At 35.7% G+C, this 576,716-nt stretch overlaps 3 protein-coding genes, 2 long non-coding RNA genes, 2 other non-coding genes and 1 pseudogene across 9 annotated transcripts; 3 read left to right on the top strand and 5 right to left on the bottom strand.

Annotated features, from left to right (window-relative positions):
• Positions 1-2,088: 2,088 nt before the first annotated feature.
• On the bottom strand, positions 2,089-21,283 carry LOC105713820 (uncharacterized). The gene is made up of 3 exons (XR_001106646.3): positions 20,708-21,283; positions 5,889-6,118; positions 2,089-2,347 (listed from the first exon to the last, which is right to left on the bottom strand). It is a non-coding gene; the product is annotated as an uncharacterized LOC105713820 (long non-coding RNA).
• Positions 21,284-35,930: 14,647 nt separating this feature from the next.
• On the top strand, positions 35,931-105,900 carry PLCZ1 (phospholipase C zeta 1). The gene is made up of 13 exons (XM_021671975.2): positions 35,931-36,043; positions 68,753-68,984; positions 72,626-72,827; positions 78,513-78,657; positions 85,335-85,484; positions 89,177-89,261; positions 89,364-89,436; positions 91,000-91,151; positions 94,537-94,653; positions 95,717-95,886; positions 100,891-101,020; positions 104,816-104,965; positions 105,774-105,900. The coding sequence occupies exons 1-13, from the start codon at positions 35,948-35,950 to the stop codon at positions 105,857-105,859; spliced, it is 1,788 nt and encodes a 595-aa protein (XP_021527650.2). The 5' UTR covers positions 35,931-35,947; the 3' UTR covers positions 105,860-105,900.
• Positions 37,173-91,388, bottom strand: LOC135275440 (uncharacterized). Of its 2 annotated transcripts, none has more exons than XR_010343068.1 (3): positions 91,298-91,388; positions 87,681-87,799; positions 37,173-38,094 (listed from the first exon to the last, which is right to left on the bottom strand). It is a non-coding gene; the product is annotated as an uncharacterized LOC135275440 (long non-coding RNA). The 2 variants fall into 2 exon arrangements; XR_010343069.1 differs by lacking the exon at positions 37,173-38,094 and adding an exon at positions 86,808-86,888.
• On the bottom strand, positions 51,354-52,546 carry CAPZA3 (capping actin protein of muscle Z-line subunit alpha 3). Its single transcript, XM_012447713.2, has one exon. It carries the CDS (start codon positions 52,271-52,273, stop codon positions 51,374-51,376), a length of 900 nt encoding a protein of 299 aa, XP_012303136.2. The 5' UTR covers positions 52,274-52,546; the 3' UTR covers positions 51,354-51,373.
• On the top strand, positions 63,709-63,815 carry LOC135275452 (U6 spliceosomal RNA). Its single transcript, XR_010343085.1, has one exon. It is a non-coding gene; the product is annotated as a U6 spliceosomal RNA (small nuclear RNA).
• Positions 65,505-65,669, bottom strand: LOC135275562 (U1 spliceosomal RNA). The gene has a single exon (XR_010343181.1). It is a non-coding gene; the product is annotated as a U1 spliceosomal RNA (small nuclear RNA).
• A 27,575-nt stretch (positions 105,901-133,475) lies between the features above and the next one.
• On the top strand, positions 133,476-135,184 carry LOC105713812 (protein disulfide-isomerase A3-like; annotated as a pseudogene).
• A 2,594-nt stretch (positions 135,185-137,778) lies between these two features.
• PIK3C2G (phosphatidylinositol-4-phosphate 3-kinase catalytic subunit type 2 gamma) lies at positions 137,779-557,139 on the bottom strand. Of its 2 annotated transcripts, XM_064377719.1 has the most exons (33): positions 557,052-557,139; positions 513,312-514,067; positions 509,146-509,228; positions 505,600-505,757; positions 502,930-503,044; positions 481,419-481,521; positions 475,235-475,305; positions 471,883-471,946; positions 459,321-459,440; positions 454,522-454,555; positions 450,750-450,945; positions 415,404-415,526; positions 408,312-408,443; positions 399,122-399,236; positions 389,746-389,876; positions 381,554-381,742; positions 360,830-360,923; positions 357,850-357,944; positions 294,858-295,038; positions 291,921-292,028; positions 286,928-287,020; positions 285,317-285,446; positions 280,250-280,386; positions 276,919-277,088; positions 243,524-243,680; positions 235,360-235,469; positions 220,176-220,365; positions 219,579-219,700; positions 216,090-216,198; positions 195,820-195,895; positions 180,589-180,683; positions 145,548-145,673; positions 137,779-138,215 (listed from the first exon to the last, which is right to left on the bottom strand). In XM_064377719.1, exons 2-33 carry the CDS (start codon positions 513,987-513,989, stop codon positions 138,063-138,065), a joined length of 4,458 nt encoding a protein of 1,485 aa, XP_064233789.1. In that variant the 5' UTR covers positions 513,990-514,067; positions 557,052-557,139; the 3' UTR covers positions 137,779-138,062. The 2 variants fall into 2 exon arrangements, with proteins under 2 accessions (XP_064233789.1, XP_064233790.1); XM_064377720.1 differs by lacking the exon at positions 557,052-557,139 and having other exon boundaries at positions 509,146-509,221; positions 513,312-513,410.
• Positions 557,140-576,716: the final 19,577 nt, after the last annotated feature.

The following is a 576,716-nucleotide window of genomic DNA, read 5'->3' as shown; positions in this document are numbered from 1 at the left end:
GAGTTTAGAGCATCTCATATTTAAAAAGTTGATTTATTACCTTCTCTGGATTACGGTTTTATTAATTTGTGGTGTATTCCATCCAAATCTGCTACTTGCTTAAAAGTCTGAGAGTCTCAGGCCAATATTTTATGTGAGTAACAGTCAGGTTTTACATATGGCCACTCCACACCTAGTAAATCAGGAACAGTATTAGATAATTTGTGGCATATGTAGATACTCAGAATCATTATACTTCTGTGGGATGAGAGTGATTAATGAGTAATCCTAGGCCAGGGAGTTAGAAATTGCCAACACGTGGTTATGTTTTGCCTGCTCCTCATTCCTTTCCTGCCTCCTTCTTGTTTTACATTTATATTTTCATCTTCTAGTGCCACTTTCAGATGGGCTAGATGAATACACTTGCCATGAAAGACAAAAGGATATTTTTAAAACCGTGCTGACAACATGACCTTCCCAGTGAATTATTGCTAAAAAAGGACATCTGATTCCTCTTCTAAAACAGAAGGTTTTTTTTTTTTTTTTGGTACTGATTCTTTAATTTTCAACTGGGCAATGAATAACAATCCCATATAAAAATGACTAATTACTCTGTTAGATATCTGGCTAATAGTATATCCTGGAAGGAATACAGAAAAAAAAAAAAAAAAAGCAGTGTTTAAAAGCTAAGGATCTGAGGTTACTTTATTTGGAGTTTATTCTGCCAAGGCTGAATTCTGGTTTTATCCTCCTTCAAAGTTTTACAGGCTAAAACTATTTTGACCATGCTCTTTAGAAGAGAACTTTTAAACTTTGCCCATTCATTTATCTTAGTCCCGGAGGAGATTGGGAATAATTTTCTGTGAAGAATCCTGGCTCTGCCAGAGGGTGTTCCCTCTGCTGAGAGCAAAGGCAGTTTGAGTGTTTGATTCATATCATTTTTCTTTTTCAAGGAACAGACACCCACTCAAATGAGCTCATATGGAAATAGGGTTATAGGGGTCGTAGTCATTTGCCAGAGCCATAACAAAGTACCACTAACTGAATGGCTTAAAAAACAGAAATTTTTATCTCACAGTTCTGGAGGCTTCACGTCCGAGGTCCAGGTGTCAACAGGGTTGCTTTCGTCTGAAGACTGTGAAGTATCGGTTCCAGGCCTTTCCCCTTGCTTCTGATGGTTTCTGGCAAATTCTGGTTTTCCTTGGTTTGCTGATGCATCATCTTGATCTCTGCCCTCATCATCCCAGAGTGTTCTCACTGCGTGTACCTATTCCTTAATTTTTAACTGGACAATGACTAGAAATCCGGTATGAAAATGATTGGTTACTCCGTTACTATTTGGCCAATAGTTTATCCTCGCCAAACTTCCCCTGTTTATAAGGACAATATATCGGATTAGGGGCCCACCCTACTCCAGTAGGAACTCATCTTAACTAATTACACCCGCAATTACTCTAGCTCCAAGTAAGGTCCTATTCTAAGGCCCTGGAGGTTAAGACTTCAACATATGAATTTTGAGGGAATACAATTCAACTCATAGCAGGGGTTTTCCCAGAACTCTCTTATATGGTGTGCATCGGGACCTCACAGAAACTGGAAATCTGTCCGGCAGCACTGGAATGTCTGTCTCTTTGTCTCAAGGGTCACGTGGTGCCTCTCGTCTCTGCTTCTTTCTGTGTATGGGTTCTGTTTTCTTCTCTCCAAATCTGATTCTTCTGCAAGATTTTTGGTTTTTGCTCTTCTGTAACTTTGGTTTGGTGCTGACCCTGGTTTCTAGAGGCACACCTCCTAAAAACTGACTGGGGTCTCTGGCTTTTAATTAATATTCTTTAGAGAGACATCATGATTGTTTCAGCCCAGCTTGCGGATTGCCTGAATCAGGAGCACCTGCGGTTCAATCAACTAGGGCTGGAGGTGGGGGTGCAGCAGTATTGCAGGTGGAAGATTTTCAACTCCAGTTGAAGTTAAATACCTTGAGAAGTTTCCAGGGGTGGTGATTTAAAAGAGCCACAAATTATTTGACTCTCCTTCCACTGAAAGGTGAAATTTTATGTTAATATGAGTATAATATACTAATTTGAGAATTAGAGAGCAAAATAGCATTAAATAGGCAAGGATTTTATTAGAGGCCATGCCTATGTGATTGGAAACAGAAGCCAGGGAAGTCTGGGGGAGTCAGCAGACAGCAGGGTGAGTCCAACTCAGCACAGGAAAGAGGGAAGGAAGGGTGGGAGCATCACAGACCGTTGTGTATCTGAGGAAGGTTCAGCAAAGCTGGTGGGGAGTCCTTGGGCCAAAGGTGACCAGCGAAGGAGTCTTGTGTCTTCCAGGAATGGGTCTTCCTTATCATCGGCACAATTCTCAATCCCTGGTGGAGAGATGAGGACTTTGAAATTTAGTAGCTGGGCCCCTCAGCTAAATACATACCCAGCAATAGGAGGTCTGCGAGCCATTTTTCCCCCTCCATTTGAATCTGAGAGGGGTCTGTGACTGCTCTGACCAACAGAATATGGCAGAAGTAACCAGGTGACAGTTTCCTAGCCAAGGCCTTAGGAAAACGGCAGCTTCCACTTCCTGTCTCTGATATCACTCTCTGAGATCTCTGAGTCGTGGTGGAAGACTCACAATGACCCTGAGACTTCCACGCTAGAGAAGCTATGTGTAGGTGTTTTGGGTGCCAGTCCTCATTAAGAACTTGGGGGCCAGGCGCGGTGGCTCACACCTGTAATCCCAGCACTTTGGGAGGCTGAGGAGGGTGGATCACGAGGTCAAGAGATCCAGACCATCCTGGTCAACATGGTGAAACCCCGTCTCTCCTAAAAATACAAAAATTAGCTGGGCATGGTGGCGCGTGCCTGTAATCCCAGCTACTTGGGAGGCTGAGGCAGGAGAATTGCTTGAACTCGGGAGGTGGATGTTGCGGTGAGCCGAGATAACGTCATTGCACTCCAGCCTGGGTAACAAGAGCAAAACTCCGTCTCAAAAAAAAAAAAAAAAAAAAAAAAAAATCCTCATGTAGAGAATCAGGAAGTATGGTCAGTTGGTTATTTTTCTCAAGCCTCTAAGATGTGAAGATAATTTCTTACTTTGCAGTAGCTAACCAGAACAGTACGTGTCTTGCCTATGTTATATGGTATCAGATAAATTCCATCAAAGGTGAGAGCTTCCACATAGTTGGACCCTCCTGGAGGAGCAAACAGAAGGGTGAAAACTGGAAGCAGCCTGTTCAGGCGAGGAAGGAGAGGGGTAATAGGAAAAGAGCCTGTCGTTTTTCCCACTTGCAGTGGACTCTCTGTTTTTATTGTCTCAGCTATTACTTTTGTCAGCTATTATAAAAACACCTCCTGAGGGGAAAACATAATTCATGTATAAGTGGAAAAGTATATTAAAATAATAAAAAAGTCAAGCATTGTTAGAAACCCATAATATTAAAAATGGTTGTGAGTACATATTACAACCACAAGTTAAGAAAAAAGAATTCTTTGCAATAATAAAATAATTATAAATAATTAGAATTTTTAGGAAAGTTAAAAATAAAAAGCAAGCTAATATTAGAAAGTTAAAATATAAAAGCACTACAACAGAGGGATGAATAGTTGTGAAGAAAAATTTGGATAAGAAAAAAAATTAAAATATAAAAAATATTTTATTAAGAATTATAAAACAAATATAACTTTTAAAAGTTAAGAGATTTAAAGAAAGTGGAAATGAGTCCTGTAAGCATAGAAAATTTCATTATAAAATGAGGGCAAATCAGCACAAGCCAGGATAATACAGCGCCCGAGAATATGCCACTTTTTATTTATTTAATTTTATTAATTTACTTTTGTTTTTTTGAATGTCTGCAGCTTTTTAGATCCATCAAATAAAATAAAGTCTAAAAAACAGACGAAGATGAGAAATTATAATTTTCATGAAACATACTGCTTCAGGTGGGTGGTGAATATCTGGTAGAGTGCTCCAGCTTGGAAACGGATTCTTATGGCTTCCTACCAGTGCCATCCCAGCATATGATGAGATCCAGAGCCCTCATGCAGACAGTAGACAACACCCGAGAGTAGTTGTGCCCTCTCTCCCCACCTATGCCCTCCACTGTGGGCACACCTGTGAGGCCAGGGGATCTGCCAGTTACAAGACTTGGGCAGTATGAACCTGAATCGAGCTCAGTGCCCAGAATAGCTTAGATACTTGGCAGAAACCCACAGTTTGATTATATGTTAACAAATTGCCTCTATATTTTCATTTCTAATCAAACATACCATTTGTAGCCAGGCTCAAAAAATACAAATATATAATTATCACTTTGAGGCATTTATAAATCTGGTACAATGTGTTCACCATTGTTATCTTTTTAGGGAAAAAGATGTGCTACAACTTTTTGCCTATTCTTTTTATTAAGCTCCACTTACCAATTTTTCAATTTTTATTAGGCAGCCAGGGAGTAGTCATTTAGGACCAGTCTCTGTCACTTACTACTTATTGATCATACACAAACGACTTGACCTCTTTTATCCTCAATTTCCTTGTCTATAGAGTGGGAATTAGAATAGAATTTATCTCATAAGATTGGTGATTAAGCAGAAAAGGCAACTAGAGTTCTTTCCATAATAACTGCCTTATACTAAGCAATAAATGCTATCTATTTTTACAATTAATGTGCTATTTATAACAGCCATAGATATTGACACCTTCTGTTTAATATACCCAATCAGAAATACAATATATTGTTAAACTACTCATGCCTTTTCTGTTATGCTATTAAAAAATTCAAACCCTAATGACCTAACTTAAATGAGTATTCTAGCAATTAAGTATGTTGACCTATATTATCAGTGAAATTAATTCTGCTTCTCAATTATTCTAGTCAGGAATCATTTGATAAAGAGATGCAATTAAGTTTGGTGGATTCATCTTACAGTCTGGACCTCAGTGGCTTATTGTCTTTAGTAATAATTTTATTATTACTATTTTTTGCTTCTGGCTTTCCAGATACATATTCATGCCATCTGCAAATATGATTCATTTATATTTTCATTTTTATGTTTGTGTGCCTATTTCTCTTTTTGCTTGAATAATATTTCTCATTATATTAACATACAAATTGCCAGGATTATTAACATATTAAGTAGATTTATTAATTATTAACATATTAAGGATTATTAACATATTAAGTAGAAAGGGAGCATTTGTTGTCTTTTTTTTTAAGAGAATGACTTCAATGAATCTGTATTAAATATATTAACATGTGACTTGAAATAGATACACTCTTTGAGGTGAGTTAAGAAATTCTCAATTACTCTAATTTTAGACTTAAAACTTGGAACAGATATTGGATTTTTGTCAAATGCGCTCTTGAGAAGATTTTAGCATTTTCTCCCCTTGTGACTATGACGAGTCATGCTGATTGTTTTCTTTGGGCTACATCAGTTTGGAATCCCAGAGTAAATCACTGGCAGTTTTTATAATACTTGAATACTTTTTATAATAATTGAATATTCAAGTATTATAAAACATACATAATTTATAATTGAGATTGGCCTAGTAAAACTTTGTTGATATTTCTCTTTTAGATTTGGCAATCAAAACAGTTTTTGCCTCATAGAAAAATTTGGGCTACTTTTTCATTTTAAAAATTTTCGACAGTTTATATATATATATTATTTTAAAAATTTTACAAAGTTTTGCAATGCATTTATGACACTGGAATACTCACTATGTAGTAACTTTTTATATTTTTGTCTCATGCTTTTATTAATGTAGGTCTTTTTTGTTATATGTTTGAAATATATATATATGGCAACTAGTTATCAATGCTACTTGTTTCTACAGTTTAAATCAATGGTATAGTGAGAATACCAATGCACAGAATTGGATTGGAAAGTCAGCCCCACATGAATTAGAGATCTTACCTTATATTATCCAAATGAAGTCCAGGAACAGGCACTCAATAGGTTCAGAGGCAGTGAGAACCTTCCATGTTGGCTATGTCCCTCTGGCTCAGGATAGGCTGGTTTGCATGTGAGGTTATGGGAGTATCTCCTCCAGGGGAATCGAATAGCCCACGAGGCATTCTCCAAGGGGTCATGCCCCATAGATCCTGGATTCTGTTTACTATAGGTAATCTGTAGCCAGAGACTTCCTGTTAAAGGCAATTCAGAAATAAGTTCTCCTCTTCCTATTACATTTCTGTAGTATATTTACCCAGAGGTCCAGTTAATAAGGAGAAAGTCATTTGCATTTTGCCAGGGGGTGGGTTATGAGAACTTACTACTCCCACCCCATGAAGACAGTGAATTTTTATTTCCTGTTCTTTGGTTTTCCTTGGCATGGAATATTTTTTTTCATCCCTTTATTTTCAGTTTATTTATGTCTTTATAGGTAAAATGTGTTTCTTGAAGGCAATAGATCATTGGGTCTTAAAAAAAAATCCATTTGGCCACTCTGTCTTTTGATTAAAGAGTTTAGTCAATTTACATTCAAAGTTATTATTTATAGGTAAAGACTGCAAACCCAAAAATATCTGAGATAGGTCTCAATCAATTTATATAGTTTATTTTGTCTAGGTTAAAGACACGCCCATGACACAGCCTCAGGAGGCCCCGACCACATATGCCAAGGTGGTTGTGATACAGCTTGATTTTATACATTTTGGGGAGATGTAGGACATTAATTAATATGTGTAATATGTACACTGGTTCAGTCTGGTAAGGCGGGACAACTTGAAATGAAGGCTGTCAGGTCATAGGTAGCTAAAAGACAAATGGTTGCATTCTTTTGAGTCTTTGATCAGCTTTTTACTGAATATACAATTTATATGTGAGGGGTGGGGGTAGGAAATATTCACTTCCACCTTAATCTGGCTCAGAGAATTTGTATTTTTGCATAAACAACTGGACAGAGAAAGAAATCAGATATGCATTTGTCTCAGGTGAGCAGAGGGATGACTACCAGCATTGTCATTTGTCCTGAACATGCGAAGATACACTATCAATTTACATTGCCAAGATGAAATTCAACAGAACTATTTTAGGGTGAAGATCTTGAGGTCCACAAGGAATTTTCTTGTGGGCAAATTGTGAGAAAGTATGCATCATTTTTACATTTGTAGCTTTCATATTTAGGAATAAAAGGGGAGGCAGGTTTGCCTGACATAGTTCCCACCTTAAGTTTTCCCTTTGGCTTAATGATTTTGGGGTCCCAAGATTTATGATTTATTTTCCTTTTACAGGACTTACTCCTGCCATTTGTTATTTGTTTTCTGGTTGTTTTGTGGTCTTCTCTTCCTTGTTTTTTTTTCTTCCTGTCTTCCTCTTAATGAAGGTGATTTTCTCTGGTGGTATGATTCACTTTCTTGCTTTTTATTTTTCATGTATCAATGTATGTTTTTTGATTTGAGGTTACCAGGAGGCTTACAAATCCTATCTTACAACCCATTATTTTAAGCTGATAACCACTTAACATTGTTTGTTTAAATAAACAAGCAAAAAGAAAACTTATAAAAACTCTACACCTTAACTTGGTCTCCCTGCTTTTTAACTTCTTGTTGTTTCTATTTATATATTATTGTACTGTCTATATCTTGAAAAGGTTTTGTAGTTATTATTCTTGATGGGTTTATTATTTTGTGTTTCTACTTAATATAGGACTAGTTTACACACCACAGTTACAGTTTTATAATATTCTGTGCTTACATGTGTGTATACTATTTTTTTTTTTTCTGTTTTTTTTTTTTTTTTATTGCATTTTAGGTTTTGGGGTACATGTGAAAAACATGCAAAGTTGTTGCATAGGTGCATTCATGGCAGTGTGATTTGCTGCCTCCCTCCCCCTCACCCATATCTGGCATTTCTCCCCATGCTATCCCTCCCCACCTCCCCACCCCCCTGTTGTCCCCCCTCCCCCCAACAGACCCCCGTGTATAGTGCTCCCCTCCCTGTGTCCATGTGTTCTCCTTGTTCAACACCCTCCTATGAGTGAGAACATGTGGTGTTTGGTTTTGTGTTCTTGTGTCAGTTTGCTGAGAATGATGGTTTCCAGGTTCATCCATGTCCCTACAAAGGACGCGAACTCCTCGTTTTTAATGGCTGCATAATATTCCATGGTGTATATGTGCCACATTTTTCCTGTCCAGTCTATCATCGATGGGCATTTGGGTTGGTTCCAGGTCTTTGCTATTGTAAACTGTGCTGCAATGAACATTCGTGTGCATGTGTCCTTATAGTAGAACGATTTATAATCCTTTGGATATATGCCCAGTAATGGGATTGCTGGGTCAAATGGAATTTCTATTTCTAGGTCCTTGAGGAATCGCCACACTGTTTTCCACAGTGGTTGAACTAATTTACACTCCCACCAACAGTGTAAAAGTGTTCCTATTTCTCCACATCCTCTCCAGCATCTATTTTCTCCAGATTTTTTAATGATCGCCATTCTAACTGGCGTGAGATGGTATCTCAATGTAGTTTTGATTTGCATTTCTCTAATGACCAGTAATGATGAGCATTTTTTCATATGTTTGTTGGCCTCTTGTATGTCTTCTATTAACAGTGAGTTTTGTACCTTCAGATGATTTCTTAGTGCTCATTAACATCCTTTTCTTTTTGATTGAAGTACTCTCTTTAACTTTTCTTGTAGGACAGGTTTAGTGTTGATGAAATCTCTCAGCTTTTGTCTGTGAAAGTCTTTATTTTACCTTCATATATAAGAGATATTTCCACCAAATATACTACTCCAGGGCAAAAAACTTTTTCCTTCAGCACTTTAAATGCCACCGTCTCTTGGCCTGTAAGGTTTCTGCTGAAAAGTCTGCTGTCAGATGTATTGGCCTCCATGGTACGTTATTTGTTTCTTTTCTCTTGATGCCTTTCAGATTCTTTATCTTTGACTTAGGGGAGTTTGATCATTAAATGCCTTGAGATAGTTTTCTTTGCGTTAAATCCACTTAGTGTTCTATACCTTTTTTGTATTTGGATATTGATATCTTTCTCTAGGTTTGAGAAGTTCTCTGTTATCCCTTTGAATACACTTTCTAATGCTTTCTCTCTCTCTAGAAGAGTTTTTAAGGCCAATAACTCTTAGATTTGCCCTTTTGAGGCTATTTTCTAGATCCAATAGGCATGCCTCCTTGTTTTTTATCCTTTTTTTCTTTTGTCTCCTCTGACTGTGTATTTTTATTTATATATATATTTTTCTTATTTCTTCTAAAATAAAACTAGGATACATGTGCAGAACGTGTAGGTTTGTTACATAGGTATACGTGTGCCATGGTGGGTTTGCTACACCTATTGACCCGTCCTCTAAGTTCCCTCCCATCACCTCCTACACCCCAAACTGCCCCGGTGTGTGGTGTTCTCCTCTCTGTGTCCATGTGTTCTCAACGTTCAACTCCCAATGATGAGTGAGAACATGTGGTGTTTGGTTTTCTGTTCCTGTGTTAGTTTGCTGAGGTTGATGGCTTCCAGTTTCATTCATGTATGCCCATCATTAATGGGCATTTGGGTTGGTTCCATGTCTTTGCTATTGTAAACAGTGCTGTATTAAACATACATGTAGAATGATTTATATTCCTCTGGGTATATACTCAGAAATGAAATTGCTCAGTCAAATGGAATTTCTGGTTCTAGATCCTTGAGGAATCACCATATTGTCTTCCACAATGGTTGTACTAATTTACATTACCAACAACAATGTAAAAGTGTTTCTATTTCTCCACAGCCTCACCAGTATCTATTGTTTCCCAACTTTTTAACGATTGCCATTCTGACTGGCGTGAGATAGTATCTCATTGTGGTTTTGATTTGCATTTCTCTGATGATCAGTTATGTTGAGCTTTCTGTCCTATGTTTGTTGGCTGTGTAAATGTCTTCTTTTGAGAAGTGTCTGTTCATATCTTTTGCCAACTTTTTGATGGGTTGTTTGTTTTTTTTTTTTCTTGTAAATATATTTAAGTTCCTTGTAAATTCTGAACATTAGACTTTTGTCAGATGGGTAGATTTTAATTTTTTTCTCCCATTCTGTAGGTTGCCTGTTCATTCTGATGATGGTTTCTTTTGCTGTGCAGAAGCTCTTTAGTTTAATTAGATCCCATTTGTCAATTTTGGCTTTTGTTGCAATTGCTTTTGGCATTTTCCTTGTGAAGTCTTTGCCCATTCCTATGTTTTGAATTATGTTAATGCCTAGGTTTTCTTCTAGGGTTTTTATGGTTTTGGGTTTTACATTTAAGTCTTTAATCCATATTGAGTTAATTTTTGTATAAGGTATAAGGAAGGGGTCCAGTTTCAATTTTCTGCATATGGCTAGCCAGTTTTCCCTGCATTATTTGCTGAATAGGTGATCTTTTCCCCATTGCTTGTTTTTGTCAGGTTCGTTGAAGATCAGATGGTTGTAGGTGTTTGGTGTTACTTCTGAGGGCTCTGTTCTGCTCCATTGGTTTATATGTCTGTTTTGGTACTAGTACCATGCTGCTTTAGTTACTGTAGCCTTGTAATATAGTTTGAAGTCAGGTAGTGTGATGTCGCCAGCTTTGTTGTTTTGCTTAGGATTGTCTTGACTATATAGGGTGTTCTTTGATTCCATATGAAATTTAAAAGTTTTTTCTAATTCTGTGAAGAATGTCAATGGTAGTTTGATGGGAATAGCACTGAATCTATAAATTACTTTGGGAAGTATGGCTGTTTTTGTGATATTGACTCTTCCTATTCATGAGCATAGAATGTTCATTTGTTTGTGTTCTCTCTTATTTCCTTGAGCAGTGGTTTGTAGTTCTCCTTGAAGAGGTCCTTCACATCCCTTATTAGCTGTATTCCTAGGTATTTTATTATCTTTGTAGCAGTTGTGAATGGGAGTTCATTCATGATTTGGCTCTCTACTTGTCTATTGTTGGGGTAAAGGAATGCTTGTGATTTTTACATTGATTTTGTATCCTGAGACTTTGCTGAAGTTGCTTATCAGCTTAAGGAGATTTGAGGCTGAGATGATGGGGGTTTCTAAATATAAAATCATATTGTCTGCAAACAGAGACAATTTAACTTTTTCTCTTCTTATTTGAATACTGTTTATTTCTTTATTTTGCCTGATTGCTCTAGCCAGAACTTCCAGTAGTATGTTGAATAGGAGTAGTGAGAAAGGGCATCCTTGTCTTGTACTGGTTTTTAAAGGGAATGCTTCCAGCTTTTGCCCATTCAATGTGATACTGGTTGTGAGTTTGTCATAAATAGTTCTTATTATTGTGAGATATGGTCCATCAATACCTAGTTTATTGAGAGATTTTAACATGAAGGGATGTTGAATTTTATTAAAGGCCTTTTCTGTATCTATTCAGATAATCATGTAGTTTTTGTCTTTGGTTCTGTTTATGTGATAGATTGTTTATTAATTTGCATATATTGAACCAGCTTTTCATCCCAGGGATGAATCTGACTTGATCATGGTGGATAAATATTGTGATGTGCTGCTGGATTTGTTTTGCCAGTATTTTATTGAGAATTTTCGCATTGATGTTTATTAGAGATATTGGCCTGAAGTTTTTTTTTGTTTTGTTTTGTCTCTTCCCAGTTTTGGTATCAGGATGGTGCTGGTTTCATAAAATGAGTTAGGGAATAGTCCCTTCTTTTTAATTGTTTGGAATAATTTCAGAAGGAATGGCACTAGCTCCTCTTTGTATTTCGGGTAGAATTCAGCTGTGAATACTTCTGGTCCTGGACTATTTTTTGGGAAGCCATCAATTACTGCCTCAATTTAAGAGCTGGTTATTGGTCTATTCAGGGATTCAACTTGTTCCTGGTTTAGTCTTGGTAGGGTGTATGCATCCAGGAATTTATTAATTCCTGCTTTAGTTTCAGAGCTTGTCATTTGGTCTATGCAGGGATTTGACTTCTTGCTTTAGTCTTGGGAGGGTGTATGTGTCTAGGAGTTTATCCATTTCTTCTAGATTTTCTAGTTTATTTTCATAGAGATATTTATAGTATTCTCTGATGGTAGTTTGTATTTCTATGGGGTCAGTGGTGATAACTCCTTTATAACTTTTTATTGTACCTATTTGATTCTTAACTCTTCTTTATTACTTTAGCTAGTGGTCTAACTATTTTGTTAATTTTTTCAAAAAACCAGCTCCTGGATTCATTGTGTGTTTTTTTTTTTTTTTTTTTTTGAGGGTTTTTATATCTCTAGCTCCTTCAATACTGCTCTGATCTTATTTTTTGTCTTCTGCTAGATTTTGGATTAGATTGCTCTTGCTTCTATAGCTCTTTTAATTATGATATTAGGATGTTCATTTAAGATTTTTCTAGCTTTCTGACATAGGCATTTAGTGCTATAAATTTCCCTCTTAACACTGCTTTAGCTGTGTCCCAGAGATTCTGGTACATTGGCTCTTTGTTCTCATTGGTTTCAAAGAACTTTGTTATTTCTGCCTTAATTTTGTTATTTACCCAGGAGTCATTCAGGAGCAGGTTGTTCAGTTTCCATGCAGTTGTGTGGTTTTGAGTGAGTTTCTTAGTCCTGAGTTCTAATTTGATTGCACTCTGGTCTGAGAGACTGTTTGTTATTATTTCAATTCTTTTTTATTTGCTGAGGAGTGTTTTACTTCCAATTATGTGGTCAATTTTAGAATAAGTTCCAGGTGGCATTAAGAAGAATGTAAATTCTGTTGATTTGTGGTAGAGAGTTCTGTAGATGTCTACTAGGACCACTTGATCCAGAGCTGAGTTCAATTCCTGAATATCTTTGTTAAGTTTCTGTCTCATTGATCTATCTAATACTGACAGTGGGGTGTTAAAGTATCCAACTATTATTGTGTGGGAATCTGCATCTTTTCATAGATCTCTAAGAACTTGTTTTATGAATCTGGGTGCTCCTGTATTGGGTGCATGTATATTTAGAATAGTTAGCTCTTCTGGTTGAATTGTTCCCTTTACCATTATGTAATGCCCTTCTTTGTCTTTTTGATCTTTGTTGTTTTTAAAATCTGTTTTGTCAGAGACTAGGATAGCAACACCTGTTTTTTTTCTTTCCATTTGCTTGGTAAATTGTCCTCCATCCCTTTATTTTAAGTCTGTGGGTGTCATTGCATGTGAGGTGGGTCTCCTGAATACAGCACACCTATGGGTCTTGACTCCTTATCCAATTTGCTAGTCTGTGTCTTTTAATTGGGGCATTTATCCCATTTACACTTAAGGTTAGTATTGTTATGTGTGAATTTGATCCTGTTTTCATGATGCTATTTGGTTATATTGCATACTAGTTGATGTAGTTTCTTTGTAGTGTCATTGGTCTTTATATTTTTATGTGTTTTTAGTGGCTGGTACTGGTTTTTCCTTTCCATATTTAGTGCTTGTTTCAGGAGCTCTTGCAGGGCAGGCCTAGTGGTGACAAAATATCTCAGCATTTGCTTGTCTGGAAAGGATTTTATTTCTCTTTTGCTTATGAAGCTTAGTTTGGCTGGACATGAAATTCTGGATTGAAACTATTTTCTATAAAAATGTTGAATATTGGCCCCCAATCTCTTCTGGCTTGTAGAGTTTCTGTTGAGAGATCTGTTGTTAGTCTGATGGGCTTCCCTTTCTAGGTGACCTGGCCTGTCTCACTGGCTGCCCTTAACAGTTTTTCCTTCATTTCAACCTTGGAGAATCTGATGATTATGTGTCTTGGGGTTGATCTTCTTGTGGAGTATATTAATGGTGTTCTCTGTATTTCCTGAATTTGAATGTTGGCCTGTCTTGGCAGGTCGGGGAAGTTCTCCTGGATAATATTCAGAAGTGTGTTTTCCAGCTTGTTTCCATTCTTCCCATCTCCTTCTGGTACTCCAGTCAAGGTTTGATCTTTTTATGAAGTCCCATATTTCTTGGAGGCTTTGTTCATTCCTTTTCATTCTTTTTTCTCTATTCTTATCTGCATGTCTTATTTCAGTAAGGTGGTTTTCAAACTCTGATATCATTTTTTCTGCTTGGTCAATTCAGCTGTTGATGCTTGTGTATGCTTTATGAGGTTCTCATGCTATGTTTTTCAGCCCCATCAGGTCATTTGTGTCCCTCTCTAATCTGGTTATTCTAGTTAGCATTTCCTCTAACCTTTTATTAAGGTTCTAAGCTTTGCATTGGATTAGAACATGCTCTTTTATCTCATTGTAGTTTTTTATTACCCATCTTCTGAAGCCTACTTCTGTCAATTCATCCATTTGATTCTCCATCCAACTCTGCACCCGTGATGGAGAGATGTTGCAATCATTTGGAGAAGACATACTCTGGCCTTTTGGGTTTTCAGCATTTTTTCATTGTTTTTTCTCATGTTTGTGAGTTTGTCTAGTTTCGGTCTTTGAGGCTGCTGACTCTCAGAAGGGGTTTTGTGGGGGCCTTTTGTTGTTGTTGATGTTGTTGTCATTTTCTGCTTGTTTGTTCTCCTTTAAATAGGTCCCTTTTCTATAGGGCTGCTGCCATTTGCTGGGAGTTTACTTCAGGCCTTATTCATCTGATTCACTCCTGTGTCTGGACATTTCACCAAGGATGCTTGTGTACAGCAAAGATGGGTGCCTGCTCCCTCTTCTGGGACCTCTGACCTTGAGGGCCACCAACCTGATGCCGGTAGGATCCCTCCTATATAAGGAGTCTGACAATCCCTGTTTGAGGGTCTCACCCAGTTGGGAGGCACAGGGAGCAGGACCTGTTTAACAAAGAACTTTGTCTTATCTCCCCTCTTCAGTGCCTTTTTCAGTGATATGAAGTTAAAACCAGGTACTACGAGTGCTTACCTGATTTTTGGTTCTTATGAAGGTGCTTTTAAAAAAAATGTAGATAGTTGCTAAACTGGTGTCCCTTCCAGGGGGACAATTGGTGGAACCTTCTATTCAGCCATCTTATTCCACCTCTCCTATACATTGTTTTAAGCACTGAGTTGATGGCACTTTGTTATAGCAGCAATAGGAAACTAATACACTACAGAAACTGCACTCCCAACTGGGAGAGAGTGCTGCCTTATTCCTACTTTGGTAGCCTTCTCTGTGCAATCTTTCAATACAATTTGCCACCGTAGGCACTTGGTTACCTAAAATATAACAAAGATTAATTTCAAAATTTTAATAACACTTTTTCAATCATTTGTATACTTAAAACATCCCCACAGATTACTATATGATCAAAAACCAAAAAACAGTCAATAGCTTACTAAAGATTAAAAAGAAATATTTCTATCAAAACTTATATTATTTGGCCAAATATAAACTTATTCACAAGTAAATATATATTTTTAACTTTTATTTTAGATACAGGGGATACATGTGCACAAGTGTTTTACATGGAAATATTGTCTGATGAGGTTTGGGGTACAGATCCCATCACCCAGTGACGCATAGTATCTGATAGGTAGTTTTTTGATCCTCTCCCTCTTTCAATCCTCTACCCTCAAGCAGGCCCTGGTGTGTGTTGGTCTCTTCTTTGTGTCCATGTGTACTCAATGTTTAGCTCCCACTTATAAGGGCAAAAATGTAAAATTTGCTTTTCTGTTCCTGCATTAGTTTGCTTAGGATTATAGCCTCCAGCTCTATCCATGTTGCTATAAAGGACATCATTTTGCTCTTTTTTTATGGCTGAGTAGAATTCCATGTTGTATATGTACCACATTTTCTTTAGCCAATCTGCCATTGATGGGCACCTGCGTTTACTACATGACTTTGCTCCTGTGAATAGCACAGTGATGAATGTACAAGTACATGTGTCTTTTTGTAGAATGATTTAATTTTCCTTTGGGTATACACCCAGTAATGGGATTGCTGAGTTGAAAGGTAGCTCTGTTTTAAGTTCTTTGAGAAATCTCCAGATTGCTTTCCACAGTGGATGGACTAATTTACATTCCTACCAACAGTGCATTCACTTGTCTCGGCAGCTTGGCCAGCATCTGTTGTCTTTTTGACTTTTTGATATTAGCCATTTTGATTAGTGTGAAATGGTATCTCACTGTGGTTTTGATTTGCATTTCTTTGATGATTAGTGATGGTGAGCATTTTTCATGTTTGTTGGCTGCTTGTATGCTTTCTTTTGAGAAGTGTCTGTTCATGTCCTTTGCTCTTATTTTAATGGGGTTGTTTTTCACTCATTGATTTGATTTCCTTATAGATTCTGAATATTAGGCCTTTGTCTGATATGCAGCTTGTGATGTCTTTTCCCATTCTGTAGGTGGTCTGTTTAATCTGTTTATAGTTTCTTTTGCTGTGCAGAACATTTTAGTTTAATTGGGTCCTACTTGTCTATTTTTGTTTTTGTTGCAATTACTTTTGGGATTCTTTGCCAAGGTCAATGTCAAGAAGAGTATTTTCTAGGTTGTCTTCTAGGATTGTTACTATTCTTGCCAAACTACCAACGTCATTCTTCACAGAATTAGAAAAAGCTATTCTAAAATTCATATGGAATCAAAAAAGAATGCAAATAGCTAAAGCAATCTTAAGCAAACAAAACAAAACAAACAAACAAAGAAAAAACAAAACAGGAGGTATAACACTACCTCACTTCAAACTATACTATAAAGGTGCAATAACCAAAACAGCATGGTACTGGTACAAAATCAGGTACATTGACCAATGGAACATAATAGAAAATGCAGAAATATAGCCATACACATATGACCATCTGATCTTTGACAGGACCAACACAAACAAGCAATGAGGAGAAGACTTATTATCTAATAAATGGTGCTGGGATAACTGGCTAGCCATATGCAGAATATTGAAGCTGGACCCCTATGTTTCAACATATGTAAAAATTAACTTAAAATGAATCAAAGATTTAAATATAAGTAAACATTTGCATATGCTTTGTACATTAATAAAAGGAAATAAATTAAGCATTCAGTTTTAAAAGATAGAAACAAAACAAAAATGTTACATTTAAGGAATCTGAGTAAAAGGAAATAATGCATACACATAAACACATGCACACACATATATAAATTAGAATTAAAGAGATAAAATTATAAAAATCACAGATTGATATAGACAAGAATTAGATTTTTATTAAAAAGCCAAACTAATGGAAAATCTAAAAAAGGGTATATGCACTGTTTGAAATGAGAAAGAAGATTTAATATTAAATAAAGGATAAATTAAAATCATAAGAGATTTTATATACATTAAAGCCTACAACTTGAACATTTCAATGACATGAATAACTTTTCTTATGGAAAAAGTATTAAAATTGACTCAAGATGTAGAAAACCTTTCCAATGTAATCTTTAGGAAGGAACTTTAAAAACTTGCCAATTATCTAAAAATACATTCTCCAGAGTCACAAAGTGCTTCAAAATTATGCATTTAAATATTCCAGGAATAGCTCATTTCAACAGTATACACTTTGCTCAGAACATTAAAATCCTGTGTGTGCTTGTGTCAGTCATGGTTTCCTCTAGATCTACACCCTTCTCCTCACTACCTTTATACCCTGATGTACTACTTTGAAGGACTCTGCACTCTGTTTTGGACGAGTTTCAGCTGAATGGGAAACCCAGCAGGAGATTGGAGGGAGGAAGGAAAGTGAACTTGCAGTATTTATATCTTTAGCTCTTTTCTGAGGAGTTACCTTAGGCTGTTTGTGACCCCTACTAAAGATTATAGGTTTTTGCAAGTTGGCCATTTTAAGGTTATTCTCTCATTCCAAGTTTAGTAACTATTTCTCCCTTTACTCCTTCAGACCTAGGTGTGTTAGCCATCCTAAGGTACTGTAGTGTAACTGTTGGTTAATCTACACTCCCTGCACACTTCTTTGTACAGCGTAAATTTATTAATCTTTCTAGAAATTATCTTAATTTGTCTATAATATTTGTTTCTTGCTGTTACACTGATTCATACAATAAGCAAATCATTAAATGAAGTATCACATATGATAACAAAATCTGAAAAGATGGTATATAAAAGAATTACAAAGAAATGTCATCTTTCATTAAAAAAAATTCTAAATAAAATATTAACAAATAGATATACTTCACCATCATGGAAAATACTCCACCATCAATAAGTAATTTGTATTAAAATATGCAAGGATGGCTTGATACAAATGCATTTACTTTACATTAATAGACTAAGTAAGAAAAAAGTACTTTTAATAGGCACTGAAAGATATTTAATAAAATCTAATGTATTTCTGATTAAAAAATCAATTAGTTAACAACAATAAATTAAAAATTGTTTGAAACTAAGAGGTGCATTATCCTTGGTTGAATAAAAGACGTTTCATTGCCATTATTTATACTATATTATTATACTATATTATATAATGTATATATTATACTATATTATTTACTGTTATAGTATTCTAGAAGGCCAATGTAATTGAACATGGAACAATAAAAACTAGTGTTTTGAAAGGCTGAGACAATCACTATTGCAGATAATGTAATTTCCAAAATATAGATAGCCTAGAATTGAGTAACTTCATTAAAGTGGCTGGATTCAATAAAATGATACAAAATTGATAATTATTATCGGTGTAGTACCCAATTAGGTAAAACAGCAGGGGAATCTCATTCACAGTTGCAACAGAAAAAAATCATAATATATTTAGAAGTCAACTGATGAAATGTAAAGAAATGTAAGAAAACCTATAACATTTCACTTTTCTGTAGGAAGGGGTTCTTGAATGGATGGAAAGATATGTTGTAATAATTGATAAGAAGGTAGTATATGATGATAATTAAGATCATGGGTGTGGAATCAAAGTGACCCAGGCTAGGACCCTTGCTCCTCTACTTAGTAGTTGCTTTAAAGTTCCAAAGACTCAACTTTACTATCCATACAGTAGGGATGCAATGATACTTCCCATGGGTCTTGTGAATACATCGTCACACATTTTGGTAAAGTTCTTAGCACAATGTCTTGAAAATTATAAGGGTTCAAAATGTCGGAATGAACAATTTTCCTCAAATTAATTAATAGGTTAAACAGAATTCCAATCAAATTGAAAAAAATTTTTTTAGGGGAGACTTGACAGAAATTCTAAGGTAAATCCAGTGGAAAATAACCACACAGAAATGGTCAAGAACTTTTTGACAAAAAGGAGTTATGACAGTGTCCTAACAACACTTTTGAAATTATGTGATAAGGATTTAAGGAAAGAAAATTTAAAAATGGAAGAAACACAAATGTATATAATGAAGCAGACACAAGTATATGTATTATATATATATCAAAGGGAAAACCTACTCAAAAACTGCATAGGCAAGAACATTCACCCAGATGGCACTGGCATTCTTGGTGGAGGAGAAAAAATCAGTTTGATCTCAATTTTACACAAATGGGCAAAATAACATCAAAATAGTTAAAAGTTTAAGGACATATCATCACACTATCAAATTGCAGGGGAAAATGTGTGTGATTTGATTAAACTCCTTACTGAAATATATCTTGCTGTATATTAAGTGTTTTTTGATCTTATTAAAAGATTATTCAAGTTCTCTAAAAAATCTTTAAATAATCTTTTTCTATCTTTTTGAGCAAATTTTCTTGCTTGGGCCCTTCTTATTGCATCTTTTTTTTTAAAATTTATTTAAGATTTGGATACATTTATCTTCAAATTTGCTATAATAACTGCATGGTTATATGTAAAGTCATGATTATTTTATGTTTTAGAATAATTTTCTTCATTCTTCCTAGCAGTTAGTAATATCCTGGCCTTGACTTACATTAGAATATTGACATTAGTACTTACAATGTATGTTCTCACAAAGAGGTAAGTTTCTGTAGTCAGATGATTTCTCCACCACCTCCATGTCATACAAACTTTGTAATTTGACTTTACAACTGATTGTCTTCCATTCTGATAGTTAAAGATAATACTTTTTTTCTCCATGAAGAAGTTATTTCACAAGCAGTAAACAAGAAGTGTTTTCTTATTTTAAGAAAATGACCTGCTATTTCTATCTTGCAGGCTGCTTGGATCAACTGTGTTTTATAGCAGGATAACTGGGACTCCCTACAGAGCTTTGTTAGGATGATATAGTTCACTTTTCTAATCAGAATGCTCTATTTCACTGTCATTATGGTTTTATTTTACCGACTCTGAGGTGGCATTTCATAGCCTTTGTCCTTTCAATTCCTAAAGTGACAGAAGTTTGGAGACAGCCCTGAGAGTAGCATCTGACAGTTGCATTTCTACCATAAAATGACGGAAAAGATAAGTTTGTGCCTAGAACAAATGAGGCATCATCTCCCTGTACTTAGAAAGGGTCCCAATACATCAGGTTGTGTCATATAGAATCCTGGGTACTTTTTATTAGGAGGAAACTTGTAAAACTGGAATGTAAGTAGAGGAGATGAGGATGGTGAGGTGTCTAGAGAGCATAGCACTTGAGTGTACGTGAAGGAACTAGAGAAGTATAGCCTAGAAAATGGAGGGTTTGGGTCCTAGAACTATAAGGCAGTGATATTAGCAAATGGTATACTGAAGACAACACTGGATTTGAAGCGACTTGGGTTCCATAGTGGCTTTGTCAAGGAGTCACACTGTGGCCCTGGGGAAAGCATTAACCTTTCAGGGCCTCAGCATCTTCTGTAAATTACGGATATTAGATAAGATCACCTCTGCATTTTTATAATATGATTTCAATATATAGCTATGATATTTCAGCATCATTTTTAGGAATGTAATTCTCTTTCTCTTTACACAATGCTTTACTGGGAGCTCCATTGTATAACAAAGATAAAAACAGAGCTTATCTGGTTGGAACAATGACAAATAACTAGAGCCCTACTCACAGGGTTTGCCTCCCACATGGCATCAGCTCCTGTCTCTCTTCTTGAGTAGCAGTGTAGATGCTTCTGCAGAACTCTGTGGGAACATGGTCTAAAACAACTGAGAAAGTGATTAGAAATGAACATTGACTTTACAGGCTGAACTTGATGAAATTGTTGATTCTGCAGCTCAACAGTGGTTGAATATCAGCAATGTCATGCACTTCATCCTAATAATAGGCAGAGTTGGTTTGAGCCTCCTTCTTCCTGTCCTTCATGTCTTTCCCTTAAATGAATTTAGAATTTGAGACCTACACAGTGGTTTTTATGTGGAAACATAGAATTCCAGAAACTTCATACCCCTCGTCAAAATGTCTTACTCATGCTTCAAGTGGGAAAAATTCACCTTGCTATATTTGTAATTGTAAGTCTGCTATAATGTCCATAACCATAATAGTTTTCTTTAGTTGGCTTTTAATAATTAGCAGTAAAGAGTTTCCACACAAAAAGCATCTTAAACCCTTAAGGAATGTTTTTCATGGCTTCATAAATACAGAAAATGATCTTCATAAAATTTACTATTAATAAAATATCTGTTATATGCATTCTGCTTTGTACATAATGTATTTAGTTTCAAAGTAAGATATTTGCATATCTCAAGAAACTATGAAAACACTGATATTTTACATTAAATTTCACTTTAAGTTCTGGGATACATGTGCAGAACATGCAGGTTTGTTACATAGGTATACACGTGCCATGGTGGTTTGCTGCACCCCTCAACCCGTCATCTACATTAGGCATTCCTCCTAATGTTACTCCTTCCTAGAACCACCCCCCCAACAACAGGCCCCAGTGTGTGATGTTCCCTTCCCTGTGTCCATGTGTTCTCATTGTTCAACTCTCACTTATGAGTGGGGACACGTGGTGTTTGGTTTTCTGTTTCTATATTAGTTTGCTGAGAATGATGGTTTCCAGTTTCATCCATGTCCCTGAAAAGGACATGAACTCATTTTTATGGCTGCATAGTATTCTATGATGTATATGTACCACATTTTCTTTATCCAGTCTATCGTTAATGGGCATTTGGTTTGGTTCCAATCTTTGCTATTGTGAACAGTGCTGCAATAAACATACGTGTGCATGTGTCTTTATAGTAGAATGATTTATAATCCTTTGGGTATATACTCAGTAAAGGGATTGCTGGGTCAAATGGTATTTCTGGTTCTAGATCCTTGAGGAATCACTACACTGTCTTCCACAATGATTGAACTAATTTACACTCCCACCAACAGTGTAAAAGTATTCCTATTTCTCCACATCCTCTCCAGCATCTGTTATTTCCTGACTTTTTAATGATCACTATTTTAACTAGCATAAGATGGTATCTGTTGTGGTTTTGATTTGCATTTCTCTAATGACTAGTGATAATGAGCTTTTTTTTTCATATGTTTGTTGGCTGCATAAATGTATTCTTTGGAGAAGTATCATTTTACATTCTTTGCCCACTTTTTGATGGGGTTGTTTGTTTTAATTCTTGTAAATTTATTTAAGCTGTTTGTTGGTTCTGGATATTAGCCCTTTGTCAGATGGATAGATTGCAAAATTTTTCTCCCATTCTATAGGTTGCCTGTTCACTGTGATGACAGTTTCTTTTGCTGTGCAAAAGTTCTTTAGTTTAATTATATCTCATTTGTCAATTTTGCTTTTTGTTGATATTCCTTTTGGTGTTTTAGTCATGAAGTCTTTGCCCATGCCTATTTCCTGAATGGTATTGCCTATGTTTTCTTCTAGAGTTTTTATGGTTTTAGGTCTTACATTTAAGTATTTAATCCATCTTGAGTTAATTTTTGTATAAGGTGTAAGAAAGGGGTCCAATTTCCGTTTTCTGCATATGACTAGCCAGTCTTCCTAACACTGTTTATTAAATATAAAATCCTTTTCTGATTGCTTGTTTTTTTCAGGTTTGTCAAAGATCAGATGGTTGTAGATGTTTGGCGTTAATTCCAAGGCCTCTGTTCTGTTGCATTTGTCTGTATATCTGTTTTGGTACCAGTACCATGGTGTTTTGGTTACTGTAGCCTTGTAGTATAGTTTGAAGTCAGAGAGTGTGATGCCTCCAGTTTTGTCGTTTTTGCTGAGGATTTTCTTGGCTATATGGGCTCTTTAAATTTCAAGTAGTTTTTTTCTAATTCTGTAAAGAAAGACAATGATAGCTTGATGGGGATAGTACTGAATCTATAAGTTACTTTTAGTAGTATGGCCATTTTCACCATATTAATTCTTCCTATCCATGAGCATGTAATATTTTTCCATTCGTTTGTGTCCTCTCTTATTTCCTCGTGCAGTGGTTTGTAGTTCTCCTTGAAGAGGTCCTTCACATCCCTTGTAAGTTGTATTCCTAGGTATTTTATTCTCTTTGTAGCAGTTGTGAATGGGAGTTCACTCATGATTTGACTCTCTGTCTGTTATTGGTGTATAGGAATGCTTGTGATTTTTGCACATTGATTTTGTATCCTGAGACTTTGCTGAAGTTGCTTATCAGCTTAAAAAGATTTTGGGCTGCGACGATGGGGTTTTCTACACATACAATCATTTTATCTGAAATCAGAGACAGTTGACTTCCTCTCTATCTATTTAAATATGCTTTATTTCTTTCTGTTGCCTGATTGCCCTGGCCAGAACTTCCAATACCATGTTGAATAGGAGTGGTGAGAGAGGGCATCCTTGTCTTGTACCGGTTTTCAAAAGGAATGCTTCCAGCTTTTGCCTATTTAGTATGATATTGGCTGTGAGTTTATTATAAATAGCTCTTATTACATTGAGATATGTTCCCTAAACACCTTGTTTTTTGAGAGTTTTTAGCATGAATACATGTTGAATTTTATCAAAGGTCTTTTCTGCATCTATTGAGATAATCATGTGGTTTTTGTCATTGGTTCTGTTCATGTGATGGATTACATTTACTGATCTGTGTCTGTAGAAGCAGCCTTGCGTCCCAGGGATAAACCCAACTTGATCGTGGTGGGTAAGCTCTTTGATATGCTGCTAGATTTATTTTGCCAGTATTTCATTGAGGATTTTCACATTGATGTTCATGAAGGATATCGGCCTGAAATTTTTTTGTTTGTTGTCTCTGCCAGGTTTTGGTATCAAGATGATGCTGACCTCATAAAATGAGTTAGGGAGGAGTTCCACTTTCTCAATTGTTTGGAATAGTTTCAGAAGGAATAGTACCAGCTCCTCTTTGTACCTCTGGTAGAATTTGGCTATGAATCTACCTGGACCTGGGCTTTTTTTTTATTATTATTATTATTATTGGCAGGCTATTAATTACTGCCTCAATTCCAGAACTTGCTATTGGTCTATTCAGGGATTCAACTTCTTTCTGGTTCAGTCTTGGGAGAGTAGATGTGTCCAGGAATTTATACTTTTTTTTCTAGATTTTCTAGTTTATTTTCATAGAGATATTTATAGTATTCTCTGATGGTAGTTTGTATTTCTGTGGGATCAGTGGTGATATCCCTTTTATCATTTTTTAATGTGTCTATTTGATTCTTCTATCTTTTGTTCTTTGTTAATCTAAGTAGTGTCTATCTATTTTGTTAATCTTTTCAAAAAACCAGCTCCTGGGTTTATTGATTTTTGAAGAGTTTTTCGTGTCTCTGTGTTCTTTAGTTCTGCTCTGATCTTAGTTATTTCTTGTCTTCTGCTAGCTTTTGAATTTGTTTGCTCTTGCTTCTCTAGTTCTTTTAATTGTGATATTAGGGTGTTGATTTTAGATCTTTCCTGCTTTTTCCTGTGGGGATTTAGTACTATAAATTTTCCTCTAAATACTGCCTTAGCTGTGTCCCAGAGATTGTAGTATGTCGTGTCTTTGTTCTTATTGATTTCAAAGAACTTATTTACTTCTGCCTTCATTTTATTATTTACCCCAGAGTCATTCAGGAGCAGCTTGTTCAGTTTCCATGTATTTATGTGGTTTTGAGTGAGTTTCTTAATCCTAAGTTCTAATTTGATTGCACCGTGGTTTGAGAGACTGTTTGTTGTGATTTCCCTTCTTTTGCATTTGCTGAGGAGTGTTTTACTTTCAATTATGTGGTCAATTTTAGAATAAGTGCTATGTAGTGCTGAGAAGAATGTATATTCTGTTGATTTGGGGTGAAGAATTCTATACATGCCTATTAGGTCTGCTTGATCCAGAGCTGATTTATGGTTCTGAATATCCTTGTTAATTTTCTGTCTCGTTCATCTGTCTAATATGGACAGTGGGGTGTTAAAGTCTCCCACTATTATTGTCTAGGAGTCTAAGTCTCTTTGTAGGTCTCTAAGAACTTGCTTTATGAATCTGGGTGCTCCTGTATTGGGTGCATATATATTTAGGATAGTTAGCTCTTCTTGTTGCATTGATCCCTTTGCCATTATATGATGCCCTTCTTTGTCTTTTTAGATCTTGGTTGGTTTAAAGTCTGTTTTATCAGGATTGCAACCCCTGCTTTTTTTGCTTTCCATTTGCTTGGTAAATATTCCTCCATCCCTGTATTTTGAGGCTATGTGTGTCTTTGCACATGAGATGGGTCTCCTGAATACAGCACTCCAATGGACTTGACTCTTTATCCAATTTGCCAGTCTGTGTCTTCTAATTGGGGCATTTAGCCCATTTACATTTAAGGCTAATATTGTTATGTGGGAATTTGATCCAGTCATTATGATGCTAGCTGGTTATTTTGCCCATTAGTTGATGCAGTTTCTTCAAAATGTCAATGGGCTTTACATTTTGGTATGTTTTTGCAGTGGTTGGTATCAGTTTTTCCTTTTCATATTTAGTGCTTCCTTCAGGAGCTCTTATAAGGCAGGCCTGGTGGTGACAAAATTATCTCAGCATTTGCTTGTCTGTAAATGATTATATTTCTCCTTCACTTATGAAGCTTAGTTTGGCTGCATGAAATTCTGGGTAGAAATTTTTTCTTTAAGAATGTTGAATATTGGCCCCAGTCTCTTCTGGCTTGTAGGGTTTCTGCTGAGAGATCTGCTATTAGTCTGATGGGTTTCCCTTCGTGGGTTACCAGAGCTTTCTCTCTGGCTGCCTTTACCATTTTTTCCTTCATTTCAACCTTGGTGATTCTGACAATTATGTGTCTTCTGGTTGCTCTTCTCAAGGAGCATCTGTGGTGTTCTCTGTATTTCTTAAATTTAAATGTTGGTCTGTCTTGCTAGGTTGGGGAAGTTCTCCTGGATAATATCCTAAAGAGTGTTTTCCAACTTGGTTCCATTCTGTCCATCACTTTCAGGTACACCAATCAAATGTGGATTTGGTCTTTTCACATTGTCCTATATTTCTTGGAGGCTTTGTTCATTCCTTTTCATTCTTTTTTCTCTACCTGTCTTCACACCTTATTTTATTAAGTTCATCTTCAATCTCTGATATCCTTTCTTCTGCTTGATAGATTTGGCTATTAATACTTTTGTGTTTTTCAGCTCCATCAGGTCATTTATGTTCTTCTCTAAACTGGTTATTCTAGTTGGCAATTCCTCTAACCTTTTCAAGGTTTTAGCTTCCTTGCATTGGGTTAGAACATGCTCCTTTAGCTCAGAAGAGTTTGTTATTTTTCACCTTCTGAAACCTACTTGTGTCAATTTGTCAAACTCATTTTCTATCTAGTTTTGTTCCCTTGCTGGCGAGGAATTATGATTTTTTGGAGGAGAAGTGGTGTCCTCATTTTTGGAATTATCAGCCTTCTTGCGCTGGTTTTTCCTCATCTTTATGGATTTATCTACATTTGGTCTTTGATGTTGGTGACCTTCAGATGGGGTTTTGGTGTGGATGTCCTTTTTGTTGATGTTAATGTTATTCCTTTGTTTGTTAGATTTCTTTCTAACAGTCAGGCCCCTGATGGAGTTTGCTGGAGGTTCACTCCTGACCCTGTTTGCCTGGGTATCACTAGTGGAGGCTGCAGGACAGCAAAGGTTGCTGCCTCTTTCTTCCTCTGGAAGCTTCATCCCAGAGAAGCACCTGCCAGAATCCAGCTGGAGCGCTCCTGTATGAGGTGTCTGTCAACCCCTGCTGGGAGGTGTCTCTCAGTCAGGAGGCACAGGAGTCAAGGACCCACTTGAGGAGGCAGTCTGTCCCCTTAACAGAGCTCAAGCACTGTGCTGGGAGATTTACTGCTCTCTTCAGAGCCAGCAGGCAGGAATGTTTAAGTCTGCTGAAGCTGTGCCCACAGCTGCCCCTTCCTCCAGGTGCTCTGTCCCAGGGAGATGGGAGTTTAATCTATAAGCCTCTCAGTGAGTCTCTGCCTTTCTTTCAGAGAAGCCCTGCCCAGAGAGGAGGAACTTAGAGAGGAAGTCTGGCTACAGTGGCTGTGCTGAGCTGCGGTGTGCCCTGTCCAGTTTGAACTTCCCAGTGGCTTTGTTTATACTGTGAGGGGAAAACCACCTACTCATGCCTCATAATGGCAGATGCCTCTCCCCCACCAAGCTTGAGCACCCTGCTGGCAGCGAGAATTTCAAGCCAGTGGATCTTAGCTTGCTGGGCTTTGTGGGGTGGGATTTGCTATGCTAGAACACTTGGCTCCCTGGCTTCAGCCCCCTTTTCAGGGGAGTAAATGATTCTGTCTCGCTGGATTTCCAGGTGCCACTGGTGTATGAAAAGGAACTCCTGCAGTTAGCTCGGTGTCTGCCCAAATGGCTGCTTAGTTTTGTGCTTGAAACCCAGGGTCCTGGTGGTGTAGGCACCGAGGGAATCTCCTGGTCCATGGGAAAAGTATCTGAGCCAGAATGTACTGTTCCTCATGGCACAGTCCCTTATGTCTTCCCTTGGCTAGGGGAGGGAGTTCCTTGACTCTTTGTGATTCTTGGGTGAGGAGACAGCCCACTCTGCATCAACTCACCCTTTGTAGGCTGCACCCACTATCTAACTAGTCCCAGTGAAATGAGCTGGGTACCTCAGTTGGAAATGCAGAAATCATCTGCCTTCTGCATTGATCTCACTGGGAGCTACAGACCGGAGCTTTTCCTATTTGGCCATCTTGCCAGCCACCACTGATTTTTTTTTAATAAATGATTAGATTCTTTTAAATCTGTTTTAAATGGATTAAGGAATATAAACTAAAATTCAGAGGGTGAAATAACATCTTTTTCCATGAAGTCTACAGATCAGAACAGTTAATGCTATTGACATGACTTTGCATTGACCTTTTGATGATGAGAAAAATGTTGACAAAAGTTATAATATGCTTAAATGAAAATGAACTTCAAATAGAATCTTAATTACTAAAGCAACTGGACTGGAAAAGATGATATTAATGGAAACAGTAGTTAATTTTCCAGAAAGTACCACAGAATAAATTTACATTCACTAGTTAGTCAACAAAAATAATAGCAACAAATATATGAAGACTCTTGGTTTTAACATATTACTTTCTGAGCATGTAGTTAGATGAGCAGGAAGGTGACTTTAATACAGATGCACTTGAGGCTTTAATTCATTAGCAATTCAAGAAGGAATAATAAATACTTCAAATAAGCTGTGCTTTTTATATCTGCTCGGTAATGAAATTTTAATTAACTATAGAACCAATTATTAGATTTTGTATAAAATATTGCAAGATTAATTTTTTTCAATGGCAATTAAAGTACTCAAGTAGAGATTCTGCTAGGTTTTGTCTAGAAAGAATGTTTCCTCTTTTTTTCATTTTTCTATCATAATAAATGTGAAAAACATAAGAATTCCAATTTTGAAAACCAAACCCCTTTCTTTTGTTGGTTATATGTTTCATATTTGGACAGTCCCCAACTTACAATAGTTTGACTTACAATTTTTCAACTCGGCTATGGTGTGAAAGCAATGTATTCAACAGAAACTGCACTTAAGTATCCATACCAGCATTCTGCTTTTCACTTTCAGTAGAAAATTAATAAATTCCATGAGATATTCAACACCTTATTATGAAATAGGCTTTGTATTAGATAATTTGCCCAACTTTAAGCTAATATAAGCATTCTGAGCATGTTTAAGGTAGGCTAGGCTAAACTATGATGTTGAGTAGGTTAGGTGTATTAAATGCATTTTTCAACTTATGATACTTTCAACTTATGATGGGCTTATCAGGACATAACACCATCATAAGCAGAAGAGCACCTGTATATGTTTTGTGTATCACATGTAATAATTTAAAAGTATAAGATTATATATCACCTAATTTACATAAAGTGATAGCCAAAAGAGAGATTCCCTTCTACTTCATAGGCCCTAAAGGAATTATGGGTTCCTTTACATGGCAGTGAGTGAAATACTCAGAAGTCCAAGATACAGACACAAGCCTAAAGAGTTTTTCAATGAAGTCCATTTTATCTTCCTGCCAAAAATATTAAGTAATAAACAACTATTGGCCAGGCACCATGGCTCATGCCTGTAATCCCAGCACTTTGGGAGGCCAAGGTGGGCAGATTGCTTGAACCCAGGAGATTGAGACCAACCAGGGCAACATTGCAAAACCCTGTCTCTACAAAAAATACAAAAATTAGCCAGGCATGGTGTTGCATGCCTGTAGTCCCACTGACTCTGGAGGCTGTGGTAGGAGGACCACCTAAGCCCAGGGAGGTCAAGGCTGCAATGATCTGTGATCGCTCCAGATCTCACCACCTGGGCAACAGAGTGAGACCCTATCTCCAAAACAAAACAAAACAAAAACAATAAATAACTATTGCTAATCCTGTTTTTTTCAGCTCTACAATGGAAAGAGTTTCTTTTCTGGAGTTATTTCTGGTGATTGAACAGCTATGTTGCCACTGCTTATCCCCAGTAACCATCCTCATCACATTCCTTCCCATCCCTGTCTTAGGAGACTGACTCTTGGAACAGACTGGCCATGGCTTATCTGTGGTAGAAGTAACCCTCTCTTTTATACTGAGATCATTGACTGTAATGATCCCCAATTACAACTTTTCCCTTTTGTGTATGTGTCATAAAAAGGTGAAATCCTTTTATTCTTTAATGGAAATATTATAGAGGCATATAATATAAAATCTCTTGTGACATAGAGTAAGATATAACAATTTTGCCAAATACCTCATACTTTTCTTTGTTTCCTTGTTACGGGAATACCTTGGAGATACTAAGGGTTTGCTTCCAGACCACCACAATAAAGCAAATATCACAAAAAAGCAAGTCACATGAATTTTTGGTTTTCTAGTAAATATAAAAGTTATATTTACACTATACTGTAGTCTATTGTGTGCAATGGTATTATGTCTAAAAAAAATGCGCTTGACTTACTTAAAAAAAACTTTATTGCTAAAAATTCCAAGGATCAACTGAGCCTTCAGCAAGTCATAATCTTTTTGTTGAAGGAGGGTCTTGCTTCAGTATTGATGGCCATTGACTGATTGGGATGGTGGTTGCTGAAGACTGAGGTGTCTGTAGCAATTTCTTAAAATAAGACAGCAATGCAGTTTGCTACATCGATTGACTCTTCCTTTCATAAAAGATTTCTCTTTAGCATGCAATGTTGCTTGATAACATTTTACTCACAGTAGAACTTCTTTCAAAATTAGAGTCAACAATCCTGTCAGACTCTGCTACTCCTTTATCAACTGAGTTTGTGTAATATTCAGAACCTTTGTTGTAATTTTAACAACGTTCGCAGCATCTTCACCAGGTGTGGATTCCCATCTTAAGAAACTACTTTCTTTGCTTATTCATAAGAAACAACTATTCATCTGTTCAGGTTTGATTATGAGATGCAGTAATTCAATCACATCTTCAGGCTCCACTTCTAATTCTAGTTCTCTTGCTATGTCCACCACATCTGCAGTTATTTCTTCTATTGAAATCTTAAACCCCACAAAGTTTCCATGAGGGTCGGAATCAACTTCCTCCAAATTTCCGTTGATGTTGATATTTTGACCTCTTCCCATGAATCACAAATGTTCTTAATAACATTTAGAATGGTGAATTCTTTATAGAAGTTTTTCAATTTACTTTGCCCAGATCCATCAGAGAAATTACTCTCTGGCAGCTGTAGCCTTATAATATGACTTGAAAGTCAAAATTGCTCCTTGATTCATGGACTGCAGAATGGAAGCTATGTTAGCAGGCACAAAAACTCTTTGTACATCTCTCCCAGAGTGCTTGGGTGACTAGGTGCATTGTCAGTGAGCAGTAGTGCTTTGAAAGGAATCATATTTCTTAGCACTAAGTCTCAACAGTGGGCTTTAAATATTCAGTAAACTATGTTGTAAATAAATACACTGTCATCCAGGCTTTGTTGATGCACTTGTAGAGCCAGGCACAGTAAATGTAACATAATTCTTAAAGGTCCTACGATATTTGGAATGGTCAATGAGCATTCAACTTAAATTGCTTCAACTTAAAATCACTAGCTGCATTAGCTTCTAACAAAAGAATCAGCCTGTCCTTTGAAACTCTGAAGCCAGACTTTGACTTCTTTCTAGCTATGAATGTTGTAGGGGGCATCTTCTTCCAATAGAAGGCTGTTTTTTGTACGTTGAAAATATGTTGTTGCGCGTAGCTACCTGCATCAATGATCTTAGCTAGATCCTCTGGGTAACTGGCTGCAGCTTTTCCATCGGCACTTGCAGCTTCACTTTGTACTTTTATGTTATAAATATGGTTTCTTTCCTTACACCTCATGAACCAATCTCTGCTAGCTTCCAACCTTTCACCTGCAGCTTCCTAACCTCTTGGTCTTGGTAGGATTCAGGAAAGGTAGAGCCTTGCTCTGGATTAGGCTTTGACCTAAGGGAATGTTGTGGTTGGCTTGATCTTTTCTCCAGACCACAAAAACTTTTCCCATATCAGCAATAAGGATGTTTGCTTTCTCATTATTCGTGTATTGACTGGAATAGCACTTTTAATTTCCTTCAAGAACTTCTCCTTTGCATTCACAACCTGGCTAGCTGTTTGACACAGAGGCCTAACTTTCAGCTCATCTTGACTTTCAACATGACTTCCTCATAAGCTTGATTGTTTTTAACTCTTGATTTAAAGTAAGAGATATGTGATTCTTCCTTTCACTTGAACGCTTAGAGGATATTTGTAGGTTATTAATCGGCCCAATTTCAATATTTTTATGTTTCAGGGAATAGGAAAGCCCAAAAAGAGGAAGAAAGATGGGGCAATGGCTGGTCTGTGAAGCAGTCAGAACACACACAGTATTTATTGATTAAATTTGCCATCTTGATGTGCCATTACAATGACAATAATACTATCAAAAATCATAGCTGGGTGCGGTGACTCATGCCTGTAATCCCAGCACTTTGGGAGGCTAAGGTGGGTGGATCACCTGAGTCCAGGAGTTTGAGACCAGCCTGGCCAACATGGTGAAACCTTGTCTCTACTGAAAAAAAAAAAAATTAGCCATGCATGGTGGTGGGTACCTGCAATCCCAGGTACTCGGGAGACTGAGGTAGAAGAATCTCTTGAACCTGGGAGATGGAGGTTGCAGTGAGCTGTGATAGCATCACTGCATTCCAGCCTGAGCGACAGAGCAAGAGTTGGTCCCAAAAGAAAAAAAAAATCACTAACATAGATCACCATAAAAGATGTAATACTAATAATGCAAAATTTGAAATATTGCATGAATTATCAAAATGTGTCACAGAGACATGAAGTGAGCACATGCTGCTGGAAAAAAAATGGCACTGATATGCTTGCTTGACACAGTCAGCTTCAAGCTGTTGTTAGCTTGAAGTGAGGAGCCAAATGACTATAAATTAGGCTGTTGATTCCTTTATATGCAACTGAAAAGTGCTCTGGAACTGTAAAATTCCTTAAGATACTAGATAAAAACTGTTACTTTTTTTTTCAAATTGGAGTTTATCATTTGCTAAAGTAGTTAAACTTATTTTTCTCAAATCATTTCATAAAATAATTATTCTGATTTCTGTCAGCCTTATGTTTTTTCATCTCTAAAATACTTAATATTTTCTACTTCCCACTAGGAAAACATAATTGAAACTAACTGCTGGATTAAGTAACCTTTAGTAGTACATATATTTTTTAAAATAAAATACATAGGGAATTTTGATTATAGATTTGTTTACTATATTTTATACATAGCTCATATATATATAAGACTCCTCAGTTTATAAATAATTCATAATTTAGTCTTGCAAACTAAGAAAGAAAAATGCCATTTGATCACGTTGTCAATTTATTAGAAAATAAATTGCATTATGTAGATATGAAAAACTGTAGTCTTTGTTGCTTTTAGTAACTTATGTTACAAGATCTGACTTCTAATTTACTTCACAATGATTTTTATATTTCTGAAAGTATGTGTAATATCCTTTTATTGGAAGTTAAAACTTGAAGTCTGATTTTTTCTTTTTTTTAGAGTGGCTGATGGCTGACATTATTAAATGTGAGTTAGCGTGCTTAATTCGGTTATATGGTAGATATTTGCCACTAATTAAATAAGCATAACACTGCATTTTGTTCCTGGATGTTGACAGTTTTCAGAGATGCATTGAATTGAATATTTTAATTTCTCCCTCCCTGCCTGAATGTATTGAATTAAACAAAACACCTTTCACTGAAAGAGTCACTGGGGTAGGCTGGTCATTGGGTCAGTCTTGGTAAAGACTTTGTGCTCCTAGCGCTCTTCCTCTCAGAAACTTAGAGTACCAGTAGCTCTAATAATAGAATAACAAGACTATTTTCAAATGAATTCATTTCTCATTGTTTGCTTTCATTACAACAGAAGGGCTAGCTAACAAATTATCCATTAACATATTATTAAAAATAATTTTTGATGATAGACTACTGTGATTTTTTTGGTATAAAATTCAGAAGAATTTAAAGAACTGAGAGACATTGTCATAAGAAAACTCTTTCCCATTTACTTTTTTTCTGATCAAGGTTGCTCATTGCTCATCTCTATGAAGTAAAAATAAAAATAGATTGGATGTTGAAGACTCTTTCTAGTAATCACTAACATTCACTGATAGATACATAAACTAGCCCAAAATAAATCAGTTTGATCCATGTCAGTATGAGGTGTGTTTTCAATAAATTTAATTTTTTATCTTTAATAATTAAACATCAAATTTGTTAATATAATTTATGTTGTTTTAAACAGTTGTTTATAGAAGAAAAAAATCTTAAAATCTCTTAGACTCTTGTGGGCACAGGAAAAAAATATATACATGTTTTTGTAGCAAAAATGTATGATAGAATAATCAGTGAAAAACCTTTCAGCATAAAAATGTATTAAATTAGTCTAAAATTTATTGGTGAAATGGGATAGGAAAGTTCAAAAAGATAAAGAAACTATATAAAATTAGAAAAGTGTCTATTCATCTTTTTAAAAAAATGAATAAATCTAGTGTATTTAGATTCTTCTGCATACTTTAAAAAATCTGATAAAAAGATTTTATTTGAAAATGTTGATATTTACAATATGTCTGAAATCACATTACTGTTTACTTTTTTAAAGATAAATCTTAAATATCAACTTGAAAATGTACAAGTAGATGCCTATTTTTCTAAAATTCTTCTAAAGATTTTAAGGATTTGTCAGTTGAAGTCCTCTATCTTAGGGGACCATGTTTTCTTGGTGATAACTTTTAAGATCTGTCTTTTTCTTCATTGCAGGAACTATTTTTGCCTGAATGGTGGCCAAGCTACTTTATCTCCAGGAGGGGACAGCACCAAGGTCCTCAGGAACATGACCACATGAAGAGTTGAATGCTTGGTTTAATATGCAAGGCCCTTCAGTCGGTTCCAAGTTACTACTCCAGCCTTGCACTCTGGTCCCCACCAGAGCTCCACACTCTCTCCACATCAAGTCTTTCAGTCTGTGACAATATCAGATCCTTTTGTACTTTGGCGCTTTGAACCTTATGTTTCTTCTGCCTGCAGCCATCTTCTCACCGTCAAAGGCAAAGGCAAAGGCAAAGGCAAAAACAAAGACAAAAACTAAAACCCAGAACAAGTAAGGAGATTGATTTTATTTGGAATCTTGCAATAGTGAGAGCACCACAGAACTGAGGATCAGAGTATGTCAGCAGGTGCTTTTGCCTTAGATTTTATAACAAAGAGCTTGTCTAAGCTATATGTGAGATGACTTCACAGATAGGATTTTTTTTTTTGTAATCAGGGGAGACTCAGTTGGTCAGGTTGTTATGGAAAGAGGTTCCAATCCGATTCCAAGAGAGGGTTCTTGGATCCTGTGCAAGAAAGAATTCAGAGTCAGTCCATAGAATAAAGTGAAAGCAGGTTTATTAAGAAAGTATAGGAATAAAATAATGGCTATTCCAGGCTGTGTGCAGTGGCTCACACCTATAGTTCCAGCACTTTGGGAGGCTGAAGGGGGTGAACCACAAGATCAAGAGATTGAGACCATCCTGGCCAACATGGTGAAACTCCATCTCTACTAAAATACAAAAAAATTAGCTGGGCATGGTGGTGCATGCCTGTAGTTCCAGCTACTCAGGAGGCTGAGGCAGGGGAATCACTTGAACCCGGGAGGCAAAGGTTGCAGTGAGCCGAGATTGTGCCACTGCACTCCAGCCTGGTGACAGAGGGAGACTCCATCTCAAAAAAAAAAAAAAAAAAAAAAAGAATGGCTATTCCATAGACAAAGCAGCAGCATGGGCTGCTTGACTAAGGATACTAACAGTTATTTCTTGATTATATACTAAACAAGAGGTGGATTATTCATGAGTTTTCTGGGAAAGGGGTGGGCAATACCTGAAACTGAGGGTTCCTCCCTTTTTTAGACCCTACAGGGTAACTTCCTGACATTGCCATGGCATTTGTAAACTGTCATGGCACTGGTGGAAGCATCTTTTTGCATGCTAATGTCTTATAATGAGCAGTGAGGACAACCAGAGGTCACTCGTGTCACCATCTTGATTTTGGTGGATTTTGGCTGGCTTCTTTTCTGCAAGCTGTTTTATCAGCAAGGTCTTCATGACCTGTATTTTATACCAACCTCCTATCTTATTCTGTCACTTAGAATGGCTAATCTCCTGGGAATGTAGCCCAGTAGTGATAGGGACAGGAAGCAGGGAAATTCTGGGCCAAAGAGGGCGGGTCCCTGGCAAGGGCCCCATCCTCAAGCCAAAAAAGCCTGAGACTGCAGCCCAAAGTGAGAACTTACATCACTGTTTTCCTGCTTGAATGTTGCCTTTTCCAAAACCAACCATAGCCCCACCCTGCCCCATCATGTGCCTATAAAAACCCCAAACCCAGCAGGCAGAGAAGAGAAGGAGCTGGATAATGGCCACTATGGCTGAATGTTGGACAGAAGCAACTTGACTTCAGAGGGACAGATTGACAACTTCTCTGGTAACTTCAGAGAGGAGTCTGGCAGGAGATGGCTGGACTTCAGGGTAAGATTACCTTCTCACTCCATCCCCTTTACAGCTCCCCTTCCCACTGAGAGCCATTTTCATCAGCAATAATATCCCCCGCATTTGTCCCACACAGAGGGCACTCACCTGTGTGCCCTCTCCCAAGGGGGGTGGATCACAGCAGGTCTGAGTGAATGGAGTTCTTGTGGGCGATGAAGCGGCTGGCTGATTCCAGCACTCAAGTACTCCTGTTCCCGCCTTGTTGACTTGCTTACTCCCTCCTACGAGGAGTTGAGAGCTGTGGGCTGAGTAAAGGGAGCACCCCTGTCGCGAGTTCCACAACAGGGTCAGGGAAATTTCCTGCTTCAGCAGGTCTCAGCCTTACTTTACCCAGCCCTTATTCAAGTTGTCCTGGTTGGAATGCTTCTGACAAGATGAACAAGAAATGTTTATTCTGTGTCAAGCTAGTTTTCTGGGGATGAGCAAACAGTTCAGCTAATTATTTATGAAACAAAGACAGATTTTCAGGGTCTGGCCTTGTGTACAGAAACATTTGTGAGTCATATGTGAGTTAGGAAAAAGAGTGAATTTTGAGTCTCATATGTCATCTGGGAAGGAGGTTCTTTGCCGTAAACACTTTCTCAGAACACAAAAAGGGTGGGAAATTCTGGAAAGTCACTTTTCAGGACCACAGGGCATAGGTAAAGTTCAATGTCAGCATCCTGGTTAAACCTGTGGGTCCTAAGTACTTCCTTTGCCAAACTGTAATCCTCAGGCTCTCCAGGAAGTAAACTTGAGACAGAGATTAACTTGCAGGATGATTACTGGGAAGTCATTTTGAGATTAACAGCTGTGGAGGGCAGGTGAGGAAAGCTATTTAGGGTGGAACAGAAATCCACAAACCAAATCTGGTTGTATTTGGCCCTGAGCTAAGAAAGAATGGTTTTTACGTTTTCAATGGGTTGTAAAACAAATAGAATACCAGACAGAAATTGACCTATGTGGCCTGCAAAGCCTAAAACGTTTACTCTCTAGCCTTTTCAGAAAAAGTTTGCCTACTCCTGGGTTGGAGGGGGGAATGCCAACTGCTGATGTAGTCATAACAAAGGCATTAGTCAATCCTCCTGGGAGCTAGGAAGCTGGAATGATGCTGCAAAGCTGTCTTGAACTGGGGCAAAGGAATAGGATTTCCCATGTGGTCTGCTCCTGGGAAGAAGCCTTATCTTGATGAGGCAGCTGGAGGGGGAGTGCTTCAGTCCTCCTAGGGAGGGTGGTGGCAACATCCACCATAGGAGCCTTTCCTAACTTCCTGAGGGAGAGTTTGTTGCTCTTCTTTGGTTTTCCACAGTGTGAAGTGTTTGCCTAATTAGTCCTTTACATGCCAGTATCCTCCACTCAGCTGGAACCTACCAGGAACAAGAAGAGTGCCCAATTTCCTTTTGTGCTTCTAGTGCCTAATGCAGAGTCTCGCATAAGACTGGGCTCAGTAGATATTAACTGAATGAAAAAATATTCTCACTTTTCATAAGAGTGAAATATAGAAACTAATCTGTCTAGCTATTCATAGAATAAGTGGAAGGGTTTTTTAAAACAATCGGATATCTTGTAAACTAGACCTTTGTTTATTTTCATGAAATGGATATGAATGGATGTATGACACTTGAATACAAGAAAAGTAGAATGCCCAATTTCAATCACACACTTGGATTTGGGAGAAATTTTCCCCTGGCTTCATAAGCTGCCCTATCAATGATCCTGACATTTCCTGGCCTGTGGTAGAAACAGTATGGATTTCTCTGCTGACTTTCTTTAGCTTCCTTTAGCTCCAGCTTCCAAACACAAAACCCACTATCTTTTGCCACTCTTCAGATGAGCCAACTTAATTTGCTTCCCCTGGACCTGAATCAGAAAAAGCTGTTAATTCTAGGACAAGGGATTCCAGACCCTGCTTACTGTGAAGGGGAATATTACTTTTTTATTCTTTGTATTGATTGAATAAAAATTTTGTGTATTGAAGAAATACATCACCTTTTCAGTTTCTCAGTTAGAATTCCACACTGCTTACAGGTCCTGAACCCTTTTGATCTCTCCTGTAGGAACAAAAAGCAAAAGTACTGACTAATTTCTCAATAGTACTCTCTATTAAAACTATTATCTCTGAATTGCAGGAAACATAAGAATAACACCTGAAGTTTCACTAACTATCACTCTTTAAAAGGGCAATAGTTGTTTGGTATACCAGCATCCCTCTGTTGCCTTAGTATTGCACCATCAAGATCTTCAGCTTCTGGCCTGGTGCAGTGGCTCACTCCTGTAATCCCCGCACTCTGGGAGGCTGAGGTGGGTGGATCACCTGAGGTCAGGAGTTCGAGACCAACCTGGCCAACATGACAAAACCTTGTCTCTACTAAAAATACAAAAAATTATCTGGGCGTGGTGGCAATAGCCTATAATCCAAGCTACTTGGGAGACTGAGGCAGGAAAATTGTTTGAACCCAGGAGGCAGAGGTTGCAGTGAGCTGAGATCGCGCCATTGCACTCCAGCCTGGGTGACAGAGCAAGACTCTATCTCATATTAATAAAAAAAGATCTTCAGCTCCTGGAGAGCAGAGATCATCACTCATATTGTTTTTTGAAATCTGTAGTTCCTGGTACTTGGGTGTTTTCAGGACAATAACTTGTAGAATGAATTGATGGGAAGTAAATTCTTTGTCATAAGTCCAGTACTATAACATAGTATGGGTTAAAGTATATGCTTTGCTCCACCAATAGTAAATGAACTGTACTCGATTCAGATATTTCCACATTCTGCAGACTTTTGGGAAGAGTTTACTGTTGGCATCATTTGAAGTTTCTATATGGTCACTTTCCCAGGAGAAAGCTAATAGAATGGGTATGCAGAAAAAGAGAACTGTTTTATTTGATGGACAGCACACCTAGATTTCTAACTCTGGTTATAGATAAATAGCAATGACAGAGGAATCAGGAGAAACTCTGTTCTATTCTACTGACTCCATATTTTCTCCATGTAGCCATTCCAAATACCTTTTGGCTTCAGTGTATATGAGCTGTATTTTAATTATATGCTTAAAATGTAATTGTACATATTTTGAGTTTAGCTATCATGATGCCTATAGTATTTTCTACTGCCACAGTATGAACTGTAGAAATGCACTATATTTCACAGAATCATATATCTTGGGCTAGATGTAAATTGGCTGTCTAATATTAAGTCTTCCTTTGTGCTGGAAACTCCAGGGCATCCTGTGAATATATGTGATTGTGTGTGAAGGGCACCAAAGCATCTCCAGTACCTATTTGAGAAGTGTCAACTCCTTTTCTGTTATACTGTCATTTCCCAGAAAAATATCACTAATAATTTTACAGCTAAATTCCTTCTAACACTCTGTTTAAAGAGAAATGGATTTTATCTTTGTAGTTTTGCTTTTTCTGACATATTCATTGAACTATAATAAGTAAAAATTTAAAAAATGAATAGTTCAGCAACTTCTTTTTGTTAATTTTCTTCACCACCAGGAGACTAGACCAGGAAACAAGACAGACATGAACAAAGTTGAGGATTAGACAGGGCAACTGGAGAAGCAGGAAATTTCTGTACTCCTTCGTGAAGCAGTTTTATAGAAGAGAAAATTGTTACAATTTTGAGTGAATCACAGTAAAGTTATACTATATCTTTATGGTCAGGTTTTCATAATCTACCGATCTGGTAAGAAGAAATACACAACTTTTTCAATTTCCCAGTTAGAATTTGACACTGCTTGCAGGTCCTGGACTCTTTTGATCTGTCCTAAATAATGCTTTAATGCCAGTGACAGCCTATGAAGTCACTCACTTTTCCCAATCACCTCGTAGGCAAAAACAGAGATAGACTCTTTTTTCCAATCCCAGTGTGTGCTTGTCTTGAGAAACTCAACCTCAGCCAGATAAGTGGCATTTCTTACTGTGCTCAAAGCACACCCTTGCCCGGCACTCAGCCTCATCTGATTACAACAGACCACTCACAGTTACATAAGGTAGGGTTGAAGTGTGGTGCTCTCTCCCTGACAAAGCAGAGGAGAGGGATATTGTGGGGGCATATTTCAGTTTAGCTTTGGCAGCTTTAACTTCATGCTACTTCTGAATAAATAAAACAATTTTTTACTTCTATTTATTTTCCCTTTAGTTTCCTCCTTTTGTGGTTCTGGTTGTTTATTTTTGGTTTGCTTTCTTGTTTCTCTTGCTTTAGCTTTTTATTCACCTGTTTTCTTTTATTCCCCATAGCTCATTTCTTTGCTCTGCTCTGCACAGGCAAGCATTCTAATACATTTAATGTGTATTTTTTAAAAAAGAGTATGTGTTCTTGAAAAATGTATATTGTGATTTGTAAGCATCTCCTTTCAATTTTTGCATTTGTTATTGTGATATAAATCACACTGTGTTATAACTCTTTGTTACCCAGCAGTGTGCTTTTAAGATCCACCCGTGTTGCTCTGGGTACGTCTACTCCATTACTTCTGGCTGTCCATGGTACTCCTTGGTGTGTATCTGCCACCTTTACTCTTCATTTATCCAAATTGCAAGTAACTTCCTGTCACTGCAGTGAACATCCTTGTACCTGTTTCCTTCCAGAGAAGTGTGAGCATTTTGGAAAAAAATAGACCCAGGAATGGAATTGCTAAGTCATAGGGTATGCCTGTGATTAATTTGACTAAATAGTGCCACCTTGCTCACAGCAGCCCTTGTCTACCTTCCCACCAGCAATGTATGAGAGTTCATTGCATTGCCGGTGGGAAGGTAGAGAGTTCAATGTATGAGAGTTCACACACACACACACACACAGACACACACACACACACACACACACACACACCAAGAATTGACCTAAACTGGCTTCTAAGTTTTTCTTCTTTTTAGAAGTGTGATGATATAAAACTAATGGTAATTTTTGCATTTCTTTGCTGATTTCATATGCTTTTTTCTTAGTTCTTCTGGGTTTTCTGTTCTGGAAGTTGTTTTTATATACTTCACCCATTTTTCTATTAAGATTGCTATTTTCTGGATGATTTGAACAGTTTCTTGTGTCCGAGTATGTGTGTACTGCTAGGAGAAAGAAGGGTAAGATTTACTTCTCTTCTTTATAGCTTCCCACTCAAGGCCTGAGTAATTTTACCATTCATCAGCCATATGAAGATATTTTTCAAAGGTTTATTAAAACTTATGAGATTTGATTTACTAAGAAATTGTAGATTATTTTCTTTTTAAATACCACCCACTTGTCATCAACTTGGAAATAGAAATGAGAATGGAGCTGTTGAGACATTCTTTCTTAGGGTAAGTTTCTCCAATTATCAGAAGGTAAAGGACAAAAATTGATGTATAATTCTACCTCTGTCATAACGCACAGCTGGCCTGCCCATTGTAATGGAAACATGAGCAGCTTTTTCTAAGCATCCGCTCTGAAATTAGGTGTTGGCTCAACCACATCTTTTGTGTCCAACCCCTCACATGTATTTCTCCTAAGATCTGCCTGATGGGCTCAGTAATAATAGAAAAAATGGAACAAAATGTGAAAGTAATGCTGGACCAGGACTATAGTATTAATTAAAGTTGCATGATTTTTTAAAAAAGCTTTCAAATTGTCCGAGCCTTGTTTCAGTTTCCTGAACTATAAATGAAGAAACAACTGTATGGTGGCTATCATCCTTTAGTCAAAAACAAACAAACAAACACAAAAACCAAGAAAATAAAAACCAAAACTATTAAAGCCTTCAAACATTTTCCAAGCTTATATGTGGCTCATCAGCAGATGCCTTCAACATAAAGTTTTTCAAGGTAAGAATGGAATCAGTCATCAGAAAATTCTCAAAGAAAAGGAAAATTCTCTGTAGAAGGAGATTGTTTATCCAAAAATGAGGTATAAAATGAAATACTGAAGTGAATGTGTGAAATATTTATTAGGAAGCACTGAGAAATTGTTCCAGTATCCCTGCTAAAGAACATATGATGTGTATGGAATTTTCCACTTTCTTCAGTAATAAGCCTTATTGGATACTTCACTGTCACTGTGTTTGCAAATCACCGTACTGAGATCCGCCTATTGGCTGTCTAGTTGAGTGGTTTTCCCAGGTTTGATAAGAAAGCTGTCTTACATACCAATAAGTTAACTCACTCTCTCATGCCATGACTGCCTCTGAATTGAGGCTACATTTGCATGCCATTAGGGTCAGAGATCACATTTCTAGGGGATGAAAAAAATAAATCTGTCCAATTAGTAAATCCTATTCGCACCATAAATTCTTCCTTATTTGCATAAGCTTGGAGTCTGAACATGGTGTTTGCAAAGCAAGGGCACTTTACATATTCTAAAATAAGAACAAAAAGTGACTAGGGAGATAAGAACAGTATGGTAAGAATTATATTTGTGTAACAAAATTAATTCAGGAAAGCTGTTGCGTTTATACCCTAGAAGAAGTTGTCCTTTTCAGGGGAAATAAAACGGACTAAAATATACAGAAGAGTTACTTGAAAATCTTCCAAACACATCTTTTATGTAGTGCTATACAATATATTTATTTACTTAAACAAATGACATTTCTAAATGAACAAAAGGATAAAATATCGTTAGCAAATGCTACATGTTCATCTTACCAAAATAAAGCTCTGTAAGGTGTCAGAAATTGCATTCAGATGCATGGGTGTTTGATACCTCCGATTTGCTCCTCCAGACTTATTTTCTTCCCTTCACCACCATACTGTTAACCTGGGAGGCTTCTGTGTATGGACTATACTCGTGGGCTCTCTTGTCCTCTGCTTGTTGATTGGGTTAGCTGAGGAGCTCTGACAGAGACTAGAGAAAGGAGGACATTTATGCTGCTAGCTCTTTCCCTGAGCAATATCTTTCGTCTGGCAGTGTCCTTCCACAGAAGTTTACAATTCTTATGGCAACCTAATAAATAGATTCCTACTTCCAGGCTCCAGTGGCCACTCCCTAACCTGGGCCTAATGACATGAACTGCTTTCGTGTTACTTTATCATTCCATGTGTTTTCACATCTTTGTAGATAATTATTTTGTTATGCCTTCTATGAATTATTAGATTCGTATTTGTCATCTGTTTCCTGTTGTGATCCAGATTTATTGAATTTGGAAGACAAATCTTGCCCCTGGAACCTTTTTAAAGAATCTATGTCCACTTGGCGTATAATAAGACATCAAGAGGCTGGTGCAGTGGCTCACACCTGTAATCCCAGCACTTTGGGAGGCTGAGGTGGGTGGATCATGAGGTCAGGAGATTAAGATCATCCTGGCCAACATGGTGAAACCTTGTCTCTACTAAAAATACAAAAATTAGCTGGGTGTGGTAGTGCACACCTGTAGTCCCAGCTACTAGAGAGGGTGAGGCAGAATTGCTTGAACCCAGGAGGCGGAGGTCGCAGTAAATGGAGATCAGGCCACTGCACTCCAGCTGGGCGACAGAGTGAGACTCCATCTTAAATAAATAAATAGATAAATAAAATACGTGAATTGTCAGGGAAATAACATCAAGAGTGAATTGTCAGGGAAATAACAGAGTGAGAAAATCATATATTCTCATTATGTGCCAGGTACCGTGAAAAATTTTTTAATTCTAAATCTGTACATCTAACCCAGGAGTATCTATGAATTAGAATTTCTGAAAGGTAGACAGCTTGGCTGGACTGGGGAATGATGCTCTAAGAAGCTTTCTCTTATCATTGAGAAATATTGCCTGTGCAGCTCTGACCAACCTGTGAGACTGATGGAAATTCTCTTCTTTTGGACGTTTATTCATTCACCAATCATTTACTGCTTACGCAATATATGTAAACACCATACTACGTGCTACAGATTTGCAGTTGCAAAATGCTGTACAATTACTCATTGTCTCATTTTAATGTTGCAAAAATCCTCCCCATTTAACAGATGATACAACTGAATATCAAACAAACCATATGTTTTAACTATGCCTAATATTACAAAGGTAGAATTGGTAGAATAAAGCCTTGAAGTTATGTAGTCTGACTCAGTGTTTCATAGATTTCCACTATATTGCCTATGAATGAAAAAAATTCCTCCTTTATTAACAGAAACAGGATATATATAGACACATTTAATATTCAAATTAGGGTGAACAGGACCACTATGGTGGCTCACACCTGCAATCCTAGCAACTTGGGAAGCCAGAGAAAGAGGATCCCTTGAGGCCAGGAGTTCAAGACCAGCCTGGGCAACATAGCAAGTCCTCATCTCTGAAAAAGAAAATATTGTGAACAAGTACCAAGGCAGAATTAGAGATAAAATGTGTTCACCTTTAGGGAATTTAGAGCACCTCTGGTAAGGCCAGTAGAGCAGGCTTTTTAAAAAAGATGCTAGAGGCCAGGCGTGGTGGCTCATGCCTGTGATCCCAGCACTTTGGGAGGCCAAGGTGGGCGGACCACCTGAGGTCAGGAGTCCGAGACCAGCCTGGCCAACGTGGTTAAACCTCATCTCTACTAAAAATAGAAAAATTAGCCTGGCCTGGTGGCACATGCCTGTAATCCCAGTTACTTGGAAGACTGAGGCAGGAGAATCGCTTGAACCCGGGAGGCGGAGGTTTCAGTGAGCCGAGATCCCACCACAGCACTCCAGCCTGGGCGATGAAGCGAGACTCTGTATCAAAAAAAAATGATGCTGGAAAAGATAAGGACACTCAGATCATGGAGGACATTAGACTGCTAAACTAGGGAATTTGAAATGTACCCCCTACTTGGTAGATATCTGAAAAAGTGTTTGATCAGGATTGTGAGGAACATCAATTAATAAGAAGTTGAGGTTTATAAAGATTAATTTGGAAGAACTTCACAGAATAGGTTGGAGATTAACAAAAAAAGAAAAAGAAATGAAAGCAGACCAGTTAGATAACTTGATAAGTAAAAAATAACAAGGATTATTAAGGTGACTAAAGGAATACATTTTCAAAATTGCAAAATAGAATCAAAAGACTTGATGAATTTTAAGAAATGAATAATTAATAAGTGACACAGGGAATAAATATGGAAAACGCTTTCAAGGATAGGATAGAAACAAAGGAATCCAATGACTTACTGGATTTTATTTTATTTTGTGTTATTTTACTTTTTAAAAACTTTGTAGGTTCAGGGGTACACATGCAGGTTTGTTATAGAGCTACATTGTGTGTCACAGGGGTTTGATGTACAGAGTATTTTATCACGCTGATAATAAGTATACTACCTAATAGGTAATTTTTAAATCCTGTCCCTCTTCCCACCCTCCACCCTCAAGTGGACCTCACTGTCTGTTGTTCTCTTCTTCGTTTCCATGTTTAGCTCCCCCTTATATGGGAGAAAATGTAGTATTTGGTTTTCTGTTCCTGTGTTAGTGTGTTTAGGATTATGGCTTCCAGCTCCATCCATGTTGCCGCAAAATATATAATCTTGTTTTTTTTTAATGGCTATATAGTACTCCTGGTGTATATGTGGCACATTTTCTTTATCCATTCTATCCTGATGGACATTTAGGTTGATTCTATGACTTTGCTATTGTGACTGCAATGAACATATGTGTGCATGTATCTTTAAGGCAGAACAATTTATATCCATTTGAGTATATCCCCAATAATAGGATTATGGGGTTGAATAATACCTCTCTTTCAAGTTCTTTGAGAAATCACCAGACTGCTTTCCACAATGGCTGGGACTAATTTGCATTCCCTTTGTGTGTTCCCTTTGGAAAAGAAGTTAAGAATGCTTGAAGTCTTGACCTTGAGTTAATGGTAAGATAGTGCTTCCAAGAGCAAAAAATAAGAGAGAGTGATTTGTTTGAAGTGGGGTTGGGGGACAGGAAAGAAATAAGCGATTTAGATCTGGGAATGTTGGTTTTTGACATAGTATGGCTTGGACTGGTAGGCAATGTTGGAAATGTGTAGTCGTCAGGAACTAGTGATAGCAGAAATGGAAAATTGTTCTTCAATGGGTATAAAGGTTCTGTTATGCAAGATGAATAAGTTCTAGATGTCTGCTGTACAACGTAGTACACATAAATAGCAATAACTTATTGTGTGCTTTAACAATATGTTAAGAAGCTAGATCTCATGTCAAACGTTCTTACAAAAACTTCCCACAAATGAACATAAGGAAATTTTGGGGTTGGGGTTTTGGATATGCTTAGTACCTTGGTTGTGATGGTATCACAGGTGTATAAATATGTCCACATTCATCAAGATATATGCATAAATGTGTGCAATGTTTGTATATCAATTATACTTAAATAAAGCTAAAAGAAAAAAAAACAAGAGGACAAAGAACTAAAGCTGGAAGAAGCCTGTGTTTGGCTGAGGGGTGGATGAGGAGATATGAAAGAAATCAGAGAAGAGAGAAACTAAGATGCAGCCACAACTGAGGAAATAAGATTTTCAAGACAAAATCAAGTTCCTGTGATAACTGGGAAAAGGGAATTGGAATGAATAATTGATGTTGAAACTTTTGAGAATGGCTGTTAGTTATGCTGATGGACTAGAAGCCAGGGGGTAGAGTTAAGGCAGCATGACAAGGTGTAGAGGGCATGAATTTTGAAGTGTGACAGGCCTGAGTTGGAATTCCTGTTTTGCCACTTACCAGCTGTGTCAATTAGGCCATATTACCTGAGAAACGTTAAGAAGGGTATTACCACTGAGCCCACAGGAGTTTGAGACCAGCCCAGAAAACATGGTGAAACGCCATCTCTACAAAATGTTACAAAAATTAGCAAGGTGTGATGGTGCATGCCTGTAGTCCCAGATGCTTGGGAGGCTGAGGTAGGAGGATCTCTTGAGCCTGGGAGAGGGAGGTTGCAGTGAGCCTCAATTGTGCTACTGGACTCTAGCCTGGGTGACAGAGTGAGATGCTATCTCAGACAAAACAAAACAAAGTGAAACACCCTGATGGATAAAGAGCATGGACAGCAAAAGATCAAGAATTTAGGACTTGATGCACAGGAAGAACAGTTAGTCTTAGTAAGGAACATACACTTCTTTGGTGACTATTTGGAAGAAGAAGAGCCTAAACATATTTTCAAATGCAGAGAAACAAAGCAATAGCTCCTTTGAAAGGATGTATCTTGTTGGTGAAGGAACAAAGTCGTTTGCTATGTGGAGCAATGATGAAGAAGTGGAGTTCAGCAGAGAAAATTGAAAGCATATCATAAAAAAGACTATAGATGTGAGTAAAAAAGAATAAATAGATTGCTCATCAGGAGTGAAAGACAAGCGACTGCAGTAGAGTCAAGATAGATTTCATGAGAATTTAGGAAAAGGTGTACTGGTAACTCATTTTGTAAGAATAGTAGGAAACCCTAGAGAGCTGCTTCAATTATCCAAGTAGAGGGGCAAGAATCTAAGGTACATCATGATGATAAGATTGAGAAGAAGGTGAGAGAAATCGATGACATGGCCAAAAATTGGCTGAGTGGCAGTGAACTGAAATCACTTTTCATATTGACTCACTAAAATGTAATCCACTATGGAGAGGGCCTTTATAAGCTTTTGAGTATCCTAAGAGTTGAATAGGAGCTCCCTTTGATTATTCCCAGAAATGCATGATATGTAGAAGGGGGTAGTTAGGTCTTGTATAATGTGATAGAGGTGCAAACATAAAGGAAACAATGAAGCCTGCTTTAATTTCAAGGCACTCATGAAGCCAGGGCATGCTCCAGAGCAGCAGGGATGCACCCTAACATGCTGGGGTGTTGAAAGATGTAAGTCTCCTTATGGACCTGTGCTTGAGTAGAATGTGTTATGGTCATTCCTTTAGCTCTCTGAACCTCCAAGGGAAGAAAATCTTTGATGAAGAATCATGTAAAATGTAATCAATGTAAAATGAATAGAAATGTATGACTTTTGAAGAACTTGATTTTCTTAAACTTGATAGGGGAGAAACTTGATAGAGATTTTCTTAAACCTGACTCTCCTACCATTTGGAGTCAGAAGAAAGAGAAGGTTTTCATCACAGCAGAAGACCAATAGCAGTTTCTGAATGGAATGAACTGCCTTAGCGTAAAGGGTTATGACATCAGCACTGGGAATCTGTGGTGGAATGCATGCCTCCTAAGGGACAGCAGGAGTTGGTGGGTACAAAATCTTAAGGCCAGTTAAACCTACTGTGCTTCCTATCTTTGTTATCCTTATTCATTTGTTCATTCATTCATTCATTTGAGTACTTACCATATGACAGACAATAATGGACTAGGTATGTGGAATTGACAAGATCATCATTTTGATGGAGCTTATATTCCTGTTGGGAGTGGGATTTGAGGGAGAGAACACAGTGACTTCTCAATCTGAAATATTTTTTATGTGTGTATATGCCTAGACGTGTGGATGTATGTGTTTTGAGTGTAGGTCTAAGTGTGTGTGGGTGTGTGAGAGAGAGAGGAAGAGAAAGAGAGAAAAAGAGAGAGAAAGAGGACAGAGAGAGAGAGAGGACAGAGAGAGAGAGAGAGAGGTATAGGGAACAGGTAGTAACTGCATTTCCCTGGCTCTGCCAATGTCCATATAAGGAAAATAACTACCAAATTAAATATCCTTGTGGGACAGCTCTTGACATAATGAAGTATAAGTTAGTGAAATTACTTTTTTTCTGTTTTGTGTTGTCTCAAGTTTTTCTTGTTGCTTATCAAAAAAAAAAAGGGATATTATATGATCAAGATTACTGTGCTGAGCTAGATACTCTCTTAATGCTACTAATGGGATTATAAATTTGTCAAAATCTTCATGAAAAGCAATTTGGCAATATATATTAACTCTTAATATGTGCATGTCTTTTTAATATGCAGTTTTAAGAAATTTATCTCAAGGAAAATAATCTATGATGTGGACAAACAAATGTTCATCATAGCATAATTAATAATAGAGATAAAATGCTAAAAATTTAAATTATATATGAAAAGAAAAATAGTTTGTCTTGTTATGGGCATCTACAGTATGAATGTTATGTAAATAATTAAAATTATGTGCTCAAGGAGTTTTAATGACATGGGGCAATGTTTATGATATATGTGTTATAAAAAAAGAACAAGATACAAATTTTTATATTTTGTCTATTCTTACTATTTAAAGCAGTTCTATAAAATTGGACAGAAGAAAATGGGCCACAGTGCTTTGTGCTTTAAGCATTTTCCACAATTTGTACATGTGACTTTTATATTCAGAATTATCAATAAACATTATTTTTAAAAATCCCTATGTTAGAATGGGAGCTAAATGCCTCTGTAATTATCCCACAAACCATTGAGTCCTAATCTGCAATGATCTGAAAAATCAACATTTACACATATAACCATAATATCAATTCAAATTGTTGCTTAAGGATTCACCAGATGGCTGTATTTTAGTGCTATGAGAGCAATTTATTTTCTGCTTTTCTTTAGAAAGTTTGTTTTTACCTTTTTTACATGGTAAGTCCTGTCCTTGATCTGTGCATAGTAAATGCAATGAAGTAGTAGCAATGGCCTTCATTGGGCTAAGATTTTATGGGAAATTTTAATTAAGTAAATAGAAAGCACAGGACATGCTATTTTAAGATTAGGGCACATTTCTTAAAATGTGGCCCTGAAATCTTTTGCATCAGAGTAATCTCTGATACTTGATAAAAATGTAGATTTCCCAGCCTACTAAATCAGATCTTAGGATGGGCCCCAGTATTGTGTATTTTTAAAGATATACCCCAGGTAATTCTCCTGAGATTCTCTAAGAACCACCAGCTGGGGAGGTTTGAGGTTTAGAAATTCTTGCAAGGGATCTTGTCTGCTCCAATGTTAATAAGTAGAATTATAACTGATTTTCAATTGCATGAATTCAAAATACAAAATACTTTGCTTCTTAGATAAATCAGAATTGGAAGATGGGGCCTACTTACTGCTTTTCTGTAATCTTGTTAAAGTGGTTTACATTTGGAATTTACTGAAAGAGCAGATACCAGAGGTCACTAACATTGCTAGGAATAGTGGTAGGGTGAGTTTATAGGTGATATGCTCTGGCTAGAAAAACATCCTTTAAGGTGGAATGCTTGCTGAAGTCAATGTACATCAGAGTCCATAACTCATAATGAATTAGGCTTCCTTGGGCAACTGTTGTACCCTGGAGCATGAGCACTAGCCAGATACACTTGTCACTGTGTGGCATGATCTGATTGTGTCCCCCAAGGTTTATATGTTGAAACTGAGTCCCCAAGTGATGGTATTTGGAGGTGAGGACTTTTGGAGGTGATTGGTCATGAGGGTGGAGCCCTCATGAATGATATCAGTGCCCTTATAAAATAAGTTCTACAGAGCTGCTTTGCCCCTTTCACCACGAAGGTCACAGTTAGAAAGTCCTATCTATAAGGACACAGGCCTTCACTAGGCACTGAATCTGCCAGCACCTTGGTCTTTGACTTTGCAGCCCCCTTAACTGTGAGCAATACATTCCTGTTATTTATAAGTTATTCAATTTATGGTATTTTCTTATAGCAGCATAAATAAACTATGACATTATGTGTCTGGAAGATGTAAACAACTTGAGAACTTGGGTTTGTCTTATGTACAATGGAGATAATACTAGGACCAAATTAGAGATGAAAAAAATTCTTCCAAAATATTTAGCACAAGCCATGTTATCTAGTAAGCACTTCTAAGTGTTTACAGCGATGACTTCCCAAAAGCTCAGCTGCAAAAGTTTGGGAAGTCAGGCTTTTCTAGTCTTGGAAGACCATGTTAGTTATCAGACAAGCCAGAGATTTTGAGTAACACCAATTCTTGAGGGGAGGGAAGTAGAAAGGAAGAGTAGCCAAGTGTGTTAATAGTCCTTCATCTGAGCTAGATTTTTGATATCTGTTGGTTTCATGGAAAATCCAACCCTAATGTCATTTATTGAAATTCATCCTCTCGTGGATGGTCCAGGACTGAATTGAGTTATGTAAAATATCATTTGTGGAGTGCTATTCATTTGTATACCTTTTCAGTTCAAAACAAAGTCAAAAGTCTCTCTCTCTCTCTCTCTTTCATACACACACACACACACACACACACACACACACACACACAGCCTAAACCCTGGCCACCTCTATATTATTTCTGGAATCCCATATTCTGTAAAACTATTTTAGTTTCTAACAAATGTCTTGGTCTTTATGATGGTCACTACTATGAAACACATTTTACTTTACACTTTCTTGCCTTATATATAAATATTTCCCAAGTAAAATTACTTGTAACACTTTCCTTATTTAAATATGCATTGGCTAAGTGAGAAGCATCTCTACAGATTGCTTAATTTTAGGAAAATAACTATTCCCTAGAAACATAAACAAGTCAAATCAAGATAGTTACCAGGAGCAATTCTTTATATTATCCAGTTGCACAACAGACTTCTTGAATAACGGACATATCCTAATTTAGGATACATCACCAGATTCAAGTCAGAGAGTATCCTCTGCCAGTTGATAAGAGTGCGGGTCACCGGAAGATCCCTTCGTAGAATTTTTCTCAGGGCTTCATTGGATAACTCCTGTAATTCTTCTAAGACTGCAGCTTGAAATTTGTTCTCTTGCTCTTCCACAAGCCTTGCAAAACTTAGAGCCAGTTGAGCTTGGTTAACTATTTCCAAGCTTTCTTTCAGGTCCTTGGATATTTCAGTATGAAGGTTGACACACCTGAAGAAGTGAGCTTGCACATATATTCTTCCTGTTACTTGGGTTAGAAATGGGTTAACTTGGAAAATCCATTTGGATTTCCAAAGTCCATTCCAGCACTCTCCCGTTTCATAGCTGTGGTCTTCAATGCAAGCTATCAAGTACTCCTTATTTTTGACAGTTTTTCTCAACACGTTGCAATTTCCTTTTGGATAGTGGTCATTCACATACAGTTTTAAGGCACACAGAACAACTCCTCTCAGGTATTCTGTCTCATTCCGAATGATACCATGACTTTGGATGTCTTTCAGCTGATTCTGAAGCAGGTCATATTTGAAAGAAAGTTTGCTTTGATAGTCAAAAAATCGGAAGTCACCCATTACATTGTGGTGAGACAGGAGTACTGGATTTCCATCGATGCTGAGCGGTACAGAATATTTTTGGCAGTGTTGGTGGCCTGCACATTCACCTTGATGGTGCATAAGTTTTTCATCACGGATAAGCAGACAGAGATCATCAAAGGCATTTACAAATTCCCCCGGAGGTGCCTGTATTAACAGTCTGCGAATTACTCTTTCCTTGTCCTTCCTGCTCAGCACGCTAAGTGCCATGATTAGTTGCAACAGAAGCAAAGCTTCTGAAATAAAGAGTGTTCAAAGGATAAGAAAACATTCCATGAGACACTTTTCCCATCAAGGTGTTAACATTCAGGCTGAAGGTTATTATACCCACCCATGAAAGCAGGCAGTCTGGCAAGCTCTGAGCCTCCTGATGAGGTCATAAAGCAGCTTTCTCTATGCAGTGGGGAACCTCTGATGATATCACAATGGGCATTCAGACCAAAAGAAAAAAATGACAGTCACCTGATAGTGTGGTGCCCAGCTAACCAGCTGTACCTACTTTGAAGATTTTAAGAACTTAGCCTCCTGAACAGTCTTCTTCAAAAGTGGTGTGTCTCTGTGTGCATTATATGTTGTCGGGGATCTAGAGAAGCAGCCCAAAGTTTCTAGAGTGACAGCACTTTGGAACTTCAGGAATCACAATGGTGTTGATTTATACTCAGGCTCTCAGAGTAGCTGCCCAAACCCACTGGAAGCACATTATGATGAAAGGTTTGAGGGGTTAAAACAAAATAGTAAAAATTAAATGAGATACAATGGCAGTTCATGGAAAAATGCCAGACATCAGAGAAAGCTGTGTTTTCAAACAGTGGGTGTGGAGACAGAACTTAAGAAGCCGAAAAGTTTCCAGGGCAGGGTAATGCAGGTACCACATCTTGCATACTGTTTCTGTGGTTAAGTGTGAGCTAGCTTCAAAGAACAAAGGCAACAAACCACTATGTATTCTCTGCTTTCTCCCTAGAAAAGTGGTAACAGCTGATGAGTATCAAGAAATTATTTTCTGCAAAGGGGCAAAGTTAATTGTATTTGGAACTCGTGACAGCATCTATTGGGGAGAGACTTCTAAGCGAGGAGAAACGGCTCTACAGGTCATAAAACTATGGAAACGAGATATCCATTGAGAAGTTCTTTCTGCCCCTCTTCTCCTTTCTCCTAGTCATCCTCTTTACTCGATGCTGTTATTCTTTTCGAAGAGTCCTGAATTTAAGTCCTCTTCATTTAAGTTGAACTGCTCGTTCCATGTCTGCTCTGAGCTTTTCTAAGTTTCCCTACATTCTGGTATCTTTTTCATACAAGGACATGAGCTTTGCTGTATTAAGTCAAAACTATTAAGTTTAAGGACATCTCATTAATTCGCTCTAACAATCTGAAACTGAGTAGTTTTATAATTTTTACCCATACCTTTTATGATTTCAGTGATAATTGTCATTATCTCATTTCAATCTTAGTATGGAGGTGTCCTAGTTTTTGTAGCTTATCTGTCTATGATAGTAAGCTTTTTGTTTGTTTTCTCTTTCATACCTGATATACACTCAGCATGGTATTTTTGATGCTTTTTGACGGTACTTAAAATGTTACTTTCTTGAGTGTGTGTGTAGCTGGGCATATGACTAATCTATTAATAATAATTTTATCAGTCATGGTTACTATTTATTGAACACTAAGTAGCAACAACTATGTTCGGTGACATATTAGGAACTCATCTAATGCTTCTACCTTCCTTAAGATTCAGGGTAAATTTGCTCACGTTTCTGGAAGAGAGAATTAAAACAGAGAGGTCAGGTGAGAGGTGATATTGAAGTCTAGCTGCCTCTCAAGTTCATGCCCTCAGGCCATAGATTGTAATAATGTTTTAATGTATTTTCCAAGTAATGACTTTACTTCTCAAATTTTAATTTTAAATTTTTTTTTGTATTTTTACTGTGCTATGCCCTTTCATACTTTTACTATAGCATAGTAACTACTTTTTTGATTTTTTTAAATATCTGTATCATATAATTATCCTGTAATTTAAGCATATTCTTTAAAAATAAAAACAAGTACAGTAAGTCAAATGTTTCTTTAGGAATTTTAAATACTCAATGACTTTCTATGAGAATTTCCTTAACTTTTTTGTTCTTCATACGTGGTTTTTGTCGAAGATTCAGGATGACTTCAGAGGTGGAAAAATTAACCTAGAAAAAACTCACAGGTTATTTGAAAAGTTAGATATTCAGTGCAGTTATATTCATGTGAAAAATATTTTTAAGGTAAGATGATATCCACCCCCTGCCTATCCCACCCTAGGAGGAACTTAATCCAATGTGAGTAAATGTCATATAAAAATTAGTCTCTTAAGAAGAAAAGGAATTAATTATATTAAGTGTATTTACAATCAATATGGAGAACATTTCTGTAGAAGGTAAAATTAGTTATTGAGAAAATCTGAAATAATGCCAGGATATCAGTTTAGAATAATTTCCTGAGCATACAGGAATGCTCACATCAAACCTAGGACTGGATGTATAATTAGATCAAAATAATAATGGTAACTGGATTAGATGTTAGTGATTTATAGAAAGAGTGGAGAATAAGCCCAAAGTTAGCAGAAGGGAGGAAATAATACAGATTAGCACATAAATAACTAAAATAGAAAAGAAAAATTTAGAAGAAATTGAGGAAACTAAGACTTGCTTTTTGAAAAGTTAAAATTGACAGTAAGATTAAGAAAAAAGAAAGAAGACTCAAATAAATAAAATCAGAAATGAAAGTGGAGACATGACAACAGATCTCACAAAAATGAAAAACCCATAGAAACTATTATGAATAATCATACACCATAAAATTGGACAATCTAGAAAAAATAGAGAAATTTCTAGAAACATACAACCCATCAAGGCTGAACCAAGAAGAACTAGAAAGATTGAACAGACCAGTAACAAAAAGGAGACTGAGAGGCTGGGTGCAGTGATTCATGCTTGTAATCCCAATGCTTTGAGAGGACAAGGCGGGAAGATAACTTGGGGCCAGGAGTTTGAGACTAGCCTGGACAACATAGTGAGACCCTGTTTGGAGGGTCTCACTGCCTAATGAAGAAAAGCCCAGGACCAAATGACTTCATAGGTGAATTCTACCAAAGATTTAAAGAAGAATAAATACCAATCCTTCTGAAATGCTTCCAAAAATAGAAGAGGGAACACTTCCAGTTTTGTTTTATGAGGTCAACATCACCCTGATACCAAAGCTGAACAAAGATACCACAAGTAAACAAAACTTTAGGCCAATATACCTGATGAACATAGATGCAAAATTCCCCAACAAAATAATAGCAAACAAAATTTATAGCACTTTAAAAGGATCATATTCCATGATCAAATAATATGTGTTCATGGCATGCAAGGATGGCTCAACATACAGAAATCAATCAATGTGACACACCACACAAACAGAATGGAGTATAAAAATCACATGATCATCTCAAAAATATAGAGAAAGCATTTGACAAAATTTAACTCCCTTTCATGATAACTCTCAGTAAATTAAGTATAAAAGGAACTTAACACAATAAAGTCCATATATAAAAAGCCCACAGATAATATCATACACAATAAACTGAAAGTTTTTTTTCTAAGATCTGGAAAAAGGCAAGGATGCCCACTCTCACCATTTCTGTTCAAGATGGTACTGGAAGTCCCAGCCAAAGCAATTAGTTAAGAAATGAAAATAAAAGGTAATCAAATTGTAAGGGCAGAAGCAAAATTATCTCTATTCACAGATGGCATGACCTTATAAGTAGAAAGTCCTAAAGATTTTGTCGAAAAATGACTAGAAGGCTGGGTGTGGTGGCTTACACCTGTCATACCAGCACTTTGGGAGGTTGAGGCAGGTGGATCACCTGAGGTCAGGAGTTTAAGACCAGCCTGGCCAACATGGTGAAACCCTGTATCTACTAAAAATACAAAAATTAGCTAGGGGTGGTGGTACATGCCTGTAATCCCAGCTACTTGGGAGGCTGAGGCATGAGAATTGCTTTAATCTGGGAGGTGGAGATTGCAGTGAGCCGAGATCACACCACTGCACTACAGCCTGGGCAACAGAGAGAGAGTCCTCAAACAAACAAACAAAACAAAACAAAACAAAACCCAAAAAAATGCTAGAACTATTAAATTCAGTAAAGTTGCAAGATACAAAATTAGTATGCAAAAATTAGTTGCATTTCTATTATTTATGAACTATCCAAAAAGAAATCAAGAAAGCATTTTCATTTACATTAACATTGAAACGATAAAATACTTAGGAATAAATTTAACCAAGGAAGTGAAAAACTGGTACATCAAAACTGTAAACCATCAATGAAATAAACTTTAAAAGATACAAATAAACAGAAGGACATCCTATGTTAATATATCCATATTACCCAAGATGATCTAAAGATTAAATGTAATCCCTACTAAAATCCCAATGGCATTTTTGTTTTGTTTTTACAGAAATAGAAGAAACAATCCTGAAATTCATATTAGAACTGAAAAAGGTCCTGAATAACCAAAACCAATCTTAAAAAAGAAAATAAAGGTGGAGGCATCACAATTTTTGGTTTTCAAATATATTTTCAAAATTAATTGAAAATAATAATTTTCAAAATTAATTTTTGAAATTTTTGAAATTATTTCAAAATATTTTTGAAATAATTAATAATTATTTTGAAATTATTTTGAAAAAATTTTGAAATTTCAAAAATAATTTTCAAAATTAATTTTCAAATACTTTCAAAAATAATTGAGGCAGTATGGTAAGAGCATAAAAACAAATATATAGACCAATGGAACAGAATGGAGAGCCCAGAAAATAGGAAAAAAGCTTTTTGACATTGGGCTTGGCAAGAATTTCTTAGATATGATTCCAAAGGCACAGGTAACAAAAACTTGTCTAAAAATAGACAAGTGGGATTACATGAAACAAAGTGGCTCTTGCACAGCAAAGGAAATAATCAACAAAAATGTAAAGCCAATTTACAGAATAAAAGTATTTGCAAACCTCATATCTGATAAAGGGATAGTATCCAAAATTGAATCCCACAACTCAATAGAATAAAAACCCCAAGTAATCTGATTAGAAAATGGGCAAAGGGATTTGCACATTTTATAGCAATATAGACATTTCTCTAAAGAAGCTATACAAGTGGCCAACAGGTATATAAATAAGTGTTCAATATCACTAAGCATCAAGGAAATGCAAATCAAATTACACGAGATATCATCTCATACCTGTGAGAAAGATTATTATAAAAAAGTTCAACAGAAAAGTCTTGGCAGGAATGTGGATAAAGGGAACCCTTATATACTATTGGTATGAATGCAAACTGGTACAACCACTATTGAAAACAATGTGGAGGTTCCACGAAAATTAAAAATAGAATTGCCATATAATCCAGCAATTTCACTTCTGGATATATACCCAAAGGAATTGAAATCAAGAGATATCTGCACTCCCATATATATTGCAGCATTATTTTACAATAGCCAAGATATGCAAGCAATCTAAGTGTCCATCAGTGTATGAATGAATGAAGAAAATATAGTATGTACATACAATGAAATATCACTCATCCTGAAAAAATAAAGACTATCTTGTTATTTGTGACAACATGGATAAAACTAGAGGACATTATATTAAGAGAAACAAGCCAGACACAAAAAGACGAATACTGCAAGACACCACTTATGTGAGGAGTCTAAAATAGTCAAACTCGTAGAAGGAGAGAGTTGAATGATAGTTACCAGGGCCAGGGGAGAGGAAAACAAGGAAGTGTTAGTCAAAGGGTATAGTTTCTGTTATCCAACACAAATAGACCCCAGCGAGCTACTGAACAGCATAGGACCTGTGATAACACTGTGTGGCATATTTAAAAATGTAAGAGGGCAGATGTTAGATTGAGTATTCTTATCACACACAAAAGTAATAAAGAGGGTCTGGATGCAGTGGCTCATGACTGTAATTCCATCACTTTGGGAGGCTGAGGTGGGCAGATTGCTTGAGCTCAGGAGTTTGAGACCGGTCTGTACAACATGGTGAAACCTCGTCTCTACAAAAATTACAAAAATTAGCTGGGAGTGGTGGTGCGTGCCTGTGGGCCCAGCTACTTGGGAGACTGATGTGGAAAGATCCTTTGAGCTCAGGAGATAGAGGCTGCAGTGAGCCTGGCACTGCTGCACTGTAGCCTGGGTGACAAAGTGGGACCTTGTGGGGAAAATTAATAAAGAGGGCAGAAGGAAACTTTTTGAAAGAATGGATATGTTTATAGCATAGATTGTGTTGATAATTTCATGGCTGTATACTTATCAAGTTGTATACAAACTCATCACGTTGTATACAAATTAAATATATATAGTTTTTTGTATGTCAATTTTACCCCAATAAAGGGATTTTAAAAACCAAGAAGGAATATGTAATCTGAAAACATTTTATTTCACTTACTCCCTAAAAGAAAATCATCCAAAAATTATCTTTGTTTGAAGAAGAACTAGTAGGAGGGAAACCTGGCTCAATTCTGTGACTAGATGACAGAAGCATCATTAATAAAGTTAGGAAAAGCTATTTCAGCTGAGTTTTATACTAGGAAGATGACAAATCTCTTGGAGAATCAGGCAGGAAAGCTAGACTGACCGATCCAGATTGTTAGGAACATTAAAATCCGTGTATTATTTTGTTTTTTTGAAAGTGAGTACTCAGGTAGCACAATCTGTGTTGAAGTTGTTATTGGTAACACAAACTGGGAAGGGTCTGACATTGTACCCTCCTTGGAAGCTAACAAATTGGCCTGAGGTAGCTTCATGGAAGCTGGTGGAAGCAGGCTTGTGGGTCAAAGAAAAAAGACAGCTTATTACTCACAGAAATGACAGTTGTCAGAGTATTCACATTTTGATGTTATTTCCCCAAGCCCCAGCTTTTAAAGTGTGGTACGAAGAGGAACAAGTGACACACAGCGGGTTGTGTTATAGAATAGGTACCATAAACCTAAACCTGGGTCTTTTATGGTGAGCAGTAAGCCCAACTGATCTTTGCCCTGTAGGCTGTCATTATCATTATTATAGTGAGCAGTAAACCAAACTGCTTTTCTTCTCTGGAAGGAGACCCTATCTTTACCAAAGCTGTTCGCTATTCCAACATCCTTGAAAATCTAGTGTGGAAGAAAGGCAATGAATACTTCTGCTTAGAAAACACACAGAAACACAAGAGACCTATGGAGAATTGTCTTATAACCACCACTTCTCTCAGTAAGATTTAGCCCCCAAGTTTACAAACCACAAAAAGGAGGTTAAAAAAGAAAAGCTGTGCTTCTCAGGAGACTGCAGTAACAGATAAACATTTCAGAATTGTTTCTTTGAATCCAGTCAGTGTGTGCATCCATAAGCTAACAGAATTTTAATCAATTCATGGCTAATAGCACATTCGAAGAATACAAGTTTTTATAAAAATCTTTAGGTGTAGGATTTTTCCTCCGGTAGTATCTTCCAAAGGGAGAAAAGCTATTGCTTCCCGATTTAATAAAATTTACATTAAAGACAAAATAAAGATAGTAATATATCGAAATCTGTATCAAATGTGAAACATTGTAAATATTATTCAGTGATTATCAGGTTGCTTTACATTACCTTCAGGGCAGAGATATCTGAAGTGAAGTCTAGTGAAATACATGCCATATTTAAAAGCATTACGTAGAATGCTCAACCATTATAAAAGTACAGAAATGGTTCACTAATTGAAATGTATGATTAGGGACATGATCAGGCCTGAAGATCTATTGTTGAGCAAAGCCTTTTGGGAGTGGCTATGAAAATAACACTAATTATAAAAATTAGAGAGGCAGATTTTCCTAAGAATACTTCAAAAACCTCCTTAAAATAACTGTAAGTACTTTTGAAGCATAAATTACATAAAATGCATAAAACAAGGCTGATAATCATGATAAACTATTCTTATCCATTAAAATAATTCTAGAACCACTAATATAAAACTTTATCACCTTAGGCTAAATTGCCATATATGCATTAAAATGTTGATTAAGTAGAGTGCTTAGAGAAGGTGTATTGGTTAACTGTATTTTATGGATAGTTGAAAATTAAGCTTCTTAAACATGCAACTCATTTGCTTCAACGCTTGTTGCTAATTTTGTCTCACTTTATGGATGCACCTTTTGCAAGAGTAAATAAAATGAGTCCTTATAAATCTTTGGTGACCAAAATCTTCTAGTGTCTTAGACCACTAGAGATTCTTGGCTCTAATAGATCTGATCCTAGCTGTTTAGTACTTGGCAAGTTAAAAATCTCCCTGAGCAAATTTCTTAATCCATAGAATGGGGCTACTAGCATAGTTATCTCACATGATTGTTGTGGATAGTAAATAAGATATGTATATGAATGTACCTAGTAGCAGGCATGACACAAAGTAGGTACTCAATAAATGTATGTAGAAGGAAGCTGCATCAGTTACGTATACAAAATTGAATTACATTTATTCATTTTCTAAGTTGCTGACAAATTCTGACATGAATTTATTTTCTTACAAGGTGACATTTTATTATAAATTTGAGTAAAGAAAATGTAACTTTATGATCTTGGCAATATATTCTGCACTTCTATTTACAAGATTAATTATTGATTCATGGCTTGAGCAGCAATTCTCTAAGATTTTTAAAATCCCTTTACTTAAAAAATATATTGCTTTTATCATGCAATAGTCTTTATAGCATTTAAAATATTTTATAGAAAATATTGTTAGATTACACTTTTGATTGTTGGTTGAGTATGAAATAGTATCCTTTGTAATTTCAGGATTTTTTAATAGGATTTGCCCTAAGTCTTCAAATTCTCTAAGGAATTAATAACCAGTATTAAATCTATAGTATGTGCTGACACTCTGTCGGAAACTGTGAATTGTAAAAAATGAGTAAAGTGTTATCTTTCTTTTTTTAGGCAGAAAAAGGAATGCAGAAATTACTGTTTTATAAGTAGCTTATAAATCTCATGGGTAATGCTAACAGGGAATCTGAGAAGAGACTATTTAATTTGGGCTTTTATAGATGATGCCATGGTGGAAGTGGCATTCTTGCTGGACCTTAAAAAATAAGAAGCAATATATGTGGAGTATGTGGAAAGAGTGCATGGAGAATAAAAGGTAATTAAACATGACTGGAGTAGAGAATGCATGAAAAGATGTGGTAAGAAAGTGTTGCAAATGACAGTTATAGCTAGATGATGGAAACCTTGAATGGTAGACCAAGGAATTTGGATTTCCTTTTGTAGGCAAGGGGTACTCACTGAAATTTCTTGAGTAAAGAAATATTACATATTTTAGGATAAATAACCTGGCACTAGTTAGAATGGATTGGAAGCTGGTACTCAGAGAGATAGATTATTTGTCTACTGATTCTGCCCTACGAATCTGCTACCTGCAGTCAACTCAGCCACTTATATTCTGTTGGGTTCCACCTAAAGTTTATGGTTTCTTACCTTAGTTGGTCCTCCACAATGTAAACTTCAAAAAAGTCTCATCTAAAAAATGAATAGCACCATATCCTCTTCTAATGTCACATTCTCTGTTTTAACAGATAAACCTAAAGTATCATTTACATTTATTTCTCCACTTGTTCAATGATCTGTTGCAATCCATTTTGCTTTCACACCTATCTTGAAAATCTCTTTAGGTCATAAAGGCTAAATCTACTGGTTAGCCTCTCTGTGCATTTCACTTAACCCTCTTTTTAAAAAAATTTCCTTGTTCTGACTTCTATGACATCATTCTCTCCCAATTTTCTCTGAAAATCTGTGACCACTCCTTCTCCTTCTGTCCTGTGACCATTCCTTCTACTCTCCTCCTAAAGTTGAGCTCTTTATTTCCTTTATTTTTACTTTACAAACATTTCCTGAACTACCTTATTGACTCTCAATGGCTACTTCTTAAATAGGAACAAGTCCCAACTTTTCTATCCTGAACCTCAAAGACATGGAAATGGCACCATTTGTTCATCATCTGCCAGAATCTAGGCACTGATTAGGTTTTGTTCCCATTTTATTAAAAGCATGTAAGGAAATTATTATTAGCTTCTTTTTACACATAAGGATATTGAGCATAAGAATGTTGATATAATTTCTTCATATCTCACATAACAGTAGAAACTTATGTCTGGGTCTATCTGACTCCAAAGTTCTTATAGTACTTTCTTCTATAGTGTATTGTTTTCCTCTATCCCTACCCCAAAACCATTTGCCTACTGGCTGTCTCTGCTTAGATGTCTCGGATGTACTTGAAATTTAATATGTTTAAAGTGAAACTCTTCTTTCCATCCAAAATTATTTTTCCTCCTCTATTTCTTTGCTTGGTGATAGCAGCACCATTCTCTCAGTTATCCAAGCAGAAATTAAAGAGATTTTCAGACTCCTCTTCCTATGTTTTTAGGTCCACCTAGTCAATTGCTCCTGAACTACTTACTACTCATTGTGGTCCTCAGACCAGAAACGATGCTGATTGCATTTCAACAAGTCCCAGGGTGACTCATATGTACATCAAAGTTGGACAAACCCTACGGACTGTTTTTTTTTTTTTTTTAATCTCAACACCTACCTTCTATACTGCTGCCAGAGTAATCTTTCTAGAACAAAAATCTATGTGATTTCTTTCTTAAAACTCTTCAATAACTCCTTGTTCTTTCCAAATGAAGTCTAAGTTTCTCAGTGTGAATTCCGAGGACCCCTGGGATTCAGCTGTACCTCTTGCCTTATCTGTTCCCGCAGCCTCACTAACATTCTAATTACACTCTTCTGTTTTGTACTTTGTACCTTCATTTGCTCTGATCTTAACAAGCAGAATTAGCTCATTTCCTCAATTTCAGGCAAACATCTTCCTTCTCATCTCTGAAGACTCAGCTCCAGGATCACTTTTTCTATAAAGACTCTCCTTTGACCCTCCAGGAAGAATTGTCCAACTGTCCTTGTTGTGTCCATTGTCAATAAAATTTATTTTATTTTTAAAATTAAAAAAAAAATAGAGACAAGGTCTTTCTCTGTCACCCAGGCCAGAATACAGTGGTATGATTATAGCTAAAGGAGCCTTGGACTCCTGGGCTCAAGGGATCCTCCTCCCTCAGCGTCTAGAGTAGCTGGGACTATAGGCATGCACCAATGTACCTGACTAATTATTATTATTATTTTTAATTTAGAGACAGGTCTCACTATGTTGCCCAGGCTGGTATCAAACTCTTGGCCTCAAGTGATCCTCCCACCTTGACTTCCTAAAGCTTGGGGATTACAGGTGTGAGCCATTGTGCTCAGCTACAAAGTTTACATATTGGCACCTATACACTTCCATGCCTACTTTCTTTTTCTAGACTATATGCTTCAAAGAGGGCTCTGACAGTGTGTTACTTTTGCATCCTTATTACCCAGTATGGTATCTGACTCATATATTTGTTAAGGAGGAAAGGGCAGAATAAAAGGAAAAAGACAAAATTGTCAAACAATTTGGTGTCAGAGTTTGGGAAAAAAGAAAGTGGCAAGTGATATCATTTCCTATACTATAAGTTGAATTTAATTAGGCTTTATTTTTAGTGTCATTTTAGATACGACCAACTTTGAAATGCTGTATCTAACGTTAAAAGTAAATTCTGTTTTGTGCTCACCTCAGCAGCACATATACTAAAATTGGAATGATACAGAGAAGATTAGCATGGCCCCTGAAAAAGGATGGCACACAAATTCGTGAAGCATTCCATATTTTTATGGAACCAAAAAAGAGCCCACGTAGCCAAGACAATCCTAAGCAAAAAGAACCAAGCTGGAGGTGTCATGCTACCTGACTTCAAACTATACTACAAGGCTACAGTAATCAAAACAGCATGATACTGGTACCAAAACAGAGATATAGCCCAATGGAACAGAACAGAGGCCTTGGAATTAAAGTCATGCATCTATAATCATCTGATCTTTGACAAACGTAACAAAAAGAAGCAATGGGAAAGGATTCCCTCTTTAATAAAAGGTGTTGGGAAAACTGGCTAGCCATGTGCAGAAAGCTGAAACTGGACCCCTTCCTTACACCTTATACAAAAATTAACTCCAGATGGATTAAAGATTTAAACATAAGACCTAACACCATAAAAACCCTAGAAGAAAACCTAGGCAATACCATTAAGGACATAGGCATAAGCAAGGACTTCATGACCAAAACACCAAAAGCAATGGCAACAAAAGCCAAAATAGACAAATGGAATCTAATTAAACTCCAGAGCTTCTGCACAGCAAAAGAAACAATCAGTAGAGTGAACTGGCCACCAACGGAATGGGAAAAAACTTTTGAAAGCTACCTATCTGACAAAGGGCTAATATCCAGAATCTACAAAGAACAAAAACATTTATACAAGAAAAAAACAACCCCATCAAAAAGTGGGTGAAAGATATGAAGAGACACTTTTCAAAAGAAGACATTTATGCGCCCAACAAATGTATGAAAAAGGCTCATCGTCATTGGTCATTAGAGAAATGCAAATCAAAACCATATTGAGATGCCATCTCATGCCAGTTAGAATGGTGATCATTAAAAAATCTGGAGACAACAGATGCTGGAGAGGATATGGAGAAATAGGAACACTTTTACACTGTTGGTAGGAGTGTAAATTAGTTCAACCATTGTGGAAGACAGTGTGGCGATTCCTCAAGGATCTAGAAATAGAAATAACATTTGACCCAGCAATCCCATTACTGGGTATTCCCAAAGGATTATAAATCATTCTATTATAAAGACACATGCACGTGTATATTCATTGTGACACTGTTTACAATAGCAAAGACTTGGAACCAACCCAAATGCCCATCAAGAATTGACTGGATAAACAAAATGTGGCACATATACACTACAGAATACTATGCAGCCATAAAAAAAGGATGAATTCATGTCCTTTGCAGGGACATGGATGAAGCTGACACCATCATTCTCAGCAAACTGACACAAGAATAGAAAACCAAACATTGCATGTTCTCACTCATAAGTGGGTACTGAACAATGAGAACACATGGACACAAGGAAGGGTACATCACACACTGGGGTCTGTTGTGGGGTGGGGGTTAAGGGAGGGATAGCAAGAGATGGGGACACTGGGGAGGGATAACATTAGGAGAAATACCTAATGTCGGTGACGGGAGGATGGAGGCAGCAAATCACCATGGCCGGTGTATAAACAATCCTGCAAGATCTGCACATGTACATCAGAACTTAAAATATAATGAAAAAAAATAAATTCTGATTTGACAAATCAGCTTTCTCATCACATTATTTAAGTAACATTTCATATTTTTACTAGCAAACTGAGCATTGGAAATGGAAAATGGTGACAACATGGAAAGCCTTCATTGTGTTTTCTGAAAGTGTACACTTGAAATGACTATCCTTTTTTATTTAAAAAAAAATTTACCAGGGGAAAGTGTGAACGCAGTCCCCCACTATCACAAATTATGCAGTTGAGTTTCCCACATTTGGGGAAATCGCAGGGGTCAGCGCATCTGGAGTGCAATGGATAAGCCTCGCCCTGGGAAAAACCACCTTCATGATCATGGTATCTCCCCTGCCAGGTTGAAATGACTGTTAATAGAATTATTTTGTATTCCTTTTTCCTTGTTTATTCAATCATTCATTTAAAAGTATAGTAATTAAGCTCCTACTCTTGGGTAGGTCCAGTGGTAGGCATTGGGAATAAATAGAATAAAATTATCTACCTTCATGATGTTCATGGTCTTGAAGTATATGGTATATTTTTAAATATATAAAACATTGAATGAATTGTTTGGGAAAGTGCTTTTGGTAATGCTTTGCAAAGAATAACTTTTTTATTTTTCTCCTGTTTAAAAAAAATGTTATTCTTTTGCAAAGAATAACATTTTTTTTAAATAGGAGAAAAATGGTTTTATTAGTCTTATTTTATGTTATACTTTTAATGATTAATATGAAACATTTTAAAGATGGTAGTGAACCCGGAGGTGGGGACTGAGATTTTGCATATCTTCTGGAATAAGCATTTTTAAATTTCTTTTCCTATCCTCCTTAAGTCTAGGGAGACACTTAACTCCTATATCTAATTACTGTCTAAATGCACTTATTTCATCAGATTCATAACACTGTTTGGGTGGTAGGCCACATTCTGAATGTCTTCAGTCAGGCACTTTTGTAAGACCTGAGGATACAAGAAACAAATGACAAACTCACTGTCTAAGGCAATTCTAGAATGAATATAGAAAAAGACTGTCATTCCAATTTAATAAGCCCTATGAGAGAAGAAAGTGGAGTCTTTTAAGAACCCAGAGAAAGGGTATCTAATACAACCTGGGAAGGAGACACAGGACGCGACCCAGGGGAGATTTCTAGAGTGGTGACACTTTTTCAAGGATTAGTAGAAACTGGTAACTTAAAAAGAAAGAAGGATATTCCAGAAAGAAAAAAAAATCTGTACCATAGCAAGAGATGGTTTGTACCAGTGCTGCAGCTAATTCAGAGCACCTGAAGTGTGAGTTGCAAGGAGGAAAAAGATAAGAGCAGAAATCATCCGTGATATTTTAGACAGCCTTGGATGCTACACAATACAGTTGGGGTTTTGTCTTGAAGACAAAGGAGGTACATTGAGAACTTTAAGACAGAGGTGAGATGGTCAGATTCGCATTTTACAGAATTTATTTCTGCATATATACTGTTAATCTGTGTAATGATATACTGACTTTCTTTCTTCCAACTGCTCCTCTGGGTGGTCTTAGAGTTAGTTAAAAATCCTGGTTACCCGTGGGGCTGGGGACAATTTACCTAAGATTTTTGAGCTTCAGTTTTCTCTTATAGGGTAGTCTAGTACATTGGCAGTCTGAGCTTCTATCATGTGCCTCAGCACTCAAATTGCATCTTCTTTCTCATTGCTTTTCTTCTCCGTTTCCCTTGATCATGAAGCTACCATGTCCTGATTTTCTTCCCCATCGTTATTTGCTCCTTGTTGCTTTCCTTTTCCTTTTCTCTTTCTACTAAAATTAGATCTTCCCTTCTTCAGTGATACAACTCTCACTATTTTGTGTGGGTTCCATTTTTCAATAATTTGATTAATATTAGACTTTCAATTCTTCTTTGATTTTGATCAATTATAGCGATTCTTTGGATTTGTGGAATTTTGTTTGGACTTTATATCTCCAAATCGTTTTAGTATAAGACGGCAACTTTGACCTTTTAGAAGAACACGAGACAAAACAAATTATCAGGACAGTTCAGAAGACCAGGCTTATACTCTGTTTGAAAGTAATAAAACTTTCATTACTCAGGGAATAATGTATATTTTATTTTATGCTGCTATTCAGTAGGAGCATAATTTTTTATTTATATAATTTTCTATATCCAAAATTGTCAGGAATTACAGGCATATTTTAAACTTTTACTGACTTGCTTGAGATTTACGACAAATAAAGAGTGGGGCAAGGCTAAAATGAAATTAGTTCTATAACATCCACTTCCATGGACCTCCAAATCCAGAACTAAAAAACAGTAAGTTGAACCATGTTAATTAAGTAAGGTAATTAACAATATGCATAAATTACTTTAAGACTACATAATTTTAAGGCGCTATGATTGTTTAATAAGCTCTGGAGACCCAGCATCTGATTTGACAACCACAGATCCCACCATGATACAATGCCCTGTCAACACATGCTTCTGGCATTCAAGCTGTTTACAATGTAACAAGAGAGTTAAGATGTTATAAAAAACATTTTTTTTTTTTTACAAATTACATCTCCCTCTAAGCTGACCTTTCTGTTTCTCAGTTTTTTGTTAGTAATGCCATAGTTCTACTAGTGTTTCTAACGCTCCCTGACCCCAGTCATTCCTGAATTCTTTATCTCATTTGTCTAAAATTTCAATGTGTTGAATCCTCCTGAATTCCCCCTTTGTCATTTCTTGAGATCTGTTCTTTAGCATCTATTCACCACCTCCCACTTCAATTTCATCTTATCTGCTCTTTTACCTGCAGTTCTCCATCTCTTCCAACTGGAAATGGACTACTATTCAAACTAATCTTCTATTTTTGCTATTCATTTTCCTATTGAGAAATCCACGTTGTTCTGTTACTTTTAATAACTGGACCCAGCCTATTTTCTTGCCTTTTCTAATAAAGCTCAAATATGAACTTTTTAATCCACTCTTTCTTATCAGAACTCATCTTGTTTGTACCTGCCCCAAATTCTTTAATGATTACTCAGACTCCACTTCTTCAAGGTATTGGGTAACTACTACAGCTTCTGCAGTTTACAGTGATCTTGAATGGGTCTGACTCACTCTGACATATATGGTCCAGGCTACACACCAGTGGCATGAGATTACACACTTCCTGGTATGGTTTTATGAAAGAATTGAAGTAACGTAGAATACAAAAATGAAATGTGAAATTGAAAGACAACCTGGAATCCTCATTTTCTCCCACACTCCTTTCTTCATCCCTGTAACCAGTGGGTTTCAAGAGTCAACTAACTCCCAATTTTGACATCACTCCATGCAGTTTTATATATTTTATCTTCAATAAGAATCTAATGTAAGTTTCATCTTCTTTCAAGTATAATTATTATATTACATAAATACTCTTGTTCATTTATGTATTTTTTATACTCACAATGTGAGCCCACTAGTCATTTTTTTTAGTAGGACAACGACAAGCTGAAACAAGGAAGAATCACCATAGAAGAATTTAGAGCAATTTATCGAATTATCGCACACAGAGAAGAAATTATTGAGATTTTCAACGCATATTCTGAAAACCGGAAAATTCTTTCAGAACATAATCTGGTTCAATTTCTGACACAAGAACAATATATAGTTGAGATGAGTAAAACTATTGCTTTTGAGATCATTCAGAAATATGAGCCTATCGAAGAAGGTATGTTTGCATTTCAGAGTTTTATCAGAATATTTATATGTGAAGTATTTTTTAAAATATTTTAATGCAAAGTATTTTTATGAATTATGATTATCTAATTATGATTTTTGAATGGGTAAAATTTCCTTGTGAAAATATATTTTATAGAATTTCTACTACCTTTTAAAAAGTTGTACTGTGTAACCATGACATCCTTTCCTATACACTCTTCAGCTTCTTTCTTTTTAACTGCTTTCATGTATCTCTCAAGTGTTCAGAAACAAGCTTAGAGGTGAAAAAAAGACAACTATTCTATTACATGTACCCTATTAGAAGAAGAAAGTATCTTGATCTCAAGAATAAGATAAAACTTCAGTTATAGGTAGTTTTCCATTTTAATGCATTATATTGTTGAAAATATGTGTGAAAATTAAATGAGCTAAATGAAAAAACTTCTAAGAACAAAATATTACAAAATGATTAATTTTTCTTTGTTTATAAATATAATTATCTACAACATTTCATAAATATACATATTGTTTGCTTTTTCTTCATTTTTGAACACTAAGTGATTTGGTGACTATTTAGACTAATGATCTGTCATAGATTTTGTGATCTTTGTTCCATCTTACAATGGGTAAAAACACTTCACAGTTTTTCATTTATGTTCATTTTGAAATAAAATAATAAACATGTAATACAATAAATATTCATATAATTGTACCAAAACATTATTAAAGCACAATGTTTAACCTTACAGAAATCAACTGATAGAATAGCTCAAAATATTCATCTAGCAATGGGAGTATGAAAGTTCAAGTTTTGCCTCTGAAAGTTGGCTCAGGCTACCAATGTTTAACACATGATAATGTAGGTTCTAACAAAACCAAATTTATTTCTGCATTGGATCATACATTCATAATTTATTCAAATATTTATCTGTAGTAACCAAGTATGGTTTTGGGGGCTGGAGCTATAGTGAAGAACAAGGCAATTAGGTCTTGAATTCCTGATGGGCTGGAGGAAAGCTCACAGTAAATAATGAAGCATGTAAAAGGATAATTAAAAGAGAGTGCTAAGTGATATGGAAACATAGAGCAGGGAAGGTGACAGAGAATAAATGACCTGGGAAGTTTAGTTCAGGTTGGGTGTTTAGGAGAATCCTCTCTGAGAGTGTGATATTTGAGCTGAGACTTAAATGGCAAGAACAGACAAGTTATGTGACAAAATGGGAGAAGTGTCTAAGGTCCAAGAAAGGGAAGCACTCGACCTGAGTTGAAGAAGTGAAGGAACAGGAGGACAGTGAGGTTAGAGCTTTGAGAATGAGTGGGAAATGAGTTTGGAGAGACTGGCAGAGATCAAACCATAGAATTTCTTGTAGGCCATAATTAAGATTTTGGCCTCATGACTCAGTGCCATGCAAAGATTTTGGAGGGTTTTCAGCATTGTAGTGGCGTGATTGAGTGCAGTGTTAGTGACGATTTGGTCTGAGCACCGTTAAACTTTTGCAGTTTTGCAGCAAGGTAAAGAGCTTGCCCCAGAATATTAAGTGAATGTAGTACATAGTACATATTTAGTATGTACATACTATATATCACTAAGCAGACCTGATGAGTTCAGCTGACTTTATTTTTTTTCAAAAATAGCAAGACTTTCTCTAAGGAAGTAGTGCATTGATTTATGTTCTGGCTCAAGCTCTTTATGTCATTGCCAACTGGAAACAACCAGTTTACAGATGAGCACTCTCAGTAGCACTGATCTAGAGAATATTACCAAAAAAATTACTTTGGCACTGTCAACTTCAGGTGGTAAATTAAAAGATACAAATGAGATATTGGGATGGTAGCAATGACACTTTGGAATTGTGTTTGCATTTTAACTGCAATATTACACAGTTCATCCACTTCCTCTTTTGAGCCTTCACCTGCCTCAAATACTCTCAAACACAGCCAAGACCGTGCATTTCATTTACATGATTATTGATCACTTTTGTGTCTTATTAAGGCCGATTTGAATTATGATCTCATAGTTCCAAATGCTACCAAGCTCCTCAGCCTCATCCCTCATTGGTATGTGACATGTACCAAATGAAGTTTTTAAAAATCCATGTGATTAATCCTCATTTCAAACTGGTAGTTTTTAAGGGGACAAAATGAGTTTATTTTCTATTCCATTACCGAAGATATTTATTTAATTATTAAATAGTTCAAAAGAGCTAAGCCAATTACTGCTAATTAAACAGGGAAAAATAATAAATGTATGCAAGTCATTACTGTTACAATATATGATTCATTTGCTCCATACACTTCTATCTTCCTACATTTACATGGATTTGAAATAGAGGGTTTGTATGCCTATAAAAATTTTATTTATTTTCTTCTAGTTTTTATTTTTTAAAACCAAAATAGTAATAGCATTTGGAATGCTGTCTTTTTCACTTTTATGATGTCATAAACATTTACTTACGTCACTATATTTTTATGATATATTATTCTTAATGGCTGCTTAGTATTGTATCATATTTTGGGCTTTAATTTATTTATTCTCTTGCACTTATGTTGCTTTTATAAATAATGCTAACGTGAGCATTCTTGTACATCACTGTCTGAGTCTCTGCTTCTAAAAGATAAACTCCTGGAAATAAAATTCTCTGCCAAAGATCACATTCTAATTAAGTGAATGCTCATGTCACCTTTTCTTTTTGGTCAAAATGAACTATCAATAGCAATAAGAACAACTAAAAATTATAGAGTTAATATATAAGGGTAGATCCTGTTATTACCCCCATTCCAGAGACAGGGAGAGCTTAGCTAACATGATCAAGGTCATATAACAAGTTAAATTGGATATGAGTCTGGGCTGTTTCCAGAGTGAGTCTTCTGCTTAAATTAATATTTTGGTACATATCATAGTGAGTAAAAAAGTTCAGAGATTAATTACTAAAGATGATCATATGCAAATGACCCAGCGATTCCATTCCTGGACTTGCACCATATAGAAATGTGTACATATTTGCACCAAAAGACATTCACTAGTTATTTTTGGCAGTACTATCTGCAATAGCCCCAAACAGGAAGTTATCTAAATGCCTATCAGTGATAAAATGAATAAATAAATTGTGGCATTCTCATACAATGAAATACCGTAAAGTAATGGGAATGAGCAAAGTATAACTACATGCAACTACGAGAATAAATCTTTGAAACATAATGTTGAGTAAAAGAAACCACATACAAAAAATACATATTGCCTGAGTCAATTAAAGCACAACGACCCAAGAAAACTAATCTGTGCTTTTAGAAGTCAAACCAGTGGCTATACATGGGTGTGGTGACTGGAAAGTTCTTTGACCTGTGTTCCAGTTATCCAGATGTGTAGCTTGTGGAAGCTCATTGATCTATAATATATGACTTTTCTTGTGTGTATTTTCAAAACTCAAAAAAATCAGATAAAATTAAAATATTCTTTACTTGAATGTTAGTATGGAAGAACTAAAGGTTTTACTACAATTTTTTTCTCAAACAAAAATAGTATTAATATTAATTCTAAAGAACTATTTTAGAAACATGCTCTACTACTAAGTTTACAAGTGAGATGTATATTTTTTATCTTGCTAATGATATTTTTACATTCTTTTAACTTATTTTGTTTTCTCTTTTTAGTTAGGAAAGCACACCAAATGTCATTTGAAGGTTTTACAAGATACATGAATTCATCTGAATGTCTACTATTTAAAAATGAATGTAGAAAAGTTTATCAAGATATGACTCATCCATTAAATGATTATTTTATTTCATCCTCACATAACACGTATTTGGTATCTGATCAATTAGTGGGACCAAGTGACCTTTGGGGATATGTAAGGTATTTATTTTTTTTATTATACTTTAAGTTCTGGGGTACATGTGCAGAATGTGCAGGTTTGTTACATAGGTATACACATGTTACACTCATCTGTGTATAAGCAGATAGATAATGACCAGGTAAAAAATGTTTTCAAGGACGAATGAATCATAGGGAGAAGATAAACTAAGGTAATGTGATAGAAAGTGACTGTGAGGGTGTTATTTAGGATAAAGTTGTCAGAAAAGTCAAGAGGTGAAATTAAATAGTTGTGGCATGAGTGATGATAGAGGAAGCCTTGGAAAGATCTAATAGAAAGGTCATGTTAAAGTAGAATAAGTGCATGGCTTGTTTAAATGAGAGAAAAATGGCAAATATGGATGGAGACAAGTCAATGTTGAATAAAGGGAGATGAGTTTGAGGAGGCAGGTAGAGTCAGTTTATGAGGGTCTTGTAGAACATGGAGAGGAGAATAGATTTTTATTCCAGCTGCACTGAGAAGGATTTTCTTTAAGATAGTGTCATAATTTGATTTACTCAGTAATATGGAGGAATGACTGATGAGGCCAGAGTGGAGGTAGAAGATGATTTGGGAAGATGGTGTAGCAGTGCAGGTGGTATAGATGATGGCTATAGATGAGGTGGCAGCTGAGATGATAAGTGGTTGAATTTGAGATACAGATGCTTCTCAACTTACGATGTGGTTACATCCCAATACTTGAAAATATCTTAAGTTGAAAATGCATTTAGTACATCTAACCTACCAAACATTATAACTTAACCAAGCCTACTTTAAATGTGCTCAGAACACTTACACTAGCTTACAGTGAGGCTAAATCATGGCCTGGCTCCAAAAGCACCCCCAGAAACTGGCAACACAGGACACCATAGAATCTTGGTTGCTTACCCTTGTCATCATGTGGCTGAGTGGGATCTGTACTCACTGCTGCTGCCCAACATCTTGCGACAGAGTATCTCATACAGAATATTGATAGCTTGGAAAATGACCAATATTCAAAAGTTGAAGTGTGATTCCCACTGAATGCGTAGTGTCTTTGTACCATCATAATGTTGAAAAATTATAAGTCAAACCATCATATGTTGGGGACCATGTAATTTTAGGAGGCAGAGCCAACATGACTTACCAGGTGATTTGAAGAGAGAAGTAAGGGTAAGAGAGGAATCAAGATTTTTATCCCAATAACCAGTGATGCTGTTGGATGAGATGTTGAAGCCCAAAAGAGAAGCCTGTTGTAGGGTGTGAGGTAACATTCAAGAATTCTGTGGTTTCCATGTTAAGTTCGAGATACCAATCGGTTACCAAATGGCTAGATCAGATAGTCAGTTGGGTATATATGTGTGTGGAATTCAGAAGTTATCAGATTGGAAAAACAGAATTGGAAGTTATCAACATATATGGGATATTCAAAACCAAATGATTAGATGGTATTACTTAAGGTACAACCATCAATAGAAAAGATATCTTATAATTCTAAAATATTACCAAACTTACAAATAAATATTGCTGATTCTCTAATTTCAAATCTAACTAAAGACAGAAATTCATGCATTTGGAAATGTATTCATTTAGAATTCTGTAAAGATAGCCCAATTTGTAGCTATAATTTCATTATAGGAGTTTCTGTTCATTTTTTGTTATTTTAATTTTTTAAGGAGAGAAAATATAAATATTAAAGCAGTTATATTTAGAAATATATATAATTACTTTTGAATTACAAGAAAATGGTTCACCCAACTGCAAATTTACATTTAAATTTAATTGTACTTTTCTCTGTTTCTGTTTCCACCTTTCGAAGGTACATGCTTAGAATGAAAGTCTTTCAAAATATTTTTCCTCATGACTAGTGGCATAATATAGTGTTTAAACATCAGTATTTAAGTTCTAGTGCTCATATTTCTTCCCTTTTCCTCATCTGTTAATTTTGTGACAGATAAAACCATTGTGTATCTCAGTTTCCTCATATTTACAAAAGGAAAAAGAATATTACTACTGTAGCATTCAATATTTTAATCTACAAAAAAGTCCTTAAATTTATTTTTATTACCAGTTAAAATTCAACTTCAAATAGAAAATAACATTATACAATCTAAATAAATTGCAATAAAAATTATAATATTTTATACCTTGATAGTTTATAGAAAGTATTTGAAGGAAATTTAGAGATAAATAGATGAAATAAAGTTAAGAGTGGAAATTTCATACCACAAAGTTCTGTACAAATTCTAGAATGCATGGAGAATATCACCTGTAAGTTTCCTAGCAGCCAAAGTCAAGACAGAAACAGGATTAGTTATAAGGTTTACAGTGATCATAATAAACAGTAGTGAATGAGAGAGAAATTTTCTCTGTTTGTTTCCAAAAAGGAGGCTCAAAGTGAAATAATGGAGTGTCCTCAACATCACCATCAGAGAAGATAAAACTTTCTCTTATATCCCTCACACATAAGTGGTTGGTATGACATTGTGCAATCACTTAAAACATTTTTGCAGGGGACCAAGCCATGTAGCCTGAAGATGCAATTTTATAAAGATTGGCTTGATCCATGGCTAAAATTAAAAACATCTAAAAAAGTAGCAAGAATCAATATTATTTATGAAAAGTTTTGGTTCACAATATAGTTCTTGGTGGTTTGTCCTCCCACCACCCAAGTAGAAAGCTCAAGATTGTTTTCTGGCAGCACTCCAGAGAACTCATACTCTACATTGATAAAATAGGCAAGACAATTTACCGTCATAATCAACTACCAGTCAGGAAAGCAAAATTCTTCCATGGAAATTAAGAAACTTTACAAATAAACATTGCTCTTCTCCATCTTAAAATCTAAATACATAAATAAATCCATAAGCCAAGAAATATCTTCATTTGCAATTTTACAAATACAGCCAAATTTAAAACTTCTGCCAAGGATTAGGTGACTACCTTATTTGTCCAGAGAATATCCATGGGCCAGACAAGATTTCTCTATGATTATTCTAGGTCCATTTCTCCAATACAAAGTTAGTTAGCAAAACTCTGAAATTTTACATTATAGTGCATTGCCACATGCCAAAATAAAGCACTGTGCACTTAAACAACAACAACAACAACAAAAACCAAAGCAAATTACCCAAGTGTGGTAGCATGTATCTGTAGTCCCAGATACCCGGGAGGCTGATGTGGGATGATGACTTATGCCTAGGACTTTGAGACTGCACTTTAGGCTGGTAACAGAAAAAGGCCCCACCTTACACACACACACACACACACACACACAAACACACACACACAACCCAAAAAAAACAACAAAAAACAGAGCAAAATTTAAAACCCCTAAACATCCCAAAAGAATTTACTAAGAATTTAATTTTCACAATCAAGCTATTGGGGAAACTTCTAAGATAGATGTGATTCACCAATTCCCTTCTTCTCTAATGTCTTACTTGTCAGGTTTCTTCCATCTTTTATCTCTATTATTCCCAAGAGTATGCAAGGTTTTTTTTTTCTCTCTCTCTCTGCTATATTTTAGGCAGTCCTGAAAGCAGTACGTTGACTTAGTGTCATAATTGTTTTATCTGTTTTCAGCTATGCTCCTACCTAAGTACTTCTTGGGTCATCTCCCTAGAAAGGGACTAAATATGATCTCCAAAGAAGAACTAAATCTAAAAGGTTCATTTTCTCATATGACCCATTTGGTGCTCTGTGCTTCTGTTTGGAAAAACTACTGATTTTATATAAGTACTTGGTGCTGGGACTACACTTTCTTCTCCAGGTTATCATGACTTATGGCAGGGTTTCTCAAACTTTTCACTTTATGAGTCAGATAATTCTTTGTTGTCTAGGGCTGTCCGGTGCCTTGCAGAATGTTTAGCATCATTGTGACCATTACCTGCCAGATGCCAGTTACAACCCTCCCCCATCTCCAGTTGTAGCAGCTGACAATGTCTCCAGACATTGCCAAATCCCTCTAGTGAGGCAAACTCGTCCCAGTGAAAAACCAGTAGCCTGTAGACAGTAGGGTAATTTAATATACTTATTGGAAAACATGTGTCAGCTTGGTTTTCTATGGGAAAATATCTCTATGTATGGCAAGGAAGCTTTTTTAACCTCTTTCCTAATATGTGAACATTGATTCTAAGATCCTAGAGTTTCTCAGCTCTCTTTTGATTCAGTCTTGTCTCTTCCAAGATTGCATTTTAGAAGATCACATTTTTCTGCCTTCCACTTTTTTTCTTCCATCTCTGCAGTTCCCATTTTTTTCTCATATAAACACAATAAATATTTACCGACAGTCAGTTTGTCAAACATGTTTTATGAGACTGAAATTCAGTCACTGCTCTTGTAGAACCAACACTCACCATTGCCTCATGCTAGTGTTGCTGATCCTCGGTCTGTGGTTGGCACATATTAGCTCCATGTCCGGCCAGGTTCATAGATAATAGGAACAACTATACAACTATGTGTGTGTGTCTGTGAAATAATTTAAAGAATTATCTTATTGCTATATCTATGTTTGCAGGAATCAATCAATAAATCAATAAATTTGAGTGAACTCTTGGGTCTTGGTAGTTTGGGGCAAATGACCTATTTCATGATGGCATACAGTGGCCTGCTCTGGGCTGGGTATGAAGATTCTGAGACATCCCTGTTTGCTTATATTCATTATTAAAAGTCAGTGAAAAATCTGAATGCAATCAGCTTCAACTGACACAGAGTAAATAAAAGCATATGTGTTAATAAAACATCCTGTCACCGCTGTCTTGTATTATGAACACTGAGAATTAATTTTAACCCAGTGAGTACAACTGATTTAATGAACCTAAGAGAATTTATGTCTAAATCAAGAAACTGATCTTTATTTTTTAGGTAGAAAAATCAGACCCAGTTTTAGACATCAATAGAAGTAGCAATATATTTTCCTCAGTTTTGATAAAGCTGTGAACTTGTATTCTGAGGCAGTCAGTTCAAATTTTTCTCCCAGTGAAATTATGAGTCAAACAGACATAGATTAGCTGATGTCCAGGATTCCTTTGCATAAACTTTAATTTTCTCTAGTACTTACTTGTATTAAAATTAGAGATGGCCTTATGTAAAACGGTTAGAGAGATAAGGATTATTAACTGATCCATTAGGCCCTCTAGTTTCCATTCCCTCTAGCCAACATTGTTTCCAGGGGACAAGTATCGTCACGATTTATCTTTTCTTTATCCTTCCCTTCCTACCATACACTCCATTCCCCAAAGCCTGACATGAGAAAAGAATTAGATAAGATTTTATTAATATATTTTACTATACTGAGAGGACTTTGAACTTTATGGCTTTTCAATAGTATTGCCTTGAACAGTAAATGCCACTATAAGCAAAATTGTCTGGGTTGGGAGTAGAGATTATTTCAGAGCTACAGCTATGGAGCAGGTATCTTCATTGCTTACTGAAAACCAAGCCTTGGATGGAGAGCACACAAGAGTAAAACATTTCCCTAGAAAGGAAGACACAGTAATGTACTACACAGACAGCTTTTGTCTTCCTTTTTAATGCAAATTTCCAGATACTCAAAACTTGTCCTAAAGACAAGTTTTTATAGAATGTTATGGACTCATTTATGCATTTATTATAAAATCACAAACAGTCTTTGGAATATTTTAAGACTTTGGTATGTATTTTTAATGGTCCAGGAGTAACATTTTATTTTGCTTAAATTTTGCTAGTGCCCTTGTTAAAGGATGCCGTTGTTTGGAGATTGACTGCTGGGATGGAGCACAGAATGAACCTGTTGTATATCACGGCTACACCCTCACCAGCAAACTTCTGTTTAAAACTGTTATCCAAGCAATACACAAATATGCATTCATGGTACGTATACATCTTTGTTCAACTGTAGTTATTTAAACAGAAGCAATTCTAATTTATTTCTTTCAAAATCCTATAATGCGTAGCCTTACTTTAGATCAACGATTTCAAATTGTGGGTTACGATCCATTAGTAGGCAGTGAAATCCATGTTGTATATAGTTAAAGGTAGATTTATCAAAGTTAGTTTCAGCTAGTAAGGTACATAGTGTTTCATGGAAATTTTTGTTTACGTGTGTGTGTGTGTGTGTGTGTGTGTGTATTGTTTCACAATGTAAAATATATTTATTATTGTGGATGATGGCCAGGAAAGTTTGAGAAATACTGGTCTAGGTAATAGTAAATATTTTACAAATATTCAACTATCTTACTTTCAAGACAAAATAAAATGTGTCAACAATGCATCATTTCAATTGTTGACATTTTAATGACTATAATGACAGCTATATATATAGCAAGAAATGTTCAGAAGTTTACTTTTGATTAAAAAAATTTTAATTTATTACAGATTCAAAGATATAGTTATTCCCAGAATTTAAGCTCAGTATATGAATCCTACTCTATAAATTGAGCAGGTTTTTGCAATCCCTCAGTGTTAAGGAGTTCTGAACATTTGGTTTCATTTATAAATGTGACTAATTTTGTACCTTCAGACATTTTAAGTTGTTTTTGTAAACTTAACACATTTGATTTCTTAAGCCCTTCAATTACAGTACAATTTTAGTACCATCAAAATGACTAAACAAATTCTTACTACATTACTAAAACTATGTAGTGTGTACCTAATACATTAAATTTACAAATGTGATTAACTTCTCCTATGTCAATACATTACATAATCTGTCAGCATAAACTTAAAATCACAAATTTATATAAATTTACTATGTATTAAAATAGCGTGCAAAATAAATATTCCAAAGATACAAATATTATATATGAACAATTTTTATCTTAATATAAAAACATTAAGAAAATGGCACTGATTCTCCTAAACATGTAATTTCTGATGATTTCTAAATTCATATACCTCTACTCTCATCTCTTTCTTGAACTCACACCAATGTACACAACTGCCTATTTGTCATTTCCACTTGGATAATGAATAGGCATATTTAACTTAACATGTTTAAAATTGAGCTCCCTGATATCTCTCTAGTCCTGCTCTTGCCATGGTCTTCCCCATCTCATTAATGGTAACTTCCATATGCTTCAGCCAAAATCTTTTTTGCCAGCCGTAACCTTCTTCTCCTTCTCTCAAGCCCCTCATTCAATTTTTTAGCAAATCATCTTGGCTTTACTTTTAAAATGTATCCTGAATTTAACTCCCTTTTCTCATTCTTACTGTCACTTCCCAGTCAACCAACATCATCTCTCACCTAAATGATCCCAATACCCTCTTCTCTGGTATTCTTGCTTCTTTCCTTACTCCCCTGCAGTCTCATCTCAAAATATCAGCCAGAGTGACATTTTGGTAAGTCAGGATATGTTATTGCCCTTCTCAAAGCCTTCGGCCTCACTCAAAAATAAAAGCTAAAATTTGTACAATGACTCAAAAGGCCCTGAGTGGTCAGTTTTTCATTACTGGTTTGAACTCTCCTGCTACTCCGTCCCTGTTGACTTGGCCTTTCTGGCCTCCTTAGTCTTTTTCAGATACATCTCAAGGCCTTTGTACTTGCTATTTCCCCTTTATATGGAATACTCTTCCCAAATATTTGCATGGTTAACTCCCTCACCGAATTCAGAGTGGAAAAATAAGTTTTAAAAAGTGGAGACAGTCTTAAAATTCAAAGGCCTTGCAAAGATGAAAAGCCTGCAGTTTCTAAGATTCCAAAAAGCAAGAAATGGGAAACTAGTTAAGAAAAAGAGACAAAAGGGAATGCTTTCTATCCTTCCAATAGGAAGAAAAGAAAAATTATTTTTATTTGCAAATGACATAATCCTGTCTGTAGAAAAGCCCAAAGATGCCACACAAAAAACCTCGTTAGAACTAAATGAATTCAGTAAAGTTGCAGGACACAAAATCAACATATTTAAATCAGTAGTATTTTTATACACAAATAATGACCTAATTGAAAGAAATTAAGAAAATAATCTCATTTATAATAGTGTAAAAATAACATATCTAGGAATAAATTTAATGAAGAAGGTGAAAGATCTGTACACTAAAAACTATAAAACATGGATGAAAGAAATTGGAGACACAAATAAATGGAAAGATATCCTATGTTCCTAAATCAGAAGATATAAAACAATATTGTTAAAATGTTCATACTATCTAAAGCAATATACAGGGTTTTTTCCCCCCTTAGGGTGTGGCATTGCTATGTTGTCCAGGCTGGTGTCAGAGTCCCGGCCTCAGAAGATCCTCTCACCTTGGCCTTCCAAAGGGCTGGGATTACAGGTGTGAGTAACTATGCCAGGCTACAATATACAGATTTAATGCAATCCCTATCAAAATTCTGATGGCGTTATTCATAGAAATAGAAAAAAATTCCTAAAGTTTGTAAAGAACTATAAAAGACTTCAAATAGCCAAAACAATTCTGAGAAATAAAAACAAAGTTGGAGGCATCACATTTTCTGATTTAAAATTGTATTACAAAGCTATAGTAATCAATACAGCATGGTCCTGGGCAGAAAAACAGACATAAAGACCAGTGGAACAGAATAGAGAGCCTAGAGATCAACCTAAACATATATGGTCAACTAATTTTTGTCAAGGAGACCAAGAAGACATAATGAAAAAGGACAGTATCTTCAATAAATGGTACTAAGAAAACTGGATTTCAACATGCTAAAGAATGAAATTAGATCCATATCTTACACCATATACAACAAATCAAGTTAAAATGGATTTTAAAAAAAGTCTACATATGAGATTAGAAACTATGAAAATCCTAGAAGGGAGCATAGGGGAAAAGCTCCTAGACACTGATTTTGGCAATGATTTTTTTTTGACATTTCATCAAAGGCTCAGATCACAAAAGCAAAAATAAATAACTAGGACTACATCAAACTAACAAGCTTTTGCACAGCAAAGAAAACAATCAACAAAATGAAAGGGCAGCCTATGGATTAGAAAAAAATATTTGCAAACCAGGTATCTGATAAGCAATTAATATCCAAAATTTAAAGAACTCATATAACTCATTAGTGGGAAAAAAAAAACAACTCAATTAAAAAATGAACAAAAAATCTGAATAGACATTTCTCCAAAGAAGACATAAAAATGGCCAACAGGCATATGAAAAGGTTCTTGACATTATTAGTCACCAGGGAAATCCAAATCAAAATGACCATGAGATACCACCCCACAGTCTTACTATGTTAGAAGGTCTCATCAAAAAGTCAAAAGATAACAAATGTTGGCGAGGGTGTGGAGAAAAGGGAACTATGTACACTGTTGGTGGAAATGTAGATTGGCACCACCAATGGGAAAACAGCATGAAGGTTGCTAAAGAAATTTAAAAAAATAGATCTACCATATAACGCAGTAATCCCTCTTCTGGGTATATACGCAAAGGGAATTAAATCACCGTCTCATAAAGATATTTGTGCTGCATTGTTCATTGTAGAATTATTCACAATAGCCATGATATGGAAACAACCTAAGTGTTCATTGACAGACAAATGGAGAAAGAAAATGGATATATACAATGGAATATGATTCAGTCTTTAAAAAGAATGAGATCTTTCCATTTACCACAACATGGGTGAGGAGATTATGCTAAGTGAAACAAGCCAGACACAGAAATAAATAATGGCTGATCTCACTTGTATGTGGAATTAAAAAAAAATCTAAAATATACAGAGATAAAGAACAAAACAGTGGTTGACAGGAATGAGATATGGGGAGGGGGAAGAAAATGGAGACAAGTAGGTCAGAGGCTACAAAGTACCACATATGTAGGATGAAAAAGTTTAGATATCTAATGTACCAAATGAGGATTATGGGTAATAAAATTGTACTGTTTATATTATTCATGCTGAATGAGTAAATTTTAGGTGCTCTTGCCATAGAAATTTAAAAAAGGGTAACTGCGAGATGATGGATAGATGGATATGTTAATTTGATTCACTATAATAACCTTTTTAGTATCTATATGTATCCCACAACATCATGTTGTATACCTTAAGTATACACAATAAAATTTATTTAAAACACCCAAAAGAGCAAAAAGTGAGATTTTAAACAAAGTTTTGAGCAATGAAAACTCAATGAGACTTCCCAGCTGAACAAGATGACTCAGTTTTGCAGCATAGATCAGATTATAGTTTAGATTTCCTACACAAGGTAATCACTATTGATTTGGAAAAAGAGGACATGAAATTAAATACACGATAACTATGACTAGGAAAAAACCTTGAGTCTAGTTGCATGAGTTTACACACACAAATATATAAGACATCTAAGTTTTGAGGGACTTGTATTGCCAAAAAAAAAAAAAAAAAAAAACCCCACAAGTATGACCTTAGGTGAGCCTTAAAACAGCCTTTGGTAAGGAAATGGGCTGCAAACATTGCTTGGCTTTCAAGAGAGCAAACTCCTCAACATCCACTTTCAATGTGGCCAACGAAGATAAAAGAAAGAGAATCTTCCCAGAGGATGGAGCCAAGAAGATCGACAAATGACATTAGTGTTTTCAGGGCCGCATGGAAGAATTCACCTTATAGGCCATCACTTTGCCCAGTCTCAGAATTACTAACTATATTTGGATTATACTATTCTGTTGGGGTCAGAGTGAGTCAGTAGACTCACTCTAATTGAGAAGGTCATTGTGTAGGTCGAATAAGGGCTTCCAAAAATAGTAAAGTTTAATTCCTGGAGCTTGTGTTGTTTTATTTGGAAGAAGTGTCTTTGTAGATGTAATGAAGTTAAACACTTCCAGATGTGGAGATTATTCTGGATTATCTGAGTGGGCTCTACACACCATCATATGCACTTTTATAAGAAGGAAGTAGAGAGAGATTTGATACACCAAAGGAGGAGGCAATGGGAAGACAGGGACAGAGAGAGATGTGGCCACAGGTGGAGGAATGTGGGCAGCCACCCAAACCTGGAAGAGGCAAGGAGGATTCTTCCCCAGTGCCTCCCAAGGGAGTGCAGCCTTGCCAACACCTTGATTTTAGACCAATGAAACTGACTTCAAACTTCTGGTGACTAGATTGTGAGAGAATAAATGTTGTTTTGAACCACCAAGGTTTGTAGTAATTTTTATCACAGTAGTCACAAAGCAATATACTCATACATTAAAAAGACATAGTAATTATCTATTCTGTTCTGAGTGCTGTGAAATGCAGCAAGACTTGTGATTCCCTGGCTTTTTCACAAATTGGTAAATTTATGCCCTGATAAGTATATATGAAATCAAAACAAAGAAAAAATCTTAAATAAGATCCAATGATGTTTTGATTTTATGGCAAGTTTTGAAGTTATAGCAGTGAGAAAGGGCAGAAGCTTCACTTAATAAAACTCCTTTGCTATTAAAAACTGGAAATATCTTTATCTTTATCATTTGTAATTTTAAAACATTGAGTTTTGATTACAAAACTTAAAACTGAAAAAGCAGAATATTAACATTTTCCCCAACTCATGAGTGTTAATAATGTTTTTGTCTCACATTTAAAATCTCTAAATATTTGTATATTAACAAATAAAAATGTAGCATGTTACTTTTTGATAACTTGCTTTTCTTCATAAATCCATAGATAACTTTCTATAGCAGTATAGCTAGCTCTGCCTTCTTTTTTTTTGAGACAGAACCTCACTCTGTTGCCCAGGTTGGAGTGCAATGATGTTGCACTCACTGCAACTCTCAGCTCACTGCAACCTCCACCTTCTGGATTCAAACAATTCTCTTGCCTCACCCTCCCAAGTGGCTGGGATTACAGGTGCCCACCACCATGCCTAGCTAATTTTTTTTTTTTTTTTTTTTTGCATTTTTAGTAGAGATGGGGTTCTGCCATGTTGGCCAGCCTGGTCTTGAACTCCTGACCTCACGTGATCCATGTGCCTTGGCCAAAGTGCTGGATTATAGGTGTGAACCACCGCATTGGGCCACCTGTCTTCTTCTTAATTGGTCTATTATCATTCCTTTATATGAATATGGTGTAATTTATTATTATTATTATTATTTTTGAGATGGAGTGTCTCTCTGTCACCCAGGCTGGAGTGCAATGGCACGATCTCCGCTCATTGCAACCTCTGCCTCCTGGATTTAAGTGATTATCCTGCCTCAGCCTCCTTAGTAGCTGGGATTACAGGCACATGCCACCACACCTGGCTAATTTTTGTATTTTTAGTAGAGATGGGGTTTCACCATGTTGGACAGGCTGTTCTTGAATTCCTGAACCCGACTTAACCTCCCAAGTGCTGGGATTACAGGTGTAAGCCACTGAGCCTGGCCAGTATAATTTATTTAAACAAGTACTCACTGATGGGTGCTTCAGTTGTTCCTATTCTTTTGATATAAATAGTAATAAATTTTTCTTTTTATACAGATTTAATGGTCTCTGTTTTGCCAAACTCAAGAGTACTTTCAATTTAAAGAATACTTACTTATTTTGCAAAGGTACTAAACATTAGAAGTAAGTTAAAAAAAAATACAGTAAACACATATTAATTACGTTACAGTTATTTAGAAGTTTTGATGAATAACCACAGTAATGGTTACTTTTTTAGACATCTGACTACCCAGTGGTGCTCTCTTTAGAAAATCACTGCTCTCCTGCCCAACAAGAAGTAATGGCAGACAATTTGCAGACTACTTTTGGAGAGTCCTTGCTTTCTGATATGCTTGATGATTTTCCTGATACTCTACCATCACCAGAGGTAACATTTTTTTTTCTGAGAAATTCATGTTAAGAAAAAAACTCCATGAAAACATGTCACTGTTATGTTGCCCCTTGAAACTGGGCTAGAGACCAATGAAAATGCTTATTTTTGATCACTCATAGAGGTTTATCTTGGCAATGTTGCCTAGGGAATGTTCTCATGAACATTTAGGTGAATATACTTCGATAAAGAGAATGTATCTTTATGTGAAATCCACATTTTGATTGTGTCTCCTACCTCATGGGTCCCCAATTTCAAAGCAATCAGTATTAGGGACCAGAAATTTAGTGTTTTATAGGCAAAAGTCTCAGAAAGAGGCAAAAGTTCTAGACTGTAAATAGAGCCAGTACCCAATATCTCAATAGCTGGGTAGCAGGTTCCCCTTTAAAAAATGTACTGTTTTCAATTTCACTGTCTTTATGACCCCTTCCATCTTAATTTGAGCATATTGAAGTATTTGCTTTGAAAAATCACATCCATATCTACTATCAGGACTTCACTTCTCTCTCTGGCTCTCTCTTTATTACTCCCTCTCACAGCCCAAATTTCCGTTTTCTTGTCTCCTTGCAACCTATTCAATCCCTCTTCCTCTTCTAACTGCTTCACAGGAAAGTTCCCATTACATTCATCAAAGATTTTCTTAATGATAAATTCTAATGAACTTATTTTAGTCTTCATCTGGTTGTTCTCTCATTAACATTCAATACTGTGGACCTCCACTTCCTTTCCCTGAAACACTTTCTGTTGTAACATCACATTCTTTTCTTTTTGAGATGGAGTTTCACTCTTGTTGCCCAGGCTGGAGTGCAATGGCGCCATAATCGGCTCACTGAAACCTCTGTCTCCCGGGTTCAAGCAATTCTTCTGCCTCAGACTCCCGAGTAGCTGGGACTACAGGCATGCACCACCACACCCTGCTAACTTTGTATTTTTAGTAGAGACGGGGTTTCTTCATGTTGGTCAGGTTGGTCTCGAACTCTCAACCCCAGGTGATCTGCCTGCCTTGGCCTCCCAAAGTGCTGGGATTACAGGTGTGAGCCATCGCACCCAGCCTGTAACATCACATTCTTTAGCCTTCCCTCGCCCCTCTTTGACTACTCCTGTTTAGTTTTCCTTGCTGGGCCTTTCTTTTTACTTCCAATTTTATCAGATAATAAATAAATTTTTTTTGATGATAGTATTGTCTAACAACCAATAGTTTAATTTTGACATGTCTTCGTCTTTGGTAGACACAGCAATATTTTTGTAATATTTGAATATTTCCCTCTGTGTTTTTCTTATTTATTTTTCGTCAACCTAAAATAATCAAAAGGCTCAGGATTCAGTTAGAAGAATTTATTCAAGTGTAAAGTGTGAGGGTAGCTTTCTGAGACACACAGCAAAGAATGGTGGTCATTGCTCCTGGTGTGAGAAAAAGTGAAAATTGTTTTATGTAGGCAAAAACAGATGTGCTGAAGAGAATTACAATATTTTCCATACAATGGCTAACATACAGATTTAAGATTTGATTGGCTACTGTTGATTACACTCTAAGGGGTTTGCTTAACATTTTATTGTAAAGAAGTAATTACAAGGTTCTCTATCTCTAAGATAATTTTGTCTAGGTTTGAATGAAGAATAGGGAGTCTGGTCAACGTATAACATCTCAACACAAAGGTCAGGAAGCAATAGTCAGGCACCAGATAAGAAAAACAGCTGTATTACATGACTGAGTTTCCAGGGCTGAACTTTTCCCTTTGGCATAATAAATTTGGAAGATCCTCAAATTTTACGTCTTTTAACATTTTATTTAAATCAGTGAAAAATTTTAAAGTGAAAGTGTTGTGACACTAGTGACAAGAAATATAGGGCTCACGATAGAACTGAGACAGAAAAAAGTGAATTGTGTAATAATTGGAAAGACCATTGTTCTTTTGCCTCATAAAAATGCCCACATGTGTTCAATTGTGGCAGAAAAGAAATAGTAAAGACTTTTGTAAAGTGCTGGAAACATATTATCAAAGATTAAACCCGAGCCATAGTCCAGTTCTGGAAATTATAATAATTTTTAGCTTTCTTGGAAGAGAATCCTGCTTCCTATTATATGTGAATCTATTTTTCTAGCACTCCAGTACATAGCTTTCATTCAAATTTTAGCTTCCATACTAAAGCAAGGATGTGCTTTTCAATGAGTAAATGAAGAATTAAAATTACCCTGTAATCCCAGCTACTCGGGCGGCTGAGGCAGGAGAACTGCTTCAATGAGGGAGGTGGAGGTTGCAATGATCCGAGATCTTGTCACTGCACTTCATCCCGGGTGACAGAGTGAGACTCTGTTTCAAAAAAAAAAAAAAGTTACTTTATCCTACAATATTCTGTCCTGTGTGTAAAAGAATAGCCTAGAAACTTGTTAAGGAGGCCCAATTCCAGCCCCACAATTCAAGAATCTAATTCTCTAATTTTGAAATAGATCCTAGGAATTTGTCCCTTTTCCAAGGACTTCTGATAATATTCTTGATGCATAGGATTGCAGAGTGTACTTTGGTAAACTCTGCAGTACAGAGTATTCTAAGGGTCGTTTAAAAGAGAGAAGACCCAAGATGATGGAATAATTTGAATGGATACCTGAGGATGACAAAAGGGAAAGGACAATCAATGCTCTTTGGAGAAAAACACTTTATAATCCAGATTTCCGCATTGTATATAAGAGAGCTGGCGCTTAAATGTACTTGCTAAATTTAGGAAATTTTCGTAAGGGCAGGAATAACCAAGTGAAAGAATGGAACCAGAGCCTTCGAATTTAGAACAAGTGACACTGATGGTAAATTTTTCTATGCTTCAAGATTTGATGGACAGAAAATATTAAGTTAATGATGCTTATATGTAATACAGAAGAAATTTGAAGAGTCTTTATTACAAATCTTTAATTTAGTATATACTAGATGCCAGACACTTAGGATAGACATTTTAATATACCTGATTTCACTTAATACTTTTTAATGTTGGATAAGAAAATGATGAGCTGAAGTATTTACTACCAGAAGTTGTAACATTTTAATTGCAATATTATGGTATATATATATATATATATATATATACTTTTCACATATTTCAAATTTTTGGAATAGTACCAACTTGTGAACTATAAAAGAAATGGCGAGCCGGGCGCGGTGGCTCACGCCTGTAATCCCAGCACTTTGGGAAGCTGAGGCAGGTGGATCACGAGGTCAAGAGATCGAGACCATCCTGGTCAACATGGTGAAACCCCGTCTCTACTAAAGATACAAAAAATTAGCTGGGCATGGTGGTGCGTGCCTGTAATCCCAGCTACTCAGGAGGCTGAGGCAGGAGTATTGCCTGAACCCAGGAGGCGGAGGTTGCGATGAGCCGAGATCGCGCCATTGCACTCCAGCCTGGGTAACGAGCGAAACTCCGTCTCAAAAAAAAAAAAAAAAAAAAAAAAAAGGAAATGGCATATGGTAAGTCTCAATCATAACAAGCTTATTTTTTGGTGAATTATAATCAATAACATTATACCACTGTATTCATTCCTGTACTGAGGTATGAATAGGAGTAAGGGAAAAAATAGAGTTCTTACATATCTTATTACTGTAGGCTAATTGAAAATATAGTGAAACACTTTTCAATGACTGTTACAATGCAAATTTACTTGTAAATGTGTAATTGTATCTCTCAAATTGTTTCCTTAGGCACTAAAATTCAAAGTTTTAGTTAAAAATAAGAAAATAGGAACCTTGAAGGAAACCCGTGAAAGAAAAGGTTCTGATAAGCGTGGTAAGGTGGAAGAATGGGAAGAAGAAATGGCAGATCTAGAGGAGGAAGAGGAGGAGGAGGAGGATAAATTCAAAGAATCAGAAATATTCGAATCTGTTTTAGGAGACAATCAAGACAAGGAAACAGGGGTAAAAAAGTTATCTGGAGTAATGCTTTTCAAGAAAAAGAAGGTGAGGTGTGCTTTGTGAAAATCTTACAAGTGATTAAAAAGGTTTCTAATTTTATTCTTGGTGGAGAATTTTTTAAAATTCTGGAAAAAAGTCTTTTTCTTTCTTATAAAAACTCTAGTCAAACATTTACAATTTACTTTGAAAATATTGATGGTGGAAGAGAAATTTTTTAAATTGCCTCTTTTTTTTATGTTAGCTGCTTAAAATTTTTTTTTTTTTTTTCTCTAGGCTGGGCACAGTGGTTCATGCCTGTAATCCTAGCACTTTGGGAAGCTGAGGTGGGCAAATCACATGAGGTCAGGAGTTAGAGACTAGCCTGGCCAACATGGTGTGAAACCCTGTCTCTAACAAAAATACAAAAATTAGCCTGGCATGATTGTGCATGCCTGTAGTTCGAGCTACTTGGGATGCTGAAGGAGGAGAATTGCTTGAATCCAGGAGGTGGAGGTTGCAGTGAGCCAAGATCATGCCATTGCACTCCAGCCTGGGCAACAGAATGAGATCCTGTCTCAAAAATAAATAAATAAATAAATAAAAATTTAAAAATTCTCTATAGTTGATAAATATTATGCACTCTTATGAAGCACACTTTGTGCAAAGTACAAAAGATGCAGAGATACACAACATAATTCCCCTGGTATTAGTAAAGGCAGAGATAAGAATCAATGTTTATAATATGTAGTTTTTTATGTATATACATTGGCATGATGAAAGAAGGTACATTAGGTTGTGTGTGACACAAACCCAATCCAGCTGGTTTAGATAAAATTATAATTAATTGGCCTACATAGATGAAAAATTCAGTGAAAGGGATTTTAATTTCAAAAATGACTTGATATAGCGTCTCACATAAAGTTAGCAGAACTTTCTTTCTTTCTCTAGCTTTGCTCCCACTTTCTCTGTGTTGGTGCAAGACTATTGCAAAAATTCAGCTTTATATTATTTCAGCTTCAAATCCAGTGGCATGCCTATCTCTTGGCAGAGCAAGCAATTTTTTTTTTTTTTTTTTTGGTACGTTGGCTCTTATATGGTTATGCTCACATCCCTGAACCAATGACTGTTGCTAGGGAAATGCAAAGCTCTGTTTAGCCCGCCCAATCTGCATGACACATACTTGGATTGAGCATGCAAGAAATGTTTTCCCAAAACAAAACTTGGGAAATGGCTAAAAAGAAGTGTAAAAGACATAGATACTGGGTTGTGAGATGGCAAATGTTCACTATATAATAGAAGTCATTTAAAAGTAAATTTATTCATGATAAAAATTCCTAAATTTATAAAATTCACAGGAATACACTGAGATCTTTATGAAAAAAGAAATAGTAATAATTGTAATCCTCAATACTTATTACATTAATCATGATTTTAAATTTGAGCTAGTTTATATTAACATTAAATATTTTTGTTCCCAAAAATAACCACATTGAGTTAATACAAATGGTGTTTGAGGAGATAATCTAATGAAAAGATGAAAATCATTTATTTCAAAGTATGTTTTATTAGAAAAAAATTTTTTCCCAATGATTAGCATAAAAATGTGAAATTACTGCATTTTATTTTTAGATCAGGAAGCTAAAAATTTCTCTGGCCTTATCTGATCTTGTCATTTATACTAAAGCTGAGAAATTCAGAAACTTTCAACATTCAAGATTGTATCAGCAATTTAATGAAAATAATTCTATTGGGGAGACACGAGCCCGAAAACTTTCAAAACTGAGAGGTAAATTTTTATGATTCAAATAGAATAAATGTTTAAATAAGTTAGATTCACTGCTAGGGTGTTAAGATTGCTCAATGATATTTATAAAATGTATATTCTTATACAATTGCAACATATTTAGCAAAATTTAGAAAGGGGTTACATACCTCAGGTCTTGCTAAGTTTTATTTCACAGAACATAGCCATTAATTAACTTTTCTAAGTCATGACATTTAGATTGAGAATGTCCGATGTGTCCACCTTTGTTGAAGGGTGGGGGACTGTAGTGAGCAGTTTATATAGGAGAGCAGTGGCAGGGCTGCAGAGGGAGGCAGAGCCAAATTGGAAGGCTTGAACTTTGTTCTAGGAGTGAAAGTGAGCAGGAGAGATTGAAGTCTCAGGAGTGGCATGATTCACTGCATTTCTAAACAATGCCTCTGATAGCAGCTAAAGGGTGAGCTTGCAGGCAGGAAGGTGGTAATAAAGGTTTATGGCAGTGACAGCGGAGACAGGATAAACTTTGCGTATTTAATAGGCATCAAAGCGGGTAGAGTTAATCAGACTTGGAGGCTCTATGTCTATGGCAAAGGAAGGGGAAAAAATGGCGCCCAGTCTGGACTACCAGTTGGCTGTGCAGAGTGTGCATGCCACACTGCACACCTCCAGAAGTGTCGTCTGTCTCTGTATCTTCTTTTCATTGCCTCCAATTCTAAACCTGAGGTGGTTATTTTGGCAGTGCCCAAGGTAAAACAGGGCATAAGAAAGAGAATGGGAAGAAGACTCATTATGTGGGGAGTGTCCCAGAGTTAAAAGGGAGAGGGCAACTAATTTAACAGCCAGGTGACAATTTTTTTTAGTAGTGGGGGTGGAGGGGAAGTGATGACAATAATGGATACAAAACTATAGTTGGATAGATTGAATAAGACATAGTATTTGATAGCACAACAGGTGACTACAGTCAACAATAATTTATTGTACATTTAAAAATAACTAAAATAGTATAATTGGATTGTTACACAAAGCATAAATGCTTGGGGTAGTGGATACACCACTTACCCTGATGTGATTACTATATGTGGTACGTCTGTATCAAAATATCTCATGTACTTCATAAATATATATATCTATGTACCCACAAAAATTAAAAGTTAAAAAAATGCAATCTATCATCTTGTGTAGAAATACCACAGAAGGAAAATCAGTACCTACAATTGACTTGAGAAAAATTGCTGTTTGGGAATGCAGATTCTGATATATTTAATGATTAACCTTATTGGGCTGGTCACAGGTACTCAAGGATTTTGAAGAATACTTTAGTTCATATTCTCTATCTATTAGAGAGATACTGGATTTTTTAAAGGCTCTTTTCTTTTTTTTAACCGTGGGTTGTAATGAAAAATCAATTCGGTAGGTCTGGACTACAGTTAAATAATAGCATAGGATAGAGTAGTGTAGAGTAGAATGGAATGGAATAAAATAGAAGAAGACTGTATTGTAAGCACTAATAATAAGTATGGTTTTATGAAGCAATTGTGCAAGGTGCATGTGTGTTGGACTGTAAAATGTATTTCTTACTGTAAGGTATGCTTAAGAGAGTTTGAATGACATGCTTTACTTGTCTCTGTTCCTTCAAATTATTGTATTGTTTGTTGTTGTTCATGAGGACAGGACCTGTACACAGCATAGATTAATTATATTACTTTCATCATATTAAAAACTTGCAAAAAATTTGGAAAAGAATTGGATAGTTCTGAGTAGAGTCAAAGTGTAGCATTACCATCTCTTGGAAGGGGTATAGAGCATTTTTCTTGCACCAAAAGTTAATAGTAAATAATTAATGAAGTCAGCAAAGGTTTAACTTCAAGGATGCCAATTATTATAAACATAATAAAAATCATTAAAAATAATGTTGTAGATGAATATTATTGAAATGAAATGATGTTCACACTATTTTAGTAAATTAAAATAGTGTTTTATGAAAGGGGGCAACCATTATCATTCAACTAAAAATTATACACATACAAAAGAATGGAAAGGTATATATCAAGGAGTTATCAGTGGTTATCAATTGGATGATGACATATGGTTTTATTTGCTCTTTGATGTGCTCCTATTTTACAGTGAACATGAACTGCATTTGTAATAACAAAAATGTTTAATTTATAATATAAAGGTTAATCTCAGAAATAACAAAATCATATTATGTTAAGAGACCTTAGTCATCGTTCATATTTATTACTTTGTAAATGAGAAACATTAAACTTAGAAGAGTATGTGTTTTGCCTAAGGACAGACATCTGTTAGGACTAGATAAGGGAGTATGATAATTAGACACCTATGTGGCATTAATACACACATAGTTTTGAGAGAAACTTTCTCTCAAGGAATGTGTAACTTTGAAAATGCATATTGATAAAATTAACTGCAATTTTTAATTTGACAATGCTTCCTAAATAATAGTATTTAGGGTGAGGGGGAAGGTGATTCTATTCTAGTTGGATTAGTAAATCAAGTAAGCCATAAGCAATAACCATTCTCCCACGACGAGTCACTACGTCAGCAGGAATGGTTGCAGAAACAGGATCTGGTTAATGAAGAAAGAAAAACCTTGGAGAAGCATGAAATCTGTGTTCAAAAATTTGAGGAAGGTGCCAAATGATAAAGGGTATAAGTTAGTTTGAATCTCAAGTGACTTAAATATTACATAGAAAAGAAGAAACACAAATAATACATACAGAAACTGAAACAGATTGCATGTGTATGTTTGTTCCTGTACGTGTGTATACTACAAGTACGTAAAGATTATCCAAGTAAGAAAGACATTTGAAATAATTAAAAGCAATCAGAGTTTTTCAAAAGAAGGATGTAAACTCAGATTGAATAAACTTAGGGGAAAGATGCTGGAGTGAAGGGGTTGGAAGTTGAACTGGACAACTCTGAGGTACCTTTCGACCCTGAGAATCTGTGAAAGTAGGATTAATTTAGCTGGAATCATATAGCTTTGTGTGACTTCCATGTGATTCTGCCCTACTGCAAAAATCAAAATGGAAAAATAATGGGGGAAAATGCTGCTTTTGTTTTGAAAAATGCATGCATTTTATTTTGGAATTTCATGTATTATTACAACAAAGTGAAATAATTTATATGTAAAAAATATATAAATTATCTAATGAATTTTTTCCTTGAATAATCAGTGCACATAAATTTTATGATAAAATTGTCACTAACATCTAATTATACTATAAACAAAGGCATGGATTTATTCTGATTTTCATGCATTGCAAATTTTTGCCAAGATAATACATACAAAAATTTTTGAAACTATTGTAGAATTATATGGTATATATAGAAATAGTGGCTTAATTCATTTGAACTCTTTCACAATGTTTTAATCATTCTTTTTCAGTCCATGAGTTTATTTTTCACACCAGGAAGTTCATTACCAGAATATATCCCAAAGCAACAAGAGCAGACTCTTCTAATTTTAATCCCCAAGAATTCTGGAATATAGGTTGTCAAATGGGTATGTTATATAGGATATTGAGTTGTTTGCAAAAGTAACATAAAATGAATTCACTTTATGGATGTATGAAACATTCATGCAAAAGACTTTTTGTAAAGATTTTTTTGTTCCTGGGGGATTTATGTTCAGGCACTAATGGTGAATCATGGGTTTTAAGAATTGAAGACATTCCTAACTGGGTTGAAGCAGGGTGAATCTGGGTGATGGTTTAGGGAATGGTGGTTAAATTCATGAGGAGTTAATATGAGACGTATGGTGGAAGAAGGGCACAAGGAAACCCAAATGGACACTGAAGATCAAATTCCTTTGCTTGAGATATGTTCAAGGCCTCTTCAAATCAATTGACCTCTATCATTTATACTTGACATGAGCTTCTACATTCATAGCCTTGAAAAGTGAGTAAGATTGCACAACTTTGTTATTTGTCCTCACCAGACTCATTCCAAATTGCACAGCTGGTACAGCACTGCACTAACCGGTCAGAAAGTACCAGGTGTTACCCTTCTTCTACTGGATTGTGGCAAGGCCTGCAGGTGTGAGGAGGGGGAATAGTAGGGCTGGGTGGGAGTAGAGGGTGGTACTCTCTACAGTGGCTATTTACCAGCCTGTATCTAGGATACTTCCCTATTTTAACGACAATTATGGCTTTGCCTGTTTCTCACTTTCTCCTCAAGTGACAAAAGCATCACTTAGACTTGAAAATTTATGACATAGTTGATGGCTTTACTTCTTGCATTTAATGTACTGATACTCTTTATTGTCATATTTGTTAAGTGTCACCTGACATGAACATCATTATTCTATACTCTATACTGAATACCATTTTGATTTCTTTACTCAAAGCTGTGTAGTAACTTATAACAGATTAAACTTTGGAACTCATTAATATGGACATGGCAGAAGAAAAAGGTTTAAAAATCATGAATTATTAGGATAATGATGTTTGCTCATAGAACATTCGGGGATATAAAATCCATGATTAGAGTTCAGTAAATGGTTTAATTGTGTTCCTTTATTTGTATTCTCTATTTCCTGATAATGTCAAAATACTTCTTTCTTACAGTGGCTTTAAATTTCCAGACTCCTGGTCTGCCTATGGATCTGCAAAATGGGAAATTTTTGGATAATGGTGGTTCTGGATATATTTTGAAACCACATTTCTTAAGAGATAGTAAATCAGACTTTAACCCAAGTAACATAAAAGAGAGTATGCCAGTTACACTTACAATAAGGGTAAGATGAATAACTTTTCTTTTACATTTTTTGGTTATTATATAAACTATATAGTGTTCATTAGTATTTTGAGTTCCACTGATTTGCTTTAATTTCCTTTAAGTTTCTGTTAATCTTTTCAGGTACTATATGTGGGTAGTATTTCAGCATCCTTCTACATCTGAAAAATGTCTTCCTGTTGCAATTTTACATGAATGATTAGCTGCCTGTGATTAGACATATTGAGGCTAAAACCTTTCCTCTCAAAGTTCTACTTATATGATTTCATTATATTTAGGAATTTAATATTGTGAGATACAGGTCACAGGCCAGCCCACTAATTATGTTGTAAACATTGCTTTTTCTTGCCTTTGATGGATTTTACCAGGAAATTTTATGAACTGTTGTCTTTTCCTCAGTGTCCACTATTAGGCTTTTGTAGGTCAGGATTTTTTCCCCCATATGTCTGTGAATATCATTTGCTTACTTAAAAAGAAAAATTATCCATATGTCTTTCTCCAGTATCTGTCTTCTGTCTCTGTTAATTTGTGTCGACTTTAACATATTCCCTTTTCCACTGCATGTTGGGAGAGCTTTTAACATTTTTTATCCGTTATGTTGATGATTCAAAGTCTGCATTTGATTTTGTTCCTTACTGATTTAATTTTAATTTTAATGTAATGATTTTTTTCTCCTGCCTTATTAGTCCTCCTGCTCCATTGCAGTTGACTCCTATTGCTTCCTTTTTATTTCTGTCTGAATCCCACTTAGTACCCTTCCTCCAAACTCTTGTCTTACTATTTTATCTTTTTTTAAATTACATCCTGTAAAACCTTACGGAGCACAAAAGCAGTGTCTAAGATTTTTTTCCATTAGTAAAGACTTTTCAAAACATCTTTCTTGTTCCTCTATAACCTAAATGCTATGTTTATTTTCTTTTTAAAATGTCACCAAATCTTTTGAAAAACCTCTAGTTGCTTTTTCTCTCCACTTATGAGCAATTCTATTTTAGGGTGTAACTGTATCTGTTGTTTGCAAATCAATAGAGTGGGTATGGTTTCATTGGCCCTTCTTTCTATTTAATTGGTTACTCCTAGAACTGTATAAACCATCTCAGATCCTACCTGGAATTTTGTAAGTACTTATGTTTCCATCCCTGACCAGCATGTCATTACTTAGTGAAGCTCTGCTAGCTGCTGAGTGCTCCCCTGCTCCTCATTACCTGGCTGTCAGAGTGCAGGAAATGCTGGTGCTTCCAGAATGTGCTTCTCCTGCAACTCTTCCTAGCTCACCTCCTTTTTCCACCATCCTAATACCACAGGATTTGGGAAACTACATGCCACATCTACTTCAGGCCCTAGCCACTTTATCTCAGCTGAGAATGAGAGGATTGAGAGCTGTTTTCCAGAAATTAATGTGGAAAGTGTAGCAAAGATGAACAGGACTAGAAAGATCCTGACCATTGCAGGAAACAGTGCCTATGAAGTATGTAGCTGACTTTTCTATTGTCTGTTAAGGAGTTTGTAACTCAAACGTAGAAGCATTTAGTGGATAGAAAGCAATTGCCTACAACACTGGATCATTAATATTCTTTCAAGGTCTGGCAAAGTATTAACCACTGAGTTCACTTTAACCGTTATCATAATGTTGGCATCCTTTTTGTAGCTGATCTGGTTAAAAAGAAATGGCAAATCAACCAGGTTGAAGATTCCTTCCATTTCTACACACATTGCTTTTCTGTGCTCTGGGACTGGACTCTCCTTTTACCCTCTACCTTCCAAGTGATTGTCACTTTTATTTGTGGCTTCCTCTTTCTCTGCCTTCCCTTAAGATAATTATGTTAACTAAAGTCTTTCCTTAAACCTTGTCTCAAATGATTCTCCTTGGGTTCTGTTACATAAACATTCATAGTTTCACCACCAACAATGCTCAAGTTTTAATTGGACCTCATTTTGGGAATCTAAAGGCATCTTTTAGCTCACTGAGCATCCTCACCTCCGTAATCACCATTCTGTCAAAGTTAAAATATTAAAACTTGAACATCCCTTCCTAGTCAAATCTACTTCTACTCTTATTTAAATTTCCACAAATGGCTTCATTCTTCCACTCTGCTCAGACTAAAAAATTGAGAACCATTCTAATCTTCCACATAGCCTTCATTTCCCACATGCAGACCAACTTTAAATTCTATGATTCTATTCCTAAATGTTTTCCTTCTCCATTCTCTTGATCCGACCTACTTTGCTGCTGTCCTGTATCAGGAATTTACTACCTGTCAACAGGTCTATTCATTTGGCTTCCTGATGGTTTCAGGTAGTTTGTCTCAGTCCTCCATCTCTATCCTCCACAGGTTGACCAGACAGATTTTGCTACAGTGCTAATCTGATCATGCATATATAGTATTTATTTGTGTCTCTTGACTACTTTCTTAGGCCTTGGCCTACTTGTCTGGCCCTATCTCTCACCACTTCTCGTCTTTCACCCTGTTCTACAACCATATGGAACTGGGATCCTTCTCTAACCATGACTCCCCTCCATGAATTGCGTTTGTTCTTCCTGTCACAGAGTATTCTTTCAGCCTTCACCTGCCTACTCCATTTTGACTCATTTTTCAAGACTTAGGAATCACTTCTTTTTGAAAGCATTTTCCTAGGCTAGGTTAGCTGTGCTTCTTTTTGTAGCTTTGTTTTCCATAACACCCTCTGCATGCATATATTACACATTTATCACATTTATCACAAGGTTTTATAACTGTTCATTTATTTGTTACTTGTCTTCTTCATTTGTGTGAGGATTTCTTAAGGATAAGAGATGTGGGTGAGTGCGGTGGCTCACGCCTGTAATCCTAGCACTTTGGGAGGCTGAGGTGGGAGGATCACCTGAGGTCAGGAGTTTGAGACCAGCCTGGTCAACATGGTGAAATCCTGTTTCTACTAAAAATACAAAAAATAAGCTGAATGTTGTGGTACATGCCTGTAATCCCAGCTATTCAGGAGGCTGAGGCAGGAGAATTGCTTGAACCCAGGAGGTGGAGGTTGCAGTGGGACGAGATCATGCCATTGCACTCCAGCTTGGGCAATAAGAGCTAAACTTCATCTCAAAAAAAAAAAAAAGATGTGTTATGTTCCATTCTTATTTGTGCATAACACAAAGTATACAGCCAATACGTCTAGGTTCATTGAAGAAATACATTATTTTTTCTGGTACGAATAGTAAAGAGAACATATGTTCTCTTTTATTGAGAAAGTGAAGGTGGAAGGCAGCTAGTGTGCACAAATGATCACAAATGCCACCTTTGTATTCTGAGGAGTCTCTTGTTGAGATGTGTCATGGAGAGTTAATAATTCTCAGGGAAGCTGCTGCCATGGCCATGTGGGTCTTTGTCTGTTGCCTTGATCACTCTAGGGAGCTTTATGATCACTTTTTGACTTGCACAGATTGTAAAGGCATGATTTGGGAATCTGAGGGCCTAGTTTTACTGTAAGCGTTCTTAAGTTCTTGATGAAGGGATTTGACATTTCTGCTTTACTCTTGTCATCTGCAATCTGAGAGTTTTGGTCTAGGCCAGTTATTTTCAAATTTATAAAAACTACAGGACTGCTTTCTAAATCCAAAATCTTATGAGTAAGGCCATGGATAACACAGTGTTGATTATCATGGACTTTTTGTTTGACATTCATTCCTCTGCACTGGCTCCTCTACAAACATATTTGTAAATTTGTTTGCACATCAATATTCCCTGAATCAGGGGTGTCCAATCTTTTGAAAGCTGATAGCTGATGAACTTTAAAAAATGCAAAAAATATCTCATAATGTTTTAAGAAAGTTGACGAATTTGTGTTGGGCCACATTCAAAGCCACCCTGGCTGCATGTAGGCCACAGGTTGGACAAGTTTGCCCTATATTCTCACTCAGTTTTGGTATCCAATTATGTTTTTCAAAATTAGGTAATTTTTTTTTTCTGGAATGAGTTACACCAAGCTGAACCTACTCCATTTTAGTGTAAGGGTCTATTACCTGGAGAGTGATATTTAGCTAGTCTGCAGTGGCATTGGGACCAGTGTACTAAATGTTAATGGCCATTGTTCTTTCTAATTACTTTGATGTCTGTTTATGCTGATGCCCATTCCACACTGATTGCTAAATAGTTGCACAGTCACACTGGCTTCTAGCTAATGCCATAATCTGTGGAATTAGGAAAAATTACACATTAGTGGTTTTTCTTTTCCTTTCTTTTCTCTTCTCCTCCTTCTCTCCCTCCTTTCTTCCCTCTTTTCCTTCCTTTATTCCTTTATAATCAAACTTAATTATATATTTGTTTCTCCTTAGGTAATCTTCAGAAATTAGAATTATGCCTTAATTTTTGTAACTACATTTTTAGGCTTATGTCTTCTATCTCTTAGCTTAAGTTAGAACATTTCAAATATAGTTTTCTTGTGTGCTCATTTTGCTCCTTAAATTAAAACCAATCTTTGCTTCAACAGTTAGCTTAGCAAATAAAAATTTAAATGCAATTATTATTAATTACTTTGTTAAGAGTTTTTTGGATACCTGGTCCCTAATATACATATAAAATAACTGATTTTGTTAAACTATGAAAATGCTATCATGGGAAATTAAATGGTACTTTTTTAAAAGTAATATTTATATTGCTTTTAATTTTTTTGCAGCATATATATGTATATGCATTAAAAAACAGTACATGTTATCAGAGTAACTCAATCTGAATCCCATAAAATGTGATAATAACAAATGATTTTAAAACAAAAATATGTTAATGAATCAAAAATTATGGACATTGTGGATTCCACTAATATTTTGGACATATTCTTGGTGTTTGTCTACTCATAATTGAGGATAAAAGATTTAAATTTTAAAATTTGTACTATATATTATATTCCACTTTCAATTTTTGTGGGAACTTACAGTCTATCAACTTTTTGCAATACATAATTTAATTTTGAGATAAACGGTGATGTAACTTAATATCTTGCTAAATTCTTATATTCATATATATTTGTGCAGCTCATCAGTGGTATCCAGTTGCCTCTTAGTCATTCATCATCTAACAAAGGTGACACGTTAGTAATTATAGAAGTTTTTGGTGTTCCAAATGATCAAATGAAGCAACAGACTCGTGTAATTAAAAAAAATGGTGAGCTCCTAATATACCTTATTGAACTTCCATTAGACTTCTTGTTGGAAAGCTTACAAATTATATGTTGATAGAGTTTTTATACAAATTTATTATTTGTAAGGCAACAGTTTTCCATTACATCCAAAATTAGCAAAAAAAAAAAAAATTTTTACAATGATTAGGTCGTTTAGCTATATTTTTGGATTATGGATATAGAAATTTATCTGACCTGCAAAATTACTGCTTAAAAAAATTTACCTCCTATTTTATGTTTTCCCTTATACCACTGAATTAAGAAAGACATTTTGACAGCCTCAAATCTACTTACCTTCATTCTAGCCTTTGTATTTAATCAAAAATCTGTAATTTTTGAGGTAGTATATTATGTATTTTTATAATGAATTATTTGAATAATTTTAGATTAAATGTCTGTGGCTTCTGAATCAGGCTAAGGATGCCATAGAAACTTATGGATATAATATTTCAATAATTCAGTCATTTTTGCCATAAGAGAAGTGCAGAATTAGAGGAAATAACTTTGGTAAGATTTTCAGCATTCTGGCATGCCATGACATCTTATACAGTATAGTACTGGCATTGCCATTTCCTCTCTGAGGTTGAAATGACTAAGGAAATTAGAAAAGGATGGGTTCCTGGGATTGACCCCTCGTCAGGATCACCTTGAAGGAGACATTGGAACTGATTCTTGAGTCTGGAATCTTCTTCAAGGTATATTCCTAAAGCAAAAAGTGAACATCATTTCAGAATCTGGCAAAATGCTCCAGGCCAAATGGCACCAATAGAGGAGCAGGCAGAGTTTTCTTTTTCTTTATCTTCTTGGATGATAATTTCTAACAATGCCTGTAGTCTGCCTCCCTTGCACTCCCCTGTATACTTCCTATGTGGCCTCTAGAGCAAAAGTCATGGAAAAATATTTGGGAAGTATTTACTGCCTTATCCCATGTTATCAATGGGAAGGGATATTGATGAAGACTTCCTGCCTCATTTGACACCCTTTAAAGTTGAAGGCACATTGCTATGGCTGTGTCCAGAGATATTAACTGCTGATGTCACGAAGCTTATAGTAATCTATCTCTTGTTCCCTCCATCCTCTACTTGAATCCTCATCGCAAAATGCTTAGAACCTTAATTTATTCAATGCACTCCTTATAATACTATGATTCTAGAATTTTAATTACATCTATCGATTTTATGGGAATATCCTTGCAGAAAATCAGTTTGGTTTATCAAACATTACTGAGTCTCTGCTATGCTAAAAGCCTTGTGCTAAGCAGTAAAAGATGTAAAATCTGTTTATTAAATTTATTCTTATATATGGACCAAATAGCTCTGCTATAGATAGTTTATAGTTCAATGTGAAAGATGAGATATAAGTAAAACAATGATGATTTAGAGTACTTAGTACTTCAAGGAGAGTACAAAGAATTGTACTGGAAGGGGGCACTTTTGGAGATGGTTCGTGGAGAATGAGTAGAATTTTTTAGAGATTGGGGACAAGGACATTTAAGGCAGAAGACATAATATAAATCCTAAAATATGAAGAAAACACAATTTAAACATGCTAGAGAAAAGCCAAGAAACTCAAGATGGGTGGAAGATAGGGCGCTTAAGAAAGATTAGAGAGAGATAAAATGAGAAAGTTATTTAGGGAGAGTCATGGAAAATCTCGAAAGCCATGCTGAGGTGTCAGAACTTTCTCTTTTTTTCTAGAAAATGGATAAAATTCAGACTTTTAAAGAGGGCCATAACTCTAACAGAGTTGAGTGTTAGGTTGTTTCTGCAGATTTGAGATGAAGAAGTATAAGAGAGGGAAATGAGAAATACAAAGCAGAGTCAGGATAAAATTTCAGTGGTTAGAGGATATAAAAGCCATGATGTAAAGGAGGCTATGGCATTGGGAAAGGACTGGGGGATGTAAGTGAGAAACACTGTGCAGGAGTCAATGTCCAGATGGCTGCACAAGAAGGATTTTAAGATGGTTTAGCTAGACATGAGAGTCTGGGAGGAAAAGGATAACATTTGGTTAAAGTGTGGAAGTAATTCTTCAGTTTTGGTCATATCTGGGAGAACTGTTTTCATCACTATCAGACTTTGCATCTTTGTTTACCTTTTTTTATATTGACATCTAAAAGTGAGGGCTTTCTCTTATAATTAATCATAGTATTTTGTATGTATGTGTGTGTGTGTGTGAGAGAGAGAGAGAGAGAGAGACAGAGAGAGGGAGATACAAGAGGAGGATGGAAGGGAGGCAGAGGCATAAATGTAATGAAGTAGGATTGGAGGAAGAAGAAATCAGTATAAACATTTTCTGCAGGTGTTTTGCAGTGTCTATAAAGAATTGACTATAAACCTGCCTCTGTACTCCATGAAATTACTTTTCTTCTTAGGTCAAGGTAATGTGGTCATTATTCCAGCATGAGCCAATTAGTTTACTATTTCTGTGGGCATAGACCGCACCCTGGATTGCTATGTGGTAAATGTGCTCTTGTGACCACAGGTGCACCATAGAAAACATAGATGTAGTATAATTAGAAATTCATCAGTGCTTCTGGAAATGTAAGTCAAACAAAAACTATTGATGTAGAAAGTGTAACATGGCCTTTGTAAATGAAAAATAATGCATATAATTCCTCCCTAAACCTTTGAGTCTTTATTAAGTAGAGTTTATATTTAATCCGATTGTGAACTTCCCGCTTCTGTTAAATTATGCTTTACTTTTTGGATGATTTGGGTCATATTGTGACACAATTTGCATTTCTTGCCTGGCAAGAAATTAGTTGTTTGGGATGATTTATTTTCCTAGAGATTGAAATTCATCAACTTTGGACTTTGAAAGGTGCACTTAGTCTAAAGAAGGATCAAGAGCTGGCTTTAGTTTGTTATCTAGCTTTCAGTCTAACAACTATTTATGAAGTTCTTCCCATAACGAGACTGACTGTATTAGTCTGTTTTCACATTGCTCTAAAGATACTACTGGAGACTGGGTAATTCATAAAGGAAAGAGGTTTAATTGACTCACAGTTCCACATGGCTGAGGAGGCCTCAGGAAACTTACAATCATGGCAGAAGGTGAGGGGGAAACAAAGGTGGACCTTTTCATGTGGTGGCAGGAAAAAGAGTGCTAGCAAGAGTGAGGAAAACTGCCTTATAAAACCATCAGATCTCATGAGTACTCACTCACTATCATGAGAACAGCATGGGAGAAATTGTCCTTTTAATCCAATCACTTCCCACCAGGTCTTTTCCTAAACACCTGAGGATTGCAATTCAAGATGAGATTTGGGTGGGGCCACAAAGTCTAACCGTATCAAGGACTTAGTATAGAAAAATGATGTTACTTGATTTTCTTCCTGTCTCAGCTTATTTGCTAAAGAATTGCCAAACACATCAGTCATATTGCCTAATGCTTGAAAACTTCTGCTCTGAAGTCAGACTCCCCGTGTTTGAATTCCTGCTCTGCCACTTAATGACCACGTATGTGAAACCTTCAGGAAATTATATAACATATTCGTGGCTCAGTTTTCCCATCCTACCCTAATGGGGTGGTTATCAGGATGAATTGAGTTGATCCATGTAAAGTTGGCCATTGCCAACAGCAATTGTAAACACTCAATATTGTTTGATTATTATTCCTGTCACGCTGAGTATGTTAAAAACCTATGTGTTCTAAAACACAAGATATTATTATTGTTAAAGGGTTAAAAAAAGAAAAAGTTTGGAGAACAAGTGTCATCTATTTTTTTCATATATATGGTATCTACTATTCTTTGTATCTTCTTTTTTATATTTCAGCTTTTAGTCCAAGATGGAATGAAACATTCACATTTATTATTCATGTACCAGAACTGGCATTAATACGTTTTGTTGTTGAAAGTCAAGGTTTAATAGCAGGAAATGAATTTCTTGGGCAATATACTTTGCCACTTCTATGCATGAACAAAGGTAATGTTTTTAAAAGTTAGATGATTGTACAAACATTTAAATATAACTTGTCTATATCAAGACACATTTTGACATACCAAATAGCTCTATCCACAAAGTAGGATATAAAGGAAACTTTATGTATTGATACATATTTTTTTCTCTGTGGAATTATAGAAATGTGTTCTCATGTGGAAGGTGGGGTGGGGGTGTGGGACTGACAGGAAGGCTAATTAGACAAACTTGGCATGTATAAGCATTTCTTTACATGCATCAGAGTTCTTCTGCTTCAGTGAAGAGTAGTCATGACTACCATAAAGAAATGATGATGGGTGGCAACCAGAAGGGAGAAGCAGTGACTCATTCTTCCTGCCTGAGGAGAAGAGACTGGGAGCCTGAGACTATCCTTTCCTGACCCCTTTTCAGGGCTATCTTTGTGTTGCAGAGTCACCCTTCCAGGGTGATTTACACTGTGCTCCCAATTACCTCTTTTCAATATGCTTACTTTTCTAACAGCATCTGAACCTCCTCTGTGCCTAGGAAACAGGGTCTTCCTGAAGCAGAAGGATGGGGGCTAATTTTGGATCATGCTGCACTTTGCGGAAGGAGAAGTATGAGCTGTGTGCTCAGTGCTGGGCAGTAGGAAGTCAGAATAGAAAATGCACATATTTAATTTTTGTGGAAGATTAATATACCAGATGGGAATGTAACTCTATAGTCATGGTTTTTAATGTATGCTTAGTAAAGAGCTCTTCTTTCTCAGCAAGGCTACTGGGGCCACCACTGATTAATTGGTTACTGGTCTAATTAGACATAATTTCTTTTTCAGGTTACCGTCGTGTTCCTCTGCTGTCCAGAATGGGTGAGAGCCTTGAGCCTGCTTCACTGTTTGTTTATGTTTGGTACATCAGATAACAGCTAATGATATCTGACATATCGCTATCTATGCATCACAATAAAACAGCCAAAATGAATGTCTATATGTTTTCTTTTTAAACATAAAGAAAAAGGAGTACTCATAAAACTAGAAATATTGAGCTCATTCATTTAAAAATATACAAAATAAATCAGTGGAAGAAAGAAAACGGAAACTTCAGAGGGTCCTGACCCAGCATGGCACTCTTGTTAGCTGATTTCTCCTGCCATTCTGCTGTTGAGTTGCTTTCAACTGGCTTGTACCATTTTTAATTACTAGAATTTATAAGCTTTTGAAATATGTCTGATTGTAAAAGATACATTGGTAAATATTTAGCAGTATAAAATAAATGTGAAATCTAAGAGTGTTTTAACTTCTAGACATCCACTACTGCATGTTTTCATGGGAAGGAATTAGATTGCTAGGCCCTCTGAGCCTTTCATATCCTGGAGAGTAATTAGCCCCTGCATTCTTATGCTCGTTCTTAGATGGTGTGCACTGGAGTTGGTACCCTGTAATTAGACAGCCATTTTTATGAGTGTATATAAAATTGATTTGCATGCAAACTGTATTCAGGCTCCATATCTATAAAAGAGATCTGTGTGGACTTACATGCTTAGATCTTGAATTAATTTGCAGTATTTCTTAATCTGGACTAAATATACTTTCAAAATGGTCTCTTGGTCAAAGATGAGATTCCTGTGCTATCTCATCTGCTGGACTTATTATTTTATTATTATTATTATTATTGAGATGGAGTTTTGCTCTTCTTGCCCAGGCTGGAGTGCAACGGCGTGATCTCAGCTGTACTGCAACAGCCACCTCCCGGGTTCAAGCAATTCTCCTGTGTCAGCCTCCTAAGTAGCTCAGATTATAGGCATGCGCCACCATACATGGCTAATTTTGTATTTTTAGTAAAGATGAGGTTTCTCCATGTTGGTCAGGCTGGTCTTGAACTCCTGACCTCAGGTGATTCACACACCTCTGCCTACCAAAGTGCTAGGATAACAGGCATGAGCCACCGCACCTGGCCAGCTGGACTTCTTACCAACAGCAGAACTTTGCTTTATTAGATGTCATGTAGAAGAATATGGAAACCAAGGATATTAATACTAATTCTACCACATTGTTGCATGGTAGTAGTGTGAAAACACTCAGCATAATATTTGACAAAATCGGGGGGCCTTTAACAGGTACTTCTGCAATTGATTCCTAACGAATAACTAAAATAACAAAAATGACTGTTTGGGATATATACTAACACATTATATCTTTATGACCAGAAAATATAACCCATCTAGCATGTTTTACTGTATCATGGTTTACTCTCAGCACCAAATGTTTAAAATGAACGTATCACTGAGAATTCAAATTCCGAAGCCATAGGTAATAAGAAATGTACGTGGTTACTAACTGCACAATCTTCCAATTTCTACCTCAAGGGCTCTCTGGATTTAAGATCAGTGCACACCATTCCCAGTAGGGATGCATAGACAATTCTTAAAAAGATGCTTCTGTTTTGCCAGATAATGGATGGATCTTATTTAAATCATCTACTGTTCAGCATGATAGCAGGAGGGATGTTTAGCCCGTTGACCCAAGGCTTTACCCTCCCCTAATCTCCTAAGGCCTTTTGAAGATCTGGAATTCCATGAAATTTAAAGAATTTAATCAAGTAAGTTTTGCAAAAGAGTTCATTAATTCTGTAGTAGAATAAATTTCTGTTTCTCATTTACACCATCAAGCTTTGAAACAAGAGAGAAAAAGGATATATTTTATTTTCTTTCCTTTTCTTTAGGTACCAAACTTATCTCACTAATTCTGAAGACCAAATTGTTCATTTTGAAATATTCTACTCTATATTAGGAATATGGGCTTTGAGAGAAATATTAAATTATTTCTTGCTCAAGAATCCTGTGATGTCTTGAAACACTTTTGGTTCCATTTTAAAATGTGCATTATTTATCATTTAATGTCCCTTATATATTGAACTAGAATTTTGATTATAATTTTCTCACGGGAACTTTTAGCAGATTTTATTCACATAAAACTCCAGAGTCAGGGAATGTTCTCACATTTGGAGTAGGTTGGGGATGTTATAAGAAGCCGGATTTGACTCATGCTTTTTAGGTAAGAAAAAGTTGTGTTGGTAAATGGAAGGAAACATAGGAAAAGGCTAAAATAAACCCTTGAGACTGTGGCAGCCGAAGACTTTTTAAACTTTAACGTCTTAGTTTAAATGCCAGTTCCTCAGGGAAGCCATCCATGTTCTGCTAGATTAGGTTATATTCCCTGACTTACACTTCTTTACAACTGATAATGACAGCTAGGAACCAACTTTGTGCTATCAGCCAGAACTTAGTGTTGCTATGAGCTGCCATGGAGCTCACAGCTAAACTGTGGTGTTTCCTTGTTGAACATAAACAGTTTCACAGAGCATCAACCCAGACACAGCCACTCTGTACCATGATAGAACAAGACAAAGACAAGGCCCATTCTGTAATCACAACTGAACGCACAGCAAAAACATGAATATTGTCCAAACGCAACAATGCTACACCCTCCCCTATCATGGCTGACCTAAATGACTATTAATTTTTTTTTTTACCAATTATCACTTTAGCCTTGATTTATCCCTTTTCGTCTTATAGATAAGATTTACTCTAATCAGAGAATTGACCCCTGTTCTTGACAACATCCAAACGAAGGAGAACCTTTTTTTTTAAATCTCCTCCAAATCATTTACTACAAGCCCAAATCCAATAGTGAGTCCTTTCTAATACCCTTTTAGTGAGATGCCCCATGGCTTCCTATGTTGTGTCTCCTTTTATAGTGAGCAATAGATGCAACTGTGTTCCTGGTGGTCTTTGGCTGAACAAATTCTGACTTCTTTCATTACCCTTTACTGGTATGTGCTACAGAAAAGTTTAATTATGTTGCTATTTTTAAGGTTTTTTTTTTTTTTTCTGGTTATAGTTGGTTAGGGTCTCAAATAGAACATGACTTATCTGGACTTTTGTCTGGACAGTGATGGTCTCTGGAGGTAAATGATAGACTGGTTGCTAAAGAGTAAAGTTGCCTTGTCTCTGAAAGAGGTGTGAGAAAGCTTCCCTGTAGCTGTAAAAAGATCTCCATTATAAATGTTGGATATAAGAGAGGGTTTTAAGGGATGTAAAACATGTCCCTAAGAGTCTCTAGGAGTTCCAGTCAAAACCTTTGTGCAAATCTCAGGGGAAATTTGGGAGCCACACTAGAAAGAAGCTTGTGCTGTAGGTTAGTGCAGAGAGAATGGAATCCCTTTTGAGTGAAATGCTTACAGAATTGAACAATGGACATTTTATTGGGAGAATATATGGACTGGATTTCATTTTTCAAGAGTTCTTAAGATCCCTTTATTCTCCATACTGCAAAAACATCTGTTTAATTGCATTACTTTCAAAGTAATAACACACTGGAAATATGTGTACCAACAAAGGATTCTTATGGTCTAAATTATTAGACCATAAAATTTGAGCATTCTACAGGATTCATAGTTAAGCTACTTTTACCAGCCACTGAAAACTCTCATTCCAAACACTGAAGGGGTGAATTGGAGTGGATTTGAAAAGATGAAGAGATCGATTTTCTTCTGCATTGTTCTATGCTTACACAACAGCTTAGCATTCAAGGGAGTTGGTGTTAAACACCTCAATAACATACCTGTTTTCAGGGTTTAGTGGCCTCTTTCTATTTTCCATGTGTACATAATTTAACTTGCACACTTTCAGTCATCTTTTCCATTCTTCTCGCAGGGCAGTCTCTTTTCTAATGTGTTGATCACCATATCTGCAATGTTAGCCAGGGCCTAATGTGTGCCTAATATTAACAAAAATGAATCTTAATCCTTTTAACAATCTTACATCATATTGTTAAAGAAACAGGGCCAGAAACATTGGGGGAATGTTTACAGGAATTATAAACTTTGCCTATGGCTTACAGTAGATGACAGAACCAGGGTTATTAATTTTGGGCTGTCTGAAAAAAATGAGTGTTGTCACTTAATGCACAATACACAAAAATTAACTGAAATGGGTCATAAAACTAAATGAAAAAACTAAAATTATGAAACTGCTAGAATAAAGCAGATAGAATATCTTTGTAACTTTGGGATAAGCAAAGGTTTCTTATTAAAGGTTGCTTATTAAATGCATGAGGCATAAAATAAATGATAGTTTTGATTTCATTAAAAATTTTTAAAAGAGAACTTCTGCCTTTTGAAAAACACTATAATGAAAATGATAAGTTAAGCTACATATATCAAAGGACTTATGTCCAGACTATATGAAGAATACTTACAACTTAATAATGACAACTCAATAAGGAAAATGGGCAAAATATTTGAACAGGCACTTGCCAAAAGGAAATATGTGAAAGACCAATAAGCATATGAAAAGAGGCTCAATGCCATTCATCATCAGGGAAAGGCAACTTAACACTATAATAAGTTATCATTAGTATTGTTAAAATAAAATATAAATGACCATACCAAATGTTGGGGAGGATGTGGAGAACTGAACTCATACACTGCTAGTGGGAATGTAAAGTGGGATAATCAGTATGAAAACAGTTTGACAATTGCTTATTAAGTCAAATACATACCTACCGGATAACTCGGTCTTTTTGGTCCTAGATATTTACTCAAGGGAAATGAAAACACATGTTCGCATAACGGCTTTCCATGAGTGTCTTTAGCAGTTTATTTATAATAACCCCAAACTGGAAACAACCCAAATGCTCATGAACAGGTGAATAGATAACAAATGATGTTATGTCCAATTCTATTTAATGTAATAAAGGAATAGATAACAAATAATGTTATATCCAATACTATTTAATGTAATAAAGGAATAGACTATTGATACATCCATTAATATCAATGAATTGGACTCTCCAAGATGGCTGAATAGACACAACTGCAGCGCACAACACCCAGCAAGAGAGACGTAGAAATCCAGAGATCTCCTAGCTACAACCGAGATACCAGGTGCATTTCAATGGGTCTTGTCCGACAGTGAGCAAAGCCCATACAGGGCAGACTGAGGCGGCGAGGGGTGCTGCTTTACCCAGAAAGTGTATCTAACTGTGAGTCAGAGGCTCCCCCTCTGGCACTCTGGTCCAGACACAGCACTTTCTCCAAAGCCTCAGCAATACACAGAACGTGATCTTTGCTAGCCAAGCGCCGGGAATTACAAGTGCGGAGTTGAAGAATAATCCAGGATGGTGTCCCGGATTGGTGCACAGATCTAAACAGATGCATAAACCCAAAAGCTGTCTGGGAGAGCCTGTAGACCATGCTATCACCCCCTCCCCCGCTGGAGAGAGAGTAAGCTGTAAGCTGTAACCTGAATCCTGAATGATCCAGCCCAGTAGAGGAAGGGCACAACCCACCATTAGAGGGGTGGGACTGGGCTACATGTTTTAACAAAAAACACAGGAAGCCTATGTAGCAATGGGACTGCATTCTTGACCACCCAGCAGTGCCACCAGGTCAGCGGAAGAGGTGGGCCTAAACCCCCAATGTAAACAAAAAAGACACAGAAAGCTTCCCTAGTAACCTAAAGGAGTCCCTAGAAACCCACTAACGCCTCGACAGGCGGACAAGCGACCTCATCAAGCAGCTTCCTGACACCACAGCCAGGTAAATCCACAAAGATGGGAAAAAAACAGCTCAAAAAAGATGAAACCATCAAAGACCAGAACATCTCTTCTCCTGCAAGGGATCACAACTCCTCAACAACATGGGAACATAACATAACCAAGAAGGAGTGTGAAGAACTGACAGAAACAGGCTTCAGAAGGTGGATAATAACAAACTTTTCTGAGCTAAAAGAACAAGTTCTAACTCAATGTAAAGAAACCAAAAACCTTGAAAAAAGGTTAGACAAAATGCTAACTAGAATAACCAGCTTAGAGAAGGACATAAACGACTTGATGGGGTTGAAAAACAGCATGAGAACTACGTGAAGCAAACAGAAGTTTTAATAGCCGAATCAATCAAGCAGAAGAAAGGATATCAGAGATTGAAGATTAACTCAATGAAATAAAAAGAGAAGGCAAGACAAGAGAAAAAAGAGTGAAAAGAAATGAACAAAGCCTCCAAGAAATATGGGATTATGTGAAAAGTCCTAATCTACCCTTGATCGGTGTACCTGAATATGATGGGGAGAATGAATCCAAGCTGGAAAACATGCTCCAGGATACTATCCAGGAGAACTTCCCAAGCCTAGCAAGGCAGTCCAACATTCAAATTCAAGAAATACAGAGAACTCCACAAAGATATTTCCTCAAGAAGAGCAACCCGAAGGCACATAATCGTCAGATTCACCAGTGTTGAAGTGAAGGAAAAAATGCTAAGGGCAGCCAGAGAGAAAGGTCAGGTCACCCACAGAGGGAAGCCCATCAGACTTACAGTGGATCTCTTGGCAGAAACTCTACAAGCCAGAAGACAGTGCGGGCCAATATTCAACATCCTTAAAGAAAGGAACTTTCAACCCAGAATCTCATATCCAGCCAAACTAAGCTTTGTAAGTGAAGGAGAAATAAAATCCTTTATCAACAAGCAATTACTGAGCGATTCCATCACCACCAGACCTGCCTACAAGAGCTCCTGAAAGAAACACTAAGCATGGAAAGGAACAAGTACCAGTCACTGCAAAAGCAAACCAGTTGGCAAAGACCAAAAATGCAATGAAGAAAATGAGTCAACTAACGGGAAAGAAAACCAGCCAGTAACAAAATGGCAGGATCAAATTCCCACATAACAATATTAACATTGAATGTAAACAGCCTAAATGCCCCAGTCAAAACACACAGTCTGGTGAACTGGATAAAAAGTCAAGACCCATCAGTGTGCTGTATTCAGGAAATCTATCTCACATACAAAGACACACATAAACTCAAAATAAAGGGATGGAAGAAGATTTATCAAGCAAATGGAGAACAAAAAAAAGCAGGGGTTGCAATCCTAATCTCTGATAAAATGGACTTCAAACCAACAAAGATCAAAAGAGACAAAGAAGGACACTACATAATGGTGAAAGGATCAATCCAACAAGAAGAGGTAACTATCCTAAATATATATGCACCCAACACAGGAGCACCCAGATACATAAAGCAAGTTCTTAACAACCTAAAATGAGATTTAGACTCCCACAAAATAATAGTGGGAGACTTCCACACTCCACTGTCAATATTAGACAGATCAACGAGACAGAAAATTAACAAGGATATCCAGGACTTGAATGCAGAGCTGGACCAAGCAACCTAATAGACATATACAGAACGCTCCACCCCAAATCCACAGAATATACATTTTTCTCAGCACCACATTGCACTTACTCTAAAACTGACTACATCATTTAAGTCACTCCTCAGCAAATGCAAAAGAACGGAAATCATAACAGTCTATCAGACCACAGCACAATCAGATTAGAACTCAGGATTAAGAAACACACTCAAACCTGCACAACCACTTAGAAACTGAACAACTTGCTTCTGAGTGTCGACTGGATAAACAATGAAATAAAGGCAGAAATAAAGATGTTCTTCGAAACCAATCAGAATGAAGACACAACTTACCAGAATCTCTGGGACACCTTTAAAGCAGTGTCGAGAGGGAAATGTATAGCAATAAATGCCCACATGAGAAACAAGGAAAGATCTAAAATTGACACCCTATCATCAACATTGAAAGAACTAGAGGGAGAAGATCAAAAATCTCAAAAGCTGGCAGAAGACAATAACTAACTAAGATCAGAGCAGAGCTGAAGGAGATAGAGACACACACACACAAAAAAACCTTCACAAAGTCAATAAATCCAGGAGCTGTTTTTTTTTTAAGATCAACAAAATAGACCACTAGCCAGATTAATAAAAAAGAAAAGAGAATAATCAAATAGATGCAATAAAAAATGATAAAGGAGATATCATCACTGATCCCACAGAAATACAAACTACCATCAGAGATAATTCAAACAGCTCCATGCATATAAACCAGTAAACCAGGAAGAAATGGATAAATTCCTAGAAACTTGTACTCTACCAAGACTAAACCAGGAGGAAGTTGAAACACTGAATAGACCAATAACAAGGGCTGAAGTAGAGGCAGCAGTCAATAGCCTACTAACCAAAAAAAGTCCAGGTCCAGATGGGTTCACAGCCAAATTCTACCAGATATACAAAGAGGAGCTGGTTCCATTCCTTCTGAAACTGTATCAAACAATACGAAAGAAGGGAACCCTCACTAATGCATTTTATGAGACTAACATCATCCTGATACCAAAACCAGGCAGAGACTCAACAAAAAAAGAAAACTTCAGGTCAATATCCATGATGAACATCGACACAAAAATCTTCAATAAAATACTGGCAAACAAATTGCAACAGCACATCAAGAAGCTTATCCATCATGATCAAGTAGGCTTCATCCTGGGGATGCAAGACTGGTTCAACATATGCAAATCCATAAATGTAATCCATCACATAAACAGAACCAAAGACAAAAACCACATGATTATCTCAACAGATGCAGAGAAGGCCTTCGAGCAAATTCAACAGCCCTTCATGCTGAAAACTCTCAATAAACTAGGTATCGACAGAACTTATCATAAAATGATAAAAGCTATATATGATAAACCTACAGCCAATATCATACTGAACAGGCAAAAGCTGGGAGAATTCCCTTTGAAATCAGGCACTAGACAAGGATGCCCTCCCTCACCACTCCTATTCAATATAGTATTGGAAGTTCTAGCCAGAGCAATCAGGCAAGAAAAAGAAATAAAGGGTATTCAATCAGGAAAGGAGGAAGTCAAACTGTCTCTATTTGCAGATGACATAATTGTATATCTACAAGACCCCATTGTCTCAGCCCAAAATCTTCTCAAACTGATAAGCAACTTCAGCAAAGTCTCAGGATACAAAATCAATGTGCAGAAATCACAAGCATTCCTATATACCAATAATAGACCAATAGAGAGCCGAATCAGAAGCAAACTCCCATTCACAATTGCTACAAAGAGAATAAAATACCTAGGAATACAACTAACAAAGGATGTGAAGGACCTCTTCAAGGAGAACTACAAACCACTGCTCAAGGAAATAAGAGAGGACATAAACAGATGGAAAAACATTCCATACTCATGGTTAGGAAGAATTAATACCATGAAAATGGCCATAGTGCCCAAAGTAATCTATAGATTCAATGCTATCCCCATCAAGCTACCAATGACCTTCTTCACAGAACTGGAAAAAACCAGTTTAAACTTCATATGGAATCACAAGAGAGCCCATATAGACAAAACAATCCAAAGCAAAAAGAACAAAGCTGGAGGCATCATGCTACCTGACTTCAAACTATACTACAAGTCTACAGTAATCAAAACAGCATGGTACTGGTACCAAAACAGAGACATAGACCAATGGAACAAACAGAGGCCCCAGAAGCAACACCACACATCTACAACCATCTGATCTTTGACAAACCTGACAAAAACAAGCAATGGGGAAAGGACTCTATGTTTAATAAATGGTGTTGGGAAAACTGGCTAGCAATGTGAAGAAAGCAGAAACTGGACCCCTACCTGTCACCTTACACTAAAATTAACTCCAGATGGGTTAAAGATTTAAACATAAACCTAAACTTAACACCATAAAAACACTAGAAGAAAATGTAGGCAAAACCATTCAGGACATAGGCATAGGCAAGGATTTCATGACTAAAACACCAAAAGCAATGGTAATAAAAGCCAAGATAGACAAATGGGATCTAATTAAAATTCAGAGCTTCTGTACAGCAAAAGAAACCATCATTAGAGTGAATCGGCAACCAACAGAATGGGAAAAATTTTTTGCAATCTACCCATCTGACAAAGGGCTAATATCCAGAATCTACAAAAAACCAAAACAGATATACAAGAAAAAAACAAACAACCCCATTGAAAAGTGGGCAAAAGATATGAACAGACACTTTTCAAAAGAAGACATATATGAGGCCAACAAACATATGAAAAAATGCTCATCATCACTGGTCATTAGAGAAATGCAAATCAAAACCACATTGAGATACCATCTCACGCCAGTTAGCATGGCAGTCATTAAAAAATCTGGAGACAACAGGTGCTGGAGAGGATGTGGAGCAACAGGAACACTTTTACACTGTTGGTGGGAGTGTAAATTAGTTAAACCATTGTGGAAGACAGTGTGGCGATTTCTCAAGGATCTAGAAATAGAAATTCCATTTGACCCAGCAATCCCATTACTGGGTATATACCCAAAGAACTATAAATCTTTCTATTATAAAGACACATGCACACGTATATTCATTGCAGCCCTGTGTACAATAGCAAAGACCTGGAACCAACCCAAATGCCCATCAATGATAGACTGGACAAAGAAAATGTGGTACATATACACTATAGAATACTACACAGCCACAAAAAACTATGAGTTTGTGTCCTTTATAGGGACTTGGATGAATCTGGAAACCATCATTCTCAGCAAACTGACACAAGAACAGAAAGCCGAACACTGCTTGTTCTCACTCATAGGTGGCTGTTGAACAATGGGAACATGTGGACTCAGGAAGGAGCATCACACACTGTGGGTAGTTGGGGGTGGTAGGGGAGAGACAGCAGTGGAGTGGGGAGCGTGGGGATGGGGTGGGGAGGGATAACATGGGGAGAAATGCCAGATATAGTATGCACCTAAAGTAAAAAAAGAAATCAATGAATCAAAATTATTAAAATGAATGAAAGAATGTAGACAAAAAATAGCATGTATGTGTAGTTCCATTTATTTAAAGGAACAAAAAATGGAAATTAATCTGTAGTAACAGAAAAAAAAAATCAGTGAATGGGGTTGGAGATGGCAAGAGGGATGGATTAAAAGAAGCCACAAGAAATTTTTGGCACTGATAGAAATGTTTATCTCAATTTTCGTGATGACTGAATAGGGGTATGCCTATGTCAAAAAGAATCAAATTGTATACTTCAAACATGTGAAGCTTTGTGAACTACAACTATAGGTCAAAAAAGTTGAAGAAATTCAAATCCTGAAAAAATAGCCTAATTCTGGCTTTCTTTTGAGTATGCTGACAAGTTACTTGTATCAATGATGCATGAAAGGTTTATTTGGCTCAGATGTGACAATATGTGTTCTAACAGCAATATTAGCCAGACCTCTAATTGGATCAGGTGATAGAGGCCTCCCTAAGTGGAGGACACAGAATTGAATGAATGCTGGGCATACAGCACTGTTCTAGATTCTGTGGGCAGCTGGGCTTCTTAGAAACTTGTATGGAGTTGTTTGCATAATATTTATAGCAAATCCACATATCCACAATGTCATTCATTTTAACCAACGAGACTTATATTTCTCATATTTTTCACACTAATTGACATACTCTCTTGATTGAAACAAATTTGTGCACACACACAAACACACACCACATACACATACACACATGCATATGGATACGCATGCTCACATAAATATATATTTTATGATAAAATTATTAAGGTACACTTTTTAAACCAAAATGAAAGGATAGACTCATGCTTATAATTTTTAGATCTATCTACATATTTAGAAAACACAAATAATTATTTTTGTTTTAAATGTAGACCAGTTGTTCTTAATCTTATCTGAACACTGGAATCATATAGAATATTTTAAAAATACTGATCTTTGCTCCTTTTTAAGAGACTCTGATGACATTGGTGTGACATTCTGTATGAGCATCGTGATTTTTGAAAATTCTTCAGGTTATGCTAAAGGAGTGCTTTTCAAGCACTACATTAGAACCTCAAGCCAGTGACAACAGTAGCAGGGGACATTTTAAGAGATGAAAATTCACAGGCTCCACCCCAAACCTCCTGAAGTGGAAACTCAGGTGCGGCCAAGCAGTCTGCCTTCTAATCAGCCTTCAATGTGATTCAGATGTGTGCTGGAGTTTGCGAGCCACTGTTCTAATCAGTGGTCAGGATTGAAAACAACTAGCCTTGCCTCTATTCATTGCCGGTTTGATTGGACTGTGCTGATTCAGTCTGTGTTGTGTGCCTGGCTTAGCTTTCTAGACACTATCTTGCTCACCATCTTTTCTCAGTTCATAGGCTGGTTCAGATTTTTCTGTCTGGATTTAAAGTGCTCACATAAATGTGCATCATATTGTGGCAAGCAGCCTGACCAGAATCTGCTGTTGGAACATGACAGTATCTTGTGTTCAGCCAAACCCCTGTTATAGACTCCCCTTTTCTACATCATACTTACCGGAGAGACAGAGCTTTCTTTCCTGGTACCTTTTATTTTCCTTTTGGGAAAGGATCACTCTTAATCATCTTTATATTGTTCATAGTGATTTATGACAAATATCTGTTCAATAAGCAACACATCATTTTGAACCCGGATATTTTGGAGAATAAGAAAAAGACCTTTGCTTTTACAATCTTTGGGAATCTGAAGTTTTATACAAATGATGAATGTATAGATCTTCCTGTTATTATTATTTTACATGGCTGTGATTAATCTTATATGTGTGTTTCCATTTCAGACCTCTTTCCATCATAATCTTTCTCCTCTGACCTTCTAGTTTCTCTAACATCTATTACGTTTTAGGACTTTACTAAAGAGCGAAAGGTAAGACATTAAGAATAGTTAGTGGGCAGACAAGTTAGTAATAATTCATTATATTTTATACTATAGTCCTGCTTATTTTTCTACTTTAATCTTGCTAGACTTATTATTCTTTGCAGTCTACATCAGAGTCAGAGGGTAAGAAATACACTCTCTTCTTAGACACCTAACTAGAAAATGAACATAACTACCATATATATAATTGATAACAGGAAAGAACAGGATCCCCAGGTGGTTGAGAGCACTCAACAGGATACTACCAAGGCAAATGCAAAAATTTTCACTGCAGAAGCAAGGTGTTGATATACTGAGATTCATGCTCAGATTGCTAATGGGACATTTACCAAAAGCTGACTGTGGGACATGGATTTTATTGGGTTCTTTCAGTTACAAAGTACAGTGAACCTGGCTTGGTGGTTTAAGCAAATATAGACATTTATTAGCTCATATTGCTAAAGAGAACAGGTAAACCTGGTTTCAAAAGAGACTTGACCCAAAGGTCAAACAAAATGATTAGGACCTGGTTTCTTTCTCTTATTTTTTCAGTTCCATTTATTCAGTTTTGGGTCCATTTTCTAGCTGTCTCTTGCCTTGTGGTCCCAAGATAGCAGCTTCTAAGAATAACCATGCGAAGCAGGAAGAATGAGAAAGACGTAGGCCTATTGATTGGTGTTCATGGTATAATTTTTTTTTCCTTTCTTTCAAAAGTTTTTATTTTTTTTAATAGAGTCAGAAGGTATTTGTGCAGGTTTGTTATATGGATATATAATGCTGAAGTTTGGGTTTCTAGTGTGCCTGTCATTTTAATAGTTAACATTGAACCCAACAAGTAAACCTCACCCTCCTGGTACCCTTCCCTTTTTGAATCTCCCAGTGTCTATTATTTCATCATATGTTTATTTGTACTTATTGTTTAGATCCCACTTATAAGTGAGAACATGTTGTATTTGATTCTTCTGAGTTATTTCACTTATTTTAATGGCCTCCAGTTCCATATATGTTGCTGCAAAAGACAGAATTTCTTTCTTTTTCATGGCTGTGTAGTATTCCATGGTGTGTATATATCACATTTTCTTTATCCAATCAACCATTGTTGAACACTTAGCTTGGTTCCATGACTTTGCTATTGTAAACAGTGCAGTGACAAACATACAGGTGCAGGTGTGTTTTTGATATAATGATTTTCTTTCCTTTGGGTGGATATCCAGCGGTGGAATTACAGAATTGAATGGTTGTTCTGTTTTTAGTTCTGTAAGAAACCCATACTTTTTTTCATAGAGGTTGTACTAATTTACATTCCCACCAGAACTGTGTAAGTGTTCTCTTTGATCTGTATCCATGCGAAGATCTGTTGATAGAATTTTAATGTGCCTAGGTTTCTTTAATGGTCATAAAACTTTCCCTAAAACAGAGTGGCTTGAAACAGCCATCGATTTGTTAATGAGACTACAATTTGGCTAGACTAAGCTGATTTGCTGGTTTTACCAGGTGGGGGCAGAGGGAGAGTTTATTCACGTGATAGTAGCCATCTAGACCAGCTCTGTCCAATTTGACTATTTATATTTAAGTTAATTAAACTTAAATACAATTTAAAATTTCATTCTCTAGCCACACTATTAGTCACATTTCCAATGCTCAATGGCTGTCTGTGGCTAGTGGCTACCATAACAAATAGGGTATAGACCACTGGCATCATTACAGACAATTCTGTTGGAAAGTGCTCATCTAGAGAGTTGACCAGAGCTAGATATTCCAAGATGACTTCACTCACATGACTGGAGCCTCAACTGAATTGCTAACGTAGCTGGGTCAGCTAATCTTCTCTCTCTTTCTCCAGTTACCTTTCATCCCAGGTTCTTCACAGGCTGGTGGAAGCATTCTAAAAGGACAAGAGCAGAGACTACAAATGTGTGTTGAGGCCTGAGCATGGAAGTCATACAATAGCACTTTCAGCTCATTACAGCAGTCATACAACATCACTTTCACTCTATTGTGTCAGAGTGAACAAGAAACCAGCCTTGTTTCAAGCAGTAGAACACCAAGCTTTGCCTCTTGATGGGAGTAGTTGTAAAAAATTTGTGACCATGTTTCATCTACCACAGTGCCTAAGAGCAAGAAAATGTAGAAGGTTTACTCCATTAAGAATAATGGTTGGCAGACTGAACATATTAGATTAAATATTGATTGGAGGGAATTAAAATTCTGGGTTTAGGAGGAAATTCATGTATTTGCTCAATTTATTTATTTGTCCAAAAAATTCATAGAGTGAGCAAATATCACGTGCCAGGCATAGTAGCTGAGGATAAAGTGGTAAACAAAACCAACATGTTTCCTACCTTTATAAATCTCACATTCTATTGGAGAGATGTAAAACAAACACACATATAAGTAAAATAATTTTAGATAGTTACCAGAGGGTGGTATGAAGGTGTTACTTTAGAGAATACGTTCAAGAAATGAGAGAAATCCTTTAGCTTCTCTAAATGTCATTATTATATTAATCTATTGTCTAAATTTAATATATGTGGTTTATACTTAAAAAGTGGAATGGATTGAAAAGCATTTAAAATGTAGTTCCAAAAGTATTTGAATCTGTATGTTTCTATATGCTTTTCTCTATATTATATTTTGTCTTTTGATTTTATTCTTCATAGTTGTGGTAGACAGCCTCCAAGACATCCAGTGATCTTCACTTCCTGATACTCACAGCTTTGCATAATCCACTGCCTTTAAATAACTTGTTTTGATCCAATACAGCAACATTGAGGTGATGTCACTTCTGATTGTGACTTCCATCTTGCTAGCAGACTATTGTTTTCTTGGCTTGCACGCTATGATGAAGCAAGCTGCCATGTTAAAGAGGCCCACGTGGCAAAGAGCTGAGGGCAGCTTCTGTGGAACACCCAGGGAGGAACTGAGGCCCTGAGTCCAACAGTTTGTGAGGAGCTGAATGCTTCCAACAGCTACTGAAAGAGTGTGGCAGTGGATCCTTCCCTGATGAGGCCTCAGATGAGACTGCAGACCCTTTGCAGCCTGGTGAGAGACATTGAATCAGAGGGTCCAGTGCTGTGCCTGGATTTCTGATAATACAGAAACTATAAGGTCATTAATGTGTATTCTTTTAAGCTGCTAAGTTTTGGGGTAATTTGTTACATAACAATAGGTAACTAGTAGAACAGGCAGTCTTTTCTTTGAGGGGAGAGAAAGGATTGTAGATATCACAAGGCTTCTCTACCCTTGTTGTTTGTTCATTTTTGGCTTTTTCCTTGCCATCAAACCCTAACAGTTTTAGAATTCCATAATGGATGTAAAAAGTATATCTTTGTGAAATATCTGTTTATGATATTTTCATATAATACAAATTTTTCTATTGTAGAATTTTCTCAGTGGGGGCATATATATCACATTTTCATTTCAATAACGTATATACTATTTCAAATGTGAAATTTTAAATTATATTGTAGGAATTACAGTGGGCATAGCTGAAGAACAGATTTTTAAAGTTTTGTTTTTAAAAGTATCCTTTCCTGTACCCTTTATAAGGGGCAGTATATGCATCAATTTAACCATTAAAAACATGAATGAATTCTCCTCTTCTTTAAGCCTGTCTTCTTCATAACTTTTGGAACTAATTTTTAGAACTTTTCTGCTTCAGCTAAATTAGACTGCTTTTTAATTCTCTTTATGTACCACATTGGCAAACATTTCTGTATTTTAATTTATGCCATCTTTTGTGTTATGTACCAATCTGTGCACAATTTAGCCTTCACATCTCAATTCTTCCTGAAAGCTGTTCTTGATTGTCCTCACCTGAGCCAGACATTTTCTTTTAGCTCCTCCACAGACCTGCTCTCCATTCTGCTCACCTTGTCCTCTGCCTAAGTAGCAGCCCTGAATGGGCTACATGGAGGGACTCCTATGCCATCTTGCTCCTGTTAGGTTAGGCCATGGGGAGAAGCCCACCAGGAGACTGAAGGGAGGGAAGAGTTCAGAGCATCTCTTCCTCAATTTTCCTCCCAGTGAGGTCACCTTAGGGTGGTCATTTTCTTCAATGTGACTTGCTACCCTTCTGGGTTCTGGTCAATAAGAAACTCAGTGTCAGTAAAGAAAAGGTCAAAGAATGAAACTACATGTTCTGATTTTCTCATATTCATTCAAGTGTGATGAGTAGTGGGAGTAGAAATCAGCCTCCAGCATATGGAATGTTAGGAGTATATTAAATAACACAAATTTATTTTTATATAGTTGTTTCAATCTAGAGTTACACCAGTTTTTTTCAAATCATTTGACTTTAATTCCAGACTCTATCTTGAAACTTACATAATCAGAGATCACACATTAAATGAGCACACAACATAATGAGTAAAAGTAAACAATCAATTAAAAGCCTTTCCCTTTTCTTAATTCAGGAAAGATTTTTTCTAGATAAGCAATGATGACTGAGTAATAGAGGTGCTGAGAATTTAGTTAGACTAAGACGGCTGTATTTTCTCATTAAAAACAGTAACAACAGAACAGTTTTCTGAAGTAATATAAGCTAATTCTGTAAACCTGAGAAATGCCAAAAATTATAAAGCCACAAATCATGTTCCACTGCAAAATAAAATATTTAAATTCACTTGTCTTTGCTATGATCTGAATGTTTATGTCCCCACAAAATTCATATACTGAAATCTAATCCTCAAGGTAATGGTATTAGGAGGTGGGGCCTTTAGGGGGTGACTAGGTCATGAGGGTGGAGCCCTCATGTATGGGATTTGTGTCCTTTTAAAAGAGCCCTATGGCACTTATATGCCCACTCCACCAAGTCAAGATGTTGTGAAAAGGTGCTGTATATGGAAGATGAGCCTTTACCAGACACTGAATCTGAAGGTACCCTGATCTCAAGCCTCTCAGGCTCCAGAACTGTGAGAAATCAATTTCTATTGTTTGTACCCACTCCATGTATGATATTTTTGTTACAGCAGCTTGGATGGACTAAGACAGTCTTTTTGCATTTTGGAAAAAAAGTCAAATCTCCCTTTTCTTTGTCATTTTTCTGGAGCCTTTCCTTTCTATAAATTGTTTTATATCCAGTAGGGTAGCCTCTGGCCACATGTGCCTCCTCACCACTTGTGATGTGCCTATTGCACCTGGGAAATCAAATTTGTAGTTTTCTTTCATTTTCAGGTGAGTAGCCTCACATGGCTGGTGCTTCCATAGTGAATGCTATAGCTCTGGAATGCTGGTCTCATGTGTCTCTTCTTAGGTTCAGGCTTTCTGCATTATGCTGATGCAGTCACATGCAGTCCCTTATTACACAAAGGGGCCATGATCTCATGTTCTTTTTCCCACATGCATCTATTTCTTCCCACTATCCTCACTCTATTGTGGATTCAGTCCAATAAAAAAAATCCCAATATCTTCTTTGTATGGTGCATAGCACTTTATGAAATGTTTTTATACACACTATTTAGCTATTTAGTTTGATCTTCATAATAAATTGAACTAGAAACTGTGTTTTTTTTTTTTTTTTTTTTGAGACAGAGTCTCATCCTGCCACCCAGGCTGGAGTGCAATGGTGCAATCTCGGTTCACTGCAACCTCCACCTCCCAGGTTCAAGCTATACCCTGCCTCAACCTCCCAAGTAGCTGGAATAACAGGCATGTATCACCACATCCAGCTATTTTTTTGTATCTTTAGTAGAGACAGGGTTTCACCATGTTGGCCATGCTGGTCTCAAACTCCTGACCTCGTGGTCCACCTGCCTCAGCCTCCCAAAGTGCTGGGATAACAGGTGTGAGCCACTGCTCCTGAATGAAACTGCATTTTCTTAAATAATTTTCCCTGAATAAATGCTTTCTAAATGATTTGATCAAGAAAAGGAGCTCATCTGAAAGACTGTTTCATGACAATATAAACATTGGTTATTCCGGAATTGGTGAGTAAAGTGTACCTAAAATAGTTCAAGATGATAATGTGAAAAGAACACTGAGGAGCTGTGCCTGCCACTGATGATGAGATTGCGAATATCAATAATAATAATGATAATAGTAATAGAGACATGTATTACCCACTTACCATATTCCAAGCATTATCCTAAGTGCTTTATATGCAAAAACTAATTTAACCCTCATAGCAAACCCTGGAGATTTTGCAGATGAAGACAATAAAATTAAAGAGGTTAAGAACTGTGTTGAATGCTATCCCCATCAAGTTACCTATGGCCCTCTTCACAGAACTGGAAAAAACCACCTTAAACTTCATATGGAACCAAAAGAGAGCCTGCATAGCCAAGTCAATTCTAAGCAAAAAGAACAAAGCTGGAGGCCTCACGCTACCTGATTTCAAACTATACTACAAGGCTACAGTAATTAAAATAGCATGGTACTGGTAACAAAACAGAGATATAGACCAATGGAACAGAACAGAGGCCTCGGAGGCAATGTCACATATCTACAACCATCTGATGTTTGACAAACCAGACAAAAATAAGCAATGGGGAAAGAATTCCCTGTTTAATAAATGGTGTAGGGGAAACTGGCTAGCTGTGTACAGAAAGCAGAAACTGGACCACTTCCTGACACCTTACACTAAAATTAACTCCAGATGGATTAAAGACTTAAACATAAGACCTAACACCATAAAAACCCTAGAAGAAAATCTAGGCAAAACCATTCAGGGCATAGGCATAGGCAAGGACTTCATGACTAAAACACCAAAAGCATTGGCAGCAAAAGCCAAAATAGATAAATGGGATCTAATTAAACTCCAGAGTTTCTGCACAGCAAAAGAAACAATCATTAGAGTGAACTGGCAGCCAACAAAATGGGAAAAAATTTTTGCAATCTACCCATCTGCAAAGGGCTAATATCTAGAATCTACAAAGACCTCAAACAGATTTACAAGAAAAAAACCAAACAAACCCATTCAAAAGTAGGTGAAGGATATGAACAGACATTTTTCAAAAGAAGACATATATGAGGCCAACAAACATATGAAAAAATGCTCATCATCACTGGTCATTAGAGAAATGCAAATCAAAACCACATTGAGATACCATCTCATGCCAGTTAGAATGGCAGTCATTTAAAAATCTGGAGACAACAGATGCTGCAGAGGATGGGGAGAAATAGGAACACTTTTACACTGTTAGTGGGAATGTAAATTAGTTCAACCATTGTGGAAGACAGTGTGGCGATTCCTCAAGGATCTAGAAATAGAAATTCCATTTGACCCAGCAATCCCATTACTGGGTATATACCCAAAGGATTATAAATTGTTCTATTACAAAGACACATGCACACATATGTTCATTGCAGCGCTGTTTACAATAGCAAAGACCTGGAACCAACCCAAATGTCCACCGATGATAGACTGGATAAAGAAAATGTGGCACATACACACCGTGGAATACTATGCAGCCATAGTAGGTTAAATGAAATAATGTTTACTGCAGTGTCTGCTACATAGTAAGAATGCAAGTGACCACACATATAATGGAAAGAGAACATAGCAGTGATTAAGAGGATGGATTCTGACACTTGATTGTCTGACTTCATGTTCTTTGCTACCTACTAGCTGTGGAACTTTGGAAAAAAATTACTCAACTTTTTTTTTGTATGTGTGTGCTTTAGTTTCCCATCAGAGCAATCAAGACAACAATCATTGTTACAAGGATTAAATTAACTGTTGTTTATGAAGAATTTGGAACAGTACCAGGAAAATAGAGACAGAGACAAGAGTGTCACATAAGTATTAGCTATTGTTAGTTATTATTATTACTATTTCCTGCATTAGCTTTTGCTTAACAGGGGAAATTGATTACGCATCTGGAGCTTCTCTCTTAATGTCTTATTCACTACTTTTTCTTACACATCAACTAATTTATTTCATCCCTGTTGACGTTTACAATTGAAAGTCTAAAATGATCAATCAGAATTTTTGGCTGGTGTGAGCTCCTTCTACATTTCTGTATTCTGATGAATGAGCAGATATGTATCAGAGCTGGGCAGGCCTGAGGTGAGTGTCAGCAGGCAGCATTCCCCAGCAATAAATGTAAGTTTGGGGTGTGAGCACTTCTACGCAGAGTGTGATAAATGGTCCCTTCCTTTATGGGCTGGAGGTGAGTTGGCCTGAGGTGAACAGCACTTTGCTGATGGGAGATGAGTTGTGCTACGATCTGTGGGCTTCCCCAGGATGTAGGTCCTATCTTCAGTGTGCCAGAAGATGATGATTCAGCAGCCACGATCTCCCTGAAGAAGGCAAACAGCACTAGGGTTGCAGTCCTGGTGCTTCAGTTGTAGTAGACGGCAGGCAGGTTAGTGATGCTCTCCGTCCTTGTTTGCCTTGGTGCTCTGTGTGTGTAGGTTAGGTTCCATTTGGTCTTTGATGGATGAGCAAGGTTTTCCTTTTGCAAATGTTAATCACCTCAAAAGGGAATTGGTAAACTGGTAAAGTGGCAAAGATATGTTCTTAGATTCTTCAACTTTCCAAGTAATTATTATCAGTAGGGAAGTTTTATGTAAATATTTAATGAAAATTTGATGTGTGTTTCTTCTTAAATAATGGGCTTACTGTAATATTCTGTAGAGGATGTTATTGAAAGTATGACTGGACTTTTTTCCTTTTTAAACTTCACTACCTGCTAGTCCTTATGAGACAGAGAGATTAAGATAATACAAGATGGGGCTGAGAAAGAGACAAACCCTTTTAGCATAATTATACTAACTGGAGTATATCAGAAATCTGATTGTATTAGGTAGTGTCCTAAAGGTAGACCTTGGGTAAAAATCTTTTGCTGTTTTTTGGTTGTTGTTGTTCCTCTTCGGGATCCAAAGTTTTCTGCTGCTCCCCATCTCACTCTCCACCTTATTCAATTCACTGAGAAGAGAAGCTGCTGAAACCATGGGCAGAATCTCTCCTCTTAAGAAGGCAGAGCAATGTGGTGGAAATTGCATGGAGTTTGAAGTCAAGCCAGAGCTGGGTTTGACTGCTGGACTCAAGGACATTTCTTAACATTTTAGAGTTTCATTTTCTTTTAAAATAGAAATACTATTGCTTATTTCATAGACTTCTGTGATAATTAAATCAAATGCCATGGGTAAAGCACTAGTACAGTGCCTTATACATATTAGGTCTTCAATAAATGCTAATTTCTTTCCCCTTTCCTACTACAGGAATTGGTGACAAGAAGAATCACTAAGAAAGGAACTCAAGTAAAAGCAGAAGAAAAAAGTCTTAAATATGTTTTAAAAACAAGCCAAATGCTAGCTTATAGAGTTGATATTTTACTAAAATTATATTCTCAAAACATAGTACTTAGTGTTGTCAAAGACTATAATATTGACTCAGGATACTTGAGTGAGAGCAGATAGACATAGGTAATCTTGATTTTAGCCCCACCAGGTGCCCAACAGTTTAGAACAGCTAAAAGTTGATGATTGTTAACTTCTTTGTAGGAGGTTTCTCCCACCAAGGGTTTAATTAAGATATTACACATATCTCTAAGTGGTAGTCATATGCTGTCATATGTTTAAGAAGTAGTACATTCACTTATGTATTTGAACTATTTCTGCCTTCATTCAAAGCTTACAAGTTTATAATGGTGGCAACCCTCATCACGAGACCTTATTTGGGATCTTTTTAAATATACTGAAAAATGCCTTTATTTTCATTCTCTACTTGAGCTTAGTGTTTCTGGCAACTCCCTCGCACTGTGATGCACTGAGGATGCACTCTGTCTGGTGACATAACTACAACATTATTGAGAAAACATATTTTTAGTTCTAGGCCATGATTACTACTTTCTCTGCTTTTTGCTAAGGAATTGTGGTTAAGACCCTGAAACCTGCCTCCTAGAGAATTTGTTTAAATATAACCTTTTACTTAACAGTTTTAGGTTTACAGAAAAATTGCAAAAATAATAAATGGAATTTCCATATACCACATAGCCAGTTTAGACTATTATCTGTGACTGACCTAATATGTGGTCTATCCTGGAGAATGTTTCATGTCTACTTGTGAGGAATTTGTATTCTGCTATTGTTGAGTAGTGTGTTCTATATATGTCTGTAGGTCTAGCTGGTTTATAGTGTTGTTCAAGTATTCTATTACTCTGTTTGTCTTTTGTCTAGTTCTATTTGCTATTGGAAGTTGGTATTAAAATCTCCAAATGTTGAACTATCTTCAAATGTTGTTGAACTATCTATGTCTTTCCTCAATTCTGTCAGTTTTGCTTCACATATTTTGGAGTTTTCCCATTTATATATTTATAATTATTATATCTTCTTAATAGATTGATACTTTTATATTACACAATGTCCTTCTTTGTCTCTTATAACAATCACCTTAAAGTCAGTTTTAAAAATTAGTATAACCACCCCAGCTCTTTTTGAGATTGTTTGCATGAATGTATTTTTCCATTTGACATATTTGTGTTTTTAAAACTAAGGAGTGTCTTTTAGACAGTATATAATTGGATCGTGCTTTTTAATGCATTTGCCAAATATGCCCTTTAACTGACGAGTTTAATCCACTTATATTTAATGAAATTAAAGATATAAAAAGACTTACTTTTGCCAAATTTCCCTTTGTTTTCTATAGGCAATATCTTTTAATTATCAATTTATCTATAATATCGGATATCAAAATACACAGAAGTTCAAATCTCTAATATAAAATAGCATAGTATTTGCATGTAACCTATGCATATCCTCCTATGTAGTTTAAACCATCTCTACATATAACTGATGCAATGTAAATGTTATGTAAATATTTATTATGCTGTATTATTTAGGAAAAATTGCCAAATTAATTAATTCTAACAATTTTTCTGGACTCATTAAGGTTCTCTAAAAACAAGATCATATTATCTGTGAACAAAGATAATTTTGTCTCTTCTTTTCAAATTTGGATGTCTTTTATTTCCCTTTCTTGGCTAACTGCTCTGGCTAGAATATCCAGTACTATGTTGAATAGAAGTGATGAACCTGTTCACCCTTGCCTTGTTCCTGATCTTAGAAGAAAAGTTTTCAGTCTTTCCACTTTGAGTACAGTATTCAGTGTGGGTTTTTTATATATGGCTTTTATTATGCTGAGGTAATTTTCATTCTATGCCTTTTGACTGGAGAGAGTTGAATCCACTTATATTTAAAGTAATTTCTGATATGGAAACACTTCTGTCAGTTTTCTATTTGTTTTCTACATGCCTTATAGCTTTTATAGTCCTAATTGTTATTTTTGCATTACTGTCTTTTTGTGTTTAGTTGATTTTTTGTAGTTAAGTGTTTTAAGTATTTTCTCATTTCCTTTGGTTTTTATTCTGTATGCACTTTCTATTTGGTTACCATGGGGATTATGTTTAACGTGCTAAAGTTATAACTCTCTAATTTGATTTTATAACAGCTTAACTTCAATAATATACAAAATTCTGCTTCTTTACAGCCCAGACTTCATTCTTTAGTTATTGATGTTCCGAAACGATATCTTTCCACATTGTGGGTCCAAGTATATAAACTAATAATTATTTTTAATGCATCAATATCTTAAATTATGTAGAAAACAAAATGTGTAGCTACAGACCAAAGTTACAATAATACAAATTTTTATAACTGTCCATGTATTTACCTTTACTGTGGACCTTTATTTCTTCACACAGTACGGAAGCTCCTCTTGGCTGTGACAGTTTCTCAGGCATTCTTTGTTTTTGATGATGTTGACAGTTTTCAGAAGTACTACTCAAGTATTTGGTAGAATGTGGTCAGTTGGGATTTGTCAATTCTGATTTTTTTTTTCATGATAAGATTGGGGCTATGAGTTTGGGGGAGGAAAACCTCAGAGGTAAAGTGCCACTTTCATCACATCTTGTCAAGGGTATATACTGTCAAAATGACTTTCCACTGTTGATATTGACCTTCATTACCTGCCTGAGGTAGTATTTGTCAGGTTTCTCTACTATAAAGTTAGTCCCCCAATCCTCTTTTCCATACTATATTCTTCAGGATGAAGTCACTCTGCATAGCTCATATGTAAGGAATGGGTAGCTATGTTCCACCTTTTATTAGGCACAGCATTTCCATAAATAACTTGAAATTCTGCATGGATTTTGTTTCTTTCTCCCTACTTATTTATTCATTTATAGCAATATGGATTCGTGGATAACTATGTTATACTTTAGGCTATAATCTAATGTTACTTACCCAACTCGTCCCAGCTTTGGCCATTGGGAACTCTTTCAGTTGGCTCCTGTGTCTTTGGGAATATTTTTTCCTTCAGCTGGAGGACCATAAGAAGCAGATTCTTTACCTGAAGCTGCAGTTGATATTTCTGATATATAAGTCTAGTGATGATTAATATTTTTACCCTATGATCGCCAAAACACTTTCTCTTCTTAACGTTTAAATTTCACAAGTCGTTAACAGTATTTTCCTGTTACAGCCTTTTTCTCAACAAGAAATGCCAAAATCCTGTGGTATTTTTTTTTCTTTTCTTGTTTCCATATAGTTTTCAGACTGTTTTTTCTAGGTTTATAACTTTTCATTCAGCTTCTTATATGGGTCTGTTTACTTCTTTATTTCACATAGGAATAATGTTGTTTCCTGGACCTAAGTGTCTTTTTCTTTTTCCTCTCCCTTTACTCTTTGAACAAAAAATTTGTTTTTCCAGCTTTCTACTCTCAAAATTTTATCTTATGTCCCACATTAAGAGAGACAAAGTCAGTGAGTTCAATGTTTGTCACCTTGTTCAAACAAGTCTTGATTTTCTTGATCCTTATGAGTAGGAGAGTCCCATGTAAAAGATAATATTCTTATCAGACCAAGAGCTGATCCAGACCAAGTACTCACCTGTAATCATCTTGTCTGATTTCCCTTTAATAAGCCCTCCCCTTGCTTTGTTTTTACCTAGAACCAGTTCCACAACTTTTCCAAATATTTTTACTCAGGGAATCCCCGTGGCAATAATTTTGTTCCTTTGCAGTTGACATGGATGTCTTTTCATCCTTTATACTGATCTTCCTGGGATTTCGGTCTGAAATCTGACCAAATTTTCTTAACCCCTTGGAAGATCTATCCCAGTTTTGAAGAAAAGATGATTTGATTGTTCTTACATAAATGCTGATACTTTAAGAGAGATTTTAAAAAGCAAGTGTGATTCAGAGTCTTTCCAGGACATCATTACATCTGCTCTCCAAGGCTTTTCCTTTTTATATCTGATAGAATGTCTTAGGTACCAGTCTTTCTTTAGGAAATGGCAACAACTGAAATGTATTGCTCTTTTCTATTACCTTCGCCAAGAGAAGTTGGACTTGCGTGTATTGCCTTTTTAACTTTATAGTTCTCTCTCCTGGCTCTTAGCATCTCATTTCCCCTCCATATCTCCCCAGTCTGTGTTTTGAGATCCCAATATTTCTTTTGAGACAGTATCTTTCTCTTTACTACTCAGTTTGACACTTTCTATTTTCCTTCTTCCACCCCCATTGCTCTGATAGTAAGAAACTATCAGAAAATGAGGCTCTTTTTCAAGCTACTCAAGTTCTTTTTTTCCCCAAATAAGTTCACATTCTGAGGTACTGGGACTTCAACATATCAGTTTTGGGGAGTATATTATTTAAGTTCATAATACTCACAAATCATCTGCCTAAATTTAAAAGTTATACATAAAATTAACAAACTAACAAATAAAATATGTTTTATTAGCCTCCAATAATACATATACTTTTATAAATAAACACTTGGAAGGATGAGCTTTAATGTAGAATTTTTGGAATCTTTAGAGATCCCTGCTGAGTTATGATGGAATGAAAAGAGCTGGTCCTTATCCTGCAACCTCCTTCAGGTTCTGCCATTTATTCCTGACCCTGTCTCCATCCTGCCCTGTGGGTGCCTCATGCACATGTCTGTGAACAATCAAATGGCACATTCCAGCAACATCCATATACCCTGCAAGGAGCCTTCCCTTAGTCACCCTTGGAATGAGAGCCAGGCATTGCTCTCATTGATGGTGAGTCTGACTTCGAATGAATGCATCTAGAGAAAAGACCTTCAAAGGTTGTTCAGGCCAGAAGTTCTAGGGTCCTTAGGTACTTGGACTGTGGTCTAGAATGAGAGCTTTGGGTGTTGCTGAGTCACAACTAGAGCAGGCAAAATTCTCTATGGTGAGGACAGGACATCAGGGCAAGGACTTCCCTTGCCTGGATGTAAGTCTATACTGTCAGTGAACTAAACTTCTTGATAGTCTATGGCTAATTGCTTAGTGAAGGGAGACAAAGCATAAATAATAAGCAAAATAAATAAGTAAATTATATAAAATGTTCAAAGGTGATAAGTGCATAAAAGTGGTGTAGAGTAGGAAAGATCTGGTGTGTTTCCAGGGACAGGGCAGCTTGCAATATATCACACAGGGTGTCTCCAGAGATGGTGACATCTGAGCAACATTTGAGAGAGGTGAGGGAGCTAGGCAAGTGGAAATAGAGCACAAAGGCACATTTTGGGAAGAAGGAGTTGGTTAATCAAAGATTCCAGGGATGAGGCATGCCTGGAGCGCTTAGGAGACAGAAAGGAGGCTAGTGTTGATTGAATGTTATAGGCACAGGAGGATATAATGAGTTAAAATCAGAGATGAGGATGGGAGGTCAGATCACATGGGGCCTTTTAGGTTATTTTAAAGGCTTGGGCTTTTACTCAGATTAGAAGCCCCTGCAGAGTTTTGAACAGAAGAATGATATAACCATTCCCATTGCTGTATTGAGAACAGACTGCAGAGTAAGGGTAGAAAGCAGGAGACTGTTTAGAAGGCAATTATGTAATACAGGCCAAGGCTGAGAGCAGTAAGTTGGACCAGGGTATTTTCAGGTGGAGAGTGATAAGTGGTAGGTGACTGGATTTGGGAAATATTCTGAAGGTAGAGCCAACAGGCCTTCCTGATGCATTAGAATATATATATACACACACATATAAACTCAATAAATGTTTGTTAATGAGTGGACAAAAAAAAAAGAGACGCGCAAGCACTGGCTGCCGCGGTGTGGACGCGCGCCCGACCTCCACAGCCCCCGCCGAGCCCCGACCCTTCCGGCCGCCCTCACCTCACCTCGCCGCCATGGCCTCCGCCGCCCAGCGCTGTTCCCGCGCGCGGCGCTTCTTCTCGCCGCGGTCCGCCGAGCCGCTGCCTCCGACGTGCTGGAACTCACGGACGGTAACTTCGAGAGTCGCGTCTCCGACACGGGCTCTGTGGGCCTCATGCTTATCGAGTTCTTCGCCCCCTGCTGTGGACACTGCTAGAGACTTGCTCCTGAGTATGAAGCTGCAGCTACCAGATTAAAAGGAATAGTCCCATTAGCAAAGGTTGATTGCACTGCAAACACTAACACCTGTAATAAATATGGAGTCAGTGGCTATCCAACCCTGAAGACAGAGATGGTGAAGAAGCAGGTGCTTATGGTGGACCTAGGACTGCTGATGGAGTTGGCAGCCATCTGAAGAAGCAGGCAGGCCCAGCTTCAGTGCCTCTCAAGACTGAGGAAGAATTTAAGAAATTCCTCAGTGATAAAGATGCCTCCGTTGTAGGTTTTTTCAAGGTTTCCTTCAGTGGAGCTCACTCTGAGTTCCTAAAAGCAGCCAGCAACTTGAGGGATAACTATCGATTTGCACAAAGGAATATTGAGTCTCTGGTGAATGAGTATGATGATAACGGAGAGGGTATCACCTTATTGCGTCCTTCACATCTGACTAACAAGTTTGAGGACAAGACTGCGGCATATACAGAGCAGAAAATGACCAGTGGCAAAATTAAAAAGTTTATCCAGGAAAACATTTTTGGTATTTGCCCTCACATGACAGAAGACAATAAAGATTTGATTCGGGGCAAGGACTTATTGCTTACTATGATGTGGACTGTGAAAAGAATGAGAAAGGTTCCAACTGCTGGAGAAACAGGGTAATGATGGTGGCAAAGAAATTCCTGGTTGCTGGGCACAAACTCAACTTTGCTGTAGCTAGCCGCAAAACCTTTAGCCAGGAACTTTCTGATTTTGGCTTGGAAAGCACTGCTGGAGAGATTCCTGTTGTTGCCATCAGAACTGCTAAAAGAGAGAAGTTTGTCATGCAGGGAGAGTTCTCACGTGATAGCAAGGCTCTGGAGAGGTTCCTGCAGGATTACTTTGATGGCAATCTGAAGAGACACCTGAAGTCTGAAACTATCCCAGAGAGCAATGATGGTCCTGTAAAGGTAGTGGCAGCAGAGAATTTTGACAAAATAGTGAATAATGAAGATAAAGATGTGCTGATTGAATTTTATGCCCCTTGGTGTGGTCACTGTAAGAATCTGGAGCCCAAGTATAAAGAACTTGAAGAGATGCTCAGCAAAGACCCAAATATCGTCATAGCCAAGATGGATGCCACAGCCAATGACATGCCTTCTCCATATGAAGTCAGAGGTTTTCCTACCATATACTTCTCTCCAGCCAACAAGAAGCTAAATCCAAAGAAATACGAAGGTGGCCGTGAATTAAGTGATTTTATTAGCTGTCTACAACGAGACACTACAAACCCTCCTATAATTCAAGAAGAAAAGCCCAAGAAGAAGAAGAAGGCACAGGAGGATCTCTAAAGCAGTAGCCAAACACCACTTTATGAAAGGACTCTTCCACCAGAGATAGGAAAACCACTGGGGAGGACTGGGACCCATATGGGGATTATGACCTCTCAGGGCTGAGAGGACAGACTGGATATAATCTGAATCCTGTTAAATTTTCTCTAAACTATTTCTTAGCTGCACTGTTTATAGAAACACCAGGACCAGTTTATGTTTGTGGTTTTGGGAAAAATTATTTGTGTTGAGGGGAATGTTGTGGGGTGGGGGGAATTGTGTTGGGGGGTATTTTCTATTTTTTTTTTTTTGTACATTTGGAACAGTGACAATAAAATGTGTATGTATATGTACATATAAATGTATGTGTGTATATATATACTCCAGTTATGTAAATATGTATTTCATGTATTTCAAATGAACCCATATCAGCTCTTCTATCAGGCACTCAAATTTTTCAGTAAATAAATGTATAGACTTTTATGTGTTTATATGGTTATGTAAATGATCATATAAAATAGTTTATTTTTTTCATATACAGGAAAACATTTAATTCGCAAGCGTTTAAATTTTTTAAGTAATTGGAATAACAAGGATTTAAACAGATTCCTAGGTAATTCTCTTAAAAAATGTGTATTTGTATACACACACACACACACACACACACACACACACACAGGTAGAGAGAGAGAGAGAAAAACAAATTAGGATTTGCTTCAAGTTTTATTGCTCTTAATAACTGAACGATGGGTTTTACATCAACTAGGAGAGGAAAGGATGTGGGTAAAATAGGTTTTGGGGAAAAAAACCCTAATATTTTCCCTGATCTCTGTCTACTTTTGGAAACACTGAGTTTGGGATATTTACCAGCTATTGAAGGGAGATATTGATTTGGCAATTTGTTACTCATCTCTGGGATCTGGGGAGTATTCTGGGCTGGAGTTATAAAACTGAGAATCATCAGTACTCAGATGATATTTAAAACCTTGAGAGAAGATGAGATCATTAAAAAAGTTAAGCTTGATGGGAAAGGGGAGCAAGGGGTGAGCTCTGGGACACGCCAGCTCTAGAGGTGGCCAAGAGAAGCATGCTCCCTCACATAAGACAGAGAAGGAGAGATGAAAAGGAAACGAAGCTACACTAAACTAAAAGGAAGCACAAGAGGGTGTGGCATATTGGAAGCCAAATGAAGAAAATATATCCAGGAAGATAGAGTTACTCATTGTATCCAATACTGTTGACAAGTAAATCAAAATAGTTCTGAAAAATCACCTTTGCATTTAGCTAATTGGAGGTCAATAGTGATCTCAACAAAAGTAATTTCATTGAAACGGTGGAAGCAAACACCTGCTTGTAATGGTTCTAAGAGAAAATTGGAGACGAGAAATTGGAGGCACTAAAGACAACTATTTTGAAGAGTTTTGCTGCAAAGAGGAGCAGGGTAATGGGTCAGCATTTGTCAGGGACATGGGATAATGAGAAAGCTTTAATTTTATGATGGGAGACATAACATCATGATTACATGGTGTCCAGAATTATCCAGTAGAGAGTAAGGAAATGATGCTTTGAGTAGAAGAGAATTTCAGTGGCAGTATTTTGGAGTAGGTCAGAGGAGATGGAATCAAATGTACGTACAAGTTGGGGGACTGGTTTGGGATAGAAGCATGGGCAGCTCTTCTCTGATGATAAGCAGAGAAGTGGAACATGGAATTTGCTTACCTGGGTAGATGCAGTCGTGGAAGTCTGTGGCAGTTTCTTTTGACTGATTCTAGTTTTTAAGTGATGTAGGAAACAATGCCATCAGCCGAGAGTAAGGATTAGGGGAGGAGATGCTGAGGTTTCAGCAGAGAGAAGGATGTATAATTGTCCAGCAGAAAGGGAGAGTAATGGACTAAGAACATACAGAATTAAGGGCTCACTTGACTTGCATGATCATGTATTTCAATGAGACCATATCAGCTCATATCACACACTCAAATAATTTTCAATAAATACATTTACATGCTCACATGATATATAAAAGGTGATAGAAAAAGCTTAGATTTTTTTGTTCATTCATACACAACATTGAATAACCAGGAAATTAAATCTTTTCAGTAATTTGAATGGCAAGATTAAAAAAAATATTTTGATTGTCTTAAAGAACGTGGCATAGTTCTTTAAAGATTGTCTTAAAGAACATGGCATGTGGAAATTGTTTGCCCTGTTAATGGTGACTATGAAGGTAGGTTCAGAAGTAAGAAAAATAATGTGCACAGACAAGAAATTTTATCAGAAGGGAAAGTTTCAGAGTTTGAGATCTTGGAGTCCAGGCATAATAAAGTTTAAGTCATGCCTGTGGGTGGGAGAAATCCAGTGACAGTAAATTGATTGGTGGTGAATAGGGTGAAAAACTATAGAGTTTCTTCCAACAATCGAATTTAACAATTTCAGGAATTGATGTTTTGGTTTTCAGATAGAAAATAACATAGCATTCTGCTGAAATATACCAATTCCCTCAATAAGTAAGATTATGAGTAGGCATATAGCTATATATAATTTAAATTTAAAAAACCTATTACAGATATACCTAGATCTTGAATTAATTGATGAGGTTGATTTATTTGATTATCTTTCTTATAAAATACTTTAAAATATTGCTTTTAACTGTAGGCACACAATTAAAACAAATGTAAACATATGTTTAATTTTAAATATATTAAAATTATTTAATAAATGTCTTTTATTATTTTGCACATCAAATTTCATGCCATCAGCACTCCTTTGAAGGAAAAAGATTACGGAAAACAATGAAATCAGAGGTAGAAAATAAACAACATAAAAGACTAATTCTTATTTCTTTTTCTGTATCCCTAATACCCTGTGCTATTTTTGATAACAAAGATGTCTTGCTTATACAATTCAGAGGCCCAGAAGTGAAAAAAATACAAGTAGTTAATGAATAATGCATATGTTCATAGCAATGGTCAAATTATACTGTTTCCTAATGGATACCATTTTTCTTCATTGAGTGGGACACTACAGAGTTGGATGTTAATTGCTCCCACAAATACAGTTTTGCTCTTCACAATAAGCATTAAGACATGTCCTTGGAGCTCTGTGACTTCATCGTATACTACCTAAAAAGGGAGAAAATAATGAAAATATAAATCAGAAATGTTTAAATACATCTTTTGATTATTGGTTTTTTTTTTTTTTTTTTTGAGACAGAGTTTTGCTCTTGTTGCCCAGGCTGGAGTGCAATGGTACAATCTCGGCTCACCACAACCTCCACTTCCCGGGTTCAAGTGATTCTCCTGCCTCAGCCTCCCGAGCACAAAAAAATTTAGCTGCTAATACCTTGTACCCCTAGGTCAATGTCAGACTCTTTTATTGCTAACTTTTATTGTGAAAAGCTGAAGGTTCTACTAACATAATAGAGCTTAATGACAGATTATTTCTGTAAGAATCCTAGAATTTACTGATTCCACTAAGAATTGTCCACTCTATATTTAGAAAGATGGTAAATTACTCTTTAGAAAGAAATTTAACTATTTTTCACCTTTTATACTCCGTAAATATGTACAACTATTATGTATTCATAAAAATAAAATGAGAACATCATTCTTTGGTGTTGAAGGTTAATAAGGAAAAGCAGACCAATTTCTTTTTTTTCAATTTTAGATTCAGAGGAATAGATGTGAAGGTTTGTTCCATGGGCATATTGCGTGTTGTTGCAGTTCGGGCTTCTAATGATCATGTTGACCAAGTAGTGAACATAGCACCCAACAGGTAGTTTTTCCACCCTTGGTCTTCTTCTTCCCTTTTCCCTCTTTTGGAAACCCCAGTGTTTATGGTTCTCATCTTTGTGACCATGAGATAGACCAAGTTCTATGATTTCCCTGTACTACTTAAATGCAGCACAATTATATTTTCTTGTACATGTGCAGAAATAATTCTATGATTACTTTTATTTATTTAAAATTACTTATTTTTTAATTGTGAAAATACATGCTCATTTAAAAAATCTGTATGAAACTAAAAATATGCCAGAAAGGAAGAAAATAATTGGAATTTTCACCATTGGGAGATAACTTCAGTTAACATTTTGATGTTCTTTTTGTTTTCTATATATAATCACTTATTCAGAATCTGACTTGTAATTATGCTGTATATACAGTTTCATGTCTTGTTCTTTTTTTGTGAGTTTTTTTTCAAGAGGGATCTGTTCCGCTGTCCCTTTATAAAGTCCAGGAAGTAAGTTACAGGTCCATCGGCAACCTGCAGTGGTAAAGAGACATACAGGTATAGTACTGCAAAGAAATTAGTGATTTATCATGAAAGGAGGAGATTACTGAGTGGAAATCTGGCATGGTTACCAGGGAAATGTCTTAGAACACATTTAGAAAAGGAATTTCATATGCTGCTACAATCTTGCTTGCTTTTTACAGCCAAGTCACAAGATAGAAACTTTCTCAATATATGCCAAAAAGAAGCAGAGGAGACAACTTGAGAGGGCAGCCCCCTCGTGTGCATGGATGTAGTTTCCAGTGCTTTGCACAGCATAGGCCTACCTTTCATTATGTTATCAATGAGATTCAGTTCCAGATCAATCTGCTAGCTGTTCCGAACAATGATTCACTTACCAAGTAAATAATACCTCAATCAAGGGGCCTGAAATGCAATATAATATGTGAATGCAGTCTACCTGATCCATGTGAGTGCTCTTGGCTACCTCTTCTTCCAGAATTTTACTCTCATTTCATACAGGAGATTCAGTTTTAGTTTTCTAGTATTGCTCACTCACATTATTTCATTTCATCTATTGAGTTCTCCTGGGACAATAAACGATTTTAAGAGTTGCTTTAAAAATAATCTCAGAACCCTACCACTGTAATTCACGTTTTTTAACAACTGGGCACCCAATGCTGCCTGTAAATGGTTCCAGGACTTCAGAATGAACTCCTTTTCCTTTTCTCTAAGTGGCTATTTTGAACTGTCTGAACTATTCTCCATTTTTCTTCCTACATCATGTTCAGCTGATGAACTCCTCTCTCATTTTACAGATAAAACAGATAAAGGAACCCTCAAAGTGTGACTGTATATAATGTAGACAAATGGGAAGTCTGGCTAGGGACTTGGAATTGTATGAATAAGGCCTAAATTGTAAATTTTTAAAAAACATATCAATAATTTATATTGCCATTATCTGTTGTCAACTGTGTGTTTTCTCATTTGCATAATGATGATAATAATCCTTACCTTTTAGCATCGTAGGGAGGAAGAAATGAGATAATGAATATAAGCCTTACTACAAAGTGTGGAACATACTAGACACCAATAAATTATATCTGTAAAAGATCCATCAAATACACAAAAAAGAACAGTTGTTTCTTAGTATTTTGCTTCAGTTGACTGGAGAAAACCCTTCCAGACAGAATTCAGTCTCCCAGGTATTTAGCAAGCTGAAAGCGTCAAGAAATGACTTTAGGAATTAATTGCTTTCCTGGTTAAAATACAAACATTTGAACTTCCCAAGTTTTTTATTACTTAATAGATTCTTTTTCCCTCTGCTTCATTAAGAAAAGTTATTTTCTTAAAAGTGACTGAAGTTTTATAAACCTGTAATCATTGTACATTATAGATGATAAATATCTATTTTAATTGCTTTGGGGCATCCGTAATGTTGTTAAAAAGTAAGCACTCTTTTTAACTGAGCGATGAATAATTAGTGGCTAATGTTAGCAAAGTACAGAGATGATTATATTCTTTGAGACTTTTTCATCAAATGATTTAATATATACTCTGCATACTCAGAACCAAAAAAATGGTACTGGTACATACTCAGAACCAAAAATCAATAGCTCTTTTAATTTCTCTTTATAAAAACTTTTACCTATGGGCCCTAGCCAAGTCTTTACTACCCTCTGACAAATACTGAATGTGTGGTTTTGGAATTACTACGTTTAATAGAAAACACTTAAGGTAATTAATATCTATTAACATATACTGAACATTCCAAGCATTCACTGAACATTAGTTGACACAAGGGTCAACTGGATATTAAGGAGAAAGGAGGATAGGAATAACATAGTAAATAATTCTAAAGTGTATTTTCATGATTGAAATGAGAGAACAATAACAGAAACTGGTGTCTCTCGTGCTTGTGGGAAGCTGTAGAGGAGGCAGGATGATGAAAGAAATAGTTCATAAGTGAGAACAGGAATACTTTGTGGGTGGAGACAGGTAGGACTAACACAGCATAGTGTAGTGCAGTTAACATGAGCTTTGGAATCAGACAGTTCTGGGCTTGACATCTAGTTGTGTGACCTCTGGGTCTCAATGTCTTCACTTACAAATACAATTTTCATCATGTTGAAATAGCAATAGGATTATGATACAGATAACAATAACTATTGCTTACTGAGTGTGCCATATACTTGGCATTGTGCTAAGCAATCACTGTATATTCTGCAGGAGATTTTAAGGCCTGTGAAATGCATAGAATGTTCCTGTTCTGTCCTTAATATTTTCTCTTTATACCTTATGATAGAATAATATATAAGAAAAGGTTACAATATAAAAAATACATTGATTATAAGCATGTAATTCTCCCATAGCATAGAAATTCTATATTTCTAAAGAATCATGTGAAAAATGATGGTTTTTAACAAGAAGGCAACAGTAGTAGCAGGGAAAGAGGCTTTGGAGCCCGGAATCCCAGCTCTGCTTCTTCAAGCTATATAGCAGTTCCCTAAAATCACACCCCCAGCCCTAGCCCCACCTTGAACCCAGCCATGCCTATCACTGGGATTTGTACATGACAGGGGTTTTCAGGGAGACTGCTGACGAAGCCTATTGGGGCTCACTCTGCGAAGTGTCAAATAGACAAGCTTGGCCCTGCATCAAAGCCTTAGTATGTGAAGGGCGGAGACTCTGTCACTTGGCTGTGTCCCTGACCCAACCTCTCTCATCTCTGGATATTAAGAAGAAAGGAGGATAGAAATAAAAATAAAAAGAACTATTTTCACAAAAGGCTTTGTAAGTCACTGATATGCAACATAATATCTTCTTTGTACTCCTCTAAGAGATTTCTATAAAGAGGAGAGTGAGGTTATCCTCTCCCACTTCACATGCAGTAGCTTTTACAATTTGAAAAATACCAGCTGTGGTGAGTGGTTGACGCAGCAGTACTCAATGAGGTGGTGGAAGTGGAGGAGAAGTTTAAAACAAGGTAGATGCCATGTGATAACTCACTGGGCTCTCTAGTAAACACTGGGCTTACTAGTAAAGACATCTAGTAAGGTGCTCTTGAGGTTGCACGCAAGTGACTGAGGAGTTTGGCACGAAGATGGGGTCCTACATCACAACTGAGGGCAAGAGAAAGTAAAATCAGAGTTAAAATCTAGTGTGCTTCTTTGCATTTATTACAAATATTCTTGTTGTGTTGCTACAGACACAGAGTGAAAAAAAATTAAATTAACCATTGTGGCCTTTTTTTCCTTTTGACTCTCTGAATTCAACCAGCTTCTTTGCCAGAATTGTTTATATGATGTAGAAACCTCTTACTGTTCTAATGACTACTACTAGAATCATCACTTATACACACTACTTCGGATTTCTGCTTGATTGGACTACGTTCTGATTGGAATTGGCTATGCATGGACTGTAGTTTTTGAAGCAATTTAAGATGTGTCCAACGTATAAAGTGTCTATTCATGTGACAAGTATAGATCAATTGAAAAAGATTTATAGTGATTTTTAATCAGTGGGCTGTGGATGTTTGAGGACTTAGATTATTGCAAGCTGTCAGAAAAGTTATGTGCACACCAAGAATTATAAAATAATCTTCCATGAATATGTTTTTACTGCTGTTTTCTTATAATACATAAGGCTTGAAATAAATAAAACACAAGTTTATATAAATTATTCTGGATTGTTAGTGGTTTTTTGTTATTATATGTTTCCTTATATTAAAACTGCTCACGTCTAGCACAGGGTCTGAGAAGTTTCTTGATAGGGAGGTATGGAGACTTGTATTCAAAGAGTATGAAAAGAAACAGTGATATGTTTTGGGGAGGTGTACACTTCTCACTGTTGACATCATGACAAATAATAAAGTGTCAAAATATCTTTCCTTACTAATTTAGAGAATCTTTTTCTCGCTATATATGCAGTATATACATGTATTTACATTTTATAAACACACACACGTGCAAACATACAGTGTCACTTATAAAACTACTCCAAATATTTATATATTTATTACACATCTTTTTAGAGGTAACTAAGTGTTAAAAGTATTAAAAAGGATAAGACATTTATCCCAGCCTGAAGAAGTTTATGATATACTAGAAGAAAAAACGTGAGGGCTAAATAAAAGATGGTAAGTGTGGTGTGAGAGTCCAGGAGATGAGAGTGTTCACAGAGTCCATATCTGAGGTCAGTCTCAAAGCAGGCAGAGAAGAGCAGAGAGAGGTGAGTGGTGGCATGAGTGCTGTCACAAAACCCTAAAGTCCATTCAGGGAATGATAAGCTGTCTGATGCGATCTGAAAATATGGCTAAGTATGGGGCAACAGAAAGAGTATAAGCACACAAATATTCCCAAATGATTTTTGATAAAAGTGCAAAAGAAATTCAGTAGAGGAACAATTGCTTTTTCAACAAATAGTGCTGGAGTAATTGGTATCCATAGTGGGGAAATAAAGAGCCTTGACTTAAACATCACATTTTATTAAAAAATTTTACTCAAAATGAATAATGTACTTAAATGTAAAATGTAAAGCTATATAATGTTTAGAAAAAAATATAAGAGAAAATCTTTGAGACTCAGTGCTAGGTAAAGAGTTTCTGAGTATTGACACCAAAGGTACCATCTATAAAAGAAAAAATGAATAGAGGAAAGCCTGGTCTAAAAGTGCCTGTGTGACATTCAGATGGAGCTCTCCAGTAATCAGGTAGAAGTGCAGATCAAAAGCTTTAGAGAGGTCGGGTGCAGTGGCTTACACCTGTAATACCAGCATTTTGGGAGGCCGAGGTGGGCAGATCACCTGCGGTCAGGAGTTCTAGACCTGCCTGGCCAATATGGCAAAACCCCCTCTCTACTAAAAATACAAAAATTAGCCAGGTGTGGTGGTGGGTGCTTGTAATCCCAGCTACTCTGAGCAGGAGAATAGCTTGAACTCGGGATGTTGTGGTGAAGTGAGATTGTGCCACTGCACTCCAGCCTGCTGCTTGACACAGAGCGAGGGGCTCTGTCTCAAAAAAAAAAAAAAAAAAAAAAAAAAAAAGAAAAAGAAAAGCTTGAGAGAGATGTCAGGGCTTTAGGAGTAAATTCAGATGCAACCTACCTACAGGTGATAAATAAAACTTTGTGGATCCATAAGATAATTTTGAGAGCATGTATAGAAAGAGGAGATGAGGGCGGATCATGCAACTTCAGTGAACAATAATATTTTAAGAGAAAGAATAACAATGAAGGAAAATGAGTGAGTAGGTAGACAAAATGGAAGAGAAGTAAGAAAAGGTGCAACTCAAAAAGCAAAAGGGAGGTTTCAGGAAAGAGGGTGTGGTCAGTAGTGCTGCTGTATAACTGAGCCAGGCAGGAGAACCTGAGGGCTTTTTGGATTTTGCAGTTAAGAGTCTACTGATGCCCCTTGAATAAAGTACTATCAATAAAGGTCAGCATCCACATTGCAAAGCATTCAAGGGTGAAAGGGAGAGATGAAGGGAGAGCAGGCCATGTGGGTTAATTTTGTAAAAGTTTGGAGGTGACAGGGAGGGAAAGAAAATTGCTTAGTGAGGCTGGGTTGGGTAGTTGTTTGTTTCGTTTTTGAATATTTCTGAATGAAGGATCCTGTTGGATGAGACAGCCATAAGAAAAGGAACACAAATGAGCAGCTGAGCAAGGTGCAGAGGAGATGGGAAAGGACGGAATCAAGAGAATAAATGTAGGGGCATGCCTTAGAAAGAAGTTAGGGAATTGAATGTTCAAATTGCACATTACAAATAAATTAGAGAGCTATTTATAATACACATTAACTTCCATTTGTATTTTGTATTTTTTTTTTTTTTTTAGTTTTTCAAAAGGGATTTTATGAGATTTACTGTTATACCCAAGGTAGTATATGCTAAAATTATTAGGTGAGGAAAATCAGGTAAAGGAGAATAAGGTTAGAGAAAATAAGATGAAGTCAGGAATAATGTTAGTATGCAAAACAAGTCTTCGGCTTTTGCTGGAGGTTAGCCACAACTTGCAAATTGGTTTATAAGAGCTTTGAAAGCAGTATCTGTATTTTCCAGTGCCCACAGCATCTAGAACAGTGATCAGCATACTGCAACTATTTTGGAAAATATCTTTCCTTTATGAAATAATGCTGCCAATTACTGCAAATTTTCCATATTTGGTTGTTAAGCTGAAAAATGGTAAGAAAAATACAAAATGACTGGACAAAAGATGACTCATACTTACAATTTCATTGTAAGTGGGGTCTGTACATTTTGGAACAGATTTTGTTTTCCTCCTACGAACTTCACTGGGATATGGTAAAAGATAAAATTCAACATGTGCACTGGGCGCAGAGCCATCTGGGAGATGCTGCAAAGGAAAATGGTTATAAATATTAATGCATGTTGCTATCAAAGAAAACAAATACAGAGCTACTAAATATCCAGAACAAAGGCAGCATCAGGATTTATTACAGTCACTTTGTTGATCAGAAAATAAAAGAAAATCAAAAGAAATTCATCAATGCTCAAAGATAATTCCAAACTACAGTTTAAAAGAGTAAAACTGGCCATCTTAAATTAAGTGTTGTGTCAGTGAACTATATTTAAAGTCCATTACATATAATTACTTTAATTTTTTACTGTAAAACTTAAATTTGCATTTTGACAGATATAGTCAAGAGACAAATATTAGCCACAGGTAGAGACAAAAACTAAGTGCCTCAGGATGCTGTATGCCACTTTTGAAAATTACACAATTCAAGTTCAACGTATAAAATGAGATGTAGCATTTAATAATAGGTATATGTATATTATATAGTATCACATTTTAAAACAAAATATAATTAAAATATTAATTAGAGTGATTAATATACTTACAAGATTTTTAAATGATTATAATAATTTTATCATCTAAATTGTTCTAAATTATATTGGATAATCCCTTTTAAGTTGTGTTCTATGGTGCTCCAAAAGTTACCTAAGGAGTTGCCTGAATAGTAAGGGCAAATGAGTAGATCTCTGGACCTCCACTCCCCAATTCTTCCTTAACCTCTCCCCTCCTCAGCTCCCCGATCCTGGCTTCAGAACTTGTTTCCTCCTTTTCTATCTTGCCTTCAAATCTGTTATGGATATGTTATTTTCTAAATCAATCATGTGAAGAATGACTCCACTGTTTCAAAAATTTGGAAACCACCATACTTGAAAGAAATGGATTTTATCTTCATGATCTTGACCAACTGTAGAGTAAATGGTACTAAAACTCTGAGTGTCTAGTTTGATAAAATGAGAATAATTTGTATAATTTATATTTAAAGCAGATGATTTAAAAGTAAAACTTGAGGAATTAAGTGCTTGTTTACTAATTCTGTTAAATCAGTAATTTTCAGGAAATACATTTTAATGCTCTGAAACACAGTGATATTCACATGTGAAAAGGCAGTGTGCCCCCACCACCTAGCTCCATTAGCTTTAATTTTACATCTTTCTTCAGAACTCAAAAAAGCATATTTGAAAGCCAGAAAATATGATATATATTATTATAGGACTAACTTTTATTCAGTTCTAAATTACATATTAAAAATTATATCATTAGGGAGCATGGGTTTTTATTATAATTATTGACAAATAAGATAAAATATATCTGGACATACCCATTTGTCAATATGTTAAGAATGAGGACCTGTGCTTTAGTGGAGCACAAGGTATAACTCTGCAATTTGATATCCTCCCCCAGGAGGGGGAGCACTGAAATCTATCAATGGTATAATGAAATATTCGGTGACACAGAAAGAAGTTGCTATTAATATTTGGGAGCAGATTTTTCTTTTTTTGGTGAGAAGAATGAAGTGGTAAAGTGTTTCTGCTCTGTGTAACTCTCTGTCTTACCTGCCTTAGAACTTGAACTTGAGGATATCCTGCTTATAATCCCTGTATACTGCAACTTGGTAGGTAAAACATGTTTCTGGAAATGGATTTTCTGATTGCAAATATGGGCCCCAAATTTGCCAGCTATGTGGCTTTAGGCAGATATGATGGTTAGTTTTGTACGCCAATATGGTTGGGTCATGGGATACCCAGATATCTGGTTAAACATTATTCCTAGGTGTGTCTGTAAGGGTATTATGTGGCTCAAGCACTGCATGAATGACCTAAAGCTTCTATGTGTGCACTGAAGGAGACCCTTATCTCCTGTGCTGTAGGGGTGAGACGGCTTAACAACAAATGCAGAATCTCATCTTGACGCTGGTTGGATTACAATGCAAGTTGAACTCCAAGTTTCACAAAGTGTCTACTGTTAAAGTGAAGCACTGATGAGATTCTGTAAGGTGAGATGGGTTGTATAGCAAGTCCCTGATCAAGTTTGGGACCTGGAGCTCCTAAATTCTGATGATCTTCTTTTCTAGTGGAAGTGGCCTCCTTGTCCCCAGTGGTATCTGCTTCTCCATTTCACTGTCACCCTCTGAGAGAATCAGCTCTGCACTGTCTGAGCAGACAGTGATGGCCTCCTCTGAGGAAGCTGCTATGCAAGACAATTTTAATTCTCCTGAGAACTCCCTACCTCTACCCCATCTCTCATCTCTCTCTGCTTCTAGCCCTATAACCAAACTCAAGTCCCAGATGATCCCTAAAGGTGAGGTTCAAAGTGTGATCCATAAAGATGTGTGCTACACTCCAAAAGAATTACTTGAGTTTTCTAACTCGTGCAGACAGAAACTTGGGTAACAGGTGTAGGAATGGATAATAAGGGTGTGAAATTATGGTAAAAAGAACATGAAGTTGTATTAAGTTAATTTTTTTTGTTGTTCTGGGCTCACTAAGCAGAGATTCTTCATTTAATATTGAAGCTTGGGGAATCAGAAAGGGTTCTAACAGTTTGTTGGGTTGGGTGACACATGGACCAAAAGGTGGACAGGCTGGACCTGCCTTGATTTAACGTAGAGGAAGGGATTAAAAGCATAGGGAGAGTGGAATGTTAGCGTGGCTTCATCATGTAAGACCTCCTCACCCACATTGACAGTAGTCAGAAGACACAATTTTCAACACTATGAGAAGTAAATTTGTGAGGGGAAGCCCAGCATCCTTGAAGAGCTCTGTGATCACTCTTCTCTGTGGACCAAGCCTCACAGTAGGAACTGCAGTCACTGAATTGGGAAACCTAAATTCAATGGAGGTAATTAGACTCCAGTCTGGCAGAGGCCAAGTTGCCTTGCTAAACTGCCAAGGTCAGGGTGGGTGTGGTTACCATAGCAGACAGCAGGGCCGAAGCAGCTATCAGAATGGTCTGATTCCTGCAGACTCATGACATAGGCTAGCTTTTATGTGTTCCTTGAAGTCAAATCAATAGGAAGACTACTAAATTCTTATTTGAATTTTTTGTAAGCAAAAAAAAAAAAAAAAAAAAAAAAAACTAGGTCAAGTGAACAAAATCTAATCTGAATCATAAAAACAAGAGTCACAGCCTCTCAATTAATTCCTAGACTGAAGTCAGCTTACAGATCCAGAACCCCTTGAATGAAGGAAAGACTGGGTCCCCTTGAGGAAGGACTCTTAGACACTACCCAAAATTTATATTGTTAATATTTCTCCAAAGGGACCTATGGGTTTTTACCAGGGTAACTGTGTCCTGGGGGAAAGGATATAATCAGATCTTTTGGGAACTACTGAACACTGGCTCTGAGCTGACACTGAATTCAAGAGACTCAAAATGTCACTGTGGACCATCAATCAGAACAGGGGGCTTATAGAGGTCGGGTGATCAATAGAATTTTAGCTCATATCTGTCACACAGTGGGCCCAGTGGTTTCTCAAACTGAGTCTATGGTTACTTGTTCAATTCTGGAAGGCATAATTAGAATAGACTAGCAGCTAGCAGAGTCTTCACATCGGTTTTCTGACCTGTGAAATGAGGGCTATTATGGTGAAAAAGGTGAAGTGGGAGCCACTGGCATTGCCTCTATTTAGGAAAATAATAAACCAAGCCATATTACTGGGGGGATTTCAGAGATTAGTACAACTATCAAGGACTTGAAAGACACAGGGCTTGGGGGTGAATCCCACTACATCCCCACTCAATTTGCCTATTTCACCATATGGATGAATCTTGGAGAATGAGAGTGGATTATCATAAGCTTAACCAAGTGATAACTCCAATTCCAATTGCTGTACCAGTGGTCTTCACTGCTTAAGCAAATTGACATATCTCCTGATACCTGGTATGCAGCTATTGATCTGGCAAATGCTATTTTTATCAATACTTGTTAACAAAGACCACCAGAAGCAGTTTGCTTTCAGCTGACAAGACCAGCAATTCACCTTCACTGTCCTACCTCAGGGGTACATCAACTCTGCAGCTCTATGTCATAATTTAGTTCACATGATAACACACTAGTTCATTACACTGATGATATCATGCTAACTATAGACTTATTTGTGAGACTTGTGCATTTCAGAGGGTGGGAAATAAAGCTGACTAATCTTCAGAGGACTTCTGTCTCAGTGAAACTTTAAGAGGTCCAGTGGTGTGGAGCATGTTGATACATCCATTCTAAGATAAAGGATAAGTTGTTGCAGCTGGCTTCTCCTACAACCAAGAAAGAGGCACAATGCCTAGTGGGCCTATGGGATTTTGGAGGCAACATACTCCTTATTTGGGTGTGTTAGCCTGGCTCGTTTGCTGAGTGACCTGCAAAGCCGCTTGTTTTGAGTGGGTCTCAGAACGAGAGAAGGCTCTGCAACAGGTCCAAGCTGCTGTGCAAGCTGCTTTGCCACATGGGTTATATGATCCAATAGATCTAACAGTGCTTAAAGTGTCAGTGGCAGAAAAGATGATGTTTGAAGCCTTTGGCAAGTTCTTATAGTGAATTTCAGCATGGGCCCTTAGGATTTTGGAGCAGAGGGCTGCTGTCCTATGCAGATAACCAATCTCCTTTTGAGAAATAGCTCTTGACCTACTACTAGGCCTTAGTAGTGACTGAATGCTCAACTGTGGGCCACCATGTTGCCATGTGCCCTGAGCTGCCCATCACAAATTGAATGTCATCTCACTCATGAAGCAATGAAGGTGGGTGTGCATCACAATACTCCATCATCAAATGAAATTGGTATATGCATAATCAGGCCTGAACTGGCCTTGATGACATGGCACAATAAGTTACATGAAGAAGTGACCCAAGTGCCTGTGGTTTCCATTGCTGCTGCACTGACTTCTTCCTTCCAGCCTGCACCCATGGCCTCATGAAGAGTTCCCTGTGGTCAGTTGACAGAAGAAGAGAAAGAAGAATGAGGCCTGGTTTACATATAGTTCTGCAAGATATGCAAGCACCACCTGAAAGTCAACAGCTATAGAACTACAGCTTCTTTATAAGACATCCCTAAAGGACAATGGTGAAGGATAATCCTCCCAGTGGGCAGAATTTCAAGCAGTGCACCTGCTTGTTCACTTTGCTTGGAAGGAGAAATGACCAGATGTGCAATTATACACCGATCCATGGGTTGCAGCCAATGGTTTGGCTGGGTGGTCAGGGGCTTAGAAAGAATGTGATTGGAAAATTGGTGACAAGAAGATTAGGGAGAAAGCATGTGGATAGATCTCTCTAAATGAGCAAAAAAATGTGAAGATATTCATGTCCCATGTGAATGCTCATGAAGGATGACCTCATGAGAGGATTTTAATAATCAAGTGGATAAGATGAGCCATTCTGTGGATATTCATTAGCCTCTTTCCTTAGTCACCCCTGTCATTGCCCAGTGGTTTTGTGAATGAAGTGGTCATGCTGGTAGAGATGGAGATTTTGCCTGAGCTCAGCAACATGGACTTTTATTCATCAAGACTGACCTGGCTACAGCCACTGCTGAGTGCCCAAAATGTCAACAGCAGAGACTGAGATGGCATCTGTCCCCATGCCAGTAAGCTATCTGATGGCAGGTTGATTACTTTGGACTGGTTCCATCATGAAAAGGTGGTATTTTTTTCTTACTGGAATAAATACTATGAATACAGATTTGCCTTCCTTGTGCAATGCTTTTGTCAGAACTACTGTCCATGGAGTTGTAGAATGCCTTATCCATCACAGTATTCCACATGGTCATTGCTTATGATTATGGGACTCACATCACAGCACAATGGCAATGGGCCTATATTCATGGACTTCACTTGTCTTACTATGTTCCCCACCCTCCTGAAGCATCTGGCCTCTACAAAATGATGAAATGGGCTTTAAAGACTTAGTTACAGTACAGGCTAGGTGGTGATACCTGGCCAGGTTGAAGCAATATTCTCCAAAAGGCTATGTATGGTCTGAACCAGTATCCAATATATGGCACTGTTTATCTGATAGTCAAGATTCACAGGTACAGGAATAAAGGAGTAGAAATGGGAATGGCACCACACACTATTATGCCCAGTGAATCACAAGCAACTTCTTGTTTCCTGTTCCTATACCCTTATACTCTACTGGCCTAGAGCTCTTAGTTTCACTAAACCAAATTATAAAACCAGAGAGGAATGTTTCCACTGGGAGACGCGACAATGATTGCATTGAATTGGATGTTAATACTTCTACTCAGCCACACTGGGCTCCTCATGCCTCTGAATCACCAGGCAAAAAGGGAGTTACAGTTCTGGCTATGGTGATTGATCCTGACTAACAAGGGCAAATTGGACTACTACTCCACAATGGAATTAAGGAAGAGTACTTCTGGAGTACAGGCAATCACTTAGGACAACTCTTAGTATTACCATGCCCTGTAATTAAGGTCAACAGAATACTAGAACAACCTACTCCAGGCAGGATTACTAATGGCCTAGACCTATCATGAAGGTTTGGGTCACCCCATCAGGTAAAGAAACATGAACAGCAGAGGTATATGTTGAAGGCAAATAGAATAAAGGATGGAAGTAGGTAGCTATAAATACCAACTATGACAACATGACCAGTTACAGAGATGAATATTTTAAGTTTCATGAGTATTTCCTCCTTATTTTGTAATGAACATTTAGTATGAATGTATAGCAAGTATCTTTGTTTTCTTTCCTCTTTTATTCTCTCATCATATAACAGGTGTTTATGTATCTATTTGTTATGTTATTTTTATGTTATTACAACATGCTTTGTATTATCATAGTATTTCAGTATTATTAATTTTACATCACAGTATTTAAACTGTGAAATATCAAGCAGAAGAGTAAACATCACTCAAGGACTTTACCTCTCTTTTTGAGGAAGGCGTTAGTATGTTTTCGGTTGTATGCAGCAGAGTTGTATCATGTTTGGCAGAATTATGACATTATTGTCTTTATTTGGAGAGTAAGTACTATTAAAAAGATATATATGAGTGACAAGTTGACAAGGAGTGAACTTGTGATGGTTAATTTAATGCGTCAACTTGACTCATTCACAGGATGCCCAGATATCAGGTTAAATATTATTTCAAATATCAGGTTAAACACACTGTGTGTCTGTGAGGGGGTTTCCAAAAGAGATCAGCATTTGAATCCAGAGACTCAGTAAAGTAGATTGCCACTCCCAGGGTAGGTGGGCATTACCTAATGCATCAAAGCCTGAATAGAATAAAAAAGTGAGAAAAAGATAATTTGTTCTTTCTTCCTGTTTCAGCTCGGACATCAGTCTTTTCTGGTCCCTGGACTGGGACTTACACCATTTGTACTCCTGGTTTTTAGGCCTTCAGACTTTGCCTGAATCTATACCACCAATTTTTGTGGACCCTCAGTTTGTGAACCAGCTGACTGTGAGAATTCTCCATCTCCATAATCCCAAAAGGCAATTTCTCATGCTCAATCTCTTTATGTCTATATTGATGTTTATGACTATGTTCATATCTATATCTATTTTCTATATCTCTATCTGTATCTATATCTATACTTATTATTGGTTCTGTTTTTCTGGTGAACTCTAATACAGACTGTATCTTAACTTTTCAGTGGATGTTTTCTCATATGCTAAATGGAAATAAAAATAATCACATCAGTTAGAATGGCGATCATTAAAAAATCTGGAGACGACAGACGCTGGAGAGGATGTGGAGAAGTAGGAACACTTTTACGCTGTTGGTGGGAGTGTAAATTAGTTCAACAATTGTGGAAGACAGTGTGGCGATTCCTCAAGGATCTAGAAATAGAAATTCCATTTGACCCAGCAATCCCATTATACCCAAAGGATTATAAATCATTCTATTACAAAGACACATGCATACATAGTTCATTGTGGCACTGTTTACAATAGCAAAGACCTAGAAATGACCCAAATGCCCATCAATGATACACTGGACAAGGAATATGGCACATATATACCATAGAATACTACGCAGCCATAAAAAGTGAGTTCGTGTCCTTTGTAGGGACATGGATGAACCTGGAAACCATCATTCTCAGCAAACTGACACAAAAATAGAAAATCAAACACTGCATGTTCTCACTCATAGGTGGTGTTGAACAATGAGAACACATGGACACAGGGAGGGGAGCATCACACACTGGCATCTGTTGGGTGGGTCTAGGGGAGGGATGGTGGGGGGTGGGGAGGTTGGGGAGAAAAGCCAGATATAGGTGACGGGGGGATGGAGGCAGCAAACCACCTTGCCATATAAGTACCTATGCAACAACCCTGCATGATCTGCACATGTACCCCAGAACCTAAAGTACAATAAAAAAAAAAATAAAATATAGAAATAGACACATGAGCTAGTGAACATCTATAAAAAATAATGCCTATCTCATAGGATTTTAAAGATTGAATAATATACTATGTAATATGAGGACAGTGCTTGAAACAGTAAGACTGAATAAACATTGATATTATTTTCATTTCCTAGGAATTAAACATGAATATACTATGTGCAATACAGTATCATTCATTGTTTGGAACTGATTGGATAAGGTATCTCCGATGTATTATGACATTTATGTAAAGCAGAGTTTCTCAATCTTGGTACTATTGAAACTCTGAGACAGATAATTTTTTAAATTCTTTGTTGCAGCGGCTGTTCTGTGCACTGTAGGATGTATTCATGGTATCTTTGGCATCTGCCTACTAGATGCCAGTACCATTATCCTCCCAGTTGTGACAACTGAAAATGTATTCAAATATTGTTAAATGCCATCCAGGATACAAAACTGACCCCAATGGAGAACCACTGATGCAGATGACTTCCAGGTAAGAATCTCTAGTTGATCCCTGGGATCCCACCCTAAAGATCTGTGAATATTTCCATCTGGATGTCTTCTTGGCATTCTTATACTCAATAAACTTCAACCCGAATCTATTTCTATTCCTCCTCACTGTTCCAAAACAAATTTTCCCAACAAATTAGCCTTTTGTTAGTACTACTCAGTTTTCCTGGTGCCTCCCTCATCCTTGATTTTCAAATTCACTATGTATTCATATCAAACACCTTATTTTTTGCTTTGGTTCATCTGCCACCACACATCCTTATTCCCTGACTTATTATAATTGAATTTTACCTATTTTGTAATCTTCTAATTTTCCTACACTTTTCCTTCATTCAGTCTGTATACCACTGGTATATTGAATCTTCCCATAAGATTGCTTTGATCCTGTCACTTCCCTTCTCTAAACATTCAAGGATTTCCTCACTGTATGAAGAATAAATCTCATATTACAGAAGAAGAAAAACCCTTTGTATAGAGCCTTTTCCCAGCATTAAGTAACACTCAAGGTTTGGGCTTCTATTTTCAAGTTGTTAAGTGTCTTTGCCGAGGTTCTTGAATATCATGGAGTTTTTAGAAGGATAGAACAATACAGGTTTCAGTTGAAGTTGAGAGTGCATTAGATGTAAGCAGCAGGCTTAGTTTGTCCTTTAATAGCTTTAAACACAGACATTGATTTTTCAAGTCTTTAAGAGAAACTTCTTGTTCCCCCCAGTGTTGCTGTCTTATCAACACTAATTTTTCTTCTTACTAGCATCATATCCTTTTCCTTAAAGGTCTCAAATAATTTATTAAAGAAATCACTAGCTGTCTCCTCATCAATACTTCTCATTTCACCCTTTGCCCTTATGCTTATGCAAATTAAATTTTACTTTAAAATGATTAAATAATCCCTACTTGTCTAAATGTCTTACCCTGCAATTTTTTTTTTTTTTTTTTTTTTTTTTACTCTGGCTGTGTTTTAGACCTTCACAAAGACTTAACACTCCCCTGAAGAATAATTAGGATTAGGGATACAGAATTCTCAGTCTGACTCCCAGTCTAAACAATGAGAAGTTTCCTTATGTCATCTAGAGGACTTCCTTATTCACAGTGGATTGAAATAAAGTAGCAGTACTCTTTTCTTCTAGAATTCCAGCTAATAATATTGCTGTACTAAGAAGGTAATATGCAGTCATCTAACTTTAACTCTTTTTGCTCATACCAATTGTGAATTTTATATAGTCTAGATTTGCTGTTAAAATATAATTTTTCAATGTTTTAAAAAATAGTTTATATGTATGTAATTGAAAATTATTTTGTTCCACTTTTTCCCCGACTCCACATTTCCTTGGAGCTTTGCTCCATTAGTTATTCACTACCCTAACCCCATCCCAGATCCTTCTTTCTAAGCTGTCAATATATTTCTGAATCTTCAATTAAAGTTTAACAAGTCTCACCTGAAATCAGGCTTCCTTTCATATTATTCCTTTTTGCTGTTGTTTTTGTTTGTTTGTTTTTGAGACAAAGCCCTGTTCTGCTACCTAGAATAGAGTGCAGTGGCATGGTTTCAGTTCACTGCAACTGCCGTCTCCCATGTTTGAGTGATTCACCTGCCTCAGCCTCTCAAGTGGCTGGGACTACAGGCACGAGTCACCATGACTGGCTAATTTATTGTATTTTTAGTAGAGATAGGGTTTCACCATGTTGGCCAGGCTGGTGTTGAAATCCTGACCTTAATGGATGTGACCACCTTGGCCTCCCAAAGTGCTGGAATTAAAGGCATGAGCCACCACACCTGGCCCCCTTCATCTTATTCTTTACTTTCATAGTCATGCATTCCCTTCATCATGTTCTTTTCTTTTATAGCTAATCCCCTCCTTAACATAGTGCTTGGTAGAGGATGGATACTACATAGTTATTAAATGACTGAGTGAATGAGGTGTGTATTAATAATATTTGGCTCTTTGAAAGTACTTTAAAGTTATTTGTTGAATCATTATTTGTAATGCAACATAAAAACAAAGATTTCATTGAGGTAGTTTTTCTTATCTATTGCAATATTTCTTACTGTAATACCAAGGAATAAAATGTCTATCGTAGAGTAAGGTGACTATATCTTGGGTTCATACTAGGTTTATCTTTGGGTTTACCCTGAACAGCGAGCCATCTGAAGACACATCTCTGATAGAAGTGACTTTCTCCTGCACATCATTTGGATTTTGTGGCTAATCAGGAGTAATTGTGTCAAGGTCTGCGTGTCTCAATGATCCACTTCTCAACTTTCGGCCTTATCCTATCTCTGAGACAATATTAGGCAATTACACACCAACCACCCTTTTTTATCCCCTCTACTCCCAACTGGAGCCAGACTTTATTTATAACATCATTATTCAAACTTAGTCTCAGAATGAATCCCTAGTCACCATCCTCCTCACTTTCTCTTAAAGACTTCATCTCTAACTGTGGTCCTTCCTTGGGGCCTTGTTTACTCCTCTGTGATATTCCTCCTCATCTCTCTGGGTTTCTCCACCTTAACTCCTTGAAAATCTAGGCAATGAGCTCAAGAAATTTTTAAAATCCCCTAGGAGCTGATAATGACCTGTCCATTTCTTAGGGACCTTACAGAGACTGTGAGCTAGTTACATTTTTGTGCTGCATTCCTGTGCCCTCTCTCCTATCTGTGAAAGTTCTCCCCACCTTGCCTTTTTGTTGTGGTGTACAAGGAAGAAACAAAAGGAAATAAGCACATTCCTTTTCTCTGGTGATATTAGGTTATTCACAATTTATTGGAGAGGTGATCCATGGTTAGAGCAGGGGGCTGGATCCATGTTAACACCAAACATTCTCTACAGAGGGAATTTTATGTCTTATTCACATGTGCTATGATTTTGTCAAATATATGTAGATGCTCTTGTTAACACAATTTTAATATTTTAAAAACACTGCTACGTTTATAGCAGTTTTAAAAATTATGTTTCTTAAATTATCAGATTTTTATTTTCAGAGACAGGGTCTTGCTACATTGCCTCAGCTGGCTTCCAACTCCTGGGCTCAAAAAATCCTCCCGCCTCAGCCTCCCAAGCTGCTGAAACTACAGACACATGCCACTGTGCTCAGATAAATTATAAGATATTAAAAAGGTTTAAGTGACAACTGATAGATAATTTTCTTAAGTTTTAATAATTGTCTTACTACTTAGCAAGATTGGAAGTGAAGACCTTAGGATCTTCTTAGAATTCACTAGTGAGGAGACTTCTTTCTCAACTGAAGAGAGAAATACAGGGGATTCTTAGCTTAGTTATTACTTTAGGTTGCAAAACTTAAAATGTATGATGCATATTAGTAATTCTTTGTTGACGATGTTGACCTCTAAATGGTATTGTTTTAGGTATATGAATAATTAAATACACCAATCTTCTGCTTTTGTTTCTTGCCCCAGATTGCATATAGCATTTCAAATGGCTTTCAATGCTGCTGTTGTTCTTATTGTCAACAAATTAAAGTATCTTAAAAACATGGGTAATAAAGCAAAACAGAAAAAAAGCAGTGGGGTGTTAGTACAAATACAAAGTACATTTTATTTATTTATTTATTTTTGAGATGGAGTTTCACTCTTGTAGCCAAGGCTGGAGTGCAACAGTGTGATCTTGGCTCACTGCAACCTCCGCCTCCTGAATTCAAGTGATTCTCCTGCCTCAGTCTCCTGAGTAGCTGGGACTACAGGCATGAGGCACCATGCCTGGCTAATTTTGTATTTTTAGTAGAGATGGGGTTTCTCCATGTTGGTCAGGCTGGTCTTGAATTCTCAATCACAGGTAATCCACCCATCATGGCCTCCCAAACTGCTGGGATTACAGGTGTGAGCCACCATGCCTGGCCCAACAAAGCACATTTTAAACTGTTTATAAAGTAAATGAAAGCGTCTAACATTATGGGGCATGCTAGCAAGTCTTCAGTATTCTCATATGTGTATATAAGTAAAATATTTATTTTGCATTCGTAGTAATAATAACAATAATAATAGCTGTCACATAATGACTATTTACTATATTTAAAGCACTCCATAAAAATAATCCTCAGGTCAGGATTATTGGCCTCAGTTTATTGAGGAGGTTTTTCTATAAAATCTATATTCCTAACCACTATCCTATATTCATTCACTACAAAGAAAGACAAAGAAAGAGCACTTCTAGATCAAGTTTTACCAGGAATGTGATGAAAATACAGACTTGGTTTAAAAATATCAGACACATAGGAAACTTCTGTAGATCAATCTAAAGCTTAATTGTATTTAATAGGTTATTATCTTTCCAATGAATAATTTATGAGAATTTTTCATCTTTTTTTAACTTAAATGTTTTCAATCATAGGATAACATAAGCTTTAGTGGAAACCAACTGACAATGATTAAAATACGATAGAACTATCAAAACCTGAGGTCTATGTCAGAAACAAAACAACTTAATAAAAAAGCATTTTCTCATCTACATGCCTGTCACAGTGCAATTTTTAAACTCAGGCTAGCTATCATGAAAAGAGTGTGTTTATAAAATAATGATGTATAATAAAAGCACTTGCAATATGATTTGCTGTGTGCTTCAGTTAAACAGTAGAATGACTAATGGCTGAGGAGTGATGTCAGCAAGATGGGGCAGGATAGGAGGTCATCTACTTATAACTCCTTTCAAGAATTCTGCACCCTTCCACAGGCAAAAGTCTCTTTGTGTGAGCCTTAGGATTCAGGTAAGATTTTGACCCTGGCAGAACCAAACACCTAGGGGGGTTATTTTGAGAGTTCATACCTGCACCACAGTGGGAGACCTGCTGGTCATGATCATTGGTTCAAACCTGGAAACAACCCATTCCCTAAAGAATTTGGCTACAGCCCTGTTTAGCTTTGAGCCTACAACCAAAACCATTTTCCAGTAAGTTTTGGAGGAATCACACACATTGGTGTCTTTGCAGAAAGGCTTCTACGCACACCAACACTGGTCTCCAGAGTGGAACCCAAAGTTACCCGGTAAGTTGGCTCCAGGCCCATTCAGTTGTGGTCCCAGCTTCGTACTTCTCACACAGGGAGACTACACCCATCTAAGCCTCTTGTCTTGGTTACAGTCCCTCTCTGCCACAGCCTGAGAGATATCCCACCCACACAGAGGACTGCGGGGAGATTCACCTATCTGAGCCACAGGATGGGCTCTGTTCCACAGCAAATCCTGAAGGGGCTCAATCTCAGCTCGAGCTCCTCTCACTGTAGTCAGGAAACTATCCCAAAGGAATAAGAATCTGCTGGAAGCCTTGTCCAGCTGACCCACTGAGACAGGTTTGCTGGCCTTCATTCCACAGCAGATGCTAAAAGAACCCTATCTTGTCTCCAGTTCCTCTCTGCCACAGCCTTGTAGTAATTTTGCCCATGTATAGAGAATTACTGTGAGACAAGCCAGTCTGAGCCACTAAAGGAGGCTTGCCAGCCTCTGTTCCACAGCAGATACTGAGTAAATCTCAACAACAAGCAGGCATTATCTCTGCCACACCAGGGAGGTTAATCAGTGCTCCCTGTGGCCTCAAAGCATCCCCTGCCACCAGACCTTACCCAGAAAGGGAGGCAAATCTCAACCATGTGTGTCTTTTTCAATTTTTTTTAATTTCCATAGATCATTGGGGAACAGGTGGTGTTGTTTGGTTACATGAATACGTTCTTTAGTGATGATCTGTGAGATTTTGGTGCACCCATCACCCGAGCAGTATATACTGAACCCTATTTGTAGTATTTTATTCCTCAGCCCTTTTTCATCCTTTCCTGCTGAGTTCTCAAAGTCCATTGTGTCATTCTTATGTCTTTGCATTCTCATAGCTTAGCTCCCACTTATGAGTGAGAATATACAATGCTTGCTTTTCCATTCCTGAGTTGCTTCACTCAGAATAATGGTCCCCAATGTTGTGAATGCCATTCATTTCTTTTTCTGGCTGAGTGGGCATTGCTATATATATATCTATATATATAACTCACAGTTCTATATCTATCTATCTATGTATCTATCTATGTATCTATGTATCTAATCTATCTATCTATCTATCTATCTATCTATCTATCTATCTCATCTATTCTATCTATCTATCTGTCTCAGTTTCTTTATCCATTCATTGATTGATGGACATTTGGGTTGGTTTCACGTTTTTGCAATTGCGAATTGTGCTGTTATAAACATGCGTGTTTCAAGTATCTTTTTTGTATAATGACTTCTTTTCCTCTGGATGGATACCCAGCAGTGGGATTGCTGGATTAAATGGTAGTTCCACTTTTAGTTCTTTAAGAAATCTCCACACTGCTTTCCATAGTGGTTGTACTAGTTTACACTCCCTCCAGCAGTATAGAAGTGCTTCCTGTTCATTGCATCCACGCCAACATCTACTATTTTTTTATTATGGCCCTTCTTGCAGGATTAAGGTGGTATCGATTTGTGGTTTTGATTTGCATTTTCCTGGTCATTAGTGATGTTGAGCACTTTTTCATATGTTCATTGGCCATTGGCATATCGTCTTCTGAGAATTGTCTATTCATGTCCTTAGCCCACTTTTTGATGGGATTGCTCATTTTTTTTTACTGATTTGTTTGAGTTTGTTGTAGACTCTGGACATTAGTCCTTTGTTATATGTACAGATTGTGAAGATTTGTTACCACTCTCTGCTGACTGTTCCTTTTGCCATGCAAAAGCTCTTTAGTTTAATTAAGTTCCAGGTATTTACCTTTGTTTTCATTGTATTTGTTTTTGGGATATTGATCATGAAATCATTGCCTAAACCAACATCTAGAAAGGTTTTTCCAATGTTATCTTCTAGAATGTTTATAGTTTCAGGTCTTAAAGTCTTTAATCCATCTTCAATTGATTTTTGTATAAGGTGTGAGATGAGGATTCAGTTTTATTCTTCTACATGTGGCTTGCCAATTATCCCAGCATCATTTGTTGAAAGGGTGTCCTTTCCCCACTTTATGTTTTTGTTTGCTTAGTCAAAGATCAGTTGGCTGTAAGAATTCAGGTTTACTTCTGGGTTCTCTGTTCTGTTCCAATAGTTTATGTGTCAATTTTTATACAAGTACCATGTTGTTTTGGTGATTATGGCCCTATAGTGTAGTTTGAAATCAGGTAATGTGATGTCTCCAGATTTGTTCTTTTCGCTTCGTCTTGCTTTGGCTATGCAGGCTCTTTTTCAGTTCCATATGGATTTTGGAATTGTTTTATCTAATTCTGTGAAAAATGATGGTTGTATTTTGGTGGTGATTGCATTGAATTTGTAGATTGCTTTTGGCAGTATCATCATTTTCACAGTATTGATTCTACTCATCCATAAGCATGGGATGTTTCCATTTGTTTGTGTCATCTATGATTTCTTTCAGCAGTGTATTGTAGTTTTCCTAGTAGAAGTCTTTCACCTCCTTGATTAGGTATATTCCTAAGTATTTTGGGCTTTTTTTTTTACAGCTATTGTAAAAGGGGCTGAGTTCTTGATTTGATTATCAGCTTGGTTGCTGTTGGAGTATAGAAGAGCTACTGATGTGTGTACTCTAATTTATATCTGGAAACTTTGCTGAATTCTTTTATCAGTTCTAGTAGCTTTCTGGAGAAATCTTTAAGATTTTCTAGGTAAACAATCATAGTGACAGTTTGACTTCTTCTTTACTGACGTGGATGATGCCCTTTATTTCCTTCTCTTGTCTGATTACTCTGGCTAGGACTTCCAGAATTATGTTGTAGAGGAGTGGTGAGAGTGAGCATCCTTGTCTTGTCCTAGTTCTGAGAGGAAATTGTTTCAACTTTTCTCCATTCAGCATTATATTGACTGTGGGTTTGTCATAGATGGCTTTTATTACATTGAGGTGTGTCCCTTGCATGCTGATATTGCTGAGACTTTTAATCATAAAGCAATGCTGGATTTTGTTGAATGTTTTTTCTGCATCCATTGAGATGATCTTGTGATTTTTGTTTTTAATTATGTTTATGTGGTGTATCACAGTTATTGACTTTTGTATGTTAAACCATCCCTGAATCCCTGGTATGAAACCCACTAGATCATTGTGGATTAGCTTTTTGATATGTTGTTGGATTCAGTTAGCTAGTATTTTGTTAAGGATTTTAGCACATATGTTCATCAGGGATATTGATCTGTAGTTTTCTTTTTCGGTTGTGTCCTTTTCTGGTTTTGGTTTTAGGGTGATACTGGCTTCATGGAATGATTTAGGGAGGGTTCCTTCTTTCTTTATCTTGAGGAATAGTGTCAATAAGATTGGTACTAATTCTGCTTTGAGTGTCTGGTAGAATTCTGCTGTGACTCCATCTGAAATTTTTTTTGTTGGTAATTTTTAAATTGCCATTTCAATCTTGCTGCTTGTAATTGGTTTGTTCAGGGTATCTAAATCTTCCTGACTTAAGCTAGGAGGGTTGTATCTTCCCAGGAATTTATCCATCTCTTCCTGGTTTTCTAGTTTATGTGCGTAAATGTGTTCATAGTAGCCTTAAATGATCTTTTGCATTTCTGAAGTGTCAGTTTTAATATTTCCTTCTTTGTTTCTTAATGAGCTCATTTGGATTTTCTCTCTTCTTTTCTTCATTAATCTTGCTAATGGTCTATCGATTTTATTTATGTTTTCAAAGAACCAGATTTTTGCTTCATTTATGTTTTGAACTTTTTGTTGTTGTTTCTATTTTATTTAGTTCTACTCTGATCTTCGTTATTTCCCTTCTTCTGCTGAGTTTGGGCTTGGTTTGTTCTTGTTTCTCTAGTTCCTTGAGGTGTGACCTTAGATTGTCTGTTTGTGCTCTTTCAGACTTTTATATGTAGGTGTTTAGGGCTACGAACTTTCCCCTTAGCACCGTCTTTGCTGTATCCCAGAGATTTTGCTAGGTTGTGCCAGTACCGTTGTTTATTTCAAAGAATTTTTAAATTTTCACCTTGATTTCTCCTTTTTGACCCTCTGATCATTCAGGAGTTGGATATTTAATTTCCATGTATTTGTATGGTTTTGAAGGTTCCTTTTGGAGATGATTTCCAGTTTTATTCCACTGTGGTCTAAGAGAGTACTTGATATAATTTCAGTTTTCCTAAATTTATTGAGGCTCATTTCATGGCCTATCATATGGTTTATCTTGGAGAAAGTTTCAAGTGCTGTTGAATAGAATGTATATTCTGTGGTTGTTGGATGGAATGTTTGTATATATATGTTAAGTCCATTTGTTCCAGAGTATAGTTTAAATACATTGTTTCTTTGTTGATGTTCTGTCTTGATGACCTGTCTAGTCCTGTCAGCAGAGTATTGAAGTCCCTCCACTATTATTGTGTTGCTGTATAGATCTCATTTCTTAGGTCTATTAGTTACTGTTTCATAAATTTGGGAGCTCCAAAGTTAGGTGCATATATGTTTAGAATTGTGATAGTTTCCTGTTGGACAAGGACTTTTATCATTATATACTGTTCCTCTTTGTCTCTTTTAACTGCTGTTGGTTTAAAGTTTATTTTGTCTGATGTAAGAATAGCTCCCCCTGCTCACTTTTGGTGTCCATTGCATGAAATGCCTTTTCCCACACCTTTACCTTAAGTTTATGTGAATCTTTATGTGAGGATTTGTTCATATTTTCCTGGGTACTACATAAATAATTTTGAGTAGTATCATGGATATTTTTAATGTTACATTGTGGAAACTCTGTGCTGTTTAATCTTCTGAAGAAAGTTGACATTTTTAAGTAGGCAATCAACCTAGTTATAGCAGGAATATAAATTCTGCTCTAACTTTTGTTTTCAGGTATTCAAATCTCAGTTCAGTTCACTTTTTTATTCTGAGATGAGTCTGTCTTGCTCAGCAGCAGCTCAGGGATTAGGCTGAGAATTGTACAGAATTATACACAGAGTTAATGCATACCCTTTTGTCTTTTATCAGGGATTTTCCTATAGTCTCTGGCAAACCCAGGCCACATTTCTTGGTTCTTTCAGTCATAAACACAAAGTTCTATTGGAGATTTTGCTGTCAAAGCTGCCATTACCATCTTGCTTCTCTGCAACTAAGGTCCACCCTCAGGGCACAGCTCTATGGGTACATAAATTAAAAAAAAAAAAAAGAGGAAACGTCCTTATGTGGGTAACATCTCCAAGTTCTGATTTCCTTTCACAATTTGCCTCCTTTTATTTACTTTTAAGGTTTCTTACACAGTTTTAAAAATATATTTTCATAAATTTTAGTTGTAATCAGTAGGAGGGATGGGCTGTAGTACTCTTATGCCACAAGCCAAAACCGGAAGAGCTAATTTTAATTCTCAGCATATAGATAATAGCCAATTATAATCAGTCTGTCAAAGGTTTCACATGACACCTAATATCTTTTGCTCTGTACCCTCTTTCATTTAGCTAGGTAATGACTCAGCTATAGAGGGTATGCCGAGTACAATGTAGCCACTATACTTGGGGATACTTCATGGATACAGAAGAAGATGCTAAGGTCTCTGGTTGGAAATTACTTTTGATGAGCCAGACAAACATTTGAAGAGTCTTTCTGGGCAGTGTCTGGCAGGAACAGGTATAGCCTAAAGGTACATAGTAGAATAACAGACTGCTAATGCTGTAATACAATCTAGAATAAAAAATAAGAGCTTGTAATTATGAAGGCTTTAGCTCTCAGCTCTTAGTTATGAGATCTTGGGAAAATATTTAAACTTGCTGGATTTCAGTTTACTATTTTGTGACTATGGGTACAAAATGTTCCCACTTTCTTTTGGTGAAATATATCTAAGTGACAGTTCTTGGCACACATTGTATAGGCAAAATAGCTTTTCATGATGTTCATAGAAAGCAAGTGAAACTGAAGACAAAAAACCTGGAAAAGTCAGAGAGTCTATAATTCATATGTAAGTCAGGCAACAAGGAAAGAATGTACCACTTGTTCATTTGCAGGATTCTAATGAGTTGAATGGTAAGTGACACTTGTTTTGAGGTAGTCTTTCTGTATGTACATTTACACATTTTTTAAGGACATATAACTGAGATAGGTAGTCAGTACATGTAGACTGCTTCCTTAAATATTAAAAATCTCCCCTGGAGGAAAACAGAATGCACAAAGCAGGAAAAAGAAGATTCTGTCACTCAATAGGCTAAAAGAGATGAGATAAAAGGACCTGAATGTTTTTTGTCAAAATGAAGACCTATCTGCGTTAGATTAGAGTTTTAACTCAGAAATTGCATGACTCCCAGCATTTACATTTTAATATTTGCTGTTAATAAAGAGTACTTTACTAAACAAAAATAAAATTTTTTATTCTCTGAAAATTATTTACCATTTTGTATTTTTTGCATATTCAAAATATAGTTCTGCACAGCAAAAGAATAGAAAATATAAAGCTTTTGCATAGCAAAAGAAACAATCATTAGAATGAACCAGTAACCAACAGAATGGGAAAAATGTTTGCAATCTGACAAAGGGCTAATACAGAGAATCTACAAAGACCTAAAACAAATTTACAAGAAAGAAACAACCCTATCAAAAAGTGAGTGAAGGATATGAACAGATACTTTTCAAAAGAAGACATTTATGAAGCCAGTAAACATGAAAAAATGCTCATCATCACTGGTCATTAGAGAAAGGCAAATCAAAACCACATTGAGATACCATCTCACTCCAGTTAGAATGGCGATTATTAAAAAATCTGGAGACAACAGATGCTGGAGAGGATGTGGAGAAATAGGAACACTTTTACACTGTTGGCGGGAGTGTAAATAAGTTCAACCATTGCGGAAGACAGTGTGGTGATTCCTCAAAGACCAATAAATAGAAATACCATTTGATACAGAAATACCATTACTGAGTATATACCCAAAGGAGTATAAATCATTCTATCATAAAGACACATGCACACATGTTCGTCGCGGCACTGTTTACAATAGCAAAGACCTGGAACCAACCCAAATGCCCATCAATCATAGACTGGATAAAGAAAATGTGGCACATATACACCATGGAATACTATGCAACCATAAAAAGGATGAGTTTGTGTCCTTTGTAGGGACATGGATGAATCTGGAAACTATCATTCTCAGCAAAGTGACACAAAAACAGAAAATCAAACACTGCATGTTCTCACTCATAAGTGGGTGTTGAACAATGAGAACACATGGGCACAGGGAGTGGAGCATCACACACTGGGGTCTTTTAGGGGCTGGGGGGATAGGGGAGGGATAGCAGGGGGTGGGGATATTGGGGAGGTATAACATTAGGAGAAATATCTAATGTAGGTAATGGGAGGATGGAGGCGGCAAACCACTATGGCATGTACATACCTATGTAACAATCCTGCAAGATCTGCACATGTACTCCAGAACTTAAAGTATAATTAAAAAATTCAAAATATAGTTATAAATGAAATGACTCTTTCAAAACAATTTTATAATATGTATACTTTCAGCATTTTGCTATTCTCTTTAGGTCTGTACTTGTTCATCAGTCTTTTAACTTCTTTATTGCTTCTTTTGTAGGTTAGAACTTTTTAGGTCAGAATGTAGAATTTAGGGAGATTTGGAGAAAGGGCAGAGATTAGGGTACAAGAGTGTCAGAAAAGAAAAGAGAGAGAATAAATGAAATTTCAGTCATGTGGCGACCTATACATTGATGGTTATGTCATCTGGAGAGAAGGAAAGTGTTCAGGGCTTTTGAACATTAAAAAAAAAGCCCTCAACAAGAATTCATTTTATTTTTAAGTGAGATGAATGCTAAGATCAAATATTTGACACTTGACCATCCTTAGTTTAGTGTCAAGTATTATAGCTAGCTGGATTCACAGATCAAAGCTATTGATTTTTAAATATAGCTTCAACTTCTCTGGATTGTGGGTATTTTTCACATGATGTACACTTAGGCAAACATTTGCTTATTTAACAACTGTGTGTTAAGGGCATGTATTGTGCTAACCACTGTAAAGTATTCAAAATATATTTTCCACAGTTTTTTATACTCAGCAAATTTTCAATGCAATTGAAACTTCAGGATAAACTAAGATAATCCAAGTTTTTAGAGCTGAGATAAGGCAGTGGATATCAAATAGATGGTATATATAGTAGATATTCCAAACAGGAGCTTCAGGGAGGATGAGTGATTTGACCTAAGCCTAGAAGATTACACTGGATGTATAAAGTAAATAGAAGGTAAATAGAGGTATGACATAGTCAGAATGAGTGGTGTGTGTTTAGTTAACAATGAGTGATCCATCTAGATACAATACAAATTTTGTGTTGAGAGGTGAATATAAGAGGTAGGTTATAGCTAGATTGTATAGCACTACAAGGTATTAAGCTAAGAAATTTTGAATTTACAGAGACTCTGTGAAAAATTTGTATTGATATAGTAAAATGTCATCTTAGAATGTTTTGTGCAGGAGGGAATTAGAGGGAGTAGAAAACAAGGAAAGGAATATTGTAACAGTTAATCCAAGTAACCTATAGATAAATTGATAGAGAATGTTGAATAGGATTTTGAGAATAATAAATATAATCTAAAATAAATGAAAATGATTTGTTGAAGGTTATACATATGAGTAAAAGAATGAATTCAAATACAGAAAAAAGGTAGAACTACAATTTGATCCAGCAATTCCACTACTGGGCATCTACCCGGAGGAAAAGAAGTCATTATGTGAAAAAGACACTTGTACATGTATGTTTATAGCAGCACAATTAGCAATTGCAAAAATATGGAACCAGCCTAGATACTCATCAACCAACAAGTGAAAAAAAATGTGATATATATATATATATTTAGTTCTTTGTAGATTCTGGATCTTAGCTCTTTGTCAGATGGGTAGCTTGCAAAAATTTTTTCCCATTCTGTTGGTTGCTGGTTCACTCTAATGATTGTTTCTTTTGCTATGCAGAAGCTTTATTTTTTCTATTCTTTCATGAATATATATGTATATACACATATATATGTACAGACACACATATATATACACATATGTATATTTATACACACACACACACACATCATGGAATACTACTCAGCCATAAAAATGAATGAAATAATGGCACTGGCAGCAACCTGAATAAAGCTGGAGACCATTATTCTAAGTGAAATAACTCGGGAATGAAAAACTAAACATTTTATGTTCTCACTTTTAGGTGAGTGCTAAGCTATGAGGACACAAAGGAATAGAATGATATAATAAACTTTAGGGACTTGGAGGGAAGGGTGGGAAGTGGATGAGAAATAAAAGACTAAACATTCGGTATAGTGTACAGTGCTTGGGTGATGAGTGCACCAAAATCTTAGAAATCACTACTAGGGAACTTTTCCATGCAGCCAAAAAGCACCTGTTCACTAAATGTATTGAAATAATAAAAAGAAAATTAAAAGAAAATAAATTATAGAGAAATTTTGATTAGGAATTACTTGATGGTGCCACAACAATTTACAGAAATAAGTAATTCAGAATGAGAGATGGTTTCAGTGGTAAGCAGAGGACCATATTGTATAACTGTTGAGTTTAAAGAGACGGCAAGATATTGGAATGTAAATGCCCATCAGGCAGTTGGAAACATGTAAATGAAGGTCAGAGAAAGATTGAAAATAGAGATATAAATTTAGTAGTAATTCATATTATCTTTATAGTTTCAAGACTGGATAATATTTCTTAGGAAATTAGTTTCAAAAGTTAAAGCCCTGAATACTGGAAAGTCTTCACATTTAGGAGCTAAGGGTAAAGCCAACATTTACTAAGCCACTACACATACATCTATCTTAAATTTACAAGAGCTAAGGAAGCCTCAGAAATAGTGCTGTCCAAGAGGTTTAGAGAATGTGCAGACACAATCCACTTGCTGCCAATGTCCAGCAAAGTTTCATGAAAAAGCTGGTAACAAAAAAGTTCAAAACAGAAGTGTTGGTTAAAGGTGTTTGTTGGCTATTAGAAAGAGGTCAGTGACAACAGATTTTAGAACAATGAATGGTTTTTGTCATCAAATAATAATAAGTAAGATGGCCAAATAGGAAGAGCTCTGGAGTGCAGTTCCCAGCGAGAACAATGCAGAGGGTGAGTGAACACCGCATTTCCAAACGAGTTATTACTGCCCACAGACCAGGAGATTCCCGGGCTGAAAAGTGCCATGAGTTTCCACCATGGCTGTTTCAGCCGGCGCAGTGGGTCTCTGTACAAAAACTCACAGAAATCTGCATGGCCATTTCAACTGGCTCCTGGAATGCCTAGGACACAGAACCACCCATTCAACTGAAAAAAAAGGGGGCTGAAACAGAGCCAGGTGATGTGGTTAGGTGGGTCCCACCCCCACAAAGACCAGCAATCTGAAATGCTCTGGACTGAGTTTCACAGCAAGCACAGATGGACCCAGGATGGTCCGGCTCTGTTGGGGGAAGGGCGTCTGCCATTACCGAGGCATTTTGCCATTACTGAGGCAGTCTGCCATTACTGAGGCAGCCTGCCATTACTGAGGAAGACTGCCATTATCAAGGCACTTCTAACTATATCTCTATAAACAAAACCACAAGGAAGTTCACACAGCAGCTGGGCGGAGCCCATGGCAGCTCAGCAATTCCTCTGCTGGCAGACTGTGACTAGGCTACCTCCTTGCTGGGCAGGGCAGCTCTGAAAAAAGGCAGCAGCATGTCAGGAACTTATAAACAAAGCCCCACCTTCCCAGCACCTGGGAAAGAAAGGCGGTTATGAGTTCTGCTGCAGCAGACTTAAATGTACCTTCCCAACAGCTCTGAACAGAACAATGGAGCTCACAGCTCAGCACTTGAGCTCCTCTAAGGGACAGACTATCTCCTAAAGCACCTCCCTGACCCCTGTATATTCTAAGAGTCACCTCATAGGAGAGAGCTCAGGCTGACATCTGGTGGGTATTCTTCTGGGACAAAGAAAACAGAAGAAAGTGGCAGCAACCCTTACTATTCTGCAGTCGTTGCAGGTGATCCCCAGGTAAGCAGGGTCTGGAGTGGACCTCCAGCAGTCCTACATGAGAGGGGCCTGACTGTTAGAAGGAAAACTAAAAAACAGAAAGAAATAACTTCATCATCAACAAAAAGGACATCCACTCAGAGACCCCATCCCAAAGTCACCAATTACAAAGACCACAGGTAGATAAATCCACAAAGATGGGAAGAAACCAGTGCAGAAAGGATGAAAACACCCAAAATCAGAATGCCTCTTCTCCAAGGGATCACAACTCATCACTAGCAAAAGAACAAAGCTGGATGGAGAATGAGTCTGATGAATTGACAGAAACAGGCTTCAGAAGGTGGATAATAACAACCTTCTCTGAGCTAAAGGAACATGTTTTAACCCAATGGAAAGAAACTAAGAACCTTGAAAAAAGGTTTGACGAAATGCTAATGAGAATAAACAGTTTAGAGGAGAATATAAATGACTTCATGGAGCTGAAAAACACACACGAGAACTTCATGAAGCATACACAAGTTTCAATAGCCAAATCGACCAAGTAGAAGAAAGGGTATCAGAGACTGAAGATCAACTCAATGAAATAAAATGAGAAGGCAAGATTAGAGAAAAAAGAGTGAAAAGAAATGAACAAAGCCTCCACAAAATATGGAATTATGTGAAAAGACCTAACCTACGTTTGATAGATGTACCTGAATGTGACGGAGAGAATGAATCCAAGCTGGAAAACACTCTTCAGGATATTATCCAGGAGAACTACCCCAACTTAGCAAGGCAGGCCAACATTCAAGTCCAGGAAATACAGAGAACACCACAAAGATATTCCTCAAGAAGAGCAACCCCAAGGCACATAATCATCAGATTCACCAGGGTCGAAATGAAGGAGAAAATGCTAAGGGCAGCAAGAGAAAAAGGTAGGATTACCCACAAAGGGAAGCGCATCAGACTCACAGCAGATCTCTCTGCAGAAACCCTAAAAGCCCCAAGAGAGTGGGGACCAATATTCAACAATCTTAAAGAAAAGAAATTTCAACCTAGAATTTCATATCCAAACAAACTAAGCTTCATAAGTTAAGGAGAAATAAAATCCTTTATGAACAAGCAATCGCTGAGAGATTCATCACCACCAGGCCTGCCTTACAAGAGCTCCTGAAAGAAGCACTAAATGTAGAAAGGAACAACCAGTACCAGCCACTCCAAAAACATACCACATGGTAAAGAGCATTGACACAATGAAGAAACTGCATCAACTTATGGGCAAAACAACCAGCTAGCATCAAAATGGCAGAATCAAATTCACACATAACAATATTAACCTTAAACGTAAATGGGCTAAATGCCCCAATCAAAAGACAGACTGGCAAACTGGATAAAAAGTCAAAACCCATTGGTGTGCTGTATCCAGGAAACCCATCTCACATGCAAGGATACACATAGGCTCAAAATAAAGGGAAGGAGGAAGATTTACCAAGCAAATGGAGAGCAAAAAAAAATCAGGAGGTGCAATCCTAGTCTCTGATAAAAAAGACTTTAAACCAACAAAGATCAAAAGAGACAAAGAAGGGCATTACATAATGGTAAAAGGATCAACAAGAAGACCTAACAATCCTAAATATATATGCAGCAAATACAGGAGCACCCAGATACATAAAGCAAGTTCTTAACAACCTACAAAGAGACTTAGACTCCCACACAATAATAGTGGGAGACGTTAAATTCCACTGTCAATATTAGACAGATCAACGAGACAGAAAATCAACAAGGATATCCAGGACTTGAACTCAGATCTGGACCAAGCAAACCTAATAGACATATACAGAACTCTGCACCCCAAATCCACAGAATATACATTTTTCTCAGCACCATATCACACCTACTCTAAAATTGACCACATAATTGGAAGTAAATTACTCCTCAGAAAACGCAAAAGAATAGATATCATAACAAACAGTCTCTCAGACCACAGTGCAATCAAAGTAGAACTCCGGATTAAGAAACTGACTCAGAACTGCACAAGTTCATGGAAACAGAACAACTGGCTCTTGAATGTTGACTAGATAAACAATGAAATGAAGGCAGAAATAAAGACACTCTTTGAAATCAATGAGAACAAAGACACAACATACCAGAATCTCTGGGACACATTTAAAGCAGTGTCTAGAGGAAAATTTATAGCAATAAATGCCATCATGAGAAGCAAGGAAAGATCTAAAATCAACACCCTATCATCAAAATTGAAAGAGCTAGAGAAGCAAAATAAAAAAACTCAAAAGCCAGCAGAAGACAAGAAATAACTAAGATCAGAGCAGAACTGAAGGAGATAGAGACACAAAAACCCTTCAAAAAATCAATAAATCCAGAAGCTGTTTTTTTGAAAAGATCAACAAAATAGATCACTAGTCATATTAATAAAAAAAAGAAAAGAGAGAAGAATCAAATAGATGCAATAAAAAACAATAAAAGGGATATCACCACTTATGCCACAGAAATACAATCTACCATCAGAGATTACTACAAACAACCCTAGGCACATAAACCAGTAAACCTGGAAGAAATGGATAAATTCCTGGACACTTGCACCTTCCCAAGCCTAAACAAGAAGAAGTCAAAATCCTGAATAGACCAATAACAAGGGCTGAAGTTGAGGCAACAATTAATAGCCTACCAACCAAAAAAGCCCGGGTCTAGATGGGTTCACAGCCGAATTCTACCAGACATACAAAGAGAAGCTAGTACTACTCCTTCTGAAACTATTCCAAAGAATCCAAAAAGAGGGACTCCTTCCCAAATCATTTTATGAGACCAACATCATCCTGATACCAAAACCTGGCAGAGACTCAACAAAAAAAGAAAACTTCAGGCCAATATCCACGATGAACATAGATGCAAAAATCTTCAATAAAATACTGGCAAACTGATTGCAACAGCACATTAAAGAGCTTATCCATCACGATCAAGTAGGCTTCATCCTGGGGATGCAAGGTTGGTTCATATGCAAGTATATAAACGTCATCCACCACATAAACAGAACCAAAGACAAAAAACACATGATTATCTCAACAGATGCAGAGAAGGCCTTCGACAAAATTCAACAGCCCTTTATGCTAAAAACTCTCAATAAACTAGGTATCGACAGAACGTATCTCAAAATAATAAAAGCTATTTACAACAAACCCACAGCCAATATCATACTGAATGGGCAAAAACTGGAAGCACTCCCTTTGAAATCTGGCACTAGACAAGGGTGCCCTCTCTCCACTCCTATTCAATATAGTATTGGAAGTTCTAGCCAGAACAATCAGGCAAGAAAAAGAAATAAAGGGTATTCAACTATTGAAAGGAGGAAGTCAAATTGTCTCTATTTGAAGACAACATGATTGTATATTTAGAAGACCCCATTGTCTCAGCCCAAAATCTCCTGAAACTGATAAGCAACTTCAGCAAAATCTCAGTATGCAAAATCAATGTGCAGAATCACAAGCATTCCTATACACTAATAACAGACAGAGTGCCAAATCAAGAGTGAACTCCCATTCACAATTGCTACAAAGAGAATGAAATACCTAGGAAAACAACTAACAAATGATGTGAAGGACCTCTTCAAGGAGAACTACAAACCACTGCTCAAGGAAGTAAGAGAGGACACAAACAGATGGAAAAACATTCCATGCTGATGGTTAGGAAGAATCAATATTGTGAAAATGGCCATACTGCCCAAAGTAATTTATAGATTCAATGCTATCCCCATCAAGCTACCTATGACCCTCTTCACAGAACTTGAAAAAGCCACCTTAATCTTCATATGGAACCAAAAGTGAGCCCGCACAGTCAAGACAATTCTAAGCAAAAAGAACAAAGCTGGAGGCATCATGCTACATGACTTCAAACTATACTACAAGGCTACAGTAATCAAAACAGCATGGTACTGGTACCAAAACAGAGACATAGACCAATGGAGCAGAACAGAGGCCTCAGAGGCAACACCACACATCTACAATCATCTGATCTTTGACAAACCTGAAAAAAACAAGCAATGGGTAAAGGATTCCCTGTTTAATAAATGGTATTGGGAAAACTGGCTAGCCATGTACAGAAAGCAGAAACTGGACCCCTTCCTGACACCTTATATTAAAATTAACTCCAGATGGATTAAAGACTTAAGCATAAGGCCTAACACCATAAAACCCTAGAAGAAAACCTAGGCAAAACCATTTAGGACATAGGCATAGGCAAGGACTTCATGACTAAAACACCAAAAGCATTGGCAACAAAAGCCAAAATAGACAAATGGGATCTAATTAAACTCCAGAGCTTCTGCACAGCAAAAGAAACAATCATTAGAGTGAACTGGCAACCAACAGAATGGGAAAAATTTTTTGTAATCTACCTATCTGACAAAGGGCTAATATCCAGAATCTACAAAGAACTAAAACAGATTTACAAGAAAAAAACTACCAAACCCATTCAAAAGTGGGTGAAGGACATGAACAGACACTTTTCTAAAGAAGACCTATAGGAGGCCAACAAACAAATGAAAAAATGTTCATATGTTAGAGAAATACAAATCAAAACCACACTGAGATACCATCTCACACCAGTTAGAATGGCAATCATTAAAAAGTCTGGAGACAGATGCTGGAGAGGATGTGGAGAAATAGGAATACTTTTACACTGTTGGTGGGAGTGTAAATTAGTTCAACCATTGTGGAGGACAGTGTGGTGATTACTCAAGGACTTATAAATAGAAATTCCATTTGACCCAGCAATCTCATTACTGGATATATATCCAGAGGATTATAAGTCATTCTATTATAAAGACACATGCATATGTATGTTGATTGTGGCACTGTTTACAATAGCAAAGACCTGGAACCAATCCAAATGCCCATTGATGATAGACTGGACAGGGAAAATGTGGCACATATACACTATGGAATACTCTGCAGCCATAAAAAAGGATGAGTTTGTGTCATTTGGAGAAATATGGATAAATCTGGAAACCATCATTCTCAGAAAAGTGACACAAGAATAGAAAACCAAACACCGCATGTTCTCACTGATAGGCAGGTGTTGATCAATGAGAACATATGGATACAGGGAAGGGAACATCACACGCTGGGGTCTGTTGTGGGGGAACAGGGGAGGGACAGCGGGGGGTAGGGAGGTTGGTGAGAGATAACATGGGGAGAAATGCCAAATATAGGTGACAGTGGGATGGAGGCAGCAAACCACATTGCCATGTATGTACCTATGCAACAATCCTGCATGTTTTGCACATTACCCCAGAACCTAAAGTACAATTAAGAAAAAAAAGAAATAATAAGTAATCTTTGAAGATCAATGTTTCTTTGGCAAAAAAAGTCATGAAACACAATAGAATATCCAGATCTGGCCAGGTACTCTTCACTATCCTTTGCTTTGCATCTTATTCTTTGAAGTGGTAGATCAGTGTCAAAATGTGCCAACTCTGGAAGAATAATTTTTATTCATAGAATGAAGGAAAAACACAATTAACAAGATGATTGTTATTAGGAAATCATCTTTTACTTAAAAATTGACACTTTTTTAGACTGAAGTGCATCTAAGATGAAACAATGACAAATTTCCTTTAAGAATCTAGATTTTAAAAAACAACAAAAAATTAAGACTATAAAAGGACTCAGCCAAGTTAATTTTAAAAGCAGATGCAGAACATTGTTGTTTTTATATGTCAAACATTGCCATTGTCTATACTTTAATTTCACAACCCTCAACTATTGTCTTCACCAAGTACAAGCGTTGTCTCTGTTCAACTCCAACAGGCACCACAATTCACTTGGTGCCAAGTACCAAACTCACATTGTGTGTAGAGTGTCATTTGGGCTCTGAGGGTACTAGTCACTTGGGTTATATTTTCAAAGTGTTCCCATTGGCACCAGAAAGCCATCTGGAATGCTCAAAATCTGCAGCAGGAGAGAGGAAAACAAATCTAGAAATGAAAAAGACGGTAGAGGAATCCGTGGGACCAATAGATGCCTGTATAGCGAAGATTCGGATAGTCCAATCCATTCTTACAGAATCAAAATTCTAGAACCACATATTTTGAAAATCAGAACCCCCAGGCTACACTCACACATTAAAAATGTAAAAGAAGAGTTTAAATAAAAAATAAAAAGTAATACAGTTTTAGTGTGTGTTGGGGTTCCTGCGTTTGACTCTACTTCTCTCTCTCTCATGTCAATTTTCATATAGAAACTACTTTTCCCATCTTGTGTCTTATGAAAGGATTGAATGAACAAGAAAGAGGTGTCTTCTTTCTTTCCTGATATTTCTTGCTGCTTGTTTTAAGAGACTGAGAAAGTGTGGGCAGATTCAATATCAGAAGAGAGTTTCATCCTACTGGTTATGTTTAGCACCTTTTGGAATGCTAGTATTCTGGAGCAAGGAGAAGAGAGATGCCTAGAAATCACACAGACTAGAAAAAAATCCATGAAGTCAAGAGAAAATGCATGGAGAGACATTGTAGAAGTCAATGGAAGAGAGCATTTTAAGGAAGGATACATGGAAAAGTGCTAGAGACTTGTTAAAGAATATTTCAAATCTAACTGGTTTTTATATGTTTCTTCATTATATAAACTGAAATGGTGTTTTAAAAAATTGTGGCTAAGCTTTTAAATTTTTTTCACTACTTCATCAGTCTCTGTTCACTAGAGTGAATCATATTGTGATGCTTTGAAAGGAAATGTTTTAGCAATTTTATTTTAGCTTGTGATCTCACAGGAGGAAAGTAACTCTCAGAGCAAAGCTTCATAGATTTAATAAAACATAAATCATTCTTTTCATCAAAATTAATATTAAATATAACAGAATTCTAGGCATAATAATTCATTTTAATATTAATATAAAATCAAGCATAATTTTATCTGTTTTGGTATATGAACATACTAAAGGATCAACAAATAAATAACACTTAGCTAAAACTTGAATTTAGCAAAGAAAATATGTTGAGAATTTACAGATGGATTTCTATGTCATTTATATTAGAAAGCTGTTTTAAGCAGAAGAAACAAAACAGTCATTTAAAAGAAGCTGTGGAAAATGCAATGCATAACTTTACTGTGATGATTTTTGGAAGATGAAGAAAATCCTAGTCATTAGTTATTCACATGAAAAGTAAGTTGACATTCTTGTATTTAACAAAGGCTTTACTGAGCACCTACTATGTAATTGGTCCTATTCTATACACGTTGGGTTATAGCAGTGGCACAGGGGAGGGAAAAAAAAATGAAGTAGAAAAGAAAGATGGAAAGTGGCAACAAAAGGAGTGGTGTTGCAGTTTTACATATGGGAGTCAGATAGGACTTCATGGAAAAGGTGACAGTAAAATACAAGCATCAGGACATGTGAGGTTGAACCCTGGAGAATATTGATCCATGAGATTGGGAAGAGCATTCTAGGTAAATAGAGTAGCAGAAACAAAGGTCCTGAGGCAGCAACATGCCTGCCATATTCAAGAAACATCAAGGAAGGCACTGAGGCTGGCATGGAGTGGGTAAGAGAGTTTGTGGTAGGAGATGAGGTTAAGAGATCAAGAGGACAGATTGATAGGGTCCTACAGGTCATTAACAAGTACCTTGGTTTTCACTGCAAGTGATATGAGACTCCTTCCCCAAAGGGCTATGAAGAGGGGAATGACAGGATCTGACTTTTATTCTCAAAGGAACATTCTGGCTGCTAGTTTAGAAAGAGATTATAAAGAAGGGCAGAAGCAGGGACAACGGTTAAGAAACCACAGCAGTAATTTAAGTAAGAGATGCTGGTGACTTGCACCAAAAGTGGTAGCAGTGAAGGAGAAAGTTGGTGTGATTCTGAATTTATTTTGAAAGCATAATGACAATTTGCTGGTAAAATCAAAGTAGCTTGTGGGGAAGGAGAGGAGTCAAAACAACTCTAGGATTTTAACCTGAGTTAACTAGAGAATGAAGATGCTATTTATTGAGATGAAAAAGATGGCAAATTATGCAGGTTTAGAGGGGCAGTCATGAGAAGTTTGATTGGTGCATACTGAGTCTAACATGCTGATTATACTTATACTAGAATTGTTGATAGTCAGTTGTACATACAACTCTGGATTTCAGATGAGATTTTCAAGCTGGAGTTGTAGATTTCAAAAAAAAACACAACTAAGTAATGTTTAAAGCCATGAGGCTAGAGGTAGAAAAAGAGGCGAGGTCTAGGATTAAATTTCAGGGCACTAAAATCTTTCAATGTTAAGGGATTAGGGAGAAGAGAGGAACTAGCAAGTAAACTGAGAAGTCAGACTGAAACAAGTATTACTACATCATTAATAACTTTTTTGAGAGCACTGGTAATGTACAGGTTCTCATGGCCCTGACTGGTTTTTCACTTTTTTCAGGGTCATTTGGTCGTTTTCTATTTACTTATAACTTAATCTCAGTCTTAAACTCCTGCTCTTTCCCATTCACTCCTTCTCCCCTGCTTCATGCTTGCATCACATTTATTTGGAATATCTTCATTGGTACTGTAACTTCATCGAGTGTAAAATACATTTTTGAAAACTGTCAAAAGTAATTTGATGATTCATCTGGTGAATGAAATGGGTGACCAGGCTGGTTAATATTGCTGTTGATCAAAAATTAGGTGTGACAATTGAGTAATATCACCAAGTTTACTGTGTGGTTTATATGCCCAGTCTAAAAGCAATTTCATCAGACATGCTCTAAAATGTTTTGAGCAGTGATAACATTACTGGAATTAATATATCATTTCTAAGAGGACTATGTTCAAGGCTAATTTACACATATAAGTTCTGTTAACGTGATTAACAACATTTCTTAATATTCTATTGTTTTATCATATATGTTTATATAGTTACTTAAAGTCAATCAAGATGCATGTAGCCATAAATAATGTCTAATTGAATCTTCATTTTACAATGTAAGAGTTTCTTTAAAAACTGCTATTTTCATTTAAGATGATTATCTAATAAAAAACAATGGAATGTAATTGTTTTAATGAGTAAAAGATTTGCAAGAAAACGTTAAAAAATTTGCCCAGATATTACAAAAATTACTGATAGCACCAGAGGTTTACAAACACGCATTCTTGGATGTCTGACTAATAATGAATTTGTAACGAATGTATCCTCTTCAAATTATGCCAATTATTTGTTCACCAAACAAATATTTATTGTATTAATATGTCATGGATGCATGTCATGTGGAGAAGAGTTTGCTCTTTCAGATCTTTCCAAATGCATCCTGGGAGATTTATATGCACAAAGAAGAGAGCAAAAATTGTGTTACTGACTTTCTCCACATCCAATACAGTCTCCTGGGGAATCATACCATGTGAAGAACCTGTTTTGTTTAGGTTCAAGGAAGAATGAAATAGTTGGTGAGGTTTAGAGTTTTTTTTTATATTTGCTGCACCCTGACTCGGGGCATTAGTCACTTACCCTTTGACACAGAAAGCTTCTTCTCTTTCTTAATGGTATTGCCCAATTCTCATCTTTGCCTCTGACTTGCCCCAACCTTAAGTGGAATGTAATAGAGAGTGGAACTTTTAGTTTTCCTTGGAGGCTAACTACAGATTGTGTTCTAGGTTCTGGGACTGGGAAACAGGAACAAAGGGGTTTCCGTTCTCAAAATATTATCATATTTTGAGGAGAAGGAAATATGCATAAGGAATTACATCAGAATATGATAACTGTATGACGCTATAAACTCAATGTACAATGGGAGTTTGGGGGGAACCCTAAGACTTCTTGGTTTCACAGAAAAAGGTACTGGCATGATGCAAAGAGACGGAGCAAACGCCACCATGTCAACATGATAAGATAGTTGGAAATTCCTGGGCCATAGCCTTTTTCCTTTTACCCTTCAATCCTCCAGCTAATCCTGCTTTTTTAGAGCCTTTTCTCTAGTTTTTTTCCTGACATTTTGAATGAAGTTTAATGTTCATTCTAGGACTTTCCTTGTGAAGTATTTTAGAGCCTTTACCCCAAGGATCACGATCATCCCGAGGCAAATACTGTAATTGGCTCATTGTTCCTTACTTAAACTTGGCTCAGATACCCATTCCTCTTGCTAATGTTGACACAAACTGCCCAAAAGGTTAAGTGATTTCTGAATGTCAGCTTACATGTTTCTTATTATACATAATAAACTTACAATGTTTTTCATGTGTTTCACTAGTATGGTCAGCTTCACATCCTCGTAGGATATGACTAACTGTACCTTAGGCTTCTTGTCCGGAAACTTCTCACCTGATAAAAGAATAGAATTTTAGTGAGTTCAGTTGCAAAAAGGTCAGCACAGGAGCAATCAAACATTTAAAACATAAACAGGACAAATAAATAGTAAGTAGAAGAAACGTTCTTCAGATAATGTTGAAGAATCTTAATGCTTTTCAGGAGGCAGAGTTGATTAGATACAGATGGGATTTGTGTCTACATGAACTAACTCTTTCCCTAATATTTCATATTTTGTTTTGATTGATACCACTATTTTCTCAACAACTGACGCTTAAAACCTCAGTGTCATTTTTGGCTCTAATTTTCTCCTTAGCATTAATTATAATGAGTTTAAAGTATTAGTGGTCATAGATATTAAAAGTGTGGCCTTTAGAAATCAGTGACCCTAAGGTTCAAGGCCCAGCACTACTATTCATGACTGTATCATCATGACCAAATTAATCAACTTTATATAAAATGGAAATAAAAAGTTACTTTTTGATATAGGTGGTTGAGATGATTAACTGATAAAATTTAAAAGTTTTCACATAGTAAGTGCTCAATAAATGCTTATAATTACTAATAGTTATTTTCTATATATTTGCATTAATCTCTTTTTTTCATCCGATAGCACCTAATTCAAATTCATATAAACCTTTTGCCTGAACTACTAGGACATTCTCTCATTCCTCTTACCCCCTGCACAGAATCCTAATCTATTTGTGTATCATTACCAATGTAAGTTTCAGACAGCAACTTTTAAACAATTATTTTTTTGATCAAAATACCTTTCATAGATTTCCATATGAAAAAAGGCCTAAATTTCTCAGCCTTGTATTGTAACTTCTTATTACTGTTTTAGTTCTCACTTTTATTCTATACTTTCATTCATGTTTAGTTCTACAAACAGGCTCTACTATTTCTTTCTAGTAGTTTCTCATATTATTCCTTTCAGTTAAAATGATCTTGTTGACCATTTTTGTCTATTGAACTTCTACCTTTCTTCAAAGCTCAATTAAAATGCAAAACAGTTTGTGTGGTCATCTCTCCCTGAACTCTCCTCGTACAGCCCTTATCACGGAATATTGACATTGCAATTATTATACATGTCTCAATTTGTTTAGGGGATTATAATCTATCTCAGTGCTTATTTTTTACCCCTATATCCCCAAGATGTGTAAGTCAATGTTTACTCCACAATGTGTACATTAAACATTTATTTAATAACAAAAGTAACCTTAATTTTTCTTTTAAGTTGTATCACAACATAATTAAAATGAGAATTTGTTTTTTTAAATTAAAAATTTATTGCTTACTGCCCAAAGATTAAACATGACTTATAGTTTTACTAATATTTCCCTTAAAATCTCTGGCTGTATGTTGTCTGGGGGGAATTTAGAGAGCAATTTATTAATAACAAGGAGTTTGTCAATGGTTATCATAGTCAATCCTAACTTTCTAATGTACTCTAATGTTTGAAAATTATACCTGAGCAGTGTAGTTATATCTGATCAGTAAATTTTCAAATATATAATTTTCAAAGCCTTCTACATGTTTTTTGAGTAGTTTATACATTGTATGAGGTGATATTAATTAATTTTATTGTTAATAATGTGGATTTCTGACTTTGAAAATGTTTCTTTTTACAATTGAAATGGTAATATGATAAAAAGTCACTTATAATATCTTGAACGATAACTGGGAGACGTTGTGAGTTAGAGATACTATGAGTTAATTCTGAGTAAGACTAAAATAAATTGCATTTCATAATAAAAAGATGTTTGGTATAAAGGTGCTAAAAATGCTGATGATATTTTGATGCACAATGAACATTATATTTGAATTAAAGGGTGGAAGAATTATTAATTAGACACCTAATGTATTTAATCAGAGAAGTTTTAATTCAATGGTAGAAAATTAGCATAAATTTATGATTGACTGCCTAAATAGTAAAGGTATAATTGCCACTTGAACTGACTGAAGATGATATTCTCTGCTCAGCCTCTTCTGCAAGATTAGTAACCAAAGTATCCATCAAAACATGCCAGAATTCAGAACCCAGTGAAAATTCACACCACTAAAAATTGACATTCAGTAGTCAATGTGGCAGTAGGAGTAGAGAGGCTTAATAGTTCTCTAAGGTTGACTGTGTGCCAGGCTAAGAGCTTTACGTACAGTAACCCATTCAATCATCATAGCAAATCTATGAAATTTGTATTATCTCCATTTTACACACGAGGAAACTCAGGCACTTGGTCCAAGGTCATAGAGACAATAAATGGTACAGGTTTAGTGATCTCCAAAGTCTGTGTTTATAAGCATCATGCTGTAGAGAGTCAAGAAAGGAAGCTACAACCTAAGAAAAGCAGCTTAAATGAGCAACTCAAGAAGGACATTTGTGAAGAGCTTAACATGTTCAAGAAGAAGTTAGGATATTTCGGTCTTCTGTTTCAAGTTAATCTGAGGGATTTGACTATGCTTAGATTAACCATTTATAGTAACCCCAAGAGCTGTTAAAATATTTTTGATATTAAGGATGATTGTATTGGGATGCTTGAGTGTATGGTACTACAGCAGCTAATACATTGCTGGTTATGCATAACGTGTCTACTGGCACTTGAAAATGGTATTTCAAAATTTCACTTTTTTCAGATGATATATTCATATGAAAAAAATTTTATGTACACAATGAAAAGTCTTCCTAACATCTATCTACCCAGTTCCCAATCATTATTTTATGATTTTCCAATATATGTCTCCAGAGGGATACATTTTTGCTGGGAGTTGCTTCATATGGCATATATAGATAAATATTTCTATTTCACTCTTTTTAATAAGCATAGCATATTCATTATTCTCCACGAAGATCTTGGATATATTTTCACATCAGTAATACATATAATTTTTATTTTTTAAAATATAGGTTCATAGTATTCCATTGTATGAAAGTACTATTATTTATTTAACCTGTGGCTAATTCATGGGCAGGTGGATTGCTTCCAATGTTTTGCAGCTATTAAAAATCATGTTGCATGAATAGTTTTGGACATCATTCTGTACCTATGCACAAACATCACAGGATAAACTTCCAACATCAGAATTGAAGGTCAAAAGGTATTAGCATTTGTAATTTTGACGACTATTCCCAATTGCCTTCCATGGAGTTTCTAGCAATTTGCATTATCACCAGCAGTGTATGAGTGCCTGCTGATTTATAACCAAGCTTGTTAATTAAATTTTTGGGGTTTTGCCCATCTGATTAGAAAAAGAAATGGTATTGGTGTAATTTAATTTGCATTTATCTGAGTGAGGTTTAGTAACTTTTCACTTGGTTAAGAGCCACTTACATTTTCCTTTTTGTGGATTATCTTTTCATATTATTTACAAAACTTTTTATTTGGTTGTTGATCTTTTTCTTATCATGTTCCACATGATGGCAAGGTGTTAGATAACAAATCCTTTGTCTGTAATGAATTGCAAAAATTTCACCAGTTTTGTCATTTATCTTTGTATTTTGTTTTAACTTTGCTATAGTGTTTTATGACATGCAGGGTTGTTATGGCTTCTGGATTTGGAGCCATAGCTATAGCAATTCATTTAAAGATTATAAAGGAATTTTCCATGTTTTCATTGTCACATGTGTGATTTCATTACTTATATTTAAAATATTTCCTCCATTTGTTACTTATCCTGACATATGGTATGAGGTATAGTATCCCAACACCATTTTTTGAATTTTCCCTTACTGTTTTGTTCAAGTACTAAACTCCTGACTGTATTTGGTCATACAGGTATTTTTGAAAATCCTATTATGTTGCATTTCTTCATTTATTTATGCACTGACACAGCATTGTTTTAATTATTGAGGTTTTAGAATGTGTTTTGATATCTTGTGGGGCTTGTCTTCACTCATTGCTCTGCTTTTACTAAATTTTTCTGTTTTTTCTTTATTTTCTTTGTTTATGAACTGTAGAATTAGTTTATCTACTTGGAAGAAAACCCATTAATATTTTTAAAAAATTATATTACATTTCAAAATTAATTGGAAATATATGACGTCTTTAAGATGTTGAATTTTTCTACCTAAGAGGATGCCTGTAATAAATAAGAGAATTTAATAAAAGTATCAAATACGAAACTGATATATAGATATTAATTATATATTACATATAGATACAAATATACTGTATAAAATGTGTATTTTATATATGTATATAACAACCATTTATTGAACAAGGAGTCCTTTCCCCTCGCTTTTTTTTGGCTTTATGGAAGATCAGATGACTGTAGGTGTGCAGCTTTATTTCCTTAGTTTACATTACCACTAGCAGTGTAGCAGTGTTCCCTGATTGCCACATCCATGCCAACATCTACTGTTTTTTGATTTTTTTATTATGGCCATTCTTGCAGGAGTAAGGTGGTATCGCATTGTGGTTTTGATTTCCATTTCCCTGATCACTAGTGATGGTGAGTATTTTTTTTATGTTTGTTGGCCATTTGTATATCGTCTTTTGAAAATTGTCTATTCATGTCCTTAGCCCACTTTTTGGTGGGATTGCTTTGTTTTTCTTACTGATTTGAGTTCATTGTAGGTTCTGGATATTAATTCTTTGTCAGATATATAGATTGTGAAGATATGCTCCTACTCTGTGGGTTGTCTGTTTACTCTGCTGTTCTTTTTGCTGTACAAAAGCACTTTAGTTTAATTAGGTCCCAGTTATTTATCTTTGTTTTTATTGCATTTGCTTTTGGGTTCTAGGTCATGAAATTGTTGACTAAGCCAATGTCTAGAAGGGGTTTTCCAATGTCATCTTCTAGAATGTTTATAGTTTCAAGTCTTAGGTTTAAGTCCTTAATCCATCTTGAGTTGATTTTTATATAAGGTGAGAGATGAGAATGCAGTTTCTTTCTTTTACATGTGGCTAGCCAATAATCCCAGATCATTTGTTGAAAGGGTGTCCTTTCCCCACTTTATGTTTTTGTTTGCTTAGTCAAAGGACAGTTGGCTGCAAGAATTCAGGTTTATTTCTGGGTTCTCTGTTCTGTTCCATTGGTCTATATGCCTATTTTTATACCAGTACCATGCTGTTTTGGTGACTATGGTCTTATAGTATAGTTTGAAATCAGGTAGTGTGATGCCTCCAGATTTGTTCTTTTTGCCTAGTCTTGCATTGGCTGTACAGGTTCTTTTTTGGTTCCATATGAATTTTAGAATTGTTTTCTCTAACTCTGTGAAGAATTACGGTGGTATTTTGATGGGGATTGCATGGAGTTTGTAGATTGCTTTTGGCAGTATGGTCATTTTCACAATATTGATTCTACCCATCCATGAGCATGGGATATATTTCCATTTGTTTGTGTCATTTATGATTTCTTTCAGCAGTGTTATGTGGTTTTCCTTGTAGAGGTCTTTCTAGTCCTTTGTTAGGTATATTTATTTCTCTTGTCTGATTGTTCTGGCTAGGACTTCCAGTACGATGTTGAAGAGAAGTGGTGAGAGTAGGCATCCTTTTCTTGTTCTAGTTCTCAGAGGGAATGTTTTTAACTTTTCCCCATTCAGTATTATGTTGGCTGTGGGTTTTCATAGAGGGATTTTGTTACATTAAGGTATGTTCTTTAATGCTGATTTTGCTGAGGGTTTTAATCATAAAGCAATGCTGGATTTCATCAAATGGTTTTTCTTCATCTATTGAAATGGTCATGTGATTTTTGTATTTAATTCTGTTTATGTGGTGTATCACATTTATTGACTTGCATATGTTAAACCATCCCTGCATCCCTGGTATGAAACCCACTTGATTAGCTTTTTGATGGATTAGCTTTTTGATGTTGTTGGATTCAGTTAGCTAGTATTTTGTTAAGGACTTTAGTATCTATGTTCATCAAGGATATTGGTTTGTATAATTTTTTTTTTTGGTTGTGTCCTTTCCTGGGTGATGCTGGCTTCATAGCATGAATTAGGGAAGGTTCATTCTTTCTCTGTCTTGTAGAATAGTGTCAAAAGAATTGGTACCAATTCTACTTTGAATGTCTGGTAGAATTCTGCTATCAATCAATCTGGTCCTGGACTTTTTTTGTCAGTAATTTATTAATTACTGTTTTAATCTCACTGCTTGTTATTGGTCTGCTCAGGGTATCTAATTATTCCTTATTTAAGCCATGAGGGCTGTATTTCTCCAGGAATTTATCCATGTCTTGTAGGTTTTCTAGTTTATGTGTGTAAAGGTGTCCATAGTAGCCTTGAACGATCTTTTGTATTTCAGTAGTGTCAGTTGTAATATCTCCTGTTTCATTTCTCAATGAGGTTATTTGGATTTTCTTTATTTTCTTGGTTAATCTTGCTAATGGTCTGTCAATTTTATTTATATTTTCAAGGAACCAGCTTTCTGTTTCATTTATCTTTTGCATTTTTGTTGTTGTTTCAATTTCATTTAGTTCTGCTCTGATCTTCATTATTTATTTTCTTCTGCTGAGTTTGGGTTTGGTTTGTTCTTGTTTCTTGAGTTTCTTGAGGTATGACCTTGGATTGTCTGTGTGTGCTCTTTCAGACTTTTATATGTAGGCATTTAGGGCTGTGAACTTTACTCTTAGCACAGCCATAGCTGTATCCCAGAGATTTTGATAGATTGTGTCATTATTGTCATCCAGTTCAAAGAATTTTTAAATTTCCATCTTGATTTTGTTTTTGACCCAGTGCTCATTCAGAAGCAGTTTATTTAATTTCCATGTATTTGTGTAGTTTTAATGGTTCCTTTTGGAGTTGATTCTCAGTTTTATTCCACAGTGGTCTCAGAGAGTGCTTGTTATAATTTAGATTTTCTTAAATTTACTGAGGCTCGTTTTATCATCTATTATATGGTCTATCTTGGAGAAAGTTACCTGTGCTATTGAATAGAATGTGTATTCTGTGGTTGCTGGGTGAAATGTTCTGTGTATATCTGTTAAGTCCATTTGCTCCAAGGTATAGTTTAAATCCATTGTTTCTTTGTTGACTTTCTGTCTTGATAACCTGTGTAGTGCTGTCAGTAGAGTATTGAAGTCCCCCACTACTACTGTGTTGCTATCTCATTTCTTAGGTCTATTAATGATTGTTTTATAACTCTGGTAGCTCCAATATTAGGTGCATATATGTTTAGGGTTGTGATAGTTTTCTGTTGGACAAGGCTTTTTGCCATTTTATAATGTCCCTCTTTGTCTCTTTTAACCACTGTTACTTTAAAGTTTGTTTTGTCTGATATAAGAATAGTGAACCCTGCTTGCTTTTGGTGTCCATTTGCATGAAATGCCTTTTTCCATCCCTTTAAGTTTATATGAGTCTTTATGTGTTAGGTGAGTCTCCTGAAGGCAGCAGATAGTCGGTTGGTATGTTCTTATCCACTCTGCTTTATTGTATCTTTTAAGTGGAGCATTTAGGCCATTTACATTCAATGATAGTATTGAAATATGAGGTACCATTGCATTCATCATTCTTTTTGTTGTCTGTGTATTGTTTTTTTGTTTTGTTTTGTTTTAGCTTTTTAACTTGCAGTTTTGTCTTATAGGCCCTGTGTGATTTATGCTTTAGAGATTCTTTTTGATGTGTTTCCAGGATTTGTTTCAAGATTTAGAGCTCTTTTTAGCAGTTCTTGTAGAGGTGGTTTGGTAATGGGGAATTCTCTCAGCATGTGTTTGTCTGAAAAAGACAGTATCTTTCCTTCATATATGATGCTTAGTTTCGCTGGATACAAAAGTCTTGGCTGATAATTGTTTTTGTTTTAGGAGGCTGAACATAGGGCCAAAATCCTTTCTAGCTTGTAGGGTTTCTGCTGAGAAATCTGCTGTTAATCTGATAGGTTTTCCTTTATAGGTTAACTGGTTCTTCTGTCTCACAGGTGCTAAGATTCTTTCCTTTGTCTTAATTTGGATAACCTGATGACAGTGTGCTTAGGAGAAGAACTTTTTGTGATGAATTCCCAGGTATTCTTAGTGCTTCTTGTATTTTCATGTCTAGGACTCTAGCCAAGCTGGGGAAGTTTTCCTCGATTATTCCCCCAAATATGTTTTTAGAACAAGGTTTTAGAACTGTCTTTTCCCTCAGAAACACCGATTATTCTTAGATTTGGTCATTTAACAAAATCCCAGACTTCTTGGAGGCTGTGTTCATATTTTCTTATTCTTTTTTCTTTGTCTTTGTTGGACTGGGTTAATTCAAAGGCCTTGTTGTTGAGCTCTGACTTGTTCAATTCTATTGCTGAGATTTTCCAGATTATTTGGCATTTCTAAATGTGTGTTCAAAGTTTCCTGAATATTTGATTGTTTTTTTCTTTAGGCTATATATTTCCTTGAATATTTTTCCTTTCACTTCTTGTATCATATTTTGGATTTTTCTGCATTGAACTTTGCCTTTCTCCGATTCCTTCCTGATTAGCTTAATAACTAACCTCTTGAATTCTTTTTCAGGTAAATCAGGGATTTCTTCTTGGTTTGTATCCATTACTGGTGAACTAGTGTGATTTTTGAGGGGTGTTGATGAGCCTTGTTTTGTCATATTACCAGGGATGTTTTCTGGTTCCTCCTCTTTTGGGTAGCCTCTGTCTGAGGGAAGGTCTAGGGCTGAAGGATGTTGTTCAGATTTTTTTGTCCCATGGAGTGTTTTCTTGATGTAGTATTCTCCCCCTTTTCCTGTGGATGTAGCTTCTTGTGAGCTGAAGCACAATGATTGTTGTCTTTCTTCTGAGTCCAGCCACCCAGCAAGCCTACCTGGCTCTGGGCTGGTACTAGGAGTTGTCTGCACAGAGTCCTGTGATGTGAACAATCTATTAGTCTCTGAGTCATGGATACCAGCATCTGTTCTGGTGAGGTGGCAGAGGGTGCAATGGGCTCTGTGGAGGTCCTTAGCTTTGGTGGTTTAATGCTCTTATGCCAATGGCCTCCTGCCAGGAGGTGGCACTTTCCAGAAAGCATCAGTTGTAGTAGTGTGGAGTGGGACCAGCAGTGGGCAGGGTCCTAGAACTCCCAAGATTGTATGTTCTTTGTCTCCTGCTACTAGGGTGGTAGGGAAGGATCATCAAGTGGGGGCAGGGCTAGGTGTGTCTGAGCTCAGAGTCTCCTTGGGCAGGTCTTGCTGCTGTGGCTGTTGTGGGGGTCAGAGTTCCAGGTCACTGGAATTGTGTACCTAGGAGGATCATGGCTGTCTCTGCTGAGTCATTCAGGTTGTCAGGTAAGTGGGGGAAAGACAGCATTTACAGGCCTCACTGAGTTCCCATGCAAACTGAAGGGCCAGTCTCACTCCCATCATAACTCCCAGCAACAGCCTAGAGTCTGTTTCCAGGTGGAGGGTGAGTCAGGCTTGAAAACTTGTCCTATGCTTTCCACCTCCCAGCTGCAAAAGAAAAGGGCTTCAGTTCTTCCTCTGCCTGTGAAGTCTGCAAGCTGGATTCCTGCCCTCCCCTGAGTTCTGGCCAGAAGGCTTCTAGTACCATTCAAATGGTTACAAAATTCAGCTAGAGAATTCCTTCTCCCTGTTCAATTTTACCCTCTTCTTCTCTGGCCACATCCCTGACGAATCTCTGTGGTGCCAGGCAGGAATGGGCTGCTTGGGGATCCAGTGAGCTCCCATGGCATTTCTGCTGCTTTCTCTACCCATGTATTTTGCTCAGCTCAGCTCTCTAATGTCTACTATTGTTAAAGTCAGGTAATGTGAGACCTCTGGCTTTGTTCTTTTTGCTTTGCTATTTGGGCATTTTTTTGTTCTTGTTTCATATGAATTTTAGAATAGTTTTTTCAAATTCATGAAAAATGACATTGGTAGTTGAATGAAAAAAACATCCCATGCTCATAGACTAGAAGTATCAATATCATTAAAGTGGCCATACTGCCCAAAGTAATTTACAGATTCAACATTAACATATTATTGTTAACTGTAGTCATCTTACATCCTAAATGGTTTAGAACACCAGATTTTATTTCAGCTATCTAGCTGTAATTTTGTTTTCTTTTAAAAAATCTCTCTCCATCTCTCCTTTACCCCCACCCTTCTCATCCTCTAGTATCCTCTGTTCTACTTTTTACTTCTATGAAATCAGTTTTTAAGCTTCCACATATGAGTGACAATATATGGTGTTTAACTTTCTGTTCCTGGCCTATTTCACTTAACATAATGTCCTCCAGTTCCATCAAGTTACCACAAATGACAGGATTTTATTTTTTAATTTTTATTTTACTGTTTGTTTTATCAGAAATTTCATTTAATTTTGTCAAATGTCTTTTCAGGATCTATAGAGGTGACCATGTGATTTTTATCCTTAAATCTATCAATATGATAATATGTATTATATATTATGTATAATACTAATATTGAACTGTTCTTGTATTTCTGTTATGGTCAATTATATTCCTTTAGTGTGTTGATGGATTATTTTGGCTAATATTTTATTTAGAATTTTTCACTGATATTCATAAGTGAAATTGGTCTGTGATTTCTTATTTGCCACCCTTGTAATCCTTGAAGCTACTAGTATAAATACTTTATATGCATCATAAAAGGAATATGGACAATTTTCTTTTTCTCTGCTCTGGAAGTGTTTAAGTAACAGTTAAATTGTTTGCTTTTAAAGATTTTGGGGGCCGGGAGCTGTAGCTCACTCCTATAATCCCAGCACTTTGGGAGGCCAAGGCGGACGGGTCACCTGAGGTCAGGAGTTAGAGACTAGCCTGACCAACAAGGTGAAACCCCGTCTCTACTAAAAATAGAAAAATTTGCCAGGCTCGGTGGCAGGTGCCTGTATTCCCAGCTACTTGGGAGGCTTAGATGGGAGAATTGCTTGAACCAGGAGGTGGAGGTTGCCGTGAGCCGAGATCACACCACTGCAGCCTGGGCGATGGAGCAAGACTTCATCTCAAAAAAAAAAAAAAAAAAAAACAAAAGAAATTTGGTAGAATTCCTCTGGAAATCATCTGAACTTGATAGTTTTTGAAGTATTATATTTATTTGATCAAACTTAATCTTGTTAGAATCATCTCTGAACCAAGTAAATTTATTTTTTTCTAGAAAATTATCAATTTTAGACAGATTTTAAAATTTACTTTCATGGGGTTCAACAGGTAGTCTGTTACTATTCTTTAATTTAATCTTTCTATGGTTAATTCTTGCATTTCCTTTTGTGTTAATATTTTGCATACTCACATCACTCCCTATTTTTGATTAGGTTAGATAGTGACTCATTTATTTTATTGTTTACTTTTTACTTGGGAATTCATTTATTTTTTCCATTGTTTCCTTTGTTCTAACTTATTGAAATCTACTTTTATCTTTATCTTGTTTTGGTCTGTTTGTTTTGTTTTGTATTCTAATTTTCCTCTGAGCATAATTTTATCTTTCATGGTTTCTGAGATGTAGTATTTCACTATTGCTAGTCTTTAGAAATTTTTCAAATTTTCTCTGTAATCCTTTTGATCCAACAGCTGTTCAAAAGATTTTTTTTTAATTCCTAAACTTGTGTCTTTTAGCTTTCTGAAAATTTCTTTATTGTACTATGATAAAAGAATTTCAACTACATTATTTTTACTTTTTGAAATTTATTGAGCTTTTCTGTGGTCAAATATGTCATCTATTCTTAAGAACTTTGATAGGCATTTGAAGAGACGATACATTATTTTATCAGGATAAAATATACAAATTAATCAATTTTGACTTATTAACTATTTTATTTTTCTATGAATCTACTTAGTTTTTTCCATTTGGTCTTTCATAACTCAAGACATGTGAATTAGAATATCCTACAACTAGTGTGTTTTTGTGTGTTTCTTCTTGTGTGTTCTATAATTTCTGCTTTATATATGTTGCTGTCATATGATTTGATATGTAGTCATAACTGCTCCTGTCTTTACTGAGAATTGTACTCATTATAAAGTCCTATCTCTTATTTAATTCAATGCTTTTTAGCTTAAATTCCTCCTTTTATTCATCAAGATTGTGACCTCTGATTGATTTTTTTCTGCTTTGCCTAATATACCTACGGCTATATTTTCATTTTCAACCTTTTATAATCACTTTGTTTTAGGTGTTTTCACATAGGGTTATGATTTGCTTTTTATTCCAATTTGAAAAAGAATTTCCTTAATAGATGAGTTAAGTCTATTTATACTCATTAATATAATAGATTCATTTTCTCTTAGGTCTGTCTTAATACTTTATATTATTGTTTTTATGATTTTTAAAGAAAGCCTTTTGCTAAGTAATTTGCTTTTATTTTCATGTATTTGTGATACCTAAGAAAGTTGTTACTTTTGTTTTACAGTTGCCTTTATTTAATAGCCTTAGACTTTTTATTTCTTTTGGCAATACTTGTTTCAAAAGTGAATAAAAGTAAAAGGTGAAATTAGTGTGCACAGTTTTTCTCACTCTACTTCATCTACCATCCAATTATATTCAATGTTGTGGTTTTTCTTGGTGTTTCTCTAACACAGATATAGTTAGATTTTTTTATTGCTTGACTTTTTAGATTTCAGTTATATCCTTCACACCCAGATGTTAGAGATGAGGTAATTAGAGAGAGCCTTCTAACTCATCATTTTTTAATCTTTTCCTTCCCAGATTAGAGACAAGTGAAAGTCTAAAATATTTTTCTAATTAAAAACATGAGGTCATACAACATAGCAAAATTATGCTATTTTAAAGCTTTCAAGTGAATGTTTCAGAAACAACTTAACACGAATACTTATTTTTAAATAGTTGTATTCTTATACTGCTTGGTCTTTGCATCATTAAAATTTTAATTGAAAAATCTGAGTACCATACTTCAACCCATGGATAATTGATCCGGGCTCTGCCAGAGCAAGTAGCTAGACCATTAACCAGTGAGACCTTGCCATGTAGACGGTATGGCCTCAAGTTCTCTTTCAAATTAACATCTCAAATGGAGGTAGTGATATGAGGTAATGATTGAAAGCTTTTGTTTGCAATCATTTGTAATTATCAATGGCTCCTAACATGCTCATTAACTCATTCTCTTAACCCTGACAATTGCTGTCTTTGATCATGTTCAACTCCATTACCTATGTTATTATTTCTGTACCTTGACAAATATCTATCTTCTGTGTGTCAAAGCTATGTAGTAGTTGTGGGTAGATAGATAATTTTATCATTTTTTGTGGAGGTATTATTTGGTATGTGGGCTATATTCATTTTTGGAGAATATATAGGATCGTGTCATTAGAGAGTTAAAGAATATACACTTAAAATAAATCCAGCAACTTTTTTGTTAGTGCTTTGCTGAGTCTGGTATCCATTGTATTTAGTGTAATAATTTGTAGATTATTTAATTCCAAGTGATAACTTTAAGATAATTTTAGTGGTTGCCGGGGCCTTGAATTTCTTGTGCCAGGAAAATGACACATGAAGTAATGAGTTTGGGAGGAATAGCATGATTTTGATAACGATGAGAGAGAAAAAAACAAAATCAAAAATTATTTTTTACAAATGCCAAGCCACCTTGATAGAGAATATCAAGGTATCCACAGTTGTTCTTTCTGTCATCAATTATTTATTCAGTAATTATTTATTGAACAACTATAGTAGGCCAGACACTGTGCATGGCCCTGGGGATACAATGGTGAGCCATATGGACATGGATTATCCCCTAATGGATTTCTAGTCCACAGACGCACAAGCGAGAATTATCATTGCAGTAAGTGTTTTGAAGAAATAACATTCTAGAAGTGTATAGCAAAGATAATTGTGCTGCAGTCAGAAGGATTATTGAAAGAATGGAGAAGCTGAAATAGAAGTCAAGTAATCTAGGCATAGAGAATTGAAATCAAGATGAGGAAGGGCCTGATGATAGAAAGGAAATTAGTGGTACCATATTCTGCTGGGATGCCATGATGAGAGTTTTGGTGTTTATTCAAAGGGCAAGACCAGGTACATTAATTGGTGGGGCCCAGCGCAAAATAAAAATGTGGGGATGCTTTTTCAAAACGTATTAAGAATTTCAAGACAGTGGCAGCTGCGCGTTAAATCAATGACAAGAAGCACCCTGCCCTGTGTGACTGTGCAGATCAGAAGTGGATACAGTTGGCCCTGCCTAAGGGCAATCAGAAGCCAAAGAGAAGGTTTAGGTAGATAATACAGATGATTGAATTGGCATTTGAAAAACATAAATTCCTCAAATTCCTCAATTGTTCTCCCAAGGCATGTATAGTTAGTGAGTAAAGGCAAAGAGTATTAGTATCTCCCAGACTGAGAGTTAAATATTGCTATTAGTTTTCTAGTCATGTGCCTAGATACACAGGTATCTGGAATCCACCCTTTTAATTAACTTGCAGAGGTAGTAAAATGGTGAAATCTGAGTTTTTTGCTTAATGTTTTCCTAGGTTAACCAATATTTTAATACACTTGAATGATTGCACCCTGTAATCATTTAACAACATACACTTCAACTAACAGACAGGAATAGTGCTTAAAAATTGTGCTTCTTACTTAGAACCAGCTAAAGTTCTGTGACAAAGGAATTAAGAATTCAGAAACAAGAAAAAGAAAATAATGTGAGTAGCACAAGAAGGAGTAACTTCTTCCTAATCCTTGCTTGTTGTAATAATTTGCATATTGTGCTAGGAAAGATGTGTTCTGTTAAGATAGTAGATTATATTTAATATATACCCTATAATCTAAATGTATTGAGAATCAAATCTTTTGTCACTCATCACTGCTGAAACAAATCTTGAATATTTTATGATGTAAGTATTAAAAAAAAGAAAACAAATAAATTCTCAACTTCTCAACTATTTTAGTTTTTGCAACAATAGTCCTAAATTCTAATGTGTGCAAACATATTTCAAAACCCCTTTCAAAGAAATAATATTAGAATCAAAATAAAAATATTTGACAGTGGTCTGCAATTTAATTTCTTGAAACACAGAGAAACAATTTTCTTGAGAGACTTTAATGACAGAATGGAGGTCAACCTTTCATCAAAGTCCTACGCCTCTAGAATTCTACAACCTCATGTTTTATTTTTCCAATGTCTGGATTATTCAAGTTTATACTATGGAAATGGTTAGAAAAGAGTATTAAAGCCTTACTCTTAAAAAGAGATTTTAATTCAAAAAGTGAAAAAAAATTAGTTGTGATTTCTTTTTGTCCAATTATATTGAAAATCACTGCACATAGTATAATGACAAATTTACTTGCCTAGGTACACAAGTGATGATTCTTCAATTGTTTGTTGCACAGCCTCAGAGAGGAAAAAGCTAAGTACACAATCACTCTGAAAAACAAAACAAAACATAATATTTCTTCATTTCTTTTATTTGTCACTCCTATTCATTATTACATAAAATTGCCATATATATAATTTAAAAATATATACCTATTATAGATTCTACAAATAGAAAGTATATTAGCAAGGTTTATTAAGTCAATGCTATTATTTTACCATTAAGTTAAACTAAACTTTTGTGTGATTAGAGGTCAGATTACTTTCTATTTCTTCAAGAGGCTCAGATGTCACATTCTTGAATTTTACAAATATGCATGTATTTCACATCTCAATTTTCTAAAACAAGGTGCATCCTTGGATGCTCTTTCTGAGAAAAATTACTCTGAGTGGGACACAGACGCTCACTTAGTGAGTAACCATTACTATTCAAATTCAATTCTAGGAATACTCACTGAGTACTGCCTGCACTCACAGCACTGATAACTGTCGGGGATATTTCAAGACAGAAAGATGCATAAGGTGTTCTCTCTCTTTAGACCATGATTAAGTGGAGAAAACATTATATTTCTCTAATAAAAATTCTAGTTATATTTAATTTTACTATGTACAGAGAAGCATGTTTCTCTTTTAAATAGGGATAATCAGAAACAAATTGACATTTAACCTGATCGCCAAATGAATGGCTAACTGGTAAGTCTGAGAACAGCTTTTCTTTAGTAAAATTGGCATACAGTTTGTTGTAAGGTACTATATGATCAAAGTAGCCCTCTCCATGAGACCTTAAATTATCACCTAAAGGGCACCAAGGAATCATTATTTCCTTGGACTACCTTTCATAGGCTAATACCATAGTAGCTATCAAAGCTGCCTGACAGTCTCCCTGTTCTTTTCTCTCACTGTCCAATGGCTCTTTCTACTCTTCCCCAGGAGACTTTAACTTCCGACTCTGACTCCTTCTCTGGCAATGACTATCTCTGCTTCAAGGAAAATAAAAGACAGATGAAAATTCCTAAACTTCCTGCCATATAATCTACAGACACACAGCTTTCCTTCCTCTTACAATGGAAAAACATGTGCCTTTCCATCTGTTTTAGTTGAATTGTGTCCCCCTCCCAAATTCATATCTTAAAGTTCTAATCCCCAGTACTCCAAGACATGATCTTATTTGGAAATAAGGTGATTGCTGATATAATTCGTTAAGTTAGGATTGTATAATACTGGAGTAGAATGGACTCTTAATCTAATTGACTGGTGTCTTTATAAAAAGAGGAAATTTGGACATACTCATAGAAGGAAGATAGGTAAAGAGACATAGGAAGAAGACGACCATTTACAACCAAGGAGAGAGACCTGGAATAGATTCTTTCCTCATAGCCATCAGAAGGAACCAACCCTGCAGACATCTTTATTTCAGACTTTCAGCTTCCAGAACTGTGAAACAATACTATTCTGTTGTTTAAGCCACCTTGTTTATAATATTTTGTTATGGCAGCCCTGGCAAATCATCTAATGCTGAGCCCTTCTTCTGTTTCCTGGATTCTATTAATCCTCCTCAGGAACCTTGTAGAAGATTCCCATTTATATTTTAGCCACCTCACCCTCTTCCTTTTTTCCTCATCAACATAAAATATGGTAAATTCTCTCCATTTTAAAAACTAACAAACAAGTGAGTCAAACCACCCAAAGTATACTCACACATAAATCAAATTTTGTCATTAACGCCCCTGGCAAATTGTGTGTTATTTTTCTCTTCCCTGATGCAAACAAACCTATGGGAATAATTGTCTGCACTCACACTGGTTCCACTTCTTCAATTTCTACTCACTTTATGAGAAACAACATTCAGGTTTCTGCCACTAAATGTCCTCTGAAAAATGCTCTAATTATCTTCTCTAACAACCGCTCTCTGAAAAAAATACATAGATATATATATATTTTTTTCAGAGAGCGGTTGTTAGAGAAGATAATTTTGAAATTATCTTCTCTAACATTTGAAAAATATATATATAATATATATATAATTTTGAATATATATATAATTTTGAAATTATCTTCTCTAACATTTGAAATATATATATATATTTCAAAACCAGTGGAATTTCCTTTGTCATGATATAGCTATTTCATTTTTAGTGAATTCTGTCTTGTCTTTGCTTTTGTATTACATCTTCTCCCAAGTGACTGTCTTCCCTTTATCTTGCCATCACTTTTGAGACTTTTTACACTCTTTTTCCTTTTGTTTATGATTTAAGTTTAATTGTTTCTCACATCTAGGCCCATCTCTCTCATTACTCTAATGTATCCTTTCTGGGTGATATTATGATCTTTGGTGACATGTATAACAATGCATAAGTCTAAATCTTTATTCCAGATTTGTTTCCTAAACCTAAGCCCTCTATCTCAAAATATCTTTTTATTGGCTCACTTGACTCTTCTAAGGACAAATTAAACCACAAAAGTGCACCTCTAGATATTTCCTTTCCTCGTCTCAATTTGCTTCTTCTCCTGTGTCCAAGCTCAAAATAGAGTGTACCTACTTGGAGTCTCTGTTCTCCTCACCCCATACATAAAATTAATTGCTAAATCCTGTGGACTGTACTTGCTAAATATCTCACCTATTCATCTTCTCCATCCAGATATACTAATACCATCTAGTTCCAGCATCATCAGTTCTCATCCGTGTTATAGCAGGGGTCCTTAGTGTTTACCTTTCTACCCTTTAATCCAATCCATTCTCTACACAATTGCCCAGCAGGTCTTTCAAAATGAAAATCTAATGATTAACTGCTTAAAATCTGTAGTGATTCTGCATTACTCTTCAGAAACAGACCAACTGTTGAACAAAGCTTGTAACTGGTCTTGACTGGGATCTTTCTCATTTCCCTATGTTCTTCTTTCATCATTTCTCATCTGGTACTTAATGCTTACCTATGCTGAATTATGTTTACTTTTTCAAATGTGTCATGCTCTCTCACCTCCTTGTCTTCCTACATTCTCCTTTTTCTTTCTTTTCTACCCCTATCCACCCATTTGCCCAGGGTTTGCCACATTCTTTTTTCTCTACTCTTGATAATCTTGTCAGTAAAATACAAGTGCAGAGATTGTGACTTTTTCACTTATGCTTAATACAGTGTTTCTCTTCAATAAATACTACTTAGCAGAAACAAAGTGATGTCTGTCTTCAAATGTGGAATATCAGTTTGAAATGCATATATACTTATCTGTGTAGCAGTTTTTGCATCATTGTAAGTTAGTCACTAGTTTTCGTCTATGCATCATTGTAAATTAGTCAGTTGCCAATTTTCATCTCTGTGAATTGATCTCTTGTGAACTTGTTTAATAGAAGTCTACTATTAAGAAATAGACTCATTTTCAAGGAGATGACCTAGTCAAGATTTTTTATTTTGAAAGCATAAAATCAAACCTCAGACTGCAGAATCTGTTTAAGGAAATTTGACCTTCTTTGACCTTTTGACAACTAGTCAATTACTTTTCTTTGGTGACATTTTGACCTCACTATCCAATGGTTATTAAACTTCAATAGTAGGCAAGAAATCTTTCCAATTAGTGTCTGAAATGTCACCACCAGCTAATTATTCCATTGTGTTTACACTGTCATATCCTTCAAGTCCTCATTTATAATTCCAGGTGTGGTTGACTAAATACTAAGTTCTTATTGTAACAAGGTTACTTTATTTCCTGGGAATAAACAAACAAGATTCAGAATGAAGAGAGGGATAAATCAATAAAAGATGAAGAAGGTACAAAAAGTAATATTGCTAGATCTCAAAATGATCAACTTGTAAATTTTCTAAGACTTGACTTTGCTTGTATGTATGCTTCCCACAGCTTTTAGCACATTGCACCAGTAGATAGTCTGGAGATTTATGGAAATGTCAGTGCTGCAGTTGCTCTCACTAATAACCTATGCCAGTGTTCTCCACTGGTACTGACCTCTAAACAGTGTTGCTACATTTAGTCATGTAGGTTGGATACTGCAGAACTCCAAGGGACCATTTTTACCTAGACTATTATGTATGCAGGAGGGTTCCCCATATGTAGGGTTACCAGATAGAGTAAATAAAATCAGAGCGAGCCCATACAATATTTTGGACTTGCCTTTACTAAAAACATTGTTTATGGAAAATTCAAGTTTAACTGGATAACCCATATTATATCTATCAACCCTAGATTATGAGGTGTTTGGAAAGTGTGTGGCCATACTTTTGGTTGTTTCAAGGACTAGAGGATACAGCTAGAAATTAATGGGCAAGATCACTTATCCGAAGTGTCCTGAAATACCCAGAAGATTCTCACATTGTGAAGAATGTTTCTTTTCTGATTAATTCCTGATGTGGTTGTAGTTTCCAAGGTAAAAAACTCTGAATTTAACTACTGTATTCTAGAAATGAGAAAGTTGAATACCAGAGAAAATACATGATTGACTGTTTGGAATAAGTATAATCAAAACCAGGACTGTATGGTTAGTAAGTCCAGACTCACTTACAGAAGTGAAGAGTGCTGATGGTGGATAGGCAGAGGAGAGCAAGAGAAAACTTTGTAGGGAACCTAGAGCACATTCCTCTCTGGCTTAAAGCTAGTTTGACCTACTTATCAATTTAAAGCAGAAAAGCATTACAATCACGTTTGTTTTAAGGAAGATGAAAATGCAGCATTGCGGAAAAAAGAAAAGACAGCAATAAGCCTTGGAGAATGCCATGAGCAAAATTCCTTATGTGCTAAACACACTGTATTCTCTGAGCATTCTGTTGCTCTTCCCCTTTAAGTCTCTGAAGTGGTAGCTGTGATCTCTCTCATTTTCTTAATAATCCTGGTCCCAGAGGAAGGTGGGGTAGGCATCCTCTTTGCATTTCCTTGCTCTTCTAACCTCTACATTTTCTTCATTCATAAAAATGCCCTTCTTTGAATACCATGTCTAATGACTATACTGCCCTCTACTTCTTGCTATTGCACTTGCCTACTGATCTTTGGTCACTGTAATTCATAAAGATGCTATAATTTATTTTAATAAAGAAAAATCTTGACCTACAGTTCTCTGCACACTCTCATCTTTAGAGCAAAGCTCCTGCAAAGATTGTTTTCTGCTATCTCAAATTCCTCTCTTTACATTCTCCCTTAAGCAATTCCAATCAAGTTTTTGTTCCTAACATTCCCACCAAATTTTTTTTTAAAATTAAAATCTTATCAAATTTATTAATAGATTCATAAATCGATTTCCTGATTAAAATTTCAATCTTCTTTCTTTTTTAAAAAGACTTTTAAGTTCAGGGGTACATGTGCAGGCTTGTTATATTGGTTTCTTGTAGTTATTTTTTCTGATCTTCCTTCCTCCAAACTTCCACTCTCAAGTAGACTACAGTGTCTGTTCTTCCTGTCGTTGTGTTCATGTATTATTATAATTTAGCTCCCACTTATATGTGAGAACGTGGTATTTGGTTTGCTGTTCCTGCATTAGTTTGCTCCATCCATGTTCCTGCAAAGGACATGATCTTGCTCTTTTTATGGCTGCATAGTATTCTATGGTATATATGTACCACATTTTCTTTTTTTTTCTTTTTTTTTTTTTTTTTTTTGAGACGGAGTTTCGCTCGTTACCCATGCTGGAGTGCAATGGCGCGATCTCGGCTCACTGCAACCTCCGCCTCCTGGGTTCAGGCAATTCTCCTGCCTCAGCCTCCTGAGTAGCTGGGATTACAGGCACGCGCCACCATGCCCAGCTAGTTTTTTGTATTAGTAGAGACGGGGTTTCACCATGTTGACCAGGATGGTCTCGATCTCTTGACCTCGTGATCCACCCGCCTCGGCCTCCCAAAGTGCTGGGATTACAGGCTTGAGCCACCGCGCCCGGCCCACATTTTCTTTATCCAATCTGCCATTCAGGGCATTTAGGTTGATTCCATTTCTTTGCTATTGTGAATAGTGTTGCAGTAAGCATACACCTGTATGTGTCTTTACAGTAGAATAATTTATATTGCTTTGGGCATATACCCAGTAATGGGATTGCTAGGTCAAGTGGTAGTTCTGCTTCTCGGTCCTTGAGGAATCACCATATTGCTTTCCACAATGGTTGGATTAATTTGCACTGCCACCAACAGTGTATAAGCATTATCTTTTTTCCATAACCTCTCCAGCACCTATTATTTTTTGAATTTTTAATAATACTATCCTGACTGGTGTAAGATGGTACATCATTGTGGTTCTGATTTGCATTTCTGTAATGATCAGTGATACTGACTATTTTTTCATATGCTTCTTGGTTACATGTATGTTTTCTTTTGAAAAGTGTCTGTTCATTTCCTTTGCTTACATTTTAATGGGGTTTTTTTTTCTTATAAATTTGTTTACATTTCTTATAGATGTGAATATTAGACCTTTGTCAGATGCATAGTTTGCAAATATTTTCTCCCATTCAGTAGGTTTTCTGTTTACTCTGTTGACTATTTCTTTTGCTGTGCAGAAGTTCTTAAGTTAATTAGATCCCATTTGTCAATTTTTCCTTTTGTTGTGATTGATTTTGGGGTCTTCATCATGAAACCTTTGCCTGTTCCTATGTTCAGAATGGTATTGTCTAGGTTGTCCTCTAGGGTTTTTATAGTTTTGGGTTTTATATTTAAGTCTTTATTCCATCCTGAGTGGGTCTTGTATACGGTGTAAAGAAGGGGTCCAGTTTCAATCTTCGGCCTATGGTGAGCCAGTTGTCTCAGTAGCATGTTTTGAATAGGGATTCCTTTCCCCATTGCTTTTGTCAGGTTTGTCAAAAAAAAGTTTGCTATAGGTGTGCAGCTTTATTTCTGGACTCTCTATTCTGTTCTATTGGTATATAGTTCTGTTTTTTTGTTTTGTTTTGTTTTGTTTTATCAGTATCATGCTTTTTTCCTTAGGATTGTTTTTTCTAGTTTTGTGAAGAATATCTTTGGTAGTTTGATAAGAATAACATTGGTTCTGTAAATTGCTTTGGGCAGTATGGCCATTTTAATATTAATCTTGCTATACATCAGCATGGAATGTTTTTCCATTTGTTTGTGTCATCTTTGATTTCTTTGAGCAGTGTTTTATCATTCTCATTGTAGAGATCTTTTACCTTTCTGGTTAGCTGCATTCCTGGGTATTTTATTCTTTTTGTGGCAATTGTGAAAGGGATTTCATTTTTGATTTGGCTGTTGGCTTGACTTTGTTGGTGTATAGGAATCCTACTGCTTTCTGTATATTGATTTGTATCCCAAAACTTTGCTAAAGTTGTCTGCCAGCATAAGGAGCTTTTGGACTGAGACAATGGGGTTTTTGAGATATAGTATCATGTCATTTGCAAATAGGGATAGCTTGACTTCTTGTCTTCCTATTTGGAAGCCCATTATTTATTCCTCTTACCTGATTGCTCTGGTCAGGACTTCCAATACTATGTTGAATAGAAGTGGTGAGGGAGGACATCCTTATCTTGTGCTGATTTTCAAGGGGAATGCCTCCAGCTTTTGCCCATTCAATATAATCTTGGCTGTGGGTTTGTTATAGATGGCTTCTATTATTTTGAGATAGGTTCTTTGAGTACCTAGTTTATTGAGAGTTTTTAAAATGAAGGGATGTTGAGTTTTGTCAAAAGCCTTTTCTGCATCTATTGAAATAATCATGTGGTTTTTGTCTTTAGTTCTATTTATGTGATGAATTATATTTATTGATTTGCATATGTTGAACCAACCTTTCATCCCAGGGATAAAGCCTACTTCATTCACTGTGGTGAATTAGTTTTTCTATGTGATTCTGATTTGGTTTACAAATATTTAGTTGAGAATCTTTGCATCAATGTTATGTTGGCCTGAAGTTTTCTTTATTTGTTGTATCTCTGCCAGGTTTTGGCATTAGGATGATGCTGGCCTCATGGAATGAGTGGAGGAAAAGTCCCTCCTCAATTTTTTGGAATAGTTTCAGTAGGAATTGTACCAACTCTTCTTTATATATCTGGTAGAATTCAGCTGTGAATCTATCTGATCCTGGGCTTTCTTTGGTTAATAAGCTATTTATTACTGATTCAATTTCAGGGCTCATTATTAGTCTGTATAGGGAATCAATTTCTTCCTGGTTCAGTCTTGGAATGGTGTGTGTGTCCAGGAATTTATGTATCCCTTTAAGGTTTTCTAGTTTGTGTGCACAGAGGTGCTTGTAGTAAGTCTCTGATGGTTGTTTGCATTTCTGTAGGGTCAATGGTAATGTCCCCTTTGTTGTTTTAAATTGTGTTTATTTGTATCTTCTCTCTTTTCTTCTTTATTAATGTAGCTAGTGGCCTATCTATCTTACTAATTTTTTCAAAAAATTAATTCCTAGATTGATTGTTTGCTTTAATTTATTTGTGTCTTGATCTTCAATTAAGCTCTGATTTTGGTTATTTCTTATTTGGTTACTCTTCTGCTAGCTTTTGGGTTGGTTTGCTCTTGATTCCCTAATTCTTTTAGTTGTGATGTTAGGTTGTTAATTTGAGATGTTTCAAAGTTTTCGATGTGGGTGTTTAGTGCTGTGAATTTCCCTCTTAACACTGCTTTAGTTATGTCCCAGAAATTCTGGTGTGTTAATAGTTTAAAGACCTCCTTGATTTTTGCCTTAATTTCATTATATACCCCCAAGCCATTCATGAGTAAGTTGTTTAATTTCCATGTAATTGCATAGTTTTGAGCAATATTTTTAGTCTTGATTTCTATTTTTATTTTCCTGTGGTCTGAGAATTGTTTGGTATAATTTTGGTTCTTTAGAATTTGCTGAGCATTGTTTTTGTCCGATTGTATGACTGATTTTAGAGTGTGTGCCATGTGGCAATAGGAAGGATGTATATTCTGTTATTTTTGTGTTGAGAGTTCCATAGAGGTCTGTTAGATCCACTTGGTCCAATGTTGAGTTCAGACCCTCAATATCTTTGTTAATTTTCTGCCTCAATGATCTGTTTAATACTGTCAGTGGAGTGTTGAAGTCTCACAGTATTATTATGTGGGAGTCTAAGTCTCTATGTAGGTATCTAAGAACTTACTTTATGAATCTGGGTGTTCTTGTGTTGGGTGCATATATATTTAGGATAGTTAGGTCTTGTTGAATTGAACCCCTTGCCATTATGTAATACTCTTCTCTTTTTTTGTATCTTTATTGGTTTAAAGTCTGTTTTGTTGGAAATTAGGATTGCAACTCTTGCTTTTTTTCTGATTTCCAGTTGTTTGGTAGATTTTCCTCCATCCCTTTATTTTGAGTCTATTGGTGTCACTGTTTGTGAGATGAAACTCTTAAAGATAGCATATCATTGGGTCATGCTTTTCTATCCAGCATACCACTCTGTGCTTTTTAAATGTGGTATTTAGCCCATTTACATTAAAGTTTAGTATTGTTATATGTGGATTTGATCCTGTCATTGTGTTGTTAACTGGTTATTGTGCCAGCTTGTTTGTGTGTTTGCTGTAGGGTGTCACTGGCCTGTATAATTAAGTGTGCTTCTGTATCAACTGATAATGGTGCTTCCTTTTCATATTTAGTGCTCCTTTCAAGATCTCTTGTAAGGTAGGTCTGGAGCTAACAGACTCCATCAGCATTTGCTTATTTGAAAAGGATCTTATTTCTTCTTAGCTGAGGAAGCTTAATTTGGCAAGATATAAAATTCTTGGTAGAAGATTTTGTTTTGTTTAGAATGTTGAATATAGGCCTCCAGTCTCTTCTGGCTTGTAGATTTTCTGCTGAGAGGTTCACTGTTAGCCTGATGGTATTCCCTTTGTAAGTGACTTTCCCTTTCTCTCTAACTCCCTTTAATATATTTTCTTTCATTTCAACCTTGGAAAATCTGATGATTATGTGTCTTGGGATGATTATCTTCTGTAGAATCTCTGTATTTCCTGAGATTTACTGTTTTCCTCTAGCAAGGTTGGGGAAGTTTTCAATTGATAATATTCAGAAATATATTTTCCAAGTTGTTTGCTTTCTCCTCATTCCTTTTAGGGATGTCAATAATTCATACATTTGGTTTCTTTACATGATCCCATATGTTTCAGAGGTTTTGTTCATTTCTTTTCATTCTTTTTATATTTACTTTTTTCTGACTGTCTTATTTCTGAGAGGTAGTCTTCAAGTTCAGAAATTCTTTCCCCAGCTTGGTCTATTCTGTTGTTAATACTTGTAATTGCATTGTAAAATACTTTTAGCATGTTTTTCAGCTTTATCAGATCTATTAGGGTTTTTTTTAATACTGTCTATTTCATCTGTCAGCTCCTATATTATTTTATTGTGATTCTTATGGATTGAGTTTTGCTGTTCTCCTGAATATCAATGATCTTTGTTCCTATCCATATTCTGAATTATATTTCTGTCATTCCAGCCAACTTAGCCTGGTTAAGAACTCTTGTTTGAGAACTAGTGCAGTCAATAGAGGAAATAACTGGCCATTTGAGTTGCTGGAGTTCTTGCATTGGTTGTTTCTCATCTTTGCATGTGGGTGTTCCTTTAACTACTGGGCTGCCTCTGATTAAAGTGGTCAGGCAGGGGAAGGGTAGTTTTGCTGGAGCCCCAGGTTGGGAAGCCCTGCCTAGTGAGCAGTGATGACCAGGACCTGTGTGAAGAACAGTATGCCCACTTTTCTGTGCAGTGGGTGCTCTGTGCTGGGGGTCTGGAACAGACCCTGATCTCCATAGACTCTCCAGAGGCTGGAGACAGCAGGACAAGGGTTGCAAAACAGCAAAGATGGCAACTCACCCCTCCCACTGGGAGCTCTGTCCCAGGGAGTTGCAGAGCTGTTACTGTCTTGATATATCTAATGGGGGATGGTTGGAGACCCAGGCCAGGAGGACCCACCCATTGAGGAGATACAGGGTTGGGGACCCATGTAACAAACAGTCTGACCACTTTTCTGTAGGGATGCAGTATGCTGGGGGTTTGCTCTAGTCTCCAGTCACCTTGGATTTTTCAGCACCTACAGTGAAGTTAGCAACAGCAATGGCTTTGAAACAGCAAATATAGTGGCTTGCCCCTCTCTCTGGGAGCTCTATCTCTATCCCAGGGATGTATGGACTTGTTGCTGGCCTGAACACACTGACAGGGGTGGTTGTAGACCTTGGTCAGGAGATTCTGCCCGGTGAAGAGAAACAGGATCCAGAACCCACATGAAAAAGCAGTCTGGCTGCTTCTCCACAGAGCTGCTGTGCTGTGCCAGGGGACCGCTCCAGCCCATAGTCACCTCAGACTCTTAGAGCCTGAAAACAACAACAGCTAAAACTGTAAGAGAGCCAAGATGGCAGCCTGTCCTTCTCTGTGGGAGTTTCATCCCAGAGAGGCTTGGAAACCACTGCCAGTTAGAAAACACTGGTGAGAGTGGCTGGTGATGCCAGCTGGGAGGTCCTACCCAGTGAGCAGAAGAGGGGTCAGGGTCCCACATAAAAAAAAAAAACAGTCAGACTGATGCCTTTTTTCTTAGGGTGGCTGCACTGAAGGCAACAACTGCTAAGGCTGCAAAACAGCAAAGATGGCAGCCCACCCCTCCCTCTGGGAGCTCTGTCTCAGGGAAGTGTAATGCTGCTACCAGTGCCTGACTGGAATTCTCAGCCAGTGGGTCTTATCCTGCCAGGTTCTGTGGAAATGGAGCCTGCAGATCATTGCTGCTCAGCCCCCTGGATTTGGCCTCTTTCTTAGGGGTATGTATGGGAGTCTAACCTCTCGCTTTGCCAGAGTTGCAGCCACTTTTGCTGGGAAGTTGATATCTAAAGCTCCTTGTGCTCCATGTGTGTCTTAGTGGCACTGCAGAGATTCCGCATAGCTCTGTGTGTCAGACTGAAGGCCCTAGTGGCGTTGGTCCACAAGGCAATCTCCTAACCCAAGGGTTGCAAAGATTCATGGGAGAAGTGTGGTTCCCTGGGTTTGCTCACTGACCATTTTCCTGGGCTGGGGAGGCTCCCCTGGTTCTGTGTTACTCCTGAGTGGACAGTTGTTGCTTTTCTCCATTCTCTGTGGGTTGACTTGTTTTCTTGATGAATCCCAATGCGTGAACCTGGATGCTTCAGTTGCAGGCGCTGTATTTCCTTGACTCTTCTATTTCTCTCTATTAGAGAAATACACTCTAGCTGCTTCTTGCTGGCCATATTGGCCAGCCTCCTTTCAAACTGTTTTTTCTTCATTTCACTAATCATATCAATTTTTGCTTAATCCAGTGGTCAATTCTCAATTTTTGACCATCAGTAGCATTTGGCATAGCTTATTGTCCCTTCTTTGAAATATGCTTTTCTCTGAAATTCCAGGCAGTACAGTCTTCCAGTGTCCAACTGGTTGCTCCTGATCAGTCTTCTTTGTTAATTCTCCTGTATCTCTTCAAGCTTTAAAATTGGGGTTCTGCACAATCTATTCCTCAGACTGCTTCTTTTTCGTATTTACATTCTCATCATAAGTAATCTCATCCTGTCTCATGGCTTTGATAACTTAATATTGGCTGACAACTGTATTATGAATATTTCCAGCCTAACTTACCCCGCTAAACTCTAGATATATGAATCCACCTTCCCATTTGACATCTCTGGAAGCCTTATAGGCAACTCAAATGTAGTGGGTTTAGATTCAAACTTCTGCTTGCCCCACTCTCCATTCCCAAGTTTTTTTTTGCCATCACAGTAAATGTTAAGCCAATACAAGCTCATCAGGCCATAAAAGCACATTTGTGGTTGGCAATCATCCTGATTAGGTAGTGCTTGTGCACTAAGTTGTTAGATATTTGGAACATTTCTCCTATGTAAAGTGTTACATATTTGGTGAACAAATGAATGAATGTTTGGGATTATTCTTAGGGGATCTAAAGTTACTCTCCTTTGATATCAAGACTCAGGTAAATGCATTAGACTACATGAAACGCTCTATGAGGTTTTATGTGTGTGTGTGTATATATATATATTTATACTGTTCGAGTAGATATGTTTATCTAATATAGGATTTTCAATATCTAATAATGTACTTTTAAATTTAACAATGCAATCAATAAAGAACAAATTTGAAAACCAATTGAATAATTTTAAATTAAAATCTGCATCAGTTTATAGCTTTTCAGAGTTCTTACTAATATTTTCTTTGCCAATTAAGTCTTTTACAATTTAATATGATTGATTTTTTGAGAGAGTTGATCAATTCAAAGTTACTTAAAACCTAAGTGCTTTTCCTATGTCATCTGAACATATTCTTGTTATCAAAGGATGCAGAGTTAAAGCAGTTGAAAAGGCCAGAAGTAATGTAATGTAACAGAGAGATCAATTTTTTCTTTCTTTAAAAATAGCACATTAAGCATTCCCATTTATTAACTGGTCAGCCAACATCTAGAATTGGCTGCAAGATTTAGTTTTAGGGAGTTAACAAGCTAAATCTATCTCTCTCAAACACGATGAAGTGCTGTAAAAATGTGAATTTAAGAATGAATTCCCAGAAGAGTTTTAAATCAAAGTTGAACAGTAATTTTATTTTATTGCTTTTTTTAATAAAGCAGCATGTCAGAATGTCCAGTCTTTAATGTAGTTCAACTCACTATATTCATATTAGAGTTACATGGAAGAATGACACTATGAAGAATAGTGAACTCCTAAAGAATCCTTTATAATTCTAGTTTTAAAATGTCATTAGCATTTTAGTAGACTGTGTAAAGTAATCTTGGTTTTACTGATGGTACACATATGACATTTATCCTGCATGCAACATAATCTCAGCTAGCTCCAAATAAGAAAAGAGCAATGTAATGACAAATGTAGTAATTAACATCTGGGTTTAGCAAGCAGGGAACAAGAAACATATGTTCACTATTAGGTTAGGATTTATCCATTTGAATTTATTTTGGCATTTGATTTCTACTTTAAAAAAAAATACTGCTTAAACCTTAAGAAATATCAATTTCTTATTTTAAGGAACTTCTGGTAATGAGCAACAATACTGAGAAGAACTAAAGCTCACAGTGACTATGGCTTTAAAAATTTTATGGATGAAGCTGGAAACCATCATTCTCAGCAAACCAACACAAGAACAGAAAACCAAACACTGCATGTTCTCACTCATAAGCGGGAGCTGAACAACGAGAACAAATGGACACAGGGAGAGGAGCATGACACACCGGGTCCTGTCAGGGGGTGGGAGGCTAGGGGAGGGATAGCATTAGGAGAAATACTTAATGTAGATGATGGGGCGATGGATGCAGCAAACCACCATGGCATGTGTATACCTATGTAACAAACCTGCATGTTCTGCACATGTACCCCAGAACTTAAAGTATAAAAAAAAATTTAAAAACAACAGCTGTTTGAATATCTCAGCTAAACTCAAATATGGGTATGCATTTGTTTACGTACTGCTATTATTTGCTGTAACTTTTATTACATGTTTCTATTACTCTTCATAAAGTTCTTATTTAGTCCACAACACGATTTCACCAAAAGAGAGCAAAATTTAAAGAAGCAAAAGGAATTCTTGTTAGCATTACAAGAATGAACTTGAATGAACTACAAACACTGAAAGAAAAAAAGTTTAAATCTGTTTTGAGGAAATGAGTGAAGCTAAAAAACGAGCCAAGTAGATATGGAACAAGGATTTCTAAACTGAGCAGCTCTTTAGAAGAGGTATTAGGATAGTCCATTTTCTTTTGTCAATTGTGTGCATGTGTGAGGCAGAGAGAGAGAGAGAGAGAGAGAGAGAGAGACAGACAGACAGACAGAGAGACAGACAGAGAGACAGAAAGAGAAATCTCAGAGATTTATAGGCATCCCTCCACCTGGGCTGCTCTTGTATCTTTAGACCAAATCCCCAGAGACCTCTTGCCTATCTAACTTAACTGATTTTAAAGCAGCCTCTTTATCTCATTCCCTTGACAAAAGTAATACTGCTTACAATTAAGAATAATACTAGAAGGGCACATAATAATATTTGATATTAGCAAGTTAAGGTTGTTCAATTTCATGTTAAAGCTGCATTTTCTACTCCCTTTTCTTGCATGTTTCCACTCACTGTCATATATTATTTATGTTCATGTCTGAATTTATCACAGTATTGTAAACTCAATGAGAGTAAAGTGTATATTGCATTATTTTTATCTCTCCAATTTCTTGTCTGCAACCAACTTAAAGCTCTTAATCAAGAGTGTCACATAGTAAGTGCCAGTAAAAATTTAAAGTCTTTACAAAGTTATGTAGTGATGTAAAATATTTTATAATTCTTATAAATAAATATATAATACAACTAAAATTGGGGTGTGTTTTAGTGTAGAAACATATAGGATTATCTTTACTTGTCCTATGTTGTCATAAGACAAGCAATTATAAAATGTGAAAAGCATTTTTGGAGAATTTTTCTAGAATCAGAGATGCAGATTGTTCTATTACAGAAGTATTCAGCATAAATAGTATAGATTCAACTTAAATCTCTTATTTTATTAATAAGAGGAAAGAAAAATTGTGAATGCATGAAAACATCTTCTAAGCAGTTCAAATCACTTAAAATAGTAAAAATATTTATGGCATACAGACTGTATAGATTCTAATGTTTATGTAGATAACTATGTTTATATATATATAAAGAAAGGGAGCTGTATTGATAATACAAAACTTAAAAAATCTGAAAATAACATGATTTGGCTTGGAATTATTTATGTGATCTTTAGGCCAAAATGTTTCATTTAACCTTAAAATTATGTTTTTATTTCCTGAATATAAACAAACTGACTTAGATAAGTGTCCATAAACATATGGAGATGCATAATGCTTTTATGAGGATTAACCTACTTGCAGATAATTAAAATCTGACTACATTATGCGTCACAGAGAGCATGAGTGATTAGTCAGGTCACACTGCTTCTTCTTTATTTTTTTTTCTTTTTCCTGGTGTCTGGGTACCACACACTGCTTCTTTATGCTGAGCAACATCTGATGACAGCATTACTGCTCTATCACAATATAACTCATATAATGAATATTATCTCAAGTCCCATAAAATTCCTTTGGAATATGGGAGAAAATAAAGTGTGAAGTTACAAAAATCTTTATCAGGCCACTGATGCATATCAACATAGACAATATAGACAAAGACTGTAAGCTTCTTATGGCAGCATTATGTCTAATTCAGCTTCCGACTTTCTGGGGTAGAGTTTCCCAGACCTGGTTGTGCATATGAAATCACTAGAATTACTGAAAAACAGCACAGATACCTAATATATTACCTTCTACGTTTAGAACAAGCATGTTTAAGGATGGGGCCTCTGAATATTCCTTTTAAAATCTCCCCAGTTTATTCTAAAATAATTGGTTACCAGGTACTATTTTGGCACCCCTGGCCAGAGAGTATAAAACGTAGGCAATCAATAAACACTTGTTGAGTGACTGAGACAGCAATTTTCAATGTGGCAGCTAATACACTGAGCCTTCTCAGTGTGCACTTTTAATTTTTGATGATTTGGCATCTATTAATATAGCACTATTTTATTTATTTTATAGTCCAGAAAGGGGAAATAATAAGTGAGATTATACATCTCAGGAAGGTATTGTACCCTAAATACTCATTGTGCAAAATCAGCTAAGTTAATATCCCAAGGATATCTTGGGAAAAGGTATTACATCCATAATTTTAGCTTCTATTAGTATGAGACTATTATGGAACAAGACAGGATTCCCCTCCTTGAAACTCCAGTGTTAGAAGATGGCTGAAATATTCTCACTTGGAGTATTTTTAGGCTGTGTGATTTCACAACAGTATTTCGTGTTTGAAATCTAATCTTTTCCCATTAGATTTTCAATTCAATTCAAGATAAAAACAGTGTAGCACCTGGAATTTCTTCAGCCTTCCTTTCCCTAAATACTGACCAATGGAGATTAAAAGAGACACAAAACAAGATAAAAACTCTCTCCGTGGGGCCTCTATGGTAGTACTTTAATCAGCACATTTGCAAACGTGGAAGTGATGAAAACTGCAAGCTATGTTTGGTGGTTTTGGTCATATGTCCCCATGCAGCAACAAATATAATGGGCAACAATATTCATTATGCCTTGCTGTGCTGAACTACACCTTTACAAAAAATCTTCTCTGCCTGTACATGCCTAGCTTCTTTGCCTTCTGCTCTCATGACAGCCCTCTGCTAATACTTCTATCTTAACCCATCTTGTGAGCTTTCACGGTACATACATTTAGGAGTTTCCTATGGAAAGTCTGCTGCTTCCAATATTCACCTTCTTCACACCAGGCCCAGAAATTAGACCCCCTTTCACTTTGCACTTATTTGCCTCAGCTCACACAGGCCAAACTTGACAATTTCAGCAGTTATTGGACAGGTATTGTCTCCAAACACCTTTGGTATAATCAGTAAGACAGCCCTCAGCATGCAAAGATAACAATCCATCCACCATTCCATCAGCACTTTCCTTTACAGCTACTGCCGTATCCACAGCCCTTGACTACAGTATAAATGAATAGACATGACCTTGAGAGAATGTCAGCATCAGTGAGAGACATTAAGATGTCAACATTCCATGTGCTTCTTTAACATGCAAAAATCACTTGGAACCCAATGGGATGAATTAAGTTGCCTTGATCCTATAGGGCAGAAGCCTGTCGTAATTCATTCCCCATTGACTGAGATAGAAAGGCAAATACATTAAAACGTGTTAAATAATTTTATATTGAGAATGCAGATACAACACCTTGCTTTTCTATTGTTTTGCTTACACTGTTTTCAACAATTATTTTATTTTACTGCTTTGTTTTCTCCTCCTACTAACATTATCATACTCTCAGTTTCCCTCTTACACTACTCTATCCCCATAGTGAGTGAGCACAGACTGTTCATTACTTTTCCTTTGCTCATAACAGACATACTGCAAATGTGATTTGCATATCTGAGTGATCTTTCTGGACAGCACAGTTATGACTTGGTGTGCTATTATGATTCATCCTTTCTTATTTTTCTGTTTTGGATGTTATTACAAAGTAAATATTAATAGTACTTTTAATATTTCCCTTTACTTGAGTGCATGATCCCACATAAATGTCATGATGGAGACCTCTGGCATAGTAGAGAATGACCTTGGTAATCCTGTTCACTGCCCACTCTGGAGCAGGCTGCACTGGTTGCCTAGTGCTATGCCCAGGAACATTGCCTGGCCATGGGCAGAAAGGATGAATGGTAATAGCACACCAAGATGGCAACTGAAGACTCCCGCAGTGACAATTCCAAAAGAAATTGTCAGAAAATGCATGGCATTTTCTAACCTATCTTGGAAATCATAAAGTGTCACTTCCACCATATTCTATTTGATGAGCAAATGGCAGAAGCCCTCTTGGGATCAAGAGGTTGGGACACAAGCTGCCTCCTCTTGAGAGAAAGGTGGCAAAGAATTTTCAGACATGTTTTGAAACTACTGCATGGTTACATGGTTACATGGGTTTTCTTATAATTTATCCATGAACTGTTTAATTTTCTGTTTTGGATTTTTCTGAATGTGTGTTTACATTTTACAACTTAAAAGTGAAGAAAAAAACAGTAAGAAGAACAATGTGCTAGTCTAGTAAAGAGGGCCAAGATCTACCAAAGTGGTGAGGGGCATTGTGCTTCACAGTGTTTTTAGTTCCTCACAACTCTTGCAATGGTTAATTTTGTGTGTCGATTTGGCTCGGTCACAGTGCCCACATATTTGGTCAAACATTATTGTGGATGTTTCTGTGAAGGTGTTTTTTTGGATGAGATTCATATGTAAATTGGCAGAGTTTGAGTAAAGCATATCATAATGTGAGTGGGCCTCATCCAATCACTTGAAGGCCTGAGTACAAAGACTGACCTCTGAGCAGCATGCCTTGGGACCCAGATGGTAAATAATCTCCTCTGGTCTCCAGTCTGCCAGCCTACCTTACAGTTTTGGATTTGCACCTCCACAGTCATGTGAGCCATTAAACAAATTTCTTCTCTTTTTTCCCCACTCTATCTCTCTCACACACACACAGGCACACACACAATTTTATTGGTTCAGTTTCTTTGGAGAACCCTGATTAATAAGCTCTTTAATGCTTAGTTTTAAGTTTCTAACTACTTGGGCTTGGCATCCAAACTCTTACCTTGCAAGAATGCTGAGATCCATCAGAACTGTGTCCTTGCACATTTTCTTAGACCCCATGATAGGCAGAAAAATGCCCCCCACCAAAAGATGTTCATGTCCTAACCCCTGGAAACTCTGAATATGGCAAAAAAGACTTTGCAGATAAAATTACATTAGCAATCCTGAGATGGTGAGATTATCTTGAGTTACCCAGATGGACATAATGTAATCACAAGAGCCCTTCTGAGAGGGAGGCAGGAGTGTCAGAATTTGAGCCAAAGAAGATGGGATAACATGATCAGAGGTCAGAGTGTGCCAGTGAGTCACTGGAAGAGAGCTACAAGCCAAGGAACACAAGCAGCCTCTAGAAACTGAAAAGGTTCCAGAACCAGCCCACTAACATTTTGATTTTAATTCCACAAAACCTGTTTTTCAGACTTCTGAATTATAGAACTGAAAGAAAATTGACATGTATTGTCTTAAGCCACCAAGTGTGTGGTAGCTTGTCATAGCAGCAACAGATTTAAATTTTAAAAACACAATTCCTTTCTGTTTTTTCTCACTCATAACTTTTCTTACATTGCTGAAACACTTTCCCAGGCTGCCTCTGTTAAATCCTACCCAGTGTTAAAGGTTCAGCTCAGATGCTTTCTTATCCCTAAAACTTTATTATTGCAGTCGGGAATGATTCGTACTCCTCTAAAACTCTAGAGCACTTCACAGCATATACTTGTTTTGCTGCTCCATAGTTCTCAGTTAACGTATTTTACATATATTAGGCATACATATTCATTGAATGAATGAACTTAAAGAACGTTATCATAAAATATTATTATTAGGGACAAGATCTGGGTTTGTTGCCCAGGCTGGAGTGCAGTGGCACTATCATAGCTCACGAAAGCTTCCAACTCCTGGGCTCAAATGATCCTTCTGCTTCAGCCTCCTGAGTAGCTGGAACTACAGGCATGTGTCACCATGCCTGGATAATTTTACAAAGTTTATGTAGAGATGAGGTCTTTCTTTGTTGCCCAGGATTGTCTTAAACTCCTGGTTTTAAGCAATCTTCCACCTTGGGCTCCCAAAGTACTGGGATTACAGGCATAAACCACCACACCCACTAATAACATATAAAACAGTTGATATTTTATGAAAAAATAGAAAAATAAATTATAACATACGTTTGCAACTTCATATGATCCATTTAATATCTGCTCCATATAATGATTTAGATCTCTGACTCTTTTGTGATCTGAATTTGTAAAAGGTAGGTGCCACCAATGAGGAAACCTGTTTCAAGATAAAAAAGGTTATTGTCATTAGTTTGAAAACTGGCCTTTGCATCTTAGGATTGTTCACGAAGTTACAGCTGCATCAGATGGAAGGGCCAATGAAAACATTTGAAAAAGTTATAGTCTACATGATTAATCCTAAGAGGTTTATTAATATGGCTATGGTCATTTGTGCCGTATTAACTGCCATTAATATTAATACTAAATTTAATTTAATTTGACATATTAAATTAATTTATATGTCCTTTCTTACTGTATTTATGGCAGACCACACATTTTGTCTTTTAAACATATGTGGGGTCTTAATAAAATACTTTCTGAAGTTAATGGTTCAAAAATTTTAAAAAGGTTCAGATTGTATTGTTTCTTCTGGGTTCACTAAAGACACCATTACACTAACTAAATTAAACAATTTAGCAAGTGACATATGCTTCCAACTGCTCTTAGCCCTCTAAAAAAGTTAACACTTTCCCCAAGAGTCTGACTACTTGCAGAATTTCCTTTGCACAAGCTGATGATTCATCTTGATGGGTTGAACTTGATTAAGACCAATGATTAGGTGGGATGACCTATTAATGGGTAGCATTTGGTAACATATCTTGCTGTCCAATTATACCTTTTTAGGAACTACCTAGCAGCCTCCTCTGACTCCAGTCACTGCTGCCCCATCCACACTTCTGCTCCTTTGTACAAACCATGGCTTGGCTACATGCTTTGAAGGGAAATGAACATGGAGGATAGTAAAGGACAGTCAGCAAAGACACAGATGTATGTGACGATTTCATGCCACCCTACTGATTCCTGTTGGAAATTTCAGGAAAGTCCAAAACTCTATGCTTGTATATTTAAACAATGAACATTTTATTTTTTAAAGTAGCTTGCAGACTCTAAAACTTAAAAGTTTTAAAATTTTTTATCTAAATTTAATCATGAAAAATAGTACCTGTATACAAGTAATTGAAAATACAGCATAGAAGAAAGATAGATAGATAGACAGGTAGATAGATGGATATTCTATATATCTATATATACATAGTTTTTTTGGGGGTAATGAATTTGATAAATGAGAGATTAGACTGATTTTAAGTATTAATTCATATGTCTGTGTATGAATTTTCCTTGTTGGTAGAATAAAACAGAAGTCAACATCAATTCTACTACTTTGTTAATGTTTTTATAGATATATGTACTAAAATATCTTATGTATAAATAAGTACATGAAAATTGAGGAGTGCTTCTATAATATTGTCATTTGAAACTTCTTCGAGTCATATGTCAAATATAGCAGTTAGTTATTGAAATTACTTTTTATGACCTTTTGTCTGACAGTATCATCACATCCTCCCTCAATTTCATTCACAACAAAGGTTAGAAAACATCTGATAAAGATTCGATTTGATATTTGATTATTAGAGTAATTCATTTTCTCAATACAAACCCCAATATTTTGATTTGCCCTTTTGTCTGTTCCTCAGAAGTCTCTATAGCCTGATCAGTGTAGCAAAATAAAATTTCGGATGGTTGGGAGAAGAAAGTCAACTCTCACCAAGCACATTAATTTTCTAAACATAATTATTTATTTTAAGGAATATTTTAATATCTGTGTACTCCTGGAAGTTACCCAGAAACACAAATAGCTGATTTGAAGCCCACTGTTAGATGGAATGGACTGATTAGAATTTCATTCTTCATGACTCTGACTTTCTGATCATGCCTTCCATATCACATTTACATAACTCTTGTAGGACTTCTCTCAGTAAATTTAGAAGTCATAGGGAATCTTCATCCTTCATTTATGTGCATCACGGTGAGCCTGGGCCCCTTTGAGAGTGTCAGTATACAAACAGTGTTCAAGACACATAGGACAAAATGTTCCTTGCTTACATAGTTTGAAAATCAATGTAAGAACCCCCAGGCAGCAGACATGAGCAAAGCAGAATCTTAACAAAAGCTGAAAACTGAAAAGAGGCCTATTGTGATAGATTATTTGTAATTTTAAAGTTTTACAAGCTATACTGATATGTACTGAAGAGGTACAGTGTAGAACAGAGACATTTTTGAAACCGAAAAAGGATGGCTATTAAATAAATATTCACTTATTCTTCTCGATAATTAATTACTAAGATATCATGGCAAACATTGATGTTGAATGTGGTATTTGCAGCCCAATGTTGAAGTTTTTTTGCCTGTGTCTCTTTTTTTCAGTTATTCTATCAGATTTTTTTGATAATTCTAAAACTTGATGGTACTTCTAAAAGTTTCCAGAATAACCTTACCTCCCTCTCAGTCTCTTGAGTATACTCTTAATTTCTTGACTTCCTGATGCTTAAAGCATCTGCATTTTAAAAATCCCTCTTACATATGCCAGTACAGATTTTTTTTCATGAATGTAAACTACTCAGTTTTTAATATTATACAATATCTCCCCATGGACTGATAACTTTCCTTATATTTATATTTTGGAAGGTGACTAAATTTGAAAGCCAAGTAAAAATTCGCATGTATAAAGTATGCCAGGTAAAGTATGAACAATTACATCATCAAAGGACCGTTTACTTAACAAAATCTCACTGTAGATAAAACAATATTTGATTAACCTAAATGCAATATCATAATTTCTGGAAAGCTCACATTTTTAAAATCAAGGTATACCTTTTTTAACAGATTGAAGTCTATAATCAAAAATTTGACTGGTTAAAGTGATGAATTTTAGAAGAGTTATTTGAACAACAGTTATTTTTATGATATTTTTAGTTTGCTTATGTTTAATATTTTTCCATTATAAATGAAAATAATGATTTTCAAGATGGCTTCAAAATGAACAGAATAACAAATTAAATTTAGATAATGCAAGTTAATTTAAAAGTTAAAAATTAATGGCAACAAAATGAGTTAGTACTATACTAATTGATATGAATACATTTACTATTTTTTGGTATAGAAACTAAAATATATATATAGACTTTTTATTGCAGTTATTTGTTGAAAAAATAAACATATTAAACATATCCAAATTTGTTCTGCAATTTCAATTTCAATTGCATTTTTATAGAAAATAACTAAGAGGATTAAATTTAAAAACAGGCAAATAAGACCATTTTATCAATAATCGAAGAAAAACTAAGTAGCTTTTGAAATTGTCTGTCTACAAAATCAATGCCTGGAAGTAAACAGAAAATTGCAAACCTTGTTCTGTTTTATGAGACAAAAGATTCTTCACTCTGAGAGCAATTCAGACTCTCTGCTGGGATAGATTCAATGGCATTGGAGTCAGAATACTGTGTTGCTCACAAATAGAAAATCCCATAACCATAATTTTTCTTTTTTGCTCAAGGACAAATACTGAAGGCAAAACAATGTAAAAGGACATTGCCTTACTCTGGGAGAGTCAGTGATGCAAACTGCTTCTGAAGTTGGCTGTGAAGTTTTAAAAACTGGTCAAATGATTTTTCTGTCAGGCTTGTTTCATTGTTGCTGTGTGTCACCTGGATCAGATACAGCTGCAGAAAATAAATAGACAGAAATCAAAAGATGGTCTGTGATACATTCTGAAAGTTGATTTTATGTAAACCAAACACAGGAAGAAACTTTCTGTAAAACATTATCATAAAAGCTAAGAGATGCACTTTGTAAAGGCAAAATTACCTATAAACAATATCTAAGACTATCATAATCATATGTGCTAGGAACAAATTGGCTAATTTTTGCTGTTCTTGTGAACGTTTTAATTAGTTCTTGATTTACACTCTACCACAGGACAGGAATTGTTCTCTTCAGTGGTTCTCTACTAATAGCTCTTGTTGTTATGATTTTTCCTGGGAACATCCTCTTAATGACAGTTCTGCTTAAATTGTACCTAATTTTTCATTTGCATTGTAAAAAAAATTATAAGAAATGCTGTGTCGCAGAGTGAAGGAAAGTCTGAGATGAAGTCAAATGATAAACTTAAGACAAAATAACAGACTTTAAACTTACATTACTGGATTTCTTGCTGAACCCTAAAATTGTTGCTCTTTGAATCGACCTAGTTGTACTCAGCAAACAGGATTCCTGGGGAAAAGTCTGCGAAGTAGATTTGGCAGGGCTTGTGGCTGACATTTGTGCAAGTGTGTGAATCAAGTTATTCAATTTAACAGGGAAACACTCCAGACTTTCCTTTATTTTCCTAGAGAAATGTAAAAGAAAAGATAGTGAGTAACATTCCTCTGCATTTACTCATTTCATTTACTATCTGTTTACCTGTGTTGGTCAGTTGTGGGGGGAAAAAGCCAAGAACCATGTAGGTCTATTTGGAGCCCAACTATTAAATGTTATTTGTATAGACTTCAAGTTCACATCTGGAGTTGTTAGCAAATAAATATGCAAAAAGTCTTGTGATGAAATATAAACTATAATTGCTATATTGTATGATGACATTTTAATAAGATTTAATATTTTGTTGTTTATTTGGGGGGATTTTTAAAAAATTTAATTCTAGCTTATAATTATTTAAAATATTTACAAAATTCCAGAAGTTAAATCTACCAAGTAACATATATTCAAAGAAGCCTGGTAGCTATTCCCATACTTTCTATCCTATTCTTTCCCTTCCCTTATATTTAAACGGTTTTAACACTATGGCTCAACTTTCATTGTTCAACTTTTAATTTAAATTTTATTTTTATATATATTTATATTTCTCTATCTTTAAAAAAGTAGCATACTTAAGTACTATATTTAACAGGCAAGTAGTTTATATAAAATATATTTTTCAATCTGTGATTTGTTTTCCTTTGTTTTTGGTGTTTTTATTTTTGTTGTTTCTGCTTTTTAAAGGTTTTTTTGTATTTAAGGAAGTTTGCATTCTAATAGTATAAATATCCTTCTATAATTTCCTTTACCTCTTCTTTTTTTATTTTTCATTCATTCTCTATTGAGAACAATATTGAAATTAACTAAAAGCTTCTTTTTATACTGTTTTTCCCTTTTCTCCAGTATCTGATTTGCAATTTTACTCTTTTAATCTCAGTTAATACCATAAAGCAAACAGTATGCTTATTCTACTTTTAATTTGTGCTTCCTAGCCCCCATTTCCATTTTCTTTTTCAGAGATAAGGTCTTGCTCTGTTGCCCAGGCTGGAGTATAATGGTGAGATAGGCTCTGAATCTCAGGCTCAAAGGATCCTCCCTCCTCAGCTTCCTGAGTAGCTAGGATTACAGGCATGTATGTGCCAGTATTCCTGTCCAAACCCACCTCCATTTTTTATTGACCTATAATTGTATAGTACGATTGAACTATATTGTATAGTATGTCCACTAAACACATTTTTTGGTTTCTCTTACAACCTTCCCTTAATTATAAACTCTCCAACAGTTCTTATGCCATGTCTCTATAGTCACTTTATCTGAAACGCATTCTCCACTCACTTCTTCAAGAAGCGGTCAAGGAAATTAAGTTTCTGAGTTCTTGTAAGCTGACAACAGTTGGTCTGTGGCCTTTATACTTGAAAGTTAGTTTGCCTGGATATAACATCATTGGCTCATGTTTTCTTTTTTGAGTGCCAAAAAGATGTTATATTTTCTTCTGGAATAAAAGATTACTATTCAAAACTCTGATGACATAGTATTATTTCCCATATACGTGAGTTAGTCTTCCTGCCTAGATGCTTACAGGAAGTTTCTCTTTCCACAAAGTTCAGTAGTTTTTCTAAAACATGTTTCCATATTGGTTTTTCTGGGTAATATTTTTGAAAATGCAAGTACTCTTTCAATATGTAATTTCAAATCCTTTCACTTTTCAAAAATTTTTTTCTTATAGTGTTAGTATTTGTTAAAATATTGAATATACTATTTAGTTTTGATACAGTTTTATATATTATTTGTTTTTCTTTTTTCAGGGACTACTATTATGTGTATGTTTGATCTTCTTTGCCTTTCTTTATTTCTTTTTTATTTTAAAAGTTCTCTCTGTTTTTACCTTCTTTCTTGAGGCACTGTGTGTTGTGTTGTGTTTGTTCATTCCCATGTCTCTTCTAGCTTATTGTTTTTAAAATCATGTTTTATGTCTAATACTTTCTTGGGATCAATCACTTCCCTTCTGAGGTTTCCTAATTGTGGTCTATGTCGTTCCTTCATATATTTATCATTTTCTTAATTTATTTTATCTCAATTAAATATAAGGATACAATTTATCCTTTTGGTGGGCATGTCTTTCTGGCCCACTTTTTTTGTAAGGATATTATTTTGCTTCTTATTTCTCTTTTTCTTGTTATAATTCTATATGTTCTATATGACATTCAATCAATCATGGTCATTTTTCTTTTTTCTTTTCTTTTCTTTTTTTTTTTTTTTTTTTTTTTTTTGAGATGGAGTCTTGCTCTGTTGCCCAGGCTGGAGTACAGTGGTGCCATCTCAGTAAACTGCTACCTCCACCTCCCGGGTTCAAGCGATTCTTTCCCTCAGCCTCCCTAGTGGCTGGGATTACAGGCACCCCCAACATGGCTGGCTAATTTTGCATTTTTAGTAGAGATGGGGTTTCACTATCTTGACCAGGCTGGTCTTGAACTCCTGACCTTGTGATCCACCCTCCTCGGCCTCCCAAAGTGCTGGGATTATTGGCGTGAGGTACCACGCCCAGCCCATGGTCATTTTTCTTGTTCATTTTTATATAAAATGAACTTTCAGAAAGGAGAAGAGGATTTTTTAGGGTCTGGGGCTTCCTTTTCTGTTGCTGTCACATAGTGACTAAAAACACATGATTTTGGCCAGGTGCAGTGGCTCATGTTTGTAATCCCAGCACTTTGGGAAGCCAAGGAGGGTGGGTTACCTGAGGTCAGGAGTTTGAGACCAGCCTGGACAACATGGTAAAACCCCCTACTCTACTAAAAATACAAAAATTTAGTGAGGTGTGGCGGCAGATGACTGTAATCCCAGCTACTTGGGAGGCTGAGGCAGTAGAATCACTTGAACTGAGGAGGTGGAGGTTGCAGTTAGCCAAGATTGTGCTATTGCACTCTCACCCTTGCCTGTGAAATCGAGTGTGCAAAAAGCACTTCCAGTTTCAACTGCTTTTCTCAAATTAGCCTGCTCAACTTCCTACAAGTACCTGTTGGCTGTTTCAGAGTACTACTCTGAGGTCAGCCAGAGTACATGTGGTTTCGCTTAGCTTCCTCCTATCCAAATGCTCGTACCACACAAATCTTGTAACTTAATGGTTTTTCTCCACCTGCTTTTATTGTACGGTTCTTGGGTATACCTTGTTACCTAGTTTTGTCATAAATGTTGTCCGAGCTTTTGGATTTTGCTATCCTAGTTGATCTGCTTGTTTTATGTAAGAGATTTAGGGACATTTAAAAACTTGGCATTTTGGCATGTATAATTCACATAACACAGGAAAATATAAAGTAAAATGGAAAATACAAAATATAAAGTAAAAAGTTTCCCTTTTTCTTTTCTCCATGGGACGCCAGTGGTACACCCCAGAAATAACCACTGTAAGTAATTTAACATCACTCTTTTTTGAACTTTTTCTATATATTTGTGCAAACACACAGACATGCAAACACATAGACACACACATTATCCTTACTACTCTTACATGCCAGGTACTATTCTAGTGATGGGATTTAGCAATGAACAAAAGAGACAGAAGATTTTGCTCCTTTAGAGTTTGTATAATGTAAAATTCTGATAATAATTAATCAAATAAAAATATAGAATTTGATAAAGTAATAGAAAATAGGCAGACGAATGATGGGGGTAGGTAATAGTATTACAATTTTAAATAGGATGTCCACTGAGAAGTGCTCATCTTACTGAAAAGATGAGCTGAGTGATTTGACAAAGACCTTAACTTGCCATGAAAGTAGGCCAGGGGAATTTCGGATAAAATGCATTTTAGGCAGAAGCAACAGCTAGTCCACAAGTTCAGAGATAGAGCTCAGACTAGAGGGTTTAATGAGCAGCAAAAGGACGGCAGTGTGGCTGATGCAAAGTGAGAAGAGAAAGAAGGGAATCAAAGACCTAAAAGGACAATTGCATAAGAACTTTGACTTTGTGTGAGATGTGAGTTAGAGAAAAATCAGAATTGTATGAAATGTGGCAATTTTTTTTAACTTAATATTTTACAGGGAAAAATTAATAGTACCTGGTACATAGTAAGTGATCCAAAATATTTGTTGAATGAACAATCTTTCTAATTCAGAATACAGCATTAAATCAATGTTTACCGTTAAGCATAATGTTTTCTGTAGGTTTTTAGCTATATGTTAATGACATTCTTTTTTATATTTTTCTAAATGAGTAGTTCCACATTTTATTAACTACATTTTCTGTATCTGTTTAGGTGATCATATATTTTCTTTTTAAGTTTTAAAGTACTGAGTCTTAAATGTTTACTTTGTAACCACTTATTTGACTGAATTCTTGTTATTCTGATTTGTTTGTGTGTGTATGTTAATTCTCTGGGATTGTATTTATTATTGTATTATTCAATTGAAAAAAATAACTACATACCAAAGCTTAATTATAGAGCTTTATTATCAATATAGAAGATACTATCTTTTCCCCACCATTAATGAGAATGCTTATAATTTTTCACTTTTGAAAGTATGATGCTTATCTAAGCTTGCATCTATTCTGAGTGTACTAAAATTTTCCAGGAGGAATGGATGTTGAATGTAATCCAGTATGACTTTTCTGGGTTGGCATCTATCAAAGTGATCATGCTAATCTGCCTTGTCCTCAATGGTAAAAATGTGCTTCAATTATGTTTAATAATTTTCCCTTGAATTTCATAAAAATTCAAGGCCATTTATCTTGTTCTGGTCTTAAACTTTTTTGAAAAAACTTCAAATTATGTCACTATCATACATCAATTTAGGTCAAAACTTGCAAAGAAAGTTAAAATATGACTCTGATCCCATTATTCATCTCTACAGTGTTCACCATTTCTAAAGATGTTGTTTGCACTTATGAATTTATGAGTACACAGTACAGTACAAAACATTAATTTATTTCTTCATCAGCACTTTAAAGACATGAGGATAATAATAGTAGGAGTATAATACTAATCATGATTTATGAAACCCTACCATTAATTCGTCGAACATTGATCCAACAAATATTTACTGAACACATTTTATGTACAGGATTGGAAAGCTTTAGGGTGATAGCATGTACTCACTTCTCATGAAGATATCAGTTTTAAGTTTTATGAATTATAAATGTTAAATTTTGACAAACTCACCCTCACAAAATCTCAACTATGCCCATACCTTATTCTTACACTGCCCAACAGTTAGGATGTAAGAAGGCTGAAGATGAAGGATGAGACTTTATGGCAAGCCCATAGTTTGCGAGCAGACTTTCACTCAAATCCATCTCCTATCTCTCAGATGTCAGACTTAACCGGTTAGGCAAAACAGTGCTGTTAACTATGACTGGACTTGAGACTGGGGCCCTGAGTGTAGTAAATTTCAGGCCTCTGTGAGGATCTGATTTATCCAAGTAATAGCTCCCTGGTTTATTTTGTTTAGTGGCAGTATTAGCAGGATTATGCTTTGGATTATCCTTATATTACAGGAATAAAGCAGCAGCTGGGAGGATTTTAGCTCTTAAGTTTCCCAAGGGAAGCCTCCAAACAGTCTTGATAAACACTTTTAACCCTCCCTTGCTAGGCACTGTTCTATGTGCTGGGACTTAGAGGTGAACAAGAGAAACCAGATTGCTGCCCTCAGGAAGTATATATCCCTTGGCAGGTACTACACTAAATGCTTCATGTTAATCTTTTTATTCTTAGAGAAGAGAAGCCAAATTATTTCAGCAATAGATAAGAAAATGACCAGGAGAAGCTAAATGCATACCAAAAGGTGACATAGCCTAAGAAGTAGTAACTGAAGAATTCTACTCATGTTTATCTGATTCCTAAGTCTTTGCTCTCACTGTGGATTTTAAAAAGTGAACAATAATTCAGTTTTGTCGTTCAGAGAAAAAAGGCCAATAACTTGTGGAATTATCAGGTGAAACAAAGGTACTAAGACAATGATCCTTTAATATTTACATAGAAATAACCCTTATGTAAAAAAAACAGTAGTTCTGCACTGAATTTGTAATCTCTGAAATATATGACCAGTGCTTTCTCTGGTCATGAAAATGAAGTATGCTATCAGATAATTCCTATTTGCTATAAACTTATAATGCACTAAGTATTCAAACATATATTTTTTGATTTCTATGCACTTTTATTATTAAAAATTTTAAATTGCACACATAGAAAAAAGAGCACATGATGATTTTGGTATCACATGTATGTAATGTGTATGTAGATATGTGACTCCAAAATTTAAAGTTTATGTTCTAATCCTTTAAACAAAATAAGATACTGAAGCAGGATCTATCATGTTAATCCTTGGGGCTTTGATAGCATGGTACGCCAATTTGAGAAACATAGCTATAAGCATGTAGATGTTTTTTCTTACAATGGTCTTTAATCTGAAGACACTAAAGTTAAAGAACATTTATATTTATCTGACATAATCAAGACATTAAGAGTTCCATATGCAGGCCGGGCAAGGTGGCTCATGCCTGTAATCCCAGTACTTTGGGAGGCTGAGATGGGTGGATCATGAGGTCAAGAGATCGAGACCACCCTGGCCAACATGGTGAAACCCAGTCTCTACTAAAAATCCAAAAATTAGCTGGGCGTGGTGGCATGTGACTGAAATCCCAGCTTCTGTAATCCCAACTACTCTGGAGGCTGAGGAGGAGAAGTGCTTGAACCCTGGAGGCAGAGGTTACAGTGAGCCAAGAGATCATGTCACTGCACTCTAAACTGGCAATAGAGTGAGACTCCATCTCAAAAAAAAAAAAAGAGTTCCATATGCAGGACTTTTTTCCATATGATTTGGCACAGTTGTGTCCTGGGAAGAGCACTCATTATGCAAGGAATAAACTTCGTTCTAATCTGTATTACTAGGTCTACCCATGATCTCAAGAAAGTCACTGTCGAACAATTTCAGGAGATACAACTGTTGCATCTATAAAATGTAGTTGATGACTAATGCCAGTGATCTCAAGAAAGTCATTGTTGAATGACTTCAGGAGACTCAATTGTTGTATCCATAAAACATGATTGATTACTAAACCATGCTATTTTCCAGGATCGTAGTTAGGATCAAATGAGAAACTAGGAAATGTCTTTGGAAATGAAATAGTATTATGCAAATATTATTCCAGAAAATGTACTAGCAATAAGTAAAGAAATAAATGCATATGAGTTTAAGAGGTATCAAACTCTACAAAGAGGGACACAAGGAAAAATGAATGTACAAATTTGTTGTTCAAAGGAAACTGACTTGTGGTACTCTCTTGAACTCCTACAAGAGAGATATTAGGTAAGGATTAGAACAAGCAGCAGCTCTAGAGTTTATTTCCTTATTTTCTTTCTTGCCCCATCCCTTTCTCCAGCTTTACAGTTTAGATGTTGGTGTAAAGACTTTAACAAACTTAAAGGTCTTTGTTGTTTTCCAAGTAGAAGTTTCAAGTCTTCAGAATTCATGCTACAAGTTCAGCTAGTCTTACGTAAATGTCATCACAGGCACCAAACTGCATACAAACAAGAATTTCAGGCTCTGTGCACTTCACTGGGAGTGGATCATTCTTTTACCTTTTTAGATAGATGCCTTATATAATTGACCAAATCTGAACAAATTGAATCAAGGAACCAGGAAGGGTTGATGGGCTAATCTTACTATGAATAAAGTGATATGCCAGTGAAATAATATTCTAGTTTTCAATTCCCACTCCCAAAGCCATCTTATTTTATTAATGATATTAAAATGAAGTTGTATGCAAAGCAAAAAAATAAAACTTAACATGCAACAGTAAAGAAAAATCAGTAGTGATAAATGGTGCTATAATTAAGGTTATAAAAATCTTTAAAATGTGAAAAATATATTTTAATATAGTAAATGATTGTAGCCTAGTTGCTTGTTACATCACTGGTATATAGTAATTGTATGCAATGCATAGGGTCAGAAATACCAACGGGGGTTAACAGATACACAGCGCTGTTGTGCATAAAACAGCTGTTGGGAAACAGCGCCATCTGGACTATTCATCTTGTTTCACTAATGATTTTTGGTACTCTTGGTGGGTACATTAAACTTTTCAAATGCTTTTAACCTTTAGACTGATAGTCTCCTGAAGAATTTAAGATATCTTTTTTCAAAGCTTAATAGCTAAGGTGTATCCTGACTTGGAATTTAGGCAATTTAGGTAAATTATCAGTTTAATTTATATAATTCAAAAACAGCATTTCACCTACTGCAGAAATTTAGACCAGCAACCACGCTATCAAACATCATAATGAGTGTGACTGGGCCATGCAACTGAGGAAGTACAGATGTTATAAGTGATTATATCTGCAGTTAAAAATAGTTTATAAAGTTAATTTAGTTCAGGTTTCTTATTATAATTAAAAATAATGGGAAACTTTCACAATGAAAGGAGAAATTCTACTTGTTTTAATTTACATTTCCCTTTGAATTTGCTTTCTTATTTAGGAAAAGCTGGACTTCTTGATTGTTATTTTCTCTTGGTTCTGTGTCCCCATCTCCCCTTGGTAGTGTTTATTTCTGTAGGTATCAATTGTTAAGTTAAGACAGTGGAAATCACTGGCTCTTATTTGTGGAATTACAACCACAATTTGCAAAGTAGTAAAAAAAATTAAGAAAATTTAACGATAAAAGAACCCAAGGATTTGCATCTCTGTCCCATGTGCTATTTCTTAATTTTTAAGAGAAACAAGATCATTGAACTATGTTTTGAGACATTCAAGCATAAAGAGTCTTGTCTCATACCCTAGCCATGAGAAATAAATGAGGACTGAGGGGAACAAAGAATTTCTGGAACTGAGTCTGCACACCCTCAGTGGTGCAGGCACTCTGTCTCCTGTGTCTGTGATGTGGAGGCCAGGTACACTCTCTGGATGCCATCCACATTTCCAACAGCTTCAGCGTTGTACTTGCTGGACCGTCACTGTGCCTGGTCTGCCTAATGGCCCCTCCTCAAACTTCTCTCAAAGCTCAAAGTTCACAGAAGAAACTCTAGGCTATTTTTCTGTGAAGGGGTGCCTATGATAGGAATAAGGGTGGGCAACAGAATTCAGTGTGGCTTCACATGAAGGAACTTGTCCAATAAGGAAGAAGACAGCTAGTTAAGTCAAAGGGTTTGTGTCTCTCTGAAATTTACACTGGGAAAATCGGGCAACGGGCAGGGAAAAGCAGAATATGCTAAACAGAGGTAAACAGAGTAGAAGGCCTGTGTGTTTCCATTAGAAACTAGCCAGGCCCTGTTGGTTTCTGGGGTTTGTTAGCTTACAGTTTGACTCCATGTATAGCCTTTAATCTAAGGCTACCAGACAGAATTCTTTTGCTGTCAAAATAGCTAATTAACGCAAACAATTTGTTTTTCTGTTTTGGTTTGGTTTTTGTGTTTTTGATGTGGGGTTTTGCTTTGCTTCAAGCTGGCTTCAGTTTTAGCTGAAAAGCAGATCATATACTTACTAAATGAGAATTTATAGGGCAGGCCAAGTGGAATATCTGAGCATACATGAAAAATGTCCTCTCACGCTCTTGGACGAGAAAACGGATGGAATGAAAAGCACTATCTGTATGTGGGAGGGGAGGTAGGCAGGGAAGTTTATGCTTAATGATCCCAGTCTGGTCTGTGAAATAGGTTAGCTCTTTATAAGGACAGCTAACCCAAGGTTTGAGAGTGATTGAAATTTCTGAAATAACCCTTTTGGACAGCATTTTAATGGATGGCTGCCTTTGTTGCCTAGCAGTGGGCTCTGCAGAGATATTACATGAGAGTATCAATTTGCAGGGGACTGAGTCATGATACTTTCTTGATTCTGTTCAATAGCACTCAGCTGTAAGGGGAGTGGAAGAGAGTGAAGGAAACAGAGAGTACTTGATGATGATGTAAAAAGCTTTTGTGGCCAGCAAACCAATTTTACTTTCCATTTTCCCTTTAAATACTATTAATTATAAAGATTTTTTAATGCCACACAGTGTGTAGCATCCTCTGAAACTGTTAGGATCAGCTCTTGACCTAGAATGGATATGTCAAGGAGTAAGGTAAAATCTTGGGTTGTTCATAAATAAAGTACATCCTTTGAGAGGCAGGAAAAAGCTGTTTATTGCTTTCCAGTCTCAAATATGATCAAGAGGGGCAGCCTCTTAGTGCTAATATTGTAGTTAGGACCAGGGCGCTTAAAGTAGCTATGCATGTTACGTCTCAGATGGCTTAGTCTTTGCTCGTGATCCCAATCTGTGAGCCTGGTGGAGAAGTGAGAGAGAATTTTCTTGTCTTGCTTTTGTCTGTAACACAGTAGTTGTATCACAATAAACAGTAGCATAAAACACTTTTAGCCTATCAGAACAAAGAAATAAAAAGAACAAGGAGTTTAAATATAGAAGGACTCATATGATATGTGTATAACATACTTTTATCTATTCATCTATCTATCCATGAATTAATGCCACTCATTGAAGCACCAAGACACCAATGATGGATCCATCACAAAACTTTCTTTTTTTTTGGTGAATTATGTGCAATTCGGTCTGCACTTAATCTCCTTAAGTTTTAAAATTCATGTGATGTCAGAGAACATAGCACAAGATAACGATATTATTTACACAAAGTAAACAAGTCTACATAATTTTTAAGTTATTTGAATCCTGAGTATCATGTTATTTGGAATTGCATTAAAGTCGTTTTTAATTATTCCAGGCTACTTTTCACAAATTCACTGTATTCATTGTTTAAGGATTTCCAAAAGACGTAATACATAAATTGTTTCAGAAATTTATAATATATAAATGATAGATCTTAGGAAACATTTCTGAATGGTAGAGAGTTACAGTTACAATCAATGGAGGCTACTGGCCCCTCTGTAAGAGATTGTTCATAGCTAAATGGGATGTGTGATAAAAAAAAGATCCTCAGTACTTAATGTATGTATACTGAGTAAGAAACAGAGAGAAATTGAACAGCTAGGCTATTTGCACATTAAATCATATGTAAAACTAAACGTATGTAATTGAGACTTTAAGATTAAGAAAATATGACTGAGATGGGCTCCTGGAAGTTAGGGGATAATAAGCCTCATGGGATATTTCTGTGACAAAAAAAAATAAAAGTAGGGAGAGGCGCAAGGCATTGTGGAATGGGCCGCAAAAGGAAAAGGAAGAAAGGTGACTTCCAGGGAGTCAGCAGCCAAGTTACCCTTCAGGGATCTCCCAAGGCTGCAAAGCAGACCTGGAACCAAACACCCAGGGGATTCCTGCTGGTGGCATAGAGATAATAGTTTCAGGAAGGAGCTTCTGCTCTCAGCTGATGCTTGAGGTATACTGGATAAGAGGATTAGTGCCTGACAAAGGGTGAAGAATATATCTTTGTCAAACTTCAGCCAATGCAGGCTCTGAAAAACCTTGAGAAGACTACGGTCTGAATTATGAGGCAGCACATTCCTGAGAGGCCACATATGGAAGAGGTGATTTTCAGCATAGAGAATGCTCTCTAGTAAATTATTTAACTTCCCTGGGGTCTCAATTACTAGTATAAAAATGTAGATAAATACTCATAGGATTGTTATGACAATTAAATACACTACTGTAAGAAAAGCACTTAGAACAGGGCTTGACACACAAGAAGCACTGCATTAAGTTGTAGTTATTACTATATGCCTTTTATATACTTGATATTTGATGTTTAAATTATATTTTCTGTTAAATAGGGCTTGTTTCACATTCAGATATTCTTAGAAGTGGGGATACTTTCCCTGCTTACTTGGAAGAAATTGATGTAACTGATCAATATATTAATTAAAGTGATATACAAGACAGTAGGTAATTCAGTAATAAATTAAGGACAGCACAAAAGATGGCATGTTCTGGAGAATTAGAGAAGAAAAGATTAGTGAGTACTGGAATGATCAGAGAAGGTTTCATGGATGAGGTACTAGCTGTCCAGAATATCAAGGGATGGGTGGGCTTAAAAGTTAGATCAGACTCTTCATGTAGTCCAGAAATTTTATGATTCCATTGGAGCATTTCTAGTGAGGCTAGCAATGCGAATGAAGCAGACAAAGCAGGAATGAATCTACATTGAGAGAATGGCCTACCCAGAAAAGGATTCATGTGGAATAATGGAGGGAGGGGGCAGGCAGTTAGATAAATCTTGACAAAGACAATCAGATTATAAAGTTTTAGGAAGTAAGAGATAGGAGATGGCACACCAAGGAAAAGTATTGAACTGAGAAATAATGTGTCCTAGGTTACATAATTTGATGCCTTTTAAGGTTTCAATGGAGAACAAGTTCTTTATCCCAAAGTAGTAGAAAGAAGTTTAATTAACAAAACATAACATTGGTAAGTGGGAAGACTGGCCTGGCAGATGTATGCAGGCAGGATCACAGGGTCTGGCTTACTACCATGAGGTTCTGGCTTCAGATCTACTTCCCACATTAGTTCATGTCCTCTTGAACGGGAAGGGGAGATGAGTCACCATAGGCAAGGTCACTCATATCCAAGATCATGCTCTTTACAGATCTGGGTGTGTCCCATGAAGTAGAGGGATTAGGAAGAGATGGAATTCTGGCAGATGAATAAAGCCTATTTACATTTTTCTTTTGGCCAGGGCCTGAAAGAATTTTGTTCATCCTAATAAATATACGGCTTTTCCTTTTTCAGGAGGAACTAATAGTAAGCTACAGCACTATAATTGTTCTGCCCAAACAGTGACATATCTTGAACACGCCCTGCAGCCCGACTTTGTGTTCTCTACCTTCCCTAGCTCTCTTCATGCTCCTCCTCTGCCTTCCCATCCAGTCCCACTGACGTGTCAATCATTGTGTCTGCCATGCTGCAGCCATTTTAAAGAAAAGAATACCACTCAGATCTTCTTCTGAAGGGATACCCTGACGGGGCTATTTTTGGTACTATGCAAACCCAGTTGCATGGGATGGAGTTTTGTAATTGGATTAAATAGCCAGAGGGAAAGGAGTAAGTTCCTGCTGATGTGGTCCCTGGAGCCGCCTTCAATTCTGAAGGACCTTCCAGGCTCAGCGACAGCTGCCCTTCTGCTCTTTCTCAGGTTTTCCCTGCGTTTTCTCATGCAAGACACCCATCCCCATTAGTTGAGATAACTGTAGAGTTCCCCATCCTTGAAATAAAGAATCTAAAATACCTCCCCAAGTCTTCAAGTTAGTGTCACTGGCCACAGTCAAACATCAATTACTTGTGATTTTGTGAGTAGATGTAAATAAATGCTTCTTTCATAGGTCACTGTACTATTAAAGGGCATTTTTTAAGACTAAGACAAACCTGCTGGACTCCCCTAAGAAATCTCTAACAAACTAGATACAGGAAGGTAGGTTTTTATTTATTTTTAATTTTTATTATTTTTGTTTGCAGCAACTCTTCTTGGAGTTCCATAATCACATCATATAATTTCCAATATTGAGTAATGGAAAAACCCAAGACTAGAGGGACCAGAAGACCTGGGCCCTAGTTCTAGCACTGTTTCTTGCTACTTCTACTAATCATGGGCAAGACAATAATCTGGATCTGTTTTCTCATTTGAATGTCTACTATCAGAATAAATAAACTCTGAGGTCTCTTCCAGCTGTACTATTTTGTGATTCGGTCACATTGCTTCTTTTCAACAACAAGGGCAGCCTACCCATTGAAGTTCATGAAACAGAAATCCCTGAGCCAAGCGAAATTCCTTAAGTGTGTAAGACATCCCCTGAAGCCACACTGCCACCATTGGAATGGGAAGCAATTTTTTGCTGTATATTCTGGAAGGGGGAGGGAAAAAGTAAAACTTGGAAGAGGTTTTATTATAATCATTATTTTCTTTAAAGCATAAATTCCACTTAAAATAATATAATCCCTGTTTATAAATTTCCAGTGGAAAATGTGAGAACAATTAAGAGTTAGACTCAAGATCATAATTAAGAGGTTGCAAGAAAGAAAGAATGTAGTTTTTCTCTACTATTTGTAGGAAAATAATTACTGCTAACATTTATTGAGCACATAAAATTTGCCAGGAATTATATATCCATTTAAAAAGAAAAATTCAAAAAGATCTTATAAAATGCACTGCCCTCTTGATCATGATTAGAGGTATAAGGCCGGTTGCCTCGCTGGGAGCCGAATGGTCACGCCCTTCTCTCTCCGCGCCTGAAAACTATGTCACCATTCTGAGCACATTACTCAGCATTTGCCCTCTCCATGCACGATCCCCGTACCCATTTCCACATTCCAATCTCAGCCCTGCACCCGCCGAAATTTTGAAAAAGCCTGCCAAAGACTTACCCTATGGCAGCTTGCCCCGTACGTCCTCGACCAGCCCCTCGTCCTTACCCAGTCCTTTCATATCCAGTAAAACTGCCTCCTCTTTGTTTCCCTGCAGTCGATCAGCTACCTCCACTCCCTATAAAACCCCACGTCCCAAGAAGAGAAGCGCGACTTCTCCGGCCCCTCCTGTCGGACCGCAGAACCTCGCCCAGGAGCCGATTAAATTCCTTTATTCCAATAACTGGCCTCAGTTGCCTCATTCGAACCTCGCTTGCTTCATTCAAACCTTACAAGAGGTCTAATTGATATTTATCATATTCTGCCTAGGCTCTTACCTTGATATACACTAGTGTTTTGCTAGGCTTGTTTAACAAAAAATAGATTAAAAGTAGAAGAGAGTCACAAGTCTTTGACCAAATATCCCAATATTTGTATTGTCGTATAGATGAAAGTAGTGAGTACATATCTCATCATAAATCTCTTTTTCCAAATTGTTTTTCTGGACATAGTTCAAGTAGAACAACCAATTTATTTTTGTCAGCTCTTGCTCTTTTCAATGACCTCTTACTGAGCAATCTGTTAGATGAAGAGGCTGGTTAGCAAACAATGGTATGCTGCAGAAACTCAGACTAGGGCCTTCTGCTAGACATTCACGTTGCTTCCTTTCTGCTCTTTGGAAAAGGGAACACAAGCTTGTTCTAGAAACAACAGCTTCATACCAATGACTGGTCAACCTGAAATCATCTCCAATGTGGAACGTGTGTCTGTGTACATTCATGCACACATGCCCACACATTCATAGCTGATCTTACTTGGTAAAATGACTTGTTGCTTCCAGGTCTGTGTCTTGCGGACGAAGATTATTATATACATATTTCAGGTCTTGGATTCCATTTAGCTCAGGCAGTCCTGCATACAGCATCTTAACCACAACAAGAACAAACAAAGCAAAAAAGAAGACAGAATAAATGCAGATAAAATCAAGCTTACTTGATTAATTCTACTCAGAGACATCTAAACCCAAGTTTGCACAGCATGTCTTTCAGTGTATACACATGAAAGCATCTAAGTTCATGCTTTTTAACCTCTCCTATTAAGTAGTAGAGACAACAACAATAACATCTACAATAAAAGAACCACTGTGATTGGTAAAATTCTTGTAGATCCATAATTCAGTTTTATTCTCATCATAAACCAGTAAAGTAAGCATGATAATATTATCTCCATGTGAGAATTTGTGGACCCACCATTTAAAATCTATGTGATTTTGAAAACGTTCCTTAACCTCTTTGAGTCTTTATTTTCTCATTTTTAAATAGATCCAAAATGAGAAAGAGCTCTATGTATTACAAAATATTACACAGAAATTATAAAATAATACCCATTGTAAAGAAGAAAACCTTAATCTCCAGAAAATTGTAAGTGATATGTCTAGGTCAAATGATGTGTAAACATAGAGTATAAAACTCACCCCTCTGGTTCTTAATCCTTTTTCTTTTATGACTCCCTGACTCTCACTATAAGAATACAATTTTCCCCACATAAATGGTGAATGTATTTACTAAGGCAATAAATAATTAAGGATAAATTGTATACGGTATTTTTCTGCTAATTTTCAGGAAGATATTTTGTTTGTATTACAGTGTAGACTGAAGGAATTATGATCTTTTTAGTTGTAGACAATTTTTTTTGAGAAAATAATAGAATTTTCTAAACTAAATTTGAACTTTGCAAAAAAAGAACACTGTTATCAGTACCTCTATGACTAATATAATAAATTATTTACTGCTCTGGAATAAAGGCCCTCTTATAATAAGAAGTTAATAATAATACTGTTGATCTTTAAAACAAAGGGTAAAGTGAGGATATTGTTTTGGAAGATGGGTGAAATTGTGATTAACTTGATAAAGTTCAAATGAGAAAAAGAATGGTTTAAAAACTATTCTTGTTTTCCACCATCCCCACCCAGGCTGAGGAAGCAGCATATATAGGAAAAGCGAGACGTACAAAGGAAAGCAAGATGTCTTAATGTGGCTGCAGAAGGAAATACAGGCTGGCCTTCTGGAACTGAGTATTACGTGGATGAGTAGCAAGAGATGGGGATGAAAAGGCAAGTAGGGGAGGGGGAGGAAAAGTTTTTTTTTTTTAAAAAAAGAAAAGGTAAGTAGGGTAAGACATTCTGGCAACATTAAGGATTTTGTACTCTATCCTAAAGTACAGAAAAAAAAAAAAAAAGAGAAAGCTCTTTAAGTGTTTTAACATGAGAGTAAGAGATTTAATTGTATTTTGAAAGCTTATTGTGGTTACATATGGAAAATGGACTAAAATGAGGCCCAATAAGAGGCTAGATTAGGAGACTGGTTAGGAATTAAGATCAGTCATTGGATTTTAAATAAATGTAGACAGTAGAATTGAGAAAACTGGGAGATAGATTGGACATATTGAGAGGGCTGCGAGGGACCCAAAGCACGCGCTGTAATACAGATTTGGCCGTCATTAGCATATAAATGATCATTGAAACCAAGTAGATGGATGAGGGACTCCTGGAGAGTTGTCAACTGTCTCTCCTCCTGGATGATCTATTAGCATCTTAAACTCATGATATCTAAATTAGAGCAAATTCTCTTCTGACATAAACTTTTCCTTCTTTTTCTGTTTCATTTACACTGCCACCACTGCTCAACTAACAAGAGACTCTTATCTTCTTTGATTCTCTCCTTTTCCTGGTTCCTATGATCAATCACTTAATTCTATTAAAATCACTCCTCAGCAGTCTCTTGTATTCACTCCCCATTTTCATTGTTATTATCATTGTCCTAATTCAGCCCTTCATCTTCATTTGTCTAGATGTCTGGAATAACTTTTTTCTTGTTTTCCAATCCTTTCTCCTTAATTATATAACCTCTGTTATCTGCCTAAGATCCAAGCTAGATGATGGTACTTCTTCATTATAAGCATACAAACTTCTAGTTCTCAAAGGTTTAGGTACTAAAGTCTAAAATTCTCATTTTGATCTTTTATAATCACACTGTAACCTATCACTCCAACCTCATCTTCTACAGAGATTTCCATCTATAGCACAGACTGGGGACACTTGATTAACTTTCATTTCCTACACGTCATGCTCATACTCATTAAACCTCCACACATACATTTTTCTCTCAGCCAGAATTGCTTTTTCTCTCTTTCCTTGTCTACTGAAATTCTTTTTCAAGGCTCAGCTTAAACACATCTGCCTCCTCGAAGCATCACTGATCTCTTGATGAGATTTAATGACTGCTTTTTTGTACAATCATATCTTGGTTCTACTTCTTTCACAGTACTTACTGCTTCCTAGCTTTTATTGTATTTTGTTCTTATGTATGTTTGTCATGTTAGATCTTAAGTTCTTTCAGAACAGGAACCGGGTTTGTATTTAATGTTGAATTGTATACACTGCCCAGCATGGTGCTTTGTAAATAGCTAGATTTTAATAAATGTCTGGAATAATGAATGCATGAATAAATGAATTAAAAAATACCTGATTCAGTCTACAGTAACCAAAAGAGCATGATACTGGTACAAAAATAGGCACTTTGGAACAAAATAGCCCAGAAATAAGGCCACACAATTATGATCATCTGATCTTTGACTAAGCTTACAAAAACAAGCAGTGGGAAAAGAACTCTCTATTCAATAAATGATGCGTTGGGATAACTGGCTAGTCTTATGCAGAGAATGAAGCTGGATCCCTTCCTTACACCATGTACAAAAATCAACTCAAAATGGATTAAAGACTTAAATGTAAAACCCAAAATTATAAAAACCTGGAAGACAACTTAGGCAATACCATCTTAGACATAGGAATAGGCAAAGATTTCATGAGAAAGACACCAAAAGCAATTGCAATGAGAGCAAAAATTGGCAAGTGGGATCTAATTAAACTTAAGAGCTTCTGCACAGCAAAAGAAACTATCAACAGGGTAAACATACAACCTACAGAACGAGAGAAAATATATGCAAACTATGCATCTGACAAAGGTCTAATATCCAGCATCTATAAGAAACTTAAACAAATTTACAACTGAAAAACAAAAAAAACCATTAAAAAGTGGGCAAAGGACATGAACAGACACTTCACAAAAGAAGACATACATGTGGCCAACAAGCACATGAAAAAAAGCTCAATATCACTGATCACTAGAGAAATGCAAATCAAAACCACAATGAGATACCATCTCACACAAGTCAGAATGGCTATTACTAAAAAGTCAGAAAATAACAGATGCTGGCAAGGTTGCAGAGAAAGGGAACACTTATACACTGTTGGTTGGAGTATAAATTGGTTCAATCATTGTGAAAAGCAGTGTGGTGATTCCTCAAAGAGCTAAAAGCAGAACTACTAGACATAGCAATCTCACCGCTGGGTATATCATTCTACCATAAAGACACATGCATACGAATGTTCACTGCAGCACTATTTACAATAGCAAAGACATGGAATCAACCTAAATGTCCATCAATGAGAGAGTGGATAAAGAAAATGTGGCACATATATACCACAGAATACTATGAAGCCTTACAAAAAAATGAGATCATGTCTTTCGCTGGAACATGAATGGAGTTGGAGGCTATTATCCTTAGCAAACTAATGCAGAAACAGAGCATATACTGCATGTTCTCACTTATAAGTGGGAGCTAAATGGTGAGAACTCATGAACACAAAGAAACAACAGGCACTGGGGCCTACTTGAGGGGGGAGGGTGGGTGGAAGGTGAGGAGCAGCAAAAATAACTAGTGGGTACTGGGCTTAATATCTGGGTGATGAAATAATCTGTACAACACACCCTGGTGACAAAAGTTTATCTATGTAATAAACCTTCACATGTACCCCTGAATCTAAAAAGTTTAAAGTAAGAGAGGAAAAAATACTTGATGCTATTAGGCAATGAAAACCTACAATTAGCAAATTCAATGCTGACTACTAAACTTAACAAAATCGACACTAGAAAGACACATTCCTGATAGCCACTAGAATCTAGATTAACTTTTATCTTACTAGTTCTGTATTAAGAACCACTTGGGGAAGAGTGTCTGCTTTTCTGAGCATAACTATCCATCCTCTAAGGACAGACTTCTTTTGTAGGGTCTGCAATGGATTCCAGTTTCTCTGGATACCCTGAATTCACACCTGCTTGATTAGAACTCTATCAAACATTTCTGTGGAAAGTGGATCTTACATTTACTCATTCCCTTGCCAACACCCACACACATAACACACACATACACACACTAACTGCCAAGTACAGACTGCTTCAAAGCAGATGAACCTATAATAGTTCTCTCCCTACCATATCTAACTAAAGGTAACACGTGCCAAGTTTGCCCTTATTAATGTGTTCTATTCCTTGGAGGGGAGACTTTGAGTGTTGACTCTGTAAATCATGGAGTAAGGATGGCCTCTTAGCTGGGTGCACTTAGCTATGTCTCTTCTCTGACCCCTAGCCACACTGTTCAGGTGCCTCCTACTCTAGACTGCCTGGGTATTAACTTTAATTGGGGCAATAGCAAAGGGAAAGGAAGATTAGAACAGGAAGTGAACAGATCCAGGTAATGAAAAGATATGTCCCTTTCTAAAGGTCAGGAACATTTCTGAAGTCTTTACTTCTGTTTTCTTCCTACTAAGTCCTAACCTATTTGAATAGTTATGCTTGGAGAAGCAGACACTCTTCCCATCACATAAAGGAATTAAGAAGATTTCTGATGGGAAATATCTGATATAATAATGGGTGTGATAAACATTTTAAAGTGGGCAAATGGTCTCTGTGTTCTCTGGGAGCCTTCCATAATAGCTGATATTGATTTTTTAATGAGAGAAAAGCTGATGAAACACGGGCTTTTATTTTAGTGAACTCAGCCGGCAACACTCTTGGGTCTCCTACAGATGTTACTTTTAAGCAAGATGGGAATTTCATAGATTACTTTTTTCCCTGCTTTTCCCAGGAGTAAATAAAAAGCAATATGGATGTCTGGAAACATGGTGCACTCTACCAAGGATGAGCCGTTAACTCCGTAGTGGACCCACCAAATGCTTGTGCCCCACGATCCCAGGGACTGACCATTTGCCCAAGATAAAATTTATGACCCATGTCAAGTATTTCTCAAGTTGTAACTGGGTCATGGTAAGTAGAGTGAATTCTTTTTAAAGAATTTGACATAAAAGAGTCAGGTTGAGACAGAATTAACAAATAGATTATATACATAAGTAGAAAATAGTATTTCATACATTTAAACTTGGTTTTATTTTATAAGAAGCTATACCAAAGAAAGTGTGGTCCTAAATCCTTCACTAAATGCTTTGATAATCTATAGAGTCCCATAGGATATACAACTGAGAAGAGAGTTGAGAGGTAAATGACCAGAAACTGAGGTAATAACACACTGCTGATTTACATGTATTTATTCATTAGCTTAATTGGCCCACATTGCTTCTGATCTCTATTGCAATTTTGTGAGAACCTAAATCTAAGATTATATGTTTACTCTGAATTAGTGGCTTCCACTGCCAAATTTTCTTCCTTAGCCTAAAAGAGCTGAATAATTAGAGCACAGAAATTTTTTTGGATATACTATATTCCAGAAATTTTCAACAACTCATTAATGAGAAATCATTTCAATACCTATGATTAAAATACCATATAGCTTCTTTTAAATAAAATACCACTATATATACTCCTCGGTAATTGTTTAATAGATTATAACTCTTATGCTGAATCCATTGTTAAGATATGTAGAAAAGTTTCCTAAACAAGAGAAAAAAAGCCTACTGATAGCTTTCTGAATCTACTTTTTTCCAAGGTGTTGCTCTTTCATATTATTTTAACATGCTCAGTTTTCATCAGCATAATTTTAGTGTTACCTGAGAAAGAGCATAACTTATATTTGTACTTTTCTGTTTGGGGTTTATTTTTGTTTATTTTTGAAATATCTGGAGCAGATTAAAGCAATTTGGTACTACTCATCATATGTAGTTATTTACAGCATTATAGGCATTTAGAAATGCTGGACACCTTGATCTCTTATGTAAATAAAATTCATCTTCCTCATTAAATTGAAAATTTTAGGACTCTGGGTCTCATATGTTAATGTATGCTTCGCAGTTTCTGGCCTGTAGTAAACACTCGAGAGCTCATGAATTCATAAGCTAGAGCCTGCTAGAGTCCCGGGAGAAGTAGACTTGATACTACCTGGATATTTATTATCTAAATGAGGTCAAAATCACAGACTTAGTCCTTGTAGGTTTATGTGTGTGTGTGTGTGTGTGTGTGTGTGTGTGCGTTACAGACACATTATAAACTGTAAGTCATCTCATATTTGCAATACAGCCTAACAGAATTGAGAGACAGAATGTAGATCTACCAATAAGAATCCTTGGCTGTTACTGAAAAGCCAACTTGAAGATTTTGGAGATGGGTAGAACTTTATATATCTACTTCACACGAGAAGAAATTAGTATCTTGGCATATGAAAGACGTGTTTATAATATTTTTAGAGATAATTGTCTTTCAAGGCAAAGTGGAGAGAAGTAAGGTGAATATGTTGTTTGAATGTTAAAACAAGAATCCAAATCACATCTTCCTTTCAACGAAGTCAACATTTGTTCTGTACTAACCAATGGAACTTTTCTGTGGTGATGGAAGTTTCCTATCTGTGCTGACCAATATGGTTAAGCCAAACATGGCTACTGAGCAGCTGAAATGTGACCAGTGAAATTGAAGAGTGGAATTTTAACTTTTGTTTAATAAAAATTAATTTAAATATAAGCAAACTTGTGACTAAAGGATATTACATTAAACAATATTCTTATAAATTAACAAGGATCTAGTATAATAATACAAATGAATTGAAGTCTACTAAATGGCAAGCACTGTGCTTAGTGCTTTATATTAATGATCTGTTAGGGTTATGAAGTTTAAATGAATTAATACACACAAAGCACTTAGCACAGTGCCCGGGCCATGCAAACAATTCACTATTAGGTGATTTATTCATTAACTCTACAAGGTAGATGTTATCTTCATTTAATAGATAAGGAAACAGTCTTTTAGGGGTTAAGTAACATGTCCTGAAGAAAGTAGCCAGTAAAATGCCAAACTGGGATTGAAACCCAGAAAGGTCTGCCTGCCAAGTTTGTGCCCTTAATATCTAGTAGAATTATTGTCATCTGGAAGCTCTGAATTAGTTATTTTTCATAGACTCCAAATCCCATGCTGATAGACCAACTGTATGTTTCCCATGTATAGTTTGCTGTAATCACTAGGGTGTATGTATGTGCCTAGAGGAATCACTATATCCCTCTCCTAGAAGATATTTCTATCAGATTGTTCTTCCTTCATGGTGCATATCTGGTCTCCATCTCTTTAAATTGGACAATGGAATAAAACCTTAAATTTTCCCCTGTTGGTCACAAGAGAGTGTGTAGGACCATGACTCAGTACACCTAATCCATACCACTAAAAGTTGAGTTGCTAGCAACTCATTTTCCAATTTTGACCCTCAGTTTCTTAATGTGGGAAATAGGCAAGTGATCAAAGGTGGAGTTTGGAATGGAGAGCCAGGGAAAATTCTTGCCTGGTCTACATTTAGACTGTCTACATTATTATAAGGCATTTTTGAAAGATACTAATGCCCAATATGATTGAAGGCATTATTTTTAAATTACTGTCCTTGAACATTAGTCAAAATATAGTGGGATAACCCCTAAATGCATCCAGATTGTTATGAATAGGAATGTTTGAGACAATAACTCTGAACTAACATATTAAATTATTAAGAAATATGTTTATAAGCTGTACAGTGGTAATCTTAGTTTGCTTACTCATTTCTGTTTTTAATAGCTCCTTGGGGGAACTCCAAGCCATTAGCAAAAATAGACTACTAAAGCAGAGACATAAATGAAGCTTATTATTATTATTATTTTTTTCCCAGGGGACTTACCATTTCTAGCAGGTTCAAGAGTAGTTGGCTGTGCTTTCTGATAATATTATAAGCACGACAGCAAAGTTCCACAAAATCTTGAAAATGCTGTGGGTTTTTCCCACCCTCTGTAATAAAGTATTCCATCTCTGAAGTAAAAATAAAAGGAGCTCGGTCCCTATAAACCAAAAACAGTAGCGATCATTCAAAGGAAGAGAAATGGTTTGTCAGGTTAGATCAGGCAGTTATAACAATTTATTTTCATTTGAATTTTCTTTTTTTTTTCTCTACTGTAATAGATAAACTTCCTTCATTGTGAGACAGCTTGAGAAACTTGCTAATTGTAGGATTTGAATAACTGGGATGCAATAGAGAGAAAAGAATATGATATTTTACAATGTCAACCTATATTGTCTGAAATGTTTAAATTACATTTAGAGGGGAATATTATTCATTAAAAGTAACATGAAGGCCAATTAATAGTGTAGGTGATATTTATTCAATCTTTATAAAATGTACATTTTCTGAAAAAAAATTTCCTTATATGAAGACCCTTAGGAAAAAAGTTTCTGGCAAAAGTTAAGAAAAAAGCAAATGTTACCAATTCACTGGCATATGCTTAGTGAAGGGGAAAAAAGATAGCTATATGTTATTTCACACTAGACCCAGTAAACATACTGATCAGAAAGGAAGAATATGAGTAGACCATGTTATTATATAAGTAATACTGACCACTGTAGTCTAAGGATGGAAAAATAAAAATACAAAAGACCAGAGAGAAGATGGTCCCATTTCCCCCACCTTTTTCAGTTTTTTTCTCATGTCATTTAAGATATGGATAGGCCTGAGATGAAGTATTAGCATTTCTAACAGAGAAGAGCAGATAGAGGATTGGAAACATCCCTCTTTGAGGAATTATCACTCAGTGAATAAGAACACAGAGTTTAGGTATCTTAGGCCAATTTAACACCAATTTGGTGAAAGGTTAGACCAAGTAGCAATTTTAAGTCATGGATTATTTGGGGAGACTCTTATTTTTGTAAATAATGAAACATAGTTGTTTTCTTTTTGTTGCCATGCTTAGCTATTTTAGTAAAAATACAATGGAGTGAAAATTTTCACTAATCTGTCAGTTAATGAGAACTTTCAGTAGTATGGATATTTATATGAGAAAGCTACAACTTCGGCAACTTGTGGCAGGTCTCGGACAGTGGACTCTAATTGCAGGCAAAATGTTTAAAAGAAAATAAATACCCTAGCTTTTTGCTATGGTTATTTTATTTAGAAATTTTATTTTGTAATCCATGCTACCATGTCTGGAGGAAAGCCTGGAATACCAGTACCTTCACTTCTGTTTATATTCATTCATTTCTTCAACAAAATATATTGAGCACATACATACACTGAGGACTATGTCTAAAGTATCATGTCTAAATTTTAAAATTTTTGTTTAAAATCCTTTTCTACTTGGCCTTCATTGAATTATCCAACCTATATTCTATGAATTATTTACAAGTTCTTTACTTTGGCCAAGCTGGGAGAAAAGATGTTGAAAACATGAGATACAGCATAGGTTCTAATTCTGGACCTGCTGTGTCTCTATTTCTTCATCTCTAAAACACCAAACTCTTAGAATTGCTGTGAGGATTAACTTAGGAAATGTACATGTACATAAATCCCTGACACATAGGGAGGGTGGCACACTTGTGAACTGCTCACATTAGAGAGAGGCTTTGTGCAGAGGCACAGACTGTGGGCCCTGTTGACCAGGTTTCAAATCATGGTTCCACCACTTACTATGGTAGTCCTATGATCCTGGGTGACTTATTCTCTCCATGCTGTAATCTCCTTTTTTGTAAAATGGAGATGAGAGTACTCGACTCTTGGTATTGTTGAGAGAATCAAATGGGTCATAGCACGTGCAAGTGCTTAGAACACAGCCTAGCATGTAATAAGCACTCAACAAATTTTAAATAGCATTGTCTGCAAACAGCCAAGTGTTCTTAGAGCTAAACCTTGTTATCGCTAAATTTTCTTGTCTCTTCAAAAATCTGTCAGTAAAATCTCATTCTTATTTCAAGGTTTAATTTACTCTGTGTTACTCCATGTAACCTCTCTTGCTGCATAAATCCGTAAGTGGATCGTTGAATTTGATAGCATTTTTAATATAACACTCACTCACTTATCACTATTGCCAACATTTTAGTAGAGTTTTAGTAATATCATAGATTTTCATAATCAGAAAAAAATCTTAAATTTATATGCAATAGTTTTCTAATAGTTTTTCTACCCTACTCTCTATGCTGTGTTTACCATATTGAGTAGAACTTTGGAAATAATTTTGGAAGAGTCTTAATTTTTACAACTTCCTGAAACTTTTTATCCTTATATGAGAAATATGCTTTTATCTTTTCATTAAGGAGAATTAAGATGGATCAACTTGATTTCTCTTGGAAGGTTTCTGTAATTATGCTCAAGTTCATGAGATAACACATTTCTTTTGTCCATGGTCACCATTATTGGAAATCAGATACAGAAACACCATAACAGAAAGTTAAATGCACAAAAGAAACATATACAAATTAAATAAAATATAAAGTAATATTGAAAAAACAAATTTCAGTTGTGTTTAAACATTATCATAGTCTAAATTTTTAGTGGATCCAACAAAATAAAATGCTGTATTTTTTTTCTGTATGATTATTTTCATGGCTCACTTCTAAGCAATTTTTTAAAAATCTCAGAATGACCCTAAACTTGCCTATAAATGAAAATAAACCTCACACATGTGAAACAAAATCTTATCTATTCCTGTAAGACATAGAAATTTCATTTGGAATGTAATTTGTCAATCCACTGAAATGTAAACCTATTCCTACATTATAAAATTAATGTATTGAAGTTTATTTCTGAAATTTAAGCATTACTTATAAATCTAAGGTATAAATTGGTTGCGACAAAAGGGAAGATTCTAAACTATTTGATCTCTCGTGGTCTATACTGGGATTACATTTTGAATTACATATTGAAAATCTCTTATTTATAGCTATAGAAATAAGTGATAGAAACTTCTTGTTGTGACTATGCTTTCTTTTTATTCTAGATTAGTAGTTTTGCCTTTGCTTACCAAAGTCCCACCTGTTCTTGCTTCTGCACCTTTTACTCATATTGTAACTACTGGTCATGTTGTTTTTGTTGTTGTTGTTTTCTCTCTCTTTCTCACCTGATGTCAAAACTGATTTAGAGATCAGGACCAAAAATCTTTTCTTATAAGTCTTTTTCAGTTAACCCAACCCTTGTCAGCATCAGAAGTCTTTTTGTTTTTTTTAGTCCAAATGACCTGCATAATTTTCAAGAGCAGAGGAAGTATTCCGCCTTCCTTTTATATAGTCTTAACATTGGGAACAATACTTTGATGTTATTCTATCATATGCAATGAATGCAAAGATAAATAAACATAGCTTACATAGTGAAGAATTTGTAATAATTTAACATTTATTCAGGAAGGCCACAATACAAACATATTTGCAATGATTCTGTCATTTTGTTGTCAAAGTTAATATTTTCATTAACTTATGACCATTTTTTCCTTGAAGTTATTATTTTTTAAAATGCAGAGAGTGAATATTTTACAGATTTCCAATAGGGATGAGAAGTCAGTTGGTAGTTCAAAAATGTGTATATACTTAGAAAGGTAAACACATTTATATTACAGACAATAATTATCAAGAAGACAAATAAATTCACTTCATAGAGGTAATAGCGGAGGCTGGGCACAGTGGATCATGCCTGTAATCCCAGGACTTTGGGAGACTGAGGCCAAGAGCTCGAGGCCAATCTGAGCAACATGGTGAAACCCTATCCCTACAAAAAATACAAAAGTTAGCTGGGCACCGTGATGCACACCTGTAATCCAAGCTACTCGGGAGACTGAGGCACAAGAATTGCTTGAACCCGGGAAGGGGAGGTTGCAGTGAGCCAAGATTGTGCCACTGCACTCCAGCCTGGCAGACAGAGCAAGGAACTGTCTCAAAAAAAAAGAAAAAACAAAAAACAAAAAGAAATAGCAGCACAATTACTACTTTCACATTTTCCTTTTAGCCATACTGTATATATAATCTCTTTGTATAGTCATTAGAATACCAAGATTATCATTACCACTGAACTGAAGATACATAAAGTTTTAGGATATATTTCTATTAGGTGAATTGAATCTAGTCAGGGAGAAATACACTATAGTTATTTATCAACAAACAGTTATTGAGCTTCTATAATAGATTTGTGCAAGGCCTGTAGGTGAGGTGAAAGAGTTTTAAAAATCAATGTTCTAAAAGCAATATCAATTTACTAAATAACGACAATCATATTTTGAAAAGATTACTTCAGTTGTAATACAGAGAAGAGTGTGGAATAGGGAGGGTGTATGTGAACAGATCAGACCAGAGACTTTTGCAAAAGATTCTGATTAGATATGATAATAGCTTAGATTAGGGTTGTGGCATACAGATAACAGAGAAGTGGGAAGACTTAAAGCATATTTCAAAGAAAAAAATCAATAGGATTTCATGATGGTTAGAATGGGAGGGAGAAGAGGTACCAAGAAGAACTTTAACTTCTTTTCTTGTGTGGCAGGAAGACTGCAGTGCAACATTCAGGGATGGCTCAGCTTTGAGCTTAAGTTATAGTTGAGGTGCCTTTGAGACACACAAATACAGATGAAAATGAGGATACTCATTTCTGGACCATGGAGAAAAGATTTAGGTCAGAGGTAAAATTTTGTGAGTGAAACTTCTGATTCCGGGAGGATGAAGTAGGCATATTTTTCCTTGTTCCTCCCAATGAGTATATTAAGAACTCTGAAAATTATATACAAAGCAAACATAAGGTGACTCTGACAGGCATAAAGAAGACAGACTACCTAGGGATGTCAGGACTCAATAAACAACATGGAGGTGAGTTTTCTGGGTTTTCTTTTTTGCCTAATATATTCTAGACATGAAATACTTGCTGCTAAAGTAGGCAATCCAAAAAGTCCCAAAGAAAAGCCTGCTTTAAAGGGGCAGCTGAAAAAAAAAAGCACACTTTTAGACTGTAACCACTCTATTGCAATTAAATATCAGGGAATACGTTGTGACACCACTTCTCCCCTACACCAGCCAAGGGCAAGGCAGGCAGCCAAGACTCCCACTCCAACCAGACTGTGATGTGACACTTCAGTACCCCACTATGGTACTGTCAGAGACAGCTGAGTAAGAAAATGGTATTGGTGGCAAAATGCACACAGGCTAATCGAACAGAATAAATAGTATAGAAACAGACCCATACAAAGACATGCCCAACTGATTTTTTTACAAACTTGTAAAAGCAATTCAGTGAAGACAGGTTAGCCTTTTGAAGAGATGATACTGGAATAATTAGACATTCATATGTAAAAGCATAAACCTTGAGCCAAACCTCATACCTAATATAAAATGTCACTTACAATGTATCACAGACTTAAATATAAAATGTAAAGTTATAAAACTTTTCGAAAAAATAGGAGAAACTCTTTGAGATTTAGGGCTATGCAAAGAATTTTAAAATTTGTGAAAAATAATAAGTAGATGAAAAGACAATCTACAAACTAGGAGGTAATATTTGTCAACCACATAGCCAGCAAAGTGCCAGTATCTGGAGCATATATTTTTAAAATTCTCAAAATTTAACAATAAAAATCAAACAACATAATTAGAAAATGAGCAAAAGACATAAAGAGACATTTCATAGAAGATGACTTGCAGATGGTAAACAAATATATAAAAAGATGTTCAACATTATTAACCACTAGGAAAATGCAATTTAAACCCACAATGAGACATCACTACACACCTATCAAAATGGCCAGATAAAAAATAATAACAGTACCAAACTCTGGCAAAAATGTAGAGGAACTGGATTACTCACATATTGCTGGTGAAAATGTAAAGTGGTACAGTCACTCTGGAAAGTCACTTGGCAGTTTCTTTCTGTCAAAATGACAGAAACAACAACAAACAACAACAATATGCAACTACCATACAACCCAGCAATTATACTTTTGTATAGAAAAGTATATGTCACAGAGACTTACACATGAATTGTTTGCAGTAGCTTTATTCTTAATCGCCATAAAATGGGAACAACTGAGATGTCCTTCAATCAGTTGTTTGGTTAAACAATATGTGACACATACATATCACAGAATAATAAAATAACATAACTTTGAAAACACAACAGCTTAGATGAATCTTCAGAGAATTATTCTATGAAAAAAGCCAATCAACAAACATTACATACTGCATGGTTCTATTTATATAACATACTTGAAATGACAAAAATATAGGAATGAAAAACAGATTAGTGGTTGTCAGGGGATAAGAATGGAGTGGGGAAGAAGGTGAGAGGAAAGTGAGTGTGGCTACAAAAGGGCAACCCAAAGAATCCTAAACAATTTTAAGAGGTTGAAATTGTTCTGTATTTTGAATGTATTAATATCAATATCCTGGTTGTGAGAATTGTACTCTAATTCTGTAAGGTTACCATTGGAGGAAATCAGTAAAGGATTTATGGAATCTCTTTGTATTATTTCTTACAACTGCATGTGGATCTTCAATTATCTCAAAACAAAAAGTATTATTTAAAATATTGTGAATTCTCTGGATATAGATATTGATAAAAGCCTTGACATAGATAATATAGATGATACCAGTTTGGTGGAAACCATAGAGTGAGATGAGAAAATCATTAAGATGAATCTTGGGAAATCAATCTTTTGGTAACTTGATAGAAGGAAATAATTTTGAATTAGATATCAAGAAAGGGAGAAAAACTAGAGGGTGATGATCCTTTACATAAAGCATGTGAAGAGGATACTTTGAGGAAGGAATAGTCAACATTGTTGAAATTTGCAAGTAAATCAAATGATGAATAAATATTTTTAGGTCCAGTATTCTGAAGGTGTATTATTTCATTCTCACACTGCTATAAAGACATACCTGAGACTGGGAAACTTATGGAGAAAAGAGGTTTAATTGACTCAGTTCCACAGGCTGTACAGGAGGCATGGCTGGGGAGGCTCAGGAAACTACAACCATGGTGGAAGATGAAAAGGAAACAGGTACAATCTTCACATGGTGGATCAGGTGAGGGGGAAATGCTACACATTTTTAAACAACCAGATCTCATGGGAATTCACTGCGTATCACAAGAATAGCAAGGGTTAAATCTGCCCCCATGATCTAATCGTCTCCTTCCAGGTCCCTCCCGCAACACTAGAGATTACAACTCAACATGAGATTTGGGGGGGGGGACACAGAGCCAAGCCATATCAGGTCATTGTTGATCTTATCAAGTAATGAAGAATAAAGCCAAATCAAGTGGTTACAGATTGAACAAGAGGTAAGGAATGGAGATCAAGAGTTTATAGACAACTCCTCTAGGAAAGGCGAGCAAAATGGCATGTGAGGCGAGCAAAATGGCATGAAGCCTAGGGATTTTGAGGCAAGGTTATTTAAATTTTGGAGAGACAAGCTTATTTAAAATATCATTTGAGAGAGAGATGATGAACATGCAAAAAAAATGAATTATTGATAGTATAATGTTCATCAGAAGGTGGGAGGGGAATGGCTTCAAAGCTCAGATGGAAGGACTGACTTCAGAAAGGAAAAACAGATCTTCTATTATAAAAGGAAGGAAGAAGAGTGTGTGTGACTTTTACTGGGTAGAAAAGTAGACTCTGTTCTGATGATTTTATTTTCTCAAGAAAGTAGGTATGGTCATCTGTTTAAAGTAGGGAGTTGGTAGGAGTAATCTGAGGTTTATCCTTGAGAGGTTAGGGTGCCAATTGTTATGGAGAGTGAAATAGAGGGATGGCTACAGAAATGTACCATTGCTGGGCCATTCGGGTGCCCCATTTGGAACTAGTGACAAATGTTTGTTCTGTTGTGTGACACTTTCTTAGAGCCCTTGGCTGCTGGGTATAACACAGAGATAGCAGATGAGTGGGTTATGGCACTTGGTTATCGTCTGCTTCCACATTTCTATTCATAAAATGTTCTGCTATAGGGTGTCTTTCCCCCATCCTTCCCACAAATTTAAGTTCAATCCTTTCTTTAAAATCTTGTTCATACTGTACTTCCTCTTGAAATATTTTCAATAGCACCAGCCCTCACAGTGGAAATGGCCGTATTTCAAAACAGAATATTAAAGAAATGGACAAGGATGCTAATTGTAATGAATGAATTCTGAAATAGCTGAGGAGCTATATCCTTAAAATTATCAGCCTTTTATTTATTGAATTGTTCTTTAAACAAATAGAGACATACTCAAAAAATAAATGATGTTTGATTTTCAAGTGTTACATATATGCTATTTAAAGACAAAATAATTCACAGAGGCAATTTCCTCAAATGTGAATTATGCAGTCTAGATAATACCACCGGGGTTCTTCCCAACAGTTCAGGGTGGTCTTTGGACATACTAATCTCAATACAGTAGACTCTGAAATTAGAGTAAAATTTCATAAATGTTTAACTTAGATGAGCTAAACTGTATCTATTAGTTTTTTTTTTTTTAAAAGTAAGAAAAATATAAAAGAGAGTAAGCAATTCTGCCTGCCTTTTCACTCAAAGAGAAAATGCCCAATGATGAGAAAGTGATCCTAATACTTTCACACTTAGATTTAGTTTTCACATGCCTCTTGCAGCACAATCATCTTTCAGGACATTTGATTGTAGTTTCAAAGATATGAATTTAATAAACATCAAGGTCATACATGCAAGATAATTATGTCATCTGGTGCTAACTAAAGAAATAGTGATCTATCCTAATGCTGAAGAAAGCATAAACTGTGTTGGGCTTATTGAGAAATGGGAATATCATGGCATCTTCCAAAGATTCTACCACCTACTTATTACATACAACTTTGGACATATTTGAACAACCAAGACTCCTCTCTGTCTTACTTCTTCATCTGCGAAATAGAGAAAATAACAATATCTACCTCGAAGAGTTTCTGTAAGAATTAATGAAGCTAATGCATCGCAAGTATGTATGAAACTTTAAAAGGTATTTTTGATTATTTCCTTTAGAATCTGATCTTCTTCACTTGAAGATGCGGGACCACACTACAGGGTACTTGTTTTGTGCCAGTTCAGAGACAAACTGTACCAAATCCACAGCAATTTGAGAAGAGCTACATGTATGATATTCGTGATGGAGGCAGTGGATATGGAGATATGGAAAGTGGAATGAAGTGATAGAAATCTATTAATAACTCATGATAGTAGAATTAGTCTGCTGGACTCCGTGAACATAGATATTTTTTCCTTTTATAATTGTTTATCTAGTATTTTATTTGAGCAACTGATAAAGTCAGTAAATAAAAGTATACAAACTTAAATCCCAAACTGAAAGACTTAAGTGTTTGAATAATGTATTTGTACCTAAACTGAAATGTGGGACTTAGTAATAAGGTACATTTTGTTTTTATTATTAATATTACTTGTATTAATTCTTTGAATTTCATATATTTTTATTTTCAGAAAACATATAATAACATTAATATATATGGTTTAAAGATTTCTAAAAGTTGTAGACTCCCATAATAGTCAATGGGAATAGAAATAATGACTACAAAGCACATTGGGGAACATTTAAGCTTACACTGTTCCTGATACCACAAATGACCTACATTTCAGAAAGCACATTTTGCTGTTCAACAGAAAGAACACAAGTCTCTTGTCTAATATCCATGAGTTAATTGAGAAGGCAAATTTGGAATCTCCATTGGATAGGATAGAACCTTAGATAATTAAGCAATACAGAAAACCTCACATGTGCAATATAATGAGAACATGAGAGTGGATGTACTATTATAGAAAGAACATTTAAAACCCTGTGAGATCTCCAAGCTCTCTGCAATTATTAACTAAGATCGGCCTCACCAATGAGTCTTTTAAGTGTAAACATTTTTTTTTTCCTGGTTTAGTCTCTTGTAAATGCAATGCATGTCCTAAGTTAGATCCCTGGAAGTCCGTGATCATCAATAGATTAATACCTTTAGATACTAACATTGGTTCCTCTCAGGCTCAAATACATCATCTCTCTTATTTGGTAAGTGTGGTTAAAACAACTACTTCTTCAAAAATAATCAGGTCTCCTTTCCTAAGTGTAATATATTGTGTCTGAATTCATAGTAGATCAGGATTTCATGAGGACAAGAAGAGACTGATCAGATCCTTCAACTCCCCATTTTTTTCCTTTGAGGTTGAGTTTAGGGAAAAGAGCACAGCTATGTTTTGCATGGAATTCCAGTGTATACTTGAAAGAGAAGTAGTCTAGTCTGGATATGAGGAAAACATTAAGAATGCTATAACTCAGGTGAAAATTGAATTTGTGGTGTCACATTTTAAACACAGGTTAGGTTCTAAAATCAGGTCGAAGGTGAAAATCAAAAACAGCCTAAGTCACCTGTTAAAAACATTTAAATCACCCATAAAGTTACTACGCGCAATATCAAAATTTATGTATGAGGCATTGAACGCACATATTATCTCTTACTAAATTTAACCCCATAGTTGTTTCCCCAGCAACAGAAGCAGGGCACTATTTCTTTAGTTGGACACCAGATAAAGTTCTTATACTAAGCTCATGTTTAGAAGACATTTCTACTCTTTTACAAATTTTGTCTAAAACTAAATTTAGAGTCAAAGCTATGAGATCCTTATATTGGCAAGCACATTGTACCTTAGACAAGCTGAGGAATCAGCTTTCATGCCTTCCATCTTATGCTTGCTTTGTTCACAGTGGGGCATTGGCTTACTGAGTGTGAGATGGCAGAATCCTTACACCATGTAAGTGTATCCTTCTTTTGCTCTTTTATTTCATCTCTCTCACAAACATTTTTCCCTTCTCAATCATCCTTTACTTGTTTCATCTGAAAACCTACAAAGTCTCTCATTGAAGAAAATTTATTTTTCTTATCAGAGAAAGTTATTACTTATAATTGGGGGTTGACACAAGGGAGCTATTCAAAAGAAATCAGGCAATGAAACAGAATGATGAGGTGAAGTCAAAGAGGGAGAAGTGATAGTGAGAAGATGGAGAAGATGAGATTGATAAAACAAACTTTGTTTCTTGAAATGGTCTGTGTGTAAGTGAGAGTGCTTTGTAATATCCAAAGCACCATTTAAATGTTAGGTGTAGTTTGCCTAGGATTGGCTTTGTGACTGGCAGAAGACTTCATCCTCAGACTATCACATGAAGAGTAACCATTAGGTTAGAAAGCAAAACAAAACAAAAACAAATCAAAACAAAAAACCAACCAAACAAAAAAAGCTTTGGTAAATTTACAGTTAGGGTTACTGAATATAACAGGTTCTTAATAAATTTATATTTAGGAAAATTGTACTCTCTCAGGTTCTCAGATCAAGGAAAGTAAATGTGATGACATTTTTCAAATGATCCTTCAATCAACTGAAATTGAACCTCTGCTCTATGCTTGGTGATTACACTACAAAGATATCCTTAAAACACTCACAGTTGAAGAGATATTGGAAAGTATGTTTTCCTTCTAGAAAATTCAGATGATACAAAGTCCCGCTGAGAGTAAAAAGAAACCACAGTGTTTCTGAGTAAGCAATCATGAATAACAGACCAGTGAGAATTATCTAATTTCAAAGAAAACTAAGGTAGTAATTAAAGCATGCTGGAGATTATTATCACCTATCTAACATTTGGATCACTATGAATATTGTACTACTGAATGAGAATTATTGGAGTAAGACACAATTAATCCTTTAATCTGTTAAGGCAGTTTTTTGTTAAAAGATAGTTTTAAACTGGGAAGATTTAGAATATAAATATTGTGATACTCAAATTAGAAATTAATTTTTTGAAAAATCAGTGGTAGTTAATTATTGAAAATAATATCAAAATGGTTATAGATACAGGGAATTTTTATGAATATTATTGGGATGAAAATACTGAGATTAATTATAGTGGGTAATTTATTATCTATTGGGATAAAAATTATAAAGGGTTTAAACAACATTGTGATAAGAATGATATATGATATTTAGATCATCTGGTCATCTGGGTGTAAATATTCAATAGAAAAAAACAAATTGATTTTTATTTTGCTGAGTACTGGAATCATTTTCTATCTCTTTTAAGTGGATTTATGTCCTGTTATGCAGTGATGAATATTTAATAGCTGGCTTACTATGTTTCTTTAGGAAAAGAGCTCTGATTTGTGGCATTTGCCAATTTTATGTGGTGTAAATACTCCCATTATGGCTGATTTTAGGCTATTAATGTGATGTGATTGAATATAGAATTGAGAAGAAGTATACACAGTAGGCTCTTGCAAGACAGTATGGGCCAGTTCCAGCATACTTCTGCTTGTGTCTGAAGTTGTATTAGAAGTTAGGGATGACTTGATGAAATACCTCCCAATCTAAACCTGACAAAAAGTGTGATCCAGTCTGTCAGTCAACAAGCCTCAGACTCAGAGAACTTAAAGGACTAATAGTTCAATTTATGAACTTCAATATACAGACTTTTTTTTTTTTTTGAGGTGGGGTTTTGCTCTTGTTGCCCAGGTTGGAGTGTAGTGGTGTGATCTTGGCTCACTGCAACCTCTGCATACTGGGTTCAAGCAATTCTCCTGCCTCAGCCTCCCAAGTAGCTGAGATTACAGGGGCCCACCCCTACGCTCAGCTAATTTTTCATATTTTTACTAGAGATGAGGTTTCATCATGTTGGCTAGACTGGTCTCAAACTTCTGACCTCAGGTGATCCACCTGCCTTGGCCTCCAAAAGTGCTGGGATTACAGGTGTGAGCCACCATGCCTAGCCCAATATACAGATTCTTTTTAAAATAGCAAAAAAATACTTAGATAATTTTAAATAAAAGAAAAAACAATTACCCAGAGATGTAACTAATTTCTTTTCACTTCATTTGAAATACTTACATTATATTAATTGCTACAAACTTTTATAAAGCCCTCACTTAGTGCTGGACACTCTTTTAAGAATTTTACTGATATCAATTTATTGAATCTTAAAAAAATCTGTTTTATAAACAAGAAAACTGAGGCACAGGCTGGGCACAGTGGCTCATGCCTATAATCCTAGCACTTTGGGAAGCCAAGGCAGGTGGATCACCTGAGGTCAAAAGTTCGAGACCAGCCTGGTCAACATGGTGAAACACTGTCTCTACTAAAAATACAAAAAAATTAGCTGGGCATGGCACCTGTAATCCCAGCTACTTGGGAGGCTGAGGCACCTGGGAGGTGGAGGTTGCAGTGAGCTGAGATTGTGACATTGCACTCCAGCCTGGGCAACAAGAGGAGAACACTGGTTGGGAGGTGGGGAGAAGAAAAGAAAAAAAATGAAGCACAAAGAAAGCCACTTGTTTAAGGTCACACCATTAGCATATACTAATACAGGATTAAAATAACATATTGGAAAAGTGACATCCACAAAGTGACAAAGAGTTCTGTGGCCTGACTACACACCTACCCAGAAATTCAACTAGCAACTATTCACAGGCAAGAATACCACCCTGAATATCCTAAAACTTGAAAGTGAGGCTAAGACACCCATTGGAAGGCAAAATCAAGAAGGGCTATGATTATACCATAAAAGGAATGGTTCTCTTTGATTGTGTCACCCATCCTTCAAGCTAGCACAACATCACCCACAGATAATTTCCCTGGACCCACAGTTCCTACAGAGACAAATATGAGTTGGAGGCAGACATTCAGTCTTCCAACTATTCTGGGACCCTTTGCTGGAGGCTCACTCCTGTCTTGTCTTGAAGGTAATGCACGGAGTACCACCTGGGCTCATTTAGAAACAAAGAAAGGGAGTGGGGCTCACAGCCACCAGGACACAGACTGTGGGGGTTGCTTTTCATATGGCCAGTGGAGGTGCCACACCAGAGAGACTAGCAACAGCATTATAATGTAGAAAACACAGTTCATGGGTATTTCATGCTCCAATCTTTAGCCAGCTCCCCCACACAGCCCAGATACTCTCATAAGTCTTCCCAGGGTTGACAGGCAACTGTAGATCAGTGATTGCCCATGGAGAGAGGATCCAAACTTGCTCAATCCTAACAGTGGAGAGGTAATCCTCTAAGTTTCAGTATTCAAATTTAGTTTTTCTCATACTAGGGAGCAACTGCCCATCAGTGATTATCTGGCCCTGCCAAACTCTAGCAATGAAGAGGTGATACAACTAATTCCAATGCTTACATTAAGTCTTTCCCAGACATGGAGGAAACTGCAGATTAGCAGTTACCCATGGAAAGAGCATTTGGCCATACCCAAACCCTAGAAATGAACAGGTAATTCAACTGAACCCAGTGCTCTTATTGTGTTCCCCAAGCTAGGAGGCACCTACAGATCAGTAATTACATATGAATGAAGTACCTGGCCCTGCACAACTTCAGCTGCACAGCAGTGATTCTACCAATGTTGCTACCAGCTGGCCCAACCAGAATTCCAGGTTATACTAAATAGTAAAAGTCTACTACCATCAAAAAACACCAGCAAAGACTAGAAGAGGTGACGACATCCTCAAATATGCAGGCACCAATAGAAGGACACAAGGATTATAAAAAATCAGGGAAATATGACACTGCCAAACTAATAAAATGCCAGTAATGGACCATGAAGAAATGGATAACTATGAAATGCCTGATAAAAAATTCAGAATACTCCTCTTAAAGCAGTTCAAGGTACTAAAAGAAACTTCAGATAGAAAATTAAATGAAATATGGAAAACAAAAGAATACATCTTTTTTTAAAATTTATTTATTTTACTTTAGGTGCATACTATATCTGGCATTTCTCCCCATGTTATCCCTCCTCACCCTCCCCTCCCTCCCCATCCCCCATTGTCTCTCCCCTACCCTCCTAACTGTCCCCTGTGTCTGATGCTCCTCTCCCTGAGTCCAGTGTTCTCGTTGTTCAACACCCACCTATGAGTGAGAACATACGGTGCTTGGTTTTCTGTTCTTGGTTCAGTTTGCTGAGAATGATGGTTTCCAGATTCATCCAAGTCCCTACAAAGGACACAAACTCATCGTTTTTTATGGCTGTGTAGTATTCCATGGTGTATATGTGCCACATTTTCTTTGTCCAGTCTATCATTGATGGGCATTTGGGTTGGTTCCAGGTCTTTGCTATTGTACACAGGGCTGCAGTGAACATACGTGTGTATGTGTCTTTATAGTAGAATGATTTATAGTTCTTTGAGTATATACCCAATAGTGGGATTGCTGGGTCAAATGGAATTTCTATTTCCAGATCCTTGAGAAATCACCACACTGTCTTCCACAATGGTTGAACTAATTTACACTTACAAAGAAATAGAAACAATAACAAAAACCCAAATAAAAATTATAGAGATAAAGAATATAATAACTGAACTGAAAAAAGTTTTTAGAAAGCTTCAACAGTACACATGATCGAGCAGAAGAAAAAAACAGTGAGAACAAAGGCTGGACATTTGAAATTATCCAATCAACCAAAAGAAAAACATAATAAAAAAATGAAGAAAGTTTATGAGAATTAAGAGAAACTATCAAGTGAACTAACCTTCAAATAGTAGGAGTTTCTAAAAGAGAGGAGAGAGAAAGGGCCTAGAAAGCACATTCAAGAAAATAATGATGAAAGATTTCTCAAATCTGAAGAAAGATGACAACATTCGCATACAGAAAATTCATAGGTCACCAATTAAATTCAACTCAAAGAGGAATTCCCCAACACACATCACACTCAAATTATCAAAAATCAAAGATAAAGAAAGAATATTAAAAGCAACAAGATATAAAGAAGATATGATATTCAATGGAGCATAAATATGACTTCCAGCAGATTTTGCAGCAGAAACCCTGCAGGCCAGGAGAGAGTAGGATGATATATTAAAATTGCCGAAGAAAAAAAACTGCCAAGAATACTTTACCTGGCAAAGTTGTCCTTTAGAAATGAGGGAAAAACATTTCTAAAAAAAGCTAATGGAGTTCATCACCACTAGTTCTACTTTAGGGAGTTAAGCTAAAATAAAAGTCCATTAATTAATATCAAAAAACAAATGAAAGAGAAAAAAAGCTCAATGGTACAAGTGATACATATCCATACTCAGAATTCTCTAAAACTCTAAGGGTGGTGTGTAAAGCAGTTTTAGAGAGTTAGAAGACAAAGCTATTAAAAACAACTACTAAAATAAATTGTTAAGAGATACAAATTAGGGGCGGGACAAAGATGGCAGAATTGAAGCAGCAGCTATCAGAGGCTCCCATTGCAAAGAACTGTAACAGTGTGCGAATATTGCATCTGCAACCATGGTATCCAGGTTCTGTCATCAGAACTGACTAGGTAGCTGGTGTGACCCACAGAAAGGAAGGAAGAGCAGTGTGGTGCAGTGGGGCACCTGGGAGACACATGGGGCAGGGGAGCCCCCACCACCCAGCCAAGGGAGGCAGTGAGTGTGCTACCCTGCCTGGTAAACCATGCTTTGTCCATGGAACTGGGCAACCCATGAATTGGAAGATCCCAGCCACTGGAGCCTAGGGCCCCAGCCATGGAGCCGCACAGATTCTCAACAGCCACTCAGCTAGAATCTGCTTAAACCTGCTGAGATCTAGGGAGGAGGGGTGGCCAGCACCTCAGGGGCAGCTGCCTGCTGTCTAAGTCCTGTGAGGTCCTTGGGGGACAGGCGGCAGTCAGAACTGGGACTGAGAGCTACCTAACACTAAGATCCCAGGGTGGGGAATGGGTAAAAGCCCATCTCTATAGCTCCAGGCTGTACTTTTTCCATGCTGGAGCCAGGGAGGCTGCACAGCTTGGTCCCAAGAGGTATTCCCCAAAGCCCAACACACAGTTATGGCAAACTGTGGCCAGAGTGCCTCTTCATGCCTGATCCTGACCCATTCCTACTCACTGGGCAGTGCCTCCCTGTAGGAACTCCAACAACTCCAGCCAGGGGTTCAGGGACAGAACTCTGATCTTCCTAGGTCTGAGCCCCTAAGAAGAGGGGTGGCCACAGTCTCTGTGGACCAGCAGACTTAACCTTTCCTCCTGCTAGTTCTAAGGAATCTGGGCAGCCCAGATGAGGGGGTTCCTCCACACTGAAGCTCACCCTCTCCACCAAGGGACAGTCAAAGTGCTTTGTTAAACAGGTCCGGATCCCCATGCCACCCAACTGGGTGAGACCCTCCAACAGAGGTTGTCAGACACCCTATACTGGAGCATTCCTACTGGCATCAGTTCAGTGTTCCTGGAGGTCAGAGATCCCAGAGGAAGGCACAGGCACCCACCTTTGCTGTTTTCCAGCCTTCTCGAGTGACACTTCCATATGTGAGAGTGAACCAGATGAACAGGCCCTGAAGTGAACCCCTATTCTGCATCAGCCCTACAGAAGAGGGACCTGACCATTAACAGAGAAACAAACAAATAGAAAGCAACAACAAGGACATCAACAACAAAAAACCCATCCAAGGGTCAGCAGCCTCAAAGATTGAAACTAGACAAACTCACAAAGATGAGAAAGAATTAATGAAAAAAATGCTCAAAATCCAAAGGGCCAGAGTACCTCATCTCCTACAAATGATTGCAACACCTCTCTAACAAGGACGCAGAACTGGACAGAGGATGAGATGGACAAATTGACAAAAGTGGGCTGCAGAAGGTGGGTAATAACAAGCTACGCTGAACTAAAGGAGCATATTCCAACCCAACGCAAAGAAGCTAAGAACCTTGATAAAAGGTTATAGGAGTTACTAAGTAGAATAACCAATTTAAAAAGGAACATAAATGACCTGATGGAGCTGAAAAACACAGCACAAGAACTTTGTGAAGCATACCGAAATATCAATAGCCCAATTGATCAAGTGGAAGAAAGGACATCAGAGTTTGAAGACTATCTTGCTGAAAGGCAGACAGACAAGATTAGAGAAAAAAGAAGGAAAAGGAATGAATAAAGCCTCCAAGAAATATGGGACTATGTAAAAAGACTGAACCTATGATTGATTGGAGTACCTAAAAGAAACTCAGAGAACAGAACTAAGTTGGAAAACACATTTCAGGTTATTATCCAGAACTTTCCCAACCTAGCAAGACAGGCTAACATTCAAATTCAGGAAATTCAGAGAACACCACTAAGGTAATCTATGAGATCAATCCCAAGACACATAATCATCAGATTCTCCAAGGTTGAAATGAAGGGAAAAATGTTAAGGGCAACCAGAAAGAAAGGCCAGGTCACCTACAAAGGTAAGCCCATCAGACTAATAGCAGACCTCTCAGCAGAAACCCTACAAGACAGAAGAGAGTGGTAGCCAATATTCAACATCCTTAAAGAAAATAATTTTCATCCCAGAATTTCATATGCAGCCAAGCTACGCTTCGTAAGTGAAGGAGGAATAAAATCCTTTCTAGACAAGTAAATGCTGAGGGATTTCATCACCACCAGGCCTGCCTTGCAGGAGCTCCTGAAGGAAGCACTAAATATGGGAAAGTGGTACCAGCCACTGCAAAAGCACACCAAAATATAAAGAGTAATGACACTCTGAAGACACTGCAACAACTAGGGTGCAAAATAATCAGATAGCATCATGATGACAGGATCAAATTCACACATAACAATACTAACCTTAAATGTAAATGGACTAAATGCCCCAATGAAAAGACACAGACTGACAAATTGGATAAAGAGTCAAGACCAATTGGTGTGCTGAATTCAGGGGACTCATCTCATGTGCAAAGATATACGTAGGCTCAAAATAAAAAAATGGAGGTATATTTACCAAGTAAACAGAAAGCAAAAGAAAGTTGGGGTGGCAGTCCTAGTCTCTGACAAAACAGAGTTTAAACCAAAAGAGATTAAAAAAGACAAACAAAGGCATTGCATAACAGTAAAGGGATCAATTCAACAAGAAGAGCTATCTATCCCAAATATATATGGACTCAGCACAGAAGCAGCCAGATTCATAAAACAAGTTCTTAGAGACCTACGAAGAGACTCAGACTCCCATACAATAATGGTGGAATACTTTAACACCCCAATGTCAATATTAGACAGAGCAATGAGACAGAAAATTAATGAGGATATTCGGGACTTGAACTCAGCTCTGGATCAGGTGGACCTAACAGACATCTACAGAACTCTCCATCCAAAATACATTCTTCTCAGTGCTACATGGCATTTAATTCTAAAATTGATCATATAATTGGAAGTAAGACATTTCTCAGCAAATGCAAAATAAATGAAATAATAACAGTCTCTCAGACCACAGTGCAATCAAATTAGAACTCGGGATTAAGAAACTCACTCAAAACCACACAATTACATGGAAATTGAACAACCTGCTTGTGAATGACTCCTGGGAAGAAGGAGAAATCAAGAAATTATTTGAAACCAATGAGAACAAAGAGACAATGTATCAGAATCTCAGGGACACAGCTAAAGCAATGTTAAGAAGGAAATTTATAGTGCTAAATGTGCACATCAGAAAGCTGGAAATATCTTAAATCAACACTCTAACATCACAATTAAAAGTGCTAGAGAAGCAAGAGCAAAGTAATCAAAATGCTAGCAGAAGACAAGAATTAACTAAGATCAAAGCAGAATTAAAGGAGGTAGAGATAAAAAACCCTCCAAAAAAATCAATGAATCCAGGAGCTTGTTTTTTGAAAAAATTAACAATATAGACAGCTATCTAGACTAATAAAGAAGAAAAGAGAAGAATCAAATAGACATAATGAAAAGTGATAAAGTGGTATCAACACTGACCTTACAGAAATACAAACTACCCTCAAAGAATACTATAAACACCTCTATGCAAATAAACTAGAAAATCTAGAAGAAATGGATAAATTCCTAGACACATACACCCTCCCAATACTAAACCAAGAAGAAGTCAAATTCCTGAATATACCAGTAACAAGCTTGGAAATTGAGGAAGTAATTAATAGCCCATCAACCAACAAAAGCCCAGAACCAGACGGGTTCACAGCTGAATTCTACCAGAGGTATAAAGAGGAGCTGGTACCATTCCTTCTGAAACTATTCCAAACAATTGAAAGGGTGGGACTCCTCCCTAACTCATTTTATGACGTCAGCATCATCCTGATACCAAAACCTGGCAGAGACACAACAAAAAATGAAAACTTCAGGCCAATATCCCTGATGTACGTCATCAGTGAAAATCCTCAATAAAATACTGGCAAATTGAATCCAGCAGCATATCAAAAGGCTTGTCCACCATGATCAAGTCACCTTCATCCCTGGGATACGAGGCTGCTTCAATAGATGCAAATCAATCAACGTAATCCAACACATAAACAGAACCAATGACAAAAACCACATGATTGTCTCAATAAATGCAGAAAAGGCCTGTGATAAAATTGAACACTCCTTCTTGGTAAAAACTCTCAATAAACTAGGTATTTATGGAACATATCTCAAAATAATAAGAGCTATTTATAATAAACACACAGCCAATATTATACTGAATAGGCAAAAGCTGGAAGCATTCCCTTTGAAAACCAGTACAAGACAAGGATGCCTTCTCTCACCACTCCTTTTCAACATAGTATTGGAAGTTCTGGCCAGGGCAATCAGGCAACAGAAAGAGATAAAGGGTATTCAAATAGGAAGAGAGAAGTCAAATTGTCTCTGTTTGCAGATGACATAATTTTATATTTAGAAAACCCCATCATCTCAGCCCCAAATCTCTTTAAGCTGATAAGTAACTTCAGCAAAGTCTCAAGATACAAAATCAATGTGCAAAAATCACAAGCATTCCTATACACCAACAATAGACAAGCAGATACTCAAATCATGAATGAACTCCCATTCACAACTGCTACAAAGAGAATGAAATACCCAGGAATCCAGCTAACAAAGGATATGCAGGACCTCTTCAAGGAAAACTACAAACCACTGCTCAAAAAAATAAGAGAGGACACAAACAGATGGAAAAACATCCCATCTTCATGCATAGAAAGAATCAATATTGTATTTAAGTTCTTCTGTGTCTTAAGTTTTGGTGCTCACTGTAAGTGCTCCCCAGACTGAGAAACAATGGCAGGGCAGCAAGTTAGGTAATGTGCAGTATTTTAGTTTTGCTACTAATGATAAATATTCCCCAGAATGGGAAGCAACAGCAGACAAGTAATTATGTTCCAGTGTTAAGCACCAAAGACCTTACATCACCAAAGATCACCTGCAAAAACTGGAAGACATGGCCAGCTCCTCAGATGTGTGAGCATCAATGAAAATATGCAAGAATTGTGAAAACTTAGGAATAGATGACACTGTTAAAAAAAAGGAAAAGAAAAGAAAAAAGAAAAATAACAATAACAAAGCTCCAATAATGGACACAGAAAAATTAAAGTTCTATAAAATGTCTGATAAAGAATTAGGAATAATCTTCTTCAAGGAATTCAGTGAATAACAAAACAAACAAAAAAAAACTTTAAAAAATATAAATAAAATTTGGAAAACAATCCAGAAACAAAATTAAAAACTTGACAAGACAGAGGAACAGTTTAATAAAAAATCAAATAGGAGTCCTAGAAAGAAGAAAACCACAATAATTGAATTGAAAAACTCATCAGAAAGCGAACAGCAGACTTGTTCACATGAAAGTCAGCGAGCTTCATGACCATATAGATGAAATTACCAAATCAGAGAACCAAAAAGAAAAAAGAAAAAAAGAGTGAAAAAGCCCTATGGGAATTAACGCCATCAAGCAAACTAATCTCCACATAATAATAGCTCCCACAAAAGAGAAGAGAGAAAAAGGACTAGGAAGCATATTTAAGGATATAATGTCTGAAAATTTTCCAAATCTATGACAGTGTTCAGGTACAGGAAGCCCAGAGTTCACCAATTAAATTTTAAACTAAGGAGGAATTCCCCAAGACACATTATAATCCAATTATCAAAAATTAAAAACAAAGAATGAATGCTGAAAGCAGCAAGAGAAAAGAAATGTATTACATTTAGCTAAGCCCCAAAAAAGCTTTCAGTGGGTTTCATGGCAGAAACCCTGCAGGCCAGAAGAAAGCAGGACAACATATTCAAAATGCAGAATGAAAAAAAAAAACACCCATAAGCCAATAATATAGTACTCAGCAAAGCTATTCTTAAAACATAATGGAGAGATAAAGACTTTTCTAGAAAAATAAAAACTGAGGGAATTCATCAACACCAGACCGTCTTACATGAAATGCTAAAGGGAGTTCTTTATTCTGAATGAAAAGAATGCTAACACGTAACAAGAAAGCACCTGAATGTATTAAAATCCCTGGTAAAAGTAAGTATGCAGACTAAGTCAGAATAATGTAATACTATAATTATGGTGTGCAAGCCATTTATAAATTTAGTATAAAGACTAAATATTTTTTAAAGAAAAAATTAAATAGAAAATTAAAAAAATTATTGAGGCAAATGGAAATGGAAACACAACATACTAGAATCTATGGAACATAAGCAAGAGTGGTTCTACGAGGAAAATTTATAGCAATAAATGCATACATCAACAAAAAGAAAAAAGAGAAAAGACAAGTAAAATCAAAGATTTTTAAAAGGGACATTACAACTAATATCACAGAAATACAAAGGCTCATAAGAGACTATTATGGGAAATTACATGCCAACAACTGGAAAATTCAGCAGAAATAGGTAAATTCCTGGATACATACAACATACCAAGATTGAATCATGAAGAAATAGAAAACCTGAACAAACTAATCATGAGTAACAAAATTGAAGTAGTAATAAAGACTCTTCCATCAAAGAAAAGCCCAGAACCCAGATGGTTTCACTGCTGAATTCTGCTATTTAAAAAAGTACTAATACACATTCTTATCAAACTCTTCCTCCCCTACAAGAAAAGCTGAGAATCATTCCAAACTCATTTTATGAGACCAGATTATACTAGTACCAATACCATAGAATCACACAACAAAAAAAGAAAACCAAAGGTCTGATGAGCATAGATGCAAGAAATCCCCAACAAATTACTAGCAAACCAATTCAACAACACATTCAAAAGATAAATCACCATGGTCCGGGCATGGTGGCTCACATCTGTTAATCCCAGCACTTTAGAAGGCCGAGGTGGTTAGGTCATGATCAGGAGATCGAGATCATTCTGGCCAACATGGTGAAACCCCATCTTTACTAAAAATACAAAAATTAGCTGGGTGTGGTGGCATGTGCCTTTAATCTCAGCTACTTGGGAGGTTGAGGCAGGAGAATTGCTTGAACCAGGAAGTTGGAGGTTGCAGTGAGCCGAGATCGCGCCACTGCACTCCAGCCTTGTGCCTGGTGACAGAGCAAGACTCTGTCTCAAGAAAAGAAAAAAGAAAAAAGATCAGTCATCATGATCAAGTGGGATTTATACCAGAGACACAAAGGTGATTCAATTGCAAATAAATAGGTGTGATACATCACATTAACAGAATTAGGGACACAAATCATATAATTGCTTCAAGGTTATAGAAAGAGTATTTGATAAAATTTAATATCCTTCATGATAAAAACTCTCAACAAATTGGGTATAATAAAAAAATACCTCAACATTATAAAGTCAATATATGACAAACCCACAGCTAACATCATACAAAATGAGAAAAAGTTAAAATTGTTCCCCTAAGATCTGGAATAAGAAGATAAGAATGCCCACTTTAACTACTTTTGTTCAACATAGTATTTGAAGTCCTACTCAGAGCAATTTGGCAAGAGAAAGAAATAAAGAATATTCAGATAGGAAAGCAGCAAGTCAAATAGTCCATGTTTGCAGGTGACATGATCATGTATATAGAAATACTGAAGAATTCACAAAAAAATTGCCAGAACAAATAAATGAATTCAATAAAGTTGCAGGGTACAAAATCAACAAACGAGATTAGTAGCAATTCTATATGTCAGTAGAGAATTACCTGAAAAAGAGATCAAAAAAGGCAATCCCTATTACAATGGCTACAAAAAAGTAAAATAGAAATAAATTTAACCAAGGAGGTAAAAGATCTCTGCAATAAAAACTATTAAGTAATAAAGAAAGAATTCAAAGAAAATAAAACAGTAGAAAGACCCTGTGTTCATGGATTGAAAGAAAATCAATAAATTATATTGGATGTAGATTATACTTTAGACCAAGTAGACCTAACAGAAATATACAAAACATTCCATCCAATAGCAGCAGGATACCCGTTCTTCTCAAGTGCACATGAAACATTCTCCAGGATAGATTATGTAAGGTCACAAAAAAACTTAACAAATTTGAGGTGATTGAAATTATATTAAGTATTTTTGGCTCACAATGCTGTAAAGCTAGAAATACACTACAGGAAAAATTTGGAAAATACTCAAATATGTGGAAATTAAACAACATGCTCATAAACAACCAATGGGTTACAGAAAAAAATAAAAAATATCTGGAGACAAAAATGGAAACAAAACAGACTAAAACTTATTTCAGTCAGCAAAAGCAGTTCCGAGTGAGAAATTCATAGCAATAAATACCTATGTCAAAACAGCTGAAAAATCACCAGTAATCAATGGAACATATCACCTCAAAAATCTAGAGACAGAAGAATAACCTTAGTTCAAAGCTGGCAAACTAAAGGAAATAACAAAGACCAGAGCAGAAATTAATGAAGTAAGTGCTGAAAAAGAATAGAAAAAAAATCACAGAGTTGGTTATTTGAAAGGATACAAAATACAAACCATTTACCAGACTAGGAAAAAAAAGAAAGACTATTCAAATAAATGAATCAAAAGTGAAAGAGAAGACATTATAACTGATACCACTGAAATAGAAAGGATCTTAAGAAAATATTATGAACAATTACATGCCAACAAATTGGATAACCTAAAAGAATTAGATAAATTCCTAGACACATACAACCTACCAAGACTGAATCAGAAAGAAATAGAAAATCTGAATAGCCTGATAATGAGTAAGGAGATTGGATCAGTAATAAAATTTCTCATCAAAGAAAAGCCCACAACTAGACAGCTTTATTCCTGAATTATATCAAGCATAAAACAAGCAGACAAACTAATACCAATTATTTTCAAACTCTTCCAAAAAATTGAAATGGAGGAAATTCTTCCAAACTCATTTTATGATACTAGCATTATCTTGATACCAAAGCCAGAAAAGCACACAAGAAAAGAAAATTATAGGCCAATATTTCTAATTAATGTAGATGCAAAAATACTTAAGAAAATAATATTAGAAAGCTGAATTCCAGAAGACATTAAAGAAGGATTTAACCTTGGATGCAAGGGTGCAAGGATGAAAGAGGGATTTACCCTGGGATGCAAGGATGGTTCAACATGCCAAAATTAATAAATGTGATACACTAAATTTACAAAATGAAGGATAAAAATAACATCATAATCTCACTGGATGCAGAAAAATCACATGACAAAATATAATGTACTTTCATGATAAAAACTCTCAACAGATTAGGTATAAAGGATATGTATCTCAGGACAATAAAGGCCATATATGACAAACCCATAGCTAATTTATTATCAGTGGTGAAAAGTTGAAAGCTTTTCCTCTAAGATTAGGGACATGACAAGGATGCCCATTCTTACCACCTCTTTTCAATATAGTACTGGAAGTCCTAGCCAGAGAAGTTAGGCAAGACAAAAGGAAAATTAAAGGCATCCTAATAGAAAAGGAAGAAGTGAAATTGTCTCTATTTGCTGATGACATGATGTTTATAGAAAATCCTAAAGACTCCACCAAAGAACTCTTAGAACTGGGAAAGGAATTCAGTAAAGTTGCAAGATACAAAACAAACATACAAAATCAGTAACATTCCTATATACTAATAATGAACTATCTGGAAAAAAATTAAGAAAATCTCATTTATAGTGGCAACAAAAAAACTAAAAACTTAGGTGTAAATTTAACCAAGGAGGTAAAGGACTTGTATAGTGAATACTATAAAACACGGATTAAAGAAATTGAAAAAAATTAAATGAAAATATTTGCTGTGTTCATGGATCAGAAGAATTAATATTTTTAAAATGCCCATACTACCCAAAACAATACAGATTCAGTACAATTCCTATAAAAATTTGATGTCATTTTTTCACAGAAATGGACAAACAATCCTTAAAATTGTATGAAACCACAAAAGATCCCAAGCAGCTAAAACGATCTTGAGCAAAAAAAAAAAAAAAAAAAAACAAAGCTAGGGGAAATCACACTCCCCAACTTCAAGACATATTATAAAGTGATTGTAATCAAAACAGCATGGTGCTGGCATAAAAACAGACACACTGAACAAAAAGGAACAGGATAGAAAACCCAGAAATAAACCCATGCATTTATAGTCAACTTGTTTTTGACAAAGGTGTCAAGAACATATGATGGGGAAAAGACAGTCTCTTCAATCAATTGTGTTGGATAAACTGGATATTCACATGAAGTAGAGTAAAATTAGAACCTTAGCTTACAGTGCCCACAAAAAATAGCTCAAAATGGAGAAAATACTTAAATATAAGACTTTAAATTATAAAACTGCTAGAAGAAAACATAAGGGGAAATCTCCATGACATTGGTCTTAGCAATGTTTTTGTTTTGGATAACACCTCAAAAGCACATGCAACAAAAACAAACATAAGCAAGTGTAAGGCATCAAACCAAAACACTTCTGCACAGTAAAGGAAACAATTAGCAAACTGAAGAGATGGCCCATAGAATGGGAGAAAATGTTTGCAAACCATACATCTGATAATGGGCTAATAGCCAAAATATATAAGAAACTCAGGCCAGGCACGTGGCTTGCACTTGTAATCTCAGCACTTTCAGAGGCCGAGTAGGGCAAATCATGAGGCCAGGAGTTCGAGACCAGCCTGGCCAACATGGTGAAACCCCCATCTCTACTAAAAACAAAAAATCAGCCAAGCGTGGTGGCACATACTTGTAGTCCCAGCTACTCGGGAGGCTGAGGCAGAAGAATCACTTGAGCCCGGAAGGTAGACATTGCAATGAGCCAAGATTGTGCCACTGCACTCCAGCTTGGGCGACAGAGCAAGACTCTGCCTCAAAAAAAAAAAAAAAAAAAAAAAAAAGAACCTCAAATAACTTAATAGCAAGAAAACAAAAAAACTGATTAAAAAATAAGCAAAGAACCTAAAACAGACATTTCTCAAAAGAAGACATAGAAATGGCCAATAAGTACATTTAAAAAATCGCTTAGAATCACTATCAAGGAAATGCAGATTAAAGCCACACTGAGAAACGACCTCACCTCTGTTAGAATGGATTTATCAGATCATGAAAAATTAAGTTTTGGAGGGGATTGGGAGAAAAGGGAAATGATGCAACGTTTGTGGGAATATAAATTAGTACAGCAATTATGGAAAACAGTAAGTAGTTTCCTCTGGAAACTGAAAATAGAACTACCATATGACACAGTAATCTCGCTTCTGGGTATTTATTCAAAGGAATGAAAATCAATGTGTTTTAAGGATGTCTTAACTCTCATGTTCTTTGCAGTATTATTCACAATGGCCAAGATATGGAAACAAATAAATGTCCATCAACGGATGAAGAGATAAAGAAAACGTAGTACATATACACAACAAAATACTATTTAGTTTTAAAAGGAGAGAAATCCTGTCATTTATGACATGAATGAATCCAGAGGGCATTATGCCAAGTTAACTAAATCAACCATACAAAAATCACATGATCTCACATATAAGTGAAATCTAATAAAGTTGAATTTGTAGAAGTAGAGTAGAGTGGTGGTTATCAGAGTCTTAGGGAGTGAGGAATTGGGGAGAATGGGGAGCTGTTGATTAAAGGGTATAAAGTCTCAGACAGACAGCCGGAATAGACTTTTAGATCTATTGTCCATCATTATAATGCATAGTTGAGAGCAATGCATTATAAATTTTAAAATAACAGTAAATATCAAATATCTCATCATAAAAAAGTGATAGGAAATCAAGGTAGTAGATATGTTAACTACTTTGATTTCATCACATTGTATCCCATAAATGTAATCTGTCAATCATAAATAACATAAATAATAACTTTTTTCAAAAATAAAAATAAATAAAAACAAACAAAAACATATAGTCTATCTCCAGGGTACCTGACCTTAACCACTGGTCATATTGCCCCTTAAAATTATCTAGAAGGAAAGCTACAAAAAACAATTAATACCAGGCTAGTATTAGTAAAGTAAAAGGCCATGTAGAATATGAAAATATAGCCTAGTCTAAAAAATAAAAGTATGAAACACAGAGTTTGAAGAGCAACAAACATCAGTAATAAATGCTTTTCTTAATTTCTCCTGCTTTATAAGAGCATGTCATCATCAAGAAATTATTGAGTTGAAATTCTGAGTTTATTACTACAGTGAAATCTTTTATGTAATGAAAAATTACTGTGTAGAAATGATTGCTATAGGGGAATTGAGTGAAAATTGCGGATGCATAATTTTGTTAACCCACTTTAATTTGCATCTTGGTAAGAGAAAATTTAAAAATGAAGATAGGTCAGGCATGTGGCACATGCCTATAATTCCAGGATTTTGGGCAGAGGCACAAATTGCTTGAGCCCAGGAGTTGAAGACCAGCCTCGGCAACATGGTGAGATCATATTTCTACAAAACAATAAAAAGGTGAACTAGGTATGGTGATGCATGTCTGTGGTCCCAGCTACTTGGGAAGCTGAGGTAAGAGGATTGCCTGAGTCCAGGTATGCAGAGGCTGCAGTGAGCCATGATTGTGCCACTGCACTCCAACCTGTGAGACAGAGTAAGACCCTATCTCAAAAAATATAAAAATAATAATTAAGCAGTAGTTCAAAAGAAAAACAAATAGGTTTCAGAGAGCTGGAGACGTCCCTCATGGTTTCCACTGAAAGATTAGCCAAATTTTCCCCAGAATCGTTAAGAAATATCTCAGTTGTCCTTTGATTTAAGCTGATGGCATAAATTCTCTTTATCTAGTCTCACAACTAAAGCCATTAAAAAGGGACTCTTTGCTTATATGCAGGATGTAAAATCCTTCATAATCATAACTAAGATTTATTTTTCTTCTCTTAGAAGTTTGAAAGTTTATGGGAGCCTCAGAGTTGGTTTAAGCATCGAAATAGAATTTCCAGATGCCTGGATGACTGAATTCAGAGGAATTGTTCAGGGATACCTGGGCATAGATTCCAAATAAGAGAGTGGCTTTGCTAACTCAATTTAATTCAAGAACCAGGAGAGATCAATATCTGTGACATTCCCTAAACAGAGTAACACAGATGCTTAGTTTGAGATGTTCTGGAATGGTGATATAAGCATGAGTATAAAAGGGCAGCAGCCCAGTGAGAAATCAGTGTTTTTCTCAAGACCCTTCTTATAAAAATATCACCTTTTTGCTGTGTTAGTTAATACACAATCAATTAGTTAATATATGTTAATAATATTTTGTAAACCATAAAAAGTTATACACACACCCGTAATCCCAGCACTTTGGGAGGCCGAGGTGGGTGGATCACGAGGTCAAGAGATCGAGACCATCCTGGTCAACATGGTGAAACCCCGTCTCTACTAAAAATACAAAAAATTAGCTGGGCATGGTGGCGTGTGCCTGTAATCCCAGCTACTCAGGAGGCTGAGGCAGGAGAATTGCCTGAATCCAGGAGGTGGAGGTTGCGATGAGCCGAGATCGCACCATTGCACTCCAGCCTGGGTAACGAGCGAAACTCCGTCTCAAAAAAAAAAAAAAAAAAGTTATACAAATGCTTTTCCCTTCCATGTTTTTAAGGAATAGACAATAGGAGAAACACATGTATCTGTTCACATAAACTCTATGCTCCCAGTGGGTGCAGCATTTTACGTTAAAGATGATGACCTAGGGTTATTGTTAGTTGGTATTGGAGCATTGTATGATCTTGCCAGACTATGGGACATTATGACAGTCTGAGGGCATGATTTATATATCTGGCTTTGTATATTATGAAGGGGCATTATTAAACCCATTTTTGCCTAGTGTTCCATTACTGGAACCCTAAGCCTGTGGGATTTACTTATATCCTACTGCTCAAGGTCATCGCCAACGTCTAATTTTTCACACAAAAATTTGCAATCTCCAGCATAAAGGGGTTAATACATCTGAGTATGTGTACAGAAGCTAGGTGGGGACCAGGTTTCTCTCTAAAAATGGGGTCCATAATGTAATAAGTGTGAGACAAATACGAATGTTCATTTATCCTGGGGGACTACAAAGGTCCTACTTACAGAATCTATAAGACTTGTAAAAGGACTTTTGTGTGCCTAAAAATCAATAAGAACAATCAATGAACCTAGGATGGAAGAAGTCAGTTGTCCAACAAAACAACATTCAGTGAATTCCAGAAACAACTGAAAGAGGCTTGGAGGAGAAATATTAGATGCTTCCTACAATTCAAACGATGGTGTAATAGGTAGGGTTCAGTTTTACCATTAAACAAACTCAGGGCAAAAGTATCAGCATTGAGAAAGTAATTCAAGGAGACACTGCCAATGAGCCTCACGGAAGCCACTCACCAGTGGACATAAAATCTTAGAAATAATTATCCAAATGGATCATGGAGCTGCAGTTGGCCTCCTTAGCTGGTGGTTAATAACTAATATTCTCAAAAGAAGACAGTGGCAACTTTATTTTCATTAATCCAATCAATAATTATTGAATGGCTGATGATTGGTTTATTAGCTGCTTAATTCAGCAAAAAATATTAAGAACCCATTACGAATGTGGCTCTATGCTGGGCACATTTTAAATTTACTTACGATGCTGCCTAAGAAAAGTTTAAAATTGCCAAACTCTAGAAGTAGCGGTAGCTGCTCTAGCAACAACAGGCAACCAAACTGGAGCTCCATCTTCTCTACAGACCCTGGTATACGAACTTACCATGTTTTTTTTTTTTTAATTTTTGTTTTGTTTTTAATTTTGAGCTTACCATATTGTTTTAATAACCTTTTCTTTACTTTTTTATGTCTCCCAACTGGATCTTTTTCTATAGAACTGAAATATCTTTGTTCATTTTAAATCACTCACATGAACAACACAGAAGCCAGTGGAATAAATGAATAAGGGTCCTCCAAATTGCCAGTATACAATTCATCAAAATTAAAAAAAAAAATAAAGATGTCAAAACTGAATCTTTGAATTTCTAGAAAAACGTGGAGTTTAGGGAATAACTGTTACATGAGTAATATATATATATATTCTCAAGTATGTTAATTGACATTTGTCCCTCATAAGCTAGGTATCCCTCCTCTATGACATTCTCATGGTCTGTACATCTCTCTATCTCTGCCATTATATAACACTTTATAATAATCATTTATGTGTTTTTATTTGCAGTGCTTGAAAGAGTACCCCTGATTGAGATGGTGAGTGTATATTATCTTTGTATCTCCAATGTTTATCACAGCCCTTGACATGCAGACCATTCCCAGTGGACATCTAAGAAGTGAATGAAGGCTGGGCGCAGTGGCTCACACCTGTAATCCCGGCACCCTGGGAGGCCAAGACAGGTGAATTACTTGAGGCCAGGAGTTCCAGACCAGCCTGGCCAAAATGGCGAAACCCCGTCTTTACTAAAAATGCAAAAATTAGTCAGGCATGGTGGTGCACACCTGTAGTCCCAGCTACTGGGCAGGGTGAGGCAGCAGAATCACTTGAACCCTGGAGGTGGAGGTTGCCGTGAGCAGAGATTGCACAATTGCACTCTAGCCTGGGCAACAAAGCGAGACTCCATCTTAAAAAAAGAAAAGAAAAGAAAAGAAAAGCGAATAAATATGTGGTGAATTTTTCTGAGGCTATTTATTAAAGAAAGCAATGTATTAAAAGTAACAAAAGTAAAATAATCCATTTGTATGCCTTTACAAAAAAGGAGATAATCTATGTTGGCATTTTAATGCCAGGTTGTGGCCATCTAATATAAATTCAATCACATTATCTTGTAAGAAATATTATTATTTCTTATATTGAGGGGCTGTTCTTAGATAAAACTGACTAATTAGTCTTTGGAATGGTTTGATCCCATTTCTACCCTAATATGAAATATATTTTTAAAGATTTTTAGTCTCCAACCTCTGATTTCCTTACTTTCAGTTCAAATAAAATGAAACATAACCTATTCATCCATCAGCATTCCTTTTTTTGGTAAATAATATAATTATTCAGCCATTTTCTAAGATAAAACCATCTAGATTATCACCCTTGAATATTTTCTTTTCTTCTCTGACCTCCTGTGCTTCTCCTCCAGTTCATTAATCAAAGCCAATGTCCAATCAATTAGCAGGTCCTGTGACTCTGTCTTCAAAACATATTCTGAATCTGTCAGTTTTTATTACTTCTACCTTTACTGGTCTCACTTTATTGCAGTAGTCTCTTCACTGGTCTCTGTTACACGGGGTATCAGGAGAAAGTTTTTGAAAACCACTGAAATCCAACAGTTTCCCCTGAACTTAACAAATAAAAGCCACACTCTATGTGGCCTCTGTACCCGACCTGATTGGGCCTCCACCAAACTCTTCACCCTTACCTCCCATTGCCTGCCCTCTCCATGCCATCTCCAGAATCCAGGTCTTCTTGTCACTGGAACATGCCAGGCTCATTTCTGTGCTCACTGCTATTATATGTGCTATTCTCTCTTCCTAGAATACTCTTCTCATGGATCTCCACGAGGTGGTCATACAAAAACAGCTTTTTGTCATGTCTTCTGAGAGGCCTCTTCAAATAGTATCCCCACTCCAGTTAATTTCTATTCCATTTCTCTGCTTTAGTTTTCTAAAATTACTTCTCATTTTCTCATGTCATTTCTTTGCTTATAAACTTGTTTAATGTCTTTCATCCATACTAGAAAGAGATCAGGGTTTGTATCTGTCTTGTTTACTCTTGTATCCTTAAATACTAGGTACTCACTAAATCTGTGGAATGATGTAAGGCTAATTCAGTGTGGGAAGTATGCTAGTATTTTTATGTGTAGACCAGTGGTGATTTGCTATGAGCAATATATCAGATGTTTGAGATTATCAATTCATACCTCATTGTCCATTCATAGTTCATAAAGAAACAAAAATATTATTTCAAATGACGCAGACTAAAACAGGATTAGTTGCTTCTCATGGAGGAGGGCCAGTTTAGTCTACTACCAATTTGAAGAAATCAAATTTGTTGCATTTAAAATTGACTTTAAAATTTTTCTTCAGTATTTTTAGGTATATTATAATGTTTATATTACCTTGGGGGATTTGAGAGATGGGAGCAAGTCATCAGCAGGGCTTCTATGCCATTACATGTTATACATATTGCTTAGGACATTGCTTAATCACTGTAATAAACATTTGTGCACTGACCTTTTTATCCCTCCAAATGTTTGTGCATGACCTAAGAATTTTCCAAAGTCAATATGAAACATGTGTCCCGACTTTGTCAGCATGATATTATCATTGTGACGGTCACATACTCCCAGGATGAATGTTACCACACACCAGCCAGCACAGGAGTAGAAAAAGTTCCTCAAGGCCTAATCCATTGAAAAACAATAACACAAAAATAACAACAAAAATGAGGAAATGCATTAGCATCAGAGGCAATCATAAAAAGTAAATGATAAAAAGCAAAATTACATAATTAGAAAAAATGTCTACATCTCAGTGGACAGAAGGGTACAGTTAAATGGCCAATTCTTGATCTGCTACAGAAGAATATGAAACAACCATCCTTTAGCCTAATAGATTAATGTTTTCATTGAAACTGGGGAAAATATCTCCTTCATTCAGATGGAGCTAATTTTCACGGTTTACTAGAGAGGTTTCCTAGTATGGTTTTTTGATACATCAAACATATAATATTTGATGATTTTTTTTCAAAGTAAAAGAAGGAAGAATAATATCATAACATCACCTAATATTGCCTATTCCCAAATAAATTTTAAAATATCAACTCTAATAGTTGAAATTTTGGAATACGGAGAAAGCTATACTGAGAAATCTGTAACGTTTTATGTGTCTTTTTACAAATAGTTCAATGTAGTTGATGTCTGAAGGTGTTTGGTATAATATTTATATATATACACATATATATTTATTATACATATAATAAATATATGTAATATATATAATTTTACAATCCAAATGTTCTTCACTTATATGTGTGTGTATACATATATATGTATTATAGATGATATATAAAATACACACATATATCATATATGTGTTATAGATATACCCATAAGGTATTATATGATTAATACCATATATGTATCATATATATTATATATGTGTGTATATATATTATATGTGTATATTATATATACATATATATGTGTATATGTATATTATATATACATATATATGTGTATATGTATATTCCATATATGTATATACACACACATATATATTATATGGTATATATGTGTAATACATATGTATATTAAGATATGTATATATAAAATACATATATAAAATATATGTGTATTAAACATATATATCATATATGTATTATATATTGGTATAATATATATATACCATATATGTGTATATATACCATATATGCCATATACACCATATACCATATATACCATATATATGGTATATATACACATATATGGTATACATAGGTATTATACCAATATATAATACATATATGGTATAATATAGATATAATATATATGGTATTATATGTATATACACCATATACATTGTATTATATTGGTGTAATACATATATACATATATACACACACGTCTATGGAATGTGTATATACTGTACATATATACATATATATCATATATATGTGTATTAAACATATATTAAACACATATACACATATATACCTATATACACATTCCATATATACATTTGTATATACATATATACACATTCCATATATATACATATATACATATATATGTGTATACACACATATATACACATATATACAAATACATCTATATACACACACATATATATATATTTTCATGGTTTACTATATGTGTGTGTGTGTGTGTGTGTGTGTGTGTGTATCAGTGAATGCCTGTGTGGCTGGAAGCAGATTATCACTAAGTCAATTTGTGTTTATGTTCTCTAATGAACAGAGGTTTCTTTCCAAAAACACACTTTGTTTCCAAAACGGTCTCCTGGGTATACATCATTTCATCAACTTGGTAGTATAACCATGAATGATTGGTTGGGCCTAGGTTATGGGTCTCCTAGTATGGTGGGGCTGCCTTGGTGCAGTGAAGGCTAGGTCACCAGGATGCATGCTAGAATACCTTAGTTCCAGGTCTCCCTTGTCCCTAAGCAAGTCACTGAATTTGTCAATCCAAATGTTCTTCACTTAGAAAGTGAAAATAATAAAATATGCCCTTCACATGGTGATTGTGAAGAGCAATGTATTTGGAAATATCTCATACAACATAACCACAAGGATTAATGCAAAACTGAAGTTACAATTATGAGAACAACTGAAAAGTAGATTTCAAGTTAACTGTATTGAATTATTTATTATTTGGCCTGTAAGGCTTATATTTTGCTCCAACACAATGTTATAGAAGTGTGGAATAGATGAACTATGGGGTCTTTTTTAACATGGCCTTTTTATCATAGGTAGGTGACCAATCATCCCAGTTTACCCAGGTTGGAGGAATTTCTCAGAATAAGGGGATTTCAGTGCACAGGATAGTACCAACCAAATCTAATGGCGCATTTTTGCATGAATTAGCATATAGATGCTCCTGCCTCCAGGGGGACCCAGTTGTACCAGATCATAGCTTGGCAAGTGGAACAAGACTTGGTTCTATCCACACTCATCTCCTTAGCCAGGAGCCCTGATATAGGGCAGAACCTGCACAACTGTACACTGTAAGCCAGATACCAAAACAAAGTAAACTGTAAGAAAAAATGCTTGCAGTTGAATAAAACAGTATATTTTGTAAAATTATGATATACATAAAATCTATTTTGCATTTTGCAAACCATTAAGAAAATGGGAGACGAAAAAGTAGAGAATGGCGGAAGAAACATATTGCGAAGAAAAGAAAGGTTTTTATAGAAACTGGAGATTACTTAAAGGAGGTAATTTCAAGGGGTATTGTTTCTGGGGTGAGATTGATGTCAGGAAGGCAGCTGAGCAAGAAAAAAAAAAATCTTTATTGATAACGAGGAATTTCACCCAGAAACTAAACAAAATACAGAAACTTTTATGTAGTTAATATATTATTTAAACTGGGTAATTATTATGGGCTGATGATTGAGTGAATTAGAATGCGAAGTGCACTTACTTTACATTTCTTTTTCTTTTTCTTTTTTTTTGAGACGGAATTTCGCTCTTGTTACCCAGGCTGGAGTGCAATGGCACGATCTCGGCTCACTGCGACCTCCACCTTCCCGTTCAAGCAATTCTCCTGCCTCAGCCTCCTGAGTAGCTGGGACTACAGGCTGCGCCACCATGCCCAGCTAATTTTTGTATTTTTTAGTAAAGACGGGGTTTCACCATGTTGACCAGGATGGTCTCGATCTCTTGACCTCGTGATCCACCCGCCTCAGCCTCCCAAAGTGCTGAGATTATAGGCGTAAGCCACCGCACCCGGCTTTACTTTACATTTCTACAAATCAGAATATCTAATGAACCAGAGCATATCTGTATTTAAGTACATTATTTAAAATGATCTGCCTCAGGACAAACCTTTTCATAATCTGCCTTTAAGTGGTTGTGCTGACTGAACCACTTTTTGATTGTATTTTCTTTCAATGGTCCTATCAGTCCAGAATGGCGATGAATCTTTGCCAGGGTCACAGCATCAGGTACCATCTGCACCATTCCTGGTAGATAGAAAAAGGATTATGCAGACAATGCCTTCATCACAGGATGAGGAAGCCTTAGGAAATATAACAACAATAGCTTCCAGCACTGCTAGATTACTCCTTTCCTTTCCAAACCTTTTTTTCTGGAGGAGGCATATCTGGATGTATCTCTTTCTAATTCTTCCTAAAATCCTGGAGAACAATGAGGCTACTTGTATTTGGATCAGATTTATCAGAAGCAGCTTTAATATTTTTTCTAGAGCTATGGTAGAAAGCCAATCTTGATGATGCACAGAGACCCCGCTGAATCAATAGAGTAGAGGATTAATGATCACATGGCTGGTGCATTCATTTACAGTTTAAGGGAGGAGATTTAAGTCTGGATAACAAACATATTTACAACTTAAAGGAGCCAAATATACTTCCGTAACAAACACTGCATATATATTATAAAAATCAATGTTCAGGTTAAAATAAGCATCATGGTTATATTTCCAGGAGTGAACAGAATAGCTCAGCAGAAAACAAGTAGAGAGACACCTGCTCCTTCCTTCTCAGTCAACATTAAAGAGAAACTACAATAGCAATTTTTTTTTTTAAAGGGAGCATATATTGATTGAACTTAAATAGGAGATTTGCTCCACTGGCCATGTATCCATAAAGGCTTTTCTTTTTATTGTGCCCCTAAGTTTATTGGAAAGTAAAAATCTGCAAATCTTCTGATTTTTATACTATACAGAACAGCAATTTAAATCCAGTACTTAAAGCTCTTTCATGGCTAATGTCTACAAAACAACTTGCAATGCACGGTATTACAAACAAAGTCATTTAAAGAAATTAAAGTCTAGATATTCTGATTTCCATAGTCTTGACAATTGGAAGAGTTGCAAACTCAAATTCCAATAGAAAACCAGGGACACAAATATAACTATATGAACAGAGAGATGGTTGAGTTTTTTTAATTGACTATTTCATGATCTACCTTAAAAGCATTCAAATTAACCAACACTAAAGTAGATTATGGTGATGATAAACAAAACACTTATCTGTGCTGAATTTGGTTATCTGCAGCTAGTTTGCAGTATTAATTTCTCTTAACATCTAACAGTCCTGTTGTGATCACTGGGCATCTACATTTGTGGGTCAGAAAGAAACTTCACATCCCAGAAACAAGTCCTGGGAATACCTATAGTATCATTATACTTCTCCCTCCTCCCCTAGCAGTATTCAGCTGTTACCCAGGTTTTCTCATGTGTGTTAAGGTAGATAGCAGATCTAAAACATCTAATGTTAGTAGGTGATGCTTTTTAATTCTGAAAATTTTCCTCCTAATTTTTCCAGTTCCTCTATTTAACACTTCCTAAAGGAAGTCATTTCTACCTGGTTGATGAGTGTTTCAATGCCATCTTACCTTTGACCATGCCCAAAATTAGGACTTAGATGATTGCACATTTTTGGACACTTTGCTGCAGCAATATCAATTGCTTTTCCAACTACATTGATTTTTAGGGAGTTAATGCTTGCTAAATTCCAAGCCACAGATCACAAGGTGAATTGCTGACTACCCAGAAAAGCTTGTACCTAATTTATAGCAATTATGGTCACTAAATTCTACTCATTAATTGAAATCATACATTTTAAGCTAGTGTATATCATATACTATTTAAATACTTCTAACATAATTCTGTGCACATAGAGTAATATGTGGTTTTATTCTTTTAATCGTTTAATGCAGCATTTCTCAAATTTTAATGCACATACAAATGACTTGGTGATATGGTTTAGCTCTGTGTCCCCACTCAAATCTCATCTCAAATTATAATCCTCATAAGCCCCATGTGTGGAGGGAGGGAGCTAGTGGGAGGCAATCAGATCATGGGGGCGGTTTTGCCCCATGCTGTTCTCATGACAGTGAGTTCTCACAGGGAGAGGAACATCACACACTGTGGCCTGGGGGCTGGTGGGCTAGGGGAGGAAGAGCAGGAGGTGGGGGGATGGGGGAGGGATAGTATTAGGAGAAATACCTAATGTAGATGAGGCAGCGATGGATGCAGTATACCACCACCATAGCACGTGTATACCTAACAAACCTGTGTGATCTGCACATGTACCCCATAACTTAAAGTATAATAAAGAAATTTTTTTAAAAAAGATTTTATGGTTTTATTAGTGTTGGCAGTTCTTTCTTCTCCTCCTTTTTTTCCTGCCACCTTGTGAAGAAGGTCCTTGCTTCCGCTTCACATTCTGCCATGAATGTAAGTTTGCTGAGACCTCCCCAGTCACGTGGAACTCTGAGTCAATTAAGCCTCTTTCCTTTATTAATTACCCAGTCTCAGTATTTTTTTTTATAGCAGTGCGAAAACAAACTAATACATTTAGGAATTTTGTTAAAATGTTCTAATTGAGTATGGCAGGGGTGGGGCCAGAGATTCTGCATTTCTAACAAGCTCCTAGGTGATGTCAGTGCTGTGGGTCTGTGGTTCACACTTAAAGTAGAAAGGCTCTTAGGGATAAAAATATTCAAGGTGGTGTTATACAAGGTAGTGTCTTTCAGACAAATGTGCATAAGAACCACCCTATCAGCTTTTTGCATTCAACCTTTGAGCCCCTCCTCCTCCAGGAAGTCTTATTTGGTACACCTGGATTGGGGTAGGTTGTATTTATTCCTCCCATTACTCTATGTAATTTTTATGCTCAGCAAAGCTGGAGAACTGATGATAAAATAAATCCTGAAGAATTTTTATCTGGCCTGAAAATTTCTCCCAGAACTCCTAGGACATTACGTACAAAGTGACCATGAGAATGATAATCAACAATAATGTTGGTAAAGTCATGGAAACTTCATGCCTGGAGTTTACTCTCCTCAAGGGTGGCAACTCTATTTAGCTCATTTTAGCATGCATTTCCCATCTCATGTTGTGACATTTCTTGAGAAGAGCAGGTATTCAATAAGCCTTGGCACCTGATTAAAAATGCAACCTAATCTTCTAAAAATGACATTTGTTTTAATGATCTCTATTTTTCTTTAAGAATTATTTTGTCAGTATAATGCCCTCTGAAATCTTACAGCTATTGAAGGTTGTTGTTGGTAGACAGAGGAGAAAAATAACTTCTTTGTCTTGTGACATCTGTAACTTTGGGTAAGTCTATAGTTATTTTTGCTGAATCATTTTATTAACTAAAAGATTTAGTCTTGGGTACCTTCTATGATTATAAACAGAAATGAAATAAAATTTAAAAATTCCATTGGGATCAGTAATTTACACAATTTCTGGAGAAAAGGTGATTCATGTAACATCAAAGATCTCAGCTTGGATTATGTAGCATTATTCCTTTTCAGCCTTTTAGGATAAGAAAGCATTAGGTCACTTATGTGAAAAAAAGGAGAGTAAAATGCAAGGCATAACAATCTCATGGTAGCAAGGATAAATGTTATAGGAACTAGAGATTTAGAAGGTTTTCAGAGTGGGACATTTGGCATGGAAGTTGGAACCCTGTTATCAGAATCAAAATAATTGGCTTGTATGACTTGTAATGCAATCATTGTAAGATATCAAGTTGCAAGTGAATTTAGAGGTGTTTTCATACTTAGCATTTAAAATCTCAAGTGTTGACTAGGGTATTGAGCTTGCTGGTGGAACCTCAGGAAGTGAGGAACCATGGCATGACAGTTCTTTTGTGATGACAGGTTTAAATTGTAGCTCTGCTTGAATTAAAAAAAAAAATTACTACATGGTCTAGATTCTCTCTCCAGTTCTATGATTTCATCCCCTTGTTTATGCACATGTATCTGCTGTAACTCATACCAATTAATTTAATAAAACTCTAAGTGGCAATGGTTATATGTAAAAAAAAAATTTTTTTAAGATATTGGCCAGACGCCGTGGCTCATGCCTGTAATCCCAGGACTTTGAGATGCTGAGGTGGATGGATCACTGGAGGTCAGGAATTCCAGACCAGCCTGGTCAACATCGTGAAACCCCGTCTCTACCAAAAATACAAAAATTAGCCAGGTGTGGTTGCAGGCACCTATAATCTCAGCTGGGAGGCTGAGGCAGGAGAATTGCTGGAACCTGGGAAGAAGAGGCTGCAGTGAGCCAAGATCGCGCCATTGAACTCCTTCATGGGCTGACAATAGTGAGACTCAGTCTCAAAAAAAAAAAATTACAAGATACCTTTGATATTATTGTTTCTTTAATTCGGCATTATTGTAATTAAGTACAACCTTTACCTCTGATGTTTTAGTAATAATTTGGGTGGTCTATTGACATGATTTTCATTGAAAATGTGTGTAAGTGTAATTGTATTTCCACACTGATTTCTTGACTTTTATAAAGGAAAAGAAATGCTGATGTATGTTAAACATTTACCTGTGTGGCCAACATTGACAGTTGGTAGTTTATCTACTCAAAAGTCTTTTTGGAATTAAATTGAGGTTTATAATGTGTTTAGAATTTCCAGAACTCCTTTCAGCAGTTGAAAATGTATAGGTTTTGTGTTAATAAGTAATAATTATAAGTTAATAAGTTAATTAATAAGTTAATAATTTTGTGTTATTTTGTACATCTTATTTTGTAAAATAAGATTTTGTATTAATAAGTCATAATTGCATTCTTTAAAAAATGAGTAGGCTTTCCTATTATTATATTAGAAAATGGGAAAAATAACAGTAAGTTTTTAATGGAACTAACTCTTGAGGACTCATACAAAGTAACAGTTAACATCTGGATTGTGAAGTCCCTAATGAATACCTAAAAACATATTATGCTTTATATAAATTCCATTGGCTTATCATTTTTGAAAATAATTCTTTAAAAAAAGAAGAATGTGTATAGTTCTTTGGATTTTCAAGCTTATAGTTTAAAGCTGGAGAAAATTTTGTAGCCTATTACCAGTGAATGTGTGAAATAAGTAATGTGAGCCAATGCACTTTCTAATCTGTACTGACCTTGGTCTTTTCCTGTGGATAGACATCTATAAATGATCATTTGCATATCCAAGCCTTCCTGCAGCCAAATGTTGTCCATCACTTGAATAATCTGCAGAACAAGCATATCCTGACGAAGATCATCTCCAGCCTGTTAAAAACAAAATTATAGACCCTGGGTTTTTCCTTGAATTCCATTAAAAGCAGTCAATATAGTACATGTCAATTCTTTCCTTGGATACATTTCTAGCCTGACTTACAGTGATTTCAATGGTTTTGTTAGCACTAAAAGTATTTTGTGTTTCTGATAAACAAATTTTAAAAATGAGAACTTCCCTTTAAATAATTATAGAAGCTTCAACCATCAAATTAGAGGCACTGCTTGAAATGTTGTTCCTTGATAATAATTTTCAATTTATTATCCACGTGTAATTTCTCAGATTCAAAGTCTGGCAAAGACAGGTTGGATGAATGTTTATTCAAATTTCAAACCTAGCCAAGAGGGATGTCTTTCTAAGCGAAACATTATTTGGTATGCCATAAATTTATGCACTGATATGCAGTTAGAATATCAAGAGCTTCCTGAGTAGGAGTATAAATAGCATTCATATGATTGATTAGACTTTAAATCAGTGATTTCTCAAATTATTTTGAAGAGAGTTAAAAGGTTTTCTGAGAAAATAATTATTGATAATAATAAGAAATGATAAAGTGGTGATAGTCTTGTATTGTGAAGGAGATGGAATATGTCCAAAGGTGAAGGATAGTTCTATCCTTTTAAACAAATAGGAACTTTGGTTTTGAAAACCCCTTTCTAAATTATACATGGAAAATCCTGCCATGATAAGATTCTGTGTTTTCTTTTTTCTGCTTCATCAAAAGTACAGTGTTGTGGGACCACTAGTTCTTGAGGTAACAGGACAAAGAACAAGTATGGGCACATTATTCATTATTCTCCAAAACAGACAGAATTGACCAAAAGTTCATTCTGAGACCTTGCTGCATGGCTTGGGTGAATAATAGACTAAATGAACTGGAGGATTGTTGTATTCTTACGTTTTGCCTTTATCTCCCTCTCTGTTCCCACTTTCCTATGTTCCTAGAAACCTGTTACTACCTTTTCTCTGTTTTTCCAGTGGGATTCATGATGAAGACCGAAATGATCCATATTTACTTTTTTATTTAAAGGGAAAAAAAACCTCAAATTACTAAAATCAGCAAGTCCTGGCAGGGAAGAACTTGATGTTAAATTGACTTATGTCATTTCAGTTCCAGTTAATTTTGATCCTAATTCAGTATCTAGACCAAAATAAAACTTTCCTTCTAGGGGCTCACCACACTGTCAACTTTCTGTGCCACTTAAAAGCAATCATATCACTTCATTTATTGAAATATATTCCCTTGGGTTTTGCACTGAAGGTTCCCTGGCTTTGAGCCAGTAATGTTTGATGTATTGCCAGTTGGAGTTTGGCACATACTATATATAATCCTGTAAAAAGGCAGAATCTAAAATAGCTGAAAAACCTCTGTGTTGGTGCTGGAGGAAAATAGCTACAACAATTTCTTTTTGTGAGTAATAAATTGATATTTCTGTCTATTGAATCAATTCGTGTTTTACGAGCACTACCATACCTTAAAAATAATGCTGATGTTTTTGCCCATTGGATTAGCATTGATGAAAGTAATCTTCAATGGCAAAGCATTAGATGTAAAATATGAACATGCCTATAGTAAAAGAAAAAGGGAAAACTAGTGAGCAAAATAAAGCAACCCCAACCCGAAAATGGCAAACATTTTTCCCAAAATCACAGCCCCTTGCAGACTTTGTTGTATGAACAAATATAACACATGAATAATTTTTATACTTTGAAACACAGAAATATATATGTATATTTAAATTTAGTCTGTCAACTAGAGCCTTTACTTTGAAACCAACCAAGAAACCAGCTTTTTGACAGATTGTAAGTCTTCAACTATGTTTTTTCCTCAATGAACAGTAGTGATATATTGGAGATTTAAATGAACTAAGCAGTACATGAATATTGTGCTTATGCTAGCTGGTTAGTAGATAAAAGTTAAATTTTATTTTAAAAACTTTATTTCCTTTCTATTATGTCTACGTTGCAGAATACTTTAAAGACAAATGGATAGTGAGTTAAGAAAGACTTCAGTTCAAATCTAAGCTTTATAATTCATTTGCTGTAAAGTGGAGGTAGTAACCTCTCCTTCATACATCTTTGTGATAGATAAATGAACTAATGAATATCAAATACCTTTTACAGTGCCTGACAGTAATCAGATACTTCGAAAAATCCTTACTTTTTCTCTTTTAATGAACGTATGAACGTTTTCATGATTTTTTTTTTTTTTTTTTTTTAAGACGGAGTTTCGCTCTTGTTACCCAGGCTGGAGTGCAATGGCGCAATCTCGGCTCACCGCAACCTCCGCCTCCTGGGTTCAGGCAATTCTCCCGCCTCAGCCTCCTGAGTAGCTGGGATTATAGGCACGCGCCACCATGCACGGCTAATTTTTTGTATTTTTAGTAGAGACGGGGTTTCACCATGTTGACCAGGATGGTCTCGATCTCTTGACCTCATGATCCACCCGCCTCGGCCTCCCAAAATGCTGGGATTACAGGCGTGAACCACCGCACCCGGCCGTTTTCATGTTTTTATAAATAACAGTACAACACATATTTTGTCTTCTCATTTCCTGTAATTACACTTTCCATTTGCATTTTCAGCTTTGTGATATTGACTACTTTTCACTCTACTTTCCTTGTTGCCTATTTTCCTTTTATTTTCTTACAATTGAGCATTGAAAAGATGTATGTCTTTAGGCTAGGAGAGAGTTCATGATGACATTGAAGACTTAATATAAAGAAAGGAAAAAAACTTGGTGCTTTCAATTTATCCACTTAGTAAAATATGACATCAATGCATGTTGCAGGATCAGTTTGAACAATGTTATCTGCAAGAAGTCTGAAATTAGTAGAAACTGAGAGAAAATACCTAGTTCTTAACTGACTTATCAACACAAATCTAACCCAAAATCTAACTAAACACAAACCCTTGCTTACAGAATATAAGCAAGAGTTTAAGAAATTGAAAGTAGATATGGGGTTAGGTTTGTCTTGCTAGGTCAGTTAAGAAATAGATATTTTATAGATAAATATAGATGCTTTATCTATAAATAAGAATAGATGTTTTATCTATAAATAAGAATAGATGTTTTATAGTTTTATGGGTGAGGATGCTTGTTAAGCAATGAAATTCTGTTGCAAAAGTCAGCTAATTAGGGATCACATGACCATATATTATGATACTGAATTATCAAATTCTATATTAGGCAAAAAATGAGTATAGATCAGTGGCTTTTAAATTCTGCTCATTGATTTTGCGGGGATCTCTTTGAGTTATCCTAAGTTCAGGGAGGCTGAAAGCAAGGCTTAGCTTCTTTTTAACTAACATCCAGAGATATTCTGCTTTTATTGTTTCATACCTTGGTTTTTATATGCAGTATATATTTGAGTCATGCCAAAAATATATATTCAACAACTTGTATGCACATTATATGCTAAAAAGGAGACATCATATTTATCCTCCAAAGCCTATATACATTTATATACACATACACATTAAATTAAAAATAATTCACAAGGGAGTTTATTGCCATTGAATGAAGCCACATTTTAAGAAAAAAATTTTCAGAGGTTAACTAGATCTTGAAGACTGTGAGAGACATAGATTAGCAAATAGGCAGAACCAAAGGTTTTCTAGATAGAAAAAGGCAAATGATAAAATATTAGATTAGAGTAATAAAGTAGATTGGAATGCCCATAGACAGGAAGAATTAATCAGAGTCTTAGAGGAGGATTTTATGGATATGGTATAATAAGATAGAAGAGTTGGAAGAAAGGAAGATATGATCTCTGTCCTTGAGAAGCACACATTAATGACATAGATCTAAAAATTAGTTGAAAAAGACACCAGTAAGTAAATGAAATACCTGGTCCTTGTTTTCCCTGAGTAATGGGCAAGAATTGCATTCAGTTCTTCCCACTCTCCCACTTGGTCCATTCTTAAGTGATTTAAAAGGAAATAGGGAATAGTTCACTGTGATTAATGATTTGTGGGTAAGGGTGGGAGGTAAAGGTTGAGAATCAGCTCAGATCTGAGCCCCTTGCTCTTTGCCTTTGAGAGCCATGCTTTAAGAAATGAATTGAGCCAGACCTGAGTGCTTCTCCCCAGCATAGTTGACTGATGGTGATAGAATGCTGATTAAAGGCTTTCCCATGCTCACTTCATTCAAAGGGCTCCTTTCCAGTGTGAACTCTCTGGTGCACTATCACCTATGAGCTATAATGGCTCACACAATCATATAATAGCTTTCACACAATCATTGCATTTATAAGATTTCTCCCCACAATGGGTTCTCTGATGTACCATTAGACTGGCACAACTAAGTGAAATATCTTCCCATACTCATTATATTCGTAGGGTTTCTCAATAGTGTGAATTCTCTGGTGTATAATCAGGTATGAGTTTTGATTACAGAATTCCACGTTTATCATATTTATAGGGCTTTTGGCCTGTGTGAACTCTCTGACACAGAATAAGACATTTACTCAGACCAAATGTCTTGTCACACTGCATTCAAAAGGTATGAATTTTCTCATAGTCAGAAAATTAAGAGTCCTGATACAAGGCTTCTCCAAACTGCCTCCATTTAAAGAAGTTTTTTATATGCTCCTCAGTGTGGAGGCTCTGATGTCAAATAAGACATTTACTTTGAATGAAGGCCTTGCAATATTCATCATGCTTACAAGTATTCTCCCCAGTGTAGATTCTTCGACTGGTTTCTGTTGGAACAGAAAGCTTTTCCATACTCATTTCAACTGTAAGTCTTCTCACTTATTTGTTCAATGGAACTGGAGAATAGAGTAAAATGTTTCCCAAGATGGTGTCACCTGGCCATGTCCCTCCTGTTCATTGTTGCGCCCACAGGGGCCCAACCCTGTGTGAGGCAGAGCTAGTCAGAGCAAACAGAACCAGAGGGTGGCTCTACTTGGGACAGCTTCTGCAGGGGGACATTTACTTTGAATGAAGGCCTTGCAATAACTAACTGCAGGGTGCTGTAGGGAAGGAGTGTGGTCCCACCTGTAGCAATAGGAGTGGTGACTCCTGAGCAGCTGACCCCTGGCCTAGCTGGCTCACCTGCACATGCCAAACTTATATGTAATTTTAAATGAAAAAAAAATCACTGTTCTCCTTTAAAACAGCAAGCCAAGAAAGCAAAAGCAAAATAACAACACATGGACTCAGTGATCCCTGTTGTTCTTTCTACAATAAGGTAGAGTGTCTTTTAAATGCTGAGTTCCTTTTTTTTTTTTAATTATTTATTTTTTTAAATTGCATTTTAGGTTTTGGGGTACATGTGAAGAACATGCAAGATTGTTGCATAGGTACACACATGGCAGTGTGATTTGCTGCCTTCCTCCCCATCACCTATATCTGGCATTTCTCCCCATGCTATCTCTCCCCAACTCCCCACCCCCCACTGTCCCTCCCCTATTTCCCCTGTACATGCTCAGCATTAGTCAAGAATACTGCTGATGATTAAAAAGTTGTGTAATTTTTTGAAAATTAGTAATGATTTGGATTTCAGCCCAGACATATCTCAGTTTAAGCAATTTGAAGCCTTATTTTGTTATGTTTCGAAATATATTTACGAAGCATATCAAAAAATTTGCAGGGAGTCTTACTAGTGGCAAAGTGACAAAGATGATGGTATCAAGTTTGTAGCAAAACATTTTACATTCATAGTAATAGTGGTCTAATTTTTCTCCTAGTTATTGGGTTTGTTTTCTTGACTGTCTTATGACTTAAGTAACATTTATTGTCCATGCATGATAGCTTAACCTCTTCATTTTTAAATCTAACATATCAGTCATTTTCTCTGTAGTGTCTTTGTACTCTTGGGCTTTTGAGAAGGAGGATAATAAAGCTTATTGAAAACAAGGAATAGAGAATGAGTCTAAGTCAGAAAAGTTCGCATATGACTGAGGAGGTACCATATGACTGAGGATTAGGAAGAGAAGGCTTAGGAAGTTGTGAGTCTGACAATACCAAGATGGGCTTTCCAGATGTGAGTAAAATCACAAAATATATGACACCCTGACATATTAGATACGATGAATTTTAAATTAAATCCAAATGGAAATGTTGTAGCTAATGATTAATGTTTGTGTACCAGGTATGGTTATGCACATAGTCTGAATAAACCATGAAATTATACCCAGCCTGCATGGGGTCACCAAATCAATCATTTTTAATAAGTTAAGAAATTAATCCAGTGGTATCTTCCTCTATTTTTTTTCACTGAACTGATGGATAGTTTGTTTCCAAATAAACAAACCATAAGATAAGGCCAATGTGATCCCTACTGGTCATAGAGCACTGAAGGGAAAACACCATGTGAATGAATTCAATTACTTTTTCCTTAAAATAATTGCAATGTCAATTTATGAATTATTTTTGCTATTTCAAACATACAGAGTGAACTAGACTACACAAAACAGACATATTCAATTGATCCACTGAATAAGTTGACTAAGTTGACTTACATCATGGTCAATCCCTTTTATACACAGGGCAGGGTTCAGAGGAAGATGACAAGTAGTTACATCTTGAAAGAACTCTTCTAGTCTGCCCATTTCTTTCTTCAGTACCTCCTGTGAAAAATCATTACAAAAGGATTTAAGAAAATGTAAAGAACTTGACTTTTCCTTCAAGTTATACTTTTCTTCTATTGATTAAATGAATTCTTGAATTCAGGGTTGCACACTTTGGTGACTTTGGGGTCAGGCAGGTGATGTAGTCAGGCATGAGGAGACAGTGGGCTAAAGACAATAGGGCATGTTGGAGAAATAGGGAACTAAAGCATGCATGCCCTTTCTAAAGAACCTGAAATTCAACTAAAAATAAAAACCAAACAAAGCACTGTCCTGGTCCAACAAAACATAAAGAGTTGGACTTGACCCGTGTGGCCGCCAGTTTGCAAACCCTGCTTTAAGTAATTATTAACATGATTCTGATAATTTTCTGAAATCTGAGTTTGTGACTCTCCAGATTTACACTCAATATTTACACTCAATAGCAAAGAGTGAATTTTACAGAAAAATTATGTACATTAGTAACAATAATGACAAAAAGCAATTACATAATGCTGTCAGAAATAATATGTATGAACAAATAGTTCACTGGATGTCAATGAGCACATTTCTGATATTTACTTCCTCCTACACGCCACTATACTCATGGCAGGTCAGATATCACAAACAACACCTTTAAAATTGTGTATCCTATGACAAAACAGATAGGAAATAATAACAATTCATTACAAAACAGATTTAAAAAGCTTCTTTTAGTCCACTTTTACATATACACAATGGAGTACTATCCAACCATAAAAAAAAATGAGATCTTGTCATTTGCAACAACATGGATAGAACTGAAAGTCATTATGTTATGTGCAATAAACCAGGCACAGAAAGACAAATACCACATGTTCTCATTCAGCTGTGACAGTTAAAATGTAAAACAATTAAACTCATGGAGACAGAGAGTAGGAGGATGGTTACTGGAGGCTGGGAAGGGTAGTCAGTGCAGCAGCAGGCAGGGGAAGAGTTAATGGGTATTAAAAAAGTAGTTAGAGTGAATTAGAAAGACTTACTATTTGCTAGCATGAGGTGACTTTAGTAGGAAATAATTTATTTGTGCATTTTAAAATTAAAAATTAAAAAAAGAAACTTTTTGAGCCCCATGGGGAAGACAAGGATATCATATCAATAATGTTCACTCAGCATTCAAGAGTTTCTTGGCTTTTACTCCTGGTTCATTGGCAAATAATAGAATCCACAGCTCCCAGAATCCAGAAGAGCAAAGTGGAGAGACAAAAATTGCATTACAGCCCTCTGTGTGTGGTTGTTCTTCTTTGCCTCATCTAGACTTGGGTTTGCCTGGTGGATATCATAGAGAAGAATCTCTGCTCCCTTCATTTAAGTAAAATCCCTTCCCGGTTAGTATAGTTACACTTAATTAGTGCTTTTTTAAGTAGAAAAAATTGCTATTAGTAACTTAAATTGTGAGAAATTATTTTTTAATTGTGAGAAATTATAAATGCCTCTCCCACCTCTTGCTTCTCCTCTTCTTATTTTCCTATGCGAAGAGATGTAATAACAAAGGCAGCCACTCAAGGCAAGATAAATGTATTTACCTGAGTGAATAATGTCAATATCACTCTGGTACTTAAAGAAATGATCAAAAAAGGCGCCAGAATTATGCAACTACAATGTACATCTTAAACGTGAGGAATTTTAAAATATAACAGATAAAGACCAAACCTTCACACTAACTTCTGTAAATTTTAAATCAATTTATTTTACTTGCCATCAACTTTCTGTCTACCATTAGAAAATAATTAATGAATTTGTAGTAGTATTTAAAAAATCATAGAACTATTTTTCACATTGCTTATCATGTTATATGCCTTAAGGCTCCCCTGTGTACTGAGAGTTTATATATCTCCCATTTAAAAATAAATTTCAAACTTTTGCTTTTTATTTTCCATTTAGTTTCTGGCACTTCTATTAAATGAAGTGACTTCCAGCAAGAAAAATCTTGGGCTGAGAAAGAATTCTGGGACACTTTGCCTACTACTATTTTTATATCATTTTGTTGAAAATTCTTGTTGATTTTAGATTATAAGTGGAGAGAAACTGAGTTCCCTTGAGGACAAAACTCATGTTTTGGTCATCTTTCTATCCTTACCCCTTAGTCCATAGTAGGTATGGAATTGTTATTGAATAATGTTCTTAATACAATAAATGAAGGTCCACTCTCTCCCTGCATCTAGAATGTTAAACTTAAGAAAAACTACTTAATGGTGTATATCAGTATAGGGAACTAGTGATGCAGATAATTAAAAAGAGCAAATATTCTTCCATTAGATCAAGAAAAATAATAGCCAGGTCCATTATTATAAACACTGAGATAGAGGCATATATTTTGACTAGTATCCATTCATCTTAGTATAAAAATTATTATGATTCTTACTGCCATTGATTTATTTCACTTAATTCATCTTATTTGTTGCATGAAAAATGTCCTTTGCTGAATAACAACAATAACAAAGTGCCCTAAAACGTCTCTCATGTATTTTTCCAAGAGTCTCAATTGTGCCGCCATATTAACGTGATTACTTTATCAGACCTGTTTAGTCAAACCACTTTTAAGTTGGTCTTTTCTTTTTAGGTTCTCTCTGTGTGGCTATTTAGATTTAAAAAAAAAAAAACAAAAAAAAAACCATGTCCTGGTGATATACATTATCATTAACTTTAGAACAGTAGGTAGAAAAAAAAAAACTTGACTAAAGTAATTGATTTAAGTATCTTATATCTAAGTGTAGTCAAAGAATTTGCTTTCTAAACAATGAAATTAAAACTTAATTTAAACCGAAGTTTAAAAAAGTTTACTAAATGAAGATTAATATTTCAACAAACCTGTCTTTGATGGTCACTAGCAGACTTGACTTTTTCCCCAATATCTCCCAGAATTTTGATAAGTTTCTGCTCCTTGGAAAACTCATCATTCAGGGCTTTTCCTGCACAGAATTGGAGAGCGGCTAGTAGCTTCTGATACCAGCTTTTAAAATAAGCTTCATTCTCTGCATCCTTTAGCAGCCTGAAGGAAAGAGAGAGAAAAAAATTCTTGTATCTAAAGCTGATATTTTAACCACCTCCAGCCAGAACAATAAGTGCATTTCAAACTAATCTGTATTTGGTGGCTTTGGGCAATTTAACAGGCCAGAATGGGGAAAATGTGGTTTATTCGTAGACAGTCATCAAGTTCCATCTGATAGTTAATGAGATTCTAACAGTGAAGAATCAATAAGAGATCTGCCTTTCTTCATTTCAATTCACAACACACCTCTTCTTTCAGTCCTCTTAATTCTGTAACACATACTTTTCTCAAGAACATGCTTTTGACTTCTTAAAAAATGTGCAAAGAAGTTTAGAAATAGTTTATAAAAGTGACTATACTATATGGTGACTCAAACATCAAGCCTTTTTCTCGTTTCCCTCAAGTGATAATGTCCCCACACTGTCACAAACCCTTGTGTTGCCTTTTTCCCAGCACCTCCCCTGGACTACCTGCAGGAAGGTATTGCCAAGGCCAGAACATGGTTTTTTTGTTTTCAGGCATATCTGGACTCAAATCCTGGCTCTCAAACTTACTAATTACTTAATTAGGCTGAGATTTTACTTATTTATCTTAAAATAAGGTAATAACTCTAGTTCTACAGAGTTGTATAGAACACAAAATGAGGCAATGCATTTGAAAATGCTGAGCACACAAATATTAGTCCATCTGTATCTCACAGCCTTCCCAAGTCAGCTTCTGTCTCTGCATGGAAGTCTGCTGCTATCATGAACATGGGAGGCATAAATCATAACGAAGTAAGAATACTTTGCAAGATAATGGAGCAACGACAAATATTTGCCAATTTTACTTTCTATTATATCCTTAAAACACTGAAATGGAATTTTAAAAAGACTGATTTATTTAAATCTTAACTTCTCTCTAATTGATCTTTTAATCTTAACTGGTCTTTAGTTTTCCTCTTCTCTGAAAAATAATTAGTGTTCAAGGAACTAGAAGAAAATTCTGAGAACTAAATACTAAAAAAAAAAAAAAAAAAAAAAATTGGCACAGCAGCCAAAAAATATATAGATGAGTTCTATTCTGCATGCCTAATTTTGCATCTCTATTCAATATGTGTTATGCTAGAGATACTCTAACAAACAACTTATTTTCATTCAATGTTTTCTGTTGCTATACATTAAAGTTAAAAATCAATTGAATGAGTCTGCAGTTTCTTAAGGTGAGGGCCTGTTCCTTTGTCATTATTAGAAGTCAACTTGTCTTCTAGTACTTCTTTTATTTTCTCAGAGGAAATAGAAAGTTTATCCGAAATAATAGCTCTTATTTACTTCTGGAAAGCATTAAAACACACACACACACACACCCCTCAAGGGACTAAAGATGTATTACCAGTAAAATATCCTCTATTGATACTTGGTTATTTTCAATTTAAGAAGAGTAGCAATGAAACATTTTCCTACTCATTCCTATGATGAGATTTTGAAATGTAAAACAAGTAATAAATGGATCACATTTCATTACCTGGAAGCTCTAAGAAAATGCACATTACATGCATGTGAATGCAAAGCTGCAGATGCAAGCACGCACATGTAAAATATGAAGATGTTTTATGCAGAATTGTATACCACTCAGATTCTCATAGTGCTTGGAACACAGGTAATGTATCATTTTATAGTCTACATGGATTCATTGAAATAGGGAGCTGATTGATAGAATATTTCTATATTGCATATCAGTGTTTGTCAGCACATTCCTACACTTTGAATATTGGAATACTTGGGTTCTTTTGAAGCATTTTTTAAATCTGATCTAGTACATAAATATAACTCTATGACTACCCAACTGCTACATACATGATAAAAAGAAAAGTTATTTTGCACAGACAAAGTCAACAATATTTTACCAAAATAATTAAAGAAATAATATATTTTAGGACTGAGGTGATAGGGAGAGTCAAAATTGTTTAGTTAATTTGTACGTATTCCTTTTATTCCTTATTCTATGGAAATGAACTTGCTCTCTCATGAGCAATGTATTTGCTTCTCTCTGGTTCAAGGAGGAAAAACTCAGTTTGATTCCTTGCTCAGAATAAAATCACAGAGAGAACATGTGGCCACATCCTAAAAAGCATAAAAGCTAATAAAATTCAGTGTATTCTGTTGTGATTATTTTCCTTGGAAAATATACCTCATTCAAACCCAGCATCCCTGCCAAGATTACATGTTCTTCCTCATGAGGTCTGGTTCAAGATCCATGACTTTACTCAACGTGTAAAGAGTTTGTTTTTTTACACTGCAGAATTGAAATCATAGAGTGCTAAAGATGAACACGAGAGGTCAATTATTTTATTCCTGTATTTTTCATCACAGACACTTTAAATGACAAGAGAAATTAACATGCCCCTTAATTTTAAACAACTATGGAAAAGGTTGAACGACAAAGTTTTGGGTGAAAGGTTACTTAGTTCTGTGTCAGTGACCTTCACTATAAGAAGTAAATCCTAAATAGTGTAGTTTTTATCCATTGCCTTTGTCTATAAGATTGTAGACAATAGTCACTCTCTTTCGAGGATTACCGAAATCCTTTTCAAAAGCTGCTGTAACCTGGGAGAGGCAATATTGCTTATGCCAAAAATGTTTAAAAATAAAAAGTTTAAGGTCAGGGGACTGAGAAGTATCGGGTAAGACTTGCTATTAAAAGACTGGGCTTTTAAGATGCAGGCAATGTGATTTTGCACAAACTGTGAGGCAAATCTTAAAATGCCAGAGACCTGTTTACCCTAACGTCTGCAATATCCAGCTGTGATTCAATTTGGTATTATTTTGTACACAAGCCTTAATGCTTTATAAAGTGTAAGTTATGACAACATTAAAATGAGGATGAGTGCATAAAATCTAGATGATTAAAGAAGATTTTGACAGTATTAAGTATGGTAGGTGGTAAGCAAGAAGGAAAGAAACATAATCCAGGTGACTGAGCACATTTTTTATAGGATGTCATGGAGGTATTTAAGTTAAGTGAATTGTAGTGGACTCAGAGATACAGAGATAGTCACCAACCCCAGCTGGAATAGAGTGGAGATTTTCCTTGAAAATTAGAACTTTTCTACGTTTCTTCATGCATGTAGCTACTTCTGATCACATGATGAGGGACTTACAAGAGCCACAGGGAAAGTAAAAATAGTTCATATTCCATCAGTCTACCAGCAGGACAGAACAGAGTAATCACACCATCCCAGCCCTCTTTGCCTCAAAAACTCCTTCAATCCAAGTCTTAATTTTAGTTTTCAACAGGATAGTCCACATCTTAGGGACTGTCCTAGAATTTTACTCACTTGTGTATTCTCTGTGGGTCAAGAGGGGAAACAACATCCAGTAATAGAAAAAAATTGATTTACACGATGAAAATGAGTGATTTCATATCACTCCAGGCTTCCTCTTCCCATTTCATCTTGTATTTTTTACTACTTTGTTTGGGCTGAGGTACGTGAATCAGGACACCAATTTTTAGTGAGTATAGGTAGATTCCAGAATACGACTTTTTCAAGTGTATTTAGAACTCTGGGACAAATAAATAATACAATTCAATGCCTAAAATATAATGCTAATTTTAAGATTTTAATAGTGTGATTAAGGGATGAAAAGCATGCCTATTTAGCATTACCAAGTTTATTTTACCTCTAAGTGCCTAAGAGATTTATTTAATATTTTCCTCAACTGAGGAACTTGATACATTATACACTCCTTGCAAAGATAATTGTTTTTTCTGACTAGCCCATTTTTAGAATATTGATTTGCTCTTTCAGAAATAGCAGGACTAACTGTTGAATTTTACATATAAAAAGCATTACATGGGGCAAGTGTGCAGATATGCAAATTCCAATCAGTATTCTGCAATGTGTGTTTACCAGTAAACTACTTTGTCACAACTCAAATATAAAACTATTCACAAAGGAAACAAGTTCAGAAAATGATTAAGTCCATGCCTTAGATGTTGTATCCATTTTAGAACACTTAAATGTATGAAAGGAACCCATAAGGCATGAAACTGAATTGGGTTTTTACCCCTACTATAATATACGAGGCTAATCATTCTTATAACTTCCAAAGTACTCTCTTTGGAATGTTATATATTCATGATCCCACTGTTCCCACACTGTATGGTAGATTTCCTTACTGTTCTCAGCTCCATGTTTTCTCCTCTGTAGAAGATTATACATCTAGACTCTTTATTATGTGACTTTTCGTAACTTCCTATAGGTAGAATTTACTTCTTTATCCCTTGTCAGTTTGGCCATGTGATTTGCTTTTGTCAATAGAATGTGACTGGGTGTAACCTATGCTCATGTCCATGGAGACGCTTTAAATGGGCTATTGTGATTTGGTTTGGCTTCTTGTTTGATTTAATTTTGCCTCTGCTTTCTTCCAGAGAACAGCATGTCCCAGTAGGGGGCTGTTCCTTTAGTCCTGGAATGAGAAGACAATGTGGAGCCAAATTGATCCTTGATGCGCAGAGTCAGGTGGAGCCAAGCAGGACGACAGCAAGTCTGCAGCCTGAGTTCTACATGAATGAGAAATAAATAAAATCGTGGGGCTGTTTGTTGCTATGGTAAAAACTAATGAATATGCCAACTTTCTTTGTTTTTCTTTTCTTTTTCCACTTGTTTGTTTGAGTTGCCTTTAGAATGGAAAACATATTTTTTAAAACATTCTCAGGGGGTATCCCTGAGGATATTTGGGGGCGAATCTAATTACTGAAAATAAATAAAAGTCATCTGGAGCCAAGTTTGGTGAAATAGACAAATAGTCAATTTGGGTATACTATTTCAGATCAAAAAACTGTAAAAGTAATTAACATGGCTTTTTTCACGGATCATTAAAAAGTCCCCAAAGATATTCCAAAAATGATTTGATCCAGCTTATTTGGACATGTATATTCTGTGACATTGCTAAAATTTTATTGTTATTTTATTACCACTAACATACTTCTTGACTCATCTAAATGTGTGAATAGGCCTATGTACCATCTGTTGCTTTGTCTAGCCAAGTGTCTGAATATCTGATAGGAGACTCTCTCTGAGTGAAAATGTTATACTAATAAGTGCAACAGCGCAAAGGCAAACTATTTTAGGGTTTACATAACACAGGGCTAAACAAAGGGTCTGATGGCTGAGGGCAATGAAGGAGACAGTACATGTGGCCATTCTGGGGAGCTACCCTAATGGCAACAGCTGAGGACTGAAATGGCTGAAAGGGGGCCAGTGGTTTTGGATAAGGGAGCATCGGTATTAACATGTTGAGTGTTTCTTTTCCTTGTTGCCCTGGGGTTGCCCTGGAGTTGGCTACCAAGACCTAAGACTGAAGAAAAGAGATAATAGGTACCCTATATTTCAAGAGTGTGGCAAAAATTGACAACAAGAAAACAAGTAAACAAAAAACCAATTAGTGGTTAGATAACTCTTCAAGGCTTATTAGGAAATGATGAAATGGCTATGGTAAAACAAGCATTACCTCCTCTACATATTTGCAGGTGAGGTGTTTGAGAGTCATGAGTCATTAACCCAGTGAGGAACAGAGTGTGTCCACAATGTCCACTTATCCTTTCAAAGTCCAGTGGGGAAGGAAGCTCAAATTGAGCCACTTATAATGATTTCAGTGTATGCAATACAAGACTGTTACCACTGTTACCCCAGTTTAGCCTTCTGCTCTCAAAGAGAGTTTGTTGATTTTCCCTAGGCTTCTGTGAACATGAAGAAAATGCAAGGCCAGGATGGAGAAAATGGGTGGCAAAGGAGCAGCCTGCATTCCTGCACTCCTGCAGTTTGACAAAGCAAGGGTTTGTGGGGTAGATGTTACTCAAGGTGTAAATAAACTCATGGAAGGTAATTATATGTGATCCACTCTTTGTATAGGTAGAAGCTGAGACAGAGTCAAATCTCCTGGTGGGGAGGTTCTCCAAGGCTGCCCAAAGACTCACCCATGGTAACCCAAAGGTAGCCAGCTTTGACAGTGAATGCACAGGGACCTTGGTGGAGAATCTGAGCTCACAGAGAGGGGATTGCAATTACTTGACCTATCAAGTGTGAGGGTCACTTTTCTCTTTCTCTTTTCTCCCACTCATAGCTAAGAAAAGTAAGAGCTAAAAGAGAAAGAGAAGAGTGAAATAACAGATTGTATCTTCTTTTCCTAAGCTAGATCTTGGCTAGTATTGGAGTCTGGGGGTGCGAGGTGGGTGGGGTGGATGGGGTAGGTGAGGCATCTGTTAAATTAGGGAAGAAAATAAAGTTTTAAATTGGACAAGATGGGTTGAAGTTTTTTGTTGTCTAAAAGTACATATGAGGAAACTATAGATTCTAGCCTGGTTTTAATTAGGAAATGTGAAAGCGCAAAGGTAGTATTTTTAAAATCATTAAAAGTTTTGAGACCTACTATGCTCAACCAGTTTAATAAAAACTAGGTGGGACAGTTAAAAATCTAAGAGTCAGAAAGAAATGCAGCTTCAGGAAATGTCCTGATTTCACTACAGGTGAGAAAATCCCTAAGATGCAGAATAAGGGGGATCTCATTCTGGGACAGCAGAATTTAGGGGAACCTTGACCCAAAACTCTTGAGGGTTAGGCTGAGATCATTCTCTTTGCCTCTCTTTGTTCCCTCTTCACCACTTACTCCTCCAGATCAGGGCTTTTTTTGTTTCGTTTCATTGGTGGATGATCATGGCTAAGCAATAAATTGTATTAAAAAAAAAACTAGTTTATTTAGTAATAGGTTATTAATAGTAAATATATATATTTACTATTATAATTAATTGTTTGTCGTAATAGTCAGGTAAAATCCTTAACAGTTATGGTCAGTCACATGTTTAATGATAAGCTTAAAATTAGCCATAGATGTTATCTATTTGTGTAAACACCTACAATGAAGGTTACTGTTACACAGCAGTGTCGCACTCAGGGCCACCTGGGAGCTATGGAGGGAAAAAACTATTTTGAGCAGATAAGTTTCCCTGAATTTTCCTGCACCTATATTAAGAAAGCAGAGTTCCTTGCATTCATCTCACAGAAAAGCATGGTCAACCCAGCAGCCTGATGCAGGATAGGTGAGTCCCCAAACTGGGGCTTAATCTGGGAGGGTTCTTGGCTTCACCCAGGGAAGAATTCGAGGGTGAACCAGAGGTGTTAGCAACTTTTATTGAAGCAGCAATGTAGAGCAGCAGCAGAAATATTGCTCCTTGCAGAGCAGGGCCACCCATAGGCAGTGTGCCCAGAGTGGCAGCTCAGAGGCAGTTTTGCAGCCATATTTATAACCACTTTTAAATATATGCAAGTTAAGGGATGAATTATGCAGAAATTTCTAGAAATGGTGTCATCACTTTCACATCATCAGGTTGTTGCCATGGAAAGGAGCAGTAACATTTGGGTGTTGTCATGGCAATGGCAAACTGACATGGCACACTAGTGGACATGTCTTATGGAAAGCTGCTTCTGCCCCATTCTTGTTTTAGGTAGTCCTCAATTTGGTCCAGTGTCTGAGCCCCACCTCTGGAGTTAAGTCTTCTCTCCTACCTCAAGCCTATATGTAAACACATAAAACTCCTTCCAGCCTACTCATATGTTAACATGTAACATATGTTCACATGTTCCAGCCTACTCACATGTTAACATGTAACATATGTTCAGATGTTAAATTTATTGAATAATGGGATTTAAGAGCAGGGACTGTCTTCCTCTTTGCATTACAATGCACACTTACTGCTTTAGTGTAAGTTATTTTATTTATCATTTTCCTAAATTAACTACTCAGCTTGAATAGCTTACAGTGACCCCCTCTCCCTCCACCACTACACTCCGTATATATGGTTTTTAATTATATATAAAAAAGAAACAGTTGGAATTTTAGCTCTGGGCACACTTTGAAAGACACAGCTATCTATGAGGCCCTGCTGTATCCTGCCTCCCTTTTTGCACATTTTGTTTTTCTCCTTTTCTGATCCCCAAGAACGCCTTGGCTCCAGCTGCTCTTCCTTTGCCAAAAAACACCACCTTGTTCTGCTCTCTTCTGTGGTGTCCTGGGCTTCCAAATAGTCCTTGTCCTTCCCACTCCAACCAAACACACTTTCCTAAGTGTAATTATACTCATATTCTCAGTGGAATAATATTACAAGAGCCTGGAACTGAACAACACTTTGAGGTAATTTCTCCCACTGTTACATTTATTAGGCAAGGACACTGAGCGATCAAGAAACTTGACCAAAGACCTGTGACAAAAGCCCAGCTTTCTGGACCACAATTCAGGGCTCCTTGCAAAGCACCACATTCCATGTTCTAAAATCCACTGAAACATGATTTGGAGGACTGTTTTCTACTTTCACCAATGCTGGCAAGAAACTGCATGCTTTGGTTCTTCACTTTCCTCCTCTGTCAAATGTTGGAGTTGGTGAGGTTTAGTAAGTTGCCTTCCAGCTCCAGGACTGTATAATTTTTTTCTTTTATGAAATTATCAAGCATTTACTCTATGCCAGGTGTTTCTGAGGATTTTGCTTAGCTGTGTGAGGCAATTCTTACCTCAGTTCCAGGTAATATGATTTCTTCCTTCTCACAGACAAGGATATTGTGGTTGATAGAGGTGGAGTAATTTGACCAAAGTCACCCAACCAATGGACTGGGGATTCAGATCCAAGTGTGTCTGATTCCCCAGCCCTTGCTCTTCAGACTCATGCTGTGCCACCTCCTGATGTCTTAACATGGAAACCAGCTGAGGGGTTAGCCAGAGACTCCTATGCAATCTAGGAATCATCTTCTGCCACCTTCCTGCCCCGTTTTTCTTTAATCTCTTTCTCTTGCTTCCTGGTTCCTAACACTCTGAAGCTTCATGTTCACCAGATTGCCTTCTTTCTTTCCAAAGTCTTCATTCCAATTTTATACGTATGTGTATGTGTGTGTATGTGTGTGTGTGTGTGTGTGTGTGTATATATATATATTTTATATATATATATATATAATATATATAAGACTGGATCTCACTCTGTTGCCCAGACTGGAGTGCAGTGGTATGATAATGGCTAACTGAAGCCTTGATGTCCCAGCTTCAATTGAACCTCCCACCTCACTCTCCTGAGTAACTGGGACCACAGGCATGCACCGCCACATCTGGCTAATTTTTAAATTTTTTGTAGAGGTCGGGTCTTCATATGTTGCCTAGGCTGTTTGGGAACTCTTGGACTCAAGAAATCTGGCCCTGGCCTCCCAAATTGTTGGGATTATAGGCATGAGCCACTATGCCTAGCCTTAAATATAATTTTGTATAAAATATTAATAAGCAGGGATACTTTTCTCTCCCTTGCACACCTTACAAAAATAATAGAATTGTGGATGATGATGCAAATCACACACCTGACTCACTTCTCCTCCACCCCTCCTTCACTTGAGAAAGTGGCACCAACATCACAGTTTCAAAGGGTCTGGCCTCCTTGGTTTATTTAGACAAATGGCAGTCGGTAGTGTTGGGAGAGTATGTGGGAGAAGAAGCCGCATTGAAAGTAACACATTGATTGCATTTGGGAACCTAAGAATCCTAATAAACTTTGCAGATGTGCTTGAACTACCCATTTTAATTGGGCTTGGGGTTCAAAATAACTCAAAATGTAGCAGAAAAGAAATGGGAAGTCTAACATCAGCACATGTGCCGTAATAAAATTAATTCTGCTTGACACATAATTAATGCTGGAATCCATGCTCATGGAATTTTAAGTCAGTTCAATAGGTGTCTACAGTTTCCCTTACTCTTTGAAAATGTGGTTCTGAACTGTGTGACCAACTTGGTCCCTTTTTAAAAAAATTCTTTTTTCTTCTAAATACACGTATGGTTACTTTAAAGGCAGTGTAAGCATCTTTTTCATAAAGTACCCTTAACAAAATTTCTTTTAACAGCAAGGCAATTCCTTTGCTATATGAATGTTTCATAAGAATAGCAAACTAATAATAAAATTCCTCTTTACCCCTCAGCCTTTTGTTCTTGCACAGCCCTCTTGCGAAAGCTGGATAATCATCATATTGTGCAGTGAACAATGTGTTTGAACACAGCCGGAGAGGCAGGTTGATAGGTGCAAGGCGAAGCTGGCTTTGAAATACCTAGTTTCCCTGGAACCTCAGCTTCAAATCACAGCTGGGGCAGGTGCTTCTCCCTTCATTCTTCAGAGTCACAAACAGTCAGGTTCATTCTGTAAAGGTATTAAAGGTTTCCTGGGACATTATCCATAAGATTTGGAGTTGTGTTTGATGTCCTGAGAAAAGTTCTGCAACATTCTCGTTCATTGTCATGAAAGAACTTCTTGTCCCCTGAAGTTGGCTAGCGCCATTTAACCCTATTCATTTTGGAAACTCAGTAAGAAATTAGTATTGTTCTATGAGGCCTCAACAACCTACCTGGCAAATTTTCTGTTGATTTATGTTATGCTGTTGTTGCTATTGTTGTTCAGATTGTATCTTATAGGCAGGGATAATTGTCGTGTTCACTATATCACTTCATTTCAAATGCTCTCTGTGTGACCACACAAGCAATTTAAGTTCTAACCCCAGCCTTTCCATTTGTAAAATGATGATAATCTTGTCTGTCCTGTCATTTAATATATGTTTCTGTTTTGGACAGAATTATGTCCCCTCCTAAAATTCATATGCTGAAGCCCTAACTCCCAAGGTGACTGAATGTAGAGACAGAGCCTTTAAGAAGGTAATTAAGGTTAAATGAGGTCATAAGATTGGGGCCCTAATCCCATAGGGCTGGTGTCCTTATGAGCAGAGGGAGAGCCACCAGGAGAGCACATGCACACAGAGAAAAGGCCATGTGAAGACACAAGGAGAAGGTGTCTGTCTACAAGCCAGGAAGAGGCCTCACCAGGAACCATGCTTGCTGGCACCTTGATCTTAAATTCCAGCTTCCAGAACTGTGAGAAAATACATTTCTGTTGTTTAAGTCACCCAATCTGTGGTATTCTAGGAAGCTGTAGCAGACTGATACAGTTTCCAACTTAGAACTCTTTTTTTTTTGCAATCCAGACCACATTCATCTATTTATAAGATAGCACACTTGAATTTTCCTAAGGCATTTTAACCTCAACATGTCTAATTTCATCATCCTTCTCCCCAATACCTGCTTCTTCACCTGAATTACTCATCTCTATGAATAGGATGGCTAGCCTTCCATCATCCTAACTAAAAATGAGGCTGTTATCCTTGGCACTTCTCTCACCTTCATCCCCAACAAGTTTTTTACCACGTCCTATCATGTTTACCTTCAAAATAGCTCTCAAATTTAGGTCCTTTTTTCTGTCCTTGCTGACAGAATTTAACTGAGGCCTTCATTTCTGGTGCTTAATTTTCCTGTTACCTCTGATTTTTTTTCCTGCTCTCCCTTCCTTTTTTACTTAGTCTAACAAAATCTAACTCTAGGGATTAAAATCACCTAGCCTTCAGGATAAAATAGAAAATCCTTAGTGTAACAAACAGGGCACTTCATGATTTTTCTCTCTCAGGTCTTTAAGTGTCATCTCTTATTTCCAATCATGTTCTTCCACCCCAAACATAAAGTACGACCTTTGGTAACTTGATCTTCTTAGCTTTCTCAAGCTGTAATGCTTTTTCCTTGTCCCATCCTCTTGTTTCTGAAACGATGCTTCCATCCAACACCTGTGTATCTTTTAATGTTCAACTTAGCACGTTTTCCAAAAAGCTTCCTTAGATTTCAGGCTTGGGCAGGTACGCATTATATTCCCCCATATGGGTGAAGTACTTTCCTCTTTTCATTATTCTTATTAACATTTATTTTGTGTTTTGTTTTTGTTTGTTTGTTTGTTTTTTCTTATGGAGTCTTGCTCTGTTGCCAGGCTGGGGTGCAGTGGTACAATATCTCGGCTCACTGCAACCTCCACCTCCCGGGTTCAAGCAATTCTCCTGCCTCAGCCTCTCAAGTAGCTGGGACTACAGGTGCGTGCCACCACACCCAGCTATGTTTTGTATTTTTAGTAGAGGCGGGATTTCACCATGTTGGCCAGGATGGTCTTAATCTCTTGACTTTGTGATCTGCCCACCTCAGCCTCCCAAAGTACTGGGATTACAGGCATGAGGCACCATGCCCAGCCCTTATTTTGTGTTTTTTTTAAAAATTGTGTTTTAATTTTTAAAAAATATCTTTTTCCTACTAGACTTTAAATTCTTTCAGGGCAGTACTGTAACTTTATACCTTGTGGCTTAACAGTTTCTGATTGTGACAAACTAGGCAGTTAATATTTCTTGAATAAACAAATTAAATACTACTAAACAAATAAATCCCATCTTCCTAAAATTTCTTTTATTTATTGATTAAAATTTTGGAATATGAGCCCAAACTAACCTAATAATAGTTTGAGAATTATAGAATCCTAAGAAATTACATTTTCACGTTATTTTTTCTAATCTCCTAAGAGTTTTCATATTATACATATACATGCATATATTTATTAATGTATACGTTAATTATAAACTTTAAAATGATTTATATTTGAGAATTTGGAAAGATTCCAAGCAAATACTAGAGTTTCTCTATTACAGTGTGATTTGAGGATTCAGATCATGTGGAAAAAAATGGTGGAATTGTTACCATTTAAAAATAATTGCATAACTCAATTAACTTAGTTGTTTAACCCCCATCATTGGTAAAGTTACATTAGCTAAGAGTCATCCCACAAAGTACTTTTCTATCAGATAAGCCATGTCATTTTAGAATGGAACATTTTTGTATCTCAGGGGGAAAAGTTACAAATGTAAGAAAAAAAATGATATGTGTATGTGTGTGTGTTGGGATTAGGGGTGAGACTGAGAGAGAGATTCTATTCACTAATCCAAGCATTTATTTCTAAAGAATTTTCAAAAGCCTGTTGTAAGAAGCTTAGATTGACTGCTACTAACAATGTTGGTGCAAAAAATGTCAGACTCTAAAACCCAGTCTTATTTAAGATATAAGCAATTATAACAATAATCAAAAAAGGTGGCAATATCTATCAAAGTTAAAATACCCTGTAACAGTCTATGTGTGCCTTTTATTCCTATTGTTATTTTCATTTTTGCTTCTCTTTAGAAAAAAGTCTTTTCACACTGGACCATTAGGTTTTCGAGTTCTTATGAGAGTCTCCCTTCATAATTATCCTTTAAGAAAAGTTTTAAGAGCTTTGCTTTAATGAGACTCTTTCTTTGTCTTTGAAATCATCAGTAGAGGTTGGATGATAGTGCTTAAAGGGCAGATAACTGAAATTGCTTTGGAATTAACTGGTTAGCAATTTTCTTTTTTTCTGACCAGAAAAAAAAGGACAAGTAGTTTACTGTTCACATTTCTTAGAAAATGGCATTAACTCTACCAGAATTTAAAAATCATTCACTGGAATTAGGAATCAAATATTTACATGCTCTATCTTTGGAAGGATTCCAATACTGTTCCTAAAATAGTATTTTTCTCTATGTTAGTATTTTATATTGGACAAATTCAATAATGCTTAAGTTATCTTCTTCTTCTCATGCTTTATTTTAACGTTTTCCCTTGTTTTCTTGATTCCAATCAGCAACAGAACAAATTAACCAGCTTATTGTAGTGCTTTTCTAATTACATTGTAATGATTTTTTATTTTCACAAATTGGGAAATAGAGTAATGAGATGGTACATTTTTGATGAATTTTGCTTGTTTTCTTTCCCAAGAATTCTAGAAAGGTATAATAAATACACAGGGAATTCAGCAAAAGAAAGTTTCTTGTTTTCACATGGCAAATTCTGCTTCAGGACATCTCATTACCAGTTCTGTTTCTCTCTCTTGGATTGGCATTATCTGTGTCAATTTATAAAATTCTATCATCAGTTTTAAGGCCTTGAAATATAGGCAAAGAACAGGCTAAGGAGCTGGTTATAGCTGAGTTGGAAACATGGTTGGACCATTTAAAGGCTGTGTGACTTTTGGCTCCTGACTTAAATTCTCTTAGTCTCAATAGTACCTAATGATATTTAATTGACAAGGTTCTGTGATGATTAAATGATATAGTTTAGAACAGTACCTAGTGAAAGTGTGATATTAATACCTGCTCAATAATAATAGTAGTTGTTGTTCTTAGTATTCACAAAAATAGGCAGTTTGAATACTAGCTCAGATTGTTCCAGATTTCCTAAATATTTTTGGTGTGTGGCTCATTTTATCAAAAATGTTTTGCCAAATATGACCCAATGAAAAACTTAAACTTTCCTCAATCAAAATACCTGCTAAATTAAAAGTATTACTTATTTTATGCTATTTAGCTTATATACTGAATTTGACAAAAACAGTTAAGAAAAATGGCAGAGAGTTTTCTCAACTGTTTAAGCCAAATCTGGTTTTAAGGATATTCAAGTTCTGTACCTTCAGTTAGTTTCACGTCACTGTCAAATGCATCAGTGAAACAACTACTGTAATAAAAATCAGAATCAATATATAATAATCATCACAATAGCAGTAAGAACAGTAATCTAGAATTGCAGGCATTCTACTGCAATGTTACTCTTACTAAGAACAAAGGTAGGCCGGGCGCGGTGGCTCAAGCCTGTAATCCCAGCACTTTGGGAGGCCGAGGCGGGTGGATCACGAGGTCAAGAGATCGAGACCATCCTGGTCAACATGGTGAAACCCCGTCTCTACTAATACAAAAAATTAGCTGGGCATGGTGGCGCGTGCCTGTAATCCCAGCTACTCAGGAGGCTGAGGCAGGAGAATTGCCTGAACCCAGGAGGCGGAGGTTGCGGTGAGCCGAGATCGCGCCATTGCACTCCAGCCTGGGTAACGAGCGAAACTCCGTCTCAAAAAAAAAAAAAAAAAAAAAAAAAAAAAGAACAAAGGTAGCTGAACACTTTTCTTAGTTTCTCAACAAGTACTGAATGGTTACTCTAAATGCATTACTTCTACCTCACCCTTATCACTGGGATGGTTGTTTCAATATTTGATCTGAATTGGCAGAGCAGGCAAAGAAGTAGCAACATGAGCACCAGCTAGAAATCAACACTGGGGACTTCAGTACCATATAAAAGGTCCAGAGACTGGTCCAAATACATAGGGCACGTTGTCTTTTGATAAGACACGTGCTATCACTTCTAGATTAAAGTTTGTATAGTATTGGAGAAGATAATTATTTCTTTCAGTGTTTTTCTGAGCATGTGAAATTAAGCAACAATAACAAAACAAACCTATGAACATAATCTGTAAATCACACCTGGACTCTGAAAAGATTTATGGAAATAATCTAGTTTAGAAGTTTTTTTAAAAAACAATTGTAAAAGCAGTACATATTTTTGAAGCAAAATCTGACTTAGAACCATCTTCCTTCCTCAACATGCACCCCCAGGAGAAAAAAGATAAAAAACGATTTGCTCTACTGACAGGGCAGTAGGCGGCCTAGACCACTGCTTGTTTTGGTTTCCCCTTTCACACTCTGAGAGCACTCGAATGAACCTTGTGATTTGAAAAGACACTTTTTTTTTTTTTGAGACGGAGTCTCACTCTGTCGCCAAGCTACAGTGCACTCGCTGCAACCTCCGCCTCCCGGATTCAAGCGATTCTCCTGCTTCAGCCTCCTGAGTAGCTGGGACTACAAATGCGCACCACCACACCTGGCTAATGTTTTGCATTTTAGCAGGGACTGGGTTTCACTGTGTTGTCCAGGATGGTCTCAATCTCCTGACGTCGTGATCCACCCGCCTCGGCCTCCCAAGGAAAAACCCATTTTTAAAAAAACACGGGAATAGGCCCCACACGGTGGCTCACTCATGTAATCCAAGCCCTTTTGGAAGGTGAGGCAGGCGGATCACCAGAGAAGTTGGGAGTTTGTGACCTGCCTGGTCAACATGGTGTGAAACCTCCTCTCTACTAAAAATACAAAAATTAGCTGGGTGTGGTGGTGTATGCCTGTAATCCCAGCTACTCGGGAAGGCAGGAGAATTGCTTGAACCCGGGAGGGGGAGGTTGCAGTGAGCTAAGATCCTGCCACTGCACTCCAGCCTGGGCAACAGAGTGAGACTGTCTCAAAAAAAAAAAAAAAAAAAGTTGGAGTAGATAAACTTTTCTATTTTTAGAGGGGCAACAATTGAGGCCAAAAGAGAAAAAATTACTTGCTGTAGTTCAGGCAAGTATTTTATTTATTTATATATATAAAAAATACTAAATGCCTACATAAACCCTGATGATACAGTGAAGTGACCAAGACTCTACTGATCAAGAGGGTGATCATGAAGATCAGAGCTCATGTGGTCACAGAGTTTACGTTACAGCTGGGAGCAGGGAGCGGGAGACAATAAACATACAAAAATGAATAAGCAGACAGGTTAAAAATGTGATACAACATGATCGGAACAGGACCTTTAGGTAGCTGATAAGTACAGCCAGTTAAAGAATGTCTTTGGACACAAATCCAGAGTTCAGAGAATACCACTAAAATATTTATAGATGTTTACTTTCTAAGATGATTTTAAAATAAGGATACATTAAGCAAAAGTGAAAGAATTATAAATGAGTAATTATAATCACTTCTTGAATTAACTGAATGACTGCTTAATATGTTTCTTCTTTTCCTATTTTTATACATTTGAACATATTTTTGAATCAGGAAAAGCAGAAAATCCTTTCAAATTTGAAGATACAAAGTTGAATTTAGTTTCCATTTTGGATAAGTTAGGTGACTGAGAAAGTTCAATGTAGTAGTTTAAAATAATAGAATCAAATTTCTTACAGCCTACTAAAAGTACTCAATTCTGATCTTTGTGAGGCAGTATCTAATTTGATATAAATGGAGTCTATTATGAATTTATAGATCTTTCATTATTAATTAATATCCAAAGATTAATAAATATTGATTATTTACTATGGGTAGCATATTTTACTAGACATTATGAAAAAGCCATTGAAGCATAAGAATTTCTAGCTCTAGAGGCACTCACACAAGTTAATTGTTAGAAATAAAATATACTTAGATACACAAGATCTTACATTACAAGAATTTAATAACAGTATAATTTTTTTTGGTACAGAAAATTAGGAAGAAATTACCATTGTTCAGTATAATTACAGAAAGCTCACAGGGGAATGTGTTCTGTGAATTAAATCCTAAAAAAATAAGATATGGATGAGTAGGTATTGGAAAAGATATAAGTGGCAAGGAAGTTTCCAGAGATAAGACTGTCATAAGCAAAGGCTTTGTGATGAGAACAAGCAAGAATTATTCAGGCAACAGTTGCCTGAAACATTGGACAAGAGCAGAAAGTTTATGGTGAGGATTAGTGAAAAGCTTACAAAGATAGATTTGTGATAGATTTGGAAAGTCTTAAATACCTAAGCCGAAAGGTAGATTTGTTCTATAGGTAGCACCAGGGAGAGCAGTACATACATTCAAGATTTTTGAGCAGGGAGGAGATGTTGAACTCATGTAGGTTGAGATTTGTCTAACCCTGATTGCTCATTTTGTACATGAGAAGACTAAGGTCCATAATAGTAACTGTCCTGTCTGAGGTCAGGTAACTGGTCCTTCTGGAGCATTGCTTTGCTTCCCCTGGCATCTTTATGGCATACCAGAAAGTCTGTCAAGATGAGGACAAATTTTTTAATTTGTTTCTTTTCATATAATTGCATTGCTGGGGGCGACTATGATACATTGGAGGGTAGAAAAATAGTTTAGAGTAAGTCTGATTCAATGCATAGGGTGTCATAAAGGTCTAAGTTAATGTTTCTTAACTTCTTAAAATCTAATCCTTCTTTGGATATATAAAATTAACCTCAAGCCCTTTAATTCTTTTTGGAAACTTTGAAATTAAGTTTTGATTTAACATCAACATAATTTATTTGAACATTATAATATTTAATTTTGATTTTTGAAACCAAACATACTCCTGTTGATGTGAGCTATGTCCATCTTTCCTTCCTTCTGTTGACACTGAGAACCACTGATGTAAACATGGGTGGTGACTGGAAAGAGGGAACAGCTACAAAGGATTCTTTGAGGAATGAACCGTGTGGCTTCCAGAACTTGAGGACCAGTTAAGAAGCTGAGAGATGAGGTGGTAAGGATACATCCTAGGCTCTAGTTTCCAAAGAGTATTCATTCAAATAAAGTCAACAGGTCAAACAGGTTTGAGAAAAGCTACAAAAACTACATTGTTCTAAAGCACAGGAGTTTTCAGCATCTTCACATTCTAAAGTGCACCACAACTTTCTATGGTTGGAACAAAGCACTCTGCAGATTTACTCGAGCACTAAGCCCTAACTTCATGGAGCTGTGGTTTCATGGAAGACATATTCAGAATATACATCTCTAAGTTATTAGCAACACTCTACTTCAAAGCTCTCTGACCAAGTAGTAGAGACGCTGGACTCTGTGTCTTCCTACCTTGACCTTGTGTCCTGACTTGAACACTTATTTGCTAACTGGCAGCCTTGAAAGATATTCTGCTTGGCCTTGACTAACTCAATCCAAATACTGGTCTAGATCTATAACAGTTATAATCTTAACTGATTGTCAGTCACCCACCTTCACTCATGCTTATATTATTATAAATAATATTTCCCAAGTTGTTTACTATATCACACCTTACATTGTCAGTCTACATCCCACTATACCTAAAATTGGCAGTCTACCACCCACTATGGTCAGAAGCAGACGGATGTGTGGAGTAAAAGAGAAGATATAATAGAAAAATGTGATAAAGAAATAAAGTATATTGAAGTTTAACTCTTGAGTAAATTATAGATATGACTCTAAAGCCTATGACAAAGTTGGTAACGCCATGTCTCAGAAAGCCATAAAACCCAAAAAAAAAAAAAAAAAGAGTAGCAGGTGGCTACATTTTGTTTTACCTCACTTGACAAGTTTTAAACATTTACTGAAGATAGCTGGGCAATAAGAGGTGCTGACATATCTGATATTACAGTAACCAGTATGTGTAATGAGCTTTTTATTTTTTAATTTTTAAAAAGGAGACTTCATAGGTGAATCAAGCATACATTCGTCTTTTGAGTAGAAAAATAAAATGAAATATCGAAAGATAATATAATAAACCAAACGTAGAAGGGAAGATAAGTGAAAGAGAGAAAAAATAATTTGATTAGTAAAAGAAATTTGTGAAAATTAGTTATTAGAAAATATTCAAAGGGGCTAAGATAAGCATCCATAGGACAAAAGTCAGAGTAATATATTTAAGAGTTTAAATAAACCTTAACTATAATTTGAAAAGTGATTACAAGTATAGGATAATTTGAGCCTATTCAGCATGTCTTTGAAAAGGTCATAGTTTTAAATAAGCAATTTTACTGCCATTAATTACCAAGTTTATAAGAGTACTTCCGAGAAAACATTTTCCCCCCAGTGGGGGTTCACTCTTTTCTTCCCCAAAAGAAATAATCATTTCCATTTTATGCAGCGTCAAAAGCTTTGTTGCACTGAAATCAAAGAAGCTGTAAACTGCTTTGTAGATAAGAGTCTCCTTTTCAGAAATGGGTCTCTCAAGCACCTCCAAATTAGAAGCAATAGTTTAGAGATTGAGGGTGACAGAGGAGCTGCCAGTCACATTGACATAGGAAGCAAATTTAACTCTGATTTGGAAATACAGATCGAAAATACTTATAATACAAAGGCTTTATCTAATTAGCTGATTGAAGCAATCTGGGTAAATGATCAAGGAATGTATGTAATTGTTTTTAGAGATCCTTTTGCTGCAAAGATAGATCATGATGTTATAATTTCAGAGGAATAAAATCATGTTGATCTTTTCCTTCTCCCTAAGATACATTTTAGTCATTGGCTTGTTTTGTGTATTACTCACCATTAACCAACAAAATTAAGCTGCTCAGCTTCACTTCAATGAATTGGCTCATTTTCTGGTCATTAAGCACATACTTCTTCCTTTAGAGTCTTCTTTACAGCAACAAGGATAGGATTAAAATATGTTTTAAGAAGTAATTCACATAAGCACTTAAAGTCATTATTTTTTATGAAATTCATTCCTTGAGCAACCAATTTTGAATCATAAATGGATGGGAATTGTTTTTTAATCACAGAATATTACTGCTGAAAGATCATGAGCTACACCAATGAATCACAATGTGGTATTTAGAGTCAATAAGGGAGAAGTCACAGTAGCTAGTTATTCCCTGCAGCTTCACAAATAATGATCTTAAACTGAGTTGAAGGAACTGTGTCGGTCAGATCAATTGAACAAGAGAATATAAGGATATTCAAGAATATCCTTTTAAGCATTTAAAGTGAAGCATTTCTGAAGGCAAGAAGGAAGAATACTTAGCAGTTGTGAGGTAGTGAGTAGAGTATGTCAGAAATAGTTAAAAGAAAAGTCCTTGCAAGACGGTGGCCACCAGAACATTTGATCTTGTGATGTGTTAGTGGGAATTCTGTGTTGGAATGGATTCTTTAACCAAGGAGATCAATAGAGTTGGAGCTCTTGGCCAGCACTCTTAGTTCTTGTGAGAGTAAACAAAGAATTGCAGACTAACCCCAAAATGCAAGCTTAAAGCAAAGTTTATTAAAGCATAGAAATACACCCTCAGAGGGAGAGCAGACTGATTCCTGTGAAGTGAAATCAGCACCTCTTTACAAAACTCAAGGTACTTTTATGGGGTTTTGGGGAGAAGTTAAGGTTTCGGGTGTGTCTGAATGACAGGATGATGTCATTTGATTGGCGGTTTATGGTTATCTAGTTAAAATTAAACTGTGCATGTTTTTACCTATAATTTGTTTAAAAAATGCTCACTCAGGGGAGCAAAACCACATGTAAATTTTATTATAATAATGGTATCATGAGCTTAGGGTCAATTCCAAGAAACAGCTTTAGGTTATTGGGTGTGTGCTATTTTGGGGGATTTCCACTTGCGCTCTAGTTTCTCCTTCTACAGGAGGTGCTGGATACAGACTCCACCAAAACTCCCTCTGTTAGAGTGGAGTTAGGGTGGTTCCAGAGTTGAACTTAGGTGGGCCAGGTGCAGTTTTATAGATGGCCTTTCTGCTCTCTTCTCTTATCCCTTCCCAGCTTCTAATGTCTATCTAACTACCTAACATGAGAAACATATTTCTGTGGATTCTCAGGGAAGGACAAAATTTATCAAAAGTCAAATGTTAATCAAGATCTTTGTCAGGTAAATCTTGTCTTACATTGGTTCTTAATTCAGGTCTACTTTGCTTTACTGAGGAAGGAGACTCAGGCATTTGGGATTCCCTCCCGCTCTGTCATCCACTGTGCATCTCAATAGAAGAGAGAGCAGGCCAGCTGGCGCCTCCTGAATCTCCTTCCTGAAAATAACACGCTTGGTCTTGGGGCAACTCTCTGGATGACACTGTTTTTACTTAAAACAAGATCAAATCAGAAACCTTTTCACATGTGAGTCCTAAAACTGTAAACCAGAACCCTTTCATATGTGATTCCTAAAGCTATAAATCCAAGATTCTTCCACGTGTAACATCTAAAGTATAAGCCTATATAAAGGCAGAACCTTCCTTTGTTAAAGGAGCTGGGATTTCGACATATTACTGCCTGGTCTCCCGGCCGAATAAACTCCTCCCTCCTTTATACTGTGTTCGAGAGATCCGTTTCCCGCGGCCGCTCCTGCTACGTTACATAGTTGAAAAGTTTCGGAAAAAATTATCTGTAAATTAAATTTTGTAAAACAAACTCTTTTTCTGGCTGAGGAAAGCATCCAAGTACCAAGAAGGAAACCAATGGTAGATACAATTTGAAACTAGAAATACTACCCTTTGCATTCTTGTTTTGTGGTTTTGGAGGTTAACATTTTGTGTGTTGGGTTTCTTTCCAGAATAATACACTATGCCTGGAATGATTCTAAGAGTAGGAGGAGTCAAATCAATTCCCTGAATCTGTGTCTGTATATTTAATATTGATTTGCCAGCTTTGAGCAAACTGAGATAGTTCCAACTTGTTTGATTGAATTAATGAGACTGTATAGTTAACTATCAAATCATATGTTTGTGGCTTCCTATCATTGAGCATTTCAAACATAATACACGTGAAACACAATTAAAAAATGGTAAATTCCAAAAGCGAGCTCAATAAAAACAACAATTAAAGGTGAAAATTAATAGTCTTATTGATTATGTTTTGTTATTAAGAAATGCACTCTTGCATTTTCATATTAGTTCTATCAAATTAGGATCATTCAAAGTTAAAAAAGAAGTTATTAACTCTATTTGTGTCAAATGTTATTACTTTGTGTGTGATTGAATTCGTTGTTAGCAAAAGATGAAGGTTAGAGAAGGGTAATGGTGATTATCTGACCTTAGAGTCATCTTAAGAGGACTTTCTCCTGTTTATGCTAAAGTAAAGTGGTTTGCTATTGACTTTTCCCTATGTGCTATTTATCGAACCTTTTAAGCTTTTCTAAATAAATCACCCATCCATCTAGTCATCATGCCATCTGATAAATGTATAAGCTTTTTGAAGGCACTCACTAAAAATATTTTTTAAAACAGAGTTAACTGATTAAATGTGTAACAAACATTATAGACTTATGCAAAGCAATTATATGAATAAAATTAACTTTAAAATTTATATATTGTTGTATGGTATGAAACTTCCTTTTTAAAAGCATTCTACAAATAAGGACGTTTGAAAATCAATACTTTGATACAAACCCTGAAGATGTTCTGAGTTGAAAGCAGAAATTTGAGTTTTTCAAGATGGAATGTGATAATGTTAGGAACATTATTCCAATTTGCTCTATAAATCAGAGTCGGTAGCAACAAAAGAAAAAAGAATTAGATTTATAAAAACTTTAGAAGCTGGAATTATCAGACATACACAGAAAATAGTAATACCTAAAACATTTAAATAATTTTTAAAAGAACTAAGGGAGAATAAAAAAGATGAATAGGGGCCGGGTGCGGTGGCTCACGCCTGTAATCCCAGCACTTTGGGAGGCCAAGGCAGGTGGATCACGAGGTCAAGAGATCGAGACTATCCTGGTCAACACGGTGAAACCCCGTCTCTACTAAAAATACAAAAAATTAGCTGGGCATGGTGGCACGTGCCTGTAATCCCAGCTACTCGGGAGGCTGAGGCAGGAGAATTGCCTGAACCCAGGAGGCGGAGGTTGCGGTGAGCCGAGATTGCGCCATTGCACTCCAGCCTGGGTAACAAGAGTGAAACTCTGTCTCAAAAAAAAAAAAAAAAAAGATGAATAGGAGCAAGACACTTTAAAAACAGAATAAATAATAAAAATAAATTTCAGTAATAAAAATACACAATTAAAATAAATTTAAAACTCTCTCTTGCTCTGTGTATATATATACACACATGTATATATATACACACACATAAACACACACATAAATACACATATATACACAATAGAATATTAGAAATAGCCAAGGAGAGAATTAACAGGAATAAAATTTTTTTTTTTTTAATTTTTTTGAATCTAACATAGGAAGATAAAGAAAAGAAGGATGTAGAAGAACAATAAAACAGGAAAAATAGAGTGAGTGGATCTAATATGTATCTAATTGGATTCCAGAAGGAGAGCAGAGAAATAATGAAAGATAGTATCCAAAGCAATAAAAGTTGAGATATTTTCAGAACTTTAGAATGTTAATAAAAAACACTTATATTCAAAGTCCAAAAGCTCAAATTCCAAGCAGGATAAATAAAAACAAGTTGACATCCAAACACATCTAGACACAAAGAGGCCTTAAAAATGGCCAGAAGAAAAGAATATCTAAAAAGAAGCAAGTAGAATGATGAATGATTTCTCAACAGCATCAGTTGAAGTCAAAAGACCACAGAGTATCTCCAAATAACTGAAAGGAAACAACCACCATCCTAGAGCTGTATATTCAGCAAATATATCTTTCACAAATGAAGATGAACTAAAGTTATTTTAGAAAATCAAAAGGGCCAGAGTTTGCAATAACACCCTTCCACCAAGAAGCCTCTTCAGGTAGAAGAAAAGTGATTCTAGATTTAAAAAACTAAGATGCAAGAAGAAATGATAAATGAAGAAAACAAAAACTATAAATATTTACTAAATAAACAGATGATAACAACATATTGTAAAGCTAAATATACAATAAAATAGAACTCTAACACCTAACAGCAATAGCATATAAATTAGGAAACAAGTTGTTTGGATTGTTCTAAATGTCACTAAGATGGAAACACACATAAAGTATGCTAAATTCACCAAGAAGGAAGTTTTCACAGAGTGCAGTTCCAGAAGGAATTTCCAAAGGTGTTTGTATGTTTTTTTGACAGAGGTATTTGAAGAGATGTAACAATTCTTTGAATTAATGAATAGATGAAGCAAGTTTCTTATTTTTCAGTCTTAGATTTCTGTTAAGTGTAGATGTTACAATTTCTAACATAGTTTTAGTAGATTAGATAGAGCTTACAAATGGAATAAAAAATAAAAAAATCATTCAAAAGAAGATAAGAAAGAAAAGAAAAAAGAAAAAATGTAGGTAATTAGAAAAGACAAAATACAATGATAGAAATAAATCCGAAAATATCAGTACTCACAATAAATATTTGTGGCATCCAAAGTAGAAGAGATAAATAAATTGTGATACATTTATACCACAGAGTACTATAAAATAATGAAATTGAACCAACTAGAATTTACAGACAAAAGCCTGCATGAATTTCAAGATAATTTTGTTCACACAAAATTTGCAGAAGACACATACAATTCTATTTATGCAGAGTTAAAAACACATAAAACTAAATAATATATATTTTTAAAGGTGTAAACATTAGTGATAAGGGCATGCAAAAAAAGTGAATTTGAATAATTAATTTAAAAGTCATTTCTTCTCCTGACACTAAAGACTAAATGAATATGATTTGCATAGGTCGCATAGGTCATATAGGAGTTGTCAAAGTTCATATTTTGTTATCTCTCAAACTTGGTAGTGAATTTGTGGCTGTTTGTTGTATTGTCATTTACAATTTAGATCTATTGCTACAGTCTGAATATTATATTCCCCCCAAATTCGTATGCTGAAACCTAATGTTTAATGCAATTGTGTTAAGAGGTGGGGACTTGGGAAAGTGATTACGTCAGGAGGCCTCCTAACGGGATTTGTACCCTCATAAAAGAGACTTGAGGGAGGCTGTTTTCTCTTTCCACAATGTGAGGACACATACAAGGTACCATATATGAGGAACAGGTGCTTACCAGACACTAAATCTGCTAGCATTGATCTTGAACTTCAGGGGCAGCTTTACACTTGAGGCAGCCCGTTTTCAAATTGTATTCATTCAATAAAGTCAGATAATTTTTCACCCCACAAATCCACAATTTATGATTTGTTAGTCCAAATAATTCTGAGGAAGGTAATAATAGAATTCAGTACACAGCAAAGCATAATGATCTGAGATCAGGGCTTTGATAGTCTGGGATGTGAAGAAGAGGGAAGGACACTGAATGTCTGTCAAATGGCAGGGAAGAAGTGAGACCAAGTAAAGAGCAGAGTGGAGGAGTAGAGGGCCTGTCTCATCTTCGTAGATCTGCTGATCACCAGCTCTAAGGCCATCAACAAACTCATTTATGGATAGTACAAAGGGGTTTGGAGCAGGCAGTCTTCAAGCCTCTCTGGACTCCAGTTTCCTCATTTGTACAATGTGAGTCTAGGTCATGAAGACATATGACGTCTCTCCCATTTCTTACATGCTGTGTGATTACATGAACACAAAGCTGTCTTAATTGCCTTGGCTTGCACCAGAGAATAAACTCTGATAAATTGCCTGCACTTATTCAATTCCATTCAAGTTATGAACACCTGCATTAGAAACATAACCATCATATAATCACTGATGCAGTCCACTGGTGATTAATTAGGAAGTATTATTTCGCCTGTGTAAATATTTAACAGGAATCCTCATGTTGCTTAGGCTAAGTTTATCTATAGGACGGAAAACCTGGATTGAGGCATTAAAGGTGAAATATTTCTTTATGACAGAGGGGAGTCTAGTAATTTCTATTTTCAGAATTTTATTCAGTTGCTGAGCTACTCATTGTCAAAGGGAGGTAATGCTTTAGTTTCTTGCTGCCTTATATAATTAATTTCCCTTAGATATATTATTAAAATTGGTATGCTCTACTGTAAGTATGCATGAAAAATCAACTGGTGAAATAGTCCATTCTGTATGTTATAATATTTTGGTATGTAGGATATACCATGACAATGAATAACTAAAGTAAATCTAATAACTTCGAAAGAATGACAGAAATCAGAATCAGATCAAAGCAATCAATGCTGATGACAGTGACTATTAACAATAATTATCCTGTGATTGATAGAAAAACTACTTTTAAGTATATCCAAGAAAGGCTATAGTATTATTTTACAAAGAATGATGCTATGTGAAAAGAGCATTTTATAAATTACAGCATTTATTTTTTAAAACATGTTTGCAAACCATTGAAAAGAATGCAATGCTGGGTAATTTAGTTTTACTAGTAATAAAGAGAATAGATTATATTGTTGGTAAGCAAGTTAATCTTTAGGAAGCAGCCAATATTATGTGTTGAAATGAGGCCAATTTAATCAGCGAGAAGAAATTCCTGAGTCAGAAATTCAACTTGCCAAAAAACTGACATTACTTGGAATAAAACCAGAGAGTTCACATTTAAAACTCCCTCTCTTTTAAACTTGGCCATGAGTTTTAGATTCTCTCACAGCCTAAAAACAAAAACAAAAATAAAAAAAAAAAAAAATATGCAGTTGCCTCATTCAGCTTTCCTGCGGGCACTGGCCCAGATTTCAGAGTCATCCATGCTTTTTGACTTATCTTCTGTCAATAATCTACAAAATAAAGGCCTGAACTAAGATAATGGGGATAATGCAAATAGAAGGGAATAAGACAGAAACGACTGCTTACTTGATTTCACTCTGGTTTATCATAAGATCAGATACAATGTGCAGGTAATACCCTTAAGGGAAAGCCACATTTTTTTCTATGGTGCTCTTAAGTGCGTTAGGTAAATTTTTTTGTAAAAGGTTTGTTTTTTGTTCTGGGTAGTGTCTCTGAATAGCCAATATTTTGCAGACCCTTATACTTTAATATTGGAATTAAATTTCTTCAGCCATTTGTAAGGATGAGCTAACATACTGTGGATTAAAGTAAAGGCTACACAAGGAAGAAATGAAAGTAACTTCCTGTGGTGAACTGAATAATGCACCCACCCCTCCACTCACAATGTCTGCATTGGAATTTTGGATCTGCACATATGTTACTTACACAATAACGTACAGATGTGACTAAGTAAGGATTTTGAGATTTTGAGATGGGGAGATTTTCCTGGGTGGGTCCAAAGTCACCACAAGCATCCTTATAAGATGGAAGCAGATGGGTCAGAGGAAAGAGTAGGAGATGTGACAACAGAAGTAGAGGTCAGAGTGATGCCATTGCAGGAAGAATGATATGAGCCAAGGAATGTGGGCAGCCTCTTGAAGCTAGAAGAAGCAAGTGCCTTAGTTCACTCAGGCTGCTATAACAAAATACCACACACTGGGTAGCTTATAAGCAGAAATTTGTTTTTCATAGATCTGGAGTCTGGGGAGTCCAAGGTCAAGGTGCCAGCAGATTCTATCTGGTGAGAGCCTACTTCTGCTTCACAATGGCATCTTTTAACTGTGTTCTCCAAGGGCTAGTTAGCTTTCTGGAGCTTCTTTTATAAAGGCACTAATCTTATTCATGAGGTCTCTGTCCTTACAGTCTAATCGCCTTCCAAAGGCCCCACTTCCTAATACCAGGACTTTGGTGATTAGGTCTCAATATGTAAATATTGGGGAGACACAAGCATTCAGGCCATAGCAACAAGGAAATAAATGTTTTATATCCTCTAGAAGGAATGCAGTCCTGCTGACACCTTGATTTGAGCCTTATGAAACCCATTTTTTGGACTCTGATCTCTGGAACTAAGCTGGAGATAATTTGTTACAGCAGCAATGGTAAATGGATATACTTCCTGTTGGGCCTTACTGAGAAATGGAATTCTTTGGAATGCAGATGAAACAACCACCATCTTAAAATAATAAACCATTCAAAAATTAGGAAATACTAAAGAAAAGCTAAAAGAAAAATGTACCCAACCTCATTCATAATTCAATTATCCCAACAATTAGACACTAGTACCAAACCAAGTTAGGGTACAACTTAGGGTGGGAATACAGAAAACAGCCACTCTTATTTGTTGCTAATGGAGCATAAATCCTTACAACCTTAATAAAAGGCAATTTGGCAATGTAGGTCAAAGTAAGTAGAATATTCTCATATATATTCTCTGTTCTATCAATTCCACCCAATGTAAATAGTCCAAAGAAATAACTAAGGAAAATGCAAGTGTTTAACTACAAGGAAGTTCATCTCAGTGGGAATATATAGTAACAGGAAAATATTGGAAACAATATTTTGTCCAATATTTGTCTGAATGTCCAACAACAGGGGTTTGGTTAACTGTAACATAATAAATTATAATGTAATAAATCAATTAATGATATTAACTATATAATACTGGTAAGTTGCAAAAATGACATTATGAAAATATGCTACTTACTTTTGAGAAAGATGCTGAAGGTAGGTTGTATTTTTTAAATAAAGTAAGGTATAGTACAAAATCTATAATGCTCCTTTTTCACTATATATATAATATACACAGATTATATACATACATACACATAAACACAGTTTTGAAGAATATTTACCACTGAAGTACACTAATGGCTAACACTTCTATATCGCAACTAGGTTCCAAAATCTGTTCTGAGCATTTTTCATGTATTAACTCATCAGATCCTCACAGCAAACTAGAAAAATAAGTACTATTATTAGTATTTATTTTACAGTTGAGGAAACCAGACTCTAGACCTTCTAAAGTGTAAGGTGATGTAAATTATGAGTGGAAGATCTGAGCTTTTACCCTAATACAATGTCCAGGATCTGCATGCCTAACCAGTAGCCAATACTACCGCCTATCTCAACAGGGCCTAGACTTGATGCTGGAGCTAGTGACACACTTTGTTTGACACTTACGCTAATCTGCATTTTTTTTTTTTACTTTAATTTCTTAGCTTCTACAGAAGTTTCAAGTCCAGTAATCTGCATTTTCTAATTTTCATATTGCAAGAATGAAAAATAGCTAAGATGTTTTGGGTGATTTAATTATTCCAGGCAGTGTGCTAAGGTGCTAAGTGATATATATAATCTCAATTAATTTTTTATTTAATTTTATTTATTTATGTATTTTTTTTTTTTTTGAGATGGAGTCTCACTCTGTTGCCCAGGTTGGAGTGCAATGGCACGATCTCAACTCACTGCAACCTCTGACTCCCAGGTTCAAGCGATTCTCCTGCCTCCTGAGTAGCTGGGATTAGAGGTGCATGCCACCATGCTTGGCTAATTTTTTGGTATTTTTAGCAGAATTGGGGTTTCATCATATTGGCCAGGCTGGTCTCAAACTTCTGACCTCATGATCCACCCACCTTGGTCTCCCAAAGTGCTGAGATTACAGGTGTGAGCTGGCGCGCCCAGTCAATTAATCTTCATTAAAATCTACACAACAATATTTTTAAGCATTCTTTTTTGCATATTAATTAACTGAATCTCAGAGAGGTTTAGAAACATTTTCATAACCATACAACTAAGTGTCAGATTCAAATTTGCATTTACCTCAGTCCAGGGTCATTATTCTTAAACATGATATCATGCTGCCTTAATAAATATAACATGTAGAAAAAAGTCATTAAGAAAAAAGAAGGGCCAGGTGCAGTGGCTCATGCCTATAATCCTAGCACTTTGGGAAGCTGAGGCATGCAGATTACTTGAGGTCAGGAGTTTGAGAACAGCCTGACCAACATGGTGAAACCCCATCTCTACTAAAAATACAGAAATAAGACAGGCGTGGTAACAGGCGCCTGTAATCTCAGCTACTCAGGAGGCTGAGGCAAAAGAATCAACCTGAACCCATGAGGCAGAGGTTGCAGTGAGCTGAGATAGGGCTACCACACTCTAGTTTGGATGACAGAGCTAGACTGTCTCAAAAATGAAAAAAAAAAAGAAAAAAAAAATTCTCCCTTTCTGGTCTTAGATTTCAGAGAGCTTGAGTATAGCATTTGATGTAGTATAATAACAGTGATTCTCTGTACATCATAGACTTGGTTAATATGAGTTTATTTCATTAAAGTGTCCATTCAATTTAGGCAAACGTTAAACATGCAACAGAGTAGATATAAATTTTACTATAACCTGTGCATTTCCAATATGTAATCCAAAGAATGAAATTTGATTGATGTATAAGCAGTAAAAAGAATCTTTCACCCTTTCCCATGAACTTTTCTTTGAGAAGTCTGTTGTAGTGGAGAAAGTTTACAACCAAAATAACTAATTGCTTCCTAACATAGCTAGTTTATGAACTGGTTTCTCATGCAGGTTAGTCTCTTTTGCTCTTTCTAAATGCCTTAGACTTAGGTAAGTGCCTAAAACACCTTGCAGTGGACTGCCTTGTCTCAAATGCTTGCTCTTCTATATGCAATTATTTATGAATTTGTAAATTATAAAATTTGGGGGTTGTCTGAGGAACAGTTACACATCTATACATTTTTATCTTAAGATTTCCAGGTGTTGAACTTCTTAAAACTCTCTTTCCTTAGGATTCCTTTAAATTTTAATGAGAGTGAGTGCTGATAGTCTTCATTAGTTGTTTAAAGCAATGGCCACTTATTGGCTCTAGTTCTATAAGGCAGAAGTTCAGGAATGGTGTAGCTGGTTCTCTGTTCAGGGTATCATAAGGCTAAAATCAAAGTATTGGCCAGACTTGTATTTATCAGAGGGCTCTGGGAAAATTCACCACTACTCTTGTTCAGATGGTTGGGAGAATTCAGTTCCTGCTATTCTGGTGGTTTTAAGGGAGAGTTCACCTAACCCTAACCCTTCCTTTTTTTTTTTTTTTTTAACTGGCTATTAGCCAGGGGCCACTTTCAGCAACTAGAGGCCATTGTCATTCTTGCTACATGGCCCTTACCATCTTCAAAGCCAGCCCCACAGAGCAGCCCTTTGCATTAAACTCTGCTTGCACTTTGAATCTCTTTCTCTTCCATTTCTTCGAGGTGGAGGCAAGTCTTTGCTTATAAGAGCTCAAGGGCTCTAGTGATTAGTTGGGCCCACTCAGGATAATCTCTCCTTTGCCATATAATATAACACAATCACAAGAGTGATACTCATCATATCTTCTCCCCACACTGTAAGGCAGGGGATCTGGCTAGGAGGAGGGTCATTGGAGGCCATCTTAGAATTCCACCCACTATCTCTACTGAGCATTTAGGTCACTTATCTATTTGAAAAATTTATCCAACATTCATATAATACATACAACAAGCATCTACAAGTTACCAGGGATGGTGGTAAGCAAGACTAACCTTGCAATCTACTTATTATTCTTGGTTTAACCCATGGCTCATCATATAAGCAAGTTCTATGGGAATATCTTTTGCTCTAAATAATACAATATGCCCAGAAAATTATTGCTTCATGCTAACATTTCTTTCATCCCTTAGAAGAGGTAGTATGTTAAAATGTTTAATCCACTCTTGGAAATGAAAAGCAATTGGAAGACCTAACCGGCCTATTCCTATCATTTCTTCATTCCTTTCTGTCTATAAAATAACCTAGCTTATGGTGGATGAGATGAAGGTAGTAAATAAGAACAGGAAGTATCAGTCCATAAAACCTAAGAAGTTTAAATTTCATTTTTGAACATTGATATAAAATAAACATAAAAAATTAATTAATGTTAATATTTAATGTTAATTAAAGAAAGTTATTTAAAAAGTAGATAGGTAGAATTTTTTATATCGACTTTAAAAAAACTCTTGTCACATATTTACATATTTAAATTCTAATTAAATAATACCAAGTGTCAAATTATTTAGGCAGTAGTGAGAGTAAGAGTCCTTGGTAAGGACTCTGATTAGGTTTTAGTTATTATAAAAGTGATTACTCCAACTCTAGATTTATGCACAGTCCATATTATCTTTGCTCACATTGACTTGAAAAAGTCTAAGAATAGGCAGCTAATGCTGCTATGACTATGATTGGATTCATTCTGATTGAGAGTCTAGAATAAAAGATGTGACCTTTCATTTAAAAAAATCAGTGCACCTCATTCTTATTTAATAGAGATTGAAGAGTTTCAGAATCAGTCCAGATGAGTACAAACAGAGAGGTGGGGAATGTGTACTTGCTGGAAAATTGCAGCACAAAGCTCAAGGGAAATTTTTGGAGTGGTACGAACATAACACACATATTCCAAAATCAATGATGTGGTTAGAACAGGCAGAAAGGGGCTCCCATAGAACTGGGGCCAGTGCAAGTGAAACTGAAGAATGGTCTATATTTTTGGTTGTCTACAAGACAATATGATTTTCTGATGGCCAAAAGCACTAAAGAATAATTGTTAGATTATTAATACACTGGATGTGTATTTATTTCTTACTTCCTCAATTGCCAACCAAAAGGAAATTCAGAAAGAAAGATAGGGGTAATATATAGCTTTGGACAATCAAAGGAAAGCACTTAACTATCCTCTACAAACATCAATTTTATATTTATATGTATTTAATAATTTCCCATGCACAAACTACATAATACAATACAATCTGTGTGTCTTCCTTCTATACATTATCCATGGCTTGAGTTTGGTCTTGTCTCCTCCCAGCCAGCTTCTCTATTCCAGTCCACCCTTATTGTTCCTTTTTCTATGCTTCCATTGTACTTTATTTCACATTACAATGCTTTGAAAGCAACCATTTTTTTGATGGTTTCAAGATCATTGGTTTTGTCTCTCAAGATTAGAAAGTTCTCAAAAACTGAAAACTTTTATATAAAGAGGATGGACTGTCAATCCAGCTCTGCCATTTACTAGCAGTATAAATGACACAGGAGCTAAAAAGAAATTATTTAGGCAGTAGTGAGAGTAAGCGAGTCCTTGGTAAGGATATTCTTTTAACAAAGAGCAGCTCTCCAATCATTTCTTTTCTAACAAAGAGCAGCTTGAAAAATCAAGCTGCAGACATAGATAAGCAAGCTGGAAGCTTGCACAGGTGAATGCTGGCAACTGTGCCAACAGGAAAAGGTTACCTAGGGGCTGGGCATGTTCAACGTGGAGGCTCCATCTTCCCTTTTCTTTGTCAACCAGGTGTACAGTAAAGGAATTGGCAACATGGCACTGGCCAGGTAGAGGAACCATTTGCATAATAAAAGATTAGGGTGGGTGGCTAGCTTCTTTGTACTATGTAAATGACACAACTGGTTGGACCCATCTCTAGTGCCCTATGTAAATTAGACACCATCTTCTCACGTTCATCTATAAACACTCCCATGCATTTCACCAAGAAACTGGAAGACCCAATTAGGAGCTCCTCTCTCTCTCTGCAGGAGAGAGAGTGTTTCTCTTTCTTTTGCCTATTAAACCTCCACTCTTAAATGCCAGGAAAGAAAGCTTTTCTCTTTTCTCTTACCTATTAAACCTTTGCTCTTAAACTCATTCGTGTGTCAGCTTCCTTGATTTTCTTGGTATGAGACAACAAACCTCAGGTACTTACACCAAACGATGCTGCTTCATGACCTTGGATATTTGTCCAAAATATTTAATATTTTAAAAAACTTATTTATTCCTAAACTTTACATCACTCAGCACACTAACAGATAAACAACTGCCTTTGCTGAGCTCTTGTTGAGAACAAGGACTTGTGTCCCTGTTGAGAACAAGGACTTGTGTCCCTGCTCTGTAAGGCAATAATGGTCACATTTGAATCCTTAATAAGCATTGCTGGGACTGAATAACTTCTGGGAACTCCAGAATGGTAAAAAAAAATACAAGTAGAATTGGCATAAGGCAAATGTCATTGACAGATTATTAGTGGAAGTTGAAAGTCTTTTTTTTCCCTCTAAATAATGTAATAAATGCATGAATGCTATCAACTGAATGTTTGTGTTCCTCCAAAATTCATACGTGAAATCCTAACCACTAATGTGATGATATTAGGAAGTGGAGCCTTTGGGATGTGATTAGGTCATGTAGGTGGAAATTTTATGAATGGGATTTGTGTCCTTATAAAAGAGATCCCAGAGAGCTCCGGTATCCCTTTGGCCATGTGAGAAAACAGTGAGAAGACAGCCCTCTGTGAAGCAGGAAGCAAGTTCTTGCCAGACATTGAATCTGCTAGTACCTTGATCTTGGACTTTGCAGCCTTCAGAACTGGTAGAAATAAATTCCTATTGTTTATAAGCCACCCAGTTTATGGCATTTTTGTTATAGTAGCTCAAATGATCTAAGATAAAGATTTGGAACTTAAAATTTATAGCAATTAAAATTCTGCATTTCAAGGGAGAAAATAAAATTTTAAACATCAAAAGAGATTTTATCAAGTAAGATAATCCTATATATTGTTATTTACATGAAAGTCATTCTTGACTCTTCTCCACTAACCACCACCCTCCCTCCTCTTCCTGACTCCTGGCATATCTTAGGTGGGAGGTACCTTCTGATGTAGCTTCCAATGATCCTGCCTACTTTGTGTAAAACTCTTGCCTAAGTGTGAGCTGGAACTAGTGATTTCCTCCTAGCCTATATTTTACGACAAATGTGATATAGTAATCTTCTATGCTTAGATTGTAAAAGGCTCTAATTTTGGTCTTGCTGATATTTTCTTTAGCTATTCTTATTTGTTTGCTTTGATGAAGTGGGCCTCCTGGCAAGGAATCTTCATGGCTGACTCCCTCAAATAGCCTTACCCCAGTGTCTTTTCAAAGAGTTATTCCCTGGGTGCTTTATCTAAAAATGCACTGCCTCCTCTGAACATAGGTCCTTGCTTTTGTTTCTCACAAGAGAACATTTTTGTCCCTTATTTATTTATCTCGGTTATTATTTGTTTTCTCTGGAAGAATGTAAACTCCATTAGGATGTTGAGTTTTTTATTTTGTTTACTGTTCTATCTCTAATGCGTAGGACAAAGCTTAACATATAGTAGGCGTTCATTAAATAACAGCTGAATTAGCTTAAATAAATGAATGAATATTACTAATTTCTATTTGGTAAGAGAAACTAGTAGAAAAGCTCTGGTTTAAAAAGAAGACATGCAGCTGGGCGCGGTGGCTCACGCCTGTAATCACAGCACTTTGGGAGGCCGAGGTGGGTGGATCACGAGGTCAAGAGATCGAGACCATCCTGGTCAACATGGTGAAACCCCGTCTCTACTAAAAATACAAAAAATTAGCTGGGCACGGTGGTGCGTGCCTGTAATCCCAGCTACTCAGGAGGCTGAGGCAGGAGAATTGCCTGAACCCAGGAGGGGAGGTTGCGGTGAGCCGAGATCGCACCATTGCACTCCAGCCTGGGTAACAAGAGCGAAACTCCGTTTCAAAAAAAAAAAAAAAAAGGAAGACATGCATCAGATAGGTGTACAATGGTATTTGTGTGGCACTTAAAATTACAAGAAGCTTTACATTAATAAAATGCTAAGTAGAGGGGTGGAATTAAGCCAACTTTTGGCTCTTCCTAACAAACAAGAGTAAACTTTGGCATGAAATAGTCTAAAGCACAGATAACTGACAACATTCAAATTAGGCACTGAGTCATAACACAATGAAGATCAGAGCAGAACTGAAAGAGACAGAGACACAAAAATCCCTCCAAAAAAATCAATGAATCCAGGAGCTGGTTTTTTTGAAAAGATTAACAAAATACATAGACCACTAGCCAGACTAACAAAGAAGAAAAGAGAGAAGAATCAAATAGATGCAATAAAAAATGATAAAGGGGATATCACCACTGATCTCACAAAAATATTAACTACCATGAGAGAATACTATGAACACCTCTATTCAAATAAACTAGAAAATCTAGAAGAAATAGATACATTCCTGGACACATATACCCTCCCAAGACTAAACCAGGAAGAAGTCAAATCTCTGAATAGACCAGTAACAAATTCTGAAATTGAGGCAGTAGTTAATAGCCTACCAACCAAAAAAAGCCCAGGACCCGATGGATTCACAGCCAAATTCTACCAGAGGTACAAAGAGGAGCTGGTACCATTCCTTCTGAAACTATTCCAAACAGGAAGAAGTCAAATCTCTGAATAGACCAGTAACAAATTCTGAAATTGAGGCAGTAGTTAATAGCCTACCAACCAAAAAAAGCCCAGGACCAGATGGATTCACAGCCAAATTCTACCAGAGGTACAAAGAGGAGCTGGTACCATTCCTTCTGAAACTATTCCAAACAATAGAAAAAGAGGGACTCCTCTCTAACTCATCTTATGAGGCCAGCATCATCCTGATACCAAAATCTGGCAGAGACACAACAAAAAAAGAAAATTTCAGGCCAATATCCCTGATGAACATTGATGAGAAAATCTTCAATAAAATACTGGTAAACCAAATCCAGGAGCACATCAGAAAGCTTATCCACAATGATCAAGTCGGCCTTCATCCCTGGGATGCAAGGCTGGTTCAATATACACAAATCAATCAACGTAATCCATCACGTAAACAGAACTAATGACAAACAAAACAAAACAAAACACAGAATTACCTCAATAGATGCAGAAAAGTCCTTTGATAAAATTCAACATCTTTTCATGCTAAAAACTCTCAATAAACTATGTGTTGATGGAACATATCTCAAACTAATAAGAGCTATTTATGACAAACCCATAGCCAATATCATACTGAATGGGCAAAAGCTGAAAGCATTTTCTTTGAAAACCAGCACAAGACAAAGACAACCTCTCTCACCACTCCTATTCAACATAGTATTGGAAACTCTGGCCAGGGCAATCAGGCAAGAGAAAGAAATAAATGGTATTCAAATAGGAAGAGAGAAAGCCAAATTGTCTCTGTTTGCAGATGACATAATTGTATATTTAGAAAACCCCATCGTCTGAGCCCAAAATCTTCTTAAGCTAATAAGCAACTTCAGCAAAGTCTCAGAATACAAAATCAATGTGCAAAATTCACAAGCATTCCTATACAGCAGTAACAGAGAGCCAAATCATGAGTGAAATCCCACTCATAATTGCTACAAAGAAAATAAAATACCTAGGAATATAACTTACAAGGGACGTGAAGGACCTCTTCAAGGAGAACTACAAACCACTGCTCAGGGAAATAAGAGTGGACACAGAAATGGAAAAACATTCTATGCTCATGGATAGGAAGAATCAATATTATAAAAATGGCCATATTGCCACAAGTAATTTACAGATTCAATGTTATTCCCATTAAGCTACAATTGACTTTCTTCACAGAATTAGAAAAAACTACTTTAAATTTCATATAGAACCAAAAAAGAGCCTGTATAGCCAAGAAAATTCTAAGTAAAAAGAACAAACCTGGAGGCATCATGCTACCTGACTTCAAACTGTACTACAAGTCTACTGTAACAATAACAGTATGGTACTGGTACCAAAACAGAGATATAGACCAATGGAACAGAACAGAGCCCTCAGAAATAACACCACACATCTACAATCATCTCATCTTTGACAAACCTGACAAAAAGAAGCAATGGGGAAAGGATGTGGAGCTTAAAACCTCGATGACGGGTTGATAGGTGCAGCAAACCACCATGGCACATGTATACCTATGTAACAAACCTGCACGTTCAGCACATGTATCCCAGAACTTAAAGTAAAATAAAAAAAATAATAAAACAAAAATTTAAAAAGTATTATATGCATACAAAGCTGTAATAAAGTAGTATGGTACTGGCATGAAAGCAGGGACATAGACCAATGGAACAGAATAGTGAGCCCAGAGACAAATGCAAGCATACATGGTTAAACTAACTTTAAACAATGGCACCAAGAGGACTCAATATGCTGTTGGTGGGAATGTAAATTGGTACAACCATCATGGAAAACTGTATGGAATTTTCTCAAAAAATTAAAACCAGAACTACCATATGATCCAGCAATCCCTCTTCTGGGTATGTACCCAGCAAGAAATAAAGTCAGCCCACTGTAGAGATATCTGCAGTCTCACATCCATGGCAACCTTATTCATAATAGCCAAAAAATAAAAACAACTTAATTGTCCATCAATGGTGGGGGAGGACAGATAAACAACTTGTGGTGGAGATATAAATATTTATATATATATATACCTCAGACAATGGGGCTTTCTAAATATACAATTATGTCGTCTGCAAACAGAGACAATTTGACTTTCTCTCTTCCTATTTGAATACCATTTATTTCTTTCTCTTGCCTGATTGCCCTGGCCAGATATATATATATATATATATATATCTACCACAATTTGTTTATGTGTATATATATATCTCCACACAATTATGTATATATGTGTATTATATATAGATAATACATATATATAATATATAATATATATACATTATATACATATAATTTGTTATATGTAATTTGTTTCAATATATTTTCAATTTCTAACAAGAATATTTTATTTTACATATATAATTATATAAAGTATTTTTCAGCCTTATAAAGGGAAATCTTGCCATTTTATACAACATGGATAAACTTAAAGAACATTACATGAAATAAGGCAGACACAAAAAGAAAAATACTGCACAATTGTACTTTTATGTTAGATCTAAAAGAAAGTCCAATGCATAGCATAGTCGTTGTGGGATGTGGACAGGGAGAGGAGACAGAGAGATGGAGGTCAAAGGGAACAGAGATGCAGTTGTATATTATGCATAAGTCTAGAGATCTAATGTACAGCATGAGGACTATAGTTAATAACACTGTATTGTATATTGAACCATTTTTTAAACCAGTAGATTTTAAGTGCTCTTATTCCAAAATGGGTGATAACTATGTGAGATGATTAATATGGTAATTTGCTTGACTATAGTAACCATTTCACTACATACATCAAAACATCATTGTGTTTATATTAAACATATATAACAAAAACAAACAGAAAGGAATTATAAGTATATTCTTTCATACTAATATATTCCATTACAAAACATACACAAAGTGAAATCAAGTAAAAAAGAATAAGATAGAGGAAATACTATTCAAAAATAATTTTATTGTATGTTTTAATCAAAAGCACTTTTTGCTCTAACAATTATTAGTAATTAATACTACTTAGTGAGAGTTATTGAATATTTTTATTTATATTTTAGGACCTTAGCTTACATTTGATAGTACTGAGGTCTCATTCCAATATTTGATTTCCTTAGCTTCATTGCTGGGAAGGATCTATCACAAAGATGCAGAGACCCAAGTGGAAGAAATCCTCAAGTCTGTATTAATGCTATTGATGTATTCTCAATGATAATACTTTTAAATAATACCATCCAACAGTTAAGCAAACATTTTTAACAATTTTGCTTAACATTTTCAATATTACTCAATAACTATCAGTTGTTCTTACATACTAGTGAAAGCTGTTGAATCTTTATACTTTTAAATTCATTATTTTAAAGATTCCATTTGACCCAGCAATCCCATTACTGGGCATATATCCAAAGGATTATAAATCGTTCTACTATAAGGACACATGCACACGAATGTTCATTGCAGCACAGTTTACAATAGCAAAGACCTGGAACCAGCCCAAATGCCCATCGATGATAGACTGGACAGGAAAAATGTGGCACATATACACCATGGAATATTATGCAGCCATTAAAAAGGAGGAGTTCACATCCTTCGTAGGGACATGGATGAACCTGGAAAACATCATTCTCAGCAAACTGACACAAGAACACAAAATCAAACACCACATGTTCTCACTCATAGGCGGGTGTTAAACAAGGAGAACACATGGACACAGGGAGGGGAGCACTATACACGGGGGTCTGTTGGGGGGAGGGGGGATAGTGGGGGGGTGGGGAGTTGGGGAGGGATAGCATGGGGAGAAATGCCAGATATAGGTGAAGGGGAGGGAGGCAGCAAATCATACTGCCAGGTGTGCACCTGTGCAACAACCTTGCATGTTCTTCACATGTACCCCAAAACCTAAAATGCAATAAAAAAAGAAAAAAAAAAAAAAAAAAAGATTTTATGATAGATTAGAAAATTTTGTCTCTAAGTTTTAAAAGTACACAGACAGTAGATGTTTTCAGATCATGCTTTTACATATTTTCTGTTAACAAATCCAGGTAATTATGCAAACATATCCAAACAAACATAACATTTTCAGAATATTCCCTCTGTAACATATTTAAAACAAATAATATTTGCTTTTCCATTACCCTGAAAAATTACCTTTATCTTGAAGGGGCATCTGACATGAAGTGTGTGTGTCTGTGTTAATAGGATATATGCCAAGCGGCAACCCACTAGATATAACAAGAAAGGCTGTAAATTTGAAACTTTCATTTTAAAAAGAAAACGCACAAACCATTCTTAAGTTTGACAACTTGTTTGAGTATTCTGTCACAAGATAACCAGTGAACATCTGTCTGGAAAAAAATTTGTGATGGTTACTTCCCAGTTATTAAAAAGTCTTGTAGTCATTCTGCCATTCAAAATAACACAAATCTAACCTTGCCACAAGCAAAAAGGGCCACTGTCAATTGCCGTGTGTTGTGGAATTACCACTCCTGGGTCATAGTATCACGTGGCCCTGAGTAAAAAATGATCATCTAACACACGAACCAAGTAGGGGTACCATGAACACCCTTATATTAATAATGAGGAAGTTACTACAATATTTAGCTCAAACATCTGTATTGAACTTTTGAACAAAGGTGAAGTACCATGGAGCAGTGGGAAGAAAGAGAAGTATGATTGCCACCTATCAGAAGATATCAAAACATTTTTCATCCCTTCTAAATAAAAGAATTTCATTGGACTCTTTCCTACTCTCTATTTTATAGTATGTGTGCCATTAAATAGTAAGATGTCTAGCGATAAAATTTAAAAGAAGAAAAAGTGAAAGGAGAAAGACCTTTGAAACCAGTAGACTGTATAACAGAAGCAGACAAAACAGAGTGCCCTTCGTTTTGAATAAAGACTCTGTTTTGACATAGATTTTCTTTTGAAGTTAATATAAAACTCCATAACTATGCTTTCGTACATGGTTCATGCCAATGATTAAATATTCAGTTTTATTCATTCCTATATTAATTACAGCAAAACAATAATAACAATATCTCCTTCCTCCACTGTAACAGGGTCTAAACAGAAGATTATCACCATTCAAACAACTTGAGGAAGGTTTAATGGGACTGTTAAAAAAGGTTGCAGGGAGGAAAATCACAACAAGTAGACCGTACATTGGGGCCAGTGATATTGATGCTGTTAACACTCAGGCCTGAGGTATGAGACTTCAGGAACGAGTCAGCGGCCATGAAAGGAGCAAAGAAGACACAGCCAATTGAAGGAGAGTACCATAGATAGGGAGGCAGAGGATACATACCCTGAATTCTCTTTTTTCCCTGTAATCTCCTGCCGGGACTGCCAATTGGCTGTATCCAACCAAAAGCCAGGGGCAAGAGAGACTCTGGACGTTGTCCATGGAAGGGAACCTCCAGGGCAGGGGCAGAGAAAGGGTGGAGTGGGTCTCAAAGGCAAACAGAAGACATCTAGCAAGATCATCTTCAAGTTGATTCCCTTCCACATGATTAAAATAATTAAGTGGCAGATTGGCAGGTTCTAAATTCTGTGTTTATATAAAAAGATTTGAGGAGATTATACAGTCTGTTGCTGTTGCTCTCAAAACATGGCTAATTATAGGGTTTTCAAAACTTATCTACTTTTCTTACTCTTTTAAATAGGCAATGTATCTAGGTTACAAAATCCAAAAGATGCAAATGAGACTACAATAAAAATTAAGTTTCCAGTCTTCCTCTCTCTCTCTCTCTGCCTATTTTCTCCTCTTTAAAAACATTGCACTTAATTTCTTTTGTATCCATTCAGAGATGTTCTATGCAACTGCACTCAAGGTAAGTAAATAAATACTTCTTTTACATGAAAAGTAGAATATTATGCACACAGACTGCATATTGCTTTTGAAATGTAATAATACATCTTGGGATAGTTTACAGTTAGCTCGTAGAGTGCTTTCTAAAGTAAAAGGGATTTTATTTAGATGAGTATAGCAAAATCTTTTCAACAATTCTATATTGATGAGTATTTGTTTTCATTTTTTTACAACTAAAAACCACCATGAATATTATCATACATACATCATTTTGAACATATTTTAGTATATCTGTAATAAGCAAAAGGAAATTTTTGCTTAAAAGCAAAATTGCTTTGTGAAAATACATGTATTTTTAAATGGAAAAGATAACTGATAAACCTCCATAACATTTTAAACAATTAAATTTCCATCTTTAATTTGAGATTCTGTTTCCCCACATTTTCATTAGTAGGCTGCCACCAATTTTTTCTTTATTTTTTGCCAATCTGATAGCTGAAAGTGGTATATGATTCTATTTTATTATTGAAGTTGAGAACAAATTCATGTGTTTAAGAACTACAGATAGTATACATTTTTAATGGAATTATTTGCTTATAGTCTTCAACCATTTTTATGGGTTTGTAGGAATTCCGTGTTAATTAAATAAACTAGTTCTTTACCACTGAAAAGACTTGATATATAACACTGATTTATTAAAAAGTATTTTCCTAATATAAAAAAGTCTTTGATTTTTTTTCTTTTGATATTTTCGTTGTTTCTCTTTCTCTTTCTCTTTCTCTCTTCTAACTTTTAAAATATCTGGTGTATTTTAGTGGTTTGTGCTAGCTTTGGATCCATTTTCCCCCTCAGCTGAACATACAAACACCATTCATTAAATAATCTATCTTTCCTCTACTGATTTAAAATTTTTTGAAAAGATATAAATTCTTAAAGATAATCGGGTATATTCTGGTCTTTCAATTCTGCTTCATAATATTATTTGCCAGTCTTCTCTTTTGACAAGTATCACATAATTTTAATTATGGGTAAGGACAAAAAAATGATCATAATTGTACTAAAGTTATAAAAAAGCATCCACTGTGATAGAGAATGATTATGAACATATCAAACTTTGGACGTAACTTGGATGGATTCTTGGGGTTTTGGCTGAAGCAAAGGGACTCGGAAATATTTTTAATACAAAGAATAAATAAAAGTATCCAGGTTATGTTAGGGAAAAGGTCAAATCAGTTCAAGCACAATGAAGGAAAAGAATGAAAAAAATAGTCATTGTTGATGTTGCTGTTATTTGTCATTGTCATCAGAAGCATTAGCAACACCACCATTTATTGACTAATTATTATAGTCAGGATATAGTTACTATTGTCTGCATTCTATACCATGGAAACTGAAGTGCAGGGAATTTAAGATTATTCAGCAAGGAAAGGTCAAAACTGCCATTAAGTTTGTTGTCTGCCTGATTTTGTAGCTCCAATTCAATAAAATTACTAATAAGTATTTGCTAAATATGTTAGGCTAAGTGTGGGATTTCAAAAGATGCAAACATACATGTAAGACTAAAAACATAAATACCAAACAATTGATAAAGATAAACTATCATACAGGATTTCAGCAGAGTGGGAAATTCTCAAGATTGGCGTTGTTCAAGCAAGACTTCATACTATGGATAAGATTACTAAAGGACCAGGTGGTAAAGACAGGGATGGCCATTCCAGGAAGAGGGAATGTAGAGGGAAGATGGCTTATGGTGTGTTTGGAAGAGAACAGGTGTATAGATTTTACTGGGATGGAAACTTTAATATTCATTCAGTCATATAAGTTATATATTTATTTTGTAATAGAATAGTGCCTTGGCACTTTCTGATGGACAAGAAGAAAGCCAATTTGTTTCTGGTCAGATGAAACACACACGAGAGCATGAGTCAGGCCTGGAGAATTTGCATAGTTATATAATGCTTTATGAATTAGGAATGTTGAAGTGGCAACTGTGTGAGTAACTCTTAGGTGTCAAGGAGAAGGTCGTTACACTCTAAGATGGTTTCTATAAAAATTTTGGCAATCCAATTTTTAGGGAATCCTTCTTATGTCTAAATGATTAGAGATGGCATATACAACAATTATTAGAATTGGTGAATGGTAAGAGATCAGAGATAGAGTTTAGTAGTTACTCATTTTGATGTAACAATTGTCCATTTTCTTATAATCTTATAATCACTTTCACCATGAAAGAATTTTCTGTTCATTTGGCCCCATTCAGTTGTTTTCTTTGTTTTTAACCAAAATTTTAACTTTTTAATGACATTTCTTCTGATAGGTATAGAAGGATTTTTCAATGATTACAGAAATAAAAGGGTACACGCTTTATTTTTCAGAAGTTCCTATAAACAAAGGTACAACAAAAGAAATAGTTTTTCATTTCCTATTTGCTGTAAAATGAACAAAAACTTTTTCTAAGCCATAATAGCCAATGAAAGAAAAGTACAATACATTCACATCACATTGAACAAAAGTCTCAAAATTAAATACACTGATTTTTTGATTACTTATGAAAAATTATACATAGATATACAGACATACATACATACACTCACAAACACACACAGACAGCACCATGTACAGGGTAGATTCTCTTTTGCCTTCTGAATGCTAATTCTATTTATTAATTTGTAAGATCAGTTTAGGTTCCAGGTAATCGTTTTGGAATAAAAAGTAGAATATTAGGCTGGGCATGGTGGCTCATACCTAATCCCAGCCCTTTGGGAGGCTGAGGCAGGTGGATCACCTGTAGTTAGGAGTTTGAGACCAGTCTGGCCAAAATGATGAAACCCCATCTCTACTAAAAATCCAAAACAATTAGCCAGGTGTGGTAGTGGGCACCTGTAATTCCAGCTACTTGGGAGGCTGAGGCAAGAGTATCTCTTGAACCCCAGAGGTGGAGGTTGCAGTGAGCTGAGATCCTACCATTGCACTCCAGCCTGGGCCACAAGAATGAGACTCCATCTCAAAAAAAAAAAAAAAAGTAGGCTATTGACCATACAGAGGAACTTGTTGCCTGAATGATTCAGATCTAACTCGTCTATATAAAAATGTATGTACAAAAAGATGCATAATTTTCTAATTATTTTAAAAGATGTACTCAAATATTTTAATCAGTTAAAATGTTGTTAATATCTGAAGAATTATAATGTTATAACTTGGAACTCTTTCTCACTTCATCCTTACAATGAGTCCTGCTTTAGAAACTTAATATGGCTACTCCTTTCTCCTTTCAGCCTCTCTATATTTGTATGAGTTCGTTCTTGGAATCTTTTCAGTTTACTCTTATCAATTACCTTCTCAAAACACTGTTTCAAAACTTCTCTTCTAAGAATTCATCTCAACTAATCTCATCCAACTCTAAAGATATTTTTATTTTTATTTCCTTGAGGGCTATTGTAATTACCATGCCATTATTGTAATGTTACTTTATAAATGTTCCTTTCAGATTTTATTGCTTGTTTATATTTTTCTTATTCTTCTAAAAAAGAATATAAACTTTTTGAGGACAGACAATAATATTTATGCTTGTGAAATTGGTTCAGTGCATATTTTACAGTATTCCACACTTTGAGTACATTTACTATCTGGGTGAGATTAATAGAGTTATTTTTCATAGTTATGGGGTTAATACTGTCAGTTAAAGAAAAGCTACAGTAATTATTCATATCAATATGCCTTTTATTTAAATATGGTTTATGCAAAAACATACTGCATATTAAATTAGAATTGAACATTCCTATATTACTATAGTATAGATCATAAATGCAGCTAATATTGCTCAATGTCTTCATCTTCCTAATGAAAACTAGTATTCAGCCCCATTACTGAATTAAAATTTTATTTTTAACATTTTATATTTTTATAGCTTCATTTGAGTAAGAAAAAAGAACAGTTAAATCAGAATTTTAAATAGAATGATCCACAATGCTGCACTTGACACTTGAGTTTCCAGGATGTACTATTTCTTTCTTTAGCACATCATACTCCTACTTTTATCTTGTTTTTATCATCTGCTTTGCTGGGTTGTCCTTTGTTGTCTCATTAAAAAATCTTAGACTTCTCTATTACTGTAAGTGATTTTGAGTTTGCTGCTTACAGAAAATAAAGAGGCCCAAATACAGTCATGGAAAGATGATTTTGCTTCCTTCACTTTACAAACAACTATCACCACATGCACCCACCTGCCTATTCCAATCTACTCTTCATTTTCTCCTCTTACTATGTATGGCCTTCGTGTACCAATCTTCTTGTGCTACAAATATCACACCCTATCATTGCTCAAGGACTTCACATCAGAAATTCTTTCTTTTATCTCATCAACATTGCCCTCTCTATTTGATTTTTCCCACGAGTGTATTTAAAAAGCTATTTTTCCAGTTGTTAAAGCAAACAAGCAAAACTCCTTTCATATTCCATGTCCCTCTTCAGCCATTACCACACTTCTCTCTTTCCTTTCCCAGCAAAACTCCTAAAATAATTGTTTTTGATAGGACTCCTTTTCTCTCTTGAATCTACTCCCATAAGGTTTTACCTCTACTCAATTGAAAGTGCTTTTTTGATGACCTCCAATGACCTCTATGGTGCTAATCAGATAACAGTTTTACTTGACCTATCTGTAGCATTTGACACGGGTGATCACATCCCTCTTTTAATACTTTATATAATCTTACAGAATTCCATGGTCACTTAGTTACCTTTTATATCTTTGACTGCTTCTCTTCAGTTTTCTTTTCTGGTTCTACTTTATGTCTGATTTTTAAATATTGGCATTACCACGAAACATTTGGACTTCTTTTCCTTTCTATTTATACTCATTCTCCTATGACCTTCTCTATTAATATGGCTTTAAACCTTACCTACGTGTTGATAATTTTCTCATTTTCAGTTCTAACCCAGATAAGATGTTCAATAGATGCTTTAGACTTTAATAGGTTAAAATTGATCTCTTGATAATATAAGCCAAATTGTGCCTTTCATCCTCTCAGAGCCCTCTAATCATTTGGATTAAAGCTAATATTCCAATAATACCTAGGAATTTTTATAAAACCGGCCCTCACCCTCACTCTTTCCCCCGGTAACCTCATCTACTCCCAGCCTTCCTCTCCCTCAAGTTAACCCAGCCACCCTGGCACCATTGCTGTCCCCTAATACCCCAAATAGACCTCAGTGCCTTTGCATATGTTATTATCTCTTCCTGGCATCCTCTTATCTTCAGATACATAGGTGGTTCACTCTCTCACTTTGCTGAGGTATTTTTCAAATGTCACCTTCTTAATAAGGCCTTTACTTGTTTCCCTAAGCTTAAAATTGCAACTACCTGATCCTTGTACTCCTTATGTTTCCTACTTGTTTTATTTTTCTCCCTAGTACTTATCAATACCTTACACATACACATTTTATTTCTCTTAAAAGCTACATAAGGAAGAACTGGGTTTTTTGTCTCTTTTATTCATTGCTATATCCCTGAAGACTACAATATGGCTTAACTCATGGAAGGTGCTCAATAAATATTTTTTTAGTAAACAAGCTCTTTCTATGGGACAGGATTATAGGTCTAATAACTCTTACAGATATAAGCCTGCATGACTCCTGGTTGAATTCTCTATATCGCATGGCTATCCAACACTGTGGCCCCATACTGCATTAATTCTTAATTATTACTCTAATTTTTAATGCCTGAGAAAAAAGAGTCTTATAAAAATTAAGCATCTTGCTTAAAGTGAGACACCCAATAGATAGTAGAAACAAGTTTGCATCCGGGTACAGTGAGGTAGGTCCTAAAATATTAACTATTACTTTATGAGTTAAAGAGAATAACACTATTTTCATATGTGAAACACAAAGTGGTTGCTTTGGAACCACTTGATAATAAAATAAAATGTATCCTGTGACTCATTATATATGGTGTGTGATTAAAATTTTTATCTTTGTACTATAGACTTTGCAATATTATTGTTTAGTTTTAAAACAATATGGAGAATGACATGGGATGGATAGAGACTTGAATTAGAAAGACAAAGTAAAAAAACATAGCACTAGCAGTAAGAAAATGATGTCATACTGAGTTAAAGGTTTAGTGGAGATAAAGAAAGAGTATTGATTCATGAAACATTTCACAAATGACTTGTTAAATATAGAGAGTGATAAAAGAAATTATCCCAGATACATACATGAGTGGCTCAGAAAGTTGGTAGGAAAGTCAGTCAAATTGTGGAGTGGTCTGATGAACTTGAAGAAGTCAGAGGTGGAGTTTCTGTTAATAGTCAATTCTATTTTAGTGTGAATACTAAAGTCAATGTAAAAGGGTTAATACATTAAATAACCCTTTAAAATAACTAAGAAATTGATGAAGACTTTTACTTGTGCTTTCTTGATCTGTATTACGCTACCAGGCAGATGAGGGATGTGAGTGAAATATATGTTGGCTGTTGAAATGCAAAAACATGTATCAACTGGTGATCTGTGAATTTTGCTAGGTTTCTCTGTATGTTAAATTTCTCTGACACTAAATGATACACATATTCCCAACTTGTTCTGACTCAGACTATTTCAAAAACTTTTCTCAACAGGTCCATAAACTAGTTTGTTTATACAAGTGATTTTTCTACTGCTCCTTTTACTCATTTCAAACTCTATTATTAAACTTAAGTTTTAAATTTGCAATTGGGATAAGATATGAAGAGCAATTGTAGTAGTCAGAAGTCAAATGCCAGGAATCTGAGATCCAAATTCTATGTAATTAGTAATTTGTGATATAATCTTGGGAACTGAAACTTTGACAATATTTCATATCCTTCCTAAATGACTCCAAAAACATATTCTTGAAGGTTAAAAAGAAAAAAATATATATATGTGTGTGTGTGTGTTTAATAATAACTGTTTCAAGCATAATTATATTTCCTTTGTAGGTAATAAAATTGATGATCAGGGAGACTGAATAATTTTTCAAGGACCACCCAGCCTAGTAGAAGCCTGAGTTGAAATTTTACCTCTAGTATGCTTTTCTCCAAATCTTGTTCTCCCTCTGTTACATTATTCTAACTTTTATTGTTATTTTTATAGCTTTCATAATATGCAAGAGATTGATGGGTCCTAATGTATCGTGCACAGGAGCAAATGTTGGCTTTTCTTCTTAATAGCTCAGTATGCCAAGCCTCTCTATTAATATTTTTCATCTGAGAAATGGAGACTAAAGAATTGTTGTCAATTAATTAAGTAATATTTGAAATGACTACCATAGTGTCTAGCATTAACTTTACTATGTCTACCATAAGACAATCTTGTCATACAACAAAGAGTAGTCAAAGCAGAAAAGTTAGATGATTAGAATTCTTAGTAACACTCTTTCAGTCAGAGTCACACTAGAGTCTACTCTTTAACCTTAAACCTTAGTATTCTTTTCTTTCTAGCAGAGAAAGAATAGTAAAATTTTCCAGAAGATTATCCAAGTCACCACCTAATCACCAATTCACTTCTTGAAATTTCATGATCCTGGAAAGGGGTCTGCAGACACTTGACACAATTATGTCCAAGAATAAATAATTGTTAATAAATAAATTGAATTCAGGTTTACAATGCAATCAAGGAAGACTTGAAAATCACTACATGAAATGTTTAAAATTAATTTATTGAGACAAAAGGGTTGAAAAATTTACTCGTGTCTGTGGTAGCTGTCTGAAATAGCTAGAAGGCTTTAAAAAAACCACATTGCTTAACTTATGTTTATTATAACTTGCTTGTATTTTCTGTCTCCTCCATAAGAGCTATATATTATGTACGTAATAGGCAGGCAACAAAAATTTGGAGAATAGATATTTGAATTAAAGAATGAATGACTACATAAAACTCTCTTTCCTCAATATCCTTAATAGGCACTTTCTTGCCTCTGTTCACTGAAGTCTACTAGTCTACTTATGCAGCTGTTCCTACAATATCTAGTAATTGATGATCTAGACTGTCTTGTGTGATTTTCAGTATCATCAATCAATTTATGTCAACAGTTTATTGAGCAGCAGCCTCTTTAAAAATAATTGTAAATTTTAGTTGGAAGAAAACAGAAGTTCCACCATTTTGGTAAACTAACGACATTTACAGCACTCTCAGAAACATACGTGCACAGTGCCCAGTTTAAAAAGGAAAGTGACATGTACATTAGGGTTCTTCACTTTAACAACTTCAGAAACTAAACCCAAGCAACATACACCAATTATTTGACATTCTGTCAAGAGTGGTTACTGTATCAGGTAGACTGTCAAATCTGAAGACAAGTCACTATTTGTGCAAGCTGTTCATCTTTCACTGATCAAAAAATAAATCAAAATAAGTATGAGAATGCTGAGTTATTAAATGTAACAAGTGTTTGATTGAAATATCTGTATCTTGGTTTTGTTAAAATAAAAACAACACATATGAAGTTCTTTAGACAAGAAACAAGAAAGTAACTGTCTTTCTCTTACAAATGTTAATTGTACACGAAATGTAAAATTGAATTAGAAGAAAAGCAAGAAAAATCCCCTTTCAACATTTTCATCAAAAGGAGTAATCTTTTGATGAACAAAGATATACAAAATTAAGATGGAGCCTAAAACTAAAAGCCTTATCCATTAACTAATACAACATACAAAGAACTCTGAATATTCACAGTCCTGAAATACAAAATAAAACTGGAGAATAGAGAAGACAGAAAAAAAAAAAAGCATCAGACACTGTTTAGTAATTTCCCAATGCTCATAGAGAATCTCAATGCAGAAAATTGTATTTTAAAAGATGGTAAGTGGTTGCTTAAGAAGGTCTCCCTAGAAAACACTTTTTGCCTAATAAATAGATACAGCCTTTCATTTTCAATCAAGGTTCAATAAACAGCATAGTTAAATCAGTGCAATACAACTCACACTATGAACAAGATAGGTTTAATACTTGATACTGTTTCAAAAAACTTTCAGAACATCAGATTATTCTGTTAAGTCATTTACCTCAACTTCACCCAATTCCAGAGAGCTAGAGAGTCCATTTTTTTAAAAGAGCAAAAGTACATCTTGTGTAATATGACTTGTTCTGTTTATCTGCTATTTAAAGGATAGTAGTCAAGGTAAATTAACCTATAGGCAATACACACCTATGTGGTGTGATTATTTTTATTCATTCAACAGGTATTGAATGAATTGAGTACTCGTCATGTATACTATGTGCAATGTTCTGTGTTAGAGATGGATGGTTAATTTTGTCCTCACAGTGCAGAAGAGAAACTTAGGGTTTGTCTATACCAAATCTACTCTCCCCTTCACATCTGCAAAAAGAATCTGCTTTTATTCAGATATCAAAAACCTTAAAGGAAGATGACCAGTTTAGAGATAAATTCTCAATATGCTAAACCAATCATGTAAGCTGAGTCATCAGATTGCCATCTGGTCACATGATTAGTTCATCATAAGGGACCCAATTCTGGCAAATAATATGAGCAGTTAACTCAGCTTTGGGGTTTATGGAACATTTTCTAACTGAGGAAGAGTCATTTTCTTTACTTTTGCTGCATGGTATCATGCATCTATAGATACGATACCCACTGTGTCAATCTTCTTGTAACGATGATGTGAAGTAGACTAAGACAACACGCTGAGGATGGCACAGCAGAAAGTTGGGAAGAAATTGAGTTATGACACCATCAGTGAGCTGCTGCAATAAACAACTCTGGAACCACTCCACTGAAAAGCTTCTTGTTATGTGATATGAAATAATTAATTCTTCACATCATTGTAAACCAGTTGAATCGGGTTTTTTTTTTTTTTTTTTTTTTTTTTTGGCTACTTGCAGTTTAAAGTATCTGCAAGGGAAGGGAAATGATATTGAATTCAATTTTGAACTTCTTGAGCTGAGATGCCAGGCATATACCACAGCTACATAGATATCTTAATAATGAGCCCTCCAGAAAAAAGAAACTGGTTACAAAATGTACCCATAGGTTAAATCTCTTGGAATTATTTATAAAATTTTTATCTATGGATAAAAGCCAAAGAGATTTTTAGAGGAGATCTATTAAAATGATGATTCTTACTGGAGTAGTTAGCTAGTAGTCTTTGTCTGTTAAGACTAATTTTGGTTTTTGTAAAGAAAGCCAATTAATATATGGAAAGGTAAATGTTGGCTTTTATTTCATGTTCTCTTCCTCTACCACTTTATGGACAGATTTCTTGAATAATCTATACTGCTTTACCTGTATGGCAGAAACTGCTATGGGTTTACCAAATTAAACTGCATTTTGCCTTTGTGTATATACATGGACTACTTTCCTTTGCCACCTTGCAGTTAGGTAGGGCATTGTTACTGACTTCTGGCCTATGGAATACAGACAAAAGTGATGTCTGCAATTAGCATCTAAACGTATCTCCAACATGATGATTCTCTTGCTATGATTCTATGATTCAATGATTATAAGCTATGATTCTACCTTATTTGGGTCCAGGTTCAGTGAATACATGTGAGAGTTCCAAATTTAGGGATCTGATGGTTTCAATGTGTCCCCTTTAAAAATTCATGGGCTGGAAACATAATCTCCAATGAGACAGTATTGAGAGATAGAGGTCTAATGGAAGATGTTCAGGATCCATTCACTCATGAATGGATTCATGCCATCATAAAAAAAGGCCTTGCAAAAAAGGATTTGCTTTCTTTCACTCTTCTGCAACATAAGAAACAACAGTCCTTTCCTCTGGAATATGCAGTGTTCAAAGTACAATCTTGAAAGCAGGGAGTTGACCCTTACCAGACACCAAACCTGCCAGCATCTTGATACTGGACTTTTCAGCCTCCAGAACTAAAAGACATAATTTCTGTTGTTTATTTCTCAGGTATTCTGTTATTGCAGCACCAGTGGATGAGCATAGGGAATGACTGAGCCATAAGATGAAAGGATTCTGGGTAAGTCCCAACAATGAGCTGATGACATTCAATTTTCTGTCACCATCCCAGATCTTTTCTCTGTCCTTCAGTCCTCTGTACCCTACTGCTTACTGTGTATTTTTAGTTAGAAGGAAACCAAAGATTGATTTGCCTGCATTTTATTATTGTCATGTTCTTTCCCATCCTAGAGGGATTTATTTTCTAACTCATTTAACTTAATAAAATGGGCTGACTTAATTGTATTAGCATCATTGTTAGTTGCTTAATTAAATAATGTTTTTGAGAAAACTGAGAAAGTCTTGGTTTTATGAAATAGGTGCTGAAAAATAAGTACAAAGTGTCTACTAAGTATATTTCTCAGTTATTGTTATCATCACATCATGGTTTAATAGTAAAACTAAGAGAGTACGCTTAATATTTTAAATATGAATTAGACACTATAAAAGATTCTGGAAACAATCTACTATCCACTTCAAAGCTATACAATTTTAGTGGGCTTATTGCATACACCTATTCATTAACATTTGCAATTGACAGCACATGAGTCATGCCAACAACTAAAAGCAAAATTTTGAGCTTTTAAATATCTCAATTTGCAATGTTTTCTTTTCAGTTTTGCTCTTAAGTTAAAAAAAAAAGCTACATCTTCAGTAGTTGAATGAGTTCCTAATTGTTGATAGAAAAAACAAACATTTCATGAATTCTTCAAATTACACTTTTTTGAATTAGAAGGAAATCTGAATTGGGCATGAGATAGCATAAAAATATTTTATGCTATAATTAAAAATATTTTATAATTAAAAATATTTATAATTAAAAATATTTTAATTTCAATTCTTTAATCAGCTAGATGATTGTCACTGGGAAAATCACTTAACATGTTGAGATCCCTTTCTGGGATAGCACTCCCTAAAGTCCCATTTGACTTCAGAATCCTGTAACTCTATGAATATCTGTTAGTGTATTCATTTTGGATGCCAAATTCAAATATTAGAAGACAGGAATAATTTCTAAACAGAATACCTTTTTCTTGACCACATTTTTTGTTGGCTAGAGCAAAGAAGTCTGATTGAAAAACAATAAATAATTAAACATTATAATACTGCTTTTCAAAGACTTAACCCAAAACCCCAGTATAAACTTTGACAGTGGGGGACTAATATTATTATAGGGAAACCAGATTACTATCTAAGGAAGCAGTGATGTAATTGCATGTGGTTATTATAATGAACAATTGCTGGACACTGGATTAGGAAGCTAGGTTCCCAAAGGCCTGAGTGGGTCCAAGTTTCAACATTTGAGTTCATTATGTATATATATAAGTTCATTTCTATAACTCTTCACTTTTTCTTAACAAAATAGAAGATTTTGAGGGAAAAATGATTTAAAACAGGATACACTGACGATGGAGCTCTTTTCCTGGCTTTTGTACTGATTTGTGGTAGAACTTTGTATAAAATTTTATTTTCATAGGTATTTAATATGTAAGTAATAAGTAATAAGGCTTAACTGAAACCAAATTAATTAAAGATTTTATGGTATTTTAAACATCTTTTTATTAAAGGAACTACATAAAAATCCCTATTGCATAAAATAGAAATAAAACAGACAAAAACAACTGTTCCTGTATTATGCCTTAACTGGAAAACTCTGCTAATGGATTTTACAGATTATTGTGTACAAAGGAAGCCTTGTTACCACTATCTGCCTCTTTTTCTTCAAGGTGGTTGGGATAGAGAACAGTTACTTTTGGTTTAAGCAAGTTGTTCAATGTAGGGATTCTACCCTGTGTGCACATTCCTGAGAACAACAGGATGGAAAGCTGATTATAGCAAATCAATATTAAAAGTCAGTGAGACATACCTTTCTTTTACGACAAATGAAGCAATGATTCATTATTTATTACATTGTAAAGGTAAAAAGATAAATTAGTTGCTAAATAATGATTCCCAAAGGTAAAGGACTGAGGCTTTAAAGCCCCCTATCCATTCTGTATCATGTGTGCTCTATTGCTCTGCAAGACCTCCCTGAAGGATAGCTCTTTACCCTTGCTTCAGGGAGTGTTCCAGACATCAAAACAGAAAGAGAGAGTATTTACCTCCTTGGTGTATTCATTTGCAAGCCTTTATCAGTATTTAAAACTGACAGAATGGGAGCATACAAACTTTTTTATTCACTGGGTGTCCAGCCTTGCCTCTCTATTTTTATTTGGAACAGGTCATAGGCAAAACTGTAAAGTGGACAAAATTTGTTGAGTTCCCTCTCTCTACTCTGTCTCTGCTGCATGACCAGTGGGGTCTTTCCTCCAGCCTGGATGCTAATACGTTAGCCCTTAGGCTTCTTTAAGGCAAAGATTATCCTTTGTTTTATCCTTAATAGTTCAACAGTGTCCATCATCTCAACGTTTGTCACTAAACTCATATCCGTTAGCATTAGGTTCAGAATATATATATATATATTCATATTAGAAGAGAACTGCTAGAAGGGAACGATACTTAACCTCAAGGAGTGACTTGCAAATGAGGCAATTTCAGGCATTAGGGGATATGTATTGTGGAGAGGGAGTGAGCGAGACAACTGTGACTTCGAATCACACGGTGCCAAATTTCCACATCTTTTTGTTTCAAAGTCATCTGTGACTTCAGAAATTGACCCGAAATTCAAGACAAAAAAAGTTTAGGGAAGATTGTTTAAAAAAAAAAAATAGATTTTTTGCATCACCTCAGTTTTATGGATATCATATTAAAATCACAGGATATGGCCATTTAATACCCCGTACCAGAGACAACATTGGCTTAATTCATTTCGTGGTTCTCTCAATTGGTTCAGAAAATGCTGCCCCATCAACTTGTTCTTTGGCCCTAATTCCTGACTTGGTTAGTCCTTGACTGCTGCTCATATTCTCCCTCTTCTCCAATTTTGATTTCACTAGTGATATCCATTGCTTCGTTTCTGATCAGGTCAATCTCCTGGAATTGCTTTAGCCAGGCCAGCTCTTATTTGACCTCTGAAGCAGCTCTCCTCTGCCCCCTATTGACATGAGTCTGCATGTGCACAGCTGGGTCCAGGGAACTTGATCCTATTCATACATTGAATAGTAAATTATTGAATGCCTATAAAGTGCCAAGTACTGCTCTAGATACTTGTGATATATCAGTGAATAAAGCAGAAAAAAAAAATCTTTACACTGATAGAGCTTGCAAATTGGAGCCTTACCTCAGGCTGTCCCCATATGTTAAAGGGAACACTTTGAGGAGATTTTTGCATTATGTGCCTTAAGTGACACTTTATAAAGGAGCTGTGTTATAAAATGCCTTCCTACCAGACAGATTTTCATTCAATTTGGTTCTCTCTTGGAGTTTGTTCAATCCAACTTAGTAGGAGGAGTGGGAAAGACTGCAATACTGCCGTTCTACCCATGATATATCCCACAGCATACTGATGCTCCAATTTCTAAAGACAGTTTTTAAAATTCTTTATCTTCAGTAAGAAATACTTATTGTAGGTCAGGTTCTCTGGAACAGGGTGTGAGACATAATTTCAATGTTTGTGATTTACTGAAGAAGTGCTCTTCAGGAAAAATCTTGTGGGGGGTAAGAGAAGAATTATAGGGAAGTTCCCTTCCCTATCATTTCCAGGAACTAACAAGGATGAGATCTCAAGTCAAGTCTAACCTTGACCTGATTTATGAGGAGGCTCTGGAATGTAAGTTATACCTTAGAGATTTCCCGCCTCGTAGGCTGGGGGCCATGGAAGCAGAGGCTAATTTTCCAGAGAAGGGGCCATATTCACTTAGTGGTCACTGCAGCAGCTGGGAGTGGGTGCAGCAGCCAGGTGAGGCGCACAGCAGTGCCTTTGACAGTGCCCCAGGCAAACTAGCAATTTCATTTTCCCTGAGTACCATGGAATTTCCAGTACTGTGTGTGAAAATATTGATGGCCTTAAAAACATTTCTGTGGGATCATAATATTTAAAACTTTGTTTGAGTATCTACTGAGTTTCAGAGACTGTACTAGATTGGTACATGGAAGAGTGTGACATGATTGCTGTCTTGAGCTACTCTGTGGACTAGGAGAGGGAGTGGACAGGGCATCAGGGGTGTTAAGGGAGTGTTAGATGATGTTCAGCGGAGTCATGAGCCGTATGCTGTGGGACATGATGTGGAAGCAGTACTCAATTCCAGATAGTGTCTGGGAGAGGGTCAGGGAAAGCTCCCTGGATGATGTGACATCCCTGGCAGTCGACTCAGAACCTTCATAAAGTCCGTTGTATTATTTTCCTCTGGCTGCCATAACAAGTTAATACAAACTGGTGATAACAGAGATGTACTTTCACAGTTTTGGAGGCTAGAAGACTAAAATCAAGGTGTAAACAAGGCTCCAGGGGAGAACCTTCCTCGCCTCTTCCAGCTTGTGGTAGCTCTAGGCATTCCTTGGCTTGGGGCTGCATCAGTCCAATCAATGCCTCCCTTTTCGTGACCTTCTCTCTGTATGTGTCTTATTTTCTTCTGCCTCTCATTAGGTTACTTGCCATTGGATTCAGGGCTCACTTGTGAAATTGGGGGATCTAATCTCAAGATCTTTAATTTAATTCTATCATCAAAGACGCTTTTTCTCAATAAGGTCACATTGACAGGTTTCTGAGGTTAGGCTGTGGACATAGCTTCTTGAGCGACCACTCAACTCAATACTTCACTAGTGGTTAAAGTGTGTCCTACCCCAAATGGAAAGGGGCACTACATTTAAACTTTTGTAATTAATTGTTATGTAATGGGGGAGGGGCCTCCTAGGCATGAACTCCAAATGTTACAGTTCCTATTTATAGCCACCTTTTAGGATGCAAAGCTTTTAAATTCAAACACAAAGCTTCTAGTTAACTTACTTTCCTTGGAAAATAGGGGTATTTATCCTACATTCACTCTTCCAGTGGAAGAGACTCACAGTAAGCCTAAGTCAATTTCCCCTCTCAGAAAAGCGACCCACAGTGATGCCAAGCAGCCAAGATGGTTTTCGTTCCAATCTTACTTATTCATAGCTCAGTATCTGGTGAGACAAACTTCTGATCACTGATAGTGGCAGGTGGAAGTTGTGGAGCAGGGAGCGCCGTTGACAGAGTTACAGGGCTTGGTGAACAATTGATCATGATAGTGAGAAAAAAGGAAGACTTCAAGACCTGGAGCAAGACAGGATATTTAGTTCAGTGTTGAGTATGTTGAATCTGAGGAAGCAGTAATTCACCAATGTGCAAAAAAAACCTCATTAAACTCATGACTGATGAGTTTCTAGCTTTTTAAAAAATAAGTCCGTTTTTTTAAGAAAAGATATTTTTCAGTATTTTTTTTTTAATGAATCATTAGATGTGAGCTGCATCTTTAAAGTTTTAACACAAACATTTTGCACATAAGCAATCACGCCCTAAACACGATTCTGGGTATCAGTTATTTATTTTAATTCTGATATGTTTAAATATAATTAATTTTATTTTATGCTTAGTGCGTGTTGCCTGATTCTTAATTTTTATTTGTTTCAAGGGGATGTAGGTATAAAATCTCTCTCCTTAGAAGATCAGGAAAAATAACTAATGGGTAATAGGCTTAATACCTGGGTGATGAAATAATCTGCACAATAAATCCCCATGATACATGTTTACCTATCTAACAAACCTACACGTGCCCCTGAACTTAAAATAAAAGTTAAAGAAAACGCCTTCCTTATTTCATTTCTTTTTTCATATTCTTACAAACAAAGCCCTCAAAACAAACAGTCCTTAATAATTTATATTCTTTTCTATTCCTTAGTTTCTTATTGAATCACTGAAAGGAAAAATGGGTATAATTTTTTTTTCATAAAGATGAGAATTATACACAAAAAAAGCTTTCCTCCCAACCTTTTTGGAAACAGTGATGTAATTGTATTTACGTGAATTTGCAATATGACATTGATTTAGAACTTTGTGTGCACCCACTGTTGACTTTCAAATGACTCCACTTTTCATACAACTTTAGCAGATGAAGAACTTATCGAGGTGGTGCAAGTATTTTAACAATCATTAGTCAATTAGGATAAGTCTTCAATATTTTATTTTATATTTTAATATACTTTAGAAATATCTTTTATGTATTTTTATATTTTATATACTTTTATATTTTTGTTCAAATTTTAAAATCAAAATTGTTATCTGGCCATGTTACTTGTTTAATATGCCCTCATTTTAATAATGCAGGGATACATGTGCAGAACATCCAGGTTTGTTACATAGGTATACATGTGCCATAATGGTTTGCTGCACTCATCAACCCGTTATCTACATTTGGTGTTTCTCCTAATGCTATCCTTCCTCTAGTCCCCCACCTCCCAACAGGCCCCAGTGTGTGATGTTCTCCTCCCTGTGTCCATGTGTTATTGTTCAACACCCACTTATGAATGAGAACATGCGGTGTTTGGTTTTCTGTTCTTGTGTTAGTTTGCTGACAATGATGATTTCCATCTTCATCCATGTCCCTGCAAAGGACATGAACTCATCTTTTTTTATGGCTGTATAGTATTCCATGGTGTCTATGTGTCACATTTTCTTTTCTTTTTTTTTTTTTTTTGAGACGGAGTTTCGCTCTTGTTACCCAGGCTGGCATGCAATGGTGCGATTTCGGCTCACTGCAACCTCAGTCTCCTAGGTTCAAACAATTCTCCTGCCTCAGCCTCCCGAGTAGCTGGGACTACAGGCATGCGCCACCATGCCCAGCTAATTTTTGTATTTTTAGTAGAGATAGGGTTTCACCATGTTGACCAGGATGGTCTCGATCTCTTGACCTTGTGATCCACCCATCTCGGCCTCCCAAAGTGCTGGGATTATAGGCGTGAGCCACCGCGCCTGGCCGTGTCACATTTTCTTTATCCAATCTATCATTGATGGGCATTTGGGTTGGTTCCAAGTCTTTGCTACTGTGAATAGTGCCACAATAAACATATGGGTGTATGTGTCTTTAGAGTAGAATGATTTATAGTCCTTTGGGTACAGACCCACTAATGGAATTGTTGGGTCAAAAGGTATTTCTGGCTCTAGATCCTTGAGGAACTGCCACACTGTCTTCCACAATGTTTGAACTAATTTACACTCCCACCAACAGTGTTAAAGCATTCCTATTTCTCCACATCCTCTCCAGCATCTGTTGTTTTCTGACTTTTTAATGATCACCATTCTAACTGGCATGAGATGGTATCTCATTGTGATAAAAAAACCGTAAAGTTTTAAGGGAAGTAAACACTGAGTTTAATGGAGTCCTACATTTAGTATGACAGGAGAACACCACAAAGCACTACAGTAGCTTTCCAAAAAACTGAAGAAAATAAGACTTCATTCAGAGCTTTGATAAGTCTATTCATTGAAGGTCCTCATTCCAGTCAATGTATCTCATGTCTTATTATAGTAACATACTAGAGGAATTGTTCTGCTTTGTAAATTAGGCATTTAAAATGAAAATAAGCATAAAACACATAGTCTCTGACCAAGTTCCTTGTGTCTCTTATGACTTCTTGAGTGATTTTAATGAGAAGAGTGATCTCATTATGAGTAACATTTCTTGAAGCAGAGAAATATGACACTCCAAACTGATATTGACTTGCTGTTTTCCTATTGTTTAAGGGTCACAACTATCAACCAAAGCAACTAAATGATGCCTGTCATACATTCATGAGAGTAAAACACAGATCTAATTTTATCCTTAGGTTATTGAAACTTATAATTGTTAAAACTTTGTCCTATGAAATTTAAATGGAATCTACAGGGTTAACAATGCAAAAAAAAAGTATGAAAACCAGGATGCAAAAAAATATTATGCTCAATAGGATCAAGTGTAGGTGATAATAGGAGAAATCTTTTTTTTTTAAAAGGGATTGTTTTTAATATATGAGTTTTTACCATTAGCAGGATATCATTCTTAACTCTAAATTATATAATCACAAAAAAATCTGTGTTTCAGGAAAACATACTTAATCCTAACATAAAATTCATGTCACTTATCACAAAGTAGATAGTCAAGGGTATAAAGCAGAAACAAAACAGAATTAGCAACTTTAAACCACACAAGACATTGTGAAGAATTTTTTGTTAATAAACAAACCATAAATACTTTTACATATTACATTTCAAAATGATGCATCTCTGAATGACATGATAAAGCTCATAGTGTTGAAGACTTTAAATTCAAGGACATCATGTTGAATACTTGAAATTAAAGTCAAGGTTATAGTGATGAAAAATGTAAAGTCAAGCTCTTGATGATAAAGACTTTAAATTCAAGGATATATTGTGTAAGAAAGGACAAACCACTATCATTCAAATTATTTAGTCAATTAGTTCTCTGTGAGTACAAAATATAATGAATCACTAAATGGATTGGCCTAATTACAAATATTGTTTCATTTATAAATAACTCTCAACTTCAAGAAATCTTTTCACAGAATCATTTAGTTACATGGTATCTATCTATCCTTGTGTAGGTATTTCTGCTACACTTTAAATCCTTATTCAAAACAATTCTCTCTCCATTTCTCTATTTTTATAAGTATAAAATATTTTAAAAGAAAGAAATGTCTGTTCCTTAGCTAGAGAGAAAAAGCAACCCATTTCCTTCTTTACTTTAAAAACACAAAATGAACCAAAACAATCCAATTCCTAAAGTAATGTCACATAGAACCCAGCGCCTGGAGCAATATTTCATTCTGGTTTTCCTGCTATATGCTGAGAACAACGTAGTTATTTATTTACATCACTGAGAAATCTGTTTAACAGACTAGAATCATCCCTTTCAGCAGAAGGCTTGCTAAAAAAGGCACAAGCAGTGGCACCTATGAATGGGAACATCAAGGACTCTACTTTGTCTTTCTCCTCATCTTCATCTGATTCATCCATATCTGCTGAATCATCATCATTATCATCAACTTTTTTTCTCCTCCTCCTTGTCTTCCTCTTCCAACTCTTCAGATTCATGAGGACCCATTTCCAATCATACTATAGACACCCTGATTGTTGGACATGCCATATGGAATTGGAGAATGGCAACATTAAAGATATTTAAAATAAAGAAAATGGTAGGTATAATACCCTTCCATATATCCTGGTGTAGAGAATGTGGTACAGTTTCTCTTTTCACTTATCCAACCTGGGCTGATGATTGGAAATTCACAAGCTACTCCAGGTCCTTGAACTTCTTCCACATCATCTTTTGCATTCGTTAGTCTCCGATAGCAACTGTCCAACTGACAGGCTCTTCTGAGCAAGAGCATCTTTTGAAAATCTTAATTCAGTACATGAAGAAATAGTGGGGTGGAGGTACAAAAGCTAAGTTCTGGCAGAAATGATGTGGAAACTGAAATGGTAATATCCTCAGGTGTTGCTACAGAAATTCTGGCATCTCATGAATCAGTCTTATTTCTTCACTAATAATATTTCAGATTTATGTTTTGGGTAAAGTTTAGTGCTCTAGAAATTTTTAACAGAATGAGTATATATTAGCCTTTGGATTTTATGGTTTATAACTAACATTGTACAGAAAGTACTTTTATACCATATGTTCTTCCAAAAACATTCGGTCTCAGAGCTAGATTTTATATTAAAATCTTCAAGGAGTAGCTATACAAATTACACTTGTCATTTAAAGCTACAAGAAGGGTATCATTCAGATTTGAAATTATATTTGGATTTAACTTCCTGTTTAACAGTAGCAACTGTCCAAATGGTAGATTTTGAAAATGATGACAAATTATCCTCTTAAATAAAAATAACATTGACAAAGACTCAAAACTGCCTGAATTTTAATTTACGATATGTATCAATTATAAGGTAAAGAAATCTTCTGCTTCTACCAAAGCTGCCCCATAGAGAAGTTGGCAATTAAAAAAGGCATCCTGCCTGTTTTAGTTAGTCTTACCAGTAAAGACGATGGGCAACCTGGATGCTTTGCAAGGAGCGGTGGAGTAGAAGTTGCACTAAAGGACTCTCAAGGTTCCATTCAAACTTGACAGCCTGAAGTAAGAGACACAATTACTTTACTTCTCAGTAACAAAATCATAGCAGAATACAGAGAGACTTAAGAGGCTTGAGAAAAGACTAGACAAAACAGCATGCACATTTTAACAAAATGCTAATAACACATTCAATGGTTTTATGAGTTGGTATATGACTAATAACAAAACACACCTTCATTACATCATTTGGATTTGGGTAGTCTTGCTTTCTTTCCTTGTTTATGGATAAGAAATGAGTGCAGGTGGTTGGTGGAGCTCAACCATGTGCCGGGGGAGAAAACTGACACAAAAAGTCCTGAATTATTAAATACAATATTATTAAGCCATGGATATTTCTTCCTATTTGGAGATGAAATTAATGCACACTAAAAGGCTTAACAGAAATCATCAACTGGTATATCATTATTAACCATCAGACCTTGAGATTTTGGTTAAAATTTCAAAGCTGACTGTTACTACCATAACTCAGTCCTAAATCCTTTCTTTCATCTCCACTGTGAACAACTCTTAAGTTTTTTAGGATACCCAACAGGGTAGAAAACACAGATAACCATGGCAGCCCCTGCTATCCTTAGGGACCTACTTTAGGCGTTAACCTGCCCTCTGCAGGAACTTCACTGACAGCAGTCTGTAGCTGAGATGCTATCGTCATCCCATGAATCTGAATATGTGAAAATGAATACCAGGTTCTCATAAAAATGCTCATTCCTGCTTGAGAGACAAAGCTTCTATCTTTAGTTGTTTAATAAACTATTTCTCTCTCTCTCTTAAACACACACACATACACGTGCACATACACATGCACATACTCTCAAAGCTTAAGAGTTTAAGCTAGGCTTTATACCACAGTACAGACACCAGGAAAAAATGAGTACAACATCCAGTTGTACATACACTTGAAGAGACATAGCAATACGCTAGCCGTTCCCAAGAATGGGAAAGTTGATAAATTCCTAAGGCGTGAGGGTGCTGAAGATGAGTTCAGCAAATTTGCGTAAACTCTTGATGCTGTCTGAAAGTAGCAAGACAATAACATGTACTGTCTTGAACTGCAGCCATGGCCTTCTCTCACTTACTTGCTAATGTTGGGCTGAGTAGGTCATGGGTTTTATTTATGCCCTAAGAGTAAGCACATCATATGGGCATTTGAGCAGGAGATGTGTTTCAGAATTTACTTCCATGGTTGCCCTTTTAGAGGTCTGCCCCATTATTTCTTCTTGAACTCAGTAACTATTTGTTTTCCCTTGCTTCCAAACTTTTTGCTTTACTCTGCCCACGGATACAACAATTTCCCCTTAAATCCTGCCTAACCATCTAGAATGTAGACATTTTCTTCCGGTGAACACAACATTATCTGAACTGGTTTGCAGTAACCCCTGGGTCTGAGTCTTATTTGACTCTTAGCTGTGAACTTTATCTTCTGTTTTGTTATTGTTCTTTCTTATGGCTTTAATGTAGACTGCATAATTCTAACATGACAATACATAACAAAATAGCATGATTCCAGAAAACAATCAACAGGTTAGGATTTTTTATGTGTTGGAAAGTTTGAAATTCAAGGTATAGTATAGAAGTCTAAGGACAATGAATGTTTTGAAATTCTTCCAGTTTTTTAAAATTTTCTAATCACATCATAGATTTCTTTCCATCTCAGAATGAACATTTTATAACCTTCATTTTTAATCATAACATAGATGAAACTTTAATTTTGCCTTCTGCGTATTTGCTGTGTTAGATTGTGTGCACCCTGTCTTGTAAATTGGATTTGCAGGAATATGGATCTCAATGACATTCCTGATGCTGAATGTACTTACTCAGATAGAGGCTTTCCAGTGAGTTTTATGTCTACAAACTTTTCTGAAAATGTACTCTCCTGAATTGGGCTAGAAATAGCATGTGACCATATCCATGAGTCATGAGATGAATGGTGAACTTGTAAGTTAAATTAATCCTTATTTTCAAGAAGGACTGGATTATACTGTATGGTGCAGCTATTTCTAAACCAGCTCTCTCTCTTAAGGAGAACTTCAGAGAAATTCATAATCTCTGTGCAAAGTCATACTCTATTAAAGTTCATTAACATAGGCTCCTTCCACCAGTTTCTCGCCACTTTTCAAAACCTGAGACAACTGACATTCAAAATAACTGTAACAACCTGACCTTTCAGATAAAAAGCAGCTGGATTAAAAACAAAACAAAACATAAAAATCTCAAGTTTAAATCTATTTAGCACTCAGTATATAGTCATCCTGGCAAAAACAAAAACAACTTAGCTTCTATAGATTAGATATTCGGTTATTTACATGGTAATGTGTAATTTAATTGTTTATATTTCATCATATTCAGACTAAATCAGTCTTTGCTTACATTTCTAAATAATGTTATATTATTTTATAAAATTATTCCAACCTTTTAGTATTTGATATTACTAAAAGGCACTATTTGGTGGCAAAATTTGGGTATTAAAAATTTCTATGATAAAATTTATGATCAATATTATAAGCCTCTAGAGAAGTGCAAGAAACTTATAAATTATGAGAAGCTGCCTAGCAAATGACGATTTCTACATAACATTTATTTGGTATTTTTTATCATTATATATATATTTATAAAATTTTATCACAAGCATGTCTACTTTTTCAGGTTCTGATGAATAAGTGAAATCAGTTTTAAAAACTTTCCTTTTTGGAATTTATGTACCTTTTTTGTAATTGTACCAATTTCAGATAGAAAATTCTGCATTACCCATATTGACATCATTAGTCCCTTGGGTAGTCAAATTGAAATATCACTTCTAGATAGTCTATTGTTGATTCATTGGGAACCTTTTAGAGAATCATTAGTTAAAACTCTGGATTTCCTTAGCAACTCTGCTGTTCTTACCTGAACTAGCTGTGGGAGACATTCCAGTAGTTCATCATTCAAGAGGTTGTCTAATTGTTGAACTGCCACTTTACGAATTTCTTGATCTGGAAAACTAATACACAGTAAATATATCTATTAAGCTGTTAGTAGTAAGAAATAATGCATGAGACATGTCAGGGAGAACAGAGAATGAATTCTACCCCCAGTGCATAAGGTAAAACAATTATCACACAATCGATTAAGGTAATATTAGCACCAAATAATTCTTATTTTTCCATATTCCATACTCTAATGTGGGCTGCAGTAGAAAATCCTTTCAACTAGACTTTGGAAATGTGGTTTTAAGTCCAATTCCTGCCAGCTTTCTTATCTATAAAATGTGAATTATGGATAATCTAAAATATTTTCTAAAATAGTATAAAAATCTTTGCTTCTTTAGCCAAGCATTTGATAAATAAGTTATTACTAGCTGGAAATCTGATTACATGATTAAAAATGAGATCTAATTTTTTAACCAGTCTTAGCTAGATCTTAACAAAACCCAGAAATCTAAAGTTCTTTACAATAAATAAACAAAAATAATTTAATATGGCTAAATCTTACTAGACTGTGAAGTTCTTCAGGGTAACTGTGCCTTATTCATTTTTAGATGGCATTTGCTTGTTATAAGATTTAGCACCCATTAGGCACTTAATAAATGTTTTTTGCTGAAATGAATTTGTGAAGGCATTTAGCATTTGAAATCCTGTTCCAAAGATAATTTAGCCTCAGATGGATTCCTCAAATTGTCATCTTGCTCCATCAGAAGAATTAGATTCAAAGTTCCTGGGAACTGCTTGGAGATAATTTTGACTCCATATTGCTTTGACATGATAAGACGTTACTAGGGTTTGGTAAGAACAATTAATTTTAAAGAAACAAGTTTTTAGAAAAAAATAAAAAAGCATAATTTAAAACGTGAAGGAACTGCTTATGGTAATTTATTTACAAATAAATAAATAAACAAACCCCAAATTACTTTTGTAGACAACTAACTGAATGCTTTTCAACCAGTCAGGTGAGGGCTCTGAAAACTGGCTTCCAGTAAAGGTTAGAAAACTGTAAATTCTTTAATGGGCAGCGCTTTCTCAGCATATTGGGTTACTGAAGCGTAAAATGGGAACTATGCCATCATAGAGTCAAGTAAACAATGGTATCACACAACTCAACTGTCCTTGATGGCAGCTTCAAATGGAATGCTAAACAAGCTACATATTTTTTCTTCATTAAACTGAGCATTTTAGTCAGTCAAAACTCTTATTTCTGACGGGCAAGTACATTTCCAGTATTTTTCCCCCTTTGAACATTCTAGCAAAGAAACCTACTGAGAACTGCGGTCCAGATACATTTGGTGAAGTATTGAGAAGGTCAGCAGATCTCAGCATAACATCATGCACGGGTGGAGGGCAGAAAGAGTGCAATTAAAATGCAAAGCTAGAAGCAGGTCAGCTTGTTTTAGTACATTAAGACTTTAAGATTCTCCTAACTAAATGTGATTGACTCTAATTTATTGCTCTCAATTACTAAACCATTTGTCTGAAGCTTGTAGACATCAATGTCAATGTGAGGACAGTTTGAAGTCTTGGAGGGAATAGTTAACTTGGTAAGTTTTGTTGCCTAAGTGATGACTTGTTAAGTTAGCTGTCAGTCACCTATGCTTCCATATGACTATTTTATCTTACTGATAGAAATGACAAAAAAGAAAGAAAAAAGGAAGATCACAACAAAACAAAGCTCTTTGGTGAACACTATACCTTTAACTATGTATTTATTTCCACTAGAATGCAAACTCCAGAAAAGTAGTGAATTTTTGTCTGTTTTGTTCATAGATGTGTCCCCAATGCCTTCAGATTTGTAGGCACTCTACACATTTCTTAGAAGACTGTTGAAATTGAACTCATTGGCAATACACCTAAAACATCTTTACTATCACACTTTTTCACTGTAGTCTGTGTTATCATCTTTCTCCAATCATAGACTTAAAATGTGCAAGGTAATATTTTGCCCCTCTTTATTACTTTTTCACCTTTCCCATCTGGTGAAATTCTATTCATCCATGAACTCCAAGCTCAAGCATCAATTTACCTGTGAAGCTGTTCCAGCCATATTTTAACCCCTCGTGTAGTTAATAACTCCCTTCTATATAAAATTCTATATTATGTACATAGTTGAGGGCAGGCTCATTCATTTATGATTCCCTAGCCCAAGCACAGTTGAATAAAAGTTGGTGGAATTCCTAGTATTCTCTTACCTTTACATCTAAGAAGTTGCCAAGTTCTGTTGACTTTTCTATCCTAATGGCTCTAGCATTTAATGCTTAATTTCTTCTGCAGCTATCTAGTCTAGGCCATAATTATCTCATGCTAGTACTAACATCTGTAATAGTAACACCTTATCAAATCCCCTACAGTATTTATAAGTTTATCTCTCATAAAACGTGAAATGGTTTTCTGTATCTAATAAACCTCCCTTAAGCATACACTGCTAATCTAAATATTCAAGGCTAGCAAAACACTCTAGATTTTTCTCCTACCATAATATTCGCTAACTCAGTCTGGCTTGTTGATATATTATGTCTACTCTGAAAATGCATGTGCATTTTCACTTTCATGCATACTGTAACATCTACTGGAAAATCCTCCCTTAGTTCTTCAGGTTCCAGTCCTCCTTCAAAATGTGGATCAAATTCCCTTGAAGGTGGCTCTGTTAGTCCTCAGTAATCACTTCTCTGAACTCCAAGGATATTGACTGGTTGACTCTCACTTAAGATAGGATAATGTGTATTAGAATTTATCTTTTTTCATATGTGTCCTCATCCCTCAACTAATGACTAACTCAACTGAAGATGAGGATTGTTCAATATTTTCTTTTCTATTCCTAGGATTTAGCAACTCATTCCATATATAGTTGTGATGAATAAAAATGCATTGACCATGATGATGATAATCACAAAAATCCTACTATAAAGTCAACTATATTTCTTTCTGTGTTTTGAGATAGTTTCCACTGATTGCAATAGGACTAATTTCATAAATACCACTCGTTTAAATTCCAGATCTCTTTTCTTCCCTTAGTCAAAAGCATAGGAGAAAAACAAATCTGAAGGTAATGGAAGAGAAATATGTGTAAACATACCTCAGAGATACTGCAGGTTTGATTCCAGACCACCGCAATGAAGTAAATATCACAATAAAGCCAGTTGCAGATTTTTTTTTTCAGTGTATGTAAAAGTTGTTTATACCATACTATAGTCTATTAAATGTGTAATAGCATTATGTCTAAACAAATCATTAACCTAAAAACATTTATTAAAAATACTTTGTTGCTACGAAATGCTAACAATCAACTGAGCCCTCAGCAAGTTCTAATCTTTTTGCTGGTGGAGGGTATTCCCTCCATGTTGATGCCCGTGGACTGATCAGGATGGTGGTTGCTGAAGGTTGGGGTGGTTGTGTCAATTTCTTAAGATAAAGACCACAGTGAAGCTTGCATCCACTGATTCTCTTTCATGATGATTTTTCTGTAGTACCTGATGCTCTTTGATAGCATTTTATCAACAGTAGAACTTCTTTCAAAATTGAAGTCAATTCTTTCAAGCCCTGTCACTGCTTTATCAACTAAGTTTATATAGTATTCTAAATCCTTTGTTGTCATGTCAACAGTGTTCACTGCATCTTCATCAGGAGTAAAATCCATCTCAAGAAACCACTTTTTTGCTCATCCATAAGAAGAAACTCCTCATCCCTTCAAATATGTCATGAGTTTGCAGCAATTCTGTTACATCTTCAGGCTCTACTTCTAATTCTGGTTCTCATGATTTCTACCACATCTACAGTTACTTCCTCCACTGAAGTTTTGAACCCTTTATTGTCATCTATGAGAATTAGGATCTACTTCTTGAAACTCCCGTTAATGTTGATATTATGACCTCTTCCCATGAATCTAGTGTTCTTAATGATATCTAGAATGGTGAATCCTTTCTAGAAGTTTTTCAATTTACCCAGATCCATCCAAGGAATCACTGTCTATGGCAGCTGTAGCCTTATGAAGCATATTTCTTAAATAATAAGAATTGAAAGTCAAAATGACTTCTTCATCCATGGCTTCAGAATGGATGTTGTTAGCAGGCATGAAAACAACATCAATCTCCTTATATATCTCCATCAGAGCTCTTGAGTGAAACTGGGTGCACTGTTAATGAGTAGTAATATTTTGAAAGGAATATTTTTTTCTGAGCAGAAGTTTCAACAGTGGGCTTAACATATTCAGTAAACCATGCTGCAAACAGATGTGTTGTCATCCAGGCTTTGTTGTTCTATTTATAGAGTATAAGCAGAGTTGTTTTAGTAGAATTCTGAAGCACCCCAGGATTTTTAAAATAGTAAGTGAGCATTGGCTTCAATTTAAAATCACCAGCTGCAGAGCCCTAACAAGAGAGTCAGCTTGTTCTCTGAAGCCTTGAAGCCCAGCATTGACTTATCTTCCCTAGCTATGAAAGTCCTAGATGGCATCTTTTTCCAGTAGAAGGCTGTTCCATCTACATTGAAAATCCGTTGCTTAGTGTAGCCACATTCTTCAATGTCATTAGCTGGATCTTATGGATAACTTGCTGCAGCTTCTACATCAGCACTTCCTGTGGTTTCCTGAGATGAAATTTACTGCTGGTGAAGATGCTGTTAACATTGTTGACATAGTAACGAAGGATTTAGAATATTATATAAACTTAGTTGATAAAAGCAGTGGCAGGGCTTGAAAGAATTGCCTTTACTTTACAAATATGGCTTATTTTCTTCGTTTTCTTTCTTTTTTCATTTTGATACAGAGTCTTCCTCTGTCACCCAGGCTAGAATACAGTGGCATAATCTCGACTCAATGCAACCTCTGCCTCCAGGGTTCAAGCAATTACTCTGCCTCAGCACCCCCGCCCCAAGTAGCTGGGCTTACAGGCACCCACTACCATGCTCAGCTAATTTTTGTATTTTTAGTAGAGACAGGATTTCACCATCTTGGCCAAGCTGGTCTTGACCTCAGGTGATCCACCCGCCTCAGCCTCCCAAAATGCTGGGATTATAGATGTGAGCCATTGCACCTGGCGGGCTTTTTTTCTTAAACCTCATGAACCAACCCTGCTAGTCTCAAACTTTTCTCCCGCAGTTTCCACATCTCTCCTAAGTTTCATGAAATTGAAGACAGTTAGGGCCTTGCTCTGTATTAGGCTTTGGCTTCAGAGAATGTTGTGAGATTTGGTCTTCTACCCAAATCACTCAAACTTTGTCCCTTGCAGCAATAAGACTGTTTCACTTTCTTATTATTCTGTGTTCACTGGAGTAGCACTTTTTTTTTTTTCTGAGATGGAGTCTCACTCTGTCACCCAGGCTGGAATGCAGAGGCACGGTCTCAGCTCACTGCAATCTCAGCCTCCAGGGATTTTCCTGCCTCCATCTCCTGAGTAGCTGGGATTATAGGCATGTGCCACCATGCCCAGGTAATTTTGTATTTTTAGTAGAGATGAGATTTCACTGTGTTAGCCAGGATGGTCTCCATCTCCTGACCTCGTGATCTGCCTGAGTCAGTCTCCCAAAGCGCTGGGATTACAGGTGTAAGCCACTACACCCAGCCGGAATAGCACTACTAATTTCCTTCAATAACTTTTCGTTGCATTCAGAATTTGATTAACTGTTTGGCATAAGAACCCTAGTTTTGGCCTATCTCAGCTTTCAACATGCTTTTCAGACTATGCTTAATCATTTTAAGCTTTTGATTTATAGTGGAAGACATATAACTCTTCCTTTCACTTGAATACTTAGAGGCCATTGTAGGGTTATTAATTGGCCTAGTTTCAATATTGTTGGGTCTCAGGGAATAGGGAGGCCCAAGGAGAGGCAGAGAGACAGGGAGCGGCCAGTAGGCGGAAGAATCAGAACACACGCAACATTAATGGATTAAGTTCACTGTCTACTGGGGGTGCACCTTGTGGTGCCCCAAAACAACTGCAATAGTAACATCAACAATTGCTGATCACAGATCACCATAACAGATATAAAAATAACACTTGAAACATTGTGAGAATTTCCAAAATGGGACATAGGTACACAAAGTGAGCACATGCTGCTGGAAAAATCTCACTGATAGACTTTCTTGACTCAAGAAACACACAAATCTTCCATTGTAATAACACACTATCTGTGAATTAAAAATTAGTAATACATTACCTATATAGTATAGTCAAAAAGGAAACTTGTATGTTCGTATCAATATATGCAAATGCTGGGAAGAATTTTTTGCACTTTAATGGAAAGGAATGTCTCTATTTATTCATTACTATTGCTTGAAGTTCAAGAAGAAACTGAAAGAGAAATAGCTATAAAACTAACCACATTGCATTCTGAGATGTGATTAAGGCCTAACTTGACATTAAAGTGTATCTGAACATAACTTGCATTTGACTATTTTAGGAAGTGTTGGCCACATTAAAAAAGATGCCAGCAGTATTGCTGAAATTCCTGGAAAATGGGCTCTTTCATACTTGTTGGCAATATAGGTCAACATATATTAAAGACAAAAATAAAAAAAATTTGAAGTGTGTTTATTTTTTTGATCTATCTATTTACTTCTTGGGAATTTATTTTAAGAATATGATGAGTGATGTGTGTGAAGACGTGTATGCAAACAAAATTGGGAATAATATAAATGTCTAAAAATTTATAGTTAAATATGATATAACTATGTGATAGAATATATGCATTCCTTCAAAATAGTAAAAAAAAGTTTAATGAAATAAAAATACTAAGAGCCATTTTTGTAGTATACCATTTTAAAAATATGTATATTTTCTCAATATGATTAACAAAAAGATGGGAAGGACCAAAATATTAATACCAAATATCTGAATGGAGGTATCAAAGATTAATTTTCTTTTTTAAGCTAAGTTTTAAAAGTTTTCCAAATTTTCTTTATGAAAGTTTTATTAATTGCTAAGAAAATGAATAATACTTTTTAAAAGCAAAGCTTGTCCAACTAGTTAATGAATGTATATGAATAACTGCAAACTCATGGATAACACTAGAAAATAGCTTCAAATCACATGCCCTTTTAAGAGTATACATTGTCGTGTGAAAGAACAAGCATTCTACTTTTTAGTTGACTTAGAATTTTCTTCTAACATAGGAGACCTCTGGAGAATTTATGCTTAACTTGCTATCTTTTCAGGGCCCCTGAACTCAGGTATAGATCGATGGACAAATATGTTCCACAATCCTGGCATTTCTTTTCTGTGGTATTAACGGAAATTATTTAAGCACTCTTTGGGGATATAGTTGTTGGCATTTCATGCTCAGTAACTTGATCTTCAATGAGGTGAGGGCTACCCATTAGTTCTCTGACTTTGGTGTGATATTTACAGACTGAAATGTCATATGTAACAGAAGAACTACAACCTATTTTGAATTTTCCACAAGCCAGGTTATCCTGTTTTATTTGATTTGCTCGAAAAATACACATACAATTCCTGCATGTCATGCCAGGAGATACTTTTTAGCAATTCTGCTAACCTTGGGACTACTAATTACTATAGAAGTGGATATTACACTTTGAATGTGGGACAGAAACAAAATACTGTTAGAAGATTCATCAGGCTGATGTCAACTAGGTCCTTAATTACATTTATAAGAAATTTTCTTATAATCAATCATAAAATAGATTATTACAATGTAATAAATGGAGATCTGGCTTCAGATACAAAAAAGATAAAGGTCAGTAAAATTTCATTATTTCTTGGGAAGGAGATCATGTAAAGCAAAAGAACTTTTCATTTATTATGAAAAATATTTCTTAAAATTAGGCTTAACAAGAGTTCATGCACAATAACCAATTATTTAAGGATATTCATTATTCTTTAAGAGTTCACCTAAGCACTTTATGTTCGCTAACTTACTTTCCCAAATATGTCTTAATAGGGAAGAAACACAAATCACTCTGTCTTGCTCTTCAGGATTTAGTTGGCCTCCAAGTTGAGCTAACAATTGAGTATCTGGAATCTGTTAAGGGACAAGCTCTCATAGCTAAGATAAATATGACTCTGTACAATAACCATTAAGCAATTACCTGCACTTGAACATGGGCCATTGTCTGATGAGAACATTGAGAAACAAAGAGAAAAATACTCCATGAAGACTGTAAGGGTTAATAAAAAAGAATCAAAGACACGTGGCTAAAAACTCAGAAGGTGGAAAGGTATAATTAAAGCCACTTCATGATTATTTTCAAGGGGACTTCAATGAAACAGCAACTCTGTATCTTGCCAACAATGTAAACACAAAGTGCAGGGTCAAGCAAAGGATTAAGTTGAAATGGTAATGCTTACATGTGCAGGGAAGGAAGAGCACCAAGTGTTTAGGTAACTCTCTAGGTCAGGGTGGAGGTAATAAGTGACCAATGGTTAGGATTTGTTGTGCAACAGTGGTTTTCTAACGTTCGGTCTCAGGACATTTTTACATTCTTAAAAATTAGTGAAGACTTCAAAGAGTTTTAGTTGATGTGGATGATATCTATCAATAACTATCATATTAGAAATAAATTCAGGACATTTAAGAAATATTTATCAATTAATTTACAATCATATTAATAAACTCATATGTTAATATAAATAATATACTTCTGAAAACAAAAACAAAGAATATTTGGTGAGGTTAGTAATATTGTTTTACATTTTTGCAAGTCACTTTAACATCTGGCTTAATGGAAGAGAGCTGGATTCTCTTACTGCTTCCATGGTAAATCTGTTGCCTTATTTAAAGTCATGTGGCCCCTGGAAAACTCCACTCTACACTCATGAGCAAATGAGTGGACAAAGGCAAATGGCATCTTAGGATTATTATGGAAATAATTTTTAGCCTTGTGACACCCCTGTAACCATTCTGGGGACCTCAGACCTCACTTTTAGAACCTCTGATGTACACAGCAAGTTTGGCATGAGTCACTGTTATGTAGCCATAAGTTAAGGAATTAGCACTTGTGGTCTGTTTCTCAGCCTGTGTCTTCTCTGGGCTCAAATTATCTGTGAAGTCATCTGACCAACATTCAGACTTCGGAATTGTTCTTACTCTTCTCTTTTCACAAACATTTACAGTTTCTCTCATCTCAGAGTGCTGTAGGAATATCCAGAGGATTTAGGCAAACATCAGTAGGGCCAGTGGAGTCATGAAATAACATTTCAAAAGAAAAATATATTTTTCAATTTCTTCCATTTGACAGTAAAAAAAAAACATTTCTACTCCTTTTTCAAATTTTCTTCCCTTGTTTTTTTTTTTTTCACTTATTCCTCTTTTTCTAGTTTGAAAATGATATAGGGACAATGTCTTACTCAAAGAACTTTTGAAGTGATGGGTGAAAGCCAAATGCGATGTAACAAACGTCGACCTTTTAAAAAAAGCAACTTTGAGTAAACTGAAAAGCAAAGAAATCTGAGATCAAATTTAAGTGTAATGGAAATGTCAGATTTCAGAATACACAGCAAGAATTCATGCAGAATATGCCATGAGGCTATTCACAGCTAAAAGCCCCAATGTCAGGTTAGAATTAGAAAATCATCAGAAGTGCAGAACTGTTTCTCCAACAGATTTTGAATCTGATGACACACGCAGCATCAGCTTGGAAGAAAAATGTCAATATGAATATCTTTGCTATTTTTCTAGCTCTAAAAATGATCAGATGTGACAGAAGATTTTTTTTTTCCTAGGCAAAGTGGTGAATAGGATTTTTAAAGATGATTGTAAATGTCTATCTACTGAATAATTCATGCTTTTTCAAGGATTTTGGTTACAAAATATTAGAACTCAAAGAAACTTGGGACCTAGTTTAATCTCCTTATACAGATGAAAAAAACTCAAGCTCAGAGTTGAAGCAGTTTTCCCAAGACCATTTGTTTGTGGTGCTGAAACTATCATCCAAAAATCCAATACACTAGGCCAGTAGGCTTTCTACAGCACCTCTAGCAAGGACCTTTGATTTTTTTGACTAGATATTTTTATATGCACTTACATAAAAATCACAAGATTATCTTGGGTATATTATTTATTTTACTGCATTCTAAATGGGTCAATAAAGATATATCATAGTAAGCAATGATATCTGTTTAATTGGATGGAGGCATTGGCTCAGTCATGATCTAAAAGGAATAATAATGAATCTCAGACCCAAGGAGACATGGAAACTATACAGAGATATTTCCGCATGGATAGTATATGGACTTGCATATAGAAATTGGGAATTAAACAAATAGTCATTGTATTAGTTAATTAAAATTACTATTTACAATTAAAGAGTAGTTCTTGATTTTGCTCCTCTTATATAATTACAAGTTGATTTTACACATAGCTAATCTTAAAAAGTCACTGCCATAAAGCCAGTGGTGTATTGAAAGTACCATGTAGATATATTTGGATGCATTACACATTGTATACAAAAACAACGTGATGTGCTGAAAAAGATAGAAATTTTCAGTTTAAACATCAAGGCTGTTCTTTATTACCTTATGTTCCCACTCTCTAAACAAATTCATCTATATCCTTCACTTAATTCATATCCTTCTGTGGATAATTTCAAAATCAATTGGGGTCTCTCGCTTAGATTTCTTTGGAAAACTAGATCTGTAAATTCAACCATTTAAAAAACACCTCAAAACCAATGGATCCTAATCTGAACAATAAGTTTATTTTCTTTTTTTGTGAGACAGAGTGTTGCTCTGTCACCCAGGCTGGAAGTACAGTGGTGTAATCTCAGCTCACTGCAATCTCTACCTCCCAGGTCCAAGTGATTCTCCTGCTTCATCCTCCTGAGTAGCTGGGACTACAGGCCTGTGCCACTATTCCTGGCTAATTTTTGTATTTTTAGTAGAGACATTGTTTCACAATGTTAGCCAGGCTGGTCTTGAACTCCTGACCTCAGATGATCCACCCACCTCACCTCAGCCTCCCAAAGTGTTGGGATTGCAGGCATGAGCCACTGTGCCCGGCCAGAACAATAAGGTTCTTCTAAAAGTTGCTTGTCATTTAGTGTGCCCCATGTTGGTGAATGTTTCTATTATGACCTACTTACATAAGACAGAAACATGGAACTGATCCTTGATATGATTTGGATTTGTGTCTCCACGCAAATTTCAAGTTGAATTGTAATCTCCAATGTTAGAGGTAGGGCCTGGTGGGAGGTGATTCAATCATTGGGGCAGATTTCCCCCTTTGGTGCTGCTCTAGTGATAGAGTTCTAATGAAATCTGGTTGTGTAAAAGTGTGTGGTACCTCCCCCCATCTCTCTTCCTCCTGCCCAGCCATGTGAAGCTGTGCCTGGTTCCCCTTTGTCTTCCGCCATGGTTGAAAGTTTCCTGAGGCCTCCCTGGTTATGCTTCCTATATAGCCTACGAAACCATGAGACAATAAAAGCCTTTTTCTTTATAAATTACCCAGTCTCAGGCATTTGTTTACAGCAATGTGAGAACAGACTAATACATCCTTGACACATCTCTTTTTCACAGCCCCTCCCCATTCAGTCTTGCCATTTTCACTCCCATTTTTCTCATTGTGTTCATTTCATTACATCATTGCTGTCATCGTCCTTGGATGATTGCCATTCCCTGACACCTAGTCTACTTCCATTGCTTTCTAACTGGAAGCACATTTACTTTTGCTTTCCTCACTAAATCTATGCTTCCCTCAGAAATCAGAGTGATCTTTAAGAGATGTAAATCTGTTCAAAATATTCCCTTACTTAGAATCATTTATGCCTTACTGTTGCTACTAGTATAAAGATCAGTTTGCCTAACTGGGTCCTGCTTTAGAAGTCCTCAACATGGTCTAGTTCCACCTTAAAATGTCAGTTCATCTTAAATCATACACTCCTCTCCTGGACTTCAGCTACACTGTCTCTCTTCCAGTTTCCTAATTGCAGTTCCTGTCTTAAGATTTAGTTATATTTAAGTTCCTTCTTCCCATAATATCCTTCTCTTACTCTTTCCCTTTTGTCAATTCATTCCCACGTATCCTTTACATTTGAGCTTGAACAGAACTCTTTAGAGTTAAAGAAACTTGACCATGGTCATTCAAGTAATAACCGTTAGAACCAGACAGGTCTGATTTCAAAGCTTATGTTCTAAACTGTGAAATCCGGAAGTAACTCAAGAAACTCCAAAAATGTAAAAAGACAAAATATGTATCTTTGTGCTTATATATCTCCACCTTCCTCATTCTCAGCTTCACTCTTCGTTGATAGGGAATACTGAAATTTCCCAATATTTTTCTTCTATATCCACACTTATCTATAATTGTATTCATGTTTTCCTTCCCTCTCACCTGAGAGGAAGAAGTTACACTCTTTTCCTTGGATAAAATTTCTGCTTGCTTTGTTTTTAGACCTAATTCTATTTAATACTTCTTTTAAGCCTTTGAAAAGCTCTTTCAAGAGTTCTAAGATACCAACTTTTTCTGGATCTCCTGCAACATTTTAGTCAGATTTTTTTTCTTTTTTGGTTTATTTTCCTGGTTTTTCTTGCTTCTGCCCTTAAAATGTTGCTGTTCTCGAAAGTTCCATCTCTGGCCTTTTTCTGTACTTCCTCTCTATAGCTACACAAAGTACCTGTCACACATCCTCTACTTCCGTGGCTTCAACTACTGCCTGAAAGCCAACAGCTCCACATGATTTTTCAAGTTTTGATTTCTCTACTAAGATTCAGACTTGTATACACAACTGCTTACCAGGCATCTTTCTCTATGTGTCCCATGGTTTTTTTTTTAATGCAATATATTCAGAATAGAACTTCCCAACGTTCACACCTAAATTTGCTCTTTCATCTAAAATTCTTTTCTTGGTTAATGATGCAGTTATCTATCAGTTTCCCAGGTCTGAAAGCTTAAAGTCTTCCTTGTTTCTTTCTCTTTTTTTACTTTCCTCTGAAAGGTCTCTCATATCTGCTCTGTGGATTCCTACTGCTTAGGTAGACTTCTTACCTCAGTCCCAGACTATTTTTCTAATGCATTATTTCAATATCTGTTATCGATCTAATCTTCTTTTTCTCATTTTCTACTTTTTTCAATCTGTTCTTTACATTGATGACAGATTTATGCACATATAACATAAATCTGATTTTATGACTCCAATTCTTAACAAAATTCCATGGTCTGCCATAACAAGTTCATAGTACCTACCTGGCTTACCAAGCCCAAAACAATCTAAATGAACCAGCCTTTTCAACTTTGTTTCCTGATACAATTCTCTTCTAATGTTACATAAAATGACTCACTATTTTTGGAACCTTTATAACCATGCACATACTAGTCTTCCTTCTTGGAATGTCATTTCCCCCTTCCCCATTCAGAAAATTCCTGTATTTCAAGTCAGAATTCAATTCTTTGTGAACTTTTCCTTACTTTCTTTTAAAGTATTTTCCTCTCTCTCTTTTGGGCTTATAGAGGACTCAATACTTATTTTGATGATGGTACAGAGCACACTGCGTGGTGACCTCTAGCTTGAATCTCTCCCTATAAATTGTATGTTGTTTAGAGACAGTCACTATGGCTTATTCCTCTACCTCTTTGATTCAGTGCCTACCCATTTGTCTGTACACACATTTTTGTTCAATAAATAAATGGAAAAGATACACCATCATTCATAACTTAATTATTCAGTCAAATGTGGGAGTTTTAACTGCCTTCCTATGCCATATTCCATTCTTTCTATTTACAATGCTAGTAAACAATGGCATCCGTATAAATTACATGTACAATAAAGAATACAATGGTGTGGAGCAAACATTTTTGTGAACTATTTTTCCAAGGAAACTGATTTTGGAAGCTAAGGCACTGCCTGTTAAATATTGCTCTTCTTCTTGCAAAACAATAATTTTATACCATGTGGGATGGCAAGTTCTGGTACCTTGTCAGATTTTTATTTAAGCTTCTGATGTAATCCTCTGATGCCAATTCAAAGTTGCTATTTTTAAATGAATCCTTTCCTTGAACTGACTTTTAATTCCTTGGGTAATTTTTGCTTGTTATTAGCAGTTGAATAGTTGTGCCTGTGCATCAGAGTTCAGGAAAATAGCAACCATCTGCCAAGAACCACAGACCTTAGCCCTTGGTCTCTGTTTTTCTGACAGCACCGCCTTCTCTAATGGAAGTATCAGTACCCAGGGAGCTCTCTGCTGGCACTCAGTAGTAGAAATATTAACACCATATGGCCCATCCTAGGTAAATTAAATTTCCTCATGTCTCTTGCTAAAGATAAACTAAAAGGAGATGGTGAATCTTTGGACACATTAAGTAAATAGCAATATTAAAAACTCTCCAAGCTGGAAATGGAGCACACCAGTTGTCAAGAGGTTAAACTATTTAAAAAATAGATTGTTCAAAGGAAAAAAAATACAGATCTCTCAAGAACTCACTCTGACAACTCACTTAATAAGCACACACTGTTTGTTCTCAGAAAAGTCAGCTTTTTAATTTAGAGGAGTTGAAAGGGTTATTTCTGGAAACAGCTTGTCCTCAAGTTTTTTAATAGTTGAGTAAAACTGAGAGTGGGAGTCAGAGGATGAATACAATGGAAATACTCCAACCGTTTCAGTGACCTTATTTGGTGCATGATAAGAAACTTTCCAGTGTGCAAATAAATCAGGATCCTACTAAGTTCCCTGAATGAAGCTTAATAAACACCCTCTACTTTAAAATCAGTCCCCATAACTTCTAAAAGTCTTATTATTCAGGAAAAAAGAAATTACACCGTGAAGCAGAAACATCTGAGCATGATGAGATAGCTAAGTACTCCTATTTACAAATAAAAAAAAAAATCTGTTGGGCCGGGTGTGGTGGCGCAAGCCTGTAATCCCAGCACTTGGGGAAGCCCAGGTGGGCGGATCATTTGAGGTCGGGAGTTCAAGACTAGCCTGGCCAACAGTGAAACCCCATCTCTACTAAAAACACACAAATTAGCTGGGTGTGGTGGCTAATCCCAGCTATTTTGGAGGCTGAGGCAGGAGAACGGCTTGAGCCCGGGAGGAGGATATTGCTGTGAGCCAAGATAGCACCACTGCACTCCAGTCTGGTCGACAGAGTGAGAGACCCTGTCTCTAAATAAATAAATAAATAAATAAAACAAATGACTGTTTTAGGATAGTCAAGATATTTCATATGTAAATAGCCTAGTGTGCTTATGGTGTTTATGCAGGAAGGCTTTAAGTAAAATGGTTCAGATCATAAGCTCTCATGAATACCTAGATTTTGATTCCCAGGTTTTCAACTTACAGGGAACGTGGGGCAAGGTAACCTCTACAGGCCTCCGTTTCCTCATATGTAAAACAGGAATAATAATAGTACTTCCATCATAGGGTTATCATGGGTGTTAATATGAGATAGTACTAAGGGGCACTAAGTAAGAGTTTTATCTGGACATGTAAAACATTGCATGAGCCAAATACATTTTGAAGATCTGTTTAGATAACGAAGACTCACAAAGCATAATTCTGCTTAGTTATCAGGGATCAGAGAATATTGAAGTTTATCCAGCTAATCCTCTTATTTTATAAGTGAGTAAACAGAGCAGTATTAGACTCTTCATTCTATTTAAGATTTTTCTAAAAAATATTCCATTAAATTTGAACTTTAGAAAGTTATCTTGTTAGAAAATTATTCTTTATATCGACGGAACGTAGCTCAAAATAATAAAAGCTATTTATGACAAACCAACAGCCAATATCATACTGAATGGGCAAAAACTGGAAGCATTCCCTTTGAAATCTGGCACTAGACAAGGATGCCCTCTCTCACCACTCCTATTCAATATAGTACTGGAAGTTCTAGCCAGAGCAATCAGGCAAGAAAAGGAAATAAAGGGTATTCAATTAGGAAAGGAGGAAGTCAAATTGTCTCTATTTGCAGACGACATGATTGTATATCTAGAAGACCCCATCATCTCAGCCCAAAATCTCCTGAAACTGATAAGCAACTTCAGCAAAGTCTCAGGATACAAAATCAATGTGCAAAAATCACAAGCATTTCTATACATCAATAACAGACTTAAAGAGAGCCAAATCAAGAACAAACTGCCATTCACAATTGCTACAAAGAGAATAAAATATCTAGGAATACAACTAACAAGGAACGTAAAGGACCTCTTCAAGGAGAACTACAAACCACTGCTCAACGAAATAAGAGAGGACACAAACAGATGGAGAAACATTCCATTTTCATGGTTAGGAAGAATCAATATCGTGAAAATGGCCATACTGCCCAAAGTAATTTACAGATTCAACGCTATCCCCGTCAAGCTACCAATGACCTTCTTCATGGAACTGGAAAAAACCACCTTAAACTTCATATGGAACCAAAAGAGAGCCCGCATAGCCAAGTCAATTCTAAGCAAAAAGAACAAAGCGGGAGGCATCACACTACCAGACTTCAAACTCTACTACAAGGCTACAGTAATCAAAACAGCATGGTACTGGTACCAAAACAGAGATATAGACCAATGGAACAGAACAGAGGCATCGGAGGCGACACAACATATCTACAACCACCCGATCTTTGACAAACCCGACAAAAACAAGCAATGGGGAAAGGAATCCCTGTTCAATAAGTGGTGTTGGGAAAACTGGCTAGCCATATACAGAAAGCAGAAACTCAACCCCTTCCTGACACCTTACACTAAAATTGACTCCGGATGGATTAAAGACTTAAACATAAGACCTAACACCATAAAAACCCTAGAAGAAAACGTAGGCAAAACCATTCAGGACATAGGCGTAGGCAAGGACTTTATGACCAAAACACCAAAAGCATTGGCAACAAAAGCCAAAATAGACAAATGGGACCTAATCAAACTCCACAGCTTCTGCACGGCAAAAGAAACAGTCAATAGAGTGAATCGGCAACCAACAGAATGGGAAAAAAATTTTGCAGCCTACCCGTCTGACAAAGGGCTGATATCCAGAATTTACAACAAACTAAAACAGATTTACAAGAAAAAAACAAACAAGCCCATTCAAAAATGGGCGAAGGATATGAACAGGTACTTTACAAAAGAAGACATACATGAGGCCAACAAGCATATGAAAAAATGCTCATCATCACTGGTCATTAGAGAAATGCAAATCAAAACTACATTGAGATACCATCTCACGCCAGTTATAATGGAGATCATTAAAAAATCTGGAGACAACAGATGCTGGAGAGGATGTGGAGAAATAGGAACACTTTTACACTGTTGGTGGGAGTGTAAATTAGTTCAACCATTGTGGAAGACAGTGTGGCAATTCCTCAAGGACCTAGAAATAGAAATTCCATTTGACCCAGCAATCCCATTACTGGGCATATATCCAAAGGATTATAAATCGTTCTACTATAAGGACACATGCACACGAATGCTCATTGCAGCACAGTTTACAATAGCAAAGACCTGGACCCAACCCAAATGCCCATCAATGATAGACTGGACAGGAAAAATGTGGCACATATACACCATGGAATATTATGCAGCCATCAAAAACAATGAGTTCGCGTCCTTTGTAGGGACATGGATGAACCTGGAAACCATCATTCTTAGCAAACTGACACAAGAACACAAAATCAAACACCACATGTTCTCACTCATAGGTGGGTGTTGAACAATGAGAACACATGGACACAGGGAGGGGAGCACTATACACTGGGGTCTGTTGCGGGGGTGTGGGGGGGACGGGGGGGGGTGGGGAGTTGGGGAGGGATAGCATGGGGAGAAATGCCAGATATAGGTGAAGGGGAGGAAGGCAGCAAATCACACTGCCACGTATGCACCTATGCAACAACCTTGCATGATTTTCACATGTACCCCAAAACCTAAAATGCAATAATAAAAAAAAAAGGCATGGATCCTTTTACAGAGAAAAAAAAAAAAAAGAAAATTATTCTTTAAAGATATTACACAGATTCATAGATATTTTCTTCACAATTATTTTCTTAAAAATTTTAAACCCTTTTACTGAGATATAATTGAAATACCATACAATCCACTCCATTTAAAGTTCACAATTCAATGTTTTCAGCATGTTCCCTGATTTGTGCAATAATTATAACCACAAAAGAAAACCACATATCCATTAGCAATCATTCTCCATTTTCCCACAACTTGCCCTAGCTCTGGACTACTGCTAATTTACTATAGATTTGCCTATTCTGCACATTTTATACAAATGGAATAATACCATGTCGTCTTCTGTAACTGGCTTCTTTCACTTAGCAAAATGCTCTCAAGGTTCATCCATGTTGTAGCATATATCACTATTCATTCCTTCTTATATATAAAAAATATTACATTGTATGAATAGATCACATTTTACATATCTATTGATTAGTTGGTGGATATTTGCGTTGTTTCTACTTTTTGGCTATTGTGAATAATGCTGCTATAAACACGTGTGCATGAGTTTTTGAGTGGGCATATTTTTTAATTGATCCTGGGTATATACTTAATAGTAAATATAAACTCAAGGGTAATATGGTAACTCTGGGCTTAACACTTAAGAAACTGCCACACTGTTTTCCAGTTGTCTGCAGGATTTTACATCCCCACCAGAGATAAATGAGGTTTCCAATTTCTCTGTATCTTCAACACTTTTTATTGTTTGTCCTTTTTGTATTTTTGGATTATAGCCAGTCCTAGTGAGTATGGTATCTCAGATGTTAGATGATTTTCACTTCTGTTTCCTTAATGGATAATGATATTGATCATCTTTTCATGTAAATGTTAGGGATTTGTATAGTTTCTTTGAAGAAATGCCCATTCAGATCCTTTGACCATTTTACAATTAGGTTATTTATCTTTCTGTTGTTGAGTTTTAAAAGTCTTTACATGTTTTGCATAAAATTTCCTCGTCAGATAGATGATTGTCAGTATTTTCTCGTATTCTGTCAGTTGTGACTGTCACATTTTCAATGAACTCTCTACTAGTTAATCAATTCAAGAATGACAAAATAATAATTGTGCTAATAGCCCAAGTCTAACTTCAGCAAAAAATAGCTAGAATTTTGCATAATAATTTTATAGATTTTAGCTGATCTTATATCTAAACCAGAAAAAGAAGTTAGAGTTATGTTGGAAATGAGAACTTTTTCCCAAAAGGATCTTTAAACACTAGCATGATGAATTGTGAATATCCCAATGAAACCAATCAATTGTTAATTACCATATACTTATTTCATTAACTTATGCAACTGTACGAAGTCATGTAGAAAATAAATAACATCGATAATGTCTTCAAATTGCTTATAATTTAAATGTTTAACTACTGTTCAAATAATAATATATCTTGGAAAGTGATTGGTTCAATATTAAGGAATTACTATGTCGTAGGTAATACTAAGCCTTCAGGAAACAGAAACACTGAGACGATCTGTTTTGCCTTGAGTAGCTCTGAGTCTGATGTGGGTGAAAATATACACATTTTACATATGGCACATAAACACATTACCGTAACATGCAATGTATAAAGCAATAGAGCACTGTACTAGGCCAGGAGTGACCGATTCTAACATGGCAAGGTCAGGGAAGACCCCACACAAGAAGGCTTATAAAAGAAAAAAGTTGCAAGCTCAAATAATAGAAAATATATATATGTGTGTGTGTGTGTGTGTGTGTGTGTATGTGTGTGTATATATACATATATATATTATATATACAGAGAAAGAAGAAGGCATCCGAGCACACATCAGTTAATGGAAGAGCCATAAAACTATTAAAATCTTCAAAGAGAGGAGTATAAAAATAATATGTAAATTTCAAGCTTGGGTGACTGAGAAGCTAGTAACTTTTGCAAATAATGGAAGAAACCCACTCTCCCCTTTACCCACCCCAGAAGTTTTATGAAGGACACTAATTAGTAAATAAATCTAAAAAAGGTCAGTTTGAAAGTTCTTCATGTAACTCCCTTTCCCACCTTTCTCTTCCTCTCAGGTTCTTGAGAGTGGATTCAGAATAGAACTGGGTTTCACATTTTTTTGCCTGGTTTAAGAGATTGCAGACTTTCTTCATGGCATCAGTAAGCTGATGCTATCAGGACAGACTTAAAATATCTTTTCTTGGCTTTGAATGTAAAAGGGAAGCCAAGGAAGACTTGTTTCTCCTGGACCAGAGCCAGCTACCACAGTTATTCCTACAAGCTTCTCCTTAACAAGAAGACATCATTAGCCCCTTTCCTGGTGCTCCAGGCATTTGATTCTGAGGGAAGATCTGAAGTACATGCAAGGAATAGATTTTTTTTTCTTTTACTCCTATCATCATCATTATCATATTAATTGTATACCTACTATATATAAGGCATTTTGGTAAACTTTGCATATTTTAATAGTACAAGAAATGATCCTAATTTTTAAAGACATTTTTATTTTGAGAGAAGTAGGAGTTTTTATTTTTCCCTGTTTAATTATTTTTATTATTTCTGTAAGAACTAGACTGCTCATTTAAGAAACTTCTACCATTTACTACACTACAAGCTTAGTGCAGAAGACATGATTATAGCTTAGATTTGTTTAAAATTTATATTCATAGCTTACATTTATCTAAAATTAATATCCATAACTATCAAAATTGAGAACAAACAGAATAGCTATTGAATTAATCATGTGGTTCTATATTTCTCTTCAAGCAAGTTCCTTTCAGTCAATAATATCATGCTTGTTATGCAATTCTTACCTGGAAGTCAAAAGCCCAAGGGCTTCTAGAGGTTGAGAAAATGTCCATCTTCTCAAAATGGTATGTATTTCTGAAACAGTCCTTTCATCCCATCCGGGGGCACTACCCAGCACCAGAGGAAGGGAGCAGTTTTCATTATTGCAGTGGAAGCGATAAAACCATAAATATCTTTTCTTTTCTTCAGAGAGTCTGAAAAACCAGATTGGAAACTAATTTACCGGAGTTTGCTGCACTAACAAATGTTGCTATAAATATGCAGTACAAAACCTTACTGTAGTTATTTGAACTTTATTTTAGTTTACTTTTGGAAAATGTCTTTTATTTTCTTGGGATGGTTTCATAGGTTATTTCATCAGTTTATTTTCCACTAACTTTATTCTTTTGTATTATTATTTTGAAAAAATAACATCAATTCAGATAATTCACATTTATTTTTGTTCACTCTTATTTGTGCTTTTTTTTTTTAATATGTCATTTTGGTTGGCAAATCTCTCTCCTCTAGGGAAAATCAAGTTTATCTGAATCCTATTTAAAACAAAAGTAATCAACTATTTACTCTCTTATTATTATCATTATTTTTTCAAATTAACTGAGATCCAAGTGGGCCTGTGAAAAAACGGCATAGTTTAGTAATGATTTTTCTTCATCTCAAAGCAAGCTTTATCAGAATTGAGAACTCTTTGCTGTTGTTAACTTCAAAAACAAAGATCTCAATTCATCCCTGGATTATGTCTTTAATTGTTCAGAGTTCATGGGAAGTTTGGCGTGAAAATGTCAGTGATGCTAGTCTCTTAGATGCTCAAGTATTTCCCCCTGGAGAGTAATTTAAAATAAAAGATCTAAATCTAGGACTAGGACCTTGACTTGCTGACAATTTATCATGTTTTGCTCACACTCCAGTAGAAGTATTCAGAACCACAGTTCAATTGGAGGACAGCTTTCCTCACACGACAATGGCTTTTGAGCACTCTCTCTTCCAAACTGACACTGAGCTTGAATCGGCTAAAACTCCCAAGAAAGCTAACAAAACATAATAAAAGTTTTTAGAGGTCTATGTTTCTCTATAATTTATTTTAAAGTTATCCTCATCTGCAAAAAGACAAGCGTGGATTATAGGTGATTTTTAAGGTGTGGTTAGGTTCTTTTTTTATATTTTGCTAGCACCTTTTCCTCTGAAAAACCCACAGAAGAAAAAATATCTGTAGTAAAATTACTAAAACATTTGCTCAGATTAAATTATTTTTCTCCAATACTGAACAATGCTTTTATTTTTTTAAACTTCTTTTGTTAAAGTAAATTCACATTCAAGGGCATGGCAGAGATTCAGTTCAATCATTTTTACAATTGCATATACCAGATAACAATCACACTCCTATCAGGATATATAACAGTTTTTTCATCTCATCAGAGGCAAGCACTGGTATGATTTCATTCACTCTAGATAAATACTAACTTTTTAGAACCTCATATAAATTTAATCATGGAGTAAATATGTTTTTATTTATAGCTTCTTTCACTTTATCATATAATGTTTTTGAAATTGTCCATATTGGTTGAGTTTGTCAGTAGTTAATTCCTTTTAATTAATGAATATTATTCCTTTGTATAAATATGACACAATTTACTTATTCACTCTCCTGTTTGATGGACATGTGGGCTGCTTCCTTTGAGGGGGTATGATAAATAAAGGTGCTGTGAACATTTGTGCACAAGTTTTTATATAAATGTATTTTTTAATTTCTCCTAGGAAATATCTATAAGAGGAAGGATGTGGTCATATGTTAGGAATTCATTTTTATAAGAAATTGTGAAACTGTTTTCTGAAGTAATTGTAAAATTTTACATTATTACCTGCAGAGTATAATAGCTCCATTTGTACTACATTGTTGTCAACTCTTGATTTTGTCTGTCTTTATAATGTTATCCATTCTAATGGGTGTACAGTGGTATCTCATTGTGCTTCTAATTTACATTTACTTGGTGTTTAGGCAATTTTTCATGTTATTTTCTTACATCTTTTGTTTGAACTATAAGCTCATGTCTTTTCCCTACTTTTTTGTTTGTTTAGATTCATTTGCATGATTTCTTCATATACTCTGGATACAAAAATTTAGTCATATAAATGTTTTGCCCATATTTTTCTCAAAATGTGGCTTGCCTATAGATTTCCTTAACAGTGTTTTTTCATGAATAGTTTTAAATTTTGATGATGTCCAATTCAGAAATTTGTAAATAGTTATTACTTTCTCTATTTGTTTAAGAAAACATTGCCTATCTTAACATTCATTCTTGTGATTTTTTTCTGAAGTATTCTGAAAGCAATATTTTACTTGCTGAACACACTTTTTTCATTTATGGGATGGGTGGTCTTGTCAAAAATACATTAAACATACAAAAGGGGCTCTGGCTCTCTATTCTACCTACACTGAATTCTATTCCGTTGATCTATTTGCCTATCCTCAAGCAATATCACACTATCCTAATTGCTGTAAAATTTATAGTACATAAATTCATAAAAGTTAGAAAATCAGATTTTGTTCTTTTTTCATGAATTCTTTGACTATTCTAGTTTCTTTGCATTCCACATAAATATTGAAGTCAGCTTTTTAATTTCTACAAAAACCTGCTGGGATTTTCATTGGGATTATATTTTATTTATAGATAAGTTTGAAGAGAATTATTATTTTAACAATAAGAATCTTTCAATCCATGGATGTAGTATGTTCTTTCATTTATTCAGATTTTCTTTAATTTTCCTTAGCAAAGTTTTACATTTTTTAGTAAATAAAATTTTATTAATTTACTAAATTTTAATAAATAAAATTTTGATATAGTAAATAAAATTTCAAAATAGAATTTATTTTATATACATTTTTACTGGAACACAATTAGATTTTGTATACTGATCTCAAATGCTATGTCCTTTACATAATCATGCTGTGTGGAAAAAAAAAAGAAGAAAAAAAAGAAAATAGTCAGTTTTATTCTTTTCTTCTCAATTTTTACCTTTTTTTTTTCCACATAGTGTACTGGCTAGGATTTACAATACAATATTAAAGATAAATGTTTGAAGCAGACATTGTGGTTTTGTTTCTAACCTTAGGAGAAAGCATTCATTTTTGCATGATTTAACATGATACTAACTATAAACTTTTCACCCATCACTTTTCAAGGCTGAGAAAGTTTCATTCTATTTCTAGTTTTGTGAGTTTTTATCATGACTGAGTACTGAACTTTGTCACTTTTTTTTCTGGATTTAGCAAGCTGATATGATTTTCCTGGTAAATATTCTCATTCTTTTACTTTTAATCTAATTGCTTATATACAAAACATGTTTCTGTAAAAAGAGTAAAATTATATGTTACTTTTATGACGTAGGCTGACAATTTCTGCTTTTTAGTTTGAGTTCAGTCCATTTACATTTAATGTAATATTGATATGGTTACCTAACCATACCAATGGCTCCCTGTGTTGCTACTGGTTTTTATGGGGTGTTTTTTCTTTGTCCAAACCATTTCTTGGTCCCATTTACCCTATGTTTTCTTTTAGATTTTATTTTCTGTTATATTTCATTTTTATCTTCTTGGCTTTTAAATACACTCTTAAGATTCAAGAAATTGGCTTTCTAGAGATTAAAATATCCTTTGTTTAAGCATATTACAGCCAATCATGAATTAAATAAATAAATAAAATAACAAAAATAACATAAAATTAATAACATAAAATAACAAAAAAATCCTCACATAAAATAACAAAAAAAACTTAGAACAATATACTTCCATTTTGATTCTTATTGAAGTTATTATAAATTTTATTTTTTATATATTATAAACCCAGAATACATTGTGATTCATTTTTCTTTAATGGCTTTTTAAAGAAATTAATAAATGTGTAAATGAAAGTATTTTTATTTATTTACCTATTTTAGGGTATTTTTATTTCTTCTCATCAATTTGAGTTTCCATCTAGTATCATTTTATTCCAGTTTGAAGTATTTTTTTTTTTTTTTTTTTTACTATTTCATATAGTATAAATGAACTGATAATAAACTAAGCGGTATTTGGTTGAAAATATCTTAATTTGGCCTTAATTTTTGAAACATAATTTTACTGTTTATAGAGTTCTAATTTGAAAAAGTTGTTTTCAGTTTTAACACACAAAGATAATATTCTACTGCCTTTTGGCTTGAATCATTTCTGATGAGAAGCCTGTAGTTAGTATTTTATATAGAATATTATATTAATATTATAGTTGTTTCTCTATATGTAATTTATTTTCTCTGTTGTTTCAAATTTTTATATTTATTTTATTTTTCAGCAATTTCTCTATGGTGTGTGTGTGTGTGTGTGTGTGAGAGAGAGAGAGAGAGAGAGAGAGAGAGTGAGAAAGAGAAAGAAAAAAGAAAAGAAAGAAAAGAAGGAAGGGAGGAAAGAGAGAGTATGTATTTGCTTAGTGGTTACTAAGCCTTTTACTTCTTATATTTGTGGGTTAATTTGTTTAAAAATCAAATTTGTCAAATTTGTCCATCTCCTTAATTATTTTTTGCCTCAGTATCTTTCTCCTTTTTGCTGTGTCCAATCCACACATATTGTTTGATATTGTCTGTCAGGTCACAAGGTGCTGTCATTATTTTGAGGGTTTATTGTCTTTTTCTACTTCAACATTATGAATAATTCCTATTGCCCTGACTTCAGGCTCCCTGTTCTTTTTTTCTTGCATTTCACAATCTATTAAGCCCATTTTCTGATTTTTTAAACAAATATTTTTAGGTATTGTGTTTCCAGCTCTTAAATGTCCATTTTTTAGTAAGATTCTTCATTTATTCATTCATATACTTTTTTTTAAAAAAAAATCACTAAATATCTTTATAATAGCTATGTTGAAATCATTATTTGCTAATTTAAAACTCTTTGGATCTGTTTCTATTTACCACTACCTCTCCCCAGGTTATGTTTATATTTTCCTGATTCCTTCCAATTATTTTCCTGGTTACTGATTGCATGGTAGACATTTTCAAATAGTTTTTAAATTATTGATTATATGCTAGACATAGAATAGTACATTGTTGAGAGTCAGTATTCTGCTATTTTTCAGATGTTGAATCTCATTTTTTTAGTAGTTCAATTACTGGAAGATAAGCTTAATTTCTTTGAGACTGGTTTTTATGATTTGTTAGGTTGGGCCTACTATAGTCTTTAATCTAGGGCTAGAGTGGACTTAATCCTAAAATGTATTTTTTTGGTTTCTTTACTATTGTAAGGAATGGCCTGTGAGCTTTCTCCATGCTTATTGGTCAGCATTTCTATGTCTCCCCGAATTGTGTGGCTTCTCAAATCACATTTATTTTACATCTCCCTGAAGTAGTTCTCTTGTAGGCCCTGGAATGTTTCCACCTGCTCATGAGTAGTTTAGCACTCAACTAAATATTTAAGACTCCAATACAGATTTCTGTAGCTCCCATCCTGCTCTCCAGTATGATGCTCTGAAGGTGCCAGCTGCCTCAGCATTACTGAACTCTAAATTCTGCCTTTTTAAAAATATCTCATCAGGAGCTGCATTCTCTTCTTATATTCTACCTTCCCAAGTCATGTGGGAGGAACTAGGTACAGAAAATGACTCCAGGCTGAAAGCCACTTTAATCCCAAGGCTTACCTCAAGTCCTGTTTGTTTAACTTATGAAAACAGTTGCTTCATATCTATTTTTCTCTTTTCATAATTCTCTCAGTCAAGGGGATTAGTCTTGCACTAGGTATTCTTCATGGTATAAGTAGAAGCACTAATCTATTTTAGAACAATTGTCGTTACGTATTTCATTCTGGGGTCTTGTTTGTGTTTGGAAGCATTCTTTTGGTTGACATCAAGAATAATTTTTTTTTCAATTTATATTTTTAAAAATATCACAAGCATATTTTCACTGAATTTCACTGAGTCTGAACCTCCTCACCCTGATTACTTTTGGTCAGTTTGAAAGATGGAATAATTAAGTCACCAACTAAATGATAAAATGTGGTATTGGGAAACTGAGGTTAATCTGATTCTAACACAAGTTTCACCACATTGAAGGCTGTTTTTCATGTGTTTTCATAGTCCAGGATAAAGCTGTACTGTACTGAACATTAATAATTGTATTTGAGTGGGTAAAACAGAGGAAAATGTTGCTTATTTTATGAGTGCTATTAGCTTAAATAGAAACTGAAATATAAAACAATTAGAATCTACTGGCATTAATTTAAAAACACAAACCTCTGATATTTAAAGACAGTTACCATGATTATTATTTGTTGGTTTTGACCTCTTTTTGTTTGAATATACTTAAAATTTCAAGGTATCTTTTTCATATTAAAAATCTCTGAGTATAAATATTGTTAGCCTCTTATTAGTGGCACACTTGTTGAATACATGGCCTTACATTTTCAAGTAAGACAGAAGAAGATGCTTCACCTAGTTAAGAATGATACTTGAGTCTTGAATGACAATGGATTGTCAATACATGTGTCATGAGGTCTGTGAGATCTTCCCTTGTCTTCAGTTCTTAAGGCAACTTTTTATACCAGAAACTGTGCAAGGTCAATTCGGTCCTTATAACCTATTTATTTCACACACATTATTATCAGTGTATAGCATTAGAAATATAGAGATAAACAAGAGAGATGGGCTCCTTGCCTTTGCCAGTTCTTGCAAATTAATGAGGGGACAAGAGCTAAACACATGAGTGAGCAGGATAATAGCTTGTGTTAAGTATGATGGCATAAAAGGTAATATGATAGAGAGTGAGGGAAAAAAGGCTTCATCACACAGAGTGGTCAAACAAGGACTTTTTGAGGTGAAATTTAAGTGAAAACCTAAAGGATGAGATAATTTAGTAATGTGAAAAACTTAGGAAAGAGTATTTCAGGCAGAGGGAATGTCAAATAATAAAGTCTTGAGATGGGAGCAGGACTCGCACATTGGAAGTTTAAAACGGAGTTTGATGTCGCTGGCTTGAAGTGAATGAGAATAACAGTAATAAACATTCAAATTAGAGAGTAGGAAAGTAGCAAGATTACTCAAAAGAACACTGATTGCACTCAATGCTCTAGTATGGGATGGCCCAAAATGAGTCCTCTTCCAGAAAATGACTCTATCATCTGCCCATTGATAACTCAAAATTTTGGATTCTCTATTGACTTAACATTGATTCTTTAATTTCTTAATGGACTTACTCCAAGATTCTAATTAATTATCAAGTTATATCTTCTCAACTTCCAAAATATGTTTCCCAAATCTAGCCACTTCTATGACTATCCACTGCTATATCTTAGTTCTAGCCATCATGACCTCTTGCCTAAACTGTTACCTTCACCTCCTTACTGCACTGCTTGCTTCTACTGCCACATCCTCTCCAATCCATTCTTCAACTTGTGATCAAAGAGATCACTCAACAAAATTCTTCTGATCACATAATTCCCTTGTTCAAAACCTTTACATTATTTTTCACTCTTGCAGTAAAGTGCCTTAATCATGTTACATGTCCTGTCTCTCTCTCCCCCACCCCTCCACACACACACACACACACACACACACACACACACACACACAGAGAAAGAGAGAGAGAGAGAGAGAGACTTTCTTAGTTTGATGCCTTTGGTATGTTATTCATGAGCATAATCAGCTGTGACATGCATTTTGCCAAGTAACAACTACAAATGCCACTAATTCCCTAACAGTTCTCCCTAGGATTTTGTTTCTATTCGAAGATATTATTTTATAAAATACCCCTATGTCACTAATTTTGTGCTGCTAAGACAAGACTTATTTCTTTTCTGCTGTTTTTAAAATTTGCCTTAATTAAGTGTTGTTTTTCCTTGTTGACTAAAACAACTTCCTACCCCTTGGAAGGAAGTTTGGGAGATGGTTTATCACTGCTATGTGCTGATTTATATCTAATCACTCTCTGCTTTATTATTTTGAACTCAATAATTTCCAAACTTTCTACTTTTCCTTAAGACTACAGGAAATAAATTGTTAAAAGCCCACAAAATTAGTTATTTACCTCCTAAACATTAATTGACCATTGAACAAGCATGACATTAAGAAATGAAACGAGTTATGTAGGAAGGAAGGCTTACTCTTTGAAGATATCATACTTCAAGGATGATTGAGGAAATCATAAACAGCAGGCAAAATTCACTTAAAAGACCTAGGTTACTTACAGTAGGGGAGTCTGTTTCTGTGAAAGTCTGGCAATATGTTTTAAATGTTCCTTTGGTGGCTCTTCAAGATTACTTCTATTCTCTTCAGAATCAGGTTTCATAAACTCCCACCCAGTGGCTGGAAAATCAATCTGAAAGAAAGCAATGATTTGCCATGTGTTGAAGGTGTCTGAAAATACATTATTAATTTAATACTCCTATCTTAGATTTGTAGAAACCAAAGAACAGAATAATTTATATTTTTTTCTGTGCAATTTATATTTTTTAAATACATATTTTAAAAAATATATATCTAATACTTTCTAAAAGAATTTTTAGAGCTTAGACTTAGGATTTTAATATTCAAGGTATTTAGCCAATCATTTATACAAATGGTATAGATGGGTCACCTGTAATGTTGTCTGAGGGAAAATGTGACGAATAGTAACACTATATGGCCTCTCCATAAAGATGAATATGTTACATTTTTGGTTAATGCTGAGATTATATCCATTTAACATTTCAGTGTTAAAATGTCTCCTTGTGAAATAATGAAATTTAATATTGGAAATCATGTTTTTTTCATGTAATCCACCTGAGAAAATAAAGAGTTAATCTATATTGATCTCTACTTCATGAAATCTACAAGTCTAGGAATCATTTTGTACAAATGAGTGAGCTCTTCTTTGATAAAGAACTGTTGTGCTAGTAAAAAGTAAAATAGAATATTTCTGCTTTGGTTCTGTAGTTCAGATTTATAGACAGTTCTAGAATCCAGGCTTTTTTCCTGGCTCAATGTACCTTCTATTAAACCAAGTTTCAGTGATTCAGAATCTGATTCTAGTAAATAAAATTACAGTTAACAAAAAAGACAGTTCCAAACTATGTAAATGAGCTGGACATTTTAAGGCTCCATAGACTTGCTTAAGGTTATTACACATACTGTTCTTTTTCTCATTTTAATATTAGAAATCCCACAGACACTATTTTTCTCTGCTGAATTATGTTAGGTTTGAATCTCAAAGTAAATTAAGGAACCTTTTAAAGTAGATGGTAAGAGTTTCAGTTTGAAATACAGTTTAATATATTTGAGAGCTTATTTATTTGAAAAGTTTTAGTGATTTTATTCTATAACCCCTAACATTTGTTAAATTTTTGTTTTTGATATAATCTATGTTATAATGTATCAATTAGTACTCCAACATGACAAAAGAAACAAGTAGGCCAGGTGCGGCAGCTGACGCCTGTAATCCCAGCACTTTGGGAGGCCGAGGCGGGAGGATCACGAGGTCAGGAGATCGAGACCATCCTGGCCAACATGGTGAAACCTCATCTCTACTAAAAATACAAAAATTAGCAGGGCATGGTGGCGTGCACCTGTAGTCCCAGCTACTCAGGAGGCTGAGGCAGGAGAATTGCTTGAACCCAGGAGGTGGAGGTTGCAGTGAGCCAAGATCATGGCCATTGCACTCCAGTCTGGCTCCTGGCAATGGACCGAGATTCTATCTCAAAAAAAAAACAGGAAGAAAGAAACAAGTAACAGAACAGCTTAACTGAAACATTACAGCAAATGTTTAATCTCTTGACAAAGATTAATCTTGAAAGATGAACTTTGGTATCTTAGAGGGAAGGGCATCCAGTACGAGCAAGTTACATGCTACTCATATGGGCAAATATTTTTAAATAACTCTTAATGAGTCAGTACAATTTTATGTTGATACTAAGTAAATGGCATGGTGGATGAGAAAACTGAGAGTAGTAGATGAGCATACAAAAGAACTCCTGTGTAGAAACCTGTAATACATTATTTGTATATATTTTACTTAGGAAATAACTTTTATTTCTGATACATGAATGAGCTCCTATATCAAATTGCATTTTTTCATGAATGATGAGGCTAAATAGCTACAGATTTCTTGAGTTACTATAGAAAATACTGAAATTTCTCCGAGTTGCCTTTTGCACTTTTTATAAGAGAAAAGTTCCCCAAAAGTATGCTTTAATGCATTTGCTTTAGAACATTTTTAAGCACCATACCTTATGGAAGATATAAGTAATATCTATTATTTTCTGCTAACTTACAGTCTAATTGATGAGAAAATGCACACACATTAACAATTAAATTAGGGAATAATAAATACACAGCCTACCGCTGTGCTTCACTGTTGTGCTCTCAGTACTGACCAACACTCGACTCTGTTCTTTCTTCTTCTATGGCTATGGCTGACCAAGCCTGGCTTTGGTCCCAAATTTCTTTTTAAAGGAATGCTCTAGGAGATCTACTCAAATGTCATCACTGCATGTGCTGTGACATTCATTTGTCATATTCCTGGTTAAGCCTTGAGGATGCACTCCTGATTTTAACAATAACACCACCACCACCAATATGGGGTATTTTTTGGGATAGAGGAACATATTCAAACCTGGTTATCCTCCCTTCTAATTCACACCTCCTTACACATTTAAAGATCAACTTCTTGTGCTCCATTTATCCATCTTGCTTCACTTCTTCTGCTCTTCCTTTGTCGTTCACACTTGGCCACCACGATTTCTATCATGGCTTCATGCCTTGGCACTGCTCACAGGAGCCATTGTGAATTTCCCTAGTAAGGTGCCCCTGGGTCAATTTTGGGTCCCTATGATTCTGTCAGATTATTCAAAGAACTTCCACCTGGACTGTGTGCAGGATGGTATTATAAGACACACGTGCTGGGCACGGTGGCTCATCTTTGTAATTCTAGCACTTTGGGAAGCTGAGGTAGGCAGGTCACTTGAGGTTAGAAGTCAAGACCAGCCTGGCCAACATGGTGAAACCCTGTCTCTACTAAAAATATAAAAATTAGCTAGGCAAGGTGGTGTGCACCTGTAATTCCAGCTACTTGGGAGGCTGAGGTATGAGAGAGAATTGCTTGAACCCTGGAGGAGGAGGTTGCAGTGAGCTGAGATCATGCCATTGCACTCCAGTGGGGGTGACAAAGTGAGACTCTGTCTCAAAAAAAAAAAAAAAGACATATGCATGTTAGATCATGAGTTCTATTGCAGTTCAGAGGAAGGAAGGATAACTGCTAATTGAGTGGCAATTGTGGTGAGTCTGAAAAAAGGAGTTGTAAAAGAGGGATCCATATGGTGGTTTTGGAGTGAGAAAAAAGGATCTGTTACATTAGAACTCAAAATATAATATGTTCTAAAAACTTTGTATCAATGATAAGACTGGTGCCTCTTCCTAACACTGACGGTAATGGAAGATAAGCATGTACTAAAATGTTAGATAAAATAAAATACTTTGAATGAGTGAGTAAGATCTGTGGTTTAAGGAGACATCTCACTTAGATAAAAGGAAGAGCTAAACATTTTGATATTCACGTTCGGATAAGTGGAACAAAGGACTAAATTGAGATATATCTGTGGGTGGTGTTTTTGTAGTCATCAGAAATATGGATATATATCATTAATTTGACAAATACATTCTTCCAACTACTGTGCTAGATGCTTGTGATATAATACCTTCAATGCCATCAGAGCTCTCTGTCAGTGGAAAGGAATATATTGTGGTGAATGTGTTGAAAAGATGCTGTTGGGTTTTACATGAACACAGAAGAATGGCACTTAACTAGGCTTGGTGTGAGTAGAAGAGGAGGGGGTAAGGATAGATTTCTAGAGGGTCCAGGGATTGCAAAAGATGAATTTCATTTACACAGAGTCAGAGGAGGGGTGCGCAGTAGACAGTGAAGGGGAGAGGGCACATTACAGACAAGGAACAGTATTCATAAATTCATATAAGGTGAAAGCAGGACAGTTCATGTCAGAAACTACAACATTTTCCAAGTTGCTGAAGCTTCAAGTGTCAAACAAGAGAAGCGATGGGAGAGGGATCATGCTACAGAGGTTGGCCTTAATCCTCTGGGTAGTGCTGAGTTATTGAAGAGTCTAGGCAAGGAACTGGCAGGTTCAAATTTAAGTTTTAGAAGGATCACTCTTGTGACTATATGGATTTTGGGTTAGAGAATGACAAAACTAAAGCCAAGGAAACCAGCAGATGAGGTGAGGAATTGAGAGGATAGACAAGAAAAATATAGAAGATAAATTGGCAGGATGTCGTATAGACTGAATATGAGTAGAGATAAAGAGGGAGGAGGCAAGAAAAACAGGTAGGTGTATGTGGGGCATGAACAGACATAAAGAATTCAGAGGGTGAAAGTAATTTTGGAGAGGAAGTGGGCTCAATATGGGGCATGTTTCATTTGAAGCTGCCAATAGAATATCCAGGTGGGAGTTTCAGCAAGTACGTGGCTATATTTGTCTGAAGCCTGAGGTGTGAAGAAGTCTGAACCAGAGATACAGACTCATAAGTGCACTTACACAGATACTGAGACAAAAACCTTAGAAATGTATGAGACGCAGTAATTCCACTGCTAAGGATATATTCAAGAAAGATGTGTTCACACACAAAAAAAGTCCATACGTGTTTATAAAAGCAATATTCTTAATAACTAAATAGTGGAAAGAACTCAAATGTACACTGACTGATAAATTAACAAATAAAATATGGTATATTCATATGTACATATTACAATAATGTAAGAGTATTGTATAAAAATGTGTATGTAATATATAAAAAGGAATGAATACCAATTGGTACTACCACATGGACGCACTTTGAAAATATTATGCTAAGTGATGGAAGCTGGCCACAAATAAGATCACACATTGTATGATACCATTTAAATGAAATGACCCAAATAGCCAAATTTATAGAGATAGAAAGAAGATCAGTGGTACCTTAGGATTAGGGAGGTTGGGGGAATAAGAGGTGAGAGCTAAGGAGTATGGGCTTTCTTTTTTTATGTGATGAAAATGCTCTGAAATTGATTGCAGTGATAGTTGCACATATCTGTGAAAATAATAAAAACTACTGAATTGCACATATCTGTGAAAATACTAAAAACTACTGAATTGCACACTTTAAATGGGAGGATAGTATGGTATGTGAATTATATTTCAAGAAAGCTGTTTTTTAAAAAAAAAGAAAGAAAAGAAAAGAAATGAATGAGATCATCCAGGGAGAATACGTGCACTGTGCATGGCCATGGCCTGCAGACTGAACCTTTTGAGAATTGTCCATGGGAAGGAGACAGAGCATGACAGAGAGCAGTGCAAGGAGATAAGCGAGGGCAGTAACACCAAAGCCAGAAAACGAGGGAGTTCAGTCATGGGGAAGAGACAGACAGTGCCAAGAAGAGTGGAGGGAGGACTAGCCTGATGAGGACTGAAAACCACTGCTGGGTTTGGCCCCTAGGAATTAGCAGGTACTTGACCAAGTGTGGTGGCAAGCCAGAATACAGTGATTTTAGATACAAATGAAGAGGAGAGGAAGTAGAGAAATACAGATGACAGCACTTTGGGAGGCCGAGGCAGGCAGATCACCTGAGGTCAGGAGTTTGAGACTAGCCTGGCCAATATAGCGAAAACCCATCTCTACTAAAATACAAAAATTAGCTGGGTATGGTGGCATACACCTGTAATCCCAGCTTCTTGGGAGGCCGAGGCATGAGAATTGCTTGAGCCCGGGAGACGGAGGTTGTAGTGAGCCAAGGTGCCACTGCACTCCAGCCTGGCGACAGAGTGAGGACTCCGTCTCCAAATAATAATAACAATAATAATAATAATGAAACATAGAATAGAACAAGAACCACATGAGTTTCTACGAAACAGCTTTGTGTTTAGTGCTTAAATATGTGACAGAGCTGTTCCCCTAGCTTGCATTCGGGGAGAGGCAGGAAGTTGAGGGAGACCCAGACTACGTGAGTCAAGCAATAACTTATGTATCTGCCTCCATTTCTTAACTAAATTCTATTTCACTCTGTCCGCTGCTTCTGGTTGGTACATCAATCAACCATAGGACCTGAAAAAAGTATTGACTGGAAGTAATCACATCTGTGTCACATCACATCCCTTGTCATACTGGAGTGGCTACAGTGTGGCAATAACCACCATCTAGTCAGGACCATTGGAAGAGGGAATTCAGATCAGCTTAGTATAATCTTTTCATTATGCAGAGGAAAATATAGTTTAGGCGACTTGTTCAAGGTCGTAAGGCTGTCTGTAAAAGAAAGACTAGAATCCAGATTTTCTAACTCTCAGCCAGATGTCTTTCCCCGAGACTCTAACTCCCTAACAAAACAATGGATGCAGAACTGGAATCTCCTCACCATCTCATAATCTTTAGGTTGAAAGATTCTGCTCTAAATTTAGCTGACTATGTAATTAAATGGATACTATTAAAGGTTTTGACTTTACTACCTTAATAACTCTATCTTATATATTGCATCATCAATTAAAATCATGCTGTGAGCCTTTTAATGTATCTATATAGTTTGAATTTATTTTGTTAACTTGGGATGGTTTAACTTTTGCATACTGTAGAATGATTTACATGCCCTTCCTCCACTTATTTTAAAGGTGAATTCTGTTATGGATCGAGATTTTTACTTGGAAATCTGTGCCATTATTGAATATTTGATGTTTTCCTTCAGATTCCACTGCCAAAATCTGTGTTCCTAAAGGAACTATTCACTTCATCTGAGAATAATCAAGGATAGTCCCTCATCTGATAGATTCTCTTCTCCTTCTCCTACCATCACCACTGTTCACTCCCCATAGAACCTTAAAATCATGAATTTATATCCACAAAACTCTGGCAATGGTCATACTTGAAAATTTTCATTACGCTGAGGTGTTTTGGATCTGTCATAAAATAGTTTGATAGAAAATACATCTGTCCTCTTAAAGAAAGGTGATTTATAACTACATCTAGACACCCCATAGGTCTATATAAAATGCAATGTATCTCAAACTGAATTCATCATATTACTCTGTTGAAGACTGTCTGTTCTTTCTCTGTGTTCATTCTTAAAACTGAAGATATGGTTGTGAACTCAGGAATTCAAGTTTCTGTCTCTGTTTTCTTATATGTTTCCTTCATATAGTTGCATCCCTTTCTGTTTTTAAAAAGTTTCTAAAATCTACCATTTAATGGTTTTTTCTTAGTTTTGGCCCTATGATCTTTAACCTCGATCACTAAAATATTTTTTTAACAAGTGTTCAGGCTGGGTGCAGTGGCTGATGCCTGTAATCCCAGCACTTCGGGATGCTGAGGCAGGAGGATTGCTTGAGGTCAGGAGTTCAAGACCAGCAGGAGCAACATAGTCAGACTCCCATCTCCACAAATAAAAAAAAAATTAACAGGGTATGGTGGCATGCACTTGCGGTTCCAGCTACTTGGGAGGCTAAGATGGCAAGATCGTTGGACCCCAGGAGGTGGAGGCTGCAGTGAGCCATGTTTATGCCACTGCACTTCAGCCTGAGTGACAAAGTGAGTCCCTGTCTCAAAAAGAAATGAAGAAAAAAACCAACAACCAGTAAAACACATGCAAAAAATCCAAACAAAAACAAAACCAACAAAAACAAGTGTTCACGTATCTAATCTTCTTGTTTTTTAAGACATTTTCTACAATTGCTAGAACTATTTTTTATGACTTACTGCCCAGATAATCATATCCAAACCTGGTACACAATCTAGTACCCTAATGATTTTCCACTTTTTACCACTGTTCTTCACATAATTTATTCTTTAATCTTAACTAACTTGTCATGTTTTGAAACTGCCAACTCTTTTCTGAATCTGTGTGTTTGCATTGTGCATTCCTTCATGATGGATAGTCCTTCCCACTTAAACTCATTAGTGAGAATTTACTCATTCTCTAAAGGGCATTCAAATGTCATGTCCTCTGGATGTCTGTCCCCAGACTTCATACATTTCTTTACTTTCCCTCAGGAATATTCATTGCTATTCTCATTGCGTTAGTGTTCCTACAATGGGTATAGTATCTGTCACATTACATCAGAGTGAGTTGTGAAAGTCTGTCTCTCCAGCTGGATTTTGCATTCCTTGAATTCCTGGCTTGGTATTACGTATTTGCTCATTTTTGTAAGAGTGTTTATCATAATGTTTGGAGCATAGTAGTCATATATAAAACATGAATAAAGTGTGATTGAATTGAATCTCTAGCATTTTGCTATTTTTCTTCATTAGTAGAATATATTTACCGGGTTTGTGATAAGTCTCTCCTCTTTATTAATGGATTATATTTATCATTTTGTTCTTTTAAAACACAACAAATGCTAATTGATAAGATACCACATGTGGAGTGTCTCTGATGTTGTGCCAAGATCTAATCTGAATAAGCATTCTTTTTTAACATGCCCACAGATTAGAAGTGGATCTTTAGGTGTCATCTGGTTGAATCTTCCTCTGCAAGAATGTGATGTCATATTTTTATTAGTATTAATTTTTCCTTTCCATGTAAAATATTTTTCTGCACATTTTTCTCAACTCTGTGTCCCAAACCTTTCACCACAAGCCTGGAAACTTAAGAGCCTGAAGACTCTACTAACTTCCGCTAGAGCTGTGATGTCAACTGAGGAAATCCTTTTCTCAAAAGCACATTTGACAATATCTGGAGACATTCTCTGATTGTCAGAACTGAGAAAGTGCCTTGGGCATCCAGTGGAAAGAAGCCAGGGATGATGCTAAACATCCTGAAATGCACAGAACAGTCCCCACAACAAAGAATTTTCTTGTCCAAAATGTCAATACTGGTAAGGTTGAAAAACTCTGTTCTAAAGGATGCTGCCCAGAGAGCATATTCTAATTTTTCCTATAGAGGAAAAATTCCTTGCATTTTCCATGCCTATTCCATGCATTTCTGTGTATGAGACTGTGCATGCCTCAAGTTTCCAACCAATCTGATGAACGACAATTGGGAACCCATAAGGAGCTATAAGCAGTAAGGACCAAAGCCTGAAGTCATTTACCACCTTTCATTTATGATTGCAAATCACACAGAGTAGACAGACTTTAAGAAAAAAAAAAAAAAAAGGGATAATTTGTTTCCAGTTTCTTTCCTACTACTCAGTTAATTGCTAGTCATTTTAGAAACATGTAACAGAAGAGATTTTAAAGAAATATGACACAAAGCTGAGGCAAGTGTGAGTAGGATACCAAGTTAATAATTCATACCAATGACTGTTTTTAGACAATAGAAAGAAAAGTGAATGGCCATAATGAGTATACTAATGGCAAACACTCCACAGTCCTCCAATATGACCTTGTTGGATGGAAAATGGTTTGAAATTGCCATTATATAAACTGGGATAAAAGTGCTTTGAGAGTACTGTACATAAAATAAATAGCGGTTTCGCAAATCCCAGAAGGCTGAAGGCAGAGAAGGCTATTAAAATGTGTGATCCTGGAAGAAATTGTTTCTGTAATTGACAACAAACTACTTGTCAACCAATACTTGCCTAGTGTACTTTAATATTGTAGCCTGGCACTTACCTGCAGGGTCACTGGGGATGGCTGACTTACATCCCACACTCCTGGAGCTATCATTTCTATGGGAGGCTCACTCTGAAATGTCATGCTGAATAGCATAGACCCGAGAATGGATTTTCTGCAAAAGACAACACATATAGACAGACAGGAATCACTTCATGATGGAAGCTATTATTATCTGTAAATGTTTTCTTTTGGAATATAAACATAATCAGCTATTATAGTGGCTTTATTCAGTTGCTGGAAAAGAAATGAGAGAGTCCACCAGCCTAGACACTGATTAACAGTTCATTTTTAATATACCACATGCTTGGCTATTTTCGTAGAAGCCTACATTTATTTTCCACATGAGAAAATTATTTACCCACAGTGGTTTCTAAGGGATAGCATTTATTTTTAATTGTCATCAATGGTGATTATAAGGTGGGACTAAGAATTTCAGATTTATATTCTTGGAGTTACAACTGCCTTAAATCAATACAGATGTCAACCCTTCAGAACATATTTTGCTCCATGGAGTGACTAAATCCCTGGGAATCTTTAAAGATATAAGTTCTAAATTTATAGAAAAAAGATTTAAATTAGCATAGCATATGATTTGCAGAATAAAAATAGTTGTGGTGCTTCATGGAGGAAACACTTTCTTACACATAAATAGAAAGATTATTCATATTCTAAATGTTTAAAAATTGGTGGTAAATTACCATAGTAAATGAGAGTACATACAGGAAAGGCTTTAAACAGGGAAGAGTTTGTGCATGGTTTTAACAGCTTCAGTAACATCCAAATCCACAGATCCTTATATGAATTAGAAAAGAAGTCATACCTGGCTGTGTATATGAGTCGGAATATCAGTAAAATGTTCCAATGATCATAGAAAACTGTCTTTGATGTTAATATGCCAAATTGAAAATGCAAAACTGAAAGTCAACAAAATTAAAGTTTATAAAGAACTTTAATGCATCAAGTGAGTTCTCCTAAAAGCAATATATAATTCCATCTTGCCATTTAACAGATCTTATGCAAAATATGAGGAAGACATTCAACAAATAAAGCTTTCTTTGGACCTTTAGCTTTCTGAAGACTGCCTCTTTTATTATTTTCTCTATTTAAAGATATTGTAAGCAAATACCTGCCTAGGGGAGCATAATGTGCTTTATTAAAATATGGGTAGATGTTTTATATGACTTAAGAATATTCTTCTAGCAGGATAAATTTTAAGTTTTCTTTGTTTCTTTGTTGCATCCCTCCCTTACCTGAAGAAAATCTGTCTTGGTATAACAATATCGGGGGGCCAGTATTAGGAAGGTAAGGATTAGTTTAATAGAGGTGAAGATTAGAAAATTATTATTGTAATTTTCCCTTTTGCCTTTCAGGGCATATGATCTTCACCCCAAAGGGCCAAACTCCCATCTGCCCAGGAAAAGTTTTGAATTAGTGTTAAGCAGAATGCAAGAGGAGAAAGAAACATGTCTAATACCAAACTTGGAGGTCATAATGTTCTCCACAGCATTCAGAGACAATGTTTCTATGCGTGGAAAAGAATCAACAGAGGTGAGGAAGGAGGAGGATGTGCCATATCGGATAGGAGAACATGACGAAAGAAAAGCCCATCGCTTCCTGGGAATTTGGGAGGGTGAGAAGTAGAAGACAGAGAAAGAAGGAGCCAAATAAGCACGGCTGACATAGGTGTCCCAGTTTGCCTCTCCTCTGCTTCGGCAAGCAGATGGGAGACGTGTGAGATCAGTGAGCAAAAAACATAATGCTGAAGGCAGAGGAGCTTCTCTTCGCACTCCCTGTTTCAGATCCTGGAAGGAAATCACCTCTTGAGTGGTTCTGTACTACGTGTGGCATGGCCATTAAACTTGGCATTATGTGATTAACAGGCAGGAGCAACTTGTGAGTTTAGCTTTGTTGGGCCTTCTCTGGGTTCTGTGTAGATAAGATGGGATCTGGAAATATCTAAAGATTTTTGAGAGGGAGAGTTTCCAGAGTTTCCCTGGTGGGAATAAGGGCTTCTGTAATAAGGGCATCTGATTGGACCATTCAACCTGGGGTCAACTGGAAGTCGTTGGCAAACCTCAGAAGGCTCCATGGTGCCTGTGAAAGCCTGAGTTACCCAGGGCTTCCCAGGAAACCCTGACCAAGCTGGGGGAGCCCCAGTCATGAATTACAGACTTCAGCTGTAACAAGCATCCATCAGCTTAAAAAGGGGCTTTGATTTGGGTATCGGAGGTCACCAGGGCAAATAATCTGTTTTTATGTTTTTTGTTTTCTCCTTTTCTTATATATCCTTTCCCCCTCCTAGGAAGATAACCAGAGAGTAAGAAAGTTATCTGAGTGACCCATCATTTTTATCCAGAAGAGACTGCATATTTCTAAAAGGACTATTAAAAGTTACTGAACTAATACCTTGTCACAGATGGAACTTTATTTCTTCTCATTAGTTACAGGGTGGGAGCTCATGAGGAAGAGTGTGATACAGGAGTTGCTTTATTTATTCACACCTAAGTTGTAGAATGTGTTATATTTGTGGTCTTACCATATTTATATGTCTTGGCTATGCTTTAATCCAGAAATCTGAATGATCTAAGAGGTCTTGACAGAGGATGAGGAGACTCAAGAATTTGATGGTAATTACTGTCCTCAGATTGAATCTTGGATGTATTGTCATCAAGGCTTTAACCCTGAGGCACATGTGGCAGAGTGAAGTCAGAACACTTGACATAGTGTGTGTATGGGGCAATCTATCAAAAAATAAGGTGTAGGGTGAATGAACTTCTAGCTATCTATTAAGGCTAATATATACACCACTTAAAGTCATTCGAGGGGGAAAGGAAATAGATGTTTGGCACTATTATGGAGGTTCTTCATGTATTTGATATTAATCTACTTTTTTGATAATAAAATTTGCCTAAAAATATTTTTAGATACTGCAAGCATAATGGAGGGAACGCATTTCCATAGACTTCATTAAATAGAAAATATAGGGAAGATGAGGAAATTGAGTTGTGAAATTGAAATGTGAAAAGATACATCTAAGAGTGTTGGTAGTTCTCAGAAAGAAGATGAAAATAGAAACTTTTAAGACCAGGCAAATGGGACCATTGGTCATTTTTTAAAGTATTACTACTGTGAAAACATTTATTAAGTTAGTTAAAATGAAACATTTTGAAGGCAGGATATACAAAAAAGAGTTCCATGTAATGGAAAGAACACCAGACTTTGTATCAGGACACCTGGAGCCTGTCTTTATTATTTACCTTCCCTTTAATAGCTTAACTTTTTTGAGCTTCTTGGACAAAATCAATGATCTTCAGAGTTTTGATATAGCTTTGGGGTTCTGCTGGTAGTTGAGGGTGAGCTTCAGATAGATAGTAGGAAGATGTCAGTTAGGCTGGGCTATGGGTTTATAAATTCTCTTGACAAAACACACTCATGGAATCACTCTTATACTTTGAGATTTTTTTTAATATGATGCCATTAGAAGAAGGACTACACCGCTAAACATAATATTTCAAAATATTTGTTCTGGAGTACCTTAAGACACTTTTCAGTTTAAATATATTTTATAAATTCGTTGACTAGAAAAGCCAACACAAAATTTGTGACACCAGGAGAACAGATGGCCTGGTTTACCCTCTTTGGGTCACTTTTCCTCAAGCAAAAAGATAAGGTGTCTGTCTACATAAAACAATTATCAATTTTAGCCACAGTATTCTATGTGTCCATTGCTGGCATCTTGGAGCCAAAGAATTTGTAGCAGGCAGGACCAAAGGATCTGATGTTATAAAATTATTTGGGCTGCTGACTTTATTATGTCTAATAGGTTTCACAAGCAAGAGTAGAGTCTAGGCAAGGCTGAGCTGGTACCCTGTTGTGTTAGGCTATTCTCGTGTTGCTAAAAAGAAATTCCTGAGATTGAATAATTTATAAAGAAAAGAAGTTTACTTGACTCATGATTCTGCAGGCTTTACAAGAAGCATGGTGCTGGCATCTGCTCAGCTTTCAGGGAGGCCTCAGGAAGCTTCCAATCATGGTGGAAGGCAAAGGGTGAACAGGTGTCTCACATGGTGAGAGCGGGAGCAAATTTTGAGGACATGCCACACACTGCCAACCAACCAGATCTTGCAAGTACCCACTCACTAGTTCAAAGACAGCCCCAGGCCATGAGGGATCCATCTCCATGACCCAAACATCTCCCACTATGTCCTACCTCCAACACTGGAAACTACAATTCAACACTAGATTTGGAGGAGACAACATCCAAACTATATTATTCTTCCCCTGGCTCCTCAAATCCCATGTCCTTCTGACATTGCAAAATACAATCATGCCTTCTCAATAGTCACTCAAAGTCTTAATTCATTCCAGCATTAACTCAAATGTCTGAAGTCCCAGTCCGAAGTCTCATTTAGAGATAAGTTATTTCCATCTATGAGCCCATAAAATCACAACAAATTATTTATTTTCAAGATAAAATGGGGGTAACAGAAATTAGGTAAAAATTCTCATTCCAAAAGGGAGAAATTGGCCAAAAGAAAGGAGTTACAGGTCCCACACAAGTCTGAAACCCAGCAGGGCAGTCATTAAGTCTTAAGGCTCCAAAAATAACCCTGACTCCATATCCCACATCCCGAGCACACTGATAACAATGGTGGGTTCCTAAGACCTTGTTCAGCTTTGCCCCTGTGGCTTTTCTATGATGAGTTAGTAAACTGCTAGTGACTCTACCATTCCAGAGTCTGGAGAGCAGTGGCCCATTTCCCACAGATTCACTATGCAGTGCCCCAGTAAGGACTCTGTGAAGAAGCCAACTCCACATTTCTCCTCTGCAGCTCCCTACTAGAGGTTCTCTGTGAGGAATCTGGCCCTGTAGCAGGCTTAGGCCTGGGTACCCAGGCTTTCCAGTATATTCTTTGAAATCTAGGTGGAGGTTGCTAAGCTTCCTTCACTCTTGCACACTGTGTGCTTGCAGATTTAACACCTTGTGGAAGCTGCCAAGGATTATAGCTTGCATTTTACAAAGTGGTAGTCCAAGCTGTACCTGGACCACTTTGATCTGAGGTTGGAGCCAGAGCAACCTCGACGTGGGGAGCAGTGTCCTGAGGCTGCACATGGCAGCAGAGCCCTGGGCCTGTCCCTAGAAACCATTCTTTCCTCCTAGGGTTTCACATTTTCTTGGCTATCAGTACCTGACTCTTTTTTAGTTAGGCAAATATGTCTAACAAGTACTTGCTCCAAGCCCACTTCAGCTTCTCTCCTGATAATGCTTTTTCTTTCTCTGCCAAATGGCCAGGCAGCAAATTTTCCAAACTTTTATACTCTGCTTCCCTCTCAAATACAAATTCTAATTCTGAGTCATTTTTTCACTCTTGCATCTAAGGTGAGGCTGTTAGAAGCAACCAGGCTACCTATTGGACGCTTTGCTACTTAGAAATTTCTCCTGTCGAATACCCTAAGTTACCATTCTTAAGTTCAAACTTCCACAGATTCCTAGGGCATGAGCACAATGCAACCAAATTCCTTGCTAAGGCATAACAAGAGTAACCTTTGCTTCAGCTCCCAATAAGTTCCTTATTGCCATCTGAGACCTTGTTAGCCTTTACAGAATTTATATCACTATCAGTGTTTTGGCCACAACTATTTAACCGATCTCTCAGAAATCACAAACTTTCTCTCATTTTCCTGTCTTCTTCTGAGTGGTCCAAACTCTTCCAGCCTCTGTCTGTTACCCAGTTCTAATGCTACATCCACAGATATCTTTATAGCAATACCCTACTTCTGGTACCAATTTTCTAGGTTAGGCCATTTTTGCATTGCTGTAAGGAAATACCTGAGCCTGGTCAATTTAAAAAAAAAGAGGTTTAAGTGGCTCACAGTTATGCAGGCTTTACAGGAAGCATGGTGCTGGCATCTGCTGGGCTTCTGGGGAGGCCTCAAAAAGCTTACACTCATGGCAGAAGGCAAAGGAGGAGCAGGTCTCTCACTATCTCGAGGACAGGACCAAGCCATGAGAGATCTCCTCCCATTACCCAAACACCTACCACGAGGACCCACCTCCAACACTGAGAACCCACCTCCAACACTGAGGACCATAATTCAATATGAGATTTAGAGGGGACAACATCTAAATACATCCCTCTTGTAGGGTAGCGGAATGTTTACAGAGTGTTTATGGAAAAAGGCATGGCACCTAAGAGCAGGAAGGGAGGCAGCTTAAGGTAGTAAAACTCAGACGTGCATTCTAGTTTTTGTTCTATTTACAAGTAGTCTGGTACTAATTGCTGGTTTTTAAATCTTCATTTATCATAGAGTTCTTTACCTGTAAATGACATATTTGGACTAACTGAGGGTCTCTCTTGGATAGCAGAAAAAACGATAAGAAATTCTTATCTATAATTTTTTTTCAGTTATATGATTTTGAAGATATATCTGAAACAATTTGATACAATGGAGTCAGGGTTGGCTACTTGGGGAATTGTCTAAGGAATCTAACTGTTTTGAGATTAAGATTTATTTTAGGCCTTTTTTGAAATTATGAAAAACATCCTAATTTTTCAAGGTTTTAAAGTCATCTTGGGAGCTTTAAAAATACTGGTATTCAGGCCAGATCACAGACCAGTTAAATTAGAATATTTGGGCATGCTTGGGCTTTATGTTTAGTTTTAAATCTCCTCAGAAAATTCTATGGTTTAATTAGGGTTGAGAATCTCTGTGCTGAAGTAGTTTACCACAATTTAGAAATGCTAAGTAATTACCATACTATTAATTTGGAACTTGAATAGGGGAGGGATCTCATAGAAACTGTTGAGGTAAGGATAACATTTTCTCACTACATTGTGGTGACATTACAAATGCAGATGAGGTGGAAGCCTTGTCTGCAAAAGACAGCACTATAAAACTTCTGTGGGCCAAATTTACTTTTGGACTTGAGACTTATTGAGATAGAATTGAAGATAAGTTTGCATGCTTGAAAATGTAGAAGTTTATTTTTATTTTCAGACTTTGTTGATGCAGCCCTAACTGATGTACCTGAGTTTAATCACCATTGGTTCATCTGAAATCCACTTCTGGAAACCACAAAGAGATAGGAAACCTTTAATTCTGCATATTTTCAGTTGATACATGTGTTGGAAAAAATAATGACATAAGCATTCATTATAGTTCCACATGGCTGGCTATGGGCAATTTGAACTGTAATAAAAGACAGATTCAATATCAAATGTTTATGAGCAGGGATTATCCCATGAAAGAAAATAAAATTAAGTCACCAATTTGCTTTGATTTGAAAGATCTGCATCAAATAAATTGGGTTAGAATCTTTTTAACTTGAAGCAATGAGCAAAGTGGAGTCTTCCCAGCCTCCCAGTTGCACCATGTGATGTGTTTCTGGTTTCTTAAAAATATCTGTATTTCCTTAAATTATCCAGCATAGGAGAAAAGCAGATTTTCTGATTTTCAGGAGAAATAGGTTTTTTAAAAAATATTTAGAAATGCTTATTGAGTACTTGTTGAAGTGAGTTGTGTTTTCTGATGTCTCATCATCCACAATTTTGACACATCCCTTTAAAAAATGCCACCTAGGATCAGTCCCAGATGCCATCTCTCACAAATGCTCATCTTCTATGACCACTCGCCTGTAAAATGCTTACCAATGGTAAGTGACATATGACAAAACAACATGGAGGTGGTATTTTTACTATCATGTTCATCTGGAAAAATGCCTTCAAGATTAGTTTTAAAGACAAAAATATTTCTAAATTATTATGTGTTTAGTGTTTATTGATTTGTATGTGCAAGTAGTGTGTTACATGAGGGGAGAGTAACATGGACTTAACCTTTTTTTTTCCAGTGGCTAATTAGAAATATTCTACAAAAAATGGTAGATCTTACAAATACTGCAGGTGAAACTTTAAGGAAACTCACTTATGAGAAGGAAGGACATTTGTATAGCTGCTCCTAGTGAGAAAGAAAATGAAGTACTTAGCACACAAATTATATCTTTGAAATGTCTGCTAATAGCAATAGGTATTGCTTTTAGGGCTAACCTGTTTCTTATAGAATTTGAAATCTTATTTCATTCTTTATCTCCCCTATAGGGACTGTTTCCCCCCCCCGCCGCCCCACAGTTCAATTTAGTAAACAAATCTGTACTGATTGCCTGTTTGTATGAGGTACTACATTAGATGATAGATGTGACAAAGATATACATATTCCCTGTCTTCAAGGAACACCAGTATAGAAATGGGCTAAAGCATGAAAACAAATAACAGAGCAACACACACACACACACACACACACACACACACACAGTGTACATCAGAAATAATACAACAAAGAAGACTTTTAAACATCTTTTATGGTGGCTAATAATTTTTCATATTGATTAGGTCTGGAAAATAAAGACTAATGCAATTTTTAAAAAATATTTTTGCATTACCATATCTTTCTAAAACAGCAGGGGCAGAAACATACTTTATAAAAATATTAACATTACAATATATGTTTTAATTTTTCCAAAGTCCTGAATTTTATCATTTGATTCTGAAGCAAGAGTAGCCATATGAAAAATGATTGATTTTTAAAAAATACTTTTTCCTTAATACTATAGAAAATCATGTAATTGATTTTATCAAGCATTCTGAATATTAATAGTTTCTAAGATTTATGGTTAAATCAACACTTCATTTTGCAACGATCATTAGTTCTGAGAGAATATCTGAACATGTAATTGACTTAGTTTTCTGAAAAATATCACCTTAAAGTTACTAAATATTTCTTCTTGGCAAGAAAAGCTCTGTAAGCCAGTTACCTTATATAATTTTACTTTAGCCAGAATTCCATGACTTACATTCTTTCTAAATGACAGTATTAATCCAAATCATTTTGAATTACTAATTCCAAAGAAATCAGCTGGTCAGAGAAGAAAACGTAACTGAGATTGGTCATACCAATACCTTTTCATTATAAATGACCCAGTTAACAAGTTGAGCATGAGTCCTGTTTCTAAAGCCGTTTCTACAATTTTACTTTTCAGTTCTGCTTTCAGTAGTCATAATTTATATTGAACTATGTCAATTTTAGAATAAAATGCCTTGATTTCCTCATTATGCCATGTACTGCAAAATATTTACTTCTAAGAATGTTTTATTGAAATGACAGGCTTATTACTCACAATTGATATACTTACTCTTTTGGAAACAATGGAAGACAAGACCACGCCAGTAAATTTGCATTGTTGGTTGCACAGGCAATCCCAAACAGTTTTACAGTGAGCATGGATTCCCTTGGAAGTGACTTTATTTCAAGAGGAAAATTGATCCTAAGAATAAAAGAAAGAGGTAGCATTACCTACCCAATTGTACTGATATTTTAATAAGAACATTCTTATCATTGTACTGGTCTGAGACAAAGATATTTATTTGAATAGAGACAGCCTCTTGAAATTTTTTGTTTGATCTTGTAAAAATAGGAATTTAACAGAAGTAGGTAGAATAGTGAGATTTTGTCAACTGGTGAAAATTATTCCTGATAATGTTGACATGTAAGTGTATATTTATAGTTACAATAACTTGAACATTTATTCTTAAGTTGTTGCAAGCACAGATGAAAAACAGACTTAGAAAGACATTGTGTTAGGGAATTGGAGAAGGCAGGAAATAACACAACATGGTTCTGAAAGATTAAGTTAGCTATAATGAGATGGAGATTTGGAAAAGAAGATTCCAGAAACAGGAAAAAGCACAGACAAGGGCATATATGGATGAAAGATTAGGTGTATCTGAGAAATAGTGAATGGTTAATTGTGGCTAGAACAAAAGAAGTCAAACTGATAGGGGAAGCTGTGGAGGATGTAATTAGAAAGATGGTGGTTGCCAGATTGCTTAAGAGCTCTACATGCCAGGCAAAGGAATTTGAACTTCTCCCTAAAGTCAAAAAGAAATATTTGAAACATGGAGCCAAAGTGTAGAGAGTTGTTTGTCATTTTAAATGTGGACCATTCTGGGTCATGATGAAGTCCTAGGAATTTGGGGAATGGTCACTGAAATGTAACACATATACAGTCTCTGGATATAATAAAGCCAAGACTCTCTCAGCTCAGATCCTGGATGGATTACAAATACCAGCAAGTAAAATTGGCTAAGGATAGACACAAGATTTTTAATGGTGAGAAAAACTTGAGTTTGAGTTGGAGCCATCAATACATATATAAGCAAGTGCCCAGAAGGTCCTAAATAATACTGTAAGACTGGGTGGGATATATTATGGGTGATGTGATTATTTAAGAAGGGTCTTTTGACCGAAAGTTGAGACTGTGATCTGATGTTCCTAAATAGGGGCAGGAAGACACGTACCTTTCATTCTTTTCTGGAGTCATCTCAATTGTATACAACTATATAAACAGATTCTCATATATGATCATTATACGAACATATGTCAATTATATGATCATTATATGATAATGCCTCAGAGAAGTATGGTGTTTGCGAAAGAACTATTTGTGAGATAAGGAGATGAAAGAAATTTTTTTCTAGGAGCTGAGATGGGGAGATATGTTTATTAGTAGATGAGAATGCCAAACAGGAATGAGAAAATCAGAACAAAGTTTGGCAGACAGGGCCAGAGTCATGGGAGATGAATCACTGATGAATGGGAAGGAGAAAGAGGAAAGAGACTTGAGGAGTGACTGAGCAGCTTTATGGGATGATAATCTGATGGCCATGAGGTGTGAGAGAAATAAACAGAATCTACCGGCCTTGTCATTCCCAGTTGAACTTTGATATTAAGTTGTTTGAGCAGTAGGTGATTATTAGAATATGGATGATGACCAAAGCCTTTTGTCCAACTGAAAGGTGCTGACTGAAGTTCACCCAGCTGAGGCCTCAGGTGATATTAAGCATCTTCTCACACTAGGAGTTGGCTTTCTAATCTGGAGACTAGGGAGCAGATTTTACCCAAAGTTTCAAATCAAACATTGGTGACTCCTTCTTTTCAGTGCCTGCACAGCATCCAGCCTTGTGGATAAGTGGAAGTTAATTTAGTTCAGTGACCACAGTTGAATTTAAGAAAGTACATCTCTCTCTGCTTCACATGGTGTCCACTAAGATAATCAGGTCCAGATCCAGGGTGGTCATAGAGCAGCTAACAGGATGAAAGACAGAAGAGCTATTTTAGAAGTAAAAGGGATAACTAATATCTGACTGATGGCATACCAGTGGAATGGACAATAAAGAATCAAAGATGAATTCTAGTTTCTAGATTACAACAGATGCTTTTAACTGATAAGGGAGAAAGAAGAAAGAGAAAATTGAGGTGGGAATAATGAATACAATTTAGGGAATGATGTTATTGAGTTAACAATAATTGTGAGATGCCAATATATAAACTGTCTGTGGAGAGAATGAGTCCAAGTTTGGATTTGGATATGTCTGTGTTCAAAAAATGACCTTATTGACTAAGATGCATTTAACCTTTCTAAGTCTTTCTTTTTCTTTTACACAAAGTGGAACTATTAGTATATAACACAAATATGGCAAATTTTAGGTTGAATATCAGCATTATATTCATTTATTCAATCAGTATTATAATAATTTGTATTAGCCATTGTGTATTTAATACTCAGAGTGTAAAAAAACACATTTCTTGTAGACATATAAAATGTAAGTTGATATGATTTGGCTTTGTGTCCCCATCCAAATCTCATCTTGAATTGTAATCCCCAGTTATTGAGAGAGGGACCTGCTGGGAGGTGACTGGCTCATAGGAGCATTTTCCCCCATGCTGTTCTCGTGATAATGAGTGAGTTCTTAGATGTTCGGACGGTTTTATAAGTGGAAGTTTCTCCTGCTCTCTCTTTTCCTGCCATCTGGTAAAGAAAGTACTCGCTTTTCCTATCCCTTCTGCCATGATTTGATGTTTCCTGAGGCCTCCCCAGATATGCAGAACTGTGAGTCAAGTAAGCATCTTTCATTTAGAAATTATCCAGTCTCTTGTAGTATCTTTGTAACAGTGTGAGAACTGACAAATACGTAAGTCTAGCTAGACTCGAAGGAGAAAAATAAAGAAAAGACTAGAGTGAGAAGAATCTTCTATTGTTAAAGACTGTCAAATTTTAGATTAAAATATTAAATTGGGACCCAGTGTGGTGGCTGATGCCTGTATTCACAGCACTTTGGGAGGTAGAGGCAGGTGGATCACCTGAGGTCGGGTGTTCTAGACTAGCCCGACCAACATGGAGAAATCCTGTCTCTACTAAATATACAAAAAAAAAAAAAAAAAAAAAATAGCAGGTCATGGTGGTACATGCCTGTAATCCCAGTTACTCAAGACTGAGCCAGGAGAATCACGAACCCTAGAGGCAGAGATTGTGGTGAGCTGAGATTGTGTCATTGCACTCTAACCTGGGCAACAAGAACAAAACTCTGTCTCAAAGAAAAAAAAATTAAATTGGATATCTATATGTTTAGGTATCCAAAACTAAAAGTCCTTTCTTTTCATTCATATTCTTTCATACTTGTTATATTCATTTAAGATAATATGGATATATTTCTCAGCTTAAAAGAAGCTCTGAAACTTGACATAAAATGCTGATGATCCTGTGGAATGCACAGCAATTTCTTTAATGTTCTTTCTTTTACCTATAATTGACTCTCTATTCAGCTTTTATATTTCTGTGCTAGAATGAAAACTGTAATTTCACCTTATTTCTCACATGATCTAGAATGTTCTTTTTTCCCATTAGGTCTGGCTTCTTCATGTATAACTTCACTTGTTAGTTTTTTTACAACAAGAATGAAAAAAATTATATAAGTTACAGTGGATAGTTACTGCCAATTTCCATTCTGTCATTTTTATCAATAAAAAGAAATTCCTTTAGGATAAGAATAAGTGCTTCCTAAGTAGTTATTTATTCATTCTTTAATACATATGAATTTTTAAAACCAGAATAATCTCGCATTCACTGAATTTTTTTTTAACTTTTGTATGGCTACTTAAAAATCAAAGGAATGAACTTTCAGACAAAAAAGGAAAAAATATAAAAGACAACAGTAAATGGAGTTAGGCTGCTTTTTTAAAAAAAAAAACTAAGGAATAGGTACAGATCTCAAGTTTTAACCACATGTTTGCCTCACTATAGTATGTAAGAACGAATAATCATTAAAATTTTTCTAAAAATTGTATTCTTCTATATGAAATAGTTTTTCTAAAACCAGAGTAAGTTTCTGAGAGTGAAAAGTGAGAGATTTTGAAAGCTACACTTTTTCTTTCTTTTTTTCTTCTGAGACAGAGTCTCACTCTGTCACCCAGGCTGGAGTGCAATGGTGCAATCTCAGCTCATTGCAACCTCTGCCTCCTGTGTTCAAGTGATTCTCCTGCCTTAACCTCTTGAGTAGCTGGGATTACAGGCGCAGGCCACCGCACCTGGCTAATTTTTGTATTTTTAGTAGAGATAGGGTTTCATCATGTTGGCCAGGCTAGTCTTGAACCCCTGATCTCAAATGATCCACCTCTTAATGTGCTGGGATCACAGGAGTGAGCCATTGCGCCTCGCTGAAAGCTACATTGTTCAGAACTCTCCTATTAATACTGAAACAAAATAAAAACAGTAGGCCATTGCAAGTACTTTATCTTTTTACTGAGTAAAATGGAGAGCCAGTTCAGGATTTTCAGACAGAAAAATGACAAGCCTTGACTGATATTTTAAAAAGACCACTTTAGCTGTTGTGCAAGAAGGACTATAAAGGTGTAAGAGAAGTAGGGAGACCATTATACAGCCATACAGAGGAGAGATGATGGTTGTTTAGACCACTGGAGGTGATGAGAACATATTCTGGATATGTTTTGAGAAGAGAGTCAGCAGGATTTTCTGAACATGAGGAATGAAAGGAGATTCAGACTAAGGATTTTGATCTGACAAGCTAGAATTAGAATTGATTATCCAGAGTGGCCATCCATGGGTGGAGTGGTTTGAAATATAAGATCAAAAATTTAGTTTAAGACATATTGATTCTCTAAGTGTGGAGTTTGTGAATGATGCCTGGGTTGGTGATATAAATTTGGGAATTGTTGGCAGATAAATGGTATTTAAAGGCATGCAACTATAAGCGAAAAGTGAGGGAATAATGACATATATAACAGAGAAGAGGGTTAAGGGCTAAGATTATAATCAGTCTGGGATAAGGAAAGGACATGAAGAACAAATGGCCAGTGAGGTAAGAGTCAGCCATGTGGAAAGCAAATTTCAAGACGGAGCATGAGATCAACAGTGCCAAAAACTTCTGACAGGTCATGTAAAATGAGGACTAAGAAACAAACATTGGATTTAGCCATGAATGTTACTGGCGACAATTTCAGTGGAGCAGAGGTGATGAAAGCTTGATTGGAGTATGTTATAGAGCAGACAAAAAAACTGAATAAAGTGAATGTAGATAGTTATTTGGAAGGTCTCATTACAAAGCAGAGAAAAGAAATGGGATAGCTACTGGCAGGAGAATGGAGTAGAACAGAGGTTGTTATTATTTTATTTCTTAATTTAAAACATGAGTACTATTCATGGGATGTAAATACTCTTGTCAAAATTTTATATGTTGTAAGAAAAAGTATGCAAGTCACAGTAAAACCGTCAGCTTAGGAGTCATAGTGGGTCTAAATGCTAGCTCTGATGCTTTCTGATTGTGGGAACTGGGCCAAATTAATCAGTAAGTATCAGAATTAGCACTCAGATTTTTTAAAATTATACTTTAAGTTCTGGGGTATATGTGCGATCCTGCAGGATTGTTACATAGGTATACACATGCCATGGTGGTTTGCTGCCTCCATCCCCCATCACCTACTTTAGGTATTTCTCCCAATGTTATTCCTTCCCAATCTCCCCACCCCCTACGATCCATCCCCTAGCCCCCCAACCCCCAACAGACCCCAGTTCCTGACACGGAACAACCCTGGCAGAGGCATGACTTCTCAGTTCATAGTTAAGGTAACTAGATAGATGCAAAGAATCAGTCAAGGAATAGTTAGGGTAAGTAGATAAGATGCAAATGACTGGTGGATAGCAAGAACAGGGAATGGGGGTAATTCTGGAGGTAAAGATACAAAGATAGGTAGGGGCCAAAACACAGAAGGCCTTGTTTGCTTTGCTAAATAATTTGTACTTTGCCTTATAAGAATTAGAGAGCTACTGAAAAAATTTACAGGCAGAACTGATTCTATGAAAGAAAAAGGGATATTATTATTGAGTGTCAGGTCTTTGGTCAAAGGAATAAATAACCTTACTCAAGAAAGGGGAGATAGAGATTGTCATGGTCCTAGAAGAAGGTAGATTTAGTTTGGAATGGGAGGCACCATGAAATATGTGAGAATTGAAGGTCACATGCCATGTTTCAGGAGACAGTCTCCATTGATTATGGTAAGAGTAAGAGTAAGATAGATGTACTAACATCATCCTCTTCTACAAATTCGGACACATTTTTATTGATGGAAAAGCATCATGCTGAGAGTCAAATTATCTGCTAAGAAAGCCAGGTCCTCTGAAAGAGCTGAGGGAGAGTAGGCTGGGGAATTTTCTTCTGCTTGAGGTGGGAAGAATATTGATCTGAGAGAAGCAATAGACACTGCAGAGAAATGACTGAGAGCAAGTCAGCAGAGCATGAAGAAATGCAGCAGTAACCATGGAAAAGCTGTGGATGAGGCCTAGGAGCCCCCTGAGATTCTGAGTAAGGAAAAGGGTTAAGTTGAGTGTGGGGAGCAAAAAAAGGTGAGAAAGACAGTGATAATGTTAGGGAAGTATCTTCTTGATTTAACAAATCTTTACAGAAGAAGGAAGTGGGAGCCAGTCACCCCAAATTAAGCTTATTGTAAAAAAAAAATTTGATTGTTTAAATAAATTTATACTTCAGCTTATGTGAGAAAATGGAGATTATTCACATTATCAGGAGGGTTGTCTTTTCTTTGTTATTTCTGGACTCTCTCCACTTTTATCTCAAAGAAAGCATATTCCTGATATGCACAGTGTGTGTATGATTAATAAGTCTTCTTTTTTCAATTTCCCTTTTTTCTCAGTTCAATAATGTGAATTGGACACTTGTCTGGGTTTCTAAATGGACTTTTAATCTGTTGAATTGAACAGTCAGTTATCTATTAGCACTAGCATATTTATCATTCCACCGAATCAAATCAACTGGCAGCATATATTTTTTTAATCACATCTTTTGCTTTAAAAAAGGGGGGTAAAAGCTGATCTTTATTAGATAAATGATCCAAACAGAGTAAAGATTAAACTTACGTTTCATTCCAGTTGACCAAGAAAAAAAATAATTTCTTGACTGGGATATTTCTGCAGTTTCTCACTTGGCACAGCTTCTTTCCAGCATACGTAAGCCAACAGGTAAAAGAAAATGCTTTGTAGCTAAAAAGAAACAACATCGATTCAATATGCTTGGCACTTTAAAGAAACCAGCTTTCTATATGGGTCAATTATTTCTGTAGTCAAAAGTCAAATGATAAAGTGATGTTTGCTTGCATAAAGCATGCTTTCAAAATTGCTTTAAGAATTTATGTTGGATATGTCAACAAGACTGTGGAATAGCAGGCCCTAAGACTTTCCTTTATTCATGGAGAGAAAAATTCAACAATATGCTGACTAATTCCTTTTGTAAGAAAACCAGAAACCACTTAAGAGGCTCCTATAACCCAGGTGAATTCAAAACCAGCCATGTCAGAGTTGGTAGAAAAATTAGTGGCATTCACTTACCAGAACCTCCGGGCACAGGGTGGCATGATCAATGGTCAGAAGGAAACTCTTAATTTCTGGCTTCCCCTCAAGGAGGGAAAGAGAACACTGGAACATATATCTAACACTTAGACTTAGCACCATCAAGGCTACCCAAGGAACTAGCTTTTGTCTTTCCTGGATCTAAAAGCTGACAGGAAGTGGCACAGTCTAGGGGCCACTAAAAACAAAGATGATGGTTTGAACTAGCATGTACTTGCTATTGCTTCTCTCTACAGCTCAGCATACAATGATTAGGAAAACTCCCAATTTATGGCTTCTCCTTGGGGAGGAAAAGAATTGATTCATGTGTCCAACATTCCAGCTTGTGGGGGTACTATCAGAAGGACTGGTTTCTGTCTTATCTGTCTTGGAGCACTGCAGGACCTAGCATACCCTAGATTCCTGGAGACTGTTGAGAACAAAGAAAAGCTGGGTGGCTTCTTATTGTTCCAGAGGTCCTATGGTAGACTAGACAAGGCCTATGTACCTTGTCAGCCTCTCTCTGGTCAGGGAAAGTGGGAGAGAAGAAAGGAGCATAAATTTAAAAGCAATATTCCAGCTTTTAAAGAGATTGCCTGAGGGATTGCTTTCTGTCTTATCCAACTAGAAGCACTGATGGGATGCAGCATACTTATGCACACTACTGAAAACAAAACAATCTGATCACCTCACAGGAATTCCACCTGCAACACAACAGACAGACACCAGAAAAAGAAAGAAAACATGAGCTCCACAAAATAGAAACCAGCAAACTCCCTCTACGTGGAAATTTACAAGTAAGAGTGAAGATGCACTCTTATAAAAGGTTTGGAAGGCACACAGAATCTCTAGCCAGGTTTATTTTTGAAGCTTATTTTTTTTTTTCAGCGTGAAGCCAGACCACAAAGACTGAGAGAGTTAGCTTTTTTCTTTTTTTCAAATGTACAGATCCCAACACAAGGTAATAAGACACACAAAGAAACAGGAAACCATGACCTAGCCCGAGAAACAAAGGAACAAAACAAATCAATTCTAAGAAAATAAAGATATATAAATTATATGACAAATAATTCAAAATAACCATCATAAAGATACTCGATGAAAAATTATGGATTAATAAAATGAGAATATCAACAAAGATATAGAAAATATTATTAAAAGAATCAAATAGAAAGTTTGGAGCTAAAGGATACAATAACTGAGTTGAAAAGTTTACTACAGAGATTCTGAATCAGAATTGATAAAGCAGAGGAGATAATCAGTGAACTTGAAGACAGGTTATTTGAAATTGTCCAGCCAGAGAAGCAAAAAATGAAAACAACAATAACAACAAAAATCCCACAATGAACAGAAGAAAGCCAAATAGAATAATGGACACGATCAAGTAGGCCAATATATCAATATATTATTATGGGATTTTCAGAAGGAGAAAAAAGAAAAAAAAAAAAAACAGGGAAGAAAGCTCATTTGAGAAAGTAATGATTGAAAGCTTCCTAAATTTGGGGAACAAAATGAACATCCAGGTGCAGGAAGCCTACTGGATGTCAACTATGAAGAACCCAAAGAAGACCCCATAGGGACATATTAAAATCAAATTACAAAAAGTCAAAGATGAAAAGAGAATTTCACAGGCAGCTAGAGAAAGGGACTAATCATGTACAAGAGAACATTCATAAGATTATCAGTGTATTTTTCAGCAGAAACTTTGTGAGCCAGAAGAGAGAGAAATAATATATTCAGTGTGCTGAAAGAAAAACAAAACTGTCACTAAAGAATACTATATTTGATAAAAATCATCCTTCAAAAATATTGAAAGAGAACTATTTTATGAGATGAATAAAAGCTGAGGGAGTTCCTCACTATAGGACCTGCTTTATAAGAAACTGTCCTTCAAATTGAAATGAAACGATACTTTAGAGAAACACAAAAACATCAAAAGTATAAAACTCACTAGTAAAGATAAATTTATAGACAAATACAGAATACCGTAATGGTGCTAAATTAATTACTTTAAACTCCGGTATAGCATTTAAAAGACCAAAGTACAAAAATAGCTACAACAATGTGCTAATGGATATGTAATATAAAAAGATGTAACTTGTGACATCAATAACATAAAGTGTGGTGGGGTAGAAATAGAAGTACAGAGTTTTCTTTTGTAATTGATTTTAACAGCTTAAAGAAGGTTGCTATAAATATAAGGTATTTTGTGTAAGACTCATGGTAAACACAAAAAGAAACCTATGGAAGATATACAAAAAATAAACAAGTAAAAAAATCAAAACATATTGCTACCTAAAAAAATCAAAGCAAGTCACTACCCAAAAAAATCAATGAACTGTAAAAAATACAGCCAGAGAGGAAAAGACAGAGAAGATACAAGACAGAAAACAACTAGCAAAATGGTAATAATAAGTCCTTCACTATCAATTACTTTAAAAATAAATAGATTAAACTCCCCAATCAAAAGACATTGTCCATTTAACCAACAGCATGGCTAAATGAACAGAAAGTATACAAGATCCAACTAGATGCTACCAACGAAAGACCCATTTAGATTTAAGGACATGAAAAGGCCAAAAATGAAAGGATAAAAAAGCTATTCTGTGCAAATAGTAACCAAGGGAGCAGGTGTGGCCATGCTTACACCATCAAAGTAAAGTTTAAGTAAAAAACCATAACAAGAGAAAAAGAAGGACATTATATAATGACAAAAAGGTAAATTAACCAGGAGGCTATAAAAAAACATCAGAACACTCAATATATAAAGCAACTTCAGAACACCCAATATATAATGTAATCATTGACAGAGCTGAAGGAATAAATAGACAGCAAAACAATAATACTAGATATTAATAATAGCCCACTTTTAATAAGTAGAACAACCAGATAGAAGGTAAGTAAACAGAGGACTGGAACAACACTACAGACCAAAAGGACCTAACAGATAAATACAGAACATTCAACCCAGGAGGAGCAGAATACATATTCTTCTAAAGCAAACAGGAAATACTCTCCAGGCTAGATGACACATTAGGTCACAAAACAAATCTCACCAAACTTAAGAAAACTGAAATAATGTCAAGTAGCTCTCTGACCACAGTAGAATGATATTTAAAATCAATAGCAGGAAGAAATCTGGAGCATTCACAAATAGGTGGAAATCAAACAACACACTCCTGCAAAACCAATGGTTCAAAGAAATCCAAAGGGCAATTATAAAATTCTCAGAATTGGCAGTGCTTACAACTTGAGGAGTGCATCCTGCCCAGGTGCAGTGGCTGCCATTGAGACCCACCTGAGGCATTTTGCCTTCAGCCTCGCAGCACTCCCAGCTGCAGCTCCTGCACCTGTTCAGGTTGCTCACTCACCCTATCTTCCCTGTAGCCTGCTGCATCATGGAGTTGGCATTGGTGGCATTAGCACCAGTTGAGCTGATCTGCAGCAGCGGGTACCAACATTTATAGAATGAGGAAGAGCCTGAAGAACCCAAGAAGGCTTCAGGTGAGGTTCCTCCATCTTACAGTAGCAACTCTGCAGAGAGTATGGTATATTTGACTACGAAGATGAGTCTAATTTTCTAATGCCCCCGTTTTACAATGTGGTTACAAACATTACCAATTTATAATTAAGTCATGAGAATCAAGGCTGAAGCTATTTCTTTGGTTCCTGGAAGAGATGAAGATTTTGTGAGACAAGATGATTTTGATGATGCTGACCAGCTGAGGACAGGAATTTTTTTTGTTAACATTTTTCCTGGCCTTCCTCTTAACTGGATTGAGTTTTTTTTCTGTCTTTTTTCCTAACTGCTTCAGTGGCAGGAAGATATGACACCATTTCAGAATTTGGTCTCTTTCTATTTAAGTGGGTCCTGAGAGTCAGATTTCTAAACTGTTTCCCTTGATACTGGTAGTCAGCACTGTGGTTGTGGAATGAACCAAATGCTGAGTTAAGGTGCCTGATGCTAACATGATGATTATAAATTATTAGACATCTTGGGCCTGAAATAATCTCAAAATATCCTTACATTTTAAATGTGTAAGAAGCCTAGCTTGCTGGCAGAAAGCCAAGTGTGGGATGCAAGTGCCTAGTGGACCTCTTTTGGTAAGCAGAGCTAGCAAATGTTAGTTTGGTAAATAAACTAAGGCTAAAGTTAGCAGAATAAAGGAAATAATAAATATAAAAGCAGAAAAAAATGGAATAGAAAGTATATAAACAATAACAAAAAAAGGAAAAAGAACAAAGAGAACATTAAAACAATAGAAAAACAACAACACGACAACAAAACTCAAAGTTGGTTTTGGGAAAAGATCAACAAAGAGGCCAAACCCTTACTAAATAAAAAGAGAGGACTTAAAAACAGAAATATCAAGGAGACATTACCACTGATGCTGCAGAAATTTAAAAAAGGGATTATAAAAGACTAGTAATTATATGTCAACAAATTGGTTAAACTAGAAGAAATGAATAAATTCCTAGAAACATACATCTTCCCAGACTGAATCACAATGAAATAGAAAATCTGAACAGACATAAAACCAGTAAATAATAAAAAACCTTGTAACAAAGAAAAACCCAGTACCACATGGCTTCACTGAAGAATTCTACCTGACATTTTAAGAATTAATGCCAAGGCTTCTCAAATTTTTTTGTGAGAAACACACATTCACTTATCCAAATCCAAAGAATGGATTTGAAGACATGAAGAACAGTGGAAGTGAAACTTTTAATAGTGGTCTTGTAAGACTGGGTGTGTGGTGGGTAGGTACACGTCAGGCGGTTACAGGAGGTAATTTATCTCCTAGCATGCAAGTCCCTCCCCTAGTTCCTCACTGATCGAGTACTATGGGGTTACAATCTTCCAGGAGGTCGCCTAAGTTTCATTATCCCCCTTATAAGGTTATACCCCGGTCTCCTTCCCTGCTTAAGTTGTGATTTTCCAATAATGAAACTTTCTTCCCTTTAATGGGCTGAAGACCTTCTAGATGCATGAGTTGTGCAGTTTGTTATATCCGCAGGCTGGCTGCCAGTACTTAGGTTTATCATGCCTTGAAAAAGGACCATTTAAAATATTTCTCATAAATTCCCTTTTTTTTCCTATTTACTTTCTTTGGTCTCATTTTCATTTAAACCGTTTTGGCCCATGAATTGTTCTAGAATTCGTTTGCCTTCTTCCTCATAGGAGAGTGAGTTTAATTTGGTTTCTAATAGTAGCAGTTTATTTTGCTGGTTAGTAATTGGCAGTTGGTTATTAGAAGCTGTTTCATTTAATCTCTGTGCTAGGCCCCTCACACAAGGTATAATATAACATCCCACTGTTGTTAAGACTCCTGCCACAATTATGAGAGATGTAAAGATTGAAGCTACCATGCCTTTCCATTTTCCAAACCAACCTTCTAGTCAACCCATAAATAGATCATTAATCCCAGCATTTTCTGCCAGTTTGTTGGCTAGAGTTGTCAGTCCTTATAAAGCTTTTGTGATGGTCCCATCTGGGGCAATTTTGTTGGGAATGAAAGTTCATTTCCCACCAAGCATAACACATATGCCCCCTTTCCTGCTAGTATCACGTCTAGCACAAGCCTGTTTTCCTAGGACATTTAGCTGGTGGCATCTAACCGACTAGCCACCCAAGTATAACTGATGAAGTTCTGTTGCTTAAAATAGATGTAGTTAATCCAATACACATTCTTATTAATAGTTGACCACCAGAAGAGCGCTGACTCAAACCCAGCAGCTATTTGGTTTACGGCATTGAATTCATTAGGCAACCCCCTAGGGACTCCTATTGAGTCAGCATATATATTAGCATTAAAAGAATTTGTTAAATCTCTCCAGTTTTGGTGGCCATGTGTATTTCTGGATGTCTTAAGGAATGCCAGGGTGAAGGCAATGGCCAAGGGGACTAAATCATAAGTCCCAGTTCAATTGAATGGTAAGAAGTTAACAGAGGTTCCTTTTCCCACAATACCACCAGACATCGGCCTGGGGTATATAGAGAGCTGAGTAATTGCCATTGCCTGACTCATCAGTGACGTTTAGGATGTGGGTACAAATTGGGACTTCTTCTGTGGGCTTATTGAACTCTGCCCTCTGCCTAGAGAGGTAAGAGGTGTGGTTTATATTCTTCATAGAGACAGAGGGGATTGTTCTGGGGTTTGACCTCCACAATGTGGGAAAGAGCAATGACAGATTCTTACAAGTCTCATTTCCCCATGCATCTTCATCTTGGTATAGAGCCAGCATGCAGCACATTTCTTCAGAATCATTATCTCATCCTGGGGGAAAAGGATCACCTGTGCCTGAGGTCATCCCACAGCACACACATAGCAGTTACTCTTTCTGAGGGCTTGTGCTGAAAATTTGCCCTATTCAGCCCAGGCATTCACATTCCCATACCCAGTTTTAATTTCTAAGATTTGCCTAAATCCTTTACCTCAATTATTTTTCCTTTACCTCAATTATTTTTACCCTTTTAGGGTCATTATTTGGTGGACTAAAGTGTTTACCAGGGTCTGGGGTTGGAGTAGTCCTGGGAAAATGGGAGGTTGAGTTTTCAATTAGTTTAAGAACAAATCATGCTAGGGTGTCTTTCCCTGTGATGTCTGCCCCTAACACATATATCTTAGATGGCACTTTTGGTTTTGGTCTAGAACAGCTGGATTGTTAATAGTGGTAAGCATAGGATTGCATTCTAAATTCTGGCAGTTATTTGGTGGGGAGCCCTTGGACAGATGTAGTTTATTCTTTAAGGGTCTTCAGCCCAGAGATACCCACCCCATGTCTACTGTCCAATCCTGAAATTCGGTAGTCCATCATACATCATCCCAGCTGGGGCAGGGTGATGCCCTACTTTAATCTGTATCTGGTTCAAGACAAAGATATTTATTCACCTGTGAGAGCTGTCTTTGACTTTCTAAATTCTCACAAGGTAAGACCTGGCAGGCATTAAATTTAATAGTCTGGGGTGCTACCGTCTTGGTTATATTAATTACCAACCTGATTGAGTAGGGAGGAGTTCCCTGCCAGTTTCCATGATGACCTTCTGCTCTTTGTATAGTAGCCCATCCCAGCCACATTAACTTCCAGAAATGGGGCCAACCCATGTTTTCTTTTAGGTTTTTCTCAGATTTAAGGGTTCCTCAGGTGACCCATGCACTTTCCACTGGTCTTTTTCCTTCTCTTCTGGAGTCTCTTTTACCAGTACCCTAACTCAAGTATAGTGAATCCATTCCCATCCAGCTGTTTGCATAGCCATCTCAGTGGCCAGGAGCTCTTGAAAATGACCTTCCCAGATTGTTTTCTTTCCAAGTCTTAATCAGCACCAAGTTACCAGGCTGGAAATGAGGAACTATGAAATCAAGAGGCAGAGTTTGAGTCATAAGTATTTTTAACCTAAGGAATGACAGGGTGGAGGATATGGCCAGTATACACTTCCTTAAGAATTGATCCTTGGTTTCCCTAGTAGGGAGATCTGTAGCTCTGCCTAAACACGGGAGCCCATATAATAACTTGTAGGGGGACAATCCCATGTCTTTGCTTGGGGCTGTCCTAATCCTAAGAAGTGCTATTGGGAGACATTTGGTCCAAGGCATTTTAGTTTCTAAGATTAGTTTGGAGATATGCTTTTTGAGAGTTTGATTCATTTTTTTCTACCTTTCCAGAGGAAGGGGGATGCCAAGGGGTGTGATAATTCCATCTAACTTGTAAACCTTCCATAATTCCCCTTAACACCCTTGAGGTAAAGTGGCTCCCAGAATTAATATTTTCCACCAGGCCAAATCTAAGTACAATCTGTTCTAACATTATTTTGACCACATTCCCAGTGGCGGCTATTGGAGGCAGAAAGGCTTCCACCAGATGGAAAAGTGACCTATGATCACCAATAAATACTTTAGTCTTCCTACTTTGGGCATTTCTGTGAAATCTACTTGAATGCTTTGAAATGGTCTCAGTCCAGGATGTCTTGCTTCTATGGCCTGTTTTCTAATCACCTTTTTGTTTATCCCTTGATGAGTTATACAACTTCCACATACTTGTTTAGCGAGGGTATAAATCCCTATATACCTATAATTACTAATTATTGCATTACGCAGAGCCTGGGGGTCCCCAATGGCTCCCTTTGTGTAATATAGACATTAGCTCTTTTATCAGGGGTTTACTTACCATTTCTTTCCCATCAGGAAGTATGTATTTTCCATCTTCAGTTTGAGTGACCCCTATCCTGTCTAATTTTTCATTCTTCTCTGATAAACTGGGGCCTTAATACTACCTTAGAGATGTTGGGGATCAGGTTAAATAGTCTAATTTCTTCCTCCAGGGAGGCTTGCTTAGGAGCTTCATCTGCAAGCTTGTTTCCCACAGCTTCCATAGTGGTCCCTTTCTGATAAACATTTACATGAACTATGGCTACCACTGTGGGAAGCAGGAGGCTTTCTAAAAACTTGCTTGACCAGTTCTTCATGTACCAATTCTTCTCCCTTGCTATTAATTAGGCCCCTCTCTGACCAGATTTTTCCAAGTGTGTACTACCCCATAGGAATGTTTAGAATCAGTATATACAGTGCCTTCTTGGCCTTGAAGGAGCTTTAGGGCCTGGTTAAGAGCATGTAATTCACAGGTTTGAGCCAACCAGCCATTAGGTAATTTACCTTTCTCACATAAGGAGTGTTTATTTCCATCAATGATAGCATACCCATTACATCTCTTGTCATGTGTCACTTGGGCGACCCATCCACAAACAGCCCTTATACCATTATGTAGTGGAGGTTCCCAGAGGTCTGATCTAACTTTGGTTTGGTATTATATGATATATAAGCAGTTACAGTCTGATGTCTCTTTGTTGTCCTCTCCTTTCCGTAGGAAACTGGCTGGATTCAGGCAAGTATTTGTTGTTACAACCAAATTATTATTTTTTCTAGTAATATGGCTTCATATTTTAGAATTCAAGAATGCATTAACCATATCCTGGCTTTTTGATTTAATATATTCCTGACCTGGTGTGGGGTGCTTACTATTAGGGCCCCACCAAAGGTTAGCTTTCGACTCCCCTCTGCCAGCAGGGCTGTGGCAGCTACTGCTTGCACACATTCGGGCCACTCAAAAAAGACAGGATTGAGAAGTCTGAAGACAAAAGGTACAGTTTACATCTTTCCTCATCAGGTTTGAGTGAGCACCCCAAGGGCCATGCCCTGGTCTACTGTTACAAACGGATGAAATGGTTTCTCTAAAGATGGGAGGGCCAGGACCAGAGCCATAATGAGGGCCTGCTTTAGCTCTTTCACTGCCTGAATTTTCTCTGGAGACCATTGCAAGGGATCAGTTTCCCTTTCTAGTAACTTGAGATACAAAATTTTTGAGCATATTAGTTAATCCAAAACCTATAGTAACCAGTTAAACCTAAAAATTCTGAGAGTTCTTTTTGTCTTAAGCAAAGGTAGATCCACTATTTCCAATATTGTCTTTGGGTTTACTCTCCACTTCCCTTCACTAATCAGGTGTCCTAAATATTTAACTTCTTTTTCTATAGACTGCAATTTGTTCTTAGAGACTTGCAATGTCCTTTGTTCCTGTGAAATTAAGCAAGCTTATGGTGGTTTTTGATACCTCGGCCCTCCTCTCCCCAGAAATTAAAGGATTATTTACACAGTATAACAACTGGGTTCCCTTGGAAGGTTGGAATTCCTTCAGGACTTTTTTTAAGATTTGATTAAATAAGTTTGGGGTCTCCACGAAATCTTGTGGCAGCATAGTTCAGTGGTACTATTGTTTTCTCCCAGTTAGAGAACTTTCCCATTTAAAAGCAAAGAGGTCCCTACTCCTAAAGTTTAGAGAATATGCCCAGAATGCATCTTTTAGATCCACCACACTGAACTACTTACGTACATAGGGTATCTTACTAAGGAGGGTGTAGGGATTAGGCACCACAGGGTGGCAGGTTTGGACAATTTGATTTATAGCCCTTACCTCTTACACTAATCTATATGTTCCATCAGTCTATTTGACTGAGAGAACTGGGGTATTGTATGGTGACATGCAGGGTTTTAATAGTCCATCTTTAATTAATCCCTCTATTACTGGTTGGAAACATTTTCTTCCTTCAATAGAAATAGAATATTGCTTTCTGCAAACTACTTTTCCTGGTTGTTTTAGTTCAATTTATAAGGGTATGATTTTTAACCCCTGCCTATTACCTATCCTAGTCCATGCAAGGGGATTAATTTTTCTTTCCTCCTTCTTTGTTAGGAGGCCCATCATTACTTTTATTTGTCCTTCTTTTATTCCTAATCCTAAACTCAATCTCACAATCAGGTCTCAACCTAGGAGTTTAGTTCCTGCTTTAGGAACATACAAGAGTGACCACTCAGTTTGTTCTGGTCCCAATCTAATTAACATTTTATTGACTATCAAAACCTGAGATCCCTCCCCTTTTACCCCTCATACTGTCAATTTTTTCTTAGAGAGTTCTGTACTCCTTGGTTGGTGAATTAGGGAGGAGTGAGCTGCCCCAGTATCAACCAAAAATGTCACTTCTCCCTTGGGTCCCACCTTCAAATTTATCAAGGGTTTCTGTTGAGGCCTACTCAGAAGGAATGCCTGACTCCCCCAGGTCTTCATCAGTGGTCATGAGGGGATCACCTTTTCTTCTTTTTTCCATTCAGGACATTCTCTCTTACAATGCCCTGGCTTTCCAGACTTGTAACATCCACTCATAGTCTCAGGAGCTTTTCCCTTTTTTTGCCTTTTTTCTCTGTGTTGAAATCTATCATTATCTTGTCTCCTTTGAGGGGGATTTTGAGCTAAGCTTTTTGTAACTACCTCTTCCACAGTGGAAACCATGATTTTCACTTTCTGTTTCTGCTTCTCTTCCTCTCTTCTCACAAAAACATCCTGAGCTTCCCTCCTCAGTAATTCCTCAATTGGTTTCTCATTCCATCCATCAATCTTTTGTAATTTGTTATTTGTAATGTCAGACAAGCTCTTAATTACAAAGTTACCTTCAGAAGGCCTTGTGCTACTGGGTCCTCTGGATCTAATCCAAAGTATTTTCTCATCTGATCTCTGAACCTCTGCAAGAATGCAGAGGGAGTTACCTCTTTTTGCTGTTGAATCTTGAATGCGTTTGAAACGTTTTCTGCCCTAAGAGTGAACTCTTTCATCTCTTCAATTATTAGTTTTCTGAGGTCCTGCATTTGGGCCTGGTCCCTGGTATCATTATTATCCCATTTGGGATCAGCATTTGGAAACTTTTGTTTGGCTGATGAGACTTTTTGTCCGGGAGGGTGTTGCCTCTCCTAGATGGTCATGGCCGCTCTCCTAATCATTCCCCTTTCTTCTCCTATGAACAGGATATTCATGATAGACATCACTTCAGCCCAGGTGTAAAAGCTGGGTCCTAGGAATTGGTCTAGCTGGTCTGCTAAACTGAGGGGATCTTCTAAGAGTGGTTTCCTTTCCTCCTTGAAATTCCTAACTTCAGTACTTGTAAGAGGAGCATTTACAAAGCCAATCTCCCCCTGTCTCATGGGAGCTTCCTGAGAGGAAACATGGTAGATGCCTGCTGTATGGAAGGGATAGGAAAGTTCTCAATATCCCTCTTACACTGTTCTAATTCTTTTCTTAAATTTGGATAAGGATTTAAAGAAGCAGTTGGTTCAGCTCTCCCATAGTCTCCAGGTCTTTCTTCCTCTAATCCTCCTGCTGACCCTTGATCTTCCTGTCCCCTATTTTGTTAGACATGTGGAGGGGCAAACATGATGGGGATCCCAGGGTTTTCCCTGGGTGAGGGGTTTTTACTAGGCTCTTTTTCTTCTTTGAAGGGGAACATGGGGCTAATTTCTTGATTCAGCAAAGAGTGTAACCTATCTCTTCTTGTGAGGATGAGTTTTTATTATTCACATAGAGAATTAAAACTTAGCATACCCAATCTTCATTTGAGCCAAACTTAGCCCAAAAGACCAAAGGCTTACGAATGGGATCTTTGGGCCAGATAAAACAGCAATACTTTGTCATCTTTTGCTTTTTCTTTTCCCTGGTTCAAGGGTTATCCCTTTAAACCTGCAGCATTCTCCCCAGAGGACTATCTGGAGGAATGCCAGAGGGAGTCCCTTTGGCTCCCTCTTCTCTTTGTCCTCCAGGCCTAGAATTTTTGTTTCCCATTTTTGGTCAGTCTCTTTCTGAGCTTTTCACTGTGTACTCAACCCCCTCTACTGGAAGTTTCTTACACACCCCTAGAATCACTTCATCTGTCTCTGGCCAATGAAACCACAGATTGGGACTCTGCACTCACTTTGCATCTAGGATATGTCTCAGTCACAAACACTGATCTCCAAAAATGCCCAACCACCAAGGCAGTATGTATAGTCCAATTTTCCTACCTTGGCTTATGTACGAGGTAGCCTGGTTGCTGCAGTGCTGCTTTCTCCCTGTGTTGCCTCAGCTTCCACCTAAATAACAGTCTTGGGTTTGTCAGTGGCCTCTATGGTGAGCTGGGACACCCAGACAGAGTAGGCCATCTAAATGGGGTGGGACATGTCTTCTCTCTAGGCTGAAGTCCCATTCCATGTAGGCACAGAGATCCTGGATGGGCCCCCAGGTTTGTGAGAAACACACTCTCACTCATTTAAACCCAAAGAATGTAGGTGGAGACACAAAGAACAGCAGAAGTGAGACTTTTAATGGTGGTTTTGCAAGACTGAGTGCCTGGTAGGCAGGCACACCCAGGGAAGTTACAGGAGATAATTTATCTCCTAGCATGCAAGTCCCTCCCCCAGTTCTTTATTGGTCAAATACTATGGGGTTACAATCCTTCTGGACTTCTCCTAAGTTTTATTATCCCCCTTATAAGGTTATACCCTGGTCCCCTTCTGCTTAAGTTGTGATTTTCCAATAATGAAACTTTCTTCCCTTCAGTGGGCTGACTCCTCCTCTACATTCTGTTCACTTATTGTGACCTTCTAGGTGCACGAACTGTGTAGTTTGTTACATCAGCAGGATGGCTGCCAGTACTTAGATTTTTTTTTTATGCCTTGAAAATGGACCATTTAAAATGTTTTCTCACATTTTCAAGTCTGAAAGTGGAAAGCACTTCCAAAATCATTTTATGAGGGTCAACATTACTCTGATACCAAAGCCAAGCAAAAATACTATAAGGAAAGAAAACTACACACCAATTTCCATGATAAGCGCAGACATAAAAATTACTGGCAGAATACTAAAAACACAAATCCAACAGTATATTAAAAGAATCACACACATCATGACCAAGTAGGATTTATCCCTGGATGCAAGGATGATTTAGCAACACAAAAATCAACCAGTGTGATACCACATTAACAGAACAAAAAATAAAAGTCATATCATCATTTTAATAGATGTAAAAAAAAATAAAAATCACATTATCATCTTAATAGATGTGTATAATTTTAATAGACATAATTCAACATCTTTTTCTTTTGTAATGAAACCACACATCATAAGAATAGAAGCAGATTTTGTCAACATAATAAAGGCTATATGTGAAAAGTTTACAGCCACGAAGTAATTCCAAGGTGAAAAGTTGAAAGCTTTTCCACCAAGATCAAGAACAAGAGAAGCATGCCTATCATTGTCAGTTCTATTCAACATCATACTGGAAGTCCTAGCCAGAGCAATTAGGCAAGAAAAATAACTAAAAAGCATCTAAATCAGAAAGGAAGAAATAAAATTTTCTGTTTATAAACAATATTATCTTCTGTGTAGAAATTCCTGATTCCACCAAATAACCATAAGAACTAAAAAATGAATTCAGCAATGTTGTAGGATGCAAAATCAGCGTAGAAATAGCTGCATTTCTAAACAGTAACAATGTGCAATCCTAAAAGTAATCAAGAAAACAATCTCATTTACAATAGCATGAAAGAGAAAAAACAGGAATATGTTTAACCAAGGAGGCAGAAGAATTGTACACTGAAAACTATAAATTTTTGCTGAAAGAAATTAAAGAAATACAAATAAATGGAAAAATATCTTATTATGGTAGATTAGAAGACTTTATATTATTAAAATATCCATTCTACCCAAAGCAAACTGTAGATTCAATGCAATCTCTATCAAAATCTCAATGCATTTTTTGCAGAAAAAGGGGAAAATAGCTTACATTTTATATGGAATCACAGAGGATACCAAATGACTAAAGCAATCTTGGAAAAAAAAAAAATAAATGAAGCTGGTGGCCTCGCAGTTTTGAACTTTTAAACACATTGCAAAGCTACTGTAATCAAAACAGTATGACACTGGCATAAACACAGGCATAAGGAACAATGTAGAAGAATGAGGAGCCCAGAAATAAACCCATGCATATTTGGTCAGCTGAACTTTGACAAGGGTTTCAAGACTACATAATGGGGAAAGGATAGTCTTTTTAATAGATGGTGCTTTTTCGGAAACTGTTTATCCACATACAAAAGAGAAAAATTGGACCCTCAACTTACACCATACCAAAAAACAACAATGATCTGCACATGTACCCCAGAACCTAAAGTACAAAAAAAAAAAATCCCCAAAAACAAAAAATTATCTTGTTCATCACGTACACACACAAAAGAATAGATTAGAGACTTAAATGTATGAACCAAAACTGAAAAATAACAACAACAAAAAAACTATAAAATGCCTAGAGGAATACAAGAGGAAAGTTTCATCTGATTAGTCTTGGCAATGATTTTCTGTATATGACAATAGCAGCAGAGACAATAAAAGTGAAAATAAATAGATAAATAAATAAGGCTACACTAAATTAAAAAGCTTCTCTTCAACAAAATTCACTATCAAAAGACAGAAAGGGAAACCTATGGAATAGGAGAAAATATGTATGAATATGTATGAATCTTTTAGGTTTTTTAATTTAAAAAATATATAAATAACTCCTAAAAATCTTCATTTCTCCAAGGAAGGCATACACATGGTCAATAACTTCATGAACAGGTGCTCAACTTTATTACTCACAGCTAAATGTGTTCCTAACCCATATAAAAGGATTCATTTTTTAAGTTTTTTAAAATTTAATAAGCATCATCTTACAATCTGAATTACTTAATATTTAGTTTCAATGGCTGCAAATATATAATAATAAAATAAAAATAGAAAAGGAGGGAAGTACAAATCAAAACCACAATGGGATGTCACCTTATACCTGTTGGGATGGCCACTGTATATATGTATGTTCTTAAAATACATGTATAGTTATATTTTTTAAAAGGTAATAACCAGTGTAGCTCAGGATGTGGGGAAACTGGAATCCTTGTTCACTGTTAATAGGAATGTGGAATGGTGTAGCCACTATGGAAAACAGTATGAGGTTTTTCAAAAAATTAAAAATAGAACTACTATATAATCCAGCAATCCTACTTCTGGGTGTTTATCCAAAAGAACTGAATTAAGATCTTGAAGAGCTATCTGAACTCCCATGTTTATTTCAACATTGTTCATAATAGCCATGATGTAGAAAGAATCTAAATGTCCACCAGCAGGTGAATGGATAAAGAAAACATGGTGATCCAAGATGGCCACTTAGGAGGAAGTCAGGATTGCAGCTCCGAGAGAAGGCGCAGAGGGTGAGTGGACGCCGCATTTCCAGACGGATTTTTACTGCCCACAGACCTGGAGATTCACCCCAGGAGAAGCCCCACGGGTGGCCAGCACCGCTGGTTTGAGTGGCATGGCCGCTCAGCCTATGCCCTGGGGCGGGGGGCAGTGGCTTCTTATGCAGAGCGAGAGAGACAGAGTTCCCTCTGAGCCAGCAAGGGGAGCTGAAGCAGGGAGCCAAGCCAGGAGACCCCGGGCAAGGGAGCACCACGAATCTCAGAGCCGCTGCTTCGGCTGACGCAGCGGCACACAGGGCAGCGGATTTTAACTGCCCACAGACCAGGAGATTCACAGGCAGAGAAGCTCCACGGGTTCCCAGCTCCGCTGGTTGGACCAGAGCAGCTGCTCGGCCTGCACCAGGGGTGGGGAGCAGCGGCTCCTTGAGCAAAGTGAACGAGACTGTGTCCCCTCTGGGCCAGCAAGGGGAGCTGTGGCAAGGAGGCAAGCCAAGAGATTACCGGGCAAAGAGGGCCCCTCTGGAAACACGGCTGAACCCGGGACGGTCCAGCTCTCTGGGGGAGGGGCGTCCTCCATCAGGAAATACCCTGCAGTTCCCGGGGCAATTTTCCATAACCAAGACAACCCGCCACTACAGAGACTCTGTCACTACAGGGGCGGGCCAGCATAGCGGAAGCAGTTCTAACTACACCCACAGGACTGCAGGGAAGCTCACACGGAAGCTGGGCGGAGCCCAAAACAGCTCAGCGAAGCCTCTGCAGGCTGAGTGTGACTAGACTGCCACCTTGTGGGCAGGGAAGACGGTAGCAACACAGCTGAAAAGCATAAAGCGCTAACCCCCTGGGCCAGAACACCTGGGGAGAAGAAAAGGGGGTTTATGAGTTCAGCTGCTGCAGACTTAAAATTACCAAAATCAGAAAGACAGCAACTACAAAGTCAATAGGCAGATAAATCCACAAAGATGGGAAGAAACCAGCGCAAAAAGGATGAAAACACCCAAAACCAGAACACCTCTCTCCCTACAAGGCAGCATAACTCCTCACCAGCACGGGAACAAGACTGGACGGAGAATGAGTGTGATGAAATGACAGAATCAGCTTTCAGAAAATGGATAATAAGAAACTTCTGTGAGCTAAAAGAACGTGTTCTAACCCAATGCAAAGAAACTAAGAACCTTGAAAAAAGACTTGATGAAATGCTAACGAGAATGGACAACTTAGAGAGGAATATGAGTGAACTGATGGAGCTAAAAAACACAACACGAGAACTTCGTGAAGCATGCACAAGTTTCAACAGCAGAATTGACCAAGCAGAAGAAAGGATATCAGAAGTCGAAGATCAACTCAATGAAATAAAACGAGAAGGGAAGATTAGAGAAAACAAGGTAAAAAGGAATGAACAGAGTCAACAAGAAATATGGGACTATGTGAAAAGACCTAATCTACGTTTGATAGGTGTACCTGAATGTGACAAAGAGAATGCATCCAAGCCGGAAAATATTCTTCAGGATATTATCCAGGAAAACTTCCCCAACCTAGCAAGGCAGGCCAATATTCAAGTCCAGGAAATACAGAGAACACCACAAAGATATTCCTCTAGAAGAGCAACCCCAAGGCACATAATCATCAGATTCACCAGGGTTGAAATGAAGGAGAAAATACTAAGGGCAGCCAGAGAGAAAGGTCGGGTTACCCACAAAGGGAAACCCATCAGACTCACAGCAGATCTCTCAGCAGAAACCCTACAGGCCAGAAGAGAGTGGGGGCCGATATTCAACATCCTTAAAGAAAAGAACTTTCAACCCAGAATTTCATATCCAGCCAAACTAAGCTTCATAAGTGAAGGAAAAATAAAATCCTTTGTGAACAAGCAAGTACTCACAGATTTCATCACCACCAGACCAGCTTTACAAGAGCTCCTGAAGGAGACACTACACATAGAAAAAAACAACCAGCACCAGCCACTCCAAAAACGCACGAAATGGTAAAGAGCAGCAACACAATGAAGAATCTGCATCAACCAATGGGCAAAACAGCCAGCTAGCATCAAAATGACAGGAGCAAACTCACACATAACAATATTAACCCTAAATGTAAATGGACTAAATGCCCCAATCAAAAGACACAGAATGGCAAATTGGATAAAAAGCCAAAACCCATCAGTGTGCTGTATCCAGGAAACCCACCTCACATGCAAGGATACACAAAGGCTCAAAATAAAGGGATGGAGGAAGATTTACCAAGCAAATGGAGAGCAAAAAAAAGCAGGAGTGGCAATTCTCATCTCTGATAAAATAGACTTTAAAGCAACAAAGATCAAAAGAGACAAAGAAGGATATTACATAATGGTAAAAGGATCAATGCAACAAGAAGAGCTAACGATCCTAAATATATATGCACCTAATACAGGAGCACCCAGATACATAAGGCAAGTTCTTAAAGACTTACAAAGAGACGTAGACTCCCACACATTAATAGTGGGAGACTTCAACACACCATTGTCAATATTAGACAGATCAACGAGACAGAAAATTAACAAGGATATCCAGGACTTGAACTCAGACCTGGAACAAGCAAACCTAATAGACATTTGCAGAACTCTCCAGCCCAAATCCACAGAATATACATTCTTCTCAGCACCACATCACACCTACTCTAAAATTGACCACATAATTGGAAGTAAATCACTCCTCAGCAAATGCAAAAGAATGGAAACCATAACAAACAGTCTCTCAGACCACAGTGCAATCAAGTTAGAACTCAGAATTCAAAAGCCAACCCAGAACCGCACATCCTCATGGAAACTGAACAACTTTCTCCTGAATGTTGACTGGATAAACACTGAAATGAAGGCAGAAATAAAGATGTTCTTTGAAACCAACAAGAACGAAGACACCACATACCAGAATCTCTGGGACACATTTAAAGCAGTCTCTAGAGGAAAATATATAGCAATAAGTGCCCACATGAGAAGAAAGGAGAGAACTAAAATTGACACCCTATCATCAAAATTGAAAGAGCTAGAGGAGCAAGATCAAAAAAACTCAAAACCTAGCAGAAGACAAGAAATAACTAAGATCAAAGCAGAATTGAAGGAGATAGAGACACGAAAAACCCTACAAAAAATCAATAAATCCAGGAGCTGGTTTTTTGAAAAGATCAACAAAATAGACAGACAACTAGCCAGACTAATAAAAAAGAAAAGAGAGAATAACCAAATAGATGCAATAAAAAATGATAAAGGGGATATCACTACAGATGCCACAGAAATTCACACCATCATCAGAGATTATTACAAACAACTCTATGCACATAAATTAGAAAACCTGGAAGAAATGGATAAATTCCTGGACAGTAGCCTCCTCCCATGCCTAAACCAGGAAGAAGTCGAAACCCTGAATAGACCAATAACAAGGTCTGAAGTCGAGGCAGCAATTAAGAGCCTACCACCCAAAAAAAGCCCAGGCCCAGATGGTTTCACAGCCGAATTCTACCAGACATACAAAGAGGAACTGGTACCATTCCTACTGAAACTATTCCAAATAATCCAAAAAGAGGGAATCCTTCCCAAATCATTTTATGAGACCAACATCATCCTAATACCAAAACCCGGCAGAGACTCAACAAGAAAAGAAAATTACAGGCCAATATCCATGATGAACATAGATGCAAAAATCTTCAATAAAATACTGGCAAGCCGATTACAACAACACATCAAAAAGCTTATCCACCATGATCAAGTAGGATTCATCCCGGGGATGAAAGACTGGTTCAATATACCCAAGTCTATAAATGTAATTCACCACATAAACAGAACCAAAAACAAAAACCACATGATTATCTCAATTGATGCAGAGAAGGCCTTCGACAAAATTCAACAGCCCTTTATGCTAAAAACTCTCAATAAACTAGGTATCGACAGAACATATCTCAAAATAATAAAAGCTATTTATGACAAACCAACAGCCAATATCATACTGAATGGGCAAAAACTGGAAGCATTCCCTTTGAAATCTGGCACTAGACAAGGATGCCCTCTCTCACCACTCCTGTTCAATATAGTACTGGAAGTTCTAGCCAGAGCAATCAGGCAAGAAAAAGAAATAAAGGGTATTCGATTAGAAAAGGAGGAAGTCAAATTGTCTCTATTTGCAGACGACATGATTGTATATCTAGAAGACCCTATCACCTCAGCCCAAAATCTCCTGAAACTGATAAGCAACTTCAGCAAAGTCTCAGGATACAAAATCAATGTGCAAAAATCACAAGCATTTCTATACACCAATAACAGACTTAAAGAGAGCCAAATCAAGAACGAACTGCCATTCACAATTGCTACAAAGAGAATAAAATACCTAGGAATACAACTAACAAGGAACGTAAAGGACCTCTTCAAGGAGAACTACAAATCACTGCTCAAACGAAATAAGAGAGGATACAAACAGATGGAGAAACATTCCATGTTCGTGGTTAGGAAGAATTAATATCGTGAAAATGGCCATACTGCCCAAAGTAATTTACAGATTCAATGCTATCCCCATCAAGCTACCAATGACCTTCCTCACAGAACTGGAAAAAACCACCTTAAACTTCATATGGAACCAAAAGAGAGCCCGCATAGCCAAGTCAATTCTAAGCAAAAAGAACAAAGCGGGAGGCATCACACTACCAGACATTAAACTCTACTACAAGGCTACAGTAATCAAAACAGCATGATACTGGTACCAAAACAGAGATATAGACCAATGGAACAGAACAGAGGCATCGGAGGCGACACAACATATCTACAACCACCTGATCTTTGACAAACCTGAAAAAAACAAGCAATGGGGAAAGGATTCCCTGTTCAATAAGAGGTGTTGGGAAAACTGGCTAGCCATATGCAGAAAGCAGAAGCTCGACCCCTTCCTGACACCTTACACTAAAATTGACTCCAGATGGATTAAAGACTTAAACATAAGACGTAACACCATAAAAACACTAGAAGGAAACCTAGGCAAAACCATTCAGGACATAGGCGTAGGCAAGGACTTTATGACCAAAACACCAAAAGCATTGGCAACAAAAGCCAAAATAGACAAATGGGACCTGATCAAACTCCACAGCTTTTGCACGGCAAAAGAAACAGTCAATAGAGTGAATCGGCAACCAGCACAATGGGAAAAAATCTTTGCAGCCTACCCGTCTGACAAAGGGCTGATATCCAGAATTTACAATGAACTAAAAAAGATTTACAAGAAAAAAACAAACAAACCCATTCAAAAATGGGCGAAGGATATGAACAGATACTTTACAAAAGAAGACATACAAGAGGCCAACAAACATATGAAAAAATGCTCATCATCACTGGTCATTAGAGAAATGCAAATCAAAACTACATTGAGATACCATCTCACGCCAGTTAGAATGGCGATCATTAAAAAATCTGGAGAAAACAGATGCTGGAGAGGATGTGGAGAAATAGGAACACTTTTACACTGTTGGTGGGAGTGTAAATTAGTTCAACCACTGTGGAAAACAGTGTGGCGATTCCTCAAGGACCTAGAAATAGAAATTCCATTTGACCCAGCAATCCCATTACTGGGCATATATCCAAAGGATTATAAATCGTTCTACTATAAGGACACATGCACACGAATGTTCATTGCAGCACAGTTTACAATAGCAAAGACCTGGAACCAGCCCAAATGCCCATCGATGATAGACTGGACAGGAAAAATGTGGCACATATACACCAAGGAATATTATGCAGCCATTAAAAACGAGGAGTTCACATCCTTCGTAGGGACATGGATGAACCTGGAAAATATCATTCTCAGCAAACTGACACAAGAACACAAAATCAAACACCACATGTTCTCATTCATAGGCGGGTGTTGAACAAGGAGAACACATGGACACAGGGAGGGGAGCACTATACACGGGGGTCTGTTGGGGGGAGGGGGGGATAGCGGGGGGGGTGGGGAGTTGGGGAGGGATAGCATGGGGAGAAATGCCAGATATAGGTGAAGGGGAGGGAGGCAGCAAATCATACTTCCACGTATGCACCTATGCAACAACCTTGCATGTTTTTCACATGTACCTCAAAACCTAAAATGCAATAAAAAAAAATAAATTAAAAAAAAAAAAAGAAAACATGGTATATACATACAATGATACATTATTCAACCTTGACAAAGGGGAAAATCCTGTCATTCTACAACATGAATGAATATTAAGGACATTATGCTAAATGAAATAAGCCAATCACAGAAAGACAAATACTAAAGATACCACTTTATGAAGGCAAAAAGTAGAATATAAGTTACTAGGGGATTGGGGACAGAAAAGGAAGTTGTTGTATAATGGGTAAAGAATTTTAGCCATGCCAGAAGAAAAGGGTCTACAGATTCTCCCATACAATAACGCACATGTAGTTAACATTACTGTACTTTACAATTAAACCTTTTTAGTAGGGTAGATTTCATTTTCTATATTTTTAACATAATTTTTAAAAAGTTGAAAAAGAAGAAACAATATGCAAATGCTCTAATAAACATAAATTATTTAGGACTAGACTTTTGTATAAACCTCTAACGTGAAATTTAGTGTTGGAGCCAAAGTATCTAACAACACTTATTCACTTTGCAATTTTAAATTGAATGAGAATTCATGTGGGTTCGATTTTTAAACATTTAATAAACTCATAGGATAACCAACAATAGTGCTAATATTTCAGAGAAGTTCTAGAAAGTACATATCATGATTGAATATTTTTTATTTAAATGTAGAACATGTTTGTACACAATACCTGATGAGCTTTCCAACATTAAACACACACACTCACCTTCTGACAAAACTGTAAAATCTTGTAAAAAAAAAACGAGTAAAAGCAACATCAATTTAAAATATTACAAATATACATATATAATAGAAATGCTCTGCAAGTAGCAAAATTTCCCACATAATATCTAAACAGCAAATAGGTCTTTTAAAGTAAAATATTCTTAACATTTTGAGGTATCTTTGTTTTTTTTTTTTTTAGTTTTTATAATTGTTATCTCTTGATCTTTTGTATGTACTGTTGCCTAACAATTTAATGTGATAATTAGAATAAAAGAATTTGGTACTGATACAGGGCAATACTAGGCAGAAAAGGGAGGGGTCCCTGGCGAAGCCCTACCCTCAAGCCTGGAGCTGAAGCCCAAAGTGAGAACATGCATTCCTGTTTTTCCACTCAAATGTTGCTTTTTGGCCCACCCACCCCCATCCTATAACCATAAAAACCCCAGGCTCCACTGGCAGACAAGCAGCATAAAAAGAAAGAAGGGAAGAAACAGCCCGAGGTCAGCAAGAAGCATCTTGACTTCAGAGGGGCAGCTTGACAGTGGGATCTTAGAAAAGATTTTGGCCAGGGACGGCCAAACTCTGGGGGAAGACCACCTTCCTACTCCATCTCCTTTCCATCCCACTGAGAGCCACTTTCATCAGCAGTGAAATCCCTCACATTACCATCTTTGATTTGTTTGTGTGACCTGATTCTTCCTGATTCCAAACAAGAGCTCAGGATACAGAGGGCTGTTAAAACACTTAAGCCATTTGTGGATGACAAAGCTAACAGGCACTGTAATACATGCCCTCTGGGGTGCCAGGGATTGCAGGTACCCCCAAGATGCTGCCATGGGGCCACATGTTGTTCTATTCCTGTTAGCACCCAGAAGCACTTGTCCTGGCCCCTATACCCACTCATCTGCGTGCTCTCCCTCCTGTGAGGGGTTGACAGCTTGGACTGAGTAAATGAGCCAAGCCCTTCATGAATCCTGTGAAGGGGTCAAGGGAACTATCATGTTTCATCTTGGGGGTTGCCCAGGATATTTCAGAAGGGTAAGCAAAATGTGGATTTATCTCTCTTTGTCCTCAGACTTTCCTCTGAGCTATGCCATTTGCAGGGGATAGGATGAAATCCTACAATCTCTCTTTTTGGGGGTAAAAGGAATGTTGGCTCTGTTTTCCTTCATGGAGGTCTAGTTGTCATGTTGGACTGGAATAAAGTCCTGGGGAAACTGAAGACCTGTTGCCAGGGCCACTCCTCAGTGTTGCCGGAAGGCCACAAGACTGAACCTGCTCCCCAAGCACCTGTCAAGGCATCAGCCAAGATCCCCAGACTTTTTCTATGATATCTTTTCTTCCTTCTTTCATGGCTTGAAATGGCTCCTAGCTCTTCTTTTATAATGTTAAGGGTTCTACTACAAACTGCAGCAATGACACTAGGCAGAATGTACGTTGGGCCCGGCCATCAGATATGCAACTTAGAACAATACTATTTCCATATGTTCCTAAAGGTGTGACCCCAAACCCCAATGGCCACAGGTGTGTGAATGGGATGGGCAGGTAAATGGTGGTTTTCCTTCTCACCCCCTCCTTTTCAGGCTTGGGCACGTAGGCATGTCCATAACACGCATGAGCTGTGCCCAACAGCCAAGTAGAATGGGAGTTAGCTATGCACACTGCCCAGGCCCCAGCATAGTCTTCTGCACCAGGGACCCCATGCAGCTGGCTGGCCAGTGCTGCCTGCTTGCTGTTCCTTCCTGTCATCAGCTCATAGAGTCTTTCCTCCCCTGGTCAAGGAGTTTAGCCTGGTTGGAACTATGGGAGGGATAGAGTGATTAAAGGAACCTATTTGTAGAGAGCAAGAGGCTCTTTCCCTGGACCACCCCCTTTTGCCCTTTAAGCTGTTTTTGTTCATTTTTCCTTTTCTAAGTGAAAGGTTTCTTTTCCTACCTCTACACTCTGCTTATGCTAGGGAGACAACAGAGGGGTGAGCCCTGCTGGCTGGTAATTGCAAATTTGGCAGGCCCCATTTGGGACTTAATCTAAAAGGACCCTGAAATACCTTTTTGTCTCAACTTTGATTCCAAGCTTCAGGTTGAGGCCCTAGGAAGGAAAGCCAGATCTGAGGGATCCAAGCAAGAAAACAGCCACAATGTAAATAGGCAGGACCAATTCCTGCCAATTGAGCCTCCATGTCATGGAAGGAGTCCATGGTCCATGGCACACATAAGGCCCAGGAAACCCAAAGGTTGCTGACAGTAGGGGGAATGGAGGTGTACATGAATGTGAATAATTCCTATTCTTTTGGACCTCCCTGCTTCATGGGTGCAGGCTGCAATGGCACCTGCAGTTGGCATCTGTCTATGGTCACCATGACTTAGGGATAAGGAGGCAGAAAAGAAAGGGAGGATGCCTGCTTTCCCTCCCTCGTACCCTGAGTTTTTGCTGACAGAATGAAGGGAAATGGGAGATACCTATTTCCTTGTCTTTCAGAATGGGCAACCAAGTGTCTCCACGGTAACCACTTTATACTCTTCTGGAGTGCATCTTGAATCACTGGTACTGCTTTGACCCTCATAATCTGGAGGAAAAATGCCTATTAGCCCTTTGCACAAAGGTGTGGCCAAATTATGAAGGACTGGCTTGGTCTTAGGAAGGAACCATTCATTTTGTTATCATCTAGCAGTTGGACCTTTTCTGTAAATACAAGGACAAATTGTCAGAGACACCATATGCACAAACTTTCTTTACCTTGCAGGACAATCCAGACCTTTGCTGACAGTGTAGAATGGATCCACCCCTCTTACTGACCATCTCAGGAGAGGCTGTTTAAGGGGCAATCTCAAGGAACTAAAGAAACAAACCCCAGAGGTACCTCCAGCAGGGGAGCAAGCTCCCTCCAGTCCTGCTCCTCTGTGTTTTCCCCATCCTCTATCCCACTTGCTCCCTCCTAGAAATATCCCAGACAAGCCCCAGTCTCACTCTTGCCCCTCCAACAGATGCCTGGTGAATTTGGCCCCAGTAAGGCCCAGGTCCCCTTCTATCTACAGTGCTTAAGACAAAGTAAGGGAGATCTTGGCAAGTTTTCAGATGTATATATAGATATACATCAGACAGATATATAGAGGCTTTCCAGAATTTAACCCAAGTATTTGAACTCTCCTAGAAAGATACTATGTTACTTATAAATCAAACCTGACTAACATTGAGAAGCAGACTGCTCTGCAAGTGGCAGAGAGATTTGGTTATGAGCTTTGTATCACATATAGCATCAGGGAAGGTGCCAAACATTATCCATATGGAAGAGAAGCAGTACCAATGGATGACCCTGGAATGGATCCCAGTGATGAGATGGGAGAATGGAGGAGGAGGCACTTTCAGGTGTGCATAATGGAGGGTTTACGTAGGACTTGGACCATGCCTCTCAATTATACCAAGCTATTCATGGTAGATCAGGGATTTCATGGGAATCCCACTGCCTTTCGGAAAGGGTAAGAGAGGCCTTGGTAAAGTTCACATCTGTATCTTCTGATTCTGGCAAAGGACAACTAATCCTAAAGGATAAAATTATTACTCAGGCACCCCCTGATATAAGGAGGAAGCTGCAGAAACAGGCCCTGGGACCAGATAGTACTTTAGAGGACCTTCTAAAAGTGACCAACTTGGTTTTTGTAATAGAGATAGGGAGACACAAGAAAGAGGTAGAAGTTTTAATGACCACCATGCAATCCCATAAACCCCAGAATTCCCAATGCACCTGTTTACTGCTACAGATGTGGCAAGAATAGTTCTCTCTCTTATGAAGTTTAACTGCTCCCATACAAGGTTTAATTTCTTTCACTAAAGTGAAACAGCTTGGGGTACAATGTTGTTAGCATATTTCATTTCTTATTTCTGTAATCTTTGGTACTAGATTCTTTCCTTGTATAATACACATGTTTGACCCATCCATACTTAACCTTGTAAAATTTGCTTGTTTTTCTCTTTCATCTAGAGGCCATCAAACTCCAAAAAGTCAGACAACTGGAGCCTTGGACAATTGATCCCTTTTGCCAGGGGCCCTTAGGTAGACCTCAGGGAGAAATCTGACTGCTGTTTTCCCCAAAACAATGCTTCCGTCAGCAGGAAGTTGCTAAGTTTGATCATCTTCCCTATTCTGATGGCACTTAGATGTGCCTCTTCAGAGGGGGGAAGTGATAGGAGGGAAGGACAGGAGGCAGGAAAATACCAGGCTGAAAAGTGTAGAGTCCCTGGTGAAGCCCCATCCTCAAGCCTGGACCGGCAGCCCAAAGTGAGAACGTGCATTCCTGTTTTCCTGCTTGAATGTTGCATTTTAGCCTGTCCCACCCCTCATCCTATACCCATAAAAACCCGCAGCTGAGCAGTGGAGTGGCAGAGTGGCAGAGAAGGAAAAAAGAGAAGCAGCAGCTTAACATCGGCAAGATGTAGCTTGACTTCAGAGGGCTGGTTTGATGGTGGGGACCTCAGAGAATAATTTGGCCAGGGATGGCTGAACTCCAAAAGACCACCTTCCCACTCCAATTCCTTCCTAGCTCTCCATTCTGCTTAGATCTACTTTCATTAGCAATAAAATCTCCCGCATTTACCATCTTCAATTTGTTCATTTGACCTGATTCTTCCTGGAGGCTGAACAAGGGCTTGGGAAGAGGAGGGCTGTCACCCTGAACTGTTAAACACTTAAAAGTCATCTGCAGATAGTGTGACATGGTAAAAGCTCCTTAAAACTGCATACCTCAACCACACCTCGACTTTCTGTTCAAACTGCTCTCTGTAACCCTGATGTGACAGGCAAGAAGTCCAAACCCACGCCATCTTGGCCCCTGCGACTTGTAATAAGAACTAAGGTCTGTAATTTCCACCCATACCCAGACAAAGTGTAAACTAATGCTTATCTAGACTTCTGCGAACCACTTAAGTAACAATCGGAATGTCCGAAGCCCCTCATGGTCACCCAGCCCAGGAAGTAGTTTACAGAATGTCCAAAGCCCACTGGCCCTTGGAATGTCCAAAGCCCCTCGCCCCTACCCCCACTCAGGAGGTGGTTTACGGGTATAAAAGGTCTTGACACCATCCTTTCAGGGCCGCGGGTTGGAGAGACGCCAGTCCTCCGTGGCCGCCAGCAATGAAGACCCTGTAATTTGGCATACTTTTGTCTTGGTGTTGACTTTCTATGCTCGCTCCAGTACGACAATAGCAAAGCCAAAAGAGCACTGTAACAGATGCCTTCTGGGGTTCCAGGGATTTTGAGAGAGGGAATGTGTTCTCTTTCTGGGTCCACGAGGGGGCATAGTTTTAAGGGCAAGAATTTCCCAGCACCGTGCCCCCTTCCCATCTCTCTCCAACTGGGAGATTTAATGGTTTATGTTTGAATTTCATGGGTACTGGAAGAAACTAAAAGTCAATCACTCCAGCGGAAGTTCTAAGGAACTCCTTTCATTGGCCCAGGGACTTGGAGAAGGTGGGGGTTCCTCCCGGGTTAAAAGTCCCCTTCTTCCACACCCCTTAGGACTCCATGTTTGGGTCCACTTCCACAAACATTCCCCTTGAGGAACCATCTTTTTCTCTCCTGGATTTCCCCTCTGGAGTCCGCTTCCACACTCTCTCATGGAAGCCTGTCTTCTCCTCCTAAACTCCATCTCTCTTTATGCCCTTCCGCTCAGGGTAGAAGCTGCTTTCCTCTCCTGGATTCCATCTTTCTGGATTCTCTCACTTAGTGTGAGAGTTAGCTATTTCTTTCTCTCTCCTTCTCCTGTTTCTCTCTCTCTCTCTCTCTCCTTCTCCTGTTTCTCTCTCTCTCTAAATAAATCACTTTCTACAAACACTTTCGAATCCAGCATTTACTACGAACTGCGCCGTGGTCCTCTCTCTCATTCTTGAGAGGGCAGGAGACCAAGAACCTGGAGAAACGTCCTCTCAGGGGAGCTGAGGGCACCCTGGACCCCAATATTATATTCTGGCAAGACAGCCAGGAGAGGGGTACACCAGAAAAAGGGGTACAGCCAGAAGAGGAGTACAGCCAAGGGAGATTTCAAAACCGTGAGTAAAACTGGCCCCATTTTGTCCTGAAGCGGCGCAGCCAGGCAGGGCTGTGGGGAACCTGAACAGCGGCGCCTGGGAGGCAGGACCCAGACTGTCTTAAGCCGGAATTAAAGGCGCGGTTTTTTTTGTTTTGTTTTGTTTTGTTTTTTACCTCCAAGCTCTCTCTCTGCTTTCCGTCTCCTTCTCTATCCTTCGGATGTTATCTCTGGGACCAAAACCTGCAGCAGGCCCGTGGGACAGAGAAGGCCAGCACTGCCCTCAGGGGTGTTCGCTTCTAGCCATCTGGGAACAGCCCAGCCCCGAGAACCGGAACTGGGACCTCCTGCAGCAGCTGCGCCGCAAGCCGCAGGCTGGAGAAAACAGAGGGGAGGGGCGAGGTACAGCCTGAGCCTGCAGGAGACCCGGGAGCGTGGCGGCCTGGCGCTTGGTTCTGGCAGGCCTCTCCGGTGCTCCCCAGTCCCAGGCAGCAGTGTAAAAAAGCCTTCCCCAGGGTGTTTGCCTGCTGGCCGCGGGTCCCTGTGTGGGCGGCATCTTGGGGAGGGGCCAACCACTCCTGTGGTTCTGTCGGGATCAACATGGCGACCAAAAGCTCTGGAGCGGGGGAACTCACAGCTGGCCCAGCAGCAGCTGCCAATGTAGCTTTTAAACTGACGCGGTATTCTGGATTCTCTCACTCAGTGTGAGAGTTCGCTGTTTCTTTCTCTCCTTCTCCGGTTTCTCTCTCTCTAAATACATCACTTTCCACAAACACTTTTAAGTCCGGCATTTACTGCGCACTGCGCCGTGGTCCCCTCTCTCATTCTTGAGAGGGCAGGAGACCAAAAACCTGGAGAAACGTCCTCCCAGGGAAGCTGAGGGCACCCTGAACCCCAATATTACATGAGTAACCCCCAGACACTTCCATGGGGCTACACAGAGTTCTACTCCTGTTGGCACCCAGAAGCACTTGTCCTGGCCCCCTGCACCCACTCACCTGCATGTCTCCGGCTCCCATGAGGAGTTGAGAGCTGTGGGCTGACTAAACAAGCCAACCCCTTTGTGAGTCCAGCAAAAGGGTCATGGCAACTATCCTATTTCAGTATCAACTCTAGTAACCATTTAAGGATGAAGTATACTGAAGTATACTCACTTCTGTTGTAAACAGAAGGGCCTTTAGAGTAAAAAGGCTACATCCGAAGTTCTCATAGATTCATTCTCGAACTGTGATTTCTATATCTGCAAAATGGGTATGATAGTACTCTTGTGTCACTGATGTGAGGATTAAACAAAATAGAGTTGGTCCTCTGTATCCCTAGGTTATGTATCCACAGAATCAACTAACCACAGATCTAAATATTTTTGAAAACACAATAAAAAAACAACAAAGGGACATATTGTGAGAAATGCAGCATTAGGTGATTTTGTTGTTATGCGATCATCCTAGAGTGTACTTACACAAACATAGATTATAGAGCCTACTACACATTTAGGCTATAGGGGATAGCCTATCGCTCAAAGGCTACAAACCTGTACACCATGCTACTGTAGTTGGTGGTAATGCGATATTGCTTCACAACGCATTTCTCCGAACATATTTCCCCCAGTCATTAAGCTATTCATGACTGTATTTACATAGTTTACATTGCACTATTATAAGTAATCTGTAGATGATTTAAGGATGATGTGCATATGCTATATACAAATACCATGCCATTTTATGCAAGGAGCTTCAGCATCTGTGACATTTCTTATCTCCGGGGGTCCTGGAACCAATCCTTTGCAGATAACAAGGGACAACTGTAATGCAGTTAAGTATTTTTCCCAGTGCAAAACTCATAGAATGTGCTCAGTGAATAGTAAGTACTATGATAAGGACGAATCAGAGGATCTAGAACCTGTTTGTTGTTCTACCAGAATGCTATTGATTTTTCTTCCTCTTATTATCCTTGATTTTCATAAGTTGGACAAAACAAAATAAAATGGCATAGAAGAAATGGTGACATGCTTGCCACATTAATTTTTAGTCTTTTATTTCTAATTTATACATGTGAGGCTATATTTTTCCCTTTAGGAATAACTTTGGCCATATTCCATATGTGTTATTATCTCTTTTTATTACTTTTATAGTATTCTCTAAATTCTTTGATTAATAAACTTAAAAGTACATATTTAAATTTATGAATATATTTATTTTTTGTTACTGTTTTCTAAATTGCATCACAGAGTGGATGACATCTTTATTACATAGGTTATTTCAAATTTGTTTATTTTATTTTTGGTCACTTAAAATAAATATTCTATATGTGCTTGAAAAGAATTTGTATTTCCAAGGTACAGTATATATTTATTGGATCAAGCTTCTTAATTATATTTGCTCATTCCTATATTCTTCCTAATTTCTTATTAATCTATTCTTGAGAGAGGAATATTGGTATCTCTCACTATTATATTAGTCCCATCAAACTCTCTTTGGATTTCTGTCAATGTTATTACTTTGTTACCTCTTTCCAGGGAATTGAATATTTTAATACCATTTCAGGACTTTAAATTTAATGATGCTCTTGATTCAGAGTCCATTATGTTGGTCTATATACCAACATTTGTTTGGTATATGCGTTAGTATTTATATTGAGAGATTGTACCTGTTTCCCACACATTCCTTAATGTGCTAATACGATGAGCCAAGTTTATAAATTAGACTTTAGTGACATGAATGGAAGACACAAACTGCACACATGTACCTTTTAATGGCAAAGGTTACGGGACAAGCAACCTCTGTATGCCATTCAAATCTTCCCCACAGAAAGGCCATCCTCTTGATGAGAAAGAATTTCAGCTTGCCCCTATGTACACACTCTCCCATAGTTGAAAATACTGTCAAATCATTTTTGCATAGATATGCTTTATTACATAATATAGATTACTGTGCAAATTATGCATTTTTGCATAATTATTTTTGCATTCTATTTATCAAACCATGATAGTATACTTTATGAATGACTTAAGGGATTTTTAAAAATAATGTTTACTGACTTTATTAATATAACCTCTCATGTGATAATATGATTCTTCTGTACTCTTATTAATTATTACTGACAATAATTTTAACAATTGTCTAGTCAACCATTCTGACACCACCACTAATTGCTACTAATTGCTCTGGACTCACTTTCACTGATGCTGGCCCTCTTGACTTCAGGCACTTAGCTTTGTAAGTCTAATGTAATATTTCTTGACTTCCTTGGAATATCTCCTGGTCTACCCCCCTTTAAGGTCATTACTTCTTCACACTTTTCAGCTCAGCATTTATTTTTGCCCTCAGTAATAACCACGACATCGACTAACTATTCCTGCTCTGGAGACACATGTAACAATTTCACAAACCAAGTATGACTCATTTCTCCATTCAAGGGATTTTATTCAAGCACTTTTAACAAATCTTTATCAAGCCCCTATTGTATGCCAGGAAATGTTTTGGGTACTAGAGGTTTTTAAAAAATATAGTCCTACAAACAATTGTGCATGGTCACGTGGACATTGTAAAAGGTGATTTGGGGAGAACTGATAATATGCTATTATTAAGATAATGAGCATAATAAAATACACAAAATGATAAATTTATCTCATCTTTGAGTGAGATAAAGGCACTTTCAATCTGTAGAGAAGAAGAAGTTAATGAAATTTCTATCCTATATAATGAGACATTTAGGATAAATATGAATGAGTTCTTAATCAGTGTAATGAATCAAGGAAATAATTTGTTTAGTCAAACTATTCTAAGTAAGATAGATTCTCATTTGTCTCTGTTAGCTTGAGTGAGGTGTTCCCTGAAGGCATCTATGGAGTAGATGATAATTTACTTTCAAATCCTGAGATTTGATGATGAAAGCTTCACTATTTTTTATTGTAGAGTCCTGTACCTTAAGTTTGTACTTTAACAAATTAGTTTCAGTTGCTGACATTAATTATGGTACTTTTGACTAAAGCCATCTAGAAAGTTGCCACTTTGTTATTTTACCCCCTCAGTTTGTCAGTACTTATGCTTCTGGGGCTATCTCTGGCCTGGTTTCTTCCCAGGTGTGGTAGCTTGCCTCCAAGATAGCCCCGAATGATTCTGCCTCCCGGTATGTGAACCCTTGTATCATGCTTTCCCACAGAGTACGATATGGCAGGAGTGGTATACCACCTCCAAGATTAGATTACAAATTTTGCCTCTTCTGTCTCTGGTGTTCCCTTAATCTTGGACTCTCTCACATTCTTGGATCATCTGCTCTGGGGAAAGCCAACTCTATGGCCTAAGGACATTTGTAGAAAACTCTGTGGCAAGGAATTGAGGCTCCCACACCTATACACCATGGGGAAATGAGGTCTTCTAATAACCACATTAATACCACCTTAGAAGTAGATTCTTCAGCCCCATTGAGCTTGAGATGACTGTGGTCTTAGCCAACAGTTTGACTGCAACTCATGGGAAACCTTAAGCCAGGTCAGCCCAGCAAAACTGCTTCTCAGATTCTTGAGCTTCAGAAGGTTAACCTATCAAAGTTTGTTGTGCTAAACTGCTAAGTTTTGGGGTAATTTGTTATGTATTAATGGATAATTCATATACTAGGTCCCTAGGAAAATCTGCAATAAAGATGCAATTTGTCATGAGGTAAGACATCTTACTGGAGCCTCTTCCCAAATAATTTTGGCTGGTCCATGGATTTCTTAAGAGAGGAATAGCTTCTTTTTCCCTGTGTACAGCCCTTTATAGTTTATTACAGTAATGAATGATTTTGTTTCTTTCATCAAAGCCATAATTTATTTATTGATTATAGGAACTTCTGCAGAAAAGCATTATTTTATATTTATAATTATATGTACATATGTACACGTCTACCTGTATGTAACAATATTAAAAAGTGCTCTATTTTTACTCTGCATATAGGTGCTACGTAGAGACAGAAAAAGGAGAGTTAGTTAGATCATTCATACACACACACATGCATAAGTGCACACTTTTTAATATGCACACATGCATTTTACATTTACACACATATTTATATATTATATATATTTATCCTTGTCTGTCTACATATAGACATATATATAAATGCATGCCCTATACATATAGCTTTATCTGTATTTATCTGGCTATAGGAATTTTCCATGGGAATTCAAATGAAAGAGTATTTATTGATGGTTAGAAAATTAAAAGAAAATATTCATTAGAGTAATAACTTAGTTTATTATACATCCGCCATTTAAAATTTTTCATAAAATTTTAAAAAAGGTTTAAAAATATTATTTCATGGATTCTAAACAAATATGTACATAGTGCTTTTTGTATACACAGGTAAAATTTCCTTTTTAATTTACTCTACAAATAGTTATTTGATTTATTTGTAAAAAATACAGATCAAGATAAAAATTGAATCTTTTTTTTTTGAGATAAGTCTGTCTCTGTTGCCCAGGTTGGAGTGCAGAGGTGCAATTTCAGCTCACTGCACACTGCAACCTCTGCTTCCCAATTTCAAGTGATTTCTCCTGCCTCAGTTTCCTGAGTAGCTGGAATTACAGGCCTGCACCACCATGCCCCGCTAATTTTTTGTATTTTTAGTAGAGATGGGGTTTCACCATGTCGGCCAGGCTGTTTTTGAACTCCTGACCTCAAGTGATACGCCCACCTCAGCTTCCCAAAGTAATAGGATTACAGACGTGAGGCACTGTACCCGGCCAAAAATTGAATCTTTACTGAAATGATTTCTTTCAGTTTTTCTTTGAGATGCTAAATGCAGTAAGTACAATAAATCCATTACTAAATTACTATCTTATCAACTTTAATTATCTCTATATTACCGTAATTATGTTATTGAAGAAAATACTACATAGTAGAGTCAACTTAAAATCTGGTGATATTCCATGCATAATTGTCATTCATTTGTGTTGAAACTCAAATAATTCTTAGTTAATTCTCATTTCATCAAGGTACTGTTATAGCAAAAAATCAGTCTGAAACCTAATGGGGATCAGAGTGATTTTTTTGTTTCTATTTTTAGACTCTCCATCTCTCTGCGTGTGTATGTTTTTGTCTCGCTACGTTTTCTTAACTATTTTCTTAGTCATTTAAACCCAAACATGAAAAAGCAAATTTTAGGATAGCCACTAAATAGAATAGTATGTTTTATTTAGGGTAGCCGCTGAATAGAATGAGTATGTTTTATTTCCATAAAGATATATTGGCAATGGCAACTATTTTAATATGGAAAATGGAAGAAGAAAGAAAATTAAATATCTGTTTTGAATCTAAACTTTTAAAATGTGATTTTAAGAGTAAGGATAAACCTATACTAATTCCAAAGATTTACGAAATTTTTGCCCCTGCATGTAACAGCATTACAAATTGCATTCTACTTAAAAGCTATGTAAAAATGAACTCCTTTGTGAAAAACTCACTACTACTCACCTGTGCACCCAGGTTTCTGGAATGTTGTGTGCGGCATATACTGTAAAGCTGAGGTGGGAAGGAAGCCCGGGATTTACATAGGATATGCATCTAGATACATTTACAGGCTGAAAATCTGCATAAAAGCTGTTACAATAGACATTGATTAGCTGGTAGATAGACGTGGATAGTTCAGTTGTTACCTTCTCTATCAAGCCTAGAAAGGAAGAGATAGAGATCAAGTCACTAAGAAGGGCTGTATTTATCATAGGCCATCAATTATAGCTTTGAAATTTTTTTTTTTTTTTTTTTTTTTTTTTTTTCTTGTTACCCAGGCTGGAGTGCAATGGCGCGATCTCGGCTCACTGCAACCTCCGCCTCCTGGGTTCAGGCAATTCTCCTGCCTCAGCCTCCTGAGTAGCTGGGATTACAGGCACGCGCCACCATGCCCAGCTAATTTTTTGTATTAGTAGAGACGGGGTTTCACCATGTTGACCAGGATGGTCTCGATCTCTTGACCTTGTGATCCACCCGCCTCGGCCTCCCAAAGTGCTGGGATTACAGGCTTGAGCCACCGTGCCCGGCCTTGAAATTTTTTATAATACAATTTAAATAAAATTTAATTAAAGTTGCCCTTTACCAACTGAAGAAAATTAGCCATCAAGTACTTCTGAATGAATGCAACCTGGTTTAGTTAATAGTAGATTAGATATCAATAAGCTTTCCAATCTTCACCTACAGAAAACTTGAAAGCATAGCCTTTTGATCACAATTTGGAATTTTTACAATTATTAATTTGACATTCTGATCAACTTTAATTTGTAATATTTTTTCTTCTGATTTATGATTATTTAAAATTAATTTTCAGACAAGGAATATGTTTTCTATATGGCTTAGAAGTATATCAAACAAATTCCATCTAAAGAATTAATCATAATAAATTTGATGATGCTATCACATTTACCATTAACGGGACAACGGGACACTAATCATATACAGTGCACTGATAGAAAAAGAGAATGATAGTAGTACATGGCTAGGATTTACAACAAGCTTGAAATGAAAGATTTATGATGTTTATCTCTTCAAAATCAAAGGCTTTCTTGAGTTTTGCCATTAGTTATTTAAAAGGAGTCTACTTGTTATTCCTAAAAGTGACTTGTCATGAAATAAGAAAAATGAAGAAAAATTACTAGGTATAAGGGCTAACGGTTTTCCTCTGGCTGCTGAGTAGATATTGAGAGAACAAGTAAGCACATCGTCAGAAATTGTGCTCTTAAGATCTGCTGTGATATGATTCCATGTTTTGTCAGTCAACATAATTGTTTATTCAAACACATGCAATTCTTTGTAAGTTGTTTTTCAAACATGCAATTCCATATATAGTAGTTCAGTTTTAACAGCACTTTCGCAGTTTCAGTTTCAGTTACCCAAAGTCAACTTAAGTAAAAAAAATTAAATGAAAATTCCAGAAATAAACAATTTATAAGTTAAAAAAATCATAGATTGACTTCTGTTTCTGGTTGTTTAGAAAAGAAAATAGTACAAAGAGCAAGATATGCTACAATATTCCAGCACACAGGCAGTTGGATGCTTCAGGAAAGGGGCCAGCTTGACATGGAGTTTCCTCCCAAGTCCTGTCTGTGCCTCAGTAGCTCTGTATATAATTAAACATTTTTGCTGTTGTTTAACACATGCTATTATTCACTTAGTTATTCATAAATTTGTACAAAATGTATAAGATAGATTAATTTTACTTATTTGTTACATTTTTTAAGTTGTGCCCTCTGTTGAAACAGCCAGGGGGGATAAGCAGAGGGGAAATAAGCTCTCTAATTAAAATTCTCTGAGAAATCAGCAGTAGCAATTAATGAAGCAGAGTAAAGCAGTGTAAAAATAGTCTTAAAAGAGGCCTCATCAAACTCCGGAGGCCAACCAACCGAGATTCTCCTGAACAGCAGGAGGCAGAGAATTATAAATTTATGGAAATATCTTGTTTCTCTGTCTCCAAATTGTACTTTTGGTACGCTGAAGCAGGAAGCACAAACTTCTTTTCAAGAATTTTCAACATTGTGCAAATAAATACACATCTAAAATAATAAGTTTGATTTATTAATTTAAGCTGTAGCATATATTTTGGGGGAACTTTAGTCATTTGGTTAATTACCCCAACTCTACTTTTTGCTTTTCATGCAGAAACATGGTTCTTGGATATAATTTGCTACCTTAAGTTTGTACAGAGATGTATACTTATGCATTATGATTCACTTCCAGAACTCTGGATGAAGAATACCTTTCAAATAACATCATCAAAACGTCTTAAGCACCCAAGACACTGGGCTTAGTGGTGAAATATGGTGGAAAAAGTTTTTATCACACCTAATTTTACTCTGGAAAAGAATTACAGTGCCATGAAATAAAGAGGCAAGGACAATCTATGTGCAATTTAGACTCGATTAAAATCTGTCATGATTTATTATAGAATGTAAGTCTCCAGGAAAATTTCTGTACAGTTTTGTGGGATTTCATACTCCAGTTCCCTGAGGAATATGGGGGAGGAGACCTCATTACGACATTCCTGATAGAAAGGTAGAATCTGTTCCATACAGAAACACCTCCAGCTTGTTCACTCCACATACTACCACTTAGATTCTGTTAGTAATACTGTCAGGGAATGTCCATTCCTTCCTTCCCTCTATGGTGTTCTGGAGTTTTATGAACATCTAGAATAGAGGTTTTTGTACTAGCACAAATTTCTTTATACTCCCTGCCACCCTATTTTCCTTTTTAATTTGAGGTGGGAGGGTTCCTCAAACATAATTGAATGTCTTCTTTTGAGTAGTGGGAATTAGAGTTGAGAGGATATACTTTTGTACATGACTCTTTACTTAAACAGTTAAGGATGTGGAGGGCAGGTTAGGTTTTCATCCGCTTTCCAATGGATTTTTCTGAATCCAAGGGTGTTAGTTGAACATCTGAGGGGCAGACAGTTTTCTTGCAGATACTCAGAGAATATTCCTATGCAAAATACCATCTACCAAATACAACCAAGAACGATCCTGACCAGACCCTGCATTTTAAATCCTATTATATTGCTTATGTATATCAGGATAACAAGATCAAAGAGTTTAATCTAGAATCACAGACTCTGAAACTGGTAGAGTTGAGATTCAAAACCAGTTCTTTCTGATTCCAAAGTTAAGACTTTGTTCTATCCCACGCAATTTCACACCTACTGTTTTCTATAGAGGCAAAGTCCTCCTGTGTCTTGCAATTTTATAGACTCAGAGCCTCTGCGAACACTAATTATTCAGGAACTGAAGCCTCCTACTACCTGTTATATTAGCTTGGTCTTTCAAATAAAGCTGGAATTTAAATTTGAAGTGGGTGACCTTGCATATAGACATATACTACTTTTCTAATTTTTCTTACATCAAAATACAATTAGGTAAATGATAAAATTTTCAGTGTTTTGGAATGATTATATTTTCTGTATTTTAATTTTTATGGATCTCCTGACTTTTCTCATTATTTTAAAAATATCGGGCTAAAAGTTTAGAGAGTGCAGATTTTTATTCCTTTGCAGAATAATCACTTCCACTAATAAAATGAGTTTTAGAAAAGCATCTTTCTCCTCAAAAAGCCTGTGTGTGTGTGTGTGTGTGTGTGTGTGTGTGTGTGTGTTGTGTGTTACCACAGTATTTGAATAAAGAATTGAAAAAATTATTTTGGATTCTATAACTTACTTTTTTCTTTATTTATTTCAAAATACTTGAGTAGATGTATGTTTTACCTTTTACTGAAGTCTCTGAACTTTGATAAAAATTCTGAAAAAAATGTAAAAATATACTTGTTATTCACACAACAAATTCACAAAATAATCAAATGGTAATATCCAAAATCTAAGCATTATAATTTATTTGTCATGATAAAATGACAAAATATTTCTTGGCATCATATATCAATTTGCTTATTAAACAGAATAAATTTAAATTATATGATGAAATAAAAACTTTCTAAATATTGTAATAAGCAATGTAGGTTGTTTAATTTTTTTAAAAAAAGAAATTACTACAATAGGTTGTCTAAGTTCAATCCCCCTTTCACAAAAGTGACTAATATTTTGATAAAAGTGCATTTTAATTCTCTCTTTATTCTGTGTCCAGCTGTTATTCTTAGCAATTATTCAGCAAGCCTTGGACAGCACCAAAAAGAAGACTGAACTGAAGTAGACAAAATCACTATAGATTCACTAAATAGTTTTCTTTCTTTTTTTCTTTTTAGGGAATTAAAAATAACTAATAGCCAAATGCTTGGAAAAATAAAATATCTTGAGTCATATCCTAAATTAAAAATACAATCTGAAATCCTATTTTTTTGTTTTCATTTTCATTATTCTTTAAGTTTATGTCCATTAGTGTGTGATGGCCTTTCTTATTTATTTATTTTTGTCCTTGTTAGAAGCCTAGACTTACTTTGGTGGCTTAGGATTTGCTGGTTGTAACTAAACTATCCTGAAAACTGTATAAGGTTATTTATAGACATCCTAAAAAAAGGTTTCATCCCGAAAGGAAATACAGTTTTTAATAAGATCCATTTTAATTGACATTAAAATATTTTAAATTTATAAACTCAAAATTTAAAAAATAAAAAATAAAATTTCAAGTCTTGCATTTAAGGAAATATAATTAGGCTAAAGCCAGATTTCTCAAACAAATAAATTAGAGAACAATTGTTTTTCATAACAAAAAATTTGTTACAGTATTCCTTTAGAGAGAGAACATTTTGATCATATTTAAAATGTCATTACATTTATATGCAATTTCTCAATTTAAAGGATCTTTCTCAAGAACCTTTACAGAAGTATTTCTATTAGGTGAAATATTTCATCTGAGTATAGTATCAACTGCTAGTCTTAACAACTACACATAAGATCTTCACCCTATCCATGTGGGTGAGACTATTAAAAATGTTATCCTGATTTAACTAGAATTCAATTTATTCAGAAATATAGACTTGTAATAGAAAATCACCATGACATCCACCTACACCATGATGTGAAAGACCATATTTTCACTTTGTGGTTTGCCTATTATGTAAGCATTTAATGGAAATTAAATTATATGACTTCTGGAATATAATTTGAAGGATGTAAATTGTTTCCAGTGCTGGGTCAGAGAATAAAATAGAGTACAACAAGTATGTTTGTCATATAATTCTTCAACTTGATAAAACTGACATTTAATAAACACCTAATGACTTCCCTGTATGGCAGGAAATAGTTCTTTGCATGTTGACCAAAAATACAGCCAAGAAAAAGAAAAGCTTCTCAAATTTCACAGTTTGTTGGCAGAAAACCTGTATTTGTCAGTATTTCTTCAATCTTAAGTTCATGGTGGGTGGATAGACTGCTTTGGCATTGTTAACTGGTTACTGCACAAATTCTGTAAAATGTACTTACTATGTGTGCCAATATTCTTATATAGGTAGGTTCACAGTTAAAATGGGATTGAAAAAGAGATGAATAAAAGTATGAATACAACTAATGTAGAATAAATGAGCTTTCAATAGTCTACTCAAAATAAGTAGGGTCCAGTTTTTACAGAATATTGAACTGTCTTCCACTGACCAAGATGAAATAAAACTAGTTGTGAACTCTCTTTTCTTAGTTTCTATGCATGAAAATCATTTTAGTCTTATCAAAATACTAGATAAATATTTAGATATTATGAGTTTAAAAGTTTCAAAGAAAAATCACACAAGATTTTGTGTTTATACTGGTATATAAGGAAAGTGAAATGTGAAGGTGAGTTTTTCTTGAGTTTATAATTGTTCATGGCTTTCCTATGAAATACCCAATTCCTTTGTGAAGAATTCTTTTAGCTTCAGATATTGTAAGTTTGACCACTTCTCAGCCTTTCGGCTAAGATCAAGTACAAATATTGTAAGTTTGATTTTTCTGAAAAATTGTCATGTCTGTTCTTTTAGGGAGTTTCAGGCAATGAATGTTTTGAAGATAAAATTTTGTATAACCAGCAATACTTTGACATCATTTGAAGTGCTTCATCCTAAAGTCTGTTTTCCTCATTCTTTGCTCAGTTGTTTGTCTGCCAATTCGCCAAGAGCTGGACATAAAAGTTGAAGAATAACCAAATAGTCTCAACAGACAGGAAGATGTGTCCACACCCACACATCTGGTCTCCTCCTCTGGCAATGGTTCATATTTGTCAGGAGGCTGGCTGTAATTGATGGCCATGAGATGACAAGAGCCAACCTTACTGGGGCTTGTGTGAATTAAAGCCTTCATATTGGCCTTATTGGAAAGATTCTCCAGAAATAGCACCAGCACCATCCTCACTACCTCCAGTAACAACAATGATCTAATTTAAGCTACACTGTCATCAGGGCCCTTTATTAACATTATTGCTCATACTCACATGAGGAAATTTAAAATTCTGACAAATGAATTAATTTTCCACAGGATGTTTAAGATAGAAACTGGTAGATCTTAAATCCAATTCATATTTGCATTATGTTATCTTATATATTTTATTATCAACTCTGGGAGTTTGTAATGTTTCTAAAATGTGATAATTTAAGAGAAATCACTGCTTGTTCAAAGTTAACTCTCACTACCTTGTTATACTGACTTAACATCACCAATAAGAAAGCCCTTTTGCAGCATCATATAATTCCCAAGTTCTTAAGCTCATCAAAATAGTTATTTTCAAAACATGTTGGTGAAATGCTTTTAAGACTCTAGTACAAGTTTCTCCAACCCACGGCCTGTGGGCCATATGCAGCCCAGGATGACTTTGAATGTGACCCAACACAAATATGTAAACCTCCTTAAAACATTATAAGATTTTTTTTTTTTTAGCCTAACAGCTACTGTTAGTGTTAGTGTATTTTATGTGTAACCAAGACAATTCTTCTTCCAATGTGGCTCAGGAAAGCCAGAAGACTGAACATCCCTGCTCTAGTATACATTTTTTCACACTGACACAGGATAGAAAAGTATGATCATATTATATATGATCAATTCAGATTGTTTTACCTTGTTGTTATTTGTAAAGGCCATCGGTCTTAATAGCTACTGCAACAATGATTTTGGAGACTACACAGTTATTCCATTTCCTTCTATAATTGGAAAGTAAAAGAGCGGGTGTTTCCTTATTAAGAAAAATTTAGTGAAATAAACATAAATCTGTCTTAGATATTGAATTTGGGGATTTATTGATTACATTTAAATTTTGATTTATTTAATGGTTTGCACTTTTAGTTTTCCATCAATGTTTGTTTTTAAAATATTTTGGTGATGTATGTCCATGACTCATCAAAATTATCATTGTCATTGTTCATATAATGTTAAGAACATATTTAAATTTCTATATTCATTTTTTACTGTCTAATCACACAAAAGTTTGAATTAAATAAGATCTAGAAAGCCCAACATTAAGAAACTACTGAATTTTTATACCCACCTATCTATTTGAAACAATAAGTAGTAAGCATGATGATTTCCATGTAGTGATATGATTATCTATATTGTAAATCAATCTTTTGAAAGTTTCAAGACTGTCATATTCAAAGGTAGTAGAATCTCTCTTGTTGTCTACCATGAGGATAGAGAATGCATGTACTCACTCTATCTTAGAAAGTTTCACATACACTGTAATGTGTATAGAGGCCTAGGTTCAAATCTGTATTTTGCCACTATTAATTCTCTGTACACACACATTGTAAGCATTAAGTTTTAACAGTGAAATGAACATTAAGACACCAACTTTATGACATTGCTGTGAGGATAAATTGAGATAAAATAATTAAATTCAATGAAGTAATGCATATGCCAAATTATTTTATACGTTAGAATGCACTGGCAAATATTAGTTATTATCATATCTTTGTTTATCATCTGCTAAATTAATACGATAAATGAATTAATTGTAACCAGATTTCCTAATATTTTTCTTGGAAATAATCACTTATGGGTCTACATCAGATTTCTGAGATTTAAAAAGAATATCATATAATGCCCATTTTGAATCCCACCAAACCAGGAAATTGTCACATGATGTGGGATACAGAGAAAGTCACACAGAAATCATGGAAGCTGCAAAATTCACAAAAGATACCACAAAAATGAAAAATGGATCATTTTTCATTTTATAAATGTGCTTATCCATACAAACATGACACTTATGCCTGTATACACTTGTATACATGAGAACCATTAACAACCTAAACAGACATTTTCACATGAATATTATATAATTACGTTCATTTAGGTGGGACTGTAGGATTGATTTCAGTGTCACCTAAAGTTATAAGGTGGTTACAAACTTCAAAGATGCAATAAATGTCCTTTTAGTTTAATTAAATCTATTTGGCATAATAGAATCAAGCTGCCAATACCCCCAAATAATTGAAATATACTGTGTGGCTACATGCACACACACACACAGCTACACACAAAATCACACACACACAAACATGCACACAGAAATATAGTTGTTAATCAAAGTCTTTCACTTTCTTAAGTATTGAACTCCGGTTTAAAACTACTGTGTAATAAATGAAGAGATTTACCTCTGCTTTTCTCTGAAGAATCAGACTTAGTTCATTTACTGCATCTGTAATTTGTTTGGTTTCCACACACCCTAGAACACTGCATATTTTTTTAATTTCTTCAATAATATCCATGTTTTCCTGTAGATAACAAGATTCACATCTTACAGTCTATTGAAATAAATGAGGGGACATTATCCTCAAACTTCTTCTCTTTCCATGGGGAGAAAGTGGAATAAAATTCGGTTGTTTGCTTTCACATGAAAAGAAAGTCCTCAAGACTGGTTATCTTGTGACTGGGGCTGTAATTTTCATTGAGTGAATGCTCAATATTACAACTGATTTAACACTAACTTACTAATGTACTAACTTAGCTCTAACTTAACATTACTTGAAACAAAATGAGAGAGAGGTAGAAAGAGAGGAAGGGTAAGAAAGAGGGAGAGGAAAAGAGATAGAGAGCGGGAGCGAGAAGTGTGGCGAAAGAAGGGAAACTCATCCTTAGACGAAGACTGTGGTTTCTGTAAAACACTATGAAAACAAAGTAATGATGGACGACTCAAGGAGAGTTTCAAAACACACCTGTTTTTGGAATCTGTATATTCCAAACTTAGGAAAAAAATCAGATTCACAGGATTCATAACAAACTCAGGACAACCAGTTGTGGTGTTAAAGTGTGTGATAATCATCTGATTGCAGTATCCTTGAAGCGACTGATGTTTCAAAAAGAATTGCTGATGACAAATATAGTCTACCAGTACAGTTTGGATGTTTGTCCTCTCCAAATCTCATATTGAAATGTAATCCCCAATGCTGGAAGTGAGGCCTGGTGGGAGGTGTTGGGTCACGGGGGTGGATTCCTCTTGAATGTCTAGATGCTGTCCTTGCAATAGTGAGTGAGTTCTCACAAAATCTGGTTCTTTAAACGTGTGCAGTACATCTCCCTTCCCTCTGCTCCAGCTCTCGCCATGTGAGATACCTGATTCCTTTTCACCTTCTGCTATGATTGCAAGCTTCCTGAATCCCTCACCAAAAGCAGACGCTGGCGCCACACTTCTTGTATTATCTGCAGAACCATGAACCAATTCAACCTCTTTTCTTTATAAATTACCCAGACTCAGGTGTTTCTTTATAGCAACACAAAAATGGCCTAATACACCAAGAGCAATGACAGATTCTTAAAATCAACACTGCAGAGCGGCCTTGAGATAGAGAGAGATTTTATGGTCACCATTCTAAGAACTTTTCATTGGCCATTCTATATCTCAGATTTGCACATTTTTTTTTTGAGACAGATTTTCACTCTGTCACCTTGGCTGAAGTGCAGTGGTGTGATCTCAGCTCACTGCAATCATCACCTCCCAGGTTCAAGTGACTCTCCTGCCTCTGCCTCCTGAGTAGCTGGGATTATAGGCACGAACCACCACACCTGGCTACTTTTTTGTATTTTTAGTAGACATGGAGTTTCACCATGTGGTCAGGCTGGTCTCGAACTCCTGACCTCTTGATCTGACCGCCTCAGCCTCCCAAAGTGCTGGGATTACGAGAGTGAGCCACCGTGCCTGGCTGTATGTGTTCTTAAATAAGGATTTATTTTTTAAAAATCTTCTCTGTTTTGACCTTATTCTTTTTCATGTTTTGCCACTAACTATAATGAGAAATCTCTTCTTTTTCTTTGGTTTTGTTTGACTCATGTTTCACTTTACAATATTTTTATATACTTTGTCTTTATCATAACAATTGTGGCTTTTCAAAACACATTAGATTTGTCACCAGCACCACTATCATTCCAATGAATTACAACAGTTTATTTCAGGAAGACACAGAACAGGGTTCTTCTTTTTATTTTCACACAAAGATAGGGGTTTACAGCATTAAAAGATTTTAATCTTCCTTATTCTAGGGCATTTTATTAACAAAGTGTCAAGACAAAGACACAATGCAAGTTTTATATTAATAGGATAATACTTTGCTGCTTTTGTGGAAAAATAATATGTACTTTTTAATTTGTTGCCAGTATCTCTTATATGTCATTTTACAAATGCTGAAACCAATGACAAAAATCTGAAGAATAACTAATTAATACTATAAAAGACAAAATGAGGATTCCAAAAATTGTCCACAGATTTTACTAATGAGCTAAAAGTAAATGCAGTTTATTTGAGATCTATTTTAAGTCTTTCATGGATTAAAAAAAGTCTACTCAATAATAACATGGAGAAGAAAAAATTATGAGCCATCCAAATTGAAAAAAGTCATTTATTTCACTTATGGTGTGAACTCAATATAAGTCGATATTGTGATGTGGCTGCCAGATCCAGTTCATTATTAAATTGAATCAAAAGACATCTGCTCTTCATAACTAGAAAGTAGTTCCACCACATTTTCCATGTCTATTATCCAAACTGAAGTTTAGTTCGGGTACTAGATTTGAGAATGTACTTGACAAATTGGAATTTACTAAATGACAACTACCTCACTATTAGTGTACTGTTAATACAGTATCCATTCAGAAGAGCATCATAGACAACGTGGTCAGCTCTGAAGTCAAGCTCTGTTTGTTTACATCCTGGTTCTACCCCTTTCTACCTGTGGCCATCATCAGAGTATTTAACCTTCATATCCCTAGGCTCCTTCTAGCGAGTGAGAAAGATAATTAAGTTTCTGTAAAGATTAAATTAGATAAAATATAAAATACAGTGCCTGGCAGATAATGAGGGCTAAATTTTAATGTTTAACTAATTAATTTCATTCACACCAATCTTTCAGTTTATAAGAGAAATAAGACACTGTAGATGCAGAGATGACTAATAGAATGGAAATTAGAAAATCATAAAAAACTGAAAAGTCATATTAGGGTCTATGTTTATTTTTTCATTCATCTGTTCTAAGTAAATATGTGAGATACATGAGTTTGTAAAAATTCATAAACAATACTAAGTGAAATTCTAATACTGGGTTGACTTGGGTAACTAGGTAGCTGGTAGCTGATTTATTCAATCTATTACTTCAGTCTTGCAGTATTTTTTATGTGATCTACTTATCTCATTTAATCTTCACATTCTAAAGATAAATAATCATTATATTCATGCATAACTGAGATTCCTAGAATATGTGAAATAATATATTGAAATTGTAAAATTGAATTGGTGATTATTTGAATATGAGAACCAACAGAAAGGTTGGATTTAAGATGATTCCAAAATTTTATTTCCAAATTTTGGAAACCAAGAATACAGTAGGGTGCTATTAATTATGGCAGAAACACGGACGAAATGAAGATTTTTGGTAGAATCATAATATGAGTATTTTTTGATACACGGAATTTGAGCTTCCCAGAGGAAATGCAATGGAGTTCTATCTCTAGCAACTGTTAGACTGAGAAAACGTAGACACACTACACCCCCCCACACACACACACTCAACATGTTCATATTAACATTAAACAAACGATAAGAAAGGTAGGATAAATTTCAGGGTTGCAGACATTTAGAAGGAATTTCAAGCCTAAGAAGTAGCTCCAACAGTGATGCTGCATTGGCCTGGAGGAAATATCAGACTAGATGCAGATCCTCAGCTGGAGGATAGGTTAGTTTATTACTAATACTGGGACAAGTGCTGAAATCTTAGGACTAAACCTCTTGGTGAAGGTAGGGGAATGGGCAGAACTGGAGCCAAGATCTTCAAACAGTCCTCAGACATTAGATAGCAGCCACCTCCTGTAAAAGGTGCGAGAAGAAAACCATGCCTTCTGACCAGAAACACTTTTGATGAAGCCTCTCTCTACTCAGTCTTTGAGTAAGGAAAATGATTATCTGAGAAACTGAACCCTAGTCTATGCTCTGTGTGTCTCTGGAGTATTAATTTATACTACCCATAGTGGGAATTTATGTTAAAAATTGTACTAGGCGGCTGGGCACAGTGGTTCACTCTTGTAATCCCAGCACTTTGGGAGGCCGAGGAGGGCAGATCACAAGGTCAATAGACTGAGACCATCCTGGCAAACATGGTGAAACCCTGTCTCTACTAAAAACACAAAAATTAGCTGGGCACAGTGGCAGGTGCCTGTAATCCCAGCTACTCATGAGGCTGAGGCAGATGTTGGAGTGAGCCGAGATTGCACCACTACACTTCAGCCTGGTGACAGAGTGAGACTCCATCTTAAAAAAAAATTATACTAGGCTATTGTGACATTTTTGGACCCAGGGGAAGTAAATGCACAATTGTTGTACAGGAACACTTTTCTATACTAACCTACAGAGTTTCTCCCCAAATACACATACATATACATATACATGCACACACATGCACACATGCGCACATATACACACACACACGCCAGAGTAATGGGAATATCAGTCCAAAATTTATAAGGCCTATGATAGCTGATTCACATTATGAGAGACCCTACAGACACAAAATGCAATAGGGTGAGCACCCAATTTCAAGAAACAACAAAGGTAGACTTGGGCAACACTTTTTTTTTTTTTTTTTTTTTTTTGAGACGGAGTTTCGCTCTTGTTACCCAGGCTGGAGTGCAATGGCGCGATCTCGGCTCATCGCAACCTCCGCCTCCTGGGTTCAGGCAATTCTCCTGCCTCAGCCTCCCAAGTAGCTGGGATTACAGGCACGCACCACCATGCCCAGCTAATTTTTTGTATTTTTAGTAGAGACAGGGTTTCACCATGTTGACCAGGATGGTCTCGATCTCTTGACCTCGTGATCCACCCGCCTCGGCCTCCCAAAGGGGCAACACTTTTATAGATGTGATACATAGACTAAAATTTGAATAAGGTTGTTCTAAGAGAGAATCTAGATAGAGAAAAAAAGCTGAACACTGGAAGCATCATAACATTTCATGACATTTAATATTTTAATGATGGAGGAGAAAGTTTGGGTCACAGATGGTACACACAGTGTGGAGACAGAAGCCGGAAGTCTACAGCTTAATGGACATCAACATGAAGGTAGTTTTAGCTTGGCAAAAACAGAAGAAATTTTAGCTTAGCAGAAAAGAAAAAAAAATGAAACATTATAACCATTTCAAGTATTTGATGTTTTTTCAGGTAAAAAGAGGATTAGATTTATTGTAAGTAGCTCTAAAATGATAAATGAGAACAAATGGTAGAAAATCTAGAGAGGTTCTTTTGATTCAATATAAGAAGAATTTCTTTTAAAATTATTTGTCCAAAAACTGTGTAGGCTGCCTTTTGAATAAAAAAGCACTCCCGATTCAGGTATATGAGCAATCAGGGATATTTAGAGAAAGATTTTTACATTGCTTAGGAGTTTAGATGAGACTGCCTCTAAATTCTTTCTAACTTCTTTGGATTAGTGACTGAAAATAAGGTCGTGATGTTATTTTACATAGTACATTCCAAGCTTATCTTAGGAAATAGTTGATGTGTCCTGGACTTTGAAGGAAACATATGCTAATATTTTAGAATTAAATAAGCATACTTGAAAAATATTTTGAACATTTGAAAAGATTGGTAACAATCTTTTCTTCCCTGCATCTTTCTGAAAAACCAAACAAAATGGCATAAGTGGTTTATTTTTCCCCTCTCTTATTTAGCTGTGGAGAGCAAAGCAGTATGCATTTAAACAGCCATGTAACAACTTACCATCTTCCAGATTCTATATAAACTTTAATGAGTTTCTATTTATATTAGACACACTGAAAATTATCAAATTCAATTAATGAGTTTGGAGACAAATTGAGAATTTAGAATGCTTTTCATTCCAGGTTCAGTAGTTAGTGCCAATATGAATTATTTTTTCCTTAAAGATTAAAAATAGCTTTGAAATGCAGCTTGTCTTAAAATATAAAAAAGGATGAGTTCATGTCTTTTGCAAGGACATGGTTGAAGCTGGAGACCATCATTCTCAGTAAACTAACACAGGAACAGAAAACCAAACACTGCATGTTCTCACTTATAAGTGGGAGCTGAACAATGAGAACACATGGATACAAAGAGGGGAACATCAGACATTGAGGCCTGTCAGGGGTGGGGGCAAGGGGAAGGAGAGCATTAGGAGAAATACCTAATGTAGATGACGGGTTGATGGGTACAGCAAACCACCATGGCACATGTATACCTATGTAATAAACCTGCACATTCTGCACATGTATCCCAGAACTTAAAGTACAATAAAAACAAACAAACAAACAAACAAAAAATATAGATTGATATCTCTGTAACTATGGAAAAAGCCAGATAATATGCAAAATTATAACTTTTTCTGAACCTCGCAGAGATCTGAGGTCACAAAGTGACCAAGTAAACCAAATTACAAAGAATGAAAACTGCTCCAAAGAGGGATGGGGCACACGAAATGTTCAACCTTTGGCAGAGCACAGGAGAAAGAGGTGGTCACCATACACATGGGTAAGACAAAATCAGCTAAAATTTTAATATATTTTTAAAGGCTAGATATGAGCTAGCATGTCAGTTTGGAATATCAGGAAGCCCAAGACACATGGGGAGTTTACAATCTCCTGCAAGCTGTTTTCCATGGACGCCTACCAGTTTTTCAGGGAAAATACTGAAGGCCATGCAGTAAACAGAAGTCATATTCTGTGGTGCAAGTGTGTAGGTAATCACCTGTTTCTGGGGGACAGTTATGGGGCTCTGTCCACTTCTGTGGATCCTTTCGACATAAGACGCATAACTCTAAAGCTGCAGGGGGAGGAGCAGCAAACACTGCATTACCCTGAGACCAGGCACAAACCCATTGCTCTGGAGAAGTAACAAACGAAAGTCTTGTCTCTGGAAAAGAAGTAGGTCATAGATGAGAAGCTCCTTTGCTGTTGAAGGAAGGTTGGAAGCAAAAGGCCTTTGCTTCAGGGGAAATGCCAAGAAACTTGTCTTGGGTCCAAGATCTTACCTGGACACCAATTAGAGGTCAGGGATGAGGAGCAGTAAACTCGCTGCTGCACACAACTAACTGCAGATATAAGACAGAGTTTGGCTGCCATGAGGAGGGGCAGGAACGCTGTGATTGGTTCTTTACAACACAGAACCCCCTTGTCCCCAGTGCCAAAATAGGTCTAGCACTGAATAATAAATAAGCAAGGATAGGGTACAGCTGGGAGAGTGACAACAGTGTTTAGAGAGACCCTCTCTTTGGCACAGACAATCAGGAGCTGTCAAAAGCTGAGGATGAAGCAGGATTCTACACGGAGGAAAACGTCATGATACCACAGGTTCCACTGTAAGCACAGATAATAATAGCTTATCTAATATTTTATGAGGCCAGCATTACTCTTATACCAAAATTTATCAATATTATCAGAAAATAAAAACACAAACTGATATCCCTCATAAATATAGATGCAAATATATTTAACAAAATATTAGTTAATTGAAGCTAGAAACATATGAAAAAGATTATAAATTCTTAGTAAGTATAGTTATGCCAGTAATAAAAAGATTTTTAAAATTTGAAAAGAATAAAAGAGAAAAACCATATGTGCATTTGTATATATGCACAAAGAATATTTGACAAAACTCATAATCCATTCAAGATATAAACTCTTAGTAAATGAGATATAGAAAAAAACTTTTTCAACCTAGTAAAAGATAACTAACTTTTTATATTACAACATAACCTCCAAATAACTTTATAATTAATGATAAAAGACTATAACATTCTCCCTCAGAGAATGCAAGGCAGGGATTATATTCTTACCACTTCTAGTAAAATCCTACTGGAGACTCTCAGCAAGAATTAAATAATAAGGCAAGTAAAAAAATAATAAGACTATAGACCGAAGAGAAAAAAACAAAATTATTTCACAGATGACATGATTGTATATGTAGAAGTCCTAAGGAATCCAAAAAATAATTCTTAGACATGAAAAGCGATTTTAAGAAGACATAGTATATAAAGTCAATATATGAGAGTAAGTTCTATTCCCACATATTAACAAACAACTGGAAAATAATATAAAAATATTATTTACAATATCAGACAAAAACATGACATAATAAACTTAATAAACTATGCTTAATCGCTATGCTAAATTATAAAACATTGCTGAATGATTTAAGAAACCTGTGTAGATGAAGAAATAGATCAGATTAAATTGGACTCTCATGGATTAGAAAATACAATCTTTTAAAATATCAATTCTCCTTACATTGATCTATATATTCAATGCAATTGTAGCCAAGTACCTAGAATAACCAATTTTTTTTTTTTAACAAGAATGATTTTGGAGAACCTATATTGGCTGATATCAAGACTTTCCTTGAACATATGGTAATTAAGACAATGTGGACTGACATTTGGAGAGTCATGTGATTTGTGAAACAGAATAGGGAGGCTAGAACTAGATCTGCACATGTGTGGATAATTGTTTCTGACAAAGTTGCTAGATTATGCAATGGAGAAAAGCATGCCATCTTTTTTCTACTTAAAGTATATCATCTTTTTTCTACTTAAAAGAGTACTATCTTTTTAAATTTTTCTACTTAAATATACCATGTGATGCAAACTTTGGTGATGAAATGATAAAGAAAAGCTACAAAATACTTTTCATCAAATAAGACCTTTTACAGAGAGGAGAGGAAACATGAAGTGGCAAACAGATATACGATACCAAAATATTTTATTACTTAACTTATTGTTTAATAAGAATCCCTTTTCTTTATCTTTAACTGTGTGTTCTTCATGTATTATATAATTCACTACATAAATCACCAGTAGAATGTCAGATCATCTTATTCCCTTGCACAAAACCCTCTAGTTTTCTCCATCTTCCTAGCAACCCAAATTATGTTGGCTAGTGATTATCTTCTATTTTGAGAATCTACTTTTTACTTTTAATTTTTTTATACTTCTTCAAGTCTGAGAGTGCTCTATACATGATAGGTTTGACTTTTAGAAGTTTCTGTCTGCCCTTTATTTCTTCTAAGGTAGGTTTCAGTTCTGCAATTGTGCTTCATTTTCCTGTGCTTTGACTTTATTGACTTTATTTCTTTGACTTCTTTTGCAACCTTGCAACTGTCCCTTGTTAGCTATTCATTTTATCCAAATTTCTTATGCTTCTTTGCTCATTTCCCACCTTTTCTTATGTTATATTCTAAATGCAAATTGGTGAAAATTTTCTTCTGGACCCTATACAATCCTCTATTTGAGTGATAGTGATAGAAACAACAGCAGTAATAGCAATAAAGTAACACAGGCACTTACGTTTTCTTAAAAATGTTTTGTCTCCCAGTCACTATATTATACTAAGCACATTACATCCACTATTACATTAATTATTTAAAATGTCGTTATTTTATATTTATTATCCTCACTGTAGTGACGAATTATATAAACTCGAGGAAGGTTGAATACAGAAGCTCTATAGTGGTGGAGGGTTGACTTATACATTTATCTGACTTTGGAATCTCTGCTCTTAAATTTTGTCCTAGACTGCCATTAGGCTTAAATAATGTTTGAAGTTGGAACTTCTGAAAATCTAACAATAGATTTGCTTGTAACCAAGAGAGCTTCAGTTTAAAAGAAGCTAAATATAAAATCCCTATCTGTCCTCTTTCTTTCTACTCATATATTGAATTTTCTTTCTTCTCTAGATGAATGCAGTTAGACTTTGGTCTTGAGCAAGTGTGAAATAAGTATTATTTTGCCTTTCTTACGGAGTTACTTAAACCTGAATACTAGAGATGTCATATTCTCCTGGTTATCTCCTTGGTATAGCCTCTGAGTCATGGGCTAGACGGTAGAAGGACTTAGGGGTTCTCAGTTATTTTCTGACGAGATAGATGTTTCATGAAGCTTAGCCTCATGTTTTGAAGCATGTTTGAACTGATTTTCCTCAACCGTGGTCCATCTAGTTTACAACAAATTCAACAGTTACTAGACTCTAGTGTAAATTTGTTATCCATGGTAGGGATTTCCTACCATGATTCTGACTGGCATTTTAATAAAGAATTTTGGAGACAACGTATTAGAGGTTACTAGGAAGAAGTAATTTTAAATCAGAAGTTGATTCTTTCTCCTAGGCTATGATTTGGTTTTATATTGCTTTGCTTTGTATGGACACCACTGTGTGTTTTATTTATGTGGATATGCTGTCTCTCCAACTACATCATTGGCAACTTCAGAGTATGGTTTGAACTACCATTTCTCTTGGTTTCAGTGAGAAAATAGTTTCATGATCTGCATGAAGTAAGCATTCAGTAATATCTTGGAGGGAAGATACTCTTTTTTCCATTCTTAATTTCTCTGAAATTCATATTGAATTCATATTATTCAATTTCTATGAAATTAAGAATACAGAATGAATTAAAAAATATTCCCTGTAATTCAGGTTATTAATGAAACAGAAGGGAGGAAAAAATGTCCAGTGAAAAAGCTCTTTGTAAATTATATACAAAACTAGCCATTTAACGTAATAGCCAGAATGCCTGGCCTAAAATGGGAATCATCTAAAATATGTTGAAATAATAATTGTGAGGAAAGAAAATAGTTGGTACTTTAAAATAGTCATATTATTCAATAACATTCATGTCTGACTTATTCAGCTGCATGCTTATTTTTTCAAATCACGTGTAATAATCCAAGTTTGGGAGATATTAAAAAAACATTATTTTTCCAGTTGATACTGTTCTGAACATGATGAAATGCTACTTAATGTACTTGTCAAATGAGTAGAAAGTATAAAATTGTGAACTGATAATATCATAGTCTGTCCTCATTTCTAAGATATTTACTATTGATGCTTCATAGGCAAAAATCTCATTTAAAGAGCTCATTGTTTTTGAATGAGTTCATCTGGAAAATCACATACACCATGACCTATTCATAAAATAATTTAGTTGTGAGTGATGATTGCAATTTGCCAATGATAATAGAAAGACAGTATTTCTTTGGTATTTTGCCAACTTTTAAGTCATGTTAGAGAAATTTACAATAGTCAATCATTTCTTTCAAACTAGAAATATGGGAGGCTTCATATGTAAGTAATAGATCAAACTTCTGAATTTAGAAATTAAGAACTGTCACAAATTATCAATAATTTGTGTATGGAAAAAAGATGTCTATGATATGTGAAAGTGCTGAGACATTTAGATAACTAAAATTCATTCATAAGTAGGTTACCAAACCTCAAAGTATTTCTACACACAGTAAAGAGACAAAAATACTCTAGGAGTTAAGTCTTAATATATCCTAGTAATCTGGTAAGTTTCACATTCAACATGAGAAAGAATGACTATCACAAGCCTGAATTAGAGGTACTAACCATAACACTTTTATGAGATTTAAAACAAGCTAATTGTGGATTCTTTTCACATTCCACATTTTAAACTTCCAGACTCAGACCAGGCTGAAGCAGAAAAAATAGAATTAGGGTGAGAAGATTGCACTTTAGAGAGAAACGTAAGTCTTGTATGTGTAATCTCCATGTCTTTAGATATTCATATGGAATTCACATATGATTTTAGTATCTACATCAATAAATAGAATTTATTATTTTTAGATATATTTCATGTTTTTTGATATTACAAATAGTTACTGAGATATATATCCTTTTAAGTATATCAGAAATTAATTATTTAACAGAAACAAAGAAGTTATTTGTTTAAAAAATATTCCCTGACTCACAATATTCTGTAATAATATGATGTTTTATCTGTGGAATGCTAAACGTTCCCTGGAAGAAGAAGCCATAAGAAATAATCTGCCTAATGGAGATTACAACTTCAATACCCAATAGGTAACCAAATTTTAGTAGCCTTGTACTGAATCCATCATTTCCCCTGCCATGTTACCTTCTCTCTTCACTATTATAATGAATTGATGTTTCCACAAAGTCAGTCAGCAGACAGGAATTTTGAGTTATTCTAGGCACATAGAATTTCACCAAATCATGTAAATTGTACATTTTCACCTCTTATGAATCTGTCCCCTCGTATTATCCATATAGTAGAGTGTTTGTCCATGCCCTCATCATCTCTTTGGGCTAATGAAATGTCCCTCTAATTATCCATCAGTCATTCTACTACCCTGCCTAATGGCTTCATGTCATCAGCTGACAAAGTAGAAAATCATAAAATTGGCCATAAAAGGTCCATAAAGTCCTACATAATTTGGCCCCTGTCTGCTCCTTTTATCTGATTTTGTTCTAGCCTCTAATTTTGAACACTAACTTCAAAGCATTTCAATGTCATAGTTTCCTAATCACACCAGGCTTGTTGCTGACTCTTTTTTCTGTTCATGTTGTTCTTCACTGAAAGTTATCCCTACTCCCTACCTTCCTTTACAACGCCCCTCTCTGGATGGGAGACACATACAGTACTCAATTGTCAACATTCAGCTCAAGTGGATAAAACTGATCATCCTTTCTTATGCAGCTTGTATACATACAAGTCTTTCTCAGCAGCTGTAGCACTTTACTGTATATGTCTTTCTACTTGTCTATTTTTCCATGCTGAAATGACAGACTTTAAATGTAGATCCTCTGCTGTATTCATTTCTGTCATCTTCAAAATTTGCAACATTTTAGAAAAATAGTAGATGCTTTAAAAATGCTTACTGAATTGATGGATAAAGTAACAAAAGTCAATACCTGGGTTTTCAATAGTTTTTTCAGGTGGAAGTCATATTTTCTGATGAGAGTTAAGAGACATTGTCTGGAAAATAAAAAATAGAAACTTTGTTTTAAATTGGGTGGGGAAATTTATATTATCTTTAACACAAACATTTATCACAAATTTTGTTTTGCCCATGATACTATCATTGGCATGGTATAACAATGATTATTGTTGACATAATTTTGAAAACATCCCAGAAGGGTGCCTTATAAAGTTTGTATAACTTGATAGACTACAAACATATTTGAAAATCTTAGAACTCCAAAGAACTTAAGATAAATTAACCAAACCTCTCAAAGGCTGATCATTATGTAAAACTACTCTTAATTCAAACTGTAAGTTGCAAAGGGATTCATAAGCAGATAATGGCATATATTAACATCAAGAAATATTAAGTATGCAAAATCTTGTAGAGAATTGCATTTGGAATTAATGGCTTATATTTATAATAGATGGGGTTGTCTTTGACACCAAACCTCTGCATTTTTCTTTCCTAAGCTTCTCTTATTGCTCCAGCTGTATCTATGCTTAGGGAGAAAACATGCAATTTGAGCAGAAATTCTTCTAAGCCTTGCTGGTCAAAAATTATTTTCCCAAACATTATTGACTTTACCTTCTTATTTGTCTTGAAACCTCCTGAATTAAATTGAATAATGAGTTACACAACTCAAAAATACAACTTAGAAAACACCATTTTTTTAACAGTAGCTGTATTCTCATTTTTCTACATTATCACTTTAGCTCAAAGACAAAATGCATAGAAATACATAAAAGTCAATGAAAGAGGAGGAAAATAATAACTAAAGATTTGGAGAATGGCAGTGTTTTTATATACAACCTAAAACTATTAGTACCACCAAGAATGTATCCACTTCAGCACTTTATTTTTGTATATTGTGTCTATTTTATAGAAAAAATCTACTAGGAACTAGGGAAGGTTTTTAAGTGATTTGCTCAACTTCTAAGAGGTAGTTGAGTCATAAAAGAGAAAGGCTGAAATCAAAGCCCTTGCCATCCAGTGCTTGATTTTTTTTGATGACCCAATAAGGTGTTCTGAGGAAGGCAGGCAGGGAAGCACTGTATCCCAGAAATTAAAGTTCTACAGTGTCCTTTGTGAGGCTGAGAATGTCTCCGTGTTAGATTCCCTTTGAGAAAGATAAGAGGGGAAGGATCAGAACATAATGGAAGTGGAATAAGCACTGATTGAGAGTTGAATACTTGGTTTTAGTCATGGCTATGGGATTAAATATTTGTGTGACAGTTGCCAAGTTTTTGAACTTCTGTTTTAGTTTCCTTAGCACAGAAGAAATAGCACTGGGAGATGGCATCCCCTCAGACTGTAATCCATTGCGCAGGGATTGGAAGGAGGGGTGGTGGAGTAAAGTCTGAAGCTAAGCTGTCCCAGACATATTTCCTTTACTCTTTGCTTTGCCCTGAATTAACCCTCTGGACACCTGCAATTACACACTGGTCAAGACCATCAAATGTCTGCTAGGGGGCAGGCAATGACAGGAGTAAGACAAGAACAGAAGGAAAGCCTCTTTCTCTCACTCTCTTGTCACAGCGTTGGCTTGCCTCTCTGTCCTCCAGGTAGAAGTGACTTAAAAGGTACGACAACCCTCCACCAAGTCATTCAAAATAGTCCTTGGTGTCCCAAGGACTTCCTGCTTTTTGAAAAACTTCTCATATTTGAGGTATATGCTCTTGTTTCTCTCTCTTTCTTTCTGTTCTCCCTACCCTTGGAAAGATTTATTTTGGAAAAAGGAAACTACAGACCTTGTTTATATGTTATACGACAGAAATCTGTACCGGAATCATATAACTAACTATAAAATGAGAATTTGTGTTAGACTATGTTTAAAGTCCTTTCTAGTCCTAGCCATTCTATGATTTTATGGAGTGAAATGGATACTTTTAGGGGCAAGGGTGGCAGAGAGGTGCACATGGAAAAACACAATAGTTTAATGAAAGAAAATGTCCTTTGTAAATTTCAGGCAAATCTGATTTTAGTCCTGCCACTAACGACCAGAATGGCCTTAGGTGAATTATTTAGCCTCTCAGAGGGTCAGTTTCTTTGATTTTGAAGCAGGATAGTATGAATTATCACAGAATTTTAGAAAAAATTAGATGAGATAATGTATGTAAATGTATAATAACTTCACAAAATCATTAGCCAACATAGTCACTAAAAAAATTTTAGCTCATATTTTTATTTATTTTTTAAACTTAACTTTATTTTAAGTTACAGGAAATGTGTGCAGGATATGCAGGTTTGTTACATAGGCAAACAAGTGCAATGATGGTTTACTGTACCTATCAACCCATCATCTAGGTATTAAGCCCCACATGCATTAGCTATTTATCTTGATGCTCTCCCTCCTCCACGTCTCTGATGGGCCCCAGTGTGTGTTGTTTTGCTCCCTGTGTCCATGTGTTCTCATTGTTCAGCTCCCACTTACAAGTGAGAATATGTGTTGTTTCATTTTCTGTTTCTATGCTAGTTTGCTGAGGATAAAGGCTTCTAGCTCCATGTATGTCACTGCAAGAGACATGATCTCATTCCTTTTCATGGCTGCATAGTATTCTGTAGTGTATATGTCCCATTTCTTTTTTCAGTCAATCACTGATGGGCACATGGGTTGATTCCATGTTTTTGCTATTGTAAATTTAGCTCATATGTTATAAGGCTTTACTTTAGAGATTTATGACCTGTACCTTCCACATTACATTTTCTACTGGTTCAGCTCACAACAACCTTAATTGCAGATATACTCAAACTCCCAGTTTAACTATCTGATAAGTCTATTATTCCAAATAATACATGCATACATTTAGATATAAGAATGAAGTATGAAATGTTCATTTGTTGTCACTTGAGTTTTCCAATTTGAATTTACACTCCTCTATTTATGATACACCGCTTATTGTCAGGGAGTTTCAGAAACAAATTAAGTAAGAGATGGTTACCTTCAAAGTATTAAAATTGTTTTACAAGGAGCTTAAGTGATATATGCAAACCCAAATTCACAAAATGAATCAGGAAAACATGTCTTTAAAAATGTAATAACCAGAAGCAGAGATTTTCTTAAAAAAATGAATGTTAGAATGCTCTGGAAAGTGTTAGTAGCTCTTCAAATAAATCTGAATGACTGTGAAGAATGGATAATTATTAACAGAATTTGCTAAAGAGAGATGCCTATTAAAATTACAATAGCTTCCACAGTCCCAGTGAAAGGACAGTTTTTACAATCAACTGAAAAATATTGAGATTTGACATGTGAGAACTCAATCAGAAAGTACCCTTGGAACAAATATAAAATGCCTTACCTGGATACTTTCCAAATATGCATAAATTCTAGAAGTTGGTTCAGATAAAACTGGCTGTGGTCATCTTCATGCTGTAGACAGCAGAATATATTAATATTTATAGAGTGAATAGGAATGAGTACCAAATAAAAATAGGTCTGTAACTTCCTGCTGTCATTTTATTTACTTATTTTCATAACCTTCATTCATTACTTTTATACTTTGTCTTAAAGACCTTACAAGATGCTCTTTAACTATATAAGCCTTTTTAATAGTAAAGCAGAAAGCTTAGCTTTGGTTGAGAATAAATCTAAGACAGTTGAAAAACATCATGGCATCACCAAGGTCTAACATTAATTTCTTTTACTACGTAGGAAGGCAGATTTTCAGGCACCAGTTCTCCCACATATGTGCACATACTTTTTTCACATTTATGCCATGTGTGCCATAGCAGTGTAAAGCCTGACATTTTGCCAGATGGGTGGGCAGACATATAATCAACTCCTTCATTTTTCAGCTTCACCACATTTTGCCACCAAAATGTCAGTATAAGGGAGCTTTCCATTTTGTGAGGACTAAATTATGCTAATTAATGACAATTACTGGTAGGTATAAATTCTAGGAGTTAGTTGGCATTTTGTTTTCTTCCTATATAAGCATGAACTACTCATCTTAAAATATTCCTGTCACCTGTATGTGCGCGCACACACACACACACACACACACACACAATCATACCTTAACTTCTTGACTACCTCTCCTGCAACAGAGCATTCATGAAAACCCTTTTCAAGTGTGCAGAGAATGCAGTATCTCATCATAATTGCACGATTTCACCACACGGTGGCATTAAGGTTGAGATCTGAGTGAGTCCCTTAATGCCTGGGGTGTATGCAATCTTGTATGTCAATACACACATTATCTATTTTGAAAACTATTAGAGATTTGGACAGAAAACATCAGAAGGAAAACCTTTATATGGCCCAATGTCAAAGGTAAATTAATTTTCATATTGATTTGTTTTGTGAAGAGGAAGAAGAAAGCTAAGTTAGATGGAAAGAATAAGGTCATTGTTATAAAACAATACTTTGACTACATGCTGTGAAAAAAAACACTATATAGAATGGCTGAGATTCGAAGATGTGAGTCTTACTCTCTAGAAATTTACATATAGAGTCACTGGGACAGCTAAAATAGAAAGTGTGATAGTGACAAGACAACTTTTTCCTGCAACAGAGAAAGCTAAACTGTAGTCATGAAAAGGATAGTAAAAGAAGGGGGAAAATGAAAAGTGAAAAACAGAGTATAAATAAAAAGCAAAATTTGAACTATAATATTTGGCACTTGCCTTCTTTCAGAAGTTAAAATCAAAGCAAGAACATAAATAATATACTTATTTACATCTTTCTATGAAGCATAATCATGTTTATTTAGAAAATAATTTATTTGGTTTCCAGAGATACTTTTGGTATTTTTTATAGTACCATTTACTAGAAAGTTTTTAAATTTAAAGTATCTCACTATGCTGGAGGAAAAATAACTTTGTAATGTACATGTATTAGAAACATTTTTTGACTAAATTATTAACAGATCTTGAAAAAAAACAAAAGCTGGAGGAAAATTCTCATAATTGTCCATGAAAGATAGTGTACTTTTCCCTAAAGCTGAGGCCATACTTAAGGAAAAAGGAAAAAGGAAAAGTCTTTTTTTCTCATACAAAAATCTATTGCTGTAATGTCCTGTGTATCTTCCTCTGAGTTATAAGAAAATCTTGATTTTATGATTAATATCTACAATGTTAGCAATACTTTTGATCAAATTTTAGATAGGTAAAAAAAGAAACAAATTTTAAAATATTAAATTATTCATAGCTAATCAAGGTAGGAGTTTTAAATTTTGAAACCTTGGATGATTTCCAAAGATCATCAACCTGCTTTATTTATTTATTTATTTATTTATTTATTTATTGAGACAGAGTCTTGCTCTGTTGCCCAGGCTGTAGCCACTGCCTCCTGGGTTCAAGTGATTCTCATGCCTCAGCCTCCCGAGTAGCTGGGATAACAGGTGTGTGCCACCATGCCAGTCAACTTTTTGTAGTTTTTGTAGAGATGAGGGTTTCACTATGTTGGCCAGGCTGGTCTCCAACTCCTGACCTCAGGTGATCTGCCTGCCTTGGCCTCCCAAAGTGCTTGGGATTAATGGTCTGAGTTACTGCTCCTGGCCTGCTTTTTTTTTTTTCTTAGAACAACTTTCTTATTCTCTTGAAATGAGGATTAAATTATACTATTTCAGTATAATATTATCAAATTTAAAATTAAAATATTATCTAAGACGAATTGAGCTTTGCAATGCTTTGCACAATTAGAAAACTCCAAAGTATCTACTGAAAGGCAATGGTATCAATAAACTTAATATAATGATAATAGTCATATTCATGTGAAAAAGAATACTATCAAGACAATTTTACAGTTTTATTAGAAAGATTATAATTGTTCATAAATGTTTTACTTATAGCTGAAATCCTGAAAATCACAGAGAATTCTGAAACCACCATAAAAAATAAAACTGAGAGAACATTCGCTATCTCCTTATGATGTATATATAAAATTAAAAACACAAATTAAGGGTTAATTATCTTAAATATGGCAATTCAGACTATGAAAATGAGACACAAGTTGATAAACTGTTAGAGTTATATTAACTTAATTAATAAATCATATATATCATAGAAAGAAATTTTTTTAAAACTTACTTCAAAACCAAAGCAATTATCAGTTTATTTTTATTCTGCTGTTGCATATAGAATTTTCCATTGAGACTAAAGTTTATCCTGCTCTATAGATATTGGAAGCTTACAAGAAAATTTGTGATATATTAAAATTGTTGATATATCAACAAAAGTCATTACACTGCATATATACTATTTTGATATAACACACAAATGTCCATCCCTCTCAATATATCCAATATCATGAATAAATTTCTAAATGTAAATTAATGTTAACAATGTTTTAAATTTTTAATTGTAAAGGACCAAAATTGCACACAGTGTAACATCCAATTTTGTGATGTCAATAGCTAATACATAGGTAGTTATACTAGATGCAGGCACTGACTTAAGATTTTCATTTATATTTCTTAACTGAGTTCTCATAATAACCACATTAAGAACTATTATTATTCACATTTTAGATGAAGAAATTTGTTCATACATTTGTTTATTGTCTGTCTCTCAACTAGAATGTGAACTGTACATTCTAGAAAAGGCAAGTACCATAAATGGCATGTAACCAGTTTTATTTGCTAAATTAATCAATTGTTATTAGATTGTACTTACTGTATAAAGTACTTATCCCAGTTCCTTGAAGTAAATTCTTTAAGTTTTAATAAAATGTAATATCTTCTCCTTTGAAATGTAATGCAAAAAGCAAAATCCTAAAATAATCGAGAGTTGGAGAGATGGAGATACAGAATGTCGTTTTCATATTCTGCATGGAAGTTATCATTGGATTTTAATTGGAAATCAGTGCCAGTTGCATGCCCTGAACCCTTGAGGGCTGAGATCTTATTGATACTGTTCACTACTCTAACTACATATTAGTATAGGGCCTAATACACAGTGTTTACACAGCAAATACTTAGGTATGAATGGAGGATATACAAATACCTTTGCCATCAAGTGTATTATCCATTTTTAAACAATAGCATAAATATGAGCAAAAGTTGCAGATGAGAAAAGGCATTTATACTCTTCCTATGAGTTGTTGAATTAACTGAGAATTGGTGATATTTATTGTAGGATGTACAAGTTTGTAAGTTGAACCAGGAAGCATCAAAAAAACCATGTAACTTAATTCCCACTGTGATCCGAATGGCATATTGAAAAACAGGCATTTCTGATGAGAACTACATATTATACACCCAGAGATAACAATATGCTTGTCCCTGGACATGATAAAAGTGATGACAGCAATATGATGATTTCAGCTTTTTTTCTCAACATGGAGGGCAATTTGAAGAATCTTAAGTTTAATATTGACAGGGTCAGCTGCACTTTATAACTGCACTGGCTGACATTATCATATAGTGTGAACTGTAGCCAGATTAGTTTTTCTCTGTCTGATCTCATCACTCTTATTTACTAGTTGTGCAACTTTGAACGATTTAAATAATATTTTAACTTTTCAGTACTTTTATTTACATAAGATAGAAAAATGGTTGTATTTATTACTTTGCTCTTGGGTTACTGTCAATTAGTTCATTTAAAGCACGAAGAACATCACTTGGCACCTAATATATACATAATATGGTTAGTTATTAATCATCTATCATGCCCCAGACTTTGAGCTACATGGATATTAGCTGTGAAAAACAAAACAAATCACACACACACACACACACACACACGTGTGCATAAAACTAGAATTTTGACCTATTACCCTGAAACACACATCCAAAACCTTTGAGAATATCCTGCAAATTCTGAGCATATTTCCCATATAAGTTGGTAGCAATACATGAGCTCTGAAGAGTCACTGACGGTGCTGAAATTTACACTTCTCGGCTCCTCGGTTTCATGATTTTAATCTTGGGGAAGTCTTGATATCTCCCTGTGATTCAGTTTCCTTATTTTTAAAAGTGTTTACCTTATAGAATGAAAAAATTAAATGTGATAGAAATGTTAAAGTCTCAGACATTAAATGTATGCCCAACACCTATATCAGAATAATAGTTACATGGATTTTTCAAAAGACCTTAATTCACATGAGTCTGAAATATTAGTGATTTGTTCATTACTACCAATAAGTTATTATTTTAGCAGCATCCAAATTAGAATCATATATTTTATCTTCTTCCTCCATTCTCCAAAGAAATATGATGATTTCAGCATTTTTTCCTCAACATTGAGGGCAATTTGAAGAATCTTAAGTTTAATATTGACGGAGTCAGTTGCCCTTTATAACTTTTTTTCCTGGAGATTTCAGATGTATAGCCTTTGAGCTGTCAACAGCAGCTTAGTTGGACACAAGATCCAAAAGATTTTTCCAAACAATTCTCTTCTGGCCTCATTATGTTATATTCCACATTGATATATTGCAACCTAATGTACCACCTGAAATTTTCTTATGATGAAACACTTCATACTAGAAAAAAAAAAAAACCATTCACTGGAAATCTGTTACCTAATATAAATGACAGGGCGAGAGAATTTTTGCTTAAAGCAAGTAATTTGAAGATTCTACAGATAAAAACTGCCAAAATATCAAAGTTCACTGCATACTGTGCAATTTGAATGGGAAGTAACTCACAACATCACACAGGGAATAAAATTCACATCTAACAGCATGAAACTGTATCATTAAAGCACAGTCATCCTTTTCTATGAAGCTTTATTATATATACTATGAAAGTTTGTCTGTCCTAATTTAAGCTATGTTTTCATAAACAGTCTTCAGATAAAACAAGTTATTTTTTCTGCTTTCAATGATTCCCCTTTACATTTTCTATATTTACTTCTAAGAAAATATGTGAAAGGTATACATATGAACCTTTGAAAGAAACCAACTGATTTGTTATTGTACTCAATGTATTAGTCAGCCTGGGCTGCTATAACAAAATCCTAGAGACTGGGTGACTTAAACAACATACATTTATTTCTCTTAGTTCTATAGGTTGCGAAGTTTATAATCAGGGTCAGAGCGAGCCCTTTTCCTGTGTGCAGACAGCTTCCTTCTTGCTGTATCCTAACATAGTGGGAAGAAAGAGAGAGTGGGAAAAAGAGAGGGAGAGGGAGGGAGAAAGAGAAAGACAGAGCACGGCGTTCTAAACTCTTCTTACAAGGGCACTTACCACCTCATGATAAGGACTTTACTTTCATGACTTCATCTAAACCTGTATATGTCCTAAAGACCCCACTTCCTAATACTGTCACCTGGGACCTCAACTTATGAATTTTAGGGGGACACAAACATTCAGTCCATAACACTAAGGTTGCAGTAATGCATTCATGTTATTGTGTCAGTCCAAATTATTATCAGGAATTTAGATAAGATATTTCATTATGTTTCAATAAATATATTTCAAACAAAACATGAATCGAGCTGTATAATTCCAAGTTGGCAATAATTCAATAATTCAAAAATTAGCAATATTGTCCTTAAAACTGTCAGTTTGGTAACTGAAAACAATGTTAAAGAAGTCTTACCTTTCGAGATAACTTTCCTGGAGCTTCCTTACTTTTCTGGAGATGGAGTTGAATAACAGATGTATCTTTTTGAAACATTTTGTGGCTCCCCAAAGAGTGATCACTGAAGGAGAAAAAATGAACACAATCATATCCTCCCATAATACCCCAAAGTATGTGTTTTCCTCCCTGACTTCATTTTCTTTTATTTTTGGAACTTAGTTTAGTAAAAGTAAGCTGAGAGAGAGAGAGAGAGAGAGAGAGAGAGAGAGAGAGAGTATGTGTGTGTGTGTGTGTGTGTGTAAATATATATATGTTATATACTTGTGTGTATAAATGAATAATATGAGAGGAAATACAGATATATAGATATAGATGACAAATAGTGAAGTTATTTTTAAGTGCATTAATAAGTTAGAAAAAGATTAAATGATTAGACACCTTTAGAATTATCATAATAAATTGTAACAAATAATACTTTGCATTTTCAGAGTTAGTTTTACCCAGCCATCTCAGAGTGCAAAGCTGATGACAGCATGCTTCTGGGTGGTCTAACTGACACCATTATGTCTGTGTAGGGGACCCTGTATCAAGAAAGCATTGGGATGTGGTGAAAATGTCACAAGCTTTAGAGACAGATTTACTAGCTCGATGACCTTAGAAAGGCCAATTAAACTAAAACGATCTGAAACCCAATATTTTCTCTTTCAGAGTTGGATATTAATGTCTATATCAAAGAGTTGACAAGCAGAATAAACAAAAAAATTATACCTATTTCAGAAATTTCCACTGGAATTATTATATTTCTTTCTCTTTCTCTCTTTTTTCTCCTATAAAGATCTACCAAGCACAAATTAACTGAAGAGCACAATGAATTACTATTTGGCAACATATTTCTTATAAATACAATCTGATTCTTCTGTAAAATGAAGGGCTTCTACTACATAAATTCCTTTACAGCTTTAAATTTTGTTATCTTTGGTGACTTTTAGTGATTGAGAAAAGGATGAATTATGTTAATGCACATTGTTTAAAGGACCTTAAACATATTAAGTATTTCAGGAGAAAAAAAAGTAAATTAGATACTTGTAGTCCTTAAGATGGTAATTTTATGTATATGGAAAATTTAGTAAATATTTGGGATTACTTGTTTCCAACAATACCAGACAAAAAGACCACTAATCTGTAAAATGATTTTAAAAAATATATAGAATTATGTAGAATAATTATATAGAATTTACTATACTATATAGTAAATTCTTTGTAAGTGTTTCTATTTTAACATGGTGTTTTTTATACTTAAAAAAAACTCAGAACCTATCTGCTAGCCAAAATGGTGAATGTTAGTGTTCATGACATGTGTTCAATGCTTATTCCTATCCCAACTGTTAGTCTAACCTAGATTCTTGTCCCAGGGACACCTACAGGGCCCTTATACTGTTCCCTGAGTTGTTTTCACGGTCAATCTAGACAAAAGGCATGGCCACTGCTTTTCTTCACTTGTTCTTGGAACTACTGATTTCTCCTTCCTCCTTTCCAAAGTTCTGCTTCAAGGGCCATCCTCACAATGTATCATATCCACTCAAGTTCCTGTCCTTTCACCTCCCTCTGCTCAACTCTTTTTCCATGCTAAGAGCTTTGTTTTCCTGTTCCTGCTATGGGAAGGGATTTAAGAATAGTGACCCATCTTGCTTTCAAAGATTCCTTTTCTCTGTATGTTGAAGTCTTGATACTGGACTCTGGACACCAATGCAATAGCTTCAGCCTCATCTCATGTATGGCTAATGCCTGCTTACTTGAACTGACTTTATTTCATCCACCTATGCACATACTCCCTCCTAGAATTGCCAGATAATATACTGGATGTCTAGTGTGATGGTTAATATTGAGTGTCAACTTGATTGGATTGAAGGATGCAAAGTATTGTTCCTGGGTGTGTTTGTCAGGGTGTTGCCAAAGGAGATTAACGTTTGAGTCATTGGACTGGGAAAGGCAGACTCATCCTCAATCTGGATGGGCACCATCTAAACAGCTGCCAGTGGCTGGGATAAAAGCAGGCAGATAAACATGGAAGGACCAGACTGCCTTAGTCTTCCAGCCACATTTCTCTCTTATGTTGGATGCTTCCTGCTCTCAAATGTCGGATTCCAAGTTCTTCAGCTTCAGGACTCTTGAACTTTTATCCACAGACTGAAGGCTGCATTGTCAGCTTCTCTACTTTTGAGGTTTTGAGACTCATACTGGCTTTCTTGCTCGTTAGCTTGTAGATGACCTATCGTGAGATCTCACCTTGTGATTGTGTGAGTCAGTACTCCATAATAAACTCTCCTTTATATATACATATATCCTATTAGTTCTATCCCTCTAGAGAACCCTAATACATCTAGTATATATAAATTACAGAGAAACAATGAATGTTTTAGTATATATTTCATTATTTATTATACATATTTATACTAAAGATGTGTGTATACATGTATGTACACATATACAGTAGTATTAAAATTTATTTCCACCTGCTTCTTTGTATATTTTTGTACACATACACACACTCCTTTATACCATATAGATGTATATATGTCTCTCTCTATATATCCACATATCTATCTATGTAAGGTATATATATATACATGAAATACCTTAATACTGTTTAGGTGTGTGTGTGTGTGTGTGTATATATATACACACACAATACATTTAATATAACCATGTATAAAATACCACATAAAACATATACTGAAAATATTTATGACTTTGAAATACAACTGGATATCCTATATTTTTATTTGCTGTATCTTTTACAATTTTACTGCTTTCAAAAACTAGTTCTTAGTTTTCCTTACCTTTGCTTCATTGTGTATGGCCGTGTGTGTGTGTGTGTGTGTGTGTGTGTGTGTGTGTATGTGTGTATATAGTGGAGTCTGGAACCATAATTATCAGATTTGGGGTAATAACAGATGTTGAAAGAGTTTTTTTCCCATATAATTTTTTTTTCAAATTACATTGTAGGAATATATTCTCATGGGATGTATCCAAATTGTACTAAACTCTATAAAATAAAAGAGATAAGAAAAATTTTTCTCTTTCCCTTGTTCTGTAAAAACAATTACCAGGAGCTTATTACACTTTTTTTATGGGCTGAAATAAATAGGTAACACACATATTTCTGTTATAAATGAGGTAATTTTATTTTAGTTGTGTCTCTAGCTTATAAATTTATTTTAATTCATTTTTGAGACTTTGCCTTTTAATCAGAAAAATTTGAACTATCCAAGTGATAGTAATGCCTTCTCCTATGTTATTTTAGGTTTATATTAACTATATTTTTTTCTTTCAGAATTCTTTCCCTTCATTTGTTGGAAGTATTTGAGCCATTTTTGAGTCTCTTCTTTCTCTCTTTATCTTTAGAGGCCTGAGATTCATAAACATATTTTTACTTTTTGGTGGTTTTCTTTTTTAATGAAAATGAAACATATCCTAAAGCTTTTCCACTGCAATCTCAATTTAATTACTATATGACAGACATTCTGAAATAAAATTTAGAGCTTAATATGACTTCAATTCAGTTTTCTCTTAGCACATTACAACTGCTCAAGTAGAGATCTTTTCAAATATTAGTTCCAGATTCTTTTATCACTTACTTGATAAAATATAAAAGGTAGCAGCTTTGTTGATCAAAAAAGTTAGATTTGGGATTTACAAATAAGACAGATATCTTAAAAATCATTTATTTTAAAATTAAACATAACTAAATAGCCTCTCACTAGCCAAAGTTTTGATATTAGAATAAAGTCTTTGCTATTGGATGAAGGGTCAGTTGATAACAATTTTGTGCCATCTTTCTGGTATAAAATAAATCTATAGGTAATTATCTTTAATTTCCTATTCTACTTTCTTAAATGTGGAGCAATTACTTAGAGTCAAAGAACAACTTGAATAGAAAACTATTTTGGATTTTTATAATTATTTTTCTGGTTGAAGTTGCTTCCTCTGCATAGAATTCAGCAATAATAGATTTTAATGGTTCTCCTTTATTAATTCTCTTTTACAAATTTAACTTAATTTTCATAGAAACACTGACTTTCTTTGTTCACTCATATTTCATCACTCTGTGAATACTTCATTAACTTACCCAAATAAAATAACAATAGAACTGGCATAAAAAGATTCAGTAATAAACACCATTGACTCTAGGTACGTTTACAACTCAATTTACAGAAGCAAAAGTGCATGGGCATAATTTACTTTACAGTAAACTATTTTTCTAGAGCAGCAGTTCTCAAAATGTGTTCTACAAAACCCTGGAGCTACAAGAGACACTTCCTGGGTGTGCATGTACTTGTAGGAAAAAAAAATCAGTACCACTTAAAAAATCCTTGATGCAATGGTAAAAATTATTAATTTTGTTAAACCTCAATCCTTAAATACAATATCTTTACAATATCTTTAATTTTCTATATGAACATATAGGAAAAACAGTCAAAGCACTTATGCATACTACAATATATAAGTTGTCTTTAGGAAAATCCCTCTTTTAATTGCTTGAGTGGCAAGAAAAAGGGGTAACTTTTTTCATAAAATGATTTTATTACATAAGAGAATTACAGACAAACTGTGGTTATTGAGACAGGTGTTTGGCAGTCAAAAATGAAAAAGCTAAGCTTGTCACTGTAAGGTTTGAATGAAGCAAGCAAGGTTCGAATGAGGCAACTGAGGCCAGTTACTGGAATAAAGAAATGTAATCGGCTCCTGGGCGAGGTTCTGCGGTCCGACAGGAGGGGCCGGAGAAGTCGCACGGACTCCTCTCAGACGTGGGGTTTTATAAGGAGTGAGGGAGCTCGATTGGTTGTGGGAGAGCAGTACTACTATTGGGTAAGATTATAAGCCTTTGTTTGCATACAGGACTTGGCTGCTATTGGTTAGAATTACTCGGCTGCTATTGGCTAGAAAGACTTGGCTACTATTGGCTAGAATCACAAGACCCTGCTTGCATACTGGGGTCTTTAAGGGAAAGCCAGGCTGTGCGAGAAAGGGAGAAGGGGACATGCCCGAGCGTGTCCGAGCTTTTGGACAAAAGTGGGGGCGAGTGTGCATCCGAGCTCCCGGCGAGGCAACCGGCCTTACAGTCACTTTAAGGAAAACAATTTCAGAAATAATAATTTTGTAAAATTTGCATCTTCCACTATGAGCTTGCCAGATTACCAATATATAAAGACTTTTCTGGTGAGATAAATGCTAATATTAAAGAATGTACCCTTTGATATTTTATAATAAAATATGGTAACATTTGGAAGATCTGCAGATTCCAGTGAACATATTTGTCTAAATGACAATCCATGATGTTTTAAATCTTGCATGGATAAAAGTTTATCAATAGGGCAAGACAGATCAATGGACTCTAAGTAGCCTAGTATCAAAATTGTTGATGTGTTTTTATATTCCACATTGTAACTAAATTTTAAAAGACTAATACTTGTTGATTTTGGTGTAGTATCAAAGAAAGATGTTCACAATTATTTCAAAAGACTACTATGCAAGTCCATATTTGTGTGAGACTAAATTTTCTTCATATGCTTCCACTAAATCAACATAGTGCAACAGACTGAAGGGAAAAGCAGAGTGATTGTCAATGGTCTTAATTAAACCAAACATTTAAAAGATTTCTAAATACATAACAACACTATGTTTCTTGCATTTTATTTTTGTTTTGTAATATGTGACTATTTTTAATAAAAATATTTTATTTGAATTTATGTATAAGTTTATCAGTATTTTTAATTCAAATAATAAATGCATACTTTAAAATTTTCTCAATTATACTTTCCAACATGGTAAATATTCATAGACTAAGTCCACAAAAATCATTTTTTGGGTACTCAACAATTTATGAGTTTAAAGGAGTCTGAGACCAAAATGTTTGATAACTACTCTTCTAGAACATACAATAAATTATGGGCCTTAATCATTCTGTTTTGGAAAGGAAATGAAGAGTGTTAATACAGCAAATCAAGCAAGCAGAGATAGATAAAGGAGCTTCTACTTGTTTCTTTTCTTTTTTGTTTACTATATTTTAGAACTTTTTAAGTTATTATGTTAACCATTGTTCTGTATTCTATAGGGCTTCATTGTTTATTTTGTTGAAGTACATCTTTAAATTTTTTTTAGAGAGATAATTTATGGACATGAAATGTTTCTATTTCTGAAAATGTCTTCATTTTTACATTGTCCTTGGATTCTGGCTTATTGTTAGTTCTAGAATTCTAGGTCAAATTATTTTCATACAATAATATGGTACTAGAATTATCAGTTAAGATTAAATCTCTACTGTTGTTTAAAGGACAATAGAGCTTCCAATAACCATCACACTTTCTAAGAACTGTGAACTACTCCTTTTATTACTATATGTGGCAAGACCACAATTTTGAATAGCTTATCTTTAATGATCTAAAGCTATGCTGTCTAGTATAGTGGTTAGTGAATACAAGCAGCTACTAATCACTTGTAATGATGCTACTTTTAATTAAGATATGCTATAAGTATAACATACCCACTAGATTTTCAAGACTTGTCGTATTAAATAATGTGAAACATCTCAATGATTTTCTTTGTTTTCATTACATGTTAAAATGGAAATATTTGAGGTATATTGAGTTAAAGAAATCGTAGTATTAAAATTGATTTCCACCTGTTTCTTTCTATATTTTCTTATTGTGGCTAGTAGAAAATTTAAAACTCTTACATGGCCCACATGATAATTTTGTTGAATGGTGCTATCTAGAGAAAATGAAAAAGAAAAGAGAGAAAAAGCATTAAATAATAGAAAGAAGGGTGAAAATTTAATAAGTGCAATAAAAAATAAATTTTGAGGATTGTAGATATCAGAAAGGATAAGAAAAAAATGTTACCATACCAAGAGAAAGAGAAATGAAAGGTGTGGTAAGATGGGTAGTGTGGAGAGAAGGGTTGGGCTCTAAGAACAGGCCACATCGGGAATTACAGTGCTTATAACATGAGCACAGGAAATATCAATTTAAGATTGTACACACCAGGTGTTTCTCTCAGTTTGGTAACATTCCAAATATGAGCACTACATATGCTTTTTTTACTAATCATCTATAAAGCTTCAGCTGTTAAATGAACTGAATGTCTATAATACAATAGAAAGTTTAGGCTTTTTCTTCTCATATACAAGAAAATCAAACTTTCTACACATTTATTTATTTATTCTGCACATTTATTTATTTATTATCTCTATACTTGATCCAATCTATCTGCTAGTTACTATCTTAGGAACTATTATGTGTATACTTGTCATTTAAGATGAACACTTGCACATAATTACCCTTATTTCCTATTCCTAATAACCTTAACACCAAAAAAGTGGTAAGTACTCAAATTTGTCTTATGAGCAAGAAAGCATCCTAAATAACATTCAAACTATGAATATTGATTCTCATTGCCCTGGCTGCTCCTTGTAAACCCACGTTTAAGAGCAGTGCTCTTTCGTTGGAATAAATACATACCCTTGTTTTATATGATTTGAATTAAGTTAAAATAATGTTATTTATTCTACATGTAAGAAGTAGTCACAGAGGTGTATTGTGTAATATTAAGCTCATGTATAGAAAATAAGCTATTTTAATTTGATTTTGTAAATATTGAAAGCCAAGATTGCTGACAGCTTCTGAAGGTATTCCTTTTTTTCTTTCTTTTTTTTTAATAATTCAGTCTCCATGAGGTATTTCTTTAAGAAAATTCAGTAACTAAGCTGGACTTAAAATACTTGGGATAACTAAGTCTGAAATGTAAGGCAAATATAACAAAATATTAAAATAATAATAGTACTATAGTACCACACAGAGTGTTTTCCAGATAGTTATGTGTCTGTGCACACATTTGGCACATGTACACACATTTCGATTTGCCCCTTGAAAATTTCTACAATGTTAAATCTGCCATATCCTTAATCTGAGTAAACTGGTCTTTGCAACCAATAAAATAGCCTTGGATTTTGTGCTCAAAGTGGTATTTGGAGCTGACTCAGCACAGATAGAGATCAATGATATATTGTTTCAGTAAACCAGTGCTCCTCAAGTTTATTATTATTTTGCCTTCAGGGGAACTATGAATAGGAAAAGTTAAACTTTATGACTTGGAGAGACAAGAATGGTTAAATTCTAAAACTAGGGCTTTTAGGCATGAGGTAGTTAGTAGAGGAGGGTCAAGCTTTTGAGCAAAAACCCTGTATGGACATAAATGGATACCAACAGATAATACTCAAGAGGGAAATGGACCAAGGAGATCTGAAACTTTCTATTCAAATGTCCTGTTTTTCTTAAGACTTCCCTCCAACCTATAAAATGGCAACTATCCCTAATGCCTCCTCACTCAAATATGGTTATTTTTCTTCATACATATAGTACATATGCTTTTCTTAAAATTCAAAAAGTTGAACATTCTGCAAAGAAGTTTTTTTTTAATCTGGAATTAAGTTTTATAATAATTCTCAAGTTTGCAATGCTGTCTCTACTAAGTTATGCAGTTACAAAAGAAAGATAGTAACATAACTATATAAATGATGTTACTAAAAAAGTCAGTGAAAAAAGCAACAACAACAACAACAACAATGGTGAAACTGGAACTTTATATCCTTCACAACAAATAAATATCCTGAGCCCCAAGGAGCTCTTTTGGTGGGGCATATAATATGCAAAATTTATAATATAGTAATTAGACCTGGATATAAAAAATGCTGATTTCATTCTATCTTAGGATTTTACTTTTTTTCCCACAAAATCTCCAGAGGAGAAACACCCTACTACAGACTTTACAAATACAAAATAATAAAGGGGTTATATTTTGTCTTATTAAGGTGATTAATAATTATTATTTAATAATTATTTGAAGTAATTACTTATTTGAAGTAATATGTAATTCAAAAATTCTCAAACTAACCACTTTATTTAGGAAAAGCAGAGCACTGGGTTATTTAAACTTTTATTAATTCAAACTTGGGAAGATTTAATAATTCTTAACTTCTAAAAATAAACAATGCTTTTGAATAACAAAAATAATGTGACAGCTGCATTTTGGTATTCTACATCTAGAAATAATAATATTAAATTATGTACTTACTTTCACATATAATTGGCCATGTTTTCTTGGAAAACTCATGCAACAGCTTTGAGAGTCCTTTGGCCAATTTTATTCATTAATGATGCTTGTGCAATTCAGCTCTTTAAAAATCTTGGGGCTGAAATATGCTATCATTTTTACAAATAGCTTTTAATAATAATAAACAAACTTTATTTAGCATAAGGTCTTTCTTTGATGTTTCACTCTCAAGTGAAGGTATATACAGAGTATCTACATATGGGGACATTTGTTCTAGTACAGAGTTGTTGATAAAATCAAATGCAAGTTGGTATAGTATGTTATTTTTGCGGTCATTAGCTATTTACTAAAGATGTAAACCACAGTTAATTACAGAATATTAGGTAAAACACTATGAAGGAGATTAAGAAAGAAATTAAAGTCATCCAAAAAACTCTTATTGAATGATTTATTAACAGAATACATTTTTTTTTTTTTTTTTTTTGAGACGGAGTTTCGCTCTTGATACCCAGGCTGGAGCGCAATGGCGCGATCTCGGCTCACCGCAATCTCCGCCTCCTGGGTTCAGGCAATTCTCCTGCCTCAGCCTCCTGAGTAGCTGGGATTACAGGCACGCGCCACCGTGCCCAGCTAATTTTTTTGTATTAGTAGAGACGGGGTTTCACCATGTTGACCAGGATGGTCTCGATCTCTTGACCTCGTGATCCACCCGCCTCGGCCTCCCAAAGTGCTGGGATTACAGGCTTGAGCCACCGCGCCCGGCCTCAGAATACATTTTTTAATTGTGTGTGAGATAGCTCAAATTTATGATATGTTCCCTTCTATCCACCCACATGGTTCTGTGATTTTACAAGTGGAGGAGCAGAGTTATGTAAAAGAGAAATGCACTTTATCTATTTCTTTCCTCAAAGTAGGTCTTAAAGGTTGGAATTAATTTTAATATTTGAAGCCCTAGGCTGTAGCACATTTGCTGGAAGTAATCAATTCGTTCAAGTTTGCTAAGTGAAATCCTTAATTTCGCTGAGAAAAAAAAAAAGACTCTTTTCTTTCCCAGCAATATATACAATGTAGTTTTACTGCTAATGAGTGTAATCTGTTACTTAAAACAGTATATATTATGACTTAGTCTTTTCCTCACTGGTAATTAACAGTTTTCTTTTTACTCTGAGTACAAGACAATTCCAATTTATAATCGTTTGTTTAATGAACAAATTTAATATAAATCAGACCAAACGCGGTGGCTCACGCCTATAATCCCAGCACTTTGGGAGGCTGAGGTGGGTGGATCACTTGAGGTAAGGCATTCGAGACCAGTCTGGCCAACATGGTGAAACCTCATCTCTACTAAAAATACAAAAATTAGCCAGGCATGGTGGCATACACCTGTAGTCCTAGCTACTCAGGAGGCTGAGGCAGGAGAATTGCTTGAACCCAGCAGGCAGAGGTTGCCGTGAGCCAAGACTGTGCCACTGCACTCTAGCCTGGGCAACAGAGTGAAGACTCCATCTAAAAAAAAAAATTAATATAAATTGTCATGAGATTAGAGTGTTTTTAAAAAATGTTTTTTAAAAAATATTATTTTAGAATTTTAATTAAAAGGATTTAATTTTGTAAAAGGATTTTTGTACTCTAATAAAAGGAATGCTTCATCTCTACTAGGAGAGTCCCAGAGAGAAAAACAAGACTCTCAAATAGATAGGAAGATCGTTCTAATCAATGTCAGTGATGAATAAAGAGGTAAATAATACCTTCTTAATTTAATTTTAAAATATATAACTATTTCCAAGTAAAATTTTTGATTATTGTAGAATTTATTTTTTCCTTATGAAAATTTATTTTCAGCACTGAATTCTAACATTCCTTGACAACTGTCAATTAAGTAATAAAATAACTGTTTTGTTCAAATCACATATATAAAATTTGACCATTCTGCAAGCAATTGGCCCAAGTAGAATTTTTAAGAAAGAATGTCTAGTATTTCCTCAGGGGGCACTTGTGGTTTACTACTGACGATGCAATCATGATTTATTCAGCAAAAGCTTTTAAGTATAGTAAATTTTGTTGTTTTACACGGAAGCTAATAAGAATTATTTTTAAGTTAAATTAGACAGTAAGATTTACAGTAAGATTTTTGAGATAAGAAATTAGGCTGGGCCCGGTGGCTCACGTCTGTAATCTCAGCACTTTGGGAGGCTGAGGCAAGAGTGGATCACCTAAAGTCAGGAGTTCGAGACCAGCCTTGCCAACATGGTGAAACCCCATCTCTACTAAAAATACAAAATTACTTGGGTATGGTGGTGCTTGCTTGTAATCCCAGCTACTCAGGAGGCTGAGGCAGGAGAATAGCTTAGAACCCAGGAGGCGGAGGTTGCAGTGAGCCAAGATTGCACCACTGCACTCCAGCCTGGGTGACAAAGCAAGACTCTGTCCCCCCCAAAAAAAAAGAGGGAAAGAAAGAAAAGAAAAAAGAAATTACTTAAATCACCTACCACAGCCTACTTCATCTATGTGCGCTCCTTGGGAGGTCTAAGGACAGGTCTCCTCTGGTCACCACTGCCCCTTCACCCAGTGCCCAAGCCTAATGCCTGGGAGCCTGGGAATTACCATGCCTCATTTGCGACCCAGCCATGCATGCGCACCAACAGGAGGCCTGACAAAAGACCCAACCCGCCTGCTGCACAGCACCCAAATATAACCATGGGGCTGGGAAACAATATATCCTGTCCATCACAGCCTTTTCTCCTATGTACCATTGGGGACCCTAAGGACAGTTCTGCCCTATCTAGTGCTGTACCTCTCATGCCCAACTACACTGCGCAGGGCCCTGAGAATCACGCCACCCTGTCTATGCCTGAGCCACACAAACAAAACATCAGGATGCCTGTCAAAAGACCCATCAGGACCCAAGCATGCCAGCTGGGGACCTGGGGATTGAGCTGCTGGGCCTACTGCCTCTGGTGCACATGAACACCATCATGAAGCTGCAAAACAGACCTAAAGTGCCTGTCATCAATGCCCAAGCATTCTATCCAGAGCCCTGGGGATTGCCCTGCCCACCCATAACATTCTGCACCTGTGCACATCATCACGGAACCTGAGGACAAGCCCAAATTGCATGGTACCACCACCACTGCTGCAACCCATTCACACAAGCCACTGGGGGCCTTAGAGATTGGCTCATCCACCATGACACTGCCACCACTAGCACCAGCATGAGCCTCCTGGGAGCCAGATTGTTGCTTCTTCTCTGCTACTTTCATTGTTGATTGTAGGCACACTGCCAAGGGTCTGAGAACCTGCCTATCCACTTGGCCCTCTGCTGCCACTGCTGTCACCTGAGGAAGTCAACTGGGAGCCCAAGCATCAGTCCATGTGAACCTGCTAAATCCAGTGCCCACATGGGCTACCCAGAAGAGCCCAACAACAGCCCAAGATGGTTGGCCCACAACTACAACACTGGAGACTGAGATTTAACTAATCCAGTATCCTTTCTCCTAGCAAAGCCTCACTACAGCCTGAACTAACAACTGTAGCCTAAGCCACTGAGGAAATTATAGAAACCATTGATGCTGATTACATCTGAAGGAATCACAAGAAATCACTACTATATTCACCTAGAAAGAAAATTAAAATTCTGTACCCACATACACTATAGATATATCTATAGGAAAAAGTCCTCCTCTATGAAAGCCAATTCAAAAAAATTGGAAAAAGTGACAATTACAACAATAGCATATATATATTGTGTAAAGACACAAGAAAATATAAAAAGCAAAGAAACATGACATCTTCAAGACAGCACAGTAAATCTCCAGCCACCAATTCCAAAGAAAAGAAAATATGTGAGATAACTTTTTAAAGTAATGATATTAAAGAAACTCCTTGAGATACAAGAGAACACAAACAAACAGCACAAAAAAAGTCATAAACAATTCAGGATCTAAATAAGAGGTTAAATAAAGAGATAGAAATCATAAAAAAGAAACAAACAAAAATTCTGGAACAAAGGAATTCAATGAATGAAATAAGAAATACAACAAAGAGCTTTAACAATAGATTAGACCAAGCAGAGGCAATTTCAGAGCTTCATAATAGGTCTTTTGAAATAACTCAGACCAAAAAAAGAAAGAAAAATAATTTTTTTATTAATGAAAGCCTATGTAACATATGGGATGTAAAGCAACCAAATATTCAAAATTTGGGTGTTCCATAAAGAGAGGAGATGGGCAAAGGCATAGAAAACATATACAATAACATAATAGCTGAAAACTTAACAAGTTTTGCTATGGATTTAGAAATCTATATATAGGAAGCCCAAAAATACCCAGATAGATTCAACCCAAAAAGGTCTTTTCCATGGTACATTATAACTGTCAAAAGTTGAAGATGAAGAGAGAATTAAAAAAAAAAAAAAAAAGCCAAGGAAAAGCACTGAGTCACATGGAGGAAAATTCCCATCAGTCTAACAGCAGATTTATCAGCAGAAACTTTACAGGCCATATAAGAATGAGATTGATATATTCAAATGCTAAAAGAAAGGATAAAAGAAACCACTGTCAGCTAAGAATACTCTACTCAGTGAAGTTAAACTTGAGAAATAAAGGAGATATAAAATTGTTACTAGAAAAGCAAAAACTGAGAGAATGCATTACCACTAGACCAGACCTTCAGGAAATACTTAAGGAAAGCCTACATCTGGAAGTGAAAGAACAATATCTATCATCATGAAAGTATAAAACTTACTGTTAAAAAGTCACAAAAATGAGAAAGAAAAAGAACTAAAATATTACCACTGCAGAAAATTACCAATGTCAGTGATAAACAATAAGATAAAAAGAAAGGAACAAAAGATACACATAACTAGAAAACAAGAAAATGACAGGAATAAGTCCTATCAATTATAACCTTGAATATAAAGAAATTAAATTACTCACTTTAAAGATGCAGACTGGTTGATGAATTTTTAAAAATGACCCAATTATATGTTGCCTACAAAAACTTCACCTATAAAGACACATACAGACTAAAAGTGAAGGGATGGAAAGTTATTCCACATAAACAGAAACCAAAAGTGAGCAGAAGTAGCACACTCATATCAGATAAAATCGATTTAAGTGAAAAAAAAAAAAACAAACAAAAAAGAGACAACTAAGGTTTGTCTCCAGTAATAGTTGGGTCAATTCAGCAAGATAATATAACAATTTTCTTTATCTGTAAAAGAGTACATACATATTTATATGTACCCAATAAGCACATACAATTTACCAAGATTGATACAGGTTGTAACAGAAAACCCGAACAGACCAATAACAAGTAATAAGGTTGAATCAGTAATAAAAAGTCTCTCAGCAAGGAAATTCTCAGGATTAGATGACTTTACTGCTGAATTTTATCAAACTTATAAGGAAGAACTAACACAAATTCTTTTCAAACTAGTCAAAGCAATTAAAGAGGGAGATTATTTTCCTAACTCATTCTACAAAACCAGCATTACCCTGATACCAAAACCAGAAAAAGCCATGACAAAAAAAATCAAACAAATAACGAAAAAACCTACAGGTTAATTTTCTGATAATGAATATCAACACAAACATCCTAAAGAAAATATTAGCAAACAGAATCCAACTATACATTAAAAAGATAATACACTATGATGAAGTAAGATCCCAGAGACTCAAAGATGGTTCAACATCTGCAAATCAGTATACATGATAATCACAGCTATAAAATGAAGAGTAAAAACGAAATGCTCATCTTAATAGGCATATAAAAAATATCTGATAAAACTGAACATTCTTGATAATAAAAACTCTCAACAAACTGTATAAATATAACATACCTCAACATAATAATATGACAAATCCACCATTAACATCAAATGGAATGGAGAAAAGCTGAAATTCTTTTCTTTAAGAATTAGAACAAGACAAAGTTCCTTTTGTATTTTTATTCAGTGTTATAATGGAAGTCCTACACACAACAATCAGGCAAAAGTAATAAAAGGCGTCCAAATTGGAAAAGAGAAAGTCAAGTTGTCCTTCTTTGCAGATGACAGGATCTTAGAAAAACCTAGATTCCACCAAAAAACTCTGTAAAGTGATAAATAAAGTTGCAGGATATCAAATCAACACACACAAATTAATAACATTTTTATGAGCCAATAACAAATAGCTGGAAAAAAAATAAGAAGGAAATTCCATTTACAATAGCTGCCACCCCCACACACAAGAAAATGTAGGGGTAAACTTAACCAAAGGGATAAAATACCTCTGCAAGGAAAACTACAAATTTCTGATGAAAGAAATAGAATAGGACACCAATAAATGGAAAGACATCCCATACTCATGTATCAGAAGAATTAACATTGTTTTAACATACTACCCAATCTACAGAATCGAAGCAATTCTAATCAAATTACCAATAACATTCTTCACAGAAATATAGACAAAAAATCCGAAAATTTCTATGGTATTAAAAAAGAACCCAAATAGTGAATGCAATTGTTGGGAAAAGTAGCAAAGGAGAAAGGACTTAGAGAGTGCCTACATAAATTGGTTATGAGTAACATATAAACAAGGAACAACAAACTGCAGAAGGCCGCAGGAGGCCTCCGAGGAGGAAGCCCTCTCCGTGCCTCATGTTCCAGTGCAGGGTGACCTAGGCTCTGTTACCATAAACATTGTGCTCAAGGACATAAAACCCCTTCGTAGCACCATGATGTAGCCAGACTTGTAGGCTCCTTGTAAGGCCCACATTTCCACCAGCTGCACATAGATAATAAGCTAGAGACGACCACATGTTCTTGTTTTGTGAAACTCCCAAACTGCCACTGTTATCAATCCTTAGAATGACACACCAGTTCCAGTTCATTGATGCACTTCTGGCTCACTGATTCACTCCACCATCACGTCACCCTCTCCCCGCCATCATTCCACTCCTACCCTATAGGTCAGAGTGATTGTAACCAACACATAGAGTGGATGATCGGAGCTTGGGGCCTTAACTTTCTCCTCCAAAGTAATGAGTGATGGCCTTCTGGTCCCACTATCTCTCTTAATCTGTCTTTTTCTCATTCCTTGATTGCCACTAAACATGGGGTACCCACAGGTGATGTAGGGGCTGGTTCCCTACATGCAATCTTGAGCAAAAAGAACAGAGCGGCAGGCATCACACTACCTGACTTCAAAAAATATTACAAATTTATAGTAACCAAAGCAAAATCGTACTGGTATGAAAATAAACACAGAGACTAATGGAACAGAATAAAAATCTCTAAAATAAATTTACTTATTTATAGCCTGCTGATTTTTGACAAAGATGCTGAGAACAAACCTTGGGGAAGAGACACCCTCTTTGATAAATGGTGCTGAGAAATCCAAGTATTTATATGCAGAAGAATAAAACCAGATTCCTATCTTTCATTGTATACAAAAATCAACTCAAAATGCATTAAAGACTTAAACCTAAATCCTAAAATTATAGAACTTCTAGAAGAAAGCATACAATAAGTACTCCAAAACATTGGTGTAGGCAAGTGTTGTATGGCTAAGACCTCAAAAGCACAGGCAACAAAACCAAAAATACACAAATAGGACTATATTAAACTAAAAACCTCCTGCATAGCAAACAAAACAATCGAAAGAGTAAAGAGACAATTTGTTTAATAGGAGAAAATATTTGCAAACTGTTAATCTAACAAGGACTATTAATATAGAATATAAAAGAAACTCAAACAACTCAACAGCAAACAAAAAACGAGCAAACTAATTCCATTAAAAAGTGGGCAAGCAATCTGAATAGACCTTTCTCAACAGAAGACATGCAGACATACAAATGGCCAAGAAGTATGTAAAAAATGCTCAACATCACTAGTCATCAGAGCAGTGCAAATCAAAATGACAATGAGATATTGTTTTACCCCTATTAGAATAGCTGTTATAAAAATAAATGAATAACAAATGCTGGCAAGGATGCAGAGAAAGGGAGCTCTTATACACTGTTGGTGGGAATGTAAATTACTGCAACCATTACGGAAAACAGTATAGAGATTTTGCAAAAGACTAAAAATAGAACTACCATGCAATTCAGGAATCCTACTAATGGGTATTTATCCAAAAGAAAGTAAATTAGTATACCAAAGGGATATCTGCACCTCCATGTTTATTGTAATACTATTCACATTTGCCAAGATATGGAATCAACCTAAGTATTCATCAAGGAATGAATAAATAAAGAAAATGTGGTATATATGCACAATGGAATACTGTTCAGTTATTTACAAAGAATGAAATGCTGTCATTTGCAGCAACAAGGATGGAACTAGAGACCAAACAAGCCAAAATATTCTATATTCTTACTCATATGTGGGAGCTAAAAATGGTTATCTCATGAAGTTATAGAATGATAGTTATAAGAGGCCAGGAAGGGTGTGGGATGGGGATAGGATGAAGAGAGGTGGGTTAATATATAAAACATATAGGTAGATAGAATGAATCAGTTCTAGTTTGACTACAGTTAACAATTTATTGTATATTCAAAAAAGCTAGAAGATTTAAAATGTTCCTACTACAAAGAGATGATAAATGTTCAAAGTGGTGGATAGTCTAAATATCCTGGCTTTATCTGTATAGACATTCAAATATCACATGTACCTCATGAATATTTACCATGTATCAATAAGAAAATAAATAATAAAAAAACTCACAACTGTAGAGAAAAAAATCACAGGAGTGATTTTTTTGGTTGGGATTGAGAAACAGAAAAACCTCCTCTCCTAGTAGATATTTCACTTTAGAGTAATAGGAGATAAAGGCTGGGTGTGGTGGCTCACACCTGTAATCCCAGCACTTTGGGAGGCCGAGGTGGGTGGATCACAAGGTCAGGAGTTTGAGACCAGCTTGGCCAAGGTGGTGAAACCCTGTCTCTACTAAAAATACAAAAATTAGCCTGGCTCAGGTGCCTATAATCCCAGCTACTTGGGAGGTTGAGGCAGGAGAATCATTTGAACCCAGAGGCAGAGGTTGCAGTGAGCCAAGATCCCACCACTACACTCTAACCTGGGTGACAGAGCAAGACTCTGTTTCAACAACAACAACAACAACAAAAAGAGATAAAATTATGAAGACGCATTATACTTCATGTATTATCAATACATTTATGAAGAAAAATACTCATGTAAGATGGTTACAAGTATAGATGAAGGTGCAATTGTTACTCCCTGTAAAAAAGAGAGAGGCAGGGACAGTCTAGGAAATAGTAGTTTCATTTTCTAGGACTAGTTTCATTTTCCAGAACTTCATATCTGTGCTACATTCAATGGGAAAGAAAAAATATAGTTCCTGTCCTTGAGCTCACTGGGAAAGCTGACTGGGATCAAGCTATTGGAAAAGAGCACAGAAAATGGGATTACCGAGGACTCCTTGCTCCATGTTAATTAAATAGGAGTTGAAGAACAGGAACTTGATGACAAATTTAAATATTTTTTGAATGAAACAGATGATTTCTCTTCTTCTATTATTTTTCATATTGCTGATAATTTTGCATTAAGTTTCCATGAGCCACTCACAAAATTGATAGTTTCTGTTCTGATTCTTTAATTTGCTCTGTGTTCATTATATATTGTATTATTTAAAATCAAACAGGGAAAGTGAGAGTAAGAAAGTGAGAGAGAGAAAATGAAAAGGAGAATGAGCATGAGTGAGTCATGGGATATTTTGAGAGAAAAACTTTTATGATACTACATTGAAATGAATGTTAAATAAGTTTCAAAAATAGTATAGTTGATGTATGAAAAAGAAATTTTGATTTGCTAGGATAATTATCTTTCTGAATGTTGCAATATTACAAAGGATAAACATCTTTATTACTTTGTTGATTAGATCTGGTTTTTATACCATGTACTGTTCTGGAAAAGAGGATAATTTTTTTTTTTTTAATTTTTGGAGAGTCTAAGTTCTTAACTCATTACAACCCTTGGCTTCTAATATCTCACTACTTGAAATGTATACTGTAGACCAGCAGCCTAGCTATCACCAGATGCTTGTTAGAAATGGAGAGCCTCAAGCCCCACCCAGACCAACCGAAATCAGAATTCTTTTTCTAACAAGATCCTTAGGTAACAATTTAAAGTTTGCGAACACTGGGTTAATATCAGAATAATTGTAAATATATGTGGAATTTATATATGTATTATATGGGTTCATAGTTATATTATTTAAATTTTCCCCTTTTAAAGATTTTATATATTACTTCACTAACCCTGAGAAATATAGGGTCTTAACTAATATACCAATATAACACAGCTATGTTGGTAGTCATATGTTTCATGATCTATTTGACCATTACTTTGGAATATTATCAGAAAATTAGTATTTTCCCCAGCCAAATGCTCCAAATGAAGTGTAGTGATATAAGTTTTAGAGTCTAAATTTTTATTCATTGCACTGTTAACTTATTACACACTACCTGTGTTCTCTGTATAAAGAAGAATTTTATGAACAAATTTCCAAGTCTTTAAGGACATATTTTTTAGACAAATTACATAGGAATACACTAAAAATAACATTTGAATGAATATATATTTCTTTAAATACTAGAAAAAACAGTAATAAATATTCTGTACATTAAAATAAGTTATATCAATACAAGTAGGCTCTTACTCTTAAATAATATGCAAATCCTTGATATACACAAATGTTTCACTGTCCATTAGGGAATAAATGACTATATTTAACCTATATTAATATTTGGCAACTTTCCTATCTTAATAAAAACCAATTAAAGAAATTTTAATATGATTAAATGACTGAAAAAACTAAAATATTAAATATTGAGCCATCTGTTTATGAATAATTTACCTATTTAAAGCAGTAATTAAATTAAGGTGTGTAAATTTTCTCCACATTATACTTTTCCAAATTTCTATCTCTTTAATACAATTGCTTTATGGATGATGTTTCCTACTGCTGAAATTTAATGCAAATATTTGACAATGTTTTGTTCTTTGGATCTAATGTTTTGGCATCAAGAAAAGTCCAGATGTACATTTTGAAAACTGCACATTCAAAAGATGAGTTTTAATGAGTAATCAATATAAGGTTAAATTTATTAAAATATTTTCCTGTGCTCATAGGATTTACTGTCAAATCATATGTTGGGAGAGGGTAGCAGACTAGTAATTGAGTGAGTGTGTTAATACGTTCAAATAAAAAAAGGAAAAAAGAATATCTGTGAGTTTAGTGCAACAAAACATATGTAAGTTCATATAAATATTTATTTTATTTAATATAAAATAATTATATTTATTATTTAATGTAAAATAATTATAACAATGTTATTGAAACATTTTAATATGATATATTGTTATTAAAATAATAATAGTAAAATATTTTTCCACATAACAGAAAATAATTAGTCTTAAAAGCCATTGACAGTTAACATTGCACAATAAACAACTGGATTTACTAATAAGAATATCATCAAATTTACTGAACTACCCAAAAGATAATTTCAAACACATTCATGATGGAATAATAATGACAGTGACAATCGGAATTTCAAAAGAAATACATTTTTACTTCCAGTTAGATGGTTTTCAATCTTTAGATACTTGTAGAGATGCAGAGAGGCTATATAAATGGGAATCCACTGTATTAAACATTTTAGTCTTTAATACGTTACTGTTTAGAATAACTATCCAATACCAGCAAACAAATATTTCTTTTTTAAAGCTGTATTACTTGTTCAAGGTTAGTCTCTGAGAATTTCAGGCAATGGTTGTTTAGGTAAACTAAAAGTTTTTTTTTTATCAAGTAAATATTTGAAGTTGATATACATGAGAACATGTTTTTCCAATTGTTTTTAATAAACTGCCTTAATAAAGAAATGGTGTTTTAGAGCTTCACTCTTCTATAAAAAAAAGTTATAATGATTACATTTAAGGTCCCTGTGATTTTTTTAAAAATCCGTATTTAATCAACATGCAAGTATTATTCTAAACAAAAAATTACATATCACCAAAGAATTTATTTACTTAACTGTGATTAGTTCTAATAAGCTTTATTACATGTAGGATGAGCTACTTGTCCTAGTTTGGGACTTTACTGGTTTCAAAGCTGAAATTCCCACATCCTGAGAACTACCTCAATCCTAAGCAAACTGAGATGGTTGGTCACCCTAGTCACAGATCATTTAAATATTTGTTTTCATAAATAGTCATAATATAAAATAAAATCAAGAATAAGATTGTTAATATGATTTAGAAAATTTCAAATTTACTGCAAAAGGGGTAAAATCGATTTAATTATGTTGATTATGACTATAATGTTTGTGTAAAGTCTGTTTAAAACAAAACCAAAAACAAGTGGTAACTTAATATTTACAGATTGGAACAATAATCAAATTTTAAAAAAATACTTACTTTTGTAAAAATTCTTCAGAGCCACATATATTTAAAATATGATCTTTGGGAAGTAGCTGGTCATTTGTACAAAAATGCAGAATTTCTCTAATTAGGTCTTTGACAAGATAATTAGCTAAAGACAAAGAGGAATAATAAAAGTCAATAAAAGCGTATCACATACTACAAAAAGTTTTTGAGCACAAAATATTACCAACACATTATGAAGGATTGTAACTGTCCAGCTTTATCAAGGGGAATTAAAGTGAGATTCATCTCATTTATTAGTCTGGTTAGATTTAAAGATATTTTGGAAAAATTTGTTTTTTATTTCTTTGATCAGTTCTGTTTTTATATAATATAACAAAGCTAGGTATAGTGTTTCTCATGTTAAAGCCCTTGATAAACTATAGTTCTGCATAGAAGATAATCTACTGCAGTTTCCCTTAGGGACTTGGAAAATACACTCAGGGACTTGGATATAGCCAGGCAAAAGTTCCAGGGGGTGTTTTATTCTTTCCATTTTCAACTTAAGTGAGACATATTGCTCCTTCTAAGGGTATCAGCATGATAAAAGGATTCTGAATTAACTGGAATAAATATGTTCAGAGCATTTATACTAGTTAATATTTATATTCATGCCATGATATTAAGATAATTCTGTGATGATTGAGATGTTCTTATCAATGTTCTGTCACTAAGACATGAAAATAATGTAGATTTCCGATTTTTTAGTTGATTTATGTTAACAAGTTATTTCACTTTTTTGACCTAGTTTCTTCATCTGTGAAATAGGGTTTATAATAGCATGATTTATTTCCTTCAAGAATCTGGTGCTAGGCTATCATGAAAAAAAAAAAAGACAAATGTGATCAGTAAATTTAAAAATGTTATGCGGGTTATATTCACTCTAGGATATAATGCTAGTATTAATATTAATAATAGCTATATTTTACTGAGCAATTATTAAACGGTTTACATGTAATTTCTTGATTATTGTACCTATTATATAGGTATTATATCCCAAGGTTCAAAGATGAATTGACTGATTTTCAGGGAAGCTATGCGATTTTGTAGAGAGTACACAGTTAGTGTTAAGTGCCACACTTAAACAATATCTGTTTACTCCAAAGCCTGTGCCCTTAATGACTCTAAGTCTCCACAGCTGGTTGTTCTCGAGACTCTAAACAAAATCTGTCAGACTCCAGAGTCACTGTTGGTTCTTATTCCTTTCCTATGTAGTAATTACTCAAGGTTTTATCTTGGACAGCTATATTACAGAAACTTTAATGAATATCTACATTCTTTCTCCACTTTTCCTTTGGAACTCAAAATGTAGACATGCTATACAGTGAAGTCATTTTTCTTCTCATGTTCACATACCATAATCTCCTCTTTTAAACTCTTGCATGAACATGATATTTAACAGTGGCCAGCAACTGAAGACAACATGATCCAACCTGCCGTCTTTCTGATTGGATCAAGGTGCAGCACCATTGATCTTGGCTTAATAATAAGAATCTTGCTCTTAGGAACTGGGAGTTGGATCCCATAGAGATACTGAACTGTCTATTGATAGCTAGCCGGATAGCTTGGCTTCCCACTTGTTTTGGATAAGCAAAGGAAATGAGTGACTAGAGAGCGAGAGGGATATAGGAAGTAATTATATGAAGAAATGAAATAAGATGCACACAGGAATTTTGGGCTGCTTGATTATTGCTGTTTTTCATATATTCCTAATTGTTTGCCAAAATTCTTATACTTAAATTCTATAATAAATCCCTATATTCTTTAAAAACATTTTTTTCTGCTTAAACTATCAGGAATTGATTTCTTTTCATTTCAAACCTAGAAGGTCTTAACTAATATACCAATATAACCCTGCTATGTCTGTAGTCATCTGCATTAGTGTAGAGCCTTGAATAGAGTAAGAAAGAAGCACAATAATAACAATAATTAACAAATAAAAGAAAATATTTAAAGGATCATTATGTGTCAGGAAATAGTTTCCTGTTGATATGTAGACACTCACTTATTAGCAACCTAAGTGTTTAAAGAACAAATACTGTTTTGCAAAACAGTGAACTCTAACAATAAAGTAAAACACTAAATAACTTTACATATATTCTTAAAACTTTAGAAAAGTAAAAATCATCAGGTGAATCTGATAACATATAAATTCCTAGGTTTCACCCACAGAGACTGAATCAATAGGTTTGCTAATTCTGATGCAGGTAAGTTATACTGTGCTACCAGATTCCACATTGTGGAGATAGAGATTCTGTGTAACCATGTCTATTCTACCTCACAATTTATTTATAGTTCAGTGAAATACTTCTTCCTAATAGATAGAAACAGCCATTTTAACTTAAATACCATCTTTATCTAGAATCTTTTGAAATTCAGTTGTTTAATATATTAAAAACTTGCTATACTTGCTATTAAGCATTTTATAGTAGGAAGATAAAATATTGTGGGGTGAGCTATGTGAAGATAATTCTTTAAGAAAATAGTTCTGCTTTCCTCCCTTAAATATCACCAAAAGGCTTTCTGATGTTTTCTTCTTAATTCACTTCAGAGAAAAGCAGTAGCTAATATTATTTTTTTAATAATTTGAGACTTTGAATTCAAGCCTACGTAGCCAATACCAGCTTTGTGTAGATTTGTCTACTTATTTGCCAGATTGCTTACCATATGGCATAAAATGAAGTGGTTGTGTTGAGTTATCAGTAAAAATACGTATATTAAACTTGGTTTTAGAAAAGAGCTGATACGGAAATGCTGTAGTAGTGCTCCAAATCTTCCCAGAATTGAAATTAACGTCAGCTGCATGGTATCTTTCTCTGATTCTGAAAAATATATGTGAAGACAAATACTTAGGACAAGATCTGCAAGATACAGTTTAAAACATATTGCCTACAATATAATTGTAAGAAACTTCATGTAGTGTTGTGCTGTGAAAGATTTAAAACCTCAGAGCAATCAATAATTGATTTGTGGTGCAGTGCATTTAGCTAGGCCAGATTGGTAGAGATTGCAATTATAGCAAAAAAAAAAGTGTAAAGGACTGTTCCTTAGGCTTTCCCAGGAGCATCTCATTTGAAATAATTAAGAATTCATTGTCATAACATAAAACATGAGGATTCACTCTGAATATTATTACTTGCTTCATTTACATTGCTTTTGATATCAGAGTTCTTCCTTTTGGAGTTCTTTCACGCCTAATTTTGTCAAGCTGCAAGTCACTCATTTCGATTTAGAAATTTTGGTAAATACATTCTCTTGTTCGTGTCAAGTTTGTTAACACTATTCTTGTCTGTACGTTTTCTTTAAAATTTTTGGATACTACTTGAATTTTACACAGATATTGGAGCCTAAAAGTAATTCTTATGTTCTGAACAATTACTTACACATAAATGCGTCAAAGAATTGCACAACAGCTTATCCTTGGAAGCAGAAGCCTTGACTTTGAAACCTGGCAGTCTCATTTAGTAACGTTATGGCCAGAGTCAAGTTATTTGACTGGTTTCTTTGCACAACTGAAGATATTAATATCTACCTCAAAGGTTTACCATGATAATTACAATAGAAAAGATGTGTAAAAGATTTACAGATTGTAAAGCAATATACACATATAAAGTAGAATATAACATGAAGATATTTTCAAGTAGATATTTAAAATGCTTCTGAGGGCAAATATGAAATCTTGGGGTCTTTTTTTTTTAATGTTAACTATGCTGACATCTAAACTTAATGGTTCTCTTCTTAAACCGCAGAAACTGCAGTTACTTTTGCACCAACCTAATAGCTATTCGTTTAACACTAAAGCTTTATTCCATGGAAACATCTCCTCCATGAGAAGCCTGGCAAATGGGTAAGTAAAAACACATTCACCTAATGGCCTGGCATGCATCTGTATCCACTTGTGTTCTGGCTCCCATCTCCATAGTTTCTGATTCAGTAGACCTGTGAAGGGTCCCCCAAACTGGTCTTACTAACAATTTCCCAAGTAAGCTGCTGGTGTTGCTGCTCTGGAACTGCAGTTTGAGAACCACTGCTCAGAATAAGGACATGGGCCACTCCTCATTGTTATACTCTACCACAAAGGTATAGAATCCGGTTAGGGACTGAGGAGCTTTATGAATTAGCATTTACCATGTAATAAGACACTTCTCAATGCATCCATGATTTCACCTTCTACCGTTTTAATACATTAAAATACAAATTCATGATTCATTTTCTCCTAAACCTTGGCTGAGCATCTACCATAGGCCAGAAACTGCTGTCATATGCTATGATGTTATCATATTTGTTACAAGAATATGGCATATTTTTGAAAGATGTGACTTTAAAGTATGTTATAATGAGTAATCAAAGTTTTGGAGAACCTCTTTTGAAACAGCTCTCAAATTCTATTTGATCTTCTTTTGAATTAAGAGTGCTTAACACATAGTAGATCCTCAAACATACTTACTGTTTTGTAAATATCCTATTGTATACAAAATAATTATGCATGCATACATTTAGTCATTTTGTGAATATTTGCCAACAAAAAAATTGTTGAAAACAAGGAAAGACTGTGGGAATATAACTTATGACTTCTTTTCACTATGCTAACATTATTGTTTGGTGTATGTTTTAGCTATCATGACTATTTAGAAAAATTATATTAAAGAGCTTGAAAACTGTACTATAAGCTACTGGAAGATCATCACATAAAGTATTTTGATGTCACTACTGCATCCACAAGAATATTTTACCTATGAATATGAAATTGTGTTTTAAAAAAGAAGGTTGCTGGAGGAGCTAACAATGTGTTCTGTGAGTAAAGTTATACAGAAGAGTGATATCTTAAAGTATTAAGAAAGTTATTTACTTTAAATCTAAAAATTAACCATATTTTAGACTTAAAGTAGCAAGTTTCTAGCTTTGCTTATCATTTTTTTACAGTGAGTAGCTTATTCCTGAAAAAGCAAATATTGACAACATTAAAGATCCTAATTTAGGAATCCTAGGTACTATTTAAATTTTTTTTCCATAAACTAGAGCAAGAAACTAATTAAAGATTGAACATTTTCATGAACTTGAAGTGACTTGTTTTGTATGTTTGTGTGTAAACCTTTCAATCCTTCTTATGGTTATAGGTTTTACGAGGCAGGGATCTTTGTTTGTTTATTTTAAATTTGAATATCTCTCATGCATGAGCTAGTTATTAGACAATGAAATAGACTTTAATGATTAAATAAATGATTCAAACATTTAATTTCAAACAATCTTTTGGTAGAAGTGAAAGCTTATAAAAATGTATAGTTATTATATTTCAAACAACAGTCAAAACTGAATTAAAACTAAGGAATTAAAATATGAATGCATGAGTTTTTCTTTTTTTCCTTTTTTTATTTTTTGAGATGCAGTTCACCGCACTTGGCCTTTTTTTCTTTTTTGGGACAGGGTCTCATTCTGTTGCCCAGGCTGGAGTGCAGTGGTGTAATTTTAGCTCATTGCAAGCTCCACACCCCAGGTTCAAGCAGTTCTGCCTCAGCTTCCCAAGTATCTGGGTTTACAGGTGCACACCAGCACACCTTGCATATAAATATATATACAAGTGGGGAGACCTTCTCTCTACTAAAAATACTATATACGATATATGTGTGTGTATATATATATGATGTGTATGTGTGTGTATATATATATATATATATATATCATATATAGTATTTTTAGATTAGCAAAATATCAGTGCTTTTATTTTGGAATATCCACTAGTGATCAAATTCATTTTTTAATGAATTAACACACATGCATTTATTTAATATTTTGCCAATCCACTCAAGATAAGAGTGAACTATAATAATTCTAAATAGACTATCCCAGGTAGGGAGAATAAATTTGTGTTAATTTGGGGCTTAGCAAGAGGAGTTAGTCACTTATGTCATTTAAGAAAAATAATAATTTACTTCAAACCAAACCACCAACAAACAACAAGTACAAGTCTGAATTTATAAAAGCATTTAACTTTAACCAACTTTTCAAGAGAAAAGCATCTATTTGACTGTCAGCAACAAAAACATTAACAGAAGTTGATTAATGAGCTAATTTGTGAAAAATTTCTATTTTTTAGTGTGTTCTGAAATTACATGACTTTTATATGCAAAATTAATCAGTTCAGTGATGTCAAAATACACAAATTTATTTAGGCACAAAAGTTTCAAAGTTTAATGAAATAGCAATACTCACTTTTTTACTTTGTTGCAGAAAGAGGCCAGACTCATATTACTGCCTTGAGGTACTTCCACTAACTGAATGGAACAACCTATTGACTTAAAATAAAAACTACTAAATTAATCTAATTTGGTGAAGAGAAAATATAATATCATTCTACAATTCTTTCCTGTTTTGAAGTTTAATTCATATTTCATTTTAAATTTTTTTAGATTTTTAAAAATTGAAGTAATATTTACACATAGAAAAACGCGTAGATCTTAAGTATATAATTTGAGTTTGGTGGAAGGCATAAAACTGTGCTATCAATACCCCAATGACAATATGGAATATTTCTTTCATTTTAGAAAATGTCCCCATTTCTTAAATCTGCATATCTATTTGATAACTACTGTTATTCAGATTTCTATCACCACAAACAAGGTATATGTGTTCTTTTGTTTTTGGCTTCTTTCACACAATGATACACATATTTTAAAATTATTCCTGCTATCACACATATCAATAGCTTATCATTGTTATTGCTGACTAGCAGTATTCCACTGTGTAACTGTTCCAAAATTTGTTTAGTCATCTTCCTGTTAATGAACATTTGGATTGTTTTTAGCTTTTTGTTATTTTAAATAAAACTATTAATGCTCATATACAAGTAATTATGTGAATGTATGCTTCATTTATTGGGAATATATGCATGAATAGCTTGGGAATGCATGCATGAAAGGCTTGGGAATGAACAAATGAATAGCTTGGTTAGAGAGTAGGATGTAGGATTAAAGAAACCATTTTTGCCTTATGCATTTTAAAACTCTGTTATTAGGTACATACATATTTCAATTTAATATCTCTTCCCGATTGACCATTTTAGCATTACAAATGATCCCTTGTTTCTCTAATAGTACTCGGCCATGAAATATACTTTTTCTGATATTAATAATCATACAAACTTTTTTTTGTTCTGGTTGAATGTTAAATTTTTTTGTTTCTTTTACTTTCAACCTATCTCTGCCTTTGTTTCCTAATATTGTCCCTTAAAGACAGTAACTGAGTCATTTCTTTTTTTTCTCATTTGTCAATTTCTGCCTTTTGTTTGGAATGTTTGTTCTATTTACATTTAGTATATTTATGGAAATTGTTAGATTTAAGACTGTCTTATTTTTATTTGTTTCTATTTGTCTTTTCTATTTTATTCTGTTCTTTTATTTCTGCTGACATTTTAATTTTATTTTATTCCTCTGCTGCATTTTTAGATTTTATTCTTTGTATTTTTTTAAATATATAATTCATGGTACTAGCTCTAGGAATTACAATGTACATCCTTAATATATCTCAGTTTACTTACTACCGTACCATTGCATTTAACATGTAAGAATTTACAATAGCAAAATAACATTTAACCCCCTTCCACCTATTGTCATTATTGTCAAACAGTTTTTATCTGCATACACAGTAAATCCTACAATAACATACTATTATATTGCTTTAGTCCATTGTCTTTCAAAAAATTTTAAGTAGTCATTTGTATTATTCAACATATTTATTATTTCTATCATTCTTCACCCTTTCCTAGATTCCATCTGGTGTCATTTTCTTTGTACCTGAAGTAGTTAATTTGGCATTTCTCATGTGTCTGCTAGCTGACTAATTTCTTTCAGCATTTGTTTATAGCAATGCACTTATTTTGTTTTTGATTTTGAAACTTATACTCAATGGATATAGAAGTATGTTTCATTTTCTTTTAAAGAATTTTAAAATGTCATTCTATTGTCTCTGGCTTCCATTGTTTCCAGTGAGAAGTTTGCTTTCATTCAGATTCTTGTTCCACTGTGTGAAATCTTTTCTTCCCTTTTTGCCCCCTTCGATAATTTTCTATTTTGGTTTTTAGATGTTTGAGCATAAAATGTCTACATGTAGCTGACTTTGTATTTATTCCGTTTGGGTTGTGGTGAGCTTCTTAGATCTATAATTTGATATTTTCTATCAAATTTTAGTAATTTCTTGACTATTATTTATTCAAATTAATTTTGCTCTCTATTTTTCTTTCCTCCTGTAGCATTCCAATTGTCCACATATTATGTTTCTTGTCTCATAAGTCTCTGAATCCCTGCTCATTTTTATATGATCCCTGTGTTTTCTCTACTTCAATTTGGATAACTTCTACTGTTTTGCTTTCAAATTATTATTTTTATTCTATTCTTTCCTATCTGTGGTTAAGCACATAGAGTAATATTTTATGGCAAATATTTTGTTTTCAACACTGGACTTGGTCTTTGTTTTTGATTGTTTGTTTTCTTGTTGTTTCTATTTTCCTGCTGAGATCATCATTGAGCTAGCCATTATAAACATCTTTTAAAATTGAACATACTTTTAATAACCAACTTAAAGTCCCCATGTTAATTCCAACATCTGGATTATCTCAGAGGTTCTTTTGACTGATAGGTTTATTTTCTTGAGCGTGAGACAAAATTCCCTGCTTCTTTATATACCTATGTATCTTTATTTTATATTGAATATTATAGATGGCACTTTGTAAATCATAATTAAATTTTTTTTTCCTTTGGCAGGCAGTTAAAATCCTTCTTGTCTTATTTGCCTTATTATTATTATTTTTGTTTGTTAGCCCACATCTATTTTGGTTGATGTAGCATTCATTTTAGAGCACGAGTTTTACTCTTAAGACATGGTTTTGTAGCTTCATTTGAATGCTTGAAGTACTCAGCTCAGTCTCTTCTTTAATTTGGCCCAAATTTCTGCATTGTAACTTTAATTCTGTATAATTAACAGAATCCCATCCAATTCTCAGTCAAAAGCTGACATTATCTACCAAGCCTTGCAAGCACATCCCAATACTTGGCCAAGCAGTAAGTCCTCTCTAGAGTTCTGACCCGTACCCATTTCAAAGCTACCTCTTCTTTAGCACTCTGCTTGTCAAATCATAGTTGCTTCTGCAACTTGGAACTGCAGACTCTGCCTTCTCAGTCAGTGATGCTGCTTTTCAAACTGGGCTCTACCAGCCTGCATAGCAGCATGAAATTGCCCTCAGGCACAGACTGAGATGATCACAGGGCTCACTTTTCTCAAGGATTTATGTTCTACACTGCCTATTCAACAGCTGCAATCAGCTACTTCATTTATTTCATCTACCTGTATATTAGTTTTTAGGAGTAGGGAAAGTTTAGTAATTATTACCCTATTGTGATCAGAACTAGACAGCCCTAAGATTTCCTGAATTTTAATTCAGATCATTTGAGGTGGTACTTCTTTTGCAAGTGAATTTGAATTAGATGTTTCTTTTCCTATGCACTTACTCCATCTGTTATTTTACAATGTTGCCGTTATTTGTTTGCAAGTTGATATGAACAGTATCTATTCCTGAATTCAGGTACCAAATTTTCTTCTTTGCATTCATTCTGGATAGCATATCGCAATATACTTTAAGGCTTTGATAAATAGTTGTTGAATAAATAAAGAACCTGTCTGCCTCACCCAGCACACTGCACCTACAATAATGTTTCTTCTGCAATAATATTTACTTCTGATTTTACTTGTATCTAGACTCAAGCAGAGAAGTAAGTAGAGAAATCTTCAAATACAGAAAAAAACTCTGCTTACTAAAATGATTGGAAAGCTAGTAATAAAAGCATTAAGATGAGTCACACAATGAATACTTAATTTCCTGTGCTTGGAATGATCTCAATAGAAGTTGCCTGCCAATAGTATAAATTAAGAGCCTCTGGGTAGAGGGGCATTTTTTCTACCAATAATGATATAAAGTTCCAAATCATTACAATGTGACTCAATGTATCAATGTAATGAAAGATATGTGTGTTTGTGTATGTGCATTAAAAAAAATAGAAAATATTATCCATGAAAACTTCAACTCTGCTATTTTTATCAATGAAATGTAAGTATCATAACTAAAACTAAATAAAATTTTATAATAGTTTTGATAAACCTGGAACTGGAACTTTACAGATGATATTTTAAAAAATGTATTTCCCTTTTTCTCAGAAAAAAAATCATTCATACAAAAACACATTATTTATGAAAATAATTTTTTTCAAAAGTAATGTGAATAGATTTCCCTTTTTATGGTCAGTTACCTTCAGTACCAAATTAATCCAATATATTATTGAATGAGTCTTTCATATTCATATGTTTAGACTGACATGTATTATACATACCTCTATGTTCTCCTGCCATGTACTTTCCCACATCCTGGGTTGAAGAGAGCCTTTCAAAAGCATCAAAGAGGGTTCTACAATGTTCATATGTCCACTCCTTTTGTTCTCTTCTTTCCACATGAAGTCAGTCCAGAAGGATGAATTTGTAGGAGAAATGCTACTTTCAAATCCTATGTGGTAGTTATGATTTTCATTTCCTAATTCTTTCTGTAGATTAATTTTATCCAGACTTGTGAATGATGGAGCTAAAACATTGAATCTGGAATCATCAGCACCATGATGTTTTCCTATGGGGTTTCCCCAGGGGCATTCTTTATTCATATTTTGGGGGTTTGGTAACACAGAAGGACTAAAACCAATTACTGGTGCTTTTCTAAGTTGATGCCAGGAAAGTTCAGGGCTTTTAGAAATGAATTCATTCAAAGATATTTGGTGTGCTTTGTTTAATGAATGCCCTTTTGAGTCCCATTCTGGTGCACTGGGCACAGAAAAGGTGTTTTCATCAATTTCACTGTTGTAGTGTGGAATTTTGTCACTGATCTCATCTACTATCTGATCAAAACCCAGACTGACTTGGCCAGAAGAATGGGGTTGATTTACAGAGAGAAATTCTTGGTGTTCATACTGCTTTTCATATGATTCATTGGGATTTGGATCTGTTTGCCAAGAATATGCCATTTTTTATTTTATGTAACTGAGAGGGTTGACTCTGCTCCAAATATCTCCTTGATAATACAAAAGAAGACAGAAATTGTCCTAGAAAGAGGATAAAAGGAAAGAAAAAATATTTAATTTGAAAGAAAAGAGCTTATAAGACAGATACATGGTAAATAACTATAAACAAGTGTTTTGTGGACTTTTCTTAGCAAGTGAAATAATTCCTTCAGTACTATAAAACTCTATCAGGGCTTACAACATTATGAATCTGAAAGGAAAATATTGACTTTGGATAGATTGACAAAACTCCTTGATAGAAAAATAAGTCTACCTTAATTACAATGAAAGTTTCATGAATCTATTCAAAGTCAATATTCTCCTTTTTCTACAGAATATCCACTTATTATTTGAGTACAGAGGGAAATCTATAAGCATGTTGGCATGCTAAATAAAGTCTCTTTCTTATTAGCTAAACAGTCTCTTCTTGACCAGCAGTTACCGCATTCATGGACATGGTTTTAACTCTTTTCTACCCACCACAATTCATCTTAAAATGGTTAGCTAGACCCTTTCCTTTACCCTCAACAACTCTAAATAATTACAAAGCCTTTTATACTTCTCTAAAATTACTAACATTAAATTCATCAATGGGCTTAATGTTAGTAAATTCAAATGACATTTTTTAGTTCTTTTTGAATTTATCTCTTCACAGGATTTGATGCTGTTCACCATACTTATAATTTCTTGCTTTCTTACATTGACTCTCTATGACACTGTACTTTCTGAGTTTTTCTGTTTTGCTCTTCCTCAAACACTGTTTTTTTTTTTCCTATTATGCATTTTCCATCTCATCCTTGCCAGAGCTCATTTTCTTCCCTATTATTCTTTTATTGTAAATTATTTCATGTCTCCTGTGGTTTAGATTACCATCCCCTCTATTTGTCAATGACTTTAACCTTGGCCACTCTTCTTATTACTTAATCAATATCTCCATTTGGATTTTTTTTTTAAGTCTCCAAGTGAAAGTCCAAAACTAATCACAATTCACCCAAGAGCCTGCTCTTGTTTTAATGTTCTATAGGGCAAAAAGACCCAGTTATTTACTTAGTTGCTCAAACCAGAAACCAGAGTTTCATCTTTGAATCCTTCCTCAACTTTCTTCTTCTATATCCAGTAATCCACCAGTCCTTGTAGGATGTACTATGTAAGTATGTCTTAAATCTATCTTTCCCTCTCTATCACCGCCCTTTTCCTCATTTAAAGCTTTCATATTCTCAGTTGAAACGTTGTATTGCCCCTGGGACTGCTTTTACGTTTTCTGCAATCCATTCTTGTGCCCTATACAGTAATCCAATGACGTATGTTTTTTTATTTAAGACACTAACCAAATATCTTCATTGGCTACAGTTTTTCAGTGGTTTCCTACCATCTCAGGATAATATTTGTAATTCCTCAATTGACTTGGAATTTCCTTAATGACACCTGACACCAAACACTCTCTGGTTGCACCTCACACTACTCAGTTTAATTCTCTTCTTTTCATCATCTTGGCTTTCTGGCTCCTCAAAAGAACTTGATTTTTGATAACTGACATTTGCCCAGGGTGTTATCCTGGAAACTAATCCTACTTCTTGCCTTGCAAATTCTTTTTCGTTATTCAGGATTTAATTAAAATATTACTCCTTCAACTTCTAAGCCCCCAGGGAAGGTAAAACTACTTATTTTCTACAGTTTACACTTCTCCTTGTGACTAATAATTACACTTGTAATTACATATGTACTATTTTATTTTCCCATTAGATCATCAGATCATATTTGTTATTAATTTTTCTTACTTACAACTCAGTGCCTAGTCCACTGCTTCACTCGGAGTAGATGCTCATTTGTTGACCATATTATTTAATAAATTTTATAAAACCACAGTTAAGTCAGGAGAAAAATGAAATTGTGAAGTATTTACTTCACTTTGATGGATTTATTAATTCTCTTAACAGTTACGTGTGTGCATGTGTTAAAGACAAAAACAATATATTATTTTTTTATTCTGACAAAAACAATTTTTAAAGGATAATTCTGGTAATGACTATCAAATAATTCTGTATCCATCTTTTTTGCAATGCAATTTGATTTTTATTACATTGGCATTTAAATTTTTTTGAAAATCATAATCACCTGAAGAATAAATGAATTCGATTTATTATACTTTATATACTCAGTAAAGTAATTAAACTAACTGATAAATTTGCGAAAGATTTTCAAGAGATATATGTAAATGGTGTATAGAATAAAGTGTTAACCAGAAAATGAATCTCAAAATATTATTTAAAGCTATTATAGGGGGTTTCCAAGTTGGCCAAATAGAGGCAGCTCTGGAATGCAGTTCCCAGCGAGAGAGATGCAGAAGCCGAGTGGTCTCCACAGTTCCAAACAAAGTACCAGGTTCATTTTGTAGTATGGTTGGCCAGTGGGTATAAAACAAAAAGGACAAGTTGAGGCAGTTGCACTGCTCCACCCAGGAGGTGCATGCAACTGACTGGAGGAATAGGGGATCTCCCTCTCTGGGACTTCAGTTCGGATACTGCACTTCACCCAAGCCCTCCACAACCCACAGAACAGGAGATCTTTGCTGGGCTGAAAAGCCACCGTGAACTGCCTGAACAGGCTGAGCAGCAACTCTGGCAGTGCCAGAGTTTTTGGGACAGATCTAAGTGGAAGCACTCACTGATGCTGAGAAAACCTGCGGGACAGAGCTACCTGCCCCATAGAAAGAAAGGGATCTGAAAGCAGGGAATCAGGCAATATGGCTGGGAGGATCCCTCCCCTACAAAGCCCAGCAGTCTGAAGCCCTTTCACTTGAGAGTATTGCAGCCAGTACATCAGTAAGAGAGTGACCAGGAACGATCAAGCTTGGCAGGGGGAAGAGCAGCTGCCATTGCAGAGGTGGGCCTAATCTTCCTGGATAAACAAAAGACACAGTAAATCTATGCAGCAGCTCCACTGAATCGGTGGCAGCCTAGCAGCACCTCTGCAGGCAGACAAAGGAAAGGCCACCTCTCCAAGCAGCTACCTGAAATCAAAGCTAGATAAATCCAAGAAGATGGGAAGAAACCAGCTCAAAAAGGATGAAACCATCAACCAGAACGCCTCACCCCCACCAAGGGAACACAACTCCTCACCAGCAAGGGAACAAAACAGGATGGAAAACAAATTTGATGAATTGACAGAAGCAGGCTTCAGAAGGTGGGTAGTAAGAAACTTCTCTGAGCTAAAGGAACATGTTCTAACCCAATGCAAAGAAACTGAAAACCTTGAAAAAAGTTTAGATGAAATACTAACTAGAATAACAAGCTTAGATTGCTTAGAGAGATTTTGTCACTACCAGATCTACCCTACAAGAGCTCCTGAGGGAAACACTAAACACAGAAAGGAAAAACCAGTACCAGCCACTGCAAAAAAGAACCAAATGGTAAAGACCAATGGTGCAATGAAGAGACTGTACCAACCAAAGGGCAAAACATCCAACCAGTAACAAAATGGCAGGATCAAATTCACACATAACAATATTAATGTTAAATGTAAATGAACTAACACTCCAATCAAAAAACACAGAGTGGCAAACTGGATAAAAAGTCAAGAACCATCAGTACTATATTCAGGAGACCCATCTCACATGCAAAGACACACATAGACTCAAAATAAAGGGATGGAAGAACATTTACCAAGCAAATGGATAGCAAAAAAAAAAAAAAAAGCAAGGGTTGCTATTCTAGTATCTGGTAAAACAGACTTTAAACCAACAAAGATCAAAAGAGGCAATGATGGGCATTACATAATGGTAAAAGGATCAGTACAACAAGAAGAGCTGACTATCCTAAATATATATGCACCCAATATAGAAGCACCCAGTTACATAAAGCAAGTTCTTAATGACTTACAAAGAGACTTAGACTCCCAAACAATAATAGGGGAGACTTTAACACCCCACTGTCAATATTAGACAATCAATGAGACAGAAAATCAACAAGGATATCCAGGACTTGAATGCAGATCTGGACCAAGCAAACCTAATAGACATCTACAGAACTCTCCACCCCAAAGCCACAGAATATACATTCTTCTCAGCACTTACTCTAAAATAGAATACATAATTGGAAGTAAATCACTTGTCAGCAAATGCAAAAGAATGAAAATCATAAAAAACAGTCTCTCAAACCACAGTGCAATCAAATTAGAACTCAGAATTAAGAAACTAACTCAAAACCACACAACTTCATGGAAACTAAACAACAGGCTCCTGAATATCAACTGGATAAACAATGAAATAAAGGCAGTAATAAAGATGTTCTTTGAAACCAATGAGAATGAAGACACAATGTTCCAGAATCTCTGGGACACATTTAAAGCAATGTCTAGAGGAAAATTTATAGCAATAAATGCCCACATGAGAAGCAAGGAAAGATCTAAAATCGACACCCTATCATCAAAACTGAAAGAGCTAGAGGAACAAGATAAAAAAAACTCAAAAGCTAGCAGAAGACAAGAAATAACTAAGATCAGAGCAGAACTGAAGGAGATAGAGACCCAAAAAAAACCTTCAAAAAATCAATAAATCCAGGAGCTGGTTTTTTGAAAAGATCAACAAAATAGACCACTAGTCAGAGTAATAAAAAAGAAAAGAGAGAAGAATCAAATAGATGCAGTAAAAAACGATAAAGGGGATATCGCCACCAATTCCACAGAAATGCAAACTACCGTCAGAGATTACTACAGACAACTCTATGCACATAAACTAGTAAACCTGGAAGAAATGGATAAATTCCTGGACACTTGCATTTTCCCAAGACTAAACCAGGAAGAAGTTGAAACCCTGAGTAGACCAGTAACAAGGACTGAAGTTGAAGCAGCAATTAATAGCCTACCAACCAAAAAAAATCCAGGTCCAGATGGGTTTATAGCCAAATTCTACCAGATGTATAAAGAGGAGCTGGTACCATTCCTTCTGAAACTATTCCAAACAATACAAAAAGAGGGAATCCTCCCTAACTCATTTTATGAGACCAACATCATCCTGAGACCAAAACATGGCAGAGACTCAACTAAACAAGAAAACTTCAGGTGAATATCCATGATGAACATCAATGCAAAAATCTTCAATAATATCCTGGCAAACCAAATGCAACAGCACATCAAAAAGCTTATTAATCATGATCAAGTAGGCTTCATCCTGGGGATGCAAGGCTGGTTCAACATATGCAAGTCTATAAATGTAATCCATCCCATAAACAGAATCAAAGACAAAAAACACATGATTATTTCAACAGATGCAGAAAAGGCCTTGACAAAATTCAACAGCCTTCATGCTAAAAACCCTCAATAAACTAGGTATGAATGGAACATATCTCAAAATAATAAAAACTATGACAAACCCACAGCCAATATTATACTGAATGGGCAAAACCTGGAAGCATTCCCTTTGAAATCTGGCACTAGACAAAGATGCCCTCTCATATCACTTCTATTCAATATAGTATGGAAAGTTCTGGCTTGAGCAATCAGGCAAGAAAAAGAAATAAAGGGTATTGAGTTAGCAAAGGAGGAAGTCAAACTACATTGAGATACCATCTCATGCCAGTTAGAATGGCGATCATTAAAAAATCTGGAGACAACAGATGCTGGAGAGGATGTGAAGAAATAGGAACACTTTTACACTGTTGGTGGGAGTATAAATTAGTTCAACCATTGTGGAAGACAGTGTGGTGATTCCTCAATGATCTAGAAATAGAAATTCCATTTGACCCAGCAATCCCATTACTGGGTATATACCCAAAGGATTATAAATTGTTCTGTTATAAAGACACATGCACATGTATGCTCATTGCAGCACTGTTTACAATAGCAAAGACCTGGAACCAACCCAAATGCCAATCAATGATAGACTGGACAAAGAAAATGTGGCACATATACACCATGGAATACTACATAGTCATAAAAAATGATAAGTTTGCGTCCTTTGTAGGGACATGGATAAATCTGGAAACTATAATTCTCATCAAACTGATACAAGAACAGAAAATCAAACACCGTATGTTCTCACTCATAGGCGGGTGTTGAACAATGGGAACATGTGGACACAGGGAGGGGAGCATCATACACTGGGGTCAGTTGAGGGGGGTCTAGGGGAGTAACAGGGGGTTGGGGAGGGTGGGAGGGATAACATGGGGAGAAATGCCAGATATAGGTGATGGGGGATGAAGGCAGCAAACCACCTCGCCATGTATGTACCTGTGCAACAACCCTACATGATCTGCACATGTTACCCCAGAACCTAAAGTACAATTTAAAAAAATCCTGAAAACATAAAGGTAAAATTTTACTTCCCCTATATGTACCTCATGAAGCAAAACTCTAATTTTTTAAATGCTTAATTAATAAAAATCAATACAGCAAAAAAAAGCTATTATAAGAATTCATGAGTCACATAGCTATATTATTATCTACCTGAAACTCCCTTTTTAGGAATGGCAGTTTTTGTCTTCATGTTTGTAGTGTGAGCTATGTTTCATTACAGCAAATTGTACTCCTTCAACCGTCTGTCGTGGAACTCAGAATTTTTCAGCAGGTGTGACTTTAATTTTGACAACAAGACTTAATATTCTGTTCCACTCTTTCTTAGCTTGACTTGCTTCTTTTAGTTTATTATGGTAAATGTAGCTACATTAAAGTGACTTTTACAATATTTGGTGTTTCCAAAACCTTGAGTTTTTTAAATTTTATAGATCCACAGGAAGGTCTTTAAATAAGGTATCAATGGTCTGATGCTGAAATTAAAGATTCCTTTAGGCTGGACCATCATGTTATTGTTAATAATAATGATATTTAACATTCTTTGAGCACCTACTCTGTGCTAATGCTTTATATATATGTAGATATTTACATGTTTTGACATATTTATTTCTCACTTCATGCAGTCAGATATATAATATAACTATCACTGAGCAAATGAGGAAACTGAGAAACAAAAAAGTGTATTAACTTATCTAAGGCTTGAGTTTATGTTCACAGATTTATTATAAACAGGGGTTAAAGGAAGCATATAGGTGAACACGACATACTAGGATGACATCTAGAGCACGTCTGGATTTTGGCCCTGAAACAGAGCATTAACTCAACTCAACTATCTCCACTATAAAGGGTTAAAAACTTTTTAATTTTTATTAATAACAACAATTTTTTCAAGTACTTCTCACGGCAAGCTTGAAATGGGTTAGAAGCCTGTTTGAAAAAATTTCATTATCATGAGATAAAGGAGAATGAGAAACACCTTTTTATATTGAAAATGTAATAAAAACACAACCTGTTCCAGATCCATTTCTCAATATTAAATTTGGTTGTGTTAAGAAATTTCTAATAATTTTCAATCTTCTTTTTGCTGTCATATTCTAGAAGCTACAATATTTCTTAGTTTATAAACAAACAAATAAAATGTTATTGAGTTTCAGCCAATAAATGTTTGCATTTTGCACTATGAAGTAATGTATAAAATAATTAAAAGTCATACACTTTGAGTTTGAAAGAACTACACATGTAGTTTAACAGCAATTGTGACATATTTGAGAAGGCATGTCTGTATGAGTCCCTGATTTAAGTAAGACTCAACTCCAGAACTATGGAAAATGTATTTGGTAGGCAAAACTGTGTTCCCTTAAATAGTCCCATGTTTTAATCCCTGGAACCTGTGACCATGATAAGTTACCTGGCAAAGAGGATTTAAGGCTGCAGAAGAAATTAAGTTTCCTAATTAGCTGACGTTAAAATAGAAAGATTATCTTACTGGACCCAGTATAATCACAAGGATCCTTAAAATGAGAGAAGGAGGCAGAAGAGATCAGGCTGCTGTGATGTGAGGATTGAATCCACTTTTTCTGGCTTTGAAGATGAAGAAAGGTGCCACATGGCTAAGAAAATAAGTCTCTAGAAGCTGGAAAGGTCAAGGGAACTCTCCCTTGGAGTCTCCAGGAAGGAATACAGCCCTGATGAAATCTTAATCTTAGCACAATGGGACCCATGTTGGACTTCTGACTTACAGAACTGAAACATAATAAATGTGTTGCTTTAAGCCACAAAGTTTGTGATAATTTATTACAGCAGCAATAGAAGATGTAGTACAATATGCAAACTGAAAGCGGTATTTCCTAAATTAACTGGAAAATCAGAGAATAGAATAAGTGTAGAAGACTACATAAAGAACAGCTCTCTATTTTTGGTTGGAAAGTTCAGCTCAATTCAAACAGTGATATTTGAAAGGTAGCATTATTAACGACAACTCCTTAGTGTACTACACTTCTTATAACCATCTATTCAGTTCAACTTGCAAGAGGTCAGTTTCTGTTGAGGATTAATTACTTATCTGGCTTCAAAGAGAAAGTACAGACAAAATTTCGGCACCTCTCAGAAAAAGGACAGCTCCTACCAGCTGCTTCTAGTTTTTAAATCTACAAAGGTGTAAATATCATTCATACAGCTCCAATGTTCAGAATAGGAATAAAAATATTTACTTACAAAAGAACAAAGAAGAAAAGGAACCTTTCTGAAAACGTTTGTTCTTGATCCAAAAAGTTCTGGCCACATTACTAAGTATATCTACAGGAGAAAGATGAGAAGAGTGTGGAAGAAATAAATTATGGGACTAAATAAAAATGATCTTTATTTCAGATAACAAATTTTAGGAATATAACATTCACCAGTGTTTTAATTTATATAAATGTCATAGGAGATAGAGATTGTGCCAAGACAGAATGAGTCAATGCCAATTGAGCTAAACCATCTGTATTTTTAGTGAGGTGGAAGGGAAGTCTATAACTATGGCTGCTGACCTGGTTACTGAGAGGACTCTAAGCTGGAAGGATATTCGGAAATTCCCAAGTTTCATCTTCTCAACCAATTCCCAAGTCTCTTCTCACATGCTGAGCCAAGCATATATATTACACAGACACACACACAGAAAATCATACTTTAGCAAGACATAAACCTGACCTTCCTCAGTTTGATTTGGTGTAGAAATACAAAGACAAGAACCAAACATATAGATAGATAGATAGATCTTTTATTATTTACATTACTTTACTTTTTTCATTTCTAATTTGGAATTCAGTGATAAGATAAACTTTTTATTATTTACATAAGCTCTGATATTATTTTTATTTAAGTGAAGATGAGGTGCTGGGGGAAAATATTAATCTTTAAACAGTCTCCATCAGCTGCCCTTTTATGTGAACAATTGATGTTTTCTTATTCACATATAATCTTATAGAAGTTTCACTTCTCATTAAACAGCCTAAAGTTTCTTGCATATGGAAAATTCAAAGCTATCATTTATTCTCATTTTTGAGAGATACTGACTTGAATAAATACATTTATTTATTCACAACCTATTACTCATTTGCACATTTGTTTATTCAGTAGCTGTTTGTAAATATATATGTCAAGCACTGTACAGAGCACTTGGAATAAAAAAGATATAAAAAATATAGAATACAGCTCTGGCCCTCAAGTAGTTCATAGATACAAATTTATATTACAGTACAATATAGAAATCACTTTAATAGACACAGGCTCTATTTTATTTGTAGAATTTCGTATAGAATATTGATAAGCTTATTTTGCCTTAGAAAAAGTAAAGGTAAAATTCATGAAGAAAATATTTGAGATCTATATGTTGGGTATGTTTTTGTTTAGAATGTGCAGTATGTCAAAGATAATTTTGTGCGGGACATTGAGACCTTTCAAGAATGTTTTGATTCCTAGGCATTGTTAAATTTTCAAATTTAAATATAATAAAGCAGTTGAATCAGTAATTCGATCAGTGCACCTGAGTGTGTCTTAGGAGTAAATAAGACAATAAAAAGTGAGCCTCCTGTTTTCACATAACAACTTTGGGGTAAATGACTTTGTGGGAATAAAACCTGCATCAGAGAAAGTCAGGGAGAGTGAACGAAACCCACAGACTGAATCCTGATAGTCCTTGAAATACGACACTTACTGGGGGCTGCATAAGTACAACCTAGTGGCTTTTGAGGAAGAAATAATAATAATTCGATTATTGTCAGAGAAATCTTTCCTGAAGAGAATTCCAGGACAATGAGAACTTTTACTGATCAGAAGATGTTGTGGCTACTGTTTTCTCTGTCTGCTGCAACAAATATGTAGATCCCCTTCCTCTGCTTAAGTCTTGTTTTACTGAATGTTCTCTTAGTAATGAATGAGAGAACTAGAAAATTATTTTCAAAAATTATGTTTCTCAGGGAATTTTTTTTACATTAAAACTGTAAGCAAAGTCATTAGGAAAAGAAGATTTCAATATGTCAAAATGGGTTGGGTAAGATTTCAAGAATAGAAGACTCCTAAGCTAACTTGAAGGAAGTAACAGTTTTTCTGACAGGTCTGAGAAGAGGAAGAGGAGGTCCTTAAATTGGTTTCCATACAGAGGATATCAGTTTGGCAAAGTAAAGGCCAAAAACAGGAAGGAAGAAAAATAGGAATAAGAAAAATAGAAGATGTGGAATATAAAAAGACAAAGATGAAGAAGAAAGATGAAGACATGAAAAGGCATTTTGTTATAAACAAAGTACTATGTCATGAGTCACAGCAGTGAAAAAGACCAACATGGTCTTATAACTTTATGGGAAAGAAAATTGTCACCAGACTTTTTGGCACCAAAACCTCATGCCAGAAGAAAATACTGTGATATATTTTAGGTATTCAAGAAAAGAAAATTGAACCAAGGACGTAAACTGACTGACTTCAAAATTAAAGCTTCTCAAACTGACATCACTCAGGAACTCAGGAAACACGAAAGAACCCAGGAAATATTGTTCTTATGGACTTTTATTAATAAATACTAGAGAACAAGCTTCAGACAATCATAATGACAGAGATATATCAGCATAAAGACTGTTGCTGATAATTAAATATCTAACATATTTTTTGTGTTTTTTTGTTTGTTCATTTGTTTTTTTGTTTTTTGAGATGGAGTCTTGCTCTGTCGCCCAGGTTGGAGTGCAGTGGCGTGATCTTGGCTCACTGCAACCTCCACCTCCCTGGTTCAAGCAATTCTCCTGCCTCAGCCTCCTGAGTAGCTGGAACTACAGGTGCATGCCACCACACCTGGCTAATTTTTTGTATTTTTAGTAGAGATGGGGTTTCACCATATTAGCTTAGAGACCTCAGACAGATGAGCGACATATTGAAGACAGTTTTATATGACTATCTGCACTGACAACATAGACATAGTTCAATTTTAATAAAAGGTGGAGGACATGAAAATAATGTATGCATTTTAAATAAAACTGTTAATCATATAAGTGACTGTCCTAGAATTTTTATCTTCATAATATTTTGAATGGAATGCTGGATTTTAAAAATGAGTAATTCTAGCATCCCCAGTACCCTGGAGAACCACTATTCTCTGTAGTACACATTAGAATTGAAAGTATCAGCATGAACTCATGATGTTTAAAAATCTCTCTCTCTTTCTCTCTTTCTCTCTCTGTGTGTGTGCGTGTGTGTGTGTGTGTGTGTGTATGTGTGATTTTTTATAACTTCCTTCCCTGGAAGGTCTAGAAGTACTGTTCATTTCAGCACAATGAGCATTCCTCACATTCAGATTGTGTTACTGAAACATCATTTCCCAGTAAAAGAAAGCAAGGTTGCTTGGAGGACCAGTTGATTTCAGGTTTGGGCAGATAATGTATATAATGAGCTGGGATGTCCTGTGACTCTAGTTAGTAAGAAAGACATCAAAGAATACAAAGGTATATCAGTAGAACCTGTGAGCTAACTCGAAGAGGCTCTTACTGGCCAATAAGCATAACAATCAAAATGGATTAAAACATATCAAATGTGTTTATATATATGAATTCACATGACACACATGCAAGCACAATGAATTAATTGTCTTTGTACAATGCAGGGTTAATAAAGTATACAATCAAACATTTATTTTGTCATTGCTAAAATAAAACTGTCACTGGATAACTAAGTAATAGATGAGGCAAAGTTTCTCTTTGTAGAAGAGAAATAAATAAATAAATAATGAAATTACATTATCAATAGTTTATCGTAACTAATGAATTATAAAAACTAGGCATCAATCATTGGTGACTGCTTTTATCACAAAAAGAGAGCCAGCCAGACATTTTGTGTTTCTGATAAAGAATTCAAACCTACCATCAAGAAGTCTTGCTAAATATTCTAAGTTGAATATATTTGATTAAGCCACTAGATTCAAATACCAATGCCCAGGAAAGATAGAGGTCAGAGGAACATGTTAAACTAAATCAGATGAAAATCTGTATGGAATAAAATAATACGGTTTCTTTAACAAGTAGATTTCTAGAAAAAAATAAATGAAGAGGAAATACATTAATTAAAAAAGACTTAAAAATACCTACTCCACAAAAATAAAGGAAAATAAAGTCATACAATTTAGGAATACAAATTTGCTTGATGAAATTATATAGGAAAGTAGAGAAGTGATATCAGAAGAGTGTTTACTCTTGGGGAGAGAAAGGGCATTGTGTCTGGTAGAGTAAGCAGGGCTTTCTGGGTGGTAGGAAATTTCTTGACATGGGAGGTGATTACAAGGTTGTTCAGTTTCTAATAGCACATTAAGTTGTACCTTGGTTTTGTGTAGTTTCTAATGTCACAAATTTAAAAAGTATTAGGTAGTGTTACTCATTGGGTGTATGAAACGGAAGGACTTGCACAAAATCTACATGAAGGTGCTGAGTAAGCAGTTGTTCCATGTGGCTCTTAAATTGAAGTGACAGAACTTATGGTTTATTCCATAAGCCTTGTTTAAAGAAGTTTAGGAGATTAAGAAGAGATAACAATATGAGAATGAAATTTCAGTATAAGAGACAATCGGTATATAATGGATAGACCCCAAAAAGAAAAGTACAGAATGGTCTGAGAGGTAGGAGAAATAGAATGTATCACTGTTGTCTCACTTTGTCCGCTTGTGGTTCTGGTAAGAGGAAAATAAGTGAAAAGCCTTTAATTTAAATGCCTTTTAAAAATGTATAGATTTTAATGATAGAAGAAGTTGGTATGTTAGTAAACAACTTCAGGCATGTCAAAGTTACATGTTTAGAATATGAAACTATTCCTTAAGAGGATTTATATTTATAAAGTATTATATATTTTAATCATCAAGTACTCACAATAGACTGTTTTCTGTGATTTTAAATTGTTTGGGATTAGAGTAAAATTATAGATCATTGTATAGCTAGCCATACTGGTCCAAAACCATCTGGACTGCTTTGAACTCCTCCCTTGGGAACTAAGCCATTAAATATTTGCCTGGAAAACAGTAGTAGTCCTTGGGCCACATTTAATGTTATTCCCTAAGCTCAACATAATTCTACAAAACTAAAGTAGAATTTCAGCACCATTTAGTGAAAGGTAACAGGGGTTAATGGGAAAAAAAAAAGATGGGCTCAAGAGAGTTTCATCTTTACTCTTCATTAATAGCTACATGACTTTGAGCAAATTAATAAACATTTCTAACATCTAAAATTCATTATTAATAAAAATAAAGATATTAATAACTACCTTCCATAGTGATAATAACTACTGTATAAGAGTAACTTGTTGGACCAGGAGCAGTGGCTCACAACTGTAATCACAGTACTTAGGGAGGCCGAGGCAGGCAGATTACCTGAGGTCTGGAGTTCAAGACCAGCCTGGCCAATGTGGCGAAACCCTGTCTTTACTAAAAATACAAAAATTAGCCAGGCGTAGTGGTGTGCACCTAAAATCACAGCTATGCAGGAGACTGAGGCAGGATAATTGCTTGAACCCTGAAGGTGGAGGTTGCAAGTGAGCCGAGATCCTGCCACTGCACTCCAGCTTGGGCAACAGAGTGAGATTCCATTTTAAAAATAAAAAAATAAAAACAAAACAAAACAAAAAAAACAGAGTAACTTGTCAGCATCTGACAAATAATAGCCATATCATTTTATAATTACTATTTGTATGTATCCCTTAATCCATTAATTTTTGTCTATTTAACTGATTCTATATATTTTAAATAATAATAATAAAAGAATGTATATTGTCACTTTTATTTCCATTTTGCATAAGCTTTATTGTTAGTTACCAATATAATGCAGCAAAATTTTCCACTCATGCAAAAGATTACCCTTGTTTTTATGAATATTTGCCTGTGAATAGAAATAAGTAGCAGAAACAAATAATTTCATAATAATTTATTCTTTGGAGAACTCTAATATTGTGCTGAAACTAAAATGGTAAATAGTTTTTGCTCTTAAATGAAATCTCATTATATGGTAGTCACTTTCCAGGAAATGCTTTGAGGAGACTTGTACGGATGAGCAAAACTTAGGGGAGGTAATGCTCCACTATTGCCCTCTGCCCAGATGCAGGAGAGGGAACAGAAATTACACATACCCTAGTGTATATATTGCTGTTCTAGTGGCTAGAAATACGTGGATGTTCTTCACCAAAAAAATAAAATTTATAGGTGAATTAATTACTCAAAATATCAAAAATATGAACAAATACCTACTTCATAGTGTTTAATATTAATGTAATTGTTAGCATGAGGAAATAGGTTCCTAAGATTTAGATTTCCTAAGAAATCTAAGTTTCAGCCAGGTGTGGTGGCCCACGTCTGTAATATCAGCACTTTGGGAGGCAGAGGCAAGTGAATAGACAAGGCCAGGAGTTCAAGATCAGCCTGGCCAACATGGCAAAACCCCATCTCTACTAAAAATAAAGAAAATAGCCAGGCATGGTGGCACACACCTGTAATCCCAGCTACCCGGGAGGCTGAGGCAGGAGAATCATTTGAACCCGGGAGGTGGAGGTTGTTGCACTGATATGCACCACTGTACTCCAGCCTGGGAGACAGAATGAGACTGTTTCAAAGAGAAAGAGAAAGAAAGAAAGAAAGAGAAAGAAAGGAGGGAGGGAGGGAGGGAGGAAGGAAGGAAGGAAGGAAGGAAAGATAAGTTTTGATTAAATCTTTGACAAAGTTATTGTTATGGTGAATGATATATATGATTTAAATATTATTTATAGAAAGGTCTAAAAAACTTTTTAAGGGAAAATGTAGGTAAAATCAATAATAAGGTGAACATATTGGCAATTTTAATGCTTCTGAGAAGACAGCACTCACACAATGATATATATCACAGAAAATTGCTTTTTAAAATATGGCTAATACGCACTGTTTGAATAGCCACATTTTATTTTCACTATTTAAAACAAGTATCTGAATTATGTCATATGATTCACAGCATAGGAAATACAACAGTGAGAATTCATCTAAAAATCAAAGTAGTGTAAGAGTTAAATGAATTAGTATAGGAAGGCTGAATGAAAGAACTGATAGGTAAACAAATTCTGAAAACTTTGTAACAAGTTGAAAAAGGTTACAAATTAAAAAATTAAAAGCTGGTCAAATAGACTGTGGTTTTAGGAAATGATATCCCTAGTGATATCTCTAATCTTAGAATAATAATAATAATAATAACAATCAAGGTACTTGACGTCAATACAGTTGACTTGCTGTAGAATGGTATCTGGCTGGTAACATGACTCAAAAAGTTAAGCAAATATAAATTGGGAAAGCAAGCAAAACATTCGTAGTATAGCATTACCAGTCACAAAGACTGCCATCCATTCAGTCAATTAAATTTTTATCATATGTAAGTCAAAACAGATTAAACAGAAATGGAAGGGAAAAATCCACATGTACTGGCTGGCACTTGCTTGGTATCTGAAGGAGAATAAATATGCCAGCCTGAGAAAATGGTAAAGAGATGACTCATTTTTCTGCTACTGCCGGATTGGGAGATGTAAGGTCTGATGAATTCCCTCCACCACCCTGAAAAGGTTGTTCCACTTCACAGCAACACCTTACAGTAGCAATGAGAGCCACGTGGCCACTTAGCTTTCTACATGCTTTCTAAGACTAAAATTTGCATTAATGCAAAATGCCAAGTCAATGGTGACTGTGCATTTGTTTTGCCTCATGTAGGAATGGAAAATAAATATTTGAGATACAAAAAAATGCCATGAGAAGGTAAAAAAGCAGACCACTTCTGGCAAAAGAGGGACTATATATTGGTTAGAATTACCTAGATATGTATACCTCCTCAAAATAGTCAATCAGACAATGAAAGCAATATAGATGAAGTCCAGAATTTAGAGAAATTAAGTGACTACTAGTGACCAGAAATCAGATGAAGTCTGTTCATATTTACCATCCTTTTAGCTGAAAATCTGAGAAACATGCTCTAACAGGTAAATAATGAGAGGAACCAGACAGGATGAGCTGCAGACATTATTTATGAGTCATCAATGGAGAGAATCCAAAGGATGAGTAATTAGGAAAAATATGTTAACATATATGTGGAAATATTCTTCAAGAAATAAAGCGAATGCTTATCAAGACAGTAAAGAAGATATTACTTTGAAAATATATGCTGTGTATAACTAAGTAATTATTACAAAATCAGTAGTTGTATGTAATTTATAAAATTAAGAAATCATGTATTCTATTAAATAATGTATAAAATTCAAAAGTAGTAAAACAAAATAAAAAAAGAGAAGAAATTGAAAAAGAGGGAGATGCCAATGAAATAGAGCTTAATGAGATACTGAGATGTGAAGAACTTGAAAACTCAGTCACATATTCAAAATATTCCTTAAAACACAATTGATACATTAGAAAACTAAATTTTGAATAAAATTGAGAAACACTATGAATACAGAATAAGAAGAACAAGTGATAGAAATGAATAAGAAGTGATTCTATAATTGTAACATTCATAGAAAGGAGAACTCACTATATTACGGAAACCCTGAAAATAATCAGTAAAAGTAGAAACAACCAATATTGAAGATGGTCAAAAAACCCTGAATATGCATATGATATCTGCATATGTATATGGCATATATATATACATAACTAGAAAATATATGTCTATTGTGAAATTTTAACAATAAAGCATTTACTCAGCAAGAAGAAAAGGAAGAGAAGAAGGAGGAGGAGGAGGAAGAAGGAGGGAGGGAGAGAGAAAGATAGGAGATAGAAAAAGGGAGAGAAAGAAAAATCTATCTGGACATATACTTTACCTTTAAAGACAAACTGCCTTAAGATAATGGATCTATGTCTACCTAGTTTTAAAGGTAAATATGTTCTATAACAAGTATTCAATTTTTCTTTTGTATGTGAGAGCCACTAAAACATATTTGAACATATGTAAGTGCTCACAAACCTTTGTGCATTTCTAATGAGTAATGTGAATCAGGCCACAAAATTTTAATCAAAATAAGAACTCAAAAATAGGAACTAATAGTAACTATTTAAAAATCAGTTAAGATTGACTAGGCCTAAATAATGATTGGCAATACAAGTTAATGATTTAAACAATTACTCCATATTAATAAGCTAGATGAAGAATCCTAGATTGTATTTCAACTAGAACTGAAAGTCATGTTAAATTTTCTGTCTTACAAGAGAAAAGGGGATAAAATACGCTGCTTTCTTTCCACCAATGATTTTTTAGTTCATGTATATTTGTTTGTATATATATAGTTGTTAAGTATTACAGACCTATTAGTTGGAGAAAAATATTGTGTGTATTTTCCAAAACGCTAGAGGAATCAAAATATGATAACATTTACATTATATTCAGCAGGAATATAGGAAATTAAAAGTATATTTTAAGAATAGCAAATAGAATGGGCCCTGTGTGATCAATTACATCTCTAATGATGAAAAATATAAGCAGTTAATAAGATGAAAAACATTATGCAAATATAAATTTTCTATTGTATAGTTTTTGTGACAGAAATCCATAAAATATGAAAGCAAAGTTAAAAGTATTGCCAAATATATTACTCAAACATACACACCTACACAGACACACACACACACAGACATAGAAAATAAAGCAAGAGAGGTAATATTAGTAACAGAAAACTGTAGGCTAAAAGCATCAAGACCATTTTATTGAAATTTTTACATAAGTTATAATAGATATGGGCATTTATGAATCAGATAAAAGTGTTTGTGTGTTTTAAGATGAATTAATAGAAACTTTTGGAATCTTATAACCAGCTCAGCTCAATTTATTAACTAATATTAACTTTATACTTTGTACGTTTACTTTTTCCATCTGCTAAAAATCGAATCCTTTAATAAGTAGTTTATCAATAAATCATACAAAAACACTTGTTTTTCATTTAATTTTGTATTCATTCATAATTTCTTAAAATGATGAAACATAAATGAACATACTTAAAATGTAAAAAATAATTTTTTCACATCGGAAACCAAATATCAAGGACGTATTTGAGAAGCGGATTTACCCAGAGCCCAAGTGACCAAAGTACAGATTAAAGAAAAAGTTGCCACTAATTATTCTAGAGAAGCCTTTTCTCCTTGGAGTTTGAATAAATAGCCATGTATGTGTATATACAAAAATATAAAAACACACACAACCATGCAATAATCAAGCTGATGCTTATAAAATTATTTCAGTACTATGAGAGGAAAATGTTATCATGAAGACCATAAGAAAGAGAATTCTCAAAATCACGGAGGGAAAGGCTTGCTGAGTGAGCAAGTGTTCAGATGCCCCATGCAGGCTTTTACAGCGGGCTCTTAGTCTGGCAAGAAAGAGGAGAAAAGAGTGATGACGCTGATCTCAATCTGCAGAAGACACTGTGCACTGTGAGCCAGGGAGATGGTTTTTCTCCCCATGTCCAGAGAGATTTTTCTCAAAAGGTAGAGTGTGGATGAGAAAGTGTTCAGAAATAATAGATCTGAATTCAGCCAGTCTGCTCACACAGCTGATTTTCTTCTTTTGTTATCACATACAGTACTCCAAAAAGTAGCTGTCTCAGGAAAAAAAGAAATTACTCCTATTCAAAGATGCATAATAACAAAAAAGTAATCATAATGGAACCTAAGCAAAAACTATCACAACAAAGGAGGAAGTCAATGTAATCTTGGGGAAAAAAAAATTAGATGAAGAATGTAAGCCAATACTCAACAAAACAGCATTTCGAAAAGCAGAACAAAGTAAAAACGTGTTCTCATAACCTGTTTATCTCTAGAACATTACCATTAGTGGAAATTTTTAAAGAATGTGCTTAAAAGTGGAGGGAAAATTATCCCAGGAAGGTCTGAAAATACAGGAAGGGGAGGTGAGTGATGATTATAGTTAATACATGGATAATTCTGAACTAGTGTTTATATAAACAATAATAACAACTTCTAATCTGGAAAGCAAAATGAGTAAGATATAGTTAAATACTAGACTATAATGCTATGTAAATTGGGATTGAGTAATCCAACTTTTAAAAATTCTTATATTGAGAAAGTACAGATATAGATAAATTTTGATTTTTGAAGAATGCATGTTAAATTTTTAGATAATAAATGCATATTCAGATAATAGAGGATATATTTTCTACTGGTAGAAAAAGATGAAGAATGAAAACAACAAACATAAATCAAGTTGGAGGAAGTTCCATAAGTGAGGAGAGAGGATGAGAAAAAGGGGACACTGATTTCAATCAGCTAAAGACAAACAATTGCCTTGTCCTATCTTCAGCTGAAGCACAAATATAAATGTTCTCTAATATGAAGAAATACAAAGCTATATATCAGAAACACATAAATGTAAATGTCTGGTTATGTCATATAAAATTTATACATTGTTACATTTTATTAAGAGAAAAGCTAAATGAGATTTGTTACAGATATACCAGAAATGAAAGGATAAGTATTGTTTAAAATTAAAAAGGCAGAAAAGGTATCACAGGCAATTTCTAATAATATCAACAACAACATAAAACATGTGTCATTATATTAAAAAGACAAAACAAAACTATTGGAAAAAATAATTCAGGAGGTAAAGAAGAATACTTTATAAGGTAAAAATTCAATTCACCAGGTGCATATCACAGATATGCACTTAAAAATCATTCATTTTAAATTTAAATGGCAACAGTTTATACTGCTACAAGTAGAAACTAATATAATCACATTTATAATAGAAGTAATAGTAATCTCACATCATTTGTAGAGAGCAGTCAAAAATATACAATTAATAAGCTTAATTCAATGAACATATATGATACTGTATCCAATAATTGGAATTTACACCTTCTTTTTAAGGACAACGATGGCTTATGAAAATTGATCATCTATTTGGCTAATTCTAATATAATTCAAAGTCAGTATTATACAAACTGTTTTCTCTGTCCCCAATGTAGTCAAAAATCAGTAAAAATAACTAACAGAAGAACTCATGTTTTTAAACTTAAGAAACATTTTTAAATAACTCGCACAGAGAAAAATCACAATAAAATTAGAAAAACTTTGAGATAAAAAATAAGGTTGCTAAGAAAAATACATATTTTTGCATAAGAAATTCAAAGATACACATCACTCTTATAGCTGAAAAACTTGAAAATATTTCAGACAACAGAAAATGAAATCATAATAATTTAAAATGCACAAATTTTGTCATAAAAGGTCTATTGCTAGGATCTGATAACAGTTAAAATGGTCTTATGCCTAAATAATTTAATCATTCTTTTTTTGCTATGATTATCTATATACCATTTCATCAGATCATACATTTGGAAAACAGCAATAATTTAGTTAGAAATACAATGCAATGCTTTTCCAGATTGAAAATGATTACTTCATTCCATTTTTTTCCTAAGCTCTAAGAGAATTGTACCATGTTTTGCTTACTTGAAGAGGGCTTCCTCACAACCAAAATGATCCCAGCTCTGGCAGAAGAAAAAGTGAAATCGTAGCCTTGGGGTTCACAATGGCATCACAGAATCTTGTTTATTACGATGAATCAGTGAAGACTCACCCTACTTACTATGAACCCTTTCTATAGGAGGTAACTGTTGTCTTTTTTTTTTTTTGCCAGCTCACTTATGGTGAGCTATTTTCTTATGCTGAATTCACAAACTTGCTTTCCACCTGGTTCAGATGGCAGATAGACATGCATAAAGAACAAATAACATGTCATGGAAAGAGCCCTTGAGTTGGAATAAGAAAACCTTGATTAAAATCCAAGCTCTTAATAACATGAGTGGTATGTGTTCTTTAACCTCGCTCTCTGTTTCCTAATATGCAATAATTACATTAGCTAATGCATTTTAAAAGGTGATCACTGTGTATAAGTTATATATTATGATTAGTTTGAAAGAATGGGGTATATCTTATCTCTAACTTTAATCCCAAGCATCAGAAATAGAATTGTCCATCAGGCGAGAACATAAGGGGCAAATGGGATGAAAAATAGGTTCACACTGGCCTCAGTGAGCTACCAATAAAGAGATAGCTCACTGAAGCACAGAGGGAGAAAATGGAAGTAGAACAGAGCTTCTCTTCAGCAGGAGTTGCTGCTAGTTTGGATTCCATATGGTTAGAAATTCCACTTCCATTTAACAATAATTTTCTCTGTGGGCCATCATGGGGATGCCATCTACAGGCTAGTGGCACGAGCTCCAAGACACTAAAAGTGTACACTAAGAAAAATCTATCAGCAGACATGAATGAAATAATCAGCTCAAGGCTCTCATGAAATGGTATGATATCAAATGCAACCTGTGGTGTCAGCTAGCTGGAGAGAGAGAGAGAAAGAAAGAGGCAGAGGGAAAGGGGAAAAGAAAGAATACTTTTTTTTCAGGAAAGATCTATCTTGTTGTAGATTTTAGGGAATATTTACAAGCTGGATATCTCTGTTTCAAAATATGGCACAAACTCACTCAGATTTTAAATTCATCTACCATTTTCATATCACAGAATAATTAAAGAGCTACTTTGCCTCAATGATATATTTGAATTGAAATAGCACACTATGTATCTAGTTAAATATAGGAAGTTTATTTGTTTTAGTTTCTTACCTGATGCATATATCTTCCTGAAATGAAACACGATCTCATTTCTTCTCAAGAGTCAAATACACTCACACAAGCTAAAACACTTTTATTTCAGGAGAACATGATGCTTCCACTGGAAGCTTTCATTCCAGTTTGGCAGGTTGGGCATGTTTGGAAATCTATTTTTCATGGAACCCTGAAGGGTTATATGAAAAAAAAAAGTTTGCACTGACATAATGAATAGAGGATTTAAGCCAAAAACCTAACAATGAATTAGGTCTCTGTGGTAAACAGAATTCAGGCCAAAGATACTGATCAGCAATATACAAATGAAAATATATTTTTGAAAAATGTGTAAGGTGAGCATATTTCCCCTTAAATTACAGCTAAGGTTAATACGCATTTGAACATGGAGGTGGTTGGGTGTGGTGGAACCAGTAGTCTCAATTTGCAGGAGCAGAGGTGAGCCCTTGAAAAAAGTACTCTAGCCATTCTGTGAGTTTTAACTATCGAGATTTTTTTTTTTAAATTGGAATTTAATAAGTTCAATTTTTTCTAATTTAGAAAAATATTGATTTTTTGTTTAACCTTAGGACCCATAGTAAATTTTAATTTAAATATTATTTTTAATCTAATAACATTTTAAAAGAAATAACCAAATAAAACAATATTTACAAGATGAGCAAGTAGATGTGAGTAGTTTCTTGTTTTGGTGTACTGCTCTTGAAACTGAACAGTGTATGGAGATTTTGAGACAACACAAGAAATTATATAACTGAATCCAGGTAAAATAGGTTCAGCCATAAGTAGGCCTGCTTTACTGGGAGAAAGTTTTAGGAAACAAGAATAAATTGGATTACTCTTTTGTTTCCAAAATATGTCGTAATATCTCTTTGTCGTTGCTGTTTTTTTCTCGTTTTCCTTCTTTTTACATTTATATTAGCTTTCTTGAAGAATGATTTCTTACATAGAAGGGTAGAGAATAGAAAGTTGAGAATTATATCACTTTCAGGGCTACTCATGGAAAGATATTTACAGTATTGAACGTTCAAAATTGTAGAGCACCCACCCCCCAACCTTTTACCCCTTCTGTTCTAAAGCTACAAAGTTGTGAGAGGTTACAGAAAAATGGGAGCTTGACTTAGAAATGGAGGCTGATGCCACACGGGAAAATGATTACACCTTTATATTTTAATAATTACCTGGACTGCACTTCTTAGCTTTGGAACTTTGGAGAGATAGATGACTTTAAAAATAACTTTACATGTAGTGATTTTTTATCCAAATACATTTATGCTACACCCTTAAAATCTCTTTAAATTAATACCTAAAATGAGCCACTATTTAAGAAAAATGGAAACATTTTGGATGAACAAATCTCTCATCACACATTAAAGCAGGCTCATACATTTTGCAGGAGGACTTAGGAGAGCTGGACTGGGTTGAAAAGGAACAATCTAATCTTGATAAAACTGAAAGATTAAGGTTAGAACAGTTTGATAGTCATTATTCATTAACAAGAAAGGGTACAAAAATGTACCTTGTACTTTGTTTCCTTTGAAAATAGTCCTTCAATATTTTATCTTTCCTTGCTTAACATGGATGATTACCTATTTTTAGTAGAACTTTTAATTAAAAGCAAAATCCAGAGAACGATTATGTTTTTCTAAAATTTACTTTTTCATGGCTATGTCCTATGCCTAAAATTTAAACTCGCAAAGCCTTCTGTCTTACCCAGTAGTAGTCTACTCCATTTTTTACGTAAAGATTTAAGACATAATTATCAACCTTCTACAATGTAACACAAATTTTATTTAAAAAGCAATCTTTACAGTGTAAGTTTATTTGATTTCCTATGTGTTGTATTAACATGACTTAGGTTATTTTGTTTATGCATTTTATCATAAAATGCAAAATTTTAAGTGTCATGGTGAACAACCTTCTAAAACTTTCCTGCTTGTTACATTAAGAAATCAATGTCAAATTATATATAACCTATTTTTTCTAAATAGGCTTATTTCCCTCCACTCTAAAGCAAATGTAATTTCTTTGTTCAAAATGTCTCAATTTTCAGAACACACACGACGAGGTAAGTTCTACAGATTCCTGACTTATCAGCCTATAGTCTTGCTCAAAACCTGGGAAAGATTTTTCAACACTCGCTCAGCCAGTAGGTAGAACTTAGCAAAGTTGTCTTTAAAATTTAATATGAAGAGCTGTGATTCAGATCGAAGCTGGCTACCTGCAGATTTCACATATGCTCAGCATTTTCCATCTCATTCTCTTTTTAATGTTATTTGTATATACCCATTTTAAAGCAGGGTCTCACTTTTTAAGTCAAAAGTTCTGATAGGGTTTCTACTGGGTACTTGGCAGCTGCCTAGTACTGGTTATAATGTGGTGAAAAAGACCAACAAAGTTTCTGCTACTACGAAGCTTCAAGAACAGCTTCCCACTCTGTTGCTTACTAGAGTGACCTCAACCTAGTTAGTACCTGGGTGAAAAACAAAAAAAGGCAGTTGCAGATAATAACGCAGCTATTGAAGATTTCTATTTTAAATATAGGAAACTAACAAAGAAAGGAAAATGTTTTGATCAAGTTATTATTACTATTGGTTTTTTTTGAGACAGAGTCTTCACTCTGTTGCCCAGGCTGGAGTGCAGTGGCACAAGCTTTGCTCACTGCAACCTCTGCCTCCTGGGTTCAAGCAATTCTCCTTCCTTAGCCTCGAGAGTAGCTGGAATTACAGGCATGCACCACCATACCTAGCTATTTTTTTTTTTTTTTTTTTTTGGCCAGGCTGGTCTCAAACTCCTGACCTCAGGTAATTTGCCCAGCTAGGCCTCCCAAAGTGCTGGGATTACAGGCGTGAGCCACCTCACCCAAACTTGATCAAGTTATTTAGAAATTAAGTGCTAGCTGCATTGCTGCTCTATTAAAAAGTAAATTGCTCATTCAATCACTTTAGCCTGAGAAGAGGGAAAAAATGAATCAATAGAATATAAAATTCTTTATAAAAATAGAGCTTTTAGACATTCCAAAATACTATTTGTTTAAAGTCTAGCATAAATAGACAAATTATTGATATTGGTACTTCTAATCCTTATACAACCTGAGCCTCAACATTTTTAACTAAACTTGATCCAATCCTTTTATTTTAAAAGGATATTCATTATTAAAGAATCAACATAGATGAAAGGTTCATTATAGAGTAGAATGAGTACATATACATGATGGAATCCTCTTCAGCCTTAAAAAAGAAGGAAATCCTGACATTTGCTACAACATGGCTTATCCAGAGGGCATTATCTTGAGTAAAATGAGCCAGACATAGAAAAATAAATACTACATAATCTTACTTATGTATGAAATCTAAAAAAGGTCAAATTGACAGAAGCAGAGAGTAAAATGGTGGCCACCAGAAGCTGTGGGTAGGGAGATTGGGGAGACGTTGGTCAAAGGATACAAAATTTCAGTTAGACAGGAGATCAAAGTCTCCAAGATGTCCATTGTACAACATAGTCACTATGGTTAATAACAATGCACTGTATACTTGAAAATTTGTAAGACAGTAGATTTTAAGTATTCTCACTACAAAAAAATATGATAAGTATGGAAAGTAATGTATGCATTAGTTAGCTTTATTTAGCTACTCCACAACATATATGTCAAAATATCATGTTGTACACCATAAATATATACAATATAAAGAAGTAGATTGAACAGTCATCTGCTGTTTCCATTATTCATTTGGAAAAAAAATAATGCTTTTATAATATATGCTCTTCTGTGGTGCCCATTGTTCAGCAGGAGCAGATGTAGACGTTCCAACCCTCTCCCTACTGGACATGACTGACTCTAGTTTCTGAAAAGCTAAAAATGACACTTCCCATATGCCTTTGCAGCTGAGAGTCAGGATGAGAGTTGGGTTCTACCAAGAAGTTGTATGTGTACAAGGTAAAAGTTACAAGCAAGGAGTTTCTTTCCTCTTTTTCTTTCTTTCTCTCTTTCTTCCTCCCTTCCTCCCTCCCTTCCTTCTTTCCTTCTTTCCTTTTCTTCCTTTCTCTCTTTCTTTCTTTCACTTCTACTGGCAAGGAAGATCTTGTGTTTTACAGCAATACTGCTGTGTCTATTCTTCACTTCCCTTGGTGTTGAGAGGTAGCTGTGGCAAAAGTAGGGTGATTCCCAGCTGATTCCCAGCTTTCTAATTTTGAAATTGCTTTTTATTTTTTTTTATTGCATTTTAGGTTTTGGGGTACATGTGAAAAACATGCAACGTTGTTGCATAGGTGCATACATGGCAGTGTGATTTGTTGCCTTCCTCCCCTTCACCTATATCTGGCATTTCTCCCCATGCTATCTCTCCCCAACTCCCCACCCACGCTGTCCCCCCAACCCCCCCAACAGACCCCAGTGTATAGTGCTCCCCTCCCTGTGTCCATGTGTTCCCATTGTTCAATACCCGTCTATGAGTGCTCAAATAAGAGAGGACACAAACTGATGGAGAACCATTCCATGTTCATGGTTAGGAAGAATTAATATCATGAAAATGACCATACTGCCCAAAGTAATTTACAGATTCAACGCTATCCCCATCAAGCTACCAATGACCTTCTTCACAGAACTAGAAAGAACCACCTTAAACTTCATATGGAACCAAAAGAGAGCCTGCATAGCCAAGTCAATTCTAAGCAAAAAGAACAAAGCGGGAGGCATCACACTACCAGACATCAAACTATACTACAAGGCTACAGTAATCAAAACAGCATGGTACCGGTACCAAAACAGAGATATAGACCAATGGAACAGAACAGAGGTGTCGGAGGCAACACAACATATCTACAACCATCTGATCTTTGTGATTGCTTTTAAAGTGGATTGTTCATTAGTGATAGTTCTAGTGGTGATCTCAGTTCCTGGGTATGTCAGTTCTACTGTGCTGTGGTCCAGCCCAGAGCCCACAACTGTGGCTCTTCATATCATTATTGCAAAAAGTAGTCTATTCTCTGTATTAATGATTTTTTCCTGCTTTAAATATTTAGATTTGTTTCTGAATCACAGTAGTACATCAACCCAAGAGTTGTCACCCCTTATCTTTTCTTAACCTGGTTCCACAATGGAGTTTCAACTGCTCACATGCCCATCCAATTTAAGACTGTCTTTTCAGCCTTCCTTTTGAGAGGTAGGATCATGTGTCTAAGCTCTAGATAATGAAATTTAAACAGAATATATTTGGTACTTCTGGCTTTGTCCTTAAAGAATAGAGCATGCAATATTCTGGAATCTTTCCCTCTTTCTGATAGTTGTGTCATTGCAAAGGCTGTTTCCCAAAATCCAGAGATTGAAGTCACATACTGAGAATGGAAGAGTTGTCCTGTCCTGCCAATCACGAGCAACCTATCACTTGATATTTAGTGAGACATAAATTTTTATCTTGTATAAAATGCTGGATTTTAGGCTCTCTTTCTATTTTTAATGTCATCTCATCTGAAATGAAACATGACTTGGTTACTAGAAGTGGACTCCAGCATAATAAAAAAAATGAAGGTTTTGTCTAAGGTTTGAGAGCGGGTGAGAACACAGATATTGCAAGCTAGAAAGTTAGTAATTCTTTATGATAAACCATTTAATAAAACTGTCATTTGCAATCCTTAAAAGGGGAGGTTACTTGCCAAAAGAACATGTAACCTCTGTGAACCGCTGAGGACGATTCAAAACACTGAAAAAACATACAATGTTTATCTATGTTTGCTGTTACTTGTGTAATGTTCTGTGACAATATGTACTTGAGCTAGTTATAATAGGTGATTTTAAAAAAGCAGGCTTGGCAGTAAATAGCCCTCTGACATTTTCAAGTGCCCACATTAAAACCTCTCAGTTAATTGAGGTTCATTATAGTTTCAAAGGTTAGGCTAAAAGTGATGCTTTCCTGCCTAAACTAATATTTTCAGATAGTTCAAAGTAGACACCCTTAAATTGAAGGAGAGCAAACTGTGCTAAGCAAAGAAACCAGTCAATAAAAAAAAAAGGCAGTCTGCATGCATAGCAACATTGTCTGGGTTAGGTCTTTGGTTATGATTATTTGCCCATGGTTCTGACTGGACACAACTAGACCAAAAGCATACAAAGGTTTTGAGAGAATTGCATTGATCTGCAAAAGCCAATCTGTGTTTGACCTTTAAAGTATCTCTCATGCCCCACTACTGGTTTGGCAGCATATACATCACAGGATATGTGCAGCTCCAAGGAGAGAATATTTTCTAATTATTTATTTAAAAATAATTATAGGGTAACTAAATACATCTGAGAATAAAATGGATACATATTTAGAATATATAATTCATTTATTGAATATATATATTGAAATGTCACTCTTGTTGCCTAGGCTGGAGTGCAATGGCATGATCTCGGTTCACCACAACCTCCACCTCCCAGGTTCAAATAATTCTCCTGCCTCAGCCTCCCGAGTAGCTGGGATTACAGGCATGTGCCACAACACCTGGCTAATTTTGTATTTTTAGTAGAGGCAGTGTCTCTCCATGTTCGTCAGGCTGATCTCGAACTCCCAACCTCAGGTGATCTGCCCGCCTCTGCCTCCTGAATATTTACATTACACTAAAACAATGAATATAAGTCAGGATGATCACAGGCAAATCAGTTATTATGGTTACTATAGCAGTAATGGACAAATAATTTCATACAGAAATGAAAATAGAAACCATAAGTAATAAGGGACAAATAAATTCCACCAAGATAACACAATTCTTCCTCAATAATCAAGGAGATTATTTCACTGCCATAGTAGAAAAGTTCAAAATTCTTATCCAGTGGTATTTGATCATTGCCTTGAAAAATGACAGCTGTGCCTTTCCTCTTCTTGTACACCTGATATTTGGGTGGTAGACTGCAAGTTGTTCCCCGGTATTCTTTACCCTCAGGATGGCTAACCAGCCAAAGGCCATCTTTTCAAACCTTTCTTTCAATTAGATGTGGGCAAGTTACCGGTTGTAGTCAATGAAATATGGAGAGGAATGATGCCTGATTATTCTAGTTGTGCTCTTAAAAGAATTATCTGTGCACTCTCCTGTCCACTCCCTTGCCCTCAACGCACAGTTGATGGTGATCAACCAACTGGGAGATAGTGAGGAAACCTTGCACTGAACATGGCAAAGCTGTATTATTACAGGTTCTTACTGTCATCTTAGATATAAAAGAAAGAAAGTGGAAACACGAGTGAGAGAACTTTTGTCTTGTTTACACTGCTCCATTTTGAGTATTTTTGTTAAGAAATTTAGATAAAAACTGTATTAACTCCTACAATAGACATAAATTCAAGTAATTATTGTTCTTAAAAATTTACTTATAGAAAATAGAATCAGAATAGACTGAAACTATTTCTTTTTAAATTTTTAAATAAAAATTAAAAACATTTAAAAATAAAAATTTAAATTTGTTTTAGTTTTTGTTTTTTTGGATGGAATCTCACTCTGTCCTTCAGGCTGGAGTGCAATGATGTGATCTCAGCTCCCTGCAGCCTCCACCCCCTGTGATCCTCCTGCCTCAGCCTCTTGAGTAACTGGAACTATAGGAGTGTGCCACCATGCCCTGCTATTTTGTATTTTTAGTAGAGACGGGGTTTCACCATGTTGGCCAGAATGGTCTCAATCTCTTGTCTCGTGATCCACCCACCTTGGCCTCACAAAGTGCTGGGATTACAGATGTGAGCCACTGTGTGCAGCCCAAAGTGACTATTTCTAGGTGCAAGTCCAAAATGAGAATATTACAAATCTTATAGTACAAAAACAGCATGCCCGGGCCAAACTATTTCTAGGTGCAAGTCCAAAAATATTACAAAAAATATATAAATATTACATAATATTTAAAAATTATAATAAAATATGTATGTTTATAAATAACTGGGGGCAGCTATTAAATTACATATTTTAAAAATTATATTAAAACAGTTAATATTTTTTAACATTAATTTTTTAACATATATTAAAATATATTAATAGGTTTATATTAATTTAGTATAAACATATTAAAATATATGTTTATAAATAACAGGTCAGTTATTAAATTATATAATATTAAAATTATATTAAAATATGTATGTTTATAAATAACTGCCCCATTTATTTATAAACATATATATTTTACTATAATTTTTTAAATATCAGTTACTAATTATTACAGTAATTGAAATAAACATTCTTTTTTTTTTTTTTTTTTTTTTTTGAGACGGAGTTTCGCTCGTTACCCAGGCTGGAGTGCAATGGCGCGATCTCGGCTCACCGCAACCTCCGCCTCCCGGGTTCAGGCAATTCTCCTGCCTCAGCCTCCTATGAAATAAACATTCTTTCACAGGTTCACATCTTAGAGATTCCTACAGCTCTCCCCATGGGTTGTTAAGGAGTCAAGAAACAATGGTCACAGATGGACCACTGGAAACATGATTTCATAAAGTCTAGAGTTCCATTCTGAAAAGAGAAACAAAACGGTAACCATAGAAAACAATCTACCTTAGATCATTAAGTGCTTGTAAAATTAATGTTCAACAACTAATACAAAGTACACACAAAGGATTGGTTTTTAAATTCCTCTAACTCTTTAAAAAATAAAATTAAAAAAACATATATTCTTCTATGCTGAAATCTGTTAACTAAAGTAAACTGCTCATGTTTCTCCAAGTTAAGTACTAGGCTCTTCGGATGCATTATTTTTTCTCTTACTCATATTTGTCTCTTCGGAGCAGCCTCAGAAAATGCTCACTGCTTTATGGCTTACAGGGTTGCTCAAGTGGGAAAAAAACTGAAATATGCAATCTCAGGAAAGAGGTGCAGAAGATGAGGTTTGGCTAATTGCTGTCTTAAAAATGAAAATAAAAATTTAGTTGAAGCTGCCAGATTGGTTATTGGCTAGTTTTATCACTAATCATGGTGTGTTACCATACCAGCCAGATAATCAAAATATAAAACATAAGAGATAGGGATGATCAAGCTGGAATTACTTTGTGGACATTTGGAAAATACATAAATATTATTGTCCTTCAAGAATTTCATTGTGGTGCAACTCCAGAGCATGCCGGTCACTGTGCTAGTTTCCTTTACTTCTATTTTTACCCCTTAAGGTTAAAGTTATTTAGATAAGGCCTTCTTAATAGCTTCTCCTGTACTTCTGAAATTGCATTGGTCTTTAAACAAATCTTGAGATATTTATATCTTTCTGACTTGTTTGATAATATGTGTATACACACACACGTTTTACTCTCCTAGTGTAATATAGAATCTGTTTTATTCACATATCTTTGCTTCTTGATCATAAGCACCAATTTTTTTTAACAATTGATTGCCAATAGGTTTTGATCCTGCTTCTGTGCCTTTTGCATTTCCACATCTGTTTTGTATTACTTCTAACTTGACTATATGTGTTACAAATAGCTTTTTTTTTAAAAAAATTATTGACATTTATTTCTTTATTCATTTTCTTGCCTACTGGAGACAAAGTTGATGCAGTAAGGAGATAAATTTTTCTTCTTTCCCATAAATTTTTTTTAGGACAGCTTTTAAAAATGTTCCTTTAAAAAATCTATTTTTTGACTATGATCATTTTTCTCGAGATATAGTTTACACACAGTGAGATGCATAGATTTTTTTTAGTTGTCTTATAAATTTTTATTATTATTATTATACTTTAAGTTCTGGGGTACATGTGCAGAACATGCAGGGTTTGTTACATAGGTATACACGTACCATGGTGGTTTGCTGCATCCATCACACTGTCAACTACATTAGGTATTTCTCCTAATGTTATCCCTTCCTATCCTCCACACCCTGCTACCTCTCCTCTAGCCCCTTTCCCAACAGGCCCCAGTGTGTGATGTTCCCCTCCTTGTATCCATGTGTTCTCATTGTTCAACACCCACTTATGAGTGAGAACATGCTGTGTTTGTTTGGTTTTCTCTTCTTGTGTCAGTTTGCTGAGAATGATGGTTTTCAGCTTTATCTATGTCCCTGCAAAGGACATGAACTCATCCTTTTCACAGCTGCATAGTATTCCATGGTGTATACGTGCCACATTTTCTTTATCCAGTCTATCATTGGTGGGCATTTGGATTGGTTCTAAGTCTTTGCTATTGTGAACAGTGCTGCAATAAACATACATGTGCATGTGTCTTTATAATAGAATGACTTATAATCCTTTGGGTATATACCCAGTAATGGGATTGCTGGGTCAAATGGTATTTCTAGTTCTAGATCCTTGAGGAATCATCACACTGTCTTCCACAATGGTTGAACTAATTTACACTCCCACCAACAGTGTAAAAGTGTTCCTATTTCTCCACATCCTCTCCAGTATCTGTTGTCTCCTGATTTTTTAACGCTTGCCATTCTAACTGGTGTGAGATGGTATCTCAATGTAGTTTTGATTTGCATTTCTCTAATGACCAGTGATGATGAGCTTTTCTTCATATGTTTATTGGCTGCATAAAAGTCTTCTTTTGAGAAGTGTCTGTTCATATCCTTCGTGCACTTTTTGCCACATATCTGTAACCATCTGATCTTTGACAAACCTGACAAAAACAAGCAATGGGGAAAGGATTCCCTATTTAATAAATGGGTTTGGGAAAACTGGCTAGCTGTATGCAGAAAGCTGAAACTGGACTCTTCCTTATACCTTATACAAAAATTAACTCCAGATGGATCAAAGATTTAAACATAAGACCTAAGATCATAAAAACTCTAGACAATACTATTCATGACATAGGCATGGGCAAGGACTTCATGACTAAAACACCAAAAGCAATGGCAACAAAAGCCAAAATAGACAAATGGGATCTAATTAAACTAAAGAGCTTCTGCACACACAGCAAAAGAAACTATCATTAGAGTGAACCAGGAACCAACAGAATGGGAAAATATGTTTGTAATCTGTCATCTGACAAAGGGCTAATATCTAGAATCTACAAAGATCTTAAACAAATTTACAAGAAAAAAGCAAACAACTTCATCAAAAAGAGATGGAAAGATCTTAAGTGCACGGCTTGATACATTTTGAAAAGTGCGTAGACCTGTCTAATCTTGTCAAGATATGGAACATTTCTATCATGCCAGGGAAAATTTACCAATATGTCTTCCAAAACAACTGCTACCTTTCCTCCCAGAGGCAGTCACTGTCCAAATTTATATTAATGGGTATTAGTACATGCTACCCCAAAACATGGCATTTTGGCATTTAAGGAAAGAGCAGAAACAGGAAATTTACTCTCTGACCTTCTCCTGCCCTTCTCTCCTGAAGCAGATTGTAAAAGAATTCTCTGCCTTTCTTCCAAAGTAGGTCATAAGACTTTTCTTTGGAGAAGTACTCTCCTCATACACAGAGAAAAGAAATGTATATGTTACTGAAAACAGAGGGACACAGAGTCGAATTTAAACAAACAGGCCTTGCTAAGTTCCCCCAAGTTTATTACCATTAGATTATACATCTCCTTTTGTCTTTCAACCACATTCGTGCACGACTAGCCACTTCTTCATTGAATTTAGCATAAAAATACACAAGTATCTATTTCTTTGAGTTTTCATTTCTGAAGGCTCCAACACCACACAAAACTTTTATCCAATACATTTATATGCATTTTTGTTCATCTTTTATTATAGATGACTTAGCTATGAGCCTTGTGATAGGTGTAGAAAAGATATTAGTTTTTCTCCTTCACTTATTGTCATATATTACTTTCATCTTTACAGATTTGTTGGATTATCCTGTCTTGGGTGAAGAGTATTTAATTTGTCTGACAGAGAATATACTGTTGTGTCAGTTTTATAATACTGGGCTTGATTACAGTAGGATGATAGAATGACCCTGCCCACTGAGCAAAATTGTGTCTAGAATTTGCACTATATTAGTTCTATAGTTTCAGTTATATTCTGTACATAAGTTGTTATACTCAGAGAATTGTAAGAACTTATTTCTATATTTGCCTGTGAAGTAAAAATATTGATTTGACTTTGAATATTTGATCTGCTTAATTCCTAATATTAATATTTGAAAAATATATATTCTGTAGTTTTTTAACTGAACATTCCTTTTCTGAAAATATGTATTTTCAGGAAAAAAAAAATTTAGAAGAATTTAAAGAATAATTGTCATTTACACATTTAAAAATACTTGAGTAGAGTTTATTGCATTCAGAGATGATGTATTAGTAGAAATATGAATATTACAAAGTGTCACATGTAATTTTAGTATCGTCACTCCTCTTCTCTTAAGATAAATCACTGGCTTAGACATCCTCCCAAATCCTAACATTGGCTGTGGTATACATATTTCTACAACACATTGCACATTGAGACTATAGAAAAGCCTTAATTTAAGAAAAATCAAGCTATAATTATTAGATTTTAATAATTCAAATATTTGTGTTACATATTTCAAGAAAAACAGATTAAGTATAATAGCACGACTCTTCAAATATTTAAGTCATGGATCTATGCCTTCCATTTCAACAGATATTTTAAACCGTGGTGCATCTTAACGATAATTTCATAAAAGTAAAAGTGGAACTCATGTATGTATTTGTGATACTATAGGCTGCTCTAAGTACATTGTGCATGACAAATTTCAAGTATATTTCTATTCATTGTCTGCTGTTATCACATGCTTAGAATTTTATTAGAGATACATTTGTAGTTTGTGTGATGTAACAACTGGTAAACAACAATACTCAGATAGACAAAAATAGCTCCCAGCATAAAAATGATTATGACTAAAATTTCCTATTCTTCCAGTAAACTATGAGTCAACAGTTTTAAGTCGACTTTTTCTTTTCCCTTCTAAATATAATAGTTTTCACTTGACCACTGAATAGGTTCTTGTTGCTTACATAAATAAATAAATGTGCTATAAATACAATCTCAGGCAATGTCACAAATGTTCTTCATCTGTCTTTGCATAGGAAACAGATCAATTTACTGTAGTCAAAATTTATTACATATATAATGCTACACATGTTTTATTAGGTAAAGATTTCTAAGAATTCTAGAAAATTCAAGAATTAAGAAATTCTACTTTCTTTTCTGAAGAATTCTCATGTTTTTACTCTTTCTTCGGTTTCCCCGTATGCTTATTAAAGCCTAAGGTTTTAATAATGCCAGAAATATTTTAAATAATCACTAGAAGATCATGAATTTCTACGGTTAATTATCTGATTTTTGCATGTGAATTCTATGATTTTACATATGAGTATAATACAATTGTATGGCATGAAATGTTATTCAGATACATTTATAGATGAATTTTATTAAAACTCAAAGCAGAAGCTGATATTTCTCTTGTAAGCCTGGCCTACTTTTCTAACACATCTCTTAATATTTTTGCTTATTTTGTTTTTAATATTGCACTTTCTAAATTGTTGTACTGCTAGTTTGCCTAGACAATTAGTTCACAGATATAGGAAAATACTGAGTTTAAAATGCTAGCAAAGAAAGGGCAGTAGGACATTTATTTAATTTGAATACTCTGTTTTCAGAATTGCAGTTAACTTGAATGTTAAGGAACATCTGCTTTGTTTCTGATGGAAAACAAACCTGCGTTTTTAACTATTCTACAGCGCCACCTTCTGGAAATGAAATGTTTCTCTAAATGTCAAGAAGCTGCTCCTCGTGATTGTGGCTAAAAGAACTAGTGCATGAGAAAAATCATACCTCATGAGAACTACATATTCTTTTCAATCAAATATGTTTTTCCCCTTTGGGAGTATGAAAAATGACAATAATGTATGGCAAATTCATAATAACAAAATGTTTTTTGACTGCTATAGTGGGAATAAATTTCTGCCAATTTCACTTTTTTTCTGTTGGTACAACTAAATAATACAATTGTTCTGCTTCCATAATATGTGCCATTTTGTATTATGTAGAAATAGTACATAAAAATGTGTAAATCTATTTTCACCATAATAAGAACAAGCTATTCCTTAGCAGTTCCAGCCAATATTTCCTAAACTAGTGAACTTACATTTTGTTTGCTTGAGACAGGAAAAAATCAGATTTTTCTGACTAATTCTAGTTACATTGAGTGAACTAAACTTATAATTAGTTAGAGTTAAGATTTGTGTACGGGGCATCCACATTAACTCCTTCTAGAAAACATTATTTTCACTCTGATATTATCAAAAGGCATTTTTTTAAAAAAGGAAATATTAGTATTTTTTATTAGTGGAAAGCTTATTTGAGTTAACATGGATTTGTAAAAAAAGGTTAAAAAGGACCATTTTATTTCTGAAATTTTAGCTTTGTGAAATGTAAGATGTTTTTGAGTTTTCACTTTTTAAATGAAAAAGTTAGCAGAAGGTATTCAATTTCTAATTTCTGTTTAATTTATAATTCTGGTTGCTAAATGACTATGAAGATATATTCTGGTCAAATAATATTAATGGTATCATACAAATGTTTGGCTAAATTTGGAGGAACAGATTTATTTAGTAGTCACTCTTGCCCATGATAGATATTACTAATTGATCTTGGCTCTGTTTCTCACGAAGCCAGGAAGCTGTTTATACAATACTTTCCTTTAAAATGCTATTCTATTTAATTTATGAGATATGATTTATGGATTAACCAGTGCTTAGAAGGACCACGAGTAGGATGAAAAGGAAAATATTTGTAGTGGAAGTCAGGGAGAAACAGAAGCAAGTAATATCAATTTTAAGGAAAAAGTGAAAATGTAGTTACTTTATCAATGTAATTTATGTTGGAAATAGAGTTTGTAGTCTCAAACAATCTTCAATTAAATTCCAACATTAGATATTCATTCTTCTGAAAGTAATTCTTCTTATTCAACAGTAAATGAAAGGTCAAAAACATAAAAATATCAGTCATCTTAGAAACATCTTTTCTTGAGTAAGGGTGGTGGCAGGGAATGAAATGTAACAGATCTTGTAGTGCAGCGTACAGTCCAAAAAGAGCAAATGGCATAGGAAGAGAAAATAACAGATTGATGACATTGTCTAAGAAGAAATCCAACAACTTTGAAATCTATTAGATGCCAGATACTGTTTTGTGTGCTTGGGATACACAGAACATGTGCTAAAATCCAGTAACAAAAAGCACCTTACTGGGTCAGAGAAATATGTATAAATGGAAGGGTTAGGAACCTTTGCATTTAATTCATTATCATGCCTGGAAGAAGTACAGAGGGTAAAAATTGAGAACTTGCCAATAAAACACATTTACGTTGAATAATACATTTTTTTAAAATGTATAATAGGTCAGAGCAGAGAGAAAATAAATCGCCCGAAAAATGTATACCACAAGAGCATGACATGCTCAAAAGCCTTGTTCATATATATGTTAAATGATCTTTACATACATAAGAAATATGGTGATCTTAAGGAGTATTGGTTAGTAATAGAAACATATAAAAATCAGCCACAGATGCAAAGTTGAAGACTTCTATCGAAATATTGCCCATGTTAATAGGTAAAACTTATTTTAGTTCCAAATTGGTTTAAGAAGAGAGAGAGGGAGATAAATGAGATATTTCTAGGTTTATAGAAATTAAATATTCAAGGGTACAGTTGACTTGAGACACTACTTGAGCTAAGAATTTAGTATCACCAGAAATTGGTTTTTCTTTCTTCCTGTCTCACCTGTGCTTTTCTCTGTGTCTGCTCCATTCTCAGGTACCCTCGACAGTTCTCAGGTACCATTTCCTTAGCTTACAGTTCAGGTGGTTAGTTTCTGCTTCTCATCAATTCTCAGTAATTTGAGTCTCACTTGTATAGGAGGTAAGAAGAAATTACTTAAGCAGGTAGTAAGAGTATGGGAGTCCTTGTTTAAGGGTTTCCTTTTTGATGAAAAGCAGCCTCAATCATTTTCTAACAAAGAGCAGCCTGTAAAGTTGAGCTGCAGACACAGAGGAGCTGCAGACACAGAGGAGCTGCAGGCACAGAGGAGCTGTAGACATAGACAAGCAAGCTGGGAGCTTGCACGTGTGAATGTTGGCCGGAACAAAGGACTAGATCTATTCAAGATGGCGGGTCCATCTTTCCTTCTCTTTGTCAGTCATGTGTACAGTAAGAAGCAGACAGGATGGTGTTGATCAACTGGAAAGTCCATTTGCATTATAAGATTAGGATAGGGTGACCAGCCTTCCCCTTGCATGCACTATACAAACGTCATATCTGATGAAACCAATCTCTGAGCCCTATGTAAATCAGATATCACCCCCTCAAACCTCAGACAGTAAAATCCGGAGCATTTGCCACCAGCCGGTCCTTTCCACTAGGAGACACCTCTCTCTATAGAGAGAGCTGTTTCTCTTTCTCTTCTCTTCTGCCTACTAAACCCACTCCTAAACTCCTGGTGTGTGTCCACGTCCTAAATTTTCCCATAAAACCACAATGAACTCCAGGGTATGTACCCCAGTCAATGTAGCTGCTTCATCACTGACTCTAATTGTTCTATTTTTCTCTTCCTGTAGCATCTATCTGGGAGAAAAAACTGGAGTCTTTAAAGTTTTATAGATCCATATTCCAAACCTTGGCTTCCTATTTCTGAGAGATATTAATAGATGTTCTACCTACTTCTCCAAAAATTATACTTAGGAAATGGGATTTAGGAGATTTTTCTTTTAGATATCAATAACGAACATTGGCATATTAAAATCTGGGAGAAGTCCTGCAGTGAGAAAACAAATATATAGTATGTATTGAGTACACATTATGTTTTATGTAATATTATTTTCCTTCATCAGACCATTGAGCTATAGTTTGGGAAATTACAGGATCGACTATCTCAAATGTAAACATAAATTATTCTTGTTATAATAGTCTCTTACCATTAAATGTTTAAAAGATAACATTTCTCTTCTTATACACCAGAATCTTCTAAGCAAACATTTGGTTATAATATGAGTCTCTGGATAAGCCTACTGGTGAGGAGAAGTTGTCCTAGACCTGTCCGCAAGACAACTCCAGTCTGAATGACTGCCATATTGCTCATGGTAAATTACAATACTTCCCCATTTGAGGCTTCTAATATACAGATGCCCACAACATCTCTTAAAGTACTTTTCAGGTCACATGCTTTATCATTGAATCCTCACAAAAATTCTGTGAAACAGATTGGGTAAATGAAAATGCAACTTTTTATAGATGAAAAATTGAGAGTCAGAGGGAACACAGAACTTGCTTGGAGCCACCAAGAAAGAATTATAAATCGGGAATCTAACCCAGATTTTTGACTGCAAAATAATATTTACAATAAGCTTGTTTTTGAAAACTGTGCTTTCTACCTTTTAAAACACCACCAATATTATAATCTATAACACATAAATTGGACTCAGTATAATACCTCAGATTTACCGCCAGAAGTAATGTGTGTTTTCTTTTTTTTTTTTTTTTTTTTTTTTTGAGATGGAGTTTCGCTCTTGTTACCCAGGCTGGAGTGCAATGGCGCGATTTCGGCTCACTGCAACCTCCGCCTCCTGGGTTCAGGCAATTCTCCTGCCTCAGCCTCCTGATAATGTGTGTTTTCTTATGAGAAATGGATCCACTTGTGATGGGATGAAAATACCAGCTTTCTAAGTCTGCAATGTAGTTAAGTTTTGACCCTGAACTTTGGTATATTTAACCAGTTATGCTTCATTGTGAAGCCACCTTGAGGGCAGCCAGCTATCATGTTTTGGAGGCATCCAACCGTCCTTTTAAGAATTTTCTCTGGCCTTAAGTTTTGCCCATTATGGGTTGATTTTGCAAGGGAAGGGATGATCAAAATACTGTTCTTAGAAGCTCAATGAGTATTATTGAGGGCTCAAATTGAAAGAAAAATACTTCTAAAGCTTTACAATTAAAATTTACTTCTCAGCTAAAAGCTTAATTTTTTATAGGACAATATATTTTATTCTTGATAAGCTACTAAATATTTTTAAATCATGAAAGCCAATACTAATGAGATTTTGCAAAAAATTGTGCAATATTAAACTAGTGGCAATGGTAAGATTGCTCTAGGCAGTCCGTAAAATATTTAGCTACTCTAACTCTAGAAACTCAAGTTGCTTTATAAAAATAATATGGTAATGAAATGAAAAAAACTTACAATAAGTATTTTAGTATCAGAGTGATTTACAATAGTGAAAATTCTTGAGCAATCTTATTACCAAACCACAAAGAGATGGTCAAGCAAATAATGCTGTATTAGATAAAAAGAATCTTCTGTTAACATTAAATTTAAAGGTATAAAGACTATGTAGCAACCTTAAAAATTGTAAGTTAAATATGCAGTGCAACCAATTGTACATTAAATGATAATTAATAAAATGCATGATTTTAATTAAAATTTAGATGGGAACATTGAAAAATGGAAGACATTATTTCTGCTTGTGAGGATATTGTAGTCTTTTTTCCCTCTCAAAGCACTCTTGGGTATTTTTTAATACAAAATTTTTAAATGAAGTAACAGAATGCTGTAAAAATATTCAGAGGAAATCTAACAATTTTATGATAAAATATTGAGATGTAAGTAAATCTTTCACTATGGAGTAGATTTTTTCTCAGTGTTTAATTATATCACACTGACATCAAAATGTGTAAATTCAGTGCTGAGTTAAAATTGGAATTCATTGAAATGAAAGATTCTAAAACATGAAGAATCGAACGTTGTTTCTGAGTAAGAAATGCTCCCAAACATGAATTATATAAAATAGACTATGACTTGTTTATTTTTTATTGTGAGATTTCCTTGTTTTTCTGACTCACAATAATTTCCCAATTGAGGCTTATGAAATACAGACACCCACATAATCTTTTTAAGTACTTTTCAGTTCACATGCTTTATCATTTGATCCTCACAAAAATTCTGTGAAACAGATTGGGTGAATAAAAATACATCTTTAAAGTTGAAAAATTGAGAGTCAGTGGGAACATAGAACTTGCTTGGAGCCACCCAAAAGAATTATAAAGCTGAAAATCTAACCTAGATCTTTGACTTCAAAAATAATATTTTATATGAGCTTGTTTTAAAAAATTGTGCCTTCTTCCTTTTAAGATGCCACCAATATTATGCATCATCTATGCTAAGTCCATATTGTCATACATTGTTTCTGAATTATTTCTTGAGTTAATGTTCATTGTTATAAAGGTATTATAAATGTCCTGACGAGAGGACTGGGTCTTCCCTTTAGTTACTCTTCACAGTTGGAAGCAACTTGATAGCTTCGCAGCAGTGTCTACCACGTACCTGATCGATTAATGGTTGGAAATTGTAATACTTTTCTGATTTGATTAACACTTCAATTTGCTTGTAAATCACTTTTAGAGATAATGTAAAATACATTTTCATTTAGAGAAAATGATTAGATTTGTGGATCTCCTGGATGAATGTAGTTTTGAGACCCAGAAAGCAGGTATGAGATAAGCCAAAAGTAAGCTCCCAGTAAGGAAAAAGTTCATGCTTACCAAATATCCTGTTTTATTATATCTTTTTTTTTTTTTAGCAATTTATCAAGAACCCCCAGGATTCCAATTTATTATACCATCTAACATATTAGATTCTATAATTTATCTTCTATTAATGGTTTGAATAGAGTTCACTATACTGGAAATATCTTAGTACTCTTTTATTTTCATTTTAGGCTCTGCCATTAGCTGATGGTTATTTTATTACCTCTACTGAGTGGCAGTTAGTTTTCTATGCTGTTGCAGATTATGAAATTTGGGGGAAGCAGGGCATGGTGGCTCAGGTCTGTAATCCCAGCACTTTGGGAGGTCAAGACAGGTGGATCACAAGGTCAGGGGTTCAAGACCAGCCTGGCCAACATGGTAAAACCCCATTTCTACTAAAAATACAAAAATTAGCTGGGCGCAGTGGCAGGCGCCTGTAATCCCAGCTACTTGGGAGGTTGAGGCAGAGAATTGCCTGAACCTGGGAGGCAGAGGTTGCAGTGAGCCAAGATCATACCACTGCCTTCCATCCTGGGTGATAGAACGAGACTCTGTCTCAAAAAAAAAGATTTTGGAGAAAAATATATTTTTCTTCTAGACATTTTCTTTAGTGGATAAAATTATTTTGCTTGATTTGGTATTTTCAATTTACTAAGATCACTTTGACAACTAATTTTTTTTATCACTATTTTATGCTATACTCATGTAATATGCCCTCTGTTCTCATAGTTATTATCCCATTGTACCTCGTGCTATAATTCTCCCTTTTTCTCTCCTACTGAATATAAGCTCTGGAAGGCAGGAACTCACTCTTAATTTTCTTGGTATTCTTTTGCCTGTTGTAATACCTAGCATGTAAACATCCTCAAAATGTTCAATAAATTAGAGTTTATAAGTGCCTTTTAAATATTTTAAGTTTTCTGTTTTTTTTCTGTTGTATTTTCTAGAAAGCTAATTTACATTATTAAAGTAGCAAATTCAGTGTGAAGCCAAGTGTCGCATTTCGAGTTTGTGAATTTGAAATTCTATTTGAAAATAGAGGAATTATAGGAAGTGGGAGTACACATTAAAAATGAAAGCCAGTTTCATCAACTAATAGACGAAAAACATCTAAATTGATGGCTCCATAACAGGCACTTTATTTTCTTACCACTTGTTTCTTCAGGGCTGTGTCTACTTTCACTAGTTACAATTTTTCAACTACACATGCTGATTGTGATTAAAATATCTATAATTATCTGTGGTTTTAAAGTTTTTAATTTACCCCTTTGTTTTCTTTGAATTTGAATTGTACTTTGGGCCAGGTAGAAGTCAGATATTGACCTTTACCATATGATTTAACCTTTCTGGGATGGTGCCTTCTCTAAGAGAAGAGTTTTCTAACAACATCCCCAACAATTTGTTGTAATAATTATTCTTTTTAAATTTTTTATCTTAAAAATATTTTACCCAACACCTGCAGATATAGTAATTAATCTTGCTTTATTCTCTCAACAATTTGTTATACATGAAAACTATCATTGAAATTTACATACACACACACACAGAAGGACTTTGTTTATACAATTTAAACTTTATGAATTGATAGTTTAATAATTATTCAGGGATTTCTCATTATATAAATCAAACAATCTTGATATAAACTTCATTCCAGAATACATTTCAAAGTACAGTGTACATTTACATTACTTACCTTATATGTTCTTCTTTATTTTAAATTCTGTTTCTCTGGCCATTAGAAATGCCAACGGGGCAAAGTCAGACACTCATTTCGTGTTTAATGATTGACTGTAACACTGTGAAAGGAGTTTTGGTCTCTGTTGATTTTATCTTATCAGTTGCTACATAAATAAAACTACATGTTCCTGTGATTGGTTTGAGCACCTTGAGTGATTGGCAAAATCAGTTTTTCCAATCTCTTCCGTTAACACTTACTATTGACACACTTAATTCATACAAGTTAACTGCTATTAGTATTAATTTAGTTGTTTAAACTTTTCTCTTTCATTAACTTCCAAGAACTAAGGGGATCAATACTATAAAAGGGCTTTTATACATTTCTCTTAGAAACTTGCTGTTACCTGCCTAAGATCTAAAAGTGCCATCGATGACTCAGCAGTGTTGGAATGAAAGGTGTATGTTGTTGCTTTGATGTGTATGTCTCCTTTGTAAGGAGATATTGGCTTCATTTTCCTCTTACGGCATGGAGCTCAGTGTATACAGCCATTCTCAAAACTTTTTGGCCTTAGGCATCTTTTGTACTCTAAAAGATAAAAAGCTCTGAAAAGACTTAATATTTGCCACATTAGGAATTAAAATTCAGAAAAATTTAAAATATGTATTTAACATTTTATTTTAAAACAGCAATAATAAACTATTGCTTAGCAAAATAAATCACATTTAATTTTAAAAATAGCTATTTAAAAAAATAATAATGAGACGGGTTTTTTTTCCACATTTTTGTAAAACTTGTTTGTGTCTGGCTTAATAGATAAATGGATTCTAATATCTGCTTCTGAATTCAATCTGTTACAACATATTGTTTTGAATCCAGGATCATTCAGATACGTAGTGGAAAAGAGAGAAATATTTTATAAGTATTTTTAGATAATTGTGGATATTGTTTTTTGGTATTATACCAAAATTCACTAGGTGATAGTTTTTCAAATGATTGTTGCAATATGGAAGCTTTAACTGTACTAATAAACTTTTCCTAAACTATTACATTAAAATTTATCTTGCAATAAATATTTTACTCATGCATTTTGTAATTTTGTAACATGAAGCATAATTTATTTTGGAAAATACTGATTGAGTTATGCAATGTTCCAAATGTTGGCATATTTTATTATACAATATCAAAAAGCAAATCACAGTTGTTAACGTAACTGCTGACCTAAATCTTTAAGTATTAGGAACATATAAAGCTCATAATGGTGCATACAGGCTCAAAAAATTCAAATTTTTACTTCAAGGATTTGATTTTGTTATTGGTAATAATTATAGTAAATTGTTTTCCTTGAGTAACAAAGCTTACTTCTTTCATTTTTGAGAATGCCAAATACCTCATACCCAAGTCTGAATAGCCATAGTATCTCCTAGTCATTTCTTCAAGTGAAAATAGCATTCCCAAGAAAGGGAGTTAGTTCAGTTTTTAATTCAAACAAACTAACATTAGCTTTTTCTAGACGTAATCATTATCCTTTGATATGCAACAAAAGTACTTTTGTATAAGTCCCATGTATTTACATAGTGTGTTAAAACAAGATGTATTCAAAGGTTGAGTTTTTTTTAAAGGTAATAATGATTATACTGCTTCATATAAAAAGTATTTTTAATGCTTTCATTCTTAATGAAACTGACTTAAGAAAAAGATTTCTACGTGCCAGTGAGGAAAACAGTAACTACTAGAAAAATTTGGATCCACTTCCTTGTTGGTGATAGCAGCTTTACTTACGATGGCATTTGTACTATCCATGCAAATGTCAGCAAATTGAAAAATGCAAAATAGCATTTTGTATTTTTATGAAAGTATTTTTGACTTCAGAGACCTCCTCAAAGGATGTCTGAGATTCTTAGATTTATAGGGACACTGAGAATTACTGGTCTAATAAAAAGAACTCCTATCTAGAGTTAAGAGACCTACTAGGTAGCTTGGCTTTGCTAGAATTATTTTATAATTCTAGGTAAATTTTAAAAATGTTTAACTTCTTAAACAATGGAAATCATAACAAACAGTCTCTCAGACCACAGTGTAATCAAATTAGAACTCAGAATTAAGAAACTCACTCAAAACCACACGAATACACGGAAACCAAAAAACCTGCTCCTGAATGACTCTTGGGTAAATAACGAAATGAAGGCACAAATAAATAAGTTCTTTGAAACTAATAAGAACAAAGACACAACATAATCAGAATCTAGGGCACAGCTAAAGCAGTGTTTAGAGGGAAATTTATAGCCCTAAATTCCCACATGAGGAAGCAGGAAAAATCTAAAATTGACACCCTAACATCACAATTAAAAAAACTAGAGAAGTAAGAGCAAACAAATTCAAAGGATAGCAGAAGACAAGAAATAACTAAGATCAGGGCAGAACTGAAGGATATAGAGACACAAAAAACCCTTTCAAAAAAGTCAATAAATCCAGGAGCTGTTATTTTGAAAAGATCAACAAAATAGATAGCTTGCTAGGCAGACTAATGAAGAAAAGAGAGAAGAATCACATATACACAATAAAAATAATAAAGGGGATATTACCACTGATCCCACAGAAATATAAACTACAATCAGAAAATACCATAAACATCTCTATGCAAATAAATCAGATAATCTTGAAGAAATAAATACATTCCTGGACATATACACCCTCCCACGACTAAACCAGGAAGAAGTCAAATCTCTGAATAGATCAATAACAAGTTCTGAAATTGAGGCAGTAATTAACAGCCTCCCAACCAAAAAAAATCCAGGAACAGATGGATTCACTGCCAAATTCTACAAGAGGTACAAAGAGGAGCTGGTACCTTGCCTTCTGAAACTATTCCAAACAATAGAAAAAGAGGGGCTCCTCCCTAACTCATTTTATGAGGCCAGCATCATCCTGATACAAAAACCGGGCAGAGACACAACAAAAACAGAAAATTTCAAGCCAATATCCCTGATAAACATTGATGCAAAAATCCTCAATAAAATACTGCAAACAGGATCCAGCAGCACATCAAAAAGCTTATCCACCACTATCAAGTTCGCTTCATCCCTGGGATGCAAGGCTGGTTCAACATATGTGAATCAATAAACATAATCCATCACATAAACAGACCCAATGACAAAAACTACATGAATACCTCAATAGATGCAGAAAAAGCCTTCAATAAAATTCAACACCCCATCATGCTGAAAACACTCAATAAACTAGATATTAATAGAGCATATCTCAGAATAATAAGAGGTATTTATGACAAACCCATAGCCAATATCATACTAAATGGGCAAAAACTGGAAGCATTCTCTTTGAAAACTGGCAGAAGACAAGGATGCCCTCTCTTGCCACTCCTATTAAACATAGTATTGGAAGTTTGGCCAGGGAAATCAGGCAAGAAAAAGAAATAAAAGTTATTCAAATAGGAAGAGAGGAAGTCAAATTGTCTCTGTTGGCAAATAATTGATTATATATTTAGAAAACCCCATCATGTCAGCCCAAAATCTCCTTAAGCTGATAAGCAACTTCAGCAAAATCTCAGCATACAAAATCAACGTGCAAAAATCACAAGCATTCCTTTACACCAAAAAAGACAGAGTCAAATTATGAATGAACTCCCATTCACAATTGCTACAAAGAGAGAAAAATATCTAGAAATACAAGTTAAAGGGATGTGAAAAATCTCTTTAAGGAGAGAACTACAAATCACTGCTCAAGGAAATAAGAGAGGACACAGGCAAACAGAAAAATATTCCATGTTTATGGAGAGGAAGAATCAATATTGTGAAAATGGCCATGCTGCCCAAAGTAATTTATAGATTCAATGCTATTCCCATTGAGTTACCATTGACTTTCTTCACAGAATTAGAAAAAACTAATTTAAATTCCATATGTAACCAAAAAAAGAGCCCGTATAGCCAAGACAATTCTAAGCAAAAAGAACAAAGCCGGAGGCATCATACTACCTGACTTCAAACTATACTACATGGCTACAGTAACCAAAACAGCATGGTACTGGTACCAAAACAGATATATAGGCCAATGGAACAGAACAGAGACTTCAGAAATAACACCACCCATCTGCAATCATCTGATCTTTGACAAACATGACAAAAACAAGCAATGAAGAAAGGATTCCGTATTTACTAAATGATGTTGGAAAAACTGGCTAACCATATGCAGAAAACCTGAAATGACCCCTTCTTTACACCTTATACAAAAATTAACTCTAAATGGCTTAAAGACGTAAATGCAAGATATAAAGACATAAATATCCTAGAAAAAACCTAGGCAATACCATTCAGGACATAGGCATCATCAAAGACTTCATGACTAAAACACCAAAAGTAAAGGCAACAAAAGCCGAAATAGACATATGGGATCTAATTAAACTAAAGAGCTTCTGCACAGCAAAATAAACTATCATTAAACAGGCAACCTACAAATTGGGAAAAAAATTTTGCAATCTATCCATCTGAGAAAGGGCTAATATCCAGAATCTACAAGGAACTTAAACAAATTTGAAAGAAAAAAAACAACTCCATCAAAAAGTGGGCAAAGGATATGAATAGACATTTCTCAAAAGACAACATTTATGCAGCCAACACCCATATGAAAAAAATCTCATTATCAGTGGTTATTAGAGAAATGCAAATCAACACCAGAATGAGATCCTGCCACTGCATTGCAGCCTGGGCAACAAGAGCAAAACTCCATCTCAAAAAAAAAAGAGAGAGAAAAGAAAAGATATAATTTTATATCTAGAAAAATCAGAAATTTTCACTTGAACATTCTTAGAAATGATAAACAGATTCAGTAAAGTTTCAGGATACAAAATCAACATACAAAAATTAGTAGCATTTCTATATACCAGTAACAAACTGGCAAAAGAAGAAATCAAGAAGGCGATTCCATTTACAATAGCTACAAAAAAGGAAAAAAAAAAAAAAGCCCTGGGAATAAATTTAACCAAGATGGTGTAAGGTCTGTACAAGGAAAACTACAAAACACTGTTAAAAGAAATTAAAGAGGATACAAACAAATGAAAATTCACCTCATGTTCATGGATCAGAATTAATATTGTTAAAATGACTATACTGCATTGAATCCATGGATTCAATGCAATTTCTATCAAAATTCAAATGTTATCATTGTTCACTGAAACAGAAAAAATATCCTAAAATTTGTATGAAAGTAAAAAAGAGCCTGAATAGCCAAAGCAATTCTGAGCAAAAAGAACAGAGGTTGTGACATCACACTATCTGACTTCAAAATAAGCTATAAAGCTATAGTAATGGAAACAGTATGGTCTTGGTGTAAAAACAGACATACAGACTGGTGGAACAGAATAGAAATAATTTCATGTATTTACAACCAACTTAATCTTCAACAAAGGCACTGAGAACATACATTGGGGAAAGGCCAGTCTTTTCAATAAATGTTGTTGAAAAAACTGGATAATCAATCATATACAGAGAAGAATAAAAATTGACCCCTATCTCTCATTATATAAAATGTCAACTCAAGATGGAATAAAATAGTTTAAATGTAAGACCAGAATCTATAAAACTACTAGAAAAAAACAGATGAATTTCTTTAGGACATTGTTCTAGACAACCAATGAGGTTGGCTAATACCTCAAGACTACAGGCAATAATAACAAAAATAGACAAATGAGACTATCTCAAATGAAACATTTTCTACACAATAAATGAAACACTAAACAGAGTGAGGAGACAACTTACAAAATGGGATAAAATATTTTTAAATTACTCATCCACCAGGGAAATAATATCCAGAACATATAAGAAACTCAAACATCTCAACAATAAAAACACAAATAATCACATTAACTAGATGGCAAAGCACATGAATAGATATTTCTCAGAAGGAGACATACAATGGCCAACAGGTATATTAAAAAAAATATTAACCTCACTAACATCAAAGAAATGCAAATCAAAACCACAATGAGGAGGTATCATCTCAGAACAGTTACTATTAAAAAGACAAAAACAACAGATACTGGCAAGGGTGTGGAAAAAGGGAACCCTTAAAATTGTTGGTGGGAACGTAAATTAGTATAACCACTGTGGGAAACAGTTAACAATTTCTCAAAAAACTTAAAACAGAACTACCATATGACCCAGGAAATTCACTATGGGGTATCTTTCTAAAGGAAAAGAAAAAAGCATATCAAAGGGATACCTATATTTGCATTTTTATTGCATCACTATTCACAATAACAAATATATGGACATTATCCTAAGTGTCCATCAACAAATAAAGAAAATGTGATATGCATATACCATGGAATACTATACAGCCATAAAAAGTAAAATCATGTCACTTGAAGCAATAGGTATGGAGCTAGAGGTCATTCTGTTAAAGGCACAGAAAGACAAATACTGAATATTCTCACTGACATGTGGGAGCTAAAGAACTTGATCTCATGGATATAGAGTATAGAAAAATAGACTTCAGAAGTGTGAAGTTTTGGTGGGGCATGTGGGATGAAGAGAGGTTGGTTATGGATAGAAACATATAGGTAGGTAGAATAAATGAGTTCAAACGTTTGAGCGCAGACTAGGCTGACTATCCTTAGCAAAATGTTATGCGTATTTCAAAGTAACTAGAAGAGAGGTCTTGAAATAATATCAACATCTAAAATTGATAAACACTCAAAGTGATGGATATACCTATGTTCCTGACTTGATCATTATATATTCCTTGAATGTAACATTCACATGTACCCCATAAATATGTAAATTATTATATATCAATAAAAATGAAAGAAAAGGAAATAAAGAAAAATCAGGTAAAATGGGAAAGAAAGAAAAAGAATGCATAAAGAAATATTTTAAAAATTAAGGGAAATGTTGCACATATGACATGTAGAAATAAGTTTACATTTTTGATAATTGTAACACACAAAAAAAATCTTCCAAATTAAAAGAATATGACCCCTAGTTTGAAAAAATATAAAGATGCCTGGTTAAATGCAATTTGTGAAATACAATATAAAAAATGTATTCATGGTATCTTTTGAGAACCTACTATATGCCAAGCATTGTTCTAGATACTTTTAGCAAAACATTGAATCAAACAAACATTTCTTTCCTCAGGAAACTCAATTTCAAGAATGGGAGGCAAAATAAACACTAAAGAAGTACACTATATGATATGTAAACAATATAAAATGATGAACATATCTAAAACAGAGAAGTTTTTAGAATTTATATAAAAATACATGTCAGGCAATACTTATCAAAAGAAAATTGAGATATTTATATTGATACGACAGAAAAATAAACTGAAGGCAAAAAGAACATTATTTAACAAATACAGATATTCTAGAGATACAGCAAATGTTTTAGGAAGGCATAACTATCCTAAATCTGAATGCACCTGGTAATATAACCTCAAAATTTACAGAACAAAAGTTAAAGTAATTAAAATGAGACACTTAAAATATGCAATAATCTTTTGAGATTTAGAGGTTTTTAACCCATTCCTTTAGAAAACTGCTAAAGAAAACAAAGATTAGGACATAGAATATTTAATGAACACAATCGCAAAAACAAATGTGATTAAAGGCTTTCAAAATAGAGTAGAAGATTAAAAAAATTCATTTATGAGCTGTATAAAACATTAATGGAAAAAAAACTTTATCGTGCATAAACTTATGCAGAGTGGAAAGTGGTGGAAACTGACCAACTATTTTGTGAGGGTAATATAACTTGGTTTGCCAAAACAAACAAACAGACAAAGACAAAGGTAAATTAGAGTTTAAGTTTATTTTTGAACAGAGACAGAAATCCTAAATATAATATTTTGAAGAGAAAACAAGTAGCATCTCATAACCAAGTTGATTTTAACCCAAGACTGTTTACCATTGGAAACTTATTAGGATTTATTTACATTTTAACACTCAAATAAAAAAAAGCATATGGTTATCTCAGTATATGTAAACTTTTTTAAAGTTAAAACTTTACACTAAATCAAGATAAAAATTCTTAGTAAACTTGAAATGGATGAGAATATTATCATCCTAATAAAAATTATCTAACAGAACTAGAAAGAAATATCAATAAAATATAACAGAAATATCTAACAAATATAATTCTTGGTCAAAGATATTTGAAACTATTGCAGTCATAATGAATTAAAGAAGAAAACTGCTAACTCTATTTCTATTCAACATTGCACTGAAGGTACTAGCCAATAAAACATCACAAGAAAAAAATAAGTGATAATAATTGGAAAGAATAGTTGTCATATACTTTGATGATTGATAATATGGAAAAGAAAGTTGTCAAGGTATTTATCTAAAAATAAAACTATTATGTTTTACGCAATTCCTTTGGCAACTTTCTCAAAGATGTTTGAGACTATATTGAGGGATTTATTGAAATATGTGACATTAAAAATAAATAAATGGCTAACAGTATACCAATATAAGGGATAAATATATCATGGCTTACTCATAAGATTGGGCACTAAAAAGCAATGGCAAATTAATGAACTAGATCTTTACATATCAAAATAAGCAAAAAATATTGAGTGAAAAAGTACAATATCCGCATAGAATAACAAGTATATGAATTCTGATCATTAAGCCCAATAATTTGAGTTACATATATGTGGGGAACCAGCCCCACATCACACCCATGGGTACCCTGAGTTTGGTGGTGACAAAGAAATGAGAAAAAGACAGATTAAGAGAGAAAGTGGGACCACGGGGCCATCACTTACTACTGGAGGGGACAGTGAAGACCCCGAGCTCCGCTCTCTCACACTATTTATTGGTTACAATCACTTTGATCTACAGGGTAGGTGGTGGAGTGATGGTGAGGAGAGGGTGACGTGATGATGGAGTGAATCAGTGAGCCGGAACTGAATCAGTGAGCTGGAACGGGTGTGTCACTCTAAGGACTGATAACAGTGGTGATATGGGACTTTCACAAAACAAGAATGTGATTATCTTTAGCCTGTTATCTATGTGCAGCTGGTGGAATGCGGGCTTTACAAGGAGCCTACAAGCCTGGTTAAGTCTTAGTGCTATGAAGAGGTTTTACATCCTTGAGCACTATGTTTATGGTAACAGACCTAGGTCACCCTGCACTGGAACATGAGGCATGGAGAAGTTTGCCTCCCCAGAGGCCACCCACAGTTTGCTGCGGTTTGTTGTTCCCAGTTTACATGTTACTCATAACCAATTTATGTAGGCACTCTGTAAGTCTTTTTCCTTTGCTGCTTCTCCCAACACATATACATATGCATATGTACATATGGATATAATCATATACAAAGTGTAAAAATTATTTACAGGGATATATACACACTGACTTCAGAATAGCAGTTTCCACTAGGGAAGCAGGATGAGGGAAGGATATGAGAATGTTCTTTAACTTTATTTAATTATTTATTTAGAAATATGGTCTTGCTCTGTCACCCAAACTGGAGTGTGGCAGCACAATCATAGCTCACTGCAGCCTCAACTTCCTGGTCTTAATTGATCCTCCTTATTCAGCCTCCTGAGTAGCTAAGACTACATGTGTGTGCCACCATATTTGACTAAATTTTAAAAGTGTTTTGTAGAGATGCGGTCTTGCTTTGTTGTCCAGGCTGGTCTTGCGCTCCTGGGCTCAAGTAGTCCTCCCATCTTGACTTCCCAAAGCCCTGACCTAACTATATCTTTAATTTTTTTTTAACATAAAAGAGACATACAAAACAAATACGGCAAATATAGTGATGTTTGTTATTCTTGGGTAGTGTGCCCACTGGCATCTGCTATACAAATTACCTATTATCTGTATGCTTGAAATATTAAATAAATAATTTCTTTACTTAATAATATTTTAGTACCAGAAGAAGGAGTTACATTGCTGCAACCTCTGGGATGCTTTGGCCACTTCCTCAGTATTGATAATTTCTTCTGCTCTCCCATTTGATATAGTACAGTGGCAATCCACTTTTCTGTTTCCTTTGTTTCCAATCTCTTTTTTCTCTTCCCTTTCGTTTTTCTTTTTCTTTTTTTTTTTTTCTTTTCTTTTGGAACTGAGTCTCACTCTGTCGTCCAGGCTGGAGTGCAGTGGTGTGATCTCAGCTCACTGCAATCTCTCCCCTCCTCCTGGGTTCAAGCGATTCTCCTGCCTCAGCCTCCTGAGTAGCTGGGATTATAGGCACCTGTCACCATGCCTTGCTCATTTTTTGTATTTTTAGTAGAGACAGTGTTTCACCATTTTGCCCAGGCTGGTTTTGAACTCCTGAGCTCAGGCAATCTGCCTGCTTTGCCCTCCCAAAGTGCTGGGATTATAGGCATAAGCCACCACTCCTGGCCTCCCTTCTCTTTCTAAGAAGCAAAAGGGAACTGTCCCTTTTTCTCATGTATGTCTTCTTAAATATGATCAGTTTTAATGTTTGCCATCACCCCTACACCAAGCAGCTGAATGAAATATTTTTCCATGCCAACATGGTTTTTCTCTAAGAAAAACTTTGGTGTTGTATATGAAGATAAATATTTCAACTCTTCACAGTTATTTTAGTAAATTCTTGAGGGCAACTGCTTTCTGCTAATCTGCTTTATCCTCCAAGACTTCAAATGCAGAAAATCGTGCTGGCATATGAGGTAACAAGCCACTAAATCATTAAATATAAATTCCCTTTTCCCAGAATTTGCCTCAGTGCCTAATACGATAAAATAACAAAAGTAATTTTGATGATAATAACAATAAATTATCATGTGAAACAGTCATTATGCATTCTCTAAAATTAAGAAAGTTTAAATACTTAAATGACAAAGATAAGGAGGCCTCATATTTTCCTTTTCCTGTATTAATTATCTGTTTTTAACCTGTTGATGCTTTGTGGTGCTGTACTAATTTTGGCTTGCCATCCATAATTAGAGCCTTGGGTTTTCTCATTTCAATTTACTTCCAATAATTGATGATGGCAATTTATAATTGTACCTCATTTCTGGAATACTAACATAAAATTATAATTTACTTACACTAAATTTTGTCAAATGAATACCAAGAAGGAAAAGTAAGAAGATCATGGTTTTGAATTCTTGAATCTCAGTCCTTTCTGTTTTGTTGAGCTGAATATTCTTTTAAATGGATAACACATTTTAGATTATATTAAGAATATAATATGTAAATATACACAGATGGCCTAAAATATTAAAAAGTGTATGTTTGCTGATATTTGTACTCATGGATATAGTGTCAGTTTTTAGCATCAAATTTAAACAAAAGGATACATTAATATCTACATAAGATTAAAATGTTAATCTACTTTTTAAAGCTTATATTTCAATTCATCACATCCACAGCCTTCTATACGCCTGTTTCTTTTTGGCCTTTCAAATTCCTGCAGAATTCCTCTGGAGGGCACTATTACCATAAGTAATACAATTAGCTCCAGATGGAGAGGCAGTGAAAGGCACTGGGTCTTTCTTAGAACTGTTTACCTCCTTTCAAATCTTAGTCTTATCATGACTCTTTTTTCTTCTTAAGGGAAAAAATAAACCCATCTGCCTATCCCTATTGAGAATTACAGAAGTGATCCTCAGTCACATTATATCACATTATAATCCACTTAAAAATAAAACACTACTGCTGCCCTCCGTATTATTTCTTGATAAAACTCCAATGAAGTGCTAGTGTGAACAGTTACTTCTGCATGGACATTTACTTATTGCTGTAATAAGAGGCAAATAAACATTTGAGTAGTAGTAGAGGAATCAGTTAAACATATAATTACATCTAATTTAATTTTCTTCAGCAGAATCCTTTGCTTATTAAATGAGAATTTAAGACAACAAACAAAAAGCAAAGCAAAACAACACAAAAAGCTCCAGTGGTCAAAAAGTCAAAGATGTTTTGTGTGTCTGTAGAGAATATCTATTATTTTAAGAAAACTAAGCTACTCCGAAAGCTGTATGTGATGACTATAATCTTGATAATCAGTTCATTAAATAATTTATATGATGTCATCAGAATTCTAATTGAAAAGAAATGCTTTTCATTGAAAATTGGTTGAGATAATTACTTAGATAAATAACACCGGGGTCACTGCACGATTTCTCTGTAGCAGTGTCTTCTTGGGTATCTTTTGAATACTTCGTATCTCTGAATCTTTTTCAATTACTGTTTAAATGAAAAATCAAAAGGCATTTGGAAATTTCATAAATTCCTAAATAACAACCAGATACTAAAAGCTACCTCTTAGATTACTAAAAATTCTCCAGAAGTACTCATTCATCTTAATGATGTGTAATATAATAGAAATGCAGCAAATATAATTTTTGGCATTTAAAAACAGTTTGAGAGGGAAAGAGAAAAAATGCATAGAGAACATAATTAAAAACAGAGAAAATATCTTCTTAATTTCCCAGAATAGTACATATTACTTAAGTATATACCACATGCATCTGTATCCATTTCTCAATAATTAGAAAATATCTTAGTATTTACTTTAACATCAACTACCCTATCAGAAGCAAATAATTGCATTTTGACATTTATAACAGTTTTTTCTTTTCCCAAAGAAAATAACCTTTTTTTCTTGTTCCCAGTAGGTTATACAATTGTGTTGCTTAATGGCTAACTCATCATGGGTATTTGCTCTAAAATGGTGGTAGTGAAGGAAGCTCCAGGAGTGAGTGTACTCTGTTTCTTACAGTTTCCTCATGGAGTACTGATAGCAAAGTGATTTCACAGTACACTGTGAAATGTCTCTGAAGCCTTCTGTTGTCTTAAGCAGACATGTAGTCATATAATTTTGCATGTTACTTTATATAAAACCATGCTCATTTTAATAGAAAAAGAATATCCAAAATACTATGCCATGCTTAGCCCTGACTGTAGCACTCTTAGGATTTCGTGGCCAAAATAGTATTTGAGAAACAAATGAAAGGACACTGTATTTGCTATTAAGTGCTTTTTTTTTTTTTGGATCTTAAGTTTATTGCTTATTGGTATTGGACCTTGTGTATTTTATCTAATTTGTCTAGCATTCAATAACTCCCTATAAAATTGAGTTAATATTATATGGAACTATGTGAAATTACTATTTATGCAAGTTTAAAGTAGTGGAACACTAAAAATTTCTTATGGTTCAGTCTGACTTTCCCACATATATATAAACTAATGTGTGCAAAATTCCCAGTAAAGTGCTTGACTCACAGTAATTTTAATTATGCTAAGAAAATTATTGAGGACTCTATGCTAGCAGTATAAATAAAAATGCTTTTTCTATTACAAATAAAAATGCTCTCTAGTCACAGTGAGAAGGCCATAGAATTAGAAGTCACACATTTTTTTTTTTAATCACCTATTAACTATGAGAATAAAAATCAACGTTTTTACTTTTCAAACAGGTAGTTCACATGGTTTTTAACATGATTGAATTAGATGCCATATGTGAATATGTGTATTCATTCATTAAAGAAAGAGTAAACTAATATAAATGGGTACTATGTAGAAACAGTATAAACAGGTATCATACCAGGTGCTGTTCTAGATGTCAGTAAGATAGCATTTAATAAGACAAAGTCCATTCCCTCTGGAAGCATACACAGTAATACAAAAGAACTGGTAATAAGCAAGTAGACAAATTCAAAAGCATAATTTTATATCGTGACATCAAATAAAAAAACAGAAATCTTAGCATGGAATAGGTGCTCAATATAGATTTTCTAAATTCAACTTTTTTTCATACTTACATATCCATGCCATTTAATCTGGCCTATAGTTTCTTTTTCTTTTGCAGCTTAATTGTGATATGTGATAACAGGGCCCAAATATTTGGGCAATATAAGGAATTTCTAATTATTAGCTTCTCTGGATAATAAGCATTCTGTTGAAAAGCTTCTCTTCTCCTTCATTAATCCATTAGCAATAATCTTTCCTTCTGGTTAAAAAGTAGAAGCCATACAATTTTAAGGCTAAATGTAACCTAGGTTAAAAAATATGGTGATTGTTACCTAGCTATCTGAATTATATTTCCCTAAATAACTAGTTTTTCTAGATGAAACATTTTTATTTCACCTTCTCTTTTTATAGCTGCATCCCTTTGGAATCTGTTTTATCATTTTATTGCATTTGAAGCGTTTTCTTTTTTGGGGAAATAAAAAGAACTGTTTGAACTTTACAGATATAAATGGAAAGGAAGAAGAGGAAGGTCAGATTTTGAGTCTGCTAACCTTGGCAGTGTCCTTTGAAAGTAGTCCCCAGGTAGTGTTAACTTCTGCAAGCTCACGTGAGTCTAAGATCACCCCCGGGCCTAGCCTGCTTGGCAAACTGACAGAGGTCACATTTTCAGACAAATGAACAATTTCCCTGATAAAGTGAAACCGGTACTTAAGCACAAGCTCTAATGAGCAGCCCCCTGTCTTTAGCTCCCATTTTAAAGTATCCCCAAGGTTTCCAGTACAATTTCATTTGACCTTTAGCTAAATACCATATTTTACTAGATCACCAATTTCCCCATATCCCTGGAGTGTTTTCCTATGTCAGCACTTTGGAGAAACCCACACTACATGCAAGACAGGTGTTCATTATCCTTTTTTAAGAACAACCTGCCTCTCTTCTTGCTCATTTCCCCTGATTTCCTATTTCCCCTTTGACAGGATGATAGAAGTTATCAGACTGCTTTGTCAGATCCCCCTAAACAGGATGCTTTGAATTTATATATTTTTGTTTGATAGATATGATTATGGGCTATTAACTGCTATTATTTTTTGAACAATCTAAAAGATGTGTAAACTTTAAGGTTATAGTAAGCAGAGAGTATATTATTTATATTCTAGGAACCCCAAATCACTTATATTAACTTCCTCTTGTCTTATTTTGTTTCATAATTAGGATAGTATAACAATCAATATTACTAATTGATCGTATTGCTATTTGGTTGGGTTAGTAATTTCCTTTCATCATACATTACTGGTATTACTAAAAAAAGCACAAATCCTTTTTGAATCATCTGATGTTCAAATAATACCACAGAGGTAATTAGGGACAGGTGCTTTCCCCCACTAATACATGCATAAAAGTGAGAGAATTTCTAAGCTGCTTTCTAAAGGGAAAAGCTTGGATGGGACACCTTCATATTTCTACACTTTCTCACTGTCTCCTGCCAAGGGACTAGAAGTGAATTATTAGCTCAGTGCCCTGTGGATATTAAACAGACAATGTGATCTGCTTTTCTTCTTATATGATAACCAGTCTTGGATAGGCTTTGTCTGTGTAAGGATGAGGCCTACAGTTTGGGAGAGCAAGTTAATTCTGGAATGAAAGATTATTAAGCACATTGTAGCTATATGTGGAAATGATATGCATCAGTTTAGACAGCTGTATCTTGAGCTTCATGTCTCCCTCATGCATACATCTTCTAATCAGTTATAAATGTAGGAGAAAAAGTAAAGATGGAACTTATTAAAATCCTAAAGCCACAACATTTTAAAATATAAATTTTAATCTGCAAAATGCTGTTATTACAATTACAATGATTATATCTATCCATTTCAATAAATAAAATTTGAAGCATCTAACTTGTTTTGGATGAAACAACTTCAAAACCAAAATCAAAACTAAGTTTGAATGCTCTTAGACATGCTTGTATACCTCAGTGTCCTCAATCCCCACTATTCCTTTGTATCTAATTCATTCTACTGAATAAAATTTGAAAATCTAAGAGTTTAATTAAAATTTAAAGTGGTTATTTATGTTAGATCTGAAAAAAATATAAGTTATAAGTTTAATGATAGATACTTGAAACAGATGGGGGAAAAGAAACACTGTACGTTTGTGACCCTTTGGATGTATGTACCTCTGCAGCCGTTAGAAATACAAAGTCAAAAGAAATAAATGTAATAACTCCTGTAACTCATCAATACTGTGCTGCATGATATTTATGGTACTAAATGCTTATTAGAAATATTTTATTTAGGTCGTGCATGGTGGCTCACTCCTATAATCCCAGCACTTTGGGAGGCTGAGGTGGGTGGATCACGTGGTCAGGAGTTTGAGACTAGGCTGACCAACATGATGAAACCCCATTTCTATTAAAAATATAAAACTTAGCTGGGCATGGTGGTGCATGCCTGTAGTCCCAGCTACTCTGGAGGCTGAGGCAGGAGAATCGCTTGAAGCGGGGAGGCAGAAGTTGCAGTTAGCTGAGATCGCACCACTGGCCTCCAGCCTGGGCAACAGAGCAAGCCTTGGTCTCAAAATACATATATATTTTATTTGAGTCACAGAAATCTAGATAGGTAGATATTATTATTCCTATTTCACGGCTGAGTAAACTGAGCTACCAAGATGATAGGTAAATTTTTAAAGTTTATATAGCTAGTAAGTTTGAATTCAGATTTATGTCCCAATTGTCTCTCTAGAACTGACTCTATTGACTTGAATTTTCTTGTCCTAGGAAAAAGTTATGGCTTGTGTCTTATAGAAAAAATTTCTCCACCCGTGACTAGTGTGGCAGAAAAAGATGACTGCTGTGTCTCTCAGCTTCAGAATAATTTTATTTCATTAATATTACAAATATTGGCAGATTGAGTTTTAGAGATTAGTCTATTATTTACTAAAACTATCTTTAACAGATATAAGCTATCTATATATAGATATATGCTTTCCCTGGTAATATTTCTAACCACACAACTAATGGACTTCTGTAATTAGAAAAGGAAAATTATCTGACAATTTGAATAGATCAATTGAAGAGTTAAAATGAACAATTTCTTCAGAGTAAAAAAATAATAAATAATACAGAGGTATTAAGAATTTCTGTATGGTTCATATATCCAGGGTATATTAGGAACTAGAATCTAAATTTTAAGTAACAGCTACACCACTTTTAGATCTATCCAGGTTTAGTCATTCATATCATCAACAGCAGGAGCATATAACCAAATAAATTTCTGCTTTCTCCATTCTATCAACAAATTATTGACCAAAGCCCTCTCATTAAAAGTAAATATTCTTTCAACAAATCTGTGTTTTTCCAGACCAGCGAGACATGATTTGACATTTGAATTCTTTTCTAAAATTCATTTAGTTATATTTTTTCTAAAAATAAGTTGTTGCTTTGTGAATCAAGGACATGTGCACACATACACACATATACACAATCAATAATTAAATTTCTGGGGAACAAATAGACAAATGATAAGCAGTACAAAAAAATATATAAAAATCTATTAAAATAAGCATAATTACTGCACAAAAGGAGTCCAAAGCTAAAATTAATTGATTTTATTTAGGATATTAGTAGGGTGAACAATTTCTTGGTTTTCCAGGGACTGAGGGATTTCTCTGCATGCTGGACTTTCAGTGCTAAAATAAGGATAGTGCTGAGAAAACTGAGAAGGTTGGTCAACCTAAAATGTGAAATTATTCAGTAAGAAGATACATTTGGGGGCAAGTGTTTAATCATAACAACAACAATATTAACATTATTTCTAATGTCCTCTGGCCTTATTGTGTGCCAGGAATTGTTTTAAGGCAAATTATGTGGTCATCTTAAAACATAAGAGCTATCACTATCTTCTTTATATAATTGAAAAAAACAGACACACGCAGAAGCTTGAAAGGGAATATGAATGTGAGAATCAGGGCAGAATAAGTACTCAGGAATAGTAAAGATTTAAGGACACTGAAGAGTAAAAGCCTGTCTAAAGGCATTAAAATTTAGTTTTGATTGTATTTTTGAAATACACAAGTCACATCTGCAGACTGTGTCTGCTCAACAGCAACCAGTTGGAAGCTTCTGAGGGATTAATAGAATATGTTCCACAGTGAACATTGAGAAGGCTGTTGTTCATGCCAAGGAATGACAGTGTAAAAGACACAGGTGCTGAAATACTTAGTATGGCAGGAATATTTTTTTTTATGAAAGGGGAAAAGAGTTATGGGTGTTGTTAAAATAGATTAGAGCCAGATTATGAAGTATGTGTCGTTTTCATTCTGAGCAGTGATCATTTGTCAGGGGCTTTTAAGTAGGAGCATGACACTATTTTACCTATGTTTTTGAAAGATGAATTTGGTGCAGCATTGACAATAATTTTAAGAGAAGAAATGGAGAAAAAGAGCAGTTGAGAGTTATGGCTATTGTCTCCTAAAAATTCACAGTGATCTGAAGGAAGTCAGCAACAGTGGGGTTTTGAGGAGAATAGTGCCAAATGCATATGGGACGTAAAAATGAGTATGCTCAGTACATGACTAAATATGGTAGTCAAGGAGAAGCAAAATGTGAAAATGATTAGAAGATTTTTGCATGAATGGATGAATAAAGCGTGATTCATTATGAGTGATTTGAAAATGCAGAAAGTGGAGAATAATTGACCTGGAGAGAATCAGGGAATGCAGTCATATTTAGTTTGAATATGCATGTGACTTTCTGCTCTACAATGAAACACTGAGTTGGAAAATGGTTTTTATCACTTTTAATATTCTATCTTAAGCCCCTAAGGTACGCATTCTGATAGAAATACTACAAACTTGGTAGAATAACCATAGCTTGAAAACAAATCAGGTATATATGCTGGCAATTGGCATAGTGGAAGGCTGCCAAATAGGTTAATGGTTCTGAAAACCATTTTACCCCTACAAGGATAAAAATTGTGTCTGTATGTGAACATGTTGGGGGAGGTTAATGAACTAGCAGCCTTTCTTTTGACTTCAGAACAAGTCATATTTCATAGTCCTATGGTATGCTACTTAGGAATAATTTATCAGGTTAATTCATCAATATTAATTATTATTTATCACAGGTCCACAGTGTAGCACATTTTATTCTGTAATTTGATAGATAGGGACAGACACAATTTGTTTCCAACAGGGAAATGGGAGATTATATGCAGAAAATAAATTCCAAAAACCATTATCAATTATGTCTGACTTTTCAAAATGATAATTAATTGGTTAGAGCCTAGTGAAGTCATATTCACTCCAACACATACACACTCTCTGTCTCTTTTCCTCCACTCCCCCACTTCAGGTCAAAATATTAGGGAAGGTTTTATAGAGCAAGTTATCAAAAACAATTCAATTCAATAAACCTTTATTGTATATCTATTCTGTGAAAATCTGTCCTAGATACTGCCTTGTGAAAAGTAAAGATGAATATCTTCCTTTGCCTTCAGAAAGTATTAATAATCTTTGATGGTGGAAATTCAGCTCCCTCTTTTTAACATATTATCTCATTTGATTTTCACAAATACAGAATAGGTAGGGGAGGTATTTTCTCACATTTTACAGATTATGTAATTGTGTCTTATAGATAAGGCAATGTCATGTCTTTACATGTTTTAATAAAGGAAGTTGTTTGTTAAACAAATCGGCATCAGAAAAGGGTTATAAAAATGACAAAAAAATTGAGAAGATTTTGTAGTCTGGAGTGAATGGTTTAGATCAGTATCAGCAACCACAAAGTATTTGTGTGAGACTTGTTATTCCCTCAACCTCTGAGAACATCACTAACCAATCCCAGAACTATTTTCTATTAAATTGGAGTTGACCTTACAAACGCTCTTTACCTAGCCCTTCAAGCAGCCATTATAATCCATTGCAAGTGGCATTTGTCATGAAATCTCTTTGCACCTGGATAGAAAAGAAGAGGAGACAACTGAAAAGAAAAGGCATATCC

The sequence above is a fragment of the Aotus nancymaae genome, unplaced genomic scaffold (assembly GCF_030222135.1).
Source record: "Aotus nancymaae isolate 86718 unplaced genomic scaffold, 86718_ANA_hifiasm-v0.15.2.pri h1tg000016l, whole genome shotgun sequence".
NCBI lineage: Eukaryota > Metazoa > Chordata > Mammalia > Primates > Aotidae > Aotus > Aotus nancymaae.
The sequence above is the reverse complement of the archived record's forward strand: the minus strand, read 5'-3'. Positions and strand labels throughout refer to the sequence as shown.

Bases quoted from the DNA above. Each gene is read 5' to 3' on its own strand.
- PLCZ1 (XM_021671975.2), top strand. From the start codon at position 35,948: ATGTTGGACAGAAGCAACTTGACTTCAGAGGGACAGATTGACAACTTC. The intron at 85,485-89,176 runs GTAACATTTTTT...TTGTTTCCTTAG, and splicing joins ATACTCTACCATCACCAGAG to GCACTAAAATTCAAAGTTTT. The intron at 101,021-104,815 runs GTGAGCTCCTAA...TTTATATTTCAG, and splicing joins TCGTGTAATTAAAAAAAATG to CTTTTAGTCCAAGATGGAAT.
- CAPZA3 (XM_012447713.2), bottom strand. From the start codon at position 52,273: ATGGCACTTAGCGTGCTGAGCAGGAAGGACAAGGAAAGAGTAATTCGC.
- PIK3C2G (XM_064377719.1), bottom strand. From the start codon at position 513,989: ATGGCATATTCTTGGCAAACAGATCCAAATCCCAATGAATCATATGAA. The intron at 481,522-502,929 runs GTAAGTATTTTT...TTTCTCCTTCAG, and splicing joins TCTGAAGAATTTTTACAAAA to TGATCACTCTTTGGGGAGCC. The intron at 235,470-243,523 runs GTAAGTCCCCTG...GTTGTGGTTAAG, and splicing joins TCTTGAACCTGCTAGAAATG to ATGCTGTATGCAGGACTGCC.